The sequence below is a fragment of the Phoxinus phoxinus genome (assembly GCF_949152265.1).
Source record: "Phoxinus phoxinus genome assembly, chromosome: 20".
Taxonomy (NCBI): domain Eukaryota; kingdom Metazoa; phylum Chordata; class Actinopteri; order Cypriniformes; family Leuciscidae; genus Phoxinus; species Phoxinus phoxinus.
The window spans coordinates 14,385,198-14,961,913 of NC_136895.1; the positions used below are offsets into that span (position 1 = coordinate 14,385,198).

At 38.7% G+C, this 576,716-nt stretch overlaps 21 protein-coding genes, 3 long non-coding RNA genes and 1 pseudogene across 65 annotated transcripts in view; 12 read left to right on the forward strand and 13 right to left on the reverse strand.

The window, feature by feature from the left end:
- Positions 1 to 25,895: 25,895 nt before the first annotated feature.
- LOC306988853 (guanine nucleotide-binding protein G(q) subunit alpha-like) lies at positions 25,896 to 40,883 on the reverse strand. Of its 3 annotated transcripts, none has more exons than XM_079594024.1 (8): positions 40,426 to 40,861; positions 39,382 to 39,537; positions 37,194 to 37,378; positions 36,365 to 36,519; positions 34,635 to 34,763; positions 32,974 to 33,103; positions 31,339 to 31,492; positions 25,896 to 26,712 (listed from the first exon to the last, which is right to left on the reverse strand). In XM_079594024.1, the coding sequence occupies exons 2-8, from the start codon at positions 39,530 to 39,532 to the stop codon at positions 26,510 to 26,512; spliced, it is 1,107 nt and encodes a 368-aa protein (XP_079450150.1). In that variant the 5' UTR covers positions 39,533 to 39,537; positions 40,426 to 40,861; the 3' UTR covers positions 25,896 to 26,509. The 3 variants fall into 3 exon arrangements, with proteins under 3 accessions (XP_079450150.1, XP_079450149.1, XP_079450151.1); XM_079594023.1 differs by lacking the exon at positions 25,896 to 26,712 and adding an exon at positions 28,757 to 29,374 and having other exon boundaries at positions 40,426 to 40,883; XM_079594025.1 differs by lacking the exon at positions 25,896 to 26,712 and adding an exon at positions 28,757 to 29,374 and having other exon boundaries at positions 37,194 to 37,403.
- A 2,488-nt stretch (positions 40,884 to 43,371) lies between these two features.
- Positions 43,372 to 57,935, reverse strand: LOC306988852 (guanine nucleotide-binding protein subunit alpha-14-like). Of its 2 annotated transcripts, none has more exons than XM_079594021.1 (8): positions 57,808 to 57,935; positions 56,197 to 56,338; positions 51,377 to 51,561; positions 50,455 to 50,609; positions 50,218 to 50,343; positions 44,871 to 45,000; positions 44,631 to 44,784; positions 43,372 to 44,523 (listed from the first exon to the last, which is right to left on the reverse strand). In XM_079594021.1, exons 1-8 carry the CDS (start codon positions 57,811 to 57,813, stop codon positions 44,321 to 44,323), a joined length of 1,101 nt encoding a protein of 366 aa, XP_079450147.1. In that variant the 5' UTR covers positions 57,814 to 57,935; the 3' UTR covers positions 43,372 to 44,320. The 2 variants fall into 2 exon arrangements, with proteins under 2 accessions (XP_079450147.1, XP_079450148.1); XM_079594022.1 differs by having other exon boundaries at positions 43,378 to 44,523; positions 50,455 to 50,597.
- A 2,775-nt stretch (positions 57,936 to 60,710) lies between these two features.
- LOC306988753 (guanine nucleotide-binding protein subunit alpha-14-like) lies at positions 60,711 to 65,929 on the reverse strand (annotated as a pseudogene). The gene is made up of 7 exons (XR_013800723.1): positions 65,882 to 65,929; positions 63,458 to 63,612; positions 63,121 to 63,247; positions 62,541 to 62,608; positions 62,325 to 62,455; positions 61,025 to 61,178; positions 60,711 to 60,907 (listed from the first exon to the last, which is right to left on the reverse strand). The product of XR_013800723.1 is annotated as a guanine nucleotide-binding protein subunit alpha-14-like (transcript).
- Positions 65,419 to 105,459, forward strand: gna11a (guanine nucleotide binding protein (G protein), alpha 11a (Gq class)). 3 transcript variants are annotated; one of them, XM_079592790.1, is made up of 9 exons: positions 65,419 to 65,469; positions 67,400 to 67,541; positions 71,353 to 71,545; positions 88,386 to 88,570; positions 88,935 to 89,089; positions 91,265 to 91,393; positions 99,714 to 99,843; positions 101,137 to 101,290; positions 101,460 to 105,459. In XM_079592790.1, the coding sequence occupies exons 3-9, from the start codon at positions 71,410 to 71,412 to the stop codon at positions 101,648 to 101,650; spliced, it is 1,080 nt and encodes a 359-aa protein (XP_079448916.1). In that variant the 5' UTR covers positions 65,419 to 65,469; positions 67,400 to 67,541; positions 71,353 to 71,409; the 3' UTR covers positions 101,651 to 105,459. The 3 variants fall into 3 exon arrangements, with proteins under 3 accessions (XP_079448916.1, XP_079448914.1, XP_079448915.1); XM_079592788.1 differs by lacking the exons at positions 65,419 to 65,469; positions 67,400 to 67,541; positions 91,265 to 91,393 and adding an exon at positions 91,740 to 91,868 and having other exon boundaries at positions 70,563 to 71,545; positions 101,460 to 105,457; XM_079592789.1 differs by lacking the exons at positions 65,419 to 65,469; positions 67,400 to 67,541 and having other exon boundaries at positions 70,569 to 71,545; positions 101,460 to 105,458.
- Positions 105,460 to 106,814: 1,355 nt separating this feature from the next.
- tle5 (TLE family member 5, transcriptional modulator) lies at positions 106,815 to 128,394 on the forward strand. Of its 2 annotated transcripts, none has more exons than XM_079592138.1 (7): positions 106,815 to 107,180; positions 118,030 to 118,118; positions 122,951 to 123,014; positions 124,705 to 124,749; positions 126,566 to 126,628; positions 126,780 to 126,854; positions 128,016 to 128,394. In XM_079592138.1, the coding sequence occupies exons 1-7, from the start codon at positions 107,154 to 107,156 to the stop codon at positions 128,244 to 128,246; spliced, it is 594 nt and encodes a 197-aa protein (XP_079448264.1). In that variant the 5' UTR covers positions 106,815 to 107,153; the 3' UTR covers positions 128,247 to 128,394. The 2 variants fall into 2 exon arrangements, with proteins under 2 accessions (XP_079448264.1, XP_079448265.1); XM_079592139.1 differs by having other exon boundaries at positions 128,019 to 128,394.
- A 16,948-nt stretch (positions 128,395 to 145,342) lies between these two features.
- LOC306987667 lies at positions 145,343 to 147,110 on the forward strand. Of its 2 annotated transcripts, none has more exons than XR_013795223.1 (4): positions 145,343 to 145,450; positions 146,216 to 146,403; positions 146,789 to 146,857; positions 146,971 to 147,110. It is a non-coding gene; the product is annotated as an uncharacterized lncRNA (long non-coding RNA). The 2 variants fall into 2 exon arrangements; XR_013795224.1 differs by lacking the exon at positions 145,343 to 145,450 and adding an exon at positions 146,589 to 146,664 and having other exon boundaries at positions 146,312 to 146,403.
- Positions 147,111 to 147,171: 61 nt separating this feature from the next.
- tle2b (TLE family member 2, transcriptional corepressor b) lies at positions 147,172 to 188,569 on the forward strand. 5 transcript variants are annotated; one of them, XM_079592133.1, is made up of 21 exons: positions 147,172 to 147,750; positions 155,033 to 155,130; positions 156,717 to 156,780; positions 166,581 to 166,625; positions 174,738 to 174,800; positions 175,380 to 175,457; positions 176,146 to 176,211; positions 176,448 to 176,622; positions 178,325 to 178,341; positions 179,463 to 179,597; positions 180,726 to 180,779; positions 182,873 to 183,031; positions 183,887 to 184,028; positions 184,104 to 184,273; positions 184,354 to 184,430; positions 185,019 to 185,268; positions 185,358 to 185,605; positions 185,687 to 185,834; positions 186,672 to 186,822; positions 186,959 to 187,035; positions 187,253 to 188,569. In XM_079592133.1, exons 1-21 carry the CDS (start codon positions 147,727 to 147,729, stop codon positions 187,358 to 187,360), a joined length of 2,349 nt encoding a protein of 782 aa, XP_079448259.1. In that variant the 5' UTR covers positions 147,172 to 147,726; the 3' UTR covers positions 187,361 to 188,569. The 5 variants fall into 5 exon arrangements, with proteins under 5 accessions (XP_079448259.1, XP_079448260.1, XP_079448261.1 ...); XM_079592134.1 differs by lacking the exon at positions 175,380 to 175,457 and having other exon boundaries at positions 176,137 to 176,211; positions 176,445 to 176,622; XM_079592135.1 differs by lacking the exon at positions 175,380 to 175,457 and having other exon boundaries at positions 176,137 to 176,211.
- A 1,375-nt stretch (positions 188,570 to 189,944) lies between these two features.
- Positions 189,945 to 225,528, reverse strand: tle2a (TLE family member 2, transcriptional corepressor a). 9 transcript variants are annotated; one of them, XM_079592125.1, is made up of 20 exons: positions 225,410 to 225,528; positions 213,020 to 213,180; positions 206,245 to 206,308; positions 202,841 to 202,885; positions 198,719 to 198,781; positions 198,143 to 198,247; positions 197,198 to 197,411; positions 195,584 to 195,645; positions 195,221 to 195,316; positions 195,073 to 195,117; positions 194,830 to 194,991; positions 194,454 to 194,580; positions 193,496 to 193,689; positions 193,333 to 193,412; positions 192,981 to 193,230; positions 192,647 to 192,894; positions 192,418 to 192,565; positions 191,496 to 191,646; positions 191,330 to 191,406; positions 189,945 to 190,749 (listed from the first exon to the last, which is right to left on the reverse strand). In XM_079592125.1, exons 1-20 carry the CDS (start codon positions 225,410 to 225,412, stop codon positions 190,642 to 190,644), a joined length of 2,403 nt encoding a protein of 800 aa, XP_079448251.1. In that variant the 5' UTR covers positions 225,413 to 225,528; the 3' UTR covers positions 189,945 to 190,641. The 9 variants fall into 9 exon arrangements, with proteins under 9 accessions (XP_079448251.1, XP_079448253.1, XP_079448257.1 ...); XM_079592127.1 differs by lacking the exon at positions 225,410 to 225,528 and adding an exon at positions 218,889 to 219,512 and having other exon boundaries at positions 195,584 to 195,600; XM_079592131.1 differs by lacking the exon at positions 225,410 to 225,528 and adding an exon at positions 218,889 to 219,427 and having other exon boundaries at positions 195,584 to 195,600; positions 198,206 to 198,247.
- Positions 225,529 to 230,812: 5,284 nt separating this feature from the next.
- Positions 230,813 to 246,536, reverse strand: plpp2b (phospholipid phosphatase 2b). The gene is made up of 6 exons (XM_079592192.1): positions 246,015 to 246,536; positions 233,629 to 233,780; positions 233,116 to 233,378; positions 232,978 to 233,035; positions 231,840 to 232,016; positions 230,813 to 231,649 (listed from the first exon to the last, which is right to left on the reverse strand). Exons 1-6 carry the CDS (start codon positions 246,073 to 246,075, stop codon positions 231,536 to 231,538), a joined length of 825 nt encoding a protein of 274 aa, XP_079448318.1. The 5' UTR covers positions 246,076 to 246,536; the 3' UTR covers positions 230,813 to 231,535.
- Positions 246,537 to 247,642: 1,106 nt separating this feature from the next.
- mier2 (mesoderm induction early response 1, family member 2) lies at positions 247,643 to 258,034 on the reverse strand. 8 transcript variants are annotated; one of them, XM_079592855.1, is made up of 13 exons: positions 257,913 to 258,034; positions 255,928 to 256,100; positions 255,714 to 255,839; positions 255,453 to 255,570; positions 255,168 to 255,247; positions 254,420 to 254,489; positions 254,140 to 254,291; positions 251,823 to 251,904; positions 251,603 to 251,697; positions 251,349 to 251,479; positions 251,135 to 251,259; positions 250,754 to 250,874; positions 247,643 to 249,427 (listed from the first exon to the last, which is right to left on the reverse strand). In XM_079592855.1, exons 2-12 carry the CDS (start codon positions 256,090 to 256,092, stop codon positions 250,795 to 250,797), a joined length of 1,224 nt encoding a protein of 407 aa, XP_079448981.1. In that variant the 5' UTR covers positions 256,093 to 256,100; positions 257,913 to 258,034; the 3' UTR covers positions 247,643 to 249,427; positions 250,754 to 250,794. The 8 variants fall into 8 exon arrangements, with proteins under 8 accessions (XP_079448981.1, XP_079448983.1, XP_079448982.1 ...); XM_079592857.1 differs by having other exon boundaries at positions 251,603 to 251,694; positions 257,913 to 258,008; XM_079592856.1 differs by having other exon boundaries at positions 257,342 to 257,930.
- Positions 258,035 to 278,735: 20,701 nt separating this feature from the next.
- s1pr3a (sphingosine-1-phosphate receptor 3a) lies at positions 278,736 to 282,896 on the forward strand. 2 transcript variants are annotated; one of them, XM_079593722.1, is made up of 2 exons: positions 278,736 to 279,096; positions 279,946 to 282,896. In XM_079593722.1, the coding sequence occupies exon 2, from the start codon at positions 280,056 to 280,058 to the stop codon at positions 281,241 to 281,243; it is 1,188 nt and encodes a 395-aa protein (XP_079449848.1). In that variant the 5' UTR covers positions 278,736 to 279,096; positions 279,946 to 280,055; the 3' UTR covers positions 281,244 to 282,896. The 2 variants fall into 2 exon arrangements, with proteins under 2 accessions (XP_079449848.1, XP_079449849.1); XM_079593723.1 differs by having other exon boundaries at positions 278,742 to 279,056.
- Positions 282,897 to 288,560: 5,664 nt separating this feature from the next.
- shdb (Src homology 2 domain containing transforming protein D, b) lies at positions 288,561 to 317,928 on the reverse strand. 3 transcript variants are annotated; one of them, XM_079593679.1, is made up of 9 exons: positions 317,496 to 317,743; positions 316,806 to 316,937; positions 316,336 to 316,680; positions 312,597 to 312,747; positions 304,253 to 304,465; positions 296,582 to 296,659; positions 294,428 to 294,593; positions 291,964 to 292,083; positions 288,561 to 289,521 (listed from the first exon to the last, which is right to left on the reverse strand). In XM_079593679.1, the coding sequence occupies exons 3-9, from the start codon at positions 316,672 to 316,674 to the stop codon at positions 289,335 to 289,337; spliced, it is 1,254 nt and encodes a 417-aa protein (XP_079449805.1). In that variant the 5' UTR covers positions 316,675 to 316,680; positions 316,806 to 316,937; positions 317,496 to 317,743; the 3' UTR covers positions 288,561 to 289,334. The 3 variants fall into 3 exon arrangements, with proteins under 3 accessions (XP_079449805.1, XP_079449807.1, XP_079449806.1); XM_079593681.1 differs by lacking the exon at positions 296,582 to 296,659; XM_079593680.1 differs by lacking the exon at positions 296,582 to 296,659 and having other exon boundaries at positions 316,336 to 316,937; positions 317,496 to 317,928.
- Positions 317,929 to 323,965: 6,037 nt separating this feature from the next.
- ankrd24 (ankyrin repeat domain 24) lies at positions 323,966 to 340,058 on the forward strand. Its single transcript, XM_079593869.1, has 22 exons — positions 323,966 to 324,043; positions 326,303 to 326,433; positions 326,547 to 326,635; positions 326,712 to 326,776; positions 326,855 to 326,912; positions 327,023 to 327,093; positions 327,264 to 327,370; positions 328,565 to 328,740; positions 329,220 to 329,242; positions 329,892 to 329,978; positions 330,816 to 330,944; positions 332,103 to 332,222; positions 332,437 to 332,587; positions 332,696 to 332,859; positions 333,940 to 334,106; positions 334,343 to 335,040; positions 335,127 to 335,464; positions 336,819 to 337,052; positions 337,139 to 337,315; positions 338,481 to 338,636; positions 339,057 to 339,122; positions 339,212 to 340,058. Exons 1-22 carry the CDS (start codon positions 323,981 to 323,983, stop codon positions 339,281 to 339,283), a joined length of 3,342 nt encoding a protein of 1,113 aa, XP_079449995.1. The 5' UTR covers positions 323,966 to 323,980; the 3' UTR covers positions 339,284 to 340,058.
- Positions 340,059 to 340,409: 351 nt separating this feature from the next.
- shc2 (SHC (Src homology 2 domain containing) transforming protein 2) lies at positions 340,410 to 377,186 on the reverse strand. 6 transcript variants are annotated; one of them, XM_079593865.1, is made up of 16 exons: positions 376,947 to 377,186; positions 375,159 to 375,306; positions 373,311 to 373,412; positions 371,347 to 371,577; positions 367,806 to 367,876; positions 346,315 to 346,375; positions 346,090 to 346,209; positions 345,678 to 345,731; positions 345,515 to 345,566; positions 345,115 to 345,241; positions 344,151 to 344,328; positions 343,639 to 343,729; positions 343,317 to 343,484; positions 342,929 to 343,218; positions 342,488 to 342,641; positions 340,410 to 342,405 (listed from the first exon to the last, which is right to left on the reverse strand). In XM_079593865.1, the coding sequence occupies exons 4-15, from the start codon at positions 371,485 to 371,487 to the stop codon at positions 342,513 to 342,515; spliced, it is 1,482 nt and encodes a 493-aa protein (XP_079449991.1). In that variant the 5' UTR covers positions 371,488 to 371,577; positions 373,311 to 373,412; positions 375,159 to 375,306; positions 376,947 to 377,186; the 3' UTR covers positions 340,410 to 342,405; positions 342,488 to 342,512. The 6 variants fall into 6 exon arrangements, with proteins under 6 accessions (XP_079449991.1, XP_079449988.1, XP_079449992.1 ...); XM_079593862.1 differs by having other exon boundaries at positions 371,347 to 372,136; positions 376,947 to 377,174; XM_079593866.1 differs by having other exon boundaries at positions 375,091 to 375,306; positions 376,947 to 377,174.
- Positions 377,187 to 377,260: 74 nt separating this feature from the next.
- Positions 377,261 to 378,495, forward strand: cks2 (CDC28 protein kinase regulatory subunit 2). The gene is made up of 3 exons (XM_079593868.1): positions 377,261 to 377,455; positions 377,720 to 377,847; positions 378,027 to 378,495. Exons 1-3 carry the CDS (start codon positions 377,391 to 377,393, stop codon positions 378,068 to 378,070), a joined length of 237 nt encoding a protein of 78 aa, XP_079449994.1. The 5' UTR covers positions 377,261 to 377,390; the 3' UTR covers positions 378,071 to 378,495.
- A 139-nt stretch (positions 378,496 to 378,634) lies between these two features.
- cimap1d (CIMAP1 family member D) lies at positions 378,635 to 383,709 on the reverse strand. Its single transcript, XM_079592197.1, has 4 exons — positions 383,242 to 383,709; positions 381,813 to 381,923; positions 379,980 to 380,093; positions 378,635 to 379,838 (listed from the first exon to the last, which is right to left on the reverse strand). The coding sequence occupies exons 1-4, from the start codon at positions 383,288 to 383,290 to the stop codon at positions 379,360 to 379,362; spliced, it is 753 nt and encodes a 250-aa protein (XP_079448323.1). The 5' UTR covers positions 383,291 to 383,709; the 3' UTR covers positions 378,635 to 379,359.
- Positions 383,710 to 384,622: 913 nt separating this feature from the next.
- cpamd8 (C3 and PZP like alpha-2-macroglobulin domain containing 8) lies at positions 384,623 to 419,389 on the reverse strand. 3 transcript variants are annotated; one of them, XM_079592194.1, is made up of 43 exons: positions 418,864 to 419,143; positions 416,353 to 416,504; positions 415,989 to 416,011; positions 415,750 to 415,915; positions 415,198 to 415,250; positions 414,773 to 414,790; positions 414,083 to 414,137; positions 413,796 to 413,909; positions 413,528 to 413,612; positions 413,336 to 413,444; positions 412,660 to 412,887; positions 412,383 to 412,553; positions 411,544 to 411,672; positions 411,258 to 411,453; positions 410,462 to 410,637; positions 410,175 to 410,324; positions 409,940 to 410,098; positions 409,718 to 409,860; positions 409,552 to 409,614; positions 408,382 to 408,610; positions 407,656 to 407,809; positions 406,577 to 406,716; positions 405,671 to 405,722; positions 405,253 to 405,551; positions 403,743 to 403,968; positions 403,458 to 403,634; positions 403,239 to 403,320; positions 400,232 to 400,388; positions 399,787 to 399,861; positions 398,507 to 398,672; positions 398,337 to 398,423; positions 398,117 to 398,253; positions 397,672 to 397,827; positions 397,353 to 397,415; positions 396,484 to 396,731; positions 396,290 to 396,377; positions 391,548 to 391,622; positions 391,268 to 391,373; positions 391,002 to 391,112; positions 390,701 to 390,913; positions 387,895 to 387,969; positions 385,716 to 385,908; positions 384,623 to 385,619 (listed from the first exon to the last, which is right to left on the reverse strand). In XM_079592194.1, coding segments are annotated over exons 1-43 (5,589 nt in total). In that variant the 5' UTR covers positions 418,953 to 419,143; the 3' UTR covers positions 384,623 to 385,618. The 3 variants fall into 3 exon arrangements, with proteins under 3 accessions (XP_079448320.1, XP_079448319.1, XP_079448321.1); XM_079592193.1 differs by having other exon boundaries at positions 408,382 to 408,613; XM_079592195.1 differs by lacking the exon at positions 414,773 to 414,790 and having other exon boundaries at positions 408,382 to 408,613; positions 414,083 to 414,166; positions 418,864 to 419,389.
- Positions 419,390 to 420,332: 943 nt separating this feature from the next.
- rex1bd (required for excision 1-B domain containing) lies at positions 420,333 to 424,067 on the forward strand. The gene is made up of 5 exons (XM_079592796.1): positions 420,333 to 420,499; positions 421,530 to 421,612; positions 421,736 to 421,940; positions 422,442 to 422,530; positions 423,523 to 424,067. Exons 1-5 carry the CDS (start codon positions 420,497 to 420,499, stop codon positions 423,593 to 423,595), a joined length of 453 nt encoding a protein of 150 aa, XP_079448922.1. The 5' UTR covers positions 420,333 to 420,496; the 3' UTR covers positions 423,596 to 424,067.
- A 1,196-nt stretch (positions 424,068 to 425,263) lies between these two features.
- On the reverse strand, positions 425,264 to 433,365 carry crlf1b (cytokine receptor-like factor 1b). Of its 4 annotated transcripts, none has more exons than XM_079592795.1 (8): positions 432,922 to 433,365; positions 431,369 to 431,647; positions 431,149 to 431,278; positions 430,883 to 431,049; positions 429,962 to 430,119; positions 427,584 to 427,752; positions 425,950 to 426,131; positions 425,264 to 425,401 (listed from the first exon to the last, which is right to left on the reverse strand). In XM_079592795.1, the coding sequence occupies exons 1-8, from the start codon at positions 433,049 to 433,051 to the stop codon at positions 425,378 to 425,380; spliced, it is 1,239 nt and encodes a 412-aa protein (XP_079448921.1). In that variant the 5' UTR covers positions 433,052 to 433,365; the 3' UTR covers positions 425,264 to 425,377. The 4 variants fall into 4 exon arrangements, with proteins under 4 accessions (XP_079448921.1, XP_079448920.1, XP_079448919.1 ...); XM_079592794.1 differs by having other exon boundaries at positions 425,950 to 426,134; XM_079592793.1 differs by lacking the exon at positions 425,264 to 425,401 and having other exon boundaries at positions 425,670 to 426,131.
- Positions 433,366 to 434,274: 909 nt separating this feature from the next.
- On the forward strand, positions 434,275 to 450,088 carry tmem59l (transmembrane protein 59-like). Its single transcript, XM_079592429.1, has 8 exons — positions 434,275 to 434,648; positions 436,616 to 436,721; positions 439,349 to 439,443; positions 439,527 to 439,679; positions 446,942 to 447,050; positions 447,260 to 447,374; positions 448,024 to 448,141; positions 448,373 to 450,088. Exons 1-8 carry the CDS (start codon positions 434,484 to 434,486, stop codon positions 448,526 to 448,528), a joined length of 1,017 nt encoding a protein of 338 aa, XP_079448555.1. The 5' UTR covers positions 434,275 to 434,483; the 3' UTR covers positions 448,529 to 450,088.
- Positions 445,445 to 448,563, reverse strand: LOC306987843. Its single transcript, XR_013795264.1, has 4 exons — positions 448,430 to 448,563; positions 448,008 to 448,145; positions 446,741 to 447,295; positions 445,445 to 446,188 (listed from the first exon to the last, which is right to left on the reverse strand). It is a non-coding gene; the product is annotated as an uncharacterized lncRNA (long non-coding RNA).
- A 2,630-nt stretch (positions 450,089 to 452,718) lies between the features above and the next one.
- On the reverse strand, positions 452,719 to 458,816 carry LOC306987844. Its single transcript, XR_013795265.1, has 3 exons — positions 458,606 to 458,816; positions 456,829 to 456,933; positions 452,719 to 453,112 (listed from the first exon to the last, which is right to left on the reverse strand). It is a non-coding gene; the product is annotated as an uncharacterized lncRNA (long non-coding RNA).
- A 30,653-nt stretch (positions 458,817 to 489,469) lies between these two features.
- ssbp4 (single stranded DNA binding protein 4) lies at positions 489,470 to 554,871 on the forward strand. Its single transcript, XM_079592428.1, has 18 exons — positions 489,470 to 489,652; positions 498,531 to 498,603; positions 503,991 to 504,052; positions 511,373 to 511,457; positions 541,384 to 541,473; positions 546,681 to 546,764; positions 550,184 to 550,243; positions 550,338 to 550,404; positions 550,501 to 550,568; positions 550,749 to 550,816; positions 550,900 to 550,945; positions 551,023 to 551,058; positions 551,142 to 551,196; positions 551,401 to 551,471; positions 551,567 to 551,645; positions 551,731 to 551,759; positions 552,581 to 552,682; positions 553,593 to 554,871. Exons 1-18 carry the CDS (start codon positions 489,597 to 489,599, stop codon positions 553,620 to 553,622), a joined length of 1,161 nt encoding a protein of 386 aa, XP_079448554.1. The 5' UTR covers positions 489,470 to 489,596; the 3' UTR covers positions 553,623 to 554,871.
- Positions 554,872 to 556,837: 1,966 nt separating this feature from the next.
- fkbp8 (FKBP prolyl isomerase 8) lies at positions 556,838 to 565,866 on the forward strand. Of its 2 annotated transcripts, XM_079593115.1 has the most exons (10): positions 556,839 to 556,963; positions 557,448 to 557,499; positions 558,118 to 558,401; positions 558,578 to 558,747; positions 559,213 to 559,301; positions 561,081 to 561,301; positions 561,389 to 561,561; positions 561,770 to 561,847; positions 563,546 to 563,680; positions 564,907 to 565,866. In XM_079593115.1, exons 3-10 carry the CDS (start codon positions 558,131 to 558,133, stop codon positions 564,991 to 564,993), a joined length of 1,224 nt encoding a protein of 407 aa, XP_079449241.1. In that variant the 5' UTR covers positions 556,839 to 556,963; positions 557,448 to 557,499; positions 558,118 to 558,130; the 3' UTR covers positions 564,994 to 565,866. The 2 variants fall into 2 exon arrangements, with proteins under 2 accessions (XP_079449240.1, XP_079449241.1); XM_079593114.1 differs by lacking the exon at positions 557,448 to 557,499 and having other exon boundaries at positions 556,838 to 556,963.
- A 1,215-nt stretch (positions 565,867 to 567,081) lies between these two features.
- Positions 567,082 to 576,716, forward strand: part of ell (elongation factor RNA polymerase II) — a 30,711-nt gene continuing 21,076 nt past the window's right edge. Inside the window, exon 1 of the mRNA XM_079593520.1 lies at positions 567,082 to 567,307. Within this exon, the coding sequence (XP_079449646.1) occupies positions 567,173 to 567,307 (135 nt within the window). The 5' untranslated portion in view covers positions 567,082 to 567,172. The remainder of the gene's footprint in view (positions 567,308 to 576,716) is intronic.

The following is a 576,716-nucleotide window of genomic DNA, read 5'->3' on the forward strand; positions in this document are numbered from 1 at the left end:
CAAACACCGGCTGTTAATTCGCCGATGCCGTGAAAAGTCTTCAAGACTACACAACTCGTCGCCAATTTGTATTATGTTTCATCCTAACGTCTTTATAATGACAATTCACTATTTGCACATTAAGGAAAACACGCATACACGTTTTGCTAGTTCACTCACTTCTTCGGAACTGTCTTGTTTATTGCAACAGAGAACTTCGTCAATTATAGAACATTACTGGCACCTAGTGGTCACCTTCATATAGCACAACGTTAGCTACATACATAACAAGACCAAGATATCTCTGATTTCAGTTATAGTTTCTTCTTTCGCTCCTTGTGTGAAGTCGATGGCTGTCTTCAATAAACCTAGTGAGCTGCCTAAGTAGGAAACGCTTTGGAGGATTATCAGATATGTTGCCTTCGAAGATATTTTTAAAGGGATAATCAGCCCCAAAATGAAAGTTCTGTCATCATTTGGGTGTGTAAATTCAAGTTGTCCCAAACCTATATGAGTTTAATTATTCCATGGAACACACACACACACACACACACACACACACACACACACACACACACACACACACACACACACACACACACACACACACACACACACACACACACACACTCATATTTGGAAAAACTTTTGGTTCCAAACAGCATTCAACACTGAAGATGAGAAAATAATGACAGAATTTTTGGGGTGAACTATCACTTTAAGGTGTTGTCACATACTTTGTGAAGAGGTCCATCCCAGAATGCACTGTGGAAAACAAAATATGATTCCAACACTGTAAAAAATGATATGATCAATAAGTGTTAATGTTTCTACGTTGCTTTAACTATAAGCTAAGCAATTTTCATATTTTTTTTGTTATACCAGATTCAACTTTTCAAGATTCAAAAGTCAGTTTAATTTAATTTAAGTTGAAATTACTTAAACATCCAAGTTGCTTCTAGGCCTAAGCGGCATTTTTTTTTATACAGTGAATATGGTGAAAAACTTTGACTTAAATCCTTTGAAAGTATAAAATAGTCAATCTAATTTAAAATGTAGGCTACTATTTACCAATATTTGTGTGTGCTGTATATTTGTATGCTCATAACATCACGTCATTATCATTAGCTTAGCAAAATGCTACATTAGGCATTATCGCATGTATTTTTTTAGCACTGTAAAAAAAAATCCAAAACGGTGGACAAAGTGAGAGGAATATTCTAATAATTCATCAGATATGGAGAAAGCATAGATTAGGAACATGCTAACACCAAATCTATTGAAATGTGTAGCACATCTAATCTCCGTCATGTGAGCAGTGCTATTTTATGTTACTGCTGTAGGCATTGGTTAGGTTACATTTATCATTGTTGGGGGGATTTTCGCAGGTGAAATCCAGTAGCCTACTTTATAGGAACCCACGTGAGCGGAAATCAAGAAATTGCACGTGAAAGATGTATTCCCCATGCAAATTTCGCTCCAGGTAAGTTTGTTCTGACAGAAAGCTGATTGTTTTGAACTTGACTTCTGTTTGAGCTGTGCTTCATATATTACACTATTGACAATAGACCATTTTTTCCCTGAGAAATTTCACCAAAAATGTGCGAGACTGCACCTTAAGAAGCATGAAAGACAGCATCCTTGTCAGGGAAAACTGCACTATTATTGTCTTACAAATACCAACACGGAATTATGTGCAAATCCCATGATTATGCTCTAACTTGTCGCAGTACTGCGGACCCGTGAATCAGTCCACAATGCATCTGGGGTTCTGAGGTTTTGTTGAAAAGAAGCCAGTGAATGGGATTTATTTGTGGCTAGGCCACTATTGTGACAGGCTGCTTTGACGTCATGTGCGATCTACATGGAAACTTCCACTGCATCCGCCAGGAAGAGCGACAGGTGTTTCTCCGACCTCTTATCAAGAGTGAGCTGTTCTTTATGGAGGACAGCTGAGTTGGAAAAATGCATTTTTCTTTATATTTCATATAGCCTACGTGAAATCTCGAGGTGCCTTTTTCTGCACTATCATTTGATTTGACTTGCCTGGTGGACAATCCAGCTTTAACTTTAGAGAACAGGAGAAATCGTTTTACCCTTTAAGAATGCATAATCCTAATTATCTATCTATCTATCTATCTATCTATCTATCTATCTATCTATCTATCTATCTATCTATCTATCTATCTATCTATCTATCTATCTATCTATCTATCTATCTATCTATCTATCATCTATCTATCTATCTAAAAAAAGTCTAAAGTGTGAATAAAACATGAAATAATTAAATCACTACAAAATATTACAAAACAAATGAATAAATATCCATTCTATTTAATTTTAGTATTACTTGCCGTTCATTTTATGGAGGGCCAAATTACTCAAAAGTAAATCATTTATGTTAAATATAAATATTTTAATTGATAAACAAATAAATGACATTACATTTTAAATTACATTAAAATACAAAAATCATTAAATGAATTATTAAATATGTATATGCTGTTTTTTGGCCTAAATTAAACTTATAGTTCTAATAAATGAATGAAATATAACAGCAATGAAAACTTTACTAATCTTAATGGTAAACAAAATTGTAAAAAATATTTACCAACATTTTTTTTTTTTTACTACAATTACAGTAATTGAATATCAGTTCAATAGACAGTTCAAAAGGCCACATTATGCCCTTTTACAAAGTCTTGATTTTGTTTTTGGAGTTTATTTTAACAGGTTTTTATGCTTGAATGCTTAAAAATATTTTTCATTGTAACAGCTCCTCTTTTCCCAGTCTGTCAGTAATACTCTGTTTAGTTCATGTCTTTATGAAGCCCCTCCTTATGAAAAGCTAAATGTGTTCTGATTGGTCAAAATCTTTAAATGTGTTTTGAAAAGCCACGCCCCTTACATTAACCCACCCCTTTTTTGCGAAAGCCTTGGGCTTGAATTATTTAAATTAGGGATAATGTGACGTGTTTGTTGTTCCCGGTAGAAAACTCAAAAGTGGATTTTGTGCTTTGTAACTTTGCAGACCCATTTCATGCTCAAACAGCAACATTATACACTAAAGGGATGTATATCCTAAATGTTAGGTCATTATAGCATACAGAAATAGGTCCTCTTTAATGATTTTGACTGCTGGAGACAGAAATTTCAAGTTCATTTTATGTCAGATAAACAAAAACATGGGAAACATTTGTGTTTCTAATACTTTCCACACTGTGGAAAGTGTCTTCATATTCATTGCACAACGTTGCAAAGCTCACCAGAAGGAGGCAATAGAACGAATCAGCATGACGCTGAGATTATTACTGCTATGATCATCAGCAGCATGAAGTCCTGACGTTTCCTCTTTTATGGAAAACACCAAAACCGCTCGTAGCACACAGTGTGCACAGTGAGCACCAAGGGTGAAACACAGCCTCCTCTGGAGAGCATAACTATTCCAGTCGTGTTCCAAGAAAATTGGTTTTATTGGAGTCTCTGCAGCTGTTACATTCAATAGCATGAAAACAATAACATACGCTGTATAGCGTCAGCGATGACCTAATCACCAACATCATGTCCATATACCCATTCTATAATAACCTGAATCTAAAGATGGAAAGAAAACAAGCTGCTCTCAACAAGTTCATATGAGCTATTGGCAAAAACAACTAATCATGATGTGCAAATGCAAATGGGGCTGAGGATTTGATGTCAGCTGCTAAAACTAGTAGTCATTTAGCAAAGAGAGAGGGGAGGAAAAAAACAAATTTAATTAACCCAAAATTGCTGCTGTATCTGAATAAAAATAGTCCATTTAAATGAAAAGGTGTTTGTGAGGGGAAATGTTCATTGTTTGCTGAAAAGACGGGAGATGTTTGCTTCCCCGTGTCATTATTCTGCTGTTGTACAGAGGCTAATTTCTGCTCTGCCTGTCTGTGATATGAGAATGTGTGTGTGTGTGTGTGTGTGTGTGGGGTTCTGAAGAGTGTGGTCGTTCTCGATGTCGAAAGAGTGATTAACACAACAAAGACGGTGTTAGCGGGAGATATTCACGGTGAGCAGTCATAACAGTTCCTCAGACCCATGGTGACTTTACATGGACTTTCATGGATATGAATGACTTGCATTCGCCTGATCCGAATATGGCAATCTTGGAAAGGTCAACGTATAGTTTGTGCATATAGGTCACACATGACACATGTGGGTGTTTAAACTACATTTATGTCCAAGAGGGTTGATTTTTATTGAAACTATCATTTACTTTTTATTTAAGCTAAATGTTACCTTAAAACTGTATTTACTTAGTTTTACCCTTGTCCTTGCAATTGTAAATATAAAAAACATCTATCCATCAAATATGATAAATAAAGAGTGAAATAAACATACGCCATCTCCTTATTTATTATTAACAATTATTCATATCAGTTTTACACAAATTATGGTTTGTCGGCCAAAAACATTTTTTGTCACATACAGCAAACATCTCCTCACTATCCGCTAGCTGCCTGTCCCCTGAACACACTGTAAAAAAACACGGTCTCTGTAGACAGCCCAGGCTCCACAAACGGCAACAAAAACAAACTGGCCCAGCCTGGACCACGAAACATAACAAACAGTGTTCCAGCCAATAACCGACAAGAATGATTTTGGGGGTGGGGGTGGGGGTTGGGGGGTTAGTGCGCGTGTACATGAAGGAAGCACGGAAGGGAGGAGGAGGGGACGGGAAGAGGGAGGGTCTAGCTAGCCTCCGTTTTGTTTGACAATACTTCGAACATCAACAAGAAGTGATGTCACCCAACATCGCTTAGAGCACCTTTAATGAATGATTCGATTGACAGCAGCGGTCCTATGGGCAAAGTTGCTCAGAATGAGGAGTTCTACCATGCGGTATGAATGCGGTATAGTCGGCATGTGCGAAAAATCATGTGATATCCTTTACACGCGTGAAAAACGCGAACGCTACCCCTGGTGGCCGATTTCTTTCAAATTTTTCACAGACCTCTAGGGCCGTGAGTCAAACAGGTCCAGCAAGTTTCGTTCCGATCGGTCTCCGTTAACCTTGTCTTGAAATTCATTGGCCAACAGTGGCTGTGTTTTTTGAGAAACGCAAATTGCCTTGTAGACAATGGTGGCACCTTGGACAAAGACACTGCATGCCAGTTTTTAAGTCAATTGGACTGACTGTTGCATAGTTATTACTGTTTTCGTGTTGTTGTTGTTTTCATTTTATAGCACCCCAGTGCCCCGTCGCCGCGTCCTTTTTCACGCGACCACAGATCAAGCCCATAGTTGTACTGAGTTTGTTAAAATGATCTTATTCTGTTCAAGAGGGATAGCCGTTTTAGTAAAAGTGGACTTAGCCACTTAGAACGTTTTGACATCCCGTCGCGGACATGAATCAAAATTTTGGCTTTTTAAAAATAATTATTGACAATCAGACTCCAGATATATTTTTTTTAACACTGGTATGGTTCGCAAAACCTAGGACTAGTTCACAAAATAATTTTTTTCAAAAAAATCCAAATTACCCACATTTTTCACTGGGTGCTCGAATCCGTTTTGTTCGCCGTGCGCCAAGAATCCCAAAGAAATAAGACACTTGAGCCTGCGACAAACAGTTTAGGAGTTATGAGCAATTTCATATTTTGATCGACATCTAAACCTCTGTTAATTCTCAATAAGAACTATAGACGTACAACAGAAATAAAGTAAATCTGGTTAGTAATAAGTGAAGCTGGTAATGCTGTTTGTGGAGTTATTTAATCCTCCTCTGCTGAGATCTTGAGGGATTCAATGTCTTCTTTTGTCTTCAGTTGATTTCATCTAAGGCTGTGGCTGGAAGTCAGTTGCAGTTCTTGTGTTTCTCTTTTTTTCTGTTCTTGTTGTTTTTCTTTCCTTCAGGGATTCTGCTTGTTGACAGCAGGTGTTCATCATTAATCATTACTTGATTAATCACTTAAGTATCTCATTAACTTAAACTCTGATTCAGAGTTATTTTAACTCTCTGTAGAGAGGGACCAAATGTTCTCTGAGCAGAGTTAATTTAACTCTGGGGATTTTGCTGTGTGTGAATGAATGGCAAAAAAGTTTTTGTTGTTTTGTTGAAAACGGTGTCATGTATACGGCCCCTAAAAGAGTCAACTTGGTCCCTTGAGCAAGTTTGCCCATGAGAATCAGAGAAAAGAGTTTCCCCACTAAACGGAGCCCAAATACTTGAAGCCACAGGTGCATTTTTCATCTCACTAACAAGTGGAATCTGTACTCGGCTCATATAGCATCGCAAAACACACCGCAACAAGAGCTTCAACTCAGAGCGCTCATGGGAGAAGAACATGCCGGCGTCAAGCTCTCTGTTGAGATCCTCTCATCAACCTCTGATTTCCTGTTTCCTTTCTCTTAAATCCCAGAAATCCGACTGTTTGCTCAATCGATTTCCCACTGTCACTCAAGTCGGCCTCCCAGATGATTCTGCAGGCTGACAATATCAGAGCAGGCAACAGGCCCGGATCAGTCTGAAGTGCAGCCTGTGGCCATCATATATGAGGTCAGTCAGTGTTCCTGTTTTCTCCTGCATCTCTTGAGATGTTTTTGAAAGAAGTCTCTCATGCTGACCAAGGCTGCATTTATTTGATCAAAAACACAGTAATATTGTGAAATATTATTACAATTTAAATCTATCTGAATACATTTTAGAATGTAATTTATTCCTGAATTTTCAGCATCATTACCCCAGTCTTCAGTGTCACATGATCCTTCCAAAATCAGTATAATATGATGATTTGATGATCAAGAAACATTTCTCATTATTATCAATGTTAAAAAACAGTTGTGCCTACCATAAACCATAATACTTTTTTTCAGGATTCTATGATAAATAAAAAGTTCAAAAGAACAGCATTTATTTGCATTTAAATCCTTTGTAACATTTGAAATGTTTTACTGTAATGTAATGTAATGTTGAATTGCTGAATAAAAGTATTAATTTATTTTTAAAAAACGGTAGTCTACCATAACCATCATAACTGTGGACATTTATCAATGTTAACAATAGTCAATTGGTCAGTGTAATTTTTTGTTGTTGTAAATAACATTTTAGAAAAATTATAATAATTATAAAATTACATTTTCTAATAATTCATATTGTCATTTGTAATAATATAGATCATATTAATTACAGTTTTACTGTAATAGATCCCCATATATAAGTGCGAGAGAACGCAAAAGCCAAATTGAAATTTTTCCTCCCATCTAAACATATATTTTTCCTTCCATCACCATGTCCCTTGGGGGGCTCCGTAGAATGCACCACTTCCTTTCCGAACATAGTATTCGGGCTTCGGGCACATCCCTAATACGGATGATGTCATCATATCCAAAATTTCGCGTTTTTGTAGTTTACACGAAGACAATAGGCTAATGGTATCGTTTTCAAACTTTGAAACCCATTTTCAAAAGTTATCATTTTTAAGCCCTCAAAAATACTTAAATAAATCCGTTTTCAGTTGAAAACAGCGTTGTGTAAACAGACCCTGATTTTATCAGCCAAGGTGAACTTTTCGGTCAGTTTTGACTCCCCTTGCGTTTTAATCTCCCTCTTATCATAGCTTCCCTCTTGTGTCGATCATAATCTCGCTTTGAAATCTCTTGTCCCATTTTAGCAACTTTGGGGCGGCTGTGAGAGGATTAGCTTTATTTCAGATTCCCTCTGTTGGCCGCATGAAATCCCTGCTGGCAGCTGTATTGATTTCCATTCCATTCTCTGTGATTTCCTGCCAATGGCCAATAACAGCTCGGCTTTTTATTGCACCGGACACAAAGAAAATATGTGTTTGCTTTGCTCCTTGTAGTGATTCCTCAAGGGGTAAAATCTCATGACGTGTGCTTGAGCTCTCGCAGCTGTGCTTTTAAGGTAAGTGCCGAGATGTTGTTTCCTATTTTCTCACCTGTCGCTTCTCTGACATTCATTTGCGCTTTGATTGTCCTTCATCTTTACTTCTCTTCTTCTCTGAGCTAAATAGTACAAACATGCAAAACTTTGAAGACACTCTGGAACTATGCAGACAAATCTGTTAGTTTTGTTTGAACTATCATCCTTACATCTTCAAAAAAAGCATCACAAAAACATCATTAAGACTCAATGTTCTAGTTAATAAATGCTATATGTGAATAAAAGCCTATTTTCAATCTGTTCATCATATAAAGCGATCAAGTTTCTTCAGAAAAGTTTGACTAAACTGCTCGATTCATATGAATTAGTTTTACGATTTCAAATCTCGTAAACTTTATTCGTTTCTGTCAGTTCAAATCTAGACTAAAAACACATCTCTTTGACCTAGCATACACATAACACATTATAAACTTATATAACTCAATGTTAGGCTGCATAGATTAGGTCAGCCGGAACCGGGAACACTTCCCATAAATCCTGATGTATTCGTTACCTGATAAGAAGAATGGCGTATATGCTAATATTAGTCTTTCTGTTTATCCCGAGGTTTACCGCAGTCCGCCGGATCCAGGCTGTATCCAGATTTGATGAAGGACATACGCCTGGTCACGACGACAACGCAGTCCTGAAGTGTCAACAAGTGTTTCTCCTGTGAAGGCCTCCTTCCCTTTACCTCTGCAACTTTGACAAAATAGTTCCGGTTCACATGGCTACTCGGAAGCGATAAATAATTCTGTATTATACATTTTTAAGGCCAGACAAGTAATTAGTTGAGGTCAATTTGTAAAGAAAGACTACACGCCTGCTCACATATACATTCAAACGTGCATATCTATAGACTAAACACGTAATACGCATGTGCACGCCGTCAGCGTTTTCACAGGTTGTTAGAAGGGTGGTGTGTTAGCGGCCCCTAAGTTAATAACTAATGATCTTTGCAACGGAAGTGAATTTAAACTAACTTTAGCTGGACAATAACTTTATTCCAGAGCATCTGTAAAGCCAAAACAATCTCTGTCACTTTAATTTCCTATTATCAATGTAAAGCTGCTTTGAAATATAGCAAAATCCATATTGTTAAAAGCGCTATATAAATGAAGGTGACTTGACTTGACAATCCCTTTATGCGTCAAAGCGTGAATGTGTCAATGGAGGGACAGAAATCTCTCAATTTCATTAAAAATATAATATTTTGTGTTTCAAAGATGAACGAAAGTCTTACGGGTTTGGAACGCCATGAGGGTGAGTAATTAATGACAGTTTTTTTGGGGTGATCTAACCCTTTAATATACCAAAAAGGGAATAAAAAAACATACTTTCCCCCGGATTGCTCTGTCCTGCTTCTTCAATTCTCTGTCGTTCCTCTCTCCATCCCTCTCTCACCAATCATTTCAACACGTCCTCCTCCGGGTCCAACTTTAATTTCATTCCTGATTTACTCCACCATCTCATGATCCACCTTCGCTCGAAAGCGAAGAGAGCAAATCTCAATGAGAGATCTCTCAAACACATTCTCTATCTTTCTATTCCCCATCCACTCTATTTCTGCCAGGCTCTCGCCGCTGGATTTCTGTCGCTTACCGAAGCTCAGTCTAAAACATAAGCGAGAGGCATTAGATGCTGAATGCTTACAGGATGGCATGACCGATGGAGAAGTGATTTTAAATCTTTATTATAATCTAATACGGCTAATGAAGCTCTTTTTCACCTCCCAGACCCTGTTGCTTTCATTAGCTCTAATGGGCGGCAGGGAAGGCAGAATGCGTGAAGAAAAGAGAGACTGACTCGGGTCAAAGGATGAGAGTGTTGTGGAACAATTTGCAACATACTGCTATATATTCATTTGCAATGTGCTGTATTTATTATTTAATGGAAACCATCACAGAAATACTGTTTTGAATATGTTTTAGTTCTAAAAATAACATTATGTTGTCTTATGTGTTTTTGAAGTGTTTTTTAATCTATGCAGCAAGAAACATGCATGAATTAGGTGATTTTTTTCTTTGTACCTATCATCACATTCTACGTTTTTTCTCTCATCTCAGGATGGTCACCAGTAAAGGACATCAGAACTACAGATGGTTCCATACAGGCTGAGAAGATCAGAGAGAGATGGATGGACGTAGAAGCCAGGCTATTTATCTCTGCAGCAGTCCCTATAGTCTGAGCCTTTGTTGGTGCTTTTTAAGCGTTTTTCTTTTATTTGCCCTTCTCTGTTTGCTCTTTAGATGGCCTTGTTTACACCGTTTGGGTTTAGAAAACGCAAATGTTCATCTTTGTGCTGTAATTGGTCTCATTTTTCCATTTTCCGAGTAAATCAGTGTGGGATTGCTGGTGAGGATTTCTGTGCCTGAGGAAGATGAAGTTGCCACAATTCTCTCAAATAGCATTTGACTAATTAGATTTCTTGAGATGAAAGGTTCTTTGTGTGAGTGTGTGTGTGTGTCTCCTTGTGTTTGGCTCATTATCACACTATCAAATGGCTTCCTCATTCTGGAAGGGAAAAAAGGAAAATCTACTGGGGAATATCAGCCACAAGAGTGGAAAATTAAAGTTACAATATTCTCATGGAAATTCTAATTATAACACATTATCAATTTTCATGATTGCCCCCATAAGTGTTAATGGCTGGGGGTTTAATTAGATGCTTTATATGCTTTTAATTTCATCATCATATTCTATTTGCAATGTTTAATGAATCAAGATGGGAATAACTTGAATTTCACAGAATACAATTCCCTTTACATTATCATGCATAATTTAGTAACAGAGATTTTTCATTGTTTGTATCATCCCACCGGACCCGAGTATGTGAGCGGTGCTGAGTTGTATTGTGAATGTAATATCTATGCACTTTTGACTTTGTGCATCTTTTAAAGCCACTCTTTGTGGTTAACTACAAATATATTAAGTAGTTTCGATGTAATTAGCAAATCTTTGTTAGCAGCTTATAGCTAACAACATTTTTAAAAGCTTTTCTATAGTTGAAAGTAGTTTCAAAGTCATGTTGACAAGTTTATAGCTACTTGAATAACAACATACACTAAAAAAATTGCTGCCTTAAATTTTTAAGTACAATCAACTTGGATGTTTAAGTCATTTCCCCTTAAATTAAATTAAACTGACTTTTAAAAAAATTAGTCGAATCTTGTATAACTTATAAATATGTTGTTTTATAGCACAGATGCAATGCACTAGCTGAGCATTAGCATCTACACTTGCGTAGAATGTATTTCTGGTATAACAAAAGAGTTCAGGAAAGCGTAAATTACAAAATGGTTGTATCTGAGAACACCTGTGGCCAAACACCCTTGTCTTAACCTCTTAGCACAACAATATTAAGTTGTACAACTCCAGTAATGGCACTGACTGTAGAGAACTAGCCATTAGCTTTAGCCTCATGCTATCCTCAGTGCCCCAAGGCTGACAAAGATATCCTTTTCCTGTCTATAAACTATCCTGATTTTGCGGCCTATCACTTTAAGTGCTGGCTAATGTCTTATTGGAAAGGTCAACTAGGCTTTTAAGCCTCCCTGTAGACCTGCTGACAGAACCAGCCTTGAAATTACAGAATACATTATGCCAGATTGACTTCACCTCGGAACTCCATCAACAAGAAAATTACTTGCGATGTACACATTAGAAAACACTCTCTTCTGTTTGGTGTCTGCTTTAAAGTGTGGATTCATATTTCTGTGTATAAATACATATGTATGTGCTTTTTGTCCATGTCGGTCTCTATCTGTAGGTGTGATGGTGTGCGCCCTCGCCCTCTTTTATACATTGCAAGCGAGCATCAAAATTGGAATGCTTCTGTTGAAATCAACAAACCGGTCTACATCGCAAACAAGTTAATTATAACTGGAGCTTGCTAATTTTGTGGCATTGCATCAATAGCAGTGCCTGGAAAAAGATTAATTATTTTTTTGTATGGGTTGACCAGCAAATGACCAGCTCGAACCAGTTAGAAAATATATTATGTTCCAAAATACAGCTGCACCAACACACTATTTTGCAGGTTTGGTTCGATTAAAACAAACTCTGGTGCGATTGCTCTGTTAGTGCGGTTTATTTGAATAAGTGTGAACGCTGCCAACCGAACCCTGGTGCACACCAAATAAGCGGACCGAGACCACTGAAAAGATGGGTCTTTGTTTGTGTGTGTGACGGAGGTTTAAAGCACCACTAAAGAACTTTTCCTCTTTTCGGTCACCCTACAGGTTGGAATTGTCCATTACCGCTGTCGTAAATAATTTAGGCTATCGCAGCCTACCGTCGCACGCACGCTCGCTGTTTATCCAGCACCAGCTTTGGAATGAACGATGTCCACAGACAAGGTAGAGTATGATGCATGATTTTATGAAAGTATGATGTATTGCAACATCAGAAACGAAGAAAAACTAAATAATGACTATTGTGCTTGACGTAAAGCAAGTCAAATTTGTAGTTTTCTTATGTCTCATTCGAACTACAGAAACGCAGATATAGGGCTGCAAAGCGAATCCAGAAGTGCCTTTCACCCTGTTACGACTTGATGAACCACTGATACGGTTTTGGAAACATTATTTTAAGATAAAAAAAAGCACATTTAGTCCATCACACAGCATTGTTTTGGATGTTCTATTGGATGTTCTACTATGATATTTCCACTGTGAAATATACGTCATAAACATTTTTGATAACACTTTATTTCGATAGTTCATTTAGACATTCTACTAACTATAAGTAACTTTGCAACTGCATGTCAACTAACTATCATTAGAGTATTAGTAGACTGTCTGTGGTTATATTAGAGAGTTAATAAGAGTTAATGTGAGTAAAAGTACTCACTATAAGTACTCTATATGAGTACTTAGTCACTCATATAGAGTAACTATAAGTACTAGTTATAGTTATGTCTAAAGTGGACTATCGAAATAAAGTGTAACCACATTTTTTTTTATCTTTAGGTTCGGTCTTAAAACGAGCCTACGTAAAAGTTACCAGGACTAAATGTATAATTTTCTTTTTTGGCCCTGACCAAAAGAAACAAGTGAACACACCCTTATTCAAATGGACCGCAGTAACAGATCAATCGCACCAGAGTTGAACCCAACCAGCCACGTGTGAACACAACCTTAATCAAGATTAAAACCGGTAGATCATCTTGGTTTAGACTAGTGGGCGTCTACCAGTTTATAAGCCATCAGCCATGTTCCAAAAACCCGCCTCGCCACCTTGAACCAGCCTAAATTGGTCTTAGCAGGATTAAACTGGTCTCCTAGCTTGGCCAAACTGAAAACAACAAAAACCGTGTTGTGTGCATGTAGTTTATCTCAATTTTAAAACAACCATGGCCAAAATCCATGGCAAGTTTTTGTTTGTGTGTCCCTGTTGGGTGTCTCTCCATTACAATTAGAGTCTCTGTGTGTCTGTGGGATTCATCACTGGAATAGTGTGGCAGAAAAGGTCAGTCTCGTTCACCCCTTCAATTCAAACACTCATTAATATTCAATATGGAAATACAAGAGCTCGCTCTTTTCAACCAAAGGCAGTTTCAGCTTTGACCACCCACCAGGACTGATTTCCAGATCTTATAATAATAAGACAATAATAATAAATAGGCAATTTTTTAAAACATTAGCAGTCTTCCATAAAAATAAACTATATTAAATTATTAAAAGTTTATATAATAATAATAATATATACAGTACATATTGCTTTATATATAAATTCTGGTTGATATCTTTCAATACACTGGTGAATACAAAAAGTAGTTCTGTTAATCAGAGGTGAATGTGATGCATTAAATAAACAGATTACTTGTTTTTGTTTTATGTCACAAGCTTAGGTTTACAATATTAATCTATCCTCTGCACTTATCAGAAGTTACAGTAGCAAAAAACAGATTCAGTGCCTCAAGGCAAAAGAGAGACAGATAAAACTGTCCCGCCTCCATTTGTTGTTTGAACGTCTCGGTGGCACCATTTTATTCTCGTGATGTTTGCTTTTCCAACGACACTTGTGTCAACAGTTATAACAGTTTCTCCGCAACCATTTCACAACTGGCCTTTGATTGGTTGGATAGTGTATTCATGCGCCTTTCAGGATGTGGCACAGAGAGTCAAACAGGATGTTTAGCAACATAATTGTGGCTGCCCTGAAAAGATCAAGGAAATTAAAGTTTGTGCTTTGACTTGGTTCCTTGAGCATGTTGTTAAAACATCGATTTGAAGTTTCTTTTGTATTTTAAAAGAGTTTCAGGTGTCCTTTCATCTGATATCCTTTCAAGTTTGAGATAAATGGTGTTTAAACTCTTTGTTATTTTACTTTATTTACACTGTTTATCTCTCGTTAAGCATAGTCTTTTTATATGTAACTCATTTACAAAACACAGGTATTTTATTTAAGCTGTTATGACTGCTGGCTTATCACCTATAGTAACAGAACAAGGACTGAATGAGACATCAATAAAAAACAAGACAGATCGCAGTGGGTGGTGTGGACGCAGTCTATCGGGACGGGGTGAGGGCTGTGTATTTAATGGTTTGTCTGCGTTGTGATAATTTAGATGCAGAGGCTCAACAGGAGGACATGCCCTGCCATTCATCTTCATTTTAATTGGGAACATTTTGTGTTTGGTGTTTCTCAGCATTAATAATCTAAAAGCCCTGAGCTGTTTTGGTTAAATCTAATTAATGGCCTCAAAAACAGGTGCATTTGCGTCTCTGTGTGTGTTCCAGCGAGAACAGAACAAACAGATTGGGTCTTAAATGAAGACAAATAGAGTGGAAACTAGATTTTAGAATTTCACGCTGAGAAAATGTGATGTTGAAGTTTAGCTTTGTGGTTGCAAGGGTGTTCTTGATGGTTGCTAGGGGGCTCAGGGTGGTTACTAGGTAGTTAAAAAGTTAAAAATGTAAGTTAAAACTATACCTTTAAGTATGATTCGGGTCACTCCTTCAGTGTCTACAATAATTTTTATTCGGTTGTTTTAAGGCCAACCAAGTAAGTGTAAATGCACTTAAGTGTGTGGGGCCCTATTAAAATTCTGTTTTATTATTTCCAAAATTCCATTTTTTCAGTTTTAAATTTTCTGGATTCCATTTTTTAATAATTAAATTAAATTTTAATAATCAAAAAGGATGTCTAATCAATAAAATTGATACACCTTTAACCATTTAATAATTAATTAAACTATTAACAATATTAGTCATGAAATGTTTTCTTTCTCTAAAGAAATTCTGTTGTTTGTTTACATTTTTTTGTGAGTCTGTGTTTTATGATTTAATAAAAAATTTGTGTCAAAAACTGGAGTGATGAAATGAATGCATAAAACCTCAAACATATAATTAATCTTAAAAATGGAATAAATTCAATTCATGTTTTTGGCAAACAAAGTGCCTAGGTTTACAGTTTAAATGAAAACATGGATGAAAAATTTCTTTAAAAATTATGTTTTATGAAACTGTATTATTATTGTTATTATTACATTGAAAAGTACATTCTACACTAGAGTAATATATTTCTGTCATAATTTATTCAAGTTAAACTGAACTTTTATTTTGGCGTGCTGTAGGCCTAGTGAAGACATGCAGACTTCATATTTAAAGCTGCAGTCCGTCGTTTTTCCTCTTTGTCGCCATCTCTGTTCGAAATCTGCAATTGCAGTTATTCGCGGAATTATTAACTGTGCGTGGGTAGTAAATCGGCATGAAACAGCGCGGATGAACACAATGTATTGAGGAGAACCTGTCGCTGCCGCGTCGCTGTGGATACTGTACTACTGTCATCAGCAATCTCAGAGTATACTTTTTGAAAGTGTCAACATTAGAATTTTCATCGGAAAATGTCATCTGAACAAGTAAGTAACATTCACTTTTGTTCTGACCAAATTCGGGGGGTGGGGGGCATTGCAGTAGGCTATACCATGCTGATTAAATCTAACGATTGCTTATATCACGTCAAAACGTGAAAAATATATATTTTTCTGTAGCCACTCTGAAGTCCGAAGTCTTTGGGTTTTACAACTGGTGAATCTCCAGTTGTCACTGGTGATTGTCGCTTTAAACTTTCGGGATCCGCCATACCAAGTGCTAAGCTAAATCTCCACCTCCATCATCCACACACGCTAGCCGGGGACTCATTCTCTATGTGTACAGAAGTGACGTAATGACGCAAAGACATGCTCGAAATTCCCGCGGAAATCCACCAGTACCACTGGAATTAAAATCATTATTACAAGCTTACCGTTTTGAATCGAGGTAAGGCAAGCAGATCGTTTTGAACACTGGCTGGTTAATTTTTTTTTCAAAAATGTCTTTTTTTATATTTTTAAACCCAAAAAAGTGCCGGACTGCAGCTTTAAATACTCTTTTTGCGGTTTAATTTTCACTGACACTAGTCCATATCACAATTGAATTAAGTGTAGGCTAGCTGTATTTTTTATTTATTAAAAAAATTTTATGACTGGATTTCAAGATTTCGCTGGAATCTTGGAGGGAAAAGGAGCGAAAACCTGAGGAAAGCGATGCATTTTCATGCGAATAAAGGACAGTTAAGGTATCATGAGGATAGTCATCAGGTATTTGCTCAGAACATTGACCTTGAGTTGACACTGCGTTACCAGTCGAAATTTGAATATTGATATTTTGCATACAGTAGGACAGACCACTCCTAGCTGAAGTGGAAGACACTTTCCAAACGCAGAGTCAGAAACTGTTTGATAAATACACAGAGGAACCTCAAAAACTGGCTCTAGTCAGTTTATTTATTTTCCTAAATTGCTTGTTCCTTCCTGTGTTGTGTGTGTGTGTATGTGAGGCAGGACGGATTTGGCAGCGTCTTATCAGCAAATGCAGTCCGCGCCACAGTGACACCATGGCCGCCCATGCAGCTAATGCGACAGCATCTCTGCAAAGTCACCTGAACTCCAGCGGCTTGGCCACAGTACGCTACGCTACGTATTTTATTAATTACATTTTTGGTGAGCTATCATACTGGGTTTATAATGTTATGTTTGGCTCAATAAATCAACGATTTTTTTATTTATTTTTTATGAGATAGGAAATCTTCGGTCTAACCCACCTTCACACAAACCTGCCATTTTAATCAATCTCTTGCAGCAGATGAATAAATCTTTCTAAATGTCACATAATAACCGTCTGAGATTCTTAAATAGGCACCAAAGTAACCCTGAGAAGATGAATAAAATGGTGCAAGCACAGTCTCAAAATGACTCGGTTTGGGGATTTACGTTTTTGGCACAAACATTTAAAGAGCAACAGAGAAGATAAAAAAGAAAGAAAAAAAAAGCATTTTTTAATGTGCTTAAAGGAGAGTTCACACAAACTTTAAATTCTGTCATTATTTTCTCATCCTCTTGCAGTCCTGAACCTGTATCACCTTGAAGAAGATGTTAAGCAAAATGTCCAAACAGCTCTCAATCTCCAACAAACTTTTTATTTTTATTTTTTATTTTTACAATATCTTTGTTCAATATCTTTGTGTATGGAAGACCATTTCTACCACAAAAAAAATCATGCTATGGTAAATCATAATTATGACATGAAAATGAGAAATTATGAGAAATTGAGGGGCCGTTTACACAACACCATTTTCAAATAAAACAGAAAACTTTTTGTGCGTTTTACCCATTAATTTACACGACAACAGCGTTTTTTGGGCCTGAAAATGCAAACTTTTGAAAACGTGTTTTAAAGTGCAAGTTTTTGAAAATGATAGCATTATAGTCTTTGTGTAAACTACAAAATGCAAATTCATGAAAATGGTGACGTCATGCGCGTTCAGTCTATTTGCGTGTAATATTTCTTTACAAAGTAACAGCCCCAACTACTGGCCTGGCATGAATAATACAACGTTTTTAGCCATTTTTTTGCGGAGCCGTGTGAATAGGGATTGTTTTGACAACGCTGTTGTCTGTTCACGAAAAAAGCAAATACATTGTTGTAGTGTAAATGTACCCTATTGGTGCGTTCACACCGGACGCGAATAGCACGTCAGGCGCGTGTGATTTCAATGTTAAGTCAATGCAAAGACGCGTTATGCGCGTAAAAAAAATCCTGCGGCGCGAATGAGGCGTAGAGTGCGGCGTGGTAGACGCGAATATGCCTCATTCGCGTGTCAAGTTCGCGTTACGCGCAAATTATTTTATGTAGTGCTTTATGGGCATTCACGCGTTTGACGCGAATTCGCGTCTGCCGCCCAGGTTGAAAAATCTGAACTTCTGCGTCAATTCTCGCTGCGTTAACCAATCAGGAGCCTGCTTGCTGCTGTCATGACACGTGGTGAAGTGACGTGATAAACGGGGGCAGGCCCGCTTTTAAGTTTAATATGTAATTTTAAATGTTTGGGCTCAATAAATTATTTTGTAATATTACTAAATGCCTGCGTGAAAGAAGGATTGACATTGTTCAGCTATGTTAATATGAATGTGACACTGAACACAGTCATACATTTCTGAATGAGATGAAGAAAAACTCACAAAAACTCAAATTAAAGAAGTTTGTTTGACCTACGTTATAACGAGTCATTCATGTATTTTAACTTGTATGTTTCATATAATAAAACCGAAGCTACAGATTGTGAATTTAAACATTTCTCGTGCAGCGGCAAACGTCAGGAGGACTAGCCGAGGTAAGGCTGCTCCAGGCGGGCTACATGAGCGCGAGCGCCCAGTGATCGCCTGGATCTCACAACTCCGAAAACGTTGATCAAATTTTTTAAATAGGTGCTATCTTTATAAATAAACCACAGATTTGAGCTTTAAACAACTAAATTCTTGACTGAACAACTCTCAAAACTACATTTCGTGACACAATAACATTAACAGTAGTATTTTTAAATTTCGCGGCCTTTCTTGCAAACTTTCGCCTCTGATGCGCGTAAATTTAACACAAAATGGTCAAGCGCATAACAAGACGTGGCAGGCACGAATTTGACGCGCTATTCGCGTCCGGTGTGAACGCACAGTTAGGCTATGTTTACACGGAAACGATCTGAAGAGAAAACGCAAAAGTGGCATTGCGTTATCACTTTTTACTTCTACCGCGCCACACTATGCCTCATTCGAGCCGCAGGAATTTTTTACGCGCATAACGCGTATTTGCATTGACTTAACATTGAAATCATTCGCGCTTGACGCGCTATTTGCGTCCGGTGTGAACGCACCATTAGACGGGAACGCGACGGTGGAGCGTTTTTAAGATTTCCACTCTGGAGGGTGGTTTCACTTTTTTGCGTTTTTAAGCCCCAAAAACGCCGTCGCCGTGTAAACGAAAGGCACATCCGATAAAATATTTTTATGTTTTCACCCGCGAGCGTTCTCCTGTAAACAGGACCTAAGTCAATAATTAGATAGGCCTAATAAAATGTCGAAATTGAGAATGTTGGTTATAATTGTAGCTTTTATCTCATAATTTGTACTTTTTGGTCGTAATTATAACTTTGCATCTCATACTCCTGACTTTTCTCTATGCATGTCAAATGTAATAATTTTGAATTTGATATCATAGGCCAATTATGATCTTTTGATCATTTTGATCTCATTATTGTATTTTATCTTGTGTTTTTTGTCCTGTTTTCAAAAGACATGAAATATAAATATTATGGTATTTTTTTTTTTTTTTTTTAAATCTTCATTGTACTGAAAAGTGCAGCTTGGACATTCTGCTGAACATTTTCTTTTATGTTCAACAAAAGAAAGAATTTCCAGGTTTGGAACAACACTGTGAGTAAATGATAACAGATTTTCTCTCTTGAACTAAACCACGTTGCTAAATTTAGACTATTATCACATCTACCCTGATCACAGGCAATGGAGAAGGGCAGCAGAGTTTGTCGGAGTGGCAAGCAGATCTAACGAGGCGTCCTGAGCTCTGACAGGGCCAGTGAGGCTGGCTGTGCCACGGCTGTCGCTTGTAGGACACTGATACACACACACACACACACACACACACACACACACACACACACACACACACACACACACACACACACACACACACGAGGTGCCCAGCGGGGAGAGTGTCAGCTCAACTAACGGAGAATGACAGTCACCAGTGCCGCCGGATCACACATCAAGACGCACTTCAGTGCGCGTTTCCGGCTCGCTGTCTATTAGTGCGCGTGGGTAGGTAAACTGATGCCATGTCTGCGAAAATGCCTATTATTAGGCTTTACACATAATGGTTTACCATTGCTATGGTATTTTAGTATAAACTACTGAACATTTACCATGATAAAAACAATCAGCTGTGTATCACCCTAAACATCTGAAAACATGATGCAATTAGGTGCATTTCTGGCAGAACGCTTTACAGCGCTTTCAAACAAATGTATCTTCTGTTCATAAATCAATAAGGAAGTATATTCAGGCTGGTCTGACTTGCTAATCGGCAGAGCAAATCTTTCATGACACTTTGAATGATAGCAGATGCTCCAGTGAGTCACTGGTCAAGGTCATTATGTTTGCGTATTCTTCAAATAATTCTTACAAATAGACCAAGAAAGAAAATGATGTTTTCAGTATTTACTATTTACATCTATATATCTGTTTTAGTAACACTTTACAATAAGGTTTCATTTGTTAACATTAGTTAATATATTATCTAACAATGAGAAAATATTTGTTACAGTATTTATTAATCTTTGTTAATATTAGTTAATAAAAAAATACAGTTGTTCATTGTTCGTTCATAGTGCATTAACTAATGTTAACAAATAAAACTTTTGATTTTAATAATGTATTAGTAAATGTTGAAATGAACATTAATCTAAGATTAATAAATGCTGTAAAAGTCTTGTTCATTCTTAATTCATGTTAGCTAAAGTAGTCAACTAATGAAACCTTATTGTAAAGTGTTACAGGTGTTTTACGCACGTTATGTTGAATGCTCCTGCGAGATAAATTTTCTTTCTTTTCTTTTTAGCAACTTAATGTCAACCAATTAATGAACAACCAAGGTGCAATATAACTTGCTATATATACATAATAAATAGAAAATGTGCTGTAAATACAGATGATTTGATATATAATCTGCAATAATATACAGCAGCTTGCAGGAGCAATAAAATCTGCAGCAATATCATCAGCAGCAGCAGCAGCAATAATAGATCAGCAGCAGAGGCCGCAATAATAACCAGCAGCAGCAATAACAGCAGCAGCATTAATCTGCAGCAGCAATAAAAACAGCAGAAGCAATAATCTACAGCAGCAGCAATAACAGCAGCAGCATTAATCAGCAGCAGCAGCAGCAGCAGCAATATCAGCAGCAGAAGCAACAATCTACAGCAGCAGCAATAAAAGCAGCAGCAATAATCTACAGCAGCAATATCAGCAGCAGCAGCAATAATAGATCAGCAGCAGAGGCCGCAATAATAACCAGCAGCAGCAATAACAGCAGCAGCATTAATCTGCAGCAGCAATAAAAACAGCAGAAGCAATAATCTACAGCAGCAGCAATAACAGCAGCAGCAGCAGCAATAAAAACAGCAGAAGCAATAATCTACAGCAGCAGCAATAACAGCAGCAGCAGCAGCAATAAAAACAGCAGAAGCAATAATCTACAGCAGCAGCAATAAAAGCAGCAGCAATAATCTGCAGCAGCAATAAAAACAGCAGAAGCAGCAGCAATGATCTGCAGCAGCAATAAAACCAGCAGAAGCAATAATCTACAGCAGCAGCAATAACAGCAGAAACAACAATAAACAGCAGCAGCAGCAATAATATACATCAGCAGCAGAGGCCGCAATAATATACAGCAGCAGCAATAATATACATCAGCAGAGGACGCAATGATCTACAGCAGCAGCAGCAGAAATAATCTGCAGCAGCAATGATCTACAGCAGCAGCAGCAGAAATAATCTGCAGCAGCAATGATCTACAGCAGCAGCAGCAGAAATAATCTGCAGCAGCAATAAAAGCAGCAGCAGCAGCAATAACAGCAGCAGAAGCAATAACAGCAGCATCAAAAGCAGCATCAATAATCTGCAGCAGCAGCAGCAATAAAAGCATCAGCAATAATCCGCAACAGCAGCAGCAATAAAATCAGACAGCAGCAGTGTAGCAGATCTGTTCTGCCAAGACCAAACATACTAACATTGTCATACCCATTACCTTGCCAAACACTCAGAGAGTTGTCATGACAGAAATATGCTATATATGAGGGAAGAAGAAGAAAAAAACACTCAATTTGGTTAAGGTATTAATCTGACAAAATTATTTGGCAAAAAGGCAAACTAAAGCTACAGGTTTTATATTACATGCCAAATTGAATGGAAAAATATACAATTATAGCACAACATAAACTGTGATTAATATTACATTGGTTCTCTCTAATTTTTGCGTGTGTTCATTTTCTTTGTATGACAGCCTGGCCAAAAATTATGTTGGCTCAATTTGGTATGTTTCATTGCGTTATAACAAATAAAACAATTGACTTCAAGCACAACTATTCAATATGCTTACAACATCTTTAAAACATTTTTTAAAATAACATTAGAATAAAGGGTGAAGGTGTCCATTTTGTTAGGCCGGACGTCACTTTTGGCCACTACTATATAATGTGCTGAAATGAGTAATATTTTAACAAAGCCTTTGTCATTCTTTTCAGTGTTTTCAGTTGTTATTACATAAATTTGGCTTACACTTTTCATCCTCCATATATTGCTAGAAAAATGTATATAGCCTACTCAAGATTGTGAACCATCCTCTTTGAGACTTTCACTAAACCCAAGAAAGCAGCCGAGACATACATGTTCAGTCCGAACTGCTGTCCTCGTTGCTTTCATCTTCGGACTTCTCTCTCTCACATAATTTCATCTTAAATTGGGTCTGGGAATTTAGGAAAGATCTATATTCTAGATGTGAGCTTGAACAGCTTGCTAGGGTGATTGTCAGCAGGCCATGGAATGCATTTCCAGATGAGCTAATCAGTGTATGGGGCGGCTCGCTCATTACAAAAATGACACTGAGCATTTCCAATCTGTAGCATTTTCTTTAGAGGTCTGCAGTGATTGCAACCCACAGGGAGATGAAACTGACCTGAGCTTTACTTGCCATTCGTGATTAGCCAAGCAAAAGTTCCTGAAGTTTGCATCATTATTTTTATAAAAATTTATTTTGTAGAAAATTACTTTGAGATATTAATTTGTTTTATTTAATATCTATTTTATTCAATTTGTTAAATAGCACCTCATTCAATGCTCAATAATTAATGTCTTATAAATTCATGCTCTGTATAAATCTATTATTCAATAGTTTTGTATTTAGGGTAGATGAAATAGCTATAAGGCTAGATGAGTAAAGTTTGATGACAAGCTTTGATGTTGGCTTGAAAGGCATTGTCTGAAAGTTTCAAATAACTTAAAGGGGTGGTATAATGCCCTTTTCACAAGATTTTAAATAAATCTCTGATTTCCCCAGAGTGTGAATGTGAAGTTTTAGCTCAAAATACTGCACAGATATTTTTAAAAAGCATGTTAAAGTTGTCACTTTTTGAGGGTGAGCAAAAGCGCCTCGTTTTGTGTCTGTCCCTTTAAATGCAAATGAGCTGCTGCTCCCAGCACAGGGGGCGGAGCTTCAAGAACTCTTGTCCATTTACAATGGAAAGATGAATGTCAGAAAGATGGAGAGACTCAAGAAGAATGGTAAATGGACTTCATTTATATAGCGCTTTTACGGACCCAATGGCCACCAAAGTGCTTTACAAGTTGCCTCACACATTCACCCATTCATACACCGAAGGCGGTGTCAGCCATGCAAGGCGCCATCCAGCTCGTTGGGAGCAGCTTGGGTTAACGTTAGGTGTCTTGCTTATGGACACCTCGACACACTTGGTCAGGTGGAGCCGGGGATTGAACCACCAACCTTTCAGTTTGTAGACAACCTACATGAAAGAAGGTTTTACACATTTTTCTAGCACATTGCTACAATGTTTTAGCATGATTTAGCTTGTTGCTGGCAGTTTCTAACATGAATTAGCAGATTGCCAGCATGATTTAACATGTTATTAACATGATTTAGAATTTTACAAGCATTAATAACCCATTGCTAGGATGTTTCTAGTAAATTTAGCACATTTATAACATGTTTAGCATGTTGCTAGCATGATTTAGCATGTTTTTCTACTAGTCTATGATTTAACACATTGCTAGGATGTTTCTAGCATGAATAAGCACACTGTTAACATGTTTTAGCACGTTGCTACCAGGATTTAACACGTTGCTGGCATGTTTCAGACTTATTGAGCACATTGCTATCATGTTTAAACTTGTTGCTAGTATGATTTTTAGCAGGTTAGTAAAAGCCAACATAGGCCAAAATATGAATCTGCCATTTTATAACAAAAATGTTATTTCCACTACAGAATACTATTAAACACAAGTAGGCTTACATTAATAATAATAATAATAATAAATATATATATTATTGCTCAAAGAACATACAAAATACCAAACAAACCTCAGACAGGCTTACATAATTTGATATATGCTCAAAATGATGATGTTTAGGACTTTTAGAATGTCAAACTTCTCCTGTGATGTTTGTTACACATTCATGTTAGACAAATAGAGAGTAGTGAATGACAGCAAGTGTTTTCAAACACCTTCTAAAAGGTCTGCATGTGATTGTGCTCTGCATGCTAAAATTATAAGCACTTAGAGGCTATTCTCTCACTCGGGTCACAAAGAGCCTGTACAAGTGTGACAAGTGGACTCTATTAATGAGTATCAAACCACCCTGTGCGCTCAAGTACTTTCATCCATTCATCAAATAAATAGAGAGAAGTGAAATCTGGCGTGATGTCATTTTTCCAGTTAAAGGCCTACAACCTACCCTGTTATTACTGTTCTCTGTCTAAAACCCATAGAAAAGAGCTTGTAGAGCACTTGGACCCCTGGTAGGTTCAGCAAATATAGGTTATGGCTCTGGAAGTTATTGTAGTGTACACTGAAAAAAACAATAAGAACAAATTATTTCATTTTTCTTTGGCAAGTTTTTGCACGAATACTTCTTACGTAAATTTCACACACTTATTTTTTAAGTAAATTTCACAACTCTACTTAACTAAAAGTAACAAAGAAAATAAGTAATTTTAACATGGCTAGTAAAAGGTTGAGTAATATCTATTTAGTTGAAGTTTCCTTTTCAATACATCTCACTCAGACAATATAACATTGAAATAAACCACATTTTTAAGTGTATGCTTTACTTAGAAACATCAATCCAATAGATATTTTGTGAGACACCATAACTACATTTCAGAAGTCATGTGTGTGAACACAGAGACCTCTATACTTGGTAGATAATACACAATGACGGTAACATTTGATGGATCGTTTTTCTGTTTGAATTGTTTTGTGTCATTTTGAGTAGAAAATGAACTCCAAATGTCGCAAAATGGCAAGTTACTAAACCTAACAGCAAAAGCAATGATAAAACAGTGGAAATAAAGCTGGAAAACCGTGAAAAATCAACCTCATTAATTAGTCAGAGCCCAGTGCATGATGGGAACACCAGAATCAGAAAAGTTGAGTAATTGTACTTAATTTTATAACGTTGATATTTACGTTTTCATTTCTACACGATTGAGTTGAGTACTAATATAGAATTTAGTTTTTTTAATTCTTGCCTGAATTAACTTTTTCATGTAAATTATACATTGTTTTTTTCTGTAGTATTAACTTAACCACAAAATATTTTTATCAGTGTAGAGATTACACAATAATACACAATTTTTTTTTAAATAATTGTGTGCGTGTTGTAGTGTGTAGGAAGGAGACAGGGTTGGTGTCTGAGGCGAATTCTTGGCTCAGAGCAGAAAAAGTCACAACAGATTTTTAAGTAAAAAAAGTTAAGACCGTAAATATTATTATTGAAAAAAATGTATACAAAAATTATGTTGAGACAAAATTTCATAGGAAATGAATTCGGTGAAATAGAAATCATTTGTGCATTCTTTTTTCTTATTCTTTTTTAAGAATTCATGGAATATCAAGTAAATACATTTTTTCATCGATAAAATAAATACATAAATCACTGCATGCCAGGTCAATTTGACCCTTTTTATGCGTTCATCTGAAATAGATGCATTTATAGTGTAAAATATTGGGTCTATTGTGTACAAATATGGAATAAACGCATGGAGTACTTGATTAATTGTTATTTAGCAAACCGTTTTTATTCAAAGAGACTTGCAGTATATACATTTCAGGGACAATCTAACATTATACCATAACAAGGGGACATTTTGTCCATTTCTTGAAATCATTTTCATATTGTCTTATCCGCATAACCAGTAGTGCCTCTTTATTTTAAGTTATTAATATTTTGTGATATTCTTCTTCAACAGAATATGCTAATTTGTTTCAGTGTGATGACGGTCAGAAAGTCCCATTTTGCTTTTAATATTTCAACAAATTAAACAAAATATTTCTGAATGCAACTCCAATAGAGCTGATTATTAGCTGCATTTCAAATTAGCTGTATTTACATTCAGGCATATCCATTCAAACCTGTTATAACGTATTTGGTGAGCTTCACAATTGATCAGTCTTTCCAGGAAGCGGTTCGGATGAAGCCCCTCAGTATCTCAAAGCATACCGTAAGACTGCAATTCCTTGATGAGAACCGTTTTCTTGACGTCAAAGAAGACCTTGCGGATGTTGTCAGTGTCGGTTGCACAGGTAAAGTGTTTGTAAATTTGCTTCCGTACTCGTTTTTCACGGCTTGAAGCTTCTTTAAGGTACAGAGCACTGATGTAGTCCATCGCTTCATCCTTGTTTTGCTCTTGGCCTGGCATCATAATAGGGTGGAGTTGGAGAACATTGAGATAAAAAAAGACAAGGAAAAGGGAAATATAGTTCAACCAAAATTTGGATTTGAAAAAAAGGAAAAGAACAAACAAAAGATGTAAAATTTCACCATAGAAAACCAGTTTAATGTTAAAAGTTTAAGGCAGTTTCCATGTATATGGTACACTTTGTTTTTTGTTGTTGCTTTTTTTTAAGGGTTATTAGATGTCAAACTACTTTTGGTAACACTTGATTTTATTTTAAAATGACCTTTTTACACATGTAGTTACTATAATTAGGCATACTTGCATGCCTAAAACAAACCCTTACTCTATTGTAAGTACATCAAGTTAATTATTATCACTCGTTACTCAGTCCTGTATAATTACTCTGTAACACAGGCACCTTAAAGTGTAACCGTGTTTTTACATAACACACATCTAAGTCTTTCTACAGCATGAAGAGAAGACAAGTGAGATCATTCAATTTTCAAAAATTTTATACAAATTGTAGTGTTGACTTCAATCATCAAGCACAAAACTGTTACCCATATTTTTGAGCAAAATTATTTTTATTTGTTGATCAGTACCTAAAATGTAGCCCCCAAAAATGTAGTTACGGAGTAATAGCTTCATTTAGGCATTTAGTGCAACCCTGTTACCCATTCTTTTTTGTTGTTTTTCAAATTGTATGTTTATTTCATGTTTATTGGTATGAAATTGCAGCGACAAATTGTATTCAAATAGTTTTTAGACAAAATTTAAATATAATTTCTTGGTAACAGGGTGGCAAAATTTTGGCAACATTGTTGCAAAAATTGCAATCTACATATAAAATGAATAGACAATAAAAATGTAAGATGTAGTTTTTAACATCTGAGGTTCACAATAAGTATTTTCTGAACCATTTGTTGAGGAACAAAAACACTTTTTGTGTTAGTATATCTGAATACCCTATTCATGGAAAATGCCTCATTTCTAGTTTGATGCTGGTGATGATTAGAAACATAAATATTAGACTTGTTGCATTTCCAGTTTTTGTTATAATAATTCAGGACATAACATGTTTTTTCATTAATTTATCAGTAATTATAAACATATTACAAAACAGATTTCATCTTTCCTGACCGATTCACAGTGAACAACACACTAATATTAGAAATGATTTCTAATTTTAATGACAGCAGATGGACTGATTGGATTCATTTAAATGCTTAAATAACAGCTAACCCTCCCTAATTAGTAGAGTTTTCTATGTATTAATACTAAATAAATACATATATTCCAGTGAGGTTTAACTAATAAAGAGTTTTATGTTTAAAAATACTATTTTATTTGTTTATACACAACAAATAAACTATCAGAACTTTCAGCAGAACTATACTTTATGATATATATATATATATATATATCTGTAAAACTTTATTTTACAGAGTCCTTGTTACATGTACTTACTGTAAAAAGTGATCAGTTGACATAACTTAAAAATGTTTCAGTAAACCCGTTGCCTTAAAATTATCATTATGTAAATAAACTTAATGCTTAATTAAAAAAATTAAGTTATGTGACCTTGACAATTCAACATTACTTAATTTTTTCGATGAAGTATGAAGTTTATTTACGCAATAGTTTTAAGGCAACTGGTTCCCTTAATTTTTTTAAGTTAAGTCAACTAATCACTTTTTACAGTGAGCTATTACAATAAATTATGGATTTACAGGCAACTAACCCTGAACCAAACCCTATAGTTCATATATTACTCACTCTTATATGTTTAATTACACTGTAACAATGACACCTTAAAATAAAGTGTAACCCATCCTACTATATATACACAAAGTCACATTTTATAACAACTTAAACTTGCATGCCAGGAAAGTAACAGTATAAGCTCCATTTTGAGAGACTATATTGCTCTAAAATAATATAATTGTTTTAGTTTACGAAAATAAGCAAAATAGAAACATTACTTTAAGACTCTTTTGCTTGTGTGATAAAAATAGTAGATCATGTTACATAAAGGAAATATTTTGTTTTTGGTTCTTTGGAGAAACGAAAGCAGTGCAGTGACTCTTGCGCTAGTAACCAGTAAAGTCAAATATCAGCTCAGTCTCGCTGGCAGCTACGGTGTTGTATTCTTCTCGCCTCCCCCTCGAAACCAGAACTCGCTGAATATCTGTCAGCCGTTCAGCTGTACATCCTCATACTTTCAGAGTGATGTCACTTTGAGCAGACTGTCAGTGTTGGAATGAGGGGGAAGTGTGTCATACCGTAAAAACACGCTGATGTTTTTATCCACCGAAATGACGACACAAACAGAAGTAGATATATAAGAAAAGAAGGAGAGAAAGACAAAGAAAAGCATCCGGGATGCACAAGGAGAATTAATTCAAGCCATCCTTTGAGCGTCCCTCCAAAGTCATTTTATTAGATTGGCAAAAAGTGGTGCTTCATGGGCCGCTCAAAGCACCCCGTACTCCTGCAGAGACTTGATCAGGACCGTGTCTTTCACGTCAGTGAACACCATCCGGATGTTATTGGTGTCCGTTGCGCAGGTGAAGTGAGGGTAGATGTTTTTGCTCTCCCTTGTCTCTGTATTCATGGCCTTCTGTTTATACATCTCTCTGATGTGGTTCCTGGCGTCTTGTGCGTCCCGCTGTTTGCCTGAGGGTGGCACCAAACCACAGAGGAGGGGAGGGGTTAGTACGAGCATGAAAAGGTATGAGTGATTGAAATGGGAGGAGCACATGCAAACTAGCCTGGGAAAACCCAGACCACTTTCGGCAAATTTAGATTTACTCTGCAAGTGGGTCTGGCAAAGAGCCCATTGAAACCCATTTCCAATCCGTCGAAATCGCGGCACCAATCAGAAACGTTGGGGCGGGCTTTACACGATGACGACAGAGCAGAGACGGTAACGCAGATTTTGTACATTACAGAGATGGATGCCGCCGTGGAACATCACAACATCACTCGTTCGAATCAGCTATCGCGTCTGTTTCAAGCGATTTAAAAATGTCATTTTCGTTAACACAAACAGAGAATTGCTGAGAGTCTCGAGATGTTTCTCCGTCGCTCTGCATACGTCATGACATTCATCGCTCTGATTGGTTTTAGATCTATCCGACGTCAGTTGGTGACGCCCCTGTGGAAATGAATTGTCTATGGAGCTTTGCCAGACCCTTACTCAGTTACAACTGAGAGTGGTCTGGGTTTTCCCAGGCTACATGCAAACTGAAGAGGGGGAGGAATGAGGCAAGCACAGAGAGAGAGAGAGAGAGAGAGAGAGAGAATCTGACTAGGCAAACATTTTTAAAATCACTATTGTCAAGAGCTTCTGCTTGAAAGTTAATATTTAACCCTTTTAGAGTCAGTGGGGCTCAAAGTTCGCTTGTATTTAAGGGGCAGTTCACTCAAAAAGGGAAAATGCTATACTGACCCTGTTTGACTTTTCTTTGATCAAATAATATTTGTAATATAATATTATATAAAATTATTTATAAATAAAAACAATAAATTATACAGTGAGTGTATATATACAGTGTATATAGACAGTGCTCCAAAAAGCGTAGCTCGTGCACGGCAGAGAGGGAGAGAGAGCAAGAGGCCGCGCGCGTGTGCCTCATGAGGGACATGTAATATCATTCCCCTATTTTCTTTTTTTGGATGTAGGTGTATTTAACAATGTATACATATATTTTTTATTTTATTGGTTCAACCACGCCGCCACCCGCCCGAATTTAATTAAAATATAATTTTTCGTCACGTCACCCGCCCGGAGTCCGCGGCTGTAACCGCCAACCGCGCATCTCTAATCTCTCTCAAAAATGACCAAAGAGTTTCGATATTTTTCCTATTTAAAACTTGACTCTTCTGTAGTTACATCGTTTTCTACCCCAATATGACTAGGAACTATACTATAGACCGGGACTAAGTTTGTAATATCATTGCGCCTGCTGGTACGGCAGCAAAGTTCAAAAGAACAGTATTTATTTGAAACAGAAGACTTTTGTAACAACTTTTGTCCTTACTGTAACTTCAATTTATTGTGTTCTTGCGGAGTAAAAGTACTAATTAAAAGAACATTTTAATTGTGACATTTTCATAATTTAATTCACTTCTCGTTACTATAATGTAAATAAAATGTTGGTATTTTGTTGTGCTGAATTTAATTTATTTAAATTATGATAATCCAATTTTATAATATATACATGCGTATATAAGGTAAATAATGTCAGAATTATTCGTTTTTAGGCATACTGTCTCTATAAATATAACCATAACAACTATGCTGTCTATCTTTAAATCTCAAAGCTGGAATTACCACTATCAGGAGTCTGTTTGCCGCTCTTTCCGCCTGTAAATGCACAGAATTGGCTATTTTTTGGTTGCTGTTGGTAACGGGGGTAGAGGGCGAGAGATCTAAAGCGATCAAACTGGGGCCATTTCCACAAATAGTGCTCCATATTAGCACTAAGGAACTATATCTGTCCTACCCATCTTCTGTGAAGCAAAACCTGTTCCAACGGCTCTATTCATTCCGTTTCCTACATACTCCCATCCTAAGGGGCAGGGAAAGTCAGGGCCTATTTACTAAGTTGTTAGTGCGCAAACCCTTCTTTCCATACCTCCAAAGCCTGGGAAGTAACTTTTTAAGTCAGACGTCTTGATCTTTTCCTCCAGGATGTCCATCTTGTTTAGGAAGAGGATGATGGAGGCGTTGGCGAACCACGGCGAGTGGATGGTGGTGTAGAAGAGCGACAAGCTTTCTTTCATGCGGTTCTGGAGCCGGAGAGAGGAAGCGTTCAGAGCAAAAGTTAATCAGCGTGTCATGGTCATTTTCCTAGCCCTCCTCCTTCCCCAGCACCACCTGCCTAGATCTGCTAATGGTTTTTCCCTACTTTCCTTGCAAGCAGCTCACATTTTATTCATCGTATTTATTTGCACGTTTCGGCAGTAGCCTTCACTCATGCAGCAGTGTAGCAGATCTAGTCTGCCAAGACTAAACCTATGTACATTCCATTCAAATTAATATGTGCTTTTTAAATCTGTCCAGAGAGTTGTCATGATTGAAATAAAATGAAGCCTGTTTTTTTGGACCATTGAGATGTTTTGCATAGTTTGTGACATTATACATTTAAATCCTGTCAGTAGCTTATTTTAATATATATATAAAACATTTCATTCTCATTACCGTTATACAAAAAAATCAATTGTATTGGTAAAATCTTGGTATTACTTGGTATAAGTTGTCATGAAATAGAAGTTTCGATCGTCTTTTCTTCCCTTCAATATTCCATACAAAATAAGAATTCCCCATTTTGATTTCATGGCGACTTTAATTTATGCTGATTTTAATTTTATTTAAATAATGATCTAATTGAATACAATAAATACATTCATTTTTATTTAATTTATCATGGAAAAATAATAATAATTCCAGACTCAACTTATTTATAATACTAAAGTAATGTTATTATAAGCACTATAGTATTTATATACTATTATATAATTTATTAATATATTCATTTCAAAAATATATTTTTCTTTTGAGATTTAGTCATTTTGTTGTGTGCTTTTGTCATTTTATATTTTAGTTTGTATATAGCTTTATTTAATATCAGTTTTAGTAATTTGACACTTTTTTGGCTTAAGTTTTTTTAAGTTTTTCATTAAATGTTTGTATTTTATTTTATTTTATTTCAGCCTTACTTGAATTAACAAAAACTATTTTTCATAGCAACATTGTAGTTTGTATAGGGGGGAGGGGGGGGGAAGAAAAGTGTATTGTGATTGTCAAAACATTTGGAATTTCATTAAGTTTAGTGACAACATGTCACAATGTTTACATGGTACAATGACTGGTAGGCTGCTGTTTTTATTAGTGCGTGACACAAATTTCACAATTTTAATAAATATATGATGTGGATTTTATAATAATAACATATTACTTTATTAATTATTATATACATAAGTATATAATACTTTTTAATGATATGAGTAAAAATATAATATATCATATATTGCATATACTTATCAAAATACTCCTCTATATAGTTAATTTTTCTAGCTAACTAACATGCTATGGTAATTAAATAGCTTTCCTAATTCATTATTGACCTCTTTCTGCTTTTTTTTTTGGGGATTTTTATTTTTTTTGGACTCGGGCGAAACCGACCCAAGATATGCAAATCAAAACCATTGATTAGTATGAGAAGGAAGGAGAGAGATACCGACAGCCCGGGGTCGATGGAGACGCTCACCTCCATGTTATTTTCCTCCAGCACCTGGTCGAACTCACTGAGGGAGGCTAAAAATATGAGCGATGTCACATTCTCAAAGCAATGGATCCACTTCCGCCTCTCTGACTTCTGGCCACCAACATCTACAATCCTTCGGGGGAACATTTTTTTAAGATCTAGATTAAATTGTGTATTCTTGACACTTTCTGTCTAAACCAAAAACATTCAACACTAACTGTAAACCCCTATTGATTTGTTCCTACTTCCTTGCTGTTATCATATCAAACCTTAAAATATACTGGACAGCATCAGGAAATCAACTCACGTCTTGTTTATAAAACTCACATTTTTCAACACAATTTACATTGGTATTACTAAGGTGTTTTTTATAGGTGGTTGCCAGGCAGAAAGTAAATCGTATTACTGTGTGCAACACTTATTACACCAGGGTTTCCCAAACCCAAATTCGCGACCCCTAGAGGTTTGTGACAGAACTGCAGGGGGTTCACGATTTAAAGGGATAGTTCACCCACAAATGATAATTACCCCATGATTTACTCACCCTGGCACCATCCTAGGTGTATATGACTTTCTTATTTCATACGAACACAATCGGAGATATAATAAAAAAATGTCCTGGCTCTTCCAAGCTTTACGGTCCCTACACACCGGACGCGAATATCGCGTCAGGCGCGAGTGATTTCAATGTTAAGTCAATGCAAAGACGCGTTACGCGTTTACGCGCGTAACGCGTCTTTGCATTGACTTAACATTGAAATCACTCGCGCCTGACGCGCTATTCGCGTCCGGTGTGAACGCACCATTAGAATGGCAGTGAATGACAAGATTTAAGCCCAAAAAAGTGCATCCATCCATCATAAACGTACTCCACACGGCTCCGGGGGGTTTATAAAGGCAGAGGATAGAGCAAAACAAAACACCGGTCATGAAATAAAAGTCACGAGAATTTTTCAAAAGAAATGTCGAAGGAGCTGGAGTTTCTTGCCTAGCTCTGTTTGTCTGAACCGCGAGAGGCGTCAAAGCTTTCGCTACGTCATACATCGCACCAGGGGTTACTTGTAAGTCGACTTGCGTATGCCGGAAGCTAGTTATTTTACTTTTTAAAGTTTTAAAAATGGATATTTTTCGTACACAAACGCATCGCTTCAGATTGAAGGCCTTTATTAACCCCCCGGAGCCGTGTGGAGTACGTTTATGGTGGATGCACTTCTTTGGGCTTCAAATGGGCTTGTATGGCTTGAGGGTGAGTAAATCATGGGGTAATTTATGGGTGAACTATGCCTTTAATGAAAAGCTAATAATTAAAGTCGGCATTAAACAGAAGTTGCAACCGTCTTTTCTTCCCTATTGTGATTTTTTTTTTTTTTAATGAAATGGCTTCTCAAACAATAACATTTTTGTTTTGAAAATGACTTGATTTTGAATTGATTGGATGGTTGTGGTTTGCTATAAATCAATTACAATAAATACCGCAATATTCCATAAAAAAATAAGAATTGTCCATTTTAATTTCATGGTGACTTTAAATCATAAAAATTTGAAATTCAGAGCAAATAAAAGTCAGAGCAAGTTGCTTTCAGTTAAAACAGCTCAAACATGCATTAGTCTGGGACTAGCTTAAGCCTTGTCTGGGAAACCGGCGGGAAACATGCGTACGGTACCTGAGGGTGATCTTCTCCACGCTGAAGGTGTAATCGTTGATGCCTGTGGTGGGGAATCGGACTCGCAGCACGTCCTGGGCTGTTGGGATGTAGTCTGGGCCCGCAATACGGTCCAAATGTGTCATATAGCTAAAAAAAGAAAAAAGCAACATACTTGAGCGTTACATTTCAGAACTGTGCGAGTGTGATAAAGTGCCATGATGTTTGCCTTTTGCTTTATTGGTGTTTGTGCTTTAAACGGCAGTTTAATTAAACGTCCAGGTTTGTTTGTGTTTCTTATCATGGCCAGGTTTGTAGAACTGAAAACAGGACTGGGGAAGCAGGAGGAGAGACTGAGAAGGACATGCAGAACTGTGTAAAGGAGTGATTAGGTAACGATTAACAAGAAAGCCCTGATGTACTTTACAGGAAATTTGCTTAACAACATGCAGCACTGACTTCATTTAAAGGGCTTCAGGTCTGTCAATGGCATTAGCAAAAAAAAACAAAAAAACATACTATGACAATCTGAGAACTGAAAAGCATCAATCGTCAATATAAGAGAATGGAGGGAAATACTGACTTGCTTGCAATGCATGCTTGTCTAAAGGTATAGCTGCATTGCCCTCCAATGGTGCCATTTGGATCTGCACAAACTATTTCAAGGTTTTTTCAACATTAAATGCTTTTGACACAAAATTTCCTTGCTCGGTTTAACTGGGAAATTAAAGTGATTTTTTAATTAGACAATTTTAAATTAAACGGTCAAAATTATTGTTAATATTAAAATTGTATTTTTTAACATTATATGTTACTATTGATACAATTACAATAACTATATATATATACAGGTACATATATATATATAAGAAATATATTAGTTAATGTAATTATATAAATGTAATTCGAATAATGTTGATCATTTAATATTTAATAAATGCAAATTAATATAATAATATAATTGAAAAAATAAATGAGCTAATGTTTATACTAGATAATATTGTAAATATAATTATAATTTAAAAAATCTAGATAAAAATGTATAAAAAAAATTATAAATAATAATGCATGTTCAATTTAATAAATGTATATTAAATTGAATATTTGTGTATTATTTTAATATGATAAAATAACTTATTATTATAACAATATATTAATAAATGTTAGTATAATATTGGTTATTATGTAAATAATTGATATCTTAATTATTTATATTAATAATTATGTCTAGATTTTTTACACAGCTCACTGAAATAACTGGTTCTGATATGTCAGTATTGTTCACATTCTGTGGTCAATATGTTTTACAAATATGTATTGCTCTGCTGGTGTGACGCACTGGCTTTAAAGAGTGGACGACGGAACAAAAATAGTCAAAATTATTTAATAAATCCAACCGGGAACACACAGGAGAATAAACAAACACAACCACATTAAACTTAACCGATACCAGATAAAGAAACACGGGAAACTCAGGGTTTAAATACATGGAGGATGACTGACTAAAACAAAAATGGGGTTAACTAATTAAGTACCAGGGAGACTAACAAGGGACATTAGAACACAGAAACTAAACAAAACAGAGCATACATGTGACAGCTGGCTTTTAAATGAATATTTCATGGCCATATTATTTATTTATTTTCATGTAATAAACATGCTAATGTACAGTCAACTGGTCATCATTTCAAAATCAATTGCCAGGGTCCTGATCACCCTGTCCGAGTCTAATTTTTGATAGAGATACTTACTATTCTGTCGAGTCCAGAAGCTGGTACTCTCTACGGCGACTGTAACAGGCCTTGATACCCGCGTCAGCCCAGAGCCGACGGATACCTTCCACATACATTCTGTCCAAATGTGTTATCTGACGTATTTCCACTTCCTGAAACTGTTGCCCATATACCTAAGGATATAAATGGGAACAATTGAGGCTTGTTTATAAGAATATAGTGTGGTTGTAAATGTAATTTGTAATTCTGGTCTGTCTGAAAGGAGAGCTCTTACAGTTATTCTGTCTTAACTATAATATATATATATATATACTTATACATTTTATATTTATGAATATATTACATAATTTTTATAGAATTTCATAATTTTCTTTTTAATGTAGCCTACATAATATACATATTCCTAAGTATATATTTTATAAGTATATATATTCATGTATAAGTATATAAATATTCAATATGCTGTACATGAATATAAGTGTAAGTCTCATATATATTTAAAGTATTATATTATGATTATACCTTTTTATATTTATATATCTTTTATATAGATTGATTGGTTTAAATGTACATAATTTAAATATTTACATTCCTTTAAATACAAATATTTTATATTAGTAATACTAATACTTTATATACCAATAATTTATAATAATTTTACAGTAAGTATTATACATTTTTATAAAGTAAAAAAGCTATTTACAGTATATTACTCTTTTATTTATTTGTTATTGCTTGTGCAAATTGGGCCATCAGTGGGCGTTTCAAGGAACATTGTGCACTTTATTTCAACTTTACAACTGGGAGGGGTTCAAAAACAATTCAAGCTTTCTCTTTGGCAGCTGACCTCGTTCTGTGGGTTAGCGTAGGGAATCCTTAAGGTGTTCATCGCCACTGTCAGAGCCTTCATAGCTGTGAAGATATTCTGGAAAACCATTTTAGTGTAGCCACGCCTGTCTTCTTCAGAAAAGCCCTTGCCATGAATAATCCTCATCTGCTTAATAAAAGTCGTCTTCCCGCTTTCTCCAGTGCCTGAAATCCACACGAATAAAAGGACCTACTTCATATTAAATGCCTTTAACTACTATGTACAAACATTTCATTTAATCATTTGATACAATGCACGGTAACACTATTTTACAGTGTCCTTATTACATTATGTAACATGTACTTACCATAGTAATAACAGTAAATGATGCATAATTACATGCAACTAACCTATAATCCTATAGTAAGTACATGTAAGTAGTACATGTAGTTGCTTAATATTACTCAGTACTTAAATATACAATTACACTGTAACAATGACACCTTCAAATAAAGTGTGACCCAATGCACTTATTTGTGTACATGTTTTATGTAATTACATCTGTAATTATACTGTTGACCCTTTCCTTACCCTTTATCCCCAAAATGTTCCCACATTAAAGTGTTATAAGCCATGAACCAAGCCAACCAGTTACGAAATGAATCAAACAGTGATTTGAAGCAAAAAAGTATTTGAAATTCGGACAAAAATACAAAGGTACAAGACTGTGTTATTTAACGGATTTAAGTGAGGGAAAGAACTACAATCCCATGAAGCATTGCGAACAGCGTAATCAAAGAAAAAACGATCGAGATAAAACTACTAATTTACAAATGTTGATTAAGGGGGCGTAACGCATTTACACGACAACGGTTTCAACTAAAAATGTAAAACTTTGTATGTGTTTTGGCCGTTCATTTACACGACAACTGTGTTTTGGGGGCCTGAAAATGCTAACTTTTGAAAACGGGTTTCAAAGTGCACGTTTTTTGAAAACGATACCGTTATTACAAGTATTTTGAGAGTGTAAGGAGACCGACTCGATTATGTAATTCGCAATGCTTCATGGGAGTGGACAGAGCTAAAGAGCTTTTTTGGCGCGTTTAGCTTATTTCGACTCTCTGATTGGTGGAGTTTTCTGTACTGCATCATGGGTAATGTAGTTTTTCATCAGGAACCCCACTGTTAAACTTATTTAAAAAATAAGCTGAATTAATGCGGGCTGGCGTTCAAAATCTATTTTCTTATGGAGAAAATGAATGGAGATTTTACTTCCGGAACCCGACCGTTCCACTCTATGGTGCCAAAAGTGTTTTGCAATAAAAGATAATAAGTGCATTGACATAAGCACATTGTATCTAAAGACACCTAATATAAAGCCAGGCTGAAAAAATAAAAGAAAGTAAATATTACATGAAACAGAAAAGGGATGTTAAACACTAGTTCTGAAACCAGGTCTCAGCATGACAAAAATAGAGAACCGAAAGGAATGCAAGGTGCAGGTGATAGCACATGAGGCTTTCCTCATGCACAAAGGAATGTTATCGGTCCTGTTAACAAAGCGAGACGTTTGAATCTCAGACTGACATTCGGAGACGTGCCGTGTCAGAAAGCATGTGGCCGGTTGTGTTTGGATGCCTTCACCATCGAGGGACTTTCTCTACTGTAAAGTCTACAACTATTTCTCTCTTATCGTTTTCATTTGATGGATTTGAGCAGATAAGCGTTAAGTAGTTATCGGTAACTCAAACTGCAAATATTTGCCAGGCAAATAATCACACATCAAAGGGAATCGAAAGATTGCGAAATATACATTTTTACGATGAGCAAGGAAAAAAACATTTCAGGCATGTCCTTCTGGTGCTTTGAGCACTTCAAGAATGTGTCCATCAAGACATCACGAGACAAATTCGAAATCATACTAACTTGCTTTAAACAACCATCTCCAGGTGGCTCAACAACAATGACTTGTCATGGTGTGATATTCTTTACAACACCCTTATTACCTCCATTTAATTCATTTGTCACAAAAACAATTCTTTCATTCTTGCTTGCTGATTGTATCCAACAGTAATGCAGTTAAAAATGATCAATATTATATAAAACATATTACTGCATGTTGTAATCTCTTTCATTGTATTAACTACAATTTTTTATTTCAATGAACTCAAAATTGAGGCAACCAGTTAACTTACTTTAAGTTAAACCAAAGGCAAAAAGATCTTACCTAATAAAAGTATTTTGATTTCTCTCCGTTCTCTTTTCTTCTGGTCAGCAAGGATTTTTTTGATTTCATTGTGAATGGCCATGGCGCTCTTCTCATCTTCAGACATGCAACAGGTGCACGTCGTATAGCACCATCTCCAACAGCTCCCCATCTCTCCTATAGGACCGATTTAAATTATATCAAGAGCATATTTGATTTCAGTTCCCCTTTTAATATAATGGCTCTTAAGAAAAGGGGGAATTAAGAAATTTACAACGTATAGGTTACAATTGCGAGGTTGTTTTGAGTCGAATCTTTTGAAAAGAATCAATTGAACCGGCTCACAAAACCGTCTGAACAATTCTGTAAAACTGTATCGGTCCGAGATGCTCTTCAGTGAATTATTGATTAGTCAGTCAGTATAGCATTAATTGCAGAAATGTTTGTAGCTAAAAAAAAAGTACATTAATTGTATCAAATTGTATTTATGTACAAATATACTTTGTTTTTAAGAGCCATGTTGGCTGCAACAAACTGAACTGAGACACACGAGCTTGAAATATGCTAGAGACTAGGGTAATTGCGTTGTGACATAAAATGATCACTTAATCACTTGGGGATATTCAATTGAATTAATCAATGAATAATACTATTGATTAGCATTACCAAACATGGACGTTTAATTATTATTTTAATTTAATACTGTGAAGCTGCTTTGATACAATCTGTATTGTGAAAAGCGCTATACAAATATTCTTGACTTGACTTGACTTAATGGTTTTATTCACTGCTCGAAAGAACCGATTCGCGGAAAGGAGCCGAACTTCCATCATTAGTGTAGCCTTAAATGTATACAATTCTATTCGAATGAATACTTAGGCTATGTATTAATGGACTATTCTAGAGTAAATCAACTCTTGTTTAATTATGATATTGTTGTAAAGCTCCATTTGAAAGAAATACATTTTACAATCTCGGACTTCCCCTAAGAAGAAGAATTGTAAAGAAAAAAAAGAGAATATAGCTACTTGGATAGAGACAACATAAATGCGTTGAATCACTTACCTGCATTCGTCGACACACCTGTACGGAGTCAGTAATTCCTTTACGAAACACGATCCATTTTCCTCCTAGAGCCGAACTGGATCTGAACCTACTTCTTTCACCCGTCAGAAGTTTTCTCAGAGGTTTACCCCCCGAAAACAATCCAGATTTATCTGTAAACGTTGTATCATTCCCCCCTGGCTTCAGACAGATCAACCTGCAATTCAGGAAAGTCCTTCTTGAACTCTGTGAATATGCACTGTCTCAAAACCTAAATCAGATGACCACTTATACAGCGGTTTAAAGCATTTAACAGCAAGCGTTCTTGTGTTTAAATGCTGCTAAACAGAGTGCAACTAAACAGAACGGAGGGGTCTCGAGGTGCGTTTTCAAAAGTTTTTAGCTTGATAAACGCTCGAGACGCGACGGCGACGCAAGGTCTGTCTGACGCATGCGTATTGACGAAAAAGTACGCGCCCGGTGTGAACGCCCCCTTAGGCGTGCACCAGTCAGCATTTTTAGGCATCATATCTCCCAGAAAAGCTGCCTTAGTGGACAGCTTCCTAAGTTTCGAAACACATCCGTTAATAAGTGGAATGAACGCTTAAGTGACTAAACCTAAAAGCTGTATACTAACCCATATAGATACAAGAATAGCAGCTGATACTGACCCAAAAAGATGAGTATAGATTTTACATAAGGCTATAGATTATACAAAAAAACCTGTTCTAAGTCACAAGTGGTGTTAATTTCTTGAATAGCTGTGCAGGTATTTGACACTCCTCTCTCGAACTCTGTGGATGTCAGTCTTTTGTCTTCGCAGGCAGAACCGGTTTATCAGGCCTTTCGCAGTGTTGTGAGATATCGAGATTGCCTATAGTCCACATCGCCATGGGAACCAGGTAAGTAAGTCAAAGTCCTGGAGAAAGTCAGAATGATTTCGGTAGGCCTATATATTTTTAAACAGAGAATAGCAACCTAGAACAATTGTAATTTGCTGGCAAATTACCTATTGACAAATTTGTTATTCCAGGCAGTTGCCACATGGTGCCATCAAAGACCTAAGAATAGTCCCATCACTCCCATGCCAATGTATTTCATTTTCAAGTAGCTACACTTACAGTAAAACATTATATATATATATATATATATATATATATATATATATATATATATATATATAGCCTATATATATAGTATATAATATACATAACTGAACAAGTGACCTGGAAAGGACTTGAAGGAAATGACAGTTTGCATTTATGCAAGACAAGTAGAATCAAAACAAACTTTAGAGTAAATTTGGCTGCTTTGTGCCCTGTAAAGGTCAGCATGCTGTTACTTTCAGTTTAATCTTAATATCATATAATATAATAGTATAAAACATAATTTCAATTCCAGGATGAGGAGGATATTTTTTGGAGTATATAGCTTGCTATTTGTATGCAATGTAATATCGATGTAGATTCAGGTATTCAAGAATGAAATAGCTTGGATACTAAAACCATTCAAATGTGTTGGATTTGTTGAACTACTTTAAACGACTTAGAATCGAAACATGTGCTTCGATTTACAAGAATATGCAGGCCTATGACTTTTTATTGCTTTTGTTCAGTAGCCTATTTTCAGTGGGAAATATATGTATCCTCTATTTCTGTGTTATAGATTTAAATGGTCATGAGATTTTGTTTACAAAAAGACACTGTGTCCTTATTGCCCTATGAATAGGATAGTGTGATAATGTGTATGTGTAGGGTTCCTGGAAATCCCTGACATTGAATTTAATTTAACATTTTTGACTGGTCCAATGTCACACTGGTGCTACAGTCTGTTATTATAAAACAGTTAGTTTTGGTTTCTCGAATGTGATTGGCTGAGCAGTGTTCTTACAGCACTAGGACGTTTCACTGTTTGTATCACTCATCTTATTAAATGTATACCCCCGTCATCTTTTATAGGGATGACACTATAGGGATGTTACCAATCAAATGAAATCAGGATCAACACAATCCATGCTTGCACTGCAGAGATGGAACAGAAGCTGCATCTGAAGACTGTGTAATGCACGGATGCATTTACAGCGATTATAATTGCATAAATAATGTTACAAGATTAATAATGAATATGTAATTAAAATTTAAATGAAGCATCCTCAATGACGTATGCAGCCGACACAGCCTTCGAAATGAGACACGGCAATAGTGAGCAACGGTCACGTCTGTCAGATGGAGTGGCGATGATAGCCACCAGAGGGCACACCTCCTGTCTCCTTGATCATATCATGAACTGCATTTCCCATGATTCGTTGCCTGGACTTATTCCTGATTCCTGCCACCTGTGTGTGATTTATCTCATTCATGTTTGCCTATTTAAGCTTTGTGGGTTTTGTCAGTGGCAAATTCTTACTGAATGTTAGTGTTTTACTGCATTTTGGGACGTCATCGCTGGTCCTTGTCATGGTCTTGATTCTCTACCTATCTACCTGGATTTCCCTGTTTGCCGGAGCCTTAGACCTTTGTTGTTATCAGGATTGCTTACCCTGTGGTTTTGACCTTATGCATGTTAAATGGATTACGATTAACAACACCGATGCTCCCTGGTTTTCACAGTGCGTTGTGGGACTTTTCAGGGAGCTAATGTTTCAGTGCACTATAAGGATTATGCAATTGAGACTCCTTGATCAGTGCCCTGACTACTGAACTTGGGGGCTGAATGAGACGCATCCTTTATGAATGGTTAATTGATTGATTGACTGGATTATAACATCAGTTCATTCTGAAATCCAAACACCACTGTGTTGCTTGGGGATCTGAGACGCTTCAGCTGTGGATTTGATTGGAACTATTTTTATGGCCGACAGAGTGCATAGTCCTCAAACTCGTTTTAATCACAGTGGCACGAAAAAGGTTGCAAAATGCAACCATGATTGCATTTAACTCCACTTTTAGACAAACACTCCCAAACTTTCCTAAGAATTTCCCCTCTGGGAATCCCTGCTGCCATTTTGAAGGGTTTTCAACCCTGTCAAGTAGGCAAGGGAAGTTTATTTGGACAGACCATCAACCCCTCGATTTTGACAGAGGGAGCGAGTCTACTCAATATGTATAAAGTGCATTCGTAATTACCATAGATTTCAGCTTGTACCACCTGACCTCTGCAGATTTGATTAGGCATGGATATTTTTGCCATAGAAACAAATTATTCCCAGTCCGAGAACGTAAAGTGTTGTCATCTCGAAATTATGGTAATTATGACATGACGTGAGCGCAGCAACACTTCATAGACCACAATGCAACACGGTTGTGACATCACAGCAGATTGTGCTTTAAGGAACACTCCTCTTTTTTGGGAAATAGGCTCATTTTCCAACTCCCCTAGAGTTACCGTTTTCGAATCCATTCAGCCAATCTCTGGGTCTGGCGGTAGCACTTTTAGCATAGCTTAGCATAGATCATTGAATCTGATTATTAGACCGTTAGCATCTCTCTCAAAAAAATGACCAAAGAGTTTCGATATTTTTCCTATTTAAAACTTGACTCTTCTGTAGTTCTGTAGAAAACGGTAACTCTAGGGGAGATGGAGTGTTGACTATTGTTCATTTAGAGTGTTCCTTTAATTTACCCCCACATAACTCTAGTGTATGATATTAGTTATTTTGACATTTAACCACATACTTAACTAACATACTTGTAGCTACCTTATAAGCTTACTGTTTACAGTTATAATTTATTGTATTGTTATCATTTTTGTTTGTGTAATTTTGTATATTTTTTCCAACAGCCCAAGCATACAAACAGGCCAATAGAAAACAAACTAACTCATAATTACATTTTGTCCAGGAATGCTCTGTTATAAATAATGATAAAACATTCATTTGGCTGATGAGTATGCAAACTGAAGGTGCGTTTAGGGCTCATTAGATCATTCCAAAGTCCCCTAAGGCCTTGACAAGGACAGTGTCTTTCACGTCAGTGAAGACTTTGCGGATGTTTTTGGTGTCCGTGGCGCAGGTGAAGTGAGAGAAGATGTGTTTGGATTTCCTTGTCTCTTTGGAAACTGCATTTTGTATATATAAACTTCTGATGAAACCCATGGCATCTTGAACGTCCCGACGTTTACCTGAAGATGGCATCAAACCACAGAGGAAAGGAAAGGAAGAGTCAATCAGGTATGACAAACAAGAAATAATGCTGCCTTTCACTTTGATTCAATGTGCACCAAACTACCTTTAAATCCAGGAAAGTATGTTTTTAGATCTGAGAACTGAATCTTTTCAGCCAGGATGTCCACTTTGTTCAGGAACAGGATGACAGAGGAATCAGCAAACCATTCTGAGTGGATGGTCGTGTAGAACAGTGACAAGCTCTCTTCCATACGGTTCTGTAGCCAAAGAGAGGAAGAGTACAAAGATTAAGAGATTCATCAATTTTACACTGGAAGGACAGGAGAGATATTAGGAAGCATACAATCTTCTTATTCTCCTCCAGAAATTGGTCGTACTCGCTGATGGAGGCTAGAAATATGAGAGATGTCACATTTTCAAAGCAATGGATCCACTTCCGCCTCTCTCCCCTCTGACCACCGACATCTACAATCCTGAAAAGACAGACAGACTAGAAATCAAGTTTAAGGCGGGCATACACTGTGCGATTTTTGTCAGATTTTGAGCCGAATTCTGACTTGTGCGACTCTTTTTTCGGGTCGGGACGATTTTCAGCTTTGTCGTGCAGTGTTTGTGCAGTGTACAGGGGGAAACGAGAGGCGATTAACCTCTCCCGACCGGCAATCGGATCGTCGGATGAATTTCTGGCATGTTAGAAATTTTGGTCGCTCCTCGTGACTATATCGCACAGTTGAAGCAAAGCTACGAACCAATTTGCCCTAAACTCTGTGTTTTTTCCCTTACTGTGCCTGCGCGAAAACAGAAGTTTAACCATTTCATCTGCAAAAAAAGAAAAGAGGGAGCTCTGTAGTTCAAACTAGCTACAAATTACTGTTGCTTAACTCTAGTTCCTGTTGCAAAATGGATAAACCATTACCCATGTCTTCCAAGCCACCTGCGATATAGGCTATCTACACCGTGCCTCTTTTATTAATTTGTTAAACAATGTTTTTGGTTAAAACAACAACAACAAAAGTCTAACACAGAAAGGCGGACGGGGGCTTAGGAGGACAACCAAGGACGAAGCCAGGGAGGAGACAACGAGGGGAGGAGCCGGGGAGGAAATGACAGTGAGAGGAGCCAGGGAGTGACGCCAAACCATGTTAGCAGGTTGAAGGCTCACAGTGGAGCCAATGGAGGGATGAGGCATGAGAGGCAAGGCGGAACCAGGGAGGTGACTGACAGAGGTGGAGCCAGTTGAGGTGGAGACCCAGGCGGAGCCGAAGATACTGGGCGACACCGAAGGAACTGAGACCAAGGCGGATCCGCGGTGACGAGTGGCCAAGGTGGAGTCGGAAAAACAAGTTCCTTGGCCATGACAGGGCAGGCAGAGAATTCAAAAACGGCCTCCTTGACCAATTCGACACAGGCATAGAGTTCAAAACAGCCTTCTTGGCTGATATGAGACAGGCAGAGAGTTAAAAAACGACCTCCTTGTTTGATCCAGGACAGGCAGAGGAGATGGGAATGGGAGGCATGGTGGTAGCATCATAGACAATACTGACATGGTTCTGGGCGACGAAACAGGCTTGGTGCTAATCCTCCTCTACTGTATGTAATAACATACTGGGCTTCTTTTGGCTCTGGATCTGCAGTGGGCTTCGGCTATTTTTCAGTGGTGGGCTCACGCTGAAAGTCTGCGGTGAGGTCATACAAGTCATATGAGGAGTGGCTGCTGGTCAGCATGTGCTGCGAGCACAAGCTGAGTTGAATCCTTTTCAATATATCTGATGGTGTTGGGGGATCCGCACTGTTGTAATACCCACTCGACAAAATCATGGAATGTCCCTTGTGGGCTGTCTCCGGCCAGGCGCGCCTTGGTCTCTGGATTCATACCTGCCTGGAAAAACATGCAGAGGTGGATGTAGTGCACGAAGGGGACCATATCTAGGAACTTCTGCGTGGTGTGCACCTCGAGGGATAGATCCCTCTGGGAGAGGAGGAGGATCTGAACTGCTGCATTTTTTCAGGTCTGATCTTCTGTGAGCAATGGGTTGCTAAAAAGGGAAAAGTGCCGGATCTATTTGCAAGCAGTAAAATCACAATAAATAAAACATTAAATTCCTTAAGGAGATCTAGACAAAACACAGGAAACAATCAAAATCACAGGAAACAGAACAACCAGAGACGAGATCTGACAAACAAAAACTGAAAATGAGGGCTATACTGTATATACACCAAGAAACAGAGACTAAACAAGGTAATTAACAAGACACAGGTGAGACACATGAGGGCAAACCAAACAGTATGGCAACAGATGAACGAGACAAAGGAAACTGAACTGGGGGTTATTCCAGAAAGCAGGTTATGTGACATAAGCGAACCAACTCAATATTCAGGGTACTTCCTCTCTGAACATAACCAGAGCAGGTTCTGTTCCAGGGTTAGTTTACTTCAGAGGTGTTCATCGCATGCATGATCTATTGATGAGGCTCCAGTGGGCATGACAGATTGCGCACAATATTATATATGTAAGGGTTAATGCCCGACGAGGTGTCCATTGTCAGGTTTTAATGGACGACGGCGAGGTGTGAACCGGCCGATGCGCAGCGGACGACGGTTGCCTCCGCCGAAGTCCATTAAAACCTGACAATGGACACCTCGAAGGGCATTAACCCGCTTATACCATGGTCACTTGCCAAATAACACATTTTTAAAACATTAGTTTATATTTTAATTAGTTTTACAATCGAAATCTAAAGTTACAAGTTACAAACAATAACTTGGTTTCCTTGGTTACGCCTGACAGTTTATTTAGGTGTCCTCTATCACTTTTTAACGGACACCCTGCAGCCAATCAGAATCGAGTATTCACCCAGACCATGGTATAAATATATATATATATAGTTATATCGATATATAAAACACTATTAAAATAAGGTAATGTTTTGTTTTATTCTCATCTTAATTCTCATCTCACACATTGCTGATCTGTATTGAGTTGTCTATGCTATAATGTATTTCTATAATAAAAAAACATATATGATACATCTTATCTTTTCAGCAACGTGGAAGCAAAATAACTAAACATAATTATGTTTTACTTATACAGCCATGTTCTCTTTGCTAGCACAGACTGTTATTATTTTAATCAGTCTTTCTATTATATTAGCACCAAACAAACAATATAGTTCTTATTCACAGTGATTAAAGATTATTAAATTAAAAGTTAGAAAAATTATTGCACAACCCCCAAATAGGTGGCAATATGCGGTAAGTATGTAGCCATTAAACAAAAGAAGAAGAAATAAGTAGTAGGGTGCTTCTCAATACTCAAATTGATGCTTCCGTGACTCGGAAAACTGATCGGACGGTTCATTTCTAATTGCACCACAAGGAGGCGAGAAACGAGGAGCGAGGAAGCTTCCTGAGGAGTCACAGGTGTATCCTTCCCTCGCATCCTAAGGGGGTGGAGCTAAGAGGTAAGGAAAGGAAATGAGTAGTATGGCACGCTTTTTCTTAGCATCCGTTTTAATGATGACTCGTAGATTTGTTGCTCTGTTGAGAATGTCTTGTGTCTCCCGGACATGTTTTTGGAACCCGCATACCTCGAGTAAACAAGGTTTTGGTTAATTAACTGAGAGTTCAGGGTATGTTTGACCTTAAGATAACCTTGCTTTCTGAAATACACCTCAGGAATATGTGGTGATGTTGATGGACTTCATCTATTCCATCTATGTTTTGACCATCGTTCTAATGTTCGAACGATAAAAGTTTTGTGAAAAAGATTTTAAAAATGCTGGCGCAACCTGGCAACTTAAAAAAAAAAAAGCTGCAGGGGAATGAGTTAAATATACATTTAAAAGTATATTTCAAGTGAAAAAAAAAAAGCATACCTAAATAGGAACATAGTAGTATACTTAAAGTGCAAAAGTAATATATAAATAGTAAACTATAAGTATGATGTTAAGTTCACTTCAAGAAAACTTAGTATAGCCTACTTGCAGTGTAAAGCCGCGTTTCCACCGAAATTACCCGGAACAATTTGTCCCAGGAACTTTTTTCCCAGGAACTTTTTTTGCCCCAGACTGGTTGCTTTCTGCGTTTACACCGCGGTCTAAAGTACCGGGAAGATTATAAACTGCGCGCGTCTGCTCCTCTCAGTCTGCGACGCATAGACATGTATAGAAAGGCTAGATGGCTCAAGGCGGAGTCAGCTGTGTCGTCACTTGGCGGCCATCTTAGGTCAGGAGACTGCGCTGCTGCTCCCTGCTGCTGTGGACGGAAGGTGAGTGACATACACCAACTAAAATGCTCGTAACTTGCTGAATTCTTGACGGATTTACAAACGGTTTGGTTTATTACAAACCTTATTAACGTGGCTATGATTTGTGCTGATGCCGATGTTTAATAAACTCCGTGGCTATAATTTTTCACAAGTATGCAGTTAAATAGCCGCATCCCTGACGTTTATGACACACCAAGCCGTTTGAAAATCGGTTGAAAATTGAGCAAAATATAGTTATTTCAGCACTACATGCACAATAGACTTTAATGTTATAACTGGACGAGCGGTCCTGTCCTAAGATGGCCGCCGTGTGACGCCGTCGGGTCCCATTGGCTCTCAGCGCCGGTAAGCCATCTAGCCTTTCTATACATGTCTATGCTGCGACGGACAGTAATCAGTTTTGAGCGCCACATTATGGAGGAGATTCAAGCTGTGCTGTAGTTGTGTTTGTGATGTATTGCGGACATTGAATGAGATGGCTAGGACGAACGCGCATAAAATTTCCTGTTACAATACGCTTAATAAAGCCTGAACCTCGTCGTCTGTCCAGTCCAGCAGTGTTTTTTTTTTTTTTTTTATTAAATTCCATATTTGCAGACAGACAACTCTTAATGCATGAAACCACGAAACGGAACCGCAATAGATTTTTTTAAATGCTTGTTAAAATAGAATGCTGCGTGGAGTCCTCCAGTCAAAATGCGGCGTGAACACAACCAATCCGCATGTTCAGCGCACAAGTCCCGCCCCCGAAAGTTCCTGAACTTTTAAAAAGTAGCCTACTACCTCGCCAGCAGGGACTTTCGGAGGGGGAAATATTTACCTGGAACTTCGTTTAGACCCTGGTTCCTGCGGTGTAAACACACCGAGTACCAGCCCAAAGTTCCTAGTTCCTGGGGAAAGTTCCTGCGGTGGAAACGCGGCTTAAAACTACTAAACTAGTAGTTTACTGAGAGTATACTTCAAAGTGTACTTTCATAAACTAAAAATTGCTACAAGTATTTAAATAGTAAACTAGCAGTATACCTACAAGTTCACTTGTAGTTGCAGTGCAAATGATAAATGTAATTGTTGTGTACTCAAAGTTTACTACTTTTACACTAAAAAGTGGGCCAATTTAATCCTTAGTACTGAAATAGTACACATACAAGAATAAATACTAGTACATTGATATCAGTATACTTACAACATAAAGTATACTTAAAATATATTTGAACTTTACTTAAGTATTTTTACTAAAAATAAGTGGAAACCGTGATACATTGTCATTATTGTGTTGTAAAATGACTCATGATGTGATTTTGGTCATACTGCTCACCTCTACTTCCACAGAAAAAATCATGACAGTCATGACAGTTTCGGGTGAACGGTCTCTTTCAATGCGCGCATAACTTATAATGTTAAGACAAGTTGTTCATTGCCGTACCTGAGAGTCTTCTTCAATTCAAAGCAATGGTCTATGATGCCGGAAGTGGGGAATCGGACTTGAAGAACATCTTGATTTGTTGGGATGTAGCCTTCGGCTGTGATGCGATCCAAGTCACCAATAAAGCTTTAATTATTTGCATATGATTAATTTAATGAATTGGCATCAGGAAAAGACAAGAGGAAATAGACCAACAGGAAATAGACAAAAGACAGGAATTGTCTTGAACACACTTACTACTTAGTGGAGTCTAGTAACTGATACTCTCTGCGCCGGCTGTAACAGATCTTAAAGCCTTGGTCTTCCCATAGGTGACGAATGGCCTCTACGTAACTTCTCTGCAGCTGCATTATCTGATGTATGTCCTGATTCTGGAACCACTGGGCATAAATCTACAGATATCACAGACTCATGAGACTGCAAATACAATTACAGTGCAAGATCTTTATTAAAAAGTGTCCCTATTATGCTATTTTAAAGGTTCCTAATTTTGTTTTAGACAAAGAAAACATACAAAAAAGGTTTACATGCATCCAAGGTCAAAAACTTACATTTTCTCATAATATACATTGCAGCATCTCCTCTTTCTCACTGTCTGAAACGCTTCGATAAAGGATTCGGTCTTTCTAAACCCATCCTTTCCTCGGATTGGTCAGATGGCCCAGTTTGATGTGATGGGTCTACTCTGCTCTGATTGGTCAGATGGCCCAGTCTGTTTTGATTGGCCTGTTGGGTATTGGTCTACTCTGGGGAGCATGATTCTGTTGTGTAGTTAACTTATATTTGCTTTTTAAAATGTTGTATTGTGCACTACTGGGCCACCGTACCAAAGGCCGGCATTATGCAATTACAAACCTACATAGGTTTGTGCAAGAAGTTAGACTGGACTTACTGACGACTCGTTTCAGGGAGTTCAGAATCTGTTCTTTCTTTTGGGAGACAATGGCCCTGTCCTAAATTCGTTTTTCTTAGTGTTATTATATATGTATAAATAATTTAATAATTCATATTTTTATAATCTTTTAGTATTTATCTATAATAAAACATTTTTTTTACATTTATTTACATTAGCCAAACCCACTACCCACAGGATAGTTGATATAAAATGGCCCTCATGATTCTCCGGGCTCAACAGAAACACACTCGGTCTCTTGATCACCTCGTTCTGTGGGTTGGAGTAGGGAATCTTTAGCGTGTTCATGGCTTCGGTTATTGCACTCATAGCTTGGAAGATATTCTGGAAAACCAGTTTAGCGTAGCCAATCCTCTCTTCAGTTGAGAAGCCCTTTCCATGAATAATCCTCATCTGCTTCGTAAACGTTGTCTTTCCACTTTCTCCTGTGCCTAAATGAAAGCAAAAAATATATATTTTTAATTTCTTTTTTATCATTTTTTATTTTATTTTTACATTTTCATTAATTTAATTGTCTTTTCAGAAAGCTCCGCGCTGAGTGTGTTTTGATATTTCTTCCTTAAGTTTCATGAACTCAGAAAATACACAGATGAGCCATTACATTATGACAACCTAACCTGTAGGACCTCCTTTAGGATCTAAAGGTGCGAGGCATTGATCCAATGAGGTGGCGATAGGTCGCCTGGGGTATCTGGTACCATAATGTCAACAGCAGGTCCTCCAGTCCCCATTCATTGCAGGGTGGTGGTGATGTAGCGCGAACCCGCTTTTCCAAGTCGAACTACAAATTTTTGATTGGGTAAATTTCAGGTGAACTTGGAGGCCAAGGCATTAACAGTGGTTCCTTGAACCACTCCTTGACGATACTAGCAGTGTGGCATGGCACACTATCCTGTTGGTAATGGCTATCACCAGCAGGGAACACAGTTCACAAGTTCACACTTACAAATAAGTCAGATGGAATAAATGCGTATTTGGTGTGCTGTCCGAGGAGAGGGCTCGGTATTCGGCCCGAACCCAGAGTACTCCGCCCGTATTCCTGGCTGTGAAGAATGAGCCAAGAGTGAGGAGTCGGGGTGGTGGAGGGATGCTGAAAACTGTCAAGGAATCTTTGGTGAGTTGACGGAGTGAATATATATGTTTCCTCTCATGCTGATAGGGTAGACATGGTAATTGTTTGATGACAAGTTGATTGGATTGATTATTTGAACGTGCTCCTCCCGAACTTTGTTTATGAAACATCATTTATCAAAAATGGGTGCACATGGTCCGCAACAATGTTCAGATACCTGACAGCTGTCAGGGATTGTGCTATTGGGATGGAAACAGCACCCACAGCATAACACCGCCCATAACACCGGCTCCGGCCTGTGTGCGCCCAACAGTGCATCCAGGTGTCATAGCCTCTGTTGGAAATCGGCGTATCCGCACTCAGCCGTCGACGTGATGCACCACGAATCTTGATTTGCAAGACCAGGCCAATTCATTCCAATCATCTAATCTCGATGATCTTCGACCCATTTCATGCATTGTTGGTGATGGCGTGCAGTTAGCATGGGGACCCGGCTGGGTCGTCGGCTACGCAGGACAATACACAAAAGGCTGTGTGCTTAGGGTCGTTGTCCTGTTGGAAGATGAACCATCGCCCCAGTCTGAGGTCCAGAGCACTCTGGAGCAGGTTTTCATCAAGGATGTCTCTGTACATTGCTGCATTCATCTTTCCCTCGATCCTGACTAGTCTTCCAGTTCCTGCTCCTAAAAACATCCCAACAGCATGATGCCACCACCATGCTTCACTGTAGGGATGGTATTGGCCAGGTGATGAGCGGTGCCTGGTTTTCTACAGACATGTCATTTCTTTAGCCATTCAGGCCAAAGAGTTCAATCTTTGTTTCTCATGGTCTGAGAGTCCTTCAGGTGCCTTTTGGCAAACTCCAGACGGGCTGTCATGTGCCTTTTACTGAGGAGTCGCTTCTGTCTGGCCACTCTACCATACAGGCCTGATTGGTGGAGTGCTGCAGAGATGGTTGTTCTTCTGGAAGGTTCTCCTCTCTCCACAGAGAAACGCTGGAGCTCTGTCAGAGGCTGTTTACACTTGGCATTAACATGCAACCTGTATCCGGATGTTGTCCACATTGAAAAGACGAGTGTAAACGCGCTTCTAATCGGAATTTTATCCGATCAGCGTGTCCAGGTTCGGAGGTAGTCGAGGACGCATTGTGATCGGTTCTCAGTGTAATGTAAATGCAATCCAGCCATCGTGTCTGCATTCACAGGTGGACGTCACACAAAACCCCGCCCACTGTCATTATTCCCCCTCCTCTCTTCAGGCAAATATACTGAAATGTTTGCCTTCGCACCCTAAAGTTGCAGAAATGGAAGCGTCAGCGTAAGTTCTACCAGAAAGACTCTATCGCCACGTCACTAATTGGTAATTTCGCGTCACCAATCACAGTTCAACATCAAATATAAAAGATTGACCTTACTTTCCCCTTTCGTTGCTGTAGGTGTCGTAGAAAAGTTTTCCCCCATCCTCCCCACCACCACCAGGTAGGCTCCTGTCCAACCGTCAGGGGGTATAGGCTCCGCCCAGCCCAGACCATCAGGCAGGACCTACCGGTTCACTCGCAGACCCAGACGGAGGACTGAGCCCACGCCAATGAACTGAGACGGAGCTTGTCGAGCGTCTACTCTATTCCGTCTGTAATCTTTCACAAAATAAATCTATTTCATTCAATAATTCTCCTGAGTCTCTTTGGTAGAACCATTAATTTTCTGTAAAGAACGCACATTTTTTTGCAAATTATTAGTAGGCTACTTCATCCTCCTCCATGAGAGAGCGGCGCGAGGCCGGTGGCGTGATCGATAATGAATGAGCGACACCTGCGCGATGCACTGGTTTCTGGCATCTCTCACGGAGGAGCGGAGGCATAAAAGGAGGAGCGACGACGGTGAAGGACGTTAAAGGCCAGGACTGGACTATTTTTTTTTTATTTAATATTTTGTTTTACTATGTGTGTTTTTACTTTCGTTTTTTTGTATTTGTTTATTTATTTATTATTAAAAGTGTTGAACGTTCACCGGTTCCTGCCTCCTTTTTCCCACACAGCGAGATCCGATCTGTTATCCAGATACAGAAGCCACTTGATATGTCCTGATTGGCTTATGATCCGAACAACACACATCGCATGTTAATGCCAAGTGTAAACGCAGCCTGAGTGACCATCAGGTTCTTGGTCACCACCATGACTAAGGCCCTTCTTCCCCGATTGCTCAGTTTGGCCGGGTGGCCAGCTCTAGAAAGGGTCCTAGTGGTTCCAAACTTCTTCCATTTACAGATAATGAAGGCCACTGTGCTCATTGGGACCTTGAATGTTGCAGAAATTTTTCTGCACCCTTCCCTAGATCTGTGCCCCGATACAATCCTGTCTTGGAGGTCTACAGACAATTCCTTGGACTTCATGGCTTGGTTTGTGCTCTGACATGCACTGTTAACTGTGGGACCTTATATAGACAGGTGTGTGCCTTTCCGAATCAACTGAACTTACCACAGGTGGACTACAATCAAGTTGTAGAAACATCTTAAGGATGATCAGTGAAAACTGGATGCACCTGAGCTCAATTTTGAGTGCCATGACAAAAGCTGTGAATACTTATGTACATGTGATTTTTTATTTTTTATAAATTTGCACAGTTTTCAAATAAACTTCTTTCACGTTGTCATTATGGGGTATTGTTTGTAGAATTTTGAGGAAAATAATTAATTTAATCCGTTTTGGAATAAGGCTGAAAAAATGTGGAAAAAGTGAAGCACTGTGAATATTTTCCAGATGCAATGTGTACCGCTCTGTGAACTGCAGTTTGCCAGGCGTTATGTTTGCTCTAGGCTTGGGGTGGTCATAATGTAATGGCTCATCTGTGTATGCCTTTATGTGTTGTGTTACAAAAATTTTGTTCGTGCTTAGCAAAGATTAGCAAAGGTTTTAAAGTCCCCCTGTAGTCAATACAAAAAATCTGTCATGCTTTAAAATAACTTGAATATAACTCTACACCATTGCCTCATTTAGTATACTCGGTTCTATGAATATGCAAATAAGCCCCGCCTCCACTCACTCGCACCAGCTCAGAGATCCAGTTGTTTATGATCACACGTTGACGTGATTGGTTACAAGGTAGTTTGTGATGTCAGAAACACCAGCGATTTCAAACCGCCTTTTTGAGACTGTCTTTGGTTCACTGCAGTTTTAAGGGGAAAATATTCAGCAATGGTGTTGACTTGTGACTTTGCACATGCTTTGTCTTAATGCATATTCAAAACACCACATTGACATATAAACAACATTAAAAACTTGATGTTCACCACAGGGGGATTAAAAAAAACAAAACATGAATTTGATTCCATGCTTGTCAAAATGCAAGCTTTTTCTTTCTTTTTTTTCAGGGTCAATATGCAAAGATGATAAGACAAAATAAATCTGAACTACAGTAAAATATGCAAAGAGGATGAGACAAAATACATTTTAACTTTTAAAGTAAAGTGTAATTAAATATATAACCTATATAGAGCATATATCTACACTATTTCTAGTTGTATAATATTGGTCAACAAAATAGCAATTAGGCCTATTATAATATAGGGTCAACAAAAAGTGTATGATCGTTATTGCATTGGAAAATATAACAAAATATCAAACCAACTGACATTGATTTTAAAGAAAGACTTTTTAAGCAAAACATTTCACAAAAAAAGTCATGACACCCGCGTGAAGGGGAACTGACAACAAACATCCACTAAAATCACCACTAAAATAATAATAATAATAATTTAATCAGTTCCTCAAGAGAAATGGCCCAAAATGGTATTTACTAAAAAACAACTTTTCATGCTCTGACTAAATTTACTTTCACTCTCAGAGAAATAAGTCTTCAAATATTTTTTTCACAAAGATAAATGGAGTCTATTTTGTGTGCTGACTTTATACTTTTTCCACATATGACTTAAAATGAATCAACATGTTTATACGTTTTATTACAATTCAGATAAAAGACTGACAGAATCATCTCACCTAATAAAAGCAACTTGATTTCTCTCAGTTCCCTTTTCTTCTGCTCTGCAAGGATGTGTTTGATTTCCTTATTTATGGCATTGGCGGCCTTTTCCTCTTCAGTCAAGAAACAGGTGTACCATCTACAGCAGCACTGCCCCATCTCCAACAGAAATTACAAAAACATAAGTTAATAATTATTATAGCCATTTAGCTTTAGCCTATTTTGACCATGTAGTTGGGGTGAATTCAGGTTGTTAATTTGGGAGGGACACTTTGCAATGGCCTTTGGCATTTTGGCTTTCTTGGACTAGTGTGCGGGGAGCTGGAAATGGAAAACCCGGAGTGGAGTTTGAGCGGAGTAATTACAAAACGTTTTGAGGCGGTAGAGACATGTTATGTCCTATCCAAACCGGTTTTTAGTTTGTGCGTTGCCAGGTGACACATAAAGCCTGTATAACTCGATATCAGGGCTGTAGCCTAATTATCACCATAGTGTGTTGTTCGGATTATTCTTTAGAAAAGGTTAAAAAAGTTTAATTTTAGGGTGGTCTAGTAGTCTAACAGCGCTCGTCAATATTAAAATGACTAGCCTAGATGACGTCAAATCTAAGAAGGCGGGCTTTACCAGAGAATGTCACTCTCAGTAAACTTCCGGCTTCTGAACTGGTTGCAGTTCCACTCTGGTTCCATATGAGGGCGCTCACAGGACGAGTGCAGAAGGAATGGAGCTATACCCCTCAAAATCCACTTTTCTCAGGATATCATTTTTTGTCTAGTAATTTGAACGTTGTATTCGAAAGGAGATGCAAAGAAATTACACATTGCTGGGTGTTAGATTTTTTAGAGTCACTTATTTGCTTTAAAAAGTCTTTTATAATGTCAATGACGTCATACACACTTTACGGCAATCCTTCTGTCACTTTGGTGCTTTCGCGGCATCGACAACACAGCTGACACAGGTAAATACACGTGCTAGAAGAGTTTTTGCTAGAAGACATTCTGGTCCCGCTTCGGATGCCGCGATTTAGCCGTTTTGAATTTAAAATATAATTTACGTGAGCTGAGCATTTTGCAATTTGAAATGTTACGTGACCAAATACATAAACGGAAATTAAATTATTTAACTAGAACTTTAATCCTTAAACCCTAACTAGAACAAGAAAATATAATTTTGTCCCCCACTTACAACAGATAGGCATATGGCAATATTAACTGAGGTATGGAATATTACACTTAAAAAACGACATTGAGGTAAACGGCACTCTTGTTGTGTGATATAGTTAAAATAATGGAATACATTTTAATTGTTTAATTGTTATAGCCTAGTAAATTAAAGCGATAGGCTAGGCCTACACTCAAAATATATAGGCTATAAGCACTCTTGCTTAAAATAAACCAAACTTTTTTACTTAATGTGTAGCCTAGATCCTAACATCACCACTAATAGTGTAAAAACAGCTTTACAAGTCTGTAATAAAATGTAAATGTAGTCTCTGACTTAAATGGAAATGTGAAAGTTCTTCTGTGGACAACAAATAAACAGTCATTATATCATATTTAACAACAACAACAAAAGAGGGGAAATTAAAAAAAATGAGGGAAATAAGGGTAACAAAGAGAATCACTCACCTTCATTCATACAACAGGCTTTACATCTTCCTTGAAACAAACAGTGTCCGTGGCACCTTGAAGGAGTTTTCCTGAACGCAGTTTTCTGTCAATTACGTCACGTTTGTTCACTTCAGATCAACCAGTTGCACTTCCCGAAAGTCTGACTTTAATGCATGATATGCCAGGTATGTTGCAGAGCAGAAGAGAACCAATGAGAAGTCAGTGGAATGCGCCCTGGCATTATTCCTCCCAGCTTTTAAAGTGACTGACACATCTTTTTAACTAAACTTAGCTCTTTCCATAGTGTGTATTATCTGTTTATGTTGATTTATTAGTTAGCTACTTGCTAGGGGATTTTAATGTACTGTATAAATGTAGCAGAAAAGTCTATTATAAGCTGTGTTACAGGTTCCCATTGGCCCCGTTTCCTGCGGTTTCAGTGGTCCGATCACTAGTGGTCGCTATTTCTTATAGCACCGCTGTTTGGGCATGTCACAAAAGTCTGAAACACTTTGTTTACTGAACTGTATATTTTTTTCCCCCTTGAATGAATGAATGAGGCATTTATCACTTTCATATGTACTAGCTACTGTACACCTAAAGTGCTTTACAATCATATCAGGGGATCTCTCCTCCCCTTGGCAATAATATTGGAAATGAAAAGGGTGTTCTTTGTAGTCAGGACTTCAAGGCATCTTGAGCTTGTTTTGCCCACAGTCATAATTTCAGCCATTTAACCAAAAGCCGCAATGACTTCGGGACTATGGAACTGGCAATGCTAAAATGATTACTCTTTTCCAGGTTTTGGCTTACAAAAATGCATCATCCCTGCACCACTCTATTCAAAGGCTCCTTCAAATAGGTCCTTCTCGTTTCTCGTGCAATGAAGGATACAACAGTTTGATCCTTCGCGGCCCTGCCTACCCCAGAATTCATTGCGCGCCAGTGACGACAGGATTTTTTTTGAAGGAAATTGCCGAATTACACTTTTAAACACAAGTGTTGGGTTTCAACTTACTCAAAAATCGAATGATACAAATGTAAAAATAAAAAATATGTTCAAATGTTAACATATCTTACTAAGGTGACCATGACCTTAATTATATACAATAAGTAAATGGGAATAGGAGCGGGCTTCACTCAGTGATTAAAGTAAACTTTAAGAGTGCTGGCCTGAATAATTGGAATATTTAGAACAGGAGAGAGGCCGCACTATGCATAAATAGTCTTTTTATTTGCACAAACGCGTTTCGGCGCGTGCCTTCTTCAGTGTGCAACAAGATCACAGTGTACAAGATTGGTCACAAGATTGGTTACACTGATCTTGTTGCACACTGAAGAAGGCATGCGCCGTAACAAGTTTGTGCAAATAAAAAGACTATTTATGCATAGTGAACTGCGTCTGCAAATAGACCCCAAAAGTGTGAGCATGTAAATATATATAATTTTTTTAACAAAAGTATAGTTTAAACCTTAATTACATTTCTTTCAAGCATGCTCTGTCATCAATAATGTTAAAAGATTTAGCTTTATAAAATAGTAGTGTCTTTGAATGCATATTGAATGTCATTGAGATCAAGACTGAAGGTGTTTTCTGGGTTCATAGCACTTTATACTTAGTCAAACACTGCATCAAGACACTATCTTTCACACTGCTGAAGAGTATCCGGCTGACATTGGTGTCCGTGGCACAGATGAAATGAGAGTAAAGGCTTTTGGAGTTCTCCTTGCCAACTGCTTTCTGTCTATATAACTCTCTGATGAACTGCTTGGCATCTTCAACGTCCCGACGTTTGCCTGAAGGTGGCGCCGACCCACAAAGGAAGGTAAAGGAAGAGTGAATCAGGTACAACAAAGAAAATAGATCACACAGATAATGCTGCCTTTCTTTTCATTTAATGTGCACCAAAATACCTTCAAATTCAGGAAAGTATGTTTGTAAATCCGAGAACTGAAGTTTCTCGGCCAAGATGTCCATTTTGGTCAGGAACAGGATGACAGAGGATTGATCAAACCATCTTGAGTGGATGGTCGTGTAGAACAGTGACAAGCTCTCTTCCATACGGTTCTGTAGCCAAAGAAAGGAAGGATACACAGATTAACAGATGTATTACACAGGAAGGACAGGAGACATACGAGAACAAACTGACATGACAGGTAATAGAGTGCAACATTGCTCGCCCCCTTTTTCAGCAGCGCTGGTTCCAGAAGTTTTTTTCTTTTCTTTATAGTATTCTATAGTATGCTAGTATGTTATTCAGAATTCAGAGTGTGACTATTTTTGGAATGGAATACTAGTGTGCTGATTGCCGAATACTTTTTTTTAATAAATAGTGGGATTGCCACCTCATTACATATGAATTATGGTCTTAATGTTTGGTTAGCACACAGCATTGTGGGAAGTAGTTGGTCATCTGTGTATTTTATAGTTCATTTTTAAGTTTACCCCAATGGACAGCTATATTTGCCAAATTGTGAAGTGTACACAATGCAATACACTCAACTTGAAATTTGACTAATAACTTTATTTGATCAGAATTTCGGAAGGCCACTGTCAATAGGAGAGAGAGAGCAACTGCCGTTACAAGCTCCAGTGGCCATAGAAATAACCAGTGTCCTGAGACGCACACTAGGACTGCACATGCACATTGGCTGGACCAACTTGAAATGTACACTGGCTGTTTCTCAGTCGGAAAGCTGCGTACTAGTTAGGCTGCATATCTCGGCTGCCACGTCGCCAGGCTCCGTCAAAGGATGTCTCAATTTAATTTTTAACAAAAGTATAGTTTAAACCTTAATTACATTTCTTTCAAGCATGCTCTGTCATCAATAATGTTAAAAGATTTAGCTTTATAAAATAGTAGTGTCTTTGAATGCATATTGAATGTCATTGAGATCAAGACTGAAGGTGTTTTCTGGGTTCATAGCACTTTATACTTAGTCAAACACTGCATCAAGACACTATCTTTCACACTGCTGAAGAGTATCCGGCTGACATTGGTGTCCGTGGCACAGATGAAATGAGAGTAAAGGCTTTTGGAGTTCTCCTTGCTAACTGCTTTCTGTCTATATAACTCTCTGATGAACTGCTTGGCATCTTCAACGTCCCGACGTTTGCCTGAAGGTGGCGCCGACCCACAAAGGAAGGTAAAGGAAGAGTGAATCAGGTACAACAAAGAAAATAGATCACACAGATAATGCTGCCTTTCTTTTCATTTAATGTGCACCAAAATACCTTCAAATTCAGGAAAGTATGTTTGTAAATCCGAGAACTGAAGTTTCTCGGCCAAGATGTCCATTTTGGTCAGGAACAGGATGACAGAGGATTGATCAAACCATCTTGAGTGGATGGTCGTGTAGAACAGTGACAAGCTCTCTTCCATACGGTTCTGTAGCCAAAGAAAGGAAGGATACACAGATTAACAGATGTATTACACAGGAAGGACAGGAGACATACGAGAACAAACTGACATGACAGGTAATAGAGTGCAACATTGCTCGCCCCCTTTTTCAGCAGCGCTGGTTCCAGAAGTTTTTTTCTTTTCTTTATAGTATTCTATAGTATGCTAGTATGTTATTCAGAATTCAGAGTGTGACTATTTTTGGAATGGAATACTAGTGTGCTGATTGCCGAATACTTTTTTTTAATAAATAGTGGGATTGCCACCTCATTACATATGAATTATGGTCTTAATGTTTGGTTAGCACACAGCATTGTGGGAAGTAGTTGGTCATCTGTGTATTTTATAGTTCATTTTTAAGTTTACCCCAATGGACAGCTATATTTGCCAAATTGTGAAGTGTACACAATGCAATACACTCAACTTGAAATTTGACTAATAACTTTATTTGATCAGAATTTCGGAAGGCCACTGTCAATAGGAGAGAGAGCAACTGCCGTTACAAGCTCCAGTGGCCATAGAAATAACCAGTGTCCTGAGACGCACACTAGGACTGCACATGCACATTGGCTGGACCAACTTGAAATGTACACTGGCTGTTTCTCAGTCGGAAAGCTGCGTACTAGTTAGGCTGCATATCTCGGCTGCCACGTCGCCAGGCTCCGTCAAAGGATGTCTCAATTTAAAGGATCCTTTGAGGCCTAGTTTTGCATCCTTAATTTGGCCTATTTTGAAGGGTGCATCAAGTGTATCCATCACATCCTCCAAACACCCACAATCCTTTGCACACATTCCAATTCACAAAAAAATAATTAAAAGCGAATGAATTTCACAACATAATGCAAGACAAACACTTTTTTTTTTTTACATGAAGCCATCGTTTTGTTTTGTTGTAAATTAGTCACATAATGCTAAACTGTGCATAATGTAAAGCGCTGGGAGACCACAGAAGCACCTGCTATTTGAGCATAAGAAACAACATTTTTGGGACAGTTCACGTTACATTTTGTCGCTGATTTGAAATGTTATTTAAATGTGAGTGTGGCTGAAATAGATTCCCGGATATATGGAAATATATGGCTGCCGGCCGGGTAAACTGACTTTCCTTGGGGAAGGAGAGAGACAAAAACATACAATCTTGTTATTCTCCTCCAGAAATTGGTCGTACTCGCAGAGGGAGGGTTAGAAATATGATTGACGTCACATTCTCAAAGCAATGGATCCACTTCCGCCTTTCTCCCCTCTGACCACTGATATCTATAATCCTGAAAAGACAGACAGACCAGAAATCAAGTTCAGTCATCTCATCCGCTTTATTATTTGATCTGCTGTGGTTCATTCATACCAGACCTGGATTTGTCCCTATAAGTTGTTCCTTTCTTTCTGTCATGTTTCATAACGTCTTCCAGTAGCGGCTCCTGACCGTAAATTTAGGTAGGGGCAGATTCTGGGTCTTAGCCCTAGTATGTAATGTATATTTATTGCCTCCGAATATTGTTTTAGAATGTTATAAGTTCTGGAGGAATTCCGGTGTGGAAAACAAAGTCATTTTCATAGGAAAATTGTGGGGTGCTGGAGAGCTGGGGAGGGCTCCGAGACCGACTGCCCCGCTTAGTGTCGTGATACATGTCCGCCGAATCATGCGCTAAATTTTAATATATCCTGCTTACTTTAAAACAGGAAAGAATCTGAAAAATATTTGTTGCAGAATGCTGAACACTTATATAATTTATTATTGATTCAGTTTATATAGAGGATTTGGATGAGTATTTTGGTGCCCTGCACCGAAACACATAGCGACTCACTTGATTTCTTCTAACATTTGATTTAGTAAAAAAGTAAAAAAAATAATGACAGTATTTGGGTGAATCTGTCACCCAGTATCTGTCCTTTTAAATGCCAGCATAAGCTTGACTGGTCATTGGTGTACCTCAGAGTGATCATCCATACTAACACGCTCCTCTGTGATGCCGTTGGTGGGACATCGGACACGTAGAATGTCTTGATTTGTAGGGATAAAGTCTACAGCTGTGATGCGGTCCAAGTCACTAATAAAGCTTTAAAAACATATTTGCTATTATTATTAATACCAAAAATAATGCAATAACAAATATCACTTTGACTGAAAACCATGTGTGGCGTATAATTGCTTATGAAGGCATTATTTGCTTAACTAACTTGCATAATATTCGTTTAGTAGCATCAGGAAAGGAGAAGACACATGCAGGAAGTCAATTAAAGACAGGAATTGTCTTGAACACACTTACTACTCAGTGGAGTCTAGTAACTGATACTCTCTGCGCCGGCTGTAGCAGATCTTAAAGCCTTGGTCTTCCCATAGGTGACGAATGGCCTCTACGTAACTTCTCTGCAGCTGCATTATCTGATGTATGTCCTGATTCTGGAACCACTGGGCATAAATCTACAGACATCACAGACTCATGAGACTGCAAATACATTACAGTGCAACATCCAATCTTTATTAAATTAGTGCAAGCATGCAGATTTTTTTTTTTACTGTTGTACAAATAATACATTTGTGCTCAAAAATTCAAGTTTTTAGTGACGAAGCGACAACTAAAAACTCGAATTTTTGAGCACAAATGTGCTATCAGAAAAAATTATGACAAATCATCAGTCGCGAGACATTTTAACTCTGCGGGACATGATGTTAATATGCTCAAATTTATGGGCTTGGAGTTTGTTAATCTGTCCCCAAGAGGGGGAGACCGCGAGAACCGCCTCCTTCAGCGAGAGGCGTGGTACATTTTTAGCTTAAACACATGTATTCCTAATGGGATGAATGAAGATCTGTCACTAAGTTGTTTCTTGTAAATGTAACACTATGCATGTATATCTTATGTTCATTCTGTATATGTATAATGAAATGTATAATGTATAACAGCCGTTGTTTTTCATTAATGGACTAATTGAAACATTGGTGACACCATTGGACTGTTTATTATTTTAAATGTATTGGTTGATGTCAATATGGGTGTGTCAATGGGTGTGGGCATATAAGATTGGTTACACTGTGATCTTGTTGCACACTGAAGAAGGCACGCGCCGAAACGCGTTTGTGCAAATAAAAAGACTATTTATGCATAGTGCGGCCTCTCTACTGTTCTAAATATTCCAATTATTCAGGCCAGCACTCTTAAAGTTTACTTTAATCACTGAGTGAAGCCCGCTCCTATTCCCATTTACTTATTGTATATAATTAAGGTCATGGTCACCTTAGTAAGATATGTTAACATTTGAACATATTTTTTATTTTTACATTTGTATCATTCGATTTTTGAGTAAGTTGAAACCCAACACTTGTGTTTAAAAGTGTAATTCGGCAATTTCCTGTCGTCACTGGCGCGCAATGAATTCTGGGGTAGGCAGGGCCGCGAAGGATCAAACTGTTGTATCCTTCATTGCACGAGAAGGACCTATTTGAAGGAGCCTTTGAATAGAGTGGTGCAGGGATGATGAATTTTTGTAGGCCAAAACCTGGAAAAGAGTAATCATTTTAGCATTGACAGTTCCATAGTCCCGAAGTCATTGCGGCTTTTGGTTAAATGGCTGAAATTATGACTGTGGGCAAAACAAGCTCAAGATGCCTTGAAGTCCTGACTACAAAGAACACCCTTTTCATTTCCAATATTATTGCCAAGGGGAGGAGAGATCCCCTGATATGATTGTAAAGCACTTTAGGTGTACAGTAGCTAGTACATATGAAAGTGATAAATGCCTCATTCATTCATTCAAGGGGGGAAAAAATATACAGTTCAGTAAACAAAGTGTTTCAGACTTTTGTGACATGCCCAAACAGCGGTGCTATAAGAAATAGCGACCACTAGTGATCGGATCACTGAAACCGCAGGAAACGGGGCCAATGGGAACCTGTAACACAGCTTATAATAGACTTTTCTGCTACATTTATACAGTACATTAAAATCCCCTAGCAAGTAGCTAACTAATAAATCAACATACAGATAATAAACACTATGGAAAGAGCTAAGTTTAGTTAAAAAGATGTGTCAGTCACTTTAAAAGCTGGGAGGAATAATGCCAGGGCGCATTCCACTGACTTCTCATTGGTTCTCTTCTGCTCTGCAACATACCTGGCATATCATGCATTAAAGTCAGACTTTCGGGAAGTGCAACTGGTTGATCTGAAGTGAACAAACGTGACGTAATTGACAGAAAACTGCGTTCAGGAAAACTCCTTCAAGGTGCCACGGACACTGTTTGTTTCAAGGAAGATGGAAAGCCTGTTGTATGAATGAAGGTGAGTGATTCTCTTTGTTACCCCTATTTCCCTCATTTTTTTTAATTTCCCCTCTTTTGTTGTTGTTGTTAAATATGATATAATGACTGTTTATTTGTTGTCCACAGAAGAACTTTCACATTTCCATTTAAGACAGAGACTACATTTACATTTTATTACAGACTTGTAAAGCTGTTTTTACACTATTAGTGGTGATGTTAGGATCTAGGCTACACATTAAGTTAAAAAGTTTGGTTTATTTTAAGCAAGAGTGCTTATAGCCTATATATTTTGAGTGTAGGCCTAGCCTATCGCTTTAATTTACTAGGCTATAACAATTAAACAATTAAAATGTATTCCATTATTTTAACTATATCACACAACAAGAGTGCCGTTTACCTCAATGTCGTTTTTTAAGTGTAATATTCCATACCTCAGTTAATATTGCCATATGCCTATCTGTTGTAAGTGGGGGACAAAATTATATTTTCTTGTTCTAGTTAGGGTTTAAGGATTAAAGTTCTAGTTAAATAATTTAATTTCCGTTTATGCATTTGGTCACGTAACATTTCAAATTGCAAAATGCTCAGCTCACGTAAATTATATTTTAAATTCAAAACGGCTAAATCGTGGCATCCGAAGCGGGACCAGAATGTCTTCTAGCAAAAACTCTTCTAGCACGTGTATTTACCTGTGTCAGCTGTGTTGTCGATGCCGCGAAAGCACCAAAGTGACAGAAGGATTGCCGTAAAGTGTGTATGACGTCATTGACATTATAAAAGACTTTTTAAAGCAAATAAGTGACTCTAAAAAATCTAACACCAAGCAATGTGTAATTTCTTTGCATCAAATTACTAGACAAAATGATATCCTGAGAAAAGTGGATTTTGAGGGGTATAGCTCCATTCCTTCTGCACTCGTCCTGTGAGCGCCCTCATATGGAACCAGAGTGGAACTGCAACCAGTTCAGAAGCCGGAAGTTTACTGAGAGTGACATTCTCTGGTAAAGCCCGCCTTCTTAGATTTGACGTCATCTAGGCTAGTCATTTTAATATTGACGAGCGCTGTTAGACTACTAGACCACCCTAAAATTAAACTTTTTCAACCTTTTCTAAAGAATAATCCGAACAACACACTATGGTGATAATTAGGCTACAGCCCTGATATCGAGTTATACAGGCTTTATGTGTCACCTGGCAACGCACAAACTAAAAACCGGTTTGGATAGGACATAACATTAGCCTGGGAAAACCCAGACCACTCTCAGTTGTAACTGAGTAAGGGTCTGGCAAAGCTCCATAGACAATTCATTTCCACAGGGGCGTCACCAACGGACGTCGGATAGATCTAAAACCAATCAGAGCGATGAATGACATGACGTATGCAGAGCGACGGAGAAACATCTCGAGACTCTCAGCAATTCTCTGTTTTTGTTTTAATGAAAATGACCATTTTTAAATCGCTTGAAACAGACGCGATAGCTGATTCGAACGAGTGATGTTGTGATGTTCCACGGCGGAATCCATCTTTGTAATGTACAAAATCTGCGTCACCGTCTCTGCTCTGTCGTCATCGTGTAAAGCCCGCCCCAACGTTTCTGATTGGTGCCGCGATTTCGACGGATTGGAAATGGGTTTCAATGGCCTCTTTGCCAGACCCACTTGCAGAGCAAATCTACATTTGCCGGAAGTGGTCTGGGTTTTCCCAGGCTAACATAACATGTCTCTACCACCTCAAAACGTTTTGTAATTACTCCGCTCAAACTCCACTCCGGGTTTTCCATTTCCAGCTCCCCGCACACTAGTCCAAGAAACCCAAAATGCCAAAGGCCATTGCAAAGTGTCCCTCCCAAATTAACAACCTGAATTCACCCCAACTACATGGTCAAAATAGGCTAAAGCTAAATGGCTATAATAATTATTAATTTATGTTTTTGCAATTTCTGTTGGAGATGGGGCAGTGCTGCTGTAGATGGTACACCTGTTTCTTGACTGAAGAGGAAAAGGCCGCCAATGCCATAAATAAGGAAATCAAACACATCCTTGCAGAGCAGAAGAAAAGGGAACAGAGAGAATTCAGGTTGCTTTTATTAGGTGAGATGATTCTGTCAATCTTTTATCTGAATTGTAATAAAACATATAAACATGTTGATTCATTTTAAGTCATATGTGGAAAAAGTATAAAGTCAGCACACAAAATAGACTCCATTTATCTTTGTGAAAAAAATATTTGAAGACTTATTTCTCTGAGAGTGAAAGTAAATTTAGTCAGAGCATGAAAAGTAGTTTTTTAGTAAATACCATTTTGGGCCATTTCTCTTGATGAACTGATTAAATTATTATTATTATTATTTTAGTGGTGATTTTAGTGGATGTTTGTTGTCAGTTCCCCTTCACGCGGGTGTCATGACTTTTTTTGTGAAATGTTTTGCTTAAAAAGTCTTTCTTTAAAATCAATGTCAGTTGGTTTGATATTTTGTTATATTTTCCAATGCAATAACGATCATACACTTTTTGTTGACCCTATATTATAATAGGCCTAATTGCTATTTTGTTGACCAATATTATACAACTAGAAATAGTGTAGATATATGCTCTATATAGGTTATATATTTAATTACACTTTACTTTAAAAGTTAAAATGTATTTTGTCTCATCCTCTTTGCATATTTTACTGTAGTTCAGATTTATTTTGTCTTATCATCTTTGCATATTGACCCTGAAAAAAAAGAAAGAAAAAGCTTGCATTTTGACAAGCATGGAATCAAATTCATGGTGTTTTTTTTTTTTAATCCCCCTGTGGTGAACATCAAGTTTTTAATGTTGTTTATATGTCAATGTGGTGTTTTGAATATGCATTAAGACAAAGCATGTGCAAAGTCACAAGTCAACACCATTGCTGAATATTTTCCCCTTAAAACTGCAGTGAACCAAAGACAGTCTCAAAAAGGCGGTTTGAAATCGCTGGTGTTTCTGACATCACAAACTACCTTGTAACCAATCACGTCAACGTGTGATCATAAACAACTGGATCTCTGAGCTGGTGCGAGTGAGTGGAGGCGGGGCTTATTTGCATATTCATAGAACCGAGTATACTAAATGAGGCAATGGTGTAGAGTTATATTCAAGTTATTTTAAGGCATGACAGATTTTTTGTATTGACTACAGGGGGACTTTAAAACCTTTGCTAATCTTTGCTAAGCACGAACAACATTTTTGTAACACAACACATAAAGGCATACACAGATGAGCCATTACATTATGACCACCCCAAGCCTAGAGCAAACATAACGCCTGGCAAACTGCAGTTCACAGAGCGGTACACATTGCATCCGGAAAATATTCACAGTGCTTCACTTTTTCCACATTTTTTCCACATTTACAGCCTTATTCCAAAACGGATTAAATTAATTATTTTCCTCAAAATTCTACAAACAATACCCCATAATGACAACTCGTAATATGGGACGGCAGCGGATGTTTTGCATTGCTTTAGCATGGTTGAAATCATACTTATCTGACCGTTATCAGTTTGTAGCAGTAAATGAAGAGATGTCTTGTCGATCACAAGTTCAGTATGGAGTACCACAAGGCTCGGTGCTAGGACCGTTTCTGTTCACTCTGTACATGCTACCCTTGGGAGATATCATTAGGAAGCATGGCATTAGTTTTCACTGTTATGCTGATACTCAGCTCTATATTTCTTCACGCCATGACGAAACTTATCAATTTACTAAATTAATGGCATGCAGCTGATATAAAAAACTGGATGACTAGCCTAGTAATTTCCTACTACTTAAAAAGTAGATACAAAAACCAGATATTGTAATTATTGAACAAAAAACTTTCTCACGTAATAAAGAATGCTGTCTAACACTGGATGGCTGCTCTGTCAATTCTTCATTGTCGGTTAGTAACCTGGGTGTGCTCTTTGATACCAGTCTTTCATTGGAAAGTCACATTTCTAGTATCTGTAAATCCGCATTCTTCCATCTTAAAAATATATCTAAATTACGCCATGTGCTCTCAATGACAAATGTGGAACAATTAGTTCATGCGTTCATGAGATCAAGGCTAGATTATTGTAATGCTCTTATGGGTGGTTGCCCTGCATGCTTAATAAACAAACTACAGCTGGTCCAAAACGCAGCAGCTAGAGTTCTCTTTAGGGCGTATCCAGATCTGACGAAGGACACGACGACAATGCAGTCCTGAAAAATTCTATATTATACATTTTTAAGGCCAGACAAGTAATTTGTTGAGGTCAATTTGTAAAGAAACACTACACGCCTCCTCACATATATATTCAAACGCGCATGCCGTGTTAGCTAAGTTAATAACCAATGATCGTTACATTGTGAATCAATCAAAACTAACTTTAGCTGGACAATAACTTTATTCCAGAGCTGCTGTAAAGCCAAAACAGTCACTGTAAAACTGCTTTGAAACAATCTATATTGTTAAAAGCACTATATAAATGAAGGTGACTTGACTAGTGCTAAAAGAGGTTACATGCAAATACAGGATCAGTAGCAGCTTTTAAATAGTTCCAACTATAATACATATCATTTTAATAGTTATATACATGTAGTTTATTAAAAGTGGAAGTGAGAACAAACTGTCTGGACCTTGTTCATTAAATAAAAACGTTCCATAGTCAGGGGTGGACACAATTTTAACAATGCCCCAATTATACAATTTCCTACTCTTTTCTTCCAAGCAGTTTCCACATGGTGTCGATATAGAGCTAGGAATCATCTGCAAATCTGGACGTTGATTCTCTCTTATTACAGTTTGACAATGATGACACCTCTCAAGTCAAGTCACTTCAACTATAAACGGAACAGAAGCACCATGTGTAGTCTGTGAGTGGTTTGAGTAATACGTGTATATGTAAGGCCTATATATTTTTATGAAACTATTAGAGGTGTTACAGAGGCTAGGACTTCACCAGATATGTTTAACTAGGAATGGGCGTTGTCCATTCAGTCGAATAGCAGGGTTTGTGGCGAGACACGCCCCGCGAGCTCCACAGTCGTTCCTCCACCAACCTTGCCTCATTCCGGACCCCGCCCCCTCGCGCGTCTCTATCTCTGATGGGCTCCGCTCCCTGTCACTCACGCTCCATTTTCCAGCTGTCGCAGCTCCAGGTTTGTGTGCGACTCACACCGGACTGGACGGTGCGATCATCTGGAAATTTTTTCACTCCGTCGATTTTTTAGGAGCTCACACCTGTGTCATTTTTTCGTCCATTTCTCGTCTTTAAATATTCATCAACCCCAATCGGATGCAAAGAAATGAGCGGAGAAATCAGCGCGCGGAGTGTAAATAAAGATTCCGGCTAGCTAGCAGGTTAGCCCACCCAATTAAGCTAGTTAGTGCGCTTAGCTAATTAACTTATCGGGTTTTGTATGCTCAAAATCAAATGTTTGCACTGTAGTCAGTGTTGTATGTTCACACAGCGTCTTTAAAAGCGCATATGGCTGTCTTCTGCCACCTGTCGCCGTGTGTTAGCCAGAGATCCGGGTAGCTGATGGACAGTGTTGCGGTGATTCTGGGCACTGGGGCGGTTAGCTTAGCGAGACAGCAAAGGACAGCACGGATGTCGTGGCAGGCTAGTTTGTCCCTCCGGGACTCTAGTTGGTAGTCATCACAGATTATTAAAAACAGGGCTTGGGTTTGTCTGATAGTGGGGAGATCTTTGGATTCACATCTGGCCTCCAATCTCATCCAGTCTTTGGCCTTGTTTCATAGACCCGTTTGTATGAGCAGGCTGAGGTTGTGGTGCTCTATTTTGCTTCATCGATTTACGTGTACCGTCATAAGGCATCCTGGATCGCATGCTGCATTTTTAAACAACATTCCCCCAAATCCATCCTGTTCCTCTTTCGACACGGTTGCAAAGGGAAGCGGACCGTAGAAGTGTGTCAGATCAGGGTTGGGATCTCCAAACGCTGTGGTGATGACTCTGGAGTCCATGATGGCCTGTTGCATGAGTGAAGAGGCGAAGGAGTCCAAAAGAATCAACGCCGAGATCGACAAGCAGCTCCGGAGAGACAAGCGAGATGCGAGGCGAGAGCTCAAACTGCTCTTACTGGGTAAGTGCATCTCTGAATCTCTGACAGCTGCTGATGGCTAACACATAAACGCATATTGCTTTGTGGGTCTAATTCTAATGCATAGTGATGCTGACATGCGGTTTAAGTCCAAATCAAAGGCAAACGTGTTACTCTCACTGCTTATGTCATTCCTCTACATATGATTTCGCTTTATATAATGCATGCACGTCGCATTGTGCTTTTAGGATTGTTCAACGAAATGTGCTTGTCAAAAATCCTACAGAGAATGCTGATGGAATGTTTATCTTAATTAGACCTAGTTCTAATAGGATCTGGCGTTCCCACGGTCAGAGAAATATCAGGGACTTTCATGGCATATTCTGTAGTGATTTTTTTTTTTCTTCTTCCATTTTTGCTTGAGTACATGGTGAAAAATATAAAAAAATGTATAGTGAATGTTTTTGCTTTATTACATGGGGAAAATAGTGTTTTTACATTTTTGCTTGGTTACAATGGGGATAAATATTTTCTATATATAACCTATATATTTAAATTAGGTTTGTCATTCATATTTTTACTTTACATAGCGTTTATGAACTAGCATTCATGTGTTATAGTCATTGTGTTTTTGCGATATTCCGCAATATCTTGTCAAAAATCCTAAAAGGAAAAAATCTCAGTCATGGAAAGCTGGAAATATGAAGGAACTTAATGGAATATTCTATTGAATTATTATAATTTTTTCCCCAGCTTTTGCTTGGCTGCATGGGATAAAAATATTTAAAAATGTATTCAATATAGTGAATGTATTTAGTTATATTAGGGAAAATATTCTAATGTGTAGTGAGCGTGTTTTTACATTTTTGCTTGGTTATATTAGGGGGAAATATTGTATATTCCAAATACACAGGGAATGTATTTTTTCATGGTTACATTATTTATATATATATATATATATATATATATATATATATATATATATATATATATATATATATATGGGGTTTAAAAATTCCCAAGGATCAAACATGAATCCTCAAAGAATCAAATATTTCAATTGTTCCCAAATTATAATAGAAATGTAATGTAAGAAAGCACGCCAACAATTGCAGCTTTGTTTTCATCCGTTAAACTGTCACTAAAAGTCTAGATGTTAAGTTATTAGCAATGAGCATTAGTAAGTGTTTTAGAGTTGCATGAGTGTCAGTTTACATTCATCTCGTGATCTGACCATTAGGCTGCTCTTTGCTTTCGTTTTGGTGTCAGAGCCATTAGGTCATTTGTGGCTGTAAGCAAAGCTAAATTGTCAGCAATTTAAGCCTAAGAGATTGTATCTGAATATTTCAGTACTGCAGAGCGTTTCAACAACACGCGTCCTTACATTATTCTCAGAACGGAGAGATGCAGTAACTATGAAAATAATTAGATCAGAGGCTTAATTTGAAACTCGGGTTGCAAAATCTATTTAGGACGGTGTTTGCATCGCAGTTAATTTCTGCTGAAGTCAAAGAGAGTCCAGATTTTATCTTTTCTGATTGCGTATCTTTAACCCGATCGGATGAGCCACAACGAGAATACGTAGCGCCAATGTGGAGAATGAGACCTATTGTGACCAGATTGTGGTTTTACAAGCCGATCCGGTTTCCAAAAATGGCAAAAGCTGGCAGCCGTGCGGCAGGTTTCTGTTAAAAATGGCTGATCTGGTCAGAAAGGAATCCTCAAATTGCGTAGATGAACAGACATGGTCACGGGTAGTGTGTAGTGTGGGCTGACCCGTAAAAGTGCTTCATAGAATCCATGTCCTTAGAAAGCTTGGGCCCTGCTGCGTGCAACACAACCAGCCTTTGTGCCGAGACTCTCAGAGGAAAGACAGCAATAAGATACGCCTCGGTGGAGGAAGAGGGCCTTGCGTGACCAACGAACGCTGTTAACCTTCTGCTTCTGTCTCGACTGCTCTGTCTGAAAGCTGACAGGAAGTTGTCATCTCTCTGTGTTTTAGGGTCTCATGTTCTCGCAGATCAACAGATTTCAGTTTTACTTGTATGCTCAGGCCTGGTTTCACAGACATGGTTTAGATCAAGCCAGGATTAGGCCTTGGTTAAATTTGGACATTTAAGTAGCTTTTATAAATGTGCCTTAGAAAAAAAAACATTACTGATGTGCATCTTGAGACAAAACAATGGCACTGACACATTTTAAGATATCTCAGTGAGTTGCTTTCAGTTAAAACTGCATTTTAGTCTGTGAAACCAGGGGTGAGTTTCTTTTTGAGGTTTATAAAAATAGTTTTCATTGTGGTGTGTTCCTCAGAAGTTCTCCAGCGCTTGGATTTCCCCCCCCCCAGGTCTTTCCAAGAAAAACGTCAGTTTTTGGATGTCTGGTTAAACCGGATTCTTAAAGTGTGGTTAAATAGGCATGATAAGACTGATTTGAAGCCTTTGACCTCGCTCTGAATGTTTGATTAACTTGTTAGCGTGACTACCTTTCCCAATATTGTCGTTTCCTCCCAAAGTAATGTGTCGGAAGAGTTTGCTTGCATGTGATGCTCAACATTCATGTGAGATCTGATGTTTGTTCAAACACTAGGAATACAGAAGATTAAATGCCTTCTGTTTGAACCAGTTTTTTTTTTTTTTATTAATTTTTATTGTACTAGAAACCAATTGGTAAGATTACTCTTGTTATTTGTTTTAAATGTTCCCTCAAAGTTGTCAATGTTTTCTCCATGGAATGTGTAAAATATATATTTTTTTCATTTGCTTTTGATTAGTTTGTTTCTTTTAGTAGCTTTGACAATTAAATGAGGCATGAAATGAAAATTCACTCTATTTCATAAATGTGTGGTATTGATCTCATATCCAATTTATCTATCCATTTTTTTTGTTTGTTTGACTATTTCTAATTGAAATGTCATAACTCGATCTTGTGGTGAAATGACAGACTTCTCTTTGGTGATGTATGCTAGCCTAGAAATCTAGACGCAGCCAGGGCAGTCTAGCATCTCTCCATAGACCTTCTAGCTGCAAAAACCTAAATTGGGTCAGGCCAATCACGTCGTGTATAGAGTAGGCGTGGGCGGGCTTAACATATGACGACAGAGTTGCGATGGCTGCCACTTGAAAACAAAGAATGGCGGATGGAGAACAGCGGTCTTTCGAATCGGCTTTGGCCGTGACTCTGGATGACTTGGAGTTACGTTTTTCTTTAAGAAAAGAGCAAAGAATGGCACTTAAGTCATTCTTAAAAAAGGAAGATGTGTTCGGAGTTTTGCTGGACCGGATCTTTGCCGCTCTGACTACGTCACCTTCTTCGTTGCTCTGGTTGGTTGTAGCGCTATCCTATTGCGTGCAGAGGGATTTTGAGAGACAACTGTTTATCCCGCCCCTCGGATTAAGCCGTGTCTATGGAGAGTTGCCTGACTAAACATCTTGATGTAAGTCTGGCTTGCCAGGCTAGATGTATGAAGGACTTCTCCAATCATTTTGTCCATTAAAATTGCAAGCCTTCGTCCAATTAACAGCCATTATACAGAAACCATACCATCCCCAACCATTTTTTATTATTTTTTATGATAACCTGTTACACATGAATGCACGTCATAATACGGAACAGATCTGTCGATACCTCGGTTTTATTGGGACTTTAACTTTCTTTTAACGTTGACATTGGATGAACTGATATTGAAATTTTTGCAGAAATGATGGCCGTTATTCTAATAACTTATTTTAAATGGTACTAGTGAATTTTGGCATCACAGCATTATAATCTACAGTATGAAAAACGTAAAATAAAAAAAACTTTTATCAAAACGTAAAATATCTGAAATGTGCGTGTAATATTAAATATCCAATATCTACTGATAAATAAATACAAATATTTAGTAATTGTGTTAACTGATATGGTGTTGATATATCGTTCATGCACAGACCCAACTGATTATTTTTTTACATTTTAGCACTTTAAAAATAAAGTATTCATGGTTTGCAAAAATGATCTAAATAAAATAAGGTATAGATATGGATGAAAAGATGAAATAAAAATAAATTTTTGAATCCTACAAATTAATTTTGGCATTGCAACATTATAAAGTACAGTATGAAAGGTGGATATTCAATTTCAGATTTGCCAAATGTTCATTTTAAATGAGTGTTAGATGATTGAAAAGGTCATTTACGTTTTTTTATTTTTATTTATTTTTTTATAACCAATATATACTGATAAATAAAAATCTGTAACATTGCCTGATAAGTAGCCTAACTGATATGATCCCAATGATATTGTGCATCCCTAGATATAAATGTTCCAAAATTTTAGCACAGAGCCAATTAATCACCTTTAACATTCGTTGTCAGCTATTTTCATTCATCGATTTGTATGGTTTTGACCGGTTTGTTGTAGCGGCCCAGCGCGTACGAGCTGCGTTTTGTTCTCTGCTGCAGGAACTGAAGATACAGGCTGATTGAGGTAGAGAGAAGCCTGTGTGTGTGTTGGCGTTCTCTGCTGGAGGGACTTGAGCCGAGGGCAACCACTCTTCATTTTCAGCCCACACTTCGGCTGCACACATGAATGCACGCTGTTGCTGTGTCACATGATCCGGAGGCAGAGATCCAGAGAGAAAGAAAGCAAGGAAAAGATCTCGTCCGTCACTCACTTGAATACCTTATTCACGAAAACGTGCTACTAAGCAACTTGTTTCTGGCGCGGGCACGTCTGAATGACAACCCGGACTTCCAGGTTTCTTGTTACGCCACACGGTCGGCTCTGGCCAATATTTACCTAGCCGAGTCGACTGCGCGCTGGAGTATAGAGTCTATAACACCTGAGTGTTGTGGAGGAGCTCGATGACTCATAAAGATTGTACAGAATGTTTGTTTTTGGACACGCCTAGCACAAAGCTGACATTGTTCTCATGCAACCAACATATGGCCTGTTTTCGTTTCACTTTATTGCTAAATAAAGTCAATGTTGCCCTTTTGTGTCGTTTCAGTGCTTCTATACGAACCGCTTGGAATCCGAATTTTAAGTATTACTCAACCCACTCGCGATGGATTGGCTCTCAGAAAAAAACTGATTTGTTTCAAACTCTGCTCCTCACTCAAGCGAAGCAATCTGACCACTGTGGTGGTGGTGTTTATTAAACGCCGGGTTCGCATTTGCAACCACATAACGATAAGGATTCAGTATTTGCATGCGAGTTTAAAACCATGCAAATAGCCCGCTAATACACACCTCATGATTTCCATGTTCAAACCAGTGAGCTGGAGTTGCAGAGACTGTAGAAAGTGTTTGTGTTTGTTCAACAATCAGTAACGCTCCGGTATTGGGTTCAATCTTATGAAATAGGAAGGACCGGCAAAGTACAATTAGCTGGTTTTCTTTTAAAATCACTACATTGCTTTTTGTTCATTTTTATTTTATTATCCATGTATGTAGATATATATATATATATGTATGTATATGTGTGTGTATACTTTTCACTATTTAATTGTATTATATTATTTGATCTTTTTATCATTATTATTTTTTTTATTCTGTGAAATAGGAGGGACCGGCAAAGTAGTATTAGCTAGTTTCTTTTATAAAACCCACAGTGCCTTTTTTTATTATTATTATTATTATTTTTTTAAGTTTTTTTATAATTGTTTGTATTTTTGTTTCATTTTAATTTAGATTTATTTTTTTATGTATTTAATTTTTATTATTTATTTATTGTAAGTGCATGTCTGAAGGCATCTTCGTGTGCTTTTGTTGGAGCTTAGTGACTTTCAGTGGTGAATATGCTATAAAAACATTGCAGAATCTGGTTTCACTGCAAGATTCAAATGTTACATCTGTTGATAGGGAAGCTTTGTCTTACCCTCGCTTCCAGTTCTCCAGTATGTGTGTTTAGCAAGCACCCACACACACTTGTATCTCGACATGGGTGTATTAGCTGATGTGAGCTGATTTTACTATCCGCCATTTTACACTAGCAGGGGAAACCGGTTATGCAGAGCTGGAACTTTTGACTGAACTGATATCAATTTTGGAGTGTAATCAGATGGCTATGTAAGTTATAGAATACAGGTTGAAATGAAAAATGATTTTAATTGTCTAATTTCCTACCAAATGTGCCTCAGTTAAATTGCTGCCATACAGCTGCTTCCTCAGACCATTTGCTGATTATGTTGGCTGTTATCTAATGAGTTTTGCCAATATAATACCAATATATTTGACCGTACAAAAATAAAAGTTCGACATTAGATTCAAAATGTACTCTTAATGCATGACATGTTTATGGTCTTATTGTGCACTACTCGTGGGTGTACATCAAAATTTGTTAACTTGCTCCTAGGGTTGTCAAAAGTACCTGTACTTCGGTACCAAATTGGTACTGAAATTTTTAAAACATGACTATACCAACATTTCTGTAGTACTGAGTACCAGGTATATTCGGTACCCACTGATAAACAGCTGCTTTCGCTTTCGCACAGTGCCTGGTGGCTCGAGAACGCAAACCTTAAAATAGGTTCCAAAGTGCAAGCCTTGAAAAATTGTCAAGAAAAGTTTTATCTGCGCAAACTTTAAAAACGCAATCCTGTGAGCGCTGACACATGCGTAATTGGTACGCACATGCATATTATGCGTTTAGTCTATAGGTATGCACGTTTGAATATATATGTGAGCAGGCGTGTAGTGTTTCTTTGCAAATTGACCTCAACAAATTACTGGCCTTAATTTATAATACAGAATTTATCGCTTCCACGTAACCATGTGAACTGGAATTATTTTGACGAGGTTGAATCTGTGCAGAGGTAAAGGGAAGGAGGCCTTCACAGGGGAAAGACTTGTTGACACTTCAGGACTGCATTGTCATTGTGTCCAGGTGCATGCCGTTCATCAGATCTGGATACAGCCTGGATCCGGCGGACTGCGGTAAACCTCGGGATAAACCGAGAATAATATTAGCGTAGATGCCATTCTTCTTATGATGTAACGAATACATCAGGATTTATGGGAAGTGTTCCCGGTTCCGGCTGACCTAATATATGCAGCCTAACATTGAATTATAGAAGTTTATAATGTGTTATGTGTATGCTAGGTCAAAGAGATGTGTTTTTAGTCTAGATTTAAACTGACAGAATGTGTCTGCTTCCCAGACAATGTTAGGAAGACAGTTCCAAAGTTTTGGTGCTAAATAGGAAAAGGATCTACTGCCAGCAGTCGATTTTGATATTCTAGGTATTATTAACTGGCCGGAATTTTGAGATCGCAACAGACGTGAAGGACTATAATGCGTTAAGCGCTCGCTTAAATACTGGGGAGCTAAACCATTTAGTGCTTCGTAAGTAATCAGCAATATTTTAAAATGTATATGTTTAATAGGGAGCCAATGCAGTGTTGACAGAACCAGGCTAATATGGTCATACTTCCTGGTTCTGGTAAGAATTCTAGCTGTTGCATTTTGGACCAGCTGTAGTTTTATTAAGCGTGCAAGGCAACCACCCATAAGAGCATTACAATAATCTAGCCTTGATGTCATGAACGTGTGAACTAATTGTTCCGCATCTGTCATTGAGAGCATATGGCGTAATTTAGATATATTTTTAAGATTGAAGAATGCGGTTTTACAGATACTAGAAACGTGTCTTTCAAATTAAATATTGGTATCAAAAAGCACAACCAGGTTCCTAACTGACGATGAAGAATTGACAGAGCAGCCATCAAGTGTTAGACCTCATTCTAGGTCATTACGTGAGGAAGTTTTTTTTTTGTCCAATAACTAGAATCTGTTTTTTCTAATTTAAGTAGTAGGAAATTACCAGTCATCCAGTTTCTTATATCAGCTATGCATTCCGTAAATTTTGTGAAGTGGTAAGTTTTGTAGGGGCATGAAGAAATACAGAGCGAAGTATCATCATCATAACAGTGAAAACTAATGCCATGCTTTCTAATGATATCTCCCAAGGGTAGCATGTACAGAGTGAACAGCAACGGTCCTAGTACCGAGCCTTGTGGTACTCCATACTTAACTTGTGATCGATAAGACATCTTCATTTACTGCTACAAACTGATAATGGCCAGATAAGTATGATTTAAACCAGGCTTATGCAATTCCACTGATACCAACATAATTGACCCTGGATCTCAAAACCAGTCACAACTAGCACGGGTATATTTGTGGCAATAGCTAACAATACATTGTATGGGTCAAAATTATTGATTTTTCATTTGTCAAAAATAGGGCTGGGTACCGAGTTCGATACTTTTTAGGTACCGACCGAATTGCCTCGTTACTATCGAGTATTGAAAAATGACTTGTTGTTCGGTACCAGATTTCGATACCTGATTTCGATACCTAAGGGGTTAACTTGTCAACGTCAGTGAAACACTAAGCATGCAGCAAATTATGATGTGCCCAAATCAAGTGCTGGCTGTGGTGAGGCATCCAGGAAAAACTCTAGTTTACGTCGGCTTGATGGCAACAGCGCGCGATCACCGCGATGCAATGAATGGCGCAGACAAGCACCGCATGCGTCGCACATCAGTGATCTGCGTGTCTGGACCATTCATTGACGCATCAAGGATTCATATTTAAATAGTCGCTTTGCGGTATAATATTCTCACTTTGACAACATTTAATTTGAGAAACTATCATCTAATCACAGAATAATGTCTTGACGGCAACCCGTCAAAATAAAAGTTTGGTTTAACTTAAAGAAACTGCGATAGAAATATATTACTCTTGTACACAGTATATTGTTAATCTTAATGTACTACCACTACTACTAATAAAGTATACTTTTTGTTTTTGTTTAATTCTTCCATGTTATAATTTTAACAGTGACCTCTGTTGTGTAGCACTTGTTTGCCAACAAATTAAAGAGCTTGTTTAATTTTAATTTTAATAAAAGTTAAATTAATGTTTTATGCCTTCTTTTGATTACCAGAAAAATAAATAAATTAAATACACAATTTAAAAAATAAATAATAGTAATTCATAGGGCCCTATTATTGTATACAAATTAATAAAGTAAGTTGTTTTTATGAATTCCATTAATTGGATATGTTTTTGATTAAACCATTAAATCAGAAAATGGACAAAATTAAACGGAAAGCACAGAACTGGGCAAAAATAGAGTAAAATGTGAGAAAAACATGTCATTTTTGTTAAACTGTTAATACATTGCTGTTAAATTGAACACGGTCCTCTCTGTTTGGTCGTCTACTGGGTCTTCAGCTGGCTGTAGAGGCCAATCTGTGATTCACATACTTTGGTGCAATGTGGGCAGTAGAAAGTGGTGATTGTTGTTGGTGGTTGAGCCTTTTTGTCTTTCTCCTTGCGAAGCTATCGCTTTGTCTCTGCGGCACGGCGGAGTTCTGTTTCATGGTGTGCTGCACCTTCATGCACGGATTTCTTCCAGGAGCTTCTGTCCATTGCAGTGTGTTCCCAGTTGCTTGATCTGATATGGAATTTCTTCAGAATGGCCTTGATATTCTCCTTGAAACGTTTCTTTTTTGCCCACCGGTTGCTCGAGTACCTTCCTTCAGCTGGGAAGTTGGTACTGCATTATTGTAGTGGTGATGCTGGTCATGTTGGCTTCCTCCAAGATGCTGATGTTGGTGCGTCTGTCCTCCCAGCTGATCCTCAGAATCTTTCGTGAGGATCTTTGATGGTATTTTTTTTATAGGGATCTCAGGTGCTGCTGTAGAGCCCATGACTCGGCTCCATACAGCAGGGTGGGGAGGACAATGAGTCTGTAGACCAAGAATTTGGTTTGGGCTGTTAGGTCTCAGACTTAAAAGACTATTTTTCCTAAGTCTGGCTTAGGGTCCACTGGCACAACTCAGGCAATGGTTAACTTCAGAGTCTATGTCAGCTGTTGAGGAAAGAAGGCTGCCAAGGTAGGGGAAGTGGTCCGTGTTTTCAAGAGTGGTGTTGTCCACTTTTATGGTGGGCTGGCTAGCTGGATGGTTGAGTTGAAATTAATATAGGACCTGGGTCTTCTTGATGTTTAATTTTAGGCCCAGGGCTCTGTACGCCTTGGCAAAGGCATTCAGGATGCCCTGGAGGTTTTCTTCAGAGTGTGCTGCAATGACGTTATCATCCGCGTACTGAAGCTCTGTGATGGTTGTGTAGTTGTCTTTGCTCTTGAACCTGTTAAGATTGAAGAGTCTGCCATCGTTTCTATACATGATTGGAATCCCCTGTGGCAGCTCTTCGCCAATGAGGTGGAGTATGGCTGCAATGAAGATTGCAAACAGGGTGGGTGCGGTGATGCATCCTTGTTTGACCCCTGTTTCCACTGTGAAAGGCTCAGACTCTGAGCCTCCGTTGCTGAGCACTGTGACCGTAATGCCATCATGTAGAAGCCTCAGTATTCTGATATACTTGTCGTGACAGCCGTACCTTGATAGTATACTCCACAAGGCCTGGCGGTCCACCATGTCAAAAGCCTTTTTTCAGGTATATAAAGGCCATGTACAAAGGCTGCCTTAGTTCACGGCACTTTTCCTGTAGTTGCCCTGCTGTGAATATCATGTCTGCTGGACCTCTGGATAGGCGAAAGCCACACTGTTATTCTGGGACTCCCTCAGACAGTGGTAGCAGTAGGGGTGCACGATCTATCGAATCAATATCGTTATCGCGATATTACGTTGCCCGATATTATATTGAAAGTCTCGCGATAATTTTGCGATATTTTGTTTATGATGCGTCCGACATGCACCTCTCGAAAAATACACGTCGCTTGGACGCGTTGCATTTCCCCGACTCATGTCCTGGTTCTCCTTCTCCATAAACAACATGCAATCAAGGAGAGGGTTAACTTTTCATGTTACAGATTTCCCACAGCGGTCAGAAAGACACTTTGTTTCTTTCAATATGGCTCTAGTTCGCTACTCGCTCCAAAGCTAATCGCCGTCACTCTCTCACTTCTCCCTCGCTCTACCACACGTCCCCACACACACACTTGCCGGCTCGACGCACACACCCGCGCACAAGTATAAACATCAGGCCACCTGGCCACTTAATGTGTTTTCTCAGATCGGACAGCTCTCTGATTTATTAAAACGATTCCATGTACACCTGGTCACATAAATGTGTTTTTGCAAAACGGATATAAATCCGATCTTCAATTCCCGCGCTATATGCAGATTTAATGGAGTGCACGTCCCCGAAAGCAACAGTTATGAGCTGCACTTTATTGATCGTAAGCTAAAATTTCGTAATCAAAGACAGCAATAAGAGAGCGGCAACAGCCCTGGTAAGATAATTTCATTTCTTTACTTTTAATGAAGATGATTGTGTGTTAAGCGTCTGCGACTTACTTTCACTTTGATTTGTGATAGTTTGCACGTTGGCTTGATGAATCGATGCTCAGCTTCTGTGATGCGTGCTGCAGTAGCGTCGTCATATCTGGCTATAACACGACATATAGCCTATAACACGCTCACACATTAAATTTTTAGCATTTTTGTTTGGAGTAAAATTTACATGTGATTTCAACAACCAGATGCATTTACACTTGTCCAGTTTCGTCTGGAATGCGGCCCAGACACCCTGAAGTGGTTTGAGCGATCGGAATTGAAATATCGAAATTAATATCGATATCGCAATTAGGGATGGCGAAAACTACAACATTTCTTGACCGACCACCGAGCCTCATTAGCCGGTTGAAACCGGTTAACCGATTAGTTTAAAATATGCTACGCTATTTGAAATAACAGCCATTTCGAGCCGCGCCTGCAATTTCGCAACTCTGCAAAATTCTCTGCCGCTCTGCCTCCCGCTCACACACTCACACACACACACACACACACACACACACACACGCACACCCACACACCCCGGCACAGCCCTTCCACTCACGTCACTTTTTTAAAATCCCCAACAGCGCGAAACATGAGTCCCGCAAACGCGGCGCCGAGGAGCTTGTATATAATCGGCGGACAAATGGCTCCTTAGTTTCTAAATGGTTTGGGTACAAGGTGATCACGCTGAAAATAAAGGCGTTTGTCTAGCATTAGAAGCTCATTTGAAACATTTCCGCGGCTCATTTAAGGAAATGACAGCTCCGAACCGAAGAGACGGCGCTTTAGTTTGAGGTAGTGCTAACAATCATAAAGAAAGATGATGATGATCATTACCTTATCTGTCACCACTGAAATGTAGATGTAATGTATTTCCATATTTAAGCACTGTATCACACAAGTTGTAACTTACATCTGTGTCATTCTTGTTGGTGAAATGGTCACACACTACTTTTCTTTGCACGCTTCCTCCTGTCGTCTGCCCTGGCTCTAACCTCGAGTGTGTTAGCCTGTAGCCTTTACTGTTCACAAACCTTGTGAGCGCACGAACCCAAACGCTGTGACCTCGCGCCAAATGTTTTTATTGGTTTATTAAGTACAAGCGGGCGAGTTATGAAAAATTGAGTGAGAGGGATTTGTTCACTTCACACAAAAAGATCTTGGAATGAGACGGATAACTGTAGGCTAGTAGTGTTTAGTCCACTGTCTGTAATAGACTAATTTAGAGATCACTTTTTTTTTTCTTTTTACCGACCACCAACAACTTTGATCGGTTAACGTTGATACGGTCAATCATCGGTCAAACGGTCATCGGTTAACATCCCTAATCGCAATATTCATTATCGATATCGCAATATCAAATTTTGTCAATATCGTGCACCACTAGGTAGCAGTCAGTTTGCAAGGACACGAGCAAGGACTTTGTCTATTGTCAACAGGGGCGATATGCCCCTGCAACTTTCACATTCAGAAGCAACCCCTTCTTGAATATGGTCACTATTAGAGCGTCCCTGAGCTCTGAGTGAAGTACTTCTTTTTCTCAGACTTTGAGTAGGGCATGAATGTGGTATAGGAGCTCTGATCCACCTTCAAGATCTCAGCTGGGATCCCTTCTGGACCGGTGGCCTTGTTGTTCTTAAGGCTCCTGATATGGCGTCTTGCACCTCTGTTATAGTTGGAGGTTCCCCCATGTCTTCTCTGATGGGACTTTGGTGGATGTTTGATAATGTCTATTTCCGTTGTGCTGTCACTGTTGAGGAGTTCTTGGAAGTGCTCCTTCCATCGGCCTTGGTAGCACTGAAAAGGCCTCTAGTGTCACCCGAGTCTGCCAGTCTCTGGATTTCCAGAGCCTTCCCTCTCCACCAATAGTTCTTTAACTCCCTCACCCGTATCTGGACATCCGCCTTAGCTCTGGAATGAGCCAACCTTTTGGCCTGGCAGGTTACATCGTTTTGTCAGGCACAAAAGGCTTTCCTTTTCTTTGAGATGAGTTCTATCTCTGTGTCATTTTCATCAAACCAGTCCTGGTGTTTTTTCTGGACTTGTAGCCAAGAATGGTTTTGCAGGTAGCAAGGTCTTAAGCAGACTCCAGTGTCTTTCGATACAAAAATGCCCTTGATCGTTTGCCGTCATCCGGTGAACTTTAGCTAACAATAAACGTGAATTTCTCTGTCCAGTTAACATTGTACATTTACATTGCATTAGGTATATTACCGACATTGTAACAATACAAACGGGTTGAAAATCAACAGTTACACTTCATTGAAAAGTGAAATTCATTTTTTATTTGTATTAAAAGAATACAATTAAAAGGCTGTATGGCATATACAACAATCTTTAAAATATTCATTGTTTATTTTTAGGTTCTTTTTAATCTCGTTTCACTTAGTCTAATCAATATAATTGATTGTAGTTGTAGTTGTAGCTGTACTTTTAGCTATATTTGTCATTTAGTTTTGTCAGGGAGTTAAGTATAGGACCATCACCTTATTTCCTTGTTATCCTTGTCTAGTTTTACAATACAAAACATGCATTGCTATTATTAAGTCTAAGTCTATTATACTAAGTCTTTTTATTGGCTTTATATATTATCTTGTAGCAAGCAACAACCTGGCATGCCTGAAATTAAGCTAATTTTGCTAAATTTAGCTAATTCCTGCTTGCCATTTTGTTTCCGTTGGTGGATTGACACATTTGATGGTGAAAGAAGAGTAGGGCTTGCTAATGTATGGCTCCTCTTTGAATCATTGCTGTGTGGTAAATGCTTTAAAAATGTTGCCATGGTAACCTGCTTTGCTGCACTGTGAGCTCACAGACTTGAATATAGGATGGATCCAGTCTGGTGTTGAACGCTGTGTCCTTCACCAATAAAGAGACCATGGGCCTCGTCACCTTGAGTTTTGACCGGTCATATTTAAGAGTGCCTGTGTAGTTCTTAGGAGATTTTGCTTTCATGAAATCAAAATTGGGACCATTTACGTTACATTTTGGTCTTATGAAATATTATGTGAATGAATTGTGCTTATTTCACATTTTTCATAATATTTTGTCCAATGTCATACTTTTTTGCCTGATACTAATGATTACTGTGGCGTGTACTACATTTGAAAAGTTTGGGGTCTGTACAAGTTTTTGAAGTATCTTATGCTCACCAAGGATGTTTTTATTTTATTTTTATCAAAAATAGTAAAAACTGAAATATTATTACAATTTAAAATAACTTTTCTGTTTGAATATATTTTAAAATGTAATTTTATTCCTGTGATGGCAAAGCTGAACTTTCAGCGTCATTACTCCAGTCTTCAGTGTCTTATGATAATCAATGTTGAAAACAGTTGAGCTGCTTAATTTTTTTTTTCCATGGAAATCGTGATACATTTTTCATCTGGATTCTTAATTTATCTAAATATATTATTTGTCCTTTTATTGGAGTGTTTTTTTTTCTTTCAAAATTTTTTTACTGCCTCAACTTCTGATTGGTAGTGGACATAAGTAAAAAAAATTTGGTGGTGTTATTATAGCCTATGTACTTTATTTTCTCTGTTGATAACACTTGGTTAAATGTTTGGATAATAGTCTATTTAACCAATAGACAGCTTTTTAGCCATTGTTTTAAAATTCTTGATGTTGCCCATCATGTTTCGATTAAATGCATCTAATTACGGAAATAAATTGGTTGCAAACAGCAATTTACGGTGACAAATAGCCATCTATTATTTCTTTACTTTGTAGAATTAAACTCACTATTTGTTTTGCACATGCATTAGTTTCACTACCACGTCTCTGGTTTCTTTTTATGGTCTTCGTATTGTCATTCAAGCAAACTATAGTGTGTTTGTTACCCTCGAAATGCCCTAATATGGTGGAAAACCTGATATCAAGGTGCTCCAGTAATGTTCAAACAGTTGTGGTGCTATTTCTATGGAGCAACTGTTGTAAAGCTTCAGGGAGGTGCAGCTATTTGGCAAGCTGAGGGAGCCAGGAGTGCAGCGGTTATGCAACCAGGCTTTTTATTGGGTTTCCCCTGTCAGCAAACCACCGGCAGACGGAGATGAAGACGGAGCAGATAGTCAGCAGGGAGGCCGGAGCATGACATTCCAGCTGTTGGAGTTAAAAGTACCCATGACTCGGCTAAGGGAGGTATGGGACAGGAAATTGATGGGAAATCGAACCTGCCTCACCCATTACGGGTTCAGCGTATCTTGAGCGTGTGAACAAACCGTTCGGCCTTGGCTTCTAGAAAAGATTTCTAAAGCCTGGTTGAGACTAATGTAATTTAAAAAAAAGCTTGTGTTTGTGACTCATGAAATTTGAAGCCCAGACAGAACACCTTTGTTTGAGTAGAAACCCAGAACTATGGTGCATTTAATTACAAATTCACAGCAACAAAAATGTCTGATTCCTCTGAAATGCATGTTTAAAGTAGCAAAAATGACATCACACAGGCAACTTCTTCATGTAGAAATCATTTGTTTCCTTACCTAAAAGGTGGGTTCTAGCAATTCAAGATTGATAGCTCTACACCTTAAGTTTTTATTTTTATTTTATTTAGCCTTGTTTGTTTAAATAAATGGCAGTTGTCAAGGATGTCAATCGTATACGCCAAGATAAAACTTGTGGAACTGGTTATCATACCAATCGAAGCGTGACTTTCCAAACTGTTGACATTGTATTGTCAAGAACGTGATAAATTTCGAAAACTGGAACAGTTACTTGACTTGTTTTTCCCTCTGCCGGTCCAAGACCTCCCACGTTTCCAGGGAAGTCATATTGTTGAACTTTGGGGATGGCTAAAACATTTTTACTGGCTTGAGTCATCAGGACCAAATACATTTACAGGGAGATGTTTTAAAAAAAATAGGATTTCTGTTTTAAAGTGCTGCTGTATGTGTTTACATTTAATGGTAATTTTGTTAACAGCAAGATTAGATCCTGAACTTGAATTAATAAAAGTTTGTATCTTCTCCTCAAAGTTGATTTTGTGGGGAGGGGGGCATACTTTTATTTATTTATATATTCCAATATAGGATTGTCCTATATCAACTTGAAGTTCTGCATAACTCAAGTTACTTTTTACTCCTGTACAATAATGGTTTTGAAGTTCAGGCAGTATGATGTTAAGTGTAGAAATAAGTGATGTGTATATATATATATCTTAGTTCAGTTTCACACATTACTATATATTAAAATCAAATGTATAAGCATAGTAATAAATGTAATATTTATAAGTGTATTGTAGTTTGTTTGTGGCTTTTATAATTTTGAAAGGTTGTTATTAAATGTGTATGTGTAATGTTATTTATTAATTTAATTAGTGTAGACATTTCAATAAACAATTAACAAATCAATATTTGCCTTGCTGATCTTTGTTCTGTCAATAATAATAAATGAATGTATTAAAAATAGTAACTACATAACATTTTTGTAGTTTGTTTGGGGTGCTGTCTTTTATATTTTTATTCTTATTTTAATAATTTTGTTGCCCTAAAGTATTGATTTACTGTGCTAAGAGGCTGTTATCATACTGAAGCCAAAATATTATCTAACCCTATTCCAACATTTGTGTTTTTTCTCTCTCTCTCTTCAGGCACGGGAGAGAGCGGCAAGAGTACGTTCATCAAACAGATGCGCATCATTCACGGGACAGGCTACACTGACGAGGACAAGCGCGGCTTCACCAAACTCGTCTACCAAAACATCTTCACCTCCATGCAGGCCATGATCCGTGCCACCGAGCACCTCAAGATCCCATTCAAATACGAAGACAACAAGGTGACAATCCCTGGCCGTCACTGCGCTGTAATCATCTATTTGATGCCCAGAGTGCACGTCGAGATGCAAATCAAACCCAGATAGGCCATAAACGTGGCTATAAAAAGCACTACAAGCCTCACTTGTAAATTTTATTGCTGTCACACCATGGTCAGCTGTCTTTCTTCTGTGCAGGATTACGGGTTAATTATTCTCATGTTTTGCTTTTAAAGAATCAGTTAATATTTCCTAAAGAAGATCCTTAAACTTTAACTCGACAACTTGTGACCTAGTTGGTTCTAAACCCCTCTGGAAGTCATTGGTATTACACAGCCATTAAGTCATAAACTGGGTTGTTTACTGTGTACTGTGTCTTTATCGACAGTCCAACGCTCTGGTGGTGCGAGATGTTGATGTGGAGAAGGTTTGCTCATTTGAACAGCCCTATATCAATGCAATAAAGATGCTCTGGGCGGATCCAGGCATCCAGGAAGCCTATGACCGCAGGCGAGAGTACCAGCTCTCCGACTCCACTAAATAGTAAGTGTGTGCACTGTCATTAGCCATTAGATCCTTTTAACTCCATTGCTTTTAAATGAGTTGTTGAATGATCTGTCTTTACTTGAGCTCAGAAGCATATTTCTTTTCATGTATAAATGCAGTATTAAGGCCCGTTCACACCAACAACGATGGTGTAACTGTATTCGCATCCACATCAACAAGCTATTATGCTCTGTTTAATATAAGCGTGTACTGCAGTTATGTTGCCTGCCACTTTAAATGGTTGAGCTCTTCAAAGTCAGGTGGATTCTGATTGGCTGTCAATGTTTTGTTCATCAGCTTAAATCATTCCAAAATGATTCCAAAAATATAGTTTCTCTGTGTCGTTATAGTTGTGGTGTGGACTTCTCTACTCTCATAGAATGAGAATGATTATTCTTTAAAACTGTATCTTTATAATGATCATCTTTGGTGTGAACGGCCCTTTACAATACAGTAATATAATTTATTTTGATCACAAATGGCATAATTAGTTTGTTACACCCACATGGAATCTACGCTCTTCCCAAAAACTTGTGAAATTAATATTTCTATCCCAGTAGGACACAAAAAAAGACATTTTGAAGGATGTTTACGCTGCTCTTTTTTTTTAATACAATAAAAAGCTCCTAGTCAGAAAAGGCTGTCAAGATCCAAGAATATGCCATAAAAGAAGCCCATGTGATTGTGAGCAATGTCTTCTGAATTGATATGATATCTTTGCTCATAAGGTTCGGTCACACTGCGTTTTCAATATATTGGCTTCGATCTATATGTATGCGAATACAGGGGATGGAAAATTACTCACTTGAACTTTGGACCGCAGCAAATTCCGATATGTAGAATTCGTATCAAGTGAAAATAGAAAAAGTGTGCCCAATAGAAGGCTGATATTTTGATAATGTTTAAATTATACATGGAATTGTTTTTTAAAAAGAAATTGCAGAGTTTTACGTCATTTCGACTATTGCGTTCGTAGAAATTTCACGTGCGTAATGTCTGGTGTGACTGGCTTGTTTGGTAAAAAAAAAATAATAAAAAAAAATATATATATATATATATATATATATATATATATATATATATATATATATATATATATATATATATATATATATATAAATAATTTATGCATATACGACCACGAGGGATTTTCTGGCCCCTAATATAATAAATTAGAAATGAATTGAAAAATAAGTCTCTGAATTTAACATTTACTTAAGATGCCTACTCCTTTACTCTGTCATATTTCGGTATTTTTTACAAATAAAGACATTTTATTACATGAGTAAACACTGTAACCAACAAGGCACTCCATAGTCTAAGATTGTGCACACTGGGAATCATATTTTTTTCAAATAAAGACAAGGTAACAGTAATTTTACATAGAGCACAGTGAAAATGACCTTAATATGATAGTGGGCAACTGAATATAGCACAGCATAGTTTGAAATCAAGAGTTGAAGTTTGTCGATCGTCTGCTCCAGTGAAATTGACACATGCGCACTTCAGAATATCAGCTGGATTCGACTAAGTCTGCAAGGTTTGTGAAATGAAATGTTTATTAGATATTCAAAGATTTGTTTAAATGATTGTATTTCATTTTAAATGCGTATTTGCTGAATGCTGACGGTAAATGAGAAAGTATTAAGTGTTTAATATAAAAGCAAAAGCTATAATACTTTTTCGTATGCAGTTAACTTTGTTTAACAGGTACATCTAGTAACGTATTAAACAAAACTGTTAAGAGACCATAACTAAAGTAATAATTCCCATTAAAATAAAATTCCCACTTCCAACAAAGTTATCGGCCGAGGTCGATATTTAAGGAAATGCTGATATACCGGTTGACCACTACTGAAAATCCCCTTGAATCTCATTCTCACTCATATTAACACCCTTTGTGTCAGGTTTGACTTGCTATCGACTCTTACGTGACTCGTAACCGAATGAGTCGAGGTAAGTTAGAATGGGAAAAAAAGAGCAGCATAAAAAAAATCCTTGAACCTTCTATTTTTACGAAACAAAATCAAACCGGTTTGGAATGACGAGGGTGAGCTTTTCCAAAACTGTCTGGAAAAGATGAAAAGTTTGTGAATTCCATGTGGGTCTACTTCTGTAGTTCTGTATATGCACATGTACATGCCTGTGTTTCTTACCGGTTCATCCCCACAGTTACCTTAATGATTTAGAGCGTATATCAACTTCGGGATACGTGCCCACCCAGCAGGATGTACTGAGGGTCCGGGTGCCCACTACTGGCATCATAGAGTATCCCTTTGACCTGGAGAATATAATCTTCAGGTATCGCCAATCCACGGCACACCCTCACTGCCGCCGCTGTCTCCTGACCTTTAACCTGCTGCTGCTGCAACTGCACTGCTGCCTTCCCTGACCGCATTCTCACACCCACCCGGGGCTCAGCTATTGCTGTTGTTGTTTTTTTGCTACTCTTAAAGAGTTTTGTTTCGGGGAACTCGGTAGAGATCTTCACCGGAGTAAGCAGAAGGTTGTGCCGTCGCATCCCAGGATCCCTGAGCGGCATTCTCTCACTGCTTTTCCAAAGCTCTCAAGCTCTTAAAGGGATCTGCTGCCATGCTTTATTTTGTTTTCTTCTTCCTTCTCTCTCTCCGTCTCTCCTTGTCTCTAGCTATCTAAGCGATTTGGACCGTATCGCAGAGCCGGTGTATCTGCCGACCCAGCAAGATGTGCTTAGGGTTCGCATCCCTACCACAGGGATTATTGAATATCCCTTCGACTTGCAAAGCATCATTTTCAGGTAGATTATAATGCCGGCGAGGACTCCTCCCCTTTTGAATGTCTCCATGTTTGTAACATTTTGCAAATCAGTGCGTTGATCTGGTCCATTACGGCCAGTTGAACGAACAAGGTTCGACAAGTTCATCCACTTTTCTGTGACGTTATTGGCTGTTAATGTCCTTCTTAGTCATTAACCTCTTTGCATCATTAACTTCATTAACATTCATCCGTTTGTTTGTCTTTATCGTATGAAATTCATGGGAATTGTAGAATGATTTGGGGTCATCCTTTTTATTTTTTAAACCAGTAACAGGTTCTTGGGTCAAATGGCAAATTTTTTGCCTTTCTTTTTTTTTTTTTTATAAAATGTATTTAAATATTTTGCGTTATTTAGCAATCGAGTTTAAAAAGGATAACGCACCTTTTTTTTTTTTTTTTTTTGGTACCAAAGCTTTTGTTTTTGTGTTTTGTAAAATATGCATTTAAATATATTTAGCTGTATGTAACAATCGAATTCAAGAAACAGAAGGTGAAATTAAGTATTTTAGACCCTGTTTACACCTGGTATTAACATTTTGGTCGATCGGATTACAAGTGGACCACGCTAAATACAGGTGTAAACGGGGTCTAAAGCGTTTTGAGTTTGAATTTACATTTTACATTTATTCATTTAGCAGATGCTTTTATCCAAAGTGACTTACAAATGAGAACAATAGAAGCAATTACATACTGTTGTCCTACTGTTAGTTTAAGTGCTATGACCCTTCGCAGTTCAATCTAACACCGTAAAAAAAAAAATTGAGGAGAAATGGATGGCAAATAAGTCAAAAGTTATGAGTTTAGGTAGAAGGGAGCAGAGCCAGTGGTAGTTCTGTAGGCAAACGTCAGTGACTTGAATTTGATGCGAGCGGCAACCAGTGCACTTTTGTGAGGAGAGGAGTGACGTGTGCTCTCTTCAGCCCGTTGAAGACTACTCTAGCTGCAGCATTCTGGATCAGTTGCAAAGGTTTGACAGTGCAAGCTGGGAGACCAGGCATGAGAGCATTACAATAGTCCAGTCTGGATAGAACAAGCTGTGTAGCATGCTCTGATAGGAAGGGCCTGATCCTTCTGATGTTGTACAAGGCAAATCTGCATGACTGGGCAGTGTTAGCAATGTGGTCTGTGAAGTTCAATTGGTCATCAATTACAACTCTAAGGTTCCTGGCTGATCTTGATGGACTTATGGATGACGAGCCTAGATGAATGGTGAAGTTGTGATGAAGTGCTGGGTTAGCCGGGATTACAAGTAGCTCTGTCTTTGCAAGGTTTAGTTGAAAGTGGTGGTCCTTCAACCAGCCAGAAATGTCTGTCAGGCAGGCTGAGATGCGAGCGGCTACCGTTGGATCATCAGGCTGGAACGAGAGGTAGAGTTGTGCGTCATCAGCGTAGCAGTGATGGGAAAAGCCATGTTTCTGAATCACCGATCCTAGTGATGTCATGTAGATGGAGAAGAGAAGTGGTCCAAGCACTGAGCCCTGAGGCACACCAGTAGCTAGATGTTGGGTCTTAGACACATCACCCCTCCACGACACCCTAAAGGACCTACCTGAGAGATAAGACTTGAACCACAGGAGTGGAGTTGCCCTTCATCTTTAGGATTGACAGAAGGATCTGGTGGTTAACTGTGTCAAAGGCAGCAGACAGATCCAGCAGGATGAGAACTGAGGACTTGGAAGCTGCTCTTGCCAGTCTCAGAGCTTCAATTACTGAGAGCAGAGTAGTCTCAGTTGAGTGTCTGATTTTGAAGCCAGACTGATTGTTGTCCAAGAGGTTGTTCTGCGTAAGAAAGGAGGAGATCTGGTTGAAAACAACTCGTTCAAGTGATTTTGCGGAGAATGGAAGAAGGGATACCGGTCTGTAATTTTCTAGATATGCTGGATTTAGAGTGGATTTCTTAAGCAGTGGGATTACCTGAGCCTGCTTGAATGCTGTTGGAAATGTATGTGATGTGTGTGAGTGCGGGTATAACCGAGGAAGAAATAGCTTGAAGTAGGTTAGTGGGAATAGGATCAAGCGGACAGGTAGTAGGGCGATTGGAAAAGGAGTTTTGAGACTTCAGTCTCTGAAAGCAAGGAGGAGGGTAGAATGTGTGTGTTAGCTGGTAAAATGTGTGTCAGTTTGTGGATTGGTAAATTGTCCGCTGATGGTGGTTGTTTTATTTATGAAGAATGTGGCAAAATCGTCAGCTGTTTGGGTTGGAGGAGGAGGAGGGTTAAGAAGAGAAGAGGTTTTCTCATGTGAAGGAAAAGCATGCGAGAGTCAGAATTGTTAATTTTGTTGTGATAGTAAGTCATTTTAGCAGTAGATATATTAGCAGAGAAGGAAGAGAGGAGGGAATGATCAAGACCAAGATCAGTATGATCTTTGGATTTGCGCCACTTCCTCTCTGCACCCCTGAGTTTAGCACGATATTCGTGGAGAACATCAGATAACCAGGGGGCAGAGGGTGTGGCGCGGGCTAGCCTGGAGGAAAGGGGGCAGAAGTTGTCCAAGCAGGATGTAAAAAGTGGAGAAAAGAGTATCAGTTGCATTGTTAGTATCTAGTGCCGAGAGTTGGTCTGGTGGAAGAAGTGTGGATGAGATCAAAGAGGATAGACGAGAGGGTGAGAGTGAGCGTAGGTTCCGCCGAAAGGTGACCTATGGAGGAGTGCGTGTTATGTTCTGAGGCAGGTTGAGAGTGAGGAGTAAGTGATCTGAGGTGTGCAGTGGAGTGACTAGAGTATGGTCAGTGGAGCAGTAGCGTGTGTAAATAAGGTCCAATTTGTTACCTGATTTGTGAGTAGCCGCAGTCGATACTCGTTTGAGGTCAAATGAGGCAAGCAGAGTGTGGAAATCAGCAGCTTGAGGTTTTTCAAGGTGGATGTTGGAAGTCTCCAAGAACTATGAGAGGAGTACCATCCTCTGGGAAGGATGAGAGTAGCACATCAAGCTCCTCTAAGAAACTGCCAAGCTGACCTGGGGGATGATATATAACTACACAATGGATTTTAATAGGACTAGTGATGGTAATAGAATATGATTCAAATGAGCTGTTGTTACACAGACGTTGTAAATTATTAAATTTCCAATCATTTGAGATGAGCAGACCAGTACCTCCGCCCCTTCCAGTCAGGCGAGGGGTGTGTGAGAAAGTGAAGTTAGTGGAGAGCGCAGCCGGTGTGGCAGTGTCCTCTGGTCGGATCCAGGTCTCAGTCAGGGCCAAAAGGCTGATACCTGAATGACTAGAAATAGATGTAATGAAATCAGCTTTGTTTACCGCAGGCTGACAATTCCAGAGACCAATAGGAAAAGAGAAAATGGTACTAGAAGACATCGGAAGGGTACGCAGGTTGTTAGGATTGTACTGCCGTTGTACTGACATTGGATTACGCATGTTAGTAATAGTAGGGATTAGAAAACACATGGTGTAAGAGAGCTCACAAACAGAAAGATAAGTTGTAAGTTGAGTAGAAGAGAGAGGAAACAACAAGAAGATAAGGCAAATAACGAGAAATTAATACTCAAGTGCCTTGTCTGTGTCCTTGCTCGGTGGAGTCGCACAGGTAGAGTCGTTGGTCTTTACACTCTTCGGTCTTCACACGATGAGGGCTTCACACCACAGCTGCCGTGGTGCACTAACTTATTTATACACGCCTAATACCTTGTTGTTGAATACAGCAGGCCACGCCCTACTATTTAGCCAAGCGAAACTCAAGTCACGACACGCAAACAAAGGCCGCGTGGCCTCGCATTTTACCAGAGTAAAACACATTAAACAAAACAAAGTTTCCTAGCAACAAAGAACCGCGCTAAAATCTACTGAGAAAAGTAAACACTCACAGACTGATGTTCTCTCCTGCTGTTCGACTGCTGCTTCAGGTAGTCGAAAACACATTTGACCGGATTGTTTTCGTAGTGTAAACGCTTATGTTGTCCAATGAGTCCGAACAGCCACAAAAGACGGTCTACTCTCCGCCTACTGACCTAATGCAACATTATGGGATTACATTAATTATGGGAACATTAAACTTTGTCGTCTGAAGTCCCAAATTTGGTTTGATAATAAAAAATGTACCAAGCACAATGTTCTCTCACCATTTCTGATTTCTAACACACTTTGTCTGTCAGAGCAGAAACTAAAGCTGCTGCTCTCCGTTTGTTTCTCCGTCGTCTCCGGTCGCGTTCATATTTAAATTCTTATTTCGTCCATTAGATTGAAAGACCTGAAAAAAACCCACATACATTTACCCGTCAATATACCCTCCCTAAATCAGGACAGAAGTGGCCGAAAGTGGACAAAAGAGAAATACATCTACTTGTGATTTGATCGACCAAAACGCATCTTAATACCAGGTGTAAACAGGGCCTATTTTAATTTTTGATTTGCCTTTTGTTCTTGTTTTGAATATAACAATTTTGTATTTAAATCTAATTAACAATGTAATATAAAGTCTCTTTTTGATACAGTGATAAGAATTTTCAAAAGCATTTTTTTGGTTTGTCCCCCCCCCCAATTTTGCCTATTGTTTGACATTCTTGAATGCCCACAATGTTTGTTTTTTTGTCTGTGAGCTCAGAAGGCACATTGATGCAAATTGACCCATATTTGGCCATAATAAGATTCTAGTGGTTGAAATTGTATATGACTACCAACTGAATATTACTTTCTAGCCCCTCCCATTCCGAGGGCGTTTTAACTCCTACGGTGGCCGTATTATTTCAAATCTGCCGGCAGTCGTGTGTAATTTCCCCTTCGCATTCGTCACGGGGCCACTGAGAGTAAAAGCGCGATAGGCGAAGCTTGAATTTCCAGGTATGTCCCTCTTTGGATAATGTATTTTCAAGATGGAGGCGCAACATGGCTGCCGCCATCCGAGCAACTCACTCGTAAGTATTCTGAATGGCAGATTCTACGCTTACGAGAATACTTGATTAGTTGGTAGAAGTAATTAAACATTAATGAGCACATATAATTTTGAAAGAACAGTGTTTTTTTTTAATTACACAGTGTAGCTTTAACAATAATCAAATGTACCTTTTACACATTGCAACTGAAGGCCTGAAAGCACACAAAAGCACATTAGCGCACAGGCAGGAGTTTTGAGCTCAGGCCTGTGAAGGGGGAGCGTTTACGAACCGCAGGTGATGCGGCAGCGAGAAGCCCTCCACAACCCCCCTGTTCAGAGCCGAGATGAGAGAGAGAATTCCTCTGAAGAGAGGTGATCACAAAAGCCCACAAATCGATTGGGAGCCAGCGTGTCAAACCCCTCCTACGCACGCTGGCGCCAGAAATAACTTCACTTACAACAAGGTTCCCTCTTGATCTTGCTTGACAAGTACAAATAACGTATTTGTGAATGTTTGTGTATTTATATAATAAATAAATAAACGCTTACAAACAGCTCAGGAAGGTGGCTTGGTCACTTTCCAGGTAAATTTCAAGGTAGATCTAGTACCTTCAAGGCCACTTGTGGTTTTAGGTGATGCGTACTACAAAATGCAAATAACCTGTAGGCGATGTTACGAAATACAGGTGAAGTGTTTCGGTTAAGTAACCTACATGGTTACGCACTTAACTCCACCCCAGCCATTAAAACATTCTGTAACAAGGTTGAGTTGTCTTCCTCGTCCTCCAGAGTAAGAGAGCTTATCCTCGTAAGTAGGTCAGCTGTACCTCCTGCAGGAACGGAGGCTGGCTGAAGAGGCTTTATTTTAGGTTGTAGCTCCTGAAGGAGTCCATTTATCAAAGCTTTACGCCTGGCCGCTAGAGACCGAGCTAGCGAGACTGTGTTGCCTACATAAAATAAAACCCTTCTCTAATGTTTTCCCTCACTGAGCCTGAGTGCAGGTGTGATGGGAAGGGGGGAATAGCACAGCTGAGAATTGCTCTGATTATTCCCTTGTTTTAGCTGGAATCTCCTGTGAGTTGTCTCCGTACATTTCCATTAATTTAGGAGCAGTGAGCGTTACCTGTCTGCTGAGCTGGGAATGGCCCATATTCTTGTAATGTGCTGTAATTTTAGGTAATGCATTAAGATAAATTGGGTCAAAAGTAATCTAAATGTAGTCAATCACTTCCATTGTTCACTTTCATCACTTGAATGGGATTGTGCACCAGATTGATATATATAAAAAATATTTTCCATTCTTTATCAACACGAAATGCTTTAAGCATTGCATTATGCCAGGACTTCCCAAAAGGGAGAATCAGTAAATTATGAATAATTTACTGCCATTGTGTGAATATGTAATCATGTAATCCATTAGTTAACACCAGTTAATGCATTTACAATGAACAGTACTTTTGTTACAGTATTTATAAAGCTTTGTTAACATTAACTAATATGAAAACTTGTATTTTTATTAACTAGTGTTAGCTCATGTCCATTAAATAACATCACGTACAACATTTTATTTAAATAATGTATTCTTAGATTAACATGAACTAATAATGAGGCATTTAATTATATTTTTATATATAAACCTTCAAATCACCTTAAAAAATCGACATTCCTGAATTGTCTTTTTTTTTTAAACACCATTCCTTTTTATTTTTATTTCTTTGAGTTTTACTTTACTTGTTTACCATACTCTAAAAGTGTTCGTAGAGAGCTTGCTTGAGATGAAACATGATGTTATTAAGTTAGTGTGCTCATTTTATAAGTCCACAGGGCCACAAGAGCCTGTAGAAATGTCCATATAGCCAAAAGCTCACATCTGATTGGTCAATGAGGTTTAAAAGAAAAATCTACCATCACTCCGTCGTCATATTACTTTTTGTCCATGATATACCAAGCCCTAGGAATATGCTTTTAGTTTATCTTCAATAATCGCCCTTGTTGTGAATAAGCTTTTAGCATTTTTCTTATTCCTGGAGCACCTTAGAATTGCGTATCTGTTTTTCCATCTGTCCCGGGGCTTTACTGATACCGTGCCAAAGTCTGAGCACGCTTTTCCCTCGCTCATTCACCCCATCCGTCATGTCCATTTTTCTCATTGTCTTTGCATGGATGTTACTAATCCCAGCGCGCATCTGAAACTCTACACTTCTCTTTTTGTTTGTGGCGTATCTATAAGTGTTTGTGTGTAAGTTTTGCTTCCTTTGTGAAACGGTGTCACTGTTCTTTCAGAACTGAACTGAAGACGGCCGGCTCCATACTTGACCATAGATTAATTCTCCCGCCCGCATACACTCTCCAGTCGCTCGATGAAATCATAATTACGCGCTTGATACTTCTGTAATTCGTTGTACTAAATTGGGAAGGTTTTACCTCTGCTGTCACGTTTTGAGCTGGTCTTGTTCGGTTCACGTTTTATCCAAACAGTTGATACCTGGAAACCGTGCAATGTCACGACTTAATTTGTGCATGTTTGTGAGAATGAATTCCAGATGTAATGCGATTTAACCTCATGATTTTCCTGCCAAAATGTTAATATAATGATAACCGACATGTGATTTTTGAGGTGCGTCTAATTTTGTATGACAAGTGGTTCCCATCCTGAAGTGCCCATTTATTTTGCTGCCGTTGCAGGGCCACTAGATGTAATTTGATTTAATAAACAGGCAATATTGTTACTCTTCGAGAAATCTAGTAGCCCATTCCACCGAAAGTGGTGCATGGGGAAGTGCAAACCTCTTTCAGAAATGGCCCTTTTTTTTTTCTTCTCTCGACGACCAACCAAACTTAGTTTTAAGGACTATTAATTTGAATTGAATGTTCAGATTGCTCGCCATATGCAAGTGGAAAAGGACTATATGTAGGCTTCGTTTTTCCTTGCTTTTTCATTGTCATCCTCATCAAACCATTCTTTGTCAACTCATACTTTGTTACCTCTGTCTCAGGATGGTGGATGTCGGAGGGCAGAGATCAGAGCGCAGGAAGTGGATCCACTGCTTTGAGAATGTCACATCTATCATGTTCCTGGTTGCCTTGAGCGAATACGACCAGGTCCTTGTTGAGTCTGACAATGAGGTGATCATTTGTATTTAGTTTTTTGTTGTTGTGTCTTTATTTTGTGCTTTATTATATATATATATATATATTATATGTGTGTGTGCGTGTATAAATGAGTATAATATACCGGTACATATTATAATTTTTTTAGTGTCATATTTATAGTTTTTAATGTATTATTATTGTTAGTTATTTTTATCTACTTTATGTTTTATAATGTATGAGTATAATATACGTATATTTTATTTTAATTATTATTATTGTATTATGTTATTTTTAGTTATATTAGATATTTTATAATGTATAAATAGAAGTTAATAAAATGAAGTATTTTATTATTTTTATTAATTTTGTCATTGTTGTATCCATAGGTTTTTAATGTATTTATTATAGGTTATTTTGTTTTATAATGTACAGGTGAAACTCGAAAAATTTGAGTATTGTGCAAAAGTTCATTTTATTTTAGTAATTCAAATTATAATGTGAAACTAATGTTATATAGACTCATTACATGCAAAGTGAGATTTCAAGCCTTTATTTGTTATAATTGATGATTTACAGCTTATAGCTATGAAAACAATTTCACAATATTCTAATTTTGAATTTGGGGTTTTCATAAGCTGTAAGCCATAATCATCAAAATTATAACAAATAAAGGCTTGAAATATCTCACTTTGCATGTAATGAGTCTATATAATATATTTGTTTCACCTTTTAAGTTGAATTACTGAAATAAATTAACTTTTGCACGATATTCAAATTTTTCGAGTTTCACCTGTATACAAATATTAAAACAAATGAATATACATTTGTAAATAGAACATCACAAATTTTAATATAAACAAAAATATGAAAATATAATTTTAATTATTATTCATTTATTATTACACATTTTATAACGTATAAACATTAAATGTACATATAAAATGTTACTTTATTATTTTCAGTTGTTAATTTCTTTCAAATGCATTCTAATAAATTGTTCCACTGCATGATGGGAAGGCCCTTTTCCGTCAACTTAAACATTTCTTAAATTTGACCCCACGTTTAACCCTGGATTATCCTGAGAGCAATATTAAATCTTTGAAGTTAAGTCATAAAAAAAAAAAAAATGATGGTACATTATAGAGTAGTATAACATTACAATATAGTATATTCGGAAATGCATCAATTAATTTAATTGGTGTTCATGGAACAGTTAGAAGTGCATTTAACCATGTTTAATGACGCTTGACAGTAATGTGCATTAGTCCTCGGCGCAGTCGACGCTGGGCCGCCCCTTTCATTGTTTTTTGTTTCTGAAATCTGCAGAATCGCATGGAGGAAAGCAAAGCTCTGTTTCGCACAATCATCACCTACCCCTGGTTCCAGAACTCTTCAGTCATTCTGTTCCTGAACAAGAAAGACCTTCTGGAGGAGAAGATTATGTACTCTCACCTAGTGGACTACTTCCCTGAATTTGATGGTAACATCCTCTTAAAATTCAGACGAAGCCTACACTGACACCATGTGGTAGACTTGTAAACTGCAGCCACTTCCAAAAAAAACAAAAAAACATTTTGTTTTACTTCCATAGCCTGTTGTGTCTCCATAATCAGTGATCTGCTTACTTATCTCATCTATCGACTCCGCAGGTCCACAGAGGGACGCCCAGGCGGGCCGAGAATTCATCCTGAAGATGTTTGTGGACCTGAACCCGGACAGCGACAAGATCATCTACTCGCACTTCACCTGCGCCACAGACACCGAAAACATCCGCTTCGTCTTCGCGGCGGTCAAGGACACCATCCTGCAGCACAACCTAAAAGAGTACAACCTAGTGTGAGAGAGAGACCGAAAGAGAGCGAGACACCTGCAGCCCACATACGGCCGAAAGCACTACACACCTCACACGCAGAAACACACACGCACGGGAAACGTGCGGACACACCTTCACTCCCATTTGGCACTGGATCTTCATGTAGTCCTTTTCTTTGCCTGTTTTTTCCTCTCTTCCTGAGTGTCGACCCCCTCCAGTTGATAGCTTTATCATCCACTCTTCCTCAAACCCGAGGGCTGGGCCGCTAAACCGGTGCCTAATGATAAAGAGCATTCGTTTGCTCTGTAGATGGGCTGTAGGTGGGCTCTACCTGAATGAAACTGAGGTACGAACCTAACGGAAACACTCTGTGGAGGCGCACGTGTCCGTAAACGAAGAGTGGGCGACATTCTTGAAAGACTTTACACCTCGCATCACTGAATTTTAACCAGGTGTTAGTTGTGCAATCACATGCTATAACACTAGAGGTGAAGGTGATTGGATGATTTGATTTAATACTATTTTAGGAGTGATGTATAGAGATTTCCCATCACTACTTGAGTACCTGGAGATGACCATGTGACTTTTTTTTCCGAGATGTGAGGAAGATAAAATGAGTAACGAGAGCCACCGCAGATTTGAAATGTGTGATTTCGATCGAATTGTTCAACTGTCCTGAAATTTTTCAACAAATTCTCAGTTCTCATTTGTGTCTGCTAAATTTATCATTTAGGCGCCAAACTGTTTCCTCCAGTCCAGTAGTTGGCAGTATTGAGTGTTTAATCAGTATAATTAAATGGATCCAGCTAGTATTCAAAGATATTAAGCGAAAGATTGTGATTTGTTTACATGCTTCGACACAAATCAGTTTTGAATCTTTGAAGGAATCAAATAAACGCCTTTCCCAGCTGATTCATATACGTTTTTACTCCGTATAACATAAAAAAAATATGGATATCCAGTGATTGAAATGTTCGTAAACACTCAACGCAGCACAACACAAAAGTGCTATATAGGGTGAAATCGATTAGTTTTTTTTATTTATGTAATTTATGGACCAGATATGTAATCGGACTCACTTTTCCGCATGAGCGCACTACAACGAAAGCGGGGGTTGAGTCTCTACTGCTGTAAAAAATCCATTGGCAAGTGATCTTTTCTTTTTTGGTATTGATAAATTGATTGTCACCGTTCTGTTCTTTTTTGTTTTTTTTCCCGAATATTTGAAATGCTTGAAAATGGGAAGTTGAATTTCCATTTCATCAACGTCGCTTTATGCAAATAGGAAATTGAGAATTTTATCAGTGGTTGAATTCTTAACTGGTCTCTGCTTGCATTTTTTTTTTTTTGAGAGTTCGCTCTTGGTTTTGTAGTATCATATCTTAGTTCTCACTTGATTAGCTTTTTGGATTCCATAGCTAGCTAGCTTTTTTGGGATCTTTATGATGTAATTCAGGTGAGGTTTCATACTTTTCATTACAAGGGCTAATTGTGGGCGGAGAATGAACCGACTCTATGAAGACTATAGAGCAATAGGTACGCCGAAGTGGATATCTGAATCAGGGACAGCGCGGGTGACGCCACAGGAGTTGCCATTTTCCGTAGGTTCGACTTGCAGTGCATCCAGGGAGCACCTTTTGTGTGGACCTTGTGATCTTCGGAAAAAGTGCGCTATTTCTTGCCGTAAGTTAAGCGACTTTGGACGGGCTGTTTTGATTCTGTAAGTTGATGGATGAAGTATTAACTGTTTTACTCGGTGGCGGTGGTGTCGCACATTTCTATTTGCCATGTTTGGTTTTGGGGGCCATGACGGTATCGCTTTTGAGTCCCGTTTACTCATTTATCGCACACCTTGAATTTATCGCACATTAGCACTCGTACAGTCTTATTGGCTTTTGTTTGTATTATTGAAACAAAATAGCTCGAGAGAACCTGATTCGTCGGAATTTGCGAAAATAGCGAAATCTCACGTTAATCACAACGGTCACTTATTGCCGCAGTTTTTGTTTTGTTTTTAACCTGTAATTGAATGTATTTTAAGAGGTTTCTCTATTTGTGACGAATTCTATAGTTTGGAAGTGTCGGTCAGTGCACAAGGCTTTTGAAGGTGTTATTTATACGCATTTTCCCCCAACCGCAGCTGTATATTTGCTGTTTTGTTGCGTTTAATCCTGCAAGCCTTTACATACATTTGGACCTTTTGGTTTATTGTACGACTTGTTTGCCAAATTGCGAAAAAAACAAAAACATTTTTGTTTAACTAAACGATCCTCCCGTGCCAGGCCAGTTAAGCGTTTTTTTGTTTTGTTTCATTGTTTTTTGTTTCATTGTTGTTTCGTTGCTTTGTTGTTTTGTTTCATTGCTTTGTTTTGCTTCGTTTGTTTTGTTTCGTTGCTTTGTTTCATTGTTTCGTTTTGATTTTGTTCGTTTCTCAAACATCCACAATTTGCAGACCGTCTTGCTTCTGGGCGGGGTTTCATTCATTTTAAACTGTATGTTTACTTGGGTGGGATGGTACTGTCAGTCGTCATATGCCAATTTCAAACGGTTGCGTTGTTGTACAAATAGTGGACCTGCAAATTATGACGGCATTTTTGAACATGTGAACGTTTGAAGCTTGTACATACAGCTTTCATTTTAAAGGGCTAGGCCTAATCTGAGAAACACCTTTCTTTCTTTATCCAACTAAAACACTACAGCCATTCATTTCGTACCCATCAAGTACAAAAGTACCAAAACATCAGATGTTGTGCAGATGGTAAAAATAGCTTTGTGCTATTCAACTGGTGTTTAAGGTTTTTTTTTTTTGGTTTTTTTTTTGTTCTCAACAATTTGCGATGAAGTTTGATAAGTTTTTCCTCCCTGGGTCAATGCACTGAACCTACTCTGCAGTAATGAAACTAACTCTACTCGTGTGATGTATCTGTTCCTCCAAACTTGTTCCTGGTACTCTGAGAGACGCAGACACTAATGAATAGAAATGACGCTTTCGCTTGAGGTCCACACTGATGTGATGGATGCGTACAATATGAAGCTATCTTTACTTTATTTTTCTTCTTCTGACGTCGATGCATTACCTGAACACTTGTATGTAGGACACTTTAATATAATACATTTGTTTTTGATAAAACTGGTAAAAATAAACTTGTGTAGTGGTGTATAAAATCAAAGTATTGTATTACTTTGTAATGTATTGTTCAGTTGGTTGCTCTTTTCTTTTTTTTTCTTTTTTCTTTTTTTCTTTTTTTTAAGCATACCAAATGTAAATGATGTACTATATTGAGTGTGCCAATCCTTTTGATTTGTAGAGCCAGACTCTTTACAAGTGCCAATGTTGTGGAAATCATTTAAAAAGGACTCGTGTATTTTATGGTCCGGTTTTTAAAAACAAATAAACATTAAGTATGTGATTATGGTAAATGCGCAACAGGAAAAGGACAATTTTATTCTGTATTTAAGATTAAAGATGACAAACTGCTGTTTTTAAAAAGAAATGACATTTTAATTGCATGTGTTTGTTTTCGGTGGAGAGGGTTAGGTAAAGGAGAAACCGTATTAACGCAAAACCCTGCTGACAAGGGGCTTAATTATTGTTCATTTACAGTATTTTAGACATTTCTCTTTTTGTATGTTTCATTTCAACCACTGTTGCCTGAACCTCATTCATACATGAAAATGACTTTCATAGCCTTCTCCTTTAAAGAAAAAAAATATCCATTTTAAATTGGAATAAAATTTGTTCCTATACATTTGGGTCTGTGTTGAGCTTTTGTTCGTCGTTTATTACATGAAAGATGAACAAGGAAGATGATTCTGCTGGTGAAATATGAACTACATTAAGAGTCCTTGTAGTTAAAATGATAATCCTAGTTTCCACCAAAATGCCATATTTGAGCTTGGTATTACCCTCCCTTCTCATGAAGAATTAAATGGATGACAAAATGATTCATAGACTGTTCAACAGATCTCATATTATAATATAACTTCAGCTGCAGAGATATCAAGTCTCATTTCTGCATATTTATTTGATGACTCACATGCGCTTGTTTAATTTATGTAAGTATTGGAAAACTTTAATGTTCGTCAGCACATTAAAAAGTGTGTATACAGTGTAAACATACACATTTATTTTTTGATAAATATACTTGCGTGATATACTTTTTACATAACTTATGTAAAAGTCAATTGAAATGAATAGGTATATATATTAATATTGTTATATATTAATCGTATAACTATAGATAATTTTTTTTCTATAAATATTCAAGCTATGGGGTGGTTCTGTTTTAATATTGTTACATATTTAAATGTTTTTAATAAATGGTGTATATAAAATAAAACAATATATAAAGTTATTTTATATATTCATGTGAGCTGTTTACTGGCACTGTTTTGATATTAATATTAAGTTTTAAAAGTTTGCATTTTTTTTAATGAATTAATATAATTTTTTTAAATATTACTCAATAATTAATATTATTGATATCAGATACTATATAACAATTTAATTGTCATATATATATATATACATAAAATTGTAGATAATACAAATAAAAAAATTCTATAAATATTCCAGCTATGTGGTGGTTCTTTAAAAAAAAAAATTGTTACATATCATTTTTTTAATATAAATTATGTAAATAGAACGTCTATCAAATAAAAATAAATACAAAAATTATGTTATATATTTATATGAGCTGTTTTCTAGCGCTGTTTGGATACTGATATATATATATATATATATATATATATATATATATATATAAAATTGTATAATAACAATATATTCATTCTTATATAAATATATATAAATGTTTTTCTATAAATTTGATATATTCGAGCTACTTGGTGGTTTGTTTTAGTATTGTTACGTATTAAAATAATTGTATATAGATTATTATTTATTTAAATAAAAAGTAGATTATATAAAATTGTTTATATTTATACTGGAGCTATTTTGATATTATTATTATTATGTTAGTTATATAATAAATAATTAATATATATGTATATACAAATTTGTTATTTATTATATGACTAATATAGATCTATCTTTTTTTTATATTAAATATATTTGAGCTATTTGCCTGGTGGTTCCGTTTTTATATCGTCACATATGGAAAGACAGAAAAAAACAGCAGCAGCCATCAGCTCCCAAACTCCACTTCAGCTCTTGCACAGCCACTCGGTTTCCTCCAACCAGAGAGAGGAGAGAGACACACCAGCCCTTGTCTTAGCTCATTCCCAACGTGGAAAAGGACAGGAAAGATACCATATCAAATCAGCAGATTCCTGCAAATCATCTACGGGTCATTTTCCATGCCGAATGCGTGTTAAAGAGCGCGCTCAGTGCGGCACACATCATCAGGCTGTGCTTTATTGCCATAGCAGCAGCGCGAGCTGCCTGTAGCTGGCACAGGAGCTAGCGACGAAACAAAGGAAACACTCACTAAATATATACGTCTACTGAGCAAACTGCTTCCCTGTTCTTTAAGGAGGAGAAGGCAAGACCTCGAAGACCAAAACTGACATGATGTTTCCACAATCCAGGCACTCGGTGAGTGTAAATCGAGCTGTTTGCTGGCGCTGTGTTGATGTTGTTAGCTGGCTTGAGCTTAGCATTGGCAGGACAGACATCCGTGCAAGTGTGTGTATGATGAAACTTATCGCAAAGATTAAAAATGTAACATATATTTCACAATATCGTCTTATAGCCTTTTATAGTTCCAAACCACACGTTTCTGACTTAGAAATCCACTAATGCGTGATTTTGGCAGGGCATTCTGGGTTCGCAAATGGGAACAATGTAGATGTTGTGTGCTTGTGACATTTAACAGTTGGTGAATTGTGTTTTATTATATTCAACTTCACTCTCAAACCTCATAAATGGGATGCATAACCGTTTATATCTTTTTATTAGTCTGTACTTTACAACAGCGCATGACATTGTGAGATTTCAGATGTTTATGTTGACATCTTTAAGTCTTTTCTGATGAACTCTCATCATTTTGCCAGTGGCTCAAATGGAGTAACATTAGTGCCAAAAGCCATCGGTTATCTACAGTCACAGACCTTTTGAAGAACACTGTATACATTTTTCTTCTTCTACTTTTTACTTCGATTTACAAAAACCGAAGGTGTAAATCTGTAATGACATGCATTTGCATTATGCAATATGTTTTCTCTGCAGCAAAGCAGAGGTGTGTGTGTGTGTGTTGTGCACCACCTCTTGATCTTTTAGCCAAAGTCTCTATCACTGCTTAAGAACTCATTTATGGATTGAGTTACACATAACAAGTTGCTTCCTTATCAGCTTGACTAACCTAGGTAAGTGATTTAAAGTGGGTTTAGAGTATTTGCAAAATGCCCAGACTGTCATCACATGTTAAGTTTCCTGCTGGCTGTTGCTGATTAATGAGCTAATATGACAGATATTTTGATTAGGCGCTCTTGATTAAAGCCGTACGGCTGGAAACAGTAAGGAACTAGATGTCGATGAGCTGCATGATCTGGTTTGCTTCAAAATGATCTTGTCACATTTGATCGTCACTTAAAATAAACATAAAGTGGCACCCGCAGCCCGTTTTATGTCAATAATGCTGTATTTTCAAGTGAAACTGAGCAAAAATGGTGGGTGACACTTGATTGGTTAGTGTGAAGTGGACTTGATGTCATGCGCAGAGGAAAGTCGTTTCAGTGGCGGAGCAGTTTGTGTTTTGATTAAAGATTTAGATTAGATCAGGAACACATTGGGTCAATGATGATTTTTCCTATCAATTTATTAAATATAAATGCATCTCTTTCGTTTAATTTCTATTTTAAGTCAAACAAGGATGATCCCGACAATAACAAGGTTTCCTTTTCAAAAAAATGTTTGCGTCATTTGTCTTTTTTTAATCTTGCATCACATAAAATTCACATATTTGTACTTTAAGGCAAGTCAAGGTTATTTTAGTTTGTAAAATGTCATGTGGCTCGACCCCCCCCACCCCAAAACAACAACTTCAAAACCTTTTCTTGAAAATGGAAGTTTTTCGAAATCATACGAAACCGACGTGAATGTGAACTAAATATATATTTTTTTGACCCATTATGAAAGTAAATGGGATAAATTTTGATGTTGACTATTATCAGGACTACTTTGCATTGGGCTGATTGTTTGATGAATAGCTCATCCAACTAGCCTATATCATATTGTTCAGGTGTTTGAGCTGAGATGGTGAATGAACGGCTCCTTTACAGTCTGATAATGAAGGGCCGACGGGGAGCATGTGGAAATGTGGGCCCAGTTGTAGTCGGCACTACTTTGTTGCCACGGCGCTGTGACTCCATAGCAACGACTTCTCACCAGACTTGACACAGAAGATGTTTACTCTGACCAGCCTGAAAAGTTCATGACTTCAATTGTTCACCCCGGTGTAGTTGTACACACAAGCCTTTTTAATCGCCCAAGCCCACTGTGACCGTTTTTTCCAAAGTCGTCTAGTGATGTTTGTATTCCCCTGACGACATTTTCAAACTCCTTAATTGGAGTATTAAAACCCAATACACCAAGTTATATCAGCGATTACTGATTTAAACCCTACATATGGGAAACGCATCCCGCTGTGTCCGCTCTAAAATACTGGAAATGTTTAGTTTGCATTGTGCTAACGTTACTCTAGTAAGTACCTGCAAACATATCTCATTTTCTGTGTGCCTGATGACACTTAATAGCGTTTTGTCCTCCATTTTGTTTGTTGAGTCGAGATCCAGACGAGTGATGTCATAATGGTGGGGATTTGTGAATTGGAGTGCGCCATTGATTGTGGCTTTTCAAGGAGTAATTTCTGAAAGCCATTGTTGCAGTAATGGCTCGAAAGAGAAGCGAGAGTTGGCACAGAAATGAACACACACCAGTGTGTGTGTGTGTTGCCCCCGACCTGATGCTTAGGGTGGAGCATTCGGGGCAGATTTATTAAGTCGAGTGAGCAGGACAGATCTCCGTCTTTCCCTCCCCAGATCCCTCAACGCGGTGGATAAATCCCACATCTTGCTCATTAAATAAACTCTGTTTCACACACACACACACTCGCTTATGCATGCACGATGAAAATTTATTGCGTACTGCAACTACTTTTTTTTTTGCCACGCTAAGATTTAAAAATGACTTGTATAGCCTAGTGGTGAAAGTTTAAATCTGGCTCACGTCACTTGCCGATTTAGTTTTTTTTTTTTTTTCCTGTCCCTTTAAAAGGAAAAGCAAATAAAAATAATATTGAAGAAACAAGTATATGAATAAAAGAAAATGAAGAAATAATTCTGACAAAAATGTGCTTCAAATGTATTTCAGTATATTGCTGCTTTTCGCTCGCAATGTTGCATCATTTATCTTTTTTTGGGTGTAAATTCTCAGTTCAATTAAAAGTGGGTCGTTTAAATGAGTAAACTCTGAAATTAACATGTAGATGTGCTGCTCGACAAAAATAAAGTGAAAGTTGCGAGAGTTAGGCCTACAGTTTAAGATGTGACTCAATATCTTAAATATAATAATTCAATCATATTGTAGATGCATGTATCATGTATTGCAATCTGTATTGTGTTGTGAGGTTGTTGGCAATACTATATTAATGTTTCATGTAGGCTATAGCACAAATTTTTGCATTTTATATTTGTATATATGTATTATACGTCAATTAATTTAATATGTATATATATAAACACACATACATTGAACTAATTTAAATAATTCAAGCATGTTTATATATAGTAGCTAATTATAATGCGTGCCTTAACAAGCACTGCCAATATATAAAAACATAAATATAATTTTTAATAAAGAAAATTTTAATGAACACGTAGTGATTTTAATTCTTGCCTTTGCAACCATGACTAATAGTCTTTGATCAATTAAGTAAATAGGCAGCAACAAAGTCAGTGTTCATTTCTGCAGGTTGAAATTGTAACGCACACACACTCTTGAGCAGATGTGTTGGTTGTTGATGGCAAATCTGCTCATTAGCATCGCAAATATGTCTTCGAACACCTTTCTGGACTGAAAAAGTGTATGTGGAGCGGACAAAGAAAAAGAGTGCCCATAGGTGTCACTGACTCCTTTATTTCCCTGATTTTTAGTATTAAATGAAAAATTCAGGCCGCTTCAAAAGAGGCGCTGACAATACAGCATCCGCCGTGAATGGGCTCGGCCTGTACTGTGGAGAAAGGACGAGGCACGGATGGCTTAATTAGCTTGTCTGACTGTTTGTGTTCCTCCTGGCCTTTGGTGTGAAGGACGCGTGCTGGGATAATTGCGTCGCAGGATTATTTTTACTAGCGCAGGTTTTTTGCCAGTTGCTTGTGGCTTAGAGGCTTTGTATGTTGCACACATGTTTCTGGATGTGTGTGTGTGTGCACTGAGACAGACGGGCTGCATCAGTATTCTCTGGCAGTGATGGACTTGCGCTGTGGGAAAGCTGCGCCCCAGAGTAAAGCAGCGGTCTGGAACAAAGCAGCCTGGTGGGGGACTGTTTAATGTGGCAGCACCTCGCTCAGACCTGCCTGTCGAAAGACACACCGGGCTAAAGAACCCTTCCTAAAGCTCTTCCGCCTCTACAACCAAAGACCACGAGGAGCTCTCTTCTTATCGTGTGTGCACTCCAAAAGCGAATTTAATTATTTGCGTGAGTAGATTACATACAAAGTCACGTTAATAGATGCGAATTCGCGCCGGGTGACGTGAAATGGGCGACACTATTGCAGTGAGCGTGCGATATTTGCATCATGCGTTGTCAAGTTTAAGTTTTTTTAAATGTTTTTATTTATTTATTTTTTCAGGGGGAATGTAAACATTTAATGCGTTTTGGCCATTAATTTACTCGGCAATGGCGTTTTGGGGGCCTGAAAATGAAAACGTTCGTAAACGTGTTTCAAAGCGCAAGTTTTTAAAAACGAAATGCCATTATCGTCCCTGTTTAAACTACAAAAATGTGAATTTGTGGAAATGATGTCATGTGCATACACTTTACAAAGTGACATCGCCAACTACTGGCCTGGCGTGAATAATACAGCGTTTTTAGACATTTTCGCAGATTCGTGTGAACGGGGATTATTCTGACAAGGTGTCGTTTCTAGCCAAAACTTTCCGTCATGTCTGATTCAAATTGAAAAACTGATTTTTTTACAGTTTAGTCTATTAGACTATATGTTTTGTTAAATTATACGTGCATTAATGTAAACACACTTTCCATTGTCTGGTATTTGTCAGATTGTGCTCAGTTGTTTTAAGTTGTATTTAAAATGATAAAAAATCTGTTTCTTTATTTGAAATGAAATACTAATAAAAATAACAAAAGCACAAAACAAATTCACTAAAACTTAAACTGTCATTAAAATAAAAACTAAAAGCTCATTCAAAATACCCTTATAGTATACTGTGAATAATGTTAAAATAAACAGACTTGCAGAAGAATGTTAATAAACCAATCTTATATGATATTTTGGTTTAACTGTGAAACGTGAAGTGAATAAGTCTCCAGGGTTCTTTCCAAGGGGTTATTATTTGTGGGCAGTCGCTCGCCTCCCATAGCTGTGCCATTTGTTACAGAGTCGGGAGTAATCGGCTGTCTTCCGGAGCCTCTGACCCATGCCGAGCTCTTTACCAACAAGGCATCAATCACGATCGCTACTGTTCCATCTGTAATCTCGCAATCACCTTGACCCGCCTGCTTTTAATTTCCAGTCGTGAGCCGCCGTTCTGTTTGAGCTCTCTTCTTGACTGACGTTCCCATCGCTCGCTCTCTTGATTCCTCCTTCTCTTTCACTACCCCCTACCCGCTGTGTTGTGTATCCTTTATGCTGTGTGACAGCTATTTGTCTGTAATTTGACTGCCACCGTCAGCCTTTCCAGCGAGAGGAAGCTTGTGTTTGGGAGTGTGCGGCGCCTGAAGTGATAAAAGTTGAATAATTCCCTTCCAAACGACTCGATGAGGATGGATTGGAGCCGGGAAGTGGGATAACACCATTTCTCCTAAAGTGAAAGGGGGATGAGGGTTTGCAGGGACTGAGGATGGGCGAAGAGATAATCATCAAATCAACTTCCTGCCCTAACATGATTAGCCACCACCGCCATCATTTGGCAGTGTGGCTTCCGGTTCACCAGCCCCCATGAGGCTTTTGCCTCTTTGAAGAAATGCTGTACCTTAAGTCTACTGTGGATACAGGTTTGGATACAGTAAGAGGTCCGTTCTTGTTAAATCATCAAGTTCTTATATTGCGGAGTTGCATTTTACAACTGTTTGCCGTTGGTGCCACAAAATGTTTTGTTGTCCATTTATTTATTTTTAAATTTGCCGCCGTTTTTTGTTGAACCAGTTTTAACTTTTAAGCGTCATGTGGCATGAAATTTGCAACAGAAATCTACATTACAAACCCCTGTCAGAACCTGACTATGCTTAAGCGAGTCAAACTTTACATAAACCTAACATTTTAAACTGTTGTTGTTGTTTTTTTTTCAGTGGGAATGGGAATACAAATTCCAAAGTTTGTTTTTTAGAGAAACCAAATTTAAATCCCATTATGGCAATGGCGATTCATGCATGGTTTTTACCTGTGGTTACCCTTGTCCCATTGAGTTTGAAAAAAAAAATTATGTTCCCAAAAACTGAGAATCAAGTCAGTGCTTTAGTATTTAGTCTGTGTTTATGGGTCAAATAATGCTTTATTATTGATAAATGGACTTTTTTGGTGCAATAAATGCACTATTATCACCATATTAATCAGGCCCTCTTCTATCTATACAACTTTTAGGCTATTAGGCCAAATCTAATTTTGTGTATATCCGCTTGAAATCAGATTTAGAAAGTGTAGGCCTAAACGGCAAAAAAAATCACATGAAATACGATTTTTGCTAATCTTTTTTGAGCTACATTCATAAGGTTTGAAATCCTATTCAAATCGCTTTTCTGGAAATCCGTTTCAGTCTGACTGCTCTCTTCGGATTTGTGATTTTCTCACGTCACTCAAAACGTAAACATCAGACGTTGTTATAGGAAACATGCTGAAAGTCGCTGCAGAAACTAGGTTGTGTTGTTACAAAGTGCCGGACGAGCAGAAAATGATGATATAGGAGACATGTTTTACCTCCTACCTACGGTTCTGCCGCAGCCTCAGAAGACGCAGTAGTCCATGTTATAAATGAGACAACATTTGTATTGCCAACCCCTCCGTGTTGTTGTTGTTGTTTTTGGCGTATACCTAACAACACAACGTCATTGCCATGGGACACACAAATTGGATCTGGACAGTTGCGATACACAATTTGGGCATTTTAGATCACATTCCAATTAGATACACAAATTATCCGATTTGGACTGACAGTGTGACTGTGAACATAGCCTTATACATACTAGTCTGGAGTCTTTGACCCTGTTTGGTCAAATTATTAATATCAAGAAATTGAAGTTCAAGTTGAGTGCATTGCATTGTGGGATACTGTATTCCTCACAGCATGCATTGTTTCATACTTCACATTTTGACTAATGTCATAGTCCACTGGGTGTTGTACAGTATATGTGTACTCTGCGTGATATACTGCAGAAATAGTACGAGTAGTATGCTATTCCAAACATAGCATCAGTTACAGGAAGACTAGGGGTGAGGATTTGGCTGTAGTTATCCTAGTGCCTCTTGGTTTGCCGGCATTTCACCGAACCACATTCGCTGTAATTCAAGTATAAAAACTCTCTTCTCCTCTTCAGATAACTACATCTGGGTCTTTGTGTGTAATCCCTTGGGATGGGGGGGGGGGGGGGAAACTGCCAACGTTAGAGTTGAAAGATTTTTCTAGAACATTTCTTTTTCTGTTAAACGGTGGGGTGGGAGGCACAACTGTAAATTACGGGAATGATGAATCCCATTTAGCCACAGAAGACTCACAATTTGCCCACCAGCGTATAAAGCCTTTTAATGGTTTAATTGCATCTCAAAGGAGAAGCGCACAGAGGCAGAGTCAAATTAGGGATTGTCCCATATTTTGGCTCTTGTGCTGCATGAGTGCGTCTGTGTGTGGTTTTCTTTTTTTAAGTGAATATGGGATTTGCTCTAAAGCTTAAAATCATTAGACTAAGCTACGCAACCTTGAAGGTTTCCGTCGCTTCATTAAGGCTGGTGTAGCTTAGTGGTTAAAGATTTGACCGAAGGGTAACTAAAGTAACCCGTAAGGTGCGATTCAAGAACCGAATCTGTAGCTCAACTGGTAGAGAAGAGCCATGAGTCATTTTGTTAAAAGTCAGATCACTCGGTGGCTATTTTTGCAAGGTTTCTGAGAAGCTATTTCCAGTTCTATAGAAGTACAGCTCATATCTACTTTAATGGGAAAAGACCGAAATCTCCTGTGTGCAATGTTTGTTTGAATAACATATTTAAAATTTGCACTATAATCTGACAACAATGGTATCATAAACTGTGATTCTTTTGCTCAATTCACACGTCAAAAATATTTATGACCACTCAAGCTTAAGGCACTAAAGGTAAAATGGTATTATGGTATTGAGTATTGATAATTATTAGACCGATAAGTAATCAGGGAACTATGCAGTTATCCGGACCACACGTGTGTCTTTTAGTCCCGTATAGTCCGTATAGTCATCCCTGATTGGTCTTAACCCCAGTGACGGGTAGGTTTAGGGGCGGGGTTAGGGGTAGGCCATCGTATGATTGGTCTTAACCCCAGTGACGGGTAGGTTTAGGGGCGGGGTTAGGAGTAGGCCATCGTGTGGTCCGGATAACCGTACAGTACCGTAATTAGCAATTAAAAATTAATTAGGATGATACTGAAATTTTATACTTTTTTTTTGTGTAAAAAACAAACAAAAAAACATAGAAAGAAATAAAGCACTTAAAAATCTGTTTATTTAAAATGCTACAAATGAACTTGGGCATCACTATTAAAACTTGATATTGATTTAGCTATTTAATTGTTAAAGCTTACATTTAAGATATTTAAAATATTACATTTTAAGTGACTATGTTTCTGTAAATGTAGCTAAATCACCATTTGATTTGTGCCAGGCATTTAACTCCAGGATACTCAATATAAAGATTGACTTTGTAAGTGTGCTTGAAGTTGCTTTGAATAAACACATCACTTAAATGTCAAAGAGGCAAAGTTCAGTCATCATAAAAAAAGAACCATCATTCTGCTCAGTATTTATTTCTTTAGGACTCTAAAGCACGTTTTCATTCACACAGCATGTGTAAATCTGTTTCAACACACTTGTATTAATGTATTAAAGACCGGTTTAAAGTCCTCTCTTTGCTTAGCACACAGCTAACACTGTTCAGTGCCTGCTTAAACCGCATGGATGACGTTATGGTGTAGCAAGCAGGTCAGCAATGGCCTCTGTTGAAAGCGAGTATTGTGCGTACGTAACACCCGTGATCTCCCCGTCGCCGGACACTCCAGGGGCTATCGACTCAAACTTTCCCAATCGGCCCCATTCCCCCAGCATTCCCTAAGGAAACCGTATCTCCAGTAGTCACGCAGAAATGTGAGGACTACTGTTAGTGGCGTCTGAAAAAGATTGACTGTTTGGGCACTAAGTGCTCGCTGTTGACACAAGCCTCTCTTTCATATGCAGTGGAGCACAGAGCGCTCGGGCTAAGTACACAGTTTGTGTTAAAGGTTGGTCCGCTCGTACCATGGGTTTCAAGAATTTCATCCGCCGAGCTCTCGCCTGCAGAGTGACATGGGATTTTTGAAACGGAAAAACGCAAACACTCGAAAGGAGTCAAGAACGGGTTGGCAATTTGGGGAAAAAAACGCATGATGAATTAGCTGCTGGATTGTTCAGAAGAGATCAGAGCATCGAATAAAACCCAACCAAGTCCAGCATGCTGATGGATGACTAGTGTCTGAATTTGGTTTTCTTGCATCTTTTTACTTGCAGGACCACAAGATCAAACATGAAAACATCATCATTATTATTATTATTAGGGGTCCAAGCACCGAAGGTGCTGGAACACCATTGTTACTACTGATTTTCTTCTTTGTCTTTTTGCCCTAAAAGTGTATAAACGCCAGAGACCTCGAATTGTAGAGACACCAAAATTGGCAGAATGGTTTTAATCTTGGCTCCAGACACACAACTTTCCGATACTAGGTGGCACTATAATAAGGTGATTTGCGTTTTGGGTCATAACTTTGGAAACCCTAAGGCAGGGTTCTTCAAACTCGGTCCTGGAGGGCCACTGTCCTGCACAGTTTAGCTCCAACCCTGATCAAACACACCTCGCTGTGAGTTTCTAGTGATCCTGAAGACACTGATTAGCTTGTTCGGGTGTGTTTCATCAGTGTTGGAGTGCAGGACAGTGGCCCTCCAGGACCGAGTTTGAGGAACCCTACCCTAAAGGCAAGATGCTAATTTTGTTTATTTTTTCCTGAATCCTAGTCAAGCCCTACAATGTATAGCCCTAACTCTACATCTCCAATTTCTGTCTATACTATTTCTTGTATTTTCTGAAAACCCTGCTTTTTTGCAAAGTTATTGGTAAATTTAAATGACATTTGAACAAAACTTAATACACCTGGACCACATGACATTTTGTCTATAATTCAAGTGTTATGAAAAATTGCATCGTTTTGAGTCAGAGAGTAATGACTTGTGATTCAGTAAGTGAGTCATTCACTGTAATTCACCAAAGATTCAAATTCATTTGACTCATGTCTACGTGGACTGGTAAGAGAGAAAAAATTGCTCACCGCCGACCCTCATCCTACCCAGAGAACAGTTCATTCTACTGTCAAGTAACAAAGTAGTCAAAATGACCAAAATATAAATTTTTAGATACATTCTAGAGCCAGAATCTGAAACATTGGAAATAGCAGAGATCTTGTTTTTTTTTTGTTTTTGTTTTTTTGTTTTTATCATTACTAGAATTACAGCTGGAAGGACTGCATTCATCAAAATTCAAGTGTGGCAGTTGCTTATTGGGAAAGCCGCCAACATATCACCAATTCTGGGAAAAATCTACCCTGAAAAGCGCAAAATGGTTCCAATAACATCTGCATTTTCCCTCCAGGTGTGGCCCCCACACTAGGGAAATAAGCTCACCTGCAAACCGAATGCATGTAATTCCAAAAACCTTGGGTGATGTCGAGCTCCAGACATGACTGACGCCTTCTAAATTATGAGTTTTGAATATCGCAATAAGCCCTATGAGGTTTTATTTGCTGCTTTTTATACAGTACACTTGAATTCACTCTTGATTACAACATTTCCTGTTTAGAAAGCTGCATCTGTTTTGGCCGGAATTCTCTGTTCTTGGCATTGAAACTGCTGTGATGCTCCGTCCCCTGGATGCCCAGCTGATGCTGCGACTCACGCTTTCTGAATAATGCAATTGACCGCCGTAAATTGCTTTCGTTCCAGGCTTCATCGCAGCAGCTGAAGTTCACAACGTCAGACTCGTGCGACCGCATCAAGGACGAGTTCCAGTTCCTTCAAGCACAATACCACAGGTATGCACACACACACACACACACACACACACGCAACACAACACCCTAAAGGAATAGTTCACTTAAAAAAATTAAAAGTCATCCTTTACTCGCATGTCGTTCAAAACTTCTGTTAGGTTCTTTCTTCTGTGCCAGTCATTTTCTTTACTATTATAGTATAATAGTAAATAAAATGACTGCCACAGAAGAAAGAATATAGTATTTGATTAATTCCTTTTCATTAGCTTATATTGATATATTTTCAGTTTATTTTAATTTTAGTTTAAGTTTGAGTACCGGTAATTTATTCTGGCTTTTGTATATTGTAACTTTTTATATTTCTTTTTAGCTTTATTTCAGTTTTATTTCAGTACTTCAAATTGAGAAAATTTATTGAATTTAACAACAAGCTTTAACATTCAAGCTGTATGGACCTGTTTTATGATACTTTAAAGGTCCTTTTGCGTCCTTTTTTAAGCTAAAAATACAATAGCTCGTTCAGATGTTAATTTAGTGACTGATTCTGAGTTTGATTCAGACCCATAACTCATGAGTCGTCTTGTGCAATTCATCAAAAGAGTTTGTTTATAAGAGTCATTTGTTGTTGAATCAGATTGCAGTAGAAAAGAACAACCAGCACAGTATGAGTCGAAAAGTAGTCATATGTAGTCAACTGCTTTGATTGATTCACTGAGTTTGTTCTGTGAGGGAATTGCCAGATTGATTCAGACCCATAACTCATAAGTTGTTAAAAGAACCGTTCATAAGACTCATTTGTTCTTGAATCCGACTATAGTAGAAAAGTAATGTCTTGTGCTTCAGTGAGCGAGTCAGACGTCAATAGACCTTTATCACAGTCTGCGTGTTGTTATACCCTGCCCTGATTAGTAGAGTAATTGGATTTCCGCCTTCATTATTGTCAACGGACGACAGGTTTGACAAGAAAATTACACTACACTTAGATGTAGATGTTTCAAATGGGTTTATTTAGCCTTACATGATACCCTACCATTTGTGTAATCTTCTATTTTAATGTGCAACGAGGCTATTGTCAGCGCTGCCGGTGTTGACCACGGCGGCCGCTGTGAGTGTGTGATAGAAATCAGGAATACTGAGAGAACATTGTGCATGGTACGTTTTTCATCGTCAAATCAAACTTTAGTCTTCCGCCGAGAAAGTTTAAATTCAGTCTGGCTAGAGCGCTTCCCATAATATTTATGCATTATTCAGTAGGCGGAGAGTAGACGGTCTTTTGTGGCTGTTCGAACTCATTCGACTACATAAGCGTTCACACTACGAAAACAATCCGGTCGAATGTGTTTTCGACTACCTCTGGAAGTGGTCGAAAGTAGGGAGGTGCACGAATTTTTGAATATTCGATCTATAATTATTATTATTCGATAAATAAAATACTATTCGAATTTATGAAGCCGTAAATGCTTTGCTGGCCGTAATGCAGTGAATCCCTGATAAATCCCAAGCACTAACTTGCAGTTATAATTAAGTCCTCGGGGTGGCGCGTGTTTAACAAGTTGTTTGTATTTGATCACATAATGTCACAGACGATATCTGGCGCAGTCTGCTTTATTAGGCTTTTTTTTTCAGTTTGGGCTGATTGAGCTTAAATCCTTTTGTTCTTTTATATTTTTTTGTTTACACATAGGCCAACTGTTTAATGTTTTCATTTAAAAGAACACTTTAACATATTGTAAGCTTGTTGTGTATATTGCCTAATCGTAAGCTTGTTCAGAAATGGTGACCAAAAAAAACATTTTACTTAAAAAATAACGTCTTTTTCGTTAAACGTCATTTAAATAATAGAATATTCGATTTTATGAGCCAGAATATTTGAATGCAATATTTTTGAAAAATGCCCATCCCTAGTCGAAAGTCGACAAACGCAAAACATTTTAGACCCGGTTTACACCTGTATTTAGCGTCGTCCACTTGTGATCTCATCGAACAAAATGCATCCAGGTGTAAACAGGGCCGTAGATGAAGTATCTATGATGAACTGTACATCAATAAATCACAACAGTCCTGTGCTATGGGCACTTCCATTGACACAGGCTACAACAGAAATGATTTTACTCTACCATTTTAAGCTCTTGCTTTTCGAATACGGAAGTCTAATAAAGGCCTATTTAGTAACTTTCTCTGATTGATTCAGAAGCAGAACAGAGCAACCAGAACATTACGAGTCAAAAAGTAATGACATAATGAAAGTAATGACTTGTGTGTGAATGAGTCAGATGTTAATTCAGTTGCTGCTCTGATTGATTCATGAGTTAATTGTGTGAAGGAATCACCAATTCCTTAAAAGAACCAGTTCTTAAGAGTCATTTGTTCTTGAATCGGACTACTCTAGAAAAGAGCAACCAGCACATTATCAAAAGTTTCACAGAAGAAAGCAAGCCAATCGGGTTCAAAACAACATTTCTTTTAACCGTTTCTTTAGGGTGGTCCTCTACAAAGCAGTGTGACTCGATTTACTATTAGCCGGCATATTATTTTTTATTATCACTTCTAACAAGCTTCCCCTAGTGCCTCATTCCCATGCCGATTAACACGGAGCGGCTACTGTGATCTGATCCGTCTGATGCCTTGACTCCTGTAAATGGAGATGGAAGACTCTTTAAAGACACAAAGACGCTGCTACTGTCCCGTCTTTAAGGCAACATGTCTTTCCCTCCCTATTCCCATGACAACGAGCAAACCCTCATTTAACCCTGGTTCACAGAAGAATAGGCCCTACGTTTTTGTATGTGTATTCAGAGCATGGATTCACCGCCATTGACTTCAATTGAGATTCAACAGACAAGGGCTTTTTTGGTGCTGCGTTCAGCCTTTTAAAGGAAATGTACTGCAGGCGGTCCCCAGAGCCTCGCCGAGCTGTCGCTCCCTTCTACAAATGCATAAATAGATCAGGGAATACATAAATCAAAATAAGGATGACAGCAGGAGCGATTTGGAGGCGGAAAGAAACGGCAATAAAACTCCATCAATGTGTCGTTTTTCGGCGTCTCTTTTTTTTTTCTCCGGGAGCATCTTTGGAACCTTCAGGAGGTCTCGGCCAATCAGTGGCTGGCATGGCCAATCACAGGTAGCCTGGCAGCAGGGAGGATGGTCACCATGACAACCCCCAATATATGTTACACAGTCATAACAGCCCAGTTTTTTCCCCCCTTTTTTGGGATAAGTGGAAGCCGCAGACTGGAGAGGTATGAAGAGACAGAATGCTTGTCATACGCCAACGAAACAAAAACCTCTAGTATTCACTTTATTTGTATATAGATCAGACACTTTCTCTTGGCTTTCTTTTGTCTGATGCTTTCCCAATCCCACTTTTTTTTGTTGATTATTCACTTTGTTTTCTTTGGGAAGAAATTAAATAATTTGTCTGAAAGGAGTCAGACAGTGGACTAGTGGTTTGCACGCATGCTGAGCCATTGTGCATGGTGGGAAATTCTGTATCAGAATTTAATAATGTATCAAATATTTTTGAACAAAATGTACATTTTGCATCCAATAAATCAATTTAACCCAAAATATCGTATAGTATCGTGCTACAGTGAGGTCAGTTGCAGTTCTGGCGCCTCAAGATGCTGTACAATGCCACATACGTTCACATCACGTTTAGTAACACAGCGGTAGGGTTACGCTCAAGTGACGTTGCAGTTCTTCGCAATCATGAAAGTTTATTATTTGCATGCGTTTCAAAGCCTTCCCAGTTAAACATTTTATTCGCATGCTGTTCTGTGCGCACACTAAAAGCCCGTCACACAGCGCGTGAGTGCTAAACCAAGTTCTCTTTCACGTCTTATTGCGCTTAAACTGTCAAATACACACCAGGTTTACATAAAGGCAGCCAGTTATGTCTTAAGTGGCCGTAAACAGTTTGGAGAAAATCGGATGCGTATCTGTATAATAATAGATCTGTGCATTCGGTCTTAAAGTGACAGCAGCCTAATATACCAGCTACTATTTGTCATTAATGTTATTTTAAAAAAGGCTAAAAGAAAATCACTTACTGCTCTTCACTGAATAACTTGTTGGTTTAAATAAGAATCAATGTATAATTTATACATTAAAGTCTAATTTGTTTATTCAATTTCTTGAATGCTACTGTTAAATACTGCAGGCAGAGAGCTTTTCTGATTGGCTAGCTTTCTGATTGGTTAACGCAGAAACAGATGTGACATTTAATGAGTGGTTTTCCTAAAGTGTATTTCTGCCTAATGGGCCTTTCACACAGGACGCGGTATGCGCGGCGCTGCGCTATAAAACCCATTCATTTCAATGGCTTGCGCCGCGCAAGGACGTTTTGTTTCTGCAGCGTTGCGCATCATTCAAAATAGTTCAACTTTTGCCGCTGCGCTCTGTGACGATTACCAGCGCGGCCAATAGAATCGGGGGATCCAAACAAGCACGGAAATCAAAATGGATGAAAGTAAATTATATTAAGACATCGTATGCACGGAAATCAAAATGGATGAACGGCTAGTACTGTGTGTGTCAGAATTTCCTGAGCTGTACGATACAAGTTTTTTAAACTCCGCCTACGCCATAGCGCAGCGCAGCGCAAATCGCGTTGTATCTGAAGGGCAACGCTGAACCCAGCGGCAAGCGCCGCGCATACCGCGTCCTGTGTGAAAGGCCCATTAGAGCGTTTTTAGCTGACTATTAGCACTACATTTCTCTCCCCATCTACCGACTCTGCCAAAAGAATGTGAAAAAGTCTGAAAAGTCTCTGAAGCAGTCTGAACTCTTCAACTGATCTGTTGCATAATATATGTCTAGTCGGTGTCTGTTCTTTTTTATTGACCAGTCTTTTTTTTCCCCCCTCTTTTCAGTCTGAAGCTCGAATGTGACAAGCTGGCCAGCGAGAAGTCAGAAATGCAACGTCATTATATCATGGTAAGTCTGCACAGAACGCACTCTCCTCCAGAGGGACGCGCCTTAGGCTAGATGTGCCTGAACATATTCACATCCACAAGAAACTCACCTAGCCCTCACCTGTCTGATTTCATTGTGTCTTATTCTCTGTCTGCCTCAACACTGTCCTTTCTGCTGCTCCATTAACATTCTCTACCTCCTGTCCACCCAGAGGCGTCATGCACCTCTCTTTTGAGGGGACGCCAGTGGCATACCTGACCTACTTGGTATCATAGATGAGATTAGACTTGACTAAAGGAATTATATTATATTATATTAATTATATTATATTGTTTATTTATTGACAACTTGGCAGTTCATTATATTATTAATGTTCAGCTTGATTGTTCTTATATTCTTATAAGATTGATATATATATATTTACTTTTTTTGTTATTTACTTATTTACAAACAACAGTGTGTGTGTGTACATATATATTTATATATATATATATAATTTCACGATTCTTAATATAGTATAAGAAAAGCCACATTATATAAAAGTTTTGTTATATATTGTGCATGTATGCATTTACTTATTTACAAACAACTTAGCAGTTCTTATATATAATATATATTTATTAACAAACAACTCCACTATTATATTAGTTTTTTTCTTCAGCTTAGCGGTTCTTATATGTGGTATAAATATGTGTTTATATTATATATTTTTTATATTTTTTCAGCTTGGTGGTTTTTTTATTATTAATCTATCATGTTATATTAGGTACAACAATATAATATATATATTTATTTATTTTTCTCATTCGTATTTTTTATATTAACTTGTTTTGTATATTATTTGTTTATATATTATACATGTATATTTAGTTTATGTATATTGTTTACAACTTAATAATTTTTTTATATTATATTTTTTATTTCATTATTCAATAATTCTTCAATTTATATTTCAATAAATATTTTACTTTCACTAATTGTGCCACTTAGTTTTCTAGAATGTAAGTAAAAAATGTTTAAGAAGTTGCATTAAAAATCCACTTGGCTGAAAAATCTTTCATGTTGAATCTGGCCGTGATCTTCAGGCATCATGTATGCTTTGTCTTCCTCTCCTCTCTAGTCTTCCACCCCCCATCCCCTCCTTTTTACCTTGTCTGCCATTCCTTCTTTTGTCCATACTCTGCTCTCTCTTTTCTCATTCATCCCCCCGATGATATTCCCTCCCTCCCCCCCTCCACTCTAACCTCGTTGTCTCCGGCCCGGGCCTCGTGTTGCTGTCTGATATTCCGCCTCTAATTGATCCGTCGAGCGGCTTAATCTCATTTAATCTGTGCGGCGTTGCTCTCACGCGCATCAGCCAGAGCGCCCTCCCTCCCTCTAATAGCCTATCGGGTTCCCCCGCTCTGTCCGCACCCGCTGGAAGATGGGGAGGGTGGGCGTCCGCTTTGCGTGGGTGGTAATTGCTTTAGGGACCTACTGCTGCTTGGCAAAGCCGACCCTGATCTAACTCTGGCTCCATCACTGATGCTCCCCGGTCTTGTTTAGCTGCAGAGGTTGTGTTACGCTGCTCGTTGACGTGTGGATGATGAGCGAGGCTAACACTTTAGCACGTAGTACGCTCCAGTATGCCCGCACACGTTACGCTGGGGTTCTAGATGTTTAATGCTGTAATATTGTGTGTTCGAGTCTGACTTTGTTTATTTCTTTACAGTACTATGAGATGTCCTATGGGCTGAATATCGAAATGCACAAGCAGGTGAGTTCGTCGCTTCCACGTCTAATCTGATGAAATTACGCCCATCCAGTTTACACTCTAGATGCTCATCTTCATCACTTTTGCGCAACATTATTGAATGGTGATGCTTTTAGTTTGAGAAGTGTCAGTAGGGGGCCAAATTATGCATTAAAGGGTTAGTTCACCCAATTAGTACTAACCCTCATGTTGTTCCAAACACGCAAGACTTTTATTCATCTTCAAAACACTATTTTTTAAATGAAATATGAGATTTTTGTCCCTCTATTGAGTCTTCGCAGCTACCACTTTGACGCTTCGAAAAGATCATAAAGCGATTTTAAAACTAATCCTCATGAATCAAGTGGTTTAGTCCACATTTTCTGAAGAGACTAGATCGCTTTCTATGATGAACAGATGGAATTTACGTTTTGTTCAATGGACTGAAATCTGAGAGGTTTCTGTCCCTCCATTGACATTTAAAATACCCTCATGTGTGTTTTGAGGATGAACCAAAAGCTTGCGGGTTTGGAACATCATGAGGGTGAGCAAATTATGACAGAATTATCCCTTTAACAATTTATGACAACTGGTTTATTTACGGCATACTATTTGACTACACTTTATAGGCTGTGATAGCTGGGAGATTTTTAATGAATATGGGACACAAAAACACTGAAATAGTCCAAAAGAATGAAACATTTTTACCTGTTTTTTGTTCTTTGGCTTGCCTTTCTAACATTTGATGACTATCACAAAAAAAGTTATAAAAATAACTATTTTATTCATTTTTATTTGTTCATAATAGTTTGTGTACACTGCACGTCTACGTTAATTTGTAAAAATTAAATAAATTCTTTAATTCAGGAGGGATGCATTGAATTGATCTTTGTGTTCATCAAACTGAAAATCCTGACAGAATTTCCGCAAAAAATATTTAACAGCACAACTGTTTTCAACATGTATAATGATAAGAAATGTTTTCTAAACAGCAAATTAGAATATTAGAATGATTTGACATGATTTGATATTGAGCATTTAAATCATGCAGTGACTGAAATAATCCCCCCCCCCCCCCTCAAAATGAGAAATGCTCCAATAAGTGTTGATTTCCAGAACAGTTAGTGGTTAGTTGGGCGTCGAAATCTAAACACGTGCCATTGCGCCGCTGCAGCCAGTCTGGAGAACACAATTCATCAGTCCCTGACCCTTTACGTGACACAGGTGAAATATGTTTTAAAAAAGTCAGTCAGCCATGGAAGAGTGTGTGCGAAAGCGAAATACAGGGCATGAATGCAAAGAATAAGGCATGCCAGTGTTTGGTATGCAGTCATTTCACTTTCTCTCTCTCTCTCCTGCATGCTGTAAGAAGTGTCAGCATGGCAGCCTATTGAAACAGGGTTATTGTTGCCTCTCTCTTTGTCCCACTGCATGTTTTTTTTTTTTTTTCATAAAAAATTCTCAAGCTCTTGCAGGCTTTTCAGTGCTCAGATAAATCACGTTTCCTGACATGAGCTTTCTCTATCTTCATCTATATATCAATCTCTTTTTTTAGTAGTTTTATACATGTGTGTGTATTAATATATATATATATATATTTATATAAAATAAAATAAACTATTTATTAGATTTTCTTGTGAGCCATCAAATGTTATCAAGGCAAGCCATATATATATAAGTTATAATCATTTATTCTGTATTTTTATTTTTGCTGTCAATTACATAGTCAGGAATAGGTTTGTTTATATTTTTGGAGCTGAATAACTGGGCCATTTGTGACTATTTTAAAAGGGAAGAATTTGCTGAACGTGTGTGTGTGTGTGTGTGTTTCTCCCTGCAGGCAGAGATCGTGAAGAGATTAAATGGGATCTGTGCTCAAGTCTTGCCTTACCTGTCTCAAGAGGTACAGAGAGATAGCAGCGCTACCTCAGCATTTAGTTTATAGCATTACCCTTCCGTCTTAAACGCTCAGTTAGTCTGATTTGATTTTAATGTGAATGTGGGATCTTAAGGAGCATGCGATTTTGATCCAGATTTTTGATTTATTTTTTTAGCACCAGCAGCAGGTTCTGGGGGCGATAGAGAGAGCCAAACAGGTCACCCCACCAGAGATGAACTCCATCATACGGGTAAAGTGTGTGTGTGTGACTCATGTGGATGACACACAGGTTTATACAGAAGGCTGTTTATGGAAATTCATCTGAAATAGTTTATGGAAGTCTAATTATGTATAAAGAAAGGCATTATTAATTAGTTTTGTGCATTGTTGCTGTGCATTTATATGGCTCTCTGAATATCTTAACTCTTAGTGCAGAAACAATTTTCACTCAGAAATTGCTGAAGAAAGAAACGGCAAGCAACACATTGATTTAAACAAAATAATTGAAGTAGAAAGACTGAATAGTGTTGTCTCGTTAAATGTACACCAATAATATTTGATGTATATTTTTTTGACAGTGCATGACAAAAACAACATTCATTAAGCGTTTGCAGCTTTTGCTTTGTACAGTGATAACGCAAAATAATCCAATGCAAAAATAAAGAAAAATAACCACAGTGCAAATGGAGTAAACGAGCAATATTATAAATAACATAACCAATAAAATAAAACCATGAGAGGCCATGCAGTGTAATTATTTTTTACCTCAGAGTATTAAATAAAACATAAAAGACCGTATTTTATCTAATTACAGCAGTGATCTAAAAATACCAGTGTTCAATAATTCATTACTGATTACATTTATTAATAAATAATAATCACAGTAAACAGTTATTGCACCAAGTAACATAGGTCAAATAGATAAATGGATACTATTATTTTGTGTCTTATTCGCAACAAGTTTGCATTTATTTAGGGGGAAAAAACAGTAATATAGTGGAATATTATTACAATTTAAAATAGCTGTTTCTTTTTCTTCTACTTTTTATCTTAAAATGCATACGATTGCAAAGCTACATTTTCAGCACCCATTACAATAGAAAAGCTTTTTTTTTTTTGGAAATATTTTTTTTTTTTTTTTTTTTTGACATTATACATATCTGTACTGTCACTTTTGATCAATTTAATACATCCTTGCTGAATAAACTTTAAATCTTACTGACCCCAAATTTCAGAATGGTAGTGTGTATATAGATTTGATTCATTAATTTAGAATTGGCAGGTTCATCCAATCCAACTTTTGAGTCAACTGTATTTCATAATAATGTTGTAAGTGCAAAGTAAACTAAGAAAGTGTAACAAAAAGTAAGAAATTCCAGAAGTGACAACCCTGTATGTGTGTGTTGTGCAGCAGCAGCTCCAGGCTCACCAGCTCTCTCAGCTGCAGGGGCTGGCACTGCCCATGACCCCTCTCCCTCTGGGTCTCAGCCAACCGGCCGGCCTCCCCGCCGTCACCTCCAGCTCGGGCCTCTTCTCCCTCTCCAGCATCCTGGCCTCTCAGGCCCAGCTGGCCAAGGAGGACAAGAGCACACGCGAGACCTCCGACAGCCACCGCGAGGAAGACGGAGACAAGTCCGACTAGTCGCCCCGCCGCCAAACCCGTTCCTTCGTCCAGTCATCATCCAGAGCTCAACGTAGAGCAGAGGCACTTGTTTCCCTTTTTCTTTTCCTTCATTTTCCACTCTTTTTCCATCTTTCTATCTTCCCTCTAAATTGCTACTGTGTTCACATGCCTAACGTCATCCGTTCTGGTTCATTCCCGCAGCTTTCTATATGTATTTATACCAATCCACCTTTTTATTGTGTTAAGGATGCTTGATTTGATTTTCTTTACACTATTTCTTGCCTGCGTGTATGTATATATCTATATATATCTATATATATATATAATTGTATATTTCTTATGCTAGTTGTGGAAATGGTCTACAAAATGGTGCGACCGTTAATGGACCATCGACCCTTCAGTAATAATTCCTTTTTGTTTTTTTTCCCCCCGCTCACTCTCTTCCTCTTAAAATCTTTCACCTTTTAAAGCTACAATCTACAATAACTGAGTCAAAAGCACTTTGGCCCTAGGCAGTAACTCTGAGACTAAAAGCAACTTTGCATCTAAAAACTTAGCCGCAGCATAATCCATTTAGAGTTTAAAGGATCGGTGTTATTTCTCGAAGGCACGGCTGTTGCATCTATCCTACCTTTAAAGGGATAGTTCAAGTAAAAATGAGGTTTTGTTTTATTTTTGTGTTGTTCCAAAATTATTTCACCTACAGTCTTCTGTGGAACACAAAAGGAGACGTTTTGAAGAATGTTCACGCTGCTCCTTTCCATACAATGAATGAGGACAGACAAAAAATCCTAGTCCATATGACTTCTGTACTAAATTTGAATTGTTCTAAGGCCATTTGTGTGTAAAACTAAAATTTAATATGTTATTCACTGGGAATGTTGCTTGATAGCGTTGTCACCTTTTATTTTATTTATTTTTTTTATGGAAAAGAGCAACTTCGACATTCCACAGAAAGCATCTTTTGTACCTAATAAAAGAAGTCATACAGATGACATGAGAGTGAGTAAATGATGATCAAATCTTGTTTCAAACCTGTTTTTACTTTTCTTCTGTGGAACACAAAATGAAGACGTTTTGAAGAATGGTCATGCTGCTCTTTGAGAGTGAATGGGGACCAAAAAATAAACTAGACAACATGACTCTGTATTCCATTCCGAGTGTTTTCAAGCCGTTTGAGAAATTTAAGGTGTTATTCACTTGACATTTTGCTTGATAGCTGTGGTCACCATTCACTTTCATTAAATGGGAAAGCTCTAAACCTCTCCTTTTGTGTTCCACTGAAGAATGTAATGCGGATTTAGAACGACATGAGGGTGAATAAATGATTGAATCTTCCTGTTGTTTCAAACCTGTTTGACTTACTTTTCTGACAAATTTGATCTGATGTTTTGAGGAATGTCAAAGCTGCTCCTTTCCATGCAATGAAAGTCAATGGGGGCCAAAGCTGTCAAGCTTCAAAATGGTAAAAACATCATAAAACTAGTCCATATGACTCCTGTATTATATTCTGAAGCCATTTATCTGAAAAAACGTGAATAATGCAAGTTGATATTAATTGAAAATTTAGTTTGATTGCTGTGGTCACCATTCACTTTCGTTGTGTGAACAAGAGCAGCTTGAACATTGCTCAAAACATCTCCTTTTGTGTTCCACTGAAGAAAGATTCGTACTGTAGTCGTACAGGTTTGGAACAACATGAGGGTGAGTAAATTATGACATTTTTGGGTGAACTGTCCTTTCAAACTGCTTGACGAAACGTGATGACGAGTGTTGAAATGAAGAAAGAACATTTGTACAAGGCCCTTCAACGTACTGTATATCTATATACCTGTTTGCCTGATTTCTAATGTGTTTGGAAGCTGTGTTGTGCTGTCTTAGACAGAATATTAGATGAATCCTCTGAGAAGCTAGCTAACCTGCTCACCAAGTGAAAAGGGATGCTGTTTAAAAGATATTTTTGGTCTTCTTTTATAGTAATGTTGATTGTCTACATGGTGAAAGTCATGTTGTTTTCTTTATAAGTTTAGTTGTAAGAGAAAGGTATTTGAAAAATGAGAAGCACCTTCTTTAAACCATTTATTTTCCGTTGTTTTGATCGCACTACAGAAACAGGAAGTGTGTGAAATCAAATCATATGTATAATGATCCCAACAAAGAGAAATCAAATTTCGCACATTGCTTCCTTAAGTGGTCTTAAGTTAAAAGCTAGGATGCAAACATTAATTTGCATTTTTTTCATAGTCGCATCTCCTAGTGTGATATTGTAGTATGATATTCTACCAAGAGGGGGCAGTAAGTCCATAGCAAGTCCACACTAACACCTTCAGGGTCTCTTTAGTTTGGAGTTGTGCTATTTTAGGTGTCCTATGTATGTTTCTGCAAACATATGATATAAAATATGCTGCTTTTGACACGCCCACAAAATAAATAACCGGCCTAACATTTATTAAATCAGAAGATTGCATCAAGAAAAAGCTGTTTTTGTGTCGAATTGAAACTGTAACTTGCAGCTATCGCAATATTCGAGTCATATATATTGTCGTAATTTTTTTCCCCCATTTTTATCTATTCTGGAAATGAAAACTAGACTTCACATCTTTTTCTTCTAGGTCTATGCTTTTTTTTTACCGGCATTGTGCGGATGCTTTAGATTTGGGTTGTCCAAATGTTTGCTTTCCAAAACCATAGACGCATTTAAACTAGTGCAATTAATCGCATCTAACATAAAAGTTTGTAAATGTATAATGTGTACATATATATATATACACACACATATATTTACAAACTTTTGTGTTAGATTCTATTAATCACGATTAATCAACTTTGACAGCACTAGTTTAAACCATATTGGATTAAGGAGTGAAGCTGCTTCCTAAACTTGTCTTAATGGGACAGTGCACCGTTTTTCAATTAAATGTCTGAATTATGGCAGTGCCAACATAAGAATACATAAATTAAAGGCCTCCTAATGATATTGTAGTGCTTTCAAAAAAAATCTGCTCAAATTGTTTATTGGTACAATGTTTTCTGTTTGATTCAGCCAGTGTATTTATGATAGAAGTGCCAGGATTTATCCTCGTAGCTTGCTACATAGGCTCAGATCTATTCTGTTGACGTTTTTCTTTTTAAGGACAGAAAGTAGTAGTCGCTGCGTAAACGTTAAGAGTTCAAAATCAGATCTAGCCAAATGCAAAGTGTTTTGCTATAAAGGTGGGCCGCAGGTGTACCGTATGTGTACGTTATACATAGACCTAAAGCTTTATGTGCAAACGGATGCTTTCGTGTCAGTCTTGGATGATACGTCTGTGTTTTAGAGGACTCTTAACTCGTGAGGCACTTGAGAGCAGGTTGTCGCCCCATCATCCTTTTCTTTCTTAAACCGCCGACAGCCCTCTCTTCCCAGAATTCATTGCTTGCCTTTTGCCATTTCTTACAAGCATTGTAAGCATTCTGTGCTTTATAAAAACTTTCGTTTGTTTGTTTTTCAATTCCTAATTTTATGTATATTGTACAACCTACAGTGCAAAAATAATTGTGTTATAAAATAGCTTCATTCCATATTAAAACAAAGTACATTAACATTTACTATACATAAATGGAAATTTCTGCAGTAAGGAAATGCTTCTGGTGCCTTACAAATAAAATCAATCAAATCAATGTAGAAAATGTCAATGTTTTTATTTGTGTTTGTGTCCTTGTTGGAATTGGGATTAGATATGAAGTAATAATTTTTTCTGATAATTTTAAACAGCTTTAATTTTAAAGTCATGTTCATTTTAAGCCCCCAAAAAATTAAGACAAGTCAGTATTTTATATATTTATATACTACTGATGTAGTTGTATTATTGTGGTATTGCATTATGCTTTTTTTGTGCTTTTCATGTTCATTTTGAGGGGAAAAATCATTAAAAAAAAAATCTAATTTTCATTACTGTAATACAATTTGAAATTAGTAATTTGTTGTTATTTTGCATTACGGTAATAAGTGAGAAACAAATTTCAATGACAATATTAAAATTATATATATATATATATATATATATACCTTTTTTATGTCATGACAATTTGTTTCTTAAAATTATATTGCAATGAAAATTTATTGTATTGCAAATTGCTATTTGCTTAAAAGCATATTGTTGAAGTATTCAACAAACGGAGCAAGATGTTTTTCACCGCTCAAGTTTAATTGGGTTTAAATGCTTTTAATCATAATCTTATCACCATAAATAACGAATGAATTGCCAGTAGAGTAATTATAGCACTGATCAGAATCATTGAGAGATAAACTCTCCACAGTGGCGAACCACATGTTTTACTAAAATGACATCTCTATTTGACGTTAACACTTTAGATCAAACCCCCTCTGGATTTTGTTCATTGATAAATGAGTCTTTGGTTCTATGTCAGTCTAGTTTCCTTTACAGTAACAGACGGATGGCTTTTCTTCCGTTATGAATCGTGTTTATTTGTGAAATCCAGACATCATGATGTTTTAATCAGGGTGTTGGAGATGCTCAGCCTGATTTGGTTTCATAAGCCGCCGTCAGCTCTCAGTCATATCTAAATGTGACAGTGTGATCTGTGTGGGGGGTTTTCTGCGTCTCTCTGGTACGCACACTCACACACTCCCTCGTGATTGTGGTTTTTGAATGACAGTATGCCCTTGTCTCTGTGTACGAGCGGCTGGCTGCTTCTCTCTTTCTCTCTCTCTCTCTCATTCTGTCTCAAACTCTCACAGGATTTTTCTGGATCTGAGCCCAGTGCTTAAATAAATATGAAAGTGCCCTATTTTATGTCAGAACGCTGTCAGAAAGGCAGGGTTTTGTTTATTTCGCTTCACTTTCTCGCGTTTAGCTCAATGGTTTAATGCTTAAAAGCTGTTGTGATCAATTTACATAGCGGAATGAGATCAAGCCAGCTTTAAAGATTAAAATGGATCACAATATAAAATAAAGTTGCAAGCGTACGGGTGAATCTCACAGAAAGTAACTACATGTTCAGGTTACATTTGCCCAAAAAACAATCAAACAAAAAAATGTTTAAAAAATGTTTATTATATTTACATTGTATAAAGCCCATTGGAGTGTTTATGCACCATAAAAGTATTTGTTGTGCCTTTAATTAATGTCGTTTTATATATTAAAACAGCACGATCAATTTATATAATTGGTTTTAATAACTTGTAATCCTAATTATTCTGAGTGATTTTCTCATTGGATACTTATTTCTGAAATAAAGTTTCAATTTAATAAAAAAAAATGTATTACAGTAATATTTTTAATTTAAATCAACATTAGATTAAAAGCTACTATAAAATAAAGTAATATAAAATTAAATGTCATTGCGTTTTTATTTTTTAAGAAATTGTGTATAATTCATTTATTAAAAAAAAGCAATAAACTAATATTTTATTATATAATTGTGCCTAATTGTCATAATTGATGTAAAAAAATCTGACATTGAAAACAATGTATTTTCATCAAAAACTTCAGCTTTAATGAACAATACTTTTTGGAAATATTTTGTGGACTTTTTTTTTTTAAGTAAAATTTTTTATTTATATATATATATATTTTGAAGAATGTTGGTTACCATTTACTTCTATTGTATGAACAAAAATAAGAAATGTCTCAAATTATCTTGAATGTTCAACAGAAGAAAGTAAGTCATACAAGTTTGAAACGACATCAAGGTGAGTAAATGATGACAGAATTTTCATTTTTAAATAAATAAAATTTTCTTTCTAAAGCTACTTTTTTGTGATGTGTATTTTATACTTTTCTCATTTAACACAATAATGACTATCTTTTGGGGGTAATTTGTCAGCCTTTTGATTTGATTTGGATTTGATTTGGTTAAAGGTACAATATGTAATTTTTTTCGCTGCTAGCGGTCACTAACCTCTTACAATAACAAAATTTCCTGCGGAATTATGGAACTTGTCGTCAAGCCGATGGATCTAATAATGTGTATGGATGAGTGAATGCATTGATGTTTTTATCATGACTGGTATGAAGCAGGGCACGATTACTAATAATAGACAGATATCAGCGGCACATGCGAGTCCCGTGGATATAAAGGAATAAGGACATTTAATTCCACCGAACTACCCGCAAGTGCTGTTTTACTACTCACACACACAGGTCAGTTTATTAGACGAATGAAACTTGAGGTAACGCAGCGCTGCTTCACTTGGTTTATACTATCACACTAAACTGCTTTTGAGTGTGGTGAAAGTTATAATGTTATTTTATGTGTTAGTTTGTTGGCTGAATGAGACTAGCAGAAAGCTAGATCAACATTAGAATAACATACTGATCATATTCTAACATTTCATCATGTTGAACTATATAACATTGATTAGTTTTATGTACATTTGCTCACCTGTCTGATAAAGGACATGCAAGAGCTCTGTCAAGTTGAAGTTTGTCACGGACGTGGAGCTCTCGGCGTCTCAAACGCCACGCTGATATTGACCCTCGTTTTAGTTCTCCTTTTTTTCCCCAAAGTCTGCTTGCCATGGTCCATAATCTTTGAACGAAAGAACAACAGCGTGCAGCTAGACGTTACGCACTACGCAGTTGTCCACGTCTGTCGCCATGGTTACTATGGCAGTACTACTAGCGGAAACCAGGGATAACACTGATATTATACGTCAGTGACAGGCGACAAGTGAACAGGGATTCCGGGACGGCCAATTATTTAAAATTGGAATTTCTCTGAAATTAAAAATCTTTGGGACATTGTAAATACACAACTGCAGGAAATATATCACACTGTGCAAGTGGTTTTTGGATATATTTTTTTACAAAATTCTTACACATTGCACCTTTAAATAATCGGCACATTATGTAAATTATATTTAAAAATATATATATATATATATGCACACGTATGTCTTTTATTACTTTTTAATTACTTTAATAATTGCTGGGATGGGATGACATGGACATGTTCTTAACCCATTTGGTGAGAGTCGTCTGTATAGTGACTGACTGCTTAGTGCATTTTCTGCTTAGGTTGGCAGGTTTCCTGTGTCAAGCGTGGAAAGAGAGATGGGCGGAAGGGTGATCATTAAAAGACGAGAGGCTGTTGATTAATCATGATTTACTCTCTCTCTCTCTCTCTCTCTCTCTCTCTCTCTCTCTCTCTCGCTCTGTCTCTCTGTCTGTCTCACTGCTTGCTAATGGAGACACATTCTGTTCTGTGCTGTTCTGGTTTATTCATGTGAGCCGTCAATCCTTTTCTCTCTCGTTCTGTCTTTAGTTATCTTTTTTTCTATTTCATTCAGGCTCACACCAGAGACTCATCATCCCATTGTTCTTTTTTTTCATCCCTTCTTTCTTTCCGGCGATGGCCAGAGCACTCATCTTAATCTTCATTTTTCTTTTCACCCTCTTGTCCGGTGATCTCTCTCTCTCTCTCTCTCTCTCTCTCTCTCTCTCTCTCTCTCTCTCTCTCTCTCTCTCTCTCTCCGTCGACTCACTGCTTGCAGAATTGAACCATGGGAGAGAAGGACTGTCAGACTGTTTTGCTAATCCTTCTCTTTTCTCATCCATCCATCTATCCATCCACTCCTCCTTTTCTCGTTCTACCTCTCCTGTAAATAGAAAGCACTACTTGGCCGACAGCTCTGAGATTTGAGAGCATTTATCCCGGGAAAAAAATCCCCTAAACAATAGAATGAGGCTGCAGAGAGAAGTATGACCTTAAAATATACTGGTCTGGAATCAAATTAATTCCTGGTTGCACACATCTTTCCCACAATGCACTAGTAAGGTAACTGCTATTTTGGGGTTGGTTTTGCTTAGATGCATTTTTAGATGTACATGGTTATTTTTCAAGTAGAAATGTTTCAAGGTAAGGTCACATATATAATATTCTATACATTTAGTTTGTTAGTTCAACTATTTTAATGATACTTTTCTGTCCCGTATTCTTGATGGATAAATTAGTTAGCGGTCTAGTTGGTTGGAGTACTATTGGAGTTGGTTGATTGATGTCTCTTTAGGTGTTTGACTGCCTCTTGTCTTATTCAATTCAATTCAAATTTATTTGTATAGCGCTTTTCACAATACATATTGTTTCAAAGCAGCTTTACAGAAAATGCATTTCAGAAATGTACATACAAAAATACAGTTAGTTAATCATAAATTTAGGGCATAACATATCGCCGGCGTTGGGTCGTCTCGTCACAGGCGTCGAGTCGTCTCTTTGGGGCATCTGAAGTCTCCATGAGGGGCTGGATACGTAACTTATATAGGAAGATATTAGTTAGTTGGCTGGTTAAGTAGTTGGAATTCTTTTTTGATACTTTTCTGTTTTATAAGGACTACCATTCCTCATCCTGAATGGTTGAATAGATCTTAGTTAGTTAGTTGACCTTTAGGATATTTTTGTGATATTTGATGTACTTTTAGAAGATTGACTGCCACTCATGATGGATGGATGGATGGATGGATGGATGGATGGATGGATGGATGGATGGATGGATGGAAGGATGGATGGGCAGTTGGTTAAAGGTACACCGTGTAGGAATTTCTCCCATCTAGCGGAATCTTATTTTGCATTCAAACTAATAGTGCTCTCTAGCTCCTCACTTTTTCAAATGTGTGTTGCAACTACGGTAGCCTTTATGTACCAAGAAGCTATGACAACGTCTTCCAATAGCACTTCATTGAGTATTAAGATGTTCTACTGTTATGCTGCCTATGTAATGAATTACACAACCTAGCAATGGAAAAAAAGCTTATAATTTAGACCGTAACATTGACTTACCTGTCGAGAAGAAAGCAGGCAACTTCACAGTCCCTTTCAAAGTCTATCTCCTTTATTAGCTCTTTCCACCTGGGAAAAGCTATCCCGATATTTACTTAGATTCCTTCTCCTGTGGCTCGGCATAATGATCCTGCATTATGAAGTACTGTGCAGTGCAGCCTTTCAAATTTGCCGGGCCAGTGACAAGCGCCTCTGACTGATCTCCTTGTCCGTTTCAGTAACGTTATGCTGGCTCTGAACGAAAATGCGTTGTAGAAACGCATTGAGGTAGGCTAGTGCTTTTTGTCCCTCTCTGCTATTATAGTTTGTTCAAGATGGCGGAACGACATGGAAGACTCCTTGGACTTACCCGTCCCGTGTAAATAAAGCTAAGAAATTCTTCGCTTACGAGGATAAGTCAGATCATTGGCAGAGGTAATTTTACACCAATGAGGATTTATGAATAAAGACATTGATTTTAGCTAATAAAATACTTAAACTACACAGTGTACCTTTAATTGGTTAGTTGGTTGGACTACTTATATGATACTTTTATGTCCTTTTTTGGAGCTTGACTGCTACTCATCTTGGATAGATGGATGGATTGGTCGGTTGGTTGGTCGTTTGGTCAGTTGGTTGGTTGGTCAGTTGGTTGGTCAGTTAGTTGGTTGGACTACTTTTATGATACTTTTCTGTCCTAGAAGCTTGACTGTCTGTCATTCTGAATGGATCGAAGTTAGTTAGTTGGTTGGTTAGTTAGTTACTAACTGTTTCACCAATCAACTTGCTTTTTTTGTCGTGTGAATATTCTTCAAAATTTCTCCCATATCATATGTAACAGAAGAATTGTATAAATATTTGGAACAGCATGAGGGTGGGAATGAGATTTTTGGATAAAATACTTTTTTGTCAGACCTGAACTGAACTTTTTTTTTTTTTTGCCTAAGTCACTATTATAATCCATCTCTCTCTCTCCCTCTCTCCCTTTCGGCCTGGATGTGTTGATGGAGGAGAATCTGTTATTCCTGGAGAGCTCTTTCATCTGAAATTCTCATTCTTTATTCATTCGTTTACCGCCTCCTCCATCCATCAGGCGTCTGAAGTAGGAAAACACCTCGGGCTACCAGCACAATACTGCCCTTTTGCCCTTCTCCCTCTCCCGTCTGCTGTCAATCTATCCATCCTTTTCCTCTCCTGATCTGTCACTCTTTCCCATATTGTTCTTTCCATCTGCCTCTGTCTGTCTCCACTTCAACTTTTCAACTCTTTCTCACCTCTCCTCTCTGTTCCTTTTCTTACACCTTTTCTGTCACTCGTCTCCCTTTCCCAACTTTCTCTGAGTCATTCTCAATTCTGGATGGTGTGCAACCCTTATACAACAAATGCCTGACTAACTTTTACTGGACTGGTACGGTTCATGTGCCGAATATAATAATGATGGGAGGGGCTTATGGGCCTGAATGAATCCCTACTGGACGCCTCGACCTCGCCCTCGCCTCTCCGTCCAAATGGTTTCCCACAAGGCTGCACTCTTTGCTACCGCCAATAAGCAGAGGCTGGGTTAATGGCATGTGGTCATTGTGTGGTCTGTTTACACCGCTGGAGTTGTCACAGTCACAGGCGGCCTGGAGTGGTAATGTTTCTGAGTAAGACGGAGAGCCTGGCCAAGTCGAAGGACTCTGCTCATTTGGTTTAGCCGGTTCTGTACACTTCACATAAAGCTTCTGATTTTATATAAATATATAGTATACTATATAGATGGCATTTACCTCACAGTGCTAACTGAATCATGATGATAACCCCTGAGGTCTTGGATGTACACAATGTGTGCAAAGTGTGGGTAAATAATATTATAAATATTGAAGAACTTTTTGTCTTCTAAATTGGTAGTGTGGCACGACCAATGTGCATCAAATTTGAGAAAAGACAAAACAGTAAATTATATGACAGTTTCTTAAAGGTATGAACTCTTATTGTCGCTATATTTATAACAAAATAGGTCAAAAATGTAATCTCAATACTTTGATCTTTCTAATGATGCATAGTTTGAAAAGATTAAATAAAGACTTTTTATTATAATTTTTTTAAAACACAGAAATGGGTCATAGGTAGTTACTGCCTTACATTTTTAAGTACAATCTACTTGCACTGTAAAAAATGTGGCTGCGATTAGTTAAAATTTGTTGATAACTTAAATATCCAACTTAACCAAACTAAACTAAAGTTAACTAAACTTACTAATTTAAGTCAAGCATGAACACATACTTTTTAAAGTTGAAACAATGTTGGATTTTAAGTTGTGATAAATAATCGCAGCAATTTTTTTTACAGTGTGGTTGTTTACATTAAACACATAAAAATATGAGTATAAGATATTGAATCTTGTATTTGGTAAGAACTTATTTTGGTAAAAACATATGTTTTCATAACTTATTAATCATATTATAATTTTTTTTCAGTGTGCATGTATGAATGTAATATAATTTGATTTAAAAAAAAGTCATTTATACATAACAAAAAAGTATGTTTGGTGACATCAACCAAAATGGTAAGTTGTTTCAGAATCATTATATTTTGATGGAACATTATGAAGTTGACATTTTTGACATGCATTAATGAAATGTTCACAATAAGACCTGTAATATTGATTAAAGGTGGAGAGGAAAACACATTTCAGCTTTATGAAAGTAAACATGGCCCTTTTTGATTTCATGTCGACTTCAATACAAAGCCGTACTGTTTATTTGTGCACTTTAAATCCCAGGAACTGTAATTATACACACCCCTGGTTACATATATAAATCCCAGGGGAAATTATAACTTTAATCCTTAAAAATAAAATATTTCCTCTGAAGCGGTCTTATATTTTTGTAGCCTAACTTGAAGTTTCAATGCCTTCATTTTTCTGAATAGCAGTCAGTCAAATGCAGTGCCCAAGGTTATTTTCTTCTGTCTGATATTTCCTTACCTGACACTCCGGTATGAGCGCGCGTGAGAGTGAATAAGTGACAAACGCAATCCAACAGAGCAGTGAATGTTTGCGATAGACTGTCCGAATATCAAACGTGATTTATAATCCTACACTCAAAGTTTCGCTACAAACAATATTTAGTGTGATATATCAGCCAGAGCTGGAACAGAAGGCCCTCAAGGGCCCAATGGAGAACAGGTCATTGGCATCAAAGGGTGTTTGAGTCACAAAAATGGAGGGGGGGAGATGAAGAGATACTTAAAAAATGACTTGATGGATGATAAATCAGTGAGAAAGAGGGAGTGAATGTGGTGGTTGACAGTAAACAATATCTTCACTCCCACTAGTAGTCGACTTTGTTGCACGCCTAGACATGCCTACATTGAATTCTCATGCAACTCGCTGTCGATGTGAATGTGCTCATGTCCTCATTAGATAAAACTTTGCGTTGCGCCTAACTCAGTCACTTTGTTCCTCTGTAATTAGCAGAGCGAAATCTCAAACGTGGCCACCGCGCACCACGTCTCCTTTTTAAGTGTTAGCCGATTGAAAGCCAAACTAAGGGAACATTATGATCTGAAATTTCATTTTACAGCTGCACTGTGGTATAGTATTCACGCTTTAGTTTCCTCACAATATGCGTTAAATGGCTGATGTCGAACGCTCTTGTAATTCTGATTTGTCTCTTTAATGCAAGGCACCCAGCAGATGGAGTTATTTAGCTGGATTGTGATCTGTAATGGCCCATTGCACATACACACAAACCATTTTTTATGTGAACACTGTAATCCAACACTGTTGCAAACAATAAAGGTTAATGCTGGAATCAAACCAAAAGAAAACGAAATGGCTTGAAAGAGGGGAAAAAGATGGAGATCAATAAGGTGGAAGAGAAAGAGAGTCAAAATGGAGAAGGAATTCTTACATCCTGTGTGTTTTTCCGGGACGGGTTAATGTTGTCTGTAACAGGCGGCATTCCCAGATGGAAGACTTTTAGCTGATGAACTTAATTGGCATGACATGGGCCGGGCATCATGCCAACTGGCCAGACCTCTCTGCAGCTGCGCACGGAGAGAGAAGAGAACTTTCATCTCATTTATTTTCAAGATCCTTTCCTTGTCCAATTATGCCTTCAAAACAACAAATACAACAACAAACACTACATTACACTGTAAAACCTCTTGAAAGAAACTACTTCAGCTGAAATTAAAATGGTGTCATCCTTCACTCACTCTCTTGCCGTTCCAAACCAGTGTGATTTACTTTCTTCCGTGGAACACAAAAGAAGATATTTTGCAGAATGTTCAGTGCTCTTTTCCGTACAGATCAAGACTCTGTCGAGCTCCAATATGTCTCAAACGCTTTATTGCACGCCTTACAAAGTCTGTAGGTTAGGAACAAATCCAAATTTAAAGTCGGCATGGCATGAAATGAACATTCACCCTATTTTCTAAATGCACTTTATTGATAATGTTTTGTAATGTTTAAACAAAAAGTCATAACTGGACCTTCCAGTGAAAACGACAGACTTCTCTCTTGAGACGTATGCAGGATTCTCCAATCATTTAGTGTAAGATGTTGCCTACGTTCATCGGCTTCCACTTTTGAGTGCAACGCCCACATCTCAAAATCCAATCCACATCCGATATAGAATAATGTATATATATAATCCGTTTCACAATCCATTTCTATCGCCATCTGTAGCTGAAACATAGGCTGCGTTCCAGTCCAAGATTGTCATGCCCTTCACTCGCTGACTTCCCTATGTCTCGTTCACGGATGTAGGCCTAAAGTTACCTTGATCAATTAGAATCCACTATACAGGGTTGATTTATTATTTATTTATTTCACTTACGAAATTGTTTAATGCAGCATTCTATATGTATATAGGTGATCGAAATCGAGGGTGCAGGCCACTGAGCGCTTGGGAAAGAGTTCCACGAGAGTGCGCACGCGCTGAACGCGTCTTTCCGTACTCGCGGCAAAAGGATTTGAAGCTGATCGTGGGCCTTAATTTGACTGATGTTTAAAAAAAAAGAAGTTGTTTTGTAACCAACATGTCAAAAAGTAAAAAAAAAAAAAACAGAAGACAGTCAAAAAAGTTGTGTTGTAGGCTTTATGATCCATTTGAAAAAGCTATCAAACTATAAATATATGGTGTGCTTTAATGTTTACAGCCTTTATAAATATTTCTGTAAAAATATAACACATTTTTCACTTCCTTTCCATACCAGGCTGGATCTCAGAGGGGATCATGGGAAGGTAAAACATGTCCTAAATAAAAGTCTGGTGCTGCTTCTTGCCACATTGACCCACTAATGGAAAGAAATTAGGGTTATGGATTCTGAGGCCGTGAGGGCCAGATACATCTGCTACAATTTTAGGATGTAACTGATTATGTTCAAATCCTGGAGGAGAGGAAATGTTGGCACTTGGCTCAAAGCGACTGAGACTACAAGCGTTTTATTACGGCACGTTTTTTGGGGTACCTCATGTACAAATTATTATTGCAGACCAGACTAAATTTCAGATCTTGTGTGTGTGTGTGTGTGTGTGTGTGTGTGTGTGTGTGTGTGTGTGTGTGTGTGTGTGTGTTGCCTTTGTTTGCGTGCTGTGTCGTGTCCTCAGTCTGAAACATGTGCCTATAATAAATCGCATAAATCCTCTTCTCTGCCTGTTAATTCACTTCCCCTATGAGTTTAAGTTGAGCTGTTTTTTAGGCCATTTAAACCACAAAATTCCCTCTGGATCCTCAAAACACGCTATCTGGAATTTTTCAGTGTTTACTCGCACTGTCTGGCCCTCAGGCTGAGCGCATACACTTTCTCTCTTCGTCTTTCTTTTCCTCTCTCTCATTCTGTTGATTATTTCACAAACCCTGTTTTCCTTCACAAGCTCTTTCCATTCTCACACACACACACTACATCTGGTCACAAGAACCTTTGTTCTTCACAGTGCTTTTTACACTTACATAATGCACCAGAGCAAAGCCAAAGAGAAAGAGAGATGAGAAATTAGAAACGCAGCAGAGATTGAGTGTCCATTGACATATTCAACATCCGTTTTTGTTCACTGCAGTCGCGTGAATTTTTTTTTTTACCCTATTTTCTTTCTTAATAAATGTCCCTAGTCACATGCATGTTGTAAATAATAAATGTTTGTCTCAAATGTAATATAACTTGCGCTGCCTTTAAACGACTTTCCTTTTGTGATGATGTCACCGCGGCCGTTGGTTCGTGATAATTAGCCAAAACTATGATTGTTTTTGGCTACTGTTGTAGGTAACATAACGTATGTGTGACCTTAGCACTCACAGGCCAATCAATTTCCATTGGATAAATTCCCGCCCTATTTCTTCCCCTCGTTAAATATCCTGTTTTACCTTATACATCCTAGTAAATGGGTTACAAATGCTATTTTATGATGATTTTAATACAGATTAATACATATTGATGTACGTTCACTTTCATTTGTAGTCTCCGACGTGATACAATTTGCAAATGTGTCTCACAATTTCAAAATCTTCCACTCAGCTCCATCACCCTCTAGGACAGCAAAGGATCGGTCATAATTTATGTTGAACGTCCTCTACTTCCTGTAACTGCAAGGTTATACAGTAGTGGATATCATGTGCTGGATTCAAGCCCTCAAGGGAAGTTCGTATTTACGAGTTTGCAAGTCGTAATTACGACTTAATTCACATCACAAAATGGCGATTCTAAAAAAAAATACAGCAAGGTTTTTAATCACTCTTGCTTCAGAAGCGTGGAAACGTAGTTAGATGTAGGACTTTAGGGTTTATTTATTGGGTTTGTTTTCATTGAGGCCAAAATGCATGCTGGGAGATTTGACAAAGCAACTTTTTTTTGCTTAGAAGTTGTTTGTGGCGTGATGGATTTCAATAACCTTTTAAAGGCCGCAAGAACACTAATGTTGAATTCAGAACTGCATACTTGTATACTAGTAAGAGTAGTATGCAAGTATGTCATTGTCAGTCTTGTACCGATGTATGAAGCACAGCTCACACAGAAGTCACTTTCAAACCAAGCAGCTTTCTGTTGGTCAACTCGGCGAATCCGGGTGACATGCTTGAACCCGTTTCCGAAATCTGTGCCCTCACGCGAAAATCCGATCGCGTGAGTTCCTTCTAAAAATTCGTCAAACACCAGTAAGAACAGTCGCATCCAGGGAAGTGCACATGACCCCGGGGCGAACGGACCTGAGGGGGGCCCCCTGGAACCCGACCGTGAACGGTACCCACGCTATCGGACAGAGGGGGACCCGCTTCCGCTACCTCGCACTGGGCCGCGCCCCATGCTTAACTCCACCCCCACACCTAATCCTAACCCCACCCCCTAATCTTAACTCCACCCCCACACCTAATCCTAAACCTACCCATGGGATAATATTCTGGCGGGGGTCAGAATTCGGCACAACACTGGTCTCAATGTAGGACTATTATTGACATACCCATTTGTTTGCTAAATGTCTGTCTGTGGAATATGTAGGCTACATTACCGAAGCAGAGAGTGTGAAAAATGAAAGAAAAGCAGCATCTTCAGATAAAGATCTGTAGTTCATGACACGCTTACAGGCAGATGACTGAGGAAAGACTGTGTGGTGTTTGATGGCGCGAGACGCTACTCTGATTCAAGCTGCCACAACAGGTGAAGCCTTAAGTTAATTACTGGAGAGACGGGAGGCCGGGCCACACTGATGCGCTCGCTAGCTATCCCAGCTTAGTTCAGTTAAAGAATAGACCCCATCTATCACGGCAATCGATACTCACTGACAAAGGTCGTCTCTCTTTTCTTTCATTGTGTGCGTATGTGCACTCCCTAGGCTTACATAGGCCTACATATATGCACACATTTCACTGTAACAATGCTAGCTTTAAATTTTGTTTTACAAACATTGTTACCAGATATTACAGTGAATTTGATGTAGCCTAACACTGTGGTACCATGGTGAAGATGAAATGGTATAATAGCTCCCTTTGTGTTCCACAGAAAAAAAGCCATGCATGTTTTGGAACAGCACTGCAGAAGAACAATGAGGACAGAATTTTCATCAGTTTAATAAACAATCTGCTCATTAATTTACAATGTTATCATAGAGCCACTATGACTCACCGAATAAAGAGAGTGTTTATTTGTTATTTCGCTTAATTGTTCAAGGCAGTCATCACGTTGCTCATTTGTCATTAGCAGTCATAGGTGATCATTTATGCGGCGTGATTGGCAGCTGGAGGGGGGAGCGCGGAATAATCGGAACTTCAATGCCCACAATCCCTGTAGACTGGGCTGCACACCGGCCGCAGCCAATCAGTGGCCGCGAACGCAGCAATTGGTCCTTTTTAATCTCTGATGTCAAGCACCAACGTGGGTACCCGAAGGTTTGATTGGTTAGATCGGATGAGTCGCTACAGCCAATCAGAGAACCACTGGAGAGTGCTCCACAGCCTCCAAGTTTTAAGGTGGTCTGGAGAAAGGTGAGGGATGTGATTTATCTCGTGTAATTTACTCTTTTGATATTTAAATAACTTGATTTACATCTTGAACACGGAAAAATAAATAGAGTAAATAAAATACAACGGGACTTGTGATATTGCTGTGCGTATTTCCGTCATTTCCCCCGCTTATATTTAGGTAAACACAAGACCGAAGTTTGGTCAAGAAAGCTGTCAGGACAGTCTCGACACATTCTATTCAGCAGCCTCTTTATCCTTTACAAGCTTTTATACATTTCTACAAATACGACTTATCAAGTAGGCCTATGTCTTATTTACAATATTGTTACAAATGATATATTAGGAAATTACATGCATGGAACTTTGTATCACATTATTTGAGAACGAATTGCCACCGGTGCTGATTCGGATCAAATGTGAATCATGCTGAACTTGATTAATTGTGGTAAATTGTGTTCATACAGGTACATTTCTGAATGACAAGCCCATTTATACCATGTTTATTGATTATAGATCTGACAAAAGATGTCAAAATGTCAGAATAAATTGTAAATGCAGCAATTCTGATACATTATCCAGTTCTTCTTTCCCTAATTGTCCTTTTTATCTTGTTTTAAACCTGATGAACCCTTACAGGATGCAAAAGCCCAACCAGTTCAGGGCAGATTATTGTCAAGATGGTCATTTCCATGAAGTCTGTCTGTTCTCAGCCAGCTTCACAAGTATTGTAATAGGTTGAAGGGAGAGAGTCGTGTGAATAATTACCTGTCTAATCCGCACAATTAGATAACGGCGATTAGGGCAATACCTGACCCTGAGAGGTGTCGCAGACTAACAAGAGACACCTCTGAGATCACGCTAATACGACGGAGGAGAACAAGAGAATGATGAAGAGATGAGAACATGGGGATGACTGAAATTTGCTGATGCGTCACACTAACAAATGAAGTGAACATTCTGGATATATCAAGGACGTGAGTATTGCAATCACAACTAAATTTGCAAGTTTATTTCTCAAAGGGCAGATAAATGCTCCTCTGTCAGAGGCGTACGTGCAAATATGAGGTTGGACATGAGGTGCTTTCAGGGAATTTCTGGCAAACTGAATCATTCCTAATCTATCACATCCCTTGTTTTCGGATTTGTTTCTCCCCTTGAGGCAAACCTCATTGCTCAGAGGTCGCTCTTTCAATACTCGGGAGACTTATTTGTGATCTCAGTAATACTTCACTGAAGTATGAATTTTGTCTCTGATATGATATTTCTTCTAAGAATAAATTGAGACCCAGTACAAATATATATAAGGAATAAACATTTGATGATAGTTGAGTGCATATTGAAATGTCTTTTTTATCGCAGATTTGGCGAATCTGAGCGCAGTTTGAGACATTGAGATCTGCTTTGGAAAAGACACGAGAGATAACTAGGGTAAGTGTTGTTTTTCAGTTGAAAAATATAAGCAGGACACTCATTAAGCAGGCTTCAATTTGCTCTTCATTTAAACACAACTGAGATATCTAATTTGTGTTTTTCCCCTATAGGTCTATCTGTACGATGATATGAATCTTTTGGCTGTTCAAAGCAACGATCATGTATATTTGTTTGTGTGCATGTACTGGTATCTATTTCTGTCTCTATCTCTCCATCTATCCTCTATCTATCTCGCCTGGTCCACCTTAAGTGCAGCTTGAGCAGGCTGTCGTGTTTGTGTTGAAGCCAACAGGCACAATATATTACAGTCTAGGGCTCGCTGCTGAAAAGCCTGCTGGATCTTCCAGTGACCTGCTGTTCTTTCCTGCTTTCCTGTGTGTTTTTTTTTTCTTCCTCTCTAGATTTAGATTAAAAACAAAGCCCGTTCCTCTTTCCCCTTTGCCTTTTTAGACCTCAGCAAAGAAGCCCTGTAGTTTAGAGATACTGTTACAAGGTTGGAAGACTCGAATGGAGATACGTGTTTGTTTTTGTTGCTTATTGGGGACATTTGCAGAAGGACGAGACAGCTGGACTTGATTCTTCCGAATTCCCTGCTTCTCCCTGTCTCCTGGTCTGTGGGGACTGAGAGCCGGACAGTAACGGAGTGGGACGTCAGGGAATTCTGGGGGGAAATCCAGTCTAAGTGTGAGTAAGGGGATCTGTTTTAGGAGGACCCTCCGTCAGATGTGCTGACAGCCTTCAGCGGCTCAGAAAGGACAGAGCCGGGTTCCCAAGCTCGATCCGGGGATCTGTCCCCTGGTGGAGGGGGACACAGGAGTTCGGAGGGTCAGCGCGTTGGCCGTCAACCCGGCATCCCTCCGGTGACCATGTACCCGCAGGGCAGACACCCGGTAAGTGCTACGCTCTCTCGTTCTCCCACATCCTGACCAAATGGGACAGATGAAGCGATTGGATGTAAGAGAGACGTCTCTTTAGGCTTTCAGCCGCACATACGCATATTCAGCTTCACCCAGGTGTCCTCAAGAGCCAGTTGATAGAAAGTTGTGTGGGAGGAAATATAACGCAATGTGTGTCTTTATTCGTTTGTGTAATAACCCTTTCTCAACGCCCCCCTCTAATAGATGTCATAGTGCATTTGGGCAAATGTACAGTGGTTTAGGTGTGTATGTGGGTGGGGTTGGATAGGGCTCACTGTGGGAAGTTTATTTGTTATCTTTCTTTGGTATATTGACGTTTCTAGAATCTAAAGAATCTACCGTACATTGCAGCCTGTTTTAAGTGTGGTTCAGTACAAGCCTAAACTTGTAATACATGAAAGAACAAGGCATCAGTCAGTTGTGTTTATGAATGAACGAAAGGTCCCTTGACTGATTTAGTGTGTATGTTGTACATTTCCCCCATATACGTACTTGCATTGTAAGGGTGAAGCTCACAAAACTGCCAAGGAATATCCAGAATGATAGACATTTTACCTTTTCTAGAAGAAAATCTAGATTTAGATTAAAAACAAAGTCCTTTTCACCTCTCCCTCGCTTTTTTTAGACCTCAGCAAAGAAGTCGTCAGATGTCTTTAGTAATGAATGAATGAAAGGTCCCTTGAGACTGAGTTAGTGTCTGTTGTTGTATATTTGCCCCATAGACCTCTGTTGTAAGGGTGAAGCTCACAAAAACTATCAAGAAATGTCCAGAACGGTGTTAAAAAAACATTTTAGGATCATTTTTGCATTTGATTGAGTTCATTGTTATTTTTTAATTTAATTTTCAAGTTGACACTGGCATTTCTTCATGAGACTTCATACATATTCTGTTGTTGTTTTAGAAACTAAAGATACAAGATGGACTTTAAATGCATTTTATTTTGCCTAAGAAATACGACCTGAACATTTCTTTAAGAGATGTAAGTACATAACTGTCAGTGGATTAAAAAAAAAAAAATCTGTGATAATCAACAGTGTGACCCAAATTCTTATTATACAGTTTGTATTTTAACCCATTACATTCCTTTAACAAACACACCAAAAATGTCCTAGCCAGAGTGGTCGAATGTGCTTCATAATGATACAGGACCAGTGAAATCTTCAGCGAGGTTTTATTTTTACCCTTACGGCCTGTGAAACATGACCTACACCAGTTAAAAGGTGTGAGAAAGGTCTGTGTGTGTAACCATGCAGAAACATTGCCTTTTGTGCTCACACCTTTTCTTGGTCTCTAACTTTTAAGAAATCAAGTCCATGTGTGCAAGTATTCTGTTTTCAGAAAACACAGAGACGCATGCTTTTTTATTAGCGGTTCTAGTTAACCCAAGCATCACTGTTACTTTTGCTCATACTTGCTCTTAAAAATGGGGGTTCTTTACTACCATCTGTGGTTCTATGAAATTTTCATTGGACAAAAGGTTATTTATAGTGGAAAAGGTCATTATAGTGTTCTTCACGCAAGAAAAAAGATGGTTCTTTTAAGAACTGTTTGCTGAAATATTTTTTGGGAAACCCAATATGGCTAAAACTCCCTTTTGGAACCTTTGTTTCTAAGAGTGTACTCATTTGTACTTGGCCCAACCAACCAAAACACCCTAGAAACACCACTACAAACCAGTTAGAACTCCTTCGCATCCACATAGCAGTGCCCTGGTAACCACACCTTTAGCACACTTCAAAGTTGTACTAGTCAGAGGTGGATCCATCAGTGGTTTTGTTTAACCGCTCAACACCATGCAGTGCAAATCAGATGGAGACTATCAGTGTGAAATGAGTGTGTTTGCATGTGTCAGAGTCTGCACAATGCACATACCTGCCTGTTGAAAGGGTTAAGCCTGATTTGCGAGGCAAACTGCATCGGGAGGACTGGTAATTGGTTCCACTGGATTTTTGTGGTTCGTGTTATCTGAAGCAGGGGGATTGGAAGGTGGAATGAGAGGAGGTTTACTGTGAGCCAAAAACAATAACAATAAAAAAAAGCTGGGCAGGGAAAGCTCATAATCCGCTGCAGCCACACCTTCAGTTTCCGACTGTTACAGAACGCACTGCATGTTTTTAGGCCTGGATATTAAGAATCTAGAGGCAATGGTATTCAGTCAACGTTTAAGGGTGAGAAGTCCATAGATGTCATGTGTTAGGTGTAAGAAACATGAACTGTCTGCACAGGAGGTCTGTGGATATGTTTGACACAACAAGAACCCGATACAAATAAGAGGCTGTAATATGAGTGTGTTAGCGCACGTAGCACATGAGGCGAGTTTGCGCTCTCACTAACTACCTGTGTTTGCAGTGTGTGGATTTATGGCTCGCTCTTTGCAGGTGCTTTGTGTGTTGTATCAGGATGAGAACATTTATATGGTTACTGAACTCATGATCTAATGGTGAAGATGGCATAAAGAGAAGATTTTGTTTCATGTATGATAAAAACGGTTCAGTGAGCGAGCCTGAATAAGCCAGTAACTGCTCAGTGCTCATTCAGAAATGTGATTCTCTTAAAAGAACCGGTTAATAAGATTCATTCATTTGGTAATCGGACTATACTTATTGTGCCGTATATTTTTGATTCATTAAAAAGAGCCGCCTCATAAGATTCATTGTTTAAGAATCAGACTAAAGGTCATGCTTGTGATTCACCTCCCCCCAAAAAAATCTTGGCTAGCATTTGTTTGGGAATCACACTACATTGCTCGCTCTGCATTTTTAATTCATTATAAAGAATAGGCTCAAGTTCAGATTCATTTGTTCGGAAATTAAACTAGATTTTCTAAAACAAACCGGCTTATAAGAGTCATTTGTTTGGAAATCGGGCTAAACTGGTTGAAGTGAATGTTTTTGATTCACTAAAAAATGTACCGTTTGGAAAGAATATATTTTTCGTAATCAAACTAAAAGTTAATTCTGGTAATAAACATGGCACCTGAAAAATATTTCCTCACTTCCCAACCCTTTATCGTGACTTTATAGCTGCTTTGATTATTAATACATTCTCTGATTCTCTGTAACTTTTTATATTTGCACCATATTCATACATGTTTTTTAGTGTGTTGTTGCGTGTGTGTGTGTGTCTGAGAGTGAATGCCATCTTTCTGTTGCACTGATGTGATGGCCAAGTGAAAAATGTGGCCAAATTCCATGGCCACAAAATTCACATATGCTTATTTAATGAGCTGATAGTTTGAGCTGGTTTGCTCATTTTTACTCACTGCCGTATTGTTTTAATAAATGTTTTTATTCTGGCCACATTTGGATGTTAAACTTGGTTTCATATCTTCACACTCTTTTATTGTCTCTCTTTCGTGTTGGTCGGAAACCCAAATATAAGGATTTCTTTCTTTCTTTCTTTCTTTCTCTCTTTCTTTTCAGCTCAATCCATTGCCGATTTACTCTGTAAAGTATATAAAAGCTGTTTTCTCTGCCTGCCAATCCACGGTTCCTAATCCAGTATTGGACAGCGATGGGTTTTACTCTGCCTCACAAAGCGAGCCACTCCAGAGCCGCATTGTCAGTGAGTCGCCAAGATATAGTCCCGAGCAGCCACCCGATGTCCAGCATTCAATGGGGTTTAAGATCAGGTGAAAGCTTCAGATATGATGAGCAAAAGTGGAAAGCCGTTTAATGAGCCGGTTTGAGGTGTACCTGCTGAACTCAAGCACCTCGAAATGATTGTATCCTGGGAATTGTAGTCGGTTTGTGGAGACAAGGTCTTGCAGGACTGGGCAGGAAAGAAAGACGAGTTTTTTAGAGTGCGAGATCACACACACACGCACTCACACATTCACCCAGATCCCCCCGAGATCACACTGACACTTCTCTTCCTCCCACTCTCTGGTGATCCTCATCTATTCGTGCGCCTTTTCGCACTAAATATTTCACCAGCGGATGATTATTTCATGGATGTCTCCATCCCAGCCTGTCTGCGAGGATGCGAGCTGAAAACTGCTCCGTATTCGTCTCGGCCGTTCCTCTTTCGACGTCTCTCCTCCTTCAAGCCGATTTAAGACATTGTATCCAAAATAGCAACTCGAGCAGTGATATATGAGATGATCAGAGTGGGCGATTGGGAGAGATTTCATTTCCCACCATTGTTATGGGATCTGCTCATCTCTCTCTCCCCCTTTGACCTCCCTCAGAAGATAATCTCCAGTAATTCTAGGCTTGCCTGCTGCAGCTCGTCTAAATTGTGATTGACTAGCTGCTGTCCCACATGGCTTGCTGTCTGCCTCGTCCCCCTCCGTCCAGATTAACTGGATCAGTTTTGGATTTCAGGATTCCCCCTCCTTCTGTCTGACACACAATGTCGTGTCTAAACAGACGCTCTTTTTTTTATATGCAAGTTTTGCATGTATGCTTGTACTGTATGTTGTGAATCCCTCCAATTTAATAGTCCAAACTACTCTTTTTTTTTTTAATAATAACTAAAAGCTTATTTATTTAGTTTATTTTGTTATTTGCAGTGCTAATTACTATTGCTCATGAAATACTCAGCATTATCATTGTTTTGATGTAAATCACTCTGCACCATTTGACCATCAGACCTGATAGGACATGTTTTTTTCTTGGGCCAGTAAGTAACCACCTAACAACCCCCCTGAACACCCTAACAACTGCATAGCAACACCCTGGCAACCACTTATCATCATTCCAGAAAATGCATTAGCAATGCTCTAGCAACCACCCACAACATCTGAGCAACTGAATAGCAACACCCTGGTTATCACCCATAGCATCCTAGTAACCACATGTCAACTATACAGCAAATGTGCAGCAACGCCCTAGCAACCACATACCACCACCCTGGCATCTGCATAGCAACGCTCTGGCAACCACCCACAACACCCTAGCAATGGCACAGCAACACCCTGGCAATCATTTACGACATCTAAGCAACCACATAGCAACACCCTAGCAACTGCAGTCAATGCCCAGGCTACCACTCACAATATGGCAACCGCATAATAATTATCTGGCAACTGCATAACGCCACACTGACAGCTACATAGCAACACTTTAGCAACCAGCCACAACATTTGAGCAAAGCCCTAGCAACTGCTGTCAATGCCCAGGCTACCAATCACAACAAGACACACTGACAGCTACATAGCAACACTCTTGCAACCACCCACAACCCAATCAACCGCATAGCAACACCCTGGCAACCACCCACAACATCCTAGCAATCGCATTACAAGATCCTAAAAGTAGCCCAATTCCATCGGAAAACTGTGGCAACACAGCACAACACGCTAGCAAATGCTTAGCAACCATTCACAACATTAGCATTGTGGAAGCTGGTTCTGCTCAGAAACTACACATTTTCTTCAGAAAATGTAAAAATAGAATATTTTTCGAGAAATTATCCAATTGTCACAGTAATTAAAATGAGACCCTTCCTCTAAACGTTCTAGTAATATTTAATTCCTGGTTCTTGTGTTGTGGTGTGGCGTTCAGGATAGTTAACACACACACACACACACACACACACACACACACACACACGCGTGTTTGAATGAATGAGGGTCAGCAGGGATATGATGACGCCCCCCCCCCCCCCTCCCCTCCCTCTATCCACACACAAACACTGTGGGGTGTGTACTGAACTCATCCAGTCAGCTGTTCTCCTGCAGCTTAATTACTCGAAAGCTCACCGAGTGTCTGACCTCCACCGTTAGCCTAATTGAAATTTAATTGAATTTCGCTTGTCTAGACTAATTAAGCTCCTACTGAAACCGCCAATCTTCAGCCGCTCACCGGACAGCGAGCTTCAGAGAGAGAACTGGAAGCCCGGAGGAGTGCAGGACAAAGGCGGCCATTTTAGGAAGCAGCTGACAGAATGGCAAACGTGTTTAAAAATAGCAAAGGAAAGGACTCAGGTCTTAATGAGGAGGAGAAGTAGGATCAGATTAAAGCATGTAGGTCTTGCTCATAGGTGGGCCCACATGCAATGTTTTCAGAGGGAAATTGTGTGGATGTGGTAAACATGGTAACGTGTTAAACAATTCAGAGTACTACGCACTTATTTCAGTAATCTCTACAATTGATTCATTAGTCTTTTTGATTCACTAAAAATAACTGCTCAGAAGAATCATTCATTCAGGAATCAAACTAGTCTAAACTCTTTAGCAGCATCCATAATCTCTCTAAGTAGCTACTGCATTTAAAAAACAACTTTGTGGCTGTTAAAAAGTATGTTCTGTACAGTGTTAGTGAAATTCGGACGTATACTACATCCGCCATTGTCATGTGACCAACTGCGTCAGTTGAATTGATGCTCTGCCATTCACAACTCCTGTCTTGTGTCCTCATGGGGATATTTAAGTGTCCATCGGATGTACACTTTAGATTCTCACTGGAAGTAGTAAATCATCTGAGTACTTTACTGTTTTATGAATGCTGCAAGTTCAGACGTACAGTTTTCACATACTGTATTCGACTTCTATATACTAGGTCAGTAGACATTTAAGATGCAGATGCCTGTACTCTTTTGGTTCACTTTAAAGAATGAACTCTTAAGAGTCATTAGTTTGGGTTGAGTGGTTTGTTTTTGATTCGATAAAAAGAACCAACCAGAGGAGTCATTCTTCCTGGAATTAGACTCCACTGGTCGAGCAGTATGTTTTTGATTCACTACGTAGAGGTGACTCATAAGATTCGTACTACACTGGTTCATGATCTGATTCATGTCAATGTCAAGTTAATTGGTTCGTTTGGAATTCGGATTCTTTTTAGTGAACTGTCTGCATTACCATTATAGATTTGGGTTTAGTAAAGAAATGCCTTTTCTGTAATTATTAATAAAGTGTAAATAAACGGGTTTGGACAAATTGAATTCTGAATATCTGACGGTACAATTTGAAAATTAAAGATTTGGTCTTGACATTGGGAAGCACATTCGTGGCAACTAAGAGTTTGTGTTCAATCTTGTGAGAGCTTTGCAGAACGAGGGTTACCACGACCCCATAGAAGTGCTGCTGTTATCAAATTTTCACTCCTCTCTTACTAAAAATGCATGAAGTGTTTGTAGTGAGGCCAAGGTCAAAGATAATGTGGTGGGAGCACATTTTCATTTGTATTTCAATGAGTCACTTTTGATAAATTAATTTACCCAGTCCAATCTCCCAGCACAGAGTGATGGCTGTTTACTGATTTTTAAGCCATCTCTTTCTCTTTCTCTCTCTCTCTCTCTCTCTCTCCGTAGGTTCCTCTGCAGCCTGGACAGTCATTTAAGTTCACAGTGCTGGAGACTCTGGACCGCATTAAAGAGGAGTTCCAGTTCCTACAGGCTCAGTATCACAGGTGAGATCGCACAAGCTGATTTATCTCTTCCACGGGCTAATAACTGGCTGGACGTGTTGAATTAATGCTACTATATTGTAGACAGCAGTATGACTTCAACATTTTCATGTGCTATTCACTGAAATGTGCATTCACCCCCAAGTTGGAGAGTAAATGTATAAAAGTGGTGATACTAACCGCATTTTCACTCTGGCTTTTCAAACAACAAGCCACTTTTCCCAAGAATTAATGGTTTTATATTACATTGTTACAGCTGAGCAAACTGACACGATAATTAAAGCTCTGCTGATCTTACCTTTGTCAGTAGCACGAGAGAAGTCTGATTCGTTTAAGTGAATCAATTTGTTCTGATTCCTTTGAACGAAGTGGTTTGTTCTGATTGATTTCAGCGAATTGATTAATTATTGTTTCTCTTTCAGTGAATTGGTTTGTTCTGATTAATTTAACCTCTGCAGTGACTGAAATTATTATTATTATTTTTATTTATTTATTATTATTCATCAGAATGGTTCGAAACTTGGTATAGGTTTTGGCACTTGCTATGTGAACACACAAAAAAATCATGGACATGATTCGAACAGGTTAAATGGTCCTGAAAAAAAAATGGTCACAAATGGACTGCTCCTCGCAGTCAAAAATGGCCGCATTGGAAATTAATAGGAGACGAATTTCATCTAATGAAAACTTTTGGTACTGCGGCCAAAGTTTGAGATTTCAGGCTCTAATTTTGAACAAACTGTAGCTTGTTTAGATTTATGGCTTTGATAAAAAAATGTTTTTGAAAATATATATTTCATAAAAATGTAAAATAGTATTTTTTTCACATTTTTCATAACAATAAAGGTAAAGTTCTGTAACTTTTAAGTTCACTTTTTAAACAATTTTTCACTTCAGCAATAATCTGCCAAGTGTCGTCTTTGAAAAGAGATCATACTTAAGTCTGTGCTCTAAAGCATGGATTATATGTACTGTACAGCGTACGTATAAATGGATTATAAATACAGCGTAAATATAATTTAGTACCATAAAATCCCCTAAAAATATTAAATAAAAAACATTATTGAACTAAAATATAGTACATTAACTTCTTTGGAATACAAATGTCTGCCATTTTTGACTAAACTTTACCATTTTCTGTCATTTTTGTTTTGATTCTTGTAAGTAAATTGAATTATTCTTACTAATTGAAATGAATTGTTTTGTTCTGATTTAAGTAAACTGGATTATTTTTATTAATTTAAGTAAACTGGGTTAATTTAATTAATTTAAGTGAACCAGAATGTTTTGATTTTCTTTAAGTGAACTGGTTTGTTCTGATTTATTTAAGTGAATTGGTTAATTCTTGTTCATTTAAATGAATCGTTTTTTTTTCTGATTCCTTTAAGTGAATCAGGTTGTTTTGATTTGTGTAAGTAAACTGGATTATAATCTGATTAAGTGAACTATCTGCATTGTGTCAGCATGTGAACGGCTCGCCTTTCAGGGAAGTCAGCTTGATGTTAAATTAAGTCGTTAAATTAACATCAAAAGTTATATATTTTTCTACTGTGTTTTTCATTCATATTTTTCTTCCGTGTTTTTCACAGTCTCAAGCTGGAGTGTGAGAAGTTGGCCAGCGAGAAGACAGAGATGCAGCGACACTATATCATGGTGAGCTTGTTCAACCCTCATATCGTCAGATCTGCCGTACGCTCCAGTAAATGCAGCATAAAAGCCCTTCTGTGTTTAAAAGAGAGATCGCGTTTGATTTGATGTTAGGGGGTGTTTGGTTAACCCGAGGACACGTCAGCGGGATGACGATAGGGGTTGGGGAGATGAAAAAGTGAGAGGGAGAAGGACGGGTGATGTGCGAGAGCCAGAAAGAGAGGAGGATGGAATGAAGAGAGAAACAAAGATCGCAAGCACAGACATGTAAATAATGAGAGGGAACAGCCATTCGGTGCTTGCAGAAAGCAGATAACCCAGAAGGCTATATTTAGCCCGCTAGACCTGCCATGTAGACTAAGACTTGTTTCAACAGCCTTCCCTCTTATTTCAATGCATTTGTAGTTTACCACATTTTTCTCTCTGTTCTCTTTGACGACTAAACGGAGGACTGTGTGTTCTTCTTGTTCCTCTTTTAGTGAATGATTTATATGTTGATGGGCATGAAATAGTTTGTAGAGCTCATTTGCGATGGTGCGTTAGCCTCCTGGCTAACGAAAGCAACAGAGACGGTGAATTGGATGATAGTCAAGCGTTAAAAACCTCGTTCGGTGCCATGGTGCACTGGCTGGCGCACACACTCCTCATGTTTTGAGCAATGCTGAAAGTCTCATCTCTTTCTCCACTATGCAAAACTCCACAAATATGATTTCACAAACATTTTCGAGTTGTGGTATTGGTCTTAAAGTAAGGTGTTTTGATAACTTTATCCATCTAAAACCGTAATTTACTGACAATAAAGCATTATGAAATCATCAAAATCAAACAAAATGCTGCGAACAAACAAAATCCTTCCATACGATCCGGGATGGCATTAAAATAAACCATCCACTTGTTTTCGACACTGGGATCCTTTTGAAGTCTATGCAGAAACACAAACGATCTGTTTTTAACCGGACGCTCTTCCATTTGTCCTGTTGTCGGTAGACTCAAGTGTGTGGAGTGTGTCAGAAAATGAACACGCATCTGTATATTGTATCCAGTGTAGACAGCGTCAGCTTTTGACGTGACGCGACGCTCGCATCTAGTTTAGGCAAATATCAGCCGTTAAGCGACTGAACTCCGGTGGACGGGGCCTATAGTGCGATGATGAATAACTATTCGTCGATGTCTTGCTCTGGAGGCAGTCATATGCAAATGTGTTTGCCTGTGTGATGTCACAGATCCTGCAATGTCAAAACGAGTCTTTTTGGAGCTTGATTAAATAAATGATTTGTTTATAATGAGGAAGATGTTTTAGGCTATGAGAATCGCAGGATGTTTTAATGGTACAAAGACCTCTTATATGTGAAAATATCAAGGCAATTTTGATTTGTCATGACCACTTACTTCGCACTTTGTAACACATCTTTCCCTCGTGGGTCAAAATGACCCGAAGCCCTAAAATTATACTTACATTTTATTTAATTTTGATCATATTTTTTTCTATTTTAATTAGTATTAATTTACCTTTAAATGACTAGATTTGATCAATAAATAATAAATAAATAGTAATTTAAGCACATTCCTCACATCAGTATGCATTCAGATACACATGTAGACATTATAAAATAGTTTTTTGGTAAAGTTTTTGTTTTTTTAGGTTTTTCTATGTGTACTGAAGCATTCCTTGCATTCCATTCATCCCTAAGAGGGTCAAATTGACAAAGGGAGGATTTGGTACTTTTTTCTTTTTTCTTTTTTTTTTACCACAAAACTCCTTGAAGCACAAATACACACACAAATTAATGAAAAAATTCAAGTGCAACAAAAGCCCAAGGGTCTTGGACCCCTCTGATCAATACTCAATTTTAAAAAAAATGAGTTTGGGGTCAAAATGACCCGAGGGAAGGATGAGGGTTAATAATATAGATAGGTCTAAATATTAATTTTCAATATAGATAACAAGGCTATGGTTTAAAAAAGCTTGTTGAAGTTGTGACTTTTGTCTTAATATATGTGGAAGACCGAGGTACGAATTCGCTTCAGGAAATCAGTGTCAGATTGTGAATTGCAGTATTTGTGTGCGTCTGCTGATGGGCCATCATGATCTAGCCTTTAATGAGCGACCGTCTACATGGTCACTCTGTGGCCGTTATGTGTAATCCAGACCCCGGGGCGGCCGAGGATAGAAAGATGGAGCGAACGAGGGGGCTAATGCGCTGCTTTTGCAGTAACACCCCCGCCTCGACTCATCCGTCTGATGCTCTCTGCTCGCCTCCGAACATTACTGTCACAGATTGCCCTCGCGCCAGAGAGAGAGAACATAAGGAGAGATCAGCGGCAAAGACGAACGAGGAGAGTAAAAGAGTGAGTGAGCGAGAGAGAGCGGTGATTGAAACACAGCAGTAAAAAAATAAGAAAGAGGAGGGGAAGATAAAGGCTGATAGAGAAGATGAAGAGGAGAAGAACTGACAGAGTGAGAGAGACAGTATAAAGACGCAGCGGGAGACAGTAAGACGAAGAAAAGATGAGGGCAGAGAAAGAAAAACAGGAGAAAGAGAAGGGGAGAGAAGGGGAGAGAAGGGCAAAACCAGGAAGGCAGAAAGGATAAGACACATTTGAAAACGATTACTTCTTTGTGAGCTAAACATTTGAGTGCTGCCATGTGTGTGAGAATGAGAGAGAGAGGGAACTAAAGAGTGCAGAGGGTTTAAACAAATAAACAAAAAAAATGATACTAATGGATTGCTCCTGTTTTGAGAGATTTTGATGCTTGTTTGATGTATGATGGAAAATAACTGATATTTCCAAACCAAACAAATCTAATTGTTAAGCAAACAGCAGTAGCAGTGCGATACATTTACTTTCAGTTTGACTTTAACTCTCATTTAAAGCTACGGTGTGCAATTTCTGCTCCATTAGCGGCACCAAATCTAATTGCAAAAATTATTTTCAAAGCTATTTAAAAAAAATAATAATAATTTTGCCAAAACATCTTAATTTACTTTCAGTTTAACTTTCACTTTTAACTATTAAGGCTTAAAATATTCCCGTCTAGCCACGATGAGAAATGTTTGAGATCTTTTGAGGTATTTTATGTCTAATTTGACTTTGGTATCTTGGCAAATCTGAGCACATTGTTGAGATTAGGGGGGTTGCGATATACCTGTATGATGATAACCATAAAATTACAGTATATATGATAACCATAAATTACAGTATATATGATAACCATAAATTACAGTATATATGATAACCATAAATTACAGTATATATGATAACCATAAATTACAGTATATATGATAACCATAAATTACAGTATATATGATAACCATAAATTACAGTATATATAAATATATAGTTGACTCTCCAACGTGGTAGGTACCTTAAGCGGTTGTTCACATAGAATGCATTTTTGCATTCCACTGCACTTTTATGAAGCGTTTCTGAATACCAAGAATATAAAATAAAACACAAAATATATATAAAAAGAATAAAACCTAAAACACAACCCAGTCTCTTTTTGTTAAATGTCAGATTTAATGAGCAATAATAATAACCATTATAAAAGTATAAATATGAAGCTTATACAATAGGAAATAAAGACCGGCAAACAATTCAGCCGAACATAGAAATTCAGCGCTCTAGTCACAACAGTATTAAAATATGTAAAATTATGAAATTTAACTTTGCCCTCAGCCAAAACGATATGCCCGGGAACAAATAATAGATTCACGAGACCAAATATTGCCCTAAGATATACACAAGATGAATTATCTCATATTTAACCATTATAGAGACATCAGAGCCAGCGGCAAATGTCGAGGTAACTTATGACTTGCCGAGGTAAGGCTGAATGTCGGAGAAAAATTTCTTTATTAAAAACTTTATTAATAAACCACATTTGAGCTTTAAACAACTACATTCTCACCTGAAAACTCTTACAACTACATTTCGTGAAACTATAGCAGGAGTATGCAGGTTTTCTCCTCTGCCATTGACGCTTGCTAGTTGGTGCGAGATGCATTCTGGGATACCTGGCTGTCTCATGATCCACAAGTCACCTCTTGATGCATCCTCGTTAAAAGGGGCGGAGCCAGAACACATCCGGGGATTAGAACTGTACTTGGCTAAATGTGAACTATGAATTGGAACCGTACCGATGACATAACAGCCGTGGTTCTCGATCTCTTCTAACTCTTCTAGATTACTAGGATCTTTTTTTCAGGAAAAATCTTAGGAACTGGAGAAAGTCTCCATTTAAACTGAAATAATTGAGAGATTATATGCATATATGTGAGCAAATGGGAGATATTACTGTTATAGTGTTGCTGTACACATTAATATTTGTTTGCATTTCAGTTAATAGTGTTCCTTTTCAGAAATTTGCCATACTCCTCCATACTTATCTAATTATTCAAGGTTTTATTCAATTTGAAATTCAATTTAATCAAATGGCTTTCTGCAATTTGCTTAATCTATAATTGCTCTGATATGAATTGGCATTCTATGAATCACGGCTCTGGTTTTGTGTGGCTGATAACGCACTCACAATTTTCCTCCGTCTGTCAGGAAACTTGCCAGGTAACTCATAATTCAGTCTCGGATTCAAGAACAGCCGCCAACAGCACTGTCACTTACGACGTTCGTGGCTTTCATATAATGTCACTTTATGTTCTGGGGAAAAAAAGGAAGTATAATGAAATAATTTATGGTACAGCTTTTTCTGTGGCTAATTTAAATAACGTCTTGGCTTTAAGAAGACGATGAATTTCTTAATACACAACTTATCATGGTTCTGTCATCATTTACTCACCTTCATGTCGTTCAAAACCTGTATGACTTTCTCTCTTCTGTGAAACACCAAAAAAGATATTTCGCGGGGGGAAAAAAGTGTCAACACAAAGTCAATGGGGTCCAATCAATATTGTTTTGGACCCCATTTAATTTCATTGTATAGACAAAAGATTTCTTCAACATTTCTTAATTTGTGTTCTTCTAAGAAAGAAAGTCATACAAGTTTGGAGTGACATGTGACATAATTTTCTTTTTGGTTGAACTATTCCTTTAAGATTACTGTCTTAAAATCTCCCATTTACCTTCACAGGTGGAATGCTCAGCATTTACATCTTGAATTCACCCGATGTCGTATTTACCGTAATTACCGTTCTCAGAATCTGAATTATGTGTTTCTATAGCAACACTATTAACATCAAAATAAATCTGTGTATTTTGAGTAATCAAAAGACATTATATGTCTTTAGTTTACTTTCAGATTATTATTTACACAACAACAGTGTTTTGGGGGCCTGAAAATGCAAACTTTTGAAAACGTAACGTCTCCGTGTAAACGACTAAAATGGGAATTTGTGAAAATGGTGACGTCATGCATGTGTATTATGTGTTCAGTCTACAGGCATGTAGTGTTTCTTTACAAAGTGACATCGCCATCTACTGGCCTGGCATAAATGATACAGCGTTTTTAGTCGTTTTCATGGATCATTGTGAACGAGGATCATTTTGACGAAGTTGACGTCTGTACGCGAAACTTTTCACAAACACAAATGAAAAACGTTTCCGTTTTTCTTACATCGTTGTCATGTAAACGTAATCTAAACCTAAAAAAAATAATTTTCTTAAAAGTTTTTCCTCGTAAACTCTTTCTTTCTAGAAGTGCAAATATATTTAGTATACATTTAGTATTTCCTTTTTTGGAGCTTAGAGGGTGGCTATTTTTATATCAGTCAATTCAAATTGGGCTGTTTGGTGTAAATGGGGTCATGGCTGATGCGATGATCCTGAGAGTATAACCCAATGGAAATTACATCTCATCAATGTTGCCTGTCTAGTGTTACTGGATCAGGATGAGCCAATCAATGTGTCTGAGCTTAGAAGATCACAGCTGCATGCAGTACAGGAGTGGACTGTCTCACACACACACACATCTACAGAGATTTCAGCAAGAGCCGAGTGTCCAGCGACACAGCAGGATATGTGTACGAGCGACGGATGGCAAACAGCTGCCGGGTTGAACCAAGGGACACCCACAGTACATTTTGCCTCTCGTTAGACCGCCGAAGACTAATACACACGCATGCATTGCAAAGAGAAACACACACGCACACACACCACGGCTGCGGCAGGAGGAGAGGCTTTGTTGAACCTCCGCCGCACTGAGCCCCGCTACATCCGCCACATGCCGTGCGCAATCTGCTCCAGACAACACACACACACACATACATTCGTAGACTCGGGGGGATTACACACATACACACTCACGGTGTAGAATGAGAATGCACATAACATGAGAGAGCTTATATAACAATGAGACACGGCGAGGGAACGCGAGAATATTAAGCCATTACGAGCCAAAAGCGTAACAAAATCCCACTGATATCCAGAATAACAACACAATCACAAAAAACAACATCATGTCACGGACACCTCAGATATGAGCTTAAATACACAAGCATGCAATGTAAACCACTGCATCTGCAACACACACTTTTTTTTCTTTTTTGCTAATAATTCTCATTTGTTCATATCCTGACAATATTTTCATTGGCTCCACCACACAAAAAATATATAAAAAAAATGTTTTAGGAACATAATACTATTTGAAGTTATACATTAGATTCATTAGACACTTTTATATACAGAATATAACCTGCAGTGAAATCTGGTCCGCTCCATAGACTGTGCAAAACATACTATATAAAGGATAAACATTGAAATACTAATAGAAAATGGCTCAACCTGAGGGAGTGCAAAGACTGTATAGAACTGAGACATGAATAAATAGTCAAATGTACAGAGAGTGTGGCAGTACAAAGTGCTGTTTGCAGATAATTGAGAACTGACAGGAAAGAACCGGAAAAGAGAGGGATATCACCCTGGACTAGAACTTGTGTCCCCATGAGCACAACAAATGACCAATGTCTTGTTGGGTCATGGTAGAGGCCCGTCAGCTGGTCCCAAACTCTCTTACACCTGACCCCGGGTCATCGGACTATCTTTTATCTCTAATATTGTAACTGAGGAAACTGAAAGTTGCTTAATAAAGCTGAACATAAAAGACTAAACCGCTTTGAAGAGAAAAAGAGCTGCAGGTGTCCCATCGCCCGTCTGGCACACTGTCATTCAACATTTCCTCTAGGGAGACAGCAGACACAACACGCTGACTATTTCAGCTTCATTAAACGTTTTATTTACTGGACTGTGTGTAGGTCGAGGTAATAGATCACTTGTCCACAACTCCATCTGACTCATGCTTGACTGTACATAACTCAAGGCCATGATGTGTTCTAGAAAGTTGTCAGTATCTCTGAGATACTAAATCTGGCATGATAATCCCCCTGTGGTCAAAATCAAGATTTTAATGTTGTTTATATGTCTGTGGTGTTTTTAATATGCTTTAAGACAAACCATGTGCAAGTCGACATAAGACGATCTCAAAAACCCGGTTTGAAATCGCTGGTGTTTCTGTCGTCACAAACTACCTTGTAACCAATCAGGTCAACGTGTGATCGGCAACGAGTGGATCTCTGAGCTGGTGTGAGTGAGTGGAGGCGGGGCTAGTTTGCATATTCATAGAACCGCATATTCTAAATAAGGCAAAGGTGTAGTTATTTAAAAGTCTTTAATTACATTTTTTTTTCAATAGCTTGAATATATGTAATTTTAGTGATATTTAAGTGATAAAATGATTGACTACAGGGGGACTTTAAGGCCGTGTCTCCACCAAAGCGTTTGTTTCACGCGGTTGGCGTGTATTTTCAATTGTTTTCAATGGGAGCGCCGCGTTTTTAAAACGCCATGAGCGTAACGAGGCGCTGAGTGGTTTTTTTTTTCACGCTGAATCGCTTAGCGTTTTTTACAGGTCGCCAAGAGTTGAAGAATGTTCAACTTTGGGTAAATCGCAGCGCTCATAACTGTCACTTTTTACCCAACCGACCAATCACAGTGGAGGAGAGGCGGGACTAATACCACACCGACCAACTGTCACAACATTCTTTCTGTACAACGTCATAAACCAAGAAGAGCTAACCGAACAAAAACTGTGGCGCAAATATTCTGTATCATAGCAACGAAGCGTCTCAGCTGAAAAAACGCTGCGCTGCCAAAACGCTCTCAAGCGCCCACAGCTAGGTGTTTTCAACAGAGCGCCTAGCGTTTTCAGCTGGCTAAAAACGCTTTGGTGGACACACGGCCTAAGAATATCTTGTAGTGTGTGATGCGCAGCGGTTTTTCAAATCTTGTAGTGTGTGTGCAGGTTTGAGATTAAAAAGAAGAAAATCTGTGTAGACTCTACTTATGTGCATAATTCAACCAGATTTCACAATCGGTTAAGATTTATAAACTCCTGTAGTCTGAGCCCGGCTTTAATGTAGACATTTCCATTCAGTTGGTACCGATATGTCAGCCAGGTCGATTAATTGACTGATATATCGCCCATTTTAGTGGGAATTTGAATTGTCGCTCAGCGGTTTCTCCCTGGATTGATTCTACATCAAAACATGCTGAGAACTAATGTTGGTGTGGAATGATGCAGAGACCTTTTTTGGCCGTAGCGGAGGTAATACGAGCGCCGCTGAATGGCCTTCTGGGCCGCCGCAGAGCTTTTTAAAGCGGAACTGTTTCCAGCGGCCCTGCTGCACTATCAGCATGCAGAACCAGCGAACGTGATTTATATTTGTGTGTGTGTGTGTGCCAGCAGACCAGATAGATGGGGAAATAGTTCTGCTGTTTTGTCACGCTTTATCCAAAATCCATCACCCACCGGAGCGATCAATACTGGAAATGCAATAAATTTAAATACAGCGCTACATGTGTCTAAAATGCTTCATTTTATAGACTTGTATTTAAACTGCCAGTCAAAAGTTTGGACATACTTGACTGGATTTATCGTTTCATGGTCTTAAAATCCTTTTGGTTTAAAGGTTTATATAGAGGCTTGAAATGAGTTTTGTAGACAAAATTGTTTCAATGCATGACTTTCTTTGCAAAACAAAAATGTTATTATATATATATATACAAATTTTTTTTTTACTCAATTTATATTACTTGTAAATTAAAAATTGCCATTTTATGAACACATTGGAAATTCCTACAGGTTGGTCAATGCTAATACTCTTCTGGGTTTTAGGATTAAAAACTATACATCTCCATAGCCACACAATTCATTCATGCCCATAGAAGAACCAGGTATATTAATATAGATACTTCGCAAGCACTAATAAAAGAATGAATAGGTAGGTGTGTCTAAACTTTGAAATATTTTACCGCTTGTTAACCTCATATCGACACCTTTGGGGTTTCCAGGCGCTGTCATTAGATATGATGAGACTTTAATCCTGAGATTAAACCTCAGAGGTTTGATAGAAGAGAGGAGGTCAGGCACACATCACGGATAGGAAATGGAGTTTACAGAATAATAGAGGAGAAGGGCAGGAGAGAGGAGGATTAGAAAGGAAGGTCGGTAACGAGGGAGCCGATCGGAAAAGACAGAGATAAGGGGAGAGAAGAGGAAAAGGGATCTTTTCAAATCGAGCTACTCACAGAGCGGTTATCGAGTGTGTGAGCGTGACAGACTGAGAGAGACACTGAAAAAGCGAGCAGTTGTGTCAGGTTTCATCTTCATCATTGGCATTGCTGCTCATCTCCCTGCTGAAAGAGTCACGCTGAACGCTCAAAATCTCTTCGTCTTACTGTAGTTTCAGCGCGTCGTTAGTGTCTGTCAGGCCGCTGAGGTTTTAATTTGATTGATGATGATTCACTGCTGTTTAATTCATCAGATTGATGCTTTCACGTTTGTGTTCCCACAGTACTACGAGATGTCCTACGGGCTCAACATTGAGATGCACAAACAGGTAAGATAAACCTGTGGGGCAAATTCACTAAACCGTTTTGCCTGTGGTATTTTAGGACTCGAAAACAGCATTTTATTCTCTGTTCACACGTCACACTGATCTAAGTTTGTTTTTAAGTCAGATTAGGACAGGCTTTTTATAGGTTTGCAGCCATGCACAATATTACACATTATCACATTAAGCTTGCGTCGTGTCCTTAATGATTCTGATCTTACTGTTTACACTAAATATAGATGTGGTTTCAATCCGGTTTGTAATAGCCTAATTTCATGTGATCTGACCTTTACACTTGAAATACAAATGGATATTTTGGATCCAGTTTATAAACGTGATTTCATGTGATCTGACCGTTTACACTTGTAACAAATATGGATGTGGTTTGGATCTGGTTTATAAACATCTGATTTAATGTGATCTGACCGTTTACACTTGTAACATATATGGATGTGGTTTTGATCCGGTTTATAAACGTCTGATTTCATGTGATCAGACCGTTTACACTTGTAACACGTGGATGTGGTTTGGATCTGGTTTATAAACATCTGATTTCATGTGATCAGACCGTTTACACTTGTAACATACATGGATGTGGTTTTGATCCGGTTTATGAACATCTGATTTCATGTGATCTGACCGTTTACACTTGTAACATATGGATGTGGTTTGGATCTGGTTTAAAAACATCTGATTTCATGTGATCTGACCATTTACACTTGTAACATTTATGGATGTGGTTTGGATCTGGTTTATAAACATCTGATTTCATGTGATCAGACCGTTTACACTTGTAACACGTGGATGTGGTTTGGATCTGGTTTAAAAACGTCTGATTTCAAGTGAACGTTTACCCTTGTAACATATAACAATGCTTTTTGGAACTGAGCATGCCAGCTTCTAAAACGAGGAACTTGACTGTTCACATCATGTTCAATATGCTACCTGATTTGCATAACTCCTTTCATGAATCAGTTACTGAAACCACATAAACATGTGAGTGCAAATAAACCAAACTATCAGTGGGCGCAATTCATGCTCAGTGAATTCCCACGTTTGCACAATAAAATGGTTTTAATGGGGTTTAAGAGAATAATCCTCCATGATACTTCATAATCACACACACACACACACACATTCATAACCATTCGTACATGCATGCTTTATGAAGGACTGTTAAAAGCATGGAGCATGTTTACATTTTAAAAGTATAATTATTATATAAATAAAAAATGAAAACTATTTATTTTATTTTAAGCCAGCCAATCAGATTGGAGCAGGCGATCAATCCCTTTCCATTTCTGTCGACAAAATGCATCATAAGATCCATGAACGGGCTTTGCACAGTCTGTGAACATGCCACACTTCATCAACAGCTTTTAGTGTTAGTGTCTGCTGTAAGAATAGACAGTGCTGTGTGTGTCTCTCTTTCCTTTCCTTTGACTGATTTCACAAAATCAGTCTTTCCCAGCCTCAGAGATGTGTGAGAAAGAGGGTAATCATACACTCTCTCTGTGTGAGCCGGCACAGATGAATGGAGAGTGATGGAGGAAGACAAGAAAGAGAAAACGAAGAGAGAAAAACCTTTGAGTATCAGCATAAAGTTTTGTTAAGAATCACCCACTTAGACAGGATGAGACCGTCTGATTGAAATGTGAAGCAACCAACCAAGTTTTTTTAAGGGGCTGTTTTGTGGCGGGTCATGTGATTGTGTGTCAGTGGGCGGAGCTTCAGTCCTAATGCTTTCATATTCAACAAACTGATTTGCCTCCTAATAGGATTCCACATCTCTCTGTCTCCGCCCCTTCTCTAATCCTTGTTTGATTGTAGTTAGTCTCAGCCTCAGATGTCACGCTTACGGACCGTCGGCTGAACATCTGATGCATATGGCACACTTATCCCGAAACACTTCAGGAGTTTCGAAGTCGTCATCTGATTGGTTGAATTATACAGGATGTCCTGGAGACGCGTGTGTGTTGCGTTCTTTAACGGTCCGCCTGGAAACAACGGGGCGGACCTTGACCAATGAAAGCTGCTAGAGAGCTGTGCTCTGATGTTTGCACATGATTGGCATCTCAATAGTTCATATCTGAATACATGTGTTCACTGAATCCCTGAACAAATGCTCCATCCGTCCGTCCGTCCATCCGTTCAGGGAGCCTATGCAGTGAGGTGTGTGTGTCTGAAAAAGAGAGAGCAAGAGATGAAATAGTGGACAAAATGGAGAGGGGAAAAAAACAGCAGAACCATAAAAAGTGGCAATATAAAGCCACACACACTCCTTTAAAGTGATGCCCCCGGATGCAGGTTTGCCGCTTTTATGTCTAATGGAGCCAATCTCTCCTTCTCTCTCTCTCTCATACTCTCTCTCTCTCTCTTTCTCTTCAAACATTTAAAGGCAAATATTAAGCAATGAGGCTCTAATCACTGATTGTGGTCACAGGCACTGAGGTATTCAATAAAGCCCTCATTTTCTCCTCTCCTCATCTGTCACACTGCGCTCTCTCTCTTTTTCAGTCGCTGTGTCTCTTTCGCCCCCTGTCTCCCTCTATCTGCGCTTGTTCTCTCTTGAATTCTCCTTCTCTCGTTTTGGCTCGCTCTACTGCTCGCCCGCTCTCCTTTTTCTCTTGCTCTCTCTCTTTCTCTGGGCAGTGTGCCAGCCTCTCTTCCCCTGGCACTTCGCCAATATCCCCCTCTCCTCCCTCCTCTCCTCTCTCTCCCTCTCTTTCTCTCTGATTGATGGCCCTTCCATTCGGAAAAAGGAAGAAAAGAAACGACGAGGGAGGAAAGGAGAGCAGTAAAGCACTGAAAATCAGACACACACAAAGGAGGACACAGGCACATATATGCACAAAACTCTACACACATGCAAAGGCTCATGGGTAATTAAATGTGTGGGGGGAAAGCACTCATAGAAGAGGGATGCAGACACATTCCTGCACATGTGTTCAAACAAATATAAATGCACACACTCTCATCCAAAAACATTTTATAAGTTACTTTATTTGAATTATTATCCGAAAAATTTATAGACTATCCTTTAGTGTACTATTTTTGTGTAATATTTATTGTAAATGTTTTTTAAGTGATAAAGTGAAAATATGATTTATTGCATTTGGATTGTAAAAAGTGAATAACTGTTCAACACACACAAAGCAAGTATATGCAAATGTGGTGATATGTTCACACACTCACGTGAATTCTGGGTAAATATATGTACACACACAAGCAGCGGGGCATCTGCACCTACTCGGGTCCTTTTGATCGAGTGACAAAGCCATTATGCTAAAAGGTTGGCACCCTGGGACTTCCTCACAAACATGCACGCACGTCTTGTTTTCCTTCTCCGTTTCTTCATTTCCCTCCTGCTCTCTCTCTCTCTTTCTCGAACGCACTCGGTTTCATTCCAAAGCAGTTACGTCACTCGCTCCCTCAACCTCATTATACACAAATGAGCTCTGTTTCACTCACACACACAATCTGCAGATGTTCAGCATCCCTGCTACACTGTGTCCCAACAAAAATGCAAACAACCGAACACGCTTCCGTTCACTTATCTGCAGTCTCGTGTGGCAGAAGTAACAAGTATTCTGCCAGGTAATAATAATATTTACAGATGATAATTATTCTATGAAATTTCACAACCTAATTTTAGGCAAAAGTTAATATCCTATTCATGGTACTATAGATGGATGGATGGATGGACGGACGGACGGACGGATAGAGAGACAGAGATAGATAGACAGACAGATAGATAAGATAGATAAATAGATAGATAGATAGATAGAGAGACATCGATAGACAGACAGACAGACAGACAGACAGACATAGATAGATAGATGGATGGATGGATGGATGGATGGATGGATGGATAGACAGACATATAGATAGACAGACAGACAGACAGATAGATAGATAGATAGATAGATAGACAGACAGACAGACAGACAGACAGACAGACAGACAGACAGACAGACAGACTGGTAGATAGATAGATAGATAGATAGATAGATAGATAGACAGACAGGTAGATAGACAGACAGACTGGTAGATAGATAGATAGATAGATAGATAGACAGACAGACAGACAGACAGACAGACAGGTAGATAGACAGACAGACTGGTAGATAGATAGAGAGAGAGAGATAGAGAGATGGATGGATGGATGGATGGATGGATAGAGAGATGGATGGATGGACGGACGGACGGACGGATAGACAGATAGAGAGACAGAGATAGATAGACAGACAGACAGACAGATAGATAGATAGATAGATAGATGGATAGGTAGGTAGACAGACAGATAGATAGATAGACAGACAGACAGGTAGATAGACAGACAGACTGGTAGATAGACAGACAGACAGACAGACAGACAGACAGACAGACAGACAGACAGACAGACAGACAGACAGACAGATAGATAGATAGATAGATAGATAGATAGATAGATAGATAGATAGATAGATAGACAGACATCGATAGATAGACAGACATAGATGGATGGATAGATAGACAGACATAGATAGATAGATAGACAGACAGACAGATAGATAGATAGATGTATAGGTAGGTAGACAGACAGATAGATAGATAGACAGACAGACAGACAGGTAGATAGACAGACAGACTGGTAGATAGATAGATAGACAGACAGACAGACAGACAGACAGATAGATAGATAGATAGATAGATAGATAGATAGATAGATAGATAGATAGATAGATAGATAGATAGATAGATAGATAGATAGGCAGACAGACAGGTAGATAGACAGACAGACTGGTAGATAGATAGATAGAAGATGGATGGATGGATAGACAGACTGGTAGATAGATAGAAAGATAGATAGATAGACAGACAGACAGACAGACAGACAGACTGGTAGATAGATAGATAGATAGATAGATAGATAGATAGATAGATAGATAGATAGATAGACAGACAGACAGACAGACAGACAGACAGACAGACAGACAGACAGACAGACAGACAGACAGACAGACTGGTAGATAGATAGATAGATAGATAGACAGACAGACAGACAGACAGACAGACAGACAGACAGACAGACAGACAGACAGACAGATAGATAGATAGATAGATAGATAGATAGATAGATAGATAGATAGATAGATAGATAGATAGATAGATAGACAGACAGACAGACAGACAGACAGACAGACAGATCTGTCAATATGGACAAAAACAAGTCCCGCCTAAAAAATGTTCCTGTTCGAGAAGCCGTTTACTCGGATATAGAGGGTAATGCATTGACGTCACTTTCCCGCCGTGAGACGTCCGCTCAGCCGGACTGAGTGGCAAAAGAGCCTTCTGCATGAATGGATTTAATAGGGGAAAATGTGAGTAAAACAAATGATTTTCAGTTTAAATTAAAGGTTGGACTCAATATAAGTGTTCCTTACAACTTACCAAAGATCCAGTGATCCATGGATATTGACATGCAGCCAGGAATCCTGTTTCCTGACATTTACATGTGCATGACTTCGACGCTGGGGAAATACATAAAGCAAATTTGCTGGTTAACGTTTTATAGAAATACAATATAGGTAGGTCTAAATCCGGGTGAACACTTATGTCAATGTTATCATCATATCGTCCAGCTCTAAACTTGTATAGTTTTAGTCAGTTTATTTAAAAACATCCAATTATGCAGAATATACGATGGTAAATATTGAATATTGAGTTGTCATTGTCAATACAATGTAGTATGATTTTACCCAAAAATTCAGCATATTAACACAAAAGTATAACTGCAAATCCACCTTTGCAGCGATAAATTTGCTTCTCTGTTCTTAAGGCCGTCTGTAAAAATATATCTCAGATTTCTTGTCAAATCGCTCCAGCCAATGGTGACGTCATGCGTATACCCTCTCGCAACTTCTGTTTCATGCTGCCTTTAATATACTGTGTGCAGATTAAAATAGCTCCAAAACAGATTTGCTTCGCTCCTCATGTAGGTATTAGAGTACACTTAGAGGTCTGCTGCTGTGTTTCTGTGCCTCCATCACTGCAAATACTCCTCCATTAGTGTGTGTGATCTGAGAGAATCAGATAGCCTTATCACAGGACAGAAAAGACTGGAAAAACAGTAAATAGAAGATAATAGCTACTGGAGTATGAAGGTGGATGGTGACTGGGCAGCCTGTAAAATGTGTTGAAAGGAACGTGTGTGTGAAAGAAAGTAATTAACTGTTCTTGTGTTGCAGCGTGTGTGAAACACTTGTCCGCCTGTCTGTTGTTGTTCTTAGTGAGACTATAATTAAACGTGTGTGTGTGTTTGTGTGCTCTGTTGCAGGGCGATTGAGACTATTCAAGCTATTCAGCCCTCTCTCTCTCTCTCTCTCTCTCTCTCTCTCTCTCTCTCTCTCTCTCTCTCTCTCTCTCTCTCTCTCTCTCTCTCTCTCTCTCTCTCTCTATCTCTCTCTCTCTCTCTCTATCTCTCTCACACTCACTCACTCACTCACTCACTCACTCACTCTCTCTCACACACACACACACACACACACAACACAAAGAGAGAGCAGGGAAATGGATAAACGAATAGAACTCGGCACACACACAAAATAGACTTTTTTTTTAATAGAAAATGTAAGTGTCACTTACAAACTCACTGCCTTAATTCTAAGGTGTTGCTATGTGGTTCCTACGGTGTTCTGAGCGGTAGCTAGGATGTTGTGTGGGATTGTTAGGGGGTTGCTAGGGTGTTTTGGGTAGTTTTTAGAATGTTATGAGTGGCTATAAGTGCATTGCTTAGGTATTTTTTGCAGTTAACAAGGGGTTGTTAGGGTCATCTGGGTGGTTTCCATGATGTTTAAAATGTTGTTAGCACATTGCTAGGGTGTTCTGGGTGGTTACTAGGATGTTGCTAGGGTGGTTGTTAGGGCATAACTGTAGGGTTTATAGAATTTGTATTTAATAAAGTATTCCTATGCAGTTTATAGTGTTTCTAAAGTGTTAGTGGGTTGCTAGGGTTTTCTGGTGGTAGTTAGGATGTTATGTGTTTTTATGGTGTTCTTGGGGATTGCTGTATAATTACTAGATGTGTTTTCTAGGTTGTTATGAATGGTTTTTAATGCATTGCTAAGGTGTTCTGTGTGGTTAATAGCACGTTGCTATTCAGTTGATAAGGTGTTGCTAGAGTATTTTGGTGGTTGCTAGGGTGTTCTGGGGGGGTTTTTAACTCATTGCTTGTAGAGATGCTTGACTCTGGATAAATTGAGAATCACGATTCTGAACAGACAACAAAACAAAATAACATGTCATTTACTAGAGGTTCTGACAAAGTGTTAATTGCTTCAGTCTATTTAAAATGTTTAATTAATCAGAATTCTTTTTTTTTAAATCGGTTTGAATGAATGATTCAATGACTCACTCATAAAGATTTCACTTGTTTCATTACTGGATGAATCAGCCTTTTTGAATGAATCTCTTGAATGAATGATTCAATGACAAATAAACATTTTTAACAGTCACTTGTCGCCACCTACTGGTGCAACGATGTAATCGCTACAATCGTTATTTGAAGCGCTATGTTACTTTCAAAAGGTGATTTGCTCTATTTTGATCGCTACCGTAGACATCAGTGTTTATATCCGAACTATAAACTTTTATACCAATACTTCTGTGATAATCTGTATTATTGTAACATAGAAATAACGATTTTGTGTGGTTGAAAAGACTGTTTGTGAATCTATTTCATACCGAGATCGCAATTTTTTAACGATGAATCATGTAGCTCTAGTTGCTATTGTTTTCTTGGTGGTTACTACGAGTGGTTTTAAACTAATTTCTACGGTGTTCTGGGTTGATAGCGCGCTTGGAGTCGTTTTTTATCATTCATGTCCACAAAATTACAGTTTACCTACATCCTCCATCACAGCAGTGCTAAATTGCCTTCACGTCATTATTATCTGTCACTCTCTTTCTCCGTCTTGTGTATCTGTTGTTGCTGAGACATCATTGTCATGAATATAATCTAAGCTGAAGCCATTTGTGTGCTTGGGAATTGAGAGCCCAGTGCAGTAGTACAGGTTTATCACTGTCACTGTTTTCTCTCCTAATCGAGCGTGTGTGTGTGTGTGTGTTCTCTTGCAGGCGGAGATCGTGAAGCGACTCAGTGCTATCTGTGCTCAAATCATCCCTTTCCTCTCTCAGGAGGTACGCTGACAGTGATTGACAACTCATCAGGGTTCTGGGGTCTTCTCCCAGAGGCACACACACACACACACACTTCCTCTCCCCGTCAGACTGATTCACCCTCCAGACAGCTTCTAGATTTTAACGACCCCGTCTCACATCTCCAACCAAACAAGGATTGCTGATATCCTGCGTTTTTTAACGAAGCAGCAAACTCCTGCCGTGTCCGGTTACAGAGAGTCATCTGTGATGGTTTGATGAGCTCAGTTTGCAAATTCAGCTCGAGTCCGTTTGCTTTATTAGCAGCTCTGCTTCTAGTGATACCAGCAGGTAGTCCCGTTCCAAACCCATGCTGTTGGTTGAACCGGAAGTCAAACAAATGACTCGCTTCACATTAATGAGCCAAAACATCCAATTCTAGTCGTCCGTGCAAAAGCCGAAGAGTTCTCGGGGACCGCCGTGCAGTCACATGTTGCTTGTTTCTTTCAGTTCGTATGAAGGGTATAGAATCTTGAGATTCGGCTGTTGCTTTTCTAGCTGTACTTTGTTGCGAATGGCTAAGGCTGGAACGGTTTGTTTTGTGTCCCATCATACTCAAAGCTCCAGTTCCGTTGTCGTGGAGCCATAGGTCCATTATTATCTTCAAAGCTTTGGAGCTGCAGTCCTCTCAAGTCCACGGTGGGTTGTATGAATGCACACTATGAAATGAAAGCAACTCTCCTTTAGAGTTCAAAAACTGTACTGGAAAATGAGAGAGGATTTAGATTCATTAAGATGATTTGCCTATTAAATGATTAAATCCTTCAGGACAGTTTCAGTGACATCACCTGCACACAGTTGATATCTCGACCAATCAGACGCTTCATTTGTTGTAGTTTACGTAAGACTTCTGTAAATAACATATCTGTTTACCGATCATTATTCATATAGTCTGTTTGTGAATATGACCTTTAATATAATGCATACTGATACAGCTCCCTTTCATGTGAGGATACCTGTGTTCAGAATGTAACGCCTGGAATGGATCTTCATTTCAAATGAGCGGATTTATTTGGGCAGATGAGCAATAAAAGATCAGGCCGCCATGTATTGATCAGGAGGTCACCTTTAGCATTAGCTTGAGTTAGTGTCTGCTGACGGGGAAGGACAGAGTGATATGTCTGTCAATACTTCACTGTGTGTGTGTGTGTGTGTGTGTGTGTGACTGACAGAGGATAAATAGTTTAGCTGTGAGATGTTTACTTGAATTCACTTTTTTTTAGTGTGTTTGAGTTTGTGTCAACAAATGTGTATTTTGTCTCTTTCTTAACATTTATCTTTGTGCGTGTGTGTGTGTGTGTGTGTGTGTGTGTGTTAGCATCAACAGCAGGTCGTTCAGGCGGTGGAACGTGCCAAACAGGTCACCATGGCAGAACTCAACGCCATCATAGGGGTGAGTGACCTCTGACCTTTCTGACTTCTCATACAGACAGATAGATAGATAGATAGATAGATAGATAGATAGATAGATAGACAGACAGAATCTTTTCTCTTTGTCTGTCTGTCTGTCTGATTATATCTGTCCATCCATCCATCTCAGTTTATCTCCATGTGATGTATCTTTCAGTGTATGTGTGCCTGACTGTTTTTTCTCTCCGTCTCTCTGTTTGTGTGTCTGTCTCTCAGCAGCAGCAGCTCCAGCACCTGTCTCACCACACTCCAGGTATCCCTCTCACTCCTCACCCTTCAGGTCTGTCTCTGAGCGGCACATCCGGGCTGCTGGCCCTCACCGGGGCCCTGGGAGTCTCCGCTCACCTGGCCAACAAGGACGACCGCAACCACCTGGACCCCGAGCACCTGCGAGGTGAGTGTCTGTCTGACCTGTCTTACTCTTTAATCTCACAGGTGCATGGGGTTACTACATGACTTTAAATTAAAGAATTAATTGTATAGATAAAAATATATAAATACTTACATTTAATTTACAATATAGAATATTTATATTGAATTTAAAATAAATATATTAAATAAATGTTTTTTTAAAATACATTTATTAAAGGGATAGTTCACCCAAAAATGAAAATTAGCCCATGATTTACTCACCCTCAAGCCATCCTAGATGTATATGACTTTCTTCTTTCAGACGAATACAATCAGAGTTATATTAATAAACACCCTGATGGCAGTGAATGGCTGTTTCTGTTTTGAAGTTCATAAAAGTGCATCCATCCATCATAAAAGTGCTCCACACGGCTCCGGGGGTTAATAAAGGCCTTCTGAAGCGAAGCGATGCGTTTGTGTAAGAAAAATATAATTTTTTTAAACTTTACAAAGTAAAATAACTAGTTTCCGGCCAAAAGAACATACGGATTCCACTTAAGTCAAAGCACAACTTATGCGACGTACTGCTGATATTTACGCTACGCCATGACGCACCACGCTACTTCCGACGTCACAAGTTGCGTAAGTTGCGCTTTAGGCGTAAGTAAACTGCGTATGGCCGGAAGCTACAATTTTACTTTGTAACGTGTTGAATATGAATATTTTAATAAACACATCGCTTTGCTTCAGAAGGCCTTTATTAACCCCCCGGAGCCGTGTGGAGCACTTTTATCATGGATAGATGCACTTTTATAGACTTCAAAACATAATGTATAGCAGTGAATGGCTGTTTCTATTACATTATACACATTATAAAGCTCAGAAGAGCCAGGACATTTTTTTGATATAACTCCGTTTGTATTCGGCTGAAAGAAAAATGTCACATACATCGAGGATGACTTGAGGGCGAGTAAATCATGGGCTAATTTTCATTTTTGGGTGAACTATCCCTTTAAATTGGAACGCATAAATAAATATTAATAAATCATAATTAATGTATTATTAATATAAATTATAATAATATTAAAATTATTAATATTATATAGAAGTTTCTGTATAAAATGAATATTATATAGAGATTAATATTATAAAGAGTTTCTCTCTTTTTCACTTTTAAAAAAAGATAAAGCTTTTTTTGAGCTGACTTAACTAAATGAAACCTAATTTGTGAGCATTAGGTATGGATCTGTGTATTTATCATTTTTATGTTGATTATGGATTTCAAGCTAGCTTTATCGCATTCTCTTCATCAATAGGGCACAAAATGCATGCAGTGTTCACAAATATGAACAATTTTTGTGACCAACACCAATTAACTTTCGATATGATTTTTTGGATCCGATAACTAGTTTGTTGATAAACTTTCATTACGGCACCTTCCGTGTGCACTTACGATTCCTCCGACTTTAAAGGGATCTTTACAAGATAGTGATGGAGCAAAAATTGGCCCAAGAAAAACAAAGCGAAGGACTAGCGAGAAGGAGGGTGTGTGCTCTGGTAGACTGAAGGCCAGAGGGGCGACTTGTTCAGGGAGCTCAATACAATGGATGTATTTTTATTGCACCCTGACTGGATTTTTCAGCATGACCTTGGCTTGCTATGGAATTGTTGTTATTATTATCTAGACTGACGTCAATCCCCAACCCCTCCTTCTCTTTCTGTCTCTCTCTCTCCTCCGTTCCCAGAGGGTGCGCCCAGCAGGGTGAGTATCAAACTTGTGTGTTTGTTTGTGTATATGTGCCTCCACCCCACTGACTTTGATAAATGTTTTTATTTCGTTTTTGAGTCCTTTAAAGAGAATACGGATTATGAAATCCGACCAGAACTCTCTAAACTAAGACGCTTTAAGCACAGTTCCTGCCCGCTGCCAGTAGCACTAAGGAAAAGCGTTCATTCTGTTCTTTTAATATAACAAACCATAATTCTCTGTGGAAAAAAAAGTGGGAAATTATTTAAATAAAAAAATAAAAAATTCCAAGTACAAAAATCACAGCATTTAATATTTGGGTGTACTGTCCCTTTAAAAGTTTTGATTTTCCTTTAAAGGGATTTTTCCCCCAAAAAATGACTGCAAGGTCATAATTTTCTCACCCTCATATCATTCCAAATCGATATGACTTGCATGAGCTGCAGAGAGCAAACTGTTCAGTGAATAATGGCTTAAATTTAAGTCTGGCACCTGGTGACTTTTAATATAGCGTGCGCGTCATTTAAACTACTATTTTATGGAAAATAGATGTTTTAAAGTACTTCCAAATCGTTTTTTTGTGTGTGTTCCAAGAAAAACAAACATCAAATGTGTTTGGAACGACATGAAGGCGATTTAAATAATGATAGATTTTTCATTTTTGGGTGCACTGTCCCTTTAAGACCTTGATTTGAAAAAAAAAGTGTTGAGAATGATTCATAACAGTCAAATTCTTTGAGATGATTTCTTGCTGCTGACTATAAAGGAAGAAAATGAGGGAGTCAATGAAAGGTCTAAGCGAGGGGGAGTGAAAAGAGAGAGAGAGAGATTTAGAGAAAACAGGTTTGTTTGAGAGAACTGGGCTTCTTTGTGCACTTTTTCTCATCTCAGTCCAATTCACTTCCTGTTTGGCTCATAAAACTGCACCGTTGCAGAAAACGAAGTGTTTGAAGTCACTGATCTCAGACCGGTTTTGCTTTACTCATAATGATAAAAGTTGAGAGACTGGACAGTTGACACTGGATGGTGACTAAATGTTTTGGGATAATTCAACTGTCATCATTTGCACAAGTTTATCATTTAGTTGTGAATGAGACCGTGTGTGTGTGTTTAAGCTGTGTTTTCTGTGTCTATAGAGTAAATCAGTGTCGTCGACTGACAGTCAGGCAGCAGAGGATCGGCAGGGTCCGTCAGGGGTGTATCCCTCACAAGCCAGCAGCGATGCCAAACGCAGACGGTGTGATGACAAAGACGTCCTCCCGTCGCACTACGTATGTCACATGATCATGGCATCATTCTTCAGCTATCTATCTATCTATCTATCTATCTATCTATCTATCTATCTATCTATCTATCTGTCTGTCTGTCTGTCTGTCTGTCTGTCTGTCTGTCTGTCTATCTATCTGTATACATTGATTATATTTTATATATATATATATATATAAATATATATATTTGACTGATTTCCAGTGAAATTTAATTTTATTCTTAAACAAAATTCAACTTCATAATTGTCTCAGTCCCTTTCTGTAAAAGTATGTTCTGGATAGTTATGAGCACAACATCTGCATTATTGTCAAATTTCTAATATAGAATTTTGTGAATTTTTATTGACAATTTATTTCAATGCAGCTTCTATTGTGTTTACTGGACGCTTGTTGTACTGGACAATGTTCAGTACAGGCTTCCTTGATATGGTTTTATGGAAAATAATGTTTAAAATTGTATAAATAAAATGGTTATGTTAAAATATTGTATTATTTAATTAATTTAAATGTAATATGTATATTATATAATATGAATAATAAAAAATAAAAATATTTTAATATGAAAAATACACTATTATATTACATTATATTATATTATATTATATTATATTATATTATATTATATTATATTATATTATAATAAAAACGTATGCCTAATGTATAGGTAAAATCTTTTTTTATTCTATAATTTTTTTAATATAGGTCATTATGCTCAACAATGCATACATGTAGGATGTGACCATCCGGGCGGGTGTAATTAGGGGGGGTGATGTCACTATAGGGTGATGGTAATAGGAACATCAGGCCATGATCACATCAAAGCCCTGTTGCCATGGTAACTAAGTGCGTTGTCAATCCCTGATTCCCAGAGATGGGCGAAAGAGGAGAGTGAGATGAGTGTGAGCTGTGTGAGAGCGATGGACAAGGTGCTGGGAGAGTCTCCCCTACTGTGATTGGTGAAATTAGACACAAAGGGAGGGGGGCGGAAGGAGCAGAAAAAGGACACTGCAATATTGTACATGTACCTGATAAATATCCCATAGGGGTATATATTTTTGTGCCTGTGTGTGTGTGTGTGTGTGTGTGTGTGTGTCATCTAACACCATCCTTCTCCTGCCTGTTTTCTTTTAGGACAGTGACGGAGACAAGAGCGAGGACAATCTTGTGGTAGATGTCTCAAATGAGGTCAGTTCACACGCACTGCAAATTAATTTAATTTAATTAATTAGATGATATGCTGATTAATTCATAAAATGATTTGCATTTATCAAAATTTGCCGCCAAAAAAAGAGGAAGGCATTATTGTGGTAAACAATATTTAATAGACGTTACAAAAAAAAGGTTTAGTCAATATTATTGTTTAATGCCATAGATTACATCTATGGTTCATATTGTATTATGATTGTGATACTTTTAACTCAGATGGAAGGAAAATTCATAATTGCGGAATTTACATGCAGATCTGATTGGCATGAAGAAATGCATTTTTTATTTATTTTATATAATAAACTAAATTATCAGGAGCAAAAAGGTTGCTGGTCAGTCGTGCACGATGGAACTCATAAAAAATAATATTTTTTTGCTAGACGACTTCAGTCTGTACTGGATTCAGTGTGCGGCCAGAAACCTTTTTGCTCGTTTTCAAGTATTCTCTTGGCTTTATGCACCTGAAGCAAGCCATTTGTTCTAGTTCACATTTTGAAAGAAATTTTGTTTTAAATTAATATTTTTTATTTTATTGATTTTTTTTTTTTTTTTCTGGTTTGCTTTGTTGTTTTGTTTGTTTTTGTTGTTGTTGTTTTTTGTTTGGCGTTTTAATTTGGTTTGGTTTGATTTTTGTTTGGTTTTGTTAAACAAAAATCTAACCAAAACAAAAATCAAACCTAACCAAAAAAAAAAAAAAAAAAAAAAAAAAAAAAGCAAACCACAACAAAACAACAAAGCATACCAAAAAGTTTTTTTCTTATTCCACATCAAAATTGAGCCGATTTACTTATTTTGCATAATTCAACGGTTCATTCATTCAGTATATTGTTGCCCAAAAAAAGTTAGACATCATAAACATTAATCAAAATATAATAACTTTCTCTGCCTGTGAATATCAAACCAAGCCATTACTGGAGATTATAATATCACAAAGACTTGGGCCAGACCACACAGCAACCACCCAAAATCATTGTAGTCCTTCACGGACTTTAATCTTAATGATGTGTATTTGTATTTGATTGTAGAGCAGCACCAACAAATGCAATTCATCCTGAAAAACTCATTCTTTATTATTATTTCTATGCAATTATCATCCATTTCAAGGTAAAATATTACAGCTCTGTTTCTCAATTACTGGATAAATATTGAACATCACTCATATTTATTAAACTGCGTTCATTCAGTAATTGCTGATAATATCGCACAGGCGAATCAGGATTGTTTTCAGCTGCAGAGCGGCTGGAGTCAGCGCTACGCTTTTATAATCATTAAGTGACCCCGCTGCATAATTAACACGTTTAAAAAACATGATCCGAATTCCTGCAATATCCCACACCAAGGATTAAACTAGGACCTCTCCGCACTCTTTTGTCATGTACAGTTGAGTAAACACATTTGAGTGAACGGATGAGGCCTTGATTTGTTGAACTCCAGGTTAGCAAAGTTTAATGAAGGCAAGCATCCATGTTATTTTGAACAACCCTATTAACTCATGCCTCGACATCTAGAACATAAAAAGAAAACTCACATATCCAAACTAAAGCATAATGCACTCAGGCTCTTGACTCTCCTTAAAGGAACACGCCACTTTTTTGGGGGGGAAAAGGCTCATTTTCCAACTCCCCTAGAGTTAAAAAGTTGAGTTTTACCATTTTCGAATCCATTCAGCCGATCTCCGGGTCTGGCGGTAGCACTTTTAGCATAGCTTAGCATAGATCATTGAATCTGATTATTACCGTTAGCATCTCTCTCAAAAAAATGACCAAAGAGTTTCGATATTTAAAACTTGACTCTTCTGTAGTTACATCGTGTACTAAGACCGACAGAAAATGAAAAGTTGTGATTTTCTAGGCCAATATGACTAGGAGCTATACTCTCATTCCTGCGTAATAATCAAGGAACTGTGTTGCCGTACCAGCAGGTGCAATGATACTACAAACTTAGTGCCGGTCACGGTGCGTAATATCATTCGAAAACGGTAAAACTCAACTGTTTAACTCTAGGGGAGTTGGAAAATGAGCTGATTTCCAAAAAAAAGTGGAGTGTTCCTTTAACTCCTTCACTGTTTCCAGGAGGCTTCCTCTCCCATAGGCAGTGGCCCTCTGTCTCCTCGTGGGAACGGATTGGACCGAGCCCCAAACCTGAGGAAAGAGCTCCCAGGATCCCCAAGTCCCCCACCGGCCTCCCCACCACACAGCCCTCCCCCTGGCAAAAACAAGGACACCTCACAAGTACGAACGCTTTTCTTAGATATCTAATATAATATAATATATCTAATAGTTTTCACTCATACTAAATATTATATGAACTGTTTAACTTTGTACTTCTACTTTCTAATTATAGTAAAAACTAGATTTGCAGATTTGGCCTAAAGCTATAGGGTATAGCTAGTTTGGGACAAGACTAGTTACTGATAAATATATTTTCTAGAATTTTTTTAATAAATTTTTTATATATTTACTTATTTATTTATATTTATTTACAGCTATATTTAAAATAATAAATTCCACATCAGTGTTACTATGAGGTAGGGGTGTGACAAACCCTCATGTCATGATTCGATACTTATCACAATACTGAACTCCTGATACGATATTATTGCGATCAAAATGCTAAATTTGATATTACATTGTGGGTGTAAATAAATAGGCTTGGACTTGGGATTGGTTGGGACATTAGTGACACCAGAATAAATATATTAATGATTCTGAAGCTGAAAATACAGATTTATTTTAGACGAATGCTTGCACTCTTTCACTGACTAGATATATTTAAAATAATGTAAGACACTTTTTACTGGGAACATAAGATATTTGGCATTATCAGGACCCACAAATATTCCCCCATTGCATTATCATATTCAACATTATATATAGTAGTTTAATGTAGTACTGACACTAAAACGTCAATTTTTTCATGCACAGTAATTTTCATTTTGGGTGAACTATACACAAAACAGATTGTCACTATGCACGATACATATTGTTGAATTCTTATATTGCGATATATTGTGACACGATTGTTACACCCCTACTGTGGGGTCATTATGACAAATAATACCATCTGTCTCTTGGTTCTATTGGCAGACAGAAAAATCTCAGTCGCCCTCCTCCAAATCAGGCAATTCCTCTCCCTCTCACCATGACCCTCTCACCCCGGGTCCACCCGGGCCCAGCACGTCCTGTTTACGCCTGGTCAACAAAGCTGCGTCCTCGGCAGACCCTCTGGGTAAGACGTTGTCTGTTGGCGTTTATCGCAAACACACTTCAATTAAAATAATTTGTTTAAATGTGTGTTCTGTAGCTCTACGGAGTCCCTTGACTATGACGCCTGGTTCATACCCGGCTCACTTCGGGGTGGTGTCCCACGCTGGGCTTAACGGAGAGCTGGCCAGCCCCGGCGGGTTCGGAGGCGCGCTCACCCTCTCGCCCCAAATCAGTGCTGCAGCCAGTGCCTACACACGCAGCCCTATGGTAACCGTGTTTCTGAAGCTCGTACAGTTGACAAAAGTCCACCGAAAAGCACTTTAACCTTGATTGCTTTTCCTTTACAGGTAGCGTATGAATCACGTTCACATCTTAGGCCCTCAGGGCTATCCTCCTCGCTGCCTGGCTCCACCGGTGGCAAGCCGTGAGTTTCTCCTCTTTCTTTTACCTCCCTCTGTTTTAAGATGGAGTTGCGCAGCGATGACCAGCGCATTAGTCCAAAATAGTGCTGCTTTTGTTTGCTGTGCTTGTAATACAATCCGCTCTCGAGCCCCCCACTGTCAGCTACAGCGAGAAAAACACTTGAATTCAGGCAAACATCCTTAAGGCAGCAAATTATTTCTGCACCCACTGAATGACACATACATACAAACTTCTCATAATTATGTTGTCAAACTTGAGTGCTTACGGATTGAATCAGCTCCTATTCTTATTTTAATTTTTGTTCCTTGAAGTCCACTTATAATGTTAGTTGCGGTTTATTGCACCAAAACAGCCGTAATTTCGTTTTTATGACCATTTTCCACCATCTGACTGACCTCTCAACTTGAACATAGCATTTTTTGACCACACAGTTGAGGTCAATGGGGTCCAAAGTTTGGACCTTATTTACTTCTGTTGTATGGACAAAGACATCTTTCAAAATATCCTTTTTTGTTTTATGCAGAAAAATAGATGTCAAACTTGAATTTTTAGAGTTAACTACCACTTTAATGTCCACTTATGTCCACAGTGCTTACTCGTTCCACGTGAGCGCAGATGGTCAAATGCAGCCGGTGCCCTTCCCTCCTGACGCCCTCCTCGGCCCTGGCATCCCGCGGCACGCCCGTCAGATCCACACCCTCAGTCATGGAGAGGTTGTGTGCGCGGTCACCATCAGCACCTCCACGCGTCACGTCTACACCGGCGGGAAAGGCTGCGTCAAAGTCTGGGACATCAGCCAACCGGGCAGCAAGAGCCCAATGGCCCAACTGGACTGTTTGGTGAGATCTGCGTCATGTGAAACTCTCTGTCTAGTTGGTATTTGCCATCCTAGTTGGACTAAAAAATATCTACCCTTTTGTTCAATCAGAATCGAGACAACTACATTCGATCGTGTAAGATTCTCCCAGATGGGCGGACCTTGATAGTTGGAGGTGAAGCCAGCACACTGTCCATCTGGGACTTGGCCACACCGACTCCACGGATCAAGGCCGAATTGACGTCCTCGGCTCCGGCCTGCTACGCTCTGGCCATCAGTCCCGACAACAAGGTCTGCTTCTCCTGCTGCAGTGATGGAAACATCGTGGTCTGGGACCTGCACAACCAGACGCTCGTCAGGTATCTAAAGACTCCAGCTGGTGAGATAGACGACGTTCTTCTTCCTGAGGTCATGTGATGTTCTTGTGTCGCCCTCCGCAGGCAGTTCCAAGGCCACACAGACGGAGCCAGTTGTATAGATATTTCCAACGACGGGACCAAACTGTGGACGGGGGGTCTGGACAACACAGTGCGCTGCTGGGACCTGAGAGAGGGCCGGCAGCTGCAGCAGCATGACTTCACCTCACAGGTACTGCAGCTCAGTGGGAACATAGGAATTGGAGTTTTGGGTATATATTTTTTAAAGAACATGAAACCTCTGACTCAGAACACACTAGCAACCACACAGCAACACCCTAGCAACCAGCTAGCAATATTCTAGCAACCACTCAAAACACCTTAGCAACCACATAGCAACAACCTAGCAATCCCCTAACGCCATAGCAACCAGTTAACAATATCAACTTACAATGTCCCAGTAACCACCCTCCCTGAACATCCTAGCAACCCCATAGCAATACTCTAAAAATCCCCTGACAATCACCTCAGAACATCCCAGAAAACCACATAGCAACATCCTAGCAATGCCCTGGCAACCACTTAGAACATCCTGAAAACCACATAGCAACGCCATTGCAACCAGTTAGCAACGTCACCTTACAATGTCAGGGGATTTTTAGGGTTTTTGCTTTGGTTATTAGTGTGTTCAATGAATGGTTACTGAAACAATCACCTCAGCACATCCTTTAAAACCACATAGCAACACCCTAGCAATGCCCTGGCAACCACTTAGAACATCCTGAAAACCACATAGCAACACCCTAGTAACCAGCTAACAATGTCAACTAACATTGTCCAAGTAACCACCTAAAACACCCTAGAAACCACATAGCAACACCGTAGCAACCAACTACCCAGTGCCCTAGCAACCACCCAGAGTGATGAATGGCTTGAGCTGTTGCATTATACATAATTAGTCAGAACCATTAGTAGAGTAAATTCTGTGTCTTTATTTTCCAGTTTTTAGATTTACTTGCTGTCTATTTTCATTTTGTTTTTATTGAAGTGTTTTTATGTGCACACGCAGATCTTTTCTCTGGGTTACTGTCCTACGGGCGAGTGGCTTGCAGTGGGGATGGAGAGCAGTAATGTGGAAGTGCTGCACGTCTCCAAACCAGACAAATACCAGCTGCACCTTCACGAAAGCTGCGTTCTCTCACTCAAGTTCGCCTACTGCGGTACGAGAGTCACTGTAATCTTGTGGTTTCTAAACTGCTCCTGCAATCATACGACCCTTTATTATTTATGCCCCATTTAAAATAAATGCTATTTCATAATCTTAGATGGAGAGGACATGATTTGTTTCTCTTTCAGGGAAGTGGTTTGTAAGCACAGGAAAGGACAATCTGCTCAATGCATGGAGGACGCCATATGGAGCTAGTATTTTCCAGGTTTGTTCCAAACCCGTATTACTTTCTTTCTTCCTTGGAACGCAAACGGAGATGTTTTGAATGTCCTATACCTTTAAATGCTGTTATACTATTAACAGAACGGAATAAGAGTGCAGCTGTGCGCAGACTGAGAGCTTGTATTTAAAGCAAGACGGTTCTCGGTTTAGATTCAAAAATGATTTTACTCCTTTTGCTCTCTCTCTCTCTCTCTTTATAGTCAAAGGAGTCCTCGTCTGTCCTGAGCTGTGACGTGTCCCCAGATGACAAGTATATTGTAACTGGTTCTGGGGATAAGAAAGCCACGGTGTATGAGGTGGTGTACTGAACGCAGACAAAGACAGACGGATGGATGAACAAAGAGCGCCAAGCATGACACAATCATGGCCGCGTGGCAGGCAACCATGGCTCTTCTATTCGCGGCCCTTTCACTCCATCCAGTCACGATAACTTAAAAGATAGAGAAAGGCTTTGCTCGCAATGGCATACTAACATACTACTCATACTATTTATGCTGTATGTTTCATGTGCACAGTACAAAAAAAAAAATTTGTTCGTAAAGATTTCCTTCAAAATGTGTGCGATTTTGAAGGAACGATTTCCTTCGTTCAAAATGTCCTGTCAAAACACTGAGATACTGTAATTTTTGTTTCTTTTCAACAATTCGAATGTACAATAAATCACAATACGGCAGAAAAGATTTGTTGCTACTTCTGTTACATTGCGACTAAGAATAATACGTGACTTGAATTATTTGCAACATATTTGTCATGAATTTATTGGACTACAATGTTAAAGACAACAAAATGTAACTTTATTATCAAAGTGCACAATACTCGTTAATTGCAACAATGTAGCATACTACTATTTATATTAACAATTTTCTGTTCTCATTGCAATAAACAGTATATACTGAGAAGTATGTAGTACGCTAGTATTCCATTACGAGCGTAGCACGTGAGAGTGGAGCTGTTAATTAGAACAGACTCCAAGCTAAAAGAGGAAGCCCCGCAGACAGCTGGTTCTTACAGCAACACCAAAACCAGACAATCATTTCATTAGTTGCAAACTCCTTCCATAAAGAGAGTGCAACATAACCCCCCCCCCCCCCCCCCCCCCCCCCCAATGAGAAAATGCTCACGTTGGAGCATTTCTGGATGAACACGAAATGGGCGTACAAACAATTCTCCACTCGCCTATCTAACCCAATTAGACATTCATGTGGCAAATCCCAGTCGAATTCTCCAACCTGCATTTAATTTCCTTCTTCCACAACTCAGTGTCTAATGAGGAGCAAGGGTAAATCATGCAGGATTCGCGTGGCAAATATTCACAACCACGACCGTTATTTGTTTTAATTCCTGTGGATTATCATACAGATGTTGCGCTCATTTGTGGTTTAATGCTCATTTTCATGTCATTAATTATCTTTTAGGAAACCTATTCATGATTGCTCTTCTTTAGTGAGATGAAGCAATGCATCAGGACCTATAATGCAAATACCTAAAAATTTGAAACTATTATATGATATATATATAATATATATATATATATATATATATATATATACACACATCAAAAAATGTAATTAAAAAATAAATCAATGGGAATGTATTATTATTATAAAAATGTGACAAAAATATAAAATTAATCAACAGCATGGAAGAGAATGCAATAGTATCTTTATGAAAATGAAATTATTTTAATTTGGGGGCTGCAAATATTGATATAGCAGTTTAATTGTAATTAATAAATAGGGATATCGTAATTAATTTAAATGTTTTCTTTGATCAAATGACATCCCTAAATGTAACCTCTTCTCAAGTTATACAGAGAGAAATATTTGAAAATCTGAGCGGTCGTAAAACAGAGCCCTGATGCACACCATTAATAAGAAGAGCTGTGGTTGCCACCCTGACCAGGAATGTTCAAAGAGAAACTACAGGATTCATCTACTACATGCACCAAACATCCTGCTGGGAACAGATTTTTTTAAATTACAGTTTTGTTTTGTTCATTCTTTTGATCTATAAAGCTTTTCTCAGCACTTAGAAAACGGTTGGATGAGTCAAACCGTTTTTTCTTGTGAACTGAAGGAATTGTATCATTAAGTTCTTTCTCTTTTTTTATGGCAATAGTAAGCAGTGATACTACAGTGTTTTGATCAGTCTGTTTATTATCCAGAAAGTGCAGTGTGTTTATTTTTCAAATAGCTGAAAATATGGCTGCCTGCAAACTGGCATTTGTCTGTTTCAAGGTAGGCTCTACTGCACGATCTGTCTTTGACATCATGCTATAGAAATATCTGTATCTATCTACCCTTATATAATGCATTATGTTTGTATACTGAACAATGTTCACCGTCAAGATTTCATTAAAGACTCTCTCTCGAAAGCCAAGGAACTTTTTTCGAAGGCATTGCTGTGATATCCTGTAGCACTTCCCATGTGATGTAAAAGACATGTATACATTGACAAATTAAACTTGTGGTCATCTTTTGACGTTGTTGCATTCTTGAGAGTGGTTCAATATCAAAGAATAATGAAAAATAAAAAAAATTATCCAGACCAACTTTATTTACATATAAAACTCATTTACAATAAATTGTATTGTATTAAAATTCATTAAACTTATTTTAAAACATGAACACTAACTTGGTTACAATTAATAAATTTAATACATTCATATGTAAATTGTATTGTACATTTGTAAATAAAATTGGCATAAGTATGCGCTTTGGGGTCTGCATATTTTTTTTTATTAGCTTTCAAAATGGGTAAACGAGCTCAGATACCAGAAAACATTTTAATTTTTAAATTTAATTATTGAATTAACTTACTATCTACGTCATAGAATCTTCTTTATTCATTAAAAAATTGATTTTCAACTACAAATAAATGCAAGTGTCTTTTGGCTTTTAAAGAGCTTTATTTACAGTTCATACATACCAAGTTTGCGACCAAACAGTCAAAATAATTTTCAACATGCTCCAACATACAGTATTCACGTGATAGGACATTAACTGAGTGTCTTTATAGCCATTTCCCTGAAGTCAATGAAACACTAAAATCCTTGTTGTCCTACATCATAGAGTCCATCATCTTATACATCATCCATACAATCATAACACAGAGCCGAGATCAGGTCAGCTTTAAGAAAACGATCAATGAAGAAGTCTTAGGCCAGTCCGTAAGGTCTCATCATAATTCATTCATCCACTGCGGCTCCATAATTGTCCATTTCCGTGAAAATTCCGAAGGCTAAAAAAATAAGATTTCTTTTACTACTATATTCACTACAGAGGTTTCATCTTGTTTTAAAAAAAGAAAGAGAGAAGAAGAAAAGAGGAGGTCTTTGGAGAAATTCCATGTTTTTGAAGCTAGACTACCAGCTTTCCTCACAGCATTAAAAAAACAACAAGGTCAGTTCTGAAGATCCACCATACGATCCTGGAGTTGAAAAGTACAGCCGTCCTGCTGTCTCAGAGTCCATATTCATGTCCATGTCACACCTTTTGTCTCCCAACTCGGAGACAAAAATAACGATGAACCTGGTCTCCTCAATCCAATCAGTTTTTGTTTTATGAGCGACATTCTGAACACATTCAGTTTAGTAAATGACTTCATACACAGTAGCCTTCTTATCTCCTGAGCCAGTGACAATGAACTGGTCGTCAGGCGAGATGTCACAGCTGAGGACGGATGACGATTCCTTAGACTAGAGACAAAAAACATTAGTTAGAGAGTTCGTTCAGGTGTTAGATAGCATTTCTAATCAGTGTTTGTCTTCTGTATCCTGATAAATAGGGCACATAGAAAGTCTATTCAACAATAAATATTTATTTCGGACACATTAGGAAGATGGTTTCCATGATACTGACAAAATATTGTTTAAATTAAATTATTGTTGTAGCACAATATAATAATTGCCCAACAATTGCCCTAATCTGTGTAGCTTGTAGTTTGGAAAGCAAAAATTCAAAGAAGTTCAAGCTACTCTTTAAAAAGTATTTAGCTAAACTACAAGCCAACTTGAACAGATTCCAATCAAGTAGAAAATAGTGAGTGTATTCATATAAATTAATATATAAAAGTAGTTAATTCATATAAACTTCTTGAACGAACCAAACCATGTATATTTTAGCGCTACACCGAAGTAGTAGCTTGTTACTGGAATAGCTGCACCATTTTGAAACTTGCTTACAATGTAGTTAGTAGCATCACTTTAGTTATTTACTCCCAGACACGGTAGTATTTATAATCAACAGACACCATTTTGTAACCAAACAGCACAATACCTGGAATATGCTTGATCCATATGGAGTTCGCCATGCATTCAGTAGATTATCTTTGCCTGTGCTTACAAACCATTTACCTGCAAAAGTGAAAAAGTATGGTGTTATGCATAATATTTTCGGTTTTCCATAACGCTCAACCCTCAAATGAAAAATCCACCGAACATACCGCAGTAGGCGAACTTGAGTGAGAGAACGCAGCTTTCGTGAAGGTGCAGCTGGTATTTGTCTGGTTTGGAGACGTGCAGCACTTCCACATTACTGCTCTCCATCCCCACTGCAAGCCACTCGCCCGTAGGACAGTAACCCAGAGAAAAGATCTGCGTGCGCAAACAAACACATTGTTTAAAAAGGATCACAATTCTTCCCCATACCAACAATGGAACCTCCTGATGCGGTCCGGATATATTTCAAAACAGCGCTTTCATTTAAAAACTCCACACTAACGTTTTTGAGCATTTTCCAAAAGTTGCTCGTCCACAGTAAGCAAAAATAAAATAAAAATGTGAAAGAGCAATGTCCAAATTCACAGTATTCATTAAACAGTTGGCAAAAAGTTCCAAGTATGACCTACTTTCAACGAGATTCTTAAGTGCGCATCCAATGGACACTTTACTATCAATGTCCATACGTAAAAATAGTACTACACACATTCATAGTATATACAATGTACTCTTTAAACGGTCAGAGTAATTACTTGTTCAAGAAGACTTCGAACGCAGCCCACATGGTCTATGTTTTGCCAAAGGACAACATTCGTTCTTTTCAGGAATTTAATATGAAGATTACACACAGATTTATCAATAGCAACACTATGAAAGTGAATAGCTGGCACAACTTTGGTACAACCAAAGATATCAGGTATATTATGCATCGCATGACTAAAGGTGCATCATCGTTTTTGAATACCTCTGTTTTCATAATCTAGACTACAACGCAAAAAACGGCATTTTCAAATTTATAAATTTGCACCGGACAAAGACCCAGTCTCAGTTTAAACGAAAGGCCAAAATGTACAGAAAAAGATGCGTTTTCAAAATTTTCCTGAATAATGTTCAGAGTTGAATGAAAACTCTTCAAATGCTCAGTACCTGTGAGGTGAAGTCATGCTGCTGCAGCTGCCGGCCCTCTCTCAGGTCCCAGCAGCGCACTGTGTTGTCCAGACCCCCCGTCCACAGTTTGGTCCCGTCGTTGGAAATATCTATACAACTGGCTCCGTCTGTGTGGCCTTGGAACTGCCTGCGGAGGGCGACACAAGAACATCACATGACCTCAGGAAGAAGAACGTCATCTATCTCACCAGCTGGAGTCTTTAGATACCTGACGAGCGTCTGGTTGTGCAGGTCCCAGACCACGATGTTTCCATCACTGCAACAGGAGAAGCAGACCTTGTTGTCGGGACTGATGGCCAGAGCGTAGCAGGCCGGAGCCGAGGACGTCAATTCGGCCTTGATCCGTGGAGTCGGTGTGGCCAAGTCCCAGATGGACAGTGTGCTGGCTTCACCTCCAACTATCAAGGTCCGCCCATCTGGGAGGAGCTTGCATGAGCGAATGTAGTTGTCTCGATTCTGATTGGACAAAAGGGTAGATATTTAGTCCAACTAGGATGGCAAATACCAACTAGACAGAGAGTTTCACATGACGCAGATCTCACCAAACAGTCCAGTTGGGCCATTGGGCTCTTGCTGCCCGGTTGGCTGATGTCCCAGACTTTGACGCAGCCTTTCCCGCCGGTGTAGACGTGACGCGTGGAGGTGCTGATGGTGACCGCGCACACAACCTCTCCATGACTGAGTGTGTGGATCTGACGGGCGTGCCGCGGGATGCCAGGGCCGAGGAGGGCGTCAGGAGGGAAGGGCACCGGCTGCATTTGACCATCTGCGCTCACGTGGAACGAGTAAGCACTGTGGGCGGGAAAGACGAATAATTCCATTCAAGACACACTGGAGCATTGGTGCATTTGACATCAGCAGTCAAACAAATGGGAAATGGCATTGGAAACCTACGGTTTTCCAGAAGCTGCTGACTGTAGGCTACCAGGTAACCCTGGTACTCTCATATGAGGGTGAGGAGACTCGTAGCCCACCTTGGGAAGTAAGTAGGGCAATGAGATGAAATCGTAAAAGGCACAAGGAAATGTAGGGTTAACTTATTTTTTCTCCTTCTCACCACAGGTGAACGTCCATATCCAGCCGCGGCAGCAGCGGCGGCAGCAGCAGAGCCATTCATCTGAGGGGAGACGAGGTGGAGACCGGCACCGTATCCCGCGGCTCCCGCCAACTCCCCATTAACTCCCGGAGGAAGCCCGAATGCACCAGGGGGGTACGCGCCCTGCACAGCCAGTGGGTTCCTCAGACCTAAAGCTAGGAATACAAAAATGGGGGGAACTGAGTTATAAAGGTTTGTTTCTCAGTGTTGAAGCATTTAAGTTGAGTGTTTAATTAAGCAAGTAATAATTTAATAATTGTCAAAACGGAACAAATAGATTTCAGAATGCAGAGTTAACACCAAATCCTTTTCAAATGAGTTTTTAAATTTAAAAAAATTGTGGTAAAACTTTTCTTTAACAAATATCATGAATTAGTTTAGAAATATTACATTTACAGAGTTGCCCCATGCCTTTTTTAAAGATAAAATTATGGAAAACTACTAAAGATTTTTTTTTTCTTTTAGAGAAATAATAATAAAAGACAGTCCAACTAAAGTTTTTTTCTTGAGAAATAATAAAAAAAGGTTTCAAGATTTCATCAAAAAGACAGTATGACTTTATGCCCTCAAAAATAATGAATTTTATTTCAGTAATTAAAACCATGTTCATCATAAAAGAGGTGCATTCAAGTCATTGTATGTATGAATAGTATTTTTAAAGAATACAAAGATCCTGACAAAAAAAAAGAAAAAAAAGAGACCCTTTTAATATCACTCTCAGGAATGCTCAAATTAAAGGAGCTCAGCACCATGATGCAATTAAAACAAGCCGTCGTCTCAGAAACAGGAAGACCACTACTGCCCTCTGCTGGCTGACAACCCGACAACCCTCAATAAAGACATTCAACCTGGTGGAACTAAACGCTCTACAAATACAGTCACTAAAGACTTGGACTATCGGGATAAAACAGAATCGTACCAAGAGGGTCAACGCCTGGCTTCCCAGGAACGGGACGAAACTGCGGAGGAACGCTGGGGCCTGGGGTGGACGACTCCTGGGACATGGGCGTGCCAGGCTTCATCCCTGGAGTGCTGGACTTCTCTCTCTATAGGGTTAGGGAACACATTTACGCACATTAATTATTCAAGAAAGGTATACAGTCAATGGAAAAAAGATGCAGCGGTAAGTCAAACTCAAGCGGGAACTGTCTGTTTTTCCAACGAAACGGTATTATGCACTGCGAGACACCTTCGTTTGAGGGAGGGAAAGGAACTTGTTCGCTAAATGAGCAATGCATTTGATTAACATCGAACAAACATGTTTGTGTTTGTTTTCGAGTAATTTATATATGTACCGGTGGAGGCTCCTTGCTGCGTGAAGGAGAAGCAGCGCTGCTGGAGGAAGCCAGCGAGGTCGGACTGGCCTGGGGCAGCGGCTCCTTACGGGAAGGAGGGAGTTTATCTAATCCGTTCTCTCTGGAGGAGTACGACTGCACGCTTCTTGGAGAAGAAGGGTCCTGAGGGAACGGAATGCACATGACGATTTAATCAGGGGAAAATATGGCCAGCCTTGTTTTCATTCTTTAACACAAACCGACCTCGTCAACAACCAAATTGTCGTCGCTCTTCTCCGCGTCGCTGCCCTGAAAGACAAAACGCCTTAGAGTTGAGCGTGTGTGCTTAAATCAAATAAAGATCATGTTTATGATTCATGAAAGGAGAGGACCATGTAAATTGAACACTTACGTAGTCTGTCATAAACTCCTTCTCATCTGCTTTTCTCTTTTTTCCGTTGCTGAGGTAGTCTGAAGGCCTGCCTTTGTCTCCGTTTGAGAGTGAACTCTGGGAGAGGTAGAGAAAGATGAGGAAATGAGAATGGAAAGAGAGAATAGCGGAGGAGACAGAGGATGTGCGTGTAAGTGTGTGTGTGAGTGTGTGTGTGAGCGAGAAGAAAGAGATAATGATGTAGGAGACGAGGGATAAATCAAATCAGCTCTATAACTGCTGGACCCACAGGCAATAGAGACGCCTAATGCATGACAGTCTGCACTGAGCAGAACTCAACTAGAAAGAGACAGAGAGGGAGAAAGAAAATGGAAGGATACTCACTGGTCCAGGTTCACGGTCTGTGTGTATCATGGGAAGGGCAGGTAAACGTCCCCGATGCCAGTCAAAACAAACCAAAAAACAAACAATGTGACTATGACAGTTAGACAAAACTCACACTCCAACAGACAAAACAAGGCTTTGAATTACCCCACAGCCGAAAACAACAAATGCAGATTCCTTCAGTTCCCACTCTTTCATGTTTCATTGATGAAATGCATCAACTAACAGATTTTTAAAGATGAACTGGTCAACGTTTCAGGGTAGATTAAGGGCATTGCTTTGCGATTACTAGCATGTTGCTATGTGGTTGTTATAATAACAATACTAATTAGTATTATTATATAGAAGAAGAAAAAATTGGGCCAAATTGTGCCATCCTTAAAAAAAAAAAATTTTTTTTTTTTTTTTTTTTTTCAATTTGACTTTTTCCCCCCAAATCCGTACAGCCCTAACGAGTAATGTTTAGTTGAATTCGTGTTCAGATGATTTAGTACATACAGAGTGAGACCTTGTGCCGGGTTCAGACTAGACAATATTTCTGTCTGTTACGATATTCACTGTGTCAGGTCATGCGATTTTGACTTCTAAAAACTTGTCACGCCATGGAAAAGAAACACGTCAGACTACAAACTGCTTTCCGACCAATCATCGCTTGCCATCTTTGACGAAACACGTGATGTCATCGAAAAGGCGGAACTAGCGACTGTTTTCTAGAAACGAGAGCATAAACAAACAATGGCTACCGAAGAGACGTGTTAGCTTGCTAATTCCAGTTCTCACCAGTTCACTGAAGCGCCTTCGCTATCGTTCGCCAGCCCAGTATTTATCTTTTTTCACTTTTTGGTTGTAGTTTCTCAAGAAAACATCATAATGGCTAGAGTATTATTGACATACCTCAAAGAACCTTTCCTCTATTGCATTATTTCAACAGCACCAATAAAATCATCTCTGTTTCGTTTCGGCATGTTTGAAAAGCTGTGTTACGGATGAGCTTCTGTGCTCCTATTGGTCAACTTCATAGATGTGAATGAACCTGTCGCGGAGGACCAGAAAAAAACTTAAACAAGCTAGTCTTTCTGTCGGGATGTCATGAAGCAATGTAGGTTGGTTGGTTGTTGTCCACTGTGACACACTATACAAGATGAAATAATAGATTCTTGCGGCCCGTCGCCCATTGTCGTTTACGACTACCCACGACACCCTACGTCAAACAGATCGTGCCAAAATCGGGCTGATATTGTGTAGTCTGAACCCAGCATTAAACAAGAAGTTTAATTATACATTTTATAACTTGGACTATCAGTTGGACTAAAACAATAACTCATCCTTTTAAAACACTTTATTCTAACTGAAACCATGCCAGTATGGTTTTTTGCAAAGTCAAGCTAACAGTTGTAGCTCGACTTATACACTCGTTAATGGGACAACAATTGGCCGCATGGTTTGTGCGTTTGCCCTGAAAGATCAATTTGTTTGCGTATTTGTGACGTCCCATCGATTACTCGACAAAGCTCCATTATAACTGCCCTTGTAAATGCATTTATTTTGTAAGTCCTGTTCCTGTTGTTAATAAACTGGTCAAATGATCTGTCAGGATGATTTTATTTGTTATACCTCTGTGATGCTCGGCTGCGGCGGCTGCCGCCACTGCCTCTAGATGTGCTCGCTCGTCTTTAGAGGCCAACTGGGCACTAAGGGCCCCGGACAGGGCCAGCAGCCCAGAGCCGCCTCCCAGAGCCAGTCCCGGGTGAGGCAGGCCGGAGGGGTGAGGGGCCATGGGCAGCCCCTGGGCAGCATGCTGGGAAAGGTGCTGGGCCTGCAGCTGTTGCTAGAGGGAGCGAGAGGAAGAGGACGATGGAGAGATGAAGGAAGGGCGGGGGTCAGAGAGAGGGGGAAAATAGATGAAGGGAGCGTGGGAGATAAAAGAGAGCGACATAGAGGCCGAGATGGAAGTGGAGTGAAGAAACAGATAGCCAGAGGAAATGAAAAGAGCACGAGGAGGAGGAGAGAGAGATGAGAGGAAAGTGAAAGAGAGAAAGAGGGAGAAAAAAAAAAACACAACACAGTTAAGACTTGGATCTGCACCACAGATGAAGAGGCCGTTACAAAGGGAATGCATTCATGACCCCTTCCCAGTGTCCCGGGAGTGAGGGAGCCTATCGAAATGGTGTTGACCTGCTCTAACGGGAGGGTCGGGGGAACAGCACTGCTGCGGCGTTCGCTAATGAGCACCCCAAAATTAAATTAAATAAAATTAAAATCGCTTGAGCTGAAGCTGATGAAAGGCCATGTGAGAAATCAAAACGGAAAAAAGTGAATAAAAATACGGGAAATGAGAGGTGAAAAATGGGGATTAAAACACACACGCATTCTTAAACTAGTTGACTAATTATTTAGCCAAATTCGAAAATGTGGAGTTTTGCATATCCCTAGCCTAGTTACGAAAGTGCTACTTTGCACTTTTTCAAACATACAACCAAAACATAAAAAAAGAAAAACGCAATGACAACTCAAGAGGAAAGTGTTAAATAAAAAGGATGAAAAGATGGAAGTACACACTGTGGAAGGCAGAGGGGGGAGTCCACGTACCCCTATCGACGCATTCAACTCCCCCATAGTCACCTGTTTGGCGCGCTCCATGGCCTGGACCACCTGCTGCTGGTGCTGCGGACGGAGGTCGAAAAATGGCCGTCAATGATAAACAAACAAGCAACAAAACAAGGCAGATGGCCACCCTAGTGTGTCTTTGTGTACTGTGTGATTTATTTTCTGGTGTGTGTGCGTGCTTACATTTTGTATGAATACACACTTAAAACAGGAGGGGGAAGTTGTTTTTTCTGTCAGGAAAAGCTTTGGGCAAACCGTAAGCGTTTTTGTGGAAGTGGGTTTACAAGAATAACAATAGGCTTCCCAGAGGCATCAGAATGAGAGACTATGTGAAAACGTGAGGAAATATGAGAGGAAGAGAGAGAGAGAGAAAAAAGTGTGATTGCATACATGTGAGAAACAGAAAGAGCGATGTTGTGTGTGTGTGTGTGTGTGATTATCAATCACAGAACGTCTGAATGCAATGTGGCATGTGTGAGTGTCATGATGTGTAGCTGTGGGACTAAGTGTGTGTTGGTCTCATCTCACCTCCTGCGACAGGAATGGAATGAGCTGGGCACAAATCACATTCAGCCGTTTGGCGATCTCCGTCTGCAGAGATATGGAGAGCGAGAAGGATTTAGACGCAGAAAGCAAGCAAATAAAAACTGATTTCATTAAGCATAATTCCATTTTTTTTTTCATTTTAAATGTTCAATTACCATTTCCTACCCTAGTTTGGATATTAGCATTAGAGTATAATAGTTATACATAAAATGTACTACTACAACAATATTATTATTATGCATCTAAATGTACTAAAACTACTACAAGTAACAATAATATTTATAAATATACTAATAGTAGTTATACATTTATGATTATTATTAGTACATTTATTCTTCTAATGTATATTTTTATGCATCTAGCGTATAACTAGTACTACTACTAATATTAATAATACTTAATAATATAGTAGTACATTAGTAGTAGTAGTAGTAGAGTAGTAGTAGTAGTAGAGTAGTAGTAGTGTAGTAGTAGTAGTAGTACAGTAGCAGCAGTAGTAGTGGTAGTAGTACAGTAGTACATTAGTAGTAGTAGTAGTAGTAGTAGTAGTAGTAGTAGTAGTAGTAGTACAGTAGTACATTAGTAGTAGTAGTAGTGCAGTAGTAGTAGTAGTAGTAGTAGGAGTAGTGCAGTAGTAGTAGTAGTAGTAGTAGTAGTAGTAGTAGTAGTAGTAGGAGTAGTACAGTAGTAGTAGAGTAGTAGAGTAGCAGTAGTAGTAGTAGTAGTACAGTAGTACATTAGTAGTAGTAGTAGTACATTAGTAGTAGTATAGTAGTAGTAGTAGTAGTAGTACAGTAGTACATTAGTAGTAGTAGAGTAGTAGAGTAGCAGCATCAGTAGTAGTAGTAGTAGTAGTACAGTAGCAGCAGTAGTAGTGGTAGTAGTACAGTAGTACATTAGTAGTAGTAGTAGTAGTAGTAGTAGTAGTAGTAGTACTACAGTAGTACATTAGTAGTAGTAGTAGTAGTAGTAGTAGTAGTAGTAGTAGTATTACAGAAGTTGTAATAATAGTAATAGTAATAGTAGTAGTAGTAAAGTTTAGATGCAACAACTATTATTAGGACATCCAAACATTGCTTATTTAGTGATGCCTAATACTCAACTTCCCACTGAGACAGACAGAGTCTGTTTGACTGAAATAAAGTGACCAACCAATTTTTGTTTTAAAGAGTGAGAAAATCTGAACATAACTTACCTAGCTAACAATAACTAACATAATCACAAAGAATAATTTGTTTACCTGCAACTACCTTTCACAAACAAATCTACTGAATCGGTTTCCAAAGAGTTGACGACATAAACCGTGCGGATTTTGCCTCGTAAAGCTGAAGAAATGATATATATCCAGCCTGTTAGATTAGCGATCAACAGCTATCACCATATTTTAATGCACAAAGCGGCCCATGAATCTTTGTGCATGAGTCTGAGGCGGAAACTAACTACAGCGACAGACTGAAAAGCCTAAGCAATAGCAAAAAATACAATCCTGTCCAAAACGCATCTGCCAAACAGTGTAACCTGCTATCTCCGCTCACACAGCTAGTAAATATTTTAGCCCTCCACATCTGGTTCATGCTAATTGTTGCGCGGTGAGGAGAGAGGATGCCTGAAATATTCATGCCCAGCATCTGCTGCTCCGGCCCAGCCCAGAGGAGTGACGCCTCCCCCTGTGAGCTCTCTTCCTGGAGGTCACTGCTCCTGCCCCATTGAGGCAGTGCTGGGGGTTCTCATGCTCAGGCCACTTTAATCTTAAACCAACCAAACAAGAGCTGAGGGCAAGCCTCTCCACCACTGTTTATTTTGCCAACCGGTATAAACTAATATTGTAATATCAACATTCACCCTCATGCTACAAAATACAACATTTCTCTTAAAGGGATAGTTCACTCACAAATTTCTGACTTTCATGTTCCAAACCGGTATGACTTTTCAAACACATAAGATGATATTTTGAAGATTGCAATGACAATGAATTTGGGGACTGAGCTTTCAAGCTTTAAAAGGACACAAAATCACCATAGAAAATATCATGAAAGTGATTCATACGACTGTCTTCTGAAGTCAAACAATAGCTTTGTATGATGAACAGACCAAAATTTGTCATCATTCACGGAAAATCTTGACATCTAGATGTCCTTTGCACATTCAACATTCAAATGAGAAAGCCTTCAGATTCATAAACAAAACGGTGTTATTGATAAATAAAACTAATAAAAACATTTTTGTTATTTGAAATAAAACTTAAATAAAATATAAATATTAGATCATGGAAAAACTGCCCTGGCAATGAAAAAAATTAAACTAAAATTACTAAATGTAAATAAAAATACACTGACTGATAAAATTACTAAAATTTAAAATAAATTAAAATGAAAACTAATTGTTTTCAAAATATTAATAAATACTGTAATAGCACATGATTTGATTTCCCCAAAATAACACTGGAACAAAACATTCTTTCAAAACATACATTTAATATATTTGTTTGATCAATTCCCCAAAAAATGTATTTTTACAAATCAAACTGATCGGTTCTCAAGTTCAACTCACTAATTCAATCATCTGATCGCATATTAATTCAATTCCAGTTTGTTCTTCACACAAATTTATCATATGACCAAGGGATATTATAGGTAAACAAAAATCATAAAAAAAAAAAAAAAAATTACTAAAAACTAAATACGTGAATAGAAACTATAAGAGTGAAATTTTTTCGTTCCTTTTTGAATTCACTGTAATTGCCTGTTAAAGAACGACCAGCGCGCTCTTCAAAATACCTCTTCGTATTTCAATATATTTTATGGTGAGTGAATGCTGACAGTATATAAATTTGAGTCCCCTTTCCCTTTAAGTGAATTACTGGCTGTCCACCCCCCCAAAAGAAAGGAGGAACAGACCCCCGCCCCCATCTCCTCTATATCTATCCATCACAGCCCTCCCCAGGGAAACACAATGATTTCTTGTTAGGGAACGGCAACTACAAAATGACATCTTCAGAGGAGAGAGTGGGGGAGGCTGGGAAAAGGGGAGGGCGGGAAGGAGGGAGCAAAAGAGGAGAAATGGGGAGAAAGAAAAAAAAGAGGCTAGAAGAAAAAGGCACAGTTAAGGAAATTACAGAGTGATGGGAGATGCAGAAAGATGAGGGAGGGGGAGTTACATTAGAGAAGGGAATTCGTGGAGCATGTCAAAAAAGAAGCGCAATTGAAACGGAGGAAGAGAAGAACAGACGCTCCGAGAGCACTGACCTAATTTAAACTGACCTGACATCTGCACGAGAGAGAGAGAGAGAGAGAGAGAGAGAGAGAGAGAGAGAGAGAGAGAGAGAGAGAGAGAGAGAGAAATGCAGATGCAATTTATGAGGGAGGAGAGCGAGAAAGTCACAGCTAGCTACTTTTAGACAATCGCTTGTATGTATGTGTGTGTGTGTGTGTGTGTGTGTGTGTGTGTGTGTGTGTGTGTGTGTGTGTGTATGTGTGTGCGCGTGTGCGTGCGTGTAAAAGGGGGAGTGTGTGCCGTAGACACGTTATTTGTTGATCTAATTAGTTTGTTTGCAGATTAATTTTAAAACAAGTGCCACGGGCCAGACCTAAGAGGATTTCAACTATATAAAACGGCTGTGGAAAAAAAAAAAAGATCCCTGCATAATTGAATCTGAATTATGAACCCTACAAAAGATAAAAGGAATAATAAAACTCTTCAGCACAAATCACGACGTGACATTGAATAGGCATTTTTACACCGGCAGCCCACGTTAAAACCGTCGAGTGTTTGCATGTATATGACTGGGGAAGGGTCACGATTGTCAACTAGTCATCCAACAACTGACTAGCCGTTTAGTGAGGATTATGATTTCTTTCTTTTTTCATATAAAGTTCTGAAATTGTGAGGGAATAGCGAGGATCCTTTAATTAGCTAAAAGCCTCTTGGAAAGGTCTTATCCTGCAGAAAGCATGCCTTGGTCATTATAAATTATTAAAAATTATTCTTTTGCAATTGCAATTCATGACCTTTCCATTAAAAAAACCCAACATTTGAAGGCGTTTACATGACTTTTGGCTAAAGCATAATTGACAAATTTGCTTAAAAGGAAACCAGCAAACGTACCTGTTTGTGCATCTCTATGTTGAGGCCGTAGGACATTTCATAGTACTGAAAAAGAAGAGGACATCATTAAACGGACGCATACTAGAAAGAGTGTTTAAGTTAGCGGTTAATTCATTTCCTTATTTGCGTGGAAAAAGAAGCAAAAGAGGTCCATTGTCTACTGTCAACAATGGAGTGATGCATGAGGCACAGCTCACGTAAAAGTCACTTTCAAACCAAGCTTTCTGTTGGTAAACGCAGCGAATTTGAGAGACCAACTTGAACCCGTGGTGATATCAGCATGGGGCAATCTTTCGAAAAATTTCTGATTGCAAGGATTCCTATTGAGACAGCTTGTTAATACTGATCTAAGGCCAGTGTGTGCAGATGATTCATTGTAAAAAATAGTCTAGAGAAGTTGGTCCTCATCCAGTACTGAAGTCCATCTCGATTTAGAACAGCACTCATTTAAAATCTCATTTCTCTGCCATTTTACCATTAACTTCTTATAACACCGGCTCTACACTGACAGCACTGCGCCGCAACAGCTAGAAGCTGTCGACACTGGATGCGACAATGCAACTTCTTCCTATGAGAGGTATCGCAAGTGCTTGGAGACCGTCACAAATAGAACAAGGCATCAGATTACGGTTGAGGATTTGTCATGTAGCATCGCGTCGCGCCACATTCCAGTGTAGACGGCATCACGGATTATAATGGATTCTATTATCATTGGTCGGGTCGCGTCCGGTGTGGACACGTATGAGGTTAGTCTTTTATACAGTTCTTGCCATACAGCGGCAGTGCGTAGTGATCACGTCCGAAAGGTTCAAAAAGGTATAAATGTAGTCCACATGAACAACAAACTATAATTCAAGACTGTATTAATGGAAAATATTCAACTTCACAGAATCTCCCATTAAGTCTTTTTTTTTTTCTGAATGTGGGTGCAAAATAAGTGAATACTAGTGCTGTCAAATCGATTAATCGCAAATAATCGCATCTAACATGAAAGTTTGCATATATATATATATATATATATATATTATATATATATATATATATATATATATATATATATATATATATACTAGGCCCTTTTTACACCCATTATTAAAGCTGCAGTCCGTAACTTTTTTGGGTTCAAAATTATCCAAAATAAATTGAGCAAGTACATAACCAGCCAGTGTTCAAAACTATCTGCTTGCCTTAGCTCGATTCAAACCGGTAAGCTTGTAATAATGTTTTTAATTCCAGTGGTACTGGTGGATTTCCGCGGGAAATTCGAGCATGTCTTTGCGTCATTACGTCACATCTGTACACATAAAGAAGGTGTCACAGCTACTAGGCTAAATTGCGTGTGAGGATGTTGGAGGTGGAGATGTATAGCCTTTTCTCACAGCACTTGATATAATTAAACTTATTAATTTGATGGCGGATCCAGAAAGGTTCAAACGACAATCACCAGTGACGAGATTCACCTGTTGTAAAATGCAAACGACTTCGTTCGGACTTCGGAGTGGCTACAGAAAAAAGAGACTGCAACCGGCCGGGCCCAAGCGAAAACAAGGATAAATATCGGAAGGGCATTACATGTAGTCACGCAATGTTGATGTTGTTAACATTACAATTTAAGAAAAAAGTATAATTTGCACGGTTTTACCTGATATATTAAGTGATCGTTAGATTTAATCAACGCGATTTACTGCAATGCTTTTTTCCCCTTAGTTGGTCAGAACAAAAGTGGATGTTACTTACTTGTTCAGATGACATTATCTGGTGAAAACTCTTATGTTGGTCATACTTCCAAAAAGTATAATCTGTGATCCTGAATGACAGTATCCACAATGGCGCGGTGACGGAGAGACACACATTCTCCTCAAAACATTGTGTTCATCCGCGCTGTGCTGTGTCACGGCACAACTCACGTAAAGTTGATAATTCCGCGAATGACTGCAATTGCAGATTATAAACAGATGGCGACAAAGAGGAAAAGCTACGGACTGCAGCTTTAAGACGCGTTTTGGTCGATCAGATCACAAGTGGACGATGCTAAATACAGGTGTAAACGGGGTCTAAAACGTTTTGAGTTTATCCAGTTTCGACCACTTCCAGAGGTAGGTGAAAACGGATTCGACCGGATTGCTTTCGTAGTGTAAACGCTTATGTAGTCGAATGAGATCGAACAGCCACAAAAGACCGTCTACTCTCCGCCTACTGAATAATGCATAAATATTATGGGAATCGCGCTAGCCAGACGGGATTTAAACTTTGTCAGCTGAAGACCCAAGTTTGGTTTGAAGATTAAAAACGCACCAAGCACAATGTTCTCTCACATTTCTGATTTCTAACGCACACTCATTAGTCCTCAGTGTTTGGCCTGGTCATGAGGCTGTCAGAACAGAAACGAAAGCGGATATTTAAAAAAAGAAAGCTCCATATATTTCTCTGTGGTCTTCGGGCGCGTTCATATGCAAATTCTTATTTCGTCCTTTAGATTGAAAGATCTGAAAAAACATACATTTACCCGCCCATAGACCCTCCCCTTGAAGAAATCAGGACAGAAGTGATTGAAAGTGGACAAAGAGACGGGTTAAAACACCAGGTGTAAACGGGAACGTGTCTCCCTCGTCTGCCTTTGATCCGATCGACCAAAACGCATCTTAATACCAGATGTAAACAGGGCCTCAAATACGATTAATCGATATGACAGAACTAGTGAATACCGACACATTTTGACCTCAGAATACTTATATATAAAGCATATAACCCACAGACTACTTTTGTTTTATTGTTCAACTGATTCATCAAAAACTCTTTTTCATTGGACTTGTCTGTTCTGATGGGAAAAAAAGGAATATGATGGTGAGAAAACAATTTTATCTTTTTACTAAATTCCTTTTAGCTAGCTGGATAAATACTGGTATGGTAGAGTCAAACAAGTGTAATTTCATTAGATGGAGAGAATCAAGTAAAAGTAAAGGAGAGGCAGATAGAGAAGGGTAAAAACAACAGAGACGGAGGGATAGAAAGACCCTGGCAATAAAAGAAGCCGGCCTGACAGCTGCCTGTTGTATTCACCAGCTCTGCCAAGAGCCCACGGTGTTGCTAGGCGACTCCCACACTAAAAAAATTATGAGCCAAGGAAAAAAAGAAAAGGGAGAGAAAGAAAACGGACAGAGAAAAGGGGTTAAGCCGTCTGCCAAGAGCAAATGGCATGCCAGGCGCACATAGCTGCCATATCTGTGGGCACTGAGGCACATGGCAGCGGCTCTGAAAACTCATTCTCTGTGATAGATGAGCCGCGTTTGAAGGACTTCTGATTGAGGGATGAAGGAAGATGGTGTCTGGTGTTTGGATGTGTGTCGCATCTGATGCCCGATGCAAAACTAAGTTGTGTGTGTGTGTGTGTGTGTTTGTCTTACCATGACATAATGTCTCTGTATTTCTGTCTTCTCTGTGGCCAGCTTTTCACACTCCAACTTCAGACTGAGGAAGAGAGAGAGAGAGATGTTTTGTTGGATTGGTGGAAAGACAGATTCTGTTGGACTGTTTTGGTGCTCGGACATTTTGATTTACTTAGTGTTTATGAATTGTCTGATAAACGTATCAATTTCTCTTTTGAATCAAGAGATTTCTCTCCCCTCCACTTATAACAAATGTAGTTCATGCTGCCTTTGACAAATTGCGAAAACATAACGCAAGGACAGACATAAATATATAAAGATATACAGAAAAACACACAAGACCCAGAGACAAATGGATAAATAGGCAGAGAGATGACAAAAACATAAGACAATTACAGACCAAAAAACCCTAAAAAAAAAAAAAGACAGATAGTAGGAGACAAACTGAGAAACAAGACAAAGACAAACTGATGGATATGCAAAAAAAACAGACAAATATATAGAAAGACACAAGATAGATATAAAGACAGAGAGACATACAGATATAAAAAAAAAACATAAAAAAGGCAGAGAGAAAAAGACAGAAAGACAGACAGGAGGAGACACTAACAAGAAGTATAGAAAGAGATTTACAAGACAGACAAACATACAGAAAGACAAATAGACAGATGAATAGAAATAAAAGACATGTATAGAGTTATATGTAAAGATAGACAGAGAGACAATACCTAATGAATAAGAAAGAAAGACAGGTAGACAGACAGACCCAGACTGAATCCACTAAGATCAAACAGCACACACTTTCTCATCTCCTGGCTGTATTTCTGCTCTTCGCACACACACACAGACTTGTTTGCAGGCGTCAGATTTATGCGAGCGCGCGGGAGGGCCTGGGAAAATTAGAATATGATTAATACCGCAACATTACTGCGCCGCAACAGGTAATAACGGCACATCCGCTCTCCTTCACTGACTGCGCACAACCGTCGATAATTGACTCATTTATCACCGCGAGTGAGGAAGAGCGCAGAGGATGATGGGCGTGGGGTGTGCGGGAAGTGAGAGAGTGATAGAGGGAGCTGTGGAGGATTAAATTCATTCCCCTGCTAGAATTTATTACACTGGAATTGCCTCACTGCAAAAGTCACCCCAGTCACAGGATTTCCGAGAACTGACAAATCTATCGGTGCGCGTTTCGCTGAGACCGTCTCTGCTTATTTATTTATTTCCCATCTCGCCTGAATGAGTTGGCCTCAATTATGCGATGCGGTGAAGACATCGCTCCCTTGTGCAAAATCGCAGGGGAAGTTGGAGAAAACAGCATGACGGTTCCAAATATTGTCAGGTTCATTGGATAAAGATGCTAGATCTGGTTTCAGGCTTATATTTACATAGTTACGAGATTTAAATGCGATCATTAAAAATCCTGCAACATCTCCCACGTGGGAAAAGGCAGCCGAGAGTTCAGCGCGCCGCGAGGCTGGAGTGGATTTATTGAGGTAAATCAAGGCTAATGTGGAATTAAACTTTAAGGGTCAAATCCGTTAAATGCAGGCACGACACCTCAACATGCAATAAACAACAGCAACTGGAAGGTTCTGCAAGTCCAAACAAAATGACTGATCATTAGTTGTTCCATCCCTTACAATGAAGTTATCATAACAGCTTAACCATTGTCATCAATGAAATATCTTAATGTCAAAGAATCAAAAAGCTTGTTTAAAGAAGATCCCATCTTCAATTAGTGTTCTTTTTATATACAAGTCTCTTAACATGCATCATGGTGTTTGAATGGTTAAATGTGTTAGGTGATCAAAATGCTATTACAATTCTATAGGCTAAACCTCATCTAAAATAAAAAAAATGGGGTGGGAATTACAGGGTACCTCACGATATGATATACGATACATGGCTCACATACCGATAATATCACAATACAGCAATTCTGCGATAATCAATATTGCTACAATCCTGTAATGATAGCCTACATCACGATATCGGTCTAACTATGAAAACAAAGTGCGTGTTTTCCAGCCTTTGGACTTAAACATGGCTGGGGCAACTATTATTTTACTCTCACTGCTGTCCGCCATCCCAACGCTCTCTCACGACCAATTCGTACGAATTTGTACGAGTGATTAAAAGGTGGCTTATTCTTACGACCTCACTCGTACGAATTCGTACTATTTGTCTAAACCCACGTGATGGGCAGGTTTAGGGGCGGGGTCAGGGGTAGGTCATTCGTACGATACGAATTCATACAAATTTGGCAACTCGTAAAATATGTACAATTTGGCAAAAATCGCACAAGTTCGTACGGGTGAGGTCGTATGAATTGTAACAAATTAGCCACCTCGAAAAATGTGTACGAATTGCCGTGAGATCAGGTTGGCCATCCTGTTAAAAACCTCTTTTTCTTAGGCTAGTTAACTTATGTTCACGTTTCCCTTATTCATGTGTTGAGCGCCACCTCGAGGAGGCATGAAGTATCAACGCTGGGAGCAGGGAAATCTATTTAGAGAGCCTTATTTTATCCATTAAAATATTGATATTTGGCACCAGGGATTCTCGAAGATGGACAATGATATATTGCCCAATCGATATTTTGTCCTACACCTACTAAAAAGTAAAATAAATAAATGGAAATGCTAAAAGTTCATTTAGGCATCAATGCATGTAATTGTACAGTACAAAAAATTGGATATTGATTGAGATTTGTTTTTAAATTTGTGCTTAAGATTCACTTTAAATGAGCATTAGGTGATGGCAAATATCATGTAATAGTAAAAATAATGCATTAATCATAAATCGTAAAAGATTTTTCCCCTATGCCGTTGCTGAGAATATGAGACGTCCAATAAATGCAAGGAAAACACCAACTGCCCAAACATTGCTAAAGATTCCAAGATTCCTTAATTACAAAAAAAAAAAAAAAATCAAAACCTTGCAATGATAAAGGTTGATAAAGAAAAAAGAAAGGTCTCTTTCTTTCCCTGACAACAGATAAAGTGATCGTCGGAACGTGTAACAAAAAAGCAGGCTGCCGGCACCACAACAGCCGAGCCAGAAAAGCCATTAGGCTACTTCAATATATACACACAACCAACTGCACTTTTAATCATATTGCACACCACAACAGAGTGAATTTATAATGATGACATAAAGTAAAGCATCTGAATGAGTGAAAAAGCAAATATTCAGTCTGACGGTGAGGAGTATCAGTCCAATTAGAGAAAGTGAGGACACTTCCTCACAGATCTCATCCTCATTTGCCATGCCTGTGCCTCATTAGTAAAAGCCCTTGTGTCTTCTGTATTCTCATAGTGCTTTTTCATCTCTCTGCTTAGAGTGCACGCACACATAGTGATTAGTTAGTGAAATAGTCCAGTTCAGAGCTAAATTAAACCCCATTACTGCCTGAGAGAGGATTGATGAAGGTTTTGACTTTGGCAAATTTGCATTTGCGGCACACACAAACTCATGCACTCTTTGAAGCCTGAAATGTGCTTAACGATACAGCATGAAGAAGAATATATTTTATGCTTTGTCGTGTTCAGAAATCGCAGATTCATAAAGCAACGTTGCATTCTCTGCATTACCACAAGGGGTGCTAATGGTTAGTTTTCTTCTTCAGGTCAAGAACTGTCATGGTGGAGCAACAGTTTGAACAGAATACTGCTGAACAAGTTGATTCCTTTTTATCATGTAACAGTTAATGTAATATATATATATAGCGAGGTTTAATGCATACTTATGTATAGTATGCTAATAGCCTTACACTAAGGTGGCAAAATGTAAATGGTATAAAACAAGGCTGTGTCCATGTTATACCACATGGTGAAAACCAAAAAAAAATCTCCATCGATACAAGTATATGACAAACATTCCTGATGAAATACTCTGTCAGACACACACCGACATTAAAGCGCAATTGCAAACCAAACCAAACCACCCACCACAAACACATGCACTTAAATACACACGCGCTCGATGGGGGAATGCCGGGCCACACACATACAGATGTATTCAGCAAAGCAGGCCTAAACCACAAACCCCAGACTTCATCATAAAGATGCCTAGAATCCACTAAAAAGTCCACTCTGTCTAGGCACAAAGAAGATATCATAGGGATCAGCGCAAAGCTGTTTCTGTGCGGGTGGCTGTCTGTGGGTTGGTTGTCTTCATGTCTGAGCCATTGCAAACCCAGAGGACACATTAGCAAGGTAGGTGAGCTGCTGTGTTCGGAAAAGGGCTGGGCAAAGCAAAAACTACTGTAATGAGAACCTCCGGTCTAAAGCCCTCCTGTCTGCTGATTAGAGGCCTTCTACACAAAAAACACCCAAACCCAAGCACACAACATGCAGAGACATACGCAAAACATGTGCAGTGCAAACAACACAGCATGGTAACACCGTATGGAGCAGCTCGCTTTGTTATGCAGTTCCTGCCCAGTTCACATTTCCTGCCGGACCTTGCGCTGTAACCTGACCTCGGGCTAAGTGTGTTTCTCACATAGACCAGCGCCCAGCCGCCCACACACAAACACACACACCTCTCCTCAACTCATCTTGCCAAATCTCTTTAGCTCTGACTCTTTCCTGTCCTTTAATCCAACACCAATCAGCCTCCAGACACAAATTACGAGAACTAAAATTAAAATCTAAGCCACGCCACGTATAGCCAAGAGCTGTCTGTGCCTGTCTGGCGCGTCCCGTGTGTGCCTGCCACGTTCTACCTGGAGCGGGACCAGCTCAGTGGCAGGAGAATGCTTATGGGAAATGCCACATCTGAAACACCATGGGAAGACCACTGCTAATCTTGTTGCCTGACCTAAAGGAGGTCTGTGATTTTAGACTTCACATTGTAATGCTTCATGAAGTGCCATTCAGGGGCTAATTACAGTGCTTGAGTGCTAGTAAGAAAATTAGATCAAACTGTAAAATCACCCATTGACTTGAAGTCACAGAATGTTTGACATTCAAATTATAATGCTGCCTTCGGCATGTTGGAATGATTGCATTTACGAGATAAGCATACATAAACAATATTGGCTGTAAATACCAGTGGGGAAACTCTGAATTTTCTTACAGCCCAGACTTTGAGTTGGGGGCATGTCAATTAATAGCAGAAGCTTAGTGGTATTGATCATAATTGTGAATCTTGACTCTACGGTGTAGTATTCACCCATTTTGCGTACTTAAACAGTGATAAAGCTTGTCAGAAAATTCTACTCTTTTAGCCGGGTTATGAGATGCCAGCCTATCCAATCTGTGTCAGCATTAGAATGAAACAAAAGCATTAATTGCACACCTAACCATGCACATATTTTGCTCTTTATTTTGTCCACTGGCTAGAAAAGCTTGTTGCACTAGCTGGAGAAAATTAAATAAAAAGGCAAAGGAAATTAACCACATTGTCCATTTCATTTGGACCCAATGCAAATTAAAACTGTAATATCGAATTACAAACTCCCACACCATAACTTTGGTAAATCATGCGACTAGTATTTGCAAACAGTACTGATTGTCATGAAACACAAATGTAGTTCATTACTCCTTGAGCAAAGTATACATCTTATGTTGAAATACTCTAATTATAATAAACACCCAACAAATGAAACGAAGAAATCTCTCCCGCTCTAATTTGATAACAAGTGTGCAGGTGTTTGGCCCTCTGCATCAGGCTTGAGCCAGATTCATTAGATATTCGAGCACCAGCTAACTGCGAAAATCAAGAACAGATGAACAACTCTTAAAATCTGATTGGGAGACCAATACAGAGCCACATGAGAGTGGTATTATCCATTAATTTAGAAAGATGCGCAAAATATCTGCTTAGCTGTTGGCTTCTGGGAAAGGTTTTGAGCAAATACAGCCATAAATATCCAGGCTGATATATGTGTAAACCCAGCAGGCATCAGAAGGGCTGAACTCTGTTTGTACAGAGGATTTTTGAGCTTATTTGACTGAACACTGAAGGCTGGAACAGAAGAGACTAACAATAGGAATGTGGGGACTGGGTGGATTTGCCGAGTCTGGCATGAGGAATCAAAGCTGTAGCCGTGTGAAAGCTTGCCAGTAATAAGGAAGGGTGTGCAGAAGGGGCATGGACTACCGTACCGGAGAGGATGCCAGCACCTACTAGAAATCACACACGGGTCATGCCTGGTCTGGCCACATTCCTGAGCCTCAGAGTACACATAAAACAAACCCACAGAACCAAAGGAGTATGTATGTGTTATGAGAAAGCAGTGGGCCCTTTTAGAAGCTACATCAAGGGATTTCTTTTGAATACTAACAAAAATCTAAGCCCTACTTGTTAGAAATTCCCATTAAAACTACACTCTATTTGGTAGCTAATTTACATGTTGCCTGGCTGGTCCAAGCAAGTGATTAGCTGGTGTCGAAAAGGGATGTCCAATCTTGCTCATGGAGAGTTAAGCTCTAATCTCCCTAGAATTTTCTAGCAATACAGAAGATCTTGATTAGCTAGTTCAGGTGCATTTAACAATGGATGGTACTATATTTTTAGATTTTAGGATTTTTAGATGGACGGCCAGAAGTCAATCATCTTTGTCAAGCACCCACCATGTTACAAAAAGCAACCTGACCGCCCTAACCACTGACATTTTAACCTTTCTTCATAGCCTTCTTCCTACAATAACATTGCATCAGGAATTCTGCAAAGACATTCTCCCATGGGTTGACTAAATTACAGGCTTGGGAAAAATGTTTTTCGATTATATTGACATAGAACATCTTAGCGAGTGTATGTATTAGCAAGGGGGTTGTACCTGTGATACTGTGTCTGCAGGAACTGGAACTCCTCCTTTATGCGGTCCAGAGTCTCAGGGTAAGTGAGTTTCAGAGGTTGAGTTGACCCCGATGCTGCAGCGACTGCGGCTGCTGCTGCTGCAGCTGAAGCCGAGGACCCGGGGGGTGGTTGCAAAGGTGCCTATGGGAGGGAGAAGTAGGGTTAGTGTCTGAAACTTTTTTTTAAACAGGATGAAATTTACACTTAAAAGCTCATTTCAGGCAACCGCAAAAAGCTCTATTGTAACACATAGTCAATAATTGTTTAAACACTTAAGATGTTTCAGAGAACTGATGAGAATCATTCAGTGCGAAAATATGATTTGAGGAGCTCATTGCATAGAGGTCTGTGAGCAAGATAGAGAGTGCTGTGCACAAGGCAGAAATGAAGGACACTGATGAAAGACAAGCTCCGCAGAATGAGAGATAAAGCAATGAAAGAATGAGAGTGGATGGGGGTTGGGGAAGTCCCATGACATAGGCTCCATTGTAAAGGGATAAAGCATTACAGACAGATGCGTGTCTATATCAGAGTGGTTGTGTGCTGGGATGTGGGACCGGGGTGGGGACCATGCTCACTGCTAGAATTAAGACATTTGTTTAAAATTAAGCATGGATTAGAAGAGGGAGCAAGAAAGACAACTCCATCAGAACAGGACCCCACCAAGCTAACTGAATTCTGCTAGCACCAGCAATTAGGAGCTTGGCCTCAGGGTAATGCAGACAGACAGGCAGACAAAAGCCTACGTGCGGTACAGTAAGGCCTGTCTATCCATCTATCTGTCTCAAAGCACCTCTGCTGACGAAGGTCCTCGTGCTCGTGACTGCGCATCACAGGGGTTCTTGCACTTCTCACGGGAATCTCTTCTTCTAATGAGCTAAAAGAGGGAAAAACTGCCAAAAGGGACATGATTGACCAAATGTGAAAGTGCATAAAGCCCCATTACTTCAATTAACATGGAGCATGGTTTTGACGGTAGTCGCATTTACTGCCAAACACTTGAGCGGCTAACCGTTGGCAAAGTGTCATAGGGTGTTATGAGCATGTGTGACCTGCATTAACACAGAAAAGGCTTTGACCTAGCCAAGAATTACAGAGAAAATGAAAACATAGTACATGGACAGTTTAAGCTTAAAGCTTGTCTTGGAGGGATGGGGACAGATGTAGCTGCAAATATCAAGGGGGGTGGAGGGTGTCTGTGGGTAAAAGGGGTCACCCTGTGTCGGGGCAGCAGGCTTGGAGTACTAGGGGGGGATGTTTGAGGAGGGGCTGGACGAACTACACAGGGAGAATAGAGCTACTCGGCCTTCGGCTCATGGGAGACACGGCGCATTGTTAGAGTCTCTAACGAGCTCCTCTCTCCAGCCCTGCATTTCAATCTGCTGTCCAGATCCCCGGGCTCTCACAGCTCCAGCCTAGCAGGGAGCACACACACACACTACAATTACTTCTCACAGGCCAAAGAAAAGAGTCTGGAGAACAAGAGGAAGGCCATTTGACAGGGGTAGGCGGAAAGAAGGGGGAATGACACTTGGCTCTATTCCCTTCTTCCCCTTTATCTCGTCTCTCTCTACCCCACCCAGCCTCTCACTCTGATATTCACCTCTTTTTATTGAATTTTGCGTACAGGTGCAAAGAGACTTCCGGAAGAAAGAAAAAAGGAACGACAAAGCAAGCAGGTCTTTGCTGAAAGGCTGAGACCAAAGAGCCATTCGCATGGAGCTTCGTGGACACTGAATGTTCATTAATTAGACATTCAGGTTTCCGAAACCAGATTGTCACTACCTCTCAGCGGCTATTATTGTGGTTCTTTCTATGTGTCCAGTCTCAATATGGGAGCCATTTGATTCAATGCTCTTATAACCTGCTTCTCAGGCTAAATCGCCTTGCAAATCCTCTGTGCAACTTTCCTTGGTGGTTGTCACAATAAATGGCTCACTTGACCTTGACAGTTTCACAACAAGGTTTTAACCTGCCATGGTTTTGCCAGGACATAATCAGCATTGTGGGCCACTCTTAGCGAAAGTCATGGCCACAGTTATCTGTATTATGGCAAAACTCTGAATACCCAAGTTGATTGAACTGATTAAATATCTTAAATATCCATGCTGACGGGTCACACAAGAAAAGAGTACCTTGAGGCAGTAATGACTAAATGAGGCTAAATGAAATGCTCACTTTTTGGACACTTTAAATAGTGAAGAATCTCTCCGTTCTCACACGACCCTTAGTAAGGAATAGCACAGGATCAAGTTGGGAGTCTGCTAGAAATTATAGCTTGAGCTGCCTAGATACTATGAAAAGCCATACATATATATATATATATATATATATATATATATATATATATAGGCATGCCCAAGTCCATTTCTTTACCAGACTCTGCGGTAAACACTCACACTTAACAATGAGTCTTGGAAATTGTGAGTGTGCATGCAATGTTTTCATTTCTTTTCCTCTAATTACATTGTGTGTTGATGTGTTGCATCAACCAATAATGATATCCCAAATCCCCCTACCCACCCACTTACTAAGACACAAAATGTAGAAGGCTAAAGAGACTGCTAAACACTACAAACAATCATACACAGAGAGAGAACTGCTGCTTCTGTGTCCACTGAGCTGTCCAAACCACAGCTTCTTTCTTTCTGTCAGAGGTCTGGCTGAGGGACCTACAAGACTCCCACATGGCCTACATCTGAGAATTGCTACACAGCCTGTGAAATGCTGTGGCCGGACCATGATGACCGACATCGCAAAACCTGTCAACACGGTTGCCTAACCTTTGATAAAGCCGTTTCTCTTTTCACACACAAATCACTTGGAAAGAACAGACCACGTGCTTGACGTTTCCATTACCAGAGAATAGCTACAAAGCCCAATAAGGGATTCTCCAAAGCTTCTAACTCTTTCAGACCAGAGTGTAAATTATAACTGTGCTTTAAATACAGTTGTATATTCTCTTTGGGTGTCTTTTCACGGTAGCCTCCCCAAGTGAAGCCTCTGAGAACCAGCAACCCCACTAATTATATAATGTTTTTCCCTAAAAAAAAACAAAAAACAAAACATCAATCCTAGGAAATGGGGTGGATATAGGCTAAAAATAATTGGAATAGACTTTCTGCATCTCTGAACCATTTGAAGAACCACCTCTTTTTAGGTATACGCACAAATCCAAAGAACCAGGCGTTGCTTTCTGCAGCAACGTTTGAAGTTCAGGCATTGTATATGAAATCTTTCGACTACAGTGTCAACAACCGGCAGGCATTTGCATTTTAAAAACCTCCCCGGGAATCTGACCTAGGCGCGGCCTTGTTTCATTGATTCCGTACTCTACGGCAGCATAGAGCTTTAAGGAATGCCCCAGTAATCCCTTACTTAGAGGGGGGGAGGGGACATGGGGTGTAGTATGGTGCCAAGCACCTGTTTCATTAACATCACACATCTTTTCTCTACCCTCTCTGCAAGCTCGTTATTCAAATTTCCCCGCTGTCAGGATACATTAGCAGTGCCGCGACGTTGGCTTGTCAGCTGTGGTAATTGCTGTAGGTGCTTCCTTTATGAGGTAACCCGCAGCCTGTTTGTTCTTTTGCTTTCAAGGAATTCCACACTTTCTTCCAATTACTTTTGCAAACCTTGCCCAAAATGCTTCACTTCATAGCATAGAGGTTGCCAAGGCTGGAATGGGCCATGCCCTGATTCCATTGGATTCCTCTGGAAACAGAAGGCTGGAGGAAATGGGATCACCGTCAGGGAGGAATACTGAGAAATACCTCACATAGGAAGGATAGTGGTGAACCTCTGTTGGAGACATCTTGGCCAGAGCAAATCCCTCCAGAAGACAGAATCAAAACCAATCAGCAGGTGTCAGTAGGCAATCTGTAGGAATTGCCCACTTTTTCATACTGGGAAATAAGATTTTCCAATTGGTAGTTCAATTATATGCAATGTAATAATAAAAAAGTCGTCGCAAATGATGAAATTTGTAAACAACCCAGTCTGTAGTTTACCCAAACAGCAATATAAATACAGGTGCAAATAATTCCCTCTTATTTTCCTGAATACAAAAGCCTTGTTTAATCTCTTAAAATATATGACTCTCCCTATAAGCCTAAAGTTAAACTGTGTACAACAACTACTTACTCTCTCTAATTCAATGTTAAAAGCACTTTAAAAAAATGATGGGACTGACTAATTGGCATGAAAATTTGTGTCTTGGTTAAGAGTGGAAATGAGAGATATTTTACTGAAACCATCCCTTCATCAAACAAAATGTTTTGTGTAAAAATGCTTGTTTTAAACAAGATAATTTTTGTATTAACCTTTTTCACACATTGAGGAATGTGTGGGTTGGTTCTGTCTGTTTCAACCGCTTTATTTATTGCATGCGGTCTTTCATGAAGATATTTCTACCCATAATTGACTAAATTAAATGCCTGTGCCGTAATAACACTATTAAGATTTAATTCTTTATGTTGATACTTAGCCAACAGGTTTAGTCTAGAAACTTAAAAAAATGAGTTGGACTGATGAACATGTCTTTTCTTATTGAACGACAAATCAGCTGCATCACATCCCAACCATCTTTTCATAGGCTGTTCAAGGTGAGCGGAAAGAGGCCATATTCAGAAGTAGCTGGGTGCCCTGGAAAAACAGGTTGGACCAATCTTTCATTCTAAAGAGAAATAAGAAAAGAAGCGAGCAGCCTGGTCACTGCAGAGCAACAACCAAAAGGGTTGGAAAACCTAAATACTTCACCCATGTACCATGCATCTCCTTCAGATCACGAAATTGCACACCCCAGTGGAATCTAATTTCCATCCCTTAGGAAATGAATGTCAAAGCACTCTTAGGGAAGGTTGGGGGTGCTGGGGGAGGGGTGTATGGTGACTGTAGAGAAATCTCATGAAGGATTTTAACACATAGTTTGATTCAATCAGTCCAGTCCATTCAATAATAACTGCCTTTTATTAAATAGTGGTCGACCAGCATGAGCTTTTCAACAGTCAATACTGCCAATATGACAACTAGTGAGCATGGTGACCAAGAAAATAGCACCCGATATACGTGATAAGGCTTGTACACATTTTAAGTTTGAGCAATTTCAATGTACACTGAAACCAAACAAACTTTTATGACACAAGGGAGATCTACAGAATCTATTAATCGGCCAATCAGTGCAATCGGCCGATTAACATCATAATGGCCAGACACAGCACAGACCGATTTATCGGTCTAGCTGATATATCAAGTCCCAAACTAGCTTTATGAGATGATACAAATGGTAAACAAAAACACAATGCAAAATGAGCATAGCCTACATAAGACCATAAAGCAAAACATAAGTCTAAAAGACCTTTATCAAAGAGTGGTCAACATTGGAGATTCATGCAAAACTAAAATTTTAATATTCATGAAACATGAAAGGTGAAAAGCAATACTGTGGCACTTCATTACAGTAGCTGAAACTTACAGTAGCTGAAACATCAGAAATACAGAGATCTGTCTATAAGCTATTAGGGGGTATACCATAATAACAATAACATAACGGGAAGGTAGTATCATTTAATCACATTGATTCATTCATCAAATTGTCTGCCTTGAATATCTCGGATAAAAAAAAACAGACTATTTAAAGCTCGATTTCAGTGTGGTTTGATTTGATCTAATCATGCCTTGATGAGCAACACTACTCGGCCAACTACAGTTTCACAATCCATGTGAACGTGTACGTTAAATGATGAGACAAAGGGTACAAACACACTTTGTTTCAGCCTGTATGTGAAATGCACTAAAGCGCATTGCGCACCAAGCAGACGGTAATTTTACAGAGTAGTAAGGCAACTTACCGGGGGTCGATTCTGGGGAAACATGGTGAATAACGGGGTCGTTGCGGTTTGAGGTTCTTCTGTTTCGGTGTTGTGTTAAACGTTGTTTCAGAAGAGTTTGCACCTTTTTGCGGGTCTCAGAAGAACATTTGGCCCTGTTTCGGCGGCGCCAGGCTCGGTCCGCACATTCCTCGCTCAAGACTCCCTTTGTTCTGCTTTATCGCGCGATACAAGATGCGCCCAGTCCGGTATCGAGTCCCTCAGTACGTCGACGCACCTCGAAATATCAGAATGCACGCGCTCGGCCTTCAGAGCTCCCCCGCCCTTGATGTGTTTTACTGATGAAAATAATAAAGAAACCAAGTGGATGGCGAGCTATCGTGCTCCCAAGACGCGACACTCTACGCAGCCGCAGCTTCTTTTGTCTGCTTCTCTTTCTCTCTCTCCTCATCCGCTCCTTCCTTTCGACCCTCAGCTGTTTTTCAATGGGACATGCGAGTTGTTTTCTTCAAGAGAAACGCATGCCCCCCCTGTGCAAAAAAAGAGAAGGGGTTTGGCTTGTGGTGGTAACCAGAAGCAAAGAGTTAAATTCTCAAGTTACACTCATTTTAGGCTGCGGTGGGAGTAGGAACCCTTAAAACGCATGGCTTGATCTGTTCAGTGCTGTATTTGTTTATGTATGTGGGTCAATGACATATAAGGATGTCTGAGGTGATTAAAAAGAGAAATTAGTTTGTGGCTTATAGTATTAAAAATGTGATCTGTGTTTATGCTGGTTTCATAAATTTTTGAAAAGTACTTATCTTTGTCTACAAATATTCTGATTTAATGACTCCAAAAATGTCAACAATGTAAACAATTATATTCAAAAAAAAATATTTTGTCAAATCAACTTTCATTTATAATAATTTATAATGGGTTACTTAGGCTATATGGTTCAGATAACATAATATTGTAAGTTTATGTTGATAAAACCAATCTCCTTCATTGTATTAACTACAAATTTTAATTTCAATGAACTTAAAATTTGAAGGCAACCAGGTTACAGGTTAAAATATTTGTTTAGAATGCAGTAGTATAACCATCAAGACATTTTGAGTGCATGCACACAACCTAAGATCGTTTTTGAAGGAAACTTATTTTTGATTTATGAATATGACGACATTATTAGGGTTACTCTATTTGAAATGCACTGTGAAAGTCTGTGAAAATGTGTGTTTTTTTATGGCACATGACAACAAAATGGCTACCTTCATTTCAGTTACATCACTAACTTTGATTTGGCAGACAAATTTATTAATAATTGAATAAAAAGTATAGAACTGTTTGCTTAAATACTCTAGAAATAAAAAGGTTACCAAACAACTTGTGCCAACATTTCTTTCTTTTTTAAACGAATTTAAACTTTATAATGAGACTTATAATGACCGTAACCACCACACCACCTACACATTTATATAAATATTAAAATATAAAACTTAATTAAATAAGAAATTCAACATAGGTGTGTGCAAGTCATTTTCATATAGCCTACTGATTTTGTATGTATTTTAGTACAATAATGTAAAATACAAGCATCACGCCATTGACTTTATGTGCAAAATAGATGATCCAAGATGCCAAAGTAGCTAATATATCGATAAAGATGATTAAAATAAATAGGTCTAATAAAATCTCCTCTGCACAAAATGTTATATTTTGAGATGTGGTTTAAATATAGCACCCCGTCTCTGTCGGCTATTCACACGTTCTCTTCACATTGTCTAATTTTATGCACAGGACTTCGATTGAAAAATAAGGGTGCAGCTAACTGTACAATGATTGAATGAAATCTCCACGTGGGGTTTGACCCAGCCACAATCAACACTGGCTGCGGGTAGCCAATCAGCGTCGAGAGAGCCCCACGTTGGGTACGCTGACCGCTCTCTGATTGGTGCGCGTCACAGTTATAGAACCCCAAACGTCAGTCAGGCGCTCAGAGCGACCGAGAAAACCATTTAACCCTTTCGGTGCGCGCGGTGGAGACATTTGATTTCAAATTCCTTTTGTGATGTAAAGTAGGTTTTTTTTTCCTCTCCTCCTTTTTATTACTTTAAATCGCTTTGCATTGTTTCAGGGCGACCACAATGAAATCCCACGGCTAGTGGTTTAAAACGAGGGCCTATTTCCTATGTAAATCACCTTTTGTTTAGGCCACCAGTCTCTTCATCTGTTTATGAAATGTCTAAATTTGGAGATTCCTAAGATAGTCAGTCCGGTATTTTGATCTTTGATCTCGAAGACACATGAAACATCCCTTCGCTATAAAGATAACATGCTCCGGGGGACAATAAGAACCAGTGTGTGACCTAAATCAAATCTCTTGTGAGTGTGTGTTGCTCTGGGTCAGGGAATACAGCTTAATATGCTCACAAAGGTATTATAAACCCAAGGAATCATGGAGTATCTTGGATAGCTCTTTTTTTGCCAAAACAATATGAACGACAGCTATTCTCATGCACCGCTGTGACATAAAAAAATCAAATGCGTAAACTCTCTTTTGGTGTAAAGAAATGCAAAAACGCATGAGCTATTTATTAGTATTCCAGTGGCATGACCCCTTTAGCTGGGCTCATAATTAGAGAGGCAGATATTGAAAAAGCAATTTTCCCACTGTAGAAATCACTACCTGGCAGCAGTGCGGCTGAGAAACAGAAAGAAGGGATGCAGAGGAGGAGAGAAAATAGAGGGAAGGAGGAGTGTAGGGATCTGCTGAAAAGAGAGATACAGATTTAGAGGATGTATGGAGACTGGAAGTCGAAGGGGGAGGGAGGAGGGGGGGTCATTATTGCCATTTTTCCCATGAATTTTAATGCACAGAGCAGGTCTCCTGACCACTGCGGTCCATATTGGAAACAGTCATCATAAGCGAGCCACATATTAGAGTCATGCTGCAGGATGTCTGATATATGATGTTTGGTGTGTGTGTGTGTGTGTGTGTGTGTGTGTGTGTGTGTGTGTGTGTGTGGGCAGAGAGAAAAATAAGCGTTTTAAAGCTCAGATTTCACGAAAGTTTTACAAGCAACGGTCAATATCTCCATTTCTCAGATCAGACGAGAGACGCCTTTGAACCATGTTTCCATCGGGCCCAAGAAAACCGAACAAAAAGAAATTTTTTTCCCCTACAATGTTTGACATTATTTATTCCAGAGACGTCCTTCACAAGTAACAAACTTGATCAATGATCTTCCCCCGTAATTCACTTTCACATGCAGCCCACACAAAATTGCAACAACACAGTGACAGATATGAGCTTTTTTGAAAGCTGAACAGAAAAAGACCAACTTGCTTCGGTACTGGGAAAATATGCTTTTAGCATTTAGAACGGCAGGGAGAATATTTAAAGGGATAGTACACTGTATTTCTTAAGTACATTCAACTTGGATATTTAAGTCCTTTCAACTTAAATTAAAATTAAACTGACTTAAAAATGAGTCGAATCTTGTATAACTATCAATAAGTTATGACAATATTGCTTTAACTCATCAAAATAAGTTAAGCAATTTTAAACTTTTTTATAGAAGTTATACAAGATTCAACTCTTTTGAAAGTCAGTTTTATGTAATTTAAGTTGAAATGACTTAAACATCCAAGGTGATTGTACTTAATTTAAGGCAGCAGCTATTTTTTTACAGTGTTATCAAGTAAAAAGTATTTTCAGATGTTTTTTAATATTATTATATAAAAAAAATTGTTTTTACATTTTCAAGATAAAACAGTTGCACTACATTTTCCACCTGAACTAACCTTAAAGGGGTGGTAAAATGCCCTTTTCACAAGATGTCAAATAAATCTCTGATGTCCCCAGAGTGTGTGTGTGAAGTTTTAGCACAAAATACCCCACAGATATTTTTATATAGCATTTTAAAGTTGTCACTTTTCGTGGGTTTGCACAACCGTTTTGTGCCTGGCCCTTTAAATGCAAATGAGCTGCTGCAGAGGGCGGGGTTTCAAGAGCTCCTGTGTGTTAGCATCTGCGATTGTCTCACGCAGACACACTAAAATGACAGAAACTGTTCTGCTGAGTCAGACAAAGATGGAGAGACTCAAGAAGAAGTGACAACATGTAGAAGCAACAGGACGTCTCTGAATGGTTAGTTGATGAATTTATGTTGCTGATGTGGAGTTAACTATCTTCAATTAGCATATTCTGTCATGGTAATCTATAATAGGAACTGTTGTGAGATGCACACAGACTTTCTATTGCATGTGAAAAGATGGATGCTGTAAACGATTAATCGCGATTAATCGAATCCAAAATAAAAGTTTGTGTTTACATAATATATGTGTGTGTATTGTGTATAATTATTTTATATAAATACACACACATGCATGTATATATTTAAGAAAAATGTGTTATTTATATATAAAATTGTTCTATTTATATATAATATAAATCATATAAAAAATATATGCAGCATATAAATGCAAATATTTCTCAAATATATACATGCATGTGTGTGTATTTATATATACAAAATAGTTATACACAATACACACACGTATGTTATGTAAACACAAACTTTTATTTTGGATTCGATTAATCGCGATTAATCGTGTACAGCCCTAGAAATCATACTCAACCACCCCTTTAAAAGTGAAATTACCCGATTTTTAAGAGACATATTGACCTTGACAGTCAAGAATGTCTTCAGGGGTCATCTTTATGACATCATTTCCTGTTTTAAGAGGCTTTTGTTTCATTATGATATCAGGACAGTTGTGTCACCCTGACATTTTACTTTATTTATTTTACATGTATATTGCTATTTTGGGACTGGAATATTCCATTAAAGGGATAGTTCACCCAAAATGTTTTATTTCTGTCATCATTTACTCACCCTTATGTTGTTCAAACCAGATATTTTGAAGAATGTTGTTAACCAAACAGTTGACGGCACCCATTGACTTCCATAGTATAATTTTCCAGCTTTGGAACAACTTTTCATATTTGGGTGAACTATCCCTTTCAACACAAACACAAGGCTTTTGGTTTCCACTTTCCCTAACAACACACAGTTTCCATGGTGGATATATTCTTTCACGCACTGGATTGCAAACATACCTGCACACATATATCAAACTGACAGCGCTGACTTCACTTTCTCCAATTACAGAACTATATTTAGAGGAGAAATAGTCACTTATTCAGTGGCAAAGCGATAATTTGTCTGCATTTGTGTTGGTACTTTGCTCTCGGTGCGACACTCGTAGTACTTGACAATCTGCTTAATGTGATTGCTTCAATATATGCACTTAAAATAATGCGGCCTTGCTAAGAAAGCTCTTAATATGAATGTAAACTTGATACACACTCCGCTTTTGTATAAACTCGACATTCAAAACACTAAAGAAAGAAAAGGAGAAGTAAGAAACTGAGAAATGAATGGATGTATGGTAATGAAGGTCTGCGGCCTCATGAGTTTGTTGCCTGGTCAGTATGGAGGTGACTGACAGCTAGACAAGGCTATGCTGTTGTTGTGATCCCCCTCTACACACACACATACACACAAACACACACCCCTCACAGACAAGCCCCATGTCAGCACAGAGACGGGAGGCTGATTTATTGGATTCTCCTCCCCTGGGAACCCCCTCCCATCCTCCACCTTTCCCCCCATCTATCCATCCCTCCCTCCATCCCTCCTCCTCCTTCCTGCTTTCCCCAGGGGGCAGAGAAGGGGTAATGACCCACATCAGCATCCACACACACACACACAGACCCTATCGTTCAAGCACATTTGCACCCTTCACAGGATATCAGACGTCAAAAAACAGGAATCAGAAATTCCACGGCATACAAAGTATAATTAAGATGATTCATTCAGACAAAAATGAGGCTTTAACCTGGAACCAAGACAATGTATTTGCATATACAGAGATATGTCTCTATTATCATAGATCTGTATCAATATGCTGTTGGCTTCCTGTCAGTTCTTTTTTATTAGGACAAATTTTTATCTGATCAGATTGGCAATGGGCTTTTACAAAATGAACAGTTTTATTGTTGGATTTTCTGACCACCCTTTTTAAGCCAACTGCGTATGACAAAATGAAAATTCTGTCATCATTTACTCACCCTCATGTTGTTCCAATATCTTCAAATATCTTCTTTTGTGTTCAACAGAAGAAAGAAACTCATACAGATTTGGAACAAATTGAGAGTGAGTAAATGGTGATAAAATGTACATTTTTCGGCAAACGATTCCTCTAATTATATATTTTGTTTTGCAAGTAGGCTAAATGTAAGTGATTAGCAATATGCTATGCTAATAAATAAAACAGTAAGTATTATCCTGTTTTATTTATTGGTTATTAATATACTGATTTTAAATAAGTCTAATGTGTGGGCTCATTGTCGTAATCATTGCAAATTCCTTAATTTGCTTAAAGACTGCAATCGCTGTAATATTAATGACAACATATAGCATGTGTGTTACGAGCTCGGTCTGCCCCCTTCAGTTCATTCGCAGTATTGCAAGTGAGGAGGTCAGATTACTTACCATTAAAATTCATAGAAGAGGCGAACATGTTGACCGTGGGCGTTATTGCAATCCTCACTTGTTGGGGTCTATTTCTGAAGTAGAACGGTTGGCGCATCTTTATCTTCTTGAGCACTTGATACGATAACGTTAGCTTAGCTTGCGGATCTCGTGGCCATTTGTTGTTTAGTAAATATAGTAAATATAATATAATAACTTTCATAGTAGCCCTAATGGAAAAAATATGTTGTACTTACTCGCAGACATGTTGAATGAAAATAATCGCAGTAAATTGTCACTCAAAGTTAGAAAGAAACGATGAGAGGTTTTCTCAAAAACATAGACGGTCTACCTTTTCTGAAGTAACCGTTTTATAGATTCAATGATAGTGGCGTATTATTGTATTGTCAAATATCATGCTGTGGCTCACGTGTTCACTCGGTTCTATGGTGTAATGGTTAGCACTCTGGACTTTGAATCCAGCGATCCGAGTTCAAATCTCGGTAGAACCTGATATTTTTCCACCGGAGTATCGCATATAGTAAATACGCCGAAAACAACATGTAGAACTCGACAAAATTCCTATGTGAAAGATAAAGACGACAGACTACCTGTATGGTCAACTGCTTACTACACTGAAATATTATTATTATATCTATATTTTAAGTTTTAAATATTAATTTGTTTAACCAATTTTATTTATATGTAAATGAAACACAATTATTCCATCATAAATATTTAAAATATGCTGAATTGTGACAGTCTCAATATGTGTGAATCACGTGATTCAGCGAGTGGTGTCCACTGTCCAGATATATATGTATTTTTAATCGATTTTCAAGTAAAAAAAAAACATCTCGACTGTTGATATTCTTGCCATTTGAGGAATAACTCCTAAATAGTTCAATAAAATAAAACAAACAAATAAATAAAACTCCTACCAAAGTAGTTATAGTGCATTTAGTCACGTGACAGTTAAGGTGTTATACTTGAAATGTCCAAGAGGAGTCAGTATATCACATATTACAAGAACGTGGAAAAAGTGCATGTTTCGAGTTCATTAATGTTACTACTATTTTAATACGGAGATCGTAAAGGAGGGAAATATATAACATTTAACATGAATTAAAAACATTATTTACTTTAATTATTAATCATTTAACCTTTCAGGGCCGTACCCAGATACAAACAAAGAGAGGTTGTCAGATTTAGCTAACTTTTGGTATAGCTAAGAAACCCCTACACAAATACACACTCTGCTCCCTTGACTTTCGTAGTCGCTCCACTTTCTAGATCTTAAAATACTCAATTTCTCTCCTCTCTCCAGCCGTAGAACTCATATTTCCCCCCCTTTACCCACTATCTGTTAAACTTGGCAGTTTAACAGACCCTGTATTTTCCAGGCCTGAGCCACTGCTGCCCAGTCCAGATGTCTGTGGATTCAGGCTCACAGGTCAGTCCTTCAGGCTCAAAGGACTGTACATGACTGTAATTTGTAGGTATAAAATTCCAAATTTATTAAGTATACAAGTCTACTTTTCTTGACCACCACAACATGCTTTTTTTTTGTGTAAGTAAGAAGGAAATTTATCTTGGCTAGTGTTCAGGACCGGTTTTCATTCTATCAAGCATTTGTGCATCAAAGTTACTTTACCTTATAAAAAGCTATGGAAACGTTTACTTTGAACTTTTAAACACAATTAAATATGGACACTTTTTTTTTAGTTTGTATGCTTTTGGCTAGTCAAAGGACTTGTATTTTCTCCCTTTAACACGACTGTCGACAACTCGCAACGTGTACAACTGTCCAATGTGTTTTACCTGTAATAATTCCTCGCGGAGCCGCAGAGAACAGCAGCAACAGTGAGCGAGTATAAATACATAACCCATCCAGCCGGTGGTGGGTATGGCCGGGAGCCAGGCATCACTGACCCCTGGGCTGAAAGAAGTGTAGCATTGTCTCTCTGGGCCTCCAGCTCGGTGCATTTCAAAATGAACACAAGCCCTTCTGGATTATTTACTTTTGCCAGGCTATATGGCACATATGAGTCAAAAATATTATTTCCATAAAGGAAGAAGGCTTTCTCTGGTCAATAATGAACTGTAGGAAATTATTCTAACAACTGAGTACCTTTTAGTAGCAGTTGGGCTTGCATTTATAAGCAGTAAACGAGAAAATGAACAAATGTAAATGAACAAAGATGTAAATGAATGTAAATGAACAAAGTTATGAGATATACAGTACCAGGCTATTGACATTTCAGAAACATTGCAAATTTAGAAAACTAGCCAAAACTCACAGATGATTCTTTAACGTGAAAACGTGCCCTTCTTTCTGCGAAAAAAAAAAAAGGTGTTAACTTTCTGCCACTGGCCATTGACATAAGAAAATGTATTGGCCATAAATATGTTTTACCAGCCATGACACATAGAATAATCCTTATTAAAGTTACTTAAGTTTTTCAGTCAAGAGCAATGAGTCATAGTGTCATAGTGCCCCCTACCGTATAACAGTGAAAACACAGAAAGCCGGAACATTCCGTCAATGGCGGAGAAATAGTCTAGGCTGCAGGAATATTAGGCTGCTGTCACTTTAAGAGCTAATTTACGGATCCAGTAGGCTATACTATTACCGGTACATATGTGTTTTATTTCTCAACTGTTTACATTCAGTTAAGACAAGACTGACTATGTTTACAAAGATACTTGTCAAGATGGGTATTTTGACATAATTCTCTCAATTCTCTTAAATGGGAAGGGGCTAATAATAAGGGACTCGCGCTCTCGTGTTTCACGCAAACTGGCACCATTACGTGTCAGTATTCAACTTTAGTGAAAATGACCTTGATAATATACATGTAAATTTATTAAACAATTTCAGATGGCATAATTGTACAAATAAATAGGAGTTCCTTTTGAGGGAACACCAAATAACATTAGCAAACATTATGAACTTCGCCAAATGAAACAGACTTTTAACATGAAATGCAGTACGGTTGCCGCACACTGACTAAAAGATTCATCCTGGGGTGCGTTTCCCAAAAGCATCGTTAGCCAATTATAGTCGCAAGTTAGGTCGTTATCATAGCAAAGTTCAACGAGTCGGTGTTTCCCGAAACCACAGTTTTAACGAACATTCACAAACAGCATTGCAATGTTGTGTGGTTGGAACGACAGCTCTCGAGCTGTGGTTAGAAGCATAGTTTCTTGTTTGCATGACTTATTTTATAGTGGATTCAATAAATTCTTATCTTGAGCAAAATAAGCAAGCTGACATTCAGTACAATCGGTGTCTTTTATTCAGGCATGTGCAAAATTCAGAATTTCAGAATTTGCCTCCATTCAATTCATGAATTTGAATTTGAATTGAATTGACTCCGCCCCACAGGAAGTTGAATTTGAATTGAATTGACTCCGCCCCACAGGAAGTTGAATTTGAATTTGACAGGAAGTGGAATTAAATTCATGGCAATTCAAAGAAATTCCACACAACAGAAAGAATGTGTTGAATCTCACATACATTCAGTGTTAGGAAGGTTACATTGGAAATGTAATTGCTTACTTTTATAAGTTACCCATTATAAATGTGGTTTGGATTACTTTATTTTGATTACTTTATTTTATTTTTAATTACAAATTTTACCTCAGTAATACAACTAAATACAATTACATTAATTTTGTAATTTAATAACATATTTTCATTACACGTAACTAGTCACTCCTCAACCCTGCATACATACATTTTGTTCTAAAATATAGATAATGATCAAATTCTTGAAATAAATGACCCCCTCAATGTTGTTAAATTAGTTGTGTTCCAATGTTATTTTCATTTCAAAGTAATCAAATAACACAAAGTGCATAATGCAATCATATCTGACATATACCGTAAAGCTTCATTGTTAAACACTTCACTTAAAATATGTATATGAATTTCTTAGAATTGTTATTGAATTGCAATTCTGCTTCCTTTAATTCAAATTCGAATTGTAATTCTGGATCCTGTTTTTGACATAAATTCAAATTCAATTCAAAATCAAGAATTGAGATTTCCAGAAAGTTTTTGCAGAATGTGTCAAGCTAAAAACTGAGCCATCTTTACACAAAATGATCCCCAAATTAGTTATTGGGGGGAATATCAACAATGTAATGTAACTGACATAGGCCAGTCAGAGCTGTGCATGTAAACTTCACTCCCTGGCCTCAAGAGGCGCACTAGCGATAAACGCTTGTGGCTGTGGTCTTTAGCGTCCTTGTTAGCATGCCCGCCTCCCAGACTCCGGTTCGAATCCCGCTCAGAGCGGGTCGAGTAGGAATGGTAACATTTGGTGCCGTGACCCGGCTGGGAGTGAGGTTTAGAGGGGTGAGTTTAACAGACGTAGGCCAGTAAGAGCTGTGCGTGTAAACCTCACTCCCCTGATCTCAAGGAGCACGCTAACAGCTGTTGTCTTTAGCGTCCTTGTTAGCGTGCCTGCCTCCCACGACGGAGACCCTGGTTCGAATCCCGTTTGGAGCACGTTGAGTAGGACTGGTTACAAACAGCTAAAATTGTTCTGAACACAGTGGCGTGACAACAGACCTACAATAATCCCCAAACAAATAAAGGTGCTAAATATGTTAGAACGGCCTATGCTTACTTTGACATTTTCTAAACCCCAATCTTGCATAAGCAGAGGCATCAGGCCAGATGGAAACCCACAAAATAACAACTTACAGCTGAGGTAAAAGGAACGCAAAATGATATAGAGTAGCTAGAGGGGTTTTGTCTTACCATTGCAGTTTAGGAACACAAGGGTAGAATGGAAGTTTTGTTACCATCCTGACTCACGAATACAGTGCATACTAACACGTAACTACAGATCTGCCCACTCACACATAATCACAGTGCAAAATTGTATATAGGTCTAATTTTAGAATATATACTTTAAATTAGAGATACTTATATTAATTAGGCCTATAATATTTTTATATGTATTATAAAAATCATAACAGTGCATTTGTTTCTCAATGTCTTCACCCTGACATGGAATTGTAATTGGTGGTCTGATTGAACTCTTGAGAGTTTATTTTGAAAGAAAACTCATTTTATTAGCTCATTTGTAGTCGTAGCTGTGGCTGAATAGATGGTCATCAATGCATGTCTGGCTACTGCCGTTCTGGACTGACAGGAAAGTGCCCAGTAGAACATGGCTAAAGTAAACTGCGAATAAGATCAAAAGTGTTTGACAACCACTTCTGGCTGATATATGTCCTGTAGGGTATGTAAAAGTAAAGTTTGCATGTGGATTGAATTCATGTTTGTTCATGCCTACATAAATACATATATTATTGACATAGTACTTCTGGATTAAAATATGCTAACTGGATATGCAAACATTAAATGTAGGCTACCAAGTACACTAGAATACAAATGTAGTCAAAATAGACTCCATTTTATGATATTATCATTTATTGTGCTATATTAAAGTGTGGTACTTAATAACAACAAGCAGATTATTACTACAAATATTTAATAGGAATTTAGACACATGTAAACAACAATTCACAAAGTACAAAGTTAAATGAAGCTGAATGCGAAAATTAAAAATGAAGCAAGGCTTGCAGATGTTGTAGTGGTATCTCAATTTTAAATTTTAAACATAGGGGAACAAAAAAAAGATATCCTAACAATTTTATGACATTATTCACTTTCTGCAATCCAGATTACTATTTATAATTAAATACGAGATATAATTACTAAGGCACATAATATTGGGAAAATACAAACAAGCAATGATTTCCAACATGTTTGGTTTGGTTTGGTTCGTCGAAGAGAAAGGCAAGCCATTATTTCAGTAAGATTTACAATTCAAACAAAGAAGATACACGTCGTACGTAAAACCTGATCCAGTACGCAGATTTAAAAAACAGATTCAGTCCCTCAATCTGCGGCAAATCGTTTTGATTAAAATAAGTTGATTGGATACGTATAAAGAGTTCTCTCTCACTTGAAACAAAGGAACAGACACTAAATCTTTTTCAAGGAGGACCATTGTGAGCATGTGCAGTCTAGCTCCGCCCCCTTCCGTCAGTCCAGTGGTTTGTGGGAGATGTAGTGCGAGTGTTTGTTCTCGTTTCTCTCACACTGGTCCGTAATAGCCGAAATGGTTATGATGCTCCGCCTCGAAACCTGTGTTTCTGCTCCTCGATTTCTGCTTCCGTCTCTGAACTCGAGTATTGAGGTGAAGGACGGACCTTGAAGAAATTCGCCACGTATCGCACCTGTAAGAGACGAGGAATGTTAGAAGAGTTAATGGCGCCTTACTTTTGGGTCACTTTACCAGAAAAACCAAAACAGTTTGAGGTTTGAAAGAAAGTCATACTGATTTGGAACAACATGAGGGTGAGGAAATTATGACGGATGTAAGATTTCTGGGTAAAATTGCTCTAAAAAGAAAAAGTGTTAACTTACAATGAGAATCGCAATGAGCGCCCCCTGGAGGAGCCCCACCAGCACGTCGCTCCAGTGGTGCTTATAATCGGACACGCGGGTGTAACCCACATACACGGCAAAGGCCACCAGGAAGAACTGGATGGTTGGCCTCAGAAGACGGGCCCATTTCGCATTCAGTCTGGCCTGGACATAGAACTAGGGAAAGAAAAGAAAAAGAGGTGTCTTTCATTTGCTGAATGATAATGACTTCATTTGTTGAGAAGAAATAACGAAAGCAAATGGCGATAACAAATAACGAAAGCAAATGGCGATAACAGTTTTATCTCAGTGAGCTCTCTAAATAGGATTTAGCATTTCATTTGATAATGTTTTTTATTTCATATTTTGTTATGGTACTAAATTTGGTACCTGAAAATTTCCAACTTAAACGGTCCAATCTTAAATGTTTTGCACAGACTTAAGTTTAACTTATTATAAAGAAGACACATGGCAAATTAATTAAGTGAAAAAAGGAAAACAAGTTATTGAAGTTTAAGTTTATTATGATAAATGCATAAAATATTTTATGTAAATATTTTAAATAAATTATATTTCATATATTTTATATGAAATATATATTTTCCAAAACACGTTTCCTCTAAAACTGTGAGGAAATCAAATTTGTTCCAAATTTGAGGTTGATCAAACCGTGAGCTTTCAGTACGATTTTGTTTGGGCGCAGTACCAAACATTTCCACTAGAGTAAATTCGTTTCCCATTCGTTTCCAAAGCAGTCAAGTACTAGTGTGACTATTTTTTTCAGGACCGTTTAACCTTTTTGAATAATTTCTATGATTATTATTACAAATTATTCCACACAAATAATTTGTGTGTGTGTGTGTGTTCACATAGCAAGTGCCAAAACCTTTACCAAGTTTCATACCATTCTAAAAAATTATTTTTCAGCCAAAAAAGACCGAACAGCACCAGAGGGTTAAATCTGTACTTTTAGTGACTCTAGTGAAATCAAACGTAACTGCAGAAATACAGTCTATTTTCAAACATGTTTCCCCGTTTGCCATTGGTCGCAAAAACAAATAGCCCCACTCCCAAACTGTTGGTTGATCCCAATGGTTAAATGTTCAGCGGGTTAGCATTCGATTGCTACGCCACTCACCGCTAGAAACAGCATGCAGTACATCCCGAAGGAGGAGTGACCCGAGTAGAAGGACAACCTACGACACACAAATCACATATAGTTCACAGAAATTCACTGAAATCAAAGCGTTAATAGGATTTATGAAGAGAGACATACCTGGCTTCAGTCACAGCATGTGCGGTGCCAGTGCAGTTGATCGCAGCCACGTATCCTTTGCAGACTTTGGGAGCACACACTTCTAAGAAATGTGGACGTGGTCGCCCGATGGTGTACTTAGCCAAGTCCGTCAGTGATTGGCTGACAGCTCCCCCAAACAGGAAGGCGCCCAGCACCTTATAGATGGCCGATACGTATTGATTAAAGGTAGAGTTGGAGTGAATTTTCTTGCAGTACACCAGATACGCTTCACCCGACGATATCTAGAGGAACAGAAGAGGTCAAAGTTAAGCAACGTGATGCATTTCTGTAGCTTTCAAAACGGTCACGCTACATTAGGTTTGTCATAAATGTGTCAAACAAGTCCATGAGCACAACATGCTGTTGTTGAGCATAATAAACCCCTCTTCTGTGCAGAGTCATGAACGGACACTTTGTTGAGGATCAGCATGTGACTCAAGGGATGATGAGATCATGGGAGGGATGATGGAGATGAATGAACGAGGGACTCACGATAATGATAGTGCAGGTGATGGTGACCGCAGCCAGCGTCACGTGCGTGATGGTGTCCGGTCTCACTGGGTAACCGATGCTCTCGTCCTGGCAGAAGATCGTTCGCTCGTATGGCCGGGACACGATGTTCATTATAACGAAGGGAAGAGAAGCTACAGGGATAAGAAGAGAGAATACAAAAATTAAATACATACAGTAGAGATATAGATATCTGCTTATGAGTTAACAAATGTGGAGAATGTACAGGGTGAATCTCCTGAAACCTGGAAAGAACCTGTCTGGGTCATATTTCACCTCAAGAAAATACAATTTCCATATATTCATGACATTTTTCCAACCATTTCTCATAACCAAATACATATCAACAATACCAACATTATATTATTTTCATTATAATGTATATATGCATGTATAACACTGCCTTTATTTTTTTATTAAAATCATACATTAATTAAAAAATAATTGCATAATTAGTATTTATAATTAAATAAAATATAATTAAATGAAAAAAATAATTCAGTTGACATGGGATTGACTCTCTTTTGGAGCCTGTCTCTAGTGGTCAGTCGATGAATTGCAGCTTAAGTCACTTCCATGTTGAGAGATTTAATGGAGAGATTGGAAGGTTGCCAGCTGGTTTTCTCTCAACTATTTACGTTCCACCAAAACTGACTGCATTTACTTTTAACTGACTGTATAGACTTTTTTTTTAGTTACACTCAGGACACCATCTGATTTCAGTCATGGAAGCAGCGTGTATTTATAGTACCGCTTTTTTTCCAGAGTCACACGGAAACACATTTATCCCACAGCTATGAGGAAGTCACCTGACCACACCGTCTTAACCCAAAACATGTTGTGTGCCATATCATAAACATTCCCGTACACACCCGCAGCCTAGACATCCTTTCCACAACGCCTTGGTCGGTGGACTGATGTGGCAGGAGATGCACATGTCTGAATGTTGCCACAGCGTGATACTTTAATGAATGGAAAATGTCCTTGGGACATTTGGAAATGTTACAAAATGACTTTGCAACCACGTGATCCTAAGCCACAGCACTTAAAGAGACCAGTAAGAGCAATTCTACTTCCTGTAATTCCATTTTCTGTACCTATAATAACAACAGTGTTCTAGTAAGTTTGCATATCTTCAACTGCCAGATAATGTTTTGCAGTTTGAATGGAATATTGTGTAGATATTTTAAGCAGGCTAAGAATGTAAAGGATCTTGTTTCTTCCAGTCAGCATCAGGCCAGGAAGATGCTACATCAGCAGGAAAACATGGTTTTTGTTGGTACAAGCCAAACATATATTTCTGGACCTTATGGTTGACTCAGTTTGTGTTTAAATATGGATGAGCAGCATCCCACACAAATCCAGGATTGCTCAAGTGCCATTTATACCACTGCGGTATTACAACGCACAAGAGCATTTGTGAGACAGACGGTCAGGTCCATCACAACATTTAACTCTGGGCTCACTGTGATATTTACACATGGTTTATTCTTCAATATTATTCTACAAGGGCCATAAAAAAAGAAAAAGCTCATAATATGTACATATGGAGCTTACTAACAGAATTTAGAATAATATATTCCAACTAGAAGAAAAAAATCCCCTCAAAGTAGGGCTGTTAAACGATTAATCGCATCCAAAATAAAAGTTTGTGTTTACATAATAAATGTGTGTGTGCTGTATATAATTATTTTATATATTTAAATGCACACACATGCTTGTATATACTTAAGAAATATTTGCATGTATATACTGTATATAGATTTATATAAATTATAAATATTTTATATATAAATAACACATTTTTCTGAAATATATACATGAATGTGTGTGTATTTTATTAATCGCGATTAATCGTTTATCAGCCCTACCCTCAATTTTTTTTTTTACAAATATGTTATGTTTTCTTTTGTTTTGTTAACACAAAGCATTATGCTGGATAAAACATGGTAGCAATTTCTACAATTTCATAATGAATGTTCTAAGTGATACTGATGAATGAAAACATATGGAACACCAGGGAAATGTACAAGAAAATTTGAAGTTTTTAAACTTTACCCGTTTTTAAACTCGTCTTTTGTCAGTTTATAACAGAGAGAAAAAGGGTTTATTTACTGAAATTGAATTGTTGGGTCATGAAAAAACAACCATCAGTCACTTTAGCAAGTTTATCTTGATGCTGAATGACAACTAAAAATCAATTAATTGAAATTTAATTTTAAAGTTTTAGCACTAGAGGTGTTGAACAAAATCCTTGAGAAAAGTTGAAATGCAATGGTGCAAAATTCTTATCAAAAAGTAATTTTGAGTTTCAATGTATTCTTGAGACGTTCACGTCACGACAAGAGACAGAGTAAATCGAGTCATAGAGTCACTTAAGAACAAATGAGTGTCTTTGTATTCCAAAAACAAAGAACAATGGTGTTTGAAATGACACTGAATTTCCATACACTGGTCTAGGACAGTGAGAACACACACTCACTTACAAAATATCATAATGACATCCTCAATGGTGCACTAATAAAAACATACTGCTCATGTAACCTTGCCCCAAAAACAGTCATTAGTTTATTACGCTGTGTATTATTGAACTAACAATTGTGAATTTTGAAGCAATGATTCACAATTGTCCAAATCTGGGTCAAATTGTATCCTCAGGTCAAACAGCTCTGACAATTATAATGTTTTGTTTGTTATATTTACAAATGTTTTGTTTTCTTTTGTTTTGCATTTTACAAAATTTAAAAAAAAGTTTTTTTTTTTTATAAATATTCACAAATGTTTTCTCTTTTGTTTTGCACCTGACAAAACAAAAAGTGTTTTTTTAATATTTACAAATATGTTTTGTTTTCTTTTGTTTTGCAGCTTGCAAAACAAAGCACAAATGTTTTTTGAAAATGTTAAAAAAATATGTTTTGAACATTACAAAAACGTTTTTTGAAAAATATTTACAAATAGGTTTTGTTTTCTTTTGTTCAAACCTCCTGGGAAAAACAACAACAACAACTTTACCTTAAATAGTTCACTAGTTAACCAGTTAGCTCAAAAGGATGTGATCCACTTGCTGAAAACTGTACTGAATGTAAACCCCTAGCTTTGTTGCCATTAAAGCTACACTGTGTAATTTTTTAAGTTGATTCTTAGCAAAAAACACTTTGTTCTTTTAAAATTACATGTGCTCATTCATGTATAATTACTTCTACCAACTAATCAAGTATTCTCGTAAGAGTAGAATCGGCCATTTATAATACATACGAGCGAGTCGCTCGAATGGCGGCAGCCATGTTGCGCCTCCATCTTGGAAATACATTAGCCAAAGAGGGACATACCTGGAAATTCAAGCTTCGCCTTTCGCGTGTTTACAGTCAGTGACACCGTGACGAATGCAAGGGGGAGATTACTCGCGACTGCCGGCAGATTTGAAGTAATACGGCCACCGTAGGAGTTAAAACGCCCTTGGAATAGGGAGGGGCTAGAAAGTAATATTCAGTTGGTAGTCATATACAATTTCACTGCTAGATGGGAGTAAATCTTACACAGTGTAGCTTTAAGGAGATTTACGTATACAAACAATGAAAGAAAAAATAAACTATCCCTCAGGCCTCATTGATCATTGTGTTGAGGGACTCGAGACCCCAAACAATGGCTACAGTTTTTAACACTCACTTGAGATTCAGACACTTTGAGGATCTGGAGCTGAGCTTGGATGGCCTTTTCTGAATGTTTGCCAGCTGTATAATCTCCAAACAAATGAAAAGAAATGCCCAATAAAACTTAAGTCTCATTTTTCCTTCTTCCTCTCCAGGCTTTTCAACTCTTGAGACACATTATTAGGAAACAAAAAGACGGGTAAGACTGAAAGGTTTTTTGATGCAGATTTTTATGGTCAATGGAAAAATGAACCCTGAGGAGTAGTTTTTTATGTCATTGATTAATGCCAAACACAATTAAAACACCTAGAAACACAGAGAACGAAGTCTAAAACGTCAACTTTACAGCTAAAAAGGCTAAGCGGTCTATTCTGGCACTCGTCAGTGAAATTCATGAGCATTACTTCTGAAATATTTTCCAGATTGTGTTCCCAGGGAATTAAGTCAGTATAAGGTACATTAAAAGGTCAAAGAACTTCAAACGGTTCGAGTTCAAAGCCTCGGTTGGCAGGTGCGAGCTTGGCGGTCGTTTAATTACGCAATGAAACAGGACTGCCGCGAGAGATGTGGCGCTTAGAAGTGAGAGGGCAAGAAGTCTTGAAGAAAGTCACGGTTGACACCCCAACACATTGCAATGTTGGGGCTGCACTGAAAAACGAACCTCGTCTCAGCCACCACCACCCGGCACCCATCAACCGTTCCCTGAAACAAATTAGTTCCATTTGAAGGTACAGGAAGTCAAATTTCCTGTAAAACATTAAGGGACCCCGTTTTGGTATGAGCTCTTTTTTATGAGTCCATGGACTGTTTTTTCCCCCTTCATGCAAGTAAAAGCAATGTACTCTAGTTTCCTTACTGAATAGTTCATTAATTAAAAGTCGGTCCTTTACCCAACATCATGCACTTTTTACTTGGGGAAAAAAGTTGAAAGCAATGAAAGTGGATAGGCTTCAAATTAAAGACGACCATACAACTTCTGCTCTATATTCCGAGTCTTCCTAAGTCATAAGTCATAGTTTTGTGTGAGAACCTGGAATTATTATTAATTCATTATTCACTGGAAATCTTGCTTAACAGCAGTGTTACTTATTTTAGTATTATTTACATACTATTATAATATTCAAATAATATTCGGAGTTAGCTTTTATTTTTATATTTTAAGTTTAGTTTGCTTTAGCTATGTTGTGTATGCCTTGGTAATTTAGCTTTATTTCTTTTTTTTATATATATGTATATTTAGTTTTATTTTATATGCATTTCAGTTTTAGTAATTTTAGTACCTCAAACCCCTATTTTTTTCAGTTTTCCCACCAAATATTTATATAGGAATACATTTAATCTTTAATGAACAAGATTTCGAATAGTTTTAGTAAACAATAACAACATTATCTTTGATTGTATGTGGCGGCGCTCAGTTCCACAGAACAAAGAACGTGATATAGTTTTGGAATAACATGACGGTAAGCAAGGAGTAAACCATGAATGACTTCATGCTCCTAATGGAAAAAAAACATTGAAAGTCATTGTAATATTTTACAATGGGGGTTGCAAAGTTTCCAGACTTTTAGGAAATTTTCATAAACTTTTGGAAAGTTTCTGGAAATGTACAGGAAATTTTCAGGCCCTTTGCAACCCTAATTTTAAGTGGAGTTGAGTTGCAACAAAGCAATATGGAGACGAATCAAGAGGGGGAGGAGAGAGTAAAATGTTTCTGGGTTGGTGATTGCTGAAGTGTTGAAGGACTGAGGATTCACATCCTTTAGCCCATCCCACAGACAAAAATGAGCTTGCCACTCCTGTAGTCTCCACCTCATTCATTCATGGTTTCCCAGTTTGTTTGGAGCATACTCCTTCACAAACACTATAAATATGAAGGGCTGAACTGAGTGTTGCTTTGTTTGGTTCAATCTGATGTGCAGTTATGGTATGTAGGATGATAATTGTTGGCAATCCGAGTTTGAAACGGTTCCCCTCACACCGCTGGAGGAACGCCAGAGCCATTATTGGACCAAACCAACAGTTTCATTCAGTATGCAAAAGAGAAGGTTCACACAAACATTTAATCGCCATACTCGCCCTTGTTATTCCAATTGGTGAAGTTAGAATAGGAAAGGAGAAGTTTATCAGAATGTCTGAGCTGCTCACTTTCCTACAATGAAAGTGAATGGGGGACTAGGGACTGTACAGGTTCAAAGAGGACAAATAATATGCATTACAGGAGTAGTTTAGATGACATGTGCACTATATTACAAGTCTTCTGAAGTCATAATGATGCTTTGGTGTGAGGACTAAAACAAAAGTTGGTATGTAAATCTTGGTCACCATTCACTTTAATTAAAGGGAAAAGAGCAGCTTGGACACTGCTATAAATAACTCCTTTTGTGTATCACAGAAAATAAGCTTAATAGTAAAATAAATAAGCATATAATGTCACATTTATTTTGAGGTAACTTTCCCTTTAGCATCAGCTTACCTCAGCTATTACCAATTCTATTTTTTTTTCACCCTCAGGTTGTGGTATACTTTACACGTGTCTTTTTACTGTGAACGATAAACTAAAACTTACTTACTTTTAAATTGTTAGTAATATTTAAACGCAAACATTTACTGGACAGAAGCAACTTCAGGTTTACATGATTATCCATTGATATATCTTTTTTTTTCTTAGAAAAATCACTTTAAAATCTGACTATCAAATATGATTAGGCTTTTGAGGAAAGTTAATTTTTACTCTCAATCATCTCTCAAGCATCATTGTATTACATTATATGTTCTGTTAGGCTGTTGATCATAAAACGGAGCATTTAAATATCATCTTACACTCTAAAAAATGCTGGGTTGTTTTAACCCAATTTTGGGTCAAATATGGACAAACCCAAACGTTGGATCAAAAATGCAATTTAAAAATGTAACCCAACGGCTGGGTTAGTCCATATTTGACCCAAAATTGGGTTAAAACAACCCAGCATTTTTTAGAGTGTACTAATTCAAATTATTGTGAGATTTAGAGTGACATCTGATATTTATGTCCATTTTATTTAAGTGGTCTGTTTTACTGTTACAGAGATCTCACTGATTGTACAAGCAATCAGAATTTAATATTACTTTTTGGCCATATAAATATCAGCGACTGCACCAAATTGCATATTTTTGCAATTGTGTGTTTTTTTTTTACTTCTCAAATATGAGCTCCATATTCTCCTATATCATATATGAGCAATACAATTCTGATATATCAAATACTCAAAAACTGCCTTCGGCCTTCTGACTATTAGGCTACTTTATATGTCAGGCTTTACATGGTTAACTACTTATTAAATAGTTTGTAACTTTGGAAGCTAAAGTTTCAAAGTAACTTTCCCAACAGGCAACCAAGAAACTGAAATTCTGTGAACATTTAGCTGATACATTTACAGTAAATCTGAAATGCACTGCTTGCAGTTTCAAGGACATACGAGTTGGTGCATTTCCACTGTCACAGGACTTGAAAATAAGAAAACCCTGGCGAAAAACCCATTTGTTTTTGGCTACACCACACAGCCTGTGAGGGAGTAGCCTGTTTTCTTAGGGTCTGCTTTGACCTTCACCCTGACATTGGCTCACCAACTTTCATTATCAAACCCTATGTTTTTATTGACCGCTTGTATAACTCATTTTCTGGCATTTCAACAAATATATTAAGCTTTCAACACCTAACTTGATCCATCCTGGCTTCATTTCAACATTTGAAACCCAGTTCATAGCGGCTGAACCCACAAAGATCACGTTCGGTTTCTACTCTGAAGATGAAAATGAGATGTTCTTGACTTTCTTTGTGGGTTTTCTGGAGTACCATCATAAGTGTTACGAAAATACAAGCCTGTCGCCCCTTAAGTGAGAGTTTTGAGGGCGGCCTGTCTGCCGGCAGCACTCCCTGAGCGGTAGTTTGGCAAGGACGCCTGACTCATTTGGAAGCTATGTGCTGAGAGTATACAACCTCGCAGGAGAGTCTGGAATCCTACTTCAAGAAGAAACACCCGCCCTCCTCCTCCTCCTCTTTTCTTTCACCATACACCAAAGTCTATCCGTCCCAGCCCTCTACCTCCCCACGCTAATGCTAGTGTGTGATTTACACTCTTGGAAACCATGGAAATGTATAAGATTGCGTGGGAAACAGGTTAGCTGGTACACTAATAGTGTTTAGCAAGTGTGTTTTGCTTTAAAAATAGCTTCTGGGATTAATGTAACAGCATCATTATGTTAATGGTCTCATGATGTGACCAATTTCTGTACAAATTTGTTGATTTTTCAATTGCTATCTCACACAGACTGTTCTGAACAAGTTTATCCAAGACCTGAAATATAAAGAATGACGGTTCCAACATCCTGCACTTGTTCTTGTCGTTCTCCCATATTTCGCCAGTAGTTTTAGGGAATGAATCCAAATCGTTTGGAAATATATCTTTATAGGTTATTGCGCAATGATATGATGCTAAAAACCTTCACTATTCCTAGCTGGTGGAACCTTATACCGGAACAGCTAGCTTTTTTACTTTTTTTGTTTTGTTCATTTTACTATTTAACTGTCACGCATAGTCTATATCTCATTCTCTGTCCTAGCTTGCACATTGAAAAAATGTTGTATCGCAGCACTCATGTTTCATTACTACTACACATGAATTGCTCGCTATAGCATTCCTCATTCGTAAGTCACTTTGGATAAAAGGATCTGCATACAGGTCCTGTAAGCAATATAACATTTATCTTTGTGTTGAGAAAATTGTTAAAAATATCAAGAAAATGAAATATAAAAAGGTACCTGTTAAAACAGTTTAACGGACGCCAGCTACTAAGAGCAGTGTTGGGAAACCTCACTCCCCTGGCCTCAAGAGGCGCACTAGAGACTGACGCTAGAGACTGTGGCTGTGGTCTTTAGCGTCCTTGTTATAGCATCTGCCTCCCATACCAGAAACGCTGGTTTGAATCCCGCTGGGAGTGGTGCCATTAGAAATGGAGGGGTTAAGTTAGCCGCTTTTCCTCTTTCGGGCCAATGCGAGCCTGTGCTAACAATGTGCCGGGCGTGGTCACTAGCCTCGGACCTCAAGCACCGAGGTCAAAATCAATTTGAATTTCCACTGTCACCAGCATGATGAAGCTAGCTGACTGAAAACTAGCTAGATTGTAAATTTAACAAGACGTTTGGTCTTTACTTAAAGACTTAAGTATTGATATTTGACCAATAATTTATGCTATAATTTTTTTCACAGTGACAGTAATTTATTAATTTGTGTCAGGACTGCACATCAATCATGCTCAAACAAATCATATTTAACATTATTTATTTTAATTATTATTTTCCATGAAATTATGGGATCTGAGGAGGTTTGAGCGATCTTTTCCATCTCACTATACTGTTATTGTTTCAGTTAGAGCAACAGAGGGAGCTCACGAGCAGAAAACAGGAGTTATACGAGTTTACCGGACTACATTTAATTCATGACATATGCGAATGCATTGCAGATGTCCGGTATCAACAAAGGGACAGGGAAGAGATGGATGAAACATGAAACCAAATAAAAACACGATTATAATCAGATATGATTTGTTGAAGTTCTTCAAACAGTCTTTGGTATTTTCCATAACCATGTGTATTTATTATGGCAATGTTTAGCATAAGTAGCCTTTAGCATCGCATGTAAATAAAACATTTATTAGAATCCTCATCATTTCACTTTCACTCCTCAAGCCCCAGTTGGCCCTGCTTTGGACCAAGGTATTAGGCGGGCCAATAACCCTTGGCCCTTGGCCCAGAGGAAACCCTGAGGAGGCCCGATCAAGCCCTGGAAGTGACAGTGGAAACACGACTGGCCCTGGCACGTACTAGCCTTTGGAAACACGGCTGTTGGTGCCGTGACCCGGGTGGGAGTGAGGTTTAGAGGGTTGAGTGTAACAGAGGACAGCTAGTAAGAGTTTGCATGTAAACCTTGCTTCCCTGACCTCAAGAGGCGCACTAGTGACTGACACTAGAGGCAGTGGTCTTTAGCATCTTTAGCACACCCGCCTCCCATGCCAGAAACGCTGGTTCGAATCCCGCTCAGAGCGGTGCGAGTAAAACCGGAGGGATTACAATTTCACAATATAAATGTTAAGAGCGTTAAGAAATAAAGAGCTTTTAAAAACATACCAAAACCCATTAGAGGTACCTGGAATGAAGGCCTGGAAAGTCCTTCAGTACTGAGCCAAATGCTCAGCTTTTTATTGACACAGATAAGCTTAGATAATTCTCATCAATTTCACTTTCACTGAAGTAAAACGCTGATCTTGTGGCTTTGACTTGCTGTATCAGTACAGAAGAACAGAGGCAGAATATTAAATGTCAACTCTTTTTTCTGTCAGTACTCAATGACTGATGATGTAAAATATCATAAAGAATACCAGCATAGAGTCAGCAGTAAAATACACACCGTTAGCCTGTGAGCGAAAGCAAAAGCCAGACTGTGTTTGTGTGGAGGGAAAGTTTACTTAGACAGAAGAAAACGAGAAGCAGAGGGTGGTGGGCTGGATTGAATGTCAAATACAGGGCTGGGAAAAGGATATTAAGTCCCTGAAACACTTACCGAAATTCAGTCAACTGCATTCTGGGACTTTTCTGTTGTTAATACAGCAATCTGAGAGGCTGAAATTTATTTGAAAATGACTGAAGTTTTCCACCTGTGCTGCAATAAATCTTTCTGCACTTTCATTACCTCAAGCCAGTCCAAATGTCTCAGATTTACAGGACTTTGAACCATTTTTTATGTCCTTGTAGATCAATCAGAAACCAAATTATACATACATAATGTAGTTATGGGTTTCTTAGCTGTGCCCTTACTCCCATACATTACATTCATTTCTAGCAGAAAGCGGTACATTTTAATATATTTACAGCAAGTTATTTACAACATATTTGGTAAACTATTCTGTTGTACTATTCTGTCTTTTTATGTAAACTCTTAATGGTTTGAATGAATGATTCAATGACTCACTCATTTACACTTCACTTGTTTCGTTACTGAATGAATCCGATTTTTTTAAAGAATCTCTTGAATGAATGATTCAATGACAAATAAAATGTAGCAGTCGCTACTGGTGCAGCAATGTACTCCATACAATATTTATTAGAAGCATCAAGTTACTTTCAAAAGCTGATTTATGCTTTTTTTTCACATTGTAAACTTTTATCCCAGTACTTTTGTGATATCTAAATTATTGTACCACAGAAATATTGAAACTGTTAAAAAGACTAGAAATACTCTTAGTATTTCAAAATCATATGTAACTCATATCTTACGCTAAGAATGTGGCTTGTCCATTTTAAACTGGATTTTAAGAAGAATTTCTCTTTTCTTGCATTTGTCATTGACCCTCCTATAGCCTAAATGCAAGAAAAGAAACATCCGAAATTGTCCTAACCATCTGATGCCCTTTATAGACTGGACGGACAATATTGTCCATCCCTGTCTTCAACATTGATCATTTCAAAACGAGAGACACTTGCACTGGTAAAGGTGTAAAGGTGAAGGATCATGCCTAGGGCACATTCTAGCCCTTGTGAAATCCAAAGCTGAAGGTTGGAGAACACAGACACAACAGTCTTCAAAGGGCAGGTGCAGAAACTTCATCTCCTCATAGTAGGGTTACCTCACGCGGTTAAGAAAAACAGGCTCAAACACAATGTTTCCAAAGGAAGTAATGGTCATGATGGTTCACACTCACTTTAGCACTGAGGCAAGTCGAATCTTTCCGTACATGTGACTGTTAGGATGTTTATGGACATTGAGTTTGTCTCACAGTTGTTCTGCAAGCAAACCCCCAAAATAAAGCCAAAAATGCAAGATGAGGAGCATTTCTGTGGCACTAAAGACTGCCAAACACTGTGGGAAATACTGACAGGCTTGGATCACATTTCCATAAACAAATACTCAACTTCCTGAAGGTGCAAAATCCAGGAAAAGAAGCAAGGACGAATGCAACTCCGCATTCAACACAGAGAACACACCTCCCAATACATATTTAAATATGAAAATCTTCTAAAGATAGGCCCCTCACATGGCGACTGTCACCTAAAGCACCTGTTTTTGCAATAAGATATTATACATGAAATATTTGCAAAAGTCAAAAACCCTTCCAGATCAGTTGTAAATATATATTGCAGTTTAGTGCAAAGCCAAGGCAATTTTGCAAAGTTGTGAACTTGTGAGAAAAACAAACCTGATAAAAGGAAAAACTGACCAATGTTGAGCTTACAACAAAAGCATATCTTGTTTACATGTCTAATAATAACCAATGTTCAGAAATCATTTTAAATGATATAATAACCAATTTTATACATTTATAAATTTTACAGGCAACAGAAAAAACAACAATTCAGATCAGATTATCGGTGTGTCTCTCTTGCACACGTAAACCTGTTTTTTCAATATATTAAGTATTGTTGTCACAAAGCACAAACTGAAAACAAGCTTTTTGGTTCCTTAAAAAAATACACATTTTCTCCTAAAAATCATTTAGTTGATTAAAAAACGTCAGTGTATGTTATTTGTCAACCCAGTTACATATACTATAGCCTAATATTGTTTAAAAAGACAAATCACAATAAAGAAATGAATAACGTGGTAAAAGCCCCCCAACAACAACTTGTAGTTTTGTTAATGAACTTCAGAATATGACACTGAACGTTGAAACATTGAACTCGCTTACCTACAACTACACACAGCACGTCAACCAGGACGAAGAGTCCCTTTTTCCTCAAGTCCGTCATTATTTCTTTAGCTCGGATGCACTTTAAAACTAGCACTTTAAAAGTCAATTCATTTATGAGATAATGTCAAAGTTAATCCACTTGGAAGAAGAAAAACAAACTGAACGCGACCAGTATTGCGAGTTCTTCCGGCTCTGCTGTTCTACCTGCGCTGCTCGTGCTTCACTTCAGCTTATAGGTGACGGTGAAACACTCGCGTCCTTTACGACTTTATATATCTACAACTTCAAAGGCTGACGGCAGTCCCGCGTAGGTGCACATATTGCTTTTGTTAAAGAAAAGACTTGTGTCCGACCCTCCAGCAGATTTTTGAGGACGCATCCACTCCTTTTCCAAAAATAAAGCCACTGTGTTCCCCGCTCGCCGTGTCACTGTCCACACCTTGAGCTGACAGTGTGAGGCGCATGCGCAGTCGCGCTCCTAGGATAAATCTCTGTAGTCTGCACTTTGAGCTGAAGCGCAAAGCAGCATGACACACACATAGGCTATTTTTATTGCACATCATTCCATATTAAATTGGTCAATTAATTATACTACATGTATCTGTCACATTCATCGTTAAATCTGTTGCTGGACATGTTGTGATTTACAAGTGGCCTAGGCCTATCTGAGATAGACAGACAGACAGACAGATAGATAGATAGATAAAGTTGACTGTCTGAACACACCTCTGCCAATATGATATATGACACAAAATAATGTATTTTGTAAAGTTAAGGGAACACCTAACTTATGTTTAGCACGTTAACATCGCCACACCCCAAAGGCTACCTAACAATTGTTGGCTACTAGAATATGGAAACGTCACTGACACTGTATGGTTATACAAATATTACAATAGTAGTAGCCTATGTACTTAGCTATACACATTATTTGGTTCACCTGGGGTATAGCAATCATTTTAATAGTTTAATTCCCGAGTGCTTCATGGTGACGTTCACATGCTTATAGGCTAGTTTAAAAAACTATAGCTGATGATTAATACGAGGCTACTGAGTGATTTATTGTACTGATATGACGTCACTCACATCAGGATATAATAGCATATTACTATTCTAATTAGTAATTAGTAATACAAAGTTTTTTAAAGGTCAAGCCTAGAATGTAGGGTGTAAACCGAAGCTTGTGTCTCAGTTCAGTCTTCTTTGTCCGCTTGCTTGACATTTCATTTCTATGTTAATCTGCCCTCTACTGGACACTGACAGGCCATGCAGTAAAACTATAGCAGCAGTTCGAGAACTATGTTGAAAATACTAGCTTTATTAATCAGTCTACACATATTTACATCCCCTAATGATGTAATTAAAATGAAAACAGACCACAGATATTCATGTTTCAGAGAAGACAAGGCGTCAGCTGTGATGGCATTGGTCATTATGATTATATAAAAAGACAGACAGACGGATGGATAGATAGATAGATAGATAGATAGATAGATAGATAGATAGATAGATAGATAGATAGATAGATAGATAGATAGATAGATAGATAGATAGATAGATAGATAGATAGATAGATTAGCCTATAGAATAGCCAGAGTTTGTTTTCTAATTTTTTATTATTATTTACAAAATATAATAACATGGACATAAATCATTATAACAGGAGCAGTAATACATAAATTGCTTTAAAAAAGTAAAATAACTCAAGGCAGTGTTTGTCTCCCTTTCGTATCTTCTAAACCGTGTGTAAACTACAGACAAAACTGAAAGCCAATTAGAAAACATGTTGAAGCTGAGCATATAAGGGGATGCGGATGATGATAAATGATGCTTTTTAATCCTAAATAACATAAGTCCAGTCACAAATGAGGTACTACACTAGATTTGACAGTGCCAGTTTGTCTGGAAAGTGAAGGATTCTGGATAGTATGGTGGGCTGACAGGTCGTGGCTTCACGCAAAAGACAACTGGCTGCAAAACCTGAGAAACTTAGAGTAAATCCGCCACTTACATCGGGATTTGTTGGCGAAAGCATATGGAGCGTATATTCATAACCCATTTAAAACCCCTCTTCAACACTTAGTACTGAAGTACCGACGGCCCAGACCGAGAGGGAAGCGATCGAAGCCCCTGAGGAACTTGTGTTTTTTTTTTTTATTATTGCACAAAGAGAACCTACAACGGGAAAGCCAACAAATGAACGGATGAAGCAACTGCATTAGTAGTTCATTTTTGATATCTTCTTCACAAGTAAAACATTTTATGCTTTAGCAAAAAGAAATAGATTAAAAAAAAATAAGTTCTGAGAGCTTATAAGAACTACATGCAATGAAAGAAAGAATTTACTGCGCGAGCGCTTGCAAAAATGAGACCGTCAAACATTTCAAAGGGACTGTAAATCCTCGCATATTTCCAAAGAAGCTTACAATTAGGTAGTTTAAAAAAAACTTTCATTGCATGTAGTAGTCTGACAGAGACAGCCAGCTCCCTAAAACACCTGGTTACTAGTTTAGTAGTTGAAGACAGCATGGTTTAAATGAGGAATTCTTGAACACACACCTTGATTAAAGGGATCATTCAGGCAAAAATGAAAATTCTGTCAGTTTATTCACCCTCAAGTCGATTCCAGACCTGTATGATTTACTTTCTCTGGCAGAACACAATATAGAAACATAAAATAAAAAAGTGTGAAAAAGGGGATCTGAACATTAGATAAAAGTAGTGCACTTTTAGTAGCTATTGGATTACTTTTATGCTACCTTTATGTTTTTTTTAGGAGCTTGTAGGATTTGGACCCCATTATTTTCACTGTATGGACAAAATCGGTGTTCAAACAGATTTGGAATGACATGAGGGTGAGTGACGATGACAGAATTTTCATTTTTGGTTGAATTATCCATTTATGACAGGCTTTTCTGGAGTAGCCTGAAGAGCAACAACTGCAAATTCCAGGTGAATGACAGTCGTCACATTTGCTTAGATCTGGAATGTTTCCCTTCGTTGAACGGGTGAGTTGCTGTGTTGGATGGGTGCGGAGCAGATGGAGGAAGGCGGGCACAAGAGGCTACCGAGTACCCCAAAATCTGGGACGGGTGGGACAGGCGAGGAAGCCAAAGAGTCAATTTGAACAATTTCAACGTACTCTGAGCAGACAGGTATAGGATCTTCAGGAAAAGAGCCCAGTTGTAGCTGGTAAAGACCTGCTCCCAGGAGCCCTGAGTCTGGCTGGGATGAAGGGACGGAGTGGCTAAGGGGGAGCGAGGAGAAGTAAAGCTGGGTGGACGTGGAGGCAATGTCTGGCGTCTGGAGCGTTTGTGGGAGAGGCGAAGATTGTCTGAACAACTGCTCCACCTGTGGGCAAGAACGAGTACCTGCACATAGTTCCAGCTCCCCAATGTTTCGCTCAGAACCTGGAAAAATAAGAAAATATGAAGGAAAAAGTTGTCGAGCATTTGGGGGGAAACAGAAAAGAAAAAAACTAGTAGATGTATGATGAGTTTCTGTTACAATTTAAAACGCATGCACAAAGACAACTTTTCTAAAGGAGTTCCACTCTGATTATTCTTGTAGTGATTGGATCATTCCTGATATGCAGTACCACATTTAATAAATATGCTTTGGTCACGCTCAGACACTTAACTTAATTATAGCTTCATTATTTTCACAATGTATGAAAGTACAACAGGGTGGAAATAAAGAAATGAACAGGATGGAACTGAAAAGGGCTTAAGTAAGTTAAGGACTTGACAGTTTATAACAATCTTTTGAAATGCTGATATCATACTAGTGTTGTTATTGTTAACTATTAAAGACGTTCCCGTTAATTTAAAAAATCTGAAATAAAATAATTTATAAACATTAGATGAAAATTTTTGAAAATTAGAATGCTGACAAACTGAAAGAAGTTTGTTGAAGTACTAAAGTTACTAAAACTGAAACTGAAAAAAAATAAAAAGATGAAGCACATAAAAACACTAAAAGCTAAACTAAAATGAAAATTGAAAATATAAAAAAAAATGCTAGTAGAAATAGAATATTAAACAAACAGATAAAGTTGTGAAATTTTGATATACAGATTTCTGTATTTTTATCTAACAGTCGTAATATTTTAAAGTGAGTAACAGGACGGAACGTAATATTGAGGACAAAAAAACCCCTATAAAATACTTAGAGCTGTCAAATCGATTAATCACGATTAATTGCATACATGTGTGTGTGTGTGTGTGTGGGTGTGTGTGTGTAAATAAAGTATATAAAAGTAATTTAAATACTTTTTAAGTATATTAAGTATATATATATGTATAAATGTGTGTATGTGTATATACAGTATATATAAACACACACACACACACACACATATATATATATATAAAATATATATAAATATAAAAATATATATACATAGACATTAAGTTAACAAAAACTTTTATGTTAGATGCGATTAATCAATTTGACTGCACTAAAAATAATTAAATTAAAACAATATCCCCCCCATCTTTCAAAACTTTCAGGAATATTCCTTAAGTCCGTTTTTATGTTAGTACAGCAGCCGAGAACATAGCAAACCTAACTAATATGATTACCATTTAAAAAAAACTTATTTCCCTTTTTTTTATAATAAAAAAGTGAGTTTAATATTTGATTCACTATATGAAGACATATATGATGTGGGCATGAAAATGTACTACATAACAGGAATGATCCATTTCCTGGGACATCTCCACTTCAGTTTTTACCTGTGTGTCTGTCAGTTTTAGGCTGTCTGTGAGCAGCAAGCTCAGGGCTTTAATAGGAAGCGCGGTGTGCGTTTCCGTCGTGGACGACCCTGAAACTGAGCTGCGCAATTCAGGCTCTCCTCTGGATTGTACGACCAAATGAAAGGTGACGGAACATAAAAGAACACAAACACAATAGGAAAAATGCTGGCAGATGGAAAACAACAATGAAACAAATCATAGACCAAAACCAAGAAAAATGCATTAATGCTGGACATAAACAAATGAACATAAATGAAGAAGCTTGGAAAAAATTAAGAAACTTGGCCGCAATGGAAGATTCCATGAACACATATGCATGTGGAAAAGTAAGTATTATATCCAAGAACTAATAAAGCTTACCTTGTTTATCCAGCTCCATGACTGCAGGTGGCGATGGAGGCTGGAGTCGTATGGAAGACCTACTTGGCAAACCTTGATTGGCACCTTCCACATCGCCAGTATCTCCGTCCGGCTCAGCATCCTCTCTAAGAGACACATAGACCATTTAAATATCATCAGATCGTCATTCTAAAAATGTGAAAACTTCAAACAAGCAAACAAAAAACACACTCACGTGTTCCCAGATGCTAGATTGCACCTTTTCCGACCCAGCTTGGTGGCCTGCTGTGTGAAATACTCATGCCGCTCTGATTTCTTCCATATGTAGTAGTACTCTACACACTCACCCACCGAGCGCGTGCGGACCTGGGTGAGGGCAAATAAGAGAGACCGACACATGAAGGCACTCTAATTTCTCTAAAAGTAGAAACATCCGTAGCAATTCCTACTGGGAAACAATGTATGTAATGAGACAAATTTGGTACTCACCTTGTTGCCCTGTATGAGGTGGAAGTTCTTCCCATAGGCACGGTAGCCATGCTCAAAGTTACGACACTCCTCCTCACTCCAGGCACAAAGCTCTTCTGGGAACATTTTTGAAAATATTTGAGATTAACCAGCTATACATATCAGGATGCATTGATTGTCACTTCCACCTAAAGATGGTTTGAGAAAGAACGGCATTAAAAAGACAAAACAGAGGTCTTACCATTGAAAACCTTGACATTAAAGCGATATCTTCTTAGTGCCTCTTCTGGATTAAAGTTGCATTTTACTAGTTCATAAAGAGCCTACAACAGAGATGGAATGAAAGAATAAGTGCAACCACTGAAAGATCAAAACATGACCCACCAAAGACAATAAAAACTTACAGCGAGGTACAAAAGAATGAGACTACTAGTGAAAATGCATCTATGTGATTTCAGAATGTCTTTTTATGTGGCATGTTGCCGCTTTGCTTTAATGACAGTAGCACCAGAGTTGTATGAACTCTACAAAACCTGATGATAATATTTTCCAACATGTTTTGTAAAATCGTAAAAAAAAAAAAAAAAAACTTAAATATTACTTTTATTATTTATTTATTTTTAATGTTAATACATAGTTTAAGAAAGTACTGGGTGAGAAAACTTGATTAATTTTGCACAGAATGGTCTACTCATTCTGACACTTTTAACTATGGGGTCCCACTGGGCTCTATTCTTGGACCATTATAATTTCATTATATATATTTAAATTAAATTGTATACATGTATATATGCAATGTATATATATTTGGACAGTGAAACTGAAACACCTGGTTTAAGACCACAATAATTTATTAGTATGGTGTAGGGCCTCTGTGGCGAGCAGGACGAGGTCGAGGGACGTGAGAGAACGGTGGCGTGACGTGAATAATGATGAACGACACCTGTGAGGCGCACCGGTCTCGTATCTCTCACGGAGGAGCGGAGGCATAAAGGAGGAGCGACGACTGTGAAGATCGAGAGAGGAACAGGCCTGAGTTTTATGTGAAGTTTTCTTATTTCTGTTTTGTGCGGCCAGCAGTCGTCCGTGAGGGGCTGCTGGCTTATACTTTAATTTTTGTAATTGTTTATGTTATTATTAAAATCTGTGAATGTTCGCCGGTTCCCGCCTCCTTCTTCCCATAACAACGAACCTTGTTACAGCCTCCTTTTGGAGTAAATACAGCAACAGCATCTGTTTGTCCTGGGAATGACAGATAGAAGTCCTTCACAGTGGCCAGAGGGATTTTGGAGACGTTCCTCTTCCAGAACAGCGGCCAGGTCACTATGTGTTTAGTTGAGGAGAACTTTTCTGTTTCCTGACTCACTCCTCTATTGTCGTGAGTCAGCCTTGCTTTACTCTGGGCAACAACAGTCTGGACGTTAAGCCTCTTTAGGGCTTCTCCTCACCCTAACTCCCACGCTGGATGAGGGAAAGACAGTGAAGGTGGACTCACGAGAACAATAAATGTTTCACATTGTCCACAGTCCACAGATTTGCACTTTTAGAACCAATGAAACCGACATTAGGCATTGGCACGAGTGACCAAAGGTTTGGCTATAGCAGCCAGACCCTGTGGAGCTCCCTATGAACAGTTTTGGTGGAAACAGGAGAGTCGAGATGGGAATTTTATTCTGCATTGAGTTGGGCAGCTGTGGTTTTATGTTTTTTGGATACAATCAAGGTTAGTACCCGGAAATCCTTTTCAGACAGCTTCCTCTTGTGTCTAAAGTTACTTCTGTTGGATGTGGTTCATCCGATATGGTGGTATGCCGACATTATCCTGGATAACATAGTTCTCGATACACCACAAAGACTTGCTATCCTGCTCAGAGATGAGCCAGCGAGACGTACACCAACAATGTGTCCTCTTTTGAACACTGATATGTCTCCAATTATGTTGTGTGGATTGCAATGTTTCATGTACAACTGTGCTATTGCTCTGCTAATTCAACCTGATGGAATGCAAAATCAGTAAAGATTGGTCACCAGGCCTCGCATTTATAGGCATGAAACCTCCAACACTTTATTGGCCAGTTTCATTGTCCAACCTCTGTATATACACATGTGTGTGTGTACGTGTGCGTTTGTGTGTGAAAAAGTTTAATTACAAGATGTAACTAACTTGTCAAACACTTCATACATTATTATTTGTCATAAAAATAATTACCGGTAAGCAAAATTCAATAAATCAGTCTAGCAAGCAGTGTTGTTAGTGTTATCTAAAGCTTAAAATATTTTTTAAAAATGTATAATTGAAATAAAGCTGAAATAAAATATAAACTAAATGAAATGGAAAATAACTTAAATATATGCTGAAGTACTAACATTACTAAATTTGAAATTACTAACATTACTGAAAAACATTAAGCAATACTGTCAAAATATTAAAATTCAAAATAATAATAATGCTATAATAGTATATAAATAATACTAAAATAACACACTTCACCCTCCAATTCAGCCACTTCCAAAATGCATGACAAATAAAGAGTTATATCTGAGTGATTCAACCCAACCTGCTCATTGTCTTTGACTATATCTCCTGTGGTCAGACTGTTTGAAGGTCCATTTTCACTCCCTTTTCTCTGGACTTCAAGCAAAAACTTCTCTACTGCCAGACTGGACAACGCATCTGGAGTCCACAACAACTGGTCCTCATTTTCATAGGCTGGGGATAACAGTAACAAAACAGGTGTGGGTCCTAGGGGACTCGACAGGTCGGTTATGCAAAATAGACCACTGAAACCACAACCCTGGAGCTAGTGTAAAGGACACCAGCCAAGAGAAGACACTCACCTCTTTCATAAAAAGTGTGTGTACAGAGAGAAGGAATTATAGCCTGATACTGGGGGCCCACCATGATGTCCTGATAACCAAAACATGGCATAAAAGCATTATTACAATGTTTTTTTTCCACTAAACTGAAATTTTTAAATTGTTATAAAATATTATAAATTCTATTTTATAGATACAACGGTTCAAACATTTGTGGTCAGTAAGATCTTTTTTATGTTTTTGAAAGAAGTCTCTTATTCTCACCATTGGTGCATTTATTTGATTGAAAATACATTAAAAATAGTAATATTGTGAAATAGTAATACAAAATTAAATAATTAATAGAATATAACAGTTTTCTATTTTAAATTATTTAAAATGTAAATTACTCATGTGACGCAAAGCTGACATAATCCTTTAGAAATCATTCTAATATGCTGATTTGGTACTTTACAAAAGTACTTGATAAAATGATCGTCAAAGAGTATTAATTTCTTTAAAAAAAAAAAAAAACAATGGTCATGTTTTCCAACGTGAAAATTTTAAGTATTGTATTAGAAAACTTTATTAATTTGGCACAGAATGGCCTACTGATACTTTTAACTATGGTGTCCCACTAGGCTCTATTCTTGGACCATTCAAATTTCATTAAATATGATTGTTAACCAAAGCTAAAAGTATTAAAATAATTTTTGGTCACTGAAATAAAGCTAAAATTTAATTAATTTAAATATAAACATAGTAAACTATAACCTGAATATTCTTTTACCTTTCGGCCATCACTGGAGGGGATAGAGGTGCTTTCTGAGTCGTCTTCGGAGCAGCTGACTGAAGTGTCTTTGTCATCACCTGGCAAGATTAAGAACAGGTTCAGAATAAGCTCAAACATTTTTGACAAAAGAAAAACATGATTAAGTTTCAAAAATGTACAGTGTAGAAAAATTGGATTTCACAAAATAAAAATAAGGCAGCTCGCATGACATTGCGTACAAAAATATTAACTTAGGAGTTGACAGTACAGTAAAATAAGAGGCCTTGTAATGTAATGTGCTACCTCTTAGGTGGTGTAAGAGGTCAGATGCTTGGGACGTGATGGAGAGTGTGAAGTCATCAGCAGAGGAATGGTTGTCCACATCCTCTCCTCCTGAGAGCAGATCTTTACCTGTCTGAACCTACAAAATTACAGACTTTATTTACAATTATAAGCAATAATTTGTTACTTTCCAATTTTCCAAATTGGAAAAAACAAGAATCTACTAAGGAGGACAAGCCCAAAATAAGAACATTATACACAGAGTAAACCAGTGATAGTGACCTTGTCCAGTGTTATTTCAGGCAGACTAGCTGCTAGCTCATTCGGCTCCTGTTGTTGTTCCAGGACAGGATCAGGCATGTTGTACCCATAAAGTGCCAGCAGTTGCTCGAGTGGCATCTCACCACCCTGTGGAAAGGTAAATGAAACAATCCTTTTTTTGTAATAAGAAGCTAATTTAATCTATCAATGCATAGCAAGAAGTTGTTCCACTCACTGAATGGGTCTTTGTTGCCATCTTTACCGCCTGCCTCCGCAGGGCCGCCAGGGTCCAGTCCTGCTCCTCTAGGAACGTGGATGCCCGGGAAGGGGCCTCCAGTGGCCCCGCATAGCCCTGGTGGAAAATGTCTACACGACTGTGCCGTTGTTCCTTGGAGCCCATTCGCACAGCTAAAGCACAGTCAGAGCAGAGAATTCTCAAAATACATATTTCATATCAATAATTCAATTACATTGCTAAATGTTTGTTAAATGTAAAAGTAATTGGAAAAATGGATGATACAAATGTTTTGAGAATAGGTGTTGCATTATTTGTAGCCGGATGCCACTTGGTTTTATATTTAGATTCTCAAGCATTGACATTCAGGCATTTTTAAAAGTGACTTATGTGTCCCAAAAACTTTTGACGCCACTGTATATACAAAGATAATATGGAAAACTGAAATAGGCCAGCCACTGTAACATATAATTGTTGGTTTAACTTTTAAAAAAAGTAACCAACCTGGTTGCCTTCAAATTTTGAGTTCATTGAAATTAAGAATTTGAGTTGATACACAGATTGGTCTAATCAACAGAAACTCAAAATAATATGTTATCTGAACCACATTAATTAAGTTGATCTGACAATTTTTTTCACAAATCAGACAATATCCTTACAAAATTACACCACAAAAAACATAATTTTCGTCAAAATGACATTGTTTAAATCATTGTTCCAAAAGTAGGTTCGGGAGAAGCCTAAAGATTCAGTCCTGAATATAAGCAGCAAGCACTGCACCATCCCAGCGACAATTCTTCCAGCATCCCTCCTCCATTCCTCTGCACATTTCTGTTATAGGGGGAGTTTAGCTCGGAGCTCGAGCCTCCTTCAAGGACAGCGAGCCAAGTTTGTTTACCATTAACTATTAAGACTGAAGGAGCAGGAGAACTCGTGAATTACTCTTCAAAGACTTTATATTTCAAGAAATATTTAATCTAGAAGAATACATTTTACTAGATTTTTTAGAACATAAGCCCTTACAAAAATGTACCATGGTAAACATAGTTTACACCAAAATAGCAGATATTGTTTCTACGGTGAATGTGATAATAAATTAGTCAATAGTTCCAAAATTGGATTTTCACAGTGATGCCATAGTGTGAAGAAAATTTTAATAATCCAAAGAACCCTTTTCCACTATGTGCGATGGAAATGTTCTGTGGATGTAGGTTCTTCGTGGAACCATCAGTGCCAATGAAGAACCTTTGTTTTTAAGACACATGGTTTAGTAACATCTACTCTCTTTCCCTCATATAACAAGCCTCCCTTAGAAAATTACTTTATACCTAAAATTTGAACTTAATTCTCAGTGCGTACCTCATAGACACTTCTAGACTTAGTCTAAAACTCAAAGTAAAGATTTTTTAAGCACCTTAAACATGTTTAAAGTGTCTTTTCCTCGTTTTGTCCTAACGGTTAAACGCATCTGTGTGTGACCTCTTTGAGCTTTGCTGAAGTTAGCAGCGGTTAGTCACTCAGGCGCTTTCCTGTAAGTCAGTGCTGAACATTTGCACCGTGACTCCGAACCGGTGCGAGAAGGAAACAGTTTTAGGGAAGTCGAGGAGGCAGTGACAGTATATCTGAAGTTTTGAAAGTTTAGACCTGGCATCCGTCCTGCTCCGCGCGCACCTGGGACACACTTCAGCACCAGCGCTCGCGCAGCTCTCCCGTTGTTTCGTACGGCGCTCGATCTGGCGAATTAAACGCTCGTGAACGCGTACAGACAGAGAGATAGATAGAGTGGCGAAACGCTGAGGAGTGCTCCCATTTTAACTTCCTCCTTATTAGTGACTGTCTATCTTTGCCGTTTCTTGGGTCGGTCGTTCACACGGCCGGGGTCTTAAGCTGTCTGTTAATGCGCGGCTGGCGGTTAAAGTGTATCGGAGCGGTTGAAACGTTTAATCCTTGTGTTGTTCTTCCCCCAAGCCCCGCAGCTCACTTACCTCCGCCATTCCGATTCTGCGCAAGCGGTGGAATGCCCGGATGTTGTGTAGAACTCCTATTGAACTTACATTCTGACTAACAGACTAACTGATGATAGTTACCAAACCATGTCAAACTAATCATAGAGGTTCTCTTATGCGGTGTATATATTTGTGTTGAATAGAAACGGATCCCACCGGTAACATTTGTGAGCAAAATATATTTTAGAGTTCGAAGGGTCTAAAATAGATTATGTATTTTCAAAGTTATCCAACATGATTTAAATTGCAACTGTCTTGACTTCACGTGAGCCTTTTTACATGGCTAATATACAGTCACATAACCAGATGTTTAATTTCAGTTTGTGCCATGATCGGAGGTTCGTGAAAAATGTTACAAAACTATTACCATGCTATTTGGTACATCTGATATTTTAAGTGTTTATGGTTAATATATTTCCAACTGTTTTGTCTCATATTAATCACATACAATACATGCCGTTTAAAATGTTGTGGTCTGTAAGATGTTTTTGAAAAGTCTGCATTTATTTATCAACAATACAGTAAATAGGCCTACAGTAATTTGTGAAATTGCATTAGGCTATAATTTAAAATAACTGTTTTTTTTTTCAGCATCATTACTTCAGTCTACAGTGTCACATGATCCTTAAGAAATCATTCTAATATGCTGATTTGGTGCTATAGAAATATTTCTTATTATGTTGAAACAGAAGGGCTGCTTAACATTTTTGTGGAACATTTGAGTACATTTGTCCTTGATTTTAAGAATAGCTCCAGTTTGAATAACTAGCTGATTTATTTACAAATTGTAAAAAAAAAAATCCCCATAGATTTCAAAATATATGATTAAATATATTAACATTAAATGATGTTACTTTGTTTTTTGCAACTTACTTTTAGGTACTTAACTTAACTTTCCTTTAGGACTTAAATACATATTCTCGCTTAGAGTTTAGAAAAAATGGGATTAAATAAGTTGCATATTATTTGAGTAGGTTTTTATTTGCTGTTATTAAACAACTTTCTACTTATAAATAAAATGTTTTATCCTAAATTAACTAATGCACGGGAGCGAGACCAAATGTAAACTCTAAGAAATGTGCATTGAAAACCCCACCGACTCAATGTCTATGGTGGTTATAGCCTTGGTAATGCATGTGGTAAAGAGTCCATATATATGATTTTATGTAAAGTTACAAATTGGACTATTAAATCCTAAAGCATGCAGGTTTGGATGACATGGATTTATTTAATCCAAAGGCAAATCCAAAGACCCCTTTAGATGGGCACTTAAAATGTTAGTCTATTGTAAAGATCTTGATTTGTATGGTTAGTGGTTGCCCTGCACGCTTAATAAACAAACTCCAGCTGGTCCAAAAACACAGCAGCAAGAGTTCATACAAGAACCAGCAAGTGTTAGGCTGCAAAAACGAGGTCGACCGGAACCGGGAACACTTCCCATAACACCCAATGTACTTGTTACATCGAAAGAAGAATGTCATCCATGCTAATATTAGTCTCTCTGTTTATCCAGAGGTTACCGTAGTCAGCCGTATCCGGTCCGTATCCAGATCTAAGACGACTACAACGGCCCTGGATGTCTACTAGACAATCCCCTGTGAAGACCTTGTCGACACGACAGCCATCAACACAGATCCTCAGCAGAGACCACAAGAACCATACAAGTCCACTGCACAGACCCTATGACCAGTTTCGGCTCCATACCGGCGTGATGAATCCGATCTTCAAGCAAAAGGAACTGAATTAAATATTTGAATCGATCCACTATCTGATTTCTGACTTGTGATGCAGCCTCATAATCACACCATGTTCATACGCTGGCCAGAGGAGAACTGAGTCTGGTTTCTCCCAAGGTTGTTTTCTCTCCATTCTGTCACCTGATGGAGTTTAGGTTCCTTGGCTTGCTAAGTTGGGGACACTTAATAATTCAACATTATTATTGATCTGACTGCACTGACGCTGTTGTATGAGAATGAACTGAGCTGGACAATGGCATCACTGTTTTCTGCAGAACTGCTTTATAGATGAAATGAACCAATTTAATAATTGATGATCTTTACAACGGAACTGAATCAACACTGAACTGACTTCATCTGAACAATCACATTATTTTCTTTTAGAAGCTGAAATGAACTGCGTTCGCATCATTAAATAATTTCCCAATTGCCACTGTAAAGCTGCTTTGAAACAATATATAAATCGGCGGCGCTATATAAATAAAGGTGACTTGACTTGTATATAAGGCCTGAATTACACATGCTCACAGACTGCGTTGTTTTGACATTGGGTGGCATGTAGACTCCATGATCTGTGTGACTATCAGACCTGGAGATTCACTGCAGAGGATGAAGGGGGAGTGGCGAGTGTGTTGCTTGCAGATAAACTCATCATGTATAACAGTGTGTGTGTGTGTGTGTGTGTGTGTGTGTGTGTGTGTGTGTGTGTGTGTGTGTGTGTGTGTGTGTGTGTGTGTGTGTGTGTGTGTGTGTGTGTGCGTGCGTGTGTGTGTGTCAGTACGGGTCGTCCTTTTGACCTGATGTTCTATAAGCTACGCTTCCTTGCCCAAAGCCCAATCCTATAGTGACTAACAGAAAACACACCACTGGTTTCAGATCAGAAATCAACAGTAAAGTCTGCATTGCAAACACCTGTGCAGTTTCTCAGAGGATGTGGTCTGACTGAAAAGAGCTGACGGGTTCTTTGCTGTGGAACAATTCAACATTTATTAAAAAAATGCTTTAAATAATTGAAATGATCAATTATAGATCAAATACATTGTATTTAAAATAGATTATGAGATTTGATTCTTGTGAGGAATACTCAATTATATTAAATTAAATAAGTAGGCCTACCTTTTCTCTGATGATTTTGACTTTTTCTGGCTATTGACAGATGAGCAAATATGACTGTAAAACCAAATGCAAGAGATGCAGATTGAATTCCAGTTGATTGCCATATATTTCAGTTCTGCTGTTGACTCTTGTCATTTGATCCAGAAAGCTTTTATTAGAGATAATAGAGCTTGTTTAATATCTTGCTCATTGACACAGAGACACAAAACACTGATTCCATTCACGTTTGCATTTACATACACTTGCAATCAGAAATACTAAAAGAAAGCAAATAAGAAAGTAAGAATTCAAAATCTTAAAGGTGCTGTATGGAGTTTTTCTACTAAAATTAATTTTAAAATAAATTTGTTTTATTAGGCTACCTGTGTGTGAAGGTGTTGTAATCTCACAATAAAATGATCCACTTGGCGGGTTTTGCTATTACCTCTGAAAGCAAGTATTCCTATTTCTATGTGAAGTCTCCGGGTCGGATTTGACGCGAAATCCAGTGACGTGACTGAGAGCTGCATGCGCGCTCCCGAGGGTCTCGCCTCTCGCCTCGTCTACTGACTTTGCACTCAACAGCGACGACACTGCAACTTTATGACATGGAGTCTGCTAATACTAGAAAACGACTAGCACAACACAGACTCCAACACAAACTCCACATAATAATAAAAAACAAAAGAAAGCACGCGCACAAGCACTCGCTTGTAAACGTATTGGTTGCAATCTGAAACATCACCGCTAGATGCCGCTAAAAACTCCATACAGCAATCCCATGAGAGAGGTGTCAGCTGGTTAACCACAGACAATCTCAAAAACACGGTTTGAAATAGTTGGTGTTTCTGACGTCACAAACGACCTAACCAATCAGGTCAATGTACGATCGGCAACGAGTGGATCTGTGAGTAAGTGGAGGCGGGGCTAATTTGCATATTCATAGAACCGCATATACTAAATGAGGCGAGGCAAGGGTGTAGAGTTACATTCAAGCTATTTTAAAGCATGAATAATTTTTTTTAGAAAGATGAGTTTTAATGGATAAAATGATTGACTACAGGGGGACTTTAATATTAGTGAAAAACACTAGGGGGTAGTGTCTGTCAACCCTCTTCCCGTTGTTAAAGGTGCAGTAAGCGATTTCAGAGAAGTGCTGTTGAAAGTGGATCACAAAGAGACACACAACACACTTTTAGCCAATCAGCAGTAAGGGGCGTATACACTTAATAGGGGGTGGAGCTATCAAGATAGGGGTTTGATTCTTTTGAGTAGGGGCGTATTTATTTTGGTGATTTCAAATATCAACAGCATTTTTCAGAAACTTTAGCTTTGATTTAGTCAGCATAGAGTAGCCTAATAAACCATAAGAACATGTTCATGCGCATACACAAGACTTCAAAAATTCCTTCTCCAGTCACCACTTCTCTTTAACTGTAGGCCTAATATTGTTCTCTTTTCTATGAGCTGTTAAAATGAAAGCAGACACTCATTTTGAGAATAATCCTTCGTTATACCTCAAATGTCCTGGACAATCAGAAATGATTTTCTCATGTTTCAGTCATCTGAAAACTGATTTATCAAATCACTCTAGGCTACTAATTACTCACTTGTAATTTCATCAGTTAACTTACTTTATTAATATGTTCCTTCCTTTCTATGAGATCCCCCAGATTAAGCACCAAAACAATAGCAGAATTTCGAACACATGATAGGCAAAAATATGAACTTAAAATTAATTTAGCCCAACTAATGTCTGGAGCATAGACTAAAACAACATTTCTATGTTTGATTCAGAACTCAGGCTTTTCTTCTGAGTTTTTGAACTTTGATTAATTTCGAATCCAAACGTCTGATTCCACAGAATTTAGAATCTAACTTAAAACTGAAAATAAACAGCACGTTTAAAGGTTTTGAAAATGTTAAAACGACGACACGTTATGACAACGAAGAATTGAAATTCGAATCATATTGTTAAAAATGGTTCAACCTCACATGCAATCTTTATGTAATATTTTGATTCATATATTTTACCAGTGGATTTAGGATGTTGGAAAGCATGTTCTTCTGGTGAACCGAATAAAAACATGATTACATTTCCGCTGAAACGTTTAAAATAGAAGTGCTGATAGTTAAAATGAATGAGTTACTCATGCCTTTATAAACATAAATACTATTTCCTGCCATTTGCCAAATCTTCTATCGCAATGAAAGCATTACAGACATTGAAATGAAGATAAGCTGAAAACAGCTCATTTGAGAATGTTTGCGGAGTTTGTCACTGATATTATAATAATATATTTTCTTTTGGTGCAGTATTCAAGATATTTCATTTTATCATTATTTGTTTTGATTATTTTTAAAGCAGACACCATCAAAAGCATCAGTGGTTTGGCAGTGGTACCAACAAACCACCAGAAGGGGGCAACATCACCTCAAGACTTTCTTAAAAGTGTTCTTTCTGGAGGTCAGACAATACATTAATCGAACTTTTTGACAGTGATATCTAAAATTATACACCGACACAAGATGAAGTCTTCAGTCATATCAGTCTTCTAGAAATAGCAGTTATTCGTGAAGGTTGTCCCGCATCGTGGTGACAGGATGTTGATATATCCAGCCAAGTATTAGTCACTTTAGCCTGTCTCGCGCACTGGTTCAGGCGGACACAGGCTGACAGGTCAGCTGTGACAGGACAGGCTGACAGTGGTCAGGTCAGCTGTGTTGGTGTTTAAGGGACATAATAAACGACCTTGTCATTGTAAACAAAATGAGGAAGAATATTTGTTGTCCATGTTTTTGTGGTCCTGTTTGTGGATGTCACAAGTTCAAGTCTGGGCTAACATGATGCCCGTGCGTTGTGTCTGAGCATTACGGATTTATCATGTGACTTAGAGGAATTTTAAAGTAATGTAGCCTAATTCATTGCTTTTACGTTTACACTAAAACAATTATATGATTAATAAGTCATGACAACATATGTTTTTACATTGCTTTAACTCATCAAAATATGTTAAGCTATTTTAAACTTTTTTAATAAGATGATCCAACTCATATTTTGTGTCAGTTTAATGTAATTTAAGTTGAACCGACTTAAACATCCAAGTTACATGTACTTCAAAATGTAAGGCAATACTTTCACACACCAATTTTTTACAGTGCACTAACACACACACACACACACACACACACACACACACACACACACACACGGACACACGGACAAAAACATCATGTTTCTAACATGTACCACTCTCTTTCTCTCTCACAGTATAAACAGGATGTTTATGCCAGTTTAAGGGACGTAGACAAACCGAGAGCTGATGGTCAGATAGCCCACTGAGTTCCCAGAGTAAACCTCATTCTTCAATCTAGATTAACTGGGATTAACACCTCCATTCTGTTTAGTTTAGACTGCCGCAGGGCTGAAGCTTTTCCTGTAGCGGCAGGCGACGTGTTTTAGGATCGGATCCCAATTGCCTGTGCTTATTTCACTGAGCCTGGGTTTCTTTTCATAACAGCAACACACCGTCCGAGTTCTCACAAAAATAGGATTATCCGAAAGTAAACATGCAAAGTTATGTTCGCAGATATACGGCCATAATAACGACTCAAAACATGCTATTTACTTTTATGAGTAATTCGACTCAACTTGCGAATGATTAAACGGACAAGAGACCATAATATCCCTGCTGGGAAAAAACAGCCTACGCTGGTTTACTGGTTTTAGCTGGTCTTCCTGGTTTAGTGGGCTGGTCTTAGCTGGTCCAGCCAAAAACCAGCTGAACACCAGCTTGACCAGGCTGGGAGACCAGCTTAAACCAGCTAAAACCAGCATCTTGAAGGCGGACCAATTAGAAACCACCTTGTGACGCAACATGCTAATAACCACCTTTGCATTGAGTTTTGTGAAAAGATTATATATCTCTATGTGCGACAATTTGATACAAAACTGTGACAGTAATAATAAAAAGCCTCCTAAATTGTAAATTAGTATGGCATTTATTGCAGTTTTTTTAAATAGTTTCCTCTCAGGTCATTGTAGATTATAGCTGGAGGCAGTTCTAGTAAAGCCAGAGGTGGTTAGTTTCCTGTAAGCAGCAATTAAAGTTGACCATTTTACCCAGGGCAGCCTCTCTGTTTACCTTTACAAATATCCCTCTCTTTCCTCACGTTCTGCTGTTTTATTTTCAGTATAGTTAACTTAAATAGTTTTGAATTCGGTGTATCACAGAGTTCAAAAAAGTGAGATTAAGAGACAAAAAAATAACCAAGGATGTCAACAGAATTAGCTTAGCTGCATGTAGCGCTAATTTAACCTCTTGATGTGACACAAGAGATTCAGTGTTGCAGGACTTTAAGTGTTATTTTTCCAAACATACACAGCAAGTTGAGTGTAATTTGGGCCGCGAGTGGTGTCATTAAACCGGCCAGACACACAGCGCATTCACGCTCTGACTCAGGTACACACAAGTGCCTTAGATATCCAACACAATTCCTCTCTTGTGTAGGAATTCAACTCAAACGGTTAGCACTAACACGCTATACAACATTGTTGATTTACTCGAAGTGTTGTGGAATCATTCAACGGCCATTTCCAAAGGTCTTATATGAAAAAGCAACATCTTGAAAAGCATTGGCTGACAGATACTGAGTGTTAAGCTAAACATTCAGTGCCTAGCGCTCTCCAAGGTAAATATAGCCTTGGACACCAACTAGCATTTGAACATATTTCTTTTTCATTTGCATAAACATGTATTACAGCGAAATATACTTCATTCGCTACCCTAAACAAAACTTAAAATGTCAGTTGAGGACAAATTGTAAGCCATCAAATACTATTAATGTTTTGTCACTCTTTCCGAGTGAAGAAAAAAAGGCTTAGCCTTTAACGCTAGTCGTGACTGTCAGCCTCCTCAGAGAGGGTTCTGTTTTAATCTTTTGGTTCCAGTCCATAGAAAACAATTCTTCAGAGCTGATGTGGAATGGATGCCGTGAGAATCAACAACCCTTTTGCGAAGCCGTGATTTGATATGAGGCACATTATTACTGATAAAACTCCTTCCCAGGAGGCACCTCAACATGAACCATTTATGGGCGTGTTGACCCACAGCTAAAAATACTTTGGAAAACTGCTGTTGAACGCCACAGACCCTTTCTACAATTTAATAGAGACTGAAGAGGATATGATTAAAGGCCCGTTCACACCAAGAACAATAACGATGACAATAAAGTCCACACCAAGTCGGGTGGATTCTGATTGGCTGTCAATGTTTTTATTGCTCATCATCTGGAACAAATCGTTCTGAAAGTGATTCTAACAATATTGTTCCTCCGAGTTGTTATCGTTGTATTTGTGGTATGTACTTTGCTATTCTTTATAGTTATACAGTAGGTGTTATCATCAATAAATAGACCTCAAAGGGGTCCTATTATGCTTTTTCACTTTTTCAACTTCAGTTGGTGTGTAATGTTGCTGTTTATCATAAAAAAAAATCTGTGAGGTTACAAAGCTCAAAGTCCACTTCAACGGGAGATATTTTATTGAACAGAATCCACTTTCCAAGATCTACAATGAACGGCTCATTTGGACTAAAACGTGAATTTTCCGGGCTTTGTGAAGTCATAATGTTACTCATTTTGAATAATCTCAGCCCACAGAATGCACAAAAAGGGGACGAGGCCTGGTTGAGCTGCATTAGAGAAGACATGGTTTTTGTCCACCCCGTTTCCAAAACTAATTTGTGGCTGACGAGAGTGGTTCAATTTGATTTTAAACACTGTTCCTGAACATTGTAACCACAACATTGATCTGTGTGCTGCACATTTTACGGAGAACAGCTTCCAGAACCTGAGAGTAATGCAGGCTACACTCAAAAGCTTCTCTTGAAAACTTGTAAGTATGTCTTATTATTTGTAGTTGTGTTTTCTATTAACAGTTCCAGTTATAAGTTTTATGTTGTTGCTACGATGTAAACAAAGGGCAAAGCTTTGCCTCCGCTCGCCTGCTAACTAACGTTATTACAGTATTGATGTAATGTTTACTGTAGCTTTTGTGAGCTCTCGCTTTTGTAAGGCTGTTCAGTGTTCACCGCTCCTTAGGGAAATGAACCATGGTTTTGTGATCGATTACTGTTTGTATTACTGTAGTTTTTGATTTAATGGTGAATAACATCTTACAGTATTTAAAATGTATAAAAAAACAAAAATAAAAACACTCTGAAACGTCCTGTGAAAACCGTGCTTGCAAAGTCCGGACATGAAATCTGTTCTGGACGATCCTCTTGTTTGTTTTTAAATTTCTAAGTCTGAATCAGGCTTGAATCGGTTTGAAATTGACGCCGTCCTTAATATTCACACCTGAGCAGATGAAACTCGCAGTTATGGTAAGGTGTCGTGACATTTCCCGAAGACGTGGTGCCAATCCCAACACACTGGCCAGCTAACCAATCACAGCACATTTCGTATTTAGAAGGAGGGGCTTCATCGAAACATGAACTAATAACGATTTTAACCCAGACTGGGGAGAGAGGTGCTGTAATAAGCATGAAAGCATACTCTATACACCCCAAAAACAAAATCAAGACTTCGTATAAGGGCATAATAGGACCCCTTTAAATCACTAAAATCTTGAAAATGTAAAAGTTATGAATCTTAAACATTTAAAGTTAATTAAAAGTTGTGAATTTATATTGAAACTAATGTGTTTTCAAAATTTCTGACAGGTCAACCCAGGCAAGGCACAACAAAGTGACAAAACACTGACCGTTTTCGTCCTAACCAGCCACGACACTTGCTTTCTATTTCTGTTGCTGACTTGGTAGCCCCGCCCCCTGCGGAATCTCACTGGCTCCTCATAACTGTATGATCAACATCACGTTCTGATTGGCCATGACTATGCCACATCAGTTCAGTTTCACCACATCAGAACAGTTTCGCATTTGAGACCTTTGAAATTTGTTAACATGGACATTGTGTTTTCAATATATAATTTTAACTTTAACACGAGATAAAATTGTGACAATAAAAGGCTTTTCACGGAAAAAAAATTTAGAATCACTTTTAAGTCTAAGGTAGGAAGCAACATTCCAGAGCCAAGAACACGTTTTTCCATTCTAATGCGTTACTTTTCCATTATTTTCCGTAAACGTGCTAGACGGATGTGTTTGACCATTGTGCTTGCATCTCGCATCGACCATGTGTTTTATCCTTTCACTGCCCTGTGTCTCTAACTGCAAAAATTCTGTGTGAATGGCCCTAACACAGCTAAAGTTATTGCAAATTGAAATGTTTACAGAGTGAACTGCTAACATACAATGTGATATAATACAACAATATAACCCAGAAATAGGGCTGTAAACGATTAATCGCGATTAATCGAATTCAAGATAAAAGTTTGTGTTTACATAATATATGTGTGTGTATTGTGTATAATTATTTTGTATACTTAATATAAATACACACACATGCATGTACTGTATATATTGAAGAAAAATTTGTTATTTATATATAAAATAGTTATATTTATATATAATATAAATCATATAAAAATATATATGCATTATATAAATGCAGATATATTTCTCAAATATATACATGCATGTGTGTGTATTTATATATACAAAATAATTATACACAATACACACACATATGTTATGTAAACACAAACTTTTATTTTGGATTCGATTAATCGATTAATCGTTTACAGCCCTACCCAGAAATATGTAAAAAAAATACCCTGGATTAACAATTTTAATATCTTGCAAACAAAGACATAGGCCTACGCCAAATCTGACTTAGCTAACGGCTAACTGGACTCTCCATTCAAACTTAATTCAAACTGTGTTTTACTTCAAAAAGAGACTGCTTTTCATCCAGTCTGTCAGTTGGGAGGAGGCAAAGGAAAGGATGAGCTCACTAGAGACTAGAGAGATAATTCCACATCAATTCAATTCTTTCTTGGTGTCTTTCCTTCCCCACGCCCAGCTTCATGCTAAGTTTATTTTCACACCACATTCTCGTAAGGAAGCCTCCCAGCCAGAACCACGTGACCTTCCAGCATCTTCAACCTCCACACCTTCACCTCACCACAGGTCACTCTAAGCACCCATTCAAGCGTGCCGTAGCGTTAGCCATACGCTATGTCCGCCTGCAGACCCCCCACAAAAAGAGCCCAGTTCTAAAAACACGCTCAGTCTCAGAGGTGTATAAACACAGGTGCTGTGCAGGGCGGTAAGGAGAAAATGTGCCAGACAGATGCGCTTTAAAGATCTCAGGAGTGGTCCAAAATTAGTTTTTTTTTTTTTTTTTCAAGTCTGTTGTCCTGGTTGTGTGTAGGCTGATTCAAGACCAGCGGGCACTGTCACCACGCCAGACTTTGTTATCTTAATGCAGCTTAAAATGCAACAGATCATAAGGATTTTCATGGTTAGTAAAATGAAATTGTTTATAACCGTGATCGAAAAACCCTGAGAATATTTGAAGTACATCCACAGCCCTATCAATAACACTCAAAACAGTAACAGAAGTTTGTGGTTACCAAAGCTATATGTGATCTCAACATGACGGATCCCTTAAAGGAACACGCCGACTTTTTGGGACTTTAGCTTATTCACCGTATCCCCCAGAGTTAGACAAGTCCATACATACCCTTCTCATCTCCGTGCGTGCCGTAACTCTGTCTGACGCACCCACCGCTAGCCTAGCTTAGCACAAAGACTGGAGGTAAACGGCTCCAGCTAGCATACTTCTCCCAACAAGTGACAAAATAACGCCAAAAAATACAATTAGAAGATGGCGGTGTCTCATGTGACCTTGTTATTTGTACACGCTTTGACTATACAAATCACAACATGTAAATAGGAAAATGTTGGCGTTATTTTGTCACTTATTGGGAGCAGTATGCTAGCTGGAGCCGTTTACCTCCAGTCTTTGTGCTAAGCTAGGCTAGCGGTGGGTGCGTCACACAGAGATGAAAAGGGTATGTATGGACTTATCTAACTCTGGGGGATACGGTGGATAAGCTCAAGTCCCAAAAAGTCGGAGTGTTCCTTTAAGGGCATAAAACTTTTTTCTTAACATATTTCAAAAAGTAAGACTAATTTTGTACTAAAACATAAGTGCATTATTAGCAAAACTAATAGTGATGATTACTATCATAACCTGGCTATCTGTGGTATTTCAAGAATAAATATACAGTAGTTTAAGGGAAATATCAAGGATGGAAAATTATGGTATCATCGCTACAAAAATATCTCATGTCTATGTTTATGAAGCTAAAGCGCACTGAACTGCAGTAACACGGGGTGAAAAAGAACCCTTATTTGGGTAATAAGGATTTACTATCAGGCGGCGTTCTCTAGTGACGGGGTTTTAAAGTTATTGAGGGTAATACGGCGTGAAATGTTGTTTTTAGCACTTTAGTTGGCGAGGCACACTCGTGGAGCCATGGAGCTTTGGGAAGGTTGGTTCAATAGTTAGACAGTCTTGTTCTTCATTGGATGCGGTGAGAAGGTCAACAGGGCACGTGCTACCTCTGCAGATCTCTATCTCCGCTCTTTATGTCGTCACTCCTCTATTCATCCTCTCTTCTGTCTGTGTAGTGGAATAGTGGCACTGAATTATTCTGCTGGACAGAAATAATAATGAGAGGATGTTACAAATAATCATACAATACATTTCAAAAGGTTTAGCGTTTTGGAAGATACTTCTCAATTTCTCACTCCGTTGAGATTGAACTCATGTAAACCAAACCTTTAAGTCTTTTGTGGCTTTCATATAACTAGACTTTTCAAACAAAATATTCAATATGTCCTGTAGCTCAACTGGTATAGTGCTAGTAATGCCATAGTCATGGGTTTGATTCCCAGAGAACACATATACTGATAAAATGTTGTTTTTTAGTTTTATGAATGCTTTTTATTTAATATTTTTTAGTTTTTTCAAAACTTTTTACAATAACTTAATATCTGACAATGTTATTGCAACTCATGCAAATTTATCGCACATCAAATTTAGCTGAGAAATAACTCCCAAATGATCATTTAAAGTCATTATTGTGTTAAATGAGAAAAGCATCAAATCCAAACATCCCTTTAATGTTTTTTATTATTATTAATATATGGAATATGAAATTATTTTTTTGAATCAAATAATGAATGAAATAAGAAACTAAAACTGCCAGTGGGTAATTCATTCATGCATGCATTCATTCATTCATTCATTCATTCATTCATTCATTCATTTGTTCATTCGTTTAAATGGCTGATTCATTTTGGAATGAAGTCAATGGCTCTCTTTAGCCATTGAATCATTGGTTCACCTGATTGATTCACTCATAACGTGAATTCATTGAGAAACACTGCTGTCTTGCTTAGAGACGCAGAATCGTTTAATCTCTTTATTATATGTCATTTTCGTTAACAAAAACTGACAATATTGCATCTAAAATATAATAAAAATATTAACTTTTAACCATTAATTTGCACCAGTGCTATTCGGAAATAAAAACAGCAATCGTGCGATATTTCTCAACTATATCACATATGATATAAATATGAGACAAAAACTCATGGGACATTTTGCCCCAATATCTTGAATTTAAGTGGGAATATAACTGCTTTCTAATTGGCTGCATCACGGAGTGAGTTGAAATGTCAGGTGACCTATAGCTATTTCTGGGACAGGCATGTTAAATGTGTTAATAATTGTAACATATTTGTGTGTTTGTTTGTTTGTATATTTACAAACTTTTATGTTAGACGTGATTAATCAATAGTTTCAATAAAAAAAAGTAATGGCGCTTTTCCACTGCACAGTACCAGCTCGCCTTGGCTCGCCTCACCTCGACTCGACTCGCCTCTGTTTGGTTTTCCACTGTGTAAAAGTTGTACCAGTACCTGCTTCCAGGTACTTTTTTTCGTATCACCTCCGGCGAGGTTCTAAGCGAGCCGAGGCGAGCTGAGGCGATACTAAAACGTGACGTGACACATGGGTGACTGCTGATTGGTCAGAGAGAATCGTCACTATTCACTGCGCCATCATTGCACGCGCCAGACGGAGTATCCTGAATAACCCCGGCATTTTTAAATAGTTTTGCCAGAGATTGCGTGATATACCCATTACTAATATTATGTAAAACAGCATACACTCGATTTCCTCCATTGTCCTGTGTGTGTGGGTAGCGGGTGTGTGTCGCGTCGCTATGACGACCACCAGGTACTATTGTGGAAGTACTATGCAATGGAAAACGGAGCGAAACGCGAGCCGAGCCGAGCCGAGCCGAGCTGAGACGAGCTGAGTCGAGTCGAGCTGGTACTGGTAATGGAAAAGCGCCATAAGAGTTTCGTGCTGCCTAAAAATATTATGTTTAGTCAACTCAAATATCACATTTCAAGTTGACTAAACTTAAAATTTTAAGGCAGCGTGAACACTTACTTTTTAAAGTTGAAACAACATTTTTTTACAGTGCACTAACACACACACACACATGCAAGCACGCAAATATTAAATAACTATACAATTAAAATATTACTGTATAACTTTTTTATATATGTGCATTATTTTTATGTATATTATATAGTATGTGTAATTAAGTGTCTTCACCAGAATTTCCCATAGTCACATATTAATGCATCCAGGGTCCATATGCAATCTTCAGTTGGATTTCCCGCAGATGCACATCAAGAAGTAGGGAGTTGAATAATAACATATCTTGGAATGTCTCCTTCACTTAAAATAGTTTTGACAATTTACAGGCGACTGAAAATGAGGACGTGTTAAGAAGAGTGAGGACTGGATGATGACTGGACCTAAGATGTTTTCCAGGCTGTTTGAAGACATACTGGTCCAGATGTTTGATAGTGTGAGACAAAGGTCAAAATAAGACGCATTCAGAATCACTCCAGCCTTCTGTAACATCCTTGAGGGAGTCTCATTTTGACCTTGTCTCACACTATCACTAAACATAGAATAGCTTTTGTTTGGACATATGGAGCCAAAATGCATATTTTTTGAATTCCCGAGAACACACATGCTTTGGTCCAATCCGTGGGGACAGAGATGGATTGATTTAATAGATGACCTCTTTCTACACTCGACATCTAACATGAAATGGACACATCTAGGCACATCCCCACCCTCAAGCGTTTGGATAAGAAAAGCATTCCCAGCCTTGCTGTTGTCTTGAAAGTGCCGAGTAGATTCAAAGTGCTAGAGTTGTTTACATGACGGCCATCCAAGTTTTTCACAAGTTATTTTCAACAGCAAAGGGCAAAAGTTTATTTAGTGCAAGCCAGTGCAAGTGTTTGCAAGCCAAAATAAATCTACATGGTTAAAAAGTTCCTCTTGTAAATGACATCTCACACATGACCCCCATACACATACAATAGCGTCATTATGGCTATATATGATCATTATCATTATGATGGTTAAAAAAGTAAGTTAAAAATGTAGACCTACAATTATAAAGGCATAGCTTTGTTGTTTATAAGAATATGTCAATATATGTAATAACTATACTAACCCTGAATCTACCCCTAAACCTAACCTCAACCCATGTAGTTACCGCATATTACCCAGTACTTTCTTAGGTATGTACACTGTAAGTACAGGTAAGTGTACGATTTTAAACTGTAGAGAAAAAAGCAGTTTAAATAGGACTCTAGGAGGTACAACAAATGTCAAAAGTATTCTTAGACCAGTAGATAAGACAATGGGAAAAGCCAAGATAAGATACTCTTCACACTCGTATCAGCAGATTTGGTCTGAGAGGACTCTGATTGGTATACAAACAGGAATTTTAGTACATTTACATTTTACATTTATGCATTTGGCACACGCTTTTATCCAAAGCGACTTACATTGCATTTTAAGGTACACATTTACATTCTTATCAGTTCTAGCTTTCCCTAGGAATCGAACCCCTGACATTGGCGTTGCAAGCGCCAACGCTCTACTGTTTGAGCTACAGGAAGGCTACAGTAGACGTTATTGGATCCCTGAAGGATCATGAGAACGTGGATGTGAGAACCGACCGTTATGTTCTGATGTGGCGTGGATGTGCCACTAATGGAAAAAGAAGCTTTTATTGATGGGAACTTGTAAAATGTGGTAAGTTACTGTATAAGCAAAAGCCAGATGTTTGGTGTCTGAGCGCAGGCGTATGGGTATGGGCTCGGGGCAGTTAGGATGGAGGGATGGGACGGGGCAGAAAGGTGAAGGCCCGAGAGATTTTCCATTTTCCTACACTCATAAACACATACCCCTTGAGTTCCCACTGAACTTTACATTCCACACCAGCCAACTCACCATTAAGTTCAGTGTCAGGAAGCCTTGACTCACAGCAGTACCCATAAGCATACCAAACACCAGCCCAATAAATCTAGCACGGTGCTATTAAAAACATACCTCGAAAATGACCGGCTGATTACTCGGAAGAGAAATCACCAGGGACTTTGTGTCTACGGCATCTCCTTTCCCCAAAGTCCAAGTTAAACAAAATGTGGAAGTAGGACTCAACGGCCATAACAACGTCTTCTGGATGTTTTTGATAGAATTAATGGCATCTACACTCATACGTCATCCACATTAATCTGGATAAGTAAAAAATAAATATTTCTCTTTGTTTTGACCTTCCGCCTACACTGAGATGGCATTTTGTCGAGTGAAAACAGCTTTTTAAAGCTGCTCTACCAAGTGGATGAATTTGAAAACATCGTTTTTGGGACTGTATAGAGATAATAAATAATAATTATTATGTATGAGTCATGTGATGCATATTATACCCATAGATATGTATGATGGAACTGGCATTCACATATATTCACATTCATAGTACCTTGTATCACTTAAATGTTACCTTGTATAATCTTCTAATCACCAGTGTTGGGGGAAATGCATTACATTGTAACAAGTGCACAAGTAATCAGATTACTTTCTTCAAGTAACTTGTATGTAACACATTACTTTTAAATTTACAACAAAATATATGTTTCTTTGTGCATTTCTTTTTGTCGAATAATAGGCTAAATGATCCACCTCAAGCGAGTGTACAAGTTTCATGTTGGAGATCCAAAAATATGCATAATATATTTATTTAGTCATATAACCAAAATATAATTGGGTAATAGGCCTATTATGCGACCGATTTAAAATACTAGCCTATACTTACATTATTTCAACAGCCAAATTAAGCCAATTATGACATACATAAGTTTCAGAATACCGCTTCACAAATAAACGAAGGCCATTCAAGTTTTTTAGCCTACTTTATTGTCATGTGCTGGAAATGCAAATAGCGGTCAAATATAATAGATCATCGGCAAAACATGGCACGGAACCTGTGTAGCGGTCCACTTCTTAAAAGTCCCCCAATAGCCAAATCATTTTATTCCATAAAACTCATCTTTAATCACCAAAATTACATATTTAAAAGTTTTTTCCTTGAAAATTTTAAAAAATGCCTAAAAATAGCTTGAATGTAACTCTACACCCTTGCCTCATTTAGTATACGCGGTTCTATGAATATGCAGATTTGCCCCGCCTCCACTCACTCACACCAGCTCAGAGATCCACTCGTTCATGATCACACGTTGACCATGTGATTGGTTACAAGGTAGTTTGTGACGTCAAAAACACCAGGGGTTTCAAACCGCGTTTTTGAGACTGTGTTTGGTTAACTGCAGTTTTAAGGAGAAAATACTCAGCAATGGTGTTGACTTATGAATTTGCGCATGGTTTGTCTTGTGACACTAAAAACACCACTTAGACCAACAACATTAAAAGCTTGATTTTCACCACAGGGGGACTTTAATACATTATTTTTTAATACATTTGACAAGGATATAGCAAGTGATTGATAACATTATCGTTAATATACTTAATTTTCCTGAACATATGTACACGGGTCATAACAAAAATATCTTTCAATGGTGTATGAGATGGGGAAAATAAAACCACTGCGCTGTCTACTGTACATGCGTGAATTTGTATTTCCTTCAGCATAACGCTTATATATTTCACGTTTGGTGCTAAAGGGCCTTTCAATTTTCCAAAAATATAACTTTTTTGTTTGTTATTTAAAAACAGACAAGCTCAGCCTTAAAGGAGAACTCCGGTCAATTTTAACATTGAGTTAAATTTTTAGTAAATTTGCAGTGCTGTCAATACAGAGAACAACGATAAAAATCGGTGTTGCCTACACCGTGTTATCCTATTTTTAAAATTTGCACCCTATTGACTTGAATGGGGCAAATTTTTAACATGCTTTTATTTATCTTATCATCCTTGATGTGTCATTACAAGTGCCCAGCCATGTTGAGTGATTCCTTCAGAGTGAACACGGTGAATCTGACTGCATCAGATGTGAAAGATATTCATAAAAATTATGTTAATTCAACAAGCGCACAGACCTGTATTTAGTTCCTGTTTACGGTCGAAGTCCAAAGTAGTCGATTGTCGAGTTCACGCGCGTGATCATAGATAACTAAACCTATGCGCGTGAACTCGACAATCGACTACTTTGGACTTCGACCGAAAATAGGATGTAAATACAGGTATTTGCGCTGGCTGAATTAACATAATTTTTATTCATATCTTTCACATCTACTGCAGTCAGATTCACTCGTGTTCACTCTGAAGGAATCACTCAACATGGCTGGGCACTTGTAATGACACATCAAGGATGATAAGATAAATAAAAGCAGGTTTAAAATTTGCCCCATTCAAGTCAATAGGGTGCAAATTTTAAAAAGAGGATAACACGGTGTAGGCAACACCGATTTTTGTTGTTGTTCTCTGTATTGACAGCACTCCAAATTTACTAAAAATTTAGTTCTCCTTTAACACAAAAGTAAAGTAACGCAAGTAATGCTTTAAGTTGCTTTTTAATGAGTAACACAATATTGTAATGGATTACTTTTAAAAGTAACTTTCCCCAACACTGCTTATCACATTCCAAATAATATGACAGAAAATGCATGCGCAATTGCGTTAATGCTGCAAACCATGACAATTGTTCAAAATATGCCATAAAGGGAATGGTTATTTTAATTAAGTGGTGGGATATTTTGTAAAGAAAATGGTTGTGTCAGAAGAATGCTGTGTAAACTTTATTATACATGGACTCTCGGTATCATCTCAGTGAGCTTTTATTATGTTTTAAGCTGGTGCAGTAAGATTGAAGTGTTTTCAGATGTTTAACGAACACTAAGTCCAGAAGAGTGGACAGAGAGTTTCACTGCTTTCAGATATATCTGGATTGTTGTGGGCGCAGCACTAAAAAAAACACTGCAAAAACTGCTTTTTAGAACCTTTATTTTTAAGAGTGTAACTTAATGTTCCCCCCACATTTCCTTCACTCAACTTGAGATCTTCCATCTGATTGGACTGAGTAAAGTGGGGGAGATCAGAACCAAGAGAACGTGATCGTGGTCCATGCAGCGCCCCCCTCCCCAAACATTCCTTTGCCCATGCACCATCCCCAAACTGGAACGCTAGATTGGACACTGTCCTCTGGGAATACTGTGAGAATGTGAAGTCTGGTTTGTGCACAGCAAGGGAGAAACGCTTAAGTTCAGCTTTGATGTTTTTATATTTATTAATCATCGTGGAGAATGTATGGCTATTTAGAGCCAAGGTCTAATTTTAGGCCAAATGTGTCACATATGAAACCAGACAGGACTTTTGTGTTGTTTTGCATGCGTGTCTTGAGTGGATCGAGGCTCTGGGAGAGTGATGACCTGTCGCCCCAAAGGGAGGGAAAAAATGGCTTTTCCCATTTTACCATGAAAAACAATGTTTGATTAAAGAATGGATATGAGATGTTGTACGTGGAAATGTTTTGGGCCTTGGCTTGTCATCAGGCAATATATCAAATGAGGCGGGTCAAAAAAATTATTTAGGTTATTTTGGATGCCCTATTAAAAGACTAGTTTACCCAGAAATGTCGTCATTTACTTACCTTAACCTTTGTGATGTTATGAACTTGGTTTGACATTTTTTCTTCTGGGTGTGGAACACAAAAAGTGTTTCACATGCAATTAAAATGAACGTGGACCGAAGTTGGTTTCAAACTTCAAAAATCATCAAAAAGTATCATAAGAGATCACTGATCACTGAATCACTGAATCAGTGAGTTGTAGGTATTATTAATGAATTAATCATTCGGACTGGTTTTGTGAACTGGGTCATATATTCATTGAGAAAGTCTGAATCCAAAGAATGATTCGTTCACAAATCGGGCAGTGCTACTGCTAACAATAATAATGACTTGAGAAAACAGATCACAGAATTGATGGATTATACTTAAATGCCTATAGCAAAAGTCAGAAAGAAAAGCATAACATGTGAAGTAGCCTACACTGTAAAAATTATATGATCAATACATTATGAAAACTTATTTTGATGCTTTAAAAGCAATTAAAATAAATATCATAAGCAATTTTCAACATTTTATAAGTGATTCAACTCATTAAGTCAGTTTAATATAATTTAAGCTGAAATTACTTAAACATCCAAGTTGATTGTAGGCTACTTAAAAATTGAAGGCAGCAACTTTTCTTTAAATTGTAAATGCGAAATTAAATGTGGTATGCTCTAGTCAAAACTTTTTTCATTAACACTAAATATTTTTTCCTAACTTATTTCAACATGTCATTGGCCAAATCATCAAAAGAGTCTATTGCGTGTACATTTCAATGAGTAATCAAACAGCGCGCTCTTTCACTCTCGAAAATGTCGTGTAAAACACTCCTTACACTCAAGTCAGGTGTCAGAGCTAGGTCATCATTATAATGACTTATGGGGTTATGTCATTCTGCGTGACTTAACCCAATAATTTCCCTCATACGGGATGCAAGTGTAATGACAGACGTGAAAATAAAACCACAAACATCAGAGGATGCTCGCGCACGTGCGAGTTTCATCATCACTGTCTGATATTAGCGCGCGAGCCCTTTCCAAACAAACTCAAATTCAGAATCCAAACGCACACGACGGAACGATTCGCTGCCTGGAGAGAAAAAAGTGTTGAGTTCCCGCCCAGCATGAGAGGGAATGTTGTTGAGGAAAGGCGAGTTTAGGATCAGAACTCGCAGGTGAACTATTTCCATGAACAATTTGTCAGCACTTCTATTTGAGTCAACAAAAAACAAACAAACCTGGAAATAGTTCGGGAATCGAATCAGGAAAAGCGGATAAATTGCTTCAAGGATTCAAAATTCCACACGTCTGATCGTTGAGCCTACATGTTGGAAGTCTTTCATCTCCATAACATTTTATTATTTATTAACGAGTTACCCAAGATGTAGGTGCATCTCTCAGATAAATAACAGGTAAGTCGGTTTCATCACTCAAAAAGTTATAGTCTTATAAAGGAAAGCGGTCTTATTGGCATAATTTTACTTTTTATACAGAACTTTATTGATTCTATAGTATCAAATCACTAAAACTCATATCAAAATTAAATTTGAATAAGCAGCTTTTGGTTTACTTTCTTTTATGAAGACAGTATTGCGACTATAGGCTACCAAATCACCTAAGGATTATAAACTGCCATTTTGAAAACTATTTCTACCATGTAACGTTAGGTAACTTACTGTATTTTTTTGTATTTTCGTAAAATAACGTGCTTTAGTTCAGGTTAAGTGTCGCAATGCTTAAAAGAATAGCCTGTATAATAACAAAAAATACGAATATTATACAAATATAACCTACAGGTATCATTATAATTTAAGTGGAAGTCATAACACTTAATGGTGATATGACGGAATTGGTGGTAAAATTAACTTATTTTTGTGTGTCTACATGGCTAACGTTAATTTAATTATTTCTGTAGTAACAAAGTTTAAATCTAAGTTCAGGCTATACAAGAACACACAATTATTGAAAAATAGTCACTGATAATATAATACAGCCTAATAATATGATTGACAGATAGATAATGTATTATTAATTTAATGACCTTTCGAATTAGCACACAGATCAGACCTGAAAAGCTCTACACTTTCATAGACTAAAACCACATAACATGTAGGCTACCCTTCATACATATAACTTTTTGCTTGATAAACGTATGCAAACCAGCAAAAAAGTTTTCAACAGGCATATTAAACCACATTTCCAGATCTTACTATCTGTTGTCAAGTCTGATGACGTTTTCTTTGCCCTGTTTTTGGCAATAGGTCCTACAAGATTAATGTGTGAAGTGGTGGATCCCTTTTCCAACTTTCTCACTGGAAGCTGCTCATAAACGCCATCTGCTGTTCGAAAGAGTGGAGCGAGTGTGTGGAAGATGGATGTCCAGCCTGAACCTGGAATGAATGAAATTATAGTTAGCCACTACAACCATTCGGGCAAGTGGGGAAAACCAAACAGCGCCGGTACGTGCAAGACAGCCTTCCTGATTTGCATCTGTGCTCTGATTGTATTGGAGAACATCACTGTACTACTGGCGCTATGGCGCAACAAGCGTTTCCACAGCCGCATGTACTATCTTATCGGCAATCTGGCACTTTCAGACTTGTTAGCTGGAGTGGCGTACGTGGTCAACATCTTCACATCCGGCCACAATACTTATTTCCTCAGTCCCGGCCAGTGGCTTCTGCGAGAGGGGAGCATGTTTGTGGCGCTTAGCGCTTCGACCTTCAGCTTGCTCGCTATCGGGATCGAGCGCCACATGACGATGGTTCGCTTGCGTCCGTGCGAGACCGCAGGACGGGGGAGGTTGCTTGCTCTTCTGGGAGCCTGCTGGGCCGTTTCGGTCCTGCTGAGCGCTTTGCCCAGCCTCGGCTGGAACTGTTTGGGCCGAGTCCACACCTGCTCCACTGTCCTACCGCTGTACGACAAAAGCTACATAGCCTTCTGCATCAGTGTCTTCACGGCCCTGCTAGCGGCGATCGTGGTGCTGTATGTGCGCATTTACCAGCTTGTGACGTCCAGCGGGCGTAGGGTGAGCTCCCGGCCGTCGGATCGCTCGCTCGCACTTTTACGCACCGTAGTGATAGTGCTAGGGGGTTTTGTGGCCTGTTGGGCTCCTCTTTTTATGCTACTCCTGCTGGATGTGGGATGCAGTCCAGAGCGGTGTCCGGTCCTGTACAAGGTGGACTGGTTCATCGCTCTGGCCGTGCTCAACTCCGCCCTCAACCCGCTCATCTACACGTTCTCCAGCCGCGAGATGCGGACCGCGTTCATTCGAGTGCTGTGCTGCTGCTGTTCCGAGACGCCACTGGACTCTATGCCTACGGTGGCAGGGGCGGCGCTCCCGGGAATAGTTATCGCAACCGCGGAGAACAGCAAATCAAGCATGAGCGGGGTAGGCAAGTCCTCCCTGATGCGTAGTAAAGTTCCGACCCCGACAAACTCCCATCATCAGCATGGGGACACGTCTCCACCAGCTGTCACACACCCCTCAGGGCCAGGTGACCTACTGTCCGCGGTGCTGGTTAAAGCTGGCGCGCTTCCCTCGTTGGGGAAGTTTTGAGACTATGGGAGTCAGCACAAAAGAGCGGGAATTTGTTATTTCCCAAGATGTTTTGGTCACGGTTCCTGTGTGATTATGTACTGTTTTTGCAGCACTCTGAGGATTACAAAAGCTGGATTTGCTTTCATACAAAAGACAATGAGATTTTAAAGGTACTATTAAAGCATGATTGAACAAATGCTGACCAAAGGAAACACAAACTGAATTGACTTCTACATGTATTAATATTTATGAAACTGAGCATGTGCTATGAGCACATAACAGAGCCACTACAGAATGTAATCACTCGAAAAGCTTAAGTGTGCAATTTTTTTCTATCTAAATAACCCAATTTGTAAAACGTTATATTAGCTTTTCATGAAGGAAAATGCCTTAACAGTATTATATATATTATTATAGTACTCTGTGTGTAAGACTGACCTTTAACATATTCTCACAGTTTATTACTAGACAAAAACGTTTTGAATAGTTTGCTATTCTTACTTATTACACAAAGTGAGTGTTTTAAAGAAGACTGTGGATGTTTACGGTTAATATTCTGTGGATCGGTTTAGATGGCAGAATGAGGTGGTATCGTTGTGAATGTCTTGAAATTGTTTTGTTTTTTTGTCAATAGTACTTGCTAACTTACATAAAATTCTCAAAACAATTTAAGTGTTTATATGTTAGTGTGGGGGGAAAAAACTCTAATGTTAAGATTGCCTTGTAAACATTGTGTATAACCACTAGAGGGAGCTGTGGTATCACATTCAAACGGACTGCGCCACAGAGCAAATAATGTGAAGGCCATGGACACACGTTTTGTCTATGAATACAGTCAAGCACTATAATTTACAGTCGCTTGGTAGGTTCATTATAAATGGCTTTGCCTGTAAAAAAAAATTGATCAATGGCAGCAATCTTTGAGCTATACTGCAGTAAATACTAACCATTGCAGTGCTATCTAAGATCATTATAGACAACTTGCTTAAAAGGGATGGTTAACCCAAAAAATGGTCACAATTTACTCACCCTCATGTTGTTCCAAACCTGTATGTGTTTCTTTCTTCTGTTGAACACAAAAGAAGATATTTTAAAGAATGTTGGTAACCAGACAGTTGACGGCAGCCATTGACTTACATGATATTATTTTCCTACTATGGACGGCTGCTGTCAACCGTATGGTTACCAACATACTTCAAAATATATTCTTTGTGTTCAATAGAAGAAAGAAACTCATACAGGCTTGGAACAAATTAAGAGTGAATAATAAGTAATGTCAAAATTGGTTTGTGAACTATCCCTTTAAGTTCAGTCGACAGCACTTGTGACAATGTTGAATAGCACAAAAATGAAATTAGTCTAAATTTTGTGCCAAAACCTGGGTTAAAATGAGACGCTTGCAAAGCAAGAATTGCCAATATGTAAACATTAAAATAAGTATGGTTTCAATATTACTGCCAAAGTTTAACAATATGCATGTTAAGAAGATTTTAGTGCGAAAGAATCGCTTTTTAACCTTTTCAATGTGGTTATATATCAGATTTGACACAGTTGTTGTCATGACAGTAAAACAAACGTGACAACAAACTTTACACCTCTAACAATAAAACGTTTAAACGGGAGAATTAATGTAAGTGCTTTTATAAAAATATAAGCTTCACATTTCTGCATTAAAACCCTCTAAAGATTGGCCCCATTCACTCATTTAAAGTCCCCCTGTGGTGAAAATCAAGTTTTTAATGTTGTTTATATCTCTATGTGGTGTTTTTAATGTGCTTTAAGACAAACCATGTGCAAATTCATAAGTCATCACCATTGCTGAGTATTTCTCTTTAAAACTGCAGTGACAGTCTCAAAAACACGGTTTGAAAATCACTGGTGTTTCTGACATCACAAACTATCTTGTAACCAATCACGTGGTTCATGTAATATTAGCAACACACTATAAGCTGTTTGATAACAGTCAAGCAAAAGGCTAATCATATTAATTACTGTATGTGTCTGACTCTTGTAAAGAGTGATACCATTGTGCCGCGTTTACCTCAGTAAGTTGGCTGAGCTGATGTGAGTGAGTGGAGGTGGGGCTAATTTGCATATTCATAGATTTGCGTATACTAAATGAAGCAAGGGTGTAGAGTTACATTCAAGCTATTTTAAGGCATAAAGACTTTTTTTTTTTTTTAAGGAAAAATGTAATTCTGGTGATAAAATATGAATTTTAAGGGATAAAATTATTGATTACAGGGGGACTTCACAGTAGCCTGGATTTTTGCTGTTTTAACTAAAACAAGTGATTCATTGAAAATACTCGTATTCTGGTCATCAAAATTATGCCACAAATGCTGTTGATTGAGCTTAACTTCTATTGAACCAGTAATTTTCCTCATAAAGGGATAGTTCACCCAAAAATGTTCCCATAATTTACTCACCGTCAAGCTATCCTAGGTGTATAAGACTTTCTTCTTTCAGCCAAACACAATCAGTTATATTAGTGAATGTTAGTTATATTAGAGTGACCTCTGACCCAACGTATTAGAATGTAAGAGTAGCGTAAGCTTAAGCGAGAGTAGACGCCTCTCGCGTTTAAACAAAAACGGCTGGGAAACACACTCAAGACATGTCTTTAAAAAAAGTGTTTTGCTCTATTCTTTACGCTTCTGTGTTCCTCAATACGTCATGCGTCGGAAGGCAGGAAGAACAAAAAATTGAGGTTCAACATGACTTTTGTTCATATATTGAGAACATTGCGTGAACAAGTGACATTTTGTTGAAGAATGTTTTTTACAGCATTTGACAAGTGTGACATTTCAAGTAATTTACCACCCTAAGCTGTAGACACTCTCTCTCTCCATCACCGTGATCTTTGCAGTCAGGTTGACGGGGAAAAAAATAGAATACTAAACAAATCGAACTCATTTACAAGAGCCAAGGCGGTTTCCTTGGTTAAATCATGTCTGTTGGCATCTCGTAGCTGAAAACTACCGTATAAGTCATTTAGTATCACAGAATCCGTTCGTCAAGAGATTTCACACCAAACGGTTGAAGTGTCATGAAGAATCAACATCAACAAACAACAATGATGGCTAAGTGTGATTCTATAATGCGTAACCTTGAGCAAAAACAAACATCAACCCACAACACACGACAAAAAGCCTTATGCAAAGTCCTTGAAATAAGCACACGCCACATAGAGGACATTAATCCTTTTAAAGTGAGGCATTACACACTTGCCACACACAATGTGCCTCTGCACCTCATGTAATGAATGGCTCTTTGCCACAATGGATCAAAGCACGGACCACTGAGCTATTGTGGATGGCCACTATTGAGAATATTCATTTGTCTGTGTGCTTGTCAGAGCTGAGGGGAGTCTCTGTGGCTGAATACATCAGACTGGCACATTGCTTGGCTCTGCACTCAGTGTGAACAATGCCTCCATCTGGACCAGCGACTCAGGATGTGCCAATGTGAGAGCACTCAATTGATTTTCTCCCATTCGGGGTCCAGGGGTCACATTTAACAAGCTTTCAAGGGTTGACTGAGGTAGAAGGTGTTTGTGTGTACGTGTGTTGCTTAGGAAATGCGTAAGGACCAAGACCTAGAAGCCATAATAATCTCTTCATGGTTCACTTCTGGTCGAGGTTTGGAATTGGACCTCCTCATTAGCCCGTGACCAGGCTTGCAAGCCCAAGACCTGAGGATTGGTGTAGAACAATCATTAGCTAGAGCCCTGGTCTTAAAGGGAAAGTTCACCAAAAAATGAAAACTGTCACTATTTACTCTCCCTCATGTACGTTCCAAACCTGTATGACTAATTTACTTCTGGAGAACACAAAAGATGGATATTTTGAAGAACATTTTAGGTCCAAAGTTTAAACAAAGAAAGTCAATGGACTCCGAAACAAGTGCACCCCTTTCATTGTACAGACATAGACATGGAAACATTTATCAAAAAATATTTTGCCCTACAGACATTCAGCTTTGGAATGACATGAGAGTGAGTAAATATGTCGTTGATCACGCCAAAACTATTGGTACCATTTGCTAGCACTTATTAGTGCAAGGCAGGATCCAGCACCCTTGCCTCAAGACCAATCCAAATTGGATATAAAACCGGAGATAGGATGCTTCGACTAAGATGCCAGACTTTGACAAGCTGTATTGTGACAAGCCCAGTCGTATTTTTTGACAGCGCGAGTACTAATGAAGGGGTGCCACAATTATGTTAGTTACAAAATGAATAATAAAATCGACTAAATGTAATACTAAAATGCCTGGTTGTTCTTCACTGGCAGAAATAATGCAGAAAGTGTACTTTTAGCTTGCCTTTTGGGCAGCACCCCCAAAGGTACACTGTTGCAACTTACGGTATCTACCCCTAAATATAGCATATTAGTTCTTTATGAGGTAGGTAAGGTACAAAAATATTAAAAAATTCACCTTCCTGCAGAGTTGAGCTCCAATCCTAATTAAACCCAACTGAACCAGCTTTTCAAGGTCTTCAAGTCCCCATGAAATCAAAATTGAAGATTTTTGGCTTTTAGTATGAATATGTTATCCTTACTGTTATCTATAAGCTAGTGTGCTCAAAACAATGACAATTCGCTTTTAGAAGACAAAGCATTCAAAACTTATCAGATTTTCTGTCCAATCAAATGCTCTCTAGAAACTAAAGCAACCCGCCCCCCCACATTATAAATAGACACTGAAGCTGCAGCTAAAATCGGTCACTTCACACATTTAGAATTTTCTTATTGTGAATGGCACATAGTTCACTACTGTATATAGGGAACGATTTGGACAGTGTAAATATACTTTTCATTGGGGCGAATGAAGTCTGGTTTCACATTAGTGTTACGTGAACCGCTGCAGTGTGCTATGATCGTGTCTCTGGACTGGAGCAGACGGTGCACGGAGCGGATCATATGTGCAGTCAGCGCAGACCAGAAAATGTATCGGATCCCTTGAATTCTGCAAAGAATGCTATATTTGAAAGCGAAGTTGAGGAGATTAGTAGAAATTACATCAAAACATTGAAAAATGCAGCACGTTTCAAGGCACTTCAGTGGGCCTTTCAGGAGACAATTATTTGCAAATTTGTCAACAGTGTTAAATAAATGTATTCTTCCACCAGTGAGATCCCAAGGTGTATAACTTGCTTGTGAACCCTAGACTTTTAACCAAGTCATGCAAGAACCATTACCCCTTTGCCTTTAGGGGTAAGTTTGATGAAGTATGATTGTTTGATATGAATCTTGGCTCAGGACCAGGGATATCGAACCAAGGAGCATTCCTACTTGGCCTAATCACATCATACGTGCACCTGAATTACTATTATGAGACCTGGAAATCTGAGGATCATCTATCCTTATCCTCTGAAGTAGAGCCGAGGATACATTCAGTCCTCCCCCAGAGCCCTGTCTTTTTTCAATTCATTACAATAGCCTTCAGCTGCAGCCGTATGCGAGCTGCATCTGACGGGGCTTTAGGAGATAAGCTCTCCAAGATGAGGACTTTATCTGGGCCAGCTGCCCACAAGGGCGGGAGGAGGGTTCAAAGGTCAGATGTCAGTAAATTAACAGATGGTATAAGTTGCCAGTCCTCACCATAATGAAATCCAGATGACACCTTGCTTGAGCGCCGGTAACACGATAATGACGGCAGCCCTTGTGAATGCGGTTGATTTTTTTCCACCCTTCGGTGCACATCTGGGCCCCCTTTTCACTGCTGGGCTTTTGTCTAAGCTTGCGGCTGAGAAATGCCTCTCTTTGTAAGGCCTAATTATTCCATGACTAGTAAGAGCCTAATTACCAGAGGAATTAGCGCAGCTTTCATTGTGAGGAAGACGTCGTAGGGCTTTTGAGGTATTGACACAGTAGATGAGCCCCCAGTTTCAGCTGTTTAAATTTTGACCGATCTCTGGTTACAGTCTAGCAGACACACCTGTCGAAAAGGCTTTCCCTCCAAGAGTGAGTGCGTGCCTGTTTGTGGAATGTCTGAGCGAGATTAATGTGTCTGTCTCGGACAATGTGATACGAGGCGCTTGAGACGCACATGTGGACATGCCTGGATATGTGTCAGAGCAGCTGGGAACAATCGTTACCAGTAGCCAACACAGAAGCCACGAGCACTAGATGCCATCCGCCGTGGGATCGCGAGTTTTGGGGCTTGGTCGAGATTGGAGTGGTTTGAGTGTGAAATCATTTCTGGCTCCGTTGTGATCGCAGGTGTCTTTTTCAGTGAGCGCATCTGATAGATCATCATCTGCTTATAAAATATGCACATCGGTGAGGCATATCCTAAATTGTGATAGACATCTCGAAGCACACCCAAATGTTATTGCATTAAAAAGTGTGCTTGCAAACAACTCTTAATTTCCCCCTCGTTTTATCTCACCATCTTCCTTGCTGAAGTTGGAGGGACGAGGACTGATCTGAACCTCCTTCTCCGCCCGTCACACCAGTAATCATTCTCCGCCATTTCATTTGGCTGTGTAATGAAAGCAATCCCAGAACGCTTCGCTTCGGCAGAACAGAGATAATGAGGAAGCGCACACACACAAACACTGCCTGATTTAGAAAGACGGCCTTCTGTGGGGCTGCAATGGGAAAAGCAAAACGTTCACACTCGTGCTTAACATTCCATCTTTGCAATCTTTTTGTGCATGGCATGTGGTCCCAGGATAAAACACGCGTGTAGTAACCATTAACACATCTTTCTGTCAATCTCAACACCATTTTCTCTGTCTCCTGATAATAAACAATGTGAAGCTATAAAAATAATATGCATGGCAAGCTACAGCAATTAAAATGCCTACTGGTGCTTTCTACGATATCAATATGACTTCTCAAATTCCAATTTATTTATAAAGAACATTAAAACAACAATGCGAACCAAATGACTATAGCTCATTCTTGGGTTTAAGGATTTGCACAACTGTCTGTGGTTACTACATGCTGGTTACTTACTTTACGCAATCAGACTTTTCATTATCTCAGATAACAAAACAGACAAAAATATATTAAGACAAAAATTGAAGGATGGACCCAAGCCATATTTAGAGACCAGAAGATCATAGAGACAAAGGGGATGGGCTCTTTTGGCTTAGGCCAGTGTGCAACAACCTAGCAACCAGTTAGAACACCCAAGCAACCGTCCAGAATTCCTTATCAATGACCCAGAACTCTCTAGCAGCCATCTAGAACAAACTACCAACAAGGTGGTTGGTTTTGCATACATGTATGTAAAATACAAATGTAAAAATAAATAAAAATCTTGTCTATATCTCAAACTTTCTGCAACTGACATAAAATACAGTTTGAAGCATCGGTTATTAACTACTAGCATTCTCTTTAGAAAGTTTATTATATAACACATGTAAATCAGTTTACAAACAGGAGTTAAAGAAACACATTTTCAGCATTTTTCTGTATCGGTGACCTAATATACCAATTACAGGAACATCTCTGTGAGTGATCATGATTCAAACATCACATCAATCAATTGGTTTCAGCTACTGTCCTCAACATTAAAATGTGCCAACATTCACTGATCTACGACCAGCCACACTGACAAAGCTGAGGTCAAACAAAGACAATGAAAGTTTTCCAAGGACTACAGCCAAACAACATTTGTGTGTGGTCTCAAGGGTCTTACTAGAACCAAAAGGCTTTACAAATTTGAAAGAAACGATAAACGGCCGTGTGGAAATGTCTTTTACAGCAGCTATAAAAGAGCGGAGGCTCGTCCGCTCATCCTAAGAGGCTACTAATCGATCAATAAACATCAGCAGTGGCAAATTCACCATCCCAGTGGAGAATAACACAGACAGACGACTGAAGACAAGCAACAGGTCTCGCTGCCACCAGTCCAGAACGGTTCACAGAAGGTTAATTTGGTGAGATTGAAAAGAATTGTGAAATGGCATGTGAGCAGATCTAACTGTAAATGGATCTAAAGTATCTAATGTAAATGTTTGTGTCCTCAACCAGATGCTTTTGTACAATCAAGACATGAGGGTGCCATAAGTTGGTGTGCTGTATTTGTTGAATGTTCATTCCCAATGGCATATACCTCTGCCGTCTGTTTTCACTGCAGTGCTCTGACCAATCAGAGAGTCTGAACCAGCACAGGGAAGAGCAGGGACAAGTGTTCAGCTCCTTTGATGGGGAGTTTATGTGTGGTGTAAAAGTGGATCACTTCAGGGATGGTGTCAAATGGAGGGCTGTTCTGGCCCAGGATATAGCGGCCATCTTTGCATTGGCTGAACTTCATGTGCATGAAACCTTGGCAGCTCCTGAAAAAGAACATACAAAACCACTATTATTCTTTGGGCATGTGGAGCAACAAAATAAACCTGAAAATGCTTTCAACAAAACAAACACCACTTGTACCATCGTATTATACCATCGTTGAACCATAGCGCCATAGGCTTGTGTCATATGTTAAAATGATTGGAATATATGGATTTTATCATGTCTTGACAGCTTTAATATAACATGATCCCTAGGTGTGCCTGTGAATCTCATATATAGGTCACTGGTGAACACAAGAATACCCACAATAAATAGGGCAATCTGAGTAATGTATAAAGCCGGGTGCACGCTGTGCGATTTTGGCCACGATTTGGCCGTCTGAGACAAATTTAGCAAATCCTAAAAGATTCCTCTGATCCTAGGCTAAAATCTGAAGTCTTTGATCGCTAGTTCGACATGTTCGCCGATAGCCGATTAATAACCGTTGCAATCCAATTTTACCTCAGATGAAGTTCTGGCAGTGTTAGAAGATTTGACTCTCAGTCCTACTTCTCCTACGACAACCATCAAACTGTCTTCGTTTATCAGGGCAAGCCATGACCAAAATTAACGTTAGAGATTGTTGTAGCCACCATTTGAATCCTGGTTGTAATGCAGCTGACATCACCGAACATGTCATTGATTGATGATGTAAAACTCCAGAAAAGGCAACTTGTGTGCGCCCGTTTTTAACGTGTCTCGACTGTCGTACAGTCTCAATGACAACTGAGATCTTACAGAGTGACATGGCTTACAGCAATGATCATATTCTTACAGTCTTGACAAGCAACATTCGTAAAGGACTATAATAAATAGCACAGTGTGTACCCGGCTTAAGAATATAATAACTTCAGCACTGCCCGATGTTAACGTTGTTCTAGACCTCCCCTTTAAGACAGTCCAAACTGCTGGACTTCTATGTATAGAAACAGGAAGTGATTGGTTTGTTTGAGGCTGTCATTATACTGTACTATACAATTCACTTTAATAAGTGTGAATAAAAACACAAGGAGGCTGAGAGTATCTTTCTCACCCTTTAAAAAAAAAAAATCAAGCTAGCGCTGAAGCAGCACATTAAAATTCAAGACTTAACATGTTCAAGGAGCTTGTCGTCTCCAAAAAGGTATTATCTACCAGGTACGTGACGAACGGAGTCACTTATAGAAGGATCTGGGCTCAAGAAAAAGCCTGTGAATCTCAATGGCGGCTCGTTCAAAGCTCTCGACGTTGAGCTGCTGTCACTTTGATTTGGATCAGACCTCAAAGGCCGCTGGCGTACAGCATTATGACATCAGACAGCGCTGTTCATTCATTCATTCCCACAGTTGTCAGACGCTGTCGTACGAATGCGGTTTGTAAAAATAAGATTTCATGTGAACAAAGTCTCAGCGTGATGTTGAACGTGTTCTGGAGTGTTTTTGCCCATGACTTATGAAGTGTGCAGTTGTGCACTTGCATTACAAGGCGTGCGTGATTACGGAGTGTGTTCAGGTGTGTGAAAGGCCTCCCCGCTTGTGTCTGCGGCTTTCTGCGGGGTCATTCATATTCATTAATGCTGGCAGGAGCAGCTTTTGTGAACTGAAGAGCTGTTCACCTGCCTGATTACAGCTCGGGGAGAATAAAAGGAAAAGAAGAAAGAGGAGGGGAACCAGGGGCTCTGGATCAAGACAGTAATTAGAGCTGCGAGATTTGACCAGATAAGCATTATCGCTCTAGCTGATAGCCTATCGAAAAGCACATCAGTGTGCAAATGAGGCAGGGCCGTTTTGCAAAAGGAGAAAATTAAATCTAAATAAAATGATGAGAAAAATAACAGTATGATAAAACAATAGAAAAACAAATATTTTTAAATGTGAGATAAAAGAGCAGATGCATAGATAATTCAAGAAATACTGTCCAGCACTGATGACAGAAAGTCACATGAAAGCAGACAAAATCTTCACAATTTTCTGATTGTCAAAAAAAAAAAAAAGGTGATTATTAATAATTGTAGGCAAACAACAGTTAACAGTAATATCACATAAAATCACAAAATATGCTGTATTACTAGTTGGTTTAAAGCAATAAAAAAATATGCTTAACAAATTTGAATCTAAAATGTGACTTTTTAATAAACAGCATGTTTTAAATTAAATTATAATATATTATAAAAATGAAGGAAATAAATGTAAGGTATGCATATATAAAACACAAATTAAAAAAATGATTATTATAATTATATTATATTGCAATTTCTTTGAAAAGATTAACTTTTCTGATGAGTGAATAAAATAATTGTAGGTGAGAATGAACAAAAACAACTAAGATACAGACAACTAGACACAAATGAAGCAAAACACAAGGCAATTAGCTGGAATGGGGTAATGGGGATGAGATTTGCTCATTTCATTTAACGATAATGGAGAAATAAAATGTGGCTGTGTTGGAGGGAGGCTGTACCGTACCTCAGAGAAAGGGAGTAGTCCAGGCGACTGGTCTCGCTGTTTCGCACCAAATAACTGCACTCCTTACAGAGGGTCAGTAGAGACTCAGCCTCGGAGCGCGACAGAGAGCCGTGATACCATCTGAAGGACAGCAGGATGTGATGTCAAAAACATGATGTTTACACATCGTATTTAGCATTTAGATTCTCACTTCACAGGCAGAGGTTGGCAAATCATAACAAAAACTATTACCATATAGAAGTCTTAAAGTGGCTCTATTATGCTATTTTAAAGGTCCTAATTTTGTTTTGGACGTCTCCTACAAAAGGTTTACATGCATCCAAGGCCAAAAAACACTTACATTTTCCCATAATATACATTTCAGCTATTCTGCTCTGATTGGTCAGATGGCCCAGTCAGTTGTGATTGGTCTACTTTTCTCTGATTGGTCAGATGCCCCAGCTGTTTTGATTGGTCAGATGGCCCAGTCTGTTGTGATTGGTCTACTCTTCTTGGTTCTGATTGGTCAGATGGCCAAGTCTGTTGTGATTGGTCTACTCTTCTTGGCTCTGATTGGTCAGATTACCCAGTCAGTTGTGATTGGTCTACTTTTCTCTGATTGGTCAGATGCCCCAGCTGTTTTGATTGGTCAGATGACCCAGTCTGTTGTGATTGGTCTACTCTTCTCTGATTGGTCAGATTACCCAGTCTGTTGTGATTGGTCTACTCATTTCTGATTGGTCAGATGGCCCAATCAGGGCTGCGTTCAGACCAGACAAAAAGTTGCAAAATGTTTTTTAAACAGAAACGGTGGTGCGTTGAACACCCTGTTCTGATGACACACGAGTTGCAACTATGGCAGCTGAGAAGGCCATTCTGTGTTCTTTTTGAAGATTTTTTGGAGCCTGATTAAATCGGTTTTAAAAACGCCTTTAATACTACAAAATACACTCAATGTTACAGTCACTGCCCTTGCCAAAGGGAGAACATTTCAGGTGAAGGATAATCCACTTCTTACCTCAGAGACTTGTGTTATGATCTATATGACCTTATTATTTTTATTGTGAGTATTAGGCATATCATTATTGCTGATCACTGTTGATATGCTATATTTTTATATGCAAACATGTCTTCTGATATCTTAAATTGTTGCGTGTACCGAGCTGCAGCGGACACATTTGTAAACGACTTTACTTGGACCTATTCCGCGAGCTGTCTCTTTCATACCGCGCGGTTTATACATATTGCTGCTGATTGAGCTGACATTTTTGACAACCACCAAACGAGAGAAAACGCATCTCAAACCCCGTTACACACCGTTTCCAGGAAACATGTCGGTATCTCCAGATCTCCCCCAGTATTTTATACACAGTGATACAAACAGTAACAATAGTGTCAGTTGTACCATATCAATTCGAGCCTGGGTCCGTATCCTTTGGAAGTGCATGCAAAAAGGATTTGCTTTGGCAGTGCTGAAAACAGTCTTCTCTACATGTCGACTACACAAACCAAACTCTTCCAGGCCTCAGCTACAACTACAGTGTTTAAGGGCGGGTTAAAGTAGATGTTCGTGAGCAGCCAGTGAAAAGCATAGGCTGGTATTATGCAAATTTGTTACAAACCTACATAGGTTTGAGCAGGAAGTAAGACTGGAATTATTGATGACTCGTTTCAGGCAAATCAGAATTGGTTATTTCGTTTGGGAGACAATACCTTTATTTATTGTGCAATTTGATTTTTATGATTTTGCAGACTTAACATTCACACGGAGGTTGTTTAATTCTAAGGGTCCACCTAAACTAAATTACCATTGCTTTTGGTGCAATACAAATGTGTGGATATGACACCTGTAAATATTTTGAGAAGTGAGCGTGTGTGTTTGTGACAGTCGTGGCATGTGCCCCGTGAGACCACAGCTGCTGTCTCACTGAGGTTGATGTGTCTGGGGGATTTCGTATCCTGAACAGCTGACTAATTCGTAGCAATCTTTTGGACGCACTTGACTGCACTTTCTAATGGAGTAACCATGCACACCACAGTTATAAATCATATTCTCAATCATAAAATGATAACACACTATGTTGACGTTCCCAAAGGCCCGAGAGTCACACTGTGACACCATCATGCTAGTATCTTGGAAATGTCAAAACTGTAAATTCCGCCACCATTTATTCAACCTCAAGGCTTTCCAAACCCGTATGACATTTTATTTCGTCTGTGGAACCAAAAAGAAAATATTTAGAAAATGTCTCCCACTGGATCTCACGGTCTTTCATTGTGTGGACAAAAACGAGGTATCTTCTTTCATGTTTCACAGAAGAAAGAACGTACGTACAAGTTTGGAACGACATGAGGGTCAGCAAATCACAAGATGCATTACAGGATAGCATTCTAATGGCGGAATTCATTTAGCTTGGCCGTCTCTTTTCCTCAAAGTTTTTTTTCTTCAAACCTCTAATGGTTTGTGGCGACGTGTTGGACGTACACTTGTTTCTCCAGAGGAAGGTTGGGATCCACTCTCTCCCCGATCGTGGAATGAGGATCGCTGGGCTTGCGTAGCTTCATGCTGCCTGTGGTCTGCAGAGGCCTGGAACACCTCAGGCGCTCTGTGGGAGAACAGGAACGGTCCCACTCTGCACCCTCAAACTGCACTGTATGAAGGACACGGCGAGAGAGACAAAAAGACTCACTTCAACATCAAACAGAAGTACAAAAGTGATTAAAGATAGTTGTTAACACGTAAGGTTTTCTACCACTCAGTCCTAACCAGGAATGATGCAACAAACTGGAAATTGATAAAACTCTCATGTTAGTCTTAGTTTTATGCCACTCAGTCCTAACCAGGAATGATGCAACAAACTGGAAATTGATAAAACTCTCATGTTAGTCTTAGTTTTATGCTTCAGATGATGTATGTGGTTTGTGGCGTAGTGTGAACAACAGGATGAGCAAAATACTTTTTAATCGGACAACTGTCATGCTGCTGAGTTGCGCCACCTATCGTGAAATGTGATTGGTCGTAAATCCTGTTCCAAATATCAGATATATTAAACAAATAAGCTTGTCGCATTATACCTGGCTAAAACGATCAAAAAAAAAAAAAGGTGAATATGCAGAGCAGGAGGAGTCTAAACCAGGGCAACGAGGAGTAATAAAACAGGAGGGTTGTTGGAAATGAAGGCGTCACATTTATAACGCAAACGTATCAGGGTTCACAGCCAAACAATACAATGTGAAAAGAGACCTGCTGATCCATAGAAGGGGTTAATCGAACTGAAGTTTGGATCAAACCAAGTGTGAACACTAGGGATGCACAATTGATCGGTACCTTATTGGTAATCACCTGATATTTTTTTAATTAGTTTTATCAGTAGGTAGGCATTTAATTCTAAATGCTCATTTCTCGTATTTTTACATTTAGATTATCTTTGCCGTCATCTAGGGCTCACTTCACAGCTGGCAAAATGTGTTTTCAATTAAACTTGCCAGCCTATACAGTAGAAAGGTGAAAAAAAATATTTGAAATCGGTGCTACCTGACTAGAGAAAACCGAAAAAAAGGCTGGTGTCTTTCCTTTTGTCAAATAGGTAGGAGAACTTCAACACCCATAATGCACTAGGCATGTTGCCATCCAAGGCCACTCTGAACAGTCCGCTATGGATACGCTTGACCAGACTCAAATACCACCTTTCTTTAGTAGGAAATACTTCTTGGCAAGCTTTGTCATAATGGTGTCAACTGGGGTGCAAGAATTCAAAGAGTCAACGTTTAGAGGAGTTACTTTCAGATTCCAGTGAAGGATCCAGCGTGATCCTGGCGGACTTTTGTTAACAAATAATTTCTAGTTCCAGGTAACATGGAGAATGATTAAACATTGTTAATATACATATTCTACTGAAATTCTAACAGTATGTTATAACGTTGAGATGTCTAAATTCACTTGTCGCATTTAAAATAATTTATTTTAGTCTTACATTTTAAGACAAAACAGTTTAGAATTACAATATCGGCCATTTATTGGCTAAACAATTATCGGCTTATCTGTATCGGCCAGTGTTATTTGAGTATAATTTATATACCATAATACTACAATTATCGGCTTATCTGTATCGGCCAGTGTTATTTGAGTATAATTTATATACCATAATACTACAATTATCGGCTTATCTGTATCGGCCAGTGTTATTTGAGTACAATTTATATACCATAATAATATTTAGTTATATTTTGAAATGGTTTTTATATTTTAATTTTAGTCAGTGTTTTGGTAATTGTTAAGTGTTTTTATCATTTTTATTAGTTTTTTTTATACATTTCCATTTATTTGTATTTCAATTGTAATACTTTTAGTACATCTACTTTCACTTATTTCTAATTTTCATGTAAGTTTAACGTTTTTTTATAGTTTAAGTTAACATTACAACGCTGGTATCAGTAGAATTATAGTATCGGTGCATCCCCAGTGAAAACAAGACCGGAGGACAGAACTGACCTCATGCACTCATCACATGCTACCGTGACGAGAGCAGCTCTGAGCGGGAGTGACTGAAATCAAACGGGAGGTTCCTAGCAATACAGCGACTCGGCAGATGCAGGACACTAGAGGGGCAGCAGTGAGGAGGAGGGGGTCAAAGTTCACCTTGCTCGCCACAGACGGGCTCCTCCTCCAGCTGTCCGACCGGAGGAGGCCATGGCAGCTCGGTCAGATCTTTCATATCTATGTCGGCGCAGAGTGAGTAATGCAGACAGTGAAAGACAGAGAGAGAAGGGTGAGAAACAGAAAAGAGACACAGTCCACCGATGTCAGTGCTTATCAGGCAGAAATGCAATGTGAGAGCTGACTCAACATCTAATTACCATCTCAATCCCATAAATCTCATTAATACCACATATATACACACTCAGACAGGGGCCGTTGAGACACATTTAAGCTAGATACACTCATTTCAGTCAGTTTGGCTGCTTGCGAAATTCCATACTTTCACAATGTGTGCTGAATTCCAAAAAGAACTTTGACTTGATGCGGTACGTTCCATTGAGACTAAACCGTAAAAGGTCCGGTCCATAATTCATCTTATTCTCGGTCTAATTCATCTAATTAGTCTTTTTAAATAATTAGCTATTTAGCATAGGTAAAAAAATCGAAATATTTGCCCACAAATTCCATATTTAAGCATCTCCATCGCAACTCGCATACTTACGCGGGGCGTCTTGTAACGCATACAAGCACATCACACTCTCAAACAGGATTACAAGATGAAGAATAGGCCAAAGGGGAGGTGTGTGACATCTTTATAAACAGACCACCATCCGACACTTCCACCCCCTTCATCGCGCCCTCTCGAAAAGAACACGACGGGGTGATGTTTGGAAAAAGAAACAGGCGGGCCCATACGTCCCCCCGCTGACTGGTGAATTATTGAAGACAGAATGTCACAGACTCTTTCGCCCCGTTCCCTGTGCATTATTGATGCCTGGCGCGGTACAATGGTCCCATCTGGAGAACCAGAATCAGAGTGGACCTGCTAATCCTCCTTCAAACCCGCCTAACCCTGTAAGTAATCCACAATAATTCAGATGATTTCACAAATAATCCAGTGTAATTCTTAATGAACCAACTAAAGTCAAACGTGACTATATAAAAATCAAGGAACATGCCATTAATAAATGTAAAAAATATATATTTGTATGTTTAAAATTACACGCACGCACACATACACATATATATATATATATATATATATATATATACACACACACACCGGTATAAATATGTATGTGTGTGTATATATATTATATATATAAAAATCATTCTGTATTGATAAATATTATGGATGCAAAATTTATCGGCTAATATGTTAATTAGTTTTCAGCCCGATAAAAAAATTTGCCCGATATCTTAAAGCCGATAAATAATGCATAATTTCCATCAGCTGAGACACTTCAGATGCGCACTGTTCGCCATGACGGTTTTGAATTGCGTAAAATATGAAGTGCAACATGTGCAGTGCAAGTCTGTCATATATAGGCTACATAAAATATAATGATAACATTATTAATGTGTGCTTGGAAAATGGCTTTTGATTGTGAGACTTTTGTTTTTATAACCAGGCTCTCAATTATATCAAAATTTGGATTTAGTTTTATCGGCCAATATATCGGTTATCAGTTTTCAGATATAAAGAAATAACGGTATCAGCCAAAATGTTCATATCGGTGCATCCCTAATAAATATTATATATACAGTGGTCAACATCTGAAGGGGACCAAAAAAGTTCAAAAGTCCTAAGACAAGAACGGGTATTGTTCAAAATTCATGTATAACTTTGATGAAAGGTTTTGATCCACTTCAAATGTTGACTACTGTATGTATACACTGCTTACACCTAATGGATCTATACAGACTCCTCATTCTCCAGCTCTATAGACCCACAGGTGCCCAACGTCTACTCTGGTTTGAGACCTCTCTGGGCCTTCCCTGTATGACTATAATGCTCCACATTAACTGTCCCATCACTCCTGCGGTTCCGGCATGCCTGTCAGACCCAGTCAGGCTGACAAAGGGCAGCACATCAGTGCCTGTTAGCCACGGTCCTGCAAAAAACCCACACCGAAGAGCTCCAGCCACTCGCCACAAAGGTCATCTCTGGGCTACAATACATCACGCTGGGACAGATGGCCACACCATTCGTACATCATTACCACTAAAGCACAAGGCTATAGAGCAATGCGTCTGTGGCTAGAAATGTGCCGAGACGGCATATTACTCTAAGTGTGAGAGCCCATCTGGGATAATGAAAGCCTCATTTGAGCATCTCATAAAAAGAAACGATATTGCATCACTGGAAATCTGTGATTAAGTCTCAATTTACACAACAGATGTTATTACTGAAGGTGCAAACAAACTCTTAATGCGCTTTATGCTTTGGTAGCATTTTATGTGCGCTGTTAAAACTTAAGATTTTTTTTTGGTATCTGGATTCAATTAACATGTTGTGGCATCTAACATGCACAGATTTTACTGCTAATGGTGACAATTAAGTCTGGGGATACAGCTAAATAAATCAACATTTTTCAGCCATTTTACAATCAATTTATATCTCAATACAGTAAATATCTAGTTAAAAAATATCAAGGGATCCAAGGATACACAAAAATATTTAAATTACTTATGTTAGCAGCACATTATAATACAGAATATTTTATAGATGCATATTTTTTAATTTGGTATATATATATATATATATATATATATATATACACACACATACACAATATATCTCATATATATACACACACACACACACGTGTATATAAAGTATATATTATATATTTTTTCACTTACATCTTACTAACATCAATATCTACATAATCACACACACGCATATAATGTGCAATATGTAGATAAATATTAATTAAATATTGCTATATATATATATATACACACACGCGCGCGCATACCGGTATATATATTTTTAACAGTGTTGGATTAACATTTTACATTCTCACAATAATCAGAAATATGTTGTACATCACCCTGATCTATTGATATATGAGAATTTAGACAATTCTATTTACCGCACAGAGACCGTTATAATGGACACAATGACAAATAAAGCTAATGTGCTATTTACCTCACTTATTGTTCACGTAATTACCGGAAAACAGTGCTAAGAAAATCCCATTTCTCCCCTTTCATTACATTCATCCATTTCAGTTCCACTGTCTGAGCTTTTTATCTTCTGTAAACCACTTACCGCCCTCTTTCCTCTCTCGCTTTCATTTTTCCTCCTAAGTGAGATGATATCCCCCCCTCCCCTACATGCATTTCTCCCTCTCCTGCCTCAGTGTATTTGCGCGAGAGCGAGTTACCAGGACATGCCTTTTCATTACTGTCACAAAGAGAAAAAGAGAGAGAAAGAGAGGGAAATAAATTGATATAGGAGCCATTCTCACTTCCCTTGGGCTTGCTTACAGCGGCTTGACAGACCCGGGACAAGCGAGCCACCACTCTCTCTCTCTATTTCACACACGAAAACCATGTCAGGACTTTCAGCCAGACCAAATCCGCCTCACAACTGATCCAGTTGCACTTCGGTTTGGGCCGAAAGCCCTTCCAAAAGAAGTGTGGGAGAAGTTTTAAAGGGGACACATTCGAAAACAAGTCTATTATACATTAGATTGCATGCGGAATCCTTCATGATTCCATTAACCCCAAAAGCAACAAGAACACACAAGCCAACGAACCCTTGATGGACAAAATGCCAGACGGTTAAACCAGCGTTCGCATCCTCTACTGGTGTGACTGGGTGATCTACGGTCGGTGGCGTGCTGTTGAATGCATCTGTGTGGTAGATTAGCGTGGTAATGAGTGCAGAGAGGCTTGAGGGACGTGCCGGGCGGCCGTGTGGCTTAAGTGATTGTGGTAATTGAGTGGATAGTGACAGCTTTGCAATGGCCTAATTAAGACTCGCTGGACTGAGGCCAAGATTTTACTGTCATCGTCACACTTTTAACAACCGATCCGAGATGGAAAACGGAGCTGAAATGCAAATAAAACAAAGCCATCTGTTGTGAAGGTATGTCAACACACACGCAAAGGAGTTTGAGACATGTTTTATGCGACATTGCAGTCACATTTAGTGCAATCACACAATGTATCGCAAACAGCTGGGAAAATGCTCTTTTTTCCCTTAGGGCCACTTATGACAGATACACATTTTTCTACTTTGCTTTTAAGGGATTGTTTGAAAAACTTAATATGCGTCTTGGACGTTCATTTACATGACAACGGCGTTTTGATGGCCTGAAAACTATAGCTTTATCGCCACCGTGTAAACTACAAAAATACGAATTTGTGAAAACGGGTGACATCATGTACATTATGTGTTCAGACTAGACGCGTAGTGTTTCTTTACAAAGTGACATCGCCAACGACTGGCCTGGCATTAACACAACGTTTTAGTCGTTTTCGCAAATCTGTGTAAACGGGGATCATTTGACAACGTTGATGTCTGTTCGCAAAACGTTTCTGTTTGTAGTACATTGTTGTCAAGTAAACGTGCCCTAAGACTATATGCTAATGACCACTATTCTGACTGGCTAACCTTACCTTAGTTACAGTACCACCATCAAGTTTCTAAACACTCAACAGGTACCGTTGACTGAGATTGAGTGTTTGTAGCTTAGCGAGCGGCTTTGACATCATACGCAGTAGCGTGCTCATTGAAACATAACCTCGTAAGTATTTTACAACACTCTTCATTGGCTACGACTCCTGGCAAGCAAAACGGCGCGATTAGAACTAGGAGTAGAGATTTTAGAGCATGTTGCTAAGCTAATAACGCAATACTCTTAGAAGCTTAAATAACACTTATTTTGGGTAAAACTATCTAGTCTGTTTTTAATTAAATGGTAGTTTTTAATTCAATAAAATCAACTTATATAGATCAATATATTTTAGCATATTTTTACACAACATTTCTCTTGACCTGCCATCGTGCTTTTGTCTGAACCTTGCTTGATAGGTGACTGCATAATTGAGTTTACCAATTAAATCAGCAACAGTATGGGGCGGGTTTCCGCTTAACTGGGTTGAAGGAGGAAACAATTGTGATTTTTCTTCCACTGAGCTCAGGGCGATGGATTCTGGGAATGCCTTTCTTATGAGAATACATGTGATGCTGCCTTAGAATTTGGCCATAACACTTTGGCAAATAAAACGTAATTAAAACGTTTCCATACTTCACCTTTAGTAACTAAGCATCTAAATGGCTGAGGGTTTTGAAACGGTCCAATCACAGGGCAGTTCTAAAATTGAAATTGGCTGTATACGTGCTAAAGATGCTTTAATGTGTCCCTCGGTCTCTCTGTCCCCCTCAGCTCATCCCGCTCTCAGTCCAGTTGTCTTTTTCACTCCCTCTCTCCCCTGAGTGTGATAATCAGCACTGCTGGAGGGGTAGATGGGGGAGGAGGTGGATCGAGATGCCCCTGAACCCCTGCGGTGGTTTATCAGCCCGAGTGTGTCAGCACTGCAGGAGGACAAACCTGTCAGAGCTGAAAGGGTGAGAGAGGGAGGGAGGCTGAAGAGAGCGGAGGTGTCAGTGTGTGACTGATTGCGGCCCTCCACTCGCAAGGCTAGCCCCCTCCTCACATCACCCCCGTCTCTGCACACAAATCTCTTCACTCGCACGAAGAAACACACACACACACAAGTCAGCATCACTATTCTGTGGTGGAGCAGTGTCACTACTAGAAATATCCAAAAAGTACAAATACCAGACAATTAGTTGACTAGTTGGTCTTAACGAAGCTCTCCAGTATGTATGTGGATGGATGGATGGATGGATGGATGGATGGATGGATGGATGGATGGATGGATGGATGGATGGATGGATGGATGGATGGATGGATGGATGGATGGATGGATGGATGGATGGATGGATGGATGGATGGATGGATGGATGGATGGATGGATGGATGGATATCAAAGTACTAAAGAGATTTAATATAATAAAAATAAAATGATAAAAATCAAAATTCAATTAAAAATAAACAAATAAAGAGACAATTTTAGGGCCCATTTTTTTCCCCACACTACAACACAGACTAGTATAAAATGTATGACTATTACCTTTGACTAGTCGGGGTTAAGGAAGCCCTGAATAATCAGGGTCCACCAGACCCACATCGTTCAGATTTATTAGGGGGAGCTCACAAGATATGCTTTCTTTTAGTTTATTAATTTCTTTACTTTATTTCTGTGCTACAAAAGCAGGCTGTCAGATCAGTAGTTACCACAGACCCCTTCCATTCGCTTTCTCTCGCTCAGCTAAAAATACAGAGTGCTTTTGCGGCAGTAACCCATTGCGGTTTGGATGTGGGTTAGTGCTGTGCTCACGCATTGCACTGCTGACCACTGCTTCTGCTATACTGAAGCTCAGACATGCTGAGAAAGGCCCTAATTAATGGGGAAAAGTGTGTATGCGTTTTGGAGGTGTGTGTGGTGAGTGAGGCGGGGGATGATTTATTCCAGTGTCACCTTGACCCCTGACGCTGAGATACAGCTCAATTAAACAGGATTGGCCCCACGGCACCGCTTTCATCTACTGCCCGTGAGTTCTGCAAAACACGCACACACACGGGGCCAGATTCACAAGATCCAATAGCATCCATATGGAGCGCTTTTCACTTCTCTCTGCCACCAAAAAAAACAAAAATGGTAATGACCTCAACCAAAATAAACCAAAGAACAAAATGAAAAATCAATGCAATAACATTAAGAATGGATTCCTACAGGCTGGATTGGTTCTTCTGTGGTTCCTAATTGCCGTTCTAGGAATCTGTTCCCAAAACACTTTAAATCATTATCCCGCGATCTATAAAACTGGCCTCAGATCAGTGGTTGAACATGAAACAGAATTAACATGAAACAGCCAGCGCAACCCGTTTGACTTCCATAACGTGACACGTTTCCAAGCGTAATACAATATTCAACGATTTGATCGAATTGATTTTCCTTTGCGCCTTTTTCAGGCATAGGCAACAATGAAACATACTTTCCCACTGAATCCCTCACCTAAATCTCACAATTATGTTGGATTAATCCATTGGATGCCACTGTGGAGATGTGCCGCCCACAGAATTAATTAATTAATTCCTTTATTAATTTACTTTTGAACATTTCTGATTTCTTCATTTTAAATGTAATTAAGTATATTATATTTATTTATTTATTTCTATTTATTAATTTAATATTTTATTCATTCATTTATTCAAAAATTTATACAATTAACTATATAGGGACTAGATACATGCAGGCCATATATTTAATAATAATAATATTTACTTAATTAAAAAATGTCATTTTAAAATAAAATAAAAACCCCACCTACACCTAACTGTTACAAACTTTATTTGTTCATTCATTTATTAATTTAATTCATTCATTCAAAAATGTAAAAAAAAAAAAAAGGAAACAAATTAATACAATTGAGGATCAATAAATAGGCAGCAACCAATTTAATGATGAATTTTTGAAATAATTTTTACATTTACTTAAAACATTAAACCTTTACTTAACTTTTAAAATGACTTTTTTGTTTTTTACATTTTTAAATAAATTAATTACAATGCACCTTTTATTTAAAATGATTTAATGATTTAATTTAAAAGATGATAATAAAGTAGATTAATTAAAAAGAAAAACGTATCTCTCACTATACGGAATTGTTTTAATGAGGAATTTTGATGACAACATCCCCCCCCCAAAAGTCGGATGCCGCATAAAATCGAGCAAGTTAAGGTGTACCTGCAAAAGCTTTAGAGATATGTTCCTTCTTCCACTCCCACGGTTGGTCGTATTCATCGGCGGGCCTGTCGTCGTCCTGCGGCAGCCGGCTCTCCCTGCCCTCCTCGGGCAGATCCGGCTGCCCTGGGACGCGCTCCTCGTACGGGGTGTCGTAGAGTTGGACCTCCCCTCTCCCCCAAACTCCTGCTCCACCACCGGCTCTCCTCTGTAGCTCTGCAACACCAAACAAACCCATTACAACCTTTCTTTCACACTGATCGTGCTCCATTCTGCAAATTTTCATTCAGAAAAGTCAGTTCTGACCCCTTAAAACAAAAACAAACTGCGTTTGGTCACTTCACATGTCCATCAGATGGTCTCTTCCAGACCAGACTTTGTGTTGATGGCCCAAAGATTATTGAGAGATTACCAGTTGGGTTCGCGAGCAGCCATCTTCTAGACTAAGTTTCATTGTGACGTTCATTAAAACGTTGCGAGACAGGGCGTACTGTTAAATCAATCAATAAATCGATATGTTCCCTGAGCTCCACAGCTGGGCTCCCTCGCCTGGGCCACATTAATTATGGAAATGTCTGGTGAAGAGTGGCGGGGTATGAATCTGAAGGAGAGACAAATTGTGTTTGCACAGCTTGCTGGTTTCATAAGGGAGGGCTTAACAAAGAGAGAAAGAGATGTACATGTGTGTGCGTTTGTAGATCGAGTCCAATTTCAAGGACTGGGGTCTCTCTCTCATTTCCATTATCATACCCCTCAAACGACAAGAACCAAACAACAGGATGTCTGAATAACCTTCAAGGGCTTTTCAACAAAACATAACAGTCGGTTAAAAGCCTATATGACATGAACTGCAGCTACAAAACGCCACGCCAACATGTGATGCTCTTAAGGACTTTTTTGTGTGTTATCTCCAATTTTAGCTAAAGTTAGCTTGCTAAACTGTTGTCTTAAATAAGCAGAAGAACTTGAAGTAGGGAGGCACCATTATTATATTCTCGTCGATACAGATAAACTGAAAACAACGACAAATTCTAAACTATTTTGTCTGAATAAATTAAAAATAGAACACTAAAAACTAAAATCAAACATTTTAAATGCTACAATGTAATTTTGGGATCAGGGTTATTAATGTTAGCTAAAACCATAAAAAACATGTATCACTTAAAATAAAATGAAACATTAATTCTAATCAAATAATATATATATATTTTTTAAAACTTAAATTTTCAGTTAGTCGGAAAGGCAACATTTATCATTTTTGAACATTTCTCATTTAAACTTGAAACTATAAAATAATAATAATAATAAAAAGACAAAAAAACTAAATTACTAGAACTTTAAAAGTAAAATTAAAACCTAAATCAAAATATTAGCAATATTAATTCACAATATAAAACTATTATTATATTAATGATACTATTATAACACTGTTCAGCATCACAACATTATAATGTACAGCATGAAAAAAATCAAATATTAATTTTGAGATTTGCTAAAGCTTACATTTAACATTGTTATTCATATTTTTTACATATTAACTAAGTTAGTATTAGATGACCGCAATCTAAATGTAGTATTATTTATACTTCATTATAGTACCGGTACTTAATATTTTCCATTTTTATTTTAAGCTTTAGTAATTTTACTATGATTTTTTTTAGTTCATATTTAAACTTAATTTATTTTAATTAGTTGGCAAGGCAAGATTTTCATCTAATATTAGATTTTTTTCAAGTAACTAAAACAATGTTTAATAGTTTTTGCTAATGATAACAACTTACATGGACCCTAATAATCCGATTGTAATCGAACGACTAGCACAGTCGTAATAAAAAAATATCACTTGTAACCATGTCATTCAGAATGAATTGGTCAAATCCGATTAAAAACTTGATCTGATCGAAAACCGAAAAAGTACTGCGCATGTGCAATGACTTAGAGATGGCACAATGACGTATCGACCCATCAATATGGTACCAATATATTATGCATCCCTTGTTCATAATAGCTGATTTTTGTCAATTATGTCAAGCATGAAATCAAACACACCAGACATGGAACGGACTACCAGTAAAAGAAGCACTGGTATGGATGTGCGCTTTAGAGAGAAAGGAAAAAGCAGGATTGAGAAGAAACCAGAGTAAAAAGAGAAAGACAAACTTTAACCTTCACACATCCTGCTTCTATTGGGCTCCTTAACCGTCTCCATAGCGACAGGGAGGCCCTGGGGGACCGACCCTGAGGTGGAGCGAGTGAGGGAGCTATGGGAGTGTGTGTTGATGTTAAGCGTTTGTGACGCGTGAGCTAGATTCCCCATACCTGAGAACTGATGGAGAATGAGAGAAGAGATTAACCTGTAGAGATGGATTGAAAATTAAATGAGGCTGCCTTGAAGGCAAGACCGATCTGAGGAGAAATTAAAGTGGATGCTGGGGTCTTACGAGGAGAAAATAAGCAGAAATCTCCCTGAAAACCAGGGAATGCATTTTTGCATTCCACTGCATTGCCTTTCCATTGTTTTGTTTTTTAATGTAGTGAGGTAAAAACATAGCCTAATCATTTGTGTATCTGACTCACAGTATTTCATTTATGATGTCTGTTGTAATGTAAATAAAGCATTTAAAACGGAAGAGTATTTCAACATTTCAGCACAGTAAATGCACAGTAAGGACACTTCCCTGTCATATAGCCTATGCACACTTCAATAAGCCTAAAAAATGTAGGTTAATACGTTTACATGCCGGGAGAAATCAGGGTAAAAGGGGCAAAAATCCAGCCGAGTTGATCGGTTTATGCTTAAGCCGTGTATGACTTCACTCCGATAAAGGTGTTAAGATAAACAAGCTCACTTATTCCTCAAAAGTGAAAGCACAAACTGACCGAGCTTTTGGCATTTGTCGCTGCATTAACGGCGCATTCTCTCAGAGACGTTTACATAATTACTCCACACGATGAGCATTTTGACATAATTGTTTGTGTATTCGACCATTCAAGCGCTACAAGACGTGAAAGAGAACCAAATTCAACATGTCCCGCTCTTTATATTCGCATTCATGCATTTCATCACTCTGCAGTGTCAATAGTGCTATATATTTCCATATTGCAATATAAACGATAAAACAAAATATCTAGAAATGTATACCGTGGTAATATCGTCATACCACCCAGCCCTACTTCCAAACTTGGTTGGCAAGATTGTGATTCCCATTTCATTACAACAGCATTTGCCAATTTAGCGGACATTACAAACATTCCATGTCATTGGCATTTATGGAATATAACAAGCATGTCTGACAGATTTTGATCACTGAATGGATCGTTTTGGATGTGAAGGCTCACACGATGAAAGAATGTTTAGAAGTTTTGAAGAGTTTGACAATTTTACAAAAAAAAACAAAAAAAAAACTCATCAGTTTTGATCAACAAGCCATGTGTATTTAGATTCAAATTCTAGACAATAGGGGATTATCACGCTGATACGTAGTACTTCCGCATTCAGTGATCTTTGTGCACTGCCACTTCCGGTGAATCACTCATCACCCATGATGGACGACCTTAAGTTTATTTATACTGCATCCAGGGTGCGATTTACCGTGGGATTTACCCCTTTCTGGTCAATTTAATGTATCCCTGCCTCTGTTTAATTATTTTTATCCCCGGTGGCAGGGATGTAGTGGAGGCTAAACGCACGTAAACGCCATTTGCGCACCTCCCAAAATTCTGAAATAGCGTTTATCCACCTCTAAATAGCATATTCCTAAGCCATTTTAAATTAAGCTTAGGCTATGTCGTTTTAGTTTCATATTGTCCATTATTAGTTTCATAGGTTGTTAAACCTAAGACGAAGTCTTTCATATTGCGCTGCATTACTGTCAGTAGCCGCGCGGGTTAGACCATAATAATACAGGGCTAAGATTATCACAAATAAACACAAGATTTTTGACACATATCCAAGAGTTTGTGGAGCGGAGTGTGAGCGCGCACTGCATGGAACGGACGCGCGGCCGCATTTTCCCATCAACAGTGAAACAATTTAAAATAGGCTACTCTATCATTTCTGGTCATACAGAAAATAATAATACATTATTCGCAACTAATTTTATTTGTGTAAACTCGCAATATCAAGAAAACGTTGTGCTTTTGTCAAATAAAATAAAACAATCAGGTGCGCTTTCATGATCTCCGTGAACAGGAGCGCGAGAACTGAAACTAAATATAGCCTATGTATGCTAAAGCTCGAAATGTCCACTTTAAAACAAACAAATTAGAATCGAAAGCTAATACATTCTGATTATGTAATGCGTATGAAAGGTGCATTTCTCTCTAACGGCGCATCTGCTTAACAGCGGAGATGGGGATATGTTTTTAGCCGACACTGATTTAGAAAATAGTATATTAAAAACAATTAAAATGCCTCGTTATTTTTTCAGACACATTTATTATCATTAGCCTATAAATCACCTTTCTGTAGGCTGTGGTTCCAGAGACATATATATGGCTCTTCTCATTCAGCACTGCAGGATTAATATCATTTCTAATTTTGTCTTAGAAAAATAAATCAACAACAACAAAATCCATATTAATTTGTGAATATTTTAAATGTTTAATTAAGGGGCAAAAAGTAATAAAAAAATTGTCAGTTTATTTTTTTGCGCAGCATTTGGTGTAGCCTACCGTTCAAATTAAAATTTTGGTGTTCAATTTTGCGTTTTAAAAATACAACAACCGGTTTCGTTTTGTAATTACGAATTCCCGCTCAAAAGTGGACAAGGGATACGGTTTCTTTTTCGAGAGCTTTAATCCACTTCTTCCTTAGACTCAGTTCAGTCGGGAATCCATGGAAACTTGAATGAGGTTGGCGTTGTTTGTTTGATTGACAAAGTGGAACAGAGCAGTGACATCTAGCCTTCGTTTCAGCCATTGTTGAACTGCGCCGGAAGTGGACATGCACAAAGTTGAAAAATCCCGCCCAGTAAACCCGGAAGCGTGATAATCCCCTATTGACCCTTCGCAGGGAGCTTGATTGACAGGTGATCTAACCAATCATACTTCGCCATCCGCCATTTTGTCCGACAAAGCAGTCAAGAGTTAGGCCCCGTCCCAAATGGCGCACTTCATGTGGACTTTCGGTCTCGTGGACTTAAATTGTGCGTGCTCGCTGAGTCTACGACTCCGTAGGCCGTCCCATTCGTCATTTTAATGCTCTGAAGTGTGCTCAGCAGCGCCCCCTTTGTACCCTTGAAGCGGTCTTCCGCGAAGCCCGCATGGATGCAGGCTTCACGCACTTTAACTACCCAGGAATCCTTGCGAAAGGCCAATCAGACAACGGATGGGAGGAGCTTTCGCTCACGGACTATTGTTAACATGGCTGAGAAGAAAATATTTAAGTGTAAATATCATTACGCTTTGTATAACCTATGTGTACATTTTACAAGTTGTTACCTACAGTTTATACAAACATTATGGTCATCAACCAGTGGTTGATGTCTCAAACATAAATATATATTTATATTTAATATAAACATAAATAGCTTGCTGAATAATAGGCTATGAATGCATTATGATTCATTAAATAAATAGAACCGAATGACAGGGCTTTACTGAGTCATATGTAAATGTAGAAATATAATATTTAAACAACAACCAGACCGTCTTCCTATTTCCGGCGTGACGATCGAGTCTGTCCCAAAAATACCTCTCAATGCGCCCTCGTGGACTCACGCCAAGGGCCCTATAGGTCTGCACTACATGACGTCACCAAAGTGTGGACTCTGAGGAAGTCCACAAGTCTGGAGTGTGCCATTTGGGACAGGGCCTTAGTAGATTAACGCTGGAGGATTTGAACTTGAAAAACAGAGTGTACTGACGCCTTTCCGTGGTTAAAACAACATTCCTTCTTATGTTCATTCATGTTTATTTGATGCTATAAATGAACGAAGGAAGAGATTATCGGTTCACGAGCAGCTTTGACTGATGCTCTACAGCGATCTGTCAGACACATTAAAGAGCCACAAAACGATATTTATTGTTTAAATTTCTTTTTTTTTTTTAAATGACCAAATTTGAAAGGTGAGACTGTTTAATATGTTTAATATCAAAAGTAACCTGGTCTGTGCTGTCAGTGTGTTGTCAGTCTCCTCTCTGCTCCGCGATGTATTTTTCACTGCATGAGAACATGGTGTGGCGTGATAGCGGCGTAGCTTGCCGGACATAGCGACAGTAACTAAGGGGGGCGGGTCTTTGCGAACGGTCAATTGTACTTACTCTTTTGCACACGTGCCAAAACACACGCAATTTGCGCCTTAAATCAATGAGGAATTCAAATCTGATGTGAACAAGAAACTAACTGTTCAGAGATCTAAACTTAATTAAAAGTTAATATAATATAAAAATAATTCTCATTTGAGAATTTAGCCAAAGTGATTGAGAAAAACTGGAATGGCCGCTTTAATACATTTATCTATTTAACTAATACTTCTAAATACTACATTGTGAATGAAACACAGGTCTTTAGTCAATATCCCAAGAAGAGTTAGCATTAACAGTTTTGAACCATGGGTTACCCGAGGAAATTTTGTAGTAGGTTTTCAGAATAACAGTTCGAGTAAAATAAGACCGTGTTTTGCTATACAACATAAATGACACAAAGTTACTCTTATTTCATTTCTGTAGCCATTGTGTGCTTTAAAATGTTTCTAACAAGTTGCTAATTAAAGACTACAATAACCATAAAGCTGTTAGGGATGGAGTTGCTTACATGCTTACATTACATGCTTAACGAATCGGACAACCTTGCGTTTTTAAGCATACGCTTTCTAAACTGACATTTTAAAATGCCGATTAGAAGCCTATTTTAAATTAACTTTTAAAATTTGACCCATTTACCTTTGAGGAATATTATGCTTCCATTTTTAGCCAAAAATAACTTGCCAAACGGTTGTTTTGAATCAGCAGAAGAACAAATTAGGGAGGCACTGGAATTAAAATAGTCTGATACTGCTAAACCAATTTAGCCTAAATATAAATAAACTAAAACCTAACTAAAACTAAAAAGTCATTTAAAACAATTTCGATGTCACAATATTACACTGTACAGTATGAAAAATGGATATTCATTTTGTGATTTGATAAAGATTTCATTTAATAGAGTTACTAAATTTGTGTTTTTATAATCAACAATTTAAAGGTAGGGTAGGTAGGATTTATATAAAAACTTTTTACCAAATTTGATTAAACTTTCTATATATATCAATGCATAATTAAAATGTAAGTACTCTGATAAAAAGAGTATAAAAATCGAGTGACTCTAGACCGTTTAATCTTCATTAAACACAGCTCATTATTTCCATTCGGGACGAATCACAGGATTGGCTTGCGCGACTGTCACTCGACGTCGCCATGACTACCGCCGTTATTACTGGCTCTGCCCACGTGCGCGCAGTCGCGCACCCGTTTTTAGGTGGGAGTGAATGGAATTAATGAGCTGTGTTTAATGAAGATTAAACGGTCTAGAGTCACTCGATTTTTATACTCTTTTTATCAGAGTACTTACATTTTAATTATGCATTGGTATATAAAGACAGTTTAAACAAATTTGAATAAAAGTTTTTTTTAGACAATTCTGACCTACCCTACCTTTAATAAGCATTAGGTGGTGGCAAAGTAATGTAAAAATAGAGGAAATTAGCATCACAATTAAATTTAGCATTTGAGGTATGACTAGACTGAAAGTTTCTTCAACTAATGCTAGTCTCATTTTCTCAAATCAAAAAGTGCTATTCTAAAAACCCATAGGAAATTTCTGAGGGAACCCATGTCGAATTAGCCTTCCTGGCCAACAAATTGACATCATGACTCTACATAAGTTTGTTATAATTGTCATTTCTCTGGGCTCTGCCATTACTACCATTGCATTGTGGGACTGCTTCAACTGCAAACAATATATAAAATGCTGCCTTAAAACTTGGCCAGGTATCTTAGAAATCAGCTAAATGTTAGTCTTCACATACATTTCCAATGTCTTCACAGATCCAATGTCTTCTTTGTTGTCTAACTTAGATCTCTCCATACAGCAAGTGCAGGGGGCAAACAACAATTTGGAAGGAATAAAACAATGAAACGGATTACATAAACAGAACTGTAATCTGCGAGACTCCAGGAGAGAATCAGCAGTGAGTCACCGTCTGACGGCACAGGATGACTGACAGCGACTGAGGGACTCGCTGAGAAAGACACACTTAAAACACTCATACTTCATTCTCTCCATACGACTCAAAGGGCAAACCAGACTCCCCTGGGGCATGAGAACACAGACACCAAAATAGAAACGAGAAGAAGTTTGACTGACCGGTTATCACTTTCTGGGCCTCGTAGGGCTCCATGTAGCCGTTGTTCTCAGGAGTGATTGGGCCCTGGGCGGTTTCGGGACGCGGGTCCACACGAACATCGAATGGGTCGGAGTAGTCGGTATCTCCCATAACTGGAGCTGATGGAACCACCTGAAACGAGAACAGTTGGTTAATTGTTTTTATGTAAACATTTGGTCATGTGACAATTTCTGAACGATGCGTTTTTGCAGCTTAGTGTATTCTAGGGCTGTAATATTAATTGAAAAATAAAACAGAAACGTGATATGTTTTTTTTTCCCGCGATTTAATTAAATGCGCTGTATGTTTTAAATGAGGTGCAGCAACACGTTTATTTACACTCAGAGTTTGTGTCACGGGAAACAAAAATGTCCCAACTATATTTCCACACTTGTAATTAGAAATGCTTATAAACTGCCTGTTGTCATCAAAAGAGAAGCTTTAAAAGGCAAGTAAGCGATTTCTGAGAAACACTGTTGAGAGTGGATCGGACCGTGCAGCACAACACGCTTGTAGCCAATCAGCAGTAGAGGGCATGTCCACTCATGATAAGGGAGGGGAGAGAGTGAGCCAATCAGCAGTAGGGGGCGTGTCCACTCATGATAAGGGAGGAGAGAGAGAGAGAGAGCCAATCAGCAGTAGAGGGCATGTCCACTCATGATAAGGGAGGAGAGAGTGAGCCAATCAGCAGTAGGGGGCGTGTCCACTCATGATAAGGGAGGAGAGAGTGAGCCAATCAGCAAAAGGGAGCGTGTCCACCCATGATAAGGGAAGAGAGAGAGTGAGCCAATCAGCAGTAGAGGGCATGTCCACTCATGATGGGGAGGAGACAGAGTGAGCAAGAGCGAGATTTGAAGAAAGACTGTAGAGAGAGATGGCTGAGAGACATTACAAAAGAGAAAAGTTCAGAGGAAAAAAGCTTTAGGACCCACGTTAATTTTAGAAAAGCTTTCCAGCGCTGGAGAGACCCAAGCAGGAAGGCCTGAAAACGGACACTGAGGTTGCGATGTTTCTGCTCCATACGCGAGTAACAATAGTTTTGCTTTGTTTCACAGAAGCAAGATATGCTGTTGTTGTGATGTTAGCTATAGTAACAGAACAGTTTTGAGTGTCATTGTTTGTCTGAAGCTGCTGTACTACAGGCGACTAACAATTAACTCTTGCTTGTATATAATCTTGTGTACTGCATGCAGATTTTTTTGTTTTCCTTGTTTGTCATATTCGTTTTATTTTTCACAAAGCATTATTTTGCTTTGCTTCAGTATGATAAAGACAAGAGACATCCACCCTTGCATTGCGTGTTTTGAGGGCGGAGCAATGAAGGGAAGAGTGTTTGTTTGGGTTGATTTCAAATATCAACAGTGTTTCTCACAAATCGCTTACTGCACCTTTAAAGGTCCCTTTAAGGAGTCATATTGATATATAAATCAAATATTTAGGTCAAATTGTTCAGCTCTACAAAACAAGCACAGAAAACCTGTAACGTTTATAAAAAATATTTTAAAAAAGCCATTTTATACAGAATTTGATTTTTTTTTTCACAAACAAGTGCATTCAGAAACAGCACCTCATAAAGCGCGAGACGCTGAAAACCAGACGCGCAAAAATGTGCAACCTTCCCCCGTGAAGCAGAAGGAGGCTGAGGGGAAGTGTTGATGAGCATGTTAGGAGGGAGGTGCGTTTGTCTCCCAATCCAGGCTCGGAAGGAAGCCCTCAGTCAGTTGGCACTGGGTCAATTACAAAGATGGCCATATGGTCTCTCAAACAAGGACTTTAGCCAACGGCTCCATGCGGCACCATTCAGGCTGCAAACTATGGCGTGCAACAATCCCCCGATTTCCCACCAGTCAATTCTCCCATTGTCTGGTTGATCTTTAACAAGAATAGGAGGACAGTAAATCTGAAATGTTCATTAGGAACGCTATAAAAACGTAATTAGGATTACGGTGGAAATTAATGAAGGTTAACAGGGAATGATGCGAAACGATGCTTGCAAGACAATGCACTTAGAGGGTCGCCATTAAATTGGGATTTAAATCGATGGCGCGGCATTGGCAGGGTCGTTCCTCAAGACCAACCAATCAGCTCGCTCATCACTAGTACTGATTACAATCAATGAGACTCCACTGAAGGCTGCTGTCTGTCCGTGTGTGTCTTTGTGTGTGCATATACCTCAACTGTCTGCCAGTATTGGGTCTCTACTCAATGTCTGATCACAGGAAGAACCTTTCTGGCTCTTATGTGTATTCTCTATGGGACTGCCCCATCCCTACCAGCCTAACTAAACTATGTATTATTCAAGAGCTTCAGCTTTGGTGGATCAAGGGGTTTTGACACCTACGGTGCTCCGAGACACTTAATCTAATGCAGGGTTAACAGAGGGTTTACATGAGAGATTGTTTCACACCGCAAATCACTTGTTTGACAGTTTGTTTTATGCATTTCATGACCTGATAGCTTCAGGTATCCCTAAAACCCCTCAGATCTTCACCTACTCAACGTTTCGAAACACTGTAAATTGTGTATATTGAGTTTAAGTATAAATAATTAAATATACAAGTTAAAAACATTTTCATATACACTGTAAAAATGTATATTTAGTTGTAAATAAAACTAATTAATGGAGGATGTTTTACATGAAAATACTATTTCAGTCTTTCGACTTCGAAATCTCACATTTAATTCAATGTCACTTGCCATTTTTTGTAATTATTTGTGAAATTTACTTCAAAGTTGCTTAAACACACATATCCCATTGGACGGTTAAACAGATAGCCCCGCCTCCAGACACACCATTGGTTAAGCCAGGGGTAGGCAAGTTCGGTCCTAGAGAGCCGCTGTCCTGCAGAATTTAGTTCCAACCCTAATCAAACACACCTGAACAAGCTAATCAATGACTTCAGGATTACTAAGGCTATAGCCAGGTGAGGTTTTTTTCAGTGTTGGGGCCAAACTCTGCAGGACAGCGGCTCTCTAGGACCGAACTTGCCTACCCCTGGGTTAAGCCAATGTTTTTGTGTTGGGCTGGTTGGTTGCGTTTAAACTACAAACTTCAACTTTAAAGCAGAGCTATGCATTTTCGGGAATTTCTTCACTGTATTCTCGCTTTTTGCTCGCAGGTTTCTCTATAGAGCTCCCCCTACAGCTTCGGAATAGATATTTGACAACACTGTCGTAAAAACTTGTTGGCGACGCACAGATACCAGAGGCTAGTAGATCAACGACATCAAAGCAGATGGGACATTCTTTAAAACGTCTTCTTCATTTGGGTTCGAACAGCGTGAGGGAGCGCAATAATGACAGAACTTTAGCAGATTTTTTTTTTTTGTTGCCGTAAAGCAATTTGTTACACCGCGAGACCTGATATCACGCGATACTTCCTGCCCGCCGGCCCAAAGTTGCAAGGGTGGTTTTTCCACTCACAGGCACCAGGGGGAAGTGAGACAGCCACCATTCAACCCGAAAAAAAGTAATATAACCATTCCACCGACTCCGAAGCTGTTCAGTTAAGGAAAATTAAGCTAAAAAACCCTGCAAAGTTCCCCTTTAAATGAACATTCTACACATTATTCATGGCAAAAATGTACACTCCAAAATATTTGAAAACAGGACATTTACATTGAGATGGTCAGACTTCTGTTAATCGTCCAATGGAATGCAGATAATCTCAAAACAGACAAAAATTAACTGATTACTAATATTGATATTTAAATTACTTACCGGATCTGTTGCTTCATCTAAAGACACGGAGCTCAGGAGAATTTTGCTCCGTCCCAGGTCTTGCGAGTCCACCTTTATGAGGCGATGTTTTGGTGAAACGACCTTGATATCCAGACTTGAGGTTTTTAAAGGGGATCCAAAGCTCATGTGGGGCACTTCAGTTGACCCATTGTCATTTCTAGCCCTGTTCTCGAAGTCTTCATAAGGGTCTTCAAAGTCTAGGTTCTTCTGTGCACGATACGCCTTCAATATCTCACTCTCTGTGTAATCCGGTTTCGGCGGTTGCGGGGGAACTCGTTTGCTCCCAAAACTTAAATAGTCCTTTAACCACTTTGCCATTCTAATCTATTAGTGAATGTCCAACAGTGAAGGACACAAAGAGTAAGTGTCCAATGATGACCTATAATCTGAGGTCAAGGAACTAGATTATGGAGAAAATTAGATGTGTATCCTGAAATTAAGATGAATACCTTTGGGAGAATACACTGAATTCATGTTTCAGTTCAAACGCATGGCTGTGGTCCAAGGTCAATCCCTGGGAATACCGACCTGGAATTACAGGTGGTCCATGGACGGCAATGATCTTGAGGTTCTCAACACCTCTGGAACAGCAGAAATACACATTCAGGAATGAGATAAATGCATGTAAACGAAAAAAAAAAAAGAATAAATGCAACTCAGTCAAAATATCCTTATAAAGTATTTTTTTCATGATGCATGTGTCTTACTACTACAGACCTGTCAGAGATAGATAGATAGATAGATAGATAGATAGATAGATAGATAGATAGATAGATAGATAGATAGATATGCATGGACGAAGAGCAGCTGCAACAAGCTGTTTAAACAAAAGCAAACAAACTGGATTCGCACGTGCTTGTGATGCGCACAATAAACCATCTCAGTTCAACCACCAGAAGAAATTATTTCACAAAACCCCAACATTGACATTCACTTTCGAGTAAGAAATTGAATTGAGTAACTCTAACAGCTGAGAACTCTTGTAAACTAAACGTGAACGCGCGTCTGCGATGAACACAGTCGCACTTTAATTCAACGTTAAACATTTTACAGCTGACATGGTGAACACTTAATCCAATATATCACTGTATATGACATCAAATTAAACGCCGCCGAAGAGACCAAGTTGTGATACTCACGTTTTTGATAGCAGTGTTAAATTATCGTGGAACTCCAGACGCGGTTCCCGCGTTCCGAATGTTACAATGTTGCACGAGGACAACAACACATGTGGCAATAATGTGATGAAGAACGTGCTCGCTCCTGGAGAATATATGAGAAGAACTGTAAAGCTCGTCTGAACGCGTCTGGTTGTAAGTGAGGGAGAGCAACTGAGCGAGAGAGCTGTGGCGTTTAAAGGGGAGGTCCTCACATCCAGAGGTGCTGTATTTTCCCTTTAGCCGATTATTATTAGAGCTCGTGTATGGCATAGTTCTGAAAATCTGCTTTTTGTATGCGTCTTGTGTTGTCACTGTTTAAGATTGTATACTGTTAACGGCAATCAATCAATCAATCAATACATAAATAAACAAAACCACACTCTTTTTATTCCAGCTGATATTTATCTGAATGGATTTGTTTTAAACAGACAGTTCTATTTGGTCACATACATTAAAGTCTTGACTAAAACTCTTTACACTATTATTTATCAAGGGATCAAATATACTAACACCAAATGAGGTAAGTTGTCACAGTATAACCCAACATTAAATGGTAATTTTAGGCTATCCGCAACATTTAAAAACAAAAATATAGAAATTTATGTAATTGGACTTTTGGCTCATGTAACTTTACTGAGATAGTTCACGTGTGACTAGCCCCGATCTCCCTAAAGCTGCAACTATTGTCAAAATCTATTATCTTCATCTGTTGATTATTTGTTTGATTACAGTTTTTCCTCAGTCGCTTTGGTACATTTCTCGAATCATCCACGACATTTGCAAAACAGTAAGTGCATTTCTCAAAACAATTTGTACAAATAGCACAACACCATGGATTGCCTGCAAAATCCAGTCTCTTGCTCAAAATCCTTAGTAAATCAGTCAAAAGTAAATATCTGTGTCAATAAACATGTCAGTGCCATCAGAATGACAAGTCCTTGGTCATTGTGTAAGGATAAGACAGTCAAATTGCTTAGTCATGTTGTCAATATAACAGTGTACTCTGGAGGAATGTTCTGATGTAAACTATGGCAAAAGTTTTGATGACAATTCTTGTAAATTGTAGGCTACACCTTATGTGGGAGTTTGATTGCAAGAGACAGGACGAGATTACGCTTTCACTGTTTGTACTGTAATTTGTTGACAGACCATGTCATTGCGATACAGAAAGGAAAAGATAGCACTGCATAGCACAAAGAAAGAAAACAAAAATATATAAACTGCTTTTTTGATGATAAACTGTTTTTTTTTTAATGTGCACAAGTGACAATGATGTGAAGATTAAACAGGTAGTTTTGAGAATTTCAATTCAGACACAGACAGACAGACAGACAGACAGACAGACAGACAGACAGACAGATAGATAGACAGACAGACAGACAGACAGACAGATAGATAGATAGATAGATAGATAGACAGACAGACAGACAGACAGACAGACAGAGACGGACGGACGGACGGACGGACGGACGGACGGACAGATAGATAGATAGATAGATAGATAGATAGATAGATAGATAGATAGATAGATAGATAGATACATAAATAGATAGATACATAAATAGATAGATAGAAAGACAGACAGACAGAGACGGACGGACGGACGGACGGACGGACGGACGGATAGATAGATAGATAGATAGATAGATAGATAGATAGATAGATAGATAGATAGATAGATAGATAGATAGATAGATAGACAGACAGACAGACAGACAGACAGACAGACAGACAGAGACGGACGGACGGACGGACGGACGGACGGACGGACGGACGGACGGACGGACAGATAGATAGATAGATAGATAGATAGATAGATAGATAGATAGATAGATAGATAGATACATAAATAGATAGATAGAAAGACAGACAGAGACGGACGGACGGACGGACGGACGGACAGATAGATAGATAGATAGATAGATAGATAGATAGATAGATAGATAGATAGATAGATAGATAGATAGATAGATAGATAAACACCTCCTCAAAGCAGCTTTCACACCTGTGAACCTCTATGACAGGATCTGACAGGCTCACCAATGTGTTAATGATGTGAAAGTGTGTGTAAGTGATTTGCACACCAGAATCCTCTCTCAGTTACACATTTGGAGACTGAGCATGCAGGTAGAAATACACCAAAATGAGGCCCAGGGCTAATCTAATTTACAACACAGCAAATAACACACGCACATCTGTGCTGCATGCTAGCTTCAGGTTGCAGATGTCTTAATGTCATTCAGATGCAAATTGAATTCAAAGAAGAAGCAGATGACATCGTCAGCATTTATTCTTTCCACGCCGTTCAAATGTGAACCTGGAAGCCTCACTATGTAAAGACGCTGTTTTTACGACAGCCATGATCTCACTCTCTCTTCCTCCCCACATGGAGCGAGGGATGAGGTCATAGCAGACGGCACACACACCACCCCCTCCATTACCAGCCAGTGTCGACACACATCTTCCCCTCACTTTTCTAAATTGCCCCTTTCAAACGGGGACATGTTAGAGAGAGGAAGGGCCTCCTGGGACAAAGAAAACGCCAGTACAGAGAGGGAAATTGCCCTTTTTTAAAGAGAGACCGAAGGGAAAAGGAAAAAGGTTAATATATGGTTTGAATATTATACATGCATAGATTTGCATTTTTGCCTTAGGTAAACCAGTAAATGTTCTTAAACTGTTTGGAGGTTTTTATGTATAGAAAAAAAACATAAATAAAAATTAGCCTACCTTTATGTGCTGTCTAATGGAATATAAGAAGTAATGTGCAAATAAAACGATATAATAAATAAAAAAATATTTTTTAATTCATTTAATAATTAGAAATATTGCTATTTTCATCTCCCTTTGCTGTACTAGTTTTATTTATTTTATATTAATTATTTATTCCACATTATATACATATAATTTATACTATAATATAATATTTTCAACACGTATTTATATTATAATATAAAATATATTGTACACTATACACATATGTGGCGTATTGTATTGCATTGTGAAAATGTTTGAAGAGCCAATATGAACACATATTAATTTAGTATGTATCGCCCCCAAGTGGTGATTCATAACTATTGCCTCATCTAAATGTCCACGTGCTCCTCAGCCATTTGGATTTTTTTTAACACATACATCTTACCATAGACAGTATATAAAAACTTACATATTTACAGTGTGCATAGCTACTTTTAAATTAACTATATAGTCAATAATATAATAAATGAGTTGAGAAATAAAACAAAAGAAATTTTAAAGAAAATCTAAAGAAAATAATAATATTTGCTTCAAATTAGTATTCCCAGTGCAATATTTAAGAAACGTCAGGTGATACATGCATTCTAAGCACTGATTGGCTATTAGGATTTTAAACATTAGACGATTGGCTTTAGGTATTTTTTAACATTGTATTTCATATAGCCAGCCTATATACTTTCATTTCACATTTTTCTTATGTTATCCATATTAAATTCAGCGTCTTATTTTATTATTTAACACTGCTTTGTATCAAAAAAGAGACGCGTATCGGTGAATCGCACATGCCACCTGAAGTTTGAAACACGTGGTGCGCGGAACTGTCAATCAATACTCTACTGCCCGCCCCTCGTCGCTGATTGGTCGGATTTCGTGCCCAGTCTGCCAAGTCCAACAGCCGTGTATTCTGCAAATGACGTCAGGGCATCCCAGCACAGGACAGATCTCATACTGCAGACCTCAGGAAAGCAAAAGAATAACATCAGACACTGAATGTAAGTCATTGTACATTTATCTTGCTTTATTTAGCCTACTGCATACTCTATAAAGCTTCTCTGTTTATGTATATGCTTCCTAGAGTTTAGTCTTCTTTAAACATGTGGTTAGAGCAAGAGCGATAATACAAAAAATAAAATAAAATGATACAAAATAAACTACGACGCAAAGTTGCTATCGATTCAATGTGAGACTTACTGAACATATTACAGAAATTATTTTATTCACATTAGGCCTATATAATACTTTTCACAAGCACGTGTGTGTAAAACAGTAGACTTTTAATTTCCTAATAAAAATATGTGTTTGTTCATTACAGCTCATGAACTACTTTAGAACAAGATGAAAACCTTAAAAGCAAAGTTCAAGAAGACAGAGGTAAGAGCCTGTCACGTACTAAATATGCTAGATTTCGTATGTTTGACTATTAATATGAGTCATTATGTCTGCAAAACTGTTTTATACTGGTTTATATTAGCTAAGCTGTTAAATCTCTTGAGTATCTTTGGAGACTTGTTGCTTTGTATCTGTAAATGTGTTTTATCATTAGAGGAGCAGGCCAGCCTGCAGACGGCACCTGTAACCAGAGACCTCTATAGTGTTCAATTATTGAAACACATTCATACACACTCACTCACAGACTGAGTATATACTGCGGTCTTCGTTGTTTTGAGTGTTCATTTAGCATTGGAAGCTTTTATGGCTCTTCGTCTTCTTTAATATTCATAAAACATTATGTTATTGGATGTAATCCCACTGTGTGAAGAAAAAATCTGTGTGTGTTTTCCCCCTGCTGTGGTGGTGTGTGTATCAGATTTGAGGTTGTGTTGGGATGAACAGATAGATGACCCACTGTAGGGGAGAGAAAGTGAGCTGCTTGTTTCCTCTTTGTTTTTAATATTATCTTTCATTTGAGCCTCATGTCTGGGTCAGATGTCCACTGGGAAACTGTCTCTGCTGGGATCATAAAGTCAATGATGGATGGATAATATATCAGAGTGTGTTAGAAAAGTTATATTTCTCTGGATGGTTGGCTCTTATTAAACACTTTTAATCAATAATAATAATAATTATTTATATATAATCCATTATTATATCCATTATTCTCAATGGTTATTCTCAAAATAGATAATATAATACAGTATATTTTAAGGTATTACATAAATAAATTAACATACTAAAACTTGTACAGTTACTAAAGTAAACTATTATTAATTTAATTTATTCTTAATGTAAATATATATGCATATATAAAACTTATCTATATATTAAAATCATATATATATATATACACATATACAGTATAACAAATATAAACATATAAAATAGGGAAATACATATAAATATCATTGTTTTTTGTTACAGTAATGATAATGTCATTTCAGTATTGTTTATATACCATTATAGTATTTATTCATATTTTGAATGACCTTATTTATATATATATATATCTTTTATAAATATTCATATTATTTGTAATTAAATATTATTTTTATATTTTCAGTTTTCATACAGTTTTATATTTTAAATATTTGTTATAATTTTGTGCTAATACAGTTGTCAACATTTGAAGTGGATCAAAACCTTTCATCAAAGTTATACATGAATGTTGAACAATATCCGTTCTTGTGAACTGTGACAATTTTGATGCACTTTTTTGAAGTTAATCTAATATTTAGATTTTATTTTATTTCAGCTTTATTTAAATGAACAAAAAATATTTCTCAGTAAACAATAGCATCACTGAATGATAATACGCTTTTCTGCATTATGATCATGTCCAATCAAATTTTGATTGTTAAAATCCTGGCCTTCATTTTTAACTCAAAATATGTCACATTACAGAAGTAAAATGGCTTGTGAACTATTTTATATTGACTTTCATGCTGGAGACTTTTAACCCACTGGACCAGTTGCAAAAATGTTGCAAAATCGCAAAATAATGGCTTCTCTTAGAGAAAAGCCTTCATCATTCTAGAGAGCATTTGATTGGACAAAAATATTGCTACACCTTTGTGTGAAAAAGATGAGTCATCAATATTTATAATGAGAAAGATGCATCAAGATGCCTGTTTTTGCTAAAGCTATTTTGGACTGGCTAAAAATCACAAAACTGTTATTCTACAGCATCACATCGTCCCAGGAAATGACTTAATCAGACTGAGTTAGCATGAAAGTGAAACACTATTGTGCACTAGACTGTTTATTTTTATACCTCCATTTAGTCTGATTGCTGACTGCGTGTTTCTCTCTCGTGTTTGCTGAGCTCTCCCCCCTGATGCTAATACAGGAGCTTTGGGACCAGAGAACGGTAAATTAGAAGGAGAGAGAAGTTAGACAGAATTGGGATGGAGAGTAAAAAAGAAGGACACCGGGACAGAGAGGTGTGTGCGTGCCAGGCAGTGACTGCAGTGTGTGTCGTATATCTCCGCAGACAGCAGAACCGGACGGCATAGCAAGAGTTGCACTCGACAAAGCAGGACAGATTTCAGCAATTGGATATATAACCACATTCAGTGGCATTCAGGCCTAGTGTTGTTACCGACAGATTAGATATAAAGTCTTAACCTTGGCTTTTTTGTGACGGCTTTGGCAGAATGTTCAGGTTCAGTTCATTTGAACTTTTTTGTGGAAGTATTCAGGGTTTTGTTGAGAGCACATAGTGTGGATGGCTCGTGGAAAGAAGCAGAGGTTTCATACGTCCTCTGAGCTCTATGGATCCTCATGTCGTCTTTAGCCCAATGAAACGCTTCTGCATGTGTTACGGTGTTATCACGGTACGTACAGCCACACACATGGAAACAGGAGACTGCATTGCAACAATATTTCTTAATCGATTCATCAACATATCTGAACATCCTCAAAACAAGATAAATGTACTTGAGAAGCAAAAAATATATTGTGGCCTTTAATTAAGAATTTGTTATGATTTATTAATATGTTCCCTCATCTTCAGTTAAAATTTGGCCAATTGAACGCGATTGAACAAAAAACAAAGGAATACATTTCAATGAAATGAATGTACTATATTATAGTTTGATAATGTTTTTTTTATTTAATTATTTGTGTTTTTAGGGGATTTAATAGTACTAAATTATACTTATCAAATAGTTATAATCAATTTATTACATGTGAATCACTTTTTGAGAGGTCTCATAGACCTGAAAATGAAATTTCCAACTTTAACTGTCATAAATCTTGAATGCTTTGGTCTCTTTTTAAAGAAGACATTTAGCAGATTATATTGCTGATATAACAAAAAGTAAAAAAATAAAATAATAATAAAGTTATTATAAAGTTTAAGTTTATTATTATGAAAAATGCACAAAAATACTATTTTGAAATTTTATATGAAATATATATTTTCCAAAACATGTTTCTCTAAAACTGTGTGAAAATCAAATCATAAACCTAAACTAGTTTTGTTCCAAATTTGAGGTTGATTGATATAAAAAAATTTTAGCTTTCAGTAAGATTTTGTTTGGACGCATTACCAAACCTTTCCACTAGATGAAATTTGTCTCCCATTCATTTCCAATGCGGTCATTTTTGACCCAGAACAGTACAAGTGTGACTATTTTTTTCAGGACCATTTAACCTTTTCGAATCATGTCTATGATTTTTTTGGTGTTCACATAGCAAGTGCCAAAATCTTTACCAAGTTTCGAACCATTCCGATGAAGTAAAAATTTCAAAAAAACCAAAACGTCCAATTTTTCAGTCAAAAGTTACCAAACAGAACCAGAGTTAATTAAAACGAGGGAACTAATTTGTTCAATGTGGTCGCAATTTAACTAAAACGAATGAACAAATTAATAAAACGTGGCTATGAAACTAGTAGTGGAACCAAATTCTTAATTGTTCCATAATATCTATTTTTTCTGCATTTCATGTGCAAGGCTCAGTAAATATTAATGGTAATTAAAAATGTACTTCTTTTTTTGACACATGTTGTGCTGTATGATGCAAATAGTCTTGGTCTTATTGGTGGTGAGGCGGAATCACAGCCAATGGCATTTTAGAAATGTGCAATTCACAGTCAGCCTGGCTTTATTTATAAAGAAAGTTGAGATGCGTTGACGCCATGTTGTAATTACTTTAATTACCAGATTTCAACTTGTAAAAAGTGTTCACATCCTCAGTCGTAGAGCTCGTAATTACAGCGTGTAAGATGGGAACTTTCGGAGAGCTCCTACTTGTACCACCTGACCACTACAGATTAATTTCGCCATTGATAGCTTTGCGATAGAAAAGCATAATTCCCAGTCCGAGAATGTGAACAGCTCCGAATAGAACGTTAATCGGATATATAGAACGTTACATACGTAAACTTCTTTGTCAACTCGAGACTACGGTAATTACGACATGGCATGAACACAGCATTATTCTGCTGGTCATGTGATCTCAAAATGGTGGAATCCATGAGGGGTCACACTCCATGTAAAATAAATCAGCTATTATTAATCTCCTGAAATGACTGGAGACCATTAATATATATTGAATTCAAGTGTATTTTCTTACCCTATTGGATAAGAGTTTTTTTCTGTTTCAATTACAAATCTAACACAATTTAGTTGTTTATACTATAGTGCTGGCAAATCGATGAATCGCATCGAACAGAAATATATATATAAAACACACATATATTAAATAAACAAAAAAACGTTTATGTTAGATGGAATTAATAGTTATTAATCAATTTGACAGCACTTTTTTATACCTAAAACAAGAAAAAAATTTGTTTGCCAGTGGAATAAAATAAAATTCAAGATATATACTCTGAAAATGTTTTTTTTTTTTTTTTAATGTTTTTACTATTTGAGCAGTTAGACAATAGTTTCCCAATTTATACTTTTTATATAGTTTATGTTTGTAAAAGATTTACAGAAGATTTAGGTCACAGATGGTAAAGTAATGTATAATTAAAATTGTTTGTAATTTTTGTCAGTAAATTGGAGATCGTGTAAACTTTTATACGATTAAATGTGTTATAATCAATGATGTGTATGTGTGAGTTTGTGTCTCTGTGTTTCTAGAGTCAGGACTGGAGTAAGACCGATGATAGATTGTTGCAGGCTGTTGAACAGAATGATCCGGAAAAAGTAGCCACGCTGCTGGTGAAGAAAGGTCTCTACCCGTCCAAGCTGGACACGGAGGGCAAATCAGCGTGAGTGAACCTTTGATTTCAACTCCGACGTTAAACCATACGTTGGCCTCGCTTTAGTGGACTTATTCTTGTAAAAAAAAAAACACATCAACACTCAAAGACATTGTTCACAGGTTCCATCTTTGTGCATCTCGAGGTCGGTTGGATTGTCTAGAGGTCATCCTCTCTCATGGAGTGGACATCAACGTAACAGACGGCACTGGTACGATTTACTCGACTAGTTTTACTAATGGAAGTATTGATAGATTTCAATGAGATCTGTTGGTTTCTCTCTGTAGGTTTTAATGCTCTCCATCTTGCTGCTAAAAATGGACAGTCAGATTGTCTAAAGAGACTTCTTCAGGTAGGAGTCTTGAAGACAATCCCATAGTCCAAGAAAAATAGTGCTAATATTGATACAGTTGTAATGTTCATCCGGTAGGAGAGGATGCCTGTCGACTCCACGGACAGTTTCGGGAGGACTTCCCTTCACCATGCTGGTAATAAAAACGCTTCTAATATATTAAAACATATAAACATTATACAAAACGTCGTATTTGTGCGTAATAGGAAGCTGTTTATGGTTCATTACGCATTTGTTTCTGTGCAGCTGTAAGTGGCTGCTTGTCCTGCACTGAGATGCTGTGGGACTTTAAAGCCAACCTTGACGCACAAGATGGAGTAAGTCCATTTGAACAGAACACTATGTGAAAAGCTCATTTACTTCTGTATCTGAATTGGCATTCAAGATGTACTTTTTATTAGTGTCTGCATTGGCGTATCCACCAAATGTTGAGTACAGTAAGTGGAAAATGTCGTTCTAAAGGGTCGAATTTCCTGTTTTCTTTTAGGATGGGTCAACTCCACTGATCCTGGGGGCCCAGATGAGCAGAGGCGAGCTGTGTGCCTTTCTTTTGGAACGAGGAGCCAATCCTAATATACAAGATAACCAGGGCAGGTTGGATATGCTTTAAACAGCTGGTATAAAATTTGAAGGATCTTTAAAATTTTATTTTGTTTTATTTTCAAAAAGGACAAAATGGTTTCAACCAGTATTGTTATTGTTAACTAAAACTACTATAAATTGTTTAGTTTTTTATTGAATTATGCTGAAATAGAATATAAATATTACTAAAGTAACGCTGGTTTAAATCACAATGTAAAAATGATGGCATAATTGACATCAGCGTATCGAACCGTCACACATCTTCTGATAACTTTTTTTACTTCAGTGAAAAGCCATCAGACGTGTATTTTTTATGTAATTGTTGTATTATACATTTCTCCCACAGACACAATTTACCAAAAAGAAAATTAAATTATTAATTAAAAATAATAAAATAAAATAAAATAAAAACGTTTTTTTGCTTTTGTTGTTGTTTTTTTACGGAAGCCCTGAACCGCAACGTAAAAATAAAAAAAATAAAAAGAAGAGTATTTCGAGATTAAAGTCGAAATATTTAGAGAATAAAGTCGAACTTTATTCTCTAAATATTTCGACTTTATTCTCTAAATATTTCGACTTAAATCTCTAAATATTTCGACTTTAATCTAAAAATATTTCGACTTTAATCTCCAAATGCTAGTTTTTTGTTTTTTTTTACGGATTCTTTTTTTTTTTACGTTGCGGTTCAGGGCTTCCGTAGTTTTTTGTCCTTTTGGGTAGTTTTATATTTCTCCATCAGTTTTTATTTCAATTTTGCTGTTTGAAATGCTTCATGGTATTGTAGTTCTTTATATTTTTGTCCCTTTTTTATTTTATTTTCTGCTTCAAATCAATGTTTGTAATGTTATGAATCACCTCGTAGCTGGTTGGCTTGTTTCATGGCTTAAAACACTTTAAAGGGATAGTTCACCCAGAAATGAAATGTGTAACCCCCATTGACATCAATGGAACTGCAACTGTCTGGTTACCAAAATTCTTCAAAATATATTCTTTTGTGTTCAGCAGAACTAAGAAATTCATACTGGTTTTTAAACAACATGATGGTGAGTAAATAATGACAGAATTTGCATTTCTGGCTGAACTATCCCTTTAATGAAGACTTTTTTTTAAAAATCCCCATGGGAAAAATGAATGGAAAATATACTTCCGGAACCCGTGCACTAATGCACTCTATTTTCCTGTGTGGTATGATGTGTTTCGAGGCAGATCAGCGTTGATGTTGGCCTGCGAGAGTGACAGCATGGAGACTGTAGAGATGTTACTGAAGGGCGGAGCTAACCCACACCTAACCGACGCCCTGGGACATAACTCCGCCCACTACAGCATCACTGCCGGCAACCACAATATAACCCAGCTTCTGCAGAACGAGGGCGTGACCGCAGGTAACCACACACACATCTAGCCCTCACCTTTAATTCCTCAGAGAGAGGGGCCATCTGGAGCCTGGTGGTTCTTCTTCCCCTCGCCTCTGATGTTTGGCCCCATCTCCACTTGGATACGCTCGTAATCTGAGAGGAGAGACTAAAAAGCAGATGTTACGTTGGGTCAATGGATGAAAACAGAGAAGTTTTCTAACTCGAGTTACAAAGGCTGATTGGAAACATATGTCGGACTGAGATGGAAATGGATCCCAGTGTTAATAAAGGGCCCCTGTGGTCGTACCACCTGACAGAGTGATAAATGTGCTGCCCGTCTGCTTTCATGTTGCCTCTTTTTTACTGCAACAGTGAACATGTGGTGGAACGGGAAGATTATATATAGTTATGTGTTTGAACGTGGTTTACAATGTGTTTTTGGAGTGGTGTGTGTAAGTCTCACCGCACTGCTGTCTGTTTCTTATTTCTGTCCTGTGCATTCCCAGCTGCTGAGGGTTCGAATGAGGAGGTAATTCTTACTAATGGCATAAAAAAAAAAAAAACACTTCCAACACTTTATCACATGCATACAAATAACTAAACCACAGAAAACCTTCAAGGACAGTCAGGGATGCATTATTAAATCTGCTGTAAAATACAAATGTTTCACAAATATTGTTGTAATTCAACTTAGAGTAGGGTAACTGTTGTAACTTTTGCACCAGACTGAATTGCCAATTTCTTGCCTAAACTTCTGGCTTAAGATGCATTCACATTTATCATTGTTCTGCGAATTTTTGTGGCCGAAATCCAGTCATTTTAACAGGAATCCATGCAATGTTGAATTCTGTTTGAGGGCAAATGACTTATCCACAAATATTTCGCAATGGTTTTAAGTTGGTCAAGTGAATTCATGAATGACTTCTGTGTGAGCTGTGCTTTATACATCAATACACTATTGACAATACCGGCAACATTTTTGCTAATGTGACCACACCTCAATATAGTTGTCTCAGCAGGTTGGGATAAGAAAAAGTATTTAAACCAATTTTCACTTTAACATCTTTAAGAACTCATTGACGTTGTGAAGACAGAAGCAAATGTTACAAATCTGACTAACGCTGCTGCTACTTGCTTTGCTTTCTAACCTGTGCATCCTGAAACCCCGCCCACACCAGCAGGCTCCTCCCACTCCCAATCCGCCTTCTAGCGGAACCACACCCCGCAAGAGGAAAGCCCCTCCTCCTCCTAAATCTCCTGCTCAGGTACAGCATGGGATTCATGGATCCCGTGAAACATTGCTTAAAAAAAGGAAAGCTTTTTTTTTCATTTGTCTTAAAGGGATAGTTCACCCAAAAAGTCTGTCATCATTTACTCACCCTATCTTTTCTTCTTCTGTGGAACATAAAATTAGATGTTTTAATAAATGTTGACACTGCTCTGTTCCAACAATGAAGGGACTGTAAAGATCGAAAAGGACAAATAAACACCATTACAGCATGGACTTTTCATTTTGCGTGAACTATTTCTTTAAATGCATGACAGTGGGTTTCATTAGTTAATAATTTCTTGGATTATTCGTATTTATGCGCAACTTCTCGCAAAAAAATGTCTGACTTATTTATAACCCGTTTGTATGCAGATGAATTTGTTCTTAACCTCATTCTAATGTTAATGAATTTGCAATATTCTAAATAAGCGCATGTCCAAGGTTAGTGATTTGCATAAAATATATCTAGACATTTACATATAAGGGCTTTCCCGACAATTTTGAAAGTTATTGATGATCATGATTTTTTTTTGTGTGAAAACATCCATACATAGATTTCACGCACAAATTTGTGCATACTCAGGGTTCAATGAAATCTGTTTTATTTCTTGTATTTTTTCACAAATTCAGTTTTTAAATTTTTTATCTCTCTGGTTTTAATGGTTAAATTTAAATATACTGTAAATTCCATTTTTATGACTGTATTCTGTGATTAAGTCTGCATTTTCTGCATTACTGAAATCATAGGGCCCTGGTTTCATACACATGGTTATTGAATGGCACCCATTGTTTTCACTTACATATGCATGGCTTATGCATAATAATTTTGCAGGGCCCGCCCCCTTCCTCAGACCCCTCAAGTATACCACCTTCCCCTGACCCCACACAATCACCTGAATCTCAGAGCCCCTCTCCACCTTCTCCCGCCCCCAGGACCCAACGTCCCCCATCTGAGAACCTTGTGAGTGGCAACGAATGTCAAAACTTTTAAAAGCTTAGCCCTGATGGTTCCAACATAACCCATAGTCAGCAGTTACAGTACATTATAATCAGTGTTGCATTAGAGTTACGTCAGATTACTTTATTCAAGTAATGAGTAAAGTAACGCATTACTTTCACAACAAAAAAGTTACCTTTCAAATAATTAGATTTAAAAAAAAATCTCAGAATTGCGTGATATAACTTCGCAATTGTGAGTTATAAAGTCAGAATTGCGAGAAATAAAGTCGCAATTGCGAGTTATAAAGTCAGAATTGTGAGATATAAAGTCGCAATTGTGAGTTATAAAGTCAGAATTGTGAGTTATAAAGTCGCAATTGCGTGTTATAAAGTCAGAATTGTGAGATATAAAGTCGCAATTGCGTGTTATAAAGTCAGAATTGTGAGATATAAAGTCGCAATTGCGTGTTATAAAGTCAGAATTGTGAGATATAAAGTCGCAATAGCGTGTTATAAAGTCAGAATTGTCTTTTTTTAATTGGACTTTTTATTTTTTTGCTGCCATTCTGGATTGCTAGAATTTCTCAGAATTGCAAGATATAAAGTCAGAATTGCGAGATATAAACTTTATAACATGCAATTGCGAGTTTATATCTCACAATTCTGACTTTATATCTCGCAATTCTGAGAAATAAAGTCAGAATTGCGAGATGTAATCTCATAATTGTGAGATAAAATGATTTATTCTGTGGTGGAAACAAGCTTCCATAGCAATCCAGAATGGCAGCACAGCTAAAAGGTTTTTTTGAGCTGCACCCTCTACTGTACGGCGTGAATTTACATTTCCTTCATCCCGAGGCTTATTCATTTAAAGTGTGGTGGTAAAGGGCCTTTTTTTTCTAAAATATAACTTTTTTGTTGTTATTAAAAAATAGACAAGCAAGCCCAGCCGAGCTAAGATAAGGTAGCATAACACATTACTCTCCATATGCATTACTTTCCATTTCCTAAGTAACGCAACTAGTTACTTTTTTAGGGAGTAACGCAATATTGTAATGCATTGCTTTTAAAAGTAACTCTCCCCAACACTGATTATATTAATGTACGCATTTCGTAATTTGGAATAATCACATACGCAGTTTTCCATGTGACTACGTTGCAATGTATGTTTGTGTGTCAGACGGAGGACGAGGAGGTCTTTGAAGAGATCCGGAAGCTCAGACTGGAGAGAGGTCGCCTACTGCAGAAAATTAAAGTTCTGGAGCAGCAGCAGAGTAGCGCCACCACTGCCCTGGAGGAGGTACTGCACTTCTTTAACTATAATGCACTTATTAGCACTGACAGGGAACAAAATGAGATTTGAAACTCTTGAAAAGTCACATTTCAGTTAAAGGGGATGCTTTACCTTCAGAAAATTTAGACTGTCAACCACAGGAGTCCTCGCCAATAAATCAAAAAGCCATTTTTGCATCCTAGATTTGAATGATTTTGTTGAAATGACAATTGTTTTTCAGCTAAACTCTCTGAGAGCGCGTCTGAGCGAGACTGAGGCAGAGCGTGACCGGCTGCTGGCCGAGCTGGAGGAGTTGAGAGCGGCTCGGGTGAGCGGCGTGACCTGTGACTCGGAAGACGCCGAGGACTCGGATGACATGATGGACTTCCCTGGTGAGCCAAGAACACTTCCTGACACATCAAGATCAATGCACATCAGTTTGGTTGGAAAGACTCTGATAAGAGGACATTATTTGAAAAAATGTATATGCATGTCATCAGGAGCAGAGAAGTTGCTGTCTAGGCAATCACGAGGACTAGATGCTGATTCGCGGGCGGACCGGGACCAGGGCGCCTCTAAGGGGAATCCTGCCATGGTGGAGCAGCTTCGCAGTAAAGTGGAGGAACTGACATCCCAGAATGTCGACCTGGTTCTCAAAGTGCAGGTGGAGGCGCTTTCCTTTAAACACTCACTTGCAGACAAAGCATTAAAATCACAGGCATGCACACACACATAGAACGCTGACCTCATTGTCTGTGTTTAGATGTTTTTAGCAGATTTTTAAAGGTTGTTCAGATGTGCAAGATAAAAACAGACATATATGCGCTAACCACATACTGCATCTGACCTGCTTCTTAAAGCACCACAGTTAACCTGATGCTGGATATACTATAGCTCATATTTTCACTTTGAATCAGCATATTGTTTACAGCATATGTGGTGAATTGCGAATTATAGTAATATACCTAGACTTTTTACTTTTTGTACTATTATTATTCTCAATGGTGATTCGCAATGTTATTTTTTTTACATTGAAAAACATATATGTAAATGCTTAAATACATCATTATTTTATAGGATCATGTTAATGAAAATGTGATTTTTTTTTTGCATTACAGAGAGTGCAAGTGGGAAATGTGCTTAACTGTAACATAAAAAGGTCACGATGCAAAAAAAAAATCTAAAATGTGCCTTATTTTCATAAGAATAAAATAAATTGTTTTACTTTAGACAGATTTCTTGATATTCAGATCAAACCAAATAGAAATGGCGTTACATGTTGACATATACCTCCCAATTTTAATCACATGTTTCATGGTCTAAAGATACAGAGTGTTTATTTATAAAGCTAAAACACAGCTGACATTATAATAGCACTAATCAGATCAGTGTGGTACTGTAACATATTCTGGTAAAAATAGCATGGCATGTAATGCTAAGCGCTAATATGGCATTCCACTTACAAAGCCCTTGAGGGAAATGTTTGGGGAACGTGCTGAACGCTCATGTTTTCTCATTCAAATGAGCTCAGTCGAAATTGTTTGTAGCAAATTGAATACTTATAACTGCATGTTTGACATAAATCAATGTTTGCAAGAGTTCTCAAAAACTGGGCTGTATTTCACTGAAGTCCAGGGTTAAACAAACAGATCAAAGAACACCATGAGGGTAATGGCTGAGGCAAACATATGGCAACTACATGTGCTGTCTTTAAAGAGAAATCTATAAAACATTTCCATTGCAGATGCTGGAGATGTTTGAGAAGGATGACACGGATATGCAGAGCTCGGGTCCAGATTTTGTTTCCACGGCTCAGTATGAATCTCTGAGGAAAGAGTTCGAGGAACTACAGGAAAAATACTCCAGAACCCAGGCTTCAACTGAAGCCTCGAGCATTGCAGAGGATCCTGGGTAATGTAGTTACAAACAAAACTAATTTAAAAACAAAATTGCTGAATTTAAGTGACCGCTTATTTTACACAATATTTACTCAAAATGAACAAAAAATATATATATATTTGTGAAGAAAATATTTACCATTGACAAGGATGTTGTTGGTAGATATTTGACTTGCACTAAACTAATATCGACCACTCATGCACTTATGAATCCTGTCAAGTAATTGAAATGTTTGCTTTTCTTCTAAGATCTGAAGAGAAAGAGGAGAAACATCAAATGAAGGAACAGCTGGCCCAAGCCCAGGCAGAGTTAGAGGAACTCAAAGAACAGATGCTTCTAGGGGTCTACTCCGTGGAGGACGCAGGAGCGAAGCCTGAACGGGGCTCTGTGGCCCCTGAGAAAGGGCCAAATTTAGAGACCCAGCAGCTGAAAGCGAGGGTGCAGGAGCTGGAGGCGGAGCTATCCAGAAAAAAGAAAGATGGGGAGAGGCTTAGTGAAGATGACAATGACACCATCCAACAGCTGAAAGAGAGGGTAAAGGAACTTGAGGCAGATCGGCAGGATAGAAGGAAAGGGAAAGAGGGAGAAGAAGAGAACGAGACAGTTGTGAGCCTCAAAAAGCAGGTGGAAGAGTTGGAAAAAGCCCTGGAGGAAAGCAAAACGGCTGGGCGTAAGGAGGGCGAGGGAGCGCCGGTGAACGGGTTGCAGACACAGGTGGAAAAACTTGAGAGGGAGTTGAAGGATAGCGTCCCTCGAGTTCAGTTTGAGGAGGTTCAGGTCACTTTGGGTCTTCAGCTTAACCAGATAGCTCAAGAACGAGCCGACGTGGCTACACGACTCAACCAGGCCTTGCTGGAGCTGGAAAGGCTCCGCCCCCCTTCCCACATAGAAGAAAATGAGTACGACGAGGACCCATCTGAGTGCTCAGAGGTTTCCATTGCGTCTGGTGAGTGCACCTGTTGTCCCTCCGAGACTCTTGGAAATAACCATTTGATTCCAGCCTTTAAATATAACTAATTTTCGACCAATCAGAGCACTCCCTGCATCTGTCGCCGGGGGGACGGACCTTGGAGGCGATACAGGAGGAGCTGGAAGTTGCGAGGCAAGAGGCAGCACAAGCTCTGGACAGCCTGTGTGCCGAGAGAGAGAGCCGGGCTCATGATGTACTACAACTGAGAGATGCAATACCACTGGTGAAACACCAGGAGGCGCTGTCCGCAGTAGCCCAGCAGTTAGCTCAAACTGAGAAAGAGCTGCAAGCAGAGAGGGCGCTGCGTGAGCATGCTCAAACCGAGCTCACCAAGCTGCAATCTGAGCTGCAGTCGCTGCAAAAAGACTCAGTTAGTAAGGAAGAACATGAGAAAGTCAAGGTGAGTTTCACAAAATGCTAAATTCAATTCGCAAATTAATTGTTCTTTGTAATCGGCTCTTTTTAATTATGCCAAAATGTGAAGTGTTCAACAGAGCACACTAGACAGAATACTTACCAAAATTCACTCAATTCCACTGCGGTAAGTAAATACTGCCATGATTTTTTACTTTGACTGGAATGCAAAATAACTGTTTTAATAATAAAGAATATATTTTAAAGGCCCCTTGAAATTAAAATGTAAGTTTTTTTAGCTTTTAGTATGAATATGTTAGCCTTAAGGTTATGAATAAGCTGATGTCTTCCAAAAAAATGACAAAATTCGCATTCAGGAGATATAAGCATTCAAATTTACTCTCACTTCCGCTAAAATGGATCACGTATTTTTATGACGTCACCGCGGACTTCAGCTTCTCATCACATCTTCTGTCCAATCAAATGCTCTCTAGAATCTAAAACGTCCCGCGACTCCCGACCCCTATGCTATAAATACCACCTGGCCAAAGCGACCGTTGACATGTCACGGAGCAATATTGGTTGGAGATTCAAATGTAAATTCACGCCCGTTTTGTTCAGTTGCTCAAACGCTCTTTAAGTTGATTTTTAGCAAAAAACAATTTGTTCTTTCAAAATTCGATGTGCTCATTATTGTATAATTACTTCTACCAACTAATCGAGTATTCTCGTTAGCGTAGAATCTGCCATTTATAATACATACGAGCGAGTCGCTCGAATGGCGGAAGCCATGTTGCGCCTCCATCTTGAAAATACATTAGCCAAAGAAATTCAAGCTTCGCCTTTCACGCTTTTACACTCAGTGGCACCGTGACGATTGCGAAGGAGAGATTACTCGCGACTGCCGGCAGATTTGAATTAATACGGCCACCGTAGGAGTTAAAACGCCCTCGGAATGGGAGGGGCTAGAAAGTAATATTCAGTTGGTAGTCATATATAATTTCACCGCTAGATGGGAGAAAATCCTACACAATGTAGCTTTAAGAATGAAATGGCTAAAATGTATTCACACCTCTACTATTGAATCCAATGCATCATCAGCGCTCGAATTCGCATAAAGTTTTAGTATTCAGTAAGTAATAAACTAGCATTCTTAAATCTTAAAAACAGGTTATTTATTGGCAATGTGGTTCCATGAAGAACTATTCATTGCACAAAAGGTTCTTTAGATTATTAAAATGTTCTTCACACTTAAGAAGGAAAATGGTTATTTTAAGAATAGTTCTCTAAAAGGTTCTTTGGGGAACCCAAGATGATTCTTCTATGGCATCACAGCGAAAAGCCCCTTTTGCAACATTTCTTTTCAAGAGTATACTAAGCTTGATTCTTCCTCACTTCAGGCGGAGCTCGAGCGCTCTCTAGAGGAGAGTCGGCAGAGTGCGACAACGGCACAGGATTCTCTGAGTGAGAGAGAGACCGAATTGAAAGAGCTGCGATCACAGAAAGCTTCAGAACAGGGACTGGTGTCCAAAGGAGACCACGAGGCCCAGAGACTCTCCCTACAGGCTGAGATCAACACACTGACGGCCCAGTTAGCTGATCTAGCACGCAAGCATGAGAAGACCTGCACTGAGGTGTGTGTTTGTTGTCCTTGATGTTGTTTATGACCGTTTCCACTCCACCTATTTGCACATATCTTTAAAAAAGTGTCCCTCCGCAGGTGTTCCAGGTGCAGCGGGATGCTTTATTTAATAAGAGCGAGCGTCAGGTGGCTGAATCTCAGCTGGAGACGGTTAAAAAGCAGCTGGCGGATCTTCAGGCTGAGTCCACCCACATTCAACAGCTGCACCAGGACATCCAGCACTCGCAGGGGCTCGTCAAAGAGAAAGACCGCAAGGTGTGAGGGAAGAAGAGTCTCCATAACAATCATTTATATTTCATTAAAGACAGACCTGCTGTGAGCTACAAGATGAATCGATGGTATATGCTTTCGTTGAAGCCATCAGCCCACATTATTTCAACTTTTTTGTAATAATCCTGTTCAACAGTAGAATTCCTGGTGAAAGACTATATTTCCCATAATTCAGGAAAAAAAAAAACACCAATCAGGTAAGCAAATTGCACCAAAAGACCAGACCGACGGCACAAAAATAATAAGTTAATATTGAGTAGCTTACATTTTAGACACAATACTGCCATTGTCTGTTTTCGCTCTGCCAATGAATATAGAGCAACACACACACATTGATTTTTATACTGTACAAACTGTATATTCTAAACCTAGACCTAAACCTACCCATCACAGAAAACTTTCTGCATTCTTATATTTTCAAAAAACATTTAGTCTGATTTATAAGCTGTTTTCCTCATGGGGACCAAAAAATGTCCTCATAACGTAGGGTTTACCTGGACCGACCGACCGACCGACCGACCGACCGACCGACCGACCGACCCCCCCCCCCCCCCCCCACCCCCCACCCCCCCCCCCCCCCCCCCACACACACACACACACACACACACACACACACACTAATTAATTGAGCAAATGAGTCACAAATTATGTTTTTGAACTACCGTAATAGGTTTGTGTTAGATTAATTGACTATATAGCCTTTTTTCGCCCCATAAACCCGTTCACACAAAAGTTAATAACTAGTAACAGTTATAATCATTTTTATTCTATGAGAATAGGTCCACACCAAACTATTACGATAACGCTGCAGAGAAACGATATTGTTGGAATCACTTTCAGAGTGCTTTTCCAGCCGACGAACGATAAAAGTATTGAAAGCCAATCAGAATCAATCAGACTTTAAAGGAACATGCTGACTTTTGGGGACTTCAGCTTATTCACCGTATCCCCCAGAGTTAGATAAGTCCAAATCCATGTTACGTAAAAACATAACGTAACGTAAAACATTTCTATTGTTGTTGTACCTTTATCTAACATTCAGTGACATCTTTTTCTAAACCTGATCCAGATGCACAATGCATGCATGTTTGTCCAGATGCAAAAACCCATGATATGGAGATCTCATTCTTTCTTTTTCCCTCTTTTTTAGATCACAGAGTTGTCTAAGGAGGTGTTTCGTCTGAAAGAGGCTCTGGGGGCTTTGAGTCCTCCGCTGGGACGTTCCCAATCTCCAACATCCTCAGGGACACCTGGACAACAGCTGGCACTGCAGAACCGCGTGACCACACTTACACAGCAACTCCAGGTACTGTAAGCATAACGTGATCCTCCATTTATCGGTTTTGAGTTTTCTTCCGGGAACAAACACATACCAATATTCCTCATTTGAATAATTCCCGCCCAAAGAATACACACACAAAAAAAAGTGATGAGCCCTGGTTGAGTTGCCTTAAGTATGTTAAAACTTACAGTGATTGAAAGGGGTGTGACATTTCCAAAACAAGCTCGAAGTGATTGACCAATCACAGCACACTGGTCCAGCCGACCAATCAGAGCACACGGTGCTTTCTGGAAGGTAGAGACCGTAACTAACAGTGTTACTGACAGAATGGGAAGAGAGGTGCTGCAAAATATTGAAAAATAATGAACATTCAAGCATGAAAGACTAAATCCAGACTTTGTAGAAGTGAATACAACCAAGTGTTTTCTTTCTTCTTGTGCTCAGGACTGGGAGCGCAAACACAAGGCTGTCGTTTCAATATACCGTTCTCATCTACTAGCTGCTGTTCAGGTGAGACTCATAAACCCAACCTTACTTCTACAGGAACATCTGATGTCTTATATTACGCTTATCTGTGCAACTGTTTTTGACCTTAACAGGGTCGGATGGATGAAGAAGTTCAGGCGGTTTTGCTCCAAATCCTCCGTATGACGCATAAAGGTCAAAATTAGTTGCTTTTTAAACTAATAGCTATACGTACCCTTGAGCCGAAGCGTATCAGCGCTGTGCACCGTCACAGAGAGGCATTGGAACTATGAATGAGAGGATGTAGTTTTGGAACATGACAGAGATGATTCTATTTCCTGTGCCTGATGATTTATGAGGGAGAACACTGATCATTTTGTACCACGTTTCAATAAACACTGAGAAACGCTGCTCGTCTTTCTTTGCAACTCTGCGGTTGACACTTTCATTGCAGGCCTCTCACAATACTGTGTCAAATGTTACTTTGTGGTAAAAAGAACATTATGATGATCATGTCTGTTAATACAGGTTTCTTTTCCTTTTCAATCAGAAGATTATTTCAAGTAAAAATGTATAATTTGATCATTATCTCTTCATTCAAACCAGTATCATTTTTCTTCTGTTTAAAACAAAAGGAGATGCTTTGCAGAATGTCCGAGCTGCTTTTTTACGTAACTTTCAAAAGAAATCAAAAGAAATTTATACTTTTATTTAGCAAGGATGCATTAAAATGATCAAAAATGAAAGTTAAGACATTTATAAATGTTACAAAAAATTTATATTTCAAATAAATGCTGTTCTTTTTAACTTTCTATGCATCGAAATATCCTGAAGAGAATGCATCACAGTTTCTACAAAAAAATATTAAGTGGCGCAACTTTTAACATTGATAATAAATGTTTCTTGAGCGTCATTTGACTCATGAAGACTGTTGTAAAGATGCTAAAAATCAGCTTTGCATCACAGGAATAAATATTTTAAAATATATACATAATTTCACTCTATTATTATTATTTTTACTGTATATTTGATCGGATAAATGCAGCTTTTGTGAGCACGGGACTTCTTTCAAAAACAGAAAAAAGAAACTATACGGTTATCCGGATCACACGTGTCATCCCTGATTGGTCTTAACCCCAGTGACGGGTAGGTTTAGGGGCGGGGTTAGGGGTAGGCCATCGTGTGGTCCAGATAACCGTGTAGTACCGAAAAAAATCTAACCGATCACACACTTCTGAACAGTAGTATATACAGTGCTAAGTTCCCAAAAAGTATGGATATTTAGACACATCTCTTAAAGGATGACATTCATTTTTGGTAGTACTGTTCCTTTAAAAATAAACCAAACATTTTCTTATAATTTCCCCTTCCTGTTCAGTTTTATTGAGAATGCTTTTAGAGGAACACAGCATAGAGAAACAATATCCTGAGAAAGTAAAGTAAGAGGTTTTTGCTGTTGGCAAGGAGGTCTATTACACAGAGAAAGCTAGCCGTTAGCATTCCCATTCATCTCAATGTCAGTTGCCCGGCTGGCACAGGAATCCCGTGTGTTTGAAATGTTTGTGATTTAGGCCTATATATGTTGCTTACAGCTACTTTTAAATTGCTTTCAGTGGATACAATGCTTTTTTAACCCACATGGTGTGGCTAGAGCAGCAGGTGCCAACTGAAATATGCTAACTAGCTCAACCTGATGCTGCATCTAACTAGCATGCTGCATCTATGGCTGAAATAGCAGTGTGCTAGTATGCTATTCTGAATTTTGCATCTGACATACTCTATGCAAGCGCTTTATAACTGAAACTGGGATGCAGAAAGAAAGTATAAACTATAAATAAGTGGTCAGATGTTTTTGAAATAAAAAATTAACACTTTTAAGGCACTGGAATCTTTTCAGATACTAATGTGGGAAGACATATTCAAGAAAATGTGGTTCTTAATACATACACTGTAGTGAGCCAAACACTTTTTATATAACAATTATATTTGGACATTTATAAAGGCAGGTTGTCGACTACATTTCTCCAGAAAGCAGCTTTTAGGTTGAAATACGATGTTTTTTTGACATTACAAAATATGTATTGGAAATGAATGTATGAAAAAAAGCTTGTGGATGACTTTTGAGTCCAGATAAACAAAACAAAAAATAAATTTACATGAGGTGCATTCAGTAGTTCTTTAGCTGGCGCTTCCATCGCTGTTCTTTGTGTAATTTAAATACCAAAGTTCCTACTGCCATCTATCAACGTGGTTAGCTTGATCGTCTCGTCTTCTACAGAGTGAGTTTGAGTGGTTTACCCAATGATAAAAAATAAAAAAATAAAAATGTGTTTCCACTTATAATAAGTGTTTCATTGTCTAATTTTTGTTTATTATCACAATAATCCGCTGATCTTTTTCTGTTCGTAAAAACGCTTTTGATAATAAACAATAGGCCTTTTTCCCGCCTAAAATGTTGCTAATGTGTCCACATTACAAGTCAAGTCCAAGTCACGTCATTTTACACCATACATGATTAATATATATATATATATATATATATATATATATATATATATATATATATATATGAAAACTATTAGTAAAGTCTTCTCATGTGAGTGTACACCAATCAGATGACTCTTCACAAAAGAAACTACTGAATGCATATTTAAATGAAACCGTGTGCATTATGGGCATTTGTTGATGTGACTAAACACAAAAGAGAAATGGAATATGCGTAATTGTGAAGTATAATTCATGTCTGGAACACTATCGTTTAAAAAAGGGCAATATCACATGAGCATGACCCAAACGTTTGGTCCTGAGTTCATAAATTAAACATGTGCATTTGATACGACTGCATTAGAGCGACTGAGCTTTACATAACGTCCTTAACAAATACTGCATCCTGAGAGCAAACTGTTGGTAAGCACAACAACACACTGATGTCCAGAGTTTCAGAGGTGACCATCAGAGAAGATCAGAGTCACAGTTACCCAATACATTTAGAAAGGACGACAAACGCTTGTACGGATGAAAAGGAAGGGAATAAGACGGTTTGTCTCGTGTGTTTCTCATAAGTTCACATTTCTGTCAGGCGATGCCAAGAACAGTCTGCTGGGAAACTCAATGTTCACAAGCACCTTATTTCCCAACGCCAAACTCTCAGTTGGGGTCTTCTCTGTTGAAGAAGGGGTCGATTTAACAGGACATGAAAGTTGAAAGCTGTTTGTGGTCAGTGCCAAAGGAACAGGGATATCCCACAAGTCCCAGTGGAAGCTCACAGTCTGTGTTTAAGGCAAGTGTGAGGCCTCTAGATTGGCGGCACAGGGATTGGCCTTTAACCCTGAAAAAAACAATACAAAATCTGTGAATTACACAACCAAAAAGCTTCAATCGTCTGTAGGAACATGTCGCAAACGTCTCACCATGTATACGGGCTTCAAATGGAGGTCAGTGCTTTCTGCAGACCACCTGCTGGAGGTGTAACTCGCTCTCCGCCGCAACGATTGGCAGCTTGTTCGTCAGGTGGTAGTTGATCAGGTGACTGATGCTCTCAAAAAGCATGTCTTTAGTCCGAACCTAATGGAAACGGACAATTAAAAAAGTTCATATAAGACGTCACGTGGTTATACTATAAAGCCATTTAATATATTGATTTATATAAAGATGTGGTTCAATTATACACTGCCATTATAAAGCTTGGAAGAGCCAGGACATTTCCGATTGTATTAGTTTGAAAGAAGAATGTCATTTACACCTAGGATGACTTGAGGGTGAGTAAATCATGGGCTACTTTTCATTTTTGGGTGAACTATCCCTTTAAGTGTTTTCATAATTGGTTTGACTGAGCTTGAAGCGTCACTCACCACTCCTTCTGGATCCACCAGCAGCAGATGTTTGGGAAGCCCACACTGCATCCCAGTCAGGACATATTGGCCTGGGTTAGTGGCGCTGTCCCGCACCAGGAAATCCCCGTCTCGGCCCAGCAGATTCTCTGCGTCCCTGCGGCTCATGCGTCCGTGGTACCACATCTCCCGCCGGAGCTGGTCCTCTGTGGGTGCGACGGGGGCCCGGCGCCGTGGGGGACTCGGCCACTTGTCCTCCAGTACGCAAACTCCACTGGCTTCATGTAGACGCAGGGCGTCCTCAAATGGCCCTGTGAGGTCAAGAACAGTACAGTTTGTAGGATGAAGTGAGTTGTATGCATTCTTCTTCTTGAGATTAATCAATTTCAGTCATTTGCAGTGGACTCACTCATATCAAAAATGTCTTTCTTCGGGCTCTCGGGTTTGCGTCCTCTTTGGGCGTCCATTGAAGCCTCCATGTTGTCCAGATTCTGTGTGTTTACGTACAGGTGTTCCTCGTAATCACGGCTGCCGGGAGGATGACCGTCTGCTCGCAGGTAACCATCGGAAGTCAAACCTACAGAAAATAAACTGGTAACTAAATAACATCGGCGTTAGAAGGAAAAAAATGTAATATCGGACCATGTTACTTCCAGCACCTTAAATATGTTAAAAAGCAACAAAACGTCACAAAAGTAACAATACTGATAATTAACCACCAGGTGTCTCACTTGAGCTGCTGTTCTCCGTGTCCCAGTGCACTTCATAACACAAGTGGGCGGCAGGGAGGCTGCAAGCATCTCTTTTGGCTGGTGACCCCATCTGAAATAATCATTTTTATATTCTAGAATTATTATTATAATTTTTTTGTAATACATTGTATAATGTATATGTGTCTCTAATAAAACGTCTTATACGCTATGTTTCTTCTCAAAGTATAAAAAAATATATATTTTTGTAGTGCAGAAAGTACTTATAGCAAATTATGATGGTTGGTTTGACAGGGCAGGTTAAAGAGGTCAAAGGTTTCGAAAGGTCGAGTAGTTTTAAAAATAATCATCGATAATTGAAGAATTGCTAATTTCTTGCGGATGGCATAGGCTTTCATTCGTTTGTTTGCCTGACGCAATTAGCTTTATGCTAATAGTTTATTCTCTCTACAGACCACTTCATGCTGTTCATAACGCAAATTAAAGCAGGAATTGAACTCTACGTCCATTTATAATAAAGTCTATTGTTTTACCTGAGCGGTTTTGCTCTGTGGTTGCGTGTGGACGTGACCCAGTAGGCCCGCAGGAGGCCTGAGCCTGGAGTCCACCACTCCCCCAACGGGAGGCTCCTTCCCCGGGATGCTGTTGTAGTAATCGTGCTCGGACGATTCCTCGTCATCCCCCCACGCCGACTCTTCTGTTCGTATAGTCCTGAACATTAAATAAAGCTATTTAGCATGTTTGCGCATTAACATATTAGCAATCAGTGCAAAGGTAATTATATATTTCATTCAATTTAAATATATAAATCATAAATATATTTCCATTTAGTACTGAAATGTGCCAATAAAAACATGCTTATTTAGTAGTATCTACTTACAAATTACTATTTTAATTCATATTTGTCTGTGCTTTATGTTTTTATGCTTATTAAGGTATGGTCAAATTTCCTGTTGTTCTGAGCAAAATCGAGTCCTTTTCATAGTAACACTCGCAATTGGGAATTTAGCGCGAGGGTGAAAGGTTTAAGTTGATCATGTGAATTCGGAAGTGACTAATGTGATCGCTCCTTTAGAGTTTCATGTGGTAGCTTAGCAACAGGCTAACAGCACACGGAGCTGTTTTCTATGTAGTGCGGTAAACATGAGTGACATCAGTTCCATTCAGTTACAGTAGGATCCTGTCTATATAGGGAAGTAGACTTATATTAAAGACAAAAAGAGCATTTAACAACAATGATTTATAATTGAGCAAATTGAAAGGAATGATCCATAACTGATGTGACACTGAGCAGGCTTGTGGTTTCTGAGAGCCCCTTAAATAAATTTAGCTTTAAATAACGGTCTGCGATCAAAACATGATGGCTATATGAAACACAAGCCGTGTGTATCCTGTTTCAACCTTGTGAAAACTGTTCAGAGCTGAAGTTTAATATTGACTAGATAAAACGATAGATCCAAAAACCCAAACAAACAAGGGAAATGATGTGAATCTCACCTATCCGTGGTGGGAATGGCTTTGGGTGGGCTGTGTAGGTACTGTTTGAACTGCAGTTCGAAGGCCTGGCCGATGGTACTGATCACATTCTGGGCAAGACCTTCACTGCACTCCAGGATGTGACACGCTAGAGGGATGAGAGCAAGGTAATATTATGCACATGTGAGAAATCTAGCCAAAATAATCAGTGACACAAACAAAAGTGAAGGAAAATCAATGGGAAATGGAATTGGGGACATGACGCAAGCTGGGATCAAACCCATTTTTCCCAAACAAGCACCATAGCTCAACATTTGCCAACTGAAGACCATAACTCTAACAATAACTTTTGTTTTGTGCATAATATGCATACACAATAAAATAACACGCATATATATTAGTAAAAATAGAATAAAAATACCTCTTTGATTGACAGGGTCTTTGGCCACATAGGCGACGTAATCGGGTGTATCCTGCAACACACGAAGAAATCAGAGTCAGAATCAAGTTGCAGTTTGAGAAATGAATGATATGAGCTGAAAGAAGAGCCCTTGAACAGTAAATATGTATTTTCGAGGTCTTACCGAGTCTCCACCAGAGGCGAAAGATATGGACTGCATGGGGTGATGGGCAATCACCTACATAAAGAGATGAAAAAAAGTGTTGAAAAAGATGTCTGCATCAATTCAAATTGTCCGACCTACGTAATTAGTATTAATAAAAAAATTATAATAAAATACAAATAAAGCAATAAATAAACAAACGGTGTCGGGGGAAAGCATGCAAAGCTTAAAGGGGCAATATCTATTTAAATAAATATCTATCCAATGATATAATTTATAATTTAATCAGAGCCCTAATTTTTGTTGAATTAACTCAATTGGTCAGACTTTAACCAACACATTTATATACATTTATATAACTAGGAAACATTTAAACTTTAAGCAATTTAATTTTAATCTTTAATTCAATTTAATTAAATCTAATTTAAGCAACCTGTCGCGTGGTGGGGACAAGTAGACTCAAGCCATCAATGGAGATGTTGACGCCGATGCTCATTCCAGCGAAACGTAGGTTACTCTTTCCCATGATAGACTGGAGGGTTTTGTTGGTGGTCTAAAAAGGGCAGAAAACAAGTATTTGGATATCACTACATTTTCTTAGATTTGTGCTTAATAAAATAAAAAAAAGCAAAAAAAAAAAAATGCAATTTGCTCTTACTTTCTTCTTCCAGGCAGCTTTTCCTCCGGGTACAACTTCACACAACCTGTTGATGGCCTCCCTGTGTTTACACATGTTCACACACACACACACACACACACACAAAGAGAAAGAGCACTATTAGAGCAGATCTCACAATCTCACATACCCAGAAAACCCACAAAAAAACATTTCCCCTCTGTTTCAGTGCAACCGCAGTGTGAAAGTAAATAAGGAATGTTTCTGAGTCTAAGAATAAAGCTTATTCAGTATCGTCAGTGTATAAAATAAACGGAGCAACGCGAAACAATAAATCATGCAGGGCACAATCAAAATAATAAAATAAAATACAACAAATTAATAAAACAAAACAAAACACCAGAGTTAAATCAATCAAGGAAATTGTTTCAGCTCAGCAAAAACAAAACACCAAACAAAACGAAAAAAAAAAAAAAAAAAAAAAAAACACAAAAACAAAACACCACAAATTGTAAAATTGTTCTCAAATAAGAAAAGACCAAAACTCGCAATAGTGATGGGTGCCTTAATACTACTAATAAAACAAAAAAAAAAGTGTAATTTGTGAAACAATTTCAAAATCTGTGAAGAGTTTGGCAGAGGGGCATCATGGGTCGTGAGGTCAACCACGGACAGAGTTACTTCGAAACACCAGCATGCTATCAAATAGCCCATTAATAATTTAAAAGTCCCAACTGTCCCAGGAAAGGACTTTTCAGGGATTTTTTCCAATAAATGTTATAAGATAACCATTGCAAAGTGTGATTGTGACAATTTCCATTGGTGTGTTTTGTGTTGCAAGATTGCGCCTGTGTGTGTTTTGCCTTTTTGCTCTTATGGAAATTGCTTTTAGGCCACACTCCATGACAATGACAAATGAGAGAGCCCACCCACACTCCCTCTTTCCCCGGAGCACCGCAAATCAGCTGATTTACAAGCCGTTCGTTTCTGCGGCAAAATAGATTCTGGCTAAATATGCAGCCTGTTCCAAGCATTCCCATTATAACCATTATAATGTCATAACAGACTGCCGCTCTCTACTCAAAACAATCACTCTTCTCCAGTCATCCTTGTTTATCAACTCTAACTCCACCCCATGCAATCTGCATCATCTCGGGCCCCAGAAGGCCTCCACAGTCATTAGTTGGAGTCGTTAATAATACATGGCTATATCACTCCGTCTCCATCTCGCCTGTGCTATCTGCACTTTAGTCCACTGTGGGCCATGGGGTTCGGGTTACTGCTGATCGATGAGCAAGGGCAGGGAGAGGGACTCCACTGTTGGCCTCGGGAATCTGGAGCTCCGCCCCGTCGCCCGCTACAAGAATGCACATGCTTGCACACATACTGTATGAATAAATTTACACCTAAGACCTAATACAAGCGTGCACACTTACTATATTAGTGACTTATATTGTATATAGGACAATATATTGTATATATGTATATATAATATATTGCAAAGTGATAATATATTGCTTACATGTGAAGTATATCACTCAAATATAAATTACGGAATAATCAAATAAATAAAAACAACGAGTTAAATCAAGGAACTTGTTTCAGCAATAAAAAATTAATAAAATAAGCTAAAAACAGGGTAAGGTTTGAACAATTGACCCTTCGCAGGGAGCTTGATTGACAGGTGATCTGACCAATCATACTTTGCCATCCGCCATTTTGTCCGACAAAGCAGTCAGGAGAGTTAGTATATTAACATGGGAGGATGTGAACTTGAGAAGCGGAGTGTACTGACGCCTTTCCGCGGTTAAAACAACATTCCTTCTTATGTTCATTCATGTTTATTTGATGCTATAAATGAACTAGAAGGAAGAGATGATCGGTTCACGAGCAGCTTTAACTGAGGCTCTACAGCGATCTGTCAGACACATTAAAGAGCCACAAAACGGTATTTATTGTTTACATTTCTTTTTAAAAATGACCAAATTTGAAAGGTGAGACTGTTTAATATGTTTAATATCAAAAGTAACCTGGTCTGTCCTGTCTGTCAGCGTGTTGTCAGTGTCCTCTCTGCTCCACGATGGATTTTTCACTGGATGAGAACATGGTGTGGCATGGGAGCGAAGTAGCTTGTCGGACATAGCGACAGTAACTAAGGGGGGCGGGTCTTTGCGAATGGTCAATTGTGAACAATTGTTCACCTGAACAATGAACAATTACACCGTCTTGAGCCATCAAGTGGCAATATTTTATTTTTTATTAATTATATAGAATTCCAAGCACCACAGAAGTGCTCGTCCCCACCATCATGTACAGAGGGAAAATGCTTTATTTTGAGGTCAATAACAGGTTTTTACACCATTTAAAATACAATAATGTATACATAACTATCAAATATATTATTTAAATGACATAAAAACAAAATGCTGAATAAATATTATAACATTTCAACGCATTCTCATCCTAGGGCGTCATATACTGACACTTTTGACATTTCGTCTACAGTACATCCAACGCACATGGCACCCTTTCAATATGACACGCACAGAGCTTTGTTCGGTTATGGTTGGGTTTAGGTCTGGGGTAGGGTTAGGGTTAGACCGCTAGGAGGCGCCTTCTGGCCCATATCTATCTGCGTCTCATATTGACGCTAAAGGGTGCCATGTGCGTTGGATGTAGACGATGTCAAAAGCGTCAGTATATGACGCCTAAAGTGCGTCAGTATATGACTTCGAGTTGCACTAAAGGCACCGAGGTGGCGGTGCCACCGGCTTGGGCCCTCCATCGCTGCTTGCAGCTATATTTATTTTTATATATATATATATATATATATATATATATATATATATATATATATATATATATATATATATATATATATATATAAAACCGCCACCCCGGTGCCTTTAGGGTTCCTGTGCACGACGGGCAATAACGTAACTCCGCTTTGACTGTCAAGAAGAAGTCTGCTTTAGAGCTTGCATCAGTGTGGGTTCTGCAATAGTGCGCATCGAGGGCACATATCAACCACAAAGTATGCGTGAGCACCCTTCTGAAACCTAAAATGAAAAATTAGACACCCTACAGTCTCATGGACTTAACGGACACATGAAATCAGCAGCCATTGTAAGTACACAACACCGAAAATTCCTATGAAGTGTGGTATATATATTCATTGAAATTACTGTACTTTAAAACACTTGTTTAAAAGAAAAAACACATGTATACATAGTATAAAACACTAGATGGCACAATATACCTATTTTTAATGAGTCTTTCTGCCCCCCTCCCCACACACACAGAGACAGGGGGGCTGTCTGTGTGTGTGCCCTCCCTCCCCTCCCCACACAGACACACACGGGGGGGGGGGGGGGTGTCAGACAGACGGACACACACGCACACACACACACACACACACACACACACAGAATGGCAGGGGGGACTCTGTCAGAGAGAGACAAAACCACATTCAAACCAAAATATCTGACTTCCTGTTGGTCGGAGCTAAAGACTGTAAATGAGAAAGTTGTCCGGCTCGATTTGCACAAAATACATACCGTTGTGACTGTAGGTAAAAATAACCCCCCCACTTTAGTCAAAAGCATCTTGAAAGTAACACACTTCCTGCTGCCAGTTGGTGGCGCTATAACTTTGACTCACATTAGTTACATCCATGTGATCGGCCTCTTACAAAAAACACACTACTGAAGTTTCATCAAGATCAGTTAATGTATGAAGACGTTATAACACATCGTGTTTCTCTTTTCTCGCCATAAATTCGTTTCCTCGCCACGGCCAAACCGTTCGAGATATCAAAAATCCGTCCGCAATTTAGCGTCCTCAATGTCTTGACTTCATGCTGACCGAGTTTGGTGGCGATCGAAATAATTTTCTAGGAGGAGTATATAAAATTCCAGGGGGATTCGTTTTTAAACAACCCATAATAGCCGACTTCCTGTTGGACTGGCGTAAAACTTAGAGCACGAAAGTTGTTCGGCCCGATTAAATCTATATGTGTACCGAGTTTCATATTATTACATGCAAACGTGTTTGATATATGGACCAAGTTTTGCGGACCACGTTCAAGGGGGCGCTGTTGAGCTCCCCTGCCACGCCCGGGAACCAGCTTCAGGCCGGCCCTGATGGCCGCAGGTTCTGATCTGTGTGCAAAGTTTCAAGAGTTTTCGAGCACGTTAAGGGCCCCAAAAGTGCCCGAGAAGTCCCACACAGCAGAGAAAGGGTTAAAATAAAGCCCCCCCTCCTCTCTCACACACACAGACACTGAGAGAGACTGGCAAAATTCCCATCAAATCACATTCAAACCAAAATATCTGACTTCCTGTTGGTCGGAGCTAATGACTGTAAATTAGAAAGTTGTCCGGCTCGTGGAGATAAATATAGATACCGATTTTTGTTACTGTAGGTAAAACTAATACCCCATTTTTGACTAAAGGTGGCGCTACTGAGCCCCTTACCACGCCCGTTTCTGAAACTTTGCACAAGTGTACTAGGCAATAAATGTAAAGTGTCTGTCGAGTTTCATGCAATTTCAAGTATGCTAAGAGTCTCAAAAACTTTAAAAAAGAATATTAAAGTTTGATGCGTTGCCATGGCAACAGTATTTAAGATATCAATAATTATTTCACAGGTCTACATCTGCCGTGTGTTTACATTATACAGATGAAGTTTGAAGCAAATCGGTAAAAATAAGAGGGTGAATTCAAAGCATTTTGAAAGTGACACACTTCCTGCTGCCAGTTGGTGGCGCTATAACTTTGACTCACAATAGTCACATCCATGTGATCGGCCTCTTACAACAAACACAATGCTGAAGTTTCATCAAGATCAATTAATGTATGAGGATGTTATAACACACTTCCTGTTTCCAATATTCGCCATAAATTCGTTTCCTCGCCACGGCCAACCCGTTCGAGATATCAAAAATCCCCTCGCAATTTATCATCCTCCATGTCTTGACTTCATGCACACCGAGTTTCGTGGTGATTGGTGGAATCGTCTAGGAGGAGTATTTTAAATTCCATTGCATGTGTTTTTCAGACTACCCCAAATAGCCGACTTCCTGTTGGGCTGGGGTAAAAAGTCAGAGCATGAAGGATATATGAACCGATGAGATCTATAAGTGTACCGAGTTTCATATTATTCCATGCAAGCGTGTTTGATTTATGGACCAAGTTTTCGGACCGCGTTCCAGGGGGCGCTGTCGAGCCCCCCTGCCACGCCCGGGTACCAGCTTCAGTCCGGCTCTAATGGCCGCGGGTTCTGACATTTGTGCAAAGTTTCAAGAGTTTTTGAGCATGTTAAGGCCCCCAAAAGTGCCCAAAAGGTAGTAATATAATAAATATAGCTGCAAGCAGCGATTACGGGCCCAAGCCGGTGGCACCGCCACCCCGGTGCCTTTAGTTGCACTAAAGGCACCAAGGTGGCGGTGCCACCGGCTTGGGCCCTCCATCGCTGCTTGCAGCTATATTTATATATATATATATATATATATATATATATATATATATATATATATATATAAAACCGCCACCCCGGTGCGTTTAGGGTTCCTGTGCACGACGGGCAATAACGTAACTCCGCTTTGACTGTCGAGAAGAAGTCTGCTTTAGAGCTTGCATCAGTGTGGGTTCTGCAAAAGTGCGCATCGAGGGCACATATCAACCACAAAGTATGCGTGAACACCCTTCTGAAACCTAAAATAAAAAATTAGACACCCTACAGTCTCATGGACTTAACGGACACATGAAATCAGCAGCCATTGTAAGTACACAACACCGAAAATTCCTATGAAGTGTGGTATATATATTCATTGAAATTACTGTACTTTAAAACACTTGTTTAAAAGAAAAAACACATGTATACATAGTATAAAACACTAGATGGCACAATATACCTATTTTTAATAGAGTTTTTCTGCCCCCCTCCCCACACACACAGACAGGGGGGGCTGTCTGTGTGTGTGCCCTCCCTCCCCTCTCCACACAGACACACACACAGACACACACACACACACACACACACACACACACACACACACACACACACACACACTGGCAGGGGGAACTCTGTCAGAGAGAGGCAGAGAGAGACAAAACCACATTCAAACCAAAATATCTGACTTCCTGTTGGTCGGAGCTAATGACTGTAAATCAGAAAGTTGTCCGGCTCGATGTGCACAATATACATACCAAGTTTTGTGACTGTAGGTAAAACTAACCTTTTAGTTTACTAAAGTTTGTCAAAAGTAACACACTTCCTGCTGCCAGTTGGTGGCGCTATAACTTTGACTCACATTAGTTACATCCATGTGATCGCTCTCTTACAACAAACACGCTACTGAAGTTTCATCAAGATCAATTAATGTATGAAGACGTTATAACACATCGTGTTTCTCTTTTCTCGCCATAATTTCGTTTCCTCGCCACGGCCAAACTGTTCGAGATATCAAAAATCCGTCAGCAATTTAGTATCCTCAATGACTTGACGTCATGCTGACCGAGTTTGGTTGCGATTGAATGAATTTTCTAGAAAGAGTGTTTCAAATGCCAGAACATGCGTTTTCATACCACCCACAATAGCCGACTTCCTGTTGGGCTGGCGTAAAACTTAGAGCACGAAAGTTGTTCGGCTCGATGAGATCTAAATGTGTACCGAGTTTCATATTATTACATGCAAGCGTGTTTGATATACGGACAAGTGTTTGAATCCCATTCCAGGGGGCGCTGTCGAGCCCCCCTGCCACGCCCGGGTACCAGCTTCAGCGGGTTCTGACCTGTGTGCAAAATTTCAAGAGTTTTCGAGCACGTTAAGGGCCCCAAAAGTGCCCGAGATTTTGCACACAGCAGAGAAAGGGTTAAACTAAACTAGCCCCCCTCCTCACACACACACATACACACACACATACACAGATCCCCCCCTCCCCTCCCCACCCAGTTTTCGAGCACGTTAAGGGCCCCAAAAGTGCCCGAGATTTTGCACACAGCAGAGAAAGGGTTAAACTAAACTACCGGTAGCCCCCCTCCTCACACACACACACACACACACACACATACACAGATCCCCCCTCCCCTCCCCACCCAGTTTTCGAGCACGTTAAGGGCCCCAAAAGTGCCCGAGATTTTGCACACAGCAGAGAAAGGGTTAAACTAAACTAGCCCCCCTCCTCACACACACACACACATACACGGATCCCCCCCTCCCCTCCCCACCCCACACAGACAGACACACAGAATGGCAGAGAGACAGAGAGAGACACAATTCACATTCAAACCACAATATCTGACTTTCTGTTGGTCGGAGCTAATGACTGTAAATTAGAAAGTTGTTCGGCTTGATAAGATCAAAATACACGCTGAGTTTTGTAACTGTAGGTAAAACTATAACTAAGTTATAACACACTTTATGCATCCTTTTTTAATCATAAATTCGTTTCCTCGCCACGGCCAAACCGTTCGAGATATCAAAAATCCGTCCGCAATTTAGCATCCTCCATGTCTTGACTTCATGCACACCGAGTTTCGTGGTCATCGGATGAATTCTCTGGGAGAAGTGTTTCAAATGCCAGAACATGCGTTTCCATACAGCCCATAATAGCCGACTTCCTGTTGGACTGGCGTAAAACTTAGAGCACGAAAGTTGTTCGGCCCGATGAGATCTATATGTGTACCGAGTTTCATATTATTACATGCAAGCGTGTTTGATATATGGACATGTTTTTGAATCCCATTCCAGGGGGCGCTGCCGAGCCCCCCTGCCACGCCCGGGTCCCAGCTTCAGCGCGGTCCTAATGGCCGCGGGTTCTGACATTTGTGCAAAGTTTCAAGAGTTTTTGAGCACGTTAAGGCCCCCAAAAGTGACCAAAAGGTAGTAATATAATAATAATAATAAAGAAGAAGAAGAAGAAGAAGAATAATAAATAATAATCCTAAGAAAAACAATAGGGCCTTCGCCTTTTCAAGGCTTGGGCCCTAATAATGAAGAATAATCCGAAGGAAAACAATAGGGCCTTCGCCTTTTCAAGGCTTGGGCCCTAATAATATTTCATAAAAACCTTTAATATTGCCAAAGAAGTAAGGTAACACCAGTGACAAAAAATGGTACATGCAGTCTTTAAATAAATGCACAAAACAATATTAAAAATGATTAAGCTGTCATTTATGTGTATAAATAAAGTCAAAGGGTAATCTAATAATGTGGTCTAAGTTTAAGTTAGAAAATTTTAAGACATCTTGCCATACCAAAAGTGGACGTTTCTGTATACGTGTGTATATATAAATACACACTCAATACACACACACACACACACAAAACTAATCTACACTAAACTAAGCATGGAGGGTGAGGTTATGATTTGAAACATGAAACATTTCCAAAATGAAAAGATGAATAAAATAATACAATAACAAAAACTGAACTAAACTAAACAAAACATGGCTGGCGTAATGTCAAATATAAAAATAAAATGACAATATTAAATAAAAACAACCTAAGTTACATCAATCAAGGAAAATGTTTTGGCTCAGCAAAAACAAAACATAACAAAGCAACACATGGAAAAGTAAAGTATTTTTGAATAAAACAAATGAGAAATAAAAATAAAAAAACAAATTAAAATATAAATAAATATAGCTGCAAGCAGCGATTACGGGCCCAAGCCGGTGGCACCGCCACCCTGGTGCCTTTAGTTACACTAAAGGCACCGGGCTGGCGCTGCCACCGGCTTGGGCCCTCCATCGCTGCTTGCAGCTATATTTATTTATATATATATATATATATATATATATATATATATATATAAAAAGCCGCCACCCCGTTGCCTTTCGGGTTCCTGTGCACGACGGGCAATAACGTAACCCCGCTTTGACTGTCGAGAAGAAGTCTGCTTTAGAGCTTGTATCAGTGTGAGTCTTTCTGCTCCCCTACAAACACACACAGAAAAGGGGGGGGGGGGGGCTGTCTGTGTGTGTGCCCTCCCTCCTCCTCCCCCCCCCCTCCCCCTCCTCCTCCAGTATCTCACTGGACTAACACACACACACACACACACACACAGAGAGAGAATGGCAGGGGGAACTCTGTCAGAGAGAGACAAAACCACATTCAAACCAAAATATCTGACTTCCTGTTGGTCGGAGCTAATGACTGTAAATGAGAAAGATGTCCGGATCGATAAGCACAATATACAGACCGAGTTTTGTGACTGTAGGTAAAAATAACCCCCCCACTTTAGTCAAAAGTATCTTGAAAGTAACACACTTCCTGCTGCCAGTTGGTGGCGCTATAACTTTGACTCACAATAGCCACATCCATGTGATCGCCCTCTTACAACAAAAACACTGCTGAAGTTTCATCAAGATCAATAAATGTATGAAGACGTTATAACACATTGTGTTTTTCTTTTCTCGCCATAACTTTGTTTCCTCGCCACGGCCAAACCGTTCGAGATATCAAAAATCCGTCCGCAATTTAGCGTCCTCAATGTCTTTACTTCATGCTGACTGAGTTTGGTGGCAATAGGATAATTTTTCTTGGAGGAGTATATCAAATTCCAGGGGCATGCGTTTTCATACAACCCATAATAGCCGACTTCCTGTTGGACTGGCGTAAAACTTAGAGCACGAAAGTTGTTCGGCCCGATGATATCTAAATGTGTACCGAGTTTCATATTATTACATGCAAACGTGTTTGATATATGGACCAAGTTTTTCGGACCACGTTCAAGGGGGCGCTGTTGAGCTCCCCTGCCACGCCCGGGTACCAGCTTCAGTCCGGCTATAATGGCCGCAGGTTCTGACCTGTGTGCAAAGTTTCAAGAGTTTTCGAGCACGTTAAGGGCCCCAAAAGTGCCCGAGAAGTCCCACACAGCAGAGAAAGGGTTAAAATAAAGCCCCCCTCCTCTCTCACACACACAGACACTGAGAGAGACTGGCAAAATTCCCATCAAATCACATTCAAACCAAAATATCTGACTTCCTGTTGGTCGGAGCTAATGACTGTAAATTAGAAAGTTGTCCGGCTCGGGGAGATAAATATAAATACCGATTTTTGTTACTGTAGGTAAAACTAATACCCCATTTTTGACTAAAGGTGGCGCTACTGAGCCCCTCCACCGCGCCCGTTTCTGAAACTTCACACATGCCTAGTACCTAATAAATCTGATATGCATGTTGAGTTTCATGCAATTTGAAGCATGTTAAGAGCCTCAAATGCACCCAAAAAGAATATTAAAGTTTGATGCGTTGCCATGGCAACAGTATTTAAGATATCAATAATCCTTTCACAGGTCTACATCTGCCGTGTGTTTACATTATACAGATGAAGTTTGAAGCAAATCGGGTAAAAATAAGAGGGTGATTTCAAAGCATTTTGAAAGTGACACACTTCCTGCTGCCAGTTGGTGGCGCTATAACTTTGACTCACAATAGTCACATCCATGTGATCGGCCTCTTACAACAAACACACTGCTGAAGTTTCATCAAGATCAGTTAATGTATGAAGATGTTATAACACACTTCCTGTTTCCAATATTCGCCATAAATTCGTTTCCTCGCCACGGCCAAACCGTTCGAGATATCAAAAATCCCCTCGCAATTTAGCATCCTCCATGTCTTGACTTCATGCACACCGAGTTTCGTGGTCATCCGATGAATTCTCTAGGACAAGTGTTTCAAATGCCAGAACATGCGTTTCCATCCAGCCCATAATAACCGACTTCCTGTTGGACTGGCGTAAAACTTAGAGCACGAAAGTTGTTCGGCCCGATGAGATCTATATGTGTACCGAGTTTCATATTATTACATGCAAGCGTGTTTGAGATATGGACAAGTTTTTGAATCCCATTCCAGGGGGCGCTGGCGAGCCCCCCTGCCACGCCCGGGTCCCAGCTTCAGTCGGGCCCTGATGGCCGCAGGTTCTGACATTTGTGCAAAGTTTCAAGAGTTTTTGAGCACGTTAAGGCCCCCAAAAGTGCCCAAAAGGTAGTAAAATAATAATAAATATAGCTGCAAGCAGCGATTACGGGCCCAAGCCGGTGGCACCGCCACCCTGGTGCCTTTAGTTACACTAAAGGCACCGGGCTGGCGCTGCCACCGGCTTGGGCCCTCCATCGCTGCTTGCAGCTATATTTATTTATATTTATATATATATATATATATATATATATAAAAAGCCGCCACCCCGTTGCCTTTCGGGTTCCTGTGCACGACGGGCAATAACGTAACCCCGCTTTGACTGTCGAGAAGAAGTCTGCTTTAGAGCTTGCATCAGTGTGAGTCTTTCTGCTCCCCTCCAAACACACACAGAAAAGGGGGGGGGGCTGTCTGTGTGTGTGCCCTCCCTTCCTCCCTCCCCACACACACACACACACACACACACACACACACACACACACAGAGAATGGCAGGGGGAACTCTGTCAGAGAGAGACAAAACCACATTCAAACCAAAATATCTGACTTCCTGTTGGTCGGAGCTTATGACTGTAAATGAGAAAGTTGTCCGGATCGATAAGCACAATTTACATACCGAGTTTTGTGACTGTAGGTAAAAATAACCCACCCACTTTAGTCAAAAGTATCTTGAAAGTAACACACTTCCTGCTGCCAGTTGGTGGCGCTATAACTTTGACTCACAATAGTCACATCCATGTGATCGCCCTCTTACAACAAACACACTGCTGAAGTTTCACCAAGATCAATAAATGTATGAAGACGTTATAACACATTGTGTTTTTCTTTTCTCGCCATAACTTCGTTTCCTCGCCACGGCCAAACCGTTAGAGATATCAAAAATCCGTCCGCAATTTAGCGTCCTCAATGTCTTGACTTCATGCTGACCGAGTTTGGTGGCGATAGGATAATTTTTCTTGGAGGAGTATGTCAAATTCCAGGGGCATGCATTTTCATACAGCCCATGATAGCCGACTTCCTGTTGGACTGGCGTAAAACTTAGAGCACGAAAGTTGTTCGGCCCGATTAAATCTATATGTGTACCGAGTTTCATATTATTACATGCAAACGTGTTTGATATATGGACCAAGTTTTTCGGACCACGTTCAAGGGGGCGCTGTTGAGCTCCCCTGCCACGCCCGGGTACCAGCTTCAGCCCAGCCCTGATGTCCGCAGGTTCTGACCTGTGTGCAAAGTTTCAAGAGTTTTCGAGCACGTTAAGGGCCCCAAAAGTGCCCGAGAAGTCCCACACAGCAGAGAAAGGGTTAAAATAAAGCCCCCCTCCTCTCTCACACACACAGACACTGAGAGAGACTGGCAAAATTCCCATCAAATCACATTCAAACCAAAATATCTGACTTCCTGTTGGTCGGAGCTAATGACTGTAAATTAGAAAGTTGTCCGGCTCGGGGAGATAAATATAAATACCGATTTTTGTTACTGTAGGTAAAACTAATACCCCATTTTTGACTAAAGGTGGCGCTACTGAGCCCCTTACCACGCCCGTTTCTGAAACTTCACACATGCCTAGTACCTAATAAATCTGATATGCATGTTGAGTTTCATGCAATTTGAAGCATGTTAAGAGCCTCAAATGCACCCAAAAAGAATATAAAAGTTTAAAGCGTTGGCATGGCAACAGTATTTAAGATATCAATAATTCTTTCACAGGTCTACATCTGCCGTGTGTTTACATTATACACATAAAGTTTGAAGCAAATCGGGTAAAAATAAGAGGGTGAATTCAAAGCATTTTGAAAGTGACACACTTCCTGCTGCCAGTTGGTGGCGCTATAACTTTGACTCACAATAGTCACATCCATGCGATCGGCCTCTTACAACGAACACACTGCTGAAGTTTCATCAAGATCAATTAATGTATGAGGATGTTATAACACACTTCCTGTTTCCAATATTCGCCATAAATTCGTTTCCTCGCCACGGCCAAACCGTTCGAGATATCAAAAATCCCCTCGCAATTTATCATCCTCCATGTCTTGACTTCATGCACACCGAGTTTCGTGGTGATTGTTTGAATCGTCTAGGAGGAGTATTTTAAATTCCATTGAATGCGTTTTTCTAACTACCCCAAATAGCCGACTTCCTGTTGGGCTGGGGTAAAAAGTCAGAGCACGAAGGATATATGAACCGATGAGATCTATAAGTGTACCGAGTTTCATATTATTACACGCAAGCGTGTTTGATTTATGGACCAAGTTTTCGGACCGCGTTCCAGGGGGCGCTGTCGAGCCCCCCTGCCACGCCCGGGTCCCAGCTTCAGTCCGGCTCTAATGGCCGCGGGTTCTGACATTTGTGCAAAGTTTCAAGAGTTTTTGAGCACGTTAAGGCCCCCAAAAGTGCCCAAAAGGTAGTAATATAATAATAATAAAGAAGAATAATCCGGAGGAAAACAATAGGGCCTTCGCCTTTTCAAGGCTTGGGCCCTAATAATAAAGAAGAATAATCCGAAGGAAAACAATAGGGCCTTCGCCTTTTCAAGGCTTGGGCCCTAATAATCCTTTGGAAAACAATAGGGCCTTCGCCTTTTCAAGGCTTGGGCCCTAATAATCCGGAGGAAAACAATAGGGCCTTCGCCTTTTCAAGGCTTGGGCCCTAATAATCCGAGGGAAAACAATAGGGCCTTCGCCCTTTCAGGGCTTGGGCCCTAAATATATATATATATATATATATATATATATATATATATATATATATATATATATATATATATATATAAAAAGCCGCCACCCCGTTGCCTTTCGGGTTCCTGTGCACGACGGGCAATAACGTAACCCCGCTTTGACTGTCGAGAAGAAGTCTGCTTTAGAGCTTGTATCAGTGTGAGTCTTTCTGCTCCCCTCCAAACACACACACACACACACACACACACACACACACAGAATGGCAGGGGGAACTCTGTCGGAGAGAGACAAAACCACATTCAAACCAAAATATCTGACTTCCTGTTGGTCGGAGCTAATGACTGTAAATGAGAAAGTTGTCCGGCTCGATGTGCACAAAATACATACCGAGTTTTGTGACTGTAGGTAAAAATAACCCCCCCACTTTAGTCAAAAGCATCTTGAAAGTAACACACTTCCTGCTGCCAGTTGGTGGCGCTATAACTTTGACTCACATTAGTTACATCCATGTGATCGGCCTCTTACAAAAAACACACTACTGAAGTTTCATCAAGATCAGTTAATGTATGAAGACGTTATAACACATCGTGTTTCTCTTTTCTCGCCATAAATTCGTTTCCTCGCCACGGCCAAACCGTTCGAGATATCAAAAATCCGTCCGCAATTTAGCATCCTCCATGTCTTGACTTCATGTTGACTGAGTTTGGTGGCGATCGAAATATTTTTTTAGGATGAGTATATAAAATTCCAGGGGGATTCATTTTTTAAACAACCCATAATAGCCGACTTCCTGTTGGACTGGCGTAAAACTTAGAGCACGAAAGTTGTTCGGCCCGATTAAATCTATATGTGTACCGAGTTTCATATTATTACATGCAAACGTGTTTGATATATGGACCAAGTTTTCGGACCACGTTCAAGGGGGCGCTGTTGAGCTCCCCTGCCACGCCCGGGTATCAGCTTCAGGCCGGCCCTGATGGCCGCGGGTTCTGACCTGTGTGCAAAGTTTCAAGAGTTTTCGAGCACGTTAAGGGCCCCAAAAGTGCCCGAGAAGTCCCACACAGCAGAGAAAGGGTTAAAATAAAGCCCCCCTCCTCTCTCACACACAGACACTGAGAGAGACTGGCAAAATTCCCATCAAATCACATTCAAACCAAAATATCTGACTTCCTGTTGGTCGGAGCTAATGACTGTCAATTAGAAAGTTGTCCGGCTCGTGGAGATAAATATAGATACCGATTTTTGTTACTGTAGGTAAAACTAATACCCTATTTTTGACTAAAGGTGGCGCTACTGAGCCCCTTACCACGCCCGTTTCTGAAACTTTGCACAAGTGTACTTGGCAATAAATGTAAAGTGTCTGTCGAGTTTCATGCAATTTCAAGTATGCTAAGAGTCTCAAAAACTTTAAAAAAGAATATTAAAGTTTGATGCGTTGCCATGGCAACAGTATTTAAGATATCAATAATCCTTTCACAGGTCTACATCTGCCGTGTGTTTACATTATACAGATGAAGTTTGAAGCAAATCGGGTAAAAATAAGAGGGTGATTTCAAAGCATTTTGAAAGTGACACACTTCCTGCTGCCAGTTGGTGGCGCTATAACTTTGACTCACAATAGTCACATCCATGTGATCGGCCTCTTACAGCAAACACACTGCTGAAGTTTCATTAAGATCAGTTAATGTATGAGGATGTTATAACACACTTCCTGTTTCCAATATTCGCCATAAATTCGTTTCCTCGCCACGGCCAAACCATTCGAGATATCAAAAATCCCCTCGCAATTTATCATCCTCCATGTCTTGACTTCATGCACACCGAGTTTCGTGGTCATCCGATGAATTCTCTAGGACAAGTGTTTCAAATGCCAGAACATGCGTTTCCATACAGCCCATAATAACCGACTTCCTGTTGGACTGGCGTAAAACTTAGAGCACGAAAGTTGTTCGGCCCGATGAGATCTATATGTGTACCGAGTTTCATATTATTACATGCAAGCGTGTTTGAGATATGGACATGTTTTTGAATCCCATTCCAGGGGGCGCTGGCGAGCCCCCCTGCCACGCCCGGGTCCCAGCTTCAGTCGGGCCCTAATGGCTGCGGGTTCTGACATTTGTGCAAAGTTTCAAGAGTTTTTGAGCACGTTAAGGCCCCCATAAGTGCCCAAAAGGTAGTAATATAATAATAATAAAGAAGAAGAAGAAGAATAAATAATAATCCCAAGAAAAACAATAGGGCCTTCGCCTTTTCAAGGCTTGGGCCCTAATAATAATAAATATAGCTGCAAGCAGCGATTACGGGCCCAAGCCGGTGGCACCGCCACCCTGGTGCCTTTAGTTACACTAAAGGCACCGGGCTGGCGCTGCCACCGGCTTGGGCCCTCCATCGCTGCTTGCAGCTATATTTATTTATATATATATATATATATATATATATATATATATATATATATATATAAAAAGCCGCCACCCCGTTGCCTTTCGGGTTCCTGTGCACGACAAGCAATAACGTAACCCCGCTTGACTGTCGAGAAGAAGTCTGCTTTAGAGCTTGCATCAGTGTGAGTTAGAGGATGGATACCCGACCCGAGCCCGACGGGCCGGGCCGGGTTCGGACAGATATTTAGAAATGATGTTCGGGTTCGGGTCGGGCTCGGTCACATCAGCGCGATAAGGCATTGAACATTTTAAATTTAAAACAGCTTATGTAGGTAGCCGATGTGCCTGATGCTTTCACTTGATGCAAACGTTCGTTTTTGTGATTAAAATACATGTAAAATATTACCATAACATCCGTCTTCCTGTGTGCGGACATTTGTTTATGTAGCCGTGACAACGAAACGCGTGCATAATGTGTGCGCGCCAGGTGTTAAGAGCGCTTGTTGCTCCGCGCGCTGATGCGCTTGTCCTGTTGACATTTCCGATTGCCTTCCTACAGTTGCTTAATAAAAGCGGGCTTTCCACACAAAAAAACGTACAATTGTCATTAGTATGAGAAAAAAATGGGATTTTAACTGTCGGGCTCGGGTCGGGCTCGAACATAAATATCTTTATGCCTGTCGGGCTCGGGTCGGGTTCGGTTACTGCTCTGTCGGAAGCGGGCCGGGCTCGGACTGAAAAATTTGGCCCGATCCGCACTCTAGTGTGAGTCTTTCTGCTCCCCTCCAAACACACACAGAAAAGGGGGGGGCTGTCTGTGTGTGTGTGTGCCCTCCCTCCCTCCCTCCCTCCCTCCCTCCCCACACACACACACACACACAGAGAATGGCAGGGGGAACTCTGTCAGAGAGAGACAAAACCACATTCAAACCAAAATATCTGACTTCCTGTTGGTCGGTGCTAATGACTGTAAACCAGAAAGTTGTCCGGCTCGATGTGCACAATATACATACCAAGTTTTGTGACTGTAGGTAAAACTAACCCCCCCACTTTTGTCAAAAGTAACACACTTCCTGCTGCCAGTTGGTGGCGCTATAACTTTGACTCACATTAGTTACATCCATGTGATCGCTCTCTTACAACAAACACGCTACTGAAGTTTCATCAAGATCAATTAATGTATGAAGATGTTATAACACATCGTGTTTCTCTTTTCTCGCCATAATTTTGTTTCCTCGCCACGGCCAAACTGTTCGAGATTTCAAAAATCCGTCAGCAATTTAGTATCCTCAATGTCTTGACGTCATGCTGACCGAGTTTGGTTGCGATTGGATGAATTTTCTAGAAAGAGTGTTTCAAATTCCAGGGGCATGCGTTTTCATACCACCCACAATAGCCGACTTCCTGTTGGGCTGGCGTAAAACTTAGAGCACGAAAGTTGTTCGGCCCGATGAGATCTAAATGTGTACCGAGTTTCATATTATTACATGCAAGCGTGTTTGATATACGGACAAGTGTTTGAATCCCATTCCAGGGGGCGCTGTCGAGCCCCCCTGCCACGCCCGGGTACCAGCTTCAGCCGCGGGTTCTGACCTGTGTGCAAAATTTCAAGAGTTTTCGAGCACGTTAAGGGCCCCAAAAGTGCCCGAGATTTTGCACACAGCAGAGAAAGGGTTAAACTAAACTAGCCCCCCTCCTCACACACACACACATACACAGATCCCCCCCTCCCCTCCCCACCCCACACAGACAGACACACACACACAGAATGCCAGAGAGACAGAGAGAGACACAATTCACATTCAAACCACAATATCTGACTTTCTGTTGGTCGGAGCTAATGACTGTAAATTAGAAAGTTGTTCGGCTTGATAAGATCAAAACACACGCTGAGTTTTGTAACTGTAGGTAAAACTATAACTAAGTTATAACACACTTTATGCATCCTTTTTTAATCATAAATTCGTTTCCTCGCCACGGCCAAACCGTTCGAGATATCAAAAATCCGTCCGCAATTTAGCATCCTCCATGTCTTGACTTCATGCACACCGAGTTTCGTGGTCATCGGATGAATTCTCTGGGAGAAGTGTTTCAAATGCCAGAACATGCGTTTCCATACAGCCCATAATAGCCGACTTCCTGTTGGACTGGCGTAAAACTTAGAGCACGAAAGTTGTTCGGCCCGATGAGATCTATATGTGTACCGAGTTTCATATTATTACATGCAAGCGTGTTTGATATATGGACATGTTTTTGAATCCCATTCCAGGGGGCGCTGCCGAGCCCCCCTGCCACGCCCGGGTCCCAGCTTCAGTCCGGCTCTAATGGCCGCGGGTTCTGACATTTGTGCAAAGTTTCAAGAGTTTTTGAGCACGTTAAGGCCCCCAAAAGTGCCCAAAAGGTAGTAAAATAATAATAATAATAAAGAAGAAGAAGAATAAATAAATATAGCTGCAAGCAGCGATTACGGGCCCAAGCCGGTGGCACCGCCACCCTGGTGCCTTTAGTTACACTAAAGGCACCGGGCTGGCGCTGCCACCGGCTTGGGCCCTCCATCGCTGCTTGCAGCTATATTTATTTATTTATATATATATATATATATATATAATATATATATATATATATATATATATATATATATATATATATATAAAGCCGCCACCCCGTTGCCTTTCGGGTTCCTGTGCACGACGGGCAATAACGTAACCCCGCTTTGACTGTCGAGAAGAAGTCTACTTTAGAGCTTGTATCAGTGTGAGTCTTTCTGCTCCCCTCCAAACACACACAGAAAAGGGGGGGCTGTCTGTGTGTGTGCCCTCCCTCCCTCCCTCCCCACACACACACACACACACACGCACACACACACACACACACACACAGAGAATGGCTGGGGGAACTCTGTCAGAGAGAGACAAAACCACATTCAAACCAAAATATCTGACTTCCTGTTGGGCGGAGCTAATGACTGTAAATTAGAAAGTTGTCCGGATCGATAAGCACAATATACAGACCGAGTTTTGTGACTGTAGGTAAAACTAACCCCCCCACTTTTGTCAAAAGTAACACACTTCCTGCTGCCAGTTGGTGGCGCTATAACTTTGACTCACATTAGTTACATCCATGTGATCGCTCTCTTACAACAAACACGCTACTGAAGTTTCATCAAGATCAATTAATGTATGAAGATGTTATAACACATCGTGTTTCTTTTTTCTCGCCATAATTTCGTTTTCTCGCCACAGCCAAACTGTTCGAGATATCAAAAATCCGTCAGCAATTTAGTATCCTCAATGTCTTGACGTCATGCTGACCGAGTTTGGTTGCGATTGGATGAATTTTCTAGAAAGAGTGTTTCAAATTCCAGGGGCATGCATTTTCATACCACCCACAATAGCCGACTTCCTGTTGGACTGGCGTAAAACTTAGAGCACGAAAGTTGTTCGGCCCGATGAGATCTAAATGTGTACCGAGTTTCATATTATTACATGCAAGCGTGTTTGATATACGGACAAGTGTTTGAATCCCATTCCAGGGGGCGCTGTCGAGCCCCCCTGCCACGCCCGGGTACCAGCTTCAGCCCGGCCGCGGGTTCTAACCTGTGTGCAAAAGTTCAAGAGTTTTCGAGCACGTTAAGGGCCCCAAAAGTGCCCGAGATTTTGCACACAGCAGAGAAAGGGTTAAACTAAACTAGCCCCCCTCCTCACACACACACATACACAGATCCCCCCTCCCCTCCCCACCACACACAGACAGACACACACACACAGAATAGCAGAGACAGAGAGAGACACAATTCACATTCAAACCACAATATCTGACTTTCTGTTGGTCGGAGCTAATGACTGTAAATTAGAAAGTTGTTCGGCTTGATAATATCAATATACACGCTGAGTTTTGTAACTGTAGGTAAAACTATAACTAAGTTATAACACACTTTATGCATCCTTTTTTAATCATAAATTCGTTTCCTCGCCACGGCCAAACCGTTCGAGATATCAAAAATCCGTCCGCAATTTAGCATCCTCCATGTCTTGACTTCATGCACACCGAGTTTCGTGGTCATCGGATGAATTCTCTGGGAGAAGTGTTTCAAATGCCAGAACATGCGTTTCCATACAGCCCATAATAGCCGACTTCCTGTTGGACTGGCGTAAAACTTAGAGCACGAAAGTTGTTCGGCCCGATGAGATCTACATGTGTACCGAGTTTCATATTATTACATGCAAGCGTGTTTGATATATGGACATGTTTTTGAATCCCATTCCAGGGGGCGCTGCCGAGCCCCCCTGCCACGCCCGGGTCCCAGCTTCAGCGCGGCCCTAATGGCCGCAGGTTCTGACATTTGTGCAAAGTTTCAAGAGTTTTTGAGCACGTTAAGGCCCCCAAAAGTGCCCAAAAGGTAGTAAAATAATAATAATAAAGAAGAAGAAGAATAATAATAATAATAAATAATAATCCGAAGGAAAACAATAGGGCCTTCGCCTTTTCAAGGCTTGGGCCCTAATAATCCTAAGAAAAACAATAGGGCCTTCGCCTTTTCAAGGCTTGGGCCCTAATAATAAATAATAATCCGAAGAAAAACAATAGGGCCTTCGCCTTTTCAAGGCTTGGGCCCTAATAATACACATTAAAAAAAAACAAAGCAAAACAAAGCAATAAAATCATGGAGGGTGAGGTATTGGTGTACAAAAGTTTGTGCTTAATAAAAGATCTTAGCTGTGTCCGAAACTGCTCACTCGTTCACTAAGCCCTATATAGTGTATGGCATTTGAGTGCACCATATCTCCAAGGAGTGAACAAAATGAAGTGAGTGAATTCGGACGCTGATGTTTACACTGTGCGTCGGAGAGCTGGAGCTGTCGCAGAAAAGGCTTCGTCACACGTAGTGATAAAACTCCTTTTATCTTACGTTACTTTATAAAATAATATTAACAACAATAGCAATCAAAATGACTTTTTTTTGTAATTATATATACTTCTGTGCCAGCTTGTAGTTTCATCGATTGAAATTGTTAGAAACTCACGCTCACAGATGATGTTGTCGTTGTCAGGCGACCATTATGATTACATTCGAATGAATACGCACATACAGATGATTAATGGATAATTTTTAAATCATCCACCAAATTATCATCTATTCCTTACAGTTTAACGAGTCTCAATATTTTAATATGTTTTATTCAAGTAATGATTAATAATAAAAAGGGGGAATATAGCATGAAATAAATGTTAAAGCAGAAATAAGAAAGCTGTAAAGTAATCTCTGGTTTCAATTTGCTCGCTCCCGCACTTTCATGCGCGCTCAGTCCTCTCCGCATTGGATTGTGGGAAATAGTGCTTCAGCAAGTCTACATCGAATGTACACTCGAATTCAGAGAGGATTGTGGGTAAAAGTAGTGAACGAATGTAGGGAATGATGTCGTTCACTCAGAATTCGGACACCACTACAAAATGGCCGATACCCTATATAGTGCACTATGTAGTGGATAGGGAGCGGTTTCAGACACAGCCCTAGGTTCAGTAACATCCAAATAAAAAACACTTTACCTGGTGACGTGTGTCCTTGTGCTGAAGTCCAAAGATCTCATCGATTTTAGAACCTCAATGCAGCCCATGTACTGCAAAAAAAAAAAAAAATTAGAGCACAAAATTACACACATTACTTTCATTATACTTAATTAGTTTTAATTTCCCAGAGGTCATAATTTCTTCATGGAAATATGTATCTAATTCTTGTTGGCAAGAGCCAGAGTCCATGATGTAGATGCTGAAAACAAAAGCAACAATTCTCTCTCTCTCACACACACACACACACACACACACGCACACACACACACACACAGACACACACACACACACACACGGTTTAGCTGCACAATAATGGCAGCAGGGTGCATATACTTTAGCATAACGCATAATCACAGATAAATACTAAACGTATAATTTCAGCAAGACAGCTTGTTCTCGGCGGCTCTGAAAACCGACGACATAATAGCCGTGCTGGGGAAGGTAATTACCGCGAAGTGTGAGGAGATTGACGGCAATAACCACATCATGACCGGTGGGGGTGGACTGGATAAGAGGTATTACTGCAGTCTGGCCCTTCTGGGACGTGGAAAGTGCTCTGATGAAGGTGTAGGGAAATATCTATTCGGCAGTTAGTCACTAATGCGTTCAAAAGGGTCACAGGAAGGAACATATCGCAAGATGCCCACCCCCACACTGACAGTGCGACATATGTCTGAATAAAGGAGTTTGTGGTTACGGATGATTGTAGAAAGTAATCAGATCATTTTAGTTGTCTAAGGCTGGGTAAAGGATTCCGGAGGCATATGCCTACCTCGACCCAAAGCACAGGTCATGTGGCCTATGGTTGAGTCAAAGTGGTTTCCCTAGATATGACAGTTAGAAATTTAAGATGGAGTAAATCTCCAGCTTAAAGGGACAGTTCACCCAATCAGGAGAAGTCTGTCATCATTTACTCACCCTCATGTCATTCCAAAGCTGTATGACTCACTTTTTTCTGCAGAGCACAAAATAATATTTCGAAAAATGCTGGGAACAAAACAACACTGGAGCCCACTGATGTCTCGTTTATGGATGAAAAAAACAACAACCTTTTTTTGTTCCATAGAACATAAGTCATGCAGGTTTGGATCAACACAAGGGTATGTAAATAATGACAGAACTTTAATTTTTAGGTGAAATATATCTTTAAGACAATAGTTTTTGATGTTGTATTGAAATCAACATCCTCTGTGTTTTCTTCTTCCACAAATACTGCACAAGTGTGCATCGGGGAAGTCCCTTATGACCTTAAAACGGTTCTCTATGATTATAAATCAGTCCCTCTGACATGGCATTCATGTTTTCTGCAATCACTCATTTTCTCTTAAAGGGAGAGTACACATAAAACTGAAAAATCTCAGATGTACTCACCCTCATGTCGTTCTAAACCTGTATGACTGTCTTTCTTCTGTGGAACACAAAAATAAGATATTTTGAAGAGCTATTTGCCAATATAATAAAAGTCAATGGGGTCCAAAACAACATGGGACAACACTGAGATGTATTTAAAAATGTCTTTGTTTGTATTCCACAAATGAAAGACAGTCAGAGTTGGAGGCTGAGAAAACTAGATTTGTCATTTTTGGGTGTACTGTCCCTTTAAGTTTTTTTAAGTGCATGTCTTGACACCAGCTCATTTCTATCCAAGCAAGCAATTGCAGACATCTTAACTACATTAGTCAGTAGCGGGAAGTGTTCAATCAGTGTAATTAATCTTCTTCCTTTTCTTTTTCTGCATCTCTTTTGCTTCCTCTCTCTCAAAGACCTTATTGTCGGCCAACATGCGGTCTGATAAATGAACGCACTCTTTACAGCAAAATCTGCAATTATACATATAAATATACACATATACAGTCACACACACGTCTTCATAGTGGCAGAACAAGTGAAAAACATAATTCAGTGATGTCACATGCATTGTAGCTGGTGTGTCAGTAGTGGAGGTAGACATTTTTTGAGCTTGTCCTAATTTAATTTCATGGGGACAAGTTATAGACTACTGTTTTGATGATAGCAAACTGCAGATTTTGCTGTAAGGAGAGCATTACTTTAGCACACATCATGTTGGCCGACAATGAGGTCTTTGAGAAAGAGGAAGCAAGATATATATATATATACACACACTATAATTTATAACAGGGGGGTTTGCCCAGAATATGTTTGCACTAGAAAAAATGACCAGTGAGGTTTATACTTCCTATATATGAGGTGAAAAGTACAAAATCTGTGCGCTGCTTTTAAATTTCTATTCCTTGTAGTCTTTTGTTCTTAGAAATTTTGTCATCTAGGAATAACACAAACTAGTCTAAGTTTAAAACAACTTCCTATTCACCCACGAAAATGCAGATTATAATACATTTAAAAAAGACATGCTTTTGCGTAGCTTTAGTTTTAGCCACACTGAAATCCCTTTATTTATGGTATACCAACATGCCACAGTGTTGTTTGGCTAACTGCCCCCCTTCATGCCTGTTTCCTCTGCTACACATGTGATACAAATGACTGTGATTAAACGTAATTGAATAAACGAATGAATGGTGCCTGTGTAATGCAATTAAGGAGCGTGCGCAGGCCCAGTCTGGGTTGTTGGAGAGAGGGCCGTGTGGTTACAACACACGGTGGGGTGGATGAGTGCAGGGGTGAGAAACTGGGTTGAGAGAAGATCACTGTCGTTGACGTCAAATAGTCTGCCAACATTTATAACCCTTGATTGACCAAGATGCAGCCCAGAGCTGAAGATATTGGCTTATATCCACAGCATCTACCAAACTGTTATTGGTTAGCTTACACTGTTTCGCCTACTATGTTTTATCTAAAAGGATTAGTATATTTCAACATTACAAACTAAGTAAACAATAAATCAAATACGTTTTCAATGTTTATTAAACATGAGCTTAAAGAACTCAAATTTGCGAATGCTATACTAATGTTAATCGCAATTTCAATATTATTCCTAAGAGAAAACACATGCCTATAAACCTGTATTGATCCCAAAATGGAAATTTGGGAATTGCTCAAATGTCCATCCTAGGATCAAATCTAAATTTTGCGAGCAACTCATCTTGAGTCATAAACAATAAGCCACCCTCCACCTCCCTTCAGTTCAAGTTTAGTTGTTTACATCTGCAGTTTGTTTATCCACGCCTGCCCCCTGCTCTGACGCAGTACCACACAAAGCAATATATCTGGATTAAATTATATATTCCTCCTTTCTCCTCAGGCACTTGCACACTGACATAACCAATACACCGCAGTGAACAGAACCCCATTGTTCTCCTATCATAAGCAGTTTTGCCTGAACTCAGCTTCTGAAAGGACAAGATGTTGCAGTTGTTTGTAAGCTGCAAGGAGAGTCAAATCTCTCTCCGCGTCTTCAGAGCTGCATTAGATGGTGCAATGAATGTAAATGACTGATTATCGATAACACCACACAGCAGCATATTGACAAAGCTGCAGACCTGCAAAATAACATTAGGCGGAAAGCATATTGAGATTTCAAGATGATAAGCAGGGGACTCACCCTGACAATGTACGAAGCTCCCGTGCTGCTGATCTTTTTGTCTGGGTGCAACCACCCCTGCGAGGGCTTATTGATGAAGCTGCCCTTCTGGGTAAAGTTATCTCCCAGCCATATTCCCTCCACCCTGTTCCTCCGGTTCATCCCGGTCCTGAAGCTCCCAGATCCCCCTGGACTCCCCTCGGCGGCCCCTGCACTGGACTCTCTTGGACTTGCCCTCTGCCTCCTGGCGGCCTGTAGGGAACAGGGACCCACACAAACAGGGTCACAGGAGTTGAACACAGCTGCAAGACTTGCCACAGGACCACTGGGGGCGGTCGCGCCCCCGAAAGCTGTAGGAGGGGAACTATCGGTTGGAGGCGCCCTGCTGGATTCCTTGCTGGAATTGGAGCCGGAGCTGCTATTGGACGGGCTACGGCTGAGCAACGAGTTGGAAAACTTCCATTGGGGCATCTTGGGAATGAGCATGCAGAAGGTGGTGGTCCCGTCCTGCTCGGCGTCCAGCCCGGGTGAGTCGGCCAGCACCTGGGCCGAAGGCGGAGGAAGGGCAGCGGTCTCCAGGGGCGGCAGCTCTAAGCCAGGCGCGGACGAGGAGGCCACCGACGTGGCCACCATCTTCCCGCTCATGGCTAGGCTCTGCATCAGGTCTTCGGAGGAGGTCACAGAGTCGTTCCGGAAGCGGCCATACTTAGGCTTAAGTAGCATGCCCGGAGGAGCGGTCCAGAGCGGAGAGGACAGTGGGGGGAAGAGGGAGGGGAAGGGGGGATGGCAAGGGAAAGGAAAAGGAAAGATGCTGTGGAAGCAAAGGAGAAATCCACAAGGTTCTGTGCGGACTGAGTCTAGCCCTGCGTCCTCTCTCTCTCTCTTTCTCTCTCTCTCTCTGCTTTCTGACAGTTTCTCTGTCCCTTACTGTGGCTTGCTTAATCCCTCCCTCTCTTCTTCATTCCCTCTCTCTCTCTCTCAGCCCAGCTTGCCCCCACTCTCTTGATGATGTCATAGTGTTATGGTCTGTCTATTAGCCCTGCCCAACCCAGACAACATTAGCTAATGCACATCTGCCTGAGCACCTCCTTACAGCATCTTGCACTTATCCTACACTGACACATACAAAGCCATTCGGTCCTGCAGCATTAGCTAAAGGTGATGTGTGTCGTTTTGAATACTACAATACTTTTCCCTATCCCTCTGAAAGGTGTAAATACTGTGGCGCTATCAAAACATCACTTGTTTTTGAGCATCCCGACAACCCAAATCGACAACACTGGCGTGAGTTCGGCCGAGAAATAACAGTTGTTTTTCCAGTTTTGTTTGGTGATGCTAGAAGCGCATAAACTACTGACTTCACTGTTAATTTCATGGGATCAAGGTTAGCATAGGACAGTTAGCCCCTGCTGGTGAATATTGTAACTACACCATCTGGCAGCAAAAACATTTTTCACCATGTCTAGTTATTGATAAAAATGTGGTATATATATTATAGTAGATGTTTTACCGGTACCTAATTATCACCTACAAGTGAAAATATCTCCGTGTTAGTTTTTCTTCAGGGAAAGTCAGTGGGGTCCAAACACTTTTCAAAATATCTTATTTTGTGTTCCAGAGAAGAAACATAAGGGTTAGTAAATGAAGATGAAAAATAATAATCTTTTTCAGTTGAACTACCTCTTAAAAAACACGAAATGGACTTGAATAGTAAAAGGCAGCAGATGAATAAAAATATGTCACAGATCAGGATAGTCACTAGTAAACGGCTTGGGACTTTACCAGTTAAGCAATTACCATTGAGATGAACTGGAATGCTAGTGGTAGCTTTCTCTAAGATTTATAGACGTCCATGATTAATGCAAATGAATAATTAGAGCAAAACACCAAGGCCAACAGGTAGCTTGTTACACAGCGCACTCATACGAGTACTCAAGACATAAAGGCATCTGTTACAGCAGTTAATATAGAATAATATAGAATACCTCACAACAGCATTGCTTGCTTCCCCATCCAAACGGTGTTCTTCATATTGCTGCAGTATGGATAATATAGCGATCGTTGAGACTTTCTCTGCTCTTCTCTTGCTGTCGAAGTCAAGAAAACATCGGAGTTGTCACATTTACAGGACTTACGCAAGACGTGGTGCCTGTTTGACAAATAGTCTCTTCCCTCTACACTGACGTCACTTTTTCACAACTGCCCAAAAAGTAAACGGCACGCAAAGACTCCACAAGGCCAAATGAACAGGAAGCACTTAAAATACTCTATGTTCCGTTAACGTTGCCTATGTGTGCAAACTATTTTGGTGGAAACCTCAGTTTTGTGGTGTTGACAAAGACTCACACTTGCTTCATGACTCACAAATGTATTTTCTTTAAAATGTTCCTAAATCAACAGCTCTTGGGTAACCTCTCAAAGGTGGTGTGCAGAGATTTTGTTGTTTTTCCATCTGTCACATCATGCATTGCGCGCCTAGCTGGGGTAATTTTAGCTTCAAGAATGGGGTCACCATTTGCAATTAGTGAGAGTGCACGTGCAGGGTCACAGTCTGGATCAATATCTTTGTTAAAAGCAAAACCACAAAAAGAGTGCATAAAAGCGGGAAAATGAGAAAACAAGACTACTTCACTCATTCAATGTCCGCTTCTCCTCAGGGAGCCATGAATGCTCAGTTCTAGAGGAATCGGACCCATTCTTTATATTTACCCTTGTGTCACCATTCCCTTAATTAAGTAAATTATCGTGAATTGTCACACTAAAATCAACAATGCACTGCAAGATGGGTTTTTTCAAGTGGGATCATAAAAAATAATTTTGACATAACGGACATTTACATATATTCAACCAGAGAAAATAAAATTTTAATTTTTACATATCCTGTTGAAAAGTTTACATGCCCTCGGTTCTTAATAGTGTGCGTTGCCGCCTCAAGCATTCAGTGGAAATCAACAAATTATTTATATAGCCTAATTTTTTACTATTTCTTTTTTAATTTGATTCCTTATTTACAAACAAAAATTATATAAAGGCCTTTCTGAATATTTTTTTTTTTAGTAAATGCATGTAAAAAGTGGGATTTGTAAACTTGTGAGAGCAACTGTACATTAATATGGTACTAAACCCATTTTATTATATGTTAGGCCAGTCAATTTTTATGTAACACAAAACAAGGGATTTCCATTTATTCTCTCTGGTCCTGAAAAACCTGAAGAACCCAGCACTAGAACATGTTTGACCGGTGTACTTACAAACAAGGTCATTTTACCCAAATATTGAGACAAAGATAATCATTGATTACAGCAGTTTTCACTGTATGTGACGACATAAGAATATTCATGAATGTAGTGGGGGGAAAAAAACGCATATTTACTAAATTTTTGTGCCAACGTGGAAAATCAAGTACTACTTTTAAATCTGATAAAAAATATTCCTACTGTGTAAAAGTCACATGCACATAAATAGATCAATGCCAGACAGCAGGAGACATGCACTGCGAGTTCATTAATCTCATCTGCTCGAACGTATTATCATGACATTAAACATCAAATTGTGGTCAACGTGGGTGAATGTGCCATTTTAATATTTGCTTTCTTAAAAGAATACCACCAAATGAAAATACATCTTCCACATGGCAAGCATTTACCACATCCTCTTAAGGAATTTGTAGCAATGTCTCACAAAATGCTATTACTAAATATAGTATTCACGTAGAGAAAGATTAAATATATACGGTACATGAAAGACAATCATACAGTAACTCACCAAATCTAGTGCTGCTGCAAGTTGCAACGCCAGCCCTACACAAGCACCAAAAACACATGGAAACTTACGTGTTTGAATGTAGAGGAAGGGTAAGAGCACATAAGAGTCGACAGATGTGAAGTTTGTGCCGAAATGGTGAGAGAAACCACTCGAACCACAGGCTAGAACCATGTGTCCTTGTTCAAAAACTACCACAGCATCACATAAACACACCTCCTGCAATGACATGTCCAATCACGTTACTGATGTTCTGGTTTTATGCACTTTAACACAAGGGTCAATATTTGATAAGTTGAAAAATGCTTAAACAACTCAACGTGTCGTACTAATGGTAGATGCTAAGAGTTGACGAAAGGTGGCACCTCGGTGTGTCTGAGTATAAAAAGCATATTTAAATTCGAACAAGCAGACTGTGCTAAATATCGTATCGGTAATGTATGCACAGAAGCATTCCTCATTCGAATTCATAGCTTGAACAAAAGTTATTACGCGCTACTTGTGAAACGGAAACCGTGTAATTCATTAACAAAAGAGTCACTGTGGTTAACCTTTAGTTAAAGTTCTAGCAAGCTTGAGTCGTTTTCTAAAACAACAATAGAGTAGCCTACAGCAAGGAATACAATTTAGAAAAGTGTGTTCTGCACAACATGGCATCAAAAATACACTATGTATATTACTGCACCACGCAAAGAGCAAATCAATTGTCATTTAAACTGATGACTAACACATTGAGGGGTGAAAGACAAACAATAAAGAGACTTTCTGATGCCTTCTTCGCTTGGCTGTACTTTATTGTGTACTGAAGCGATATGCGCTTGTTAAAAAGGTCACAGGAACACTGTGGTCAAATCAGCAGCCCTGACATTAAATGTTAAAGCATCTGAAAAAAAAAAAAAGAGACGACAACAAACTAAAGAAGAGAAAAATGGAGCAAACCTCTGCCACCTCAAACAACTCAACCTAAAATGTGTCCTTTTTTATAGTTTCAAATGTTCAAAACGATTACCATTATCTAAGAACAAATACATTATTAAGAACTTCTTTGATTTTGTGAATTAACTACTTGGTGGAAAAATGCGATGCTTGTATTTTTGTTAAAGCACTTCTTTTATACGGAAGTTGCTTAAGTGATACTTTTAAGCTTTTCTAGGTGGATGCACTTTTAGTTACGTGTTACCAATGTAATTCCAGTGGGTGTTTTGCTCTTTGTAAACTGTATTTTGTGGATATTTTGTTAAGTCACATCATATATTTCTAGCATCGTTCCACGTGTATCGTATCCGATTTGGTAGCTTTAAATGGTCATGAGAGGAGTTAGTTACACCAAGTTGTCACACTTGTCTGATTTTAAAAGATATAGGCCTGGTTTCACAGTGGTTTCACAAGATTAAGCCAGGATTAGGCTTTAGTTCAATTTGGACATTTAAGTATAGCTTGCAACATTTCTGGTGCATCTTGAGACAAAACAATGGCTCTGATATATTTTAAGAAATGTTAGTGCAAGTTAAAATAGCTCAAACTGTCTTGTGACTGTATTCGAAACTGTGTATTGTAGTTTATTTCTCCATTGACCTCCATTGTAAACATACGATTTTTTGAGGGACTAGTGAAATTAGTGAAATCTAGAAAATCTGCAGAAAATTTTATTGAAATGTAAATTTAAAATACATTGGTTTACAATATATTTGAAAAATGATGTGTAATATCAATTTGATCATCTGACAGGATAAATGTCAAAAGTGCTGTCAAAGACTTTTTGGAGTAAAGAGAAGGTTAACGCATTACCACTGTCATGTCATATCATATAAGGTCATCAAAGTAAATTACTGTGTAGCCTACATAAACATCATACATACCGTCGTTGGGTTTCACACTTCTGTATCACACTTCTACTTACTTTCAAGCGCCTAAAACGACTGCTAACGAGTAAAAAAAAGAAAAGTCCTACAAAACATTTTCTTGTATAGAAGATCTCAGGAGATGCTTGCTTTCAGACAAAACAAAAGAGGAATAAATCTGGCACTGACTAAATCAATAATTGTGAGTGTTTTGCACACTTTAACCGACCAACATCTTCTTCACGCGTGCACACCTGTCAATCAAACGCTGGCGCGCGCGAAGAGGGCGGAGCCTAAACGGCGAGTGACTCCCTCAACCTATCAGAGGCGCGCGAGGGACCGTTTGAGTTCAAAACTGAAGCGGCGCCCTTTACAGCAAAACATTGACACTCTGTGACGACCGTCCGCGAGTTTTTCCGGCTTTTCATATTGGATTTTGCCTAAAATTAACATTTACCCAAAATGTCTTCAACGAAAAAGCAGATTTACTATTCCGACAAGTATTCCGACGAGGAATACGAGTACAGGTGAGGAATTTCACTCGTTTTTTCACTTAATTGTCCACTTCAGTTTCGAGGTGATGTGATACTTCATGATGGCTGTTATGTCATTTGGCTTTTTCATATTAAAAACATCCGCAAATTATTGAAAACTGTTTGTTTAAAACGTATTTTCCGGGTTCTGTCGTCATTGCTGAGTTATATTGCGTGACAAACCTTTTATAAAAGCGGTTTAGTCATAAGTTACTTCAAATATCAGTCAAAGTAACATAGGCTACTGTCCTTCCACAGACATGTTATGCTTCCCAAGCAGATTTCCAAGCTGGTGCCGTCCTCCCACTTAATGTCAGAGGAGGAATGGAGAGGACTGGGAGTCCAGCAAAGTCAGGGCTGGATCCATTACATGATTCATAAACCAGGTTAGTGCTCAACACGTTATCGTTACTTGTGGACAATGGCTGTGTTTTAAAACCTACATGACAGCTTAATTAAGTTACTGTCTAGGTTGGCAGCTCTCAAGTTTTGAGACACATTTTAGGTGTAATGAGTGAATTTGACCCAAATATCAGCAAACCCTGATTCCACTCTTTTTATACAGAGCCTCACATTCTGCTATTCCGAAGACCGCTTCCGAAGGAATGAAATTTCAAGATTATCATCGGAAGTTAAACTACATGGTTGGATCTGACCATAAGTGCATTTCTTTCCATAAGTTGTGATTTGTATATAAGTTTTATTATTTGCAGATCAATGGTAATGAAATGTTACTCCTCCTCCCCCTTTCATTCGGAGAACTGATGGCAGCAGGAGCCCAGGGGGAATTGGCTGCCTCCTCCAAAGTGTTTTCTTTAGATCTACACTGAAGTCATGTAAAATAAGTTGGATGGTGTTTCAGGTCAAGTAATTGCCCCAGTCGTGAATAGAAGGAATAGTTTTGTGTTGTACACTACGATGCTTTTCGTTGCTGAACTGCTTTTGTTAACATCTCCACCTTGTATTTTGAGCAGTCAACATTTGTTTGTTCTTCAATTGTTGTTGACAAATCAATAAATATTATTTTTATTAGCTCACTTGCGTCCTCATTTGTAATCAGTTACGTGACATTAAATAATGACATAACGAACAATATTTGTTGGTCATGTAAAGCGACAGCAGACATTATATAGAAAATGTTTAAGTAGACATCACACTATACAAAAAATATCTGCAATTATTTTTTTAGTGTGTAGAAAAAGCAACCAGGAACAGTCTTGGAATTGCATTGGTCACATGGTATGAGAATGTTGACTATTTCCAACATCTGAGTTCACTGTATGAAAAATATCAAACATTTTTAAGAATGCAATGAAATTTTCAAAGTGAAGTCAAGAAAATTTATATTTACATATACAGCCTACGAGGAAGACGGACAAGATCCATGGAATAAGCGGAAAAATGTCTGAATTCGGAATGCCAAAAAAGATGTTCTTCATTTTTTAAGCTATGTTTATGGCTGCAAGCCATTAAACAGACTGATCTGGTGAAACTTAATGATTAGCCTACTATCAAAGCATGAATTTGATGTAAAAAGAAAAAAATATATATCTACATGATATTCACATATGCAGTTCATAGAGTGTGTAATGTATTAGCCCTACAGTTAAAGCATGAAACAATATTTAAACCTTTAACCTTGAAACAACTGACTTTTTTCTTGCAGTTTTTATCTCAAAAATAGCTGCAGGTCGGAGTAATGGGTGTGCCGAAATGTGAATTGCTACAAAAGAAACTAAACCCAAACCCACCCGAAAACCCTGACAGACAGCTTTCACAACAATGGAAATGACCTTTCTCCACGCCCCTACCTTTCGGCCCATTACTCCAACCAGCAGAGACCCACACTTGCAGGTAGGCTCCGCCCACAAAACACCAAAATGGTCTATAGCCTACTCCTAATCTACCACTAAAGGGGTCACAAACTCTGAGTGCCTGACCCCTAAAGAGAAAGCAGGAGGTCTGGGCTTGTGCACTGTCACTTTCTCTGGGTTATGACTTCCAGGACCTGGTACTAGTGTGGAGTCCCTCGCAGCAGCGTGTCTGCCCAACATGGAGAACGCAGGCTGCCTCGGGAGGTAGACACTGGGATCTGTGCGGTTATATCTGCCTGGACCTGGAGTCTTGGATAAGTCCTCGGCTGGACCTCCGGATGTGCATCTCCCAGAGATGGTGTAACTGGCACTGGATGTTTTGGTCAGGATGTGGGAGCCCATGAGAGAAGGAAGGGTGTATTTGTTGGGGGCGGGCACGGTGTCCACGGTGCGATACTGAGTGCGGCAGCCCATGGTGTGGGACGGTGGTTTGCGATGGGTGCTGGACAGAGGGGCTTTCTCAGGGCTGTATGCCCCTGGTCCAGGGGTGGAGAAGGTTCCTGCTGCAATTGTCAGATACAACAAGGGTAAGGAACTGTCAAACTCGGTCCATTCCAGCTAAGTGGTTTCGAGATGAAGTGGATCAGTCGACCAGTAAATCACTAACCGTTTCAAAAGAATGACACATTGAATAACCGACTTACCTCGATTTTCCATCCTGCCATGTATGGAATAGGCAGGAGTGCCGTCCCTTCCAAAGCGAGTCAGTTTGGCATCAATATGATATTTAGGCCCTGGACTGCAGTCAATGCTATGCACTGTACAATCAAAGCAGAATAAACAGCATTGCATCACTTAGGAAAGAAACTGTCACACTTTACATCACAGTATTCGTGTTGCTGAATATGAAGGTAAACCGTAATACACAAGAACTACATGTATTTATAGCAATTATTTTGTTAAATATTCTACGTGTAGGCTAAGAGACCCTTTTGATTTTATCGCATGCAATAAAATGTAGTAGAATTTTATAGCTAATGCATACAAATATTACATCTAAAATATCACAGATCCAAGATTTACAACATAATGTAATATATCTGTAATGCAAAATAATAATAAAAAGTTAAGAGGTGCCCAAAGTGAATAAGAAAAATAAAAACGCACCATGGTGCACCATCTGAAGTATGTTAAATCTGTAATATTTCAATTATTATAGTAGCTTAAAGTATATGCAATACTTAGGGTAAAATGCCTTTTTCACTAACTTCCTTTATGACATGATTTTAAATGAAAACAAACAATTTACTATATGCAATGCGTGTGTGTATGCTTACTGATCGCTATAAAATAAAAGGAAAAAATAATATTTTGAATACAATCTGGAGCAAGAAAAAGTTGCCTTGAGGCAAGATTTAGCAACTTCATACCCTATTCTTTTATATAATTTTATTTCACATTATTATTTAAGATGAATAAAATAAATTTAGGTCGGTGCTAATCTGTTAGCAAAACTACACAGCAATGATAAGCAATGGAGATTTACAGCAGCTGTCTCCCTCTTGTGGTGAATACAGGCAAATACAGGATTATGAACTAAATTATTTAAAGGGATAGTTCACCCAAAAAATTCAAATTCTGTCATTCATTACTCACCATCATGTCGTTCCAAACCTGTAATACTATGGTTCATCTTCGGAGCACAAATGAAGATAATTTTGATGAAATATGAGAGCTTTCTCTCCCTCCATAGACAGCTACGCAACTACCACTTTGATGCTTCTACAAATTCATAAATAGATCGTATAACTAATCTATATGAATCGAGCAGTTTAGTCAAAATTTTCTAAAGAGACACAATCGCTTTATATGATGAACAGATTGAATTAAGGCTTTTATTCGCATATAAACATTCATCAATTCACACATCAGTTGTGGTAAACGGAAGCTCAAGTTCTTTTGATGTGCGAGAACCAATGAGGTTCATTTTCGTGTTACGCAGCACGTTTGAGTTTCCGCAAGAACCAATGAGGTTTGTTCTCGCATGTCAAGCAGGTTCGGTTGAGCTTCTATTTATGTTCGCTGATCAATTTTTATATGTAAATAAAAGCCTAAATTCAATCTGTTCATCATATAAAGCGATCAAATCTCTTCAGAAAATTTGGACTAAAACGCTCAATCCATATGGATTAGTTTTACGATCTCAGGGTCAAAGTGTCAGTTGCGTAGCTGTCTATGGAGGGGCAGAAAGCTCTCAGATTTTATCATAAAGATCTTAATCTCTTCCGAATACGATAGTATTACGGGTTTGTAACAACATGAAGGTGAGTAAATTAATGACAGAATTTTCATTTTTGGGTGAACTATCCCTTTAAGTGAAAATGTTAACATGGATGATTTGCAAATGTTTCTCGTGTAAAAATCAGCTAAAAGGATTTTATAGACAAATACAGTTCCATTTATATTTGCATTATTCTCTGTTGAACTAATTTATTTCACTGCAAATTATTTCACTGGCTAAGTCATTGCAAACTCACTGTTGTTACTCATCCTGCCATGGAAGGAGAAGGCAGGACCCGTTGACTTGGTAAAATCGTGGCCTACAAAGCCGATAGCCGGTGGAAGGATGTATCGGCCAGGCCCTGGCCCTGTAGACAAGATTGGAAAACACATGTCATGTGTGCAGAACATATGCACAGCCCTACTTGTGCAAGTAATCAGAAATATTTAGTGATGCAGTTTTTGGCAGGCAGTTGTGACAGAATCTGTTAGGGAGATTCACACCCTTTAGATGCAGCCCAGCAGGAATGTGAGCTCATCGCAGTGGCGTGATGGTTTTTCCTGAGTGGAAGAAAGACAATGCCTTTGGCTATCTTCTGTGATACTACCAGGGGAATGCCATGACATCAGCCCACAAATGTCTGTGTGCATGAGAAGGGCTACTGGAAGCACAGAACATTCTTTCACATTTACTTCAGCATGTTTTGTCAGGCCTGGGCACTGTTATCGTAACCTCCCTGAAAGTGTGAAAAAGTAACTCCTCTCCAATTAAAATTTGATGGGGACATAATAACATTGGAAGCATAATATTTGTTACATAATACATAATTTTTTTCATAAAAGAAAGGAAAAAGGTCAATTTAGCTAAATTTTTCCTAAGCAGTTTTACAAACTTATATGCAACAGTGAGAAGAAGCCTCAGGTCAACCAAATTATTGCGTTTAAAGCTGTTGTGATGTTTTTAATTCACTTTTAAAAACATAACAATACAACAAAAACAAGAGTTCTGTTTTTCGATAAACAATAAGTTAATATTGAGTAATTTATATTTGGACGCAAATGCTGCAGTTACTTTGTCTATTTTTGCTCCGCCAATAAAAATAGTTCCAAGCATAGAATCACTTGACGCGTCTCCTAGCAGCACGCCTTTCTGAATGAACCAGTTTGTTTAACGAATCGGTTGATAAAATTATTTAATGATTCACTCATAAAGAGTCAATTGTCGCCATCTAGTGGTATTAACGATGTAACTTGCAGAAAGAATCGATGAAAATTCCCCTCATTCAAAGCAGCACGCCACGACAGGTATGAAAGTGAGGCTGTGCCTGTGAGGGATAAACTTCTTTCTTTTTTTTGCCTAGTGAAATGTCTTGGAAGGATGTGTTTGCAGTGTTTCGTAAGCAGAACAATAAAATAAAATAATAAAAATACTTTTATAAAACAACAAATAAAACATAAAAGATGGCGCTGCTGTGAATAACGTCCATGCACAGATTAACGGGCACTCTAGCGGATTGATACAAACAGTGAATAATCCCACTGCTGAAAAAAACGGTTCACCAATTTGATTGTAAAAGAGGCAGCATTCCACACATGCTAATATTGGCTCCAAACACAAGTTTTTTACATTAAAGGTAAGATTGGTGCATAGCATATAGCCTATTACAAATATACATAACAGCTCACCTTTTTCTCTACCAGCAATGACCGGACGTTTCCTCTCCGTTTCACTCATAGTCTCGATCGCATTTGGGACTGTTTAACCATTTACTTCAAGAAATACATTGTTAGCTGCAAAATTGGACAGAGGTCTACTATCAAATCTCTATGCCAAATTTTCCATAAAATTTAAGTTAACAGAGCTCAAGGAGGAATTAACATTCACGTCAGTATCAGTTGTTCCAAGCTGCAAAACCCCAAAGTAGATAGGTGTAGTGTGTATCTTCAGAATATCATCAAAGCTGAGGTGATGGTTAGTAAGACCTCTTCATTTTCATCTTCCTAGCTTCACTAAATCAGTTGGAAATTCCACTTTCTGACCTCTCTTGAATTGGACAAGTTCAGTCAAGTTCTCCACAGTCCGGATAATGTCAAAACCGAAGCCACCCAAGTGGAAAACTGATGCTTTGGAGTAATCTTCATTCAACCTGACCGACTCAATCAGGCCCTGCCAAACCCATTAAATATACAAATGCGTTTGAGAGACAGAAGCACAAAGGTGTGTCATCACTTTAATTCATTGTCATGTAACACTATCTCCATTAGGTTATCCCTCCCCTGACTTACCCTTTCTCTTTCATGCTTTTCTCTGTTCATCAGAGCAGAGACAGACCATCATTAAGCATGAGTCGCCATGGAAACCAGCCGCTGGGGGCCCCCCTGCAAAGCTGCACAGACAGGGCCCTCAGCAACTGAGAAGGAACATCTGAAGATACATCTAAAAGCGTATGTACATATTCCTATCTATCCAACTGAAATGCGTTGTATAAAATTCTGGGAGTGCTATTAAAAATCACAAGAAGTTGGAGGGAAGTTAGGTGAACATGTCCACCGTTGCACTGACCAGCAAACAAACATTAAACATTAACAGCGCTGTCTGATGCTGTGGTAACTGGAGATGGATGTCAACATAAACCAACTCTCACAAGCTGACCCAGCAGACGCAGAAACACGGGGTCAATGTGTTGCTGGGACCTTTAAACAAGTTTCAGAGAGCTTTGAAGAAGCTGAAGCGGTTAACCATGGGTTTTGTTTTGTTGCGCCAATGAGTTGCTCACAATGTGAGGGGTTAAGTTAAGATACTCTAGTTTAAACAAGCAAATGCATGTGTACAGTTGAAGTAAACTTCGGGCTTTACACATCCAAGAGAAACATTACCAAAAAAAAAATCCGGTTATAACAGATTGTGAGCAATGTTAGCCTATTTTGAAAATCCACACAAAAATAGTCAAGCTGAGATATTATCTTCAACATACTATGATTTGGTATGCACTAATCCTAATTTAGCATAGAACGGGCAGTATGCCAAATGTAATTCAAGCATAGCAAAAGAAAGCTTTCACACAATACAGATTGCATATAAAGTTTATTCTCGTTAACTTTTTGTTGTATGTGTTGTATTTGATATCATTGAAGGTTAAATTCATCTTAGGTCCATTCAAATTTACAGTGATTTTACAAAATTCACATTGGCCACTTGAATTTTCTGCATAGATAGAGAAGTAAAGTATGAGGCCTTTGAGAGTAATACATTCTCATTGATACCTGAATGCGTAATCAAATTTACCAATTTATTTAATTAACTTAACGATCTAATTAACAAGTTCTGCGGGTGCATATTTCGTATGGGCCTACCGTTTTTTTTATTTAGTATTGCAGTTTAATCAAATAGCTTATATTCTGTACAAATCATATTCCAGTTTATGTATCAGAGTTTGTTTCCTCTGATTCAAAGACTAATTTAGCATAGGGTGACTGGGAAAGAAGCTTATTTATCAGCTGCAGTCTCCTCTCAGGTGAATAAACCACACATCAATAAGTAAAAATAGTAGCTACACACCTTAACACACAATTTCGTAAGAAAGACCTGCTCTGGAAGTGCACTTTCAATCATAGCACATTTTAACGGGGTGTAAAACCACACAAGTAGATTGTGTTCAGAAAGAAGGGAGGATCTGACCATGGAAATGAGAAAATTAAAAAAATGAACCATACGAACAAAGGCACTAGCCACAAATAAATACCACAGATAGAAAACAAAAACAATAAAATATTTGATTCTTAGGTGAATTATACTTACAAACATAAATACTGGACTATTAAAACTAGATTACAAGAGGAATACAGGGAGACGTCATACCATCACTAAACGTAAAGAGCTATGGAAATTAATTTAAAAACAGAGAGTACTGATATAATTTCTCTTTCCAAACACACACATACACACGCAGAGCTGTCATCTTGCTGGGGGCACCTCTCTTTTCCAGCCCTTCTTTCACACAAACATATTCACAGAGAATGTACAATGTGGAGCTCTCGCATTTGCTGCTGGTGGCCAATGGTCTCTGTTGTAAAGGAGAAACAGACAAAAGTTGCTTAATATAAACGTAAATTATGTTTTACGTTCTTTAAGTGACAGCAATACATGAATTGTATTTCACCATCGCTCAGGTGAGTCCTTTGTGTCCACTGTGAGGATATGTCCACCCAGAAGTTGTGCGGTGTCTTCCGCCTCCTCTTCCTCTTCTATAGGCACTAACTTCTCCTCACTCTCTGGTGAAAAGCTGTCCGTGTCAGGGTCGTACTCGTAAGAATAGTAGGACACTTCAGCCATAGAACCTGGCTCCTCCCCTCCTATGAAATAAAAGCAGTCAATCCCGTTGCAGAACAATGTGCTGTCTTTGACAAAAGCATTGTTTGATTTCTTTTAGGGATATTCTTTTCTGGAAATCAAGAAAAAAAAATCCCTTATTATGGGATAATCCCTCAAGTGTATGTTTTTGGGCCGCTTTTCTTTTTTCTAAAAACATGTTTTTGCAATTAAATTTATATTTTAACAGTTATTAATAACAATATAATAAATAACTGCAGCTAGCAAATATATATTGCCAGTCAAACATGACTGAGAAAAAAAAATGCATGTACAAAATGGCCAGTAGGAGGCGATCCTTGCATATACCGTGGCGTGTATATATAAAGCAGCAACTCAAGCTGATTTTATTATTGTCCTATTTTAATAGATCAAGAGTTTAAATGTATCTAATGTTAGGAATTCATAGCTTGGGTATCTTAACTCATTTATCTTTTTCACAGAGAATGTTTGCAAGACTTTAACGTAAAAATGTCCATAAATGAGATGAAAAAAAAAAAAAAAAGAGTCAAATCCCAGCTTAGAGACTTTTGTCAACACAGCTGCTCAGGACCACTTAATCATCAAGGATAATAAATGTCTTCCTTGCGGTTTGGAATTATACCTGAAATTGAAGGCTACTCGTTTTCCTTCTAAAATAATATAGAATTCATACACATACCTAAAACTAAGGTAACAGAAAAGTAAAATAAATGTAAATTATTTGACATGCATATCTGTTTTTTTTGTTTTTGTTTTTTTTCAAATCTTTTTGAGATTTTGTTATGGTTAGACATCACTGCGAGTCATGATTGTGCTTAAAAAAAACATTTTCGATCTAAGACTAAGCTAAATCTATGTCTAGAAAATGCTCTCACAGATTTCCAAAACATATATTTCTGCTACACAGGTGATGTGGCTTGAAAATCAGAGTTTTCCCAAACATATTTACAAATGACAAATCCAAGAGTCACCTCAAGCATTAATAGACAAACAAACTTGGTAATTACCTCAAGCAAAAAAAAAGAACAAAATTCTTGCAAACATTTAAACAGGTGGCATCCAGGTAAAGGAAACTTAAACAAAATAAAAGCGGGCCAAAACCATAACCTTGAGGAACCCCAACAACCACAGCCCTGTAGACACATTTTCTCGGCCCAAACACAACACAGGGCAAGTCTTAACAGCTCTACAAGAGACTGTCTAATCAGTCTGGGAGTTTTCCAGAGGACACAGACGCACATACCTACACACACACACCTAGCTGAGTGTGCATGGGATTTCATGAGCACTTCTAATTTGCCTTAAGTACTAATTGTGCTACTTAAATGATTGTAATGTTTTTCCTCATCAAATTATGACAATTGATGGTAATACACTACAAAAATAATGTACTTCTGTCCTGTTTTCCAATAAAAATACCTAAACAAGATACATTTTCTTGAGAAGCAATATTGTGAAGACTTAGTTTCAGAGAATATATTATCTTGAATTAATTGTTAATTCTATTGATTCACAGTGCAATTGCATGTAACAATCTGTCCAATGAGGTTATTAAAGAACATGAGGGATATAAATCCTGCTAAAGATACTGTTGTACAGTATTGATCTCCAACCTGAACACTTAAGCAGGTTCCAGGGGCTATTTGGAAATATTGAAGTTTTGCTTTGTTAAATCTGTAAGTTGCGAGTTCTGATGAATGATTTGAAATCAAACCAAGTTAGCTTTTTCTCGCAGTTAATGGTATTTGAAAAGGCCAAACCCCTATACAGCAGGGTGCGAGTTGAGCGACAGGAGGCTGGGATGCGAATTATCCGAGCATTAATGTAGTCTGGGCTGATATGCAGGCCTGTGCACGCATAAGCTTCTTTGCATGCAGCTTCTGATTGTTGAACTCTTCAACACCTGCCCATGTGTGGCACACGCTCACACCTGCAGGGCACTGATGCAGATGTGCTCAAAGAAAAGTAGGAAGAGGAGAGGATGATACCTGCAGGAATGAGTATAGGTTCCTGTTCTGGTTCTTCTCCTGTAGCATGTTCTCGCTCTTCTACGGCCTCCCCCACTGTAAGATGACAATACAAGTCAGAATCATGTTCATTGCAATACTTTACCATACTTTATATTAATTAGATACATTATTTGCTCAGTGTTCTGGTTTCCAGTTCCAGGTCTAGAATCATTTGTTTGCACTTGTGATGCCACTAGGTTTAGATATTTTGATGTATGACATTGAGACATTCTTTTCAACCAAACAGCCGTTGTTTTCAAGTAGATCCAAAATAGTTAAATGTACGAAATAAAACACAAAAATAAGCTTTAAATTACACCATGTTTATTTTCTCACGTTTTTCACTATATTATATTTTATTATATTAATTCATATGCACCACCAACTTAATAATAAATTATGATAAAATCTATATTTACCCATGTATATTTTTACTAAAACATTTTAATATGAAAAATGTGATGGAGACTTCTAGAATGTTTTTTAGTCAAAAGAATCACTGAAGGGTTATGAATTGATCCCTTGAAACAACAATTTGAACTGATTCACAAAAATGAATCAAACTGACCAATAGTTCTGAATTTTTAATAAGGGCACTAATGATCCTGAAATTAATTTAATGATGCAATATTTAAAAAAAATCTTGATGCCAATATATATATTTAAAATAATTACAACATTCACGTTACTTAAAACGAAACAGTTAAATAATTTTACTTATGCATATTTTTTTAAATCATTTTACTATATAAAAAAATGCAGGGAAAAAAAAGTAATTATTTGAAACAGACAATTTGAATGATTCACAAAAATAAATTACACTGACCGACAATAAGACATCTGAATTTTTTTTAAACATTCCCAACAATCTTTAGGAAAATTGGTGCCAAATAAAATCTTGAAAACAATCACAATATTTACAATGTTGCTTACATTCAACATGTAAAATCGTTTACAATTATATTTAACAAATATAATTTAATAAAACATTTTAATATAGAAAAATGTGAGACTCCTTGGAACTTTTTATATTGAAGTGAAACCCCGAATATGTTAAGTTAATTAAGTGTACTTGTGTAAGTGTACCCAAGTAGACTAAGATTAAAAAGACAACAACCTAAACTTACACCAAAACTAATTCTGATTTAGGGTATATACCCTGCATTGCACAGCTCCTAAAACTCCGAACACCATTCTCTTGATCAAAATCAGGGGACCTGCAAATAAAACAATCGCGAAGCCCTACACGGTACTGCGGCGTACCACATTGGCACAGATTTCCCGCGTAACCTTTTTTGTGTCCCCTTCCTGATGGCGGTCCTCTGTAAAACAAGAAAGCCCCTTTGTTGTTGGTCCGCGCGTCGGAAAGGAATGTGACAGGATTTTTCTAACCCTCTGCCCCCCCTTTCTTTTCACTGTTAAAGGGCCTCGGACAAAAGCACTCTGTCATTTGGAGAACCCTGTAATACACCATATACTGGTGTGTATGAGAGTATGTATGTGTTTATATCATCTGCAAATGCAGCACCTGAACAGCTGTTCCTACCAAAGCAGGTACACACACCTCAGTCTTTCTCGGTTTGCGAAAACAGGGGTTTGATTCCTTGAATCGGGCCTGTCTGGACATGGATAATTGCAAAGCACTGAAAACACTTTGATTGTCTTTGATGCGCAAGTGAATAAGGCTTTAATCTCACCTGTGATATGAGGGGGGAAAAAACAGCAACCAGATGTCAAGTGGCAAGATACAAAATCTCAACAGGAGACCAATATGACTCTTTGGAAGCTCCGATCCACATTACGGTGATCCGAACCAGGGACCTGATTCACAAAACTTTTTTCTAACCTGCCATTTTCTTATTATTTTAATTTAAGAATTAAGTTAAGAATATTTTAATTCCCAAAATCAGTTCTTATCTTTTTTCTTAATCATTAATCATATACATTTTTTCTTAATCATAAAAATCATCATAAATACCCTATTAAAGTTAGGATAACCTCTATTTTGTCTTAAATCAGTAAGCAAAGGTATGCCGTTAATGAACTTATTGGGTTGTTTCAAATGTTAAGCATTACAGTGCTAATGCAACAGTACAGTGATGACAGGCTCTTTAAAATGAACTTTTTAAAATACGTGGCACATTAGAAATCCCTGACTCTGAGTGCTTGACTCCCAACAAGCCAGTCACGCCAAAAATATTATTATGTCATTTGCAGGCAGTGCAAAAAGACGTCATTGCATGAGTTGAACAGCGAGTCTTCAGCAAGAACCGCCATACAATCAGATACTGAAACACCGAAGCCTGTCATTTTCTTGTTAAGAAAAATATCTTGAGTAAATATGAGTTCTTACGATTTTTTCCAAGAATGGCACTTAGGAACATGAACATTATTCCCAATTTATCTTAAATTTCTTAGCTCCTTTCTTAAGAAGGTTTGCTTGAATCCATCCCCCAGGTCGAAGGTTTGTTTGCCCGAAACATCTGCGGTTTTCCTTGCACATGTCAGTGCCTGTGTGTATCTGAAAGTCCTGCGAATGAACCTCTTAAAAGGAAGGAAAAAACATGTCTCTAATTATGCAATAAGCATGACTTCATCTAAGAGTGTCTGGAGAGGGTAGCACCTGGTTCGAGATTACATGGCATAAATCTTGGCAAAAACGAGTTTCGCAATGAAACGGTACAGCTTTACAAAGCTTGGGTCCTTCAGATCCGCAAAAAGTGAGGATTTCTTATCTTGCAGACACGTCTAGGCTATAAATTCACAGGTAGGTTGCAGAACTTACTCTGTGGGCAGTGGCTGAACGGCATCTGCTCTACCCGTGTGCCGTTTCTGCAAGCGGACACCTCCATCTGACACTGATTCTGGTAGATCTGGCCGTCAGAACCACACACTGGCTCGCCGTCATAGCCGCAGTCACGATAACATGTACAGCGCTCGTAGTGTTCCTCCTCCGGACAGTCAAAAATGTTATTGCACTGGCTGCCTTGCACAAAGCCTGGGGGGGAGAGCGAAATAGTCTTTAAATGTCAAGTACAGTATGTGCTATTAGAAGTAGATATACTAGAAGACAAAGATGTACTGACCTGTCCAATGATTGCTGGAGCTTTCCACTTCATTACATGTGGTGCCGTCACACAGTTCTCGCGCTAGTGGGCTGCTCTCGCTCACGTTGTAGAAACGAGTGGCTTCAAATGCTGTACAAAGTCAATCAAAATGTGATTACCATATTCATAATAATCGATTACCATATTCGTATACCAAAGTACAACGGTATTACCACAAACATTTTTTTTGTACTATGGTACTACAACGGTACTCTTTTGTATGCAGTAGGATTGTCCAAACCTACCTGGTTCATAATAGTCATAGACTTTCACTGGCACTGGAGCTGTCTTGCCCACAATATACTCCCTCACGGCGGTGAAAGCCACACAGGTCATACACTGACTGGGAATCTGTGTAAAGACAAGAGACCAGGGGATTTTACAACTATTCTTTAATACACCCCCCTGACAAAACACCTGGAGTTATATGAAACTTGAACCTCAAGTTTTTAACATACAGCTCTTAAATTGTGTAAATGTGCAGCTAGCGCTACACCAAGCTGTCATTACGCAACATTAACTCACCTCGTCAAAGTAGAAAAGAACCTTCCTTCCGTCGACTTCATACCTCTTTAGCCCCACTCGCTTATCCAACAGGAGCTGGGAACAAGATTATTAGAAAGAATGATTATTTAGCACTGTAAACAATGCTAACTTCAAAGCTAAAGCGAATGTGTCATTTAAAAAATGGTTTTGTCTTACAGTGCACTCATTAACAATGACAATAATACCCATGTAAGCATTTTATGAATGTGGCTAACATGGTTTTAACTAAGTTTTAAGCTAAGATTCTCCAAAACAAGCTAGCATTTAGCTAGGTACGTTAAAAGGAGAAATGAGGAAAAAAATGTCTCAAAGTCACTTTATATGTAGGTACACTTAGTTGTATAATAAAAGTAAACTAAGTCTACCAAAAATATGAATGGTTCATTTGAGTGTTGTAATCACAACAGTGAGCAGTCTCGCACATTTTCAGTAAAAAGCATACGTCCGCATTGAAAAATAATTTGGATATGCGTTGTGATTCTTCCCATTGATTTTCATACAAGTGGTCCATCTCTTTACCTTCATACTGTATATATTCTCAAACCTGCTAGCTATCACACTAATGTTACTCCAAATTTGCATTAAAGGGGTGGTTCAGGATTTTGGACATCGGACCACATTTTCAAGTTAGCCTGGTTGTTATTCATCAGTGGAGACAGTTTTCAAAAAAATTCATCCAGTCCTTCCAGTTGCATAGTTCGCCGATGCTAGGCTAGCGCGAGTCAACGGTATCTGTGCTAGCCTGCCATTAAAAGCAGTTTTACCCACTCCAAAGTACACCAAAAGCAAATAAATTATAACGCCAGACTGTCGATGTAAATGTCTATTGAGAGAATAATGTTAGAAATCAAAGTACCGGTGATCTCAATGAATCTCAATGATCGCATTACATTTACAGGAACTAGTTTCTCAGCAGCGGCGGAATTTTACTTTGCTCCGGTTAGTAGTACTGCGCCGAAAAGTAAACACAGAACAGAAGCGCGCGCACTACAGACGGGACGTCTAGCTAGCTAGTAGTAGCCTTGAACAACGATATTGAAAAACATTAGATTGTAAACTAAGGAATTGGCAACATGGTGATTCGTTGTGCATTTCGAAATTGTAAAAAATAAACCAAATAGATGGTCATGCAAAAAGTTTCCACACATTTCCATTGAGAGATCCAGAAAGGAACCAACTGTGGCTTCTTTCTGCTGGCTTGGACAACGAGACACCGGCAGAGACTATTAAAGTTGCGAATTTGTAGTAATTATTTTAGACCAGACGACTTTGAAAAAACCCATAATCGAAACGTTCATAAGTCACTGACAAGGAATGCAGTTCCAGCCGTCTTTATACACCAACAGCAGATGAACAGGTAATAACTTTTGTTAGGCTACTAACGTTATAGCTATCTATGAAGCTAGTCCCTTTCATAACTGATAGAATGACAATGACAGCGTTAGTGGAGATAACGTTACAGTTAAATTTCTGCCCTTTTAGCATCCATCTCGATTAGTTCTTCGTCTGTGTATTCCGGCTCATACATGTAGCTGCTACGGTTCGTTGAATAAAACACATTCCTCGTCTCCAAAGTCTGAAACATTGGCATGGCTTTCAAACGTGGCCATAATCCTATGTTGATTTCTTAGTGAAATATCCTCTGCTTCTGTAGTGATGAGTGTCAGCGGCAGGTAAATACACTTGCGTATTGAGAAGACTCTCTCGGTTGCCTAGGTAACTTAATATCACTCCACCGCTGCTGTAGACTGTGCTTGTAAATACAGGGAACAAAGTGTAACTATTGCAATGCAATGAAAGGGTAGTTTGATTTCTAACATTATTCTCTCAACAGACATTTACATCGACAGTCTGCCGTTATACTTTATTTGCTTTTGGTGTACTGTGGAGTGGGTAAAACAGTTTTTAATGGCAGGCTAGCAGATACTGTTGACTCGCGCTAGCCTAGCATCGGCGAACTATGCAACTGGAAGGACTGGATGACATTTTTTGAAAACTGTCTCCACTGATGAATAACAACTAGGCTAACTTGAAAATGAGGTCCGATGTCTAAAATCCTGAACCACCCCTTTAAGTTGATTTGATAAATTTAGCTTCTCATGTCATGCACTCAGTATGTGAGTATCTGTACACTGCTTCCTCCCAAATGCATCCTAACATCGTGTGTGTGTGTGTGTGTGTGTGTGTGTGTGTGTGTGTGTGTGTGTGTGTGTGTGTGTGTGTGAGAGAGAGAGTGAGAAAGAGAAAGGTGGCGAGCACTTGGACACAGTTTATGAGGGGCCTAATGTGAGCTGGCGCCACAAGGACACATTCAAACATAAACACGCATACACAAACATACACAGTATGACTACAGCCCCAAATAAATGACCAAGAGTGATTTCATTTGTCCAAAAGCCACTGCAGAGACCATGATGTCAGAGAAAGCCTTGCTTGTTAATGTTGCCAAAATAAAAATCTAAAAAAGGAAACTTGTTGCTTTGCGCACCAAAGATCGTTGTCGTAATTGCGACATTTATAGCACTGTTCATTGTAAAAAGTATTGATTTTCACTGTGGAATATATGAGAAGCAAACAATCTTCCAAGCATGTCCTCCCCCTTACTATAAATTAAAACAATGAGACATGACGGTGTAAGCAATCTCGCTTCCCATAGCGAAACGAGGAATGTGAACAGCCGGGGTCGTGCAATAAACATAGAGCCAGCCAGAGGTGGCTGTGTAAAGCCAGCTCGTTACTGGCTAATGGCGCTAATGAGACACGTTCCACCGCGGTGAGCGTCGGATTCAGCTCACGTTATACGGCTCCAGAGGTAGCGTCGGTTTACTAGCGTGAAGGACATGAGGCCTGGGACCTATAACATGACTAATGAGGGACAATCAGTAGACTGGGGACAACAGTGGTGACCTAAACCAACCTCCATTTACCCACATATCCCCCCCAGCTGGAGGAGGAGGTGGGGCTGGTTGACCCCCCCAAGCATTTCCTGTTCTAGGCCGCTGTTGTGGACATTAAAGGGTTAGATCAGGATTTTAGACATGAATCTCTATAGCTTCCCCATAAGCAGTGTGGTGCATTGACCATGACTTACCCCCGACAGCGTCCTGTGAGCCGAGCTCCGGTCCAGTTTTGGTCAAGATGAAATTAGTCCGGCAAGTTTGCTGGGGTCACGGCAATAAAGCTTTTTTCTTCTCAAATCAATATGTGTTCAAAAGAGTGATATATTTAAAGCACAAAACCGCTGTCTATGGAGAGGTCAGACCTCGTAATGGCTTAGCACTATTTTCTTCCCCGTCATGTCACTGCGCGCTGCCGCTACCTACAGCCAGCTGCGAGCTGCGCAGGCGCACACCACTTTTTCAGTTGTTCGGCAGTGTTTACAGCAGTGTTTACGTGCTCAGAACAGCTACACGAACGAGCTAACATAGCTACTCACCAAGAGCGATCAGTTTGTACAAGCTTTGTACAAAATGGTGCGGACTTGTGACTATCCGGACTGTACAAACAAAGATGTGGCGCTTTCTCCTCACACATATCACTAACTCCATATTCTAACTCCATCTGGCGTAACTTGTCATCTGTGTATTCAGGTTCGTAAAGATAACCTTTTGGCTGTGTGTCGAAGTCAATGTTGTCATCGTCGCTGCTGTAGTCTGACATTTTATCTTTCTCGTTACGAGTTGTAAACAAAGTTACACGTGCGCGGCTCGCAGCTGGCTGTAGCGGCAGCGCGCAGTGATATGACGGGGAAGAAAATAGTGCTAAGCCATTACGAGGTCTGACCTCTCCATAGACAGCGGTTTTGTGCTTTAAATATATCACTCTTTTGAACACATATTGATTTGAGAAGAAAAAAGCTTTATTGCCGTGACCCCAGCAAACTTGCCGGACTAATTTCATCTTGACCAAAACTGGACCGGAGCTCGGCTCACAGGACGCTGTCGGGGGTAAGTCATGGTCAATGCACCACACTGCTTATGGGGAAGCTATAGAGATTCATGTCTAAAATCCTGATCTAACCCTTTAAGGTCCTGTGGAGGGTCTGTAAGCCCAGCTGGAGCTGCATAACCCTCACATTTGATTGTGGCCAGAAACTTTTATGAACCAATAATATTTACAAAACACTCACATATAACTGTCTTCATCCTCAGCATGTAATGCAGTTATAAAATATAATTGTAATAAATATAAATTATATTCATGTTAATTATATAACAGAAGTGTCAATAAAAAAAAAACATAACGGCCATTATTATTATTTCCTAAATAAAGTCCAGTTAATGTATAATAATTCTGATATTTTCTGGACTTTATAAAGAATATAATTATATATTTAATTTAAAAATATATTTATTTTATAGATACTTTAATGTTTTTATTTTATTTGACAATTCAAAAATTCTGTGTGTGTTCGTGAGAGAGTGAAAGACTGATAAATTCCGCGCCATACTGCCTCCTTTGAAATGGCCTCCAGATGTAAACTCTGTCCATCTGCCAAGAGGACACATGCAGAGAAGGAGAGAGAAAGGGAAAAAGAGCGAGAGAGATGCACTGTCCTATTATAGGGACACCTTGTCAATCTTGTGTCTTTATTAGCTATCTTAAATAATGTGAAATGTGAGTGTGACAAAGGATGGTAAGTTAATATAATACAGATACAATAGATTAGGATAGATTAAGATAGAACAATAAAGAGAGAGAGAGAGAGAAAGAAATCTTACCCTCTCCAAACTTTCAACATCCGCACGGAAGCCAGATAACAGAGGGACTTCTAGAACAGCCATGTTGGATGAGCCAGCATGCAGCCACCTGAGGAAGTACAGGGGGAGTTGGACTGTAAACACGCTTCTAAAATCTAGAATCAATCTCTAAATACACTTAAAAATGCATCAAATCCTTTTGTCGACGTTGTTACCTGGTGCAAACCTCCAAAGTAACACTGTAATCCAGGTGATCTTTGTGGGCCGCGGGGTCCTCATCGTCTACAGGAGCCCTTCGCTTGCGACTCAGCTCTGATCGGTTATCATCACGAGAACGGGAGCGAGAAGACATGTGTCGAGAGGACGGCAAGATGTGCTGTTCTTGTCTGGGTTCCTTGAGGTCGACTTTCAGCTGAAAGGCTGGCTTAGCCACTGGATCAGGCACATTGTAGGATACATCAATCTGGAGATGTAGACAAGCATATGATGAATCCCCATGATGTCTTTGCCTGGCACCCAATTTCCATTCAAAATTTTTTTATTTTTTGTATATATTAAATTTGATGGACAACCAGGAGTAACCTCGTATGCCTGGTCTCCTAAAAACGAGACACAAAATTTGAGGTTTTATTCATGTCTGTAGGACAAATTGTGTTATCTACGTGCCAAAATATTTAGTGTAAGGGATTTTGTTACAAACTGTTTGTTCGCTCACAGATAAAAGATAATCTTAAAACTTGCATCTTTTCATCCAAACAACCTGAGAACAGAACGTCGCTGATGTGGTTCTAGTTGTTCTGTGGCCTAGAATGAGTCTATTGTTTCTAAGGGACATCATACCAAAAATATTTGAGAAGACCATCTTATCTAGGGGTAGATTACAGGAGAAAGAACATACCCCTGGCATACAATTCCTTAAATTTTACCAGATCTTTCCATTCTAAAGGCAGGAATGTGAACATTAGTACTGAATTTCCCCTGTAGAGAGAGCTGGCGGAGGGATTCACCTCTAGAAGAGGAGGGCGAAGAGTACAACCGTTTATCCGCAGAGAGAATGTGGTATTGAGTTTGCCAGAAACAGTACCTGCATTAGACAGCAGCCTTCTCCTTTAGCGCTGACAAACAGTCCTGTTGGAATGCTGGGTATCTGAACAAAGAGAGCGAGAGAATGCAAGACTTATCAATCAGATTACCGGCACAAGCATAAGCAAATACATTAACCGACTGGCCCCTGTCCAACATCAAAATTACATGCATTTAAACTGACACTGCTAATCACAAAATAGGGTGATGTGCCAAGCAGATGCTGAGAGGACGGGCGTATCAAGTTCAGGCCCTCACTGAAAATACCTCTCTGACAGTAGAATGTAGAGATGTCAGTAGTGTTTGTGGATGATTTTTACCACAGCTTTTTGAAGAATCTTCTTATTGTCCCATTGAAGCTCAAACGTTTCTTGGAAATCCAGATTAGTGGAAGCCAGAGATATGGTGAGATTGACCCCACCCACATATGACAGGATGGCATATTCAGACAGGGCTTGCAATGCCACACAAGTATCCTGTATTTGAATAAAAAAATAAAAGAACCCAAGTTTACACAATTAACCCAACACACAATTAAACTAAACTATGTTTGTGCACTTAAGTGTATTACTTATTGTATCCAAAAGAGTAGTATGCTATTACAAATATAACCATTGTTGAATTGAATGCATTGCATTGTGGGATACATCATTTGCACACTTTAGCAAATGTTTAACAGAACAGAACATTTGTGGATTGTATACATGCTGCACAATAAATAGAAGTAGTATATAAATAACAAGGACTGAAAAACATATTTGTCACCTGAGTTGAGGAAAAACCTCCCAGGGCATTCCTTTGTTTTGACAGCCATTTAACTACAGGTAGGGCCGATGCCACATCACCCAGAAGCGTGTAGGTGAGTAGACCATAAGCCGTCATCTCAACTTCAGCGGACACAACTAAAAAAGCAGAGAAAACAAGTTTGATAAATTGAATATCTTTGTGAGTTGATTGATTGATGGGTTGGTTGATAGACAGATACCTGATTGGGAAAGGCCATCGCTGAAGCCCATGAATGTGTCCTCATCAGTTACAGTGCTTCCAGTAAGACTCCAATGAGTGAAACCATCTGCAAAGACAGCAAAACATCTGGAATCAACAACATGCTAATTGCAATCAAATACTATATTTTAATACACCTTGATAAATTACCTTGGGTGATGGCCATGTGGTTAAGTCGCTTCAAAGCCAATGGAGCATATGGACTGCGAAGTAAAGTGAGTGCATATGCGGACAGTGCAGTAGTATACGGGTCGTCAGCAGAGTATGTGTTGCTCTCCAAAAACGCCTTTGCTTTAGCAACTGCGACCTTTTCCTCCTGAATAAAAACACCATTCAGAACAATTCATTGGCTGAAGATAATAAATTTAGTTAATCTGAATAATAATAAGTGTATCTGAACATACTTCTATTTTTGCTAAGGTGTAGAGAAAGATAACTAAAATATGTAAAGACATCGCTTCGCTTTTACACTGCCAACAGGTGTTTCTTGTGCTAAATTTCTAAATACCTTCAGTACAAATCCATTTAAATCCTTCAACTTTGTCTTCCAAAGAAATGTACAACCTCGCTAATGATCTTTCATCTGCTTAGCATCAGCAGACTGAATTTTATCTGTGCCATGTGTCGTTTTTCTCATGGAACCTGGACGCTAGCCCTGAGCAGGCATGCTCGCTAATCTGACTGGTATTCTTTTCATCAAGTCGATTTGAGAGTGAGAGATGTGGATCTTTGAAGTTAATCATTTTGCCTGTACTTCGAAGGCTACAATGCCACACATTACCAAAGCGAAATGTCAGGGGGCAGGTGGGAAAGACTTGGCTCTAATCTTCAGCGGGAAGTTATGAGGTGTTGTTTTGTTAATGAAAACTCAGATTGTACAAATGACTGAACATACTCTAATTTGGGCTGTCAAACAATTAAAATATTTAAATCATGATTAACATCATCATGCAGGTCAAATTGGTTCCAATTAATTGCATGCAAATATGTTACCTTTGACAGCCCTTCAATTTTAGTTCTTTTTTGTTAACAAGTTGCATTTTTAAAGACAATGAACGTAAATGTATGCATTAGCTGAGCAATGTAAAGAAATTGCAACATGGTCATGGTGCATTTAATGGAATTGTCAAATATCTTAAGTTTGAAGAAAGGAAAGTAAGCAGGGTGAAATTTTCAAAAGAATTCCATTGTCTCTGCATGTTCTTATCATAAATCTTTAGATTTAGACAGCAAGCTTCCATATTAGATTACTTATCACAAGGCTGAAAGAAATACTGTTGATTCTCAGCCAGCACATCAATCATCTTACGAAGCAGGAATGCCCTCTTAACACGGATCCCAGAAATGTGTGTGAAAAGGTTGTCGAAGAGACCTCACTGAGAGGTAGTTTAATGGGTAACAGGGTAAACAAGATGTGGGAGATCTCTCACCTCGGTTGTAATCCCAGTTTCCATAAGAGCTGCCACCACATACGCAGTCAAGGCGATCTTTCCATGAATCCCACCCTTAAAAGGAATTGGACAGAGCAACTTTCACCAGAGTGATGATAAATAACACCTCTATCCAAGCTTCCTCAGTTTGACGAGAACTTGTAAACCTAAGGGCTACTGGCTTAATTATACAATGTTCAGAGACAACTAAACTGTTTTTTATATAGTTCTTCTAGAAATAATCTGTATCAAATGTAAACATATCTTGGTCAAAGCTATCCTTTTTGTATAAGGTCTTTTGGATAAACTTTTACGAATTCAGTGGGCCAGAGCACCAGTGCATAGAAATCCATATGGACCTTTCCTAGTTCACCCATGTCACTGAAATCTCAAAGGTAGTCTACATTTCTCAGAATTTAACAATAAGAAGTCTCCATTTATGTACCTGCAGGTCTTTGTTGAGTATCCGGCCCATTGCTGGGAACGATCCTTCGTTCTTTTGATGAGTGATCAGCCAGGATTTGGCTGAACGTAATTCTTCAGGATCAATGAAGATGAAGCCACGTGACTGAGCAAACGATTTCAGAACGAATGCAGTCAACCTGGAGGACCAAGAGGTAACAGATATCAACACTGATCTCTTATACAAGTTCATTCTAGGCAACTTGTAAAGTCTCATAAGGTATGACAATTGACATTAACCAAAAATTGTCCACTGTCTTTGTCCATAACTACTTACTTTCTTGGCCTGTCAAATTTACTCAAACACTTGCATGTAAGTCAAGCTACACAGTTAATACATAGAGTGTGGATGTGAACAAAGTAGATTTTCTTGGAGAATGCCAAATCAAGTGTTTCTGCATGCAGGAATACATACATACATACATGAACTGAAAGCTACTGAAAACATCACAGCAATGATGAACTTTGACAAGTGTAAGAAACAGCTAATGGAAATGCTGAGTGATTTTGCCTTGTTAATGCTTTCAGCTCTGTGAGTCAAATGAACCAAAGCTCTACAAACATGTAAACCATGTTCTGATTTGTTTTAACTCAACATTGCATGTCATGACAGCATTTCTGAAAGCAGCCAGATGATGATACAAGTGACTTCACTTAAAATAAAGGTCAATAAATAAACAATCGAGTTTTTCCAAAGGCATGAGCTGTAGGGATGTCAAGACAAACACCCAAACAACACTACAGAGTCCTTGCAGGCCTGGCCTTGAATGTTATGTTCCCCAAGAGAGGTCGTAAGACTGGAGCATTGAGCCTTCAGGAATTTTTATAATGTTAAGTAATACTTTGTCAGAGTCTTTAACTGCCTGACCCAAGGGAAAGTTTCTAGAAAGTGTTCAGATGATTTAAAGAGCAGAAAAGTGAAGGGGACACCCCTGATTCTTCTAGTTAGGCTTGCACAAGACATTCACAATCAGAAGTTTGCAAGGTGCCTTTCTCACAATGTGATCCTTGTAAGAAGTCACCTTACCTAATACTTTGGAATGCTCGGAAACCACTGCCAGGACTCTCAAGGCAAACAGGGCTCTTAAAATGATCCCGAAACATCTGTGTTGAACCACTTCAAGCATTCAATAACAAACTCGAGGTGTAGAGCTACTAACCTTAAGCATATCATTTTTGAATGTGGTTTTAAGGCAGCCCAAAATTTCAACAACATAATTTGACCTTCATAGTATTAAACTGGGTTTTATTTATATCCATGTCCACAGAAATTGTTGTTGACCTCATCAGTCTGGATCTCTTTTCACTTTTCCGTGTAGCCAGTATATTCCACATTTCTCCATAAGTGGTCCATGGGAGAAAGTCGTTCAGGTTCTAGAGCAGGGGTATGCAAGTTCGGTCCTAGAGAGCCGCTGTCCTGCAGAGTTTTGCTCCAACACTGAAAAAAACATCACCTGGCTATAGCCTTAGTTATCCTGAAGACATTGATTAGCTTGTTTAGGTGTGTTTGATTAGGGTTGGAATTAAATTCTGCAGGACAGCGGCTCTCTAGGACCGAACTTGCCTACCCCTGTTCTAGAGCAACCTTACATGAGTTTGTGGGATTTCTGGGGGTTACTGGGGGATGTAGAGTAGATTACTGCCGCATGTGGCTCACATTGGATCCAGACATGCTGATGCCAGCAAGTGATGCCAGAGGATGGGTTGCCAGGTCTGGTCCAAGGTCTAAACATCTTTCCTCCACTTTCGAAGACATCCACACACATTACGAAACTCTGCTAAAGCTGAACAGCCATTTATAAATAAAAAATTCTACTGTGTTCCAGAATGTTAGCTGCACTTTCCACTGAAGTAGATTAGGTTTGAAGGCCTTGGCATTACTAGGGCACCAAGGCGCTGATGGGGACATTAAATACTTGCTGCACCATTATGGCCAATCTTTTCATTAGGAACCACAATTTCCTGTCCTATCATTCAGCCCAAGCTGGGACATATTAGCCCAGCTCTGGAACTGCTGTTCACCTGGCAATAAATTATCTGTGCTAATAGCTGAAACTGGACCAGAAACAAAAGCGGGGTTGTTTCGGACTTGTAAACAGTCTCAGACAAATGTAAAATCTTAGAGAGGGTTTGACATTCCCATTGGATCATGTCCCAACAGCTTTAAAATGTAATCCCCCATCAAATCAACTACTTAATGCAGAACTCTCAGTGGTGTCAGTGTTTCTCAATTCATTCAATGCATAATTTAATTTGCCAAAAACAGCTAAAACTGCTGTGGTTACAAGGAGTATGGTGGGTAATTTACAATATAAACATTAGTTGATATTAGTTGACTAGTAGTCATGCAAGTTTACACAAGAAAAAGGGGTACAGGTATCAGGCATGTGTTCTACTTTTAGTGACTTTTCATTTTTCTCAGTAACTTTTCATTTTATTTCCTGTGTGTCCGACGGTGTAGCAGGCAATATAGTGGGGGTAGGGGGTTTTGACCTCACAGAGGGCATAGTTAATTATGGCTGTTATAGACCACGGGAAGAAATCCCCCAAAACAACCAATAAATCTGTACTCCAGTGACTGGAGTCTGGGAGCTTATTAGTAGTTTGTTAATAAGGCTCCAGGGTACCGTCAGCTCAAAATTTTACAATCGATGGCTCTATTAAAAGTCAGACAACCATTCTTAAATGAATCACTTAAATTTTTGTGGTAAACAAATATATATATCATGAGGACAATGCATTTATTTGTGTTTTTAGGGAACACAAATATACTTTCAATCTGAGGTTTAGCTTGCCATAAATCAAAGTAGCATGGTGTCAATATATGAAAAACTAATTAAACATGGAATGTTTGTGAAGTTCACCTTTCTCTTACTGGAGACGAGGGGTTAAATAAAGGACATACTAGAACCAATGGTTTACGCTATTGTAATTAAAACCAACTTCTTAGCAGACATGGCATGTACAGACTTCACACAGTAGAAGCTTACCACATGCTTCCGGAGGAATCTCTTTCCCCAAAGGCACTGTAGGAACCATCCTGCCTCTTGTATGTCAGTTGCCTCTGATAACCTGCCAGGTACATTGGAAGACCCAAGGCATTGTTTGCACTGCGTTTGCACAGATCTTCAATCACTTTTAAATAATTCTTCAGAAGATTAATAATCAAAAAGACGCATTTAAGAATGAAGGCATGTTCTGCCTTGTACCTTGCAGTAGGTAGTCGGTGGCCTCTGCCTCCACCTCTGGGCTAAGCTGATGGGTTTTCTGAAGGTACTTGAGCACAAAGACATTGGGAGCGAAGTGGATCATGTTCTGCTCCCCACAACCAAAGGGAAGTCGGAGGAGCTTGTCAAGGTTATTGAGGGTGGGCCCCATGACATCACCTAGGACACAAAAGATTGTCACTACAGTAATTATACATGCCACCTAACAAACTGTAATGTGAAGTTTTTGTGTTCTGTTGGTTGGATACACTAAGAATTCATCCTCACCAATCATGGCGGCGGTGGCTCTCTCTGAGCCTGGCACCACGTTGTGTGGGACTCCTAGAGTGAAGGCCTCATTGTGGTTCTCGTCTGCATCTTCTTTGCGCCAGATCCTAAACTCACCTACAGAACCCCAGCCAGTGGAGAAGCCAATATGACGCACATGAGCAGAGAGTGGTCCGGCCCACTGCATGATCAGGGTCTCACTGGAGGGCTCTAGGCCATGGCCAACCTATTACAAGAAAGATTATGTAACCAGACTATAGTTATTAGCTGATCACCAAGCTAGGCCAAGCGGTTCTGGTATTTATTCGATAGTTTCAAAAGGATTTTGGGCACCAGCTAGCTAAAGATCGAATCCAAACTGAGAAGCACTGTGCAGGTGTTTTGTGTTTGCTTGTAAATCTTGTGAAAATAAAAGCCTCTTTCCGAATGTTTTATTTTTCTGAAACACCCTTACAAAACAATGAACTGATCTGCACATGACGTGGAGATTTGAATGCGTTCATTCAGAGGAAACTAAGCAAACTATGACTACACTTTAATTCGATAATAACATGGAAACCAATTAAGTTCTACTCAAAAAGCAGTTTGATGAACACTGCATTTAACAGGCACAGGGAGCACATAAAAAAAAACATTTGCCAAGCCTTGGCAATAGCTACCCACATCACCTTAAGCCTACATAGACCCAGTTTGGAATCTCTCATAAATAAGTCATATTCCATTTTAGATGGTCTAATATTTAATAACAAACTCTTTTCAATACCAAGGTAGTCTATTGAAAAGAGTTTGTCATTAAATATTAGACCATCTAAAATGGAATATGACTTCTGCTACAATGAAAATAGCTCACAATTTCAAAACAAATATAGCCAATGCTATGTGCAAGTAATGTACAAGTGAAGCAGAGTGACTTCAGTGTCGGATCTGAATCTTTTTGTGCCAGTAAGAGCTAGGCAGTGGTCATAAATCACAGCGTCTTTGCAGTGACATTAGCAAGTAGACTATGACCTCATTAGTATGCAGTGCTAGGGAACTCAAAACAAATAGAAACACTACTAACACAACTACATGTTTTAATTCTCCATGACAGTAGCGGAGGCAGTTCTGAAAATGGTGTAACTTTTTAGTAAAAAGCTAGAATTGTAGCCCCTCCATCCAATTTTCACTTCCATCTCAAACAATTACCAAATGAACAAGCCTAACAAAACATACAAAATGGATTTATGATAATCATAACTGTTACTGAACTATGTTCCAATAAAGTCAACTGGAAGTGTGTAATGGTCCAAAACGTTTTCGTACCAAAGTGAAACTTGTTAAGCACCACTATCGCCATGATCTGAACATAATTGCTCAATTTGATGGAAGCAACCCCTTGTGGTCATAAAATCAGGTTATTTGTAAATCTGCTTATAACCTCCTATAATTTGGCCTAAAGTGACATTCTGAACTACCCTCTATATGGTAGACATCAAATCAAAAACTGCAACTCCTATTGCTTTCAACTTACCTGAACCCCCCCTCCTCTCCAGCTGATCCAAAAGCTTCGGAATTCATCCCAGGATAGGATTGCTGGCGTTGGGGCGCTGACTACAGGCTCTCCCATCTTACCCTGTGAGATCCAGGAGCGTGAGTTTTGCCTTCCACCCAGCACAATCTCCACCATTTCCGTACTGTCATGTGCGCTTGGTGAGAGGGCAATGTGGGCGTCATTATGGCTTTTGATGGCCACTTGAACGTGTGCAACTTTGGCTGGCTTCTTCACGTATTGATACTCGTATTTGTTGGGTGTGGAGATGTGGATTCGTTCTGCGAAATGTGAGGGTAAAAATATTGCAGAATAAATTTCCCATTTTTGAAGCAAGCAACTAATACTATCAGTGTGAACAAATCAAAGAATTAACAAAGAACAGGAAACACTTGTTTACCATTTGGACAGAAAAATACACTGTATGTGTATTCTCTAGGCAAACCTTCAGGCTACGGAAAAACAAGAAGAGAGGGATATTTACGCAATACAAAAAAAAACACTCTGGCTCCAAGCTCGTCCAATCTATCAGTACATTCAAAAAGTACCAGAAGAGGTATATAACACTCACTAAAACACCTGTTTGCAACACAACATATAGCGACAATAAAGCCGCGTTTCCACCGCGGGAACTTTCCCCAGGAACTAGGAACTTTGGGGTGGTACTCGGTGTGTTTACACCGCAGGAACCAGGGTCTAAATGAAGTTCCGGGTAAATATTTCCCCCTCAGAAAGTCCCTGCTGGCGAGGTAGTACTTTTTCAAAGTTCAGGAACTTTCGGGGGTGGGACTTGTGTGCTGAACATGCTGATTGGTTGTGTTCACGCCGCATTTTGACTGGATGACTCCACGCAGAATTCTATTTTAACCGGCATTTTTATAAATCTATTGCGGTTCGTGGCTTCATGCGCGAGAGTTGTGCGTCTGCAAATATGGAATTTAATTATTTTTTTTAAACACAGCTGGACCGACGACGAGGTTACGTATTTGTGTAACAGGAAATTTTCTGCGCGTTCGTCCCAGCCATCTCACATTCATGTCCGCAATACATCACAAACACAACTGCAGCACAATTTTAATCTCCTCCATACTTATTATAAATGTGGCGCTCAAAACTGATTACTGTGCGTCGCAGACTGGGAGGAGCAGACGCGCGCAGTTTATAATCATCCCGGTACTTTAGACCGCGGTGTAAACGCAGAAAGCAACCGGTCTGGGGCAAAAAAAGTTCCTGGGAAAAAAGTTCCTGGGACAAATTGTTCCGGGTAATTTCGGTGGAAACGCGGCTTAAGATTCGGGGTCCCCACCTCTACCAGTACGCTCCTGCGAACATAGTCCATGCCTGCGGGGCTTCTCCTGTCCTCCTGTTCCTCACCCACTTTGCCTGCTTTACTGGACTGCAGCCCATCAGAGCAACAACTTGGCTCACTGTAGGCCACGGCACGAGCTGCCATGGAAACAAATATGGGAAATGACAGAACAACTCAATGACAAAAATGCTTTATTTGCATTGTGCATAAGAGGGGAAAAGTTGCTGTTTGGCAAAGTATACATGCACGAATATATATACAAGTGCACACATGTGAGACTTCTGGCAGCACACTTTCTTCCCTTTTTTTAACAAACCCGTAATGTCTTCCGAGACCCTGATGGCCTGGGGATAATAGGATACACACATGGCTTTGCAGCAGAATGGCTGCTTGCCAGCAAAGCCCCTTTGTATGTGTGTAGTGAGAAGGAAGGACTTGGAGACAGGGGGACTAGGACAGAGCCATTGGCTAGCACTGACCTACAAATTCATTGACACACCATAGAGATGGATGGAAAAGACCCCCACCACTATGCCCTTATGTACTTTTCCTCATCTGATAGCCCAAAAAGAACATAGCTATTCTCCAGCACGGGTCATTACATCAATGACAAAGGTTTTATTTGGAAACTGTGCTTTTTGCTAAGACTGAAATGGCACTACATTAAAAAAAATTGCAAGCTCAAACAAGCCAAAGAGTGTGACAGAATGTGACAACGATTGATTAATATTCCCAAGAATGTTTGCAATGTCTTGTAATAATAACCTTCTGTAAACTAAAGTAAGAATAAATACACAATTCTTGTCAAACACGTACCAAGCCCAAGATTTATATACTACCAGTAAAAAGTGACCAAATTTGATTCTCATGGCCCGAAATGTCTTTTGGTCTAAGGGCTTCAAACCCACATGATATGAAGGCAGAAACATGTCCAGCATGCAGGTTCAATTTAATACGTTTTAAAAAATTATCCCAAGATGCACCTCACATAGTTGTTCTGATTTAGTTTGCTGTTTCTGTAAAGTAGTTGATTTACCCACCTGTAGGGGCATTGTTGAAGTATTTAATGGACTAACCTGTGATGTTGGCGGATATCAGTTCAGAAAAGAGCAGAACTATAAAAGTGGGCGTGGCCTCCCCAGGCGCCACACACTTTTTCCGGGTAAGATGGTGTTTCCCTGGGTGACCCACAAACTTGATCCCTTTGGGCACTGACACTGTCACATGGACCTACGGAGAATGAGCGTACAAATAAGTCATGGAGTTTCTCCGTATTGCACAAACACATGCTGCCCGCATTTTCAAAAATACGCCATGAACTCCCAAGGGCTTCTGAAGGATTCTAGGGAATTTTTGAGGTGCATTGCACATTTTCCATGCTGCCTAACTCATGGCCTCCCATCGTTCCTCAAGGATTCAACTCTAAACCCCTCAGCGCCAAAAACTGCTGCAAATCTTTTCTCTGCACATACCTCAAGTCAAAAATAAGCTGATACTAAATAATATTTGAATCCACATGATATGAAGGCAGAAACCATGGTAGTGTATCAAAGTCATGTAAGTGTCTTGTAAATGGTGGTTGTCTGTGCAAAACTTGTTGCCATGATGCCAAAGTGTTGCTATTCAGTTGCTAAGATGCTCTGAGTTGTTGTTGTTCTATGGTTGCTAGAGTGTGTTGGGTGGTTCCTTATTGGCCCCAATTCTCTATGAAACTTTTATCTTTTTCTGTTATCTGATTGTGACAAATATTGATCAGTTTTAACAAGATCTGTGTAAAAACACATGCGCGCGCGCACACACACCTCAGCACATGTAGGAAGGTAGTTATACACTGTTAGTGGGACTTTGGTTTGTTCACCACGGACAACGCTGTACGGCAGGGTGAAGTCGATGAAGAAGGGCTTAAATGTGCGCAGTTCAGCAGTCTGAGCCAGACCCAGACCCTTCTCCGCAGACAGACCAATAGCCCTCGTCACCCATGTGGTGATGGAATCGGGGACGTCCAAACGTAACTCAGCCTCCCCAGTAACACTGCTGTAAATAAAAGTTACAATTAGTAAAAGTATGTATGCGTGTATATGAGCATCCTGTGGGTCTCATGTATCGCACCAATTGGCTTCCCAAAGAGAAGGATGCTGAGGTGAGCGTGACCTATCATAGAAACTGCCTACATTCAGACCATCCTTGGTTGGCCGCCCTCTCTTTTTTAACGCGTTAATCTGAAAATATTACATTTATAAAAAAGTTCATAAAGAGATCGTAAAACTAATCCATGCGAATCGATCGTTGATAACATTGATCAACGAACATAAACAGAAGCTCAATCATACTAGCTTGAAGTGCAAGAACTCAAACGTGCTGCGTAACACGAGAATGAACCTCATTGGTTCTCGCACGTCAAGCAAACATGATTGAGCTTCATTTTACCACAAGTTATGTGTGAGTTGATGAATGTTTATGTGAATAAAAGCCTAAATTAAATCTGTTCATCATATAAAGCGATCGTGTCTCTTCAGAAAATTTGGACTAAACCGCTTGATTCATATGGATTCGTTTTATGATCTTTTTAAAGCGTCAACGTGGTAGTTGAGTAGTAACGTGGAGGGACAGAAAGCTCTCATATTTCCTTTTAAATATCTTCATTTGTGTTTCGTAGATGAACGAAAGTCTTGCGGGTTTGAAACGACATGAAACGTGAGAGGAAATGGAAACCATAATGTTTTTTAATCTGTTCTTTTATGAATAGAAAGCTTAAAATACCAGCATTTATTTGAAATAGAAGTCATTTGGAACATTATAAAGGTCTTTACTGTCACTTTTGAACAATTTAAAGAATCCTTGCTGAACAAAATAATGAATCTCTTTAAAAACATCTTATTAACCCCACAATTTGTAGCTGTATTGTACTCAGTATGTTTCTGCATGCATCTAACATCTAAAAATGCAAGTTAACCAAAGTAATATTTCACTACCTGACGTTAAAGCAATGCCATATCCATGTTTCTGGGAAGAATGTACGTCTGCGGTTCTCTGCCCTGAAAAACACACACTGACATAAGAAACAATTCTCTTACTGAACTTAGAGACAATGGAATGTGAGATTAACCTTATAATTTCAGACACTGTGAGCATGTGTACCGTGTCCCAGATCGGGAGTGCATAGCTGCCACCAGGGTGGAGGTGTGCGGTTGGAAAGCAGGCACGGCCTCGTCTGTATACATCCCTCCACTCTGCCTGTGATTGAGACTTACCATATCTGTCATCACCACCAGCCCCGTCTCCTACAACACAATTACATGGACATAAGCATTTGATATCTAAACTAGAGGTTTATATTTTCTAAAACAGTGATGTCCTCACCGTAAAAGCAAAACGGGCATCTTTAGTGATGTCCCAGTGCCATGGAAACACAGAGGAGCGTCGTCTTCGCGACGACAAGCCTGGCCACCAAAAATGTCCCTCATCTTTGGGTATCCCAAAGGCATCAGATACATCAAAGTCAGCCAGTTCCTTGAACACCTGCAAACCGATAAACCCAGTTACGACAACTTCCAAGCTATTGGTGGTATATATGAAGCTTCAGATGAGGACCGACCTTCTCAGGTGTGAGCTGGAAGCCTGGTTTGAGAAGGTACATGCTTTTGTCCACAGAAGCTACACAAACACATGAGCCACTCTCTGCTCTGACCTTCAGAGTGACCGGACTGCCCGGCATCGACTCATTTGTGGACAAAGACAAAGAGACCTAAAGACAAGGATGTCATATGAGTTAGGAACGATATGAGGGTGGGTAAATAATGACAGAACTTTTTTTTTTTTTGGTGAACTGTCCCTTTAATAAATTATACGCCAGAATAACAATTAGTGAGCGACTCAACCCACCTCATTTTCGAAGCGGGGCTGCACAGGAAGTTGCAGACTGTCACTCACACCCTCTCCATTTTCCCGAACATAGTAGACCAGTAGGCGACTGAGAGGGGCCATGGCAGGAGTCACATTGAAATGCAGAACCGACACGCAGCTGTCTGTTTCCGCCTGAGAAGAGGACACACCAGAGTCTGGGCAGACAGAGGACATAAAGATGGACGGAAAAAAATGGGGAGAAAAAAAAAAAGGAAGAATAGTGCCTTTATGAGCTATAAGTAAGCTTCATTAAATTATTAATTCATGTTACAAAACATTTTGTTATGAAAAGATGCAACATAATTCTTAGTACACAAAACAGAAAGTAACAGAAATGGAAATAACAGTCCATTATAAAATGATCAATAATATGTTAAAAATTAAGAAAATAAAAAAAGGTGAAATCATTTCAAACATACTGGGTGAAAATTATATATATACATTTTTAAAAAACTGTGATTGTCACATAAACGTAAAAATCGCATGTGAACAAAATATTTTTGTTTGTCATTTTCAACTTTATGCAAAAAAGTGGAAATATAATTTTATTTTATTTGCATAAAATCGATATTTATATAAATTCATTCATACTATTTTAGCTATGGAATTATCTTTAAAAGAGTGTCCAAAATCAATTACAGAATGTTATCAAATACAGTGCATAACTTTACATGTGATAGAAATGACACTGATTTTATTTTTAAGGACAAAAAGGCCTATTATTAAGTTAATAAATTGAACAAAGGCTTATTGCAGTTATTGCAATAAAACTGACCTGTGTCTTGTGGTGGTTTGGCAGTGGTGTGAATGTTCGTGTCAAAGGTGATGGTAGCTCTCTTTTCACGATGGGCCATACTCTTGGTATGCCTCTGACCAGACTGCACAATATTCCCACGAGAGGCTATCTCATAGTGCAAGGTGAAGTTACAGGGACAGGTGGACTTCAAGGTGATCTCTGCTTCTTTTCCAATCTAGACACATGATTAAAGGTTGTTTAAACTTATAAAATACTTTTGTATATCTTAGCAATCACCACTAATGATATTGGTAATGTCTCTTACCATAAGAGGAGCATGGGGACTTAGAAGCTGGATGTGGCACTTGCTCGGAGAATACCAGCTACTGATGGACAGATAGTTGGGGAGATACTGGTCTCCTGCAGGCCTGCCATCAATTGCAGTGACTTTTGACTGCAATCAAAGAGAGAAGAAATTTAAATGAAGTTAGAAATGTAGGGCACTGTGTGTTTCATTTGGACTCTATTTGGTGCTTCTACCAAACTTTTGGTGGACAGCTATGCAAAATAAAAAATCAATTGTTCTCTTTCAAATAGCCTTCTTATCAACCACGAACCATACTGTGGTGCACAGGCACCAAACTACAGACCCTGATAGATTTACACAGATCCCAGTATGGATCTTTTGTATTTCTCTTTAAGACAGCCTTCTCACTGATCAAACAAACATTTATGGTAAATAAAACCCAGTTTAGACCAAAACATCTAGTGTGAAAGTGACATTAGAGGCATAGTCCCATTGGCACTTGAGCAACCTTCCTGAACAATGGTACTAGTCATGCATCACCCTTTGTAGGGTTTGAACCTACAACTTTTCAGGGTTAGTACTATCATAACCCCATAATCACTAGGTCAGGCGTAGCCAACCCTGCTCCTGTAGGGCTAACAACCTGCAGAGTTTAGCTTTAACCCTAATCCAATACACCTACACCAGCTATTAAAGGAGTTAAAGTACTTGACAATCACAGGCAGGGTTGGTACTAAAGTCTAAACGTAAGTAAGGTACTAAAATAACTCTCCAGGAGCAGGCTTGGCTAGCCCTGTACCAGGTTAAACCACCCCCAGAAGAAGTTTCCGCTACATCTCCACATCCCTCCCACTGACCTCAAGCCAGACGTACTGGGCAGCCGCGGGGATGGAGGGGATCTCGAAAGTTGCTTTGCCATTGCGTGAGACTAATTCGCTGGTGTAGACGTTGTCCTTCAGGGTGAGTTCGGCCTTAACCCGCACTTGCACTCCTTCCGCTGGGCTCCCGTCCGGATAGGTCACCTCAATCTGGGGTCAGTGGTGAAAAACGATCATTCCAAATTAGGATTGATTAGTAAAAAGGGTAAAAGGAAACATTATCTGCTTTCCAAAAGAAGACTGATCCTCCTCTCACCATCCCCTTGTAGGGCAGACCAGGTTTGAACTGCTTGCGAGTATCTTTCGAGTACTTGATGTCAATGAGTTGCTTGTGGACTGGCGTAGAATCGTCAAATATGGTCTGCCGCCCACCGTCCACACTGCTCACTGTCACCCACATGTTCACTGCGCCTCGGAAATGGTCTATAACTTCTAAGGGCATCATGTCCTTTACACAGAGGCTGAAAGTGGCTGAGCCTTTGATCTATGTAAAAGAAAAGAATCTGGTTACAGAGAGTTGCTACTTTTGGTCTTTTGGACTCCGTTTGAAAGACTAGCTTGAACAAGTTGATTAATGCTGGTTAGGTACTGGTCTACACCACCCCTGTCTCAACTGATGCTTTTGATCTCGACTTGCAGTCTTGTCCATGAAGTCCACAAGAGTGGAAGCTATCTCAAGGAGTTGCTATGGAGTACGCCTTGGCGGATAACATATGCAAGCAACAGGGCCCTTTTGCAGAGCTTGCACTGGTTTGGACTTCATAGTGAACAACTCCTTGACAGTCTATATGACCTCCTCTTGCATTTGGAAAAAGTGCAGCTATGCTTGCAAAACTTTGCTGTTGAAGGTGGTCAACCAAATAAGTTTTACTGTTTGAGCAAGTTAAGTATGCTGGTCTTTTCATCAGGGAAATACTTTATTATGTGCTCACCTCCATTGATTTCACCACCGGGTGGCCAACTTCATGTCTGTAGTAGCCTACTCCATTGACTGTCATATTAACTGTTAATTTGCCTGACACTGGCTTTCCAAAGGTGTACCTGGGAGATGGCAGGGTTATTGAGATATCGGAAGCCATTGCAAAATTACTTGTTTAAAATGACAGGCAGATTCTTCCTCTTACCTTGCCTTGACTGTGACCTGTTCACATGAATTGAGGTCTCGAATGTAGGGAGGGGGCTCAATGATGAGCTCAAACTTGGGCATGACTGTTGAAGAAGAAGACCAAAATCAATCATATTCATTCATTTCTATCCATTTTACTCTGACTGAAACTGCAAATTTAGTCAATGCTTTAAAGAATTTGATTGATTTTCCATATTTTAGAGACTATTTACTATTGTGTTACAATTATCTGAATCTGTTCTTGTAAAAGGATCAACACTGCTTACCATACTTTTGCACCTCAAATGACTTGTTGTACGTGTGGCCTTGCATATCCACGAAAACTAACCATTCCCCGAAGACTGGTTGGTCTGATAGTGGAAAGCTCATATTGACAATTCCTAAGAGACAATAGTGACATTAAAATATCAGCACTATAAATATATCATAGCGATCAAAGCTTATTATATATTGTGACACTAAAGTTTTACAGTGTGATGCAATGATTGCAACATGATAACAAAATACAACAGCCTGATAACAGCCATAGGAACAAGACAGTAAGAGTTCTTACCACAACAAACAGACTTCAGATCTTTCCAATGGACTATGCGGGATCCTCTGGGGTCCTGGGTAAACAAAGTGGTAATCTTCAACTCTATGTGGTTAAAATAGTTTTTTTCTTACTTGTGTGCTTGGCTTAAATCTGAAGGCCACTTTACACTCGTAAAAAGGCAGCAAAGAAACAAGCTTAAGAAAACACGTTTCAAATCCAATGATGCTTTTAAACAAACTGACCTTGCCCTGATTCAAAGGGCCAACACTCCAGGAGCCCGTCAATCAAGACAAAACTACACACACCCCGACTGACACATCCTCCAGCGAGAGCCAGAGGCCGACGGTGCCAAACTAACATAAACATAAGCATCGTATACATAGCAAACATTTTTTCTGCTCCCCCTTTGGCCATTTGCACAGCTTTCAGAAGAATTTTCTGGAACTAAGCAACAGTGTTTGCCCCAGAGACGCTTCAAAGACCAAGCAGCATGTGGGAAAAAGATGGAAGCTAAGCACAGAGCAGCGGGGGGAAATGCCCTAGGAAGACTCGCTCCCTTTTATCTCCCTAGTCGCCCACAAGCGTCTGCTCCAGGGTCGAACCCAACACCGGCGACCAGTTGTCAAGCTCTATAGCTGTGCAACATGGACCCTGCTGGGAAAGAAACACTCCAACCACAACAGTGTCCACCCCATGGCCTCCACTCACCACTATGTAAGCGTCAATCTGTAAAACAAAACAAGGAGGTGATTAGAGGGATGAGGACGACACATATAACACATATGTATAACTACAGCTACATTAGCCCCATCAAGATTTCAATCAATCCTGCATCTGAGAGAAGTTATACCAGCGGCCAACCTTTAGCAATTTTCAAAAAGATGCTGTACACACATTACAGCTGGAGCCGCTTTTGGAAAAAAAGCTTGATTTCAAGTTGGCTCTGGTGACTGTGTTTCTGTAATTTGCGTGTTTGTTTGTGTATGAGGGGCATACAGCTAAGCTACCTTTTGCCCTTTTCTGGAAATGCTTGCAGGATAAGCCTTTAGACACTAACAAATGTTGCTAGAGCTAAAAAGGACAATGCTGCTCTACTACAAAGTGTAATTTAGCATGTCATTTCAGGACTTTACCTTTTCACTGGCTGGCCTTAGGTTTGGCGTGACAGCATACACATTTATAAGAACTAGAGGGGAGAGAAACAAACCAACAGAAATTTATTCAAATTCGACTTGCTTCTTTCTCAAAGCTATTCCTGACACTGGCCTAGCTCGGAATAGCATGCTATAAAATATGCACATTTTCAGTATGCACTCAAATTCTGCTGTATACAGCAAACCATACTTCATGAAATACTGTATCCCACAATGCAATGCACTCAATCCTTTCATTTCTAGTGTCATGAATGCATTGGAAGAAATATCAAACAAGTTTTTGAAACATAAGAGTTTTGGCACAATTTGAAATTGTGCAGGTGCCATGTAAAAGCAGTGTTTGGAATGTTTACCACAGCATAATATATGCACGTATTATTTTTTTGTAAAAGTATTAGGAAGTATATAGTGTATAGTATGTAGTACGACAATAATCTGAACATAGCCAGTATCAACTGCATTGAGACATTTAGCATTACAAACACAGTTAGTGTCATAAGTATCCCATTTGTGTTAGGTGAATGTAGAGACCTTTCTGCAGGGGCTTATAAACTGGCTTGTCAGTCTGGATGAAAACAGTTGAGCCTTTGCTGTCCACGGTCACAGTGGTGTGGTTGTGAAAGATGTAGCCACCCTCATTGAGCTGACGGTTTCCCCAAACCTTCAGATGTGCCTGGCCTCTGAGATCTGATGGCACCTGGGAGCATTGTGGTTATTAGGCATAAATGTCACACTAAGCTCAGGAGAATTGGCTGATGTGATTTGCTCACCTTTATTTTGATGGTGGCCTTATCTGAAATGAGAAAGAAATGTAAGTGAAACCACAACATTTCTGAATCAAAACAATACATTTATTGTGATATATAATGGGCTTTATTGAACAAAACCTACATTTTGTTCATTCATGTAGAGTATGTGCCAACCAAGGGAATTCACCTTAGGTAAGATATTGCAAAAGAAGCTCTTGGTACGTTTGTTTGTTTTTTAACGCCATCTCTTTGACTATTTTTATGGTGAAAACTATACTTTAGTTGTTAAAATTGACAAATTTAAGACCCAAGCTCTTGGCACCACAAACGTTACTTTTAGATGCTGAATTGAGCAAGTAAGTAAATTCCCCTTCGTAACTCTCACCTCGTACAGTGCCATGGCTTTGTGCCACGATCTCGCCCTTGACGCTGAGCTGCAGTTGCACTCGTGTGTCTTCTACTGCATTGAAGATGGTCACGCTCACGGCCTCTTCCACACCGGCACGGAACACAGATGGCGCGGCAATCAGGTAACCCCTTTGAATCAAAGGACGGGAGTACAGAGCAACGGCTGTGTGTGTGTTTACATCACAAGACTCCAGGTAGCAATTACGCTAACACTTTGTTTAGTCTAGACGAGCGTACATCTGAATCTCACATCATAGGGCACACAAATCAAACAAACAAGCATCCCGAACCTTACCACTTGGGAAAACAAAACAAATATCATGTTCAAACATAACCTGCCAAGTGTTTTTTTGTGATTCTTTGTTGCCCAAGTTAGATGTTATGAGAATGGCGGAACCTTACGACTGATCTCGAAATAACAAATTTCAGAACAATAGTACGTTTTTAAATTAGGCCGTAAGGTGAATATTCGTCACCAGGGCTGATCATTAGGGCCATGACTACCCAATTTAGTCTACCAAATGTTTACTTATTTGCCAAATTGGCCTTGTGGCTTAAATTACAATAAGGGACTAGGGACGGCAAGGGCCTCCAAACGGAACTTGCAGGACCATTACCTGGCTTGTGTCTCACCCCTTAGAGTGCACTTATTTAATCCCACTGCACTGCAATAACAAAATGTACAAACAATGTACAGTAAACTCAGCGGCTAGCCTTTTCTCGAAGAAAAAAAGTCACAGCTTCACAAATCCAATTTTAGGGGTCAATGTAATAAAAACTAATAGGGCTTTCTCAAACACACACCATGACAAAGGTTAGGGGAGCATTATTACACAATTAAGCGACATTAACCTAATTTATCAGGTGTTTTTCGTCTCTAAGGAATCCAAGTTGTCTAGACTACTGCATATTTGGTTCAAGTGACCTTAAATGATGAGAAACATTTAGAAGGTGACTCTGACCCATTACATGCCCAAATGAACCCGGGTAACTCAGTGTCCTTGAGTTTAATAGCCTGCCTGAGTGTGAGATATCAGGTGATTGGCATTACGGTTCAGCGAGGCCAGAGGCAATTTAAGTCTCAAGGCATGAGAAAATCCCTTCCAAGGCATCTATGCGGAATTGACTGCATTTGATCCTCACCTTCCTATCTTACAATGGTCTCATGTGTGCGGTGGGCATAGACCTATTCAGTGTTTACATGATAGCACTCTCTTGTTGCGAGAAAGAACAGCCACAGGCTGACTCGAGAGAATGTAGCTCTTTGTCAAAGAGGTCAAGCTGGTTATTGACCTCTTTCTCTGGTGTTCGAAATACTTGGCACAACCACGTGTAACAGGTACAGACACTGGCACTGAGCTCTGCCCAACCCTGGTATGAAGGATGAAGAAGTTTGTGGACTTCTGTAGTTTCTGGGTCAATTAACCCAACAACATTCCTGTCAACCAATCATTTGACTTAAGTTTATGGTTAGAATTATGCTTGGGACTTGATAGTTGCCGAGAACTTATATAGTTTACGGGGATTGTTAGAGAAATCTGGTTCCAGGACTAATAAAAATGAACAACTGACTTGGCCAAAATCACAATTATCAACAGCGTTATCCAAATAACCATGTAGATCCAAGAACCATACAATGAAAACGTTTCCTGACAAGAAAAAGATGCTTTGCTCAACCATTGAAGAATCTTTATAGGTATAGACCACAATCTTCTAATATAGCCTTGGGAAAGTGAACTGAAGTTTGTTTTGAAGGTTGTTCCTCAGAAGAATTTGAGTAGGATAAATTGGGTCTAATGTAAAGATCAGTACAACATAGCAGCACTTTAGCTGATAATGGAGTGAACTACTTATTAATTCTACTAATAGTGGAAACGAAGACAATGACATAATCAACTTTAAAGGCCTGCAATGTATGAAACATAACTATGACCTGTTTTGAAAGAACATGTATTGGGAGTTGACAAAAATGTCCCATGGCAACCAGTTTCTATCAAAAGTACTGAGTAATATTAATATACATTGCCTTACTATAGGGTTATGGTAGGGTTTGGTTAAGGGTTAGTTGCATGTAATTATGCATAATTTACTGTTATTACTATGGCAAGTACATATAACATTATGTAACAAGGACACTGTAAAATAAAAAGTTACCCAAAACTCTAGTATCGATAATTACAAGAAATCTTTCTTGAAGAGGATCCCATATTTGTTTACCACGGTGTGTTATAGTAGTAAATGCAGTGACTATGGTATTTTGGTAACAACTATGGTGACCATGAACATTTTTGTAGCCTACCGGATTACATGTAATTTGTTAGTAACGTCCACACACAAACAGCTGTGCAGCTGAGTTTGCACACGCGCGCGACAATCCGAATCATATACTGGCGAGTTATCACCTGACTTAAGTCTTATCAAAACATTCATGCTTGAAATGAAAAAGCGGTTTATATCATCCATCAAATAGCGCTACAAACATACTTACTGTCTTTCTTGTGAATGAACTCCACTCATAACACACATGAACACAGTCCACAGAGTCCAGGAATTGTGGTGCACATGCAACACTCTCATTTTGTCCCTCGTTTGTTTTGCAGTGAGTCCACAATACGTATATTCCACAAATATATAATTACTATTTCGAGTGCAAACTTAAGTATCCACGAGGGAAAAGCACGAGCCTCCGGTGAAGCGCGTGCTGCGTTTTTATCCCAATTCCCAGTGTTGTGTCCGTGCAACTGATTTTTGAACTCCTCTCCACGCGTAAAGACAATCCCTCTTGGCGTGCCTTATTTATCCGCCTTAGTTCCGATTGCTCATATTTCAGCATTAAAACTTATCTCCATCCACCCCACCCCTTGTGTAGCACGGTATTTAGTGCACATCAGATCCATTGAGCTGAGCTCCACAGCCTAATGTAACAGGGCAGGCTGCTTTTGCCCCTTTGAACTCTCCAGGCTTTTGTCTCATTCAGTGGTGTGTCAGAACAAGTCTAACCAACAGAGCCCCTCTGAGCTAGTAGAGACAAGACTGCACTGTCCCTCAACGCGGATTGGAAGCTTTACATGACCGATTGAATGAGACTGAAAAGATCCCAACGTTTTAGTCGTGTAATGTTTAATTTATTTAATGCATCTGATAAATATAATTATGAAAAAAAAATGAAATGTCTATTTATTTACATAAAAAGTCTGTAGTTAAAATGTAAAACTTTAACCTGACGTGAATTCGTTTTGATATGGAAGCACAATAATGGTGGGAAAATATAGGACATTGGGGCCCCCTAGTGGCGCTTTAGCACTAGACATTTAAAATTAGCTTTTGTGTTGATGTACCGTTTTATGTATTTTTTTATGTAGGCCCAATGAATCGATAAAAAACGGTATTCGATTTCCTATTTTAGAACAAAAACATATTTTTAATGGATTTAGCATGGAGAAGAAATATATAGGCATAAAACAAATACATTTAAATATACGTATAGTTATTTTTAAAAAATGTAAAGGGATAGTTCACCCAAAAATGTTAAAATGTGTTATCCGTTCACCCTTAACTTGTTTCAGACCTATATTAATTTCTTTGTTATGTGGAACATAAAATAAGATATTTTGAAGAATGTATGTAACCAAACAGTTGACGGCACCCATCGGCCAGGGAGACATATCAAGTCAATGGGTACCGTCAACTGTTTGGTTACAAACATTCTTCAAAATATCTTCTTTTATGTTACACATAACAAATAAATTCATACAGGTTTGGAGCCTCTTGAGGGTGAGTAAGCCTAAATGATGACAGAATAAGTAGATTGTGCTAAAAGTCACAAACCAAATGGGTTACAACACAATAATGTAAAAAAGAAAAGAAAAATAAGAAAGAAAGAAAATGAAATAGGAGTGTAGATTTAACAAGTCAAAATAAAATAAAATAATATTTTTTTCAGTTTTGTGGCCCAGTACGCAAGCATCGCGGTGACGTCATATGATGACGTTGTCGTCCGCGAACCTAAACAGGAAGTGATGCCACAGCGTGACTAGACGAGACGATACACATGTTGCGCGAGAGAGTAGATTAGATACATCAGCCAAGCAACGAAAACACTCACTCACAGTTTCAGCATCATGGTAAGTTATTGAATATTCAGCCCGTATCATATAATCAGATTCAGGAATAGGAAATGACCAGAAATATATGTACAGTCGTGAAATTGCTAACGCTAGTCTATACAGAAACAAATATGTTCAGAAGTTTAATATATTCTGATAAAGTAACGAATATTACAAGTACATAAATTAATATTAAAGTTTATATCAACAAATGAATACTAGCCTACAACATATATAAATACATTCGAATTATATCACTGAGTATTACCATGTTTTGAAGATTTACTATGGTAATATGGTATACACACACACACACACATACATAATTCTACAGAATTGGTTCAAACTGCTGTCCCACAACCAAAAAACACACATTTAAAAAGCATTTAGGCTAAGTATTCAAGCTTAGATGTTAACAAAGATCCTTCTATTATTTATTGAATCCCACAATAATATTTCAAATTTCAGTAAGCTTAATATGTATAATAAAATCTAAACTAACGAATCCTTAACTTAGAAATCAGTATGATAAACTTTTACAAAGAAAGATTGGATTCAAAATACAACAAATCTCATAAATTGCACTTAAAATATTGTTAAAATTGTAATTGTTATTGATTTGCCTCTGAAAACTTTTTAATAAAATGGCAAAAAAAAAAAAAAAAACATTTACAAGGTAGATGATCAAAACAAAATCTTAATAGGTCAATATAAGCCGCCTTATAATTATTACATTATTTATTATCGTTTCGGCAGTGACAGATTTGAGCAGAGGAAAAATATTCCAAAACTTTCTGAAAAAAAATGAATACAATATGAGAATTAACTGCACAATTACTAAAAATGTGTACCTTTTATATTACACAATTTGCATACATATTTTTCATACAATATTTTTTTTTCAAAATGTTTTCAACTCTGAACCAATTCTGTAGAATGGCCCATATATATGTATACATATCATAAGGGATTCATATTCTTCTTAAAGTCTTTTTGATGTTTGTGAGTTGTGTCTGTTCTAACTTTATGCATCTTTCATTTTTTAAAGGTACCGACAGATTTCAAAAATTTGGTCAGAAGATTTTATGTTCTTCAAGCTGAGCGTGTCGAGGCATACAAGCTATTTGAGGAGTCAGTCTATCTATCTATCTATCTATCTATCTATCTATCTATCTATCTATCTATCTATCTATCTATCTGTCTGTCTGTCTGTCTGTCAGGGGTATTTTGAGGTAATGCAGTTGTTGTTCTCAGGGGTCACGAGGCGTATTTAAGGACGGGGCCCCACTATGACTTCGAGCACTACAAACAGCTGGTACATGAGATAACCAAAGCATTCTGTGGCATTTCCAAAGAAGTTCTGAAGATTAAAGAGCAACTGCACCAAGGCTTCGACCGGCCAGACCTTTCAGAGCACATTGAGAAACTGCAGATTAAAGAGAAAGAAAAGCTAGAGCTGGTGGGCACTTTGCACAAGACTGTATTGTTTTTAAAAATGTTTGGCCAATACTACATATAACCGTGCACTGCTTGATATCCAGTTATCATTCTCAACAATGAATAAATCATTCTAATTTGCTTTTAATTCCATATTTGTGTAACTTTTGGCAGACGGATAAAATAATGAGTGAGCATAGACATTAAACAATATAGCTGGGAATTGATTCATCACTCTGGAAATGGAAAGTTGAGTGCATTGCATCATGGGATACAGCATTTCAGTCAGTGTATTGATCTTTTATGCATAAGACGCCAGTCTAAGATGTGCACTGTCAAGCATATTTACTAAGGATAAAACATTTTAGTCCTGCACAACTTCTGCGTCAGCCAATTAGCATGTACTGAAATGATTCCGCTCCTCTACATTTATTGCATAAAATTAAAATAGTATTGAACCAAATGTATCTGTTCTGTAAGTGGTTACTATTCCTAACGTTTATGTATATGAATGTTTTTTCAGACAGCTAAGTTACAGTTGGCCAAGCAGAATGCCCAAGATCACCCAGAAGATGAGGATTTCCAGGAGAAAGTCCATGAGATCAAACAGGAGTAAGTGCAACGTTTCCTACACACCTGCTAATGTCAAGTAAATCAGGGGGGGAAAACTGGCAACCGGTGTTGGGTGTAGTGCATTACTGAATAATTAATTACTGTAATTTAATTACTTTTAACTTGAAAAATAAAGTAATATACTCAACTTAGTTTTTTTGTCATTTAATTACAGTTATGTCTGATATAACTGCATTAAATACTTTCAATTCTATATAAAACAATTTATAAAAAATGTGTGATTGTATGTTTTATATATTTATATATATAAAAAATCCATATCCCTTTAAATATTTTAGTCAGATAAAATATATATATATATATATATATATATATATATATATATATATATATAGTAATTAATAATTACTTACCGACACTGCTGGAAACGCAACTGTATTTTTTTCTTCATATTTTTAAAAAGCATTTTTCATATTAATTTGTAATTTATTTGTATTTCAATTCATTACTTTTATGTATATAATATAAATAGTGCTGTCAAACTGATTAATCACATCTAACAATCTAAAGTTTGTTTATGTGTATGTATGTGTATATATATATACATACATACATACACACACACACACATATATACATATATACATATTATAAATTTACAAACTTATGTTTCATGCGATTAATCAATTTGGCAGCACTAAATATAATTATTATGTAATAGTTATAATACTTCTATATATAAAATAATTTAAAATAATAATATTATAATATCCATATCTTTCTATATATCTGTTGTTATATATTGAATATCAGCTGACAAAAAGCTAATTAATTAATAAAAAGGTAATAAGATTGATTACTGAAAGTTAATACAATTAATGAAATAAACAAAATGTCACCACTGTATCAATACTATAATGTTTCATCCTGGTTTTGATGTACTTTGTATATCAAGTTAATGATAAAAAAAACTAGTATTGTTGTAAACATCCAAATAAAAAACTCTTTCTGTTTCGCTCCATCTCTGTCAGAACAATAAAGAATACGGCCGCTTTGAGTGAGATTCTGCAAGACTTCAAGTATGACTCGGAGGAGCCGGAGTGAGATGTAGTCAGTCTCAGGAGACAGAGATGGATTCAGATCCTCTATGAACTTTCCCTTCTAATGAAGAGTCATCTAAGGTATCAATCGCTGTCTTGGCCGCTTTAAAGATAGACCGCATTGCTGCTGCAGGCTTTGCGAATCATATATTTATTAAATAGAGTTTGGCATCTTTTATTTTATTTTGTTTGTGTTCGAAATAGCTGGACATTTTGTTTGTTAAACCAACACAAAGTTCATTAAGAGCGTAAAACATTGTTCATGATCATATGCATAATAATAGTGTGGTACAAAATATATGAACATTCCTTAAATATTTTTAAGACATTTATACAGACAAAACTATTTTTTACATAATGATACCATATTTACATGAAAATGCATTACAATTTCCACTTAAATGATCTAAACTTGTAATGTTTACGAATTAAAGGGACAGTGCACTGTAATGAAATTAAAAGTTTGTCATTATTCACTCACTCTCATGTCATTCCTGTCAAACCTGTATGCCTTTATTCTTTATGTGAAGGTGTTCAAGTTTCAAAAAAGGACACTAAAGCACCATAAAGTGGTCCATGTGATGATATTCCAAGTCTTCTGAAGACTAATGATAGTTTTGTGTGAGGAGCAGCAGTTATTTGAGTCATTTGAACTCAAGATTTGTAAATGAATCGTTCATATAAGTTTCATAAACTGGACCAGCGAAGAACGACTTCAATTTGATTTGTTCGTCTCACAAAACTGATTTATGATACTTTTATAGGGCCGCAACACCAGTCCTCATTAACTTTTTTTTGGTAACACTTTACAATAAGGTTTCATTTGTTAACATTGGGGACTTTCACACTGGAGGAGCTTTTTATTAGTTCCTATAACTATTGGCGAAAGTACCCACTTTTGGGTGTGTTCGCACCACAGGAACTATAGGAACGATTTTAGTGATAGGAACAAGACTAAATTAGCTCCTACTTCAGGTTCAGAAATTCTGTAAGAATATAATACTCATGTTAGTTCATGTTAAAGCATTAACTAATGTTAACAAATGAGACCTCGTTGTAAAGTGCAACCGCTTTTTTAGTAAACTTTCCCTTTAAGAGAGAAATATTTAAACAATCTTTTTTTGCTTACAAATTCTCACTCTTAGCAAACACGATAAACTTTGTATATAAAATTGTCTGATCTGTCAGGTTTATTTTCAATCTACATGTGTCTGAGTGTCAGCTACACTATAAACTGTGATCAGTTGACTTATCTTAAAAAAAGTGAACTTCAACTAAACTTGAACAAATAAACTTTGTGTAATTGAAAAAATTAAGTTATGTTACTTAATGTGTTATGTGTTAAAATTAAGTTATAAGTTACTTGACAAGTCCACATAACTTAATTTCTTCAATTACATATCAAGTTTGACTTTTACTTTATTTACTTATTGTGAAGGCAATGGGTTTCCTCACTTTTCTTTTAGTTAAGTCAACTGTTCACTTTTTACAGTGTAGTTGTAATAGTCTCCCATTATCAACATTTTATGCTCTCTTTCGTCATTCTGAGTCTTTCTTTATGCTTTAATGCCCTTATAAATAACATGTCTGAGACAAAAGCACTTCCTTTGACGGGGACTATAGCAGGAGGCGAGCAGTAGATCATGTCGCCAAACTACAGTCTCCTTGCAGATTCCTTCAGAGAGTCTTGGCTCATCCAGATGAAACGTCCCAAGCACTGAAGGGTGATAAAAACCTTGTCGTCGCAGGCCCCCGCAAACTCTCCCAAGCCTTCTTTAGAGTTTCACTATGATTTACCGCTTTGTAGTACCTGAAAGGCAAGACAATGGCATTTACAAGTGAATGTGATGAGTTGATATATGGGGACAGAGAAGCGTAATTGGTACCAGCCATTCTTGTGGCAGTTACATCGTGTTCTTCAAAGGACAGTGTGACTAATGAAGCGGCCCAAGTTTCCCAACAGTCGTCAGTGCCAGAGCAACAGTAACCACTGAATCGGTTCAGAGAGCGTGCAGCGGATGTCGGATAGCGTTCGAGAACGCCACACAAGACTTTCCGCGCTCGGTTGGATCGCTGCACAGTCTAACCTAAAAGGAATTTATTAGCATTCCGGCTGATTACTTCGACTGGCTGTTCCCGTCTGTTGTGGTAACCGTCTGAAGATTATATGATGCTCCGCCATTAGCAAACGCAATCAAATGCGAGTCTATTGATCAAAAGCGTAAACATATATTTTGGTTCTCTTTTGTGTGGGTCACATAAAACCACTAAATGTGGCTGTATTTCATGTGTGCCAAGAGTGATGATTTGCCGTCTTGATATGCGTCGCAAAACGGGGTGCGCTTTGTCCTTACTGACCTGGTCGTGTGTTTTCTGGGCTTTCTGCAGCCAGACGCGCCATTGGTCGTAGAGTTTGATGCTGACGTCCGTACAGCCGTAAGAGTGTTTGCGCATCCAGCCGAAAAACTGCTTGAGCTCCTTTCGTAGCGTTGAGTTGTGCTCACTGGGCTTCGAATCGCACGAGCCACCATGTGACCTTTCTGCTGGGCAAATGGAAATGAAAATTACATTAAAGTGATATTAAAATATTTCGTTTTTAGTAAGCAGTTTCAAAAAATCATAACTGTAAATGTTAAACTGCAAATTCAAACTCGTTGGACTGGGCAATTATAAAAATGTTCACTATTTTTCAACATTTTGACAGTATTCATTTTGGGATGCATGATATATCAGTTATCAAAAAGAATATAATATATATAATATTTCACACTGTTCATTATAATGTTGTGATTCCTAAATAAAATGATTAATTTTAGTTTGTGTTTTATTTTTAACTTAGACAAAATTGTATAGAATTGTAAAAAAATTATGGCCAATAAAGTCAGAATTTTTATATTAGTGAATCCCTAATCTTTTTTCCTCCTGTTTTTAAAATGTATATTGCACCATTATAGCATTGCATGCTAAAAAGAAAATCAATGTTTACCTACATCCATTTTTATTTCAACATATTATATGTAATACATTAAAAATGAAAAAAATATATCAGTGATTAGTTTTTGTATTATTATTTATATACTATTATATTTATCAGTATTTTTTTTTAAATATTTATAGAATTTCTAACTTTTGTTTTGCATCTAGATTTTTATTCCAGCTTTATTTTAATTAATTAAAATCATTTAATATTAATACATTTACAACACTGGTTTGGAATTGATTCATTATTAATAATTCATTAATTAGACTGTTTGAACTCATGAAAATGAATCAGGCTTACCAACTCTTTAAAAAAATAACTTTTGTCTATAATGCTTTTATAAAAGGAAAGGAAGGTCACCCAGCTCTATGTAGCAACCATTATTTGGTATTTTATCGCATTAAGGTGTACATATTGTGTACATGTATCTGCATGTACATCATATTTATATGTGAACCATTTGTAAAACATTTGTTAAATTCAACCCCCGCTGACGACAGTTGGTTAAATGCTGTCGATTGTCCAGTGTGGCCCTGAGCGATGTGCACATTCCCATGAATAATAGGCTATTTACCATCTCTCTGCTAATGAGCATTAAACAGAATGCAGGAAGAGGACCTCAGACTTGCCATAACTCATATTGCTTGGCATAAAACAGAGGTTAATAACATCCTCTCTTTAATGCAAGACATGTAACATAATTTATTATGAACCGAATCTGTTTCCACTAAGTTTCAGGTCGACCGCCCCTTTAATCTGAACATGCTCTAAGACTTTTTTAATTTATCAATCTGAGACAAGCTCAAAGAAATCATCAATTGTCCCCTAAAGCGCTTTGACATTTTACTGAAGTCTTTTAAATCTGCTTATGAGAGATCCCTATCAAGTAGCTTGATGTTTTTTTCAGTGTTTACATATGGTTTGAATCTAATTAGCGCATGATGCAGAAGCCTAATGTGATTGTGAAGTAAAGGGACGTTGCATTGCTGCTATGAATTTTGCTGTAACTCACCAATGCCAGGTGTTGACGCAGCGGTCGAGTGGCTCCAGTCGCTCCAGATACCTGCCTTCTTCGAGCCATAGATGCCCACTGGGTTGCAGCGTACTTGGACAAAATACACAGTACCGGCTCTGAGACCCGCTAACCGACATGACGTTTGGTTCCCAGCATCATCTATCACCTGAGGGGAAATAAAATAAATGTCCTTTCCAGTGAGCTGTTAACTGCTGGATTATTGAGTCAGTTGAACCTGAGAACCAGATCAATCAGATTAGTGAACGAATCATTGAATCAAACAAAGCTATCTTACTTCTTAAGTTACTTCTGTCATATGGACCACCTTTATGAGTACGTCATTTAGGGGTTTGGAAAAGTGGTTAGGAGATTCCTCAAATTAAAAAAAAAATTGTTTCACAGAACAAAGAAATGTCTGGAATCGCATGAGGCTGATTTAGGGTACGTTTACATGACAATGATGCACTGAAAACGGAAACGTTTTTCCTTTGTGTTTTTTGAGTACAGACAACAAATGTCAAAATGATCCCAATTCACACAGATCCCCAAAAACGACTAAAATTGCTGTATTATTCATGCCAGGCCAGTCGTTGATGATGTCACTTAGTAAAGAAACGCTACCTTTTTCAAAAACTTGCACTTTGAAACCCGTTTTGTTGTGTAAATGAACGGCCAAATAGCATAAAAGTTGGATGTTTTTTGTTTAAAAAAGTGTTGTGTAAACGGACCCTAAATAATAACAGAATATTTATACCTTAAAATCAGAGGTGTCCTATCCAGCTCCTGGAGGGCCACTTTCCTGTAGAGTTTAGCTCCAACACACCTGCTTGGAAATTTCTAGTGATACTAAAGGTGCGTTCACGCCAAGTCGTAATTACCGCAATGATTCTGAACTGTTAAAAGCCTCCAAGTGCTAGTAGAACTTGTAATTACAATGTGTAAATAAAATTCTGAGAGCTACGACTAAAAAAAAACGAGCTACCTGAACATTGCAGATTTAAGGTGTGTTCGACTTGTTGGCTGTGCAGATCGATTGGTGTGCGACATCAAAGTACTACGAGAGCGATTTATTTACAGTAATTACAACATGGGATGAATGCAGCATAAAGACCTTGATTAGCCGGTTCAGGTGTTTAATTAGGACTGGAGTCAAAGGTTGCATCCAAAATTGCACACTCTTGAGTAGGTACTTATTTTGAACAAGTACCGGTACTTACTTTGCAAGTGCTAAAAAAGTATGTTCTATATGTGTGTAGTATGAATGTAATCTGGATGTACATTCACCATCTTGTCACTGTCATGAGACCTACCAGTGTCAATTGCTTCACTGCCATTCACAAATCTTCTCCCGTGGGCGCATGGGATAGTAAAGTGTCCATCATATGGACACTTCAGAATCCCGCCGGAAGTAGTAGGTCTTCCGGGTACACTTTGCCTACTCTTTTATGAGTACTGTGAATTTGGACATATTTCTTTGATAACACAATTTTTTTGCCTACTATATAGAAGGAAAGTACATGATTTCAGATGCTGGAAGGTGGAGCAGGATTGGACAACACTGCTTTAAATTTAGCTTTCTGTTGGACTAACCCAGGACTGTCCAATCCTGCTCCACACTCTTAAAAATAAAGTTTCTTTATTGGCATCAATGCTTCCATGAAGAACCTTTAACATCTATTGAACCTTTGCACAAAAGATTCTATATAGTGCAAAAAGATTATTAAAATGTTCTTTACACCCGGGCACAGTCAGACTCGTTGGCCCTAACAGATTTCTAGTCGGAGCAAAGACGGTCCAAAAACAGACCTTCGGGCTGTTGTCGAGGAGGGGGCAAAAGGGTGCCGAGTAGGAGTGCCTATTCCCCCTATCAGACCATTGTGAGCCCCCCAGTCAGAGTCCCTCTTGGTGGGGAGAAAATCTGCGGTGGAGTTCTGGAAGTCCTGGAGGAGAGGGCCTCCATAGTCTTCAAGGCAGTAACCTAAGCCGACCTGGGGTCACTCTGGTCGGTCAGAGAGGTCAAACATGACCAGGGGTGGCTATTTTAAGAACTGTTCACTGAAATATTAAAATACTTGCCTAATGCCTATAACCTTCTAGTAATCCTTGTTCAGGTCTGTTTGAATAGGGTTGGAGCAAAACTCTGCAGGACCTCGAGGGCCAGCGTTGAGAACCCCTGTTTTATGGCATCGCTATGAATACATGAAACCGTTATTTTCAATAGTGCAGAGTTTAGCTTCAACCCCAATTAAACACACCTTGGATTACCAGTAACTTCCAGGCAGGTGTGTTGGGGCATGTTGGAGCTAAACTCAGCAGGACGTTGGCACTCCAGGAGCACGATTGGAGACCGTTGGACAAAACCCTTCCAGCCATACCTTCCATTCGTCGCTCTCCTCCACACGGTATCGTATCTGATACTTGGCCTGAAACAGGTAGTCTTTCAGGGCAGGAGGACTGCCCCAACATACACTTAACTGATCTTCCAGCTCTCCAACGCGGCTCACAAGGACATCAGGAGGCGGATCTGTAGTTACTGAACAGAAATGTTTCCCATTATCTAACACTGAAAATTTTGCTTCAGAACTGTTGATTAAGCCCAACAAAAGATGGTAACCATCAAACTATTACAAGCAGCTAGTTTTTAACTCTTGGAAGGGAAAGATCCCTTCAAAGAGTTGAAATATATGTAGCTGCTTGTAATTGAATCTCCCAATAAACCTTGATCGCTGCTCATTAGCTAGATGATATTTTGCCGCTGTAAATGTAATCTCCCATTTTCATTGATGTTTGCGATTGGACGTGCTCCACTGATACGTTTTTTTAATCAAGCTCGCCTTTAGGGCAAAGCCAATCATGGAGAATTCCAGAGCTTATTGTTTCAGAAGATGAGGAAATGAGGGCTTGAAGATGGTGTAGTAATGCTATATCTATGCTTTTCTTTGCAAAAAGTGCTGATTGATGGAAGTAATTTAATTGTGATTAATTCGATTAATTCATTGGTATGTCAAAAAAGTAATTCGTCAAATAATAAATTTTAACCAATTGCCAACAGACTTCAGCTGCCTATTGACCTTCAAACTTCTATTTTCACAAGATGCCTTTTGGAAATGTTTCAGCTGTTGGAAAGTGCTTTTACAGTCTGTAAAAATCTACTCTCTCAGACGAGTGTGCGCACCATATGCGAGACGTTCATATGGTTTTGTGCATCTATGTGTGAGTTGGGAAACGTAATCTCAAGTTACCTTGATCCCAACATCTATTTTTCCATCAAACAAGCATATTTTAGTTCTACTTACCTACATCTAAAATGTCTAAGGTGACCACATCAGAAGAGGCAGAGCCAAGCTGATTAGACGCATCCACCCAGACTTCATATGGTGTAAAAATGGCAAGGTCGCGTGGAACGTAGCACATATACGGCAGTCCCGTGTAGTCTTCGCAGTCTTTCTCTTTACCGTACCATCTAGATGGAAGTTAAAATGGAAAACTTGCATGCTGAAAGCGATTCTTGCACAATTATTTTTTTGGAAAAGTATGAAGTTTTTTGGTGTCAAAATCTTACTTTAGTTTGTACTTGAGGACGTATTTGGTATTGATGAACGTTTCTCCTTGACTCCCTGGACTCCATCTGCAGCTGAGATCTTTGGTGTTTCGTGACCAGCATGTCAGGTTGACGGGTTTCTCAGGGGGTGCTGTACATCAAATTAAAACGAAAAGAAGAGGACGGCATGAAAATTCAAAAACACATACCAAAAAACACCAAAACTTGTTCACACACTCACAGCCGACATAAATACACGATCCGGCCAACACTTCTCCGTTGCTTCGGTGGCAAACCAGGTTGTCTCCTGACTGCTGCAAGGAGCCATTGAGTTGATGAAGTGTGACACTTGATTTGGTTGGGCTCTGGACTCTGTAAGTGTTTCTGGCCAATCGTCTCCCATTCAGCGTCCAGTACAAGGACCTAGCTGTTATTTCCAGCTCGGCACTAACAGTGCACACTGCAGTCAAGCTCGAGCCGATGCGAAGCACTGGATCCTGGGGGGATATGACAGCCAAGTCTGGGGGTCAGAAGAAGAGGAGACTTCATGATTCCAGCCATTTTTACAACTGGATTTATGACCGGCAGTTGGAAAGGTTGCACAAGGTCATTTTTCAGCATCTTAAGTGGTTTTCCATCTTGTAAATATTCGTCTTGTGTGTCCACAAAGCTCATATTTATTCATGTTAAAGATAAATGTTCAGAGGGAACAATGGTTGGGTTTGAAAAGCTACTACTACTGGCCTTCAGGGAGAACAAGTGTTGATGTGGATCATTTCTGCTCCTGGTGGGAGGCGGACAAGCTCTTTAACGTGCCATTGGACTCTAAGGAACATTGAAGAGTTAGGAAACAAGACTGAATTGTTCATCTAAAACTATAGTACTTATTGGACACTTTTTTCTCTCCTTAAGCATTGTTTGGAAATGCTACCAATGAAACTGGTGATTGAACAACTATATTCACATTTATATTCAATTTAGTACACAGTTTCTAACGCTTTTGTTTGGTCAAAACACAGAATGTAGCAGATGATTATTTTTGTTGCATAGCATCATTGTTATGTCTTAGCTGAAGGATGCTTAAATTACTGAATTTGTTTAAAAAAACAAATGAGGTAACTGTTTTATAAAAGCAATATTGCACTCAAGGAAGAGTTGTTTTGACTGTAAAAAATTATTTTCATGATTTGTTACAACTTTTTATATTTTGTCAAATCAACTTAGATAATTAATGTGGTTTAGATAACATAATATTTTGAGAATCTATTTATTTAACCAATCTCCTTAATTGTATTAACGTTTTTTTATTCAATTAACTACACATTTTAAGGCAAGCAGGTAACTTTAAAATTAAACCAGCAAAAAAAAAAAAAAAATACAGTGTGAATAACACGATCTTTATGAACCATTATTTTCTTGTTTATTAGTGAATACTGAGTTATTCTAACAGAAATCCATTTTTCTTATCTTAAAATAACGCGAATTTACCTTGGTAACTTCCAAATGCAAGTTAAACGATTACAGTATCAAAAGCTTTAAGAACATTTCAGCATTTCTTTGATGAAAGTGGATAATTGCCATTGTTAAAGGTAATAATTCTTCCTTTACTATAGTATTTTAGCCAAAACTAAGGAGAATATGACCACTAATTTGACATTCTTAAGTAGAGATAAAAATGAAAACACAAAAAACGCCTCCAAAAAACAACCTTTTAAATGAAGATGAAGTTTGTAGACTTCTTCTCAAATGGCTTTAATTCAAATAAACTTTAAATACATCTGAAATTGTACTTACGTGCTGTGAGTGCATATGGAAGAAGCAAAACAAAAAACAACATAATGACTGAAATTGTCATTCGTCTGTCGCGCGCGCTGTGAACTCGATTCTTGTCATGCTGATGGGAGCGCGCGTACCAATAATCCATTCTCCTTCACATAAACGGCAGAAAAATAAAAGCCTTAATCACCAGAAAGCTTCGTGAAAATCATTGCTGGTTCTGAAAAGCACCATTATGCGGAGAGGACGCTCAGATTCACATTCACTCAATTTTAGAGAAGAATCAATATAGTGAGTGAACGCCTCAAAAGCTGAAAAAGTTGATTCTTCTGAAGCTCCTCCCCTGTATTACCACACAAACACAAGTCATTATTAGTAGGGAATCTGCAGCCAGTGTTTTCTTTACTCTTTTGAATGCTAAGTTGGCCACAACAGAACATAATGAAATAAACCCTTTCAAAAAGTGTCGGCTATTTCTCACGTATTCATTATTTGCACAAACACAAGGCCAACATTTTTTATCTGCAATGCATATATAGTTCATTATGGGCTGGGGTTTTTTACAGTGCAAATCCACACCCATGCTGCTTCAATATGATATATATATATTGTGTAATTACTGAATATTTAGGAAATAAACAAATAGGCTATTATTTAGATATTATTCATTCATTTATCATAACCATAAATCTATTTTTATTTTTTAATATGTATAGACTTTAGAGCTTTTTAACTAATGTGTATTACCTTAGACTAGAACATGTATTTTGTTTATTGGATAAATTATTGAAAGTTAGGGTAAGTGTTTATTGGTCACAGTTGTAACTGATGGGAGACAACAAACACTGTAAAATTATATGATCAATAAGTTATGACAACACGTTTTAATAAGTTAAGCAATTTTCAACTTTTTTATAAACTAATTTTTTAAGTCAGTTTAATGTAATATAAGTTAAAAATTACTTAAATACCAAGTTGATTGTACTTAAAAATTCAAGGCAGCAACTTTTTTATATTGAATATTGCATAGTTCATTGCTTTTTTTATCAGGCAATTATAGCCTAATTAAAATGACTTATTTTTAAATTAAAAATTAAAATGTAATATTTTGTCATTTATATATAGGCTATATATGATAATATATTTGTGTTAATAATAATGCAATTAATCTAAAATTTAATTTTAAGGAGTTAAATCCACATATTGTTCCATGTTTTTATTATTATTTAAGTTTCTTTGATCTTGGTCATTTATTATTTCATGGGGTAGAAATTAAACATTTGTCTGGTTGCTTTTATTTACAATAATAATAATACTGGAAATATTTTCCCCTGTAGGCTATGCTATATTCTTTCCATCCATTCCCGATCTACTGCAATGCAATGCATTGGACGGAGACGCGCAGCGCGTGCGTGATGATGTGAGGAGTGACGACACGGCGCATCAAAGGCACGAGATCGCCGAGGCTGATAGAGCCCGAACTGAAGCAGCAGCTGCAACGGCAGGGACAGACAGGGACAGGTCGAGACGCTCCGAACCGACCACAGACGCGCCAGTGCACCGAATCCTGCGAATAAAAGATGCTCCAGTTCGGCGGCAGGGTGCGCGGCGTTCCCGCGCTCGTCTCTCTGATTCTGGTGGCGTTGGCGGCGGCATCATCTGATCTGTTTGACAACCAACTGGGCGATATCAATTACTGCAAAAAGCAATGCCAGATGTCCATCAAAAACAAAAGCCCCGCCAAAGTAAGTGCCATACCAGATGCTTCAGCAGAATATTGTAACGGCCTGTGGGAAAAAAAAAAAATACATTTAATATTATTTTGCATTTACTAGTGGTTCATCAGAGCCGCAGCCATTTGCAAATGTGAATAAATAAAATCGTTTTGCAATTGAAAATGACTATAGGCAACGTGCGAGATTAGGCTAAACCAAACCTTCATTTTGACACAAAACTGTTCTGCGCAAAGACACTGCGCAAAAATGGAGCATAATTTGGCAGCACCCCGAGCCAATTCTTAATCGATTCATGGATTTCTGTGTCCTAGTTTTTGGCACCGCATGGAAACGTTACTTTGTATCTACCAAGAACAGGCCGAGAATGATGCTTCATGACGCACGGATTTAAACGGTCATATGTAGACACAGGCGCTGTCTGGCCGGAACTGTCATTCGGATGCGTTTAAACGGCAACAAGCATTCTAAATGCGCCAAACGCATTCTCGCCGAAGCACGCGAGCACATCTCCATTCAGTCCATTGTTTGATGATGGCCCGTAAAGCCTTATGTAAACTAGACGTGGGTTGATATTTTCTCGATATCCGTGTGCCTCGTCATTTAATTAGGCCTACATCGTTTAGATTTAAATATTCAAAAACTGAGATGTAATCCTTATTTTCCCTGCAGCCTGCATCACTTTGCACTAGTGGAGGTTCGTTTGAAGGGATGAACAATTCTAATTCTTATCAACTCAAGTTGCTTTTACTGCCTTAAAAAACAATGAGATAATTTCAGATATCAACAGAACAACAAACACTATTGGAAAAGGTATGTCAAATAGACGTTGAATGACTTTAAAAGTGGACCTTTAACTAACTTTCATTCAGTCGTTTTCATAAAATCCCACTGACACTAAAGTTCAAAATTTCAAGCAGGATATAACGAAAGTAATTACTTGCAATTCAATAGCTATTCCGACTGATTCACTGATCTTGATTTACTAAAAAGAAACGGCTCTCGAGGATGATTAGTAAAAAAATGGGTAAAAATCTTGCACTTTTAATCCCGTTTTTAAAAGTTAGCATTTTCAGGCCAGCAAAACGCTGTTGTGGTGTAAATGAACGGCCAAATCGCATTCAACATTTTCCATTTTTAGTTGAAAACTGTGTCGTGTAAACAGCCCCTCAGACTACAGTGGTCATGCTGTATGTTTTTGATTCACTAAAAAGATTCGGCACATAAGAGTCATTCGTCTGGGAGTTTGGAAAAATAGAAACGAAGAAGCTTCGCACCCATATTCGTTTGTTTGGTTATTTATGAAAGTCTTCAAAGTTAATTAATCGCTCTCTTTCAGGTGTGTCTCACTGTTTTTTTAACGAATCACTTTGAATGATTCGACGACTCGCTCCTGCCACAAATCAGTGCAACTTGTAAAAGGATTCACTGAACGAATCAGTGAACCAACCTCCTTTAGAGAACAGATTCAAATATTTGAGTCACAAAGATTAATTCAAATCCGTACCTTGAATTCACCTCAGCAGTTTGCATCGTGTGCGTGCACACACACACACATATTGTTCAGCTCCCTGTAAATTCTGGAGTAACCTTTGATATTGTGGCCTACTGAAGGTCACTGCAGGGTCAGGTGACTCCTGTAACTCAAAGTCATGAGTCAACCTTGCGTGGGTTTGAATCCTCTCACTTTGCCCTTCCATCTTCAAACCTCAACCAGTGCTCTGCTATCGCCACCCACAATCAATCCTCTATTCTGACGTACTATTCAGAAAATCGTTGGCATGTCACATCTTGCATAATGATTTTGAGGATCTCAAGATGGGTTTTGCATAAAAGGTCCTTTGACTAGCACCTCCATATATCTACAACGTCCCTGTGGATAAAAACATCCGAACATTAATTAAAGCGATTCTTGGAATTACATATGTTCCTGTACAAAAGGATTAATTCTGAATGAAGCTTTTACCTTGTCCCTACAGGACTCCATCATGAATGCCTGTCACCGTGGCTGTCGGCTCTACTCCATCTGCCAGTTTGTGAATGGAAATTCAGGCATCAATACCAGCAAGGAAGAGTGCCAGGGAGGTACGGCCTATTTTGACCAGTTTTGGGAAGTAGCTGAATGTAGCAACGATATTAACTTAACTAAAGCATTGGAACGTTCAGATCATTCTAGTGAATTGGTTTGTTTTTGACAGTAAGAGATTTAAAAACATGTATATGTTGTATATATTTACCTGTGCAAGTTTGATATTGTCACTCTTATTGAGATTCAATCATTCATTTTGTGCTAGCAAAAATATGACTACGCTGAACTTATAGATGACATCATTGGATAGCTAACTATTTCAAATTACCTTTAGCTTGTAGCTTTCGAAGCGACAGTTTCAAATGCAGTTTAAAGATGGTCACTTTAGCGAAATTTTGCAGTAAAAAAGGGTCCATTGTCAAATGTGTAGCAATGTATGAATCTTCTAAAGGGTTCACCCAAAAATGAAAATTATCCCAAACATTTACTCACCCTCAAGCCATCTTAGGTGTATATTACTTTTTTTTTTTTTTTGCCAAACACAATCGGAGTTATATGGAAATAAAATGGCTCTTCCAAGCTTTATAATGGACGTGAATAGTAACTGAGATTTTGAAGCCCAAAAAAGTGCATCCATCCATCATAAAAGTAATCCATACGGCTCAGGGGGTTAATAAAGGCCTTCTGAAGTGAAGTGATGCGTTGTTGCAAGAAGATGCGTTGTTGCCCGCCCGTTCACAAGAGAGTTGAGTTCTGGCGTAGGATGTAGGAGTAGCGTAAGCTTTGACACCTCTCGCGGTTCAAACAAATAGGGCTGAGCAACAAACTCAAGCTCCTCTGACATTTATTTTTGGAAAAAGTTATCGCTTTAGAGCAGGGGTGGGAACATTGGTCCTGGAGAGCCGCTGTCCTGCAGAGTTTAGTTCCAACCCTAATCAAACTCCCCTGAATCAATGTCTTTAGGATCATTAAGACTACATTTACATTTACATTTAGTCATTTAGCAGACGCCTTTATCCAAAGCGACTTACAACTGAGGACTACAACAAGCGAGTCATCGTGAAGAAGCAAAAATAACGCAAGAAGTGCTCAAATCAGCTGAGTTTTTTTCAGGGTTGGAGCTAAACTCTGCAGGACAGTGGCTCTCCAGGACCAACGTTCCCCACCCATGCTTTAGAGTTTAGACTTCAAATTCGTGACCAGTGTTTTGTTTTGCTCTGTCCTCTGCGCTTCCGTGTTTTTCAATACATTATCCGTCGGGTCAGAGGTCACTCTTCCGCCGGAACTAGACTTGTGTACGGCCGTTACCAGAAGCCAGTCATTCTTTCTAGTTTATAAAGTTATAAATATGAATATGTTTCGTACAAAAATGCATCGCTTCTCTTCAGAAGGCTTTTATTAACCCCCTGGAGCCGTATGGATTACTTTCATCATGGATTGATGCACTTTTTTGGGCTTCAAAATCTCAGTTACTATTCACTCCCATTATAAAGTTAGGAAGACCCAGGATATTTTTTTTATATAACTCCAAATGTGTTTAGGCTGTAAGAAGAAAATCATATACACCTAGGATGGCTTGAGGTTGAGTAAATTATGGGATACTTTAAATTTTTGGGTGACCTTAACCCTTTAAGCTACATTTTTCTGACCGAAATCGTTTGAACTCGTGTCGTAATTACAATTCCAGTGCTTGTATGTACAAACTTATGTACAAAATTAGCGAAAGTTCGCAGACAAAAAAGGTACATTGTCCATTGTCAGTAGTAAAGCACAACTCGCACAGTGACAGAAGTCACTTTCAAACCATGCAGTTTTCTATTGGTCAACGTGGCAAATTCGAATGACCAACTTGATCCAGTCGTAAAATCTGCATGGGGAAATCTTTCGCCCTAACTCAAAGTTCCTGAAACATTCATATTGAAAAGGGTTTAGGGATCAGGGGGTGGAGATTGGTAGGTTTAGGGGTGGGTTTAGGGATCAGGGGGTGGAGATGGGTAGGTTTAGGGATCAGGGGGCTGAGATTGGTAGGTTTAGGGGTGGGTTTATGGATCAGGGGGTGGAGATGGGTAGGTTTAGGTTTATGTAAGGTGGGAGGAGTTGGATCTGGATGCAACTCCTCCCCCTGGATTTCGTGTTCTGCAGTGAGGACCATCTAAAAAATTTGCCAAACAATGGTAAATTTGACCGCACCTTAAGTAAATTTTTCTGACCGAAATCTCTTGAACGCATGTCATAATTGAGTTTCCAGTGCTTATAAGTTTAAACCTCACAGGAGGAGTTGAACTCTGCTTAAGAACCAGTAAGATATATCAGACTGCTATATACTAGTACAAATTGAAGGCAAGAAAAGCTATCGTTTTAAATGCGTTCATGAACATTTGACATGGCTAATGTTCGGGAATGAAGCACCGCATAGCCCAAGGACATATACTATAGAGTTGTGCAGACAGGCTGATAGCACTCATTTTTATCTGGAGATGGTATTGTGTGCTTGTGGCAAACAGAGCTGTCTGTGGGAAGCTGCTAGGCATGAGGGAAGCTGTTTTATTGAAAATCAATCCTGCGCTTTCTGGAGCGGGCGGCTGCTGCTCAGATGTTTGTTGATATTGATGACTGCTTGACCGTGGGGAGGGTTGAATGGAGATGGAGCCGCCTGACAGGTATCGTTTGTGTGTGTGTGCAGCGTGCCAGGAGGCCTACAGTAAACTGCTGGAGCAGGAGGCGTGCAGCACAGGGTGCGCCAGCCAACCCGCTGAGCCGGAGATCAAACGGAGAAAGGTAAGACTCTCGGTTGTTTCCTTTTGGGATTGCGCTGATGTTTTGACATCTCTATCAAATGGCTCTCTCGGCTTGATCTGCAGCTCAAGGCTCTGACCAACCGGCCCAAGCCCATCTCTGTGATGGATGCCGTGTCCAGCTGGTGCAATGACATCGTCAGTTCCGCCCAGAGCTTCATTTCTTCCACCTGGACCTTCTACCTGCAGGCTGATGATGGGAAGGTCGTTGTGTTCCAGGTTAGTCCATAGAGTAGACTTCATGTGGTTCTCAACTGGTTTTGCTAATGGGCCAAGTTTGTACATTGGACCCTATTGTTTAATTAACAAAATTCAACAAAAAATTTCCTGAAAATTGAAAATGTACATTTATTAGTATTTTTTGCATAGCCTACATTTTAGTGTTTTTTATTGAAATTAAGTACTTGGAAATGACTTTTAGCAATTAAACTTGTTTCAGTTAGTTGCCAATGCACCACTTCTAATTTTCATTCAAGTTTGTTTTTTGGTTTTAAGTTTATCTAATATTTCTATTTGATTTGATTTCAGTTAACAAAAATTTGTTTTAATAGTTTTCGTTTTAGTTAACAATAACAACACTGCAGTTTACATCTCAAAATAAAAAGGTAATTTTGGTATTGCTGAAAATAATCTAGACTCTTTTATGATAAATTATGATACATAAATGTCCAACTTTTGAGAAATTAAATACCAATCATAAGATACAAAGTTGCAAAAACTGAGAAATTGTTTTAATTTGATATATTATTTCATTTTGTTTTGATGAAAGCAGGCTTTTATTCAATTATTTTATTAATATAATTAATAAGAAAATATTATAATGCATATTTATTGAAACTTAAAATATTTAATGTCACTTAATGAAACTTAATCCTACAATGTATTACTACTATGTACTGTATATATAATAAGTATTAATACTACCACTAATTAAACTATTTCATAATATTTAAATGCATTAATTAGTCTATTTAATTATTAACCTGACATAGACCCAATTCTTTCAAATGCTTTCTAAATGTCTTTGAATTTCAAGGGTTTCATGCTCTTGGCGTTGACAACTAATAAATTAAGGATAAACAAGCCACTCAACCTCTGATATCTGCAACAAAATATCTGGGAAGCATTTTCTGCTCCATTTCAAATGTTTTGAGTTTTATTATTTGCATTTAGCATTGTTTTTTCCTATCAGATCAAACCTGTGACCCATTTTGGGTTGCAGCCCTCCAGTTGAGAACCACTGGTGTAGAAGATTCCTCTAGTGACTCTCATATGCTCTTGGTTTCAAGATCTGGTATGTTTTACAAAGGTTGCGGTCACATTAATGCAGTATTGGGATCATATGAGCGCAGGGGACTGGTTCTTCAAAGATGTTTAATCAGAAACCTTATTCTCCCTGGAGGTCATCCAACTTTATCCATAGCCTAGCATGTTTTTGTGAGTTCCCTGCTGTTTCTAAACCAACTACAATCATTAGACGACCTCAAAACGATTAAGTAAATAAAGAGTTCTTCAAAAAAAATCGCTAAGCTTCACTTAAAACAAATAGAAATGTAAAATTTCATCATTACAAGCTTTTTCAGTTTTGATGATTGTGCATTTAACGGCCATGACAGGAGAAGAGGCGAGAGAAAACCTCCACAGCCGTCCTGCGGCAGGCCTGGCCTGTATTTAGCGGTCAGCTGGAAGATAGCCAGCCCAAGTGAAGGACTGAGACGGGACAGAGATTGCACAGCGGGTGAAAACCCAAGGTTTAAGCGGTAGCATCTCGCTACCAATCCATTAAATCAAGCTTATGGGATTGTAACTTTGTAGAAATAGGGAGAGTCAATTTCTGGAGGAAGTGGAGCACTAATGATGGGCTTTTTTGCCTTGGGCGTCTAAACAGAGAAATGAAAACAGATTGTTTTTCAACAGACCTGCTGTGGTGTGCATTTGGCCTGGATGATGCCGTTTTCACAGTTACGCGAACCACCGCACAACTGGAATATAAATAGCACGGCATGAAAACAGAACTTTGGGTGTGCTGGATTTTGAAAGTCGAGATTTATGTTATAATCTGTTTGATTTTTGTGAGGAACTAATAAAATGTATCTTCGAAGAGAGGTCTGTAGGGAATTCTTGCACTTCAGAAAGAGCTTCCCCAAGTGCTTCCCACAGCACTTCACAAATTTCCCTGAAGCTTGAAAAAATCTTGAAAGAATCCAATCACTAGTAAGGAAGCATTGGTATAAACCAAATGTAAAATTCTATATGAACCTGCTTATTGAAAAACCTCTTTGAATTGATGTCTGAGGTTCTCCGGTGGAAGTTCTTCCAGCGCTCCGTGACTTCTCTGGAACTTTCCCGAATATCTGTAATGGTAGAATAATTTTCATTTGAACATTTACGGGAATACATCAATAGCCAAATAAAACCATAACCAGTATTTTTAGCCACATTTATTCTGAACTATTCAAGAACAGGCAGTGTTAACACTGTGCTATTTTTTGGACCGTTTATTAAAGGGATTCTGTACAAGTTACAGGACAAGTTCGGTATTTTACACTTAAAGCCCCTTTTTTCAGATTGTTTCTGATGAAATAGAACGGTTAAGATAAAAATTTGGACACATGCTGCTGTCCCGAGAATTTATGGTTTCTTTCGCTTTCCCCCCCACCTCCACAATGGCTGCATAGGTGCACAGGAATAATCCTTCCTAAAACAAATTCAACTTTCGTTTACAAAGACGTGAAACTCACCGAGTGGTCAGGGGTGTTCACTGATATGCTCACACAAAAAGATGTGCAAAAGATGCTTTCCAACAGGTTTTATCGTAGTTTTTGTCCAACTCCATTGACTTGTACCTCACAGCACATCCAATACAAGTCAATGGAGTTGGACAAAAACGACTAAAATTTTAATCTTAACCGTTCTATTTCATTAGAAACGATCTGAAAACAGGGCTTTAAGTGTAAAATACCAAACTTGTCCTTTAAGCTCAATCAACAGAATTTCTCTCTTCCTTTTTCTTTTTCTGTGAAAAAGCAACAGGCTCTTACGATGGAAGTGAATGGGGCTAGATTTTAGAATATTTAAAAGCAGAAATGTGAAGCTTATAATTTTTTTTAAAGCAGTTGCATAAAAAAATGCAGCTCAAATAATACACAAGTTTTAACTGAGGAATTTGTCTTTTTAGGGTTTATAATTAAAATTAATTAACTTTATACAGAAAAGGTTAGTAAGAGTTTTTAAGTTTTGTGGCTTTTAACATTTACAGATTGTCCCACCAACTTTATCTTACTGTAACCCAGACATTTGCATTTGTATTTAATCCCCCATTCCTCAGATCTACACTATGATCTGCAGCCTAGTTTCACATCAGTATCAGGCCGACATTTGACATTGGTTATACTGCAGTCTGGGCTTGATGTTTGTCCGTTCTGTCCAGGGTTTTGATGAGGTAATCAACAGGAATCAGACTATTTCCTCTGAGCTGAAGGGTAAACACGACTCGTTCGCTGAATAGCCACTGATTGGTGCAATGGATTTTTGTTTGGACGGAGGTCGGCCATCTTGTTTAAATTCTGTGCTTGTTCAATGTGGACGGCCGCTACATGCGAAAAGACAAGTTTGGAGAAAGCAAGCAAATTCCTAATAAGGGAAATGGGATTGTTTACTATGAAGTCAACAATCTCTGCCTCGTCTTCTTGGCAGTCTCGTAAGCTGCATTGATCACCTTTGGCGAGTTCTGCGGTAATGCGTGACAGATGCACATCAGACCGCTTTCACTAATGGCAAGATTCCATTGGTCTGTGGCCAGTCAACATTAACTTCCTCAGATGTTCATTTTTTCCCCTTTGATTCTCATCCCCCGCGGACATCTGGATTCAATAGTTTTGACAGCATCCCTTTCAATTAACGCAACTGCGAGACTCAAGCTTTTTGTGGAGCTAAATTGCCCATACTATGTTGCATTTCATGACTTCATGTCTGTTTATGTAAAGAATTAGTTCGCCAAAATATAAAAATTCTGTACTCACCTTCATGTTGTTAAAAATCCATATGACGTTCTTTCCTCTGTGGAACGCAATCAAAACATATTATTATTTATATATGAGTGTATTAAACAATTATTTTGTAGCCTGTAATCTTTTCAGTGAATTGGTTGATCCTGTTCACAAAACCAATCTTGTGAGCGTTTCCCAAAAGGGATGTTAGCAAACTATGGTCACAGATTCTGATACTGATTTACAAAACCATTAGTTCCAACGAACATTCACAAACAACACCGAAAAGCTCTCGACTTGTGGTTAGAAGCCGTTTCTTGTTAAATTGATGTAGGGATGCACCAACATGAACATAATATTGATAACCGATCATTCTTTATATTTGAAAGCCGATTTTTATATAATTTATGTGGCATAATATTCTTATTATAATTTTATGTAGCCTATATGATAGACTTGCACTGCACATGTTGCACTTAACTGTATTTTCCTTTTTTGAAGTGATTCCAATCACATTTCAAGTAATTCAAAACCATCATGGCGAACAGAGCGCATCTGAAGTGTCTCAGCTGAAGGAAATAATCCATTATTTATCGGCTATAATGCATCGGCCCAATTTTCTTATCGTGGACAATAACAATACAATTGAAAATGAACATGTATCGGCTGAAACCGATATGGTGTCAGATATATTGTGCATCCATTACCATTATATGAGGTGGTGCATGCTCTTAAAGTGTTAGTTCACCCAAAAATGAAAATAATGTCATTAATGACTCACCCTCATGTCGTTCTAAGCCCGTAAGACCTCCGTTCATCTTCGGAACACAGTTTAAGATATTTTAGATTTAGTCCGAGAGATTTCTGTCCCTCCATTGAAGCTGTATATACAGTATACTGTCCATGTCCATAAAGGTAATAAAAACATCATCAAAGTAGTCCATGTGACATCAGTGGGTTAGTTAGAAGTTTTTGAAGCATCGAAAATACTTTTTGGTCCAAAAATAACACAAAATAAGACTTTATTCAACATTGTATTCTCTCCCGGGTCTGTTGTCAATACTTCACAGTTACACTGATGGCGTAAGACGCTGATGACGTGTTATCTGGTGCGCCCGAGCTTCATTTATAGACTGAGGGAGACGCACGCTGTAAAAGTGTCTCATCCGCGACATGCACATTTACGCACCATTAAAAAAATGATATCCACGCAAACAATGTAGAATAGCTTGAATATAGCGTGCGTCTCCCTCAGACTGTAAACGAAGCTCGGGCGCACCAGATAACACGTCATCAGCGTCTTACGTCAGCAGCGTCACTGCGGAGTCCTGAACGCAGATTCACAACAGACCCGGGAGAGAATACAATGCTGAATAAAGTCTTATTTTGTGTTATTTTTGGACCAAAAAGTATTTTCGATGCTTCAAAAACTTCTAACTAACCCACTGATGTCACATGGACTACTTTGATGATGTTTTTATTACCTTTATGGACATGGACAGTATACTGTATATACAGCTTCAATGGAGGGACAGAAATCTCTCGGACTAAATCTAAAATATCTTAAACTGTGTTCCGAAGATGAACGGAGGTCTTACGGGCTTAGAACGTCATGAGGGTGAGTCATTAATGACATTATTTTCATTTTTGGGTGAACTAACCCTTTAAGTAAATTGCAACATGGTTTAAACGGATGTGTGACAGTTACTACAAAGCTTATTTAATTTCTCCAACAATGCAACGTACTATGGTTGTTAAACAGCATGATTTGTTGAAATCACTATAGTGCTCAAGTCATATGGGGATTTTTTTTTTTTATGATACTTTTACCCTTTTGAAGCCTGAATGCTTCAATCCCTATAATTCCTGTAATTCACTGTAATTGCATACAAAAAGAATACAGAAAACAGACTTCAGATTTTCTCCCCACAAAAGAAAGTCATATGGTTTTAGAACAGCATGAGGGTGAGTAAATGATGACAAGATTTCCATTTTGTCTGAACTATTCCTTTAATCTTTAGAAATTAGGATTGGACACACCAGTCATTTATACATATGCAAAAAGTACAATTCCAATGTACCCCTTCTGCCTCCAGTTAAAGACCATAGAAATAACATGACACTCCAAACAGTTCCTCACATTCACGTCTACCGCGACTCTGACATGAAAAATCATGTGTTTCCCTCTCTGTGGTCATTCTGGAGGTTCACATGAGCCTCCCTGGAGAGGTTATCTCAGAGGTCCGCTCTGCTGAGCCCGTTTTAGAAGAATTCAGTGGAAGAGAGCAAAAATCTCTCTTTAATAAGATCTCAAGGGGCTACTAAAGAAACCTAGTCTTAAAAAACATGTGCTAATTTACTCATACAAGGCGAGATGGAGGGGCAGAAAGGAACACGTCCAGTTGTAGACTGAGACAGATTTCAAATCCACATCCTTTGGATCATGTTTGAAAGTGGCCTCTTAAAAGCTCTTATTCAAGTCAAGTTGTCCCCTCGCTCTCGTCAGAGTTGCCGTCTAGTGCTCGGTTTGACCAGCATGGCTTGGCGCCGCCAGGCAGCCATGTAATTGACGGTGGAAAGAGAGACTTCGTTGACATGGTTTCTCGAACTGGAAACAGCTGACAATAGCTTTTAAAGAATCCTGATGGCATCAAGCAAACCCGAAATGTCGACTTGACCGCCTTACACCAAGTTCTTACCAGGTCCAACGTGACAACAGTCAAGTGGGAAGTAGTTTGTCTGTGAAAGTACAAATTATGTGCAAATGACACAACCATATTCAGTGATATTCAGAGGCATTATATGTTGAGCAGGATTAGACCAATCAGATTCCACTGTGGGAGGGGCTACCAAGTGCAACGCAAAACAAAAAAGTAAACCAAGTCAAATGTATATATTCCTGTGTGCTACTTGTCAATGCTGGTGAGAACACAGTTCTAGATTATAATATTTCAAATGTATTTAATATATTTTATTTCTAATTAATACATATATATAAATATATATTAAATAAATATAATTAATATATACAATTTATTTAATATAATTTATTTAACTGGTTGCAGTTACCATATAAACAGGAACCACCCAGTTCCATAAAATGTTGCAATTTACGTAATCAAATCAAATCAAAACCTGGTGTCGGGTCTTTCTTTTTTCAAAGCTTGCCTTTTGGGAATCTATTTTTGCCAATTCTAGCTGTCCACATGATACAGGCGCGTGCAGGAGCTGCACTAGCAGTTTTTGAAACGTGCCCTCTACATCATCATATTTAACCGTGCTATTCATCACCTGTATGTTTGTAAGAGTCACAGCTTTTGTATGTCACTCTGGAATTTTTTTTTCTGCTTTGCCAGCCTGTGCATGATTGTTGAAAACCTCACCACAACAAAACGGTCACAAACCCAACCGTTTCATTCAGAAGCCTTTCTGCTGAGTAAATCCCATAATACGGTTTCCTGCCCTTGACAGTGTGTTTGTTGATTCTCCCAGAGCCAGCCAGAGATCGAGTACTCCTTGCCTGAGTTACAAGCCCCGCGCTCCAACGTGGTTGACAAACCCTGGCCCCAAGTCAACTCCCACACACAGCGGCCACATACTGGTAAGAGTGACCGCTTTCACCCCAGATGGCTGCCGACAGCTTTCCTTTTTTCCTCTGAAAGCTCATTTGAGTGGAGCCAAGGACCAGAGCTTGAGCTTTGACTTTCATTTGCGACACATCCTGTGCTGCGCCGCTGTAGTTTGTCCGGAGCTTGAGGGTCATAAAATCAATGTCCGCATGCTGAAAGTGCTGCCTCTGCATCCTTCCAGGTGGGAGGTCACATGGGGAGAGGAATGCGGCAAAACCTGGGGTGAAAGGAAAGCATGTCAGCCAGCATGTCGAGGATCCAGCTGCTGAGCACGACTTCCTGGGCTGCATGTCAAGGTGGGTGTCAGAGGGGCTTCTATTTATCCAGCAGTTGCATTTTGGTAATAGTTTGGTTATGTCACAGTAATGTTTGAATAATGTTAATATGGTGTTTGTGTGTGTATATATATATATATATATATATATATATATATATACAATCACACACACACACACACATATATATATATATATTAGTATGTATTAAATACACATTTTTGTGAATGTATATTTTAAATGTACATAATTTTTATATTTAATTTATGTATTTTAATGTATTTTACACAGATTAATTATTTATATTGTTTACATATATCATTTATTTGTCCAACATATATAAACTATTTTAGATATAATTTAATATATACTTTTGTGTATGTATATTTTTAATTTATATACTTTTATAAATGCAATTTATATAAATTAATCATTAATAATTCAATTGTATACACGCGCACACACATGTGTGTGTGTATATAAGTTACAAATAAATATCTAAATACTTATTTATTATATATACACACTTTTTAGTAAAAAACAAACAAAACCTTGATACACTTTTAAATAGATTTTTTTAACATGATTTGAGCTTTTTTAAGTGTTTTAATGTCTTAATGGATGTAACGGTATCATCAATGTGTAACTTCTTACCATTTCTGTCCCCTAGACGCTCAGGACTGCCACGTTGGATTTTAGCCGCGTGCCTCTTCCTGTCCATCATGGTGATGCTGTGGCTTAGCTGTGCCAGTCTTGTCACGGCACCCGAGCAGCACATCAAAACTCAGGTACCTGTTCATTCATCAAACACACACTACCAGTCAAATATAAGGCAGCCGATGTGAGAGCATTTCTTTAAATAGAAAAGTAGGCGCAAATAGTGAAAGAAAAGCAGCCAACAAGTATCCAGCACACATGGGAACTCCTTCAAGAGGGTGGCTACTATAAAGTATAAAGTACTTTTAATATATGTTTTGAATACAAAAATGAAATGTCAATAATCAATGTTATACTTCCAGCTTAGCATCAATGGAGATAAAGAGTTCATGGATGACACCCAGAAGGTGAACCCCTACCACTTGACGCCAGTGATCGCGATGACAATCGGCCAATCGGAGATCAAGGAGGCGGGGCCTCTCCCGGTCAAGGTCGACCTCAGCAAAACATCTCTTTAAAAGCACAGAAGAGGTCGATACCTTGAAGACTAGGGTTTAACTCATCTCCAGAGCTATTTCTCGCAATTTAAGAGAAAGTTGCATTGTTTTTCTAAATAAATTTAAAAAATGCATGACGCCATTTATTATATCGTTTACGACGTACGTCCTGTCTGAATACTAGTCTCCTCACTGAATTCTCATGGAATCGTAGTATAGGTGCTTGTTCACATAATGTACTAACGCATTGTTGACTAATATATACATACACTAGTAATGTTTGAGCTCACGAACAACTTCGCAGCAAGTGTCTTATTGCTGTTGTGATACGAATTCTTGAAAAACGCACTGTATAAACACAGGGGGCTCAGATGCTAGATTATGCCACAACCTCAAAAGAAGAGCAGGGTTATTTGTCAAGCTTCGGCCAGCGTTTAGATACTCCGATGAACATTTAGCTTAGCGAAAGCGCCAGTCCCTGTTATTAATTAGCGCAGCATTTAAACTGGAAGAGAAGCTTTGAAGGTGATCCGTTGAAGAGTCGCACTCGTAGATTCTCACTTTCATGTGAAACGAGCAAAAGAAAAATCAAATGCAGCCAATTAGCGAATGATCTGGTTTGGTAACGATGTTTACAAAACATGAATGCGTCCTTTGAACTGATATGTAATCAAACTGACAAGGACTCTTAATTACTTTACAGATTGCGAATGCCTGTAATTTGAAGGGTTGAATTCGGATTTTGTCAAATTGTACAGGTAAATAAAAAAAAACAGGATATTTTGTACGCGGGCTGGTATTTTGAGGGCGATTTTTCATTTGCATAGTTATGCATCCATGCTAAGCCTGACTAAAAATTCATGTCAAAAGCCTGACTCACATTCATGTCAAAAAAAGCATGATGTGTATTTATTTATTTATGTATTTATTCAAAGCTTAAAGCAACCGCATATAACGCCTGTAGTCTTTCATCTCTCGTTTAGCTCATGGATTTTATGATGTCGTAATTGTACATTTATTCCCAATGTAAACTGTTGTAGAGAGGAAAACGCTTGCTGTTCAGACCGAATGTGAATTGTTGTATTATTCCAATGCCTTTCCCCTTATATTCTCCATCTCTGCCTGGCCTTTTGGGATAACCGGTGGGGGGTGGAGTTGGGGGGCGGGGTTTTGAATGAATAACACCAAGCTTCGACAAATATCTTTTGTAAACTAGGCTATAGAATTGAGGAGTTTTCATGGCACTATTTGTCTTGTGCTGCTATTTTCCCCCATTTAAGCCCAGCCACAGTGCATGCTAGTACGCTATGAGACATTGAATATATCGTCCCATCTATTTTGGAAACAAACTGCTGTATGCTTGTGATCTTTGTGTTTTTGCTTAATGTTCAGTAGGCATTGTAATTATGACCATAGATTACTAAGTCAAGAGGTGCGATACCTTAATAAGCCATTTAATATCCACTGGTTCATCATTACTGTATGAAATACAAGTCAGTAATATCTTTTTCTCTCTTTTGAACAGTTTCCCATACGATACGCCATAATATTGGACGAATAAAGTGTTTTCATGTTGTAATTAATCTGGTGTGGGTCAAGATCCTGTTCAGATTGATCTCAAATAAACACTGACACTATTAAAATAACTTCAACCAAAGCTAAGGTTTAACTAAATGTTTCATCATACGTCTTAGATGAAAATGTAGTACTGTATATGACGCTATAGTAACTGTAATTTTTATGGATTTCATTGTGGAAATAAAGTAGCCTACTATATGCATGGCCAGGTAATATTAGATAACGTAATTCTAACAATTTAAGTGACTACATATAGCAGGAAAAAGTGTTTGACTTTCCCAATCCACTGCAACCACATACTGTCATTCATTGAAATTAATTATACATCACACGCCACACGGGGGCGCTAGAGAGCTGTAGGTTACGTCAAAATTAATGGCTGTGGACTATAACTGGCATTACATGGAGCAAAAGTGTACATTCCCACTACGGTCACTAGAGAGTGCACTTTCACATAGAGATTAGTGTAGACACCTTGGGGTTTATTACATGCACACAGATGCATTTTAAAATAATCACTGGTTGTATACCCTCACCCCGGCATAATGTATATAGTGTCAAACCCCATTTATGACACATTACGACTCATGGTTTCTCAGAAGTTTATGACTTTTACAGCACAAAAAGCTACTCCATCTCTTACCTTTTGCAGGTATTTTTCAAAAACAAACCACCTGTGCTGTGAAGCAGGTGCAAACCTGTGAAGGTCAGCGAGATGTCCAGCAGACTGTTCTTCAAAAATAACTTCCTTCAGATTTAACACCCTGTCACACACACACACACACACACCAGGGCTGTGATTATAGGCTGTGATAGAACGTTTCCCACCTGGCGCTATGGATCCTCATCCACTTAATAACCTACAAGTCGTCTCTGTATTAATGATGAAATACAACAGATATGAAAAAGTGCATTACATGGTAAGTGAGGTATACAGCGGAGAGATTACTGTCGATGTTTTATTTTGCGTTAACGACCAGCTGACTGCACTTAATCCCATTTATTGCGCGGCTACTGACATTTTAATTAAATAGCCTACTCTGACATTACATGTTGAATTGAATTTAAATATTATAATCTTACCTCCACAAAGAATAAAAAACGATTAAGCTACTGTGTACACTATAATCGTGAGTCGAGTCCGCGTGATAGCGCCGACTTTGCGCTGATATACGTTGTCATGGACGACAGCGAATATTTGGAGTGCCCTAGCCGGGTATATAAGACGATGCGTTCTTTTTGTTTAGAACATGGAAATGAGCTGGTGGAAAAAAGTTGAATACCTAAATCAATGCATGTTTTTTTCCTTTCTGTTGAGTAGGCCTAGCCCACACATTTAAAGGGAAAGTTCACGCAAAAAATTAAACTTGTGTCGTCACCATGTAGTCAACTAATGTCGTTCCAATGTTGTAGACTCAATTTATTCATTGGAATAGAAATGAAGTGTAGCTGCTTTCCAAATAAATTCGTTATTCTGTGTCAGCCCGCATTGTTTCAACTTATTTTTTAAAAGTAATCGTGCTGAACAGCAAATTTTGTGGTGAGAAACTACATTACCCATGATGCTGTACAGAAAATTCTACGATCAGAGTCTAAAAAAGTTAAACACCAAAAGAGCTCTTTAGCCCCGCCCACTCCCATGAAACACGTAAATGAAGTAATCGAGTCGATCTCCCTATATGGTCTCAAAATACTTGTATAGCAAAATATTTGTATAGCCTACCTACATATTAGAATATATTTGTGAGTGTATATATATTTCTCCATCGTTTTTAATTAGATTATGCAGTTCGCAATGCTTCATGGGATTGCCGTTCTTTCCCAACTTCCGGAACCAACGCCGCTGAAAGCAGGCACTGTTGCACTCTATATCGTTCCTCTGTGCCGTTATCATTGTAGTGTAGTGCTTTTCTTTTAAATGTAGAAAGATTTTGAAAACTATATCGTTCTTGTCTTTGGTGTGAACGGGCCTTTAAAGATGACAAAATTATTTATTAGATCATAATTATATTATTTTTAGGTGAACCAAGTTTAATTCACATATTATTATTCTTACGACTCTTCTTCCCTCAGTCTTGCTCTTTTACTCATTATCTGGTCCATCTCACCTCAGTTTAGTATTAACCTGATAGGTAGCAGATGATGTTATCAGATAGAGACCATTGTGCGGCTGTGCAAACATTAACATAGTCGACGGGACTGCGATGCCACACAATAGGCTTGCTAGGGGACTACAGAAACCCAACTAAAGATAGATTTGTTTGTGTATGACTCACACGGTCAGTTCCCGAAGCATCTGACTCAATGCTAACGCACAGAGCTTATAACAACCCTACATGAACCCTGTTCTGCTCTGTTTGTCCCCCCTACGCACAGACCGAGCCCTATCCCACAGTGCATTGCGCTTGATGAAGACCTGCGCTGGGCTCTGAATAACAGTGGCTCGCCACACCTGGGTATCTGATGAGAATAAATCTAGATGAGAATTTTTACAGTGGGAGGGAATATGGGGGTCCGTAATCCCAGTGTGGCAGAAATAAAAGGATGGTTCAGCCGAAATGAAAATACTGGCATTTACTCGCCCTCATGTTGTTCCAAACCTGTATGAAAAAACACACAAGATTTTTATTTTTGTAGAAGCACAGTTGTTTGTTCATACGGATATCATTTTATTACTTTCATTCCATGTCATTGATTCCTATCACTAACCTGTAAGTGACGCCGGTATGACGTGCTTACCCGTAATACCTCAAAATAAGTATAGTGTGACTAACAATTCAATCAAGTCGTGTGTCACAGTTCAAAGCTGTGCCTGCACTTCAGATGTGTGGTCACAGGGGGCGCAGTGAAGCCGAGCTGAAGTTCTGAGGTGTGGAGAGAGACCGAGAGACTGTCTTTGGGCTAGAACTCCGCTTCAACCATATACGACTTCCTTATCAGTCCCAGCCTGCTGGTAAAGTCAGCCTGCAGTGCATTGAAGAGCCAAAGCCGCTGCACACACACGGGGCCCTGTGAAAATAGCCATGCCTGTAGAAATGAACAGAATAATGAAAGAGAGAAAAACAGTGAGAGAAACTAAGTGGTATGAATGTGATATCGCCTATTTTCCATAATCATCTCATGTATGCATAAGTAGGTGCTTTCTGGATGTTTTACAAATGTGGTCATTTATGGGCAAGCAAATATGCATAAGGTATGACACTGAAATATTTGTGTAGCCTATTTGTTTGGTCTCGCTTTTAGGTTATGCACTGTATGTAGCCTAGGTAGCATAGCAATAATAAACAATAAGATTCAATAATAAAAAAAATTAACATCTACATGCGAGAATTGCCAGCCCTCATTTCACACTATTTATATCTGTTAGCTCAGACAGCAAAAATAAGGAACAATACATTAGGGATCAAACAGTCGTGTGTCAAAACACCTGGGAATTTTTACATCAAAATGTCTGGATGAACATTTTGTGTGTAATAGTCACTCCACTTCTATGAATTAAAACATATTAAATTTTCTGTAACTGTACGTTCACACCGCAGGCGGCGAGAGCGTCAAAGTGGCCGGAAGCCATTCATTTTCAATGAGAGCCGGCGGCGAGAGCGGCGCGTCTTGGACGGCGAGAGCGGCGAGAAGAGTTGAAATCAAGTCAACTTTATGGTAATAAGCTATGACGCGGTTCAGCGGCAACCAATCGGAATGTAGAAGTGCTCCGCCTGAGAGGATACCAGAGAACACAATCCTGTAAACTTTGGTTCCGACCACATTAGTTCCTAAGCAAAATGGAGGAAAAGTTCATTATTTCTGTTGCGGGTTTCCCGTTATTGTACGACGTGTCCCTGTTTACATACAGGGATATTAATAAAAAGAACGACGAATGGAAAAAGGTGTCTGAAATTGATGGTGTTTTGTTACTTTCACATTTAAAAGATTTTAATAGGTTAACTTTTACCCTACGTGTGGCCAGTATGCACAAAATATGATACTGATTTATGTTCAGTTCTTATTTGCTTTGCGGCTCCTTTAAATAAAGTTTTTTAAAAATCACACATTCTAAAATCTACGTCAGAGCGCCAGAGAGTCCCCGAATCTCACGGCGTCGATGGCAGGGCGGCGAGAGCGAATTTTGCCGCTCTCGCCGGCGGCGGTGTGAACGTACAGTAATGAAATTGTCTCCCTTTAGCAAGGAGCAAATTTTATATATTTTCAAACTGAAGTAGGCTATATTTCATTGAATCAATCATTAAAATAAAAATAGGCTTTTTGAAATATATCAAATGTTTATTGTCTGAATTTGAGTTAATGGCCGCACAAATCTGGTAATTTTAAAATAAACCAAAACAAAGTAACGTTACACATCCAATATCACCCTTTCAATGTCATAAATATGTATAATATACATAATTCATGAGTTTAACGCGCGTGACGTCACAAAGAAGTTGCATGAGTAATACTTGACGCCTGTCAATCAAATTAACAAGTGAATCGGACTTACTAAGACCTGAGGAAGAAAATTAACCGTAATGTTTGCTTTTATTCACCTGACAACGGTGCGGTAAATACAAATAAACGCTTTAAAGCCCTGAGAGCAGACTGACTTGAAGAGAAACTTTAAGATGTAACTTAAAGAACGCGAAGAATGTTTTAATTTCCGTAACAAAACGAATGCGCGCGCAACGCCTGTTTCTTTCACTCTCAAGCGTAGGCTACGTTCATGTTAGAAACATTTAAACAAATGAATATGTCTCCTGGAGATGGACAGCTTATCATACATCTTACACCCAGAGTTCAGCTCCGAGATACCCAACACGCCGCTCACCAAACTCAGCGCGCGGGCACGAGCGGACGGTTTCAAGCTCCCCTCTCTGTGAATTGATTCTACTATGAGCCTACCCGAATCGGAGCGAGAAAAGGCTGAGGTAAACACACACAAACATAAACTTTTAATCGTTCAAACATCATCCTTATAGTTCCTCTAATCAATCAGATATGTATTTCAAAACCCGTTTTATGCATATTTTGTTTCAGAAAATAAATCCTGACGTAATTAAAGCCGTTTTCCCCTCCGCATGTTTTTCTCCACATACTCGCTCCCCCTCCGTCGAAAATGGAACAGTCCACAATTTATTCCAGGGAAAGACTGACAGTTTTTTGGGTCATGAAGCAGCTGTTCAAGTCAGCAGCCGTTCCCCCCTCCGCTAGAATAAGAAATTAGTCCATTTTAAAGTAAATAACTAAACCCCGAAGCTGATAAGGGAGCGTTATAAAATACTGTGCCGTTATGATTTTACGGAGAGAATGGACTTAGGATAAAGACGCAATAAATGTGAATGTTCCTGTCCCATCATATTATGGAAATGTGAGATCTAAATATTTTGAATCTCAAACGGAGGGGGAACAATAGGATGCTAAGGCCTAGACAATAAAACAGAGAGTCACACTATTATAGGCTCAATAAAACAAACCTTCTGGGTATGACAGATTTTAAATGTGGTTAATCTTTAGAATACCCATAATTTACTGAATTGATGACCTTTCGAATGTTATTGTGTTCTTTTGAATATAATAACATTTGAGGCACCATATCTTTGTGAATTCCGTCATTCTTAACCCAAATGACTTTCATTTAACCTGGGCTGTTTTCTCAGAAGAGGCACGGGAGGCTAAAAAATAAGAAGAAATCAATTTATAAAATAATTGACAGGGCAAAAAAATGAAACAAAACCTAAATATGAGATTGAATAATGTATGAATGCCTAATTTTTATAAAGTAACACTGTCCAACAGCGACACAAGTGGATGAAGTGTCAGAGAGAGGCAGAGAGATATAGGCTATAGCTATAGGCTATATGTATACTATGCACCGATATGAACATTTTGGCCGATACTGATAACCAATATTTCTTTTTATTTGAAAGCCGTTAGCCGATAACCAATATATTGGCCGATAAATCTAAATCCAAATTTGTATATAATTTTTGAGAGTCTGATTGCAAAAACAAAAGTCTCACAATTAAAAGCCATGTGCCAAGCACACAATTATAATGTTCTCATTATAATTTTATGTAGCTTGTATGACAGACTTGCGCTGCACATGTTGCACTTAATTGTATTTTCCTTTTTTGAAGTGATTCCAATCATATTTCAAGCAATTCAAAACCATAATGGTGAACTGTGTGCATCTGAAGTGTCTCAGCTGAAGGATATAATCGTTATTTATCGGCTAAATTTTATCGGTAACGATGAATTTATATTGGAAAAATAACACAAAGAGGAGACTTTGCAACTGGCACAAGTTGGCACATCACACAAGTTGATCGTTGGCACTTGTTACATAAGCAGCATCGCATCGGTAATCTCTGCGCAAGGCATCTCTTATCAAGGTTAATCTGGATAAATCTGCCGATACCTGAATCTTGGTTATCCTGTGCGATCTGTACTGCTCCCAGACAAAGATTCATGGGTAATTCAGTTAGACTTTTCTCATGGAAATGCATTTTTGTTTAGTTTTGTTATTTATCACATTTGTGTGATGTATTTTTTTTTTTTAGCAAGAACTGTACAATCCCAGTGCACAGTGGTGATAAATGGTGAGATTTCAATGACCTATACGCCACACGCCTCGTCTTTACAAAAACCCTGTCAGATATCTCACGGTACATTTCAGCTCCTAGATAAAACTGCATCTCAGATTTCGCTGAAGAGACTATACATGTTTGATGTCAGATTTAGCTGCTGACTTTTACCCCCAGTCTGGCAGCGGATGTCAGTGTGGTCTGTATTAACGCCTCGCTCCAAATCTATGTGTCCAGCATCACCAGTCAGCAACCACCATCCGTTCTTGCTCCAGCCTGTAATGAAGATCATATGTTTAGCTGGTGCTGAAACCCAACACGAGACGTCCACATCAAATAAAAGCTGCTGGCAGCAGTGGGGCCTGCAGGATCTGTCCCGCTCCGGGAAAATGAAACCATATCTCCATAGGCCTGCAACACAGGCCGTAAAAGTAAAGAGGGCCCCCATTCCCCTGAAAAACCCAACCAGGCTGGGATGAGTTCACTTCTGCTGTGTCAAGAGTAGAGGTTTGGACAAGAGGTTTGAGGACTCATACTGGAGTCTGACTAAACTGGTTGCGCGCTGTGTGTGTTTGATTTACTATAGAGCCAGCTCATAAGAGTCATTCATTTATGAATCTTAGTCAAATCTGCAGGACTGGGCAGTTCAAGCAATGTGGCTGTCAATGTGGCTGGAAGGAGTTATGGTTGATAAGTTAAGTGTTGGGTTGGCCGAAACCACAAGCAGTTCTGTCATGGCAAGGTTGAGTTGAAGGTGATGGTTCTTCATCCAGCAAGAAGTGTCTGTCAGGCAGGCTAAGATGCGAGCAGCAACTGTCCTATCATCCGGCTGAAGGAGAGGTAGCATATGTTATCAGCAAAAGCCATCTTTCTGAATGTCAGATCCTAGGGATGGCATGTTGGAGAAGAGAAGTGGTCGAAGCACTGAGCCCTGAGGCACCCCAGTAGAATTAGCAAAAAACTGTTAACTGTATTTTTTTTCATATGTGTCGTTGTATATTGGAATAACTGAACATCCAAAATTGTAGTTTTTCAGCTGATAATTTAAAGGTGCTGGATAGTGAAAGTAAAAATGGCAATGATTTTATCAGTTTCAACGACAGGAATGAGATTGGTGATAAATATGTCTTAATTTTGCTGACAGTACAAATGTAAGTATTGTATGATTAACATATTAGCCAACAATATGTTATTAACTGGTTTAAATGTGCCATTATGTTTGTGGAAATTAATGTACTTAAACATGTTTAGCCAGCAAGGCTAGTTCAGCTGGACAAAAATCCCTACAGGGAAGTCAGTCGTGTATTTGTAGGCTTTGTTCTGGGACAAACGCACACACTGTGTGTGTCCGCGTGAACCTTGATGTAGGTGTAATTTTCTTAGTAGAACCAACTGAAAAGAGTTCAAGCGGAGGTATAAGACTCAATCAAGAGCTTCTAATCCCATCAGCCTCAGCACAGTCCTTGCGGCTCATGTAACATCCATTTACATTTATTTATTTGGCAGACGCTTTTATCCAATGCAACTAAGGCCGTGCCCTCACTACACGACTGACAGACTACCAAAATTGCTGTACAGCTCACGTTACACAATCTTTCCTGTCTTCTGTCATGTTGTTGTCGTAGCAGAACACATACTACAAAAAAGAGCACATGCAAGGTGAACAAATTACAAGATCTTTGTTCAAGACATATCTTGAGCACTAGCAGAACAACTCACATCAAATCCAGAAAACTTTAAACAACTTTAAATGTTATGTAAAACACCATGTCAATCGTCTATTCTTTCTTTTTCTACATTTACTTATATTTTCATATACATTTTTGTTAACACTTTACAATGCGGTTTAATTTGTTAATACATAAATATATTCTATTGCATAGAATACATTAATGACCATAGCTCCGATTTGCCTATACTATTGTTTTTTTTGTTTTTTTTTGCGCACCTTGAATCAGAAGTTCATCCAAGACAGCAAAATCCAAGCAAAAATCACGTTTTCTCTGGGAATCCCACGGCCTTGGTATCACTGGTGCTATAACTCAACCAGTTGTACTACATGAACACTAAAACAAAAACATGCAAGGATCCAGACACTTAGGCTGCGATGAGTCCTAGAAGAAACCTGAGTCCTGCTGTTTGTCAGACTCTCCTCACACAAACACACACACACACACACACACACATTGGCTCTGCCCAGATCAGATGTTATCTCTTGAGGAGGTGTCTGTGGTGCGGATGGCTGCTGTATGAGCAGGATAAACAGCAGCAGTGGGTATAATCCACTGCGCTCAGTCCGAGAGCCGTGTGGATTAGCTGCCTCCGGCGCTACTAGCCTCTTCACTCTGCTTTCGCACCTTGAAAGTACCCTAATTGAGCCAAATCTTATTATTTGGGACCTGGACAATGAGACGATAATCAATTGGGCCCCGGTTGTCTTTAAATGGATCATCCTTGTCATAGCCACAGCTTGCTCTGATGTGTTGATTGCACAAAATGAATGGGAGGAGGAGGAAAACGGATTTGTTGTTCATTGATGGCAATATTTTTTATGGGTCTTTGTGGGTGTCACTTCTGAAGTCAATATAATTTATAATGTTTATGCGCAAATGAGCAATTAATGGCACTTTCTGTGATTCGAGTGCAAATAACAAGAGCCCGCAAGGCTTAAAAATGTTTTTTATTGTCAAAATTAAGCTGTATTCTTTTTAAATCTAAATAAAATGTAAATGATAATAATTGGTAAACATGGTCAACATGGTTGAGAAAAAAAATACATTCAAGGTGTTTTAATCTGGCTAACTTCCATGGTGAGTTATTTGTATATTAGATAATAGTTTATCTAAAAAATATGGAAATATCGTGGGATTTGTGTCTCTGATGCTTTATGAAATGTTAAAAATGTAGTCTATTCTTTAAGAGTCTTTATGAGTGCTCTGTCACTTTTGAAGTGAATATAAGCTAATTTATACATGTTTATGTGTTAAAATTAATGCTTTGAGCCACACTTCCCAATTCATAACTCCAGCTATGAAACTTTGAAGTTTTTGAAAGTATAATAAAAAAAAAATTACAAAAAATTAAGACCATGAATTCAGGACTTTCCTTCCTCTGAAAATAAATGAAGCCCGTAAAAGTGTGGTATCTGAGATGGCGATGAAGAACAAGCCTTCATGAAGCTTTCAGGAGGACAAGAAATTTGTGGAATTCAAACGTGTAAAAGGAGGCTCATCATCTTCTTTTATGCCAAACAAGACTGAATATATAAGTCCTGGGGAAGAAAACGATAATAAGGCTATTAAGGGCTGAAAACTCAGCAGAGTAATTCCCAGTGTAACACACCTTGTGCATATATATATATATATACACGCATTTCCTGATTTACATATGATATTTACATGCATATGTAAACAGGCATGGACGTGGAAAGCACGTGGAGGACATAACGCTTTATGAAGATGTATTGTGTTAATGACCAACTGCTGCTAATGCGACATATTAATATACGTTTTGCCTAATTTGAAAATGCTATTTAACCCATTTTACCATGTTTAATTCAGTTCCACAGATTTCCTTCCAAAATCAAGACAAAAGTAAATACTTAGCTACAATTTACACTTCATGTCACTTCAAGTCACATGAAATCAAAATTGACAGTTCTTGTTTGTTATGGAATATTGCAGTATTTATTATAAATGATTTATCCTTTTGCACATATTTTTTTTAATTAATGTGCCTCATAATCTTTAATCAAAACAAATGTCCCTCCCTTTTGTAGACTCTCTTCTCTTCTCTTCTCTTCTCTTCTCTTCTCTTCTCTTCTCTTCTCTTCTCTTCTCTTCTCTTCTCTTCTCTTCTCTGACGACATGTTTACTGGCACTAGTGCGGCACACACAACTCAACGCAATCTCACAGTAATTTGTACTTATTTTACGAAGTTGCAAATACGTACGAATTTGTATGATTTGTCTACACCCCAGTGATCGGCCTTCCTGATGAAGCTTCTGAAAAATCGTGCGCATTGGTACGAGTGATGTCATACTATTCAAACAAATTAGCCACCTCGTAAAATACGTTCAAATTGCTGTGAGATCGGGTTGGACAACCTGTTAATCACATGAGATCGACCAATAGCAAGCCATAACCATCCAATCAAATCAAGTCCCGCCCTATATTTGTTCTTGTTCGTGAAGTCGTTTCACTTGGATATACATCACAATAGAGTACAAAAGACTAGCAACTTCCATTTCATGTCGACTTTAAATCAAGATACATTTACTTCAGAAGCAAAATTACAAAAGATATTAAGCCTTGTTTAAAACAAAACAAAATATCTGCCTTTTGTGTCAGAAAATAATCGTTTTCCCATTGACATTTTTTGTGTGTGTGAGTTTTTTAAGTATAAACTCACTTCATTCTGACGGTATATATATATACTGTATTAACAATATTTTGCTTCTCAAGTAAATATATATATTTTTTTTTATAAATATATATTTTTATTTATTTAAGGATGAGTTTGTACTGGCAAACAAGACAAAAATACTAAGAAAGAAAATATTTGTATGCAATGTGAGAAAAAAAAAAGGTGTCGTGTGTATGTGTTCGAGTGTGAACGTGCAAGAGTGAGTATTTGACAAAAGAAGCTCGTTTCCGGGAGTGTGTGTGGGAATCTCACAGGAGTCTGAGTGTATTATGGGTTTAAGAGTGTGTGAAGGTGTGCGTATGCATGTGCGTGTGTGTGTGTGTGTGTGTGTGTGTGTGTGTGTGTGTGTGTGTGTGTGTGTGTGTGAGTGAGTGAGCCGCAGTAGTAAGTCAGAGAGGAGGGTGTGTGTGGCGGACGTCACTGAAGAACTATGTGCAAGCGAATGTTTGTGTGTGTGTGTTTCTGGAGAAATAATGAACATCTCTGTGTGGGTGCGTCTGTGTGTGTGTGTGTGTGTGTGTGTGTGTGTGTGTGTGTGTGTGTGTGTGTGTGTGTGTGTGTATGTGTGTGTGTGCCGGTAGCCTGTTGGGTAAGCATATGTATGTGCCCAATTACGTGTCTGTCAGTGTTGTTGTGTGTTTTGCGTGAAAACAACAGGCTGAATGTGCACGTATCTGTGCAAGACAGCAGTTTGAGAGAGAGCAAGCGAGAGAAACGGCTTGGCAATGGTGTTTTTCCTGCAGTAATCAGGGAGAGTATAGCCCTGGCCCTGTGTACCTCTCCCTGCCTGCGGTTTGTCCACATGCCTCCTCTGCTCGCAGTGGGGGAGGGTTGTGTGTGTGCGTGTGTGCGCGTGTGTGTGTGTGTGTGTGTGTGTGTGTGTGTGTGTGTGTGTGTGTGTGTGTTTTTGTATGCGTAGTTTTAGGGGTGTTGAGGCCCTTGGAAGGGAACAGGCAGATCTTGTTAGCTGGCCTGACCCACGAAAACACAGTCAACAATGCAACACGCTAAGACGAGATGTGGTGACAATACGCCACAGAAAGAGACAGGAAAATTCCTGCGCTGGCATTTCTCACCGTGCAATCAAGCCGCTAATGTCATCTACCATATATGCGCCATAAAGCTGCGCAGTCTCGTTCGTTTGTCCCCATCCGAAATGCTCAAAAATCAACTATTTGATGCGAGAAAACCAGATGCGCTTGTACTCGTCACAGAATATCGTTTCTTTTTCTGCTTCCCCCGACAGCTCCAAAGTCGGAGAGGCCCTGTTCCATCTATCTACATCACCGAAATGGCATGCATGGTCCGCCACAATGTGGTGGGACTTTTTTCATGCACGAATAGGCTTTTTCTTGTTGCTCTTAGCAATACCTGCTTTTGATTAGTTCGTAACGACGGTGCGTTCGAGTGCTGAGTGAAACCCCAGACAGGCAGATGCGATTCTGCTACTCTTATTCATCATCTTAATATATGCATGACTTAATTTAAAAGAATGGAGGGTAATTTAATTGTAAAAGCACCTTGTTTCAGTAGGTACATCAATATATGACACTGTTAAACTTATAAATACATGTTCTTGATCTTATTGTGCACCTCCTTTGAAACAACTTTCCTTTTCTGCTGATCTCAACGACCTAAGCCTAAGTATTGAATAATATTAACCAATAGATAAATAGTATTTTTGCCGAATTTACTAGTAACAATATCTGAATCAATATTTCGATTTTTTTAAAAGAAACTAATTTTATTCAGTAAGGCTGCATCAAAAGTGACAGTAAAGACTTACAAAAGATTTTGATTTCAAATAAATGCTGTTTTTTATGATTCGTCGTTTCCACAAAAATATTTAGCAGCACAACGGTTTTCAACATTGAAAGTAAATGAGAATGACTTCTGAAGGATCATGTGACTCTGAAGACTGGAGTGATGATGCTGAAAATTCAGCTTTGCCATCAGAGAAATTAATTACATTTTAAAATATATTCAAATAGAAAACAGTTATTTTAATTTGTAATAATATTTCACAATATAAATGTTTTACTGCATTTTTAATCTAATAGATGTAGCCTTGGTGAGTAGAGACTTAAAAAAAAATCTTACCAACCTCCAGACCAAGCAAGTATAATATCTTATGCAGTGTTGCTTGCTTCTCAAGTAAATTTATCTTGTTTTAAAGATTTTACATTTACATTACATTTAATCTTTTAGACGCGTTTATCCAAAGCAACTTACAAATGAGGAGAGCAATAGAAGCAATCAAACCAACAGTAGGGCAACAATATGCAAGTGCCGTGACCAGTCCCAGTTTGGCCAGCACAGTACACGTAGCAAGGTTGTTGTTTTTTAAATAGTAAGTGTTAGTATTAATGGGTCAAGTGTTGTCGAAAAAGATGTTTCTTCAGCAGTTTCTTGAAAATGGCTAGAGACTCAGCAGCTCGGGTAGAGATGGGCAGGTCATTCCACCAGCCTGGAACAGTCAAGGTAAAGGTCCGTGAAAGTGATTTTGTGCCTCTTTAGGATGGCACCACAAGGTGCCGTTCACTTGCAGTACGCAAGCTTTTGGATGGCATGTAGTTCTGAAGTAATAGGTTTAGGTATAGGGGTGCAGAGCCAGTGGTTGTTCTGAAGGCAAACATCAGTGCCTTGAATTCGATGCGAGCGGCAACCAGTGCAATTGGCAACCAGTGCAAGTTTATGAAGAGAGGTGTGACTTGCGCTCTCTTCGACTTGTTAAAGACCACTCTAGCTGCAGCATTCTGGATCAGTTGAGGTTTGACTTGCATGCTGGAAGGCCTGCCAAGAGAGCATTACAATAGTCTAGTCTGGATATAACAATAGCTTGGACAAATAGTTGTGTAGCATGCTCTGATGGAAAGGGTCTGATCCTCCTAATGTTGTATAAGGCAAATCTGCAGGACCAGGCAGTTCTAGCAATGTGGTCTGTGAAGTTCAACTGATCATCAATCTCAACTCCAAGGTTCCTGGCTGTCCTGGATTGAGTTATGGTTGACAAGCCTAGCTGAATGGAGAAGTGGTGATGGCGTGTTTGGTTGGCCGAGAGACCACAAGCAGTTCTGTCTTTGTAAGGTTGAGTTGAAGGTGGTTGTTCTTCATCCAGCAAGAAGTGTCTGTCAGGCAGGCTGAGATGCGAGCAGCAACCGTCAGATCATCAGGCTGGAATGAGAGGTATGAGTTGTATGTCATCAGCATAGAAGTGATAAGAAAAACTTGTTTCTGAATGTCAGATCCTAGTGATGACGTGGATGAGAAGAGAAGTGGTCCAAGCACTGAGCCCTGAGGCACTCCAGTAGCTGGATGATGCGACTTAGACACCTCACCTCTCCACGACACCCGGGACCTACCTGAGAGGTAAGCCTTGAACCATTGGAGTGCGGCTCCTGAGATGCCCTTCGTCTTGAGGATTGACAGAAGGATCTGGTGGTTAACTGTGTCAAAAGCAGCAGAAAGATCCTTCAAGCTTTTTTTAAATATATTTTATTGGAAAACAAAGTAAAAAACAACAACAATTAAAACCTTTAGAAGTATTTTTTGCAATATCCATACGCTAGTGTACGGCAAAATACATTTTTAGCAAAAAAATGTTTTACATGTTGCACTAAAACGATTTTGTCCAATCAGAGGCTCTCAAAGAATGAGAATGCTCCTCCCATTATACCAGCTGCAACTGATTATCAAGTAGAAAATCAGTTCATGGCTGTGTTGTAACTAATGGTGCTCAAGTCATGTTGGAAAGGTGGTATCGTTAACGCACATGAACAGCACCACAATGTAGTATCTACAAGAGAGAAACTCTTGATTTTCTTTGAGGCCCGAGTTTCTGAGTTGGGGGCATCAGTGAGAAAACATGGCAGACGCAATGGATGCAACATTGATAATTTTTTCTATTTACAATAAAACTAGATGAGTTTCATGTACAAAGTACGATAATGTTGTATAATTGCGATAGAATATATAACGACTCAGGTTATAGCACCTTCATAACTTGATTAAAAACATAAAAAAGCACACAAAAAAACTGAAGCACATTTTTTATTCATTATTCTGTATAAGTACAGTTAAAAAACATTGCTGTATTTGTTATAGAAAAGGTACATCGCCAACACTGTATAAAAATAAAAGATGCTGCCTTAAACTTGGATCAACTTGGATGTTTAAGTCATTTCAACTTAAAATGCATTAAACTGACTTTAAAAATTAGTTGAATCTTGTATAACTTATAAAAAAAGTTGAAAATTGCTTAACTTAATTTGATGAGTTAAAGCAATGTAAAAACATATGTTGTTATAACGCACCATACCTGATATCATGAGGTCTACCCTGGTGTCAATCTGGAATTTAGGCTTTTTCTAAGGTTATTCTGCATAAATTGCAGTGTTTAAATAGGCAGGCAATGAAATGTTATGCAGCCGTTGTTTAAAATAAGTTTAGTGATTTAATTCAGTAGGAGTAAGAGGGACGGTGAACTGCAGTTACTTCTTGTCTGCCGTCGTCTCTGCTGTGCTTCTGTGGCATTACCCACTCTAATTTCAGCCTGCATCTCTGCAACTGAAAAAAGCCATAAACACTGAAGATTAGGTCACAACAGCTTTCATAACCACTTTCATGACCTCTTTATGCCCTCCCTCACTGTCTCGCTCTATCTCTCGGTCTCACTCAACTCCCACAACACCTCACTTTTGAAAACCGCTCTTTTCCAAGGTCATGTTTCCATGTGTCTTGTGCTTAATTTCAGTATTCTCATTTATAAAACCTATTAATGTGAATCTAGACCTGTGGATCTATGTGAATTAAAGGGATAGTTCACACAAAAATGAAAATTCTGTCATCAAGTCTCCCTCTATTATCTATTATCAAAAAAGGACAAGTTTCGAAGAACGTTTACACTGCTGTTTTTTGATATAATGTTAATGGCTTCGGTGTAGCTCTCAAAGAGTATTAGAACTAGTTCAATATATTCAAACTTAATGGGTCATAATTAGTTAGACGACGTGTGGAAACTAATATTGTTTGGCATTATTGACATCAAAGCCATTATGATGCCAAGTTGAAAAATATCCATGTGTCAGTGAGATATCTATAGGGACCAAAATATCATAGACCAAGGGTCTTCAACAGGGGGTCTCCAACCCATAGGGGGTCTGCTGTGATACTGCAGGGGGTGCACCAAATACTGAAAAAAATGAATTAATAAGCTAAATTTAACAAGCTACATTTTCCATTGGCCCACATTAAAATGTATTAAAGGTAAAATGAAAAATTTGAATATGTGCAAGCACCAGTGTGATTTGAGAATTACAGATTTTTTTCCAACAAATAACAAATTAAGGACATTTTATCCTAAATGCACAATTTAGGAAATACACAATACTAACATGAAGTGTAAATGAAACATATTGAAACTGCTCCTGATGAATAGAATAGAACACACCTGCATGCAAATCCTTCCTAGCTATTACATGAAGTACAAGTTACGTGATTTATTGGTACTTTTTGGTAGTTTCATGACTTATTAATTGACAACATAACTACGATGTTGCATGCTCGTAATTTATTTAGCTCTTTTTATACTATAGTGAAGTGATATACAGCGCACGCCTCCACATTTGCGTGTGCAATTGAAGAGTACGCGCAGCACGCTACGAGCACAGATAATGGCTGACAGGACAGGAAAGTTCATTTTTCTGAGGTGAGACATTTTTTATTGTGTTAGAATAATGACTGAAAACTGAAATACTAAAAAGTTTTTACTTTGCGTTTTTCGCGTTCAGACGACAACGTTGTCAAAACGATCCTCGTTCACACAGGGTCCGCGAAAACGATTAACAACGCTGTATTATACTGCCAGCCAGTAGTTGGCGATGTGACTTTCTAAAGAAACACTACGTGCCTATAGACTAAACACGTAAGACACATGCACATGACGTCACCGTTTTTTTTTTACCAATTCGCATTTTTGTACTGCCAATTCGCATTCAAATTTTTTTTATTTTCAGGCTGCCAAAACGCGGTTGTTGTGTAAATTAATGGCTGAAACGCATACATTTTTTCCGTTTTTAGTAGGTGTTGTGTAAATGGCCCCTTATATATTTTTTATTTTATTTTGTCGCAACCCACCATGAGAAACATTCATAAACAAAGTTGATTCAAAATATTAATTAATACTATAATAGTACGTAAATAATACTAAAATAATGGACTACTTTTATGGGATGCTTTTGTTGTTGTTTTTTTGTGAGCTTGACAGACATGCATGTAAAACAGCAGCGTGAACACTGTACAAAATATCTCCTTTTGTAATCCACAGAAGAACTAAAGTCATCCAATTTTAGGTGAACTATACGTTTCAAATTGCCATTTCTCACCAGTATGCGGTGAGGTGCATGAGATGCCACCTAGACAACATATGCATCTCCCTTTATTCTGTCTTTTACAGTGAATACATTGTGGTTTTGCTGCGTCAACAACTAAATTAACCTACAACGTCCACTCACTGTCAATCAGTGTATTATGGTGTTCTGTTTTCGAGTGTGTTTGGATAGGATGAAGAATTTCTTCAACACTAACAATTACTGGCTGCAGAGAAGAGACAGGCAGTGGGGGGGGGGGGCTGTTAGCAGTGAAGATGTAGGGTGAATAAGAAAGGGGGGGGGGGCATTAGCATTTGTAGGCTGCAATTATGTGTAATTTTCCAACAGCGGCGAAATTAGAAACCAAACAAAACAAGGGGGCAAATAGACTGTGCGGATTAGCTCCTCACTGACACATGCGATACAGTGGAGAGAAAGGAGGAGGGCGGGGGATGGGATGTGGGGGGGGGGGGGGGGGGCGTTGCTGGCAACATCATCCTACATGCAAATATTGACAAACAGAAGCAGCTACAGACAGGTTCGACAGCATGGTATTGAAGTACAATGAACTCCTAGAGAACAACTCAGTACATTGGATAGGTTGGGCGTCCCGCCTGTAGATGATACGGACCACCCACCGTTTGTTCATACCGCTCACAAAACTGCAACATACGGTTGAGCATTCAGAAACAGTGAAATATCAATTAGATACTGAATGTAGTCAGTACTCAGTACAACAAGACTGGAAATGTTAATATTTTTTTTTGTCGATATCAACTTACCTAGGCACTGTCTTTTGGCATCCCTCTTATGTATGAATGGCATTTACAAGTGAGATGTCTTAAATACTGTAGATGATTGTCAGATTTGATCAATTACGAGGCAGAGCTGACATTTGACCACAAGCATTTGTCAGCGTGCCAACCAACTCCTCAAGCAATGCTCCTCAAGCTTTTATAAATAGAAAAGTCATTGTAGTGTAGTCCTGCTTACAAGTACAAGACCAATCCAACCGCAATCAGCGCTCCTTTGAGAAAGCGTGCAGGTGTTAAAAACAAACAAGCATTGGATAAATGAAGCCAACTCACTGAACCACATACACACTAAAACCTGAGAACAGCTCCGGAGAGGAAAGGCCAAATGAGGTAATTAGAAAGGGTTTGGTTGAGAGGTCTGCTTCCAACAACCACTCGGCTATGGCCAAAGGTTGTGTCTTCAATGACATCTGGACGGCGGTGATTAAAACCTGGTGTGTAAATAATCCCATCAAATAGGAACAACATAACAACCTCTGTTTAATCCCTAATTACCCTAGCTCCTCCCCCACCTTCAAATTTTGCATTAATTAGGAGCCCGCTAATGTGTAACCACCTCCGTCCTTGTCTCCTGACGCTGTGAAAGTAAGCAGTAGAAATACACTCTTTTCTATTCCTCTCTCAAGGAAGACTGGTTTTTGGACAAGTTCACAACCCATTGGAGATCTTCCTGTCTTTGCTGGAGGGTGAGAATAATTAAGCGTTTTTCACCATTTCTAAAATGTACCATGACAGTGTCAACTAAACGGAAAGATTTTGGTGAATTAAAACAATTAGTTCAGTATGCAATATGTAAATTATATTGAAAAAATGTGAAAACCCTACTTTTAAGTATAAAAATTTAGCATGCAACTCATCTGGTACTACAACCACCTAGCAATGCCTTAGCAACCACCCAGAGCACTTTAGTAGTTACATTGTCCACCATTGAACCACCCAAAATACCCAAGCACCACCAAGAACACCCTAACAACCAGCTAGGAATGCCCTAGCAATAACCCTGAGTACCCTAACAACCACCTGGTAATGCCTTAGCAACCACTCAGAACACCCTAGCAACTACCTTTGCAACCACCCAGAACATGCTGCGGCTACTACCAAAGACTTTATATATAGAAAGACGGTGCACTCATGTTACTATGAATGGGAGAAAGTGCAACCCACAATATGGTGGAATAAGTCCCGCCTTCTAAATAAAAGAGCCAATCACTGATTGTCATCTCATCACTGCAGCTGCAGTTAGAAGGGCCAGTTGCTATAGAAACAGTCAGTGTTCTGAGAAAAGTGATAGGACTTTGGCTGGTCCAGTTTGAAAAAAATAGTGTTTTTTTTGGTCATGATTTGTTTTTTGTTTTTGTTTTTTTGTTGCCATGGTTTTGATAAACAAAATGTATGAGACAGTTGATTTCATTGGTGATTTCAAATATGATTTTTTTTTTTGTAAGCTTGGTGAACAGCTTTGGAGAATTGGAAGTTTCGCAGACTGAAATAGCTGCCCAAGAGGCGTTTCAAAAATGGCCGCCAAATGACTTACCTTAAAGGGACTTTGCTACTACCCAGAACATCCTAGCAATCATCTAAAAAAGATCTCACAACAACCCATAACACCTAGCAATCATCCAGAATACCCTAATAACTACCCAGAACACCCGAGTCACAATATAGCGATGCCCTAGCAAACACATAGAAAACTAGAAAACCTGGAAACACCCTGACACGTGTTGTTCCATTGGCAAACAACACTGTTGTTTTATTTAATTCAGAATAAAAACAAAACAAAATGGGCTACACATTATATTATAAAAATTACAAATATTAAAAAACTAGTTTAATATTATTTTATGTAGGCTATTAGTATAGTTTTGAATCTTGCCTTTGACTAAACAGATGTCTCTATACTTTGGGTCTAAAGGGCATACAAGACAAGTAACTTTCTTGATGTTTGACTTGCATGTTGCGACAAGGGCAAATAGAGCATTCAGAACTCAACTTTCTGAGCAATGACTCCTGAACAGGTTAAACTGGAAGAAGAACATTCATCAAACACAAGGTCCATCCTTGAATCCTACAGTGTCAAAGTCAAGTGCCTCATTTCAACAGTGGCAAAGCTTTACACACAGATATTGATATATGTGTCTTTCAACAGGTACAACATAGGATCTCTGTAATTCCTCTGCAAATATTGATGAGATAACTGAAGCGACACTTACTCTTTCTGAATTGCCTATAGCACTTTTCAAATGGGATTTTCATAATATACCAACATCTGAGTTACAACTATTGATGCAGGATGTCTGGGATTTCCGGGTTGGAAATGGGGAGGTCCAGCTTTTAGGGTGGGGGGTCCAGTTCAAAATGTGGAAGATTTCCCAATTTTATTCAGATAATAGCCTCTAAACGCTATGCAGATTTCATACATAAATATAGTGGGACTTTCTGTATCTATGGTTTAAAAATATAAAACATGCCCCAAACTAAGGTCCCCCCGAGGAACCTCAACCAATTCCAATACTGAAAAGTACTACATGTATTAGGATTGGGAACTCTGTGTCTATTTGGGAGGTCAAGTACTCTGCATACACACATCACCAAACCTGCTAAAATAAACAAGACTAATTATATCATTGTGTAATTAAGGCAAGGAATTAATTAAGATGAAAATCATGCCTGATCACAAGAAATGCAGTCAGTGCCAATTGTTATTTGCAGCCGTTACATGCCTTCAATATAACTTTTTGCTGAGCCTGCCTTGATAAACACTTCAACCCGACAAGGGGATTAATTACGTAACCAAATTGTAGAATCCTCTGTGAATTTAGCACAGGACCTACAATAAAGGTACTCCAGGCAGTCCAATGAAGTTAAAAAGTGACATGACGTGAAGGCCAAGTACGGTAACCCATACTTGGAATTTGTCCTCTGCGTTTAACCCATCCAAGTTAGTGCACATACATTAGGAGTAGTGAGTAGTGAACACACACACCCAGAGCAGTGGGCAGCCATTCGCTGCGGCGCCCGGGGAGTGATTGGGGGTTAGATGCCTTGCTCAAAGGCACCTCAGCCGTGGGTATTAAGGGTAACTAAGAGAGTGCTGTCTTTCACTCCCCCCAGCTACATTTTCATTCATTGAGAATTGAACCTGTGACCTTCGGGATACAAATCCGACTCTCTAACTATTAGGCCACAACTGCCTAAAAATATATAGAAATATGAATTGAAAATCACATTGTCAAACACGAATGTATGAATCCACAGGGCCATGCAACTATAGTTGCTTCAGAATCGGGCTTGTGTACATGCAAAGCTAACCACAACTTTGGTGTTTGATGAATTTGACGAGTGATCGCAGAAGCATGTTCCTCAAAGCCATATGTAGCCAGATTCTTGAGTATCTGCATAACATCTTGTTCTAGCCAAGAACCGCCCACTTATACAGGAAACAGCTCTCTGACTGACATCTAAAATGACTAATCACGGTTTGCTTTTTACGTGACACATTCCGGACTTGAATCAACAAGCTATATCTTGTTTACTTGCAAGTGTCTTAAATTAAACTTGAATTTCTTTGAAAGATTCAGTGCCATGAACCTCAGAAACTAAAGACAAGTTTTTCCTCGTAAGTGCTGGAGTAGCGACTTGTAAACATGGCTTTCCAGAAGTGCTGATAAAAACCTGTGAAACTTGAAACCCAAAAATTGTGCAGAAATTGATTTGAGGATGCTAATTTAGCTAAGTATATTCAATGGTGGAGAAGGCAGATCTAACCCCAAAACTCGGCCGAGAACAACACATACAACTTTTCTAACAGAACTAGTTTTCTAACAAAGTAATGGCTGAGTTCAACTTTTACTTGGGATCATCTATGATCAAACTAAAACATTAAGAGGTTAGCATGTGACTTGTGGGTTAGATGGGAGCTAGTTCTTGGCTTATCCTTGGATGCAATGTTGACTGTAAATATGTTGATATGTCCTTACCATGCAGACTCCATTTTCATGGAGTCTCTGGGTTCTTTACCCATCATTTTATGTCATTTTATGTGGAACATGATGCAGTAAATCTTCACATCCTAATGGGAATTTTGCATTCTCTTGCCTTGCATTGTTGGCCTAAATTACCAGCTTCAGTTTTAGAAAATAGGAAGAGGGTGCACAATTATTTCTGATTTATCTCTTTGGACATAACCCAACATATTGAGATGATTATTGTTATGCACGCTTCAGATTCTGATGCAAGTTGTGGTCTCGTTATTGACATGCTTTAATCTGAACAATTCCCTTGGACGTCCTCTATATGAGCATTGTTTGTTATTAAATAACAACCATTTCTAATTTGCGATCCATTCTGTATTATTGTCACATCAATCGTTGTAGAGATATGATGGTGTAGCATTGGGAAAGACGTATGTTGTGAAATGTGACTTATACTGTTGGGAGATAGCTACTGTTGGGGTATTTCTTCAGGCTTGCAAGTAAAACAAAGTGTAGACAGTGATGGGGAAGGAGACATACGGACAACGTTTGACTCTTCCTAACTTCCCTAACATTTACTTGTCTCGAGAATCCAGAGAGTGGCTCTATGGCTGGATGAAATGGGCCAATGATAAGTGATTCTCACAGACTGCTTCCACACATGATTTCCTATCTCTGGCTTCTCCGGAGCGTAGGATCTCTGCAGGTCACAATCCTTCTCCACTCCTGCAGTGCCCATCCCCCCACCACAGTAATTGGACACAGCTTCAGCACAGGGAGCATGTCTTTTTTTTTGTTTTAGCATGGCAAGCTCACTGAATTAAAAGAGAGGCTCTCTCTAGAGAATAAGAAAGAGCAGAAAGGGAGGGAGGCAGAGAAAGAGAGGTGTTGTGTTAGGATTGATTTTATTCTTGTTGCTGGTGCAATGTCTGAAGACGCCCCAATAATTTAACTCTTAGCAAATCAGTTCACTTGGTGGCCATCTTGGAAATGCCCTTGCACAGCTATTTTCTACTAGGTAGGCACAAATGCACGCTCCTGTGTAGTCTTAAATGGGGAAAGATCATAATCAACTAAATGGTTTGTCAAGATGAAGTAAAAAAAATAATCTGACAACATAGCTCAAAGTATAGCTCAGATCACGCTAAAAAATTAGCTGCGTTGAAAATCGCATACTGTCAAAATAGGTGCTACTAGGTATTCGATGAAGACTTACTTTGCGACCATTAAATAAGTGTTTTCTGTCGGTGCCGATAGCCTCGTGGGCAGCGCGCAGTCATTTAACACTGGTGCGCTTCCCAATCCCACCCCCCTCTCTCTCCCACCTTGCTTCCTGCATGTCCACTCTATACTACGCTATCACAATAAAGGCAAAAATCATCAAAAATAAATCTTTAAAGTCCCCCCTGTGGTGAAAATCAAGTTTTTAATGTTATTCATATGTCTATGTTGTGTTTTCAATGTGCTTTAAGACATGTGTAAATTCACAAGTCAACACTCTGAAATCGCTGGTGTTTCTGATGTCACAAACTACCTTGTAACCAATCACTTCAACGAGTGGATCTCTGAGCTGGTGTGAGTGAGTGGAGGCGGGGCTAATTTGTATATTCATAGAACCATGTAAACTAAATGAGGCAAGGGTGTAGAGTTACATTCAAGCTATTTGAAGGCATGAATCCTTTTTTTAAGGAAAAAAAACTTTAAAATATGTCATTTGGGGTTTTTAAGGGATACAATTATTGATTACAGGAGGATTGTAGTGCTATCTATATAGTATGAATGTGCGTAGTATATATTTAATTTGGAAAAAACTACATTCACATTGTTGTAATTATCATGTGACCTAACAACGTGTAGCTTCACTGCCATTCACAAATCCTCTCCCGTAGCCTCATGGGATTGTAAAGTGTCCATGCACACTTCGGAATCTTGCCGGAAATAGTAGGCAATACAGTAGGGTACCGCCTTCTGTTTTATGAGAACTGTGAATTCGGACATAATACTATTTTTTTTTGCCTACTATATAGTAGAAAAGTAGGCATAGTTGGATGCAAGGATAGTGTTTTTTAAGGTTGGTCTGCACACATTTGCGCGTTTTGAAGTAAACAAACTTCCTTTTAAAGGCGACTTACAGTTCTACTGCTGATTTGAGCATCACAATTCCTATTAATTTATCTATGAATGGTCCATCCTCTCCTCCTTATAACACACACACACACACACACACACACACACACACACACACCCTTCTGTATTTTATTAAGGTTATTTCCACACATCTCTGCTGCCAACAAGGCAGCTCAGTTACCCTGGAGCTATTAAGCCATTAAGTGAACAAAACACGCAATCACACCCTGAGAGGAGACTCTCCACATTACCCATCAGTCAGTGTGTATCGATTCAAACTGTGTTAGCCAACCAAGCAAACTCCCCGTATAAGCATCCAGGTGTTCAAATTCAGTTGTTCTCTGAAGGAAAAAAGTAAAGATCATTGGTAGAAAATCAACTTTAAACCAATCTTATTGTTAAAAACCTCATAAAATTACTTGTGGACTACCATCATCGGCCCAACGTTGTACGTTTTCCCGTAAAAAACTCTAAAAATTCTTAAAACAAGATAAATTGACTTGAGCAGCAACACTGCGTAAGCTATTAAGACCTTTTCATAGATTGTATCTTGAATATTTCGTCTTACTGCTTTTTCACTTGTTCTTAACTTATGCTAACACATTATTTCAACACTGTAGATTTTTCTGATACTTCAATTAGAAAAGTAGACAAAATACATGTTTTTATTTATTTATACAAATACCATTTTTTTAAAAACAATTTTTGGGGTGCTTGTAACATAATTGGACTTGTTAGCAAACATGCTAAAGCTAAATGCTGTATATCACTTAACTAAAAAACAGTTTAACTTGTAGCAAAAAATATTAATGTTCCATTTGAGACTATGCTACCATTCAAATTCTTAGCGGGAAGGGACATTCCAAATATGGACATGATATATAATATTATATGAATACAATATTCTTTTTCATTTTACTGTGCAAGAAACATGGTACATTTTAGATTCAAGAGATAATTCTGTCAATTTTTAGTAGTGCGCTAGCATACAAATGGCCTTCAAAGCTAATAGACATGAACTAAAAGCCACAAAACTCCCATTTTGATTTCAGCGGGTCTTTAAATGCTAAGATCTGTGTGAAAATGACATTCCGTGCCAGTGACAAGGATTTCTTATCCGTGTTTGGAGAAGCAGCTGTGAGGAATCAGCAATGCACCATTATGCTAGGACAGTCATTCTTGCGTTTAATGTCAAGCACAGCATCTTTGTGGTGGTGCATCATTGTAAAGTAGTGTGTGTGTGTGTGTGTGTGTGTGTGTGTGTGTGTGTGTGTGTGTGTGTGTGTGTGTGTGTGTGTGTGTGTGTGTGTGTGTGTGTGTGTGTGTGTGTGTGTGTGAGTGAGTGAGTGTGTGAGTGTGTGTGAGAGAGAGTAAGAGAGAGAGAGAGTAAGAGAGAGAGAGAGAGAGAGAGAGAGGGAGGGAGGGAGATATGCATAGTAATAGATGGTATTGCTGGTGTGCACACCATCTATCATTTCTGTCTGTGATTAATGAGTGTACAGCGAAGGACTGCAGAGGGAAAAAAAAAGGAAATAGATTAACACTGGCGCAATCTCGGTCAAGTGACCTAAAAACACTAAAGACCTCCCAGCAGTGGCATACTGAAGATTTTGGGGGCCCTCTGCAAACTATTACATGGGGCCCCGCTATGAGTAGTGGCATCAGCACGATGTTGGTATCCAAGAACCTCTAAATGCATAATAATACTTCATTTTAAAATACAAAAACAACGTAAAAACTAAACGTCCTCAAAATTCAAACAAATCTATCTAACTATCTATCTATCTATCTATCTATCTATCTATCTATCTATCTATCTATCTATCTATCTATCCATCCATCCATCCATCCATCCATCCATCCATCCATCCATCCATGTTTTCACACACTGATCTTTATTGTTTGGGTACTAAATTACATTTTTCTGAAATATGCATTTGTCATTATATAGATGGTAATTAAGGACTCTTTTTAGTAGAACTGACTTAATGTTTTCACTGGTATTATATTTACATTTAATATAACTCTAATAACATTATCCAATAACTTACAAAAATAAACTTATCACTGACTATACTGTATTTCATTAACATAAGCATTTTGGACTGTAAGAAGAATAAACCAGCCAATATTTTATCATCTGACAGAGATTAATTAAGACAAAGGAAAGATAAAGCAAGAGACAGACATCTGGTAAGGACGTAAGTAAGGCAGTTGACGACAAACAAAAGAGCCAATGTAAATAATGTAAATGGCCTTCTCTCACTGACCTGTCTGTGTGACTCAAGTCACTATTTATTATGTGTTTGAGGATTATGGGGGCTATGCTAATGAGTAGTCATGTGCATATATGTAGGTCACATCACCCACCCACTAACACCCTTCCAAACACAGACAGACAGACATTTTGACAAGCCAATCATTGGATTAATGATGACAGTCACATTCACACATAGACATCAAATGATAAACGCTAAACTAATAATTGGTTATGTTTGTAAAGGCACTGTTTTTTTATTCTTTAAAAAAAATCCACAACTCATACTTTATCTCTTATTTAGGTCTCACCAGCCCTAAGTTCAATTCAACACAAAATAAGACAAAAATAATGACTTATGGTTCGAATTAATAATGGTCAAATTAATAGAAAAAGTGATACAACTGATTCATAAGCGCTTGTGATTCAGTAAAAAGAACCAGCACATAAGAGTCTTTCATTTGGGAATCGGACTTCACTGGTCGAGCTGTATATTTTTTAATTAACTAAAAAGAATTGACTCATAAGAGTCAATTATAGACCGGGGTGCACATAACTTTTTTGGTCTCGTTCTCAAGGGATGCTGCTTGGTACTCACACTTTACGCGGCACACTTATCCTACAAGCTGCCTAAATGTAAAATAACACTATTTGTTCATTGTAGAAATTAAATAGGTTCATCGTTGTTAAAGCTGTGTTTTTAATTTTATTAACATATCATTAACATTAACATTAATGACACAGACAACAGCAGGAATGTTATGCTGCTGTCACTTTAAGACCGAATGCATGGACCGAATATACTGCCACACATCCGGTTTCTTTCTCAACTGTTCACTTATGACATAACCGAGAGAATACTTGCTGAAACGGGTATTTTGACATCATTTTGTGTGTATATGTCCGCTCAAGCGCAAGTAAACGCGAAAGAGGAATCAATTCGAGTCCCGATTGTCGCCTCTTCTTCCGCGTTTAAAATAGTTTAATCATTTGAATATGTAAATTGGCAAGACAAAACATGTCCAAAATGATAAACTTTCACTCTATGATGGTTAAACTGAGCAGTTAATCCGCGAATCACATGCGTGCTGATCCTTGTGGCCTGGTCCGAACGGATCACGGCTCAACTGTGCGATCCGTTGCACCCCTAATAATTAATAAACGCACTTATCATCACGATTGCTATCTTACCAGAGATGGAGAAAAATCCTACTCTAGGAAGTAAACGTGTTCCTGTCCCCAAAAATTTGTGTTGATTTAGTGTTGTTTACTATAGCTTTTGTAAGCTCTCGCTTGTATAAGGCTGTTCACCACACCTTAGGAAATTAACCATGTTTTTGTGATCGATTACTGTTTGTATAACCATAGTTTTCAGACAAATATCATGATTAAATGGTGGATAACATCATATCTATAAAGTATAAAAACATACCACTCTGAAACGTCCTGTGAAATCCTTGCTTTCAAAGTCCATGCATGAAACCCGTTCGGCACGATCCTCTTGTTCGTTAACATTGTCAGGGTCTGAATCGAGCTCGAATTGGTTTGAAATTGCTGCCATCATCCTTTATATTTACACTAGAGTAGAGCTTGCAGTTATGAAGGGGCGGGACTGCCAATCACAGCATATTTCGTATTTCAGAAGGCGGGGTTCATTGAAAATGACACATTCTAATGTAAAATATGTGAAAAATAATGAATTTTTTGAATAATCAAGCATTAAAGCATATTCTAGTACACCCCAAAAACAAAATCAAGACTTCGTAAAAGGGCATAATAGGACCCTCTTTAAATAAAACAAACTCAAGTAATCCAAAGGTAACAACAAAAGACTAGGAAAACAAACAAAGGAAGCACAGGAAACAGGTAACTGACAAATACAATCTAAAAGTCCATGAAAGTGAAACTAAACAGTTTGTGACAGAACGACCCCTCCTTGCTCCATGATGGATGGTTTAGGTTTAGGAAGAAGGGTGACGGTTCAGGAGGTGGACGTAGGACCAGCGAGTTGCTGGAAACCCATAGGGTGGAAGAGCAGATGGTGGAAGAAGTCAGGGAGGAGTTGATGGGAGGAACCAAGGAGGAGTTGGCTGTGGGAGGAGCCATGGAGGAGTTTATGGTGGTAGGATCCAGGGAGAAACGTACAGCTGATGAGATCCCAGAGCGACCCAGGAGACGGCCATGATGGAGGCGACCCACCGCGAGGTGATGCAGGGAGATGGTGAGGCCCAGCCGACGTCCAGGGACTGGGAGACCAAGGCGAAGTCCCGGCGACGAGTTGCCGAGATGCAGCCAAAGGCCGAAGAGCTGAAGCAACAACGGTGTGAGTGGGGACCCCGGTGAAGCCTGAGGGATTGAGATGTCCGACAGAGCCATAGGGGTGGAGGGATGGAGCGCAACAGACAGTTCGGAAGTCTGTGGTGATGGTGGAGTGATGATAGGGTCAGTTGTGCTGATTGGTCGATGGCCCGAGGTGAAACTGAGGGCTTCGAGGGACAAGGCGGAAGCAGTGCTGGAGACCGGAAGTCCCAAGGCGGATCAGGGCTGCATGGCTGGGCTGAAAGTGAAGCTGAGGGGTTGAAGGTAGCCGGTGGAGGGGGAGATGAGGGAATGGCTGGCTTCAGTGGAGCATGCAGGAGAGGAAAACTGGGTGAGGAAGCAGGCTCTCTGAAGGACAGGACTTGTGGTGACTAAGAACTCTCTGTGATGGACAGGACTGGTTTTGACAACGAACTAGGGCTGGGCAGGACCAGCGGCGATGATGAGGTGTTGAACATACAATAGTGCAGGAAGGGACCAGCGGCAGAGAAGGTTTGTGGGTGGGCAGAGTGGAAAGCACTACATCTGACTCCTAGGCTTTCCTCCTCATTTATCACCACCAATATTCCCACTGGCATGGATGTTGCGACAGGCTCACACACCTGGTCAGCCAGGACCTCAGGCTTTGCTTCTGGGATGGACTTGGCAACTGGCTCTGTTGTGGGCTTTGACTCAGGTTCGATGTGTGTGGCAGGTAATGGCTGGGGCTCTGGCTCCTAATCCGCGGTGGGCATGGGCGCTGGGTCTGGCTCTGGGCGGTGACCGGACACTGGAGGTGGGATTCTCTTCTTCTCAACCCACAGGGCGAAGCTGATGTACTCGGTTTCCCATCAGAGATGTGTCGATGGAGGGAATCTCCATATTAACTTGTTTGGTTGTTCTTGTAACTTTTAGATCCATAATGATGAAGAGAATGAGGAAAAACAAAACAAAGTATTTATTAAATAAAAACAAACTCAAGTAATCCAAATGTAAGAAGCAGGCAACATACAGCGTATAACAACGACAATACCGGACAACTGAAGTGAAACTGGTAACTGACGAATACAAACTAAAAGTCAATGAAAGTGAAACTAAAAACAGTTTGTGATAATATTGGGGCCTTTAGCAACCTCCTAGCAAATGCTAAAATCACCCTAGAAACTATATGGCAGTGCACTAAAACACTCACTTGTTTTGCACAAGCAAGCACCACTCACATTTTCTTCAGAAAATTTTAAAATGACGTTAATTGGTTGAACTCAAGTTTACCACTCATCTCCATCCCTATCAGAGCACAAGAATAATCTGCCCAACCACTTATTTTTTCCATTCTGAGCAGTGCACACCAGGCATGCCATGTCGAAACAGCTAGTCGTGCCCATGAACTATATTTATACACATTTTTCATTTTCTTGAGTATTGTCATCTGTCATCTGCTGGCGTAGGTGTTGGAGAAGAACTACTGTTTGCTTTCTGGAGCATTAGTCATTTTCAGAGAGCCAGGGGGCGGAACATAATGCTGCCCATCTACCGCCCAGCTCTGTTTTTCTCTTTCTCTCCCTCACTCTGTCCCTTTGTTGACCCCGGTGTTTTGCAGAAACACTGCATAGTCCTTTGCTAAGTTGAGATCTTTCCACAAGCATACAGCTGACAAAAGCATTATTTGGATGGGATTTGTTTCTCAGGTCTGCAAAAGAACATTTGCATGTCTTCTCCTCCATAAAAAAAAAAAGCTCATGCATTTCGGCGTCAATTAATTCAGTTGTGATGTAACTTCAATTTTATGGGAAACAACACACACACTGCAGTTTAGGTAGGTCTATAATATCTGAAGAAAGCAATCCGTTAGCATTCATTTTAATTGCAAATGAATGACATCAAACTGGCAGTGGTCAAAATATATATTTTCGCCAGTTGCTTCATGTAAACTTGTACAGTTGTATGTACAACATGAAGCTGGTGTTTGTCAAAAAACGGTATGGAATTCCGCAAATAATTTTATTTATTTAAAATGTAAGCAAAACATGCATTTCTGATTGGAATAATTATAAAATTATCCTGATTAGCACCTGTAAATACTGAAATACCATAAAGACTAAAACAATTACTGCCCAAATCAAAACCAAAAAAAAAAAAAAAAAAAAAAAATGTAACATTGCATTTGCTAAGTTCTACAAAACACAATCTTTGCATTAATGTTGGTTTTTTATGTTTCATATCAAACTTTGATACCATAAAAAATAAAATAAAATAAAATATTTTGTGATAAGCTTAAATCTTAAGTCTTAAATTATAAGAAGTGTAAACTATCAAATAAAAAAGTTATATATTTTCCTTACATTTTGAACATCTGTTGAAAAACAGGAAAAGTACTGGTCATTTCCTGCCAGGACATTTTCCTTTAAGATTTTGACTTTTCATTTAATACCTAAAACACAACAATGCAATGCATAATTTAAAATGTGGGGAAAATACCCATGTTTTATGGGAAATTCCTTCATAATAACACATATATTGGACACAGTATATTGGATATTTTTCACTGACTTTTTAGAGTACACAACTTAATCTCATTCATCTCAACCATTATCAAAAACATCAAACATTTCAGGCTAAACAGTACCTTTACAAATGTCACATAAATATCATATCTTTGAATGATTAATAGCATTCAGTTTCATAGTTTCACATCTTTTTCATGTCATAAAAAGTCTAAATATCTGATATTTTATAAGATTTACTGATCTTAACACTTTAATAATGGGTGTCCTCTCTGTGTCATAATTTCCTGTTTATGGTTGGCTGGCATGACAACAAAATGGCTTCCTACATGTTTGTTATTTGTTATTCTGAACTGCTGAGCTGCGTCCCTATTCGCCTACTTGTACTATGCCCTAAAAGTTTTGTGAAGAAAAAGTACTTACTTTTGAGTGTGTAGCAGAAGAGTAGGCAAGCTTTGGGACATACTATCACGTCATAAAATTGCGTCTTTAGCGGAGGCTCTGTCGCATAGTTATGCGCATCCTGTCAACGTAAAATTGCATGTCAATTATCTTGTCACAGTTAACATCCTCCATATTTCATTTAATTTGATTTCCTACAGTATTGGAGAGAAAAGAAGTGGCACGTTAATCTGCCATTAGTGGGTCTTTCATGCGGAAAACTCTCCTCATATTTTTGCATAATGAAGCATTAAAAAATTAATGGCTAAACATATCTTTATAATCATATCTTTATATCTTTATACAATTGTTGTTGCAGATTAAATATAACATGGATAACATTAAATAATTTTTTTAATAAGGTTAAATGTTAGTCACTCAAACCCCTTTATCTAAACCTCTCCACTCAACTGTCGGTCGCACACACCCGCCATGTTTGTAGTTTTTTTTAAACACTTTTTATTTGTATATGTAGTTCTGAACCGAATCCTCCTCCAAAGCGCAATGGGTTATGGGCAATATTAGCCTTTAGAGTGTGCACGGATCCACACTTCGAAATGCTAGTAGGCCATCTGGGGAATTTTGGCATACACTTTTCAACATACCGCTTTGGGACACACTTGTACGTTTACACGACAACGAAATGCTCAAAAACGGAGAAGTTTTTCCTTTGAGTTTTCCGCATACGACACCATTGTCAAAACGATCCCCATTCACACGGATCTGTAAAATGACTAAAAACGCTGTATTCTGCTGCCAGGCCATTAGATGGCGATGAAACACTATAGATTGAACACGTAATAGGCATGTGCATGACGTCATCGTATTCAGAGATTCGCGTTTTTGTGGTTTATAGACTGTTTTCAAAAACTTGCACTTTGAAACACGTTTTCAAAAGTTTGCGTTTTCAGGCACCCAAAACGCCGTTGTCGTGTAAATGAACGACCAAAACGCATAAAAAGTTTTACGGTTTTAGTTGAAAACTGTGTTGTGTAAACAGCCCCTAAATCTAATCTCACATACCATTTAGAATGGATAGGATGCAAATTGGGACGCAGGGCTGGTTAGCGTAGCCCAATTAGCTAGCAATAGCTAGCAATAGTAGATGCTGTAACTATAGCATTTGGCTCTAAAGAGCATCTTTCTCCATTGACAGCCATTCAAAATAGCTGTTTATTCCGACAAAATAAAAGTTGTTGCAAACAATATATGACTTATATATCATTATATTAGTATATGTTTACCAGTTTACCATTAGCCCAAATTATATATATGTATATGTGGTCACACTTTAGAAATGCACCACAGAGGTCTGAAACGGGTTGTAGCTCCATCCCTATCAGACCAGACTGTCTGATCCCTGATGTGACAGCCTCCATTACCCGTCTGCTTAAATCCCTTCCTACTCCATGTGCCCCCCCCCCCCCCCATCCCTCTAGGCACGGTGAGGTCAGGCAGCAGCATCGCTAGAGGGTTGTAAGCACACAGGATCATGGGATTGTTAGGGGGGTTCAGACTTAACACACGTCTGTGTGGGCAAGCAGGATTGGCAAGCGCGCACACGTGGGTGGTTCTGTGCGAGACAGTAAGAGGGAGCTGGAGAAGAAAGGAGAGAGAGAAATAATGGGAACCATTCAGATTTTTTTTGCACCAGTGAACAGTGAATACTGGGAGGTCTCATACCGGAGATGATGTACATCACTCTGTTGTGTTTTGTGATGTCATAATACTTGGCCTTGAGTCAATAACATGTCAGTTAGCTTTCATTCAGTTCCTATCCACTGTGTCCAACACTGTTTTTTGGCACTGCTTGGGTTGAATCTCACGAAATATGTCACAAACACGTCCAGGTCATATTTCACCTCAAAATCAAAACTAATTAATATGAATATCTTCATTTGATTAACATTTGCCCACCCAAATTCTCACTACTGTTATGCAAAAATATGTTTAATACATGCATTAAAAAGCTAGCTAGTATTATATATATATATATATATATATATATATATATATATATATATATATATATATATATATATATATATAAAGAATGTCTTAAATTATCTTTAATGGCTTTTCTGAGGAAATTTTTATTAAATGCTCTAATCCAATTAATTTATTCGCATATCTTGTAATTAATTTGATTAACATTTCCACTCCACAAATTTTCATTACCGTAATGCAAATAGATAAATTAAATATTAGGCCTGTCAATTTAACATGTTAAATTAGTGTGATTAATTATTTAGAGAAAATTATTAGGGTATTATTACAAATATATATTAAATGTCTTAAATTATCTTTTTTGGATTTTCTGAGCAAACATTGATTATGTGTACACTAATCTATTTAATTATTATGCATATTTTATAAGTAGCCTAATTTAATTCAATAGAAATACATTTTTCAAAATTGACTAACAGTGCTTTATTAATTTAGCTTGAAGATGCCTATTTGTAGGAACATTAAGATTTTTGTATGGTGACAAAGTGACAATTAAACACATTTCCCGCTATAAATGTCAAAGAAACCTTAGTGTTACTACGGTAATGCAATTTAAAATATATATATATATACAGTATAATAAATTACAGTAATGTGAATAACAAGAAAATTGTGAATTTAAAAAAATAAAAAAATAAGTAAACCTGAAAACATTATGGTAATGAGGAATTGGGGCAGAAAATATGCTTAATTCTCATACAAAAATTACGCCTTCATGTTTTTTCTTTTGATTTCTGGGAGAAATGTGACCACAGTATGTTTTTTGTGAGATTCACTCACTCACTTTTCAGGAGACAAGTGAAACCCATCCATTTCTCTTTTAATTTTTTATTTCTTTCACACACATGCTCACCCACACATCCAGTGTGCTGTTACGGGACCGTACATCAGCTCACACACACACACACACACACACACACACACACACACACACACACACACACACACACGTGATTCTGCTGCGTTCGAGCTCGGCTCTTAAAGGGAAAGGCCCGTGCAGATGCGGCTTGTTAGCATGGTGACGGAGGCACTCCATCAGAACCGCAAGAACACAACTGGCAAACAACAAGATTGTGGCTTCCACTGCTAAATCTGGCTGAGAAAAGTATAACCTGCACTGAATCTAACTAGAAAGATCCTTAGCAATATTCATTCATACAAATTGTTTACCAAGACGTGTTGAATATGGACATTTTCAGTACCTTTATAAGAATATTTTGTGCAAAATTTCATGACAATTAAGCACATAAAATTATATTAAGCATTTCAATTTGACACTAAATTAATGTTCCACTACCTTCAAAAGTTTGAGGTTGGTAAGATTTTGTGATGTTTTTGAAAGAAGTCTCTTATGCTCACAGAGCCTGCATTTATTTAGTAAAAACAGCAATATTGTGAAATATTATTACTGTTTTCTATGTATGTTAGATGTCATTTATTCCTGTTATGGTAAAGCTGATTTTTCAGTGTCTGTGTTTTTCAATTTTCAGTGCTGAATATAAGTATTAGTTTCTTTTAAATAAATCTTACTGAACTTAAACCTTTAAAAGGTAATATATTCAATATTATAAAATTACAAATTAAAACGTTTTATAAAACTTTATTTTATTAAATAATTTGTCCGTTTTTTTTAAATCATAAAATAATTGTAAAATTGCATTTTGAAATCTGTGCGTTACATAAAGTAAAGTCGTTTCTTGCCTTGCCACAGTAACAAACAACAGTAACTCTGTCACCCTGGGCTATTGGCCGAATCCCTGCATTTAGTCGGATGGTCTCTCTTAAAGATCCCTTTTTAAGCGTCTTATTCCACAGCAATAAATATGGTCTGTCAGACTTCTAAGGGCCCGAGTGAAGAAGTGTGAAAGATCAGAGGGTTTGCGTGAGTCAGGGTTGAGTCACAGGAGTGGTCAGTTCTGTGGGTGTTTTGGGTTGTCTTTCCTCTCTGGGGGCCTCACACAGACTGCAGCGCTATGCCAGTCTTGACATTCTCCTGGGTCTCCTGTTCTGGTCTAAGATCAGCTATAGTTTTGACTATTTTGGTTTTGATCTACCAGAAGAGGGGTCGAATATTATTAGATTTGCCTATTATTTCCACAGCTTGATTTCTTAGTTAAATTACACTCAAAAGTGATAAAAAATCTAATGTTTTGACAAATATGTGTTTTGATTTGCTCCCAGGGGATGCTACAATGCTATAACGCTATCTCATGACCATTTCTTACGAATTCGTACGTGTGAAAAATAAAAGTGGCTAATTCGTACGAATTCTTACGACCTCACTTGTACGAATTCGTACAATTTGTCTAAACCCACGTGATGGGTAGGTTTAGGGGCGGGGGTCAGGTGTAGGTCATTTGTACGAATTCATACGAATTGGGCAACTTGTAAATTATGTACGATTTAGCAAAAATCTTACTAATTCGTACGAGTGATGTCGTATGAATTCGTACGAATTAGCCACCTCGTAAAATTCGTACGAATTGCCGTGAGATCGAGTTGGATGCTATTGTATATTAAAGTGCCCCATTATGCTTTTTCGAATATTACCTTTCATGCAATGCAGCTGTTTGTGAAGGTAACAGGTCTGTAAAAGTTTAAAAGATCAAAGTGCACGACAAATAAAGTTATTGTCTCCTAAAATAAATAATCGATTCTGAACTGCAGAAATTAATCGTCAGCAATTCCAGTCTCACTTCCTGTTACAAACTTGCGTAACATTGTAACAAATTTGCATAATGCCAGCCTATGCTCTTCACTGGCTCTCTGCGATCAACGTCTACTTTGACCCTCAAACAATGTAGTTGTAGCTGAGACTGGAAGAGTTTGGTTTGTGTTGTGGACATGTCGAGATGACGCTGTTTTCAGCCCTGCGAATTTACTTTACACGCACTTACAAAGAATGAGGATTAGCGCTGGATTGATATTGAAAAAACGAGTCCACCATTACTGTTCATATCGTGTTAACAACCGCTGAGAAAGCCTCTGGAGCTGAAATTCAGATATGGTAATAGCCAGACGGGGCCATCTGACCAATCAGAACAGAGTGGGCCATCTGACCAATCAGAACAGAGTGGGCCATCTGACCAATCAGAACAGATTATACCAATTACAACAGACTGGACCATTTGACCAATCAGAGCAAAGTAGACCAATCACAACAGACTGGACTATATATATATATATATATTTTTTTTTTTTTATATGTTCCTTGAGGTTCACTTATATGCGGAAAAACTATTATTTTCAACCTTTATTCTGACCCTCTGCGTGAAATGATCCGTTTTTAAGGTGCGGCTCCTTTAAGGCTTGCTTCATCAGTTGGCTGCTTCATCTTTCAACAAAATTTCTTTGCAAAACTCTCCATTACACTATGCCTTGTTTACAAAACAAGACACTACAGTAGTCTCTGCCGCGAGATGTTCCATAGCCTCATGGAAATCAAGTCTTCGGATGTGTCGATTCTCATTTAGTATTATAATTTGAATATTTACAGTTAAATTTAAAAAATGGCGAAACCTCAGCTATCACGGACACCAAATGATAGTGACAGAATATAATCATACTTTATGCCTTGGTTCACCCGCTGATGTCATTACCCCAAGCATGCTCCTTCAGCAAATGAGACTTTATGAAGATGATAAAACAGAGAGGCATAACTTTCAGATGATGCATTTCATTCTTATTTGCTTATTTGCTTTTTATTGAAAATGATTCACCAGTTGAGTTGGCCACAATATCCTATGTATGCTCCTAAAATGTACAATATGCAGGATGTGCGAGCATTCAAACACACCTGCATTTTGACTCTTTCCATATGTTTGTAACCATTAAGCTTTATTATGAGTCCCAGAGCTAATTCTTAGGATGATACATAGTCTTGCTCCTCAATTCCATATATTTTCCCCCTAAACCCCAAAATATACACAGTTTTTTTGTGTACGCTAGGGTATGTATACAGTGCATGTGATGTACATTTCATATTCGTATGGCGTAAGCGTAGCATAAGTTTAGGTGACAAATGACGAACGCAGAAACTCAGAGGATAGAGCAAAACAAAATGCCGGTCACGAATCAGAAGTCTAAAACAAGAAGTTTTAAAGCTACACTGTGTAAGATTTTCTCCCATCTAGTGGTTGAAATTGTATATGACTACCAACTGAATATTACTTTCTAGCCCCTCCCATTCCGAGGGCGTTTTAACTCCTACGGTGACCGTATTATTTCAAATCTGCCGGCAGTCGCGAGTAATTCCCCCCCCCCGCATTCGTCACGGTGCCACTGAGTGTAAAAACGCAAAAGGCGAAGCTTGAATTTCCAGGTATGTCCCTCTTTGGCTAATGTATTTTCAAGATGGAGGCGCAACATGGCTGCCGCCATTCGAGCAAATCGCTCGTATGTATTCTGAATGGCAGATTCTACGCTTAGGAGAATACTTGATTAGTTGGTGGAAGTAATTATACATTAATGAGCACATATCATTTTGAAAGAACAAAGTGTTTTTTTTGCTAAGAATCAACTTAAAAAATGATGTAGCACAATGTAGCTTTAAAGAACATTTTTGGACGAGTTTGATATAAGAGAAGAGAAGCTAGTAACGTCCATACGTCGGGTCAGAGGTCACTCTTCTGCCGGAACTCGACTCTCTCATGAACGTGCATGCATTCGTTGACAGAAGCCAGAGATTATAATATAGATCTTTTTCAAAAGGCATTTATTAATGCACTGGAGTATGGATTAGACTGCTTTAATGATGGATGGATGCAGTTTTGGGGGCTTCAAAAACTCGGGCACTATTCAATGCCATTATAAAGCTTGGAAGAGCCAGGATATTATTTAACTCCAATTGTGTTCGGCTGAAAGAAGAAAGTCAACCTAGGATGGCTTGAGGGTGAGTAAATTATGGGATAATTTTCATTTTAGGGTGAACTATTCCTTTAAGGCGGTCCTGCCAAGTTTTCCCGCCCACGTGCCAAAAAACGTCACCAGAGAAGAGATGTTGAGGCAAAAGGAAGTTAATTTAATTAAAGATCATAAACAAATGAATTAAACAAAATAATGTACACGGATAAATACTTCAGACTGATGTAGCCTATTTCATGGTGACTTTAAATATTATGTGTCGTCATTTGTAGATCACACCTACAAACACAATCCAAAACCAACCACAGAATGGATATCAGATAGCGAGGAATGTTAGTCATCTTTAATATTTCAAACAGCATTATATCTCAAATTGTCAAGCAAACCTTAAGTTAAAATAATGGACATAACAATGCCTCAGATTCCCAATCTTGGAACACAAGCGTAAATTCTTACTTTCAAAACCTCAAAGTCATACACGAAGGCCCGAGGCAATGTTAGCGTCTTTTCCATTTCAAGCCCCTGTGCCAAGTAAACACGGGAAGAGTGTGCGTTCCCCTTTAAGAGGCCCCCACCTCTCCTGGCGCAGCGGGAGGCAGAACACATTCCTGGAACAGCGCGCGAGAGAGAAAAAAATCACCAGCGACCTGTTTCAAGTCCCCCCAATAGAAACTGTGCCTGATTTGTGGCCAATGTTGGAGATGTAAAAAAAAAAAAAAAAAAAAAAGGGAGAGAAGAGGAGGAGGAGGAGGTGGGGGAGAGGGAAAACACTAAAGGGGGTAGCTATGGAGATAGAACGTTTTCCTGGCTGCTTTCTTTGACAGGTGTTGAGTGGGGTAAAAGTCTTAAAACAGAATCCAGCATGTACGCCAAAGGTAAAGGAGCTGTCGTCCCTTCTGATAGTCAAGCGAGAGAAAAGTAAGTGAATTGCGCGCGCTTTAAAGAGTCGCTTTGCTTATTGCGGACTCGGAACTTTCTAAACTGTGCGTACTATTGTTTGTAGGTGTATTTAGTGTGAATTTGCGCTCTGGAGTGATATTCACTGGATCTTTCTAACTTTATAGCCGGTTGTGGCACTTTAATGGTTTTTGGTGTCCATGCATTTCGATATTATTTAAGTTTGGGTGCGCACGTGAACGCTTGAACTGTCCAATGCATCCAATCTGAGTGATGTTGCATGCTTCCATCTCTCATTTTGTGGCTTGTGCATCTTTTGCATCAACATTAGTTGCCGTGCATCTGTTGTTTATGAGTTAAATTGGTGGTTAAATACATCCGAGTCTTTTTCTCGTGCATTTCAGACAAAGTTTTGGAGATGTATAGTAACGTTACGCGATCGTGTTTGGTCTGAACTCAATGTTATTTTTTTTATCTCATCATGTTTTCCTTTGCGTTTTAAAGCCTACTGATAAGATATTTTAGCAATTCTAACATTTGTTTTGCTACAAGTAACACAGATGCGTGCATATCCCCCTGATTATTTTGTAATATTTAGTGTTTTGTTGAAGGGTAAAACACCGGCTGTTTATGAAAACTCGTGTTGCTTCAAGTTTTGGTGACTTTTCCACACTGCATAGTGTGATATTTTATGGCACTACATCACCATGTGATCTTTCCACTGTTGTGTACAATCTGTTGCCATAGAAACAACCTTACAAACCTTAAATGTAGTAAAGTCTTGTAAAAGTGACCTATAATATTCATAAATCTGTCATATGGGGGTCATAGGCTACTGTGTCAGACTTGGAGACTGCAATAGTATGTGAGGAGTCTGAGATGATTTTCAGCTGTTGTGGATATAACACACTTAAGGGAATATTATAAGGTTAAACTGCATGAACGGACTGTGAATATGATGTATAGGAGATCGCATCCTTTTGTCAAGGCGAGAGAAGTTGCTAACAATACCATCTTTGTATGGAAATTCTGAAGGAAAGTGTAATTGGTGAGGTTTTTCAAACCTGGCTGGAGTCATTTCATCATTCAGATGTTGCTTTTCACTTTAAGAATACTAATTTCAATGTTTTGTTGTAGTTTTTGCGTGAAAAGCTTCCCAAAAGTTTGCGTTTTCCCTTACTGAGTCCTTTGCAATGTGTTAGCCTATCTTTCCAAGAAACTTTCACTTATCCTGACATTTTCATTTCGTCTCTTATAATAATAATTCATGTAAAGTTGTATGGGTCCATCATTCAGGTTTAGTGCGAGGATGTGGACGGCTCCTCAAGTGTTGGTGCCACGGGCACTGTATTAAAACTGCAGGTTACTTTTTCTCGTGTTGTATTAAAATATGTGGTGTTGTGACCCACACAGGTTTGTTTCGTCAAATTTGTCGGCACAATTCAAGCAAAGGTGCTATTAACCTCAAGGAACTGGTTTCATAGTCAGCTTAGGTTTTTAAGATGAAGTTTAAACGTCATCCTCTGGCATCCATGGCAAGTTTGCGTGAAAAAGTGCGCTACGAGGGCTCTACGAATCAGCAATGTCAAGTTTATTGCCTCATTCTTGACTTTAATTAGTTTTAAACCGATGTCCATGCTCTGGTTCATCAAAGTTTAGTGTGTGCACGGCTCAGGTCCACAGGTTTCGGAAGATTCGATCAGATTTCACAAATTAGCTGGAATGCCACGAGAAAATTGTGCATTGTGTTTTCTGGAGTGGAAATTAATGAAAACAGATTCTGGTCTGGGTCTCCATCTCTTATTTTCCCCCCAACATCTTGAGCACTTCTCTGGGTTCCCTGAGTTTATTGGTGTGTCTAAGAGGCAGCGAGTAGGTCTGAATGCATGGTTTTGATTTCATCCAGATGGTTCAGCCCCCTTCATAGAGGTGTTTTCAGCTACATATAAAGGGAATCAGGCATGCACACAGAAACAGGACGTTGTTCTTATGAAGAGCGTCTGATTTGCTCTGTTTTGGATAAACGTTGCTCTCAGACATAGATGAGAATCAATTAATTTTCCATCTTGGATAGCTGGATGTATGGCTTTTCAAGTTTACTTTGAAGAGAGATGTTCTCTGTAATTATTTCGGGGCATATTTAATGATCGCTCTCAGTTGTAACGCGGAAATGTCTGTTTTGTGCGTGCGTGTTTGGGAAATCTTTTCTAAAAGATCGGTCCGCTTTCATCAGAATAATCGAGATGGATTGCCTCATGAAAGTTTATCAACATTTTTTATTTAGCGCTATTGCTTTAATGAATTTTTCCGTCAATCTTTGGTTCTGAATGAAGGATCAGCCAAGTTGTGTCACAAAGTACAAGGATGTGGAACCAGGCCACACCAACAATATTATGACAGCAGTTTTCATGATGTCAATGGAACAACCAGGCTACTTGTGATTGGTTTGCTAACCATTTATGTGGTAAAATTGAGTTTTCAGTTGCATCTAAGCTAGCATGTTGTCATGTGACCTGCACTTAGTATGGTCAGAATCAAAACAGTATTATTATCGGTATCTGCAGATTGTATATTTTACATTACCTTTTGCCATAATCTAACTTTCACTTAAAGTTTATCTTTAAAAACAATAATTTAATACCAATGCAAATTTTCATCATCATAATGTTGTGATGCCTAAAGTAACTTAAAATCAGTAAAATCATTGTTTAGTGAGTGTTCATTTCATTAACGAAAAATGGTTGTCAGTCAACAACCTTTTTTCCATGACTAAGACAAGTAGATGACGAGACGACACCGAGGTCATTAAACGATAACTGTGATTATTATATAATATATTAACATGCTATGTCATTGACGAAAAAAAGACTAGACTAGAAATACTAAAATGACCAAAATCTCTCTTTATTTTGGACGAAAAAAGGAGACAAAATATTACAGACTGCTGTACTACAAACGTTCATGTTTGCGGTTGCCAGATGTCACAAACTTAAAGCTGATTCCTGAACATGGGAAATCGCACACAATCTCACATAGTCAAATTCGACTTTAGAGTAAACAAACATGGCGGACGATGGGCTAAAAGAAATGGTGATAATAGTGTTTGGACTGCTTTTTACGAAAAAAAAGAAGAATTTGGTCGTGTTATGCTTGCTTTCTGATTGGGTATCGTTTTGATCCACGTGACAAACTACAGAGTGCGTTTGTTGTACTTGGGGTTACCCTCGCATATCAGGATTTCTGATCCTAAATATTCAACTTGTTGGATATTTACGATTTTGAGATCGGTGCTCCGACGTTCTTCCGAGTCACTCTTAACACACATCACACCACGGGAAAATCTGATAAGATAATGTGTAGAACAATCGTGACTTTACCTAGGATTGTCAGAAGGGGAGAATTGTGCCCAAAAACAGCCCGATTATCTTCTAGTGGGTGGGTGCATTAAAAGGATACATTTTTTGCCTGGTGTTTTACTTTGCAATCTGGCAACCATGCGCTTCCTACACTGCGGAAGAAACACTGATGATCTGAAAACACTGGAAATATTCTTCGTAAATACGTCTCTGTTTTCTGTCACGCTTGCGCTGTTCGCTGCGACTAAATCTGCGATCAAACCTCATCCGTGACGAACTGTAATAAATTCAAACATGAATCTCGACTATATTGTTCGCTATTGTGATCGCTGAATAAATGCACTTAATGAATTAATAAATGTTGGTGTTACAATATGAAGTCTTTTATGCTGTTGTTCTAATAAATAAAAACATTGTCATTTGGAATTATTAGAAATACTATTAGGTATTTCACTGTTTTAATATTTAGGATTAATAACCTATAATGAATCAGGAGACTGAGGTAAAATAAACTGTGTATGGGTTGACGACGTTCTCTTGATTTCTGCTTCTAAATGAAAGTGCAATAATTCTGATGAAATGTAAAAATAAATTTCTCCAAATGACAACAATCATTACAATTATAACTTTGAGCAAAATGATCATGATTATCAATTTAATCGTCAATAACCAATAAATAACTATCAGTTTATTATTGGAATCGGCCAGAACTTTAAATGTGCATTCTTAAAAAACTGAAATTGTGCAAATTAATGCAAATGCCAACAAGGATGAGTTGTTTGTGGTTTGGAAACAATTTCCACTTAGAAATGTCTAGTAAATTTCAGAATTAATAACAAAGAGACAGCAAGTGACACATTAAATTAGAAAAAAGGATTTTCTAATTTCTAGTAAAACATAGTCTGATAATCTTTGTTTTATTCTCAAAAAAACCTACACCAGGTACTGGTTTGCTTTTGTCACATTTGGGTTCTGAAACAAAACTATAGACCCCCTGGTGCATGATATACCTTAACTTCACTTAAAAACTTCAGCCAACTTTCTAGCTCTCCTCACATGCTCTTCGCCTTCACTCCAGACCCTGCTGCTGAATTATTGAAATGGAGACAGCAAAGTTCATTTGTTAACTGTCTGCGCTTAAGCTAGCTAAACTTGGCTCTGCCTCTTTTATGTATAAACGGAGTCTTGACTGGGAGCCTCGGGCGAGATGTCAAGATGTGTTCTCAGGTTAAGTCAGGAGAGCTCATCATGATGAGACCGGACACACAGCCAGCCGCCACGCCTGAATGGCAGAGCAAAAGCAGAACCTCGTCAGATATTCCTGTCCATCATCGCCGTATCGGCATCCATGCAGACGTCCGTGCGCCGCTGTCAAGGTCTAAATTATCCCTGCTGCGCGCCTCTCAGAAGCAGGCGTGTGAAAACGATAGCTTTCGACCGGTCTTATGGAGTCATTAATCTAAATATTAAGTCAATAGGTCCGCCTTCCTATTGCACCCCGAGCTGTTGTATTGCATGAGGATTAGTCGAGCGCACACTGAGCATCTCAGCCTGTTGATCCTCCACCTGCGGTCTCGCCATTAGTCGAAATAACGATATGTTCATCTGACAGTATGACAAAAAGCGCTCCCTAAAGCCCACTGTAGATGAAGTCCTTCACTATAATGCCTCAGGCCAAGAGCAGGAACTCATCTTCAACCTGCAGAAGATCCTCAGATTATCTAGAGTTTACAATGAAAATTTCATCCAGCCACTTGTGGGAATCTCTGTTTGATCCATCTCAACGCCAGCTGGGTTCAATTGAGCAGACTTGTGCTGTCCGGTACATGACTCTGACTAAAGGTCCAGTGGGATGCCTGAACGACGACTAGTTGACTAGTTTTAACCAGTGTTGTGTTCTAAGGCTACATGTACATTTAAAGGGATAGTCAACATTTACTCACCCTCATGTTCCAAAAGAAGATATTTTGAATAATGTTGGTATCCAGACAGTTGACGACACCCATTGACTTCCTTTAGTATATATTTTTAGTATTATTTCCTACTATGGAAGTCAACGCCTATTGTCAACTTTCTGGTTACCAACATTCTTTAAAAAATCTTTTGTGTTCAACAGAAGAGAGAAGCTCATTGAATATAAGTAAGTAATAATAAAAAAAAAAGTTGGGTGAACTTTCCCTTTAATCCGGATACATTCAAAAATGGCGTTTTCGTTTCAAAACACTCTGTCCATACTAGTATTTTCTATAAGTTTCTTACTCGTAACTATAAGTTTCTCATCCACACCGACACGTCGGAAAATGCTAAAATCATCTTACTGCGCTGCGTAAAATGTAATAAAAGTTAACTAAAATAAGACCGATAGACCATATTATAATAACGTTTTCAAGCTGTTCTTCTGGCTTGATCATTTTAGCTAAATATCTTACCACTTAGGCCTACTGTTGAGTCCACTCAGTCACTGTTCCACGTCTGCTCTAAAACGCAGTCGCCCTCATGTTTTGCCGCAGGACAGCATTTGCTGGTAAATTTTCTGTCATCTTTGCAGGAATGTAATTGTACAAAAAAAACATTTATCTTGATCAATACTGTGAAAGTCAATAGCACATACACTGAAAAAGTGATCAGTTGACAACTTAAAAAAAGTGAGGAAACCCGTTGCATTAGAATTATAAAGTAAATAAACTTGAAAAAATTAATTGTGGAATTTTCAAGTTCACATAACTTAATTTTTTCAATTAAGTTATGTGAAAAAAGTTTATTTGCTTAAAGCTGCCGTCGGCAACATTTTTTTTGATCAAATTCAGTGAAATTGACACTATAATCCGACAGAACAACATAAATAAGGTGGTTTTAGAAAAAAAACCCGAGCTTCTAACTCCACCTGGAGCGTGTTTTTTTGTTTTGCAAAAATCCTCCGCTTTTCATCGGGTTCATCGGGTCTAATCAGCGCAGGGGGGTGTGAGATCTGACTGTCAATCACAGGTCGTGCACAAATCACAGATCCCCCTCCCTCGCGCAGACGCGGACGTTACAATATCACATACACACGACATGCCTGAAGTTCGCCTGAAGATTGTACGAAGCGTGATGGCAGAGAGAAAATCTAATAACAAGCTTCCAATTCCTCGGTTATTGATATCTATGGATAGATTAGCCAGGGCAGCCTACCTCCGAGTCTATGGTGTTGATCGATGCTGAAGAGACGGACGCGTTCACAGAAAATCAGGTACGTTGGTAGTGGGGGAGGGGCATGAGAGTTGTAAACATTCAAAATTTTGTCTAAGTCCACTCAATCTGCCAGACTTGCCGACGGCAGCTTTAATTTTAAGGCAACGGGTTTCCTCAATTTTTTTTTCAAAATTAGTCTTAAGTCAACATATCACTTTTTACAGTGTAGCAGGCACATACCGGTATATTAACTATAGACCTCTGTCGGGAACAATATGCATTGCGACTAAACTACCTAAAAATACCTGTTTTTACAATGCAATGTCGGTGTTACAATTTACAAAAGTCAAATGCTGTTGTTCTAATAAAAACATTGTCTAATAAAAACATTGTCATTTGGAATTACTATTAGGAATTTCACTGTCTTAATATTTAGGATTAATAACCTATAATGGCATTTTCAGATGTATCCATTTGGGTCTTCAAAAAGCTGTTTTCACAGGACAAAAATGGCATCTCCGTGTGGATGGAAGTCCAACAATTAAGCAAAATAAACATGTTTATCTAAATGTTAAAGTAGGCACTGTTGTTAAAAATCTCAAATCTAATGAAGATGGAAGAAAAAATCTAGATGAATGAATCAAGTTGTGGAAGTCCATCTTTTTGGGAATGACATTAATGCTCTTCTGAGGTCAGTGTGTCAGTCGGTTGATGGACGTGGGCGTTCGTGAACCCGTCACATCATTGTGTTCCTCCTCCACACTGCTGGAAGAACCTGCGCAGATGTCCTGTTTTTGTTTTAGTTTGTTGAGAAAATGAAGTGTGACATGAGTTCCGTGAAATGAATTTCCATTTTTCTAAATGTTAAAAATGACTGTAATTAAATTAGAAGGAAAACTCTGAAATCTTTTCCTCACATTGCACAAAAGTACAACTTTGTTGACAGCTGTATATATACTTGAGGGTAGCTCCTAAAATGAGTACGTCTGATGAAACACCAAGAAATAATTCAGACGTTTGAGGGGAAAATGAGTCCTTGGTATTTGATGCTTGAAGCTGTTCTTCAGGAGATGCTCTTTAAATAGTAATGGGGAGTGTATTTTGTGGACAGATAATGCATTTTTATTAGGCCTGTCAATTTTTACAATTTCAAATCACATTAGTTGCATGTAATTCATTGAATTGATCACATATATTAATAATTGGCACAAAAAAATCCAAAATGAAGATTATTCAACATTTCATTACATTAGTTTAATATACATTACAAAGTGGCTCTCAGAAACGGTTGAATTGCTCTGATGCTAAGAAAACTTAATTAATTTATGGGTCAGAGTAATTGCATGATTTTAATGTAATTAATAAATTACATTATTATAATTTTTTTTAAATAAATGTACTAAATTACTGCATTTAATCTTAATTGAAAACCCTTATTAATATTTGTTTAATGAAGGCTACTTTTAATTTAGGGAGCTCATGCTCTGAATTAATTAATGTTCTTTATTGGTGTTTACTTTAATAATTTCTTGGAAAACTTGAAGCAATTTGTTGTATTCTGAAATATAATTAAAGGCTACATTTGTATTATTTTTGTTCATATGTATGGTCATAACGTTTGAAATTAATAATATGCCAATTAAACTTGCATACTTGTATCACTGTTCAAAAGTTTTGGGTCAAATTTTTTACTGTTCTTGAAAGAAGTCTCTTATGCATTTATTTAATAAACTACAGTAATATTGTGAATTTACATTTAATATATTCTAATTTATTCCTGTGATCAAAGCTGAATTGTTTGCATCATTACTCCAGTCTTCGGTGTCACATGATCCTTCAGAAATCATTCTAATGTGCTGATTTGCTGCTCAAGAAACGGTTATTATTATTATATTATTATAATATTTTTGTGGAAACTGATACGTTTTCTTCAGGATTCTTTGAATAACATTCTTTGTAACATATATTTATGTCTTTACTGTTTACATTAATTTCTTTAAAAAAAAAAAAATCTTACTGACCCCAAACTTTTTAATAGCAATGCTGTGATACTTTTTGTTGTTGTTGCTGTGGTATCAATTGATATAAAGAATTATGAAATGACTTGGTCACTCTTAAGTGTCTTCACCTCAAATCTCGGATTTCAAACAATTTTCACCGGTCTGCATTTCCAAGAATGTTTTGCGACTGTGAGGTTTCAACATGCACCGAAGTGAATTGCTGAAATGTGTTTGCTTGTCCATCTAGAATGGGAAAGCCAGTGGAACTGCATTTTTCGAACTGGGTTTGGGACCAACCCAAAATTGACGATTTAAGGAAAACCCTCAAGTCTCCTGAGATTTACAATGCCCATTTCCTCTTTTGTCTTGCAGGTTAGCTTTATATGTGTATGAGTACTTGCTGCATGTTGGCGCACAGAAATCGGCACAGACCTTCCTGTCAGAGGTAAGTGTTATCGCACAATTCAGCTTGTTATCGTGTTGTCTAGAAATATGAATACAATTCAAGGTGGATTTGAAGCCAGAAATGAATACGGTCTTATTGATGAATTGATTAATCAATCATTCCCAATTGCTTTGTTTCAGCAACTGTGAACCGTTAGCTTTAGAACTGTTCTTTTTGGTAATATATAGATATATTTACAGTTGTTTGATCTGTAAACATCATAGTTTCTTATTAAAACACAACGGATGTCTTAGCAGGATTTTTTTCTCCAAAGCGCCCTCCATTAATCTGCTAAAACATTGAAAGGTATTGATCAATAGAGAAGTGTCGTTGCTATGATATTGCGTAACGTGTCACCAGCGATTGTGTTTCTGTGCCACTGAGGGGGCGCGATCAGAGCATTAACATCCGTGCGGCGACTGCTGGCATAGTAAAGTGGATTGTCGGTATGGTTTTTATGGAGCGCTGGAGCTTCTCCTGTAGATGATGTCAACGCCGTTCTCACTATGAACATTATATGGAAGCTTGAGTACACTACATGTCTGGAGTGGAGGTGATGCCACCACTTCTGTTCAGAACCGCTCTTAAACACGACTGCGTGTTAAAAGTCTGATTTAATGTTGGCCTCTGTGGGAACAGGTGCAATTGGTTTGTAATACACTCTCGATCTGCTGTAATGCTCTCTTATAAGGCCCAATCAAAGACTTTTATTGGTTCGAGTCATTTCTTTAATAATTTATACGGGCTTTGATAGCCTATCCTTTAATTGAATCAAGAAGGCAGTTTGTGTGGAACTTAATTTATTAGCATTTTTGAAGATTTTGCTGACCTGCGCTCTTGAAATTTGTTTTATTGTGCTTTATATTGGAAGGCATTTATAGTTGTGGGAGGCAGGTGATGTCTGTTCAGCATTTCAATTGGTAATTTGAATGAATATGGAAGCTGTTTTTGACAAGATGTGTTTTTGCAGTTAAAGATGTGTAAATGTTAATTGTTTGACATTATAAGACATTAACACTCTTCTTTAGTGCTTCGGGACCTTTACAGATTGTGAACTTTTCAAATGTTATCATCTATCTTATTGCATTCGCCGCGGCCCTCTGGTACCTGCTGCGCTTGTTTGTGTGGGTATCATTAAGTGCCCTTCCAAAAGCTCCCAGTGTTTGTAAATGTTTCGCTCAGACAAAGTTTGACAAAGATGAAGCACTGTGCCAAATTCTGGCCTTGTGCATGCAAGAACCTCCCGGCACTTTGGTCAGACTGGTGAGGGGTGGTCTCTGAAATTTAGCCCAGCATTGTAGGGTGGCATGATACACATATATTTAAAAACATACCACAGTGCGATATCATGATTTTACACATTTCAATTACTGGACAACTCAATACGAGTAAGATTCTTTAATACTGGCTTTTAATGCATTTTCAGAATGTTATTTCATTCAATAATATTCTATTTTCATTCAGATGAGATGTTAAATAATCTTTAGTAATTTCCCTATTTTTATCGTGAAATTTAATAAGATTAATGAAAAGTTATCAAAAACATTTACGTTTTATTTATTGTTTTTAGCTGCCATTCTTGTAGGTTTTGTTGAAATGAATAGTAATAGGCTATATGTGAGCATGATATTTTTAATAGATTCCACTTTGTGCATTATCCTAATGAATTGTCAAACCCTAAAGAAGTAGGGATGGGCATTTTTCAAAAATATTGCATTCAAATATTCGGGCTCATAAAAATTGAATATTCGTTTATTTAAAATGACGTTTAAGGAAAAATACGTTATTTTTTTAAGTCAATTTAAAAAAAAGTTTTTGTCACCATTTCTTAACAAGCTTACGATTAGGCAATATACACAACAAGCTTACAATATATGTTAAAGTGTTCTTTTAGTTGAAAACATTAAACAGTTGGCCTATGTGTACAAAATATAAAGAACAAAAGGATTTAAGCTCAAAGCAGCGCGAATGGAAAAAAAGCCTAATAAAGCAGACTGCGCCAGATATCGTACATAACGTACATACACTCGAGTCAGCATATGATTAATGGTGTTTATATTGTTTCACGTTTATGTCGAGAAAAACAATAATATTCACATGCAGGGGCGCGCCAGCAATTTATGCTCGAGTGAGAAAACGCGCTGCGCTGACAGACGTTTCAGAGACACAGATAACGGTGTTCTAAGTTTCTAACAGCACTTTACGCTTTCTGTTCTTAAACCCGTCTCCCTCAACGAAACTTAAGGGAAGTATATGTTTCAAAATCATTTTGCTATTAGATAAGTTATCATCTCGGATCACTCGCGCTACAGCTGCGCTTACCTGCAGTCGTGATGCAGTGACGGACTGCTGTCTTTCCTCAATCGACTGCTGTTTGGATTTCATGTGATTTCTCATTGTGTTGATGATATTATAACTCGAAAGTCAAAAGTAATTCCATTCTATAAGATCATTTAGTAACATAATTTTCAACTAGTAATTCCAAACTTGGCGAGGCAGATGACATTATGTGATCAAATACAAACAACTTGTTAAACACGCGCCACAGCGCCACCCAGAGGATTTAATTATACCTGCGAGTTAGTGCTTGGGATTTATCAGGGGTTCACTGCATTTACGGCCAGCAAAGCATTTAGGCTACGGCTTCATAAATTCGATAAAATTCTAATAGTATTTATTTTTCGAATAATAATTACAGATCGAATATTCTGAAAAATTCGAATATTCGTGCACATCCCTATAAAGAAGGCGATTGATTGATCGGTTTTGCCGATAACCGTTTGCTGGAACAATCAGTTATCGGCAAAAATCCATACCAGAGCTAGACGATTAGCTAATCGTTAAAGATCACGATCTCGAATTCAAACACCCAGGCGATTTCATTCCTAATTGACAACAATTCGAAACATTCAGTTCTGCATTGGAGCTGCCGCTGACCCAGAAAGAGCAGACGTGTTCATGTCTTTTGAAGCTCACAGTATCATTATTTCTGTTGCAACAATTCAGATTATCGCAGGAGTACTGGGATAAACGTTTATAGTTCGGATATAAACACTGATGTCTCCGGTAGCCATCAAAATAGAGCAAATCACATTTTAAATGTAACTTGGCTCTTCAAATAACGATTGTATCGATTAAATCGTTACGCCACCAGGTGGCGACAAGTGACCGTTAAAAAGTGCATTTGTCATTGAATCATTCATTCAAGAGATTTGTTCAAAAATGCTAATTCATTCGCTAATGAAACGAGTGAAATCGTTTTGCCGCATTAGCAGAGAAAGAACTGCAGTATATTTGCCGTCGAGACTGAGGGGATGCTAACATTAGCAGTACCTCAAGCGGTTAAAACAATGTGACAAAAACATGCGCAAGCCCGACCCAAATAATAGCATGATTTAATAGCACGATTGCGATCTATTTTCATTCGTTTATATCCAGCTGGTCGCTTTTATGCATTTGTTTTGCCGCAAAGTTGCATATTTAAAGCTAGTGACGAGAAAGAAAGGTGATGCAACCGCCAGAAGTATAAAAAAAGCTTCCGATTTCAGTCCTTTCTTTTTTTTAAATCTTCACTGTAATACATATTGTTATTTTGATTAGATAATCACGTGTTCTAAAATAGAAGCAAATAAAGCGGAAGAGTATACATACAATATACATGTTACTCATATTTAAATGTAATGGCGTTTGTGTAGATATTCAAAGTGAAATATAACGGTTTGTATTGATATGAAATTGTAACCCTTTACATTAAGAGTCAATTTTTAACATTAACTAAGGTCAATGAAATGATTGTTCATTTGTTAATTTCAACATTTATTGGTACATTTTTACATTTTAAACATTAGTTAATGCACTATGAACTAACATGAATTATCAAGGTATAATTAATATATTATATGAATTTATATTTAAAAAATAAAGTACATTTTTATGGTTCAGTACTGTTTTCAGAACTATTTCATGTGTTATGTTTTCTTGTTCAGTATCCATTTTGAAAAATATCGGTTGATGAATTGGTTATCGGGTCCAACCTTGTTATTGTTATTGATAAGATCGGTCGACCTCTACTTAGAAATACATAGTTTAATATTTTCCTTTAAAAAAAGGAATGGACTGCAAAAAAGTATTGATGATTATTAAATCTATTGACGGTCATAGTTTAATTGCATTAGTTGCCTAAGGCTGTTTATTTGTTGCCTCAGATATTGATGCCATCAACAGCATAGTCTTAGAAAGGCTAATTCTACAACTTATGCATGCTAAATTAGCCTGTACTCTGTAAATAAATATTAAAGAGTCAACAAGTAAACAGATGGCTGTGTTTACCAACGCTTCAGTGTTTTTGTAGCGGCGGTAGGGCGTCAACACGCGTGCTGTCGAAAGTCGTCATTACCGCCGTTGCTATTCAATTAGGCGAACGCTCGTCAGATCTCGAGACCTTAGTGCAGGCACACTCGTACACCACAGGGGAGGTCTTTCGGCCCGGGCAGGTACACAGCAGGAGGACGCACCTGTGCATTGAAGCTTAATGAGGGAGCAGTCACCTGCTTGTTCCCTTTGCCACCTCACAATTACTGCTGAAACTCCCTCTACTTACACCTTGGACCTCAAGGGGCTACACAACTCTGCACAGATCAGCACAAACACACACACACACACACACACACACACACTTTAAAACATTGTTAATCAGTCCCTTACATCAGGGAAACGCAGAATAATGCACATCAGCTTTTTGGGCGCATAGTTATGGAGCGGGCATGTTCTGAAATCAATACGTCTGTTTGGAAAAGTAGCATCCGTTACAGTGGTAGGCTGAGTAGATGTAATCTTTAAAGATAGAGTGAATGTGATGAGCGCATACTTTAAATGGTGTCTGTGTTATGGGGACATGTATTGGATATATTATACATTAGGGTTGAATGTTTCAGTTTCGTCTGAAGTTGCGTAGTAACACCTTTTAAAGCACCAATGCTACAATCATACACATTCGGACAGGCATTTTGGCCATTGCATCATGATCGTAGAAAGAAGCTAGAAAACGTTTTAATATTATGAGGTATCCATATATCGCTTATAACGTGCCGGTCAGTGTGACCCTAAACCAGTGTGTCCTGATTATAGGACTTATTTAGGACTGCCTATTCAGCTAGTCGTTCAGATAACACAGCGAATAAATGGTTTTGTAAGATTTTTGTACATCCCTAGACTGGAACCAGCTTGCCATTGGTCTGCTGAACCAAAATAACTGATGTTTAATTTGTTTTACATTTGTTTTGCTTTTATAATGGAGCTTTTTTAACTTTAGTTCATGCTTTCTGAACCGGCTCTATTCATACTTGACCTCTTTTTCTCTGTCTCTCTATCCGTTTCTACCTTTTTAGATCCGATGGGAGAAGAATATCACATTAGGAGAGCCTCCTGGATTCCTGCACTCATGGTGGTGGTATGTATCGATCTTGTAACTCAAAACCCCTAACATTCTCTGACGGTATGCCCATGCTAGCCATTAGCTGCAGTAGAGGAGCCTTAATGAACGACAGTCCATTATTCTTGGAAGTAGGTATCTCCTTATTACATACATATTTGTATGTTGCCATACAGCATTAGGCCTGTTTTAGGCCTGCGCAGCGCACCTGTATTTGACGTGCCATAAACTCTGTGAAGGCGACTCGTTTTGCTAAGAGCGCTGTGCTTCTCACACACACGCAAAGAGAGAGTGAGAGTCTTACATGCCACACAGAATCGACGCTCTACATGTAAACGACATTCTTTGTTGTATTTTCCTGTCAAAATAACAGAGTTCATTTGGAATTATTCAGCTTTTAAGAACAAGCAGAAGAGATGCCGGATTCTCTGGTAGTGGGCAGAACTAATGCGCAAACGGCAATCTCATTGGTTGGGACTCATCCCTGTTTTAATTTCAGCAAATCAGTTCGAGCAAACGCTGACAACGTGATTAACATTCATGAACCCTCATCAATCCTTAGTGCATAATCCTTATAGTATATTGTTATTATTATTATTATTAGAATTAGTAGTAGGATTATTATCTTTTAATAATAATTACTATTTTTTTTTTTTCTTTTTTTTTTACCGAAACGCTAAATAACCAACAATAGCTTAAGCACCACCACAGTCCTAACCATTCATGCATGGTTACCAAGTCATACATCATTAAATAGTGCTTGATTATCATAATATCGTAATATAATGCTTGATTGACTGATGTTAAGAGTGTACGTTCAGATAATTAAAAAAAATATAAAAAATGGTATATTAGTCTGGTGAGTAATCAAAATAATTTACTAGCCAATGGCAATTCTATTGCCTAGGTGTGCGTAGAGGGTTGTCTGTGAGGGATTGCTGTGGATGGATTTGAAGATCTCAACAGAGGATGACTGTTGGCTGATTTAAAGATGTGTTCTTGTATTCCTCTTTGTTGGCTTCCACTCCGTGAACCTTAGCCAGGGTAGAGGCCATATTTCATTTGAATTTATTACACAAATTAAAACGAGGCTGTGAGGGCTAAATGTACAGTCCATTCAATAAGGTCTTGTATCCAGAACCCTGTTGAAGAGACCAGCATTGTGCCTACAAGGCTTCTTAGCTTGCTTAACCAGCTTGCGTTTGCTAGTGAAAAACATGCCTAAGCTAGTGGACTAGCTAGTTAGCAAGAAGCTGCTATACACCAGTTAGAATTAGATTGAAAATTCATGTTGATCTGAGATGGTATTTTCAACAGGGAACCATTGTTTCCTATAGGTTTAATGTCCTCTGGTAATTTTTCGGAAAGACTCATTTTCAATGTTTCGTCTGACGAACTATCGAGCCCAAGGTACGCAACAGTAGAACCTATTGAACAGTATGTACATCTATCCATAACAGCCTTATTTTACTGGAACCAAATTAAATATGGCATCCATCTTAACTTGGGTCCATTGGAGACTCTTATGTTGGTCTGGAATTCGCGTTATGTTCTAAGCTTACTCAAAAATAAGATCAGTGAGTGGAGATCAGGTTCACACAGAGCAGTGTGTTCATTTATCACACTCAACTTATTCTCCATCTTGGATTACTGGCTCCCCTCTGTGAGATTATTGGGAGTCTAGTAGGTTTTGGAGGGTCCCTGTATGCTGTTGACACTATTGGAGGGGGCGTCTGTCTGGAGCTATAGCACCAGAGGAGGGGGGTCGTGTCGGGTTTTAGGGACTCAGAGGGGCCATGGAGTACCGCCCTCTTCACCAACCCCCCTCCCCCAAACAAAAGGGCCAGATGGTAAGGGAAAGCCAACCCCTCCCCCCTGTGCGTACCCCCACCAACCTTTGTCTGGAGGCCTGTCCTTTGTTTGCGGAAGAACCCTCAAACGGATTAACTCCTTGCATTCCAGTCTTCTTTGTGTTAAACAGCCAAATCTCCTTCTCCGCTACCCCCTTTTGCATTTTCTTCCCTTCTGTCTAAGACAGTTTCCTGTTGTAAGGGGGTTTGAATGGTAGCACCAGGCTCTGGGGTGGGGCAGAAGGGGGTGGAGGCAAAGTTTGGTGAGAGGGGCAGTCATCCACATCTGTTGTAACGCGAGCAAGGGGTTGGGGGTGGTGGTTTTAGTTGGGGTGCAGGTGTGGATTGCAAAAAAAGGTTGACCGTTTGTGATTAATCTTGTGCAGAGATTTGTTTAATCGATTTCTGGTAAGAAAGGAGAAAGTCGAGCCATAGAATTGTTACATGGATTTACTTTCAGATGGCCTATGGCTGACATCCTCCTTTGTGAATGGTCGAGATGACTGAAAAGCCACAGAGCAGTCTTCAATACACTTTCATTTAAACGCAACCGTGTAAAACAGGAAAAAAACAGACAGAAAGGGTGTTGTGGTTGTGTATGCCCTAGAGTTGACATTAAAGCATGTAGAACACATTTTATTTTTAAACTATTTTCTTCTCTGACATAAAAAGACTAAAAAGGCAGCTGATTTACTTATGTTATACTGATAAACTCTTAGGTCAGGTCATGTTGTACAATATCGGATTGATGCGAAGAACATTTCTATGTACTACATCTGATGGATAGCAGCATGTGTTTAAACTAAAGTCGAGACAAAATCAAAACTGACCCTGAATGTATTCATGTTTCTGGTGAATATTTATTAAAATAAATAGCGAATAATTATTCAGTGTATGTTATTCCAAGAAATAAGTAAAATAGCTAGTAAGTTGAATAGCTATTTAGGCTTTTTATTTTTTACTCTCAATCGGTCTCTCTGTAGTTTGATATGTAAACTCCCACGTCATCTAATCACTTCTTCCTACTTTTTAGTTTCTTGCTGAATATCACACTGAAGTATTGGAAGTACATGGAAAAAATTTTTGGAGAGAGAGAGAGATTTTGATGTGTATTTTGTTTTATATTATCTAAAGGAACAAAATCTTGGAGAGATGGTATGGCGGGAAATCTACATGTACAGACCTGTTGCATTGTGGCACTTATATGCGGGCAAGTTTGAATCCTTCGTTTTGGGTCATTTCCCCATCCCATCCCCCCTTTTTATAGTTGGTATAGTATAATGATGATATAATTTAGAAAATTCCTCTAGATTTTATTGTTTTGTATTTGTTTTATTTATTTATTTTATATATAAATACATTCTTTGTTTGTTTCAGATATAGTATTATTTTTCACATAAGATTATGGATAATTTCACACCTGTAATGGCACACTAACATTTAGATCTGTCACACTTCCTCATGTCTTAAAAGCCACTCAGGTATGTCATGCGTGTCATCGCACCAGCTATTTAAAGACAAACTTTCCAACATTTCCTGTGTGTTAATGCAAAGTACACAAGCATTGAGCAAGTCGTCTAGCTGAAATCAAGGTAATCGAACATACTTTTTTTAGAAAACGCTTTTCAGTAACAAAGTGTAACTGGCGTCTTATTTCATTTCCCCTGCACCCTGATTGGATTTGAGATGGTCCTGCTGTCTCCCTCCAGCAGCTTTCCGACAAAGCTGCAATCTCTTTAACGGCGGCTGATAGATATGATAATGCCGCCCGGCTTTATTGTGAACTGACTGAAGGGCACAGAACAGGCATGACGTTCCCCTGTCAAAGTGCCTTTCTTGCTTTTTCTTTTCCCTTCCTTTCACCTGTTTTATTTGTTTCCTGGTTTATGGCTTCTATAGGATGTGAGGTGTTAATGTATAGTGCCTCCTACTGAGCACTCATTTACTCGCTTATCTATGGATCTTGTATGGCATCATGTCGTTTTTTTGTCTTTTTGTGTCAGCTTTTTCCTCCGTTTTTTCAAAAAGGAGTAGTATGACTGTGTAATTTTTGAAGAATATCCCACAGTGAAAGAGAGATGGGGCTATCAAGCTCAAAAATGACAAAAAGCAACATAAACGTGGTCCACAGAATGCTATACTGTTTTTTTTTAAAGCTGTATGAAGGCTTTGTGTGAGGATCAGACTGAAATTTACTCAACGAAAATCCTGACATCTGCCTTAGCTGTATTTGATGCATCACATGAGGTCACGAGAGAACTCTGATTTCTTGAATGAATTGTTCTTTTGACTTTAATCTTTTCATTGAATCACTTCATCTCATTCTCAAATGTTCTTAATGATTCATTTGGGATTTCGTCTTCACAAATCTATCCTATGAACAACCTTCATTCATACCTTTATTTAGTCCCCATTCATTGTAATTTCATGGAAAAGGGAGAAAATGTACATTTTTGTGCTCCATGGTAGACAAAAGTTATATGACTTTGGAACGACAATTTCAGTTTTTGGCTGACCTATTCCTTTTAAGAAGCCTACGTTCAATCTACATATGAATCTAAACAATTTTTACTGCAGTTCCTCTACTTTTGTAGTCTGATGAGCTGAACGTTGTTTAACCTTGCTCTCTTATTCCACCCATAAACAGTGAGTGATTTATGAAAGCTGTCATAAGCGATCCTTTGCGCTATGGTCACGAACACAAATCCGTCAAATGGTTTCCACTCCACGGCAAGATATATGAAATGGGTGGAAACTGATTAGCCCCATTGACCTGTCGCTGTGCCGTAAGCGGCCTATTTTGTCCTTTTTGCAATCTGTCACATCAAACGTAAGCTTTTTTCCCCACATTCAGAACAGAAGTCTAATTTTGTTACATCAGCAGAAATAATGCTCAGCGGTAAAAAGTGCTGCCTCGGAAGATGGAACAACTTGCGTTCGTTTTCTTAAGCCCTGCTTCAGCAGCTTTTATGAAGCGTCCATTAAATCAATATCTAAAGAGTGAGAGCGGTTTAATGCCGACCTGTTTAACAGGTACTTATTTTCAATGAAGTAATTAAGGGACCATTTGGAGTGCAACCTGCTCCCCCTAGCAGCCCTTAAGGACTGTATTTCCTTAATTAACAAATATCAAGCCTAATTGATTAGCCACTTGCAGGTCGCACCTCATAAAGTGGGAAGCTATCCAGGGGGTTATGATTGCAGTGACCCAGCTTTGATAGAAGCTGTCAAGTTCTACTGTGTGTGATACTGAAGGAAATCAGTTTTCTGTTATTCCTCGGATCTGCCTTTTTACACAGACCGTGTACTGGAGCCGGTGCCTGATTTGAAACCGTTTCACACGTTTCTAAAACAAAAATCTTGACTGGCAAGGATTCGCTTAACGTCTGCTCCAATCAAAACAGTTTTGAACAGATCAATCGATGTGAGGAACTTCGATGGAGACAATCAGTCTGGTGGAGCAGAGAAGGTCTCCGGCAAAATTACTGACCTTTTCAGGGCTTCAAGTCCAGCGTAGTTTCATCTGTAAATAGGCTGCGTTTTTGTCTTCGTTAACTTAGCGAAGTATTAAACTGCTAGCAAATGTTAGCAGTAGCACCCAGTTACTATTGTTTCCTCATGATCGGCCCAGACCGGTGACTGTTTTGTTGGCAATAACGTCAGCTGCTCGTTCTCGCTCTCTTCTCTCCGATGGCGAAGTGACACACTCCCGCCTCCTGTCACTCAGTCACTCACTCAGTTGCTCACTCACTCAGTTGCTCACTCACTCAGTCGCTCACTCAGTCGCTCACTCAGTCGCTCACTCACTCACTCACTCACTCACTCACTCACTCACTCACTCACTCACTCACTCACTCACTCACTCACTCACTCACTCAGTCACTATCACTCACTCTCTCACTCACTCACTCAGTCACTCACTCAGTCACTCAGTCAGTCTCACTCACTCACTCACTCACTCACTCACTCACTCACTCACTCACTCACTCACTCTCACACTCAGTCACTCAGTCACTCAGTCACTCACTCACTCACTCACTCACTCACTCACTCACTCACTCACTCACTCACTCACTCACACTCACTCACTCACTCACACTCACTCACTCAGTCACTCACTCCCTCAGTCTCACTCACTCCCTCAGTCTCACTCACTCACTCACTCACTCACTCACTCACTCACTCACTCACTCACTCACTCACTCACTCACTCACTCACTCACTCACTCACTCACTCACTCACTCACTCACTCACTCACTCACTCACTCACTCACTCACTCACTCACTCTCACACTCACTCACTGTCACTCAGTCACTGTCACTCACACTGTCACTCGCTCAGTTGCTCGCTCAATCGCTCGCTCAGTTGCTCGCTCAGTCGCTCACTCACTCGCTCACTCACTCTCACTTCTTATAGGTATTTCTTACCTGAATATACTGTAATGGTAAAGCCATTTTATTTAATATATCTCTTTATTCTATTCCATTTATTTGTGCTGTTGTTTGAAATTTGTTCTCATTTTATTACTGTCTTTTTACTTTTTTTTAATGAAAATAACATTTTGCATTTGAAGAAAAGTAGATTTTTGTTTGTATATGCTGTCAATTATAGTTTTTTTTAAAGAAAATCGGTATCGGCAGTTCACACTTACAGAAAAATCTGCCAAGAAAATTGCAATCGGTGCATCTCAAGTCATTATTATATATTAGTCATCGTAATAATGAAATAACATGTTCAGTATTAAGATGTTTCTAAAAACATACAAGTGCAAACAAATTACAATGGTGTTTTTTGCAACAAGGTTCTACTCATAACAGTAGACCTGCTGGACTGGTGAAGAGGTGACAGGTACAATAAAAATAGCACACAAAAAAAGTACACACACAAGGGAGAGGTATTGGGGAAAATTTTAAAAAAGGAAAGGGGGAAGTGTAGGTGCAGTTCAAGAGGGAACCTTTATTTTGCATGGCCCCAGCATAAGCATTTAGACCTTTTTTATATGATGGCCATACAGAAAATAGAGTTGTCTGTGGTTTCAAAATTTGTTGTGGGTGTATGGGATGGCCTGGATGAGTGTTTGATTTCCCAGCCTGAAATTGTGTCCCAGTCTGGCCCTGCAGTGCTTTTAAAAAGCTCATAATGGTGAAAAGGAACTGAATTAAATTGCTTTGCATGTTAAAATAAACCCTTAAGGTTTGTAAATGACAACTGCAATGTGGTGTTTATATTTGTGAGTAGGTCAGATGCATCACAGTTGAGCTCAGGCATTTTGGCAAAAACTAGTTTTTGGTAACGATTAGGATTATTGGAAAAATTAGAACAATGTGGCCTAAAACAAACCATGCCATTCAGTACCATTTTCACATGGCCTTGATGTTGTAAAGTGTACCACAGCCTGTTGGTGTTTAGTTCGGCAGCTGTTTCGTTCTGTGAAGTTCACCCATGTATTTGATACTCAGCTTTGTTTATTCTGCCTTATTTTGCAGTGTATTCTGGGATCTGTACTGCGCAGCTCCAGATCGACGGGAGACATGTGAACATTCCAGCGAGGCCAAGGCTTTCCACGACTATGTGAGTTCCTTTTTTATCTACCGTGGAGTTGGGATAAACCTGAAGTTTACCGCTTGTTTACAGTTAGCAGTGTCTTTGGATCGTTATTACATTTGTTATTTCTCTATTTCTATTTGCCCTTACAACATATGTGCTAAAAATATGGCCACACAGGTTATGACTTTTTAATGGATGACTTAAATGCTGACTTTTTTTTGTGGAAATATTCGATCACAGAAAATGTTGTAATATATACAAATATTAGCATACGGTATACGTGTGGTAGCTTCATTGTCGGTGTACTAGGATACACCTTTGTCCGGTTCTAATTAAGTTCTGGCACAGTAACCCAGATGCTTAAAGGAATGGTTGACCCCCAAAATAAAAATTCAGTCCTCATTTACGGCTTGTCGTTCCAAACCTGAATGTCTTTTCAGTCAATACACTGAAAGTCAGTGGGGTCCAATTTAGTTTGGACCACTATGTCAAACTTTTTTCTTTTATGTTCTGCAGAAGAAAGTAAGTCATACAGGTTTGGAACAACAAGAAGGCGAGGGATAGAGTTTTATTTTCGGGTAATTTATTAAAGGGTAAACTTTCCCTTTAAAGCTGTGGGATTTGGAGTTGGCTGGGCTGTCATGGGTCACTCTTGAAGGTCTGCAGACTGACCCTTTTGACCCCTTGATCTGTAGAAGACCTTTAAGTTAGTAATGGAGAACTGGAGTAGCATGTGTGGACAACCCCTCAGCTCCACCAAAAAGGGTAGTTCTTTGTTGATGCAGTTTTCCAACTGCAAATGACTATGTTAATGTGACCACAAACACTGACCCTTGCTCAACCCTTGAAGTGTTAGCGCCTGTATCTTGCCGAGTATACAGGGACCTCTTTCCCACTCTGCATGTTTTCTTTGGCAGAAATTTAGCATCAAATATAAATTGTGCAAATATCTTTTACCCGCCACATTAGCAGTTTTAAAACCTTGTGAATACACTCCAGAGGAGGATAATATGTCAAAGATTATATGAAAGTAAGTATGATTTACTGCTAACTGCTAGCACCAGAGTTTCACCTGGGCCAAATCTCGGGCCTTGAGTCACAAAAGGGATTATGCGTCTATTCTTGCTTCAGACATTTAATTTGCTGGACTTACTACCAGAGAACAGTTACAAGTCCGTGTCATCTGCCTGCTGAAGTTTCAACCAATTGGAATATGTACGTGTGTGTACGGCCTCTATAAGATTAATTACATGGTTAATTAAACGCCATGCTTAATTAAGTCTGACGTGTGTTCAATTAATCTATACGCCTAATCATTTCTAACACCCAATGGACACCTGGGATTGTCGAAATGAGTGTTCTGATGACCCCCTCCTCCGCACGACTGACCACCCGTGCTCGAACTTGATGTGGCTATTGTGAAACAGGCTGTCTGCTCAGATTGACTGTTTGAAATGCTCGGTGGCCTTTTCTAAGTAAACTCTGGCTCAGTCTCCAAGCTTTGCTACTGGACCTCGGGGACTCGAGATTCGAAGCTCAGATGTCCCGCCCCCGAGTCCTAGTCTGAGGATTAATGACCGGTTTCCCCTGACCTTTAACCCTCGGCAAAGTTCAGGAGGTCAGAGCGTATCCGGCCTGTGTTGTCCCGTTTCAAATGTTAACCCGAATCTTTTCATCAGGCTATTAATCTCCATTTGGCTTCAGAATGTTGCGTCCAGCAGACCAATTTTAGGTTTGGAGTTTTTATTAATTGGGCTAGGATGAAGTGAACACATCAAGTTCTTTTCTCAAGGGTTACTCAGCACCGTTGATCTTCCTGAGCGATTTCCCTTGGCTGTCAACTCTCGAGCCACTGGCTGGCCGCTTCTTAGAAGACCTGAGGCTATTTTCGGTCTATTTTTGAGACTTTTGTAGACACCAGGCTAATGTTGTGTGAAGAGTCTTACGGTTGAGGTCGTGACGAGTTTTGGTGGTGATGGGAGTGGTGGAGATCGAGGACGAGGAGGATGCGGCGGCGTCAGTCCCATGGGTTGCTCCAGACCTGTCTCCGTCTGATTAACTTCAGCTCTGGGATCCCTATGGACCGGCCGCCCCATCAAGCCTGCTATCTCAGGCAAGGCTGATAACAGTGCCCATTCCCTAGCGTGTCAGTGGATCAGGGGCAGAAAAACAAACAGGTTCCCATGAGTCAAATCCTCCACACTGTCAGCGCTGCAGTTATATTGGCTTGTCCAAGTCAGAGTTTCAGAAGTGACTAGGTTTTTGTAGTCATAAAATTAAACCTTTATTTTGTTTGTAAACTTTCTGGTGGTGCAATTTGGGGAGGCTGAGAGTCTTCCTTTTTTTTGTCCACCCTCTCTGTGGCCAGTGATGGAGGTTGTGCGAGTGAGTCCTCCAGTTGGGCGGAAAGATAATGGGATATAACATGCAAATCTTGAGATCTGTGGAATCTGGTTCATAACTAATCCGAGGATTGCTATAGGATTGTGACACTGGCTGAGCTCCCAGAAGCGGAAAGCCAGTTCCCCAAAACCAGGCCCTAACCCTAGTGCCACCAAGAAACTCTCAATACCACATTTTTACCATCCAACCCCCTCCCCCCTTTTTAAACAGGCAGGGTCATCTGGAAGTACTTCAGTGTACGTATAGACAAGCTATTGATTGCTACTCCCAGTTATAGATCTGAAATCATAATTTAGTCCAATATGATGGTCTTTTACTTAATAGAAACAAAGTAAAAGAGAAAGCAGGGCATAGTGGTATGTAGGGATGTTAACCGATGACCGTTTGACCGATGGTTGACCGTATCAACGTTAACCGATTAAAGTTGTTGGTAGTCGGTAAAAAAAAAAAAAAGAAAGTGATCTCTAAATTAGGCTATTATAGACAGTGGACTAAACGCTACTACAGTTAGCCGTCATATTCCAATATCTTTTTGTGTGAAGTGAACAAATCCCTCTCACTCAATTTTTCTTGTACTTAATAAACCAATAAAAACATTTTGGCGCGAGGTTACAGCGTTTGGGTTTGCGCGCTCACAAGGTTTTGGAAAAGTAAAGGCTACAGGCTAACACACTCTAGGTTAGAGCCAGCGTAGACGACAGGAGGAAGCGTGCGAGGAAGAGTAGTGTGTGGGACCATTTCACCAAACAGAATGACACAGATGTAAGTTGCAACTTGTGTGATACAGAGCTAAATATGGAAATACATTACATCTACATTTCAGTGGTAACAGATAAGGTGATGATGATCATCTTTCTTTATTATTGTTAGCACTACCTCAAACTAAAGCGGCGTCTCTTCGGTTCGGAGCTGTCATTTTCTGAAATGAGCCGCGGCAATGTTTCAAATGAGCTTCTAACGCTAGACAAACGCCTTTATTTTCAACGCGATCACCTTGTACCCGAACCATTTCGAAACTAAGGAGCCATTTGTCCGCCGATTACATAGAAGCTCCTCGGCGCCGCGTTTGCGGGACTCATGTTTCGCGCTGTTGGGGATTTTATAAAAGTGACGTGAGTGGAAGGGCGGTGCCGGCGCTGTGTGTGTGTGTGTGTGTGTGTGAGCGGGAGGGCGGCGCCGTGTGTGTGTGTGTGTGAGAGGGAGGCAGAGCGGCAGAGAAGATGCGACAGAGTTGCGAAATTGCAGGCGCGACTCGAAATGGCTGTTATTTTAAATAGCGTAGCATATTTTAAACTAATCGGTTAACCGGTTTCAACCGGCTAATGAGGCTCGGTGGTCGGTCAAGAATTTTTTTAGTTTTCGCCATCCCTAGTGGTATGCAAGGTACCTGCTTGCTGCACACTTCCTAAAACTCCCACAGAAGCCTGTTTCCTGTCAGAGCCTTTGTCTAAACCTCTGTATTTAGTTACACAAGCAGGAAGATTTGCATATTTGTCATGTAATTTTGCATGTGGAGTTGCTTGTAAACTGATGACTTCAAAACAATATTGTTCTGATGAGTGATTTAAAAGATTGTATCGCTTATTTTCAGGATCTTTTTACAGTCCAAGCTGTGGCCTAACAGTTAGCGCATGTACTGTGACAGATGAGAGAGTGCCTTTTTTTATCCGTTTCATCTGGATGGTAACCTTGGTTCTGCGAAAAGTCTAGTTATGTTCACAAGCAACATTTACGCTGTTTATTTGGAGTTCTTCAGGAACTCTACCTCAAGTACTTCACAAAACAAGCCTTAGCTTTTATTTGAGTAGGTTTTAACATAAATGTATCTATATCGGTGGATATTGAATGCGTATTTGCTGGCATTAGATTTTTTTTTTTAAATTGTGCATGTTATTATATTTAAGATTTTTACATTTATATTACTTTTGCCTCAATATTATGCTCACTTACAGTTATTATTTTAAATTATGATAATTTAATAGCACTGATGAATGTAATCTTTGGCAAATGTAAAATTTTCCTACTGTACAATTTAAAGACACTATCCAAAAACAGTCAATATATATTTCCAAAATAGACAGATACTAATAAATAATGTTACTAATATATTTTGCATTCCTAGCAAAAGCATGTCTTATGTAAATTTCCCTCAGCAATGGGTCAGGTGAACCCAAAACTCAAAAGGCCTCCTTAAATAGATCATGTTGCAAGCAGGGCGGGGACGAGTGGCATGGGAACAGAGCGCGGCTGGTGGCGCTAGTCCTAATGAGCGTCACCTGCGTGCCACACCGGTCTCGAGTCTTACAGAGGAGCTCCGGAAGGATAAAAGGAGGAGTGACGACAGTGCAAGACAAGGGAGGACCAGGCCTGGATTTTATGTTTTTGAATTAAGTTTATATGCGGCAGTCGTCCGTTAAGGACTAATTAGTAGTTCAGGCAACCCGCTGACTAGTCCATTTTAAAAATACATAGTGTTGGACATCCCTAATGACATCAAGTGTCACACTCTGGAAGATGGCTTTCCCCATCCCATCACGTAATGACAGAAACATTGTCAGTACATTATGGAGGCCCTTTTCTTGACCCTCTGTTACAGCATTTAAATTGGAACATAACTAACACCAATTTCAGCCGTCACATATGCCTACACGGCAGACATGAGCGTACCTCAATGACACACTTATGAGGTGGCAAACTTGGAGAGGATGGAAGGGCGACAGACGAACATGTTTTCAATGCTGCATCTTTTGGCAGCATTTTGCGTCATTGAAAAGACGAGTGGAGGAACAGGTGGTTTATAATATCCGAGCGTTTCAAAAGTGGATCGTGAATAAGCATTGGTCATTGTCTTCGTCTTTCTTGTTTCATGAGCTTCCAGGTGGTCCTGATGACTAATGCGTGACTGTGATTTTGAATGTGAGCTACGTGCTGCTTTTCTCTTCTCAATCTGAGCTGTTCTCACTGCATCATCTGCCCCAGCGTTCACCTGTCTTTTTTCCCTCCTTTTGTATGTTCCGTTTCTGCAATTTTTTTCATTTGAAATCTCTCAATGTTTGTCTCTCATTTTCTTTCTCTCAATGAGATTTACCAGCTTTTTGGAAGATGACAAACAGGAATAAACCTTAAAGCACCGATCAGTGACTCACAAAGGTTTTCACTCTAAGGATTTGCTGTTGTTCACCTTCATCTTCCTCTCTGTAGATTTCCCGGCTGAAAAATACCAGGAGAAAAGCATATGTTGTATTTTGGATGCAAGCCCCCAGCATTAGATGCTAGCATGCTAGCAGTGTCCAAGCTTCTCAACTAGCTTCTTAACAAGACTTGCTTGGTCATGTTTTCTATGGTTATGCTGTTTCACCAAATATGTTCAAATGTTTTTTAATCTTTTGACACCCCTTTTCTATCCTCAAAATCAAGCTTTTGACTCTCCTGAGCATGTTGCGTTGAAACGTGAGTGTGAAATGTGGCTCCAGGCTGTTCGTTTTGTCTAGCCATAAGAGACGTCAAGAGTTGATTTGACCCTTTTCACGTTTCAGAGCATCTGGATGTAGAGGGCAGGTGTGTCCGGGAGTTATTTATTTATTTTATTTCTACCACGTCTTGCTAGAAATTGACTGATGTCTGAGCGCAAGCGCAAGTGTCTTGTATCATTCTGAAGTGACCTGTATGTTATCCCTCTTATACCACGGTTACGTGTCTCATTAGCACTGCATTCTTATTGTCCCTTGGCTTGTTGATACTGTTTTTTTTTCTTTTTTCTTCTGTGTTGATGCAGTCATCGCAGTACAGTACATGCATTTTCTTGTACGTTGCTCTGGTAAGGTGGCGTTTGCCAAGAAAATAAATGGAATTTAAATGTCATCTGTCTGGAGGAGGTGTGACCTGAACTCCGTCTTCATTCCCACAATTGCAAGTCTACCTCCCTAGTGCTGTTTTCATCTCAACTCAGCTGTTACTTTGAAGATGGCCGGCCAACCCAGAATTAGGTTCTGAGATATTCTCTTCCCACAGAAAATTTAATATATTTCAGGCATTAAATGAATAACACTGGTGACACTCCACAGGTCGCAGATTTTGTTGCTGCTTCACCACTGTTGTGCAATTTGGCTTTTTGGTTAATGTTACGTCACTGTTACTTAAAAAAAAGATGGTTATCAATTCAGTGGAAAGCACTATTGATAAATCACATAGTTTCACGTTTTGGCTGACAATCAATAAAAATTATCACTAGTACCGGCATAAATTACAGTCTGAAGATTGTCAATCCACCTTTTCGCGCTCTCTGACATTCGTGTGCGATTGTTGCATTTTGCCCAATAGTGCCATTCATTGAACCGCTTATTCGCTATGGCATTGGTTCCCAAACCGGGGTATGCATACCCCTGAGGTGACGGAGTGCTGAGTTTTGCCGTTCATTTAATTCTACCCTACCTTAAAATAACATTTAAACCGACATCCAATCATATTAACTGACTGCATTTGACTGCATCCACACAAGCAGTGTGCATATGATAGGTAGCGTGCAGAGTGTGCTGCATTGCGCTACATTATTGCTGTTCTCGACAATGTCCCTTTGTAAAAGTGGGGTTTTAGCATTTTACTAGCATAGCCTATAGACACAAGACTGTGAAGATCGATATATAACACTCAAACTCTCTTCTGTACAGAAACACCCTCTGTGAGTTCGTTTTTAATGTTGATAATGTATTATACGAGTAAGAATGCAATTTTTCCCAATTATCTACATGACTTTTTAAATGTGACATTGATTTTATACAACAGTTCAACTAACAAAAGAGTAGTATTAAGTGATACATATTGAACAGTATTGTTGGATCTATTTGGCAGCAAAATAAGTTCCAACGAAAGCCACAGCAGAACTGCAACACACAGTGTGGTGATTCGTGAATGAATCTGCGGCTTTGAACGAATCGTGAGAGTCAATGATTTAATGAAGCATTCCTAAATACAGCCACTTGCTTCGTTCCTGAATGAAAGACTTGATTACTCGCTCATTAAGACAGTGACTTCAAAGCTTCAATCGGATCAGAAAGTTTTGCGTATGTATATGCTTGGAACTCCCGCATTATTGACTTCTGGTTTGTCGTCTTCTAACCTCCATATTTTCTTTTTATATTTAAGAAAACATTATTGGCCAATTCTTTCTTAGTGGCCTTCACGTTAAAGGTTATCACGTTGAAGTAAGGAGTCGCAAACAATAAAATGAAGTAATTCTCCATTGACCGACTCTTCCTTCCGTCCTGATCTGTATTTCAGAAGCGGGAGGTGTTTGCTTGCTTTCTGCACAATGCTTCAGATTCCTGTTTGCACTGCTGTGGATTTTGTCCGAATAAACCATCTGGTTCTTCTGTGAGTGTCAACACAGAGACCGCAGTGGTGCGTTTTTCTCATAACCTTGCAAGGGGGTGTGAATCAAGGGATACCACAGTTATTCCAAGTCTCTCGATTTCATTTCATCCCTCTTTGTTGCACTAGCGATGGGTAGTGCTGATGGCTGCGAGGTTAAGTTAGCAGGTCCCACATCTGGCATTTACCACATCTGGCACAGAATGGCATAGCGGGCCACCATTCTCCACTTTGCTCTCTAGTGGCGGCTTGGCGCAATAAAGAAAAAACGTCCATTTGTAAAGCAGGAGTGTTCTTGGGTACGAGTTTCAACAGGCTTCCAGAGATTGTGAGGAAAAAGCCCACAAAACTAGCATGAATCCCTCAAAACCGGCTCCTTCTTTAGGTTCCTGTAGATTGGATTTACTCACTCCACCCAAATCAAATAACGGAATCTCTCCAGTTATAAATGCTGTCTGCGTGTTTATTTTCCCACTTTTCACCTCCACACACATACTACGGCAGTGTGGTGAAAGATACTGCGGCTCATATCTTCTCTGTCTTGTGTTGCTGTAACTGCTGCCATGGGTCTATTCTCAGACAGTGAGCGTAATGCAGAGTAATTATTATTTTTATACCCTGTGCTTCTTGAGGCTTTCACTAGAAGTCAAAATGGCTCCCCACTGACCGGCTGATTACCTCTGAGGCCGTGCCCGCACCTGCCTTCAGTCGTACCTTGGCAGAGCTGTACCCCGCTGCCCCAGCGACAGAATGACGGGGCTTAACTGGGATGGTTCTGTACATGTCTTAAATTGCCACATGCTTTCACTGTCTCAACATTTCACAAAGTCCTTGCTTGCTCCAAACAATATCATGGCATTACCATGGTACTTTTTTAAGTACTTTGGAGACCTATATCCAAATGTCATGGTATTACTATCTGTTACTAAAAATGTAGCTTGGTATCTTTTTCTTTTTTTGTATGCTTTTTTGTTTTCTTGTTCCACTAACAAAATAATGACCATGGCACTACTATGGATATTTGGGCACATTTTTGACGTGCCATGGTATTCATTGAAGTTTTTGTGAGTACAATGTTAATACCATGTATGACTATTGTAATCAATCAGTTCTGTTTATTTTATGATTGATCTAAACTCAGAATCTAAAAAATAGACCTTTACCCCTATGAGAGACCAGCTGTGGTGGCTCTGAGCTAAAGATGCATCTGTCTCTGAGCTGATCAGGTGTGCTAAAGCTTTCTGTTTTCGCCAGTGTGTGTGTGTGTGTTTGCATATTCGAGCCCCAGCTGCATTGTTGAGATATTACGCTCTCCTCTGTGTCAGACTGTGTGTGTGTGTGTTTTTTTTTTAAACACTCAGTATGTCCTCTTTATCTTTACTTTCATTCAGGTTTGATTGCTGAATTGTTAGTTTAACCTTATGCATTATGCTTATTAGCATATTGTTCTAGACAGAAAACCTTGCATGGATCTTAGTTTTGTGAGTATATGTGGCTCTTATAAAACCGTTTATGCTGCTTTGTGTTTGATATTTTGTCTCGTGTGTGTCTCTCATCTTCTCACTCCTTTTCTTTTTTTGGTCTCATTTCTCTGCTACCTGCTTTGTCAGACTCTCCGCGCAAGATCGAGGGTTTAATAACTGCTGCAGTTTATAAAGGCTACGGGTCAAACAAAGGTCACCGGCTCTTCGGCTGCCAATCAGAAATCTTGAACTGCTGCTGTCTGAAATGTTAAATCACACCTTGCCCCTAAAATCTGACCTTGAGTTGTTTACCAAACATGCTGCATTGGTTTTCCCACAGTCTGTAGCAGTGATACATTTGCTCGGTTAATATCCATTTGAGGACAATCCAATCTGAATTGTATTCGCTGTTTTTTAAAAACATTGAGCATGCCTGTCCACCCAATAAGAGAGACAATCAGTGCTATATTAACACTTGTAAGGAGACCGATAACATTGGCTTAAATAAACAACAAATTTGCACTACGTCTGACATGGGACGCTCAGACAGTTTGTCATGTTTTTCATGAGGGAAGAGGAAGAGGAGGGTGATGAAGAGGCTGGGGGAGGGGCTGTTGACCTGATTTTGGGGGGGGGGCTGCGAAGGCTGTGATAGTGGTGTTGTCGGTGGGTTTGTAATCCAAGGGATGCACGGTCAGATTAGAGGCTGCCCCATATTACAAGAGCCGAGAGAGGGGAGGGCGGGAAAGTCACCAAACGGCTCAGGACAGATCAACCTCTGGGGAAGATGGCTTTTCACTTATTTATAGCTCTCCTGCTGTTTATTTATTAGCATGTTCATTTTTTTCAATTTCTTTTTACTTGATCTCGAAGTTACGATTTAAAAATAATAATATAGTAATATATAATTAAAAAAAAAATGTATTGTAAAAGTATATATATTTAATTAATTGTGCTTCTCACACATTTATTTTTCCAGAGAAAGGTCGACAAATTTTCCAAGAATTTGCTTGCCCGTCATTCAACAAGTTGTACATGTCTTATGCTGCTTGGATATTTAATGCTTGGTTAATGCTTGGTTTTAATTTATCTGGTAATGTTTTCAACTATCAAGAATGTAATACTCTCAGCTCCGATTAACATATTTTAGAATATATGAATTCATTCCACATATGTGACCCTGGATCACAAAACCAGTCACATGTCGCACGGGTATATTTTTGGCAATAGCCAACCATACATTGTATGGGTCAAAATTATCGATTTTTCTTTTATGCCAAAAATCATTAGGATTTTAAAGATCATGATCCATGAAGATATTTTGTAAATTTCCTACCGAAAATGTATAAAACATTTATTTTTGTGAGTGAATGCAGCACAATCGCGAACATATATAGACAACTTTAAAGGCGATTTTCCTCTATTTTTGATTTTGTTATATCCTCAGATTCCAGATTTTCGTATAGTGGTATCTCGGCCAAATATTGTCCTATCCTAACAAACCTTACTTCAATGGAAAGCTTAATTGTTCAGCTTTCATGTGATGTAGAAAATCTCAATTTCATAAAATGTACCCATGTGACTGGTTTTGTGGTCCAGGGTCACATATTGAATGTTTTTCACCTGTACAGCTTTAGTGTTTACATAGAAAATATGGTTAGGCAGAAGCTACATATCATCCAAACTAGTTTATTTTTCCTGTTGTGGCACACTTTCAGCTCCTTGTCTCTTTAATTTGTTCGCTGATTTATCACGAAAGGTTATTAGTGCATTCTGCAAAGTTAATATTTGTTGGTAATAAACGTCCCAATGCGTCGTAAATGCCCACCCAAAATAAAGGGTTTGACACTGCCGCAAATTGTGTTTAATTGCACTAATTAATTTGAGCGTGTGACTGCCAAATCTGATTTTTCACCAACGATATGTGCTAGGCTCGGCGTCAAAACATTAATGTAATTCTGATATTAATACTATGTTTCCTGTTGTGGCTTTTACTTCACAAATGTAATTATTTGGCTGTGGCATTATTATGGTTGACTGAAACGACTCCGGTTTATAATTATTTCTTGGCTTGGCTGCGATGCAAATGAATAGTTTTGACATCTGTTGCTGTTCACAGTTTATGATGTTATAATGGTTTTAAAAACATGCTGTGGTGTGCATGACAGATCTGATATATCATAATGACCCATGTGATATTGCAAAAGCAGTAGAATATATGTGTCTAATCTGTTGTTATTGTCCCACGAATATATCATTGAATTAATATGCATGGATAACAATTTTAATATTTATTAGGACTGGATGGAATGACTGTATATGAACGGTAACTGAAATACAATGTCACACCTTGAGAGAAGATTTTGGACACACCACCCACCCCTAATATTAATTTAAAAAAACATGCAGAAAAAAAATAAGCTCTTATATCAGATATTTTGGCAAACTGTGAGGGTTGACACTCTTGATAAGAGAAAAAGAGAAAGATATCGACTTTCCCCGATGTCCCTCCGCTCTCTATTTTTTTGTTTGTTCTCTCAGACTTTTCCTTCTCTATTGCTTTCTCTCGTTCCATCTCTCGTTTCTCCGGTGCTCCATGCAGAAATGATTTCCATTTCTGAATTAATGAGGTTCAGCTGAACCAAAATCTCTCTTTCTCTCCACCCTAACATCTCCCCCCGCGCCCCCTCTATCACAGGTTCCTGCACAAATACACACTGGCGGTTGCATACTTTGTCAGTTTCAACATTACATACCGTAGGCAGAAATGTATACAATTTCAGATATGTATACAACGAAACAAACATTTATCTAGTCTTGGAAAAAACTGGAAATCGCTCAAAAGTCCGTTCTAAACATTGCGTGCATTTATATGTACAGTCTCAAACCATTTATGCTTAATAAGCTGACAATGCCTTAAACAGATAAAAATACTAAATTTTTTAAGCCCTGCGTATAATTTGTCCATGTCTTCTAGGTGTATCTGTTTACATTCAGATGTCAAAGCCTGAGAAAAAACTGATTTTCTGTCTAAAATGTTTTTCTTTTATCGCATTTTTATAATACGCCGTTTTTTATTTTATTTTTTTATTCTGATTCTGTTTTGATGTACATGGAAACACACAAATTGCTAAAACAAATTAAAATGAATGAATATGACAAAAATAACCATTTCTAAAGAGAGCTAGTTGTGGAATTTTCCCATAGACACTAGTCAATGTAAATTCTAATTGACACGGCTTCGATCAGCACAAGGGTACACATACTGGCTGGATGTGCCTCGTGGGTCAGGGCCTAGAATCGGGTCTTGTCACCATGGTAACATTGTGCAGTGTATGCAAAATACTACAGTGCTTTGGGACCGTTGGAGGGTGTTAAATCACCCTCCCCTTGCCCACCCCCAACACACAGACGCTGTACCTAGATGTTTTTGTCGAGCTGTGGTATTAGCGCCTTCAATTCGTTAGCTTGTTTGTGCGCTGCAATCAATATTTTGAATTAAATTATTATCTGTATTAACGTAATACAGGTTTCCAGCATGTTATAGCTATATGTTTGAAAACCATGTTGCTGGTTGTCCATCGCATCCTTTGAATTTGAATTTTGCTTTAATGTCAGAGAGAGAGGTAGCGATTGGTCAATAATCTGCTAAGTAGCATTGATTCGGAGCGTTTAGTTCCTCTGGCTGGCTACTTTGGTTGGGAAGCTAATCAATGCTGTTGAATGGGGGCCTCAGTGATCAGGGATTTCCTACTCCATGCACAGTGCGGTCACATCATTTGTCTTCATTTGGCATGCGATTATTCTCTGTAATGGGCTTCATCAGAAGGAAAAGGTTAACACACCTAGCTGAAAGGAGCACGGACATGAAGTGTCCGAGATTATGAGGCATTCACATTCATCATTCTTGACGGATGCATGCTACTCTACTGGTTTTCCAGTTAATAATTCGTATCAATTCACTATTTTCTATTAGCTGGGATCTCAGAACGACAACGCAAGACATTAGGACATCCAGAGCTGTGCACAGACATTTTGGTGGGCAGGCACTCAAGCGAACCTTAAATGACTTGCATTTTTAAATAAATATGTCCTTTGTTGGCATTATGCTGGAATTGGTAAACGAGCAAAATCAATGTTTTGCATTACTGACAGAAATGACCATTTATTATTACTGTTGTCATTAGGGATGTCACGATACCAAAAATGTAATGGTCTGTACTGATAGCAGTAAATATAGATTGTTGTTTGTTGTTTCCGTTTGTTGTTTGATTATCATTAATAATAAAGTCAGCCAATAGTAGACAGTAGCAGGTTTTTAGGCTGCTGTCACTAAAACCTAATGGATGGAGACAATATGCTGTTACACTTGCTGTTCACATTCACATAACCGACGCAAATATTCGGCAAGATGGTAAATGGTAAATGGTAAATGGACTGCATTTATATAGCGCTTTCACAGACCCAATGGCCACCAAAGCGCTTTACAATATTGCCTCACATTCACCCATTCACTCACTCATTCATACACCGACGGCGGTGTCAGCCATGCAAGGCGATCCAGCTCGTCGGGAGCAGCTGGGGTTAGGTGTCTTGCTCAAGGACACCTCGACACTTGGTCAGGTGGAACCGGGGATTGAACCACCAACCTTCCGGTTTGTAGACAATCTACATGAACCACTGAGCCACTGTCGCCCCGATGGGCATTTTGCCAAAACTTTGTGTGCGTATTTGAATGTTTATGTGTAATAAGCCGGGAAATCGGACATTCGCGAGAGGTGTGCACTTTGGTTGAGCGCACACTGACTGAAGACTGTCTCTCAGAGAGCGCACGAGTACTTTAGTTCGCTTGAATTTATGAATTGGCATGATCTAAAATGATTTGCACAAGTCTTTGAAGCCAATTGCGCATTTTGAGAGAGAGAGAGAGCGAGAGAGAGATGAAGACTCGCTACAGCTGAATCACACGGTTTGTGAAATTACATCTCACAGAAAGTTTTAAAGTTTTAAGATTTGCTATGATAATATGTTTGGGTTCAACCTACATGCTGTTGCGCATACATGTTCGGTACCATTGGTACTTGCGGTACAGTAGAAAAACAAGTACCATTAAGCCTGGAGCACACCAAGCCGACGAACTAGCGCTGATGAAAGACGACTGTCAGCTAGAATGCGTGTAAATGAGACTACTGTCTATTTCTGCAGATATATTCGTGTTCGTCATTCAAAAAGGGTAACCGACACTGCAGATACACAAACCGTAAACAAAGCAGTGCGTGCTTACCGTTTTGAATATCACCTGCTAAACACTTTCTTTATTCCACTCCGCTCATGTTAATATTGAAATATTCGCCAAGGAACACTCGAGTAAGATGACGTAACATAAGAACAGCCTTCTGTCTGTACCGTTTTGACTTCTTTGCTCGCTGTTTTGTTATTCTCCTGCACTGACTCGTTCAATAAGCTGAACAGCCAATCAGAGTTCCCGCTTTCATCGACAGCGATTCAACATGTCGGATCGGCCGTAAAAAAGCCGCCGAGGACCAATTTCAGCTGACGGTGCGGAACACACTGAGAAAACTTAGTCAGCCTAGTTCAGAAAACTTAGTTTGTGCGTCGGCCGACTAAGTTTTCTCAGTTTGTTTCGCACCGTCGGCTGAAATTGGTCCTCGGCTTGGTGTATTGGCTGATACCGAAGTATCGGGTCTCATGACATCCCCAATCGTTATACTATTATTATTTTAGATGCCTTTACACTACAATTACAGTTGCATGAATAATCTTATGAGTTTAGTATTTTAAATTAAAATGTTTAAATATGTATGAAATGTTAGAAAATTTTTAATAATATTTGATGGCAAGTTTTAATAAGCAAGTAAAAAAATCATTAATTCACTGATTCCCTCAAACACTACTGCAGGGTCCAATTGTTCTGCCTATTATCATATGGTTTGTAAGCCCTTGTTTGACTAAACTTCAGTACTAGTGAAGCAGAAACTGTCTGAGTTTGCGTAGAATGGGTAGAAAAGATTAGCTTGACAGAGGACAATATCATTTAGTCATTTTTCCTGAAAGAATGCTAGCGGACAAGCTGAAAAGGAAAGCACTTCATGGATTTCCTTAACTTCCGCAATGATGGACAGCATTTTTTTTTCAGATGACTGTGTGCTTCATTTGTTTCATGATCTGGAAATTGTCAGTTGGAGATTGTGTTTTTCTATTGATCCTAGGACCCCCAAATTACTCTCTTTAGGTCAAGCTTACACCTCTAAAGCTGCTGGTTTTCAGCACTGAGCTACAATGGTGTCCGATGTGTTTTCTTTGGAAATAGAAAAGCTGTTAACATCTTTAGGAAGTGGTCCTTCAATCTACTACTCTTGTTCTTCCCCCTCCTGTTTTGTCTGAAAGATAAAGTTACTTCCTCTTCCCATTGCCCTGCTCCCTCGCACCCTCCTCCCCTGCTGGGTTTTATTGGTCTTAGGAGTTGTCCATCACCGCTCTCGCTGTTTGAAGTGCTCCTGTCGTATATCACCGCCTTCTCTCACTGGATGTCCTCCCACTTCCTGCAGGATTCTCCAACTTTTTTTGTGTGTGCAAGTACCTGACTGTGAGTGTGGTTTCTCCACACTGTATTTCTCAAGTCACACATAAACACACTTCCAAACACCCACGCCGGTCCTCACCCATGATATCTTTACTGTGTGTTTGAGTTGTTTATAGCCCCTTGGTTGATAGTTTTGGTCAGTTGAGGTGATGTACCTCTTGAAGGCTGTAGTGATGTTGAGTATACCTTCCTTCCTTCAAAAATGATTCCTAGGTATCTTATTTGCTTGGTTTTCCTCATTCCCTTCTGTAATATTCTCATTAGCTTTTTATGTTTTTTTTTTTGTTTGTTTTTTTTCTTATCTCCATGTTCTTCATTTTTTGCTTTAGTTGTGGTCTTTGTTTTCCTAATGCTCTCTTTGACCTTGTTTTTTACCTTGCAATCCTTTTCTTCCCTGCTTCCTCTCTCTCTTCATCTCTCGTTTGAGGACAAGGAGGTGAAAGCCAAGCGGATTACAGTGGCAGTTTAATCTGGCCGACCTACAGAAGGATTTTTTTTTTGCACTTTCCTGCAAGCTTATGTGGCCTGGGGGGTGGGGGACAAGGGGTCCGAAGAGTGTGGAAATGAACATAGTTGGTCTAGGAGCCTGTGTCAGACCAAACCCAGATCTATACCAGATGCGGATGGTAGGGGTGGGGGTTGACCGTAGACTGTTGGTGAGCAAGCAAGGGATGCTAATACTGTTTTGTTACTAATTTGTTTCCATCTGTCTAGGCATATTGCATCTGTGGCTGTGCATTCCCGGAGTACCAACAAGTAGAGGTCGACCGATTCATCGGTTTTGCCGATTAATCGGCACCGATAGTTGACTGGTGGAACTATCGTTATCGGCAAAAATATATACCGATAGTTTTTCCTGGTTGCGTCCATTTGCTGGAGCGGCTGAGAAGCGCGCGCTGTCATTCATTACACAGTGTAAGAGCTGAGAAGGGTCTGCTGGCATGATGCAGTACAAGAGCGGCCTCTAGAGGTGTAATAAAAACTCGTGCCTCGTGTTGTTTATTTCGACACGTGATTCTGCGTGCTGCACTGAGAGCACATGCTGCGTGGAGAGCGCTGACATCAGATGCGCGTTTAAAGCACCGACAGCTCAAATGTATGTATACAGTACATTTTGTCATATCATTATAAAGTGATTAATTTGTTGACTAAATGCTGCATTAGTAGAGAAAGAACAGCACAACAGTATGTGTGTTTGCCTTCGAGGCTGAGAGGACGCTAACATTAGTAGTACCTCAAGCGTTAAAACACTGACAAACATAAACGTAAGTCCGACCCGAATGTTTAATGTCACAATTGTTACCTCTATTTGCATTAGTTCATATCCAGCTGGTCACTTTTATGCATTAAATATGCAGAGAAGTTGCATATTTAAAGCTAGAGACGTAAGCAAACTGATATGTTCATACAGCCGACAGATCAGAAAAGCATTCGATTTCGGTTATTATTTTTTTCATCTTCACTTTAATACAAATTTTGTTACTTTTTTATTAATTAAGTTGGCTTGAAAATAACAGTTAAATAGTTACATTTTGATTGTAACTGGTTTTATTTGTTATTTAGAGTATTACTTTTTGTTTCAGTTTGAATGAATATCTTTTATTGACTTAAATATTTATTCACATTTATATATTTATTTCATTTAGCATGTTTTCATGGTTCAATACAGTTTTTTTATTTTTATAATAAAGTTCAGCACTGTTTTACTTGGAGTGTTATGTTTGTTTTTATCCAGTATCAATTTTTAAAAAACTATCGGTTCATTAATCGGTTATCGGCAAGTATGGCCCAACCTAGCTATCGTTATCGGTAAAATCCACTATCGGTCGACCTCTACCAACAAGAATCATTGTATCTTGGTCAAATGTTTGGCTCAACCTAGACCTGTTCCTAAAAGCTGTTAAAGGGTAAAAATCTAAAAAAAAATTGTGAGATTGGTAAATATGACAATAAATTACCCAAGTTTGGCAGAAATTGGATAGCTCTGTCTCTTATATCAGATTTATGAGTGCTGATTTTGCTGCAATTCAGCATCCAGTTTTGATTGTTTTATTAGGGATAGGATAATCGATTAGCCAGCGATTAGAGTTTTGTAGCTCTACAACCATTCATACGGAGATGGATGTTTTTGACCATTTTGTCATGCTTCGCATAGTTTTTGAGTGTTTGGTTTTAAGATACAGTGTGAAATCTTTAACTTTTTAAAATCTTGACCTTGCATCTTGACCTTGCTTTTCCATTTTTTTTCTTTTCCATTTTTTTTTTGTAATCTGCCCAGCTGTTTTCAAACACAAAAACGTGTCCTATGTGAACAAATCCCTAAGAAATGCATGTTCAGGTCAGGTCAACTGAAAACCTAATTATTCAATACAATTTGTTCCGGCAACCATTCAACTGGTCATTTAAAAAAAAAAAAAAAAAAGTACTTTTGCACATCCTTAGCTAAACTCCTAATCTGACCCTTTTAATAATGAATCTTGTCACCAATTTAAAATATTACCATATCAATTTGTCTCAAAAGTTTCAACTGCCATAAAACACTAGTTATATAGCGTTACCCCATGCAAACACTCTAAGCGCACCATGGGAATTGAATACAAGGACCATTTCAATGTAATGAGTGAAGCCATATTGTTCCGCTGACAAATCTATCCAGCTTGCTAACCGTCACTAACAGAATAGTGGTCAAACAAAGTGGTAGCACTTGTCTCACTCCGCACCTCCTTTGATGTGGCTCATATCGCTGGTACTTTCATCAGCTCTCCCCTGCTGTGCAAATTTAGAGGGAAGGGGTCCCTCCTCCAGTGGGATTAGCTTCAAACTGGTACTTGTCCAGTGGCGTTAAGGTTTTTGAAAAGGGCTTAACTAACCTCCACTCATGGGAGACTTCTGGAGGTTAATGTGGGCTCTCGGATTGTTTGCCTTGCAATTAACATGCTGGATGGCCCTAAAGGGGGAAGTCAAGAGCTGTAATAAGTAAGAAACAAGACTTTATGCAACTGCACCTCTGGATGCATTTAGCTGCAGTTGACAACATCTTGAGTAAATGAAGGGAAGTCCTCCAGATGCTTAGCTTTTCTTTAGCATAAGAGGCTTCTTATGCATTAATCGTTTGTGCCATTTTTTTAATTTTTAAATGACAGGTTTACTACTGTTGGCATTCCTAAATGTCACTTGCAGAGCAGTGCCAACTCTTTAGTCCTTTGAATGTGGAGGGTTTGTGGTCATCTGGAGCAATGGACAAGAATCCAGATGGCTCGACCAGTGGTAACATCTCACTTTTCAAGAACGTGTAGCGTGGAGAAAAAAGTCTGCAAGTTTCGAGCAAAGCATTTTGAAGCCAATTTTCAAAAACCGGCATTACATAGTGCAATATCAAGTATTTGCGTTGTCTTACATCTTGAATTGGCTTTACTTGCTTTCACTTGATGTTTTCTACCTTGTTGACATCTTTTTAGAGAGGCCCATGGCCTTCTTGACAAGGTCCCTACAGGAGACCTTATTTTAGCCAGCACCAGGTGCACCATGTTTTAGGCGTGTTACATGATACGGAGCGAATGCAGAGGGGATCTGCGTGCAGTCTCTCATTGAAATAGGGCAGGATGCTGGGTCAGATGGGTTGGAGTGGACCGGTGGGTGTCTGAAAGGTCAGGTGGAGGGCGTAGGGTGCCAGGAATAGGGTGTGAGATGCCTATTCTATTTGCTGGCTCTAGGAAGGCGTTCTGTTGATAGGCCAGTCCATGCCACCCCTGACCTCTCTGTGTCTCATCAGATGAACAATGGCGGGTCAAAGAAAAGGCAATGGTTCTTTTCTCCCCTTATCCTTGTGTCCTGGTCTTGCCCCTTTCCTTTACGTCCTCCATCTTTCCTTACAAAATATTCTAAATGTGTAGACTCATTTTGCCAATGTCTATGTATATTGGTTTCTTCTCTCTCCATCACTCTTTGACTCTCATTCTACCTCTCAAAAATACAGCGTTCTCTGGATCTGAGATGCCTGAGGGACGGAACACAGACAGGACCTGTCACCATGACAACGGCTTCTGTGAGCTGCCTGACACCCAGACTCTATTGTGGGGGGGTTGGCGAGAGAGAGACCGAAAGAGAGAGAGAAGAGAAAAGGGAGGGTGTGGAATCAGACAACCCCATTTTTACCCCCTGGGGCTTTGCGGTTTGCTCGTGTTCACATGTAGAATTAGCATAAACACAGAGAATGTGAGAGAGACAGAACACTATATCAAGACTGAGATTAGAGCGAGAGACAGACACTGTGTGCTGGAAGTTTGCTGGACACGTGTCCTTATGGTGTCCCCAGGGTCCAGGTGCCCCTTTACTGTTTGAGATCAGGATCAAACCCACATACTTTTTTACCTTCCAGTGCCAAACACTGACCAGGGATGCTCCAATCGATCGGCCGCAGATCGGTCTCGGCCGATAATAACTTTCAAACGAGTCCACACACAACATAACATGATGCGTAGATGTTGAGAAGATCCTCACGTATTGACATGACGTGCTGCTTGACTAAAGCTGTAGGACTTCCGGGATCCGATTGCGTCACAATCATGACAGTGTTTTCCAACGTCATTTAAAAGTTCAACCAATGGAAACGGGATCTCAGGTATGGCGGATAGGGACGGTGTGTAGAGACAAATTGGACCCTGTTTTACAGCTGGAGCGTTCTTGGATTGGATCGATCACTCAGATTGACAGGTCTTGATTTACTATGAGCCATAGAATAGGAGCGCACAGCTGAAACCGCACTTGAAGATCATCACTCATCAACCAGGATCTTACTTATTACTTGTTACTTATTCAATGTAATTATAAATATTTGTATCCTTTGTGGCATTTACACATGCAAGTAGTTCTTATGTTCAGTAAAACACTCACTTATTTGGAGAGGTTTTTGGACTTTTGATAAAAAAGGCTACCATGGTTTCAAATGCCATAAATTTTGATTGCCTTGCGATATCAACAGAAAAATTTGCCCAGATGCCGTCGACATGATTGTGAACTGTGAATGTGATTTTATGACCTGTCATATACTTTATAATAATCATCATGCCAAGCATGAATAATAACAAAATAAATATTTTATTCCATCACTTTTTCTGGGGTTTTCTCAGCAGTATTGTAACATAAGAACCTCCAAACATGATAAAAATCTATTTTCTTAAAAACTTTAAAGGTTTTCTATGAAATATGACCATGTACTTGATGTTTCCCTAATTTTATTAGTATTATTTTTTTGTAGAGTTATAAGCCATTACTTTTAAGTATGCCACTTGAAATGACATGAAATATTTTAAAATGCCTTCATGGTGTAAGCCAAGGGGTTAACAGTGACAGTCAACTTGCATATCACTTCTATAAATCTTGAATGGTCGGTATCGGTCAATCATGATGACAAGAAATTGGTAGTCGGTATTGGCTGCAAAAATCCTGGTGGGAGCATCCATTATTTTGACACCAAATATTTGCTTTAAAGTGTCACTCTAATCACATTACAACACAAGCTAAATTTCTTTCCATCTTCTTACATGGCTAATGCAATTAAGCTGAGCTCCAACTGAATGGATTGGTAATTTGGCTGATCTTAGACTAGTATTGTAGTTCCTCTGACAGAAACGATCACAATCAAGTGGAACCGTTGACTCGGTGCAGTGTCATGGCTTTCGTGTACCCTTTCGATAAACGTGGTGTGATTTGCAATGCATTATGGTCGGCTGGAGCCTGGATGCCGGCCGTGAGCCTGTAGAGTGGATACAAAAGTGCTTTCCTGGTGGAAATTATCTACATATATGGGGATGATCAAGCTTTAGATGCACATTAGTGTATTATGTTAGACAAGATAATGAAATAATTGAATGCATGTTATGTGTATCACGTACCATGAGAATCTTCTCGAAAGTAATGCATTCGACTATGTGCTAAAACTACCTTTCATTCAACAGATCCACTCAATTTAAGGGATTTTGGTTGGTTTTTCTGAGCTACAAGACCTTTTATCATAAAATAGTTTTGTTCTCCAAGGAAAAAGATGGAGACTAGCATAGCATGTGCTGTGGCATGAGACTGGGGAGAGATATTTCTGTCAGGCTGTTTATTTATTGATGGGAATGCTAGCATAGGTTAGCATGACATGCATGCGGTTATACACTGCTCTTTGGAGAAAAGCTATGTGCTCTTTTGAGTTCCTGGATGCCTTTTTTCAGCAAATGTGATTTTTGAGACTTCAGGTGCTTTTGATTCATTTAGAGGACTGTTTTTTTGTATGCTTTTGAAGATCGGTTGCCACTAATGCTACCGCATCTATTGACAGTTTTATAACTTTCTGTGGAGAAGTGAACTTGAGTTGTTGTAGATGGAAGATGGATTTGACCACTGGGTGGGCTGACCACTGTTTGCCACAGCCAGTTACAAGTTGGCTGACTCCGTTTCAGTGGTTTCACTCACAATCTGCATAAATGGATTGTGGATTTGGACATCTGAGGGAACCCAAAGCCACTTTAACCAGGCTGAAGTTTGAAGAACAGGGAAACTTGTTTTAACTCTTGATGTGTTATGTCTGCTTTTTTTTTTTTGCCTAAACTTGGTTCTTGTTCTTGTTAACCAGGTTATTTATGCCACCACATCTTCATTCTTCTCAGTTTCTTCTTATCATTTTTCATCTAGGAATTCAACCTGCCCATAGTTTTTCTCCATTGTTTTTTTGTTTTTTTGTTGGCGCCTCAAGCATAAAGGTCCAGCGCTACAGACCCTTCATTGTCTAAGGAATGCCGTTTGTGTTTTCCCTTCTCCAAGCCCCTGTCTGGCAGGAACAAGGCCCTCTCTTTTTCCTTGTGCTTCCAGCTCTTCTGTGATACCTACAGCCTGCTAGGTTTCCTACACTTTCCCAGCGTTCAGACTGTGAATGTTAACTATAGTACGCTAAGCTCCTTAACCCCGTAGCAGGAACTCCAGAGACTCTTTTCCAAAGAGGAATGATTTCTGCCTGCTTAGAGGGCGTACTTAAGATAAATAAAAGCAGAGAGAGAGAGAGAAAGAAAGAGAGGGAGAGATGGGAAACTCCCCTTTTCTGCAGGCATCAATAGTCCCAATGGGAACGCCCTTCCCGCCAACCACTCTTGCAATGTATGGATTGTAATATGACTGCCTGACATGTTTCACATTAGCTATAGGATGGCAACACTGACATTTAAAACATTTCTACGTCATACCCAACCCTACACCGCTTACCTTTACCAGTCTCTCGCTTGGATGTTTACAAATGTGTCTGCACTTAGAACGAGCCATTCTCCTCCCTTTCTTGTCTCTGCAGTGCTTCCCCTACCATTGTTTTTTTAGTTTTTACATCGACCCGCCCCCTCAAAACTACCCCCCGCCCCCCCTGAAAGAATGTTGAAGATGTCACCTATAGAAAGTAGGTTATAAAACTAATTAATAAAAATTTTTTTTTTAAAGAAGCAATATACAGTTTTACATACATTTTTTTTGTCAAAATACCAGATGTATTCCAGGATCTCATAGGTATGCTGAAGTGGCATGATGTTGGTGTGATCTATTGATTGGATTGAATGTGATTGTTTCAAGCTTGATAATAACTTTTGCTAAACATTGCTAACATATCTTGTCATCACATCACATTTGAGATGAATAACACAGCAGTTTGTTTGAGCCCTGACTTTCCGAGTGTAGGGTAGATCAATAAATGTTTTTTTTTTTAAAAGGTAGTCAGTATTACTCATCATCATTAAGGTTTGTTTGTGAATGCTGATTGTACAATTTAATGTTCTACAAAGTTTGTACTGTTAATGTACAATATAGCATTTAATTTTTTTATACTAATGCTTGTGCTGCAAAAATACATTTCCCATCATTCTCTGTAGCGGCACAAGAATGATAAACGCAAGATTCCAAGCAAATAACTTTTAATTACAGTTTTCAAACTTTTAAGTAAAATTTCAAAGCCACATTAGCATTTTGCTCGGTGTTGTTCAGTACAATAGGAACATTTGTGTGACAGTGTACCAACTAATGTAAATACCAGGTGAAGTGTGACTAGACATAGCTGTTGTTTCTATTTGTCTGTCTTTTTTTTTCATGTTATAGAGTTCTACTGCTGCTTCAGCATTTCAAAAGGTGTTCTGGGTGGAAAACTTTATCTCCGCCTGTCCACACACATTAACACACTTGTCTCTGTACATGGCTTATGATTAGGCCCTTGAGCAAGCATAATTGTGGGCCACTGAGATTGAGAAAGCTAGGGGGTTCTGGGAATACAGTATGTGTGTGTATGTTTTTGTGGGGTGTGGGTGTACATGAGGGGTTTCCTCAGCAGATTTGTTTACTGGTAATTAATTCACCTGATTGATACAACAGCTGTTGACGCCATGGGAGGGAAAGAGAGGGAGCAATGGAGAGAGAGACCCCTTGTCATAGTGGCTTCCCCATGTTACGCAGTGTAGATCGCTGTCCCAGCGCCCCCATTGATTAAAAGGCACATCTGTCAGCCAGCATGCCTGATTATGGCTTTGGTCCTCACTGGCTAATCTTTATGGAGTCAACTTCACTGACTGAGTTATTGGAATTGTGGGATGTTGGGAGAAAGGGCAGAGGAGGCAGTGAGTGTGTTGAAATGCAGTAAGTGGGAAGAACGCTGGTATATTGGATGTTTATTTGGTACATGTTTTAAAAAAAGATCTCATATTTGGACTAGGGATATCACAATAATGATATTTCTTACAAATAAAATCAATTGCATTGCAAAACAATAGGGGTGTGCACAAATAGTTGAATATTTAATCTGTAATCATTTTGCTACATGTTGCTTTGCTGGCAAACTAAAACGCAGTTATAACTAAATGCATTGAATATGGCGCTGTGGAGCTTGTGAACAAGTTGCAGTGTTCGTACGGTCATGAAAAACCTGGAAATTAAATTTTAAAAGGGATATTTCCAGGTCTGGAAAAGTTTTGGAAAAATAATTAAGCCCAGAGAGTTTTGGGAAAGTCCTGGAAATTTGTTTTACAAAAATGTATAATAGTATGTTTAATCAGGGCCTGAGTTTCGAATTTAGGTGAGATAATTTTACTTAAAGGTGCAATAGGTGATTCTCTACAGATTTTTTTTTTTTGTTATACTGGTTGAAAGTCTCATCATATCCTGCTTGCAATCACTGTTGAACGGTCTAAATGTATTTTTATAAATATATATCGTCTGTGAAAGGTGTAAGACCATAAAATGTTTGTTCAGTCATTATATTCTCTTCGAATGAAATAATACGATGTCCTACCTGCCTAGCAACGTTTGTTTTTACATACCTCTCATGCACCCTGTTCGCGCAGACATCATACATCATCAGTGCGTTTAATACTATGCAGAGTACAGACAGATGTCTGTCACGGAGCACTGCTAACAAACCGCCTCCACCATCTACAGTTCCTCCAAAACAACGAGCTCAATGAGCTGTTAATTGTTATTTTTTTTAGTGTTATTTGCTTAGAGATATGAGGTAGTTTAACGCCGTCTCTTGTGACGCTTTGCTGAGAGCAGCTGTGTGTGTGTGCCTTCATGTGTTTTGGAGGAGGCGTGGCTTTGGACAGCGATTTACAGGGAGGGTGGGATCATATGCTACCAGGCTAACGTTAGCATTTTCCCAGATTACCCACTGCCCCTTTAAATAATAATAAGAATACAAAAAAGTCTACATAAATTAAGTCACCTAAGGGGAGAATTCCCCCTTGGGGGCCTTGGTGTAATTGATGACATTGGTTAAACAAATAACAATACTTTAACATTCAGCATTCAGTCACCTGACATTGTTCTCTGCGTGGAGGAACATCAGCACACAGTCACAGCTTGGACTTACCAAGTATTACACAAATACCAAGCTAACAAATAGCATTAATGGTCTTTAATTTTAGTTAAGATATGATAAATTGAAACATGTATTTTTTTTCTATTATAGATTTTTTTTTTTTTTTATGTATACATAGATTTACGTGGAACATTTGTTCATTAATATTGCCTCAAGTCAAATTTATTGGTAAAAGTGCACCAACCCTAGAATACTTTTTTTTTTTTTTTGGGATCAAATTAACATGTCGTGTGAGTTCATGTCGTTTTCTCTGCAGCCGGCCTTAAGGCTGATTTATACTTCTGCGTCGTATCCTCTATACTGTAGGCTACGCGTTGGTTTTCATTTATACTTCTGTGTCGTTGTCTGCATTTGACGGGCAATTAAGGCCATTGCACACTGAGTCCGAAATTCGCATCCGAAATTTTCGCACGTTAAAAAATAAACACGACCTCACGTTATGTCAATCACGCTTGCACACTGCCTCCGAAACTTTCGTCCGTCATAAAAAAAAATCGAAACGGGTTCGATTTTCTGCGTTTTTCGCATCCGTAACAAGCAGTTTGAATGGTGTTTGAATTGTGCTTTGACAATTCAGAGCCACCGAATCTCGAATACGAAAAAAACGCATACGAAAATTTCGGACTCAGTGTGCAATGGCCTTTACATATGCAGAGGGAGCATGTGAAACACGAGGGAGGGTTCTAGCAGACCAATCAGAGCACTTGCGGTCCGCATAGAATTGACACGTTTTAAAAATTTTGGAGAGTTGCACGTGCAACACACAGCCTACGACGTAGCTACGGCGTGAGTTCGACGCAGAAGTATAAATTGGGCTTTGCTGTTATCAGACTGAGGAGCCAACTTTCACCCAAGCATGTGGATATTCTTGTTTTTCTGAACATGAACATGTGAAACAATATAAACACGATAACCATATTCTGACTCAAGTGTAAATGTACGTTCTGTGTGATAATTGCCACAGTCTGCTTTATTAGCGTTTTTTCGTTCGCTCTGCTTTTATGTATATTTTTGTTTACCCACATTGCTTCATGTTTTCAACTAAAGGAAAACCTCAAGATATAGGGTACACTTGGTGTGTACATTGCCTATAATCATAAGCTTGTTCAGATATGGTGAGAGAAACTTAATGAATAAAAATTAACAACTTTATCGTTAATCTTGATTGTCATCAATATTTGTTTTGAGCCCAATATTTTTTTGGGGAAAAGCCCATACCTACAAAACAGAAATGCGAAACACTGTCCCTTTTTTTGAAAAATTTAATATTTAATAATATTTGATAATAGATAGAAAAGATAATATTTGAATTATCAACAATCTTCATAGCACACCTAAGTTTAATACATTTGGGAGTTCAGAAAAATCTCTAAGCAATAATAATCTCATAACTAGCCGGTGGTGTTAATCCATCAAGACTTCCATGCTTGCATGTCCATTTCTGAGCCACTGTATTGCTCATTTAGCATATGCTGAATGGCAAGTGACTTCTTGTGACTTCAGTGTGCATGTGTTTGTCGGTCGTTGATCTGGGTTACCCTGCTCGTCTGAGCACAGATAAGGTAGGATCCATTCCTCATCCTGGATCCCTGCTCCAGATCGATGCCCAGATTAAGCCTTTCCTCCGCTGTCTGCTGCCCAGCCGAGCCCTACGATTGATACTGATAATTAAAACAGCAGTGGCTAATTACTTCAGAGGGTTTGGACTTGTGTATGTATGTGTGGATGCTAGGTGAACGTATAGGTCACCAAAATAATTCATGGTTTATTAATAATTAATTATGTACACATTTATTATGAGCTTTATTTCTGCAGTAATACTGTTCCCAAAATAGTGAAATCTGCACAATGGCATGACAAAATATGCACATAAGCATGTACATGTTGTTGGCAGTGGAAAATGATTATTAAGAATTAATTCAAACACACACACACATTTATAATATATATTTTTATATAATTTTATGAAACTTTGAATTTCAAAGCAAAGCTGTGATCTGATGACAAAAGTCACAGTTTTGTTAAAATTATTGGCTGACAGGTTTTTTTATTTTTTTATTTTATTTTATGTCAGGTGCAATTACATTAGGTAAATTTCAGCATAATTTTTTGGCCAAAAAAGCGGCATTGTCACTTTCAAACCAAGCAGTTTTCAGTTTGTCAGCACGGCAAACTTTTGTGACTAATTGGAACCCGTTGCTAAAGTTGCGTGGGAAAATCTTTCGCCCTCGTGCAAAATTCCCACTTGCATGGATTCCTGTTGAAATTACAGGATTTTGCCAGTGAAAATCCTCCAACAATGGTAAATGTGACCGCACCTTAAGGGGTAAAACATTTGGAAAATCAGTTCATGTATAATGTTCTTGCTTTAAGGGATGAGGGCTGGGCAAACATGCAAAGCACGGCATGAGAAGTGTTAACAGGAACTGGAATGTGTCTGTTTATGTGGTCGAGAGGGAGAGAGATAGCAGTAGCAGCCGGGCCAATCAAAAGCCACAGGCTCCTTTAAACTCTATCTTCATTCTCTTCTCTCGGTTTCTCTCGCGCTCCCTCTCTTTCGCTCCCTGGCCGGGCGAGTGATTGACGGCCTGAGGGTTTTAATGGGCACCAGAGAGCGGGAGAGCCAAGGTCTGAGTTGTCATGGCAACAAGCCGATTGGGCCCTCTGCCGCTCTACCTGAGTGCAGTGGAGTTGCGCTGTGTGTGTGTGAGCTACCAACGACTCCTGTTACCACTGATGGGCCACTGGTCATTCTGGCCAGTGATTTTCCTTTAGTTAATCTCTTGTGTGTTAATGAAAGTGTTTATCCACCCTCCTTTTGCGTTTTCACTCGTTCATATGCTGTGGCAATAGAGTCGGAGCCATTGTGCTGGTTAAACCTACACCAGCCACTGTGTAAACAAAATCTCTCCAGCCCGATCTGTCACTCAGCCCCTCCCTCTCCTTAACCAAACACACTCGCCAGTCCCTCCACTGCAAGCAAACACGGCGGCTGGCCGTACCTCACCTGTTATCTGCCCAGCACCAGCCTCCGGACCCTTTTTCTTCCCTTGTTTTTGAGAAAGTGCGTGCTTGTATATAAATTATATGTATATCTGTGGGGGTTTTTTTGGTAGTTGTGGCTGACAATTACTCCTTATTTTGTTCCAGACTTTATTCCACAGAACAGAAATAGAAAAATTTCGAACTATGTTCATGCTGTTATTTGTCATATAATGAAAGCGCATCAAGGCTTTCAAAGCTCTAAAAGGCTTCATAAAAGTAACATAAAAGTATTCTGAAGCTATACGATAGTTTTGTGCGAAAAACACAATTTGAATCGTCAACACCAAGGGTGATACTATAACATCAAAGTTTTAATATTCGCTCAAATTCTATGAGAATATGGAAGTCCACACAACTACTGTAACAATAACGACACAGAGAATTATATCATTTAATTTTTTAATTTTAAAAACATTGACTGCCATCAGACTTTAAAGTGCTTGAGCATTTTAAAGCAGACATTTGTTTTGAGACATTTGAGAATGGTTACCAGAACCGACGGTCATGAATAGCATTTAAAAAAAAATTCGCCATTTCTTCTCAACCTTTGGTGCTGGTGGGATGAAGCCCCTGAGGAATTTTAGTCAAGTTGACCTGTCTGTCCTGTTGGTGTGTGTGAGACTATATGTGATCTTAAATATACTTGTATGTGGCTTTAGTGGGTGATATGCTATTACAAATGTGTTAGAGCTAAAGGCAGATAATCGTGCACCTATGACTGTGTATGTCGGTGTATGAAAGGGTGCCCTTTGCCCTCTCAGGGTCAGCGGTGAGTGTCTGGACTATTAAGGTCAGCGACAGTGAGCGATTTACCCTCCTCCACCCAGACGAGAGTGAGGGATCTGATTACAGGGTGGAGGAGGGGGCGCTGGGTCGTGTGTAATCCCTGTCTACCCCTTCTTTACCATCATGGGAAAGACACCGCTGAGTTTTGCTTTGTCTGGGGTGTTGGGGGGCCCAGGCTTCAACCTAAGGAACAGCTCACACATTTGACAAGAGATTATATTTGTATGTTGTTGTATTCAAACCCAAAATCTTGTCGATTTGGAATAATGGAATTGTTATTGGAAGAGGAATTATTTACAAACTTTAAAAGAATAGTTTGAGTGGCTGAAAGGTGCAATTTTGTTTAAATTTATTTTAGAATCTATTTTTGACGAGGCTTTGCATGTTTCTCTGTTTCAGAGTGCGGCAGCAGCTCCCAGTCCTGTGATGGGCAACATGCCGCCCAACGATGGCATGCCAGGTGGACCCATGCCTCCCGGCTTCTTTCAAGTAAGAGCTGCTCTCTCCTTCCCCCACCTTCCCGTTCAACCTCCTCCTTTAACCCTGTGCGTTAAGCTTTTACCATTTTTCTGTCCCTCACCCCACCCCTCCTTTTTCTAGCCCCCTTTAGTTCTTCTAATCCCTGTCCAGATGTTTCTTTCCCGCTATCTCTCCCTCTCTGTATTTCCATTCATTTTCATTTTACGTCTAAATTAGTTGTTCAGTACAGTAGCAACTCACACTGACACAAACAGAGTTGCGGCCCCTGATCTGAGATCAGTGTGAATGCCTCGACAGTTTAATCCCTAAGGCCAAAATGGGTAAAAACATGCGTGCTTGGTTGTAGCTCTTTGGCAACACTTATCTAACAACATATCTGTGTATTTTAACATTCAGGGCTGGGATTTGGGGGAATGCTTAGGGGCATAGTTCCCAAAGTCAAGGCGCCTGTGGGAGTTCCTCTGCCATAGTGATCTTTATTGAGCTATTTATAGTCAGACAAGCTAGACACCTTTCTAAACAAACACACACTACCTTAGACAAATTTTCAAGTCAAGAATTATTTTCATTATATCTCTGGGTCCAACTTGTGTAATAAGATAATATACTAATGAATTTATTTTTGTGTGTGTGAAAAAACAGCAAAAAAATTTTTCTTTATTCTATTGGCCTCTAGTTCTATATATGATTAATCTTTATTAATTACTTCAGATTTCCTATTTGATGTAGAGAAAAAAATCTCTGATAGCCGAGGCACTCCTTAATTAAAATGTCTTTATTGTACAAATGACATGTCCTAAATGGACAAATTTAAAATGCCCACGCGTAGCGGCATGGGGCCTTCTTCAGGGCTTCCTATTTGATGTATCTTATGTTGTATCTACTCTATGTATATGGCAGATAGAGCGCCAGACTATACAGTATACCTAGTACACATCAAATAGACGATCAGATCATCTATGGATACAACATAAAATACATAATATTAGGGATCTGAATCAGTGGATTTAACATATAGTAAAACATCAGAAAGCTTAGAGCATCACAAAAACTAGCTAGGAGGTCATATAGAGCATCCCATGGAGCATATATAATATTCATTAGATAAAAATCGAATACAGTGGATTTAACATCTTGCCGAATTTCAGATAAAGCATTCGATAGAGTAGATAGAAGGTCAGATAGATCACCTGATAGAGCAGCAGATGGAGGATCCAATAGAATCGGTGGAAGAAAAGATAATGGAAGATAAGTTAATACAGGATAACATGAGATCGAAGATAAGATGGAGTGGAAGATAGAGGGTCCCATTGAGTATACATAACATAAGATTCATTGGATAGAAATTCTGAGACAGTGGATTTAACATCTTGTCGAACATCAGATAAAGTATCCGTTAAAGTACATGGGAGATCAGATTGAGTAGCAGATAGAAGATCCAAAGGAGTCAATGATATAGAAGAGTAGATGCAGCAAATTGGAACATCTAGTAGAACATCATGTAGTTCAGATAGAGCATCCCATAGAATGTGTGTATGTAACACAAGATTCATTAGATAGAAAATCTGATACCGTGTCTAACATCTTGTCAAACATCAGATAGGTTGGATAAAACACCTAATGGAGTAAATAGAAGATCAGATAGAGCTGCAGATCAGGGATCCAAAAGAGATAGAAGACCGGTACAGCAAATTGATCTAGTAGAACAGTAGGTTAGATAGAGCATCCAAAAGAGTACATAGAGCAGGGTTCACCAAACTCGGTCCTGGAGGGCCGCTGTCCTGCAGAGTTTAGCTCCAACCAGGTCCAGCACACCTGCCTGAAAGTTTCTAGTATGCCTAGTGAGACCTTGATTATCTGGTTCAGGTGTGTTTAATTGGGGTTGGAGCTAAACTCTGCAGGACAGCGGCCCTCCAGGACCGAGTTTGGTGACCCCTGACATAGAGTGTCAAGATAAGATAGAGTGGCAGATACATCATCTGATAGAGCATCCTATAGAATAGATAGAACATCAAGGTGGACTGGCAGAGACAATAATACATTCAGAATGTTGCAGATTGTCTGGGAGAATAGCTGAGAGAGCATCATATAAAGCAGCAGATGAGCTTCAGGTAGAGCGTCACATGGATTGGAAGATGGAACATGGACATGGTCTTTGAATTGAGGAGGAGAGTGTTAATGTTGTATGAGCCGTGTTCAGAGCAGGGAGCGATCTGACTGTTGCGTGAGTGACATTGCATTCTATAAATAGCGCCTGTGTGCATAAGAGCGAGAGAGAAAGAGAGAGAGAACTAAGAAAGGGAAGAAGAGGGAGGACTTTGTGCTCCACTGCAGTAATTCCCTCTTGGTAGCAGCCCAGGGCATGGCAAAAGAGAGGCATGGAGAGAGTGAAGACAGAAAATGAAAGCAGGAAGAGAGAGATGGCAATGAGGCAACAATTGCAAAAAGACAGGCTCCTCCAGGCCCACGTGCGTTCCTTGTACGCTCCCCGATTCCACGCGACCAGTTGCTGTGGTCTGGTGACACAAATTATATCTTGGCATATATCCTAGTGGCCAGTATCTCACTCTTTCACACCTCTCAAGAGCTAACTACTGCTTCCTCCCACTCTTGTCGGCCACGGCTGCTGGACACAGTTGTGCTAATAATTGGAGCTGCTATTTTTCTAGCTGGTTTTAATAGAATTGTGATTGGAACAGGTTGTGATCCATGCTGATTCTGCAGTCATAATCAAAACTTTGCAGTTTCAAAAATCGGACATTTGTGCTCTGCCGCCTCCTTTTGCAAGTTATGTTTTTGGTCTTTTTGTGCCTTTATTGGATCGGACAGTAGAGATTTTGACAGGAAAGTGTGGAGAGAGAGGGGAAGGGGATCGGCAAAGGACTTCGAGCTGGGAATCGAACTTGGGTCGCCGGAGGCGCAGTTGCGCTATATGTCGGCGTGTTAAACATGGGGCTATTGCCGCTGACATGAATAATTTCTTTTAGGGATCCAATCAAAAAGTCTCATGAACTCCCGAGTTATCACTTTGAAGCATTCTAATGAATAACTCGCTGAATGTCAACAGCAGTTATTGAATAAACATTTGACTTACTTGTGGAACTGCGTACCATTCAGTCATGTCCAACAATAATAGGGGGACAAAAACAATTCTGTAAGAAATACTGGTACTCAAGTACCGGTAGTACGATGTTTCAGTTAAGTTGAGAAAGCATTTTGGTAGTGGAGATATGCAGTCAAAACGTGCACGCTTGAGCCTCTGTTTGTGTCTCCAGCGCAGCTCCAGATGTAGCAGCGATAATTAACACATGCGACCACAGTAGCTGCCGTGTGATCAGCATGGTCCTGCGAGGACAAAGGTGAAGAGGGCTAAACCGTCCTGTACACCCTCTCCAGACTCTCCTAATCTGTACCTCGCATGCCCAGACTCCCAGCAACCTCCTGCAGAGAGATTGAGAGTGAAGGAAGAGAGTCTAGGGAGAGAAACCCAGAGCTCGCGTGCTGGCGTCTGGCCCGGATCTTGGAAATTTTGTATTTTTTGTTTCCCCTTTTTTTTTATTCTCCTCATTGCACGGGGTCGGCCTCTTCAATAATCTTCATGTCGAAACTCCACTGCACCAGCTCTTCTTGGGAGGACAGACTAGCAAGAGGGAGGCAGGGAGGGAGCGAGCAAAGTCAAGGAGTGGAAAAAAAGAGAAATAGTTTCAACTTTAGCTGGAAACATCTGAAATGGATGAGTTTGTTTTGAGGGAAGGTGGTGGGAGAATTTCATCAGCCCTTCTCCCACAAAAAAAAACTCTTGAAAACCAACAGAACACTGAGAAAAGTGAAAGACTGGCTGACTCTAGAGAGGGGAGAGTTCCATCAAGGTTAAAAGGACTGGAGGATCTTGTTCTGACTTGCTGCGAGGTGCAGGAGTCTTGGGACATTGAAATAAGCCCAGCACTGTACAGTGTTGTAGTCCTGTTGATGTAGACATCCCCATACTCAAGCAAATCTCAGTATACTTTCTATTTTGAGTTGCGTTGTCTACCTTCCCAAGATGTAGCCTTATGGATGGTTGAGAGTTCCATGTTTGCAATATTTTCAGTTACTTTTGAGGTCATTTTTTACATCTATATTCTGTTTGGTATAGCATATTTGTCTCTAAATTTCCTGACAGTTGCACCTTTTGCACAAAAATCTAAATAAATAATTGTTTGCTTCATTTGGGGTGACTTTAGAGTCAACGTACCTCTCTGGTGCACACAGGTTTGTGAGGTTTCTTGAAATATTCGACAACTAGATCTTTTTGATGACATCTACATCCTGTATGGTACGTCACATTGCATTTATCATCTCGGGTTATTGACAGATTCTGTGACCGCTGCACTTATCAGAATAATTACTTCCAAGACCGTTGAAAACCATCCTTCTGAACCAGCACACCCTCAACCACACCAATTGCTCAATCCCGTGCCGTTTGCCAAAAAAGTGGTTGAATAATTTTTTTGTAATGTACACAGAAACAACAATGAAATATGCATTGTGTTGCTGTTCCATGCTTTGTTTTGCTTGGTACTTTGTGTCCCGGCAGTCACTCGGCAAGTGGCTACACACTGCCCCCTTTTGGTTTGGAAGCAGCATTGCTTCTCTGAAAACCTTGGACTCTGTGGTTGCTGCTGTCCTCTATGCCACTGTTCCGCTAGGAATACTATGTGCCGTTCCCTTTCTCAGCGGGAGGGGCTACTCTTAATGGTTTTGTAGTTTGGTGCCAAGCCGTTATCTCCTTAGCTGGGTAGAAAATGATTTTATTAATTGCTTCATTTAACATACCCCCCCACTCCTCACCCAAGACACACACACACACAATCCAGCCCAAGTTATTCCTCAGTCACTCTCTACAGGGATGTGGTGCAGGAACAGGCGTCTCTGTAAAGGCCATATGCCTCTCTCAGTTACCAATAAGGGACTCCATTGGAGGCCTTGTGGTGTAGCTCTGTTATGGGCTTCAGCAGCTGCCCAGCCCTGTTGGAGATGCCCTTTGCTGGCGGATAAATGGTGGATTTATTACTAATCTAGGGGCTGCATCGTTATTAGAGACCATCGGAATTATCAACTACCTCTTAACCTAATCTTAACTAGCAAGACTTTGTTGGTCAACGTACCATATCAAAGACGTATTTAATGGTATGTCGAGTGTAACAGTTGTTTTGTTTTTTTCCTCTCTTTCTCAGGGCCCACCTGGGTCACAACCATCACCTCATGCACAGCCCCCTCCACACAACCCCAACAACCCCATGATGGGGCCGCATGGCCAGGTAAGACACACTCCCCCCCTGTTTTCTTGTACTTCCTCACAGATAACCTGAGGAATAGATACTAGTTGGGTATAGTTTAAAATTTCAGGAGTTCCTTTGACACAACTTTCAATTCACCTTCCATCCTCACCCCTCCATTCTCCATTTCCTCACTAGCTAGATCTAGTAGTGTGTAAAACTTCAGACTTAAAAAAAAAAGTCAACTTGTTGATGGGGTTCCTAAATGACTAGTCGACTAATCTGTAGGGTTTGGGTACCGTTCACTTTTTTTATCCGTACCAGCACCGCTACATTTAGGTGCCGAAATTTTCCGATGCTTTAGGCATGTTTACCTCAATAACTGTAACGATTTATTAGAAGTGTTATTGACATTATGTCACAGCTGCCTTGGTCGCTGTCTGCCATTGTCTCTGATGTTTGTATACTGTAATATTTACCTGTAAATAGTAGGCTACATCTACTTAATTCATTGAGAAAAAAATAAGCTATTTTAATAAATAAAATGAATGTCATTCATTATTCTAATTGATCTTTTAATCATATGAAATGAAACAAACTTTTTTGTCAAACAACATGCTGCACAACTGAGCTTTATACAGTTAAAATTAAAACATGGAGTAATTTTTATTATTATTCCTTAAATAAAGATTTGATCATTTATTATTATTATTGTTAGTATTATTATAACATTGAGAAGTATCTAAATTGACGGCAGAGGCTGAAAACAGCATGATAGTTATGCCATTCATTCACACAGACACGCAGAACATGCAGGATTCGTATTTAAATAGTCTTCCTCTCGCACCCAGATGCATTCTCAGGTACCGAATTTTGGCACCGATTGACTTAATGGTAATCGGTACTTTGTAGTTCTGACGTCATTCGGTAGATAAACCCAACCTTACTAATTTGACTTGACTGTAAACTCTTTAATTTTTATTTGACTTATTTGGCAGATTATTTTATCCAAAGTTAATTGTATTGCATTTAAGTTATACAGTTTATCGGCTTACTCATTCCCTGGGAATTGAACCCATGTCCTTGGTGTTACTAGATCTTCTATTTGAGAACTACAGGATTTTTAGTTAATTTTTAGTATATACAGTCAAAAAAATAATAATTCAGACACCAGATATAAATTTTTTTATATATATATATTTTTACTAGTGGGTGCAGGCCACTATAGTTAATTTATGTAAGTGTGGATAGCAGAATAAAGTAAACTGTGACATATAATACCCATAAATTCTTCATATAATGGGACCAAAATGTATTCAGACACTTTGACCTGACCATGTTTTGCTCATCAGTGTCTTTTCTTTAATTGCTAATGCAACCTTTTTACACCACAGACTGAACAAAATTAAGCATTGCTTGGTAATTGGTTGACCTTAATTGGTATTATCTAATTGTGTACTTAAATTTAACAGCTGACAACTGACAGTTATTCAACCTAATTCATTTGTGAGACAGTCTAACAGAAGGACGGCCAACACCAGTGAAATATCAACTGATTTGATAACTCTGAGTTCTTGTCATACATGTTATTACCATTTTCTAAAATATAGTGATAATGTGAGAAATGTTGAAGGTGTCTGAATACATTTTGGTTTGACTGGATACTATTAGACTCACGCTAATTTAATTATATTATATTAAGGATAAAATAAAAATCGAATCTAGTCCAGTTTTTGGACGACTGGTTGCCATCTTGACCCATTCTAGATAGAGCACAAATCAGTCCATTACCTCATTCTCGGTTCTCTCTGAAAACACACACACACGTGCGCGCACACGCACATATTCCTCGCTGACAGTGACGATGTTGCCAGATAAATAATGCAGGCTGTGGCCCAGCCCATCAGGAGTGGAAGTTCATCTTGCTGGGACTCTGCAGACTGGTCCCCCCTACACCCTGCACTCAGTCCTTCATAGTCCATCAATATCCTATTAATAATGCAGCATGCGCGCACGCACGCACACACAAACATGCTCTTGCGTTTACACATGCAAGCATAAACACAGGCACTCAAACACAAATACGCAAACACCAACACACCCTTCTGAGTACACAAACTTGCTGCAACTTGGAGGGAACATAGGTAGACGGAGCGGGAACCAAGTTTGAACAAGAAGGGTCAATCCTAATGGTTGTTGGATCGAAGCCCGTGAAATGTCTTCTTACTCTGTGATGTAATAAAGCTTTGATCGATAGATCGTTTTACCGGTCGCTTTGTTTCTGTGACATTATGCTGGATGACTTCACCCACAGTGAAATCTCATTGGTTGAATGAATAGCTGTATATGAAGCATGCATGTGCAATATGTTCTTATTGGCCGGGATTGTGGCATCAGGCAGCATTTTTGCTTTTAGCGTGGAGAGACACATTACTTGTTGCTGTAACTTGTCTCTTCCATGCCTGATTAGGATATGATGTTTAGCATATCTTTGCATGCAAGGGGTCATTCTCTCTTTCTGCTCTTCTGTGAAACCTCTTTCTAGCTGTGTTCTCGCTGTAAAGTCTTGTTTAAAATACCATAGGTTTCCTCTGTTAAACAATGTGATAGCAGCAGCCTCCCCTTGTCAGTGTAGAGAACGAATGTTCATGAGGTCTTACCTTTAGGCTCAAACTGATGTGTTTTAGGTAATGTGATTGCGCCCCCTGCTGGAAACCATTGTACTGTGCATCTCAAATACTACATGCTATATTTTAAAAAATTCCGTTACACTTTATTTTAAGGTGTCTCTGTTATACATTAAAGTGCAGAGTAATAATAATTAACTACATGTACTTACTATAGAGTTAGGATTAGGGTTAGTTGCATGTAATTATGCACAATTTATAAGTTATAATTAACTGAGCTACATGTAACAAGGAGCACACTGTAAAATAACGTGTTACCACATTTTATTTTATTTTAAATTATAAAACCATAAGATTTTAATCAATTATAAATCCAAAATATACTATAAATTGCTTTTGGACAGTCCAGTATAATCATCAGGGTTATGGAGCATATGATTTCTTTCAAATACAGTTAGGAATATGTTCTGAAGAGTTCACAGCGGCTTACTGTATTTAAAACAAAAGGGCTTTTCACCCTGCGCTTTACCCCGGGTTATTTTCGTCCAATCAATGACACTGACTGTTAGCCCAGGGGTTAGCCATGTAAAGTGTGAGCTATCAGCATATGAATATCCAGGATTAATTGTTAACTCTGGGTAATTTATGAAAAGTTTGACATGTAAATCATAACCCAGGGTTCTATTTAGCCAGGGATTATAATAACCCAGGGCTAAGTTAACCATTTAAAGTGTGGAAAGCCCTAAAGTAGTGCTTATGTCCTAATGACAGGTTAACTGTGGTGTATTCCACCCTGTCTTTTGATTGACGGATCCTATGCTCTCTCCCCCATAGCCTTTCATGTCTCCACGGTACCCAGGTGGACCCCGCCCATCACTCCGCATGCCAAATCAGGTACTGACCCCACCCACGACCCCTCATTTTTGTATTTTGATATTGCAGTTTTCTCTGCTTGGCTCTGGTTTCATACTCTCTTTCTTGGTTTCAGCCTCCCGTTGGAGTCCCCGGGTCACAGCCGCTCCTGCCAAACAGTTTGGACCCCACCAGACCGCAAGGTACCACACTGCACCATAGACTTTACAACCAGCTGTGTTTGAAAAATGCTTTGCTGCGGCATGTGTAAAAGTGTTGTGGTTCCTCTTCCCCATCAGGACATCCAAACATGGGCGGCCCAATGAGGATGAACCCACCCAGAGGAATGGGAGGCATGGGCCCACAGGTTGGCTGATGTTCCTTTCAATAAAACAGTCACGCTTAGATTGGGAACCCTCAAAACATAAGAGGGAAAAATTTAAATCTAAGTGTCTAATTTAAATTCATGGAAATAGAAATGTTAGATTATATGTTATAGAAATTGTAGAAAATCTATATTTTATGTACTGTATATTTCCATTTGTAGAACTACGGCGGTGGAATGAGGCCTCCTCCGAACTCTCTGGGCGGTCCTGGAATGCCTGGCATGAACATGTGAGTCGCCGCCACAGTACAACACACTCACACCGTCTCTGCTGCGCTTCTAGGCACCTTAACATCTCCTCTTGTGTTTTCAGGGGTCCGGGAGGTCGAGGGCCGTGGCCTAATCCTAACGCAAACTCAGTAAGTGCCACTTCCAAAAATGTCAATATCGCAATAACTCCGAGAAACGGGTTCACAACTATCTCTTCTTCCCACAGATAGCATACTCATCTTCATCACCAGGAAACTATGTGGTGAGTCGCACGCACAAGATTTTGTCTCTCTGTTTGTCCGAAATGTTCTTTGTGAGTAATCGTTTTCTGTGCTCGTCTCTCAGGGGCCTCCGGGAGGTGGCGGGCCTCCAGGAACTCCCATCATGCCAAGCCCAGGAGGTCAGTTTGCTTTCATCTAATCCATAGGATTTGATCTGGAATTTCATATCAGTCTTTTTTCAAATTGAAAGTTCTTAAGAATAGTGACTGGAAATGATCTTAAAACGGAAAGCTCTCGTTTTGGGAAACGGCGTGTAAATGCATCCGCTTTCTGAGGAGAATTTCCCAGTGAGACGCTAAGAAACGTCATGTGTTTTCTCGTAGACTCGACGAATTCCAGTGAAAACATTTACACGATGATGAATCCAATCGGCCCTGGTGGCAACAGACCGAACGTAAGATGATGTTTTGATGCAGTATGAAAAAGGGTTTTGTAGTTTTAGTGTCATTGGTGATTTCCTGGAGGCTAATAGTATCTGTGTTTCTGCAGTTCCCAATGGGGCCGGGGCCCGACGGTCCAATGGGTGGGATGGGAGCGATGGAGCCGCACCATATGAACGGGTCTTTAGGTAAGACTTGGTCATACAAACATCTAATATGTACAAAATAGCAAACATTTCTAATGGTCTCACTCTTACCTGCTTTTGATTACAGGCTCGGGTGATATGGATGGGTTGCCAAAGGTGAGATAGATATATGTATTATTTATCTGCGATTTATATTTTTATATAGTATTTATTCATATTTTAAAATAACTTTTTTATTAAAATAACTTTTCCTTTTTTATCTTTTCAGTTTTCATTTTAGTTTAAGTTTTAGTAATTTTGTTAGAAATATTTTTAACAAAATTAATAAAAATGACTATTTAGCTGATTTTTTTTATTTAATTTTTCGTAATTTTTATACTTTTCTTTCAGTTATTTGACAAGGCAATATTTCTACGTTTCTTATTCGTTTTCTTAAGTTTACGTTTTTCATTTAATATAATTATATTTAGTTTTATTTCAGTTTTATTTTAATTCATTTTAGTTAACAATAACAATACTGATGTGCATTTCTATTTGTTTTTTATTTTCTTTAGGAATAAGCAAAATATCGGTACAATATCGGTTGATATTCTATTTTTTTTTATAAATAGATCGGCTGACATTGGATATTTATATTTTTCATTGTCGTTTTTGCTATGGTTATGTTTAGATTAGCTTTGATGTACCTTATTTAATAATGCTGTTAAATCTCAAAATCGATATCCACTTTTCCTACTGTATATAATGCTGTGATGCTTAAATTATTTAATAATCTTTTAGTAGGCTATTTTATTTTAAAGTTTTGTAATCAAAATAGTAGAGAATTTTAATATTGGCCTTTTATCAGTTATTGTCCATAATTATCAATAAAAATAAATTATCGGCTAATTTTCATCCGTTTCCTGTTGGATGCCGTTTCCTCCGTTTTGTGAATGTTTTTGTGTATGTCACTAATCATCATTCGTCTGGATTTCTAGAACTCTCCGAACAACATGGCAGGTATGAACAATCCCCCAGGGACTCCGCGGGACGACGGGGAGATGGCAGGCAACTTCTTAAACCCATTCCAAAGTGAAAGTGTAAGTTCTCGTCACACCGGCCCGCTCTATATCTCTCCTCCCCTGCTTTCCTGTTTCTAGGGGTGCAACGGATCGTATTTTACCAGACCCACATGTACGGCACACGTGATCCGCGGACTAATTGCAAAGTTCAAGCATCACAGAGTGAAAATGTCTCATTTGCACGTGTTTTGTTTGGCCAATGAACACATTCAGGCCATTTTAAACCATTCAAGCACAAACAGAGGTGAAAGAGAACACCGAATTGATCCCACTTTCCTGTCTCCTTCCACTGTTAAAATACCCATCTCTGCTAGCATTCTCGTAAACACAGTCGGTTATGGCTAAAGTGAACGTAAACAGAAAGAAATGGGATGTGTATCAGTAAATTGGATCAGTGCATTTGGTCTTAAAGTGACAGTAGCCTATAAATACCTGCAGCTGTCTGCCATTGTTAATCAAACAATAAAAGCTTTAACAAAGATGAATCTAGATTTAATTTATACAGTAAACACTAATTACATTTCTGTACCTGAATGCTACTGTTAGACCTTACTTTATTTATAAGTTTGTTCTATTGTATTTATCTATGCTTGTAATTAGTATATTTGTTCTTATTTTATTACTGACTGTTCGTCTTTTAATAATGTTTGAACTTTATTAGTTCGATGCTACATCAAAAACTACTACCCGAAGTACTTAAAGTGTGCTTTAAGTAATAAAATGATCTGATCCGTGGCTCAAATACCATAATATGATCCAAACTGTGAGCTTTGAGATCCGTTGCATCACACGTGCATTATAATGTCTAAATATCAAACCATGATAAAACATACCGTAATCGGACGATATTTCCGGTTTTTGGTAATGATCTTAACTTCATTGACTCATTTTGTCCCTCCACTTTCCCCTTCCTCTCTTCTCGTTGCAGTATTCACCCAACATGACGATGAGTGTGTGATTCTTCTTTAAATTTTTTTTTTTTTTTTTTTTTTTTTTAAACCCCCGCACCCCATCCCACTTCCTGTTCTCCTCGTCTCTGCTGCGTTCGGCATGTTGTTGTTTTTTTTATTTGATTTTTTTGCTCGATCTTCAACTCCCCACAACTCCCTCAAACACTCTGGGTTGGCGCCCTTCAGCCGGTCGGTGTGGCCACGGAGCGAAGGACGCCCAGTACAAAGCCGAAAGGACGCAGGCCTCGGGTCACAGGAAGAGCCTTCTGACGGACTCAACCTGCCTGCCGGGCTTTGTATCTGGATCGGGCCCTCGATTGAACCACCATGTGTGTGTTTGTACGTGTGTGTGTGTGTGTGGGACTGTGCCAGGAAGACACTTCATAACTAGCTGCTCATCAGCATTGAAGCTGGTGGCTTTATTTCTGACCAGTTTGATCATTTCTTTCGGCAATGAAACCCTGAAAGCGGTTGTTTGATTGCTGTGTACATTTTCAAATGAAAAAAAAGCTAAACTGGTGACGCTAGGGGCAGGAATGGTCTCATATTACTATATTTGTATATTATTGATAATATTATTGTTATAATTTTCATAATTGCTATGATGATGATGTACTCTTAATTTTATGGATTTTCCTGTAAAGGGCACATTTGTATCTCAACAACATCAATGACAGAATAAGCACACATTCAAATGCACAATGACACTTCTGTTTACATGATTTTAGGTATTCGTTTGTCTCTTTTGTTTGAATTTTGTGTCTTCGCATATACCTCTTCCTGTGTTCTTCATCCAACCGATGTCATCGCTACCGAGATGGACAAGCTCAATTGTGTGTCTATGTCAACAAAGTGGCTGCAATCCCTGGTTTAATGCACCCGTCGGCACTGTATTTAAAGATTGGAGTACATTTCAAAGTCTGAAAGGGTGACCGTTTCATATTCACTGCCATTGCGTATTGCTCCATCCTTGGCTTGGTCACAAACGGCCAATAACGAATACATTTTTACCATTCTTGCTGATTTTCCGCCGATACTTCATTGTAATTTTGCCACTACGTGTTTGCCACGTTGTTTTGCAAGTCTTTTTAGAAATATTACCCACGTGTTTGTAAAAGTAGTTGGACTCAGGCTGCTCTTACAAGCACGAGTTTCCTTGTGCTCTATAGTCCCATGTCTGTAAATATAACTTTTTTTTTTTTTTGGGGTCATGGACCTTTATTGATATTTTCAATACACTTCTTGTCTGTGAAGCTCATGTGTGGTCCCATCTCTTTCTTCAAATGAGGTTCTTCAAATGTAGAGTTTGCGGTCAACATATTTGTGGTTAAGAATGAGGAATTTGATCATGGCAAAAGAGGGGAAATCACATGAAAAGATGTCTGGGTCACATTTTACCCCTCAATAATGAGTAAAAAAAACCCCAATTCATTTAAGTGACTCTTAGGTCCGTTTTTTTTTTTGGACATTTTCCCCATTTTCCGTTTTTTTTTAATGACTTTTTTTTATAATTCAGCATAAATATAGGGAGTACAACAAATACTATCATGTTTTGTGAATATTTTGCATTTTTTTGCATAATATAAAAGGCTTTTATTGGTTTACAGTATATACTTGGAATGGAATGTGCCTATTAAAATTAAATCCTAAAAATTGTTAAAAAATACTGTTAAAAATGGTAGATTCAACTGTTTTTAACATTATTATTTAATATAGTAGTAACTAATAGTTTTGGTTAAAATGTAAATGACTATATTATGAAATATATATTTTGTTATATATATATATTAGCAACAATAATTTCTTTAATTTATTCTGAATTCGGGGTGAAATATGACTTGGACAGGTTTGGTGAGATTCTCCTTTGTATATAATTGACACTTATTCCCATTGAATGAAACCAGTCATTTCATGCCTACAATTTCATCTCAGGATATATGAATCAATATTTTGGGACATTCAAAATCACTCGACCTTGCCAGTCCAGTTTAAAATGCCTTTTGTCCAGTGACTGTATTAAGGATATTTTCGGTATATTGGCCATCTGAGAGAACCGGGCTCACGTCCTGGTACATTTTGAAGGGATTTCCATGCTTGTCTTCGGTTTGTCTGGTACGCAGCCCACAACCTTTTCTTGACCCTCACCCCTGACCTTTGGTTTACTGTAAATACTGTAAAATGCATTTTGATATCATTGACATGTTTTGATATGTCAGTCACAACCAATGAGTACAGCTGAAAATAAGTTATAAAGAATCTGTTTGTGTTTTTGTATTTTAAAGAGATGCTTTTGCTGTAAAAAACTGCAGGTCGATGCTCACCCCTATTGTAAATCAAGTCTGCAACAGGCTTGTGCATTTATTTCTTCGTAAATAACAATCAAAGCTCAAATTCCTCAAACATTTAGTTTGTGTGACGGAAATGGCTTTTGATACTGAACAGAATATTGAGTCGGTTTACATCAAATTATAAGGGTTCTGAAGGATGAAATATATAAGTTGCTCGATTGTTGGCCATCTCTGCACTTCTGTTGTGATGTATAATATTGTAACATTAGAAAGACGTTTGAGAAGAAAATGTGTATTTTGAAGCAGGAAAGGGTCATGGGAGGGGAGGGAATGACAGAAATTTCTCCTGTAATTTTACATTGTCCTTTCTTGCGACATGGCAGTATTCAATATGAAGCAGTCTGTCCCTTTGGGTTTGCTTTGTATTTTATAGTAGGGTAGCTCAGATCTTTGTCCTAGGGCCTTAGGTGTCTTGTGTAGGTAAATATGTCCTTTGTATGTTTCTTTATATTGTAAAGTTTCTTTAGACTGAGAAAAAAAAACAGAAAATTTGCTTATCAAAAAGAAATGATTGCATCAATAATAAATGTAATTTGATATTTTTATGTGTTTCAGTTTTGTTATTTGAATGAAATAACAAACACCCCCAAAATATGGAATAATATAATTGTATTTTATATATATATATATATATATATATATATATATATATATATATATATATATATATATATATATATAAATCTTTAATTTATATTCATATAAAACAATAATTTTAAGCATTCAAATTATATATATATATATATGCCTATATTTGCCTATATATAATTTTGATGCTTAAAATGATTATTACAAAAATGATATATACCGGTATATAAATTATATATAGAGTTAGTTATTATTTAATATAAAAGTCCCCTGCAGTCATTTGTAGCGACCTTGACTATATGACTTTTATTTTGTACTTGTCGGGATTGACCGTTGACCTTTACCCGGAAGTTGCACAGATTGATCTTGTTTTGTTGTCAAAGTTGTTGCTGCGCAGCTCCAAGCAGATTGCGGTAAGTATGCTCGTCTCTTTTCATGTTCACCACACTTTCAAAACACATTGCTGCACATAAACCTTTAAACGAAAGTTGTGTCTTCTCACTGTACGTAACGCAGTGAGTTGTGGCGCTTGCAGAGCGCGAGCTCGTTATAAAAGTTGCTGGAATGTTCTGGAAAAGCTGTAATATTCTGCAAATAATTGCTGCTTTAAAAAAAAAAAAATTATGAATGCATGCTCTCCCACTCATAATTAAACACAAAACCTCTAAGACCTTATTAAATAAACGTTTATTGCTGACTTAAATTGCAGGAATACATTTCACTCTAATCACAACAGGACATTCACACACTTATAAGATGCACATTAAATGTATTAAATTGTGTTTAAATTTATATATTTTTATTAATAAAGTTTTAGCTCATTTTACAACAATTACGATTTCTTCAAAAATGACTATGGTAATACCGTGTTGTTGTTTTTTTGCTCGTGTACCATAGTACTATGACGAGTACTTGGAGTATCATATAAATACCATGGATTGTCAATGAGGTAATTATTTGTTAGTACCACAGTATTTTTTATAAGGGTGTAATTAGCCTATTCACACTTCTAAGTTGCACATTAATATATAATTTCATTTCAACAAATGTTTATTTAGTATGATAAACACTTTACACAATCATTTTTTTTATGTTAAAAAGCAATAAATAAACTTATAATATTATGCACAAGTAGAAATGCTTGTCAAATTGGTAGTTAAAGCTCAACCGCTGTTGGTTTATTATTTACAGAGATTGTTGGCGGCGAATGTGTGTTCTTCTAGATTTTCACTTTATGTGTAAGGTCACGGGTTGACCTTTTCTCTGAAAATTGTCATTTGAAAAAAACGTTGAGCTTATCCTAGAAACACATGTAAAGTAGTGCATAAATGTGTGTATGCTATACACAAGGTGGGAGGAAACATGTTTACGGTAACTGTGAAACACAAAAGGAGATGTTTAAGCTACTCTTGGACATTCAAAAGTCAATTGAAACTATGCTGTTTTTTGTCCTTTTTTTGGAGCTTGATTGTTTTGGTCACCATTCACTTTCATTATATGGAAAAGAGCAGCTCAGATATTCTGCTAAACCTCTATATTAAGGAAACTTGTTATTTTTCTCCTGTAGAACGTGAGTCCAGATGGCCGACGGTGAGGTTGTGAACGGCTCGGCTGATAACCAGGAGGTGGCGCCGTCGGGTAAGAAATCTGGACGTGCCTCGCTGCTCGATAGTGGTGAAGACTTTGAAATGTTGGAAGATGTGGAAGAGGATGTGGATGACGACCTCCCACCTTTAGAAGACGCAGGTGGAGGAAAGAAGAAAAACAATCCGACTAAAGATGCTTCAAAAGCAGACGCTTGTGCCGATCAAACCTCTTCTGCAGAACCGGAAGAGTGGCTGGATGTTTTAGGTACGTTTATTTTGGCAAGCAATAATTCATTAATTAATGGAGATGAACACTATAATGGGCAAATATCCAGACCGATGGTGTAGTTAAGCACATTTTTCACAGCATATTTATGTCTAGATGGCAGAGTGATGGTGATTTTTAGCTGGTTTTAAAACATTTTCTGTTTAAACGCACAGGAAATAGGCAGCTTAGAAAGAAAGTTCTGGAACCCGGAGCTGGTCCAGACAGCAGACCCCAGAGAGGCCAAAATGTCACAATTCATCTTAAAACCAGTCTTGCTGATGGAACTGTGGTAGAAGAGCTGCCAAACTTATCTTTTACTCTTGGTGATGGGGATGTCCTCCAGGTATTATTATATTATATTATATATTTAATATTTATATCGTGCAAAAGTAAAAAAAAAAATCAGTAATTCAACTTAAAAGGTGAAACTAATACATTATATAGACTCATTACATGCAAAGTGAGATATTTCAAGCCTTTATTTGTTATAATTGAGATGATTTTGGCTTACAGCTATGAAAACCTTTTCACAATATTCTAATTTTGTAAGCCATAATCATCAAAATTATAACAAATAAAGGCTTGAAATATCTCACTTTGCATGTAATGAGTCTATATAATATATACTAGTTTCACCTTTTAAGTTGAATTACTGAAATAAATGAACTTTTGCACAATGTTCTTATTGTTTCAATTTCACCTGTATATTTTTTAAATATTATCTGTATTTATATTATACATTTTCTTATATGTATAGGGCCCTCAGATGCTGTCTAAAAATAAGTTGTATTGTTTCTGTTTTAATTAGGGTCTGGATCTCACTGTACAGCTGATGGAAATCGGCGAAAAGGCTTTGATTGAAGCGGATGCTAAATATACGTATGGTGCCCTTGGCAGGTTAGATTCTATATATATATATTTATTTATTTTTTGAAATTTTATATAAAATTGTAATGTTTAAAATGATTGTTTAATAGTTGTATAATAAAATTAATACTTTTAAATGCAGCCTTGGTGAGCATAAGAGACTTTTCAGAAACGGTAACAGTTTATATATACAGTTGTGATCAAAATTATTCACCCCCTGGAGACTGTAACAATTTACAAATGTAAGCTTTTCTAAAGATTAAGAGTAAAAAAAAAAAAAAAAGAGCATCTATAATAATTTAATGGCAAATTAAAAGTGATAATGTTAATATATAACATAATGTTTTTGAGTTGTAGGATTTTTTTTGTAATACAGCTATATCATAATTATTCAACACTGCTGTTCTTAAAGGAACACGCTGACTTTTTGGGACTTTAGCTCATTCACCTTTTCATCTCCGTGTGTGCCGTAACTCTGTCTGACGCACCCACTGCTAGCCTAGCTTAGCACAAAGACTGGAGGTAAACGGCTCCAGCTAGCATACTGCTCCCAATAAGTGACAAAATAATGCCAACATTTTCCTATTTACCGGTACATGTTGTGATTTGTATAGTCACACCGTGTACAAATAACAAGGTCACATGAGACACATCTTCTAACCGTATGTTGGGAACTATATTCTCAGAAGGCGAAGCACTGCTAATTGGGAGGAGTCTATGGCTACAAGATTTCCAAAACACTAAAAGTTCCTAGAGACACAGCTGGCAGACTTATTCATAAGTTTACAATTTGTTGTACCAGAAAACCTTTGAGGGTTTTGAAGAAAAATCACAATATCATTATGGGGGATAAAATGTTTGATCAGAGCAACTGAGAAAAACCCTCAACTTACTGCCAAAGACTTGCCAAGATGAGCTGATGAAAAAACATTTCAATGCAGAGTAGAAGAACACTAGACAAGCATGACCTTCATGTTGGGACATCTTGCCGAATGCCACTCTTGACCAAGAAGAACATAAAGTCCGACTTGAATATGCTAAAATGCATTTGGATAGACCTGTGGAGTTCTGGTAGAATGTTTTATGTAGAGATGTGACCAAACTGGAACTTTTTGGACCCTTGGATCAGCGGTACGTCTGGTGCAGAAAAAGCCCAAACTTATGAGCAGAAGAACTCATGGTCAAACATGGAAGCGGTCCAGTCTTGTAATGGGGGCGCTTTGGTGTGTCAGGAAGTGGAAATCTTGACCATGAGCCAATTTGGCAAAGATGGGGATGCCTTCGGTGCAGAGACTGAGGCTTGATGATCAATGGACTTTCCTGCAGGACATCATCCCAAAGTATACATCCAAAATCTACTTCAGATTGAAATCTGATTGAAAATATTTGGTGGAATTTGAGGAAAGCAGTGGTTACAAAACAAAACAAAGATTATCAGTGAACTGGAAGCTGGGAATGGGCCACGGTTGCGGTAGAAGTGACAGAAGCTTCTAAGCACTTGCAGGCAGCGTCTATTTGAGGTCATAAAGAATAAAAGATTCCGCACAAAACTTGACTTTTGGGGGTTGAATAATTTTGAACATGACTATTTTAGAGCCAATTCGATTTTTTAATTTTTTTCTCATCGACTTAACGTTCTCAGAATCACTCAAATGTGTATTAATAAACTTTCTATAATAGTTCACTGATGCCTTTGTTGTCATAAAAGTTTGTTCTTGGCAGCTAAATGTTTTGTTGAATAGTTTTGATTGCAACTGTATGTGACATCGCCGCAATATTTTTCACGTTGAACGTCCTCTGTTCTGTCAGCTCTACTCCAGCTGTGCCTCCTGATGCTGATCTCATCCTGGAAGTGCAGCTGTTGTCGGCAGACGACGCCCCGGACCTGGAGCTCATGCCGCCCTCGGAGAGAATCAGTTTGGCCAACAGAAAGCGAGAGCGAGGAAACGTCCACTACCAGCGCGCCGACTACGCCTTTGCCGTCAACTCGTACGGAATCGCACTGCAGATAACTGAAGCCAGTTTCAGAGGTGAGACTGCTTCATTCATGATTCATTTAGTTTATATCTAAAGATATAGTTGTTTGGTTACGTCTGCAATCATTTGGTATCTTTTAGTGGATATCAGTCTACAAGAAGAGGAAGAACTTTTGGACATGAAGGTGAGATGTCTCAACAATATGGCCGCTGCTCAACTCAAGCTGGACCACTATGAAGCCGCACTGCGCTCCTGCGTCTCCGTCCTGGCGCACCAGCCAGACAATGTCAAAGCCCTGTTCCGCAAAGGCAAGGTTGGTTTCCTGGGTTCAGATGCGTATCATTTTCACTCACTCTCATTAAATAGTAATGCACTCCTGGTTTTGGACACAGCGAAAACGAGTTGTTCGGTCATTTGGTTCCATTCAGGTTTGTGGCCACGACAGAGGGGGGAAAAAAGAACAGCTTGAGATATGTTGAGATTAAAAAGTGCTGACATGTGACACGTGTTTGTGTCTGCAGGTACTTGCTCTGCAGGGCAAGTTTGCTGAAGCCATTAAAACACTGAAAAGGGCATTGAAGTTGGAGCCAAGTAACAAGGTAACACAAGGGACAATTTAACAACCAATTGATATAGTTTTATTTTATATTTTTTAAATATATTTAATTTAATATTATTTGTTTGTTTATATATATTTTTTATTCTTATTTTTATTTTATTTTGTTTGATTTATTTTATATTTTATTTTAAATCTTATCTTATTCATTGAAAGAAATTGCTTTTTATTGAAAACTAGTATCTTTTGAGAATATTTTATATCTTATTTTATTGTATTTTAATATTACATCTTATTTTATTAGTCGCTTTTTTTGTCTTTGTTTTTTTTTATCGAACTTTTTTCTGTATTTTATACATATAAATTGTGCTATTAAAAATTGTTATCTGTTGAGAACTACTATTTTATTTGACGATTTTTTTAATTTGATTTTTCATTGAACATATTCTGGTAAATTGTGTTTTATTGAAAATTGGAACCTGTTGAGAACTACCGGTACTTGTATAACAGGTCCAGGTCCTTGTATAATACGTGCGTTTCTCACTATAACCTGCAGATGGCACCACAGACCCCCAAATATAGCCTGTCTACACACAGTACAGAGTGTACAAAACTCCTAGGATCGCATTTCTTTCCGTGTCTATAAATAACCGGTTCCCTCTGCACACTTGCCATATCTAAAGCAGTGTTGGCCTGCTCTGCTTACACGGGCGGACGGATGAGGTTCCCTGTGTCCCACCATCTGACAGCTCCTGACTGCCACGGCTTTCTGCTGTATGACCAGCCTGCCACTGCCAAGCCACCTACGTCTGCACATTTACACCCCTCTCTTCTCATGTGACTGGCCTTTACAGAGGCTCCAGCACAGAATTCCTTAATCCACTCTGATCCCATCTCGTCAGTTTGCCTTTACCCTACTTGTTTTAGTCATTAGCCGGTAATTCAACTTTAGCACTAATTAAACTAAATGGCAGGTTGTCATGGTATATTTTGACTTGGGCGGCTCCTGAAAGTCTACATTTTAGCTGCCGTTCACAGTCCTTGCTAATTAACAATAATGACAGTGTGTAATTAGCAATAATTGTTTAACGTCATGTTTTGAACTGTAGTTTTGATTACTGGTTTGATTTAGCAGTGTTTCTTTATCATAATGCCCATTTTTAATATGATCGATTCAGATTCACTTGAAGAATTTACACAACTTGAAAGAATCAATTTGTAAACGAATCACCTTACATTTGTAGTGATGACTCCAAATGATTTGGTCTATAAACTGAATATAACTAAATTAAGGAAATATTCTGTTTTTCAAAATTGCATTCGCATATATTGCCTGCACAGTCATTGGCTTAAACCGGAGTAGATCTAAACCTCCTCACTCAGCCATGGAGTGAATAAAGCTCAGGTTATCACGTCATTTAAGAGAAAACTGATAATGCAAATATGTGTGACCCATCAATTTAAAGGCACGTTTCTTCAGTACAAGATGTTTTCACTTCTGCTTTTGTCTTTTGTGGCATTGCAGCTGATTTTTGAAAGCATGTGAATGCGGTTTTAATCTTGAATTGGTTTATCTCTTGTCTTTTGTGTAGGCTTTTACTCAATCTCCAACAGCATTGTCATGTTTAATCATTTGCGTACCGCCCAAATGTGTTGGTGTGCTGCAGTGAGCAAGTTTCATCAGCCTGGCGATTACCCCCCACACACACACTATTCATTCTCTCTGCCCTTTCCTCGGCAGACCATCCACGCTGAGCTGTCGAAGCTTGTGAAGAAACACTCTGAGGAGAAAGGAGCCGAACAGGCCATGTATAAAAAGATGCTGGGTAACCCGTCAAACGCCAGTGTGCAGAAACACCGTGCCAAGTCCTCATGGGTGAGAGCATGAACTGCCCCTATTTAAACTATTTAACACTATGCACTGTTTGTTTATTTTGTTATGAGGTCGCATATCTATGTTTACTCTCAACAGGAAGTGGGGTTTACAAATGACAAAGTGCATATTTATGACTTAACCTGTTAAAGGGATAGTTTATCAAAAAATTAATCGGTCATTATTTGATCAACCTCATATTGTTCCAAACTTGTACGTGGCTATTCTTAACGTTGAGCATGGTAGGGAAATTGTATAAACTTCACGCTGAGATGGATCATTGAGTTTGTGAGTGAATCTAACCAGATCAGTCAGATTTATGAAATATTTAGATTTATAGAAATGTTGCGTTGTCTAGCAAAAGTGTTGCGTTCCCCAGAGAAACGTTGCGTTGTCTAGCAAAAGTGTTGCGTTCCCCAGAGAAACGTTGCGTTCTCTAGCAAAAGTGTTGCGTTCCCCAGAGAAATGTTGCGTTGTCTCGCAAAAGTGTTGCGTTCCCCAGAGAAACGTTGCGTTGTCTAGCAAAAGTGTTGCGTTCCCCAGAGAAACGTTGCGTTCTCTCGCAAAAGTGTCGCGTTCTCTCGCAAAAGTGTTGCATTCCCCAGAGAAACATTGCGTTCTCCAGAGAAACGTTGCGTTGTCTCGCAAAAGTGTTGCGTTTCCCAGAGAAACGTTGCGCTCTCCAGAGAAACGTTGCGTTCTCTCGCAAAAGGGTTGCGTTCTCCAGAGAAACGTTGCGTTCTCTTGCAAAAGTGTTGCGTTCTCTCGTAAAAGTATTGAAATCGTTTTCCCTCCAATCTTATTATTTCCATTACAGTTGAACGGGGGGGATGTAAAAGATTTGCGAGAGAATGAAAAATCATTAAAATATAAATTTTCTCCTATCTAATTTTTTTCCCTTGTCACCATGTCCTATTAGGGGCTCCGTACAAATAATTAATTTGAGGCGTTTATTTTTAGTTATCTTGCTAATCCGGTTCACAAATCAGCCTGAATGTTTTGTTGACGAATCAAACTAATCTGATTCTCCAGTTTACCTCAATTTTCTCAAACCTCACTGGAGCTGAAAATAAAATATTCAATTTTGATTTGTTCATCACACAAAGCTTTCAAATGACTTGAGAAGGAACAGAAAAATAAACAGGTTTAAAACCACAGTGTGAGTAAATAATGACCATTTTTATTTTGTAATAAATATTTATTTTAATCAAGTATTTCTCTTTTTACAGAGTCTCAGCTGGAAGTGGCTTTTTGGGGCTACAGCCGTCGCGATTGGAGGTGTAGCTTTGTCGGTTGTCATCGCAGCTAGAAATTAACCGAAATTTACTGTGACGTGATGGATGACATGATGCTCAAGACTTTGAGCATGCCAAGCCCTCAAAACACCTTACTGACCTTTTATAAAATGTAATTGAAAGTGAACTGGTTGTAAGTTCTGTTGCCCTCCATCGTGCTTTAGAGGTTTTAAATGGTGTTCACTTTTTACTTTCAATGCATGAAAGATCAGCTGGGAAGAAATAGATGTGTTAAATATTATATTATTCCTATTTATGTACAGAAAGGATCCTAGTTATAATGAAGAAATGTATCGATGTACAGAATGATGCTCTTCAGGTTGTTGGACACAGTTGTGTTCTGCTTTAGAACTCCGACTACAAAACACATTTGTGAAGTTCCGTAATCTTATTTTGGTGAACTGAAACTTGCTTGTCTTGAACATTCAAGAATATGATTGTATGCCTTTTCTTTTGCATTATCTACAGGTATCTTTAGCTTCTGATGCAAAAGAAAGACAACACTATTTTAAATGTCCTTACACTGATGTGGTACGTTTTCACACTTTCTTCCCATTTATAGGCTCCAAAATATCCCTTATTCTCAATGTTTCCATATTTTCGTGACCAATCACTGCAAGGAAGGTCATACGGACCTTTTCAGTTTATATTTTTCAGCTTCTACAAGAATTCTGTGCATTTAATTTGAATTATTTATTTAGGATGAACAGATGTGTGTTGTCATATTTTTTTCCATTGATCCTTACTTTGATTGTCTCAGTTCCCCATTCCATTTTTTTTGTAGAATTGGTTACTTCCAGCATTCCCCTTAAAGTTGTTTTGTAAATCCTAAAATATACTTTTGCACTCTCTGTTCATATGGTTGAAATTGAAAATAAAGTGATTTCTTGAAAATGTTTCTATCAATTCTAGATTTGCATCTACTGAAAATATTTTTGGTTGAAAGGTAACAAAAGTGAACTGTTAATATAATGACAATCCAATGGTTCTTTGCACACGCTGTATTATAACTACTATAATACACATTTATGACGTATGGATTCGATGTGAACGTTAATTAACATTCTATTTAACACGTGCGTTCTGATGAAAGGAATATATTTGTAGTGCATAACATCCTCATCCCTTTCGTTGTAGTATTGTGGGGCATTCCCTATTCATTGGGGGTTTTTTTCCAGACATTGACGTTTTTCTGACGCATTTCTGAGTGAGAAGCGTTCGATCCAAAACCTTCCCCCACCCCCAACCAAGAGTTTTCCAGTGTACAAAAACACTGTCAAACATGGTCAAATCAAAATGGCTAAACATATACGTTTGTCTTATTGTTGATATAAATTCGGAAAATAAGGACAAAATAGTGCTTCAAAGCTCTTTCTAATGACGCCATTCATCTGTCATTTCTAGCTATGTCCAGTGCATGAAAGAATTGTTTGTTCGAGTCGGATCTTTTCAGTGAAACGGTTCGCAAAGATTCATCAATTGGACTGAATCGGTCTAAGTGGATCTCGAGTCAATAATTCTTACTCAAATCCACTCACTCAAAGTACTATAATGGCAAAAAAGTAAAAATTAAGTTACTTTATTAGCCGATTATGCTAAACTTATGTTTATGTTATGTCTTTTTTTATTAATGTGCATAACAGCGACTTTTCAACTAAAAGTAAATCAATTTTAGTTTTGTGTAGCCTATGTAAATAAGATTTAGGATCTAAACAAGATCTAAAAAAAAAATATTAATCCCATCAAAATCTGAATTGAGAGACACTATTAACGCCCTTAATAATAAAATGCAGTATGTTCCTGTGGCTTTTACAGCTTTTTTCATGTATTAACGTAAACCATACACAATATCAAAGCATTTACATATAGACATGGAAACAACAAAACAAAGAAGACTAAAAGATACACAGATACAAATGTGTTGCGTTTTTAGAGCTTGTAATATATCAGCGATGACGTAAAAAACAGCAGAACCGTTTTCGAATCGGTTCTTTGAAAAGGAACTGCTCGAAAGAATCGAATCGCGGAAATGAGCCAGACTTCCCATCACTGGCCATCCCTCTTATGATTACCCCGAAGCCACGCCCCCTCCCGCCTGTACGTAATTCACGCCTCATGAATAATCATACCCTTCCCTCACTCGAGCTGCTTGTTGCGTTCACGGCAGAGGCGCGTGAGCGTGGTGGGAAATGCGAGCAAGATGGCGGCGTTGAAGGAGGAGCAGTGCTACGGACTGTCCTGTGGAAGAGTGAGCAATGGCAGCAACATCTCCGTCTATCACGTCAAGCTGACTGACAGCGCGCTGCGAGCATTTGAAGACTACCAGAGCAACAAGGTAAGACGCGCGTCGACCGCAACGCGAGGCTGGATAAACATTGCTAACAGGCTAACAGTGAGCAGCAGGCGACAGTTATTTCCCTGCCTGACAGCAAATCACCCTCTCAGCTGAACAAATTCCCCTTAAAGCGACCAGGAACTTTGGTGTAGCGAACCAATCCCTGTCATTTGCTGTCGTTGCCTTCCTTATTAAGCACTCCATACACTAACGAAACCATTAATTAAACCCACAGCAGGTAATTATAAAAATATATAACTTGTTATACGTGTGTTGGTCTGGTGGCAGACAGCCTAGTTTTGTTTAAAGCCACAGGGTTCCCTGGTTCTGGGAAAACCTGGAAATGTCTGGGAATTGTAGAATTGCGATTTACAGGTCTGGGAAAGTCATGGAAATTCCAATAATGAATAGACATTTTTTTTCTAGTTATGTTGGCTCTCAACCAGGGGCCCAGCAAGGGACCACAAGATGACTTGATTGCTAAGTTAAAGATCATAAAAAAGGTTGAGAACCACTGATTTAAACTTGTTTTTATTTGGCCCTTTTTAATATTTCAATAATGAAATCTCAAATGTAACTTAATATGAAATGTACTTTTGTTTTCAGACTGATTTTTATATATTTGATCACAATGGATGGGTATAGTTATTAGTCAATTTTCTAATAAAATAGACATTTGTCACAGACACAGTAGAATTAAGCCTGTTAATTCCCATTCATTTTTAAATTTGGATTTGTTTTTAATGTGTTTTGGCCATTTTTACAAGCCAACAAGCTTATCTACTCAACAACAAAAAGATAAAGTAATGCAAGGCAGTCAGGGTTTAACTGATCGAATGACGTTGCATTGATAACATTTGTTTGTTGAATATAAAAATCCTAGTTTAAACCAGAAACCAGTGCTTAATGTAAGCTGTAGAAGTTTGGATAAGATATGAAAGATGCTCGAAGAGCCCGAACCAATTGTTTCTATTTTAAACCAGCCCTGCTACTAATTTGTATTCAGCAGTTTTAAGTGTAATTTGAACTCCCCAGTTTTAGTTGGACGCTGTTTTCCACATTGCAAAGCAGTGAATCTGTGTCTTTGTGATTGTGAGTTGTTAATGCCATTGGAATCTATCATGAACGAGTGTAAACATGGTTGCCACATCTTCAAAAAGCCCAGTTGAGTGTCCACTGCTCTGAAAAGCAAATATTTTATGGCATGTTTTGTGTTGAATGACTTGGTTTGGGCTCTCGCCTTTTTGATGAAAGGATCGTGATACAATATGTTGGTCAGGTGGATGATATTTGTTAATAACGGGGTTATTAATAGTCAGGGTTTAACTGATCAAAAAGGCGAGAGCCCAAACCAAGTATTGATTTGTCTGCGCTGTTTCATATCCAAGGAAGACCCTCGTGTTGCGCGGTTCATGTTTGGTATAATAAAGCGAATGCAACTCGATCCAAAATTCAACAAAGGCCAAGACTCTCCGTATTCAGCCTGGAGTGGAAGTTGAGTCACACTTCTGATGATGTCAGTGAATTGCATTATAGGGAAAAAAATTACACCCTACACCCAAGCCGTTTGTAACAATTGGATAAAATGGTGAATGTCAGCTTATCTAAGTCTGGTTTAAGTGTTGCTCTCTTATGCGGTGATTAATATGGCGTATTCTTTAGATGTGATATGTGAAACTCAAGTCGACTGGCTACATGTGACACTGTGAGGGAGGCTGAAGCTTTGCTCGAGTATTTTTAGCTTTCAAGCAGAGTGCATAAATGCTACTTGTAAGTTTAGAGTAGGATAGTCTTCGTTTGGTATATTTGCATTTGTACTTTTTGCTTTTATTGCTTGGGGCATTTTGGTTGCTCGTGAGAAATTTGTCTTGATTGTTTCTAATTAGATTTTTTTTTATAGCTGTATTACACATTTAAATGTTTGACTCAACTCTCTTCTGAAAGGCTTGCTGATTTGAAATGTTGCAACATTCTTAAAAGTAGTTTAATAAATACTTGTATATCCTTCGTCTGGTGTTTTGAAACTTGTTGGCTACTCGTGTGGCAGGTGTTGTGTAACGTGCACATACTTTGACGTTGTATATAAGTACTTACTGGATTTCACAAGCCCTACGAAACGAATCCTATCTGCTAATTGACAGCAGAATCTTTTCCAAATGGAATGTTATGAATAATATATTAAAAAAATTAAGTTAATGTCAATCTCTAAATGTGTAGCCTTAAATAATAATTCAAGTTATTGTTCTGTTGTTTACGTATACAAATTGTGTATGTGTATATATATATTATATATATATAACAATGTGTGTGTATGTATCATTAGAGTGCGTAGTTTTGAGGTGTGTGCAGCTCAGATCAGTGTATAACATTAAAGTACCGCAACAATACACACCTAATGTCTCCAAGCCATGCAATGGATTAGGTGGGATATAGCCGTTCATTTTGAAACATAAGCAACTAAGGTTCCAAAAAAAAACTCCAAACAAGTGATTTTACTGAACATAAGAACTAGGCTACTTGTGTAAACGGCACAATAAAACTGAACAAACAAGTAATAAGATCCTGGTTGATGAGTGATGATCTTCCAGCTCTGTTTCAGCGGTGCGCTCCTATTCTATGGCGCGTGGTAAATCAAGACTGACGGTGGCACTTTTTCATAAACATACTTGGTATAGCCTAGTTTGGACTTTAACTAAAACAAATATGCTTGTATTCTGCTAGACCTTTTCAATGATATATGACACAAGGCTATCTGTTATGTACTGTGATTTTACAGATCACATTTTCATATAAAGCAGTTATTTTTTCACACTATGAAAATAGATGTCAGCAAATTTAAAAGCACTTGTTACGTGATGGTCATATGTTCCCTATAATCACTGTAAAGATTTAAAGGGGTCATCTCATCGGATGGCCATTTTTCACAAGTTGGTGTGATTCTTTTAGGGTCTTCATGTAAAGTTTGTTTGGTTAAAATTCCTCAATTGATTTGTAAAACACCCTTTTACCTCTTCAAAAATAGCTGTTCACAGCGACTCGTTTCGGTGCATGTCTCTTTAAATGATAATGAGCAACTGCTCACCACACCTCTCTTCCATTGGGGGTGTAACACAAGACGCATAATGTGCTGCCTTGGTGGACAGTATACAAATGTCTGAGGGCGGATGCTAATACGGGACAGTCCGTCAGGGGTCGTGGGCGGAGCATGAAAATCTAAACGGCTTGGTTGAGTGTTAAGACTTTTTGAGGATTAAAAAAAAAGTGAATGGATTTTTTTTCATTGTATGGTGGTTCTGCCCGATGACCGATTAAGCAAGTACCTTGATAACTTAGTAGCACCCTGCTTCGGATTCAGAGTTTACGGTTAACGATTAATTGATAGTTAATTTAAACAAATTGTTTATGGGAATTTATAGGAATCTGTGTAGTTTTTTTTGTTTCATTTTTAAATTATTCAGACAATTATGAATCTTTAATATCAGTGCATCTTAAGTGAAAATCATAATTTTGACCTCTTAAGCCCAGGACAAACCAAGCCAGCGTCAAATAACTAGTGACGATGAAAGCTGACTGTTGTTGCCTCTCGTCAGCTGCGTCTCGGTCAAAACGCTGCGCTTGAACGCACCAAAGGGACTGAAGGTGATTGTCAACTAGAATGTGCGTTCTGTGCCTTTGTCTTTGTCATACAAATATCTGTCTATATTAGCTGGTATCAATAGTCTGTTTTTGTCATTTTTAATATCATTCATGCTGATTACTCTTCATTCCATTTGGCCTATTATATTATGAAAATTGTCTGCATTCGAATTCTTGCTTTCATCACTTTTATTCTCGTGCACTAACTCGTTCGCTAAGCCGAACAGCCAGAGTTCTCTCACCGACGGCCTAACGCAGATTCAGCAACCAATGCTCAAAAACAGCCTTCGGTTTGGTGTGTCCCGGCCTTTAGGAAAGTAATAGCTCATGTATCCTCATTAAGTTAGCCTACATGATTTGAGGTCTCGTTCATGTCTAGCACAGGAAACTTTGCTTAAAGGGGTCCTATTATGCCCTTTTACAAAGTGTGTAGTTTTGCTTGATTGTTTAAACGCATTTTATTTTTTACATTTAACATTTATTACTGCTCCTCTTTCCCAGTCTGGCTCGAACACTTGATGAAGCCCCTCCTTCCGAAATATGAAATGTGCTGTGATTGGTTAGCTGGCCCAGTGTATTGTGATTGGCAGCACTTAGCGTGTGTTCGGGAAATGTCCCGCTCCTAAAGAACTTGCAGTTATGGAGTGTAAATATTACGTATGGGGTCAATTTCAAACCAATTCCAGCCAGATTCAGACCCTGACAATGTTAACGAACAAGAGAACAGATTTCATGCACAAATTTTGCAAGCACGGATTTCCCAGAATAATTGTGCGATAACTTTATTTATTTTTACTTTTGTATCATCTCGGTAAGCTTTAGTGAAGGTTTACACATGTGCAGCTTTTTTTTAAATGAGTGTTTTTAAATGTGAACGCCATTTTCAAATGTATCCGGATTAGGGATGAGTCGCGATCTACGAATAGTCAAACTGCGTGCGAAATTCGATCATAAAATAGCCTTTTTAAATATCGTTATATTTCTGCTCAATTCCAATCTGTTCTGTATAGACGCCGCGCCTACTATCACAGATCGCGTTATAGGCTACCTGCGTTGTGTATAGTGTAAACAAACAACAGAAGAGCATTGTCGTGACCGTTAACTCTGCTACCAACCATGCAACAATCAAGAAGCTCCGTGTGGGACTCGTTTAATAAAATAAACAATGATAAAGTTGAGTGTAAATTATGCCGTGCCTGGTAAAGTTAGTAATCTGTATAAAAATGTATAAACTAGTGATGAACCAATTATTTATTTATTTGACCAAAACTAAGTCGAAAACTAAAAACTATTGGTAATTAATCTGTTCAGGGTGTCAGGTTTAAAAGGTGATCAACCAGTCTTAGTTAAGTTCTTCGTCAACAAGCCGAACACTAGCATTTCAGTTGAACTGCAAACTCAACAGCAGAGGAATGTTAAGTTTATTTTTCGGATGAAGTAGTTATCAAGGGCCAAAACCATTGACATCATTATTTTGGTCAATAATTTTGGCCCACCATAACTATTTTGTCCAAAAGGGACAAAAACATTATAAAGCATCATAAAGTTGTCGTGCACTATATTATAAGTGTTCTGAAGCCATTATATAGTATAATGTGAGATAAAAATTTATATTTAAGTCATTAAATTCAAGATCACGTACACTTTTCCCTCCGGTGCGGCTGTCAGTCATTCTCCATTCAGCATCAAACAGCGCGTCGCGTTCGGTTACGAGTCAACACGATGAAAAACTCTCCAAGATGATTCAATGCTACTATAATTATACTTGATCTGTAGATAAAGGTCTATGGTTTTGCATTAAACAACTCTATCTTGCTGACTTTATTGCTGCATCATGTTACTTTCTACCGGGTTTCTCTCAACACTGGAGTAGAGTCAGAGCACTATAATTGTTCTTCACGCGCACAGTAACTGACATTTAAAACTGTTAAAAGAAAATGCTCAATAAACTATTGCATAGATAGATACTGTATAATACACTACGCTTCAATATGCCTTTTTATGATTTGAACTTTTCAATGCGGACTCGAAGCGCAGCGCGCTGTGACTCGTGTTGCTTCAAGCGCATCATTCTGCGCTCGCGATGCGCATAAGCGCTGTGTGCCGCACTGTATTGGGGCCTTTCATATCATAATACAGCGACGCAATGAACGATTATTAATAGCCTTTCTAGTTCTGTACTATCCATCATGTTGCTGCCTCATTAAACCGCTGTGCTATACATTTAAAACATGTCTCAATTTTATAGTAGGCTATAAAATAATTAATCTTTTTGATTTTTGTTATCTTGTTTTTCATGAATGTATTTGACAACAATACAAAGAGCAATGTGTAACGTTTTACCAAATTTAGTGTTACACTTATTCTAATATTTGTTCCCCACTAAATGTTTTTTCATGTTCAGATTTAATACAATTATTGTGCACTTGGGATTTTTCTAGACTAAATTGTATGCTTAATTATCCACCATTCTAGTTTATAATAGCATTTATGTTTTTTTTTAATGAAGTTGTCTGTATTAAGTAGATTGTGTTTAACACACAAAATAGTGATTATCAGTTCAACACACAGTTATAGAAATTCTACTTGATTAAAAAAAAAACTGCCCTGGTATCGGTCGATACTCAGAATTTTTGGTATCGGATCGGATCTGAAAAAATGGTATCCCTATCAAGGAGTCTAATAAGTCTAAGTCTAAGGAGTCTAGTGTGCACTTTCTGAAGATTTTTTTGCACTGTGAATTTGCACTGTCAGTTCTGTTTTTGAATAAAGGGTTGGGAATGAATGCTTTTTTATCCGATTAATCGAAAAAATAATCGACAGATTAATCGATTATTAAAATAATCTTTAGTTGCAGCCCTACTGAAATTCCGGTTCAATTTACAAGGTGTTCATATTAGTCCTTTTGCTATCAAATTGACATGTTGATTGTGAAGAGAGAATCAAATTGGACTCGATTTGCCATCAAAAGGAAGTTGGAGCCTTGGCACAGAGTCTTAAGGTGTCAATAGTTGAAGTAATTCAGAGGTTGTTCTTGGTTCACGGGTTGGCCGTGTGAATTTCTGCATTACGTCCCTCTGAGCCCACGGCTGTCCTCTGGAGAGTAGCCTGTAGAGATGTCTTCGGTCAGGAGCCTGCAGAAACGGTCATTAAAGGGACATAATGATCTTGAGAATGTTTATCTACTCCTTCATGGATAAACTACATTACATGGTGGGTGTTTTGCCTCTGCATTTGGTATCCGGTGTTATCGACCAACGTAAGGGCTTGAGTGACACTGGAGGGGAAGCACAAACAGCCGAGTCTTTACTTTCCTCTTAGTTTGCACTTTTCTTGCAGTTCCACAGGTGACTGCCATCGATTTGTTGTCTCTCAAGCGATAGCCTTATCTGACTGGTTCCAAGCCTGGTGCTTAAACAAGTTCACAGGTAGTTTAAAAGGAATAGTTCACCCCCAAAATGAAATGATTTGCTCACCCTCATGTTGTATGACTATTTCTTTTGTTGAACACCAAGAAACTTGTTTATCAAAATTATCTGACTTTTAAGCTGTATGAATAGCCAACTAATTTTTTTCAGTTGTGTAACTATCTTTTCTTTTAAAAATCTTTAAATGTAGTCTTTCCAGTAATGAGAATTTCTGACAGATGGCTTTGGGAAATCTGAATCATTTAATTTTTAATCAGTTTTAGTGAATCACTACTTGGATAACTCATTTTAATTGGCTAGTCCAAACATAGATTTGCTGATTCATTACTCAGTAGAGTTCACTTAAGTCTCTTTGTGACATTGTACTTTCCTTATCGCATAAGTGTTAAATACTGCCATTTATTCATATTTTTGGTTCAATGTTTTGAGTTGTATTAATGTTAATTTAAGTGGTCTCAACCTAATAAAGGTAGTTTTTGCTAGTAGTAGTATAATGTATTTATAATGGCATAGATGACATTCTAATTGCATGAATTCAGACCATGCCAGTTTAGTTTTGTCCATTTGTGCTACTTAATGAGACATTCTTCACAACATTGATCGCAAACCTTGTTGCTCAACCTGACTGCAGTAGATGGACTGGATTCACGTGGAGGTCAGCCACTGTGTCATGGATATTTAAGGAATGCTGATTCTACATTTTTCAATGCTGAAACTAGGGCCTGGTAAACCCGAATTAGTGCCAAATATGACTCTGAAATGTCAGGCTGTCATGAGACCACTGCACTTTGTGTTGAGGTTCATTTTTACCTTTTTTTTTTTTTTAATGCTGTTAAACATTTCACTCCTCACTATGATTTAACTTGCATATTGTGGATTAAAGGTCATATTTCAAACCTGAAAATAGATCAAACTCATGCTCATTAAAAACAGGTTTTTCATTCATTTTGTGGTTATGAGTCCTGGTGTCCTTCCTGAATCACTTCCACAGCTTTGGGATGCTTGAATCTAATGATTGTTTTGTTATGGGGACTGGTATTATAAATCTAGATAAAATAAAGGAAGGAGGAAATAATATAGAAATCTAATTTATTAATATGCTATACTGGTCAACAAATCACTTATGAGCCATGTTCGAGGTCAAAATGTCCATATCTGTGCATATCTAGCGTTGTCCAAAATTGGTGCGGGTGATCCGCTGGGGTTCCGACTGGGAGTGTTGGTCCGGAGCACCCTCTGTCCCAAGGTTAGCTCTGTGGAACGTTCTGGGCTCGTGTCCCAGTGAATAGTGACATGTCAGCAGCCCATTCAAATGAACCGGCTGAGGGTTGCACTCTTTTTAGGGCTGTGGAGAGAGACCGACTCGGGTTGATGCCTGTATTTATAACGCTTTTGAGATCTGATCGTCATGTTTATCTCTTAAATGTATTTCAATTGATCAAGGAACTAACAGGCCTGGACAATAAAGACTTTTTTTTCTGTAGACATTCACATATTCAATTATAAAATGAATTGCAAAAATAGTTTAATTATCAGAAAATAATATATTTTCATATATTTTCTGAATTATATATTTTTTTAACTGACTACAACTGACTTTAGCTACAATCTCTATGGCAGTTCTACACTTAATAAACGCTTGCTGGAAATCATTACTGATCTGTTAATAATGAACCTTATTCAGGGTAGACAAGACTCCATATTTAATTTTTGGCCTGCCATCAACTGACCTGAAATACTTTCACTCTGGCCCCAGGCCGTCAGATCATCCTTATTGTTGAGCCCTAAAGTATTAAATCCTTCAGCCTTCACAACTAGTCCTAATTATCCTCTGTTGCAGTTCATATGAATCTGAACTGATGTATTGCATGCATACGACTCGACATTGTCCATATAGAATATACATTAAGCTAATTTTTCCTGTGTCCTCACTTCTATGAATGTACAGATGCCGGTAATTACTATTGCATTGGATTTTGCCATACACAGTCTGTGTCTGCAGTGTAATGTCTTCATTACACGTGCATCTCAGTCACAGATGGAATCAAAAGGATGATTTATTCATTTCCTGATGTGAGCCAGAACCCCATGGACCGAGCACAGCGCTTCAATGCATTTGAACAATTTGCTAAACTAGATGAAATGAGCCATGATAACATGCTACTGCAGTCTCACAATTTGAGCTCGAATTGTTTGAGATCGTGACCCGTTTTACATCTGTACATTGTCAATATTTGTAATGTTTTTAGGAAGCCCGATTTGGAGGAGTTTGCATTACCTGCTTTGTGACTTCGGCTACCCTAGTCGTCATGTTGACTCTTGAATATTCTCGCAGGGATGAAAAG

Coding starts and splice junctions, on each gene's coding strand:
- LOC306988853 (XM_079594024.1), bottom strand. CDS start 39,532: ATGGGGAGCTGTTGGAGATGGTGCTATACGACGTGCACCTGTTGCATG. Junction 36,520..37,193: donor ACGCTAACCCACAGAACGAG/GTCAGCTGCCAA, acceptor TTATATCCTTAG/GTATATGGGCAACAGTTTCA. Junction 26,713..31,338: donor TTACTTCCCAGGCTTTGGAG/GTATGGAAAGAA, acceptor TTATGATGCCAG/GCCAAGAGCAAAACAAGGAT.
- LOC306988852 (XM_079594021.1), bottom strand. Junction 44,785..44,870: donor TGGAGGAGAATAAGAAGATT/GTATGCTTCCTA, acceptor CTTTGGCTACAG/AACCGTATGGAAGAGAGCTT. Junction 44,524..44,630: donor ATACTTTCCTGGATTTAAAG/GTAGTTTGGTGC, acceptor TGCCATCTTCAG/GTAAACGTCGGGACGTTCAA.
- gna11a (XM_079592790.1), top strand. CDS start 71,410: ATGACTCTGGAGTCCATGATGGCCTGTTGCATGAGTGAAGAGGCGAAG. Junction 71,546..88,385: donor GCTCAAACTGCTCTTACTGG/GTAAGTGCATCT, acceptor CTCTCTCTTCAG/GCACGGGAGAGAGCGGCAAG. Junction 101,291..101,459: donor CTACTTCCCTGAATTTGATG/GTAACATCCTCT, acceptor TCGACTCCGCAG/GTCCACAGAGGGACGCCCAG.
- tle5 (XM_079592138.1), top strand. CDS start 107,154: ATGATGTTTCCACAATCCAGGCACTCG. Junction 118,119..122,950: donor CTTCAAGCACAATACCACAG/GTATGCACACAC, acceptor CCCTCTTTTCAG/TCTGAAGCTCGAATGTGACA. Junction 126,629..126,779: donor TGCCTTACCTGTCTCAAGAG/GTACAGAGAGAT, acceptor TTATTTTTTTAG/CACCAGCAGCAGGTTCTGGG.
- tle2b (XM_079592133.1), top strand. CDS start 147,727: ATGTACCCGCAGGGCAGACACCCG. Junction 179,598..180,725: donor ACGTCCTCCCGTCGCACTAC/GTATGTCACATG, acceptor GTTTTCTTTTAG/GACAGTGACGGAGACAAGAG. Junction 185,606..185,686: donor CACAACCAGACGCTCGTCAG/GTATCTAAAGAC, acceptor CGCCCTCCGCAG/GCAGTTCCAAGGCCACACAG.
- tle2a (XM_079592124.1), bottom strand. CDS start 218,912: ATGTTTCCCCAGAATCGACCCCCG. Junction 195,646..197,197: donor CGCAGCCGAGCATCACAGAG/GTATAACAAATA, acceptor TGGTTTGTTTTG/ACTGGCATCGGGGACGTTTA. Junction 190,750..191,329: donor ATGGATCAAGCATATTCCAG/GTATTGTGCTGT, acceptor TTTTGTCTCTAG/TCTAAGGAATCGTCATCCGT.
- plpp2b (XM_079592192.1), bottom strand. CDS start 246,075: ATGACGGACTTGAGGAAAAAGGGACTCTTCGTCCTGGTTGACGTGCTG. Junction 232,017..232,977: donor ACTGCATGCTGTTTCTAGCG/GTGAGTGGCGTA, acceptor TTCTTTCCCTAG/TTCTATGTCCAGGCCAGACT. Junction 231,650..231,839: donor CGCTCATTGCGATTCTCATT/GTAAGTTAACAC, acceptor CGTCTCTTACAG/GTGCGATACGTGGCGAATTT.
- mier2 (XM_079592851.1), bottom strand. Junction 255,840..255,927: donor TGGCAACAAAGACCCATTCA/GTGAGTGGAACA, acceptor ACCTTTCCACAG/GGTGGTGAGATGCCACTCGA. Junction 251,260..251,348: donor AATCTAGCATCTGGGAACAC/GTGAGTGTGTTT, acceptor TGTGTCTCTTAG/AGAGGATGCTGAGCCGGACG.
- s1pr3a (XM_079593722.1), top strand. CDS start 280,056: ATGGATGTCCAGCCTGAACCTGGAATGAATGAAATTATAGTTAGCCAC.
- shdb (XM_079593679.1), bottom strand. CDS start 316,674: ATGGCAAAGTGGTTAAAGGACTATTTAAGTTTTGGGAGCAAACGAGTT. Junction 296,660..304,252: donor TATCTCTAAAGCTTTTGCAG/GTACACCTTAAC, acceptor GCGCCGACATAG/ATATGAAAGATCTGACCGAG. Junction 289,522..291,963: donor GACTACTCCCTTTCTCTGAG/GTACGGTACAGC, acceptor GTTCTTTTTCAG/GAGCTGCCAAGGTTTCATGC.
- ankrd24 (XM_079593869.1), top strand. CDS start 323,981: ATGGATCCTCATGTCGTCTTTAGCCCAATGAAACGCTTCTGCATGTGT. Junction 326,434..326,546: donor GACACGGAGGGCAAATCAGC/GTGAGTGAACCT, acceptor CATTGTTCACAG/GTTCCATCTTTGTGCATCTC. Junction 330,945..332,102: donor GTCCCCCATCTGAGAACCTT/GTGAGTGGCAAC, acceptor TTTGTGTGTCAG/ACGGAGGACGAGGAGGTCTT.
- shc2 (XM_079593864.1), bottom strand. CDS start 372,048: ATGCTACTTAAGCCTAAGTATGGCCGCTTCCGGAACGACTCTGTGACC. Junction 346,376..367,805: donor ACAAGGACACACGTCACCAG/GTAAAGTGTTTT, acceptor GTGTAAACACAG/GGAGGCCATCAACAGGTTGT. Junction 343,219..343,316: donor GAAAGACATTTTTGATATGA/GTGAGTCCACTG, acceptor TTGACCTCACAG/GGCCATTTGAGGACGCCCTG.
- cks2 (XM_079593868.1), top strand. CDS start 377,391: ATGTCTTCAACGAAAAAGCAGATTTACTATTCCGACAAGTATTCCGAC. Junction 377,456..377,719: donor GACGAGGAATACGAGTACAG/GTGAGGAATTTC, acceptor GTCCTTCCACAG/ACATGTTATGCTTCCCAAGC. Junction 377,848..378,026: donor TTACATGATTCATAAACCAG/GTTAGTGCTCAA, acceptor CTTTTTATACAG/AGCCTCACATTCTGCTATTC.
- cimap1d (XM_079592197.1), bottom strand. CDS start 383,290: ATGAGTGAAACGGAGAGGAAACGTCCGGTCATTGCTGGTAGAGAAAAA. Junction 381,924..383,241: donor CATTGCTGGTAGAGAAAAAG/GTGAGCTGTTAT, acceptor TCTTGTCTACAG/GGCCAGGGCCTGGCCGATAC. Junction 380,094..381,812: donor TGGCAGGATGAGTAACAACA/GTGAGTTTGCAA, acceptor TTGATTGTACAG/TGCATAGCATTGACTGCAGT.
- cpamd8 (XM_079592193.1), bottom strand. CDS start 418,952: ATGAGAGTGTTGCATGTGCACCACAATTCCTGGACTCTGTGGACTGTG. Junction 406,717..407,655: donor GATATCCGCCAACATCACAG/GTTAGTCCATTA, acceptor TTTCCATGGCAG/CTCGTGCCGTGGCCTACAGT. Junction 396,732..397,352: donor AAGGCTGCTGTCTAATGCAG/GTACTGTTTCTG, acceptor CTACATCTCCAG/ATTGATGTATCCTACAATGT.
- rex1bd (XM_079592796.1), top strand. Junction 421,613..421,735: donor GCATACAAGCTATTTGAGGA/GTCAGTCTATCT, acceptor TGTTGTTCTCAG/GGGTCACGAGGCGTATTTAA. Junction 421,941..422,441: donor AGAAAGAAAAGCTAGAGCTG/GTGGGCACTTTG, acceptor ATGTTTTTTCAG/ACAGCTAAGTTACAGTTGGC.
- crlf1b (XM_079592792.1), bottom strand. CDS start 433,051: ATGGATTATTGGTACGCGCGCTCCCATCAGCATGACAAGAATCGAGTT. Junction 431,279..431,368: donor ATCGTGTATTTATGTCGGCT/GTGAGTGTGTGA, acceptor TTTGATGTACAG/CACCCCCTGAGAAACCCGTC. Junction 431,050..431,148: donor GTCCTCAAGTACAAACTAAA/GTAAGATTTTGA, acceptor ACTTCCATCTAG/ATGGTACGGTAAAGAGAAAG.
- tmem59l (XM_079592429.1), top strand. CDS start 434,484: ATGCTCCAGTTCGGCGGCAGGGTGCGCGGCGTTCCCGCGCTCGTCTCT. Junction 436,722..439,348: donor CAAGGAAGAGTGCCAGGGAG/GTACGGCCTATT, acceptor GTGTGTGTGCAG/CGTGCCAGGAGGCCTACAGT. Junction 447,375..448,023: donor TTCCTGGGCTGCATGTCAAG/GTGGGTGTCAGA, acceptor TCTGTCCCCTAG/ACGCTCAGGACTGCCACGTT.
- ssbp4 (XM_079592428.1), top strand. CDS start 489,597: ATGTACGCCAAAGGTAAAGGAGCTGTCGTCCCTTCTGATAGTCAAGCG. Junction 504,053..511,372: donor TTCCTGCACTCATGGTGGTG/GTATGTATCGAT, acceptor CTTATTTTGCAG/TGTATTCTGGGATCTGTACT. Junction 550,244..550,337: donor CACTCCGCATGCCAAATCAG/GTACTGACCCCA, acceptor TCTTGGTTTCAG/CCTCCCGTTGGAGTCCCCGG.
- fkbp8 (XM_079593114.1), top strand. CDS start 558,131: ATGGCCGACGGTGAGGTTGTGAACGGCTCGGCTGATAACCAGGAGGTG. Junction 558,748..559,212: donor GTGATGGGGATGTCCTCCAG/GTATTATTATAT, acceptor TGTTTTAATTAG/GGTCTGGATCTCACTGTACA. Junction 561,302..561,388: donor AACTGAAGCCAGTTTCAGAG/GTGAGACTGCTT, acceptor GGTATCTTTTAG/TGGATATCAGTCTACAAGAA.